A 506,467-nucleotide genomic window follows, 5' to 3' on the forward strand; every position below is an offset into this window, starting at 1 on the left:
AAATCATTCCAGGAATACATCGTCCTCTTGTTCCCCTATGCATTGTTGTTATTTCTGCTTTTAATTCCTTCTGAGGTTTTAACATGGAAGAAAGCAATCTTCCCAAATTAAATGCAACAGGAGGTAGTCTAATGAGGAAGTCAGGTGTCACCTAGTTCACATTGACCATCCTGGTGCCACCAAGGAGGCAGAGTGGTCTAGAGGGCAGCAGGCAGCAGATAGGAGAGATGAGTTTTGCTTCTCACCCTGCCACCAAGTAGGAAACTCACTTGAGCAAGACTTTGTGCCTCACTTTCCCTTTTCCTGGCCATGTCCTCCTTTTCCAGACTCTGAACGTCCACCAGGCAAATTGCTGCGTTTTTCTGGCAGTGCCGGATGTACCATTGACTGGCCATGGAAAGAGTGAGATCTCCTGCATCCCCATGCGCATGCATACCCCCCAAAATACATGGCCTGGCGACTGTATAATGTGCTCACGCTTTGTGTGCAAGTACCGTGGACCTTTGGAAAAAAAAGACCTGAAGAAAAACAAACAGCTCAATTCACTATTGTTACACCAGCTCAAATAAAAACTGCAGCGCAGAGGAGCCATGTTCACCTCTTCATTTCAAAAGCCAGAGCTCAGCTTCAAATCTCATCACTTACTTTCCCACATTTGCTACAGAAATTCATCTAACATGCTTCATACTATGAGTCTGTCCAAGCTTCATCCATAAACCGTCGTGCTGGACCACTTCATATTCACGCTACTTTGCTGGCCCACCTTCAGCAGATCTAATGCTCCGCAGAAATTTCCTCACTTGGGAACGTCTGATGCATCCTTTAAATTGTTTCTTTTTTTTTCTACATAACAAGGCTCTGTTACAGGCACACCAGCCACCTAATTATTAACCTTGACCTTGGGAAAAAAAGAAGCAGAGTGCATTTAATAACAACCCCAGTGAGCTGAGGCAGCTTTACAATTACATTGCATAATGTAGTCATGAGAAGAGGGTTACCAGGGAGATAATGGTAAACATCAGCCTTAATTCTGTCTGAAAAATAATTGGAATTATCTTCCTTTGTGGCTGGGGTAGAGGAGAAAATGGATGGGTAAATTTCCAGTTACCACAGATGTTAGTAAAACATGCTGCACGCCACCATGGACCAAATCATTATCTACCTCTAAATGCTCCGAGTATGAATTGTCTGGCTTCCTCTCCAAGCACACAAGTCTGCGGGTAAGCATCATTTAAATGAGAAAACATTGCTGGGTGCAGCACAACTGGTGTCTTTCCACACTGTTACTACATCTCTGGTTTACAGTGGCCCTATCAAACCCTTCTATTTGTTGAAGTATTCATCAATCCTGACACATTTTTAAAATAATATAGCCCTTACAGCCCCTGTGACCTTGTCCACAAGGGTTGAGATTATCCCAGTGCAATCCTTTTGCCTTCACTGGGTTGCAGCATGTGACCCATGGGGCAATCACTGCTGGCAGCTGCCCATTGTCCTGCCTCCTCGCTCTGAAGTGCCTGGCCTGTCTCTGGAGCATCTCCACAGCTATCAGCAGTGCCATCTCCTTGCTCTGGCAGGACGTGGCGAATTCAGGTGCATGCCAAAGGAGGAGAGCTGGGATGCTGAGAGGCTTGCTGGCACAGTATTTGCTACTTCCCCACCCCATCTGATCACCACCATCCGTCACTGACTTTTGCTACTCTGCTGTTACTGACAGAAGCTCTGTATGGATTTGGTGCCACTGGAAGCAAGGTCAGGGCCGCACACAGTTTGGAAATACACCCATTTTGCTCTGGAGCTCTCCTTTCTAGTTTCTTAGCCCCTTTTGGGACCTTTAGACTCTGATGTCACCTATCAAATTATCACCATGAAGCTGCAGCTTCTCTTCCCAGTCTGCAGGAACAATAGCAAAGCCTGAAGAAGCCTGGACATGCTTGACTGCATTTTCTGCTCCAGGCAGAGCCTCCACCTGAGGCTGGGTGCCTCTCTCATCCTGTCTGGGCTACAGCTACTCTCCAGATATTTTAGGCAGTGAGTTCTTCAGCCTTTATTTAAATTTAGAGCAGGCATTTAATTCCACAACCACAGGGCCTGAGCATTTTCAGATTAAACTGTAGTTTCAATTCCCCATTGACTTAGTTCTGGAGCTAACTAAGCACAGTGACACGTAGGTGCAGTAACTCGTGTCACATACATATCAGCTAGCCTTGACTGACTTGCTCACTCAGACGACTTCCATCAAGGTCTCATGGTGGAATTATTCAGCAACGCCTCTTAATATTTAAGTGAAGGTAGGATTAGAAAGTTGCCTGTGTTTTCCAGTGTGAAGTTTCTGTCAGCTCTGCTGCTGCTTTGTAATGTCTTTGGAGAAGCGGGGGCCAACACAGGAGGTCCTGGTGGATCCCAGCAGTGCAGCAGGTAGCACTGGGAGTACTGGTGGTTATGTGATGCAGAGCAAGAGAACTGGATGACCAGTGGACAAACCCGTGGTGGGCATACACTTTCCAGTGCTTGCAGCTCTTGCATCTCCCATCTTCTACGCAATTTGTGAGCTCGAGTCCCATTGCCAGGACACACAGAGACCACTTTTTGACAGAGCAGCCAGGCCATCTGCTTTCAACTGCTTCTGGTTCCAGTCAAACAACATCTTCTCTGCCATAGCTACCAGCTACAGTTAACCTTGGTATTATCAAGCTCTGCTGGCAGTGAAACCCAAGCTCTGCTACACTCGGACAGCATCCAGCACTGCAGTACCGCTGTACTCCCCCTCTCCATTCCTCAGCAGATCTCTCTTGATGTCAGGCCACACTTGTTGGCACAAACACATCCTTTAGAGCTGCTTTCTACTACCCAATTAGAAGGCTGTCAGCAGTAAGGCCATCACTCCTCCTGCAGCTTCTGACAAGCCTGGACACCGCTATACTGCTGCAGAAGATTAAAGGAGTCTTTCCTTTGTATTACCCAACGGCTGTGTGCTAGCCAGAAACTAATTCCCCGTCCCAATGAATGTGTATGTGGAACAACTAATAGGCTCTGTAAGCCTGTCTTCATTCCTTATTAAAAGGAACACACTCTCTAAAGAACAGAGCTGTCCAATACACATTTCTCCCCCATTTCCCCTTTCACTAAGCCTCAAGAGAGTTGCAGTTCCTGAGAATTAGAGACTTCAGGGGGTGGAGGTGCTTTCTAGTAGTTACGACAGGGCTGAGCATCAGGAATCCTGGATTTTTTTTTAATGATTCATTTAGAAGCAACGGTGATTACATTTGCTCTCCAGCGATTGCTTTCTGCACTGTACATCCTCTGAAATTGAGGAATGGATGGGTGTGCGATGCTTTTACCTCTAGATTGCTGGCTCAGATCTGCTCTAGGCTGGTAGCAACAGAACCTCATTGTGCTCTGAAGGCTTTTTGGCAGCCAGTGTGAAATGAATTGAATGACAATCCCGTACATTAACTTTACCACCAAGCATAAAGATTACTGGGTAGTACGAAAGAAATGTTGCTTTAATCTCCTGCGGCAGTAGAGAGGTGCTCGGATTTGTCAGGCCCTGGCAGAAGGAGTGATGGTCTGGGGGGGGACCAGATCTCAGCAGCATCCCAGGGTTCATCTGAGACTGCACTTGGCCCATTAACTTCCAAATTCTGGCTGCATCACACGGTAAACCTGACTGATGGAATATGTAGAGCTGAAACACAACTAAAATAATTGATTACCTATAAATTCCATCTAACTTCACAAGAAGTGGAACAAGCATGCACAGACTACTTAAAGCTTGTAAATTCATTTAGCATCAGATAAAGTGTACCTACTTCCACTGGTGTAAATCTGGAGTAATTCCACTGAAGTATAGGAAATGTAAGGTCACTGGAGTTGACTAGCATTAAGCTAGCATCGTTGAGAATAATTTTTTAGCTATAAAGAGTGAAAGATAAATGTCCTTTGAATTCTTGACCCCACTATGAAAATGAAATACAAGATGTGGAAACTCTTTGAAACTGATAGAAATGTCTCCGTCTTAGATCTCCCTCCGTTAATCAAAACAAGGCACTGTAATCAGCTCCGATTCTAGGTCTATCTGTAAGGAACAAAGTGAACTTAGAAAATTAAATCATTTAACACATTATTTCCTTCCTCATTTCAGCGCCGATTGAGCTCATTGCACAATTTCTCCCCCCCCCCCCCTGCCCTGCAGCTGGGTTATTCTGCAGCCTGCAAGGGCTGTGAGTGCTGCAGCAGGGCAGGAAGATCCCCAACGTTCCTGTTTACCGGAGGGATCGCTGCTTTGGGAGATTCCCCTTTAGACTCAGAGATTTCTTCACTGCCTTCCTGACGTCTGATTTCCTATTTCCTTTACTACCTGCTGAGTAGGAAACTTGGGACAGACGTAAATGGGGAATATTTGCCTATGCTGTTACACCATACCAGCAAAATACTGATTTTGTAGCCATAGCTTAAACCTTAAGCATATTCTGGAGGAGTTTGTAAATACATATTTTCTAAATATATATTTCTAAATATATATACAAAAGATATTTTGGTTATTTTGCATAATAGCAAATATAATAATTACATAGCCAGTGTCCTGGGCAGAGGAAAAATATTTCCAAGGCGGGATAACTCCCCTAATATTGCAACAATGGTTATGAACATTATGATAGTTTGCAATCTCAGCACCATTTTCTGTATTTTCTTCCCACCACCCTGTGGGTGTTGTAGAATTAATGGCCATTTCAGTCATTATTTAGCCATGGAAAAGAAGTAATTTTGATTTGGAAGGTGGGGTTGGCTTTGCTTTCTTAACAGAGTGTCCATTGAGATCCTACAGGTACATTCTGCACTCTTGCTTTTCTGTGACTCATTTAAAGTTTTTATCAGACTTTGTCCACTAACGGATCTTTTTTTCCTCTCTTCAGCCCTCTTTCTAATCTTTTTTTGTGATTTCAAGAATTCAGCAAAGCACTGAGCATGCATTTCTGGCCAGACAAAAATTACTCTTCTCAGGAAAAGTTGCGGACAGTTGGACTCAATGACATGAAAGGTCTTTTCCAACCTAAATGATTCTATGACTCTAAAAGTGCCCACTGTAATTTTATAATTACTTCTATTTCAAATAGATTTCCTGTTAACTATGCCTGCAGGAAATAAATGCAAATCTGCTATGCATCAGTTTCTTAACTAAAGTACTTTGCGTTCCATGGCTAATAATAAGTGATAATTTTCAATTGACAACTTACTTCCTCCCCGATGTTGTTTAGGGAAAGTGTCAAGTAGAAAACTGTCAGGGAGAGAAATAATAATAAAAAATGGCTGCTGGCCTGGCTGGGTTTCCTGCAAAGGCTGCCTTTGCACAGATGGCTTCCTGTGATAGCTCTTCCCGGGCACCACAGCTCGCTGGGTACCGGCTGACATACATCAGCAGTGAAGGTTTGATGGCCATAAAACATCTGCGGGTGAGGGCTTAGGCTGTGGTTGGGTCATTCAGGTTTCTTGGACCTATATCAGAAAATGGATGAAATATGTGCCCGTGTGTTTCTCTGATTTCTCGCAGCAAAGAAGGGTTAATGATTTAAACCTCACCGTTTTCTGTAGTTATGCAGAATGGATACAAATCTGTAAACTGAGGTACGGGGCAACTGAGTACTTTGTTCCAGGGGCCATATGAGCAGAGGTGGGCTATGAACTATGCAGCTTAATGTGATGGGGTAGCCAATAGCTTATATTTCTTATTTCCACTACCCTTTCCTGGCAAACCCCTGCCTCTTACCTTCACCATTTTAGGTGAAGGAAAGTAGGACATATCAGTGTTTTCACAAGTCTTTGTATCTTTACTCCTAGAGTTTCTTCCCTCCTGGTGTTCCTGTTGCTTTCCAAGACAAATGAAATGCAGCATGGGACTGCTTCTTGTTTGCTGCTGTAATGTAAGCACCAGGATTGGACGTAAGGCAATTCCCTTGTTTCTTTACAGTGAGAACCCTCTCTTTGTAAAACACGAGCCTTTCTACATATTCCTGGGACTGACTGGAAGTAGGGGAGATGTCTCTCTATCACCAAATATGAAGATGACTAAAATTGCAATGACGGCAAGTTTGGACCCCACAGCAACACAAAATGCAGCCAAGATTGTACAACCATCTTTCCATGCCACGCAGTCCATGCTGGGCTTCTCAGAAGATCTAGATATCTGGGTTTCCTTGTCAGTGCTTCTGCCATTTCTTTCACGTGCTCTTCCCAGGACTCCAGCTTCACCGGCTGCTCTCCAGCATGTGGAAATCAGGTTTCTAAATGCTGCAAGCAATACCTGGGCTTGATTTTCTGCAGATTCAGGGAAGGCACTCTCCCTGCTGGGGCCAAAGGAGGGTGAACAGGGGGAAACACATTGATAGGGTGGGAAAATTTGCTTAATATCTGACCGTAGATGTTTAGGGCTACAAGTCTTGTGCCCTCATTCCGTTTTTACATGATTAGTCTTCCCACAAAGATTTTATTTACTGAAATAAAATGTAAATGTAGAAGAGACAGTTCTGTCTCTGCTCTGGGTGAGAGTTTGAACATTTGTTTCCCAGCGTCAGTTACCTGACCAGGTTTAAGATTCCCAGGCTACTTCTCACCTCAGCTGTAGTGAAGTAGGAGAGATTGATTGTAGATGCCCCATCCCTGGAAACATTCAAGGTCAGGCTGGATGGGGCTCTGAGCAGCCTGATCTAGTTGAAGATGTCCCTGTTTGCTGCAGGGGGGGTGGACTAGATGAGCTTTAAAGGTCCCTTCCAACCCAAACCATTCTATGATTTTATGAATATACATCCCAGGAAAATGTGGCAGCACAGAAGGATGTAGAGGATTTAGCCCACAGTGCAAACCACAAAGAGGAATGATTTCAGCAGGGATGACCACCCCCAGATGAGAACAGAAATAGTTAAGAGCTGAAGGTAGAGATGCAGCTTGAGACCATCTACATTTACATGTGAGGCAAGACCAAGTCTACAGGTCCCTTCAATGGCTTTTAGCATAGAGGAACAAGATCCCCCCAACCAGCAAGTTAAAGCTGCTAACATGTCCTGTAATTGATGCCAAGTGGATGGGCTCAGTCACGAACAAAAATTCTGGATTCTTAGGTGGCTCAGAAGTAGGTCCACATCTTGCAAAACTTTCCCTTTTAAAGGATTCATTGGCTTATTTATTTACTGCAATATTGGAGAAAAAGGAGAGCATCTGACAATTTCCTGCCAAAATCAACAGCAGCTGTCAGTTTATCTTGAGGAGATTTTGCTAGTATACATGTCACAGAACCACTATCTACCAAGACTATTTTAGCTTTAATAAGCTTTAGGGGTTATCAAATTCCTTTCTAGGTCAGTGTGGGCAAAATTTACTGCATCTTCATGCAGTCCTAGCTTGTACTTATAAGCTTAGTAGTAGCTGCTGTCCTTTCTCTTGGGTAAGTAATAAAATCTCTTCATCCATGTACATACATTGTACATCCCCAGCCCTACTGGGGGATGTACAATGCTTCTGCTATGGCTTAGAGGGAAATCCTGGTTTAGAAAGACTTCCCAAACCATTCTGCCAGTGGTTCCCTGCTCAACAACTCTGCAGGACTCAATTTTTTTATGTGAAGTCTGATTTCACAGTTTCTGAATTTAAAATGAGTTTAATTGTGCTCTCAGTTACACCTTTGGTAACTCAAATATAGAATTTATCTTGATATTCCTTCTGCAAGTGCGTATGTTTCACTCATGTGGGGACAAGTGTGGTCTTGTGCAATGAAAATATTTTAAAGTTTGAAAATTAGTCTAAGACCATGAAATCAAGCTAGATTTTCATGGGGGAAAAGAGCCTCAGTCCCACTGGGTACAGCTTCAGCAAGGTACATTTCATTCTTTATGATTTTTCTTCCTTCTGAAGCTTTTATTTTGTTTGAGTTTGAATGATTGTATGATTGACAGATGGAGAGACAGACATGCAGCCAGAGGGGTGCTATTAGGGAAAAACTCTTCTGAGTTGCTTTGGCCAACATTTACCTGAAGCCTCTCACCTCTTGCCTGTACTGGCTCACATCTAACCCAGTTTACTTGGGGGAGCTTGAATTTCTGGCAGAAATCACTAAGCTTGTATGCACACATGTATAATAAATCTTAACACTCTCTTTTTCACCTCCTTTCTCTGAAATTTTCATTTTCTAATAAGCTGCCCATTTTCCTTTAATTATACAGCAAAACCTCAACCTTCAATATGTATGCTGGACTCTTTTATCACCACGATATTTATTGCTAACTGACCCATGGAACCTATTCAGCATATAACCCTTTTCTTTTTTTTCTCTTTGACCACAATCCATTTCCCCTGTGTGTACGTGTTTCTCTCGCTCCCTGTATCTCATCCCATCCCATTAGCTCTCTGTGCTGAATAGCCTGTTCCAGGACATCAAACTTTAATTTAAACAGAAGATGATCAATAAGCTTAGCAAATTGCCTATGGCAACATCAGCAGTTTGAATCAAAGGGTTTTATAGGTAATTTAAAGGGCATCCTCATTCACCCCCACAATGTGGTATATACCTATTGCTCGCTTTGCCAGTTACAGCTCAGTTGGCTGAACAAGAGGAATAAGAGCTTTTTCTCCACACACAAGCTGGGAAATGGCACACAGCATCTATTCTAGGTTGTTTTGATAGTGTGTTTTGAAACCACAAAAGGCAGGGCACCTCAGGGGGAAAAAAAATCTAACTCACAAGACTTGTTAAAAAAAAAAAACCACATCGGAGCTTAGAATCAATATCAGCACTAAAGAAACAGAAATGTAAAAGGAAAATACATGCACTCCTCAGTCCAACCCTCTTTTGCTGGTGCTGTGGCTTGGGACCACCATATTTTCATATAGGGGAGGAGAGACTATATGTTAATCTGTTTCTAGAATGTCACCATTTTGATTTTCAGACACCCTAGGTAAATCCACAATGTTTATGTCAGAGAGCTTACATAAGAAAAACTACATCTGTAACTACAGTTTTGAAGATGCTTGGTTTGTACAAAGCTCCATGTCCACTGACCTGGATGATGGTAATTTAAACTTGCAAATACATTTATATTGAACTTTCCTCAAGGACATGAAGAGTTGGTTTGAATACAATTGTGAAGAAAATGAACCAGTGAGTTGAACTGATGTCTAAATAAAGCCAACAGGTGCCCAACGCATGGGTGATGGCTCCCAGATTTCCTCCATCTTTTATATCCTGTACCAGAGCAGGTGAATATCAAACACCTACTGCATTGACTTGAGCTACCAGCTATCTGTGTTGGAAGAAGAAACCTGTTACTGTGTATGGGAGAGAGGAAAAGAAACACCATGAAACTGGGCATCAGACAGAGAGAGACGCAGGAGGTGGCTGCCAGCCAGCCTGTGGGAGAAAGCAAAAGCCTCTTGAGATGTTCTTCTGCAGGATTCATGAAATCCTGTGTTATGGAGGGGGGTTTTTTGGGCAGTGGGTAGCAGCGGCAAACATCTCTGGCCCATGTTTCAGACTTGTAAACATTGTGCCCTGTTATTTAGGAGCACAGGGGGATGATAAGGCCCTTGTAAGAGGGGATATATGGTTCTAAAAGGACTTAGTTCCTAGCTGGCTCTAGGTCGGAAATTACACAACGGATGTTGAAATGTTGGCTTGTTGAAAAGTTGTCATTCGAGTAATGGATGCTTTATTTCCTGTTTTTGCTGAAAACTAGAGCAAAACATCATTAGCAAGCGAGAAAGCAACCTTGGCAGACAAACAAAAAAAGCACATTTCGGGTGCCTGAGCCAATTAAAATTTTTTATGTAGCCCATGAAAAATATTTTTCTCCAAATCATTATAACGGCGAGAATTCATCATAAGACAGCAAGACTTGCTGCGCACAGACCTGATCCTGTGCCGTGCTGTCTGTTGTCAGCTCCCGAGGATGAACTGAGGACACTCTGTGATGTCCAAGATGCTTGTAGGGATGAAAGAGAAAAGGCTTGTGACTAGAAGGGGAGGGCTTGACTCCCATTTCTTTTGGTTCTGGGTTGATCCCGAGCATAACGGAACTTTAATTTGCCTTCACGATTGAAATGTATATTAATTTTAGATTACAAATCTCTTTTTTTCAGCCTGTCCTACATTGCAGAAGCTGAGATCCTCTCCTTTTTATTCTGTAAACTCATAGTTTAAGAAACCTGCACCGTTGAACCCATACCCTGTTTGATTCTCACGGGGATGCTCAGAGATAGAGTTTCTCGTAAGGTCTGGCTTCTTTTCTTGTTATATGAGAAAATAATCCTTTAGGAGAAACCAATAGGTGGACAAATATTACTGCTATCTAAGATGATGCTCATTTGCTCCTCTCATAACAAATTACTGTGCTTTCCATTTGTCTCTGAATTCTCAGCTTTCATTCCTGGATGTATAGTCATTTTATATGGAATATTTCAATGTATTTTTATGAATTGGCCTGTTTTAACATGTTGCTTGTTTCTGAAGCAAAGTTAAACCTGGTTGTGAAAATTATCACCACTCTTTGGTAAAAGTTATACATGTCCTTAAATAGACAAAAGTGAATGGATCAATACAGAGGAGAAACAATTTTTCTACCATGTAGCCCATTGCCAAGCAATAAACATCAAGTGCGTACACATGCAAAATGAATGCTGCCTGTGTCTAGACTTGCCCAAAGTTGTATTTTTCTGTAAACGTGTTTTGCTTGCTGCCTGTTTCTGGCCGTGTTCAGTGTGTGTGTGTGTGTGTTTGTGTTATCAAGCATAGCTTGTTTTGTTTCAAGACTTTCAGAAAGAAAAATGAATTGGGTGTGACTTACCCAGGGCATGTTCTCAAAACAAAACATTGGGTGGGTGTTCAGTCTGTTTTGACTTGCCCTTGAGACAGTCTAGAGCACAAATGGGGTGAGTGGACTTAGGGATCATAGCTGCTGGAAGCAGAAATCCTGGGCTCAGGCTCAAATCCCACTGAATGAAGTGCTAAAAAGGTGCCTTGTTAGTTATAGTGCCAGTGAAATAATGGGAGAAGCTTGTATACGAGCAGTTCTTGCATTTAAATACAGGTCTTGGCATTTACTGAGCATTAGCAGCTTATGTATTAGTACTGGAGCTGTGCTCAGCTGACAGAACTGGCACTGCATCTGGTACTGAGAAGCTGAAAGCACCGTTGTTGTATCTGCAAAGGTCTGTACCTGTTCTTGGGCAAGGGGAATTGTGTCTCTCCTCATCCAGATTTAGTTATAATCAAAAAGAGAGGAACAGAAATGCAGACAAGAAATCACTCTCTCCTTCATGTAGTAATTCTCAGGCTTCTTCCATTAATAATGAATATAAATATATAAATGCACAAACCTGGGTGAAGGGAGGAATTAACCATAATCTTCCAGGATGGGCCAGTGTGAGCACTGAACGACCAGAAACAATAAAGAAAAAGTCATCATGGTGGAAGTAACTGTAGAGGACAACAGGCACAAATGGAGCTGTGGTGGTACTTCTGCAGATACACCAGTGCAGGATGGAGAGGGTCAAATAGGCGTTGGTGGCAGTCATAGCGTGACAGAGATACTCACCAAAGGGTGTGATGTGTTGGGACAATCACCAAGAGGCTCTAGGAAAACATGGAGCTAATGTCACCATTATAACTAGCCTGTGGTTCATATGGTTGTTACGACCTTTGATGCTGGGTGAGGGTCTCAGCTCAGCCCATGCTGAGAACTCCTCTTCACACCTCAGTCAGCAACATGGGGACCAGTCGGCTCCTCTGGAATAACCAAACCTGAAGTGCTGGCTGACAAAAGCAGTGACATGGACTAAGCTTAACCTGGTGTGAATCTACCTCCCAAAGAAGAAGTCTCCTTGGCATGTTCTTCCAGTTCTCATACTTGACTCAGAACCATGTTCCTACGTCCTGAAAATAATATATTTTATTGCTGCTCTGCATAGGCAAAAAAAACAACATAAAATATTAACACTTTTCTTAGTCACCACAAAAAGGTTTTGATCCAGAAAATAAACAGTATTATTTAATAACAGAGTGGTGAGTATAGAATCAGTAATAAAACATGATGTGCATGTTCTTACCTGATCAGACAAGATACTTTTTTCTATTACATGTATTAGCCCCAAGTGGGTCTAGCAGTTTTCTTTGATAAATGTATCTCACTGAAATAGTCTATGATGTGGCAGAGAAAGGAGCAGCCTGGTAAGACCACGATAGCCTACAAACACTTTGAATGAAACAATTGCTTGTCTAAAAGCTAACGATTTGGTCAAATCATTGCTATTGTGAGGTTGTGGGTTTCGTATTACTGTCATTGTGGCATTAATACACTGAGAAATTCAGATAGTTTATCAGCATCCATTAAGGAATGGAAGGAAATTAGGACAAAAGCCTGTTGTTTATTCAAGGTTGTGTTTTATTTATCCTCTGGCTTTTAAAGGCTCTTATTTTATGTGCCTTCTGGGCACACAGACTTCAATTTAAAAACATCACCGCTAAAACAAACAACCGAACTGACAAAAGTAATCTCAGGGAGAGCAACTGAGATGTAAAAGCAACTCAGTACGCACAATACCACTTGAGGCAAAAGCCTTCTGCTGAGGTTTAAAGGACAATGACCCCTAGATCAGACCAAATGGGGGAACTGTGACTCCCTGGCAAAGAGAATGTTCTTACTTTGGCTCTTCAGACTTTATATCTGTGAACTCTTAGCAGTCTAGGCTCTTGAGATGGAGGTTAAGAGGCTGTGTGGGGGATGTGATCACAACCCTTTGCATATTGCCACCAAACCAGTAAGAAGGCTCAGTTAAGCAGTGAGCACTTCTATGTATAATAGATGGGAAAAAACCAGACAGGAAAAGTAGAGACAGAAGGACAAATATTTCTATTTCTGTGGACAGATGATAAGCATAAAATGTTGTGAGCTTTCTCCCTGGCACTATCTGATTTTCCAGCCTCTTCTCTGACAGCTCAAGGCTCATATATTTTCCTTTTTGTTACCCACAGTTAAACTCACCAAACAGCAAAATATTGGAACATTCCAAAATGGTCCATTGACAGAATTTTTTGTTTTCTGTTTCATTACTTCCTTTTCTGATCCATCAGAAGGTCTGTGCTGAGGATAGACTCAGTTGAGTAGAAACAGCTATTCAAATTCTCCTCCAGGAGACTCTCCTGAGTTTGTTTTCACAAATTTCATAGCTCCTCCTTCACCACCACCCCATGTCCCCACACCCACCCGACCAGGGCGGGACCTAGAGGTCCCCACCTGTGTTCCAGCAAGATGGGGAACATTTTCTGACCCTGTCCTATGCTGGCCATCTCTCTAGAACAGCTGGTGTCTGGGGACCAGCTTACCTGTGAGGGACAGCAGTAGAGTCCTGCGTGCAGTGCTGAGAATTTGGGGACTCCTGCGAGCAGCATTTTGCAGGCCTGAGAGGTTCAGGCAGTGTTTCAGTCCTGGGAAACAACTCTAGCAGGACAAGCAACAATTTGAAACTCACCCACTGATGCTAATCATGGTAGAGAAAAATTGTAAAAGCATCTAAGAATCTCTTTGGAAATCTCAAATGTCACTTTCAGCAGATGTTGAGGCCCTCAGTGAGTTTGAAATTGTTACCTGCTGTCTTCTTCTTTCAAATAGATACTTCTAGCAGGCTAGCATTGCGGGAGGTTCTCTTCATTGCTTTGTCTATTTCAGTTAAAATCCTGACAACGGGCCCTGAGGATTGACTGTTTTTTACCCTTCTGTAGAAGTTTATCTATTCCAGACAGTTGAGAGGTTGAGGCTTCAGTGCAGTGTTATAAAGACCTCCCTTTGTGACCAACCCCTGTGTCACTCTGAGATTGTAATGAGGATGAGCGACTGTCCCTTTTCAGCTGTGTCAGGATGGGAACACATCCTGCAACGGCCATCAAACCAATCTTCAGCAGATGCAGCAGTTTTCCTGGATTCCTGGTATCTCTGATTCTCACTGCTGGACTAGTGAAGACACAGTGAGGAATTTGGACAGATGAACAGCAGACCTCATCTCTGCACACCCCTACAAATCCCAAAACACACAGCTAGCAGAAGCGAAGCAAAACAGCACTTCAGTAGAATCTAGCTTGAAAGACCAGGTGAGTTTTCCAGTCAGATTCTGTATTATTAACCAAATAAGGCGTTTCTGTTTCCTTTTGCAGAACATGCTGAGAGCAGGCTGGTTCTTGCTACATAATCCAAGTGTAAGTACTCTGCACAGTTCTCGTAGTGTGTGCTTAGGGGTAGGTGGGTGTGTTTACCTATCCTGGTCAGTCTCACAGTCTAATGATATTGATGTACCTCATGATGGAGAGTAGATGAAATTAAGCTATCTTACCACTTGGACAGTGTTAAGAGTCCATTATGTCAACTAGTTTTATAAAAGAATCAACTTTACACTCACCATTGCTTCTGTGCCACATTCACACACGTTGGGGCATACCTATCTTTTAGAAAGAACTTCCAAGGGAGGTAACCTGAAAGGGAATAAAGCGTAGGAACTGCATCTCCCAAGGATCTTCATCATCTTGCTACGCTAGGGCAGTTCTTCCCCTTGATTACTGCTGCCCGATGAGGGCGGCTTTCCTAGGGCAAACTGGTGGAGAATTCAAGGACGGGATGGCACCAGTTCGCAAAATAACCCTTTGGGTGGAAGGGCCCTGCGCTGCATTCTTGCACACACCAAGGTTTTTTTATGTCCTGTTGAGAAAATACAGCAATGTTTGGAGAAGCCAAGCAGGGAGGCAAAGAGGAACCAGGGCTCTTTTAAAATACTTTGGCCACAAACAAAAGTCCTAAAATGTTTTTTTCTGTGCTCTGTCCCCTCAGCGCAGAGGGACCAGCAGCCAATTGTATTATAGCGCTTCTGATTACTTATGATTCCCTTCCTGTGAGGACAGGCTCTGATGTGTTGTTTTTTGATAACACTGGCTCCTTTAGAGCAATAATGCTGGTACAGTTTCCTGCCTAATCGGAGAGCAATTACTGTACCTTAAAAAGGAAAACATTTAGAAGAACCCAGTTTTAGCTCAGAAGTGATAACAGGAACATTTTCTTGCTAAGCTGTGGTTACACTTGAGCTCATTCAAGCATCTCCCATGGCAACATGTGACAAAAATCAAAGAGAGAGGAGAGGCTGAGGGTTGTTCTTATCTACCATGTTCCTATATGATCAGGATCCGCTCCTGCTTGCATGGTTTGGGAGCTGGGATTTCATTGGTGCCCATCAGTTGTAAGAGAACATGGAATCTTTTCCCTCTAGGTCCCTAATCTGAATATGCTCTAGTCTAGAAGTGAACAGCGTTTGCTATTACTGATTTCTGATCTGTATTAACTGAGCTAGTGGCCTTGGTCAGCTCTTCTCTGATGGCAGGTGACCATGTCCAGAAGCAGAAGGCTGTACATCAGTGGTTTGCAGAGGTGGTGTTGTCTTTGCTTAGGTGGTAAACCCATTGCTATTTTCAAATTAAGTCACCTCTATGGGAACAAAAATCAAAGATTAAAGGGTTGAAAGGTTATTCCAGCAGAGTGGTGTAGCCAAAGACAGTATTATCCTGTAGTTTTGAAAGGGAACTGGCAGAGTATTTATGGAAAAAAAAGTCTCTGCTTGTACTCCTGGCATATTTCTGGTGTTTCAGTGCTTTCTTTAGGACTCATGCACTCAGGCATTTCCACCTAAGGCTGAGGCGTGTGCTTTTGACCTCCTCGCTGGAGAAGTCTCTGGCTACAAAGGGTGTGTGTCTATGGTGAGAGAAGCGCTATCTCACTGAAGTCGAGCAGGGAAAGGAAATGACTCAATCATCAAAAGGCCCCCCTTCCTCAGGGAACTGTCCTTAATCAGTATTATCCCGTTACAATAATAGTATTTCAGAAGGACTGTGAACCAGAGCACTTGCGTAGCCATGTAAACTGCTTCCTGTATTTGCCAAACAAAACAGCATTCAGCAATTAATAGAATTTAGCTATTAGTCCTCCTATGATAAAACAACAACCATGGCTGTTCATCCTGCAATCCGTCTTGGTGCAATCCTTCTCCCAGGAAGAGTCCTTTTCTTTTGCATCTGCATTACCTGCTGCTCCAGGAAAGAATAAACAAGAATAAACAGGATAGCTTGCATTTTGCTTGGCTTAAAGTGTCATAGCTATGAAAATTGTCCTCATTACCCTTGCAAATGCTATTGCAAAGCTTCCTCCTGGGATACCCTGATTAGTCATTGCTTTAGTATTAAGCTGGGATACTTTGTGTTGCTTGCCAGGGATCCTGTACAATCTCTACCTTTTGGTGCTTGATAATAGGCAGCTCCAGAAGTTGGCAGTGGAAGCTGCAGAATAAAGTGGTGGGTCCTTCAGAGCTCGGGGACCAGGAGTATTACAGAGACTCAGCTTGCCATAATTAACTCTGATTAGACACAGCCACAGATGGGCAGCATCTCAGCAACAAATGGACCATTTGTTTTTCTTTGATTTGATAGGAGAGAAGCTCATAACGTGACAAGAAAATGCCACTTGTAACTTGCTCTCCCCTCACCATTGCCCTTTTAGCACCATCCATCAGTCGTCTCCGTGGCTGAGCATGGAAGGTTTGCAGGTTGATTTCTGTATGTGTCTGGCAGGGAAAGCATACCAGGGACAAACCAGAAATTTCTGTTGCTGTGATCAAGACTCGTGCTGCTGCATTTGTAATTGTAGTAGCAGCTCAGGTCTGATGCAGGAACCGAGACTCCAGGGTAGCCATAAGGTTTAACCACCCAGTGAGCAGACAGACTCTGATTTGGAAAGCTTTTATAGCAGCATCAGGAAGGATGCAACAGGTGAATACAGCAAACAAGGCTGGGTAAATGCTAAATAATAGTGGATAGCTAGATCAGAGTAACAAGCATATGAAACACATACCGGATGAAAACCATTCTTGCATAAGTTAATTTTGACATGGAAGTTTTCAAATATGCAAAGGAATCTCAAATGACATGTGAAAAACCTACCCAGGGAAACTTGAAAGCTTCTTCTTCTCTGCAGATGCCAAAAAAAATTTGAATATATGTCAAAAAACTTATTCAGGGTGCCCAGTTACCCAGGCTGACTTCACCAGTGTGGGTTTTACTCCTGAGAATAAATTAGCTGATAACCAAACAGACTTAGTATGGGCATTTCAATATGCTTTGTAAACATTTGCTTTGAAGCCTTTCTGTGCAGGCTGCATAGGCGTACAGAAGACTGACTGCCAGGACAGAGCTTTGGCTGGGAGCTTTCAGAACAAAAACAAAGAGTCGACCTTTGGGTTTGGGTTGGTTCTAGGGTTTTTTTTTTTGCCAGACATAAGAATTAGATGTTGCAAATGCACAAGGATTAGAATAGGAATAGAACAGAGGAAGAGAGCACAGGCCTTTGCTTTTCTTGGAAACAGGGACTACAAACTTCAACTTCTGCCTCAGCTGGTTTCTGGTTACTGCCTCGATAGGAATGATAAAAATGCAAAATCAGTACAGTGGATCTTCTCATCACAAGAGATTAAACTAATGGCCTAAATTTATGGCTGCTGTGATTTCACTGAATTTACACTACAGAGTCTAACCATATGTTTGGGCTTTTTTATACACGATAAAGTTGAATGATGTTGATGCTACTGTGACAGATGTGATGTCTCGTTTCAACTCCAAAATGCATCAAAACTTTCCACTGTGTAATAATCCAGAAGGGATAAGTGTGGTAATAGTGAAGTTGCATATTTGATGCTCAAGTCTGTATATTCGATTGGCAAGAATATCATAATGGAGTTTGTCAGAAAAAGACTTTCCTTTAAGTACTTTGTATACAAGATGTGAGCTGAGCAAAAATAACATGTCTGAGCTCAAACAGCAGAGTTCAAAAAGAGAGAATGATGGTACCAATGCAACGCATGTGAGACATGGCTAATAACAAGGAGTGACAAAAATAAGTCATTTTCTTAGTACACTGACTACTAGCAAGGGTGCAGAGCTCCTGCTGATCTACCACGCTTTAACTGAACTTCTAGGCATAACTTGACAATAGCAGAGGTTAAAATTCTTCTCTGTATTGGATAAGGTCTTATCTTTATGTTGCCTGGGAAAACAACAATGGATTTTGGGGGGCATTTGGGACTCTGTTCAAACACTACTGAAATCAAAGGGTTCTTTCCACTGGTTTTGGATTAGAAAATAAACTGATGGAGTGAGGAAGGATTGTCTCTGAAGGACTCAGGAGATGTTAATTCAGCTCTTGGCTGTGCCAGAGGTTCCCAGGGTGATCTTGGGAAGACTGCTTTGTCTGCCTCTGGAAGTTTTCCATTTGCGTAGTAAAACGATACTGCTTCTGTTCTACCACCTTTTGCCTGGCTTGTCCTTGGACACTATTTGTGTAGGATCCATCCCAGACTCATGTTCGTACAGCATCTATCACACTGGGATCCCAGCTGATGTAAAATTACAAAGAAGGACATTGGAATGAATGGAATAAGTGATTTGGTGGGAAGAACATTAATTATGAAATATTATTTTCAAGATTAGCACTTCAACTAGTGCACCAGTACTCTTCATTTTAAATCCCTGAGTCAGATCGGGGTCACTTTCTGTGCTGGAGTTAAAAAACAAGAGACATATTGACAAGAAAACATCTTTAATGAATTCTTTCTTAACGTTTCACCAAGTTAGAAATACTCACTTAGAGGATTAACAAATTTGAACTTCTGGTTTGATTGTGATCACAGAAATACTTTTTTATAATCCTTTATAAACTATTATCCATGTCTTATGTTACAATCTTGGAGGTGAAAAGGAAGGCTGGCATTTCATATTGTGGTGTGAACCTGAAACATGCAGCGCATCTTTCAGTTTCTGAAGACACAGGACTAGATTCTTCTCCTGAATCTGCCGCTATAAATATGAATGACACTTCTAAAACTAAAAAAAAGTTATGGCTGCAACTCAAAGAAAAAACAGGGTCAAGGTTTAGTCAGAGAAAATTCATTATATACCCAATAAAGCAACAAAGAAACAAGAGTATCAAGAATATCAGCAGGGCTTTCTAGAATTTATTTTCTTATTTATATAAAATTGTGCAAACAAAACACCACAGAACATCCTAGATATGTTGCATTCTTTGACTGTACTCCAATCATGTAGCTGAAAGCCATTCAAAAAAGTAGGTATATCTAAAATCACAAATCCATCAGCTATCCCACATCAGCTCTCCCTGGCCTGGATTGTAGTCAGCATCTTTTGGAACCAGCTCAGGCTTTTGGGAAGGTGAAAGGCAGGGACTGATTTTCAGCCTAACTAAACTCAGATATTCCATATACTGTCCCTGTCTCAAAACTGGCACAACCACGGTAAAGCTCCACTGAGCTACTTCATACCAGCACTGGAGTGTTGGTAAGCAGCAGAAGACCCCACCACAAAACAAGCCCTTCTGTTTTAGAATAAAAAGGCAGCAGTTTGTGACTTCTCCTTTCCACCAAGGTATCCCAAGGATGACTGTCTGGCACCTCCCTCCATCCTGTGCAGTTGATAGAAACAATCTCATTCTCCATCTTGTCAGTAGTATTATATTTGGCATCTCCAGGGCTTGATTCAATAGCAGGATCCAGAAAGGATTCACATTTGCAATTGCTGTCACATATTATCCAAAGAATCAAAATCATTAACCTCCTTCAAACAGCTTTCTGTGAGATGAGTCAGTAATTAACAATAGCAGTACCAGTGAGCCTGGGAGGTTGTTTCTAACAAGCAGGCACATTTTAAATGAACAGTGACATTTTTGGGGAGCTATTTGAAGAGATTCTCCTTCTTCATTAGAATATCAGAAATAACATTCTTCTTTCTGCATCTCTCACCATTCCCCTCTACTTAGTTTCAGCCTAATTGGGATAGAAGCTCTTTTTCCTCTCTAAATTTGCTAGCTATTCATCCCATAGATACACTGTTGTTCATAATAAATCATGAGCAATAGGGATCCAAATGTGCTTAATGTCTATAATCACCCAAGGCAGATTTGCAAATGAAACCTTTGTTTATTATGGCAACTGATCAGGAAAATCGTCTTTCAAGATAATAACATTAACTCAGAAAGAGTGGAGGCACAATAAATCAAAATCTTTGGCAATACAAAGGGAAAAAAAGTTAAGTTGGCATGTTTGGATAAAAGATACAAGCCCAGGTGGGTAACTATTGCACCTGACATGATACAAAGCCAGTCTTTCCTGGGAGTAAAATGATGTTTGGCAAGATAGCAACAGAGTAAAAAGCTAACATTTTTCTATCTTTAATAGCAAAGAATACAAAGGGTCAGATCTATCATGCCTTTGTTAAACCAAGTCCATAGAGACTTTTCTTGACACAACCAGATCTATCAAAAGAGGAAGAAAACACAGTTAGCAGCCAGTAGTAACAGATTCTTGTCAGGTTCCCCAAAATTACTTTGAAAATATCTTTTCTTCAATGCTAGACTTGTCCCTGGCTAACAAACATCTGCTCAATTGTAGAAATACTTGAAAGATTACTTGGTGATAAAACTCAGAATAAAATAAAAGGTTTTCTAGTGCAGACTGGTAATGTGTATACACATCTAGTAAAATAGATCCCCTTCTGATGGTCTTACAAGACAGCAGGAAAGAGACTCAGGTGAAAATTGTCTATGCTTAAGTTACGCAGCCAATGTTAATTTGGGAAAGCTCCTTTTGAGACTACAATAATGTCTGTTCTAAGCAAAAACAGGGGAGCTTTCTCTACCTGAGGAAACATTTACATCATCTGGACCATGTTTCAACTCCTCCCTTGTTCCCTGAGTTTCTTTATATATCATCCCAGCAGTCTACAGAGGCTTCAGCTGTCAGGTGTACGCCTATTATACCAGCCATGCCATAAAAAACAGTCGCTGGCCTGAAACATTTGCAGATGAAAGCCTAGTCCTACAAAGATTCTCATAACGTGCAAATATTTGGGCAGAACTCAATAGGGCTGCATAAAATCTCTTGGTTAATTATGTGCCTAAGTGGTTGCAGACCAGGAGCGTACGTGATATCAATACCAATAAGCAGAATATCAGTTCTCTCTAACCAAAACTGTTATTTAAAAGAGCTGTCAGGGTGGAATGTCTAAGAAAGGTAAAATATATACAATTGAAATAAAATCACCTACTCAACAGAAGTGCATTGACAACTACATGGAGTAAGAAATATTCAGAAAGAAGGGTTACAAACCTGTGACCCAGTCTGCTAGCGAGGAGAAAAAATGTTATGGTAAGAGAAAGGGCTTATGGTGACGTTCTGGATTAGCACAGAGGGACTAAAAGCCATGTCGCTGGGAATATGGGGTGGCCTGCCTGCCTTTCGGCCACCCAGAGTGGCTCCCCTTGAAGGCTGTGGGTACCTGGGAGGGCATGAGCTCCCAGAAGACAGTTGGTTGTTGTTCCCACCAGATGCCAACTGTGGGAAGCTGAGAAGAAACCAGCTCTATGTATGCTATTCCCTTGAGGTCTTTCCTTAGAGGGTAAAAGCTTTTGAAGAGAGATGGTGGGAGGATTAAAAGATATTTCTGGCACATCCCTGACTGATGAAGGAAACTGCTAGAAGGCAACCTGGTCTCCTGAAAATGTAGTGACAGCAATCACCAGAAATATGCAGTACTACGGGCCCAAACCTACCATCCCCACCTGAGGCCATCCTTTCCCAAAATTCTGCATGCACAAGGCTGTAGGTCTGAGCTTCCCAAATATTCTGCAGAATTGTCCCCTGAGTGGACACTCCGTGTGTCGCTGAAGAGCAGCTGAAGGAGCCGATAAAGTTACTTAACAACAGAACTGGAAACACAAGGTATAAACACAGCTAGTGAAGCTCAGGCACATGTTGTTGAGTGCTTTCTCTGCAGCGCAATGATAATGAGGAGACAGCTATCCCTCCTCCCATATGTCCTGGCATCTCAGAAAGAGCAAGCGAAGAAGGAGGAAAGGGAAAGGCTGTGTGGTCAGCGGGCGGGGTGAGACCACCACCTCTCACGCATCCTTATCGGCCTCCACAGAGACACAAACACTCTGTTCACAAGGGTGTGTAAAATAGTCTTCAAAGCGATAGCAACGGAACTAACTGAGAAATGGCCTGTAAAAAAGAATTAAAAACAAAAACTCGGGGGTTTTTTTCTGCTCTCTTTTTTCTCTAAACCTATCCCGAAGGCAGAATTGGCAGCCCATGGCCCTGCATAATGAAACATCCATGTTAAGGGGCTCTTTCTCCTATTTTTGGGAAAGGACACCCCTGTACACCCTTCCATCAAATGTCACAGTGTGTGTCACATACATATTTCACACTGACAGCGAAAAAGGGAAGTGTACAAAATGTACTAAGCTCTGAGAAACCCAAATACTTACTCTGCAAGTTGCTGACCACCTTCATCTCTGTTGCTGTGGGAGCTGCAGGGGCTCAGCAGCTTTGCTGAAGGCACACACAGAAATAATAAATTAGGGGTTCACAGGAGGGAAGGGGTTCTCAGAGCTCTGAAAGGGAAAATATTATGGGCAGGGGAAGAGAGGGAGAGAGAGGAAGGGGAAATAAAAATAAAAGGAGGTGAAATGAGCTAATAGAGAGAATAGAGAGAATAGTTAAGGAATGAGATGCTATATATGATTAAAGTCAAAAATGTAGCTGGAACACAATGAAAAGAAACCACGTGGTTTACTGTCACAGAAGTAATGGAGTGCATCTGTTTTTATAATCAACCATGTTTATAGGAACAATACACAGAAGGACTTTAAAACTCAAATCATAAATACTTAGTGCTGATTTTTTTTCCCAGAACAGAGATGTGAATAATAATGAACAGGAGAAGTCACAGTAAAGTCAAAGTCATGGTCCAGTCTGCCCTCTCCATAGTACAAAAGTAAGGAGACATTTCATGACATTGAAAGAAAATACTTTTTTTTAATGGCCATTTTTTACCTAATGAAGAGTTAATCTATGTAACGTTGCCATGGTATATACAAAGATTTCAGACTGGATCTGACAATACTTGTACAAATAATTAAAGCGTTCTCATACACACCAGGCAAAAAAAAAAAGTCCTGTTTTTTTTTAACTGACTACTAACGGGCAGACACTGAAAGGAAAGTGTCCTGGTGGTGGGTTTTTTCATTTCATAATTGCACCCTAAATTGTTAAGTACCCTTTCCACCCAGATTGTCATTATTCATGGACTTCAGGGAGCAGGGCCATGGGGATGAAATCTGAAAGGCTAGCATAGTTTGATTCTTCCACTTTAAAAAGAAGTGACTAATAGACATCACTTCGAGAATTAAGCCATACTTTCTTGCACAGTGGTCTCATTATATCTCACATTTAAAAGAAGATCAGTACTTGCTGGAGACTCCCAAGAAACACCTGTTAATGGCAATGACTTAATTACTGTGAGTTGGTAGAAATCAGTTGTATATCAAGCACGAAGGATCAAGCACAGCAGTGGCGTGGTGAACATCTTCGTATACGAATGACTGAATGACACTTTTCAAGAACAGACTTGCTAACTTGTGAGGCAGTGCTGAATCAGTATTTAACCAGGATAATAAGAACAACCAGAGCAGTTGTTCAGTTAAAAATGAGAAAGGTTGTGGAGCATGTACAAAAATACAAAGTTGTGGGAGTGAGAGAGACTACCAGGTGACTAGCTGAAGGCAATAGTTGTCCCAATCCTGGCAAAAGGAGATCCTGCTAATCAAAATAATTATAGAGGTGGAAGCTTACTGTCAGTACTGAGAAGAATTCTGATGAAACTAATATTCAACAGATCAAAGCTGGTTTTAGAGGGAGTAGTGAGAGAAAAACAGTGTGACTTCAGATCAGGATGAAGTTGCATTAATCAGATATGCAGAATTTTACAGTTGAAGGGAAAAAAAGGAAAAATGGAGTTTAAAAGTGCTCGTTATTTTCCTTGATGCTATGAAGGCATTTTCTCTGGAAGCAGCCATTATAGAACACAGCAAAAATGATACAATATTCAGATAAGCACATTGGTAGTACAAATGCTGGGAACTCCTGTGGTGCTGTAGGGACTGGCAGAAAATTAAACAACTGGTTCAAACCAAGTCTGGTATGAAACAAGGACTATGAATTCACCAACGCTTTCATCACCTACTTCAAATGGACATTAGGATAGTAAATGAGTTGAAGCATGTGACAATGGAAGATCTAAATTTCACATTATGCAAATGACATTGCATAATTGTCAGATAAATGAGCTAAAGTACTGAAAAAGGGCACTAACAGTCTATAGGCCAGAAGTGACTGCATTAAATAAGAGAGATCTGACCGCTGCTGATGCAGGAGTTCCTCCAAAAGCAGCAGGCATTACACAGTGTAAGAATGACACAGAAATTAGGAGCAGGCAAGGATGCCAAATCAAGGTTTGGGATCAGCTATGGTGGAAAAACATGATGATGAGGAGGCATCCTGGAGAAGAGACCCAGATGAGACGACGCCAAAGATATTTATGTACACACATGGCTAAGGGCTAAACTGATCGCCAGCCCCGTGGTGGGCCCTTTCTGACAGAAATGGGACTGAAATGGATTTGACAAAGGCATAAGCTCTCAAGAAGGGTGTTACACGGCTCCTGAATGAGTCAGGAAAGAAGACATATTAAAGTCTCTTCCTTGGCCAAATTCCAACTCAATTAATTACAATCTGCCTTTTAAAATTCCCCCTGAAGTTTCAGCTAGATAATATGTTCTTCCATGCATGTCCTGTGAGGCTGAGAAGTGTCGCAGCCCACCGCTGAGCTACCGTTTGCAGATAGCACGATTTCTGCATGCAATGCTTATGTTAGGTCAAGTTTGTGAAGGCCTTGGGACCCTTGAAAATGAGAAGTGCTTGGTAGAACGAAGATGATGAAACCATAGAAAAACAGCAGCAGTCACTTTGCTATAAATCTTCCTGATGTGCAATTTTTCGGTAAATGTGCTCATAAAACCTCACTTCTGCCTTCTAGTGGATAACAGATAGGAGAGCATTGCAACAGAAGAAGAAGAGAGCGCTACTGAAAGGAAAATTAGCTTTGGATTCCTCAACTTCTTTATCAACAAGCCCTGAAGATGAGACTCAAGCAAAAATCTTGTCATTTTTACTCATAACAATGACTGTTGCATTCACTTCTCACCCTGACTTCCACTGATTGTAACAGTACAAACACCAGTTCCTCTCTTTTAGTATGAACCCAACCCTACGTGGAAGGCCAAGGATATACCGAAGTGTTTAATACTGGGCTGATTTCAACTACAACAGGTTCTGCTGCATCCACTTCTGGTTATACTGCAAATAACTCTCCCACTAACACAAAGGACAGAAAAAATCCCTTACTTTCCTGCCAGAAGACCTTGTAAGAAGGTGGCTTTCAGATTAGCAGAAGCACCAGTGCATAGGAAGTGCAGATTCCCACACAATTTTTCTTTATATAAGCAATTGTTGCTCAGTTTGGTTTCCGAACAAGCTCGGTATCTACAACTGACACTGATATTCTAGAAATCTTAAAATTAGGCTAATAGCCTGAAAAGCAATGAGTGCAAATGGAAAGACTACTCTGAGCTTGATGAACGAGTCCCCAAATATATACATTTCTGTACACTATAAATTACAAATGAACCCAATGATTCCTGGATGAGTGGTGCAAGGGGAAAGCTAATTAAGACTTGCTGGAATTATTTTCAAACACAAGGCTTTCATTATTTTTTCTGATACACACACATTTTTTCATGTAGGAGAACAAAAAAGGCAATGGAACCACTTGTCCAATTAGATGCTGCTTCTGTTTGTGGGAAGGAAGAGCCCCTGGCAAGCACACAGGCTAGGACCGACTGGCTGGGGAGCAGCTCTGCTGAAAAGGACCCGAGTCACTTGGTGGACAGCGAACTGAGCATGGGCTTACAGTGTTCCTGGAAGCAAAGACCAACAACATCCTGGGGTCTATGAATAGCAGCACAGGTTGCCCAAGAGGTTATGCAGTGTCCAACCTTGGAGGTCTGGGAGCAGGACTGGAGACCTCCTGAGGTCCCTTCCAACCTGAACTGTTCTGTGACTCTCTGATTCTGTTTTCAGGTTTCTCTAAGCCCAAAAACCATTCGTAGTCACGGGGTTTTGAGATGTCCTGTTAGAACAAAGACATTTCTGATCCTTACCTATCAACTGCAAAGGCCTCAGGAGGAAACATCTCTTTTTTGCAGTCAGTGAAAGTTCTGACATTACTTTAAATGGTGCCAAAGTTTTGCCCTTCAGCTCAAATCCTCACTCTGCCGCTTTGGCTTGTCTTTTGAGGGCTGTGGTGGAACCCAGCCTTGTCTTGGTGTCAGGCATTGCAGGTCTGTTTCCAAGCCTCTCCTCTTATCACATCTTAAGTCCATTAAAACTGCAGCGTCAGGCAAAGGTTAACAATCTCCTGCCTTCATCCCCTCTGTGGTAAATCACTTACAAACCTTTCTAGTGGACTGTAAAAACTGAAAGAGTTCAAGTACATAACAAGCATTTGAAAAGGGCAAGACCTTAAAAAGAGAGTCTGCCGCAGTGGTTATGGAGCACAGATTTGATGTGAAATTGTGAAATCTCTGGGGGCATTAAGAAATGGGGCAGCAGAGCTGTTTTCCAAGTCAGTCTGCTTGTCCCACCCCCTTCCCTCTCTCCTTTCATAGACTTTCCCTTTTCTGCAAGGAGAACGCTTTCTCCAGAACTGGCTTATGCCACATCCCCATTTGTTCCCCCCACACACAAAGAGAAAGGCCAGGCTGAAAAACTTCTGCTGAACTCCAGCAATTACCTAGAAGTGAAGTGGGGAATGTGGGTCATTTCAAAGATGAGGTAAGTGGAATTTCATGGAGTTTGTTTATAGAAATTTGGCTTCTGACACTGACTTTTGCATGAAGAAAGCATGTTCAGGAGATCCCTATGTCTTCCCATGAGAGTTACACCCAGCCAGCGCAATGACCAATGCCAGGATGCTGGTCTTTAGCCCTGGTGCACCATTGCTGCAGAGCACGGTGTCAAGTGCTTGAGTCAAATTTCAAGTGAGCATCACTGAGGCCTCCTCCACCCCCTCCCACTTGCAAAGAAGAAAAAGTAAGGCCTCTGGCTGGCTCTCTGTAGAGGTTCCAGTAGAAATCTTCAGTCACTTTCAGCCAAACTCTAATAAGATGACAGATTTTACAAATTAATAGTAAATATGAATAATAAAATGGCATTGCTTACTCATCCTCGGAATATTCAATTCGTATCTTTTCTTAATAAAACTAAAACAAAAAATACGCATTTCAGGACAAACACTTCCAAGATTATTTTTTCCTAATGATCGTCTCTGATGTGCTGTTTGCCACTAGGGATGTGTACGCCCGATGGCAGTCACCTGCTGAGTGTAATTGTGAGAGAACGTCGAAAAGTCAAGGATTGCCTCCATTCCTTCATCATACTCTTCTTCACTGGCATGTGTAGGCCAGCAGAATTCAGAGCTGAGCCCAGCCCCTCTCTGAGACGTCTCCCTACTCCTCCTTCAAACCCCACTGACTCTCCCGTGCATCTCAGTGCATCCCTGCTTTGGAGTTCAAGGGATGAGTTAAAAATGGATTTTATAAAGCAGCTCTTGAACGCTCTCTAGTGGTTAAAATAGCAAATACTGTTAATGTCACTTCTCACCTTTTCAACCCAATTTTAATTAACAAATCACTCACAGTCACTCAGGTATTTCCGAGTTAAAAAGATTTTTAAATTACGGTTATAATTATTATATTTTGCTATAATTTGTTCTTAAGCACTAGAGTTTTTCACTATGCAAAGTACAAAGGGTGACTCTACTATCATTCCTGTGCATCAAGTAACATTTTTCCTTTTCTTTGGCCAACTAACAATTTTCATCCTTGACTGTGTTTTCAAAGGTCAGTGGTCACTGAGAATTCATGTTATCCACAAATATTAATTCATTCCTTCCTGCATATTTTCCCATGTATTTCAGGATTCCTTACTTTCTAGAGCAGCCATTCAAGATCCTCATAGAAGCCCTGAATGTGTGTCACAGAAAATGCTAATTTTTCATTTCACAGCAGAAAGCAAAGTTGAGAAAGAACTAGGTGACCCAGTTATGGAAATCTGGCAGCTCCAAGACCAAAGGACAGATTAAAGCAAAGAACATGCCACAGACAGTAATGACAAAACGCTTGTGCTGTTTTTGAATAATTAATAGATCACAAGTCTGTGTCCAAGGGAATATTTGCATGAAACATTATTTACATACTTTTTCAAATGTTAATTGCAACCTGTCTTGCACACTGGTTCACAGACACACATTATTTGAATGTTTTAATTTTTTTTTTGTCTACTCTCTGTTTAAAGACCAGTCTTCTTGTTTGCCTGCCTTTCTCGTCACAGGTACTACCTTAATCATCAGCATCAGTTTAAACATCAGACTGCTTTTCAAGTAGTCTGAAGCAACTCGGAAAGTTGGTCCAGTAACAATCCTACACAAAAATCCTGGGTCATATAAGGTCCTTAGTAAATATTGTATCCCCAATATTTATTCCAGATCACACATTTTTCAGATTTAGATTTTGATACAGTATTCCTTCATTGCAACCAATGCAACACATCTCCTATGGCATGAGCCAAAATAACACCAAATAATGGCACTTTTGCAAGTTCTTGAGTTCTGGACCAAACTAGCTCCTGCTACAGTACCAAGCACAGCCTTTACTGACTTCCTGGCAGCAATTTGTAGTCCCAAAATAACTGGAATTCAGCACTCCTCTTTCTCCAATCTCATCTTCCAGCTTCTTCCGGCTCGCTGTTGGACCAGGGCTTTCTCCCTTTCTAGCACTTGTCCTACTTACTGCTGTCAACCGCAGGTCTTGACTCTTGCCTTTAGCTCTTCAGGTCTAACAAGGCCTCCTGTCCCCAAATGGAGTCTGATACAGACGTGATGATGCGAAACGAAACTTGGTGGTTGGCCTGTGAGGAGTTGATGTAAGCCTGCTTCCACGTTTGCAAGGAAAACTTTCTGTTAACCAGCAAATTGCACTCCCTGATAATTTTTCATGACATTTTCCTGCCTTCATCCTGATGACAATTTCTTGGTTATTAAGTAATTAAAACATGATGTAATTAATTTTACTTTCTAATTAGATAATTGTTCTGTCATTGCAATTCTCAGAGTGTAACATGTTATTATTGCAGTATGTTCATGACTAATGTCAGTGAATCAAAATTACTTTTTTTGAAAACCTTAAATCTTGTGTTGGTACTCAGATAAACTAGATGTGCTACAGTTTCCTTACAGAAAGCTGTTCCCAAATTTCTTATTTCCTCTGCTGCAGTAGGGTCTTACCCTGTGTGTTTCTGGCTCGGATAGCTGCCTGGTGAATAGCTCTATTGCCCTTCAAACACGTTTATAACCCATTCATCACTGGGGTGCTGGGGAATAGAATTGTCCAGTGAACTTGAAGAGTTTGGACTTGTAGAGTCCTTGCACTTAATTTCATGACTGCAAAAGACATCGTGCCAAAAGTGACTGGCTATAGTCACGTAAAGGCTATCAGGGACCCCACTGACCATGTGGGGCCAGGTTGGTGACTGTGCTGACTTCCCTTGAGAAGCCATCAGATGAGGTGAGGGGACAGATCAGGGTCCAGCCAGGAGGTCCAGCTGTGATTAGCAGGGGACAGGGCTGAGCAGGAGCCTTCTACAACACATTTGAGGCTTAGTGGCTTGAAAAAAACCCCAAACCACTATCAAAGCCCAGGTAAAAATTAAGAATAAATCTGAATTTATGTAGATGATCTCTTTACCTGTTTTTACATTATTTTTATGGCTTGGGTTTTTTGTTTGTTTGTTTGTTTGGTGTTTTTTGGTTGTTTGGGGCTTTTTTGAGCAGAATCTTTTGCAATTCTTTAGTGTAAGAATTGTTCATCTTCCCTGGGATGTATATGGCTTTGAGGAACATTCTTACCTATGCCCCCAAGAGTGCTGAGAAGTCAGAAAGAAAAAAGGCTACAGTGCCAGTGGGCACTCCTAAAGACAGCATGCCTTTGGAAGGCAGCTGTAACACCATCATATTTGGAAATATTTGTTTAATGCAACCATTAATTTTTCTTCAGATAGACCTTTAGCATAAGGTCTGTGATTAGTCTTAGTCTTAGTCTTAGTCTTAGACCCATAGCCCAGATGAGCCTCAAATACTGACTGTAGCGTGCAAACTATCCTTGCTCTCCTCTGGACTGGAGATACTTTATACCTACATGGATAAAAGATTTCTGCATTCTTTTTGTGCAAGTGTTCATTGTGAAATGCAATTCTATTCACTGTGAGGGAACGTCATCTATATTATTACTTTAACTTCTGAACAGATAGATAAGTAAACACTACAACAGTAGATAGACACTTAGATAGACAGAAGGAAAGGATTTAGATATGGTCAACATATTGTGAACCTTAAAACTATAGTTCCTCGGAATCTTTGAAAGGTAGGACATTTGTGCTTACATATGATATAAAAAAACCCATAAAACATCCTGCAATTTTCTTTTCTTTTACTTCATGGTTACATCAATAGGATTTAAAGATTGTACAGTGGAATTGTTACGTACAACCTGTATCTGTCCTTAGTTAAGTGCAGAGGTTTCAAATGCTCTTGTTTACAGCAGCTTCCAGTTCTTCTAGTTGTGCTTACTAAGCACACTTTTATTTATCACATAAGAATATTTTGTGTAAGAGGTTTTAAGTATTTCCTGTTCCTTTCTGACTGTGCTCTACTGGAAAACAGACATTAGGTTAAGAAGTGTAAATGATATGATAAAGCCTGAGATAAGCAGGTCAGTATAAACAAGTACACAAGAGCCAGACGGCAAAGAGGCATCTTCTCATCTCAGTGCACAGCACTATTTTCTGTTTTCACGTTGGGAGAAGCTTTGCCATTTGGAAGCTCATAATAAGAGTTTTTCATCTGAAAAACAAAATTAAAGCAACAAATTGATCAAGCCACTTGCAAACTGAGCTGTATAGTAGGTCTTTTTAAATTAAGTTAGAGATGCTCTACCTTTATTCATGAAACATCCTAAGTGATTGGGAAATAAAGGAGATGAGTAACAGCCAACAGAAATTTGTCAAAACCAAACTGTGTCAAACTATTTAATTTCCTTCCACAAAGAATATCACACGGACAGAGGAGAAGCAGATGACCTCTGACTTTAATAAGGCTTCTAATACTTTCTCACACACTTCACAAGCAACCTAAGAAAACATGACCTAAATGAAACTACTGTAAAGTGGGTGTAAAGCTAGTCTACTTAAAGAATAATTGCCAGCGATTCCCTGTCAAAATGAAAGGAGGTATGAAGCAAGGTATCACTGGAATTTCTTCATGTGTCCATGCTAGTTAATATTTTCATTATGACCTAGATGGTAGAACAGAGGGTATGAAAGCTGTGAAAAAAAAGTCAAATACTTTGGAATCAAAATATGAAATGGTAAAAAAAAAGAGATGAAACTCAATGTGGACAAGTCAACTCAGGCAGCAATAGTGACATCACAAACTCATGCTGGGGGATAATGTGTTATCCAGTATTTCTGTGGAAAAAGATCTGGAGGTGATAAATAATTACAACCCGAACCCCTGTGTATCGTGGGATTTCATTACAGAAAAAGCAAACCACATCTAGGTCCATGTCTTCTGTGAAACACATTATGTAACTGCATCATGATATCATCGTTAATAAGGACTCAGCTGGAGTAATGTATTGTGTTTTAAGTGCTACATTTGAAGGTCCATACAGACCAATCGGAGATAGCACTGAGGAAAACATCAAGAATAGTCAGAGGTCTAATAAACTTCATCTATATGGAAAGGTTGAAAGAACTGGGGTTGCTTGACCTAGCAAAGAACACTGTGAAGAAATACAACTCTGTTACCATAATGTGTTAGAAAGACAGCTTGAAAGAGAAAGAGAAAAAACTAGTACTTCTGTCCAGGATATTTAGGATGAGAAGTAGCAGCATCAACACTAGAGTAACAGAGATTCACATTACACACAAAGACAATCTTCTATCAGTAAGAATCGTGAAGCATTAAAATAACCTGTCTGGGAGGCTGACGTTAGCAGGCCATCTTGCGACTAAACTGCATCCTGAGTCCAGCCTGTCCTATATCACCATTACGGATTCCTTAAAATAACCAGTCATCCTTCACCTTCAGGTTACTTTCAAATTTATTACTTCTTTACCTTTCTTATGTATGTGATATGCAGGAAGATTTTGATATGCCGGTTGGAGAGCATGATGTTTGATTAAAATCTTCCAGTTGACTTGGAAACTATGTGTCATGACCATGAATAAATTATTAATATCAGTAGAAAAAACATTGTTTTTCTGATGACTATGCATGACCAAACCAGCTGAAGAGGTGAAGAGCTTAGGAACAAATTTACTGGGGGCTAAGTGGCCAGGCAGTAGCTGGATCAGGCCTTTGATTGTGAAGAACTATTTGGACTCCTTCATTCATAGATTCATAACAATCAAGAGAAAAAGTTGGTATTGGACTCATCACAAGCCCCAAGTTACCCATTCCATCTAGAGTAAAATAATTTCTACTTGCTAAAACGTGAGGTCTTAAGCTGGAGACATCTAAAGATGGAGAAGATATCATTCCTCCTGATAGTTTGCTCCAGCTGTTGATCTTTCTCACTGTTAAAAATGTCTCTCTCCCTCAGTTGCAACCTGTGTAGCTGCCAGGGCCCCGACTGCATAAGAGTAATAACCCTTAACTGCCCTGAGCAGCCTCACCTAGGGTCTCTATCCACAGTCTCGACCCATGGGCCCATTTAAGTTCAGGCCTGGACCTAGACCTGTGTCTGGTCATGGACCCTGGCCATGAGGATCCTGATCTACAGTTGGGTGCCTTGGCTTAATCCTGGATCTACTTTCTTGCTAAGGGCTTCTCTAACAGCCTAGACTGGGTCTGCTCTGCTCCTGCCCTTGGCTACCGCAGGGCCAGGCTCTGGCTGGTGACACGCTGCCATGCTTGGCTGGGCCTCCCTCAGGGAGCAGCTGGCCCTTGTTGCTCCCTGACAGTATCTTTGGCCTCCAACTATTGATTTTTATAATACCTTTCAGGACTGTATTGAACACCCTTTCAGTAAGCGCCACTTTATCTCCACAGTTATAGGGAATAGCTTTTTGAAACAAAAAGGAATTATTTCTTTTAGGTGATTACAAGTTTTGGATGACAACCACTCTAGATGTTCTCCAGAAGTAGAGATCTAAGATACTTAAACTGTGATAAGCCTTGTGATACTCTCATTTAAATTGGTACAATACAGTGAAGTGGCTGACAGGTGCAAAAAAAACCCAAAAACTGAATAGAAAATTGCTGTTTAGGAAAACGTTTTGGTTGGAGCTGCAGCATTTGTCATAACACTACCAGTGTTTTCCTTAACAGTAAGGAAACAAATACAAAATTACTTGATACAATTTACAAATGCAAAAAGATGACTGAAAAATCAAATTAGAGGGAGGACAGGCATAGAACAGTCTGGATAGCATGGTAAACTGGGCCCATTCAAATTAGCTCATTCAGGCAAATAAAGCCCTAAGTGGTTTTGAGCTGCTTTTCAGTGTTGAAACTTCTCTGGTATGTATGATCAACCTACTCCCTTCCTATGTCGGGACTTTGTACATTAAAATGAAGGCTTGATCTACTCTGCATATAGTTTATGTAGCAAAGTAGTGTCCCAGCCTGGTTATTTGCTTCTGTAAGCTGAAGACTTTTGTAAACAATTGTTTCATACAAGGGCCAAAGCACTGTGTGACATCAGTAGAAACAAACACATTTTATAATGATTTCCCATCAATGGCTATATAGGGAAATCTATCATTTAGTGGCATTTAATCAATTTTTGCTGTATTGGATTGGAATTATGGTAGTTTTGACTAAACACGCCATTAGACATCATTTAATCTCCTTTGAACCCAAACACCTTTTGCATTTTTTATTGATCTTGCTGCTAACACATCAATGTTTAACATTTGTGATAAAAAACTTGTAAATTAATTTTACTCAGATAAAAAAATGTACAGAGCTTTTAATCCTTATGCAGAGAGGCTTATTTTGTCTGGGTTTCATTTTATTATTATGAAAGTTAGCCAGCTTGAGGGTTTAGATAGAATGGAAACTTGTCTCCTCTAAGCAAATTCCTTTGAGAAAAGGAAACCTAAATAAAAAACAAAGTGATAACTTTGTAAAACTGCCTGATAAGCAGGAGGAACCACAGCTTTTGAAATTTGCAGGGTGGGCCCCTCTTAAGACAGAAAAACTGAGTGAAAGTTCAGATTCTCCCAGGCTCCTGTTCCCAAACAGGACTCCTGCTCCGGGTTGGTATTGTCGTAGATACAGTTCTACTCTCCGAAGTTTATAACCTGGCAGGTAAAAGATATTGTTGTCTCCTCTTTATTACTCTAGTTTAAATGTTGCTGTTTTATAAGCTGAAGTATTTTCATTTGTTTCTTTTTCTAACCATAATCCTTGTATACTAAACCTGGGAACCTGTAGTAGAGGTTGGTACTTCTTATTTTCTGTGCACCACCAGTGGAATAGGATCTGCTTTTCAACTTAAACTGTGATTATCTCTATCCCTGTTTTTACTGTCATGTTCTCAGCGACTTTTGAAGTCTCCTAACATTCAGTGAGATCAGTCAGGGAACAGTGAGATGACTAGATCTGTGATAATGTGCAAGAAGGGAAATTTAATTTTAGTCTTATGGATTCTACTGAAAAAAACCCAACCAACCCAACACAGAATAAATAGAAGTTATTCATTATATTATTCAGAATAATTCTGAGTTTGAACAGGGAGCAGATGTGGCAGTTAAGGAGAAAACACTATGCACTGTGGGTCAGAGTTCCTGGGTTGGGGAAGCAGAGAACACAGCAACAGGGTGGGAAAGCTGGTGAGATGTAGGACCAGTTGCTGTTTTGAAAAAGTGGGCAACAAGAAGAAGGAAGGAAGAAGACAGATCTGGGGTACCAGGTTTGGGGAGACAGGAGCGAGTCTCCGTTTGTCTGCTTTGATTGCCTGCATAGGAATGGTCAGAACAAGGCAGAGCGGATGGGAGACACATCCTTGGAGCTCACAAGGAACTAACATGAACCCTCATGCTTGCTTGGAAGTAGCTCTTAGGACACTGGGGAAAAGCAATCTTTTTTCTTTCTTTTTTTTACCTGGACAAAGAACAATGGGGCAGGGGACTAGTAGTAATTCCTTGTAGGATTTTTGCCAGAGGGAGCAGCAAAGCTTGGCTTGGTCAAAACTCCCTGAGTAAGTGGGCAAAGGGAGGAAATCTGCAATGGGAAGGGCTGGGAATTGTGTGTCAAGGGTATCAAAAGTGATATAAAGGAGGATCACAAAAATCCTGCCTGAGACAGTACTTCAGTGAGGCTCTATGACCCCACAGAATATTTATACAACAGTTGAGCCCTGATTACACCAATAAGCTTAAGACTTTCTTCCCCTCAATCTTCTTTTTTTGTGTAACTGGCTGGTTGTGTACCTTTTAAATACATCTATCTCTGTCCTTCTGAGGGCTGGAAACTGAGAAACAGACACAAAAGGTGTATTCAGACTTTCCAATTACAGCTGATGTAAAATGATGACGAATGAAAACCCAGAGAAATTTAGCATGGGAGATGTGTCTCTGGAACATGAAGAGCAAAGCTGTGTCTCCTAAATCTGGGTCCCAACACTGCCTGCAGGGACGTGGAGGCCACCCTCATCTTGAGCAATTTTGTGGTCTAAAGGCTCATGTTTGCTGAAGTGCTACATATGCTGGGGGATGTTCTCTCCTTTCTTGCCTTTCTGTAGTGACTAAACAAATGTGACTCCAAAATCAGCAACTCCAGAACTGACCTTCATTTACATAGCTCACAAACATGAAATACAACGCCGGCTCCCTACAAATAAGATTTAATCTGCACCATAATTATGCTGAAGTGTGATTTCAACCAGCTAGCTAACATCAAAGAAGTCAAAGGCAAAGAGACCCAAATCCAGATTTACAGGGAGATCATACCACACATGGTAAGTAAGAGGGTATTTATCTCTAAGAAATGTAAAGGTTGAGACCCACATACTAATTACAAATCTGTCATGCTAGAAGTTGCCAGGATAAAGCTTACTCATGTATCAGAAGTGGTTCAACGCTTCCTTAAAGAAAAGAATCTCAACTCTTCCTTGACAGTGGGGAATTCTTATGTAGGGTTTTCTCTATCAGGCATTGATGATCAATATTGTTGACACAGCAGTATGACGAATTTGTGGTCACTGTTTTTTGAGGAATGGTACCAAAGAGGTAGATGAATATGTGACAGCATGACCTGCCTAAAATTACAAGCACGTTAAGTATTAAGAGATATTTTCAGAGTTGAGATCGACGATACAGTACAGTTCGTTTGTGTGAAAGTTATTTTCAAGTGAATTTTGGAAGTACAGAAGTTTTACTTGTAAAGATGCAGACTAGGGAACCACACGTACTTCAGCTGTTCCCAGGCTCCTCCAAGAGACCGCTAAAGGGTCTGGAGATCTGGTATGGAGCCTACACAGAGCGACTGCAGCATAGTACTGACAGTGAATTATGCTATAATACAACAGTGACAGATATTTTTGGTACAAAGCTGCTGTGTTATAGTGAGAATCTGTTAAATTAATTTAGTAAGGCTTATCCCATGCTAAATTAACAAGCCTTTTTTCTAAGTATAATATGAAAGTCCTCCTTTTGCAGTCCCTGTGTAAGGTAAGTGCTTAATGGTTTGCTTGTAGTTACTTATGCTTTAACATGTAAACTTAGCAGTAGTCTCAGTTCCATCTTTGGCTAACCAAAAAGACATCCAGTGTAATTATGAAGAGCTTTGATGTAGTAATTGTCATGTAATTATTGCTCATGTAATCTCATGTAATAACTGCTCTCAGAAGCAGTATTTTTAACTTTTTTTTTTTTTTGAGACCATGAACATTTGCTATTTTGTTACACTTTCCCATGAAGAATAAATATCTCCTGTTGGTGGACAAGATCAGGGCTTTATTCTGGTCCAACATGTATTCTTAATTTATTGTCATCAATTCTTCCACCAGCTCTGATTTTTCTGTTATTGCAGATATTTTTTAGCTCTTCAGCAAGACAGGTTTTGCGTACAAACTATATTCAGATCCTATGACTTGGGTGAAATACTTCCCTAAGCTGTTGAGTGCCCAGAGCTTACGCAGAACTGCAATGGCAACGCAAGAAAAAGGAGAAATGAATAGGAATAGATGAAACAATTCCATATTATTTTAAAGCGTTATATTTTGCGGTCAATAAGCCTCAATATGCTTCACATTTTCACAAAAAAACTGCATATGACTTGGGGGAAAAAGGTAATTTCAACCCCTGTGTAAGGGGCTTAGAGAAGTAAATGCATAAAAATTGAATCTTGTAAATGTAATGGTATTAAAATATTCTTGGTGAATAGTGAAAAACTTCAAATATTTTCAATATTTGAAGATACTTCTTTTATACTTCATTTATTCATTATTGAAATAATTGGGTTGGGTGATTTATTACATTTGTCTTATAACCTGTTATGCAAAAAGAAGTGATTTGGAAAGCAAATAATCTAATATAAAATTGACAAAGCATTGACCTGCTATAGAAAATGCAGGCATACACGAAAAGTAGAAGCATAAGAAGCAATATTTACTGATGGAATGAAGGAAAAAATCTGACCATTCAAAATTAACTGCTACAACATGAGTCAAAGAAAGAAGTTCCTTGCTGGATTATCAACTTGAGTTAACTCCTGGGAAGCAAGATTCAGAATGGAAACAAGGGCAAAGACTGTGTGCTTGTGTGAAGGGATTTTGTGAGGAAGAATAAGGAGACATCTCTCTTGTGGTGGTGAACCATCAGGTTGGCCCAATTGTTCAAGAAACAGCGCTCTTTCTTGTGTCGATGTAATGCATTGTGCGGATCCATGATTGAACAGATCAAACAAAAATTCAGCTTTAAAAAGCAGTGGTAAAAATATAACCTTAAACTGGTATTGCAACCAAAAATTCTATCTCAAATTGGCAATTACTGGGAATTAAATTTTCAGTCTTATATTCCCAAAATCTTCCATCTGTTATTGTTACCCCTTTAGCTCCTTCAGTCCTGCTGAAGGCAGTGACATTTCATTTTCAGGCTGTACCTAAGAAGGCATATATTCATTCAAAGATTTCCTTTACTTCACAGAAAACCTGATGCTATTTCAGTACAATGTCTTTGAATTAATACTGAAGTAATTATTTGTTGTCAGCATAGAAGTTCAGCAAGTGCTACCTAGACGCAGGGGACCTGTGGCTAAAAGAAATGTGTAAAACTAAGATCAAAATGTTATGTAGTGTTCAGGGATTGTATTTGGAGGGGTGCGGGTACCTCTATCAAAAATCCCAGTCCGAAAGACAAATGAAGCAACCGTTTCCAGTGACTGAAACGCAGCTATTAAGGCCCAATTACACCTGTGGCACGCCACCTCTCCGGAACCCTCCCACAGTTTTAGGGACATGCCTTAAAGGCACGAATAGGCAGAAAACATGTTTTGGAGTCCCGCTTATACCGGGAAGGGCCTCGCTGGCGGGAAGGCGGAAGCGGTGTGACGGGCTCCGCTCCGGGGAGACCCCCCGCCACCTCAGACCCACCGCCTCGGCTAGGCGAGGTCCGGCAGCGCCCCGCTCCTCAGGGGCAGCCACAACCAGCCGGTTGTTCTACGCGGGGGTGGTGAGGAGAGCCGAGCCGAGCCGAGCCGAGCCGGCCCCACCCTCCCCACGGCGGGTCGCGGCCCGGTGCGGGGCCGCGGCGGCGGGCGGGGGCTCGGGCCAGGCTGCCCCGCCTGCCTATTGTGTCTGGCGCTTAGGCGCCTACCGCGCGCCTGAAAGACCCTCCAGCACCGAGCCGCCAGACGGCGCCGCTGCTGGGAGGCGCCTCCTCCGCCTGGGCAGGGCCGAGGCCGCAGCGCGCTGGCGGGCGGGCTCAGGCGTTCTCCGCGGGCACTCTCAAGCAGCGAGGACCCCGCGCTGCTCGCTCCCGGGCCGCCTTGCCTTACGCGCTGGCGTGCGCGCCCCCGCTCTCTCCCTCAGTCGCGCGGTGCAGCGGTCGCAGGAGCAGCGCGGGCGGCGGGGCCGGAGTCGGCTGAGGCGGCCATTCCTAGAGCGAGAGCGCAGCGCACCGAGTTCCGCCGCCCCCTCCCTTCCCCCGGGCCACTCACGCACACGGTGAGGAGGGTGGCGAGGCCCCTCCGGACACCGGCGGGGCGGCGGGAAAGGGTGGAGCTCGGGGAATGACCGCTGGCTGGGGCGAGCACCGTTGGGCGGCGGGAGGCTGCCCCGCTCACGTGACCGCCCCGCGCGCGCGTGCCCCAGTCAATTCGCTGGAGGGGGGGGCGCGCGCGCGCGCGCCGGCAGGTGCGGCTTTTTGGCGCGCGCGCGCGCGCCCTGGGCGTGGGGAAGCGGCCGTGTGCGCGCCCGCCCTCCCGCGTGTCCCCTCCGGCGGCCCGTTCCCCCGTAACGCGCCCTCGCTCTCTCCGCGCTCTCTTTCTCTCTCTCTCGCTCACAGAGATGCCCTCGGCTACCAACAGCACTATGGCGAGCAGCAGCGGGAAAGCGGGCCCGGGCAGTGAGGCTGCCCCGGCGGCAGCGGCGGCCGCCCCGCAGGCATCGGGTGGCAGCATCACTTCGGTGCAAACCGAGGCCATGAAGCAGATCCTGGGAGTGATCGACAAAAAGCTGCGTAACCTGGAGAAGAAAAAGGTGCTCTCCTGTCCCCCCTCGGCCGGCGGCCGCGGGCTGACCGACACCCTACCCACCCCCCCCTCCCCGTCCCGAGGGTGGGCCCCGGGCCCCTCAGTCGCCCACCCTCCTCACCCCCTCCCCGGGACACCCCAGCTTTTTGGCGAGCCTTGTCCCCAGCGTCGGGCCGGCTCAAGGGACGTTGAACTGTCCCGTCCTGTTTTCCTTCCTCTTCCTTGTGTTGGCGAGACGGCGGCCGGTCCCCTCGGCCGTGCCCTCCTGCTCCTTGGGCGAGGGAGCCTGCGGCCTGCGCGGGTTGTTCCCGGCGTCGCCCCCAGGGGCCGCCCGCTGGAAGGTTCCAGAAGGGCGAGCGCCTCTTTCCTGGTCTTTCCCCTTCCCTTTTCGGGGGGTCCCCCGGTCCTTTCTGTCGGCCGCCCTATCCCGCGGCCCCAGGAGCCCGCCGGGCGCGTCACCCCACCCCCCACCCCCCCGCCGTGCGGTAGCGGCGGAGGGCAGAGCCCGGAGGGGTCGTGGCTGCCGTCCCCCTCCAGCCCCGCGGGCCGCAGCTCCCTCCTCGCTCCCGGCGAGACCCCTCGGCGGCGCGGCTCCCTTCCCCCTCCCTTCCGCCTTTTGTTTCCCTCGGCGGGGCCTTGCCCAGCCCCGCTCTCGCCTCACCGCAGGGAACGGCCGCCCCCCATTTCCCTGCTTTACCCCCTCCGCTCCCTTTCCCCTCCCCGCCGCCGTCGCTCTCCCCGGCCCGGGGCGGCGAGAGGCTGCGGCGCGCCGGGCTGCTCTCAGCCCGTGCACATGGAAGCGGGAACTAACATGGCGGCGGCGGAGGCAGCCTCAGCCTCTCCGACGGAACTGCATTGTGCGAGCAGCCTGCACAAAGCCGGGGGCCGCCGGCCACCCCACCCAGGGATTTTTTTTCCTCTCTCGTTTTTCATCGCCCTAAGCTCACCCCTTTGGGAGTCTTAGGTCAGCTGGAAGCGGCCTTTAAGGGGTTATTTTTAGAAAGAGCAGCTACTAAATCCGTGGTCCTTGGACGGTTCGAGTTGTGACAGAAGAGAAAAAGGGTGTCGTGGTTACTTACGGTTTATGTGGCACTCGCTCGGTGTTGCTGGATTAAATGAGCCTCGCAGGGCATTCCAACCTACAGAGCATGAAGTGTCCCTCAGAAAAAGGCTAACAGACATGTAGCCTAAAGTCTTGCATCGAAACACCATATTACTAAGCTAAAATTAGGGAATACTAAAAGATTATGTCTGTGTTGAAGCCCTAAATCTGTTTTTGCTCTTAGAACTAAATAGGCACAATTACTCTTGTATTAATTCTATTTTAACTAGCCCTTTAGATCGTAGTAGTCTAGACTAATATTCCTTATTCGTAGAAGAGGCATATATTAGCAGTAAATTAGTCTGTACAGGTGAGTTGCAAATGAAACAAGCTGTGCTTTACCTGTACATAGCGTGCAGTGTAGTTTCCCACTCAAAAAATAGGTGTTGGATTTTCCTGGTTTTTAAAAGTGAAAAGCAGCCTGCCAGGAGCTTTTAGATAAGTTTTAGAATCAGAGGATCTTTTCTTGATCCTTGTCCGAATACTGTTGTGTATGGGTAGGACAAGATGTCTGTCTTAAAGTTGTCATTAATACGTACGAATGTGTGGATATACAAGAACACTGGTCCTCAACTTGAGAAAGAATGCAGATCTTGCTGTACATCTCTAGTTTCAATAAAATGAAATGGTCTCAAATGATTGTTGTATCTAACATATATCCTCTAAAAATTTTTTTCTATGATGTTCAAAATGTGTATTTTCAAACCTAAAATTAGCAGATGAACATTCTGATCTATTCTGTATTTTGAAGTAATAAAGAGGATAAGCACGCTCTTATTGGTGTGCGGGTCAGCTTTCCTTTCTAGTAGTGTTTTTATTTACCTTTTAAAATAAATAATTTACACCTAATTTACACTTGGCTTAGCCATTCCATTCGATTTGAATGGACTTCTGGTCAACTTTCATAATATTTTAAGTTAGAAAGATGTGTCAGAGGCTATTATTCTCGCAGAAGAGAGTGAAAGTTGGTGATACTGGTCTCATGAAGGTGGTTTTTTGTGTATCTCTGGCTGCTGTTACTCATTATAACTGATGTCATAGCGAGTGAATAGAGGTGATGAGGTGCCTTTTTTTCTGGAAATGGCTTCTGTTGAAAGATGTTCTCTTAAAATTATTTAAAGCATCTCTTTTCGGGGCACTCTGCTAGGCAGTGTGGGCTTAAAAATGGCAAAGGCTAGGTCTTCAAAAAGAAAAGCTAGGTGTGATCTCACACTGATGAATTAAAGTTCAAAGATTTCTCTTAAGTCTTAACAGGCTGTAGAAGTTCTGAAACTTAATGAAGTAGGACTCATGTAAACACTATAGAAGTCATGAGATAAATTGTTCTCAGTGCATTAAAGCAGAATTATAATTAGCAGGCTTGAGCCTCTCCCTTGGTGGGGGAATCAACAGTACTTCAGTAAATCAACATTCTTTAATAAAAAGAGCACTGCGTGCTTAGGGTCCTGAAAACAAAGCCTATTGTACACATGAGTACTGGTATTTTTATTGTATTACTTGATAAGTTTACTTCATTACACAAATTCCTTCATTTTCCTTGATTTTTGAATCTTTTGATGAGAATTTTTTTAAACCATCCAAAAGGTAAAATAGTGTACTGGGTACTGCACAGGCAGGAGTGGGTGAAAAATCCAGTAAATATCACTGAAAACTTGTGCTTAGTTGAACATTTAATCCTTTTTGTCAGAAACTGATAATGAAGACCAATAGAGATGATTGAGAGCTTTGTATTTGAGAATGAATATAAAAATGTACTTGACTTAGACACATGCTTCGAAGTTACAAAAATAAGCTCTGTAAGAGGTACCATCTTAGATTTTAAATGGTGTGTGCAGCCTTTAGTTGGGGAGAAGTCACTCTTAATGAAGAAATTGGAAATTTTGAAGTAAATTGTTTAGTGTCATGTGTCCTCCTAAACTCAGAGGGTAAAATAATGTGACCATCTAAATACAGTACACAATTTCAAATCATAATTGTAACTTAGTTCTATAGTATTTTGAATGGGTTTGTATAAACTAGAAATACTAGATTATTAGTTACACTTTCATTTTCTCTTCCTAAGCCACCTCATTATTTGAAAGAACGAGTATTGCTTGTGTTAAAAGAGACTAGGGTAAACTGAATTGCTGTTCATAAATGTATGGGAAAACATGGCCTGAAAATGTCTTGTGTTCTCTTCATCTTTTTATATTTGGAAATAATAGGAATGCTATCCTGTTTTCTTTCTCTGTTTAGATGAGTAGATACTTGTGTGTGCACGGGAGGGGGTAATTGAAGAGGTATTTTTCTCTACAAGACCTTCAGACGTGCAACTTGAGTATATGTTGACAAGCTTAGTTAATTTAGAAGTTGCATGAACTCGTCTAGGTTTTTGTTAGGTGTCTGAAGTTAGAATCCTACTAGCTCTCCAGGTTCCCTAGGAGAAAATGCTTCAGTAAGATCTGCATTTTCTTCTCCCTGTCCCTTCTACTTTTTTAGAGGGAAAAGCCTTTCCAAATTAAGCCAGTTGAATGTAGATCAAACTCATGTCTTGATACAACGATGAATGAAAAAAACAAAGTTATTTTTGCTTTCAACTTGTGTAATACAGCATGAGCTATGTAATAACAGTTTTTAAAACCAAATGTTCTGTCAGAGGGACAAAATATCATTTGCTAACACATGATTTAAGGTATGGGCAGGTGATCACAAAGATTACTCTTGGGCAACTGTAAATATGAAGTAAGAATGTTACCTTCAACTACTTGGCAGGACTTGAGCTTGGGTATATGGTTTAAAAGATGGCACATTTTAGCTGTAGCTGGTAACTTAAGATGCTATCGCTTTATCAGCCTGTCTGAATTTCCAAATAAGTGTAATCCTGACTGGGTTGAAAAATGAATACTTAAAAAGTGCCCCTGTCATTATTACACAAGAATTTTCACTGGAACAGTAGATGGATATTTCAAGTTGATCTGACTTGGTTCAATAAAATGTTGGATTTCCCATAGGAAACAGTTATAAACCTGTAGTAAAAGCTGAGATCAGTATTCTATTGTTGTAGGTGCAGCTAATGATAGCAGGGAAGTACCATGCTTCAAGTTCCCTGTCAGTAGCAGCACTCTTAAGTGCTTCTGCACCATTATTTGGGCCACTTGGATGTTCAAGGCTTCTGAGTGTCTCCAGAAACTCTCCTTGTGAAGCTTGGTTTCAAATTTATCTTTGCAGATTGAATGTGATTTTGAAACCAAGAAACTGTAAAATTCATTTGAAACTGTATTGAAAGCCTGAATCTTTCTTTGGAACATCTCTTGATAGCAGTTTTGGATAACCAAGCTTTATCTTAAAAACCAGGCAAGTTTATGCTTTATTTTAAAAATCAAGCAGGTTTATCTGTGAAATTATGTGGTGTTTGGTACTTTATGGTTTCAGCTTGTTTTGTTTTATGTAGCATAGGGATTATTTCTTATAGCAAGTTCTGTTAACTAGATATATGATGAGTCCTACAAGCTGTGAAAGATCTTCTAGTTATTTTTTTCAGATGCTGCTTTGGTGTTTTGTTGATGCTTTTCCTTTTCTTCTAGGAAAAAAAAGATACAGAATGTATTGGGAGAGCCCAGTTTGTGTTCTAGAACCCCATTTGTGGTGGTTGTAGAATTCACTTGCTGTTCTAACTCCTTTTGATCATAGATGATGTGTAGAACAAAATCTAGGTCTCTTGCAGTGTAGTCAGCTTACCAGTAGATTCATAGTGTTTCTGTAGGAAATACTGCGTGGTGATTTGGGAAGAGAACATATATATAATCACCAAAACTTTTAGGACTTTGTCACCTGTGGCTTAACTTAGTTCTGGTCACTGAAGAAGCAATCTTTTTTTTCTCTGTAGTCAACTAATCAAGAGTTTGAAAGGTTCACGTTTTGAAGATTACACATACCCATCAGTTCTGCATTTCTTTGGGAAGGAATGGATCCTGCTCCTAGCTGTTCTTGCATCTTTCTCTCTACGTGTTTGGTTGGATCAGGCTGCTGACCCAGGTGTCAGTCTGGCCATGTCACTGCCCTTGTTGGCGTGTGGGAAGGGTCAAGGCCGTGTGGTTCTCGTAGGAGAACACCCCTTTTGTGATCAGTGTCCTCTGGGGTAAGCTGTGCAAGACTGCGGTCTCAGAATTGGTGTGTCTGTCACTCGCTTAAACTAATAAAGCGTGGAGATATTTTTTTCTAAACCGTCAAACTTACCAGACTTCGGGGAAAAAACATAAGAATATTTACAACTGTTATTTCAAAGATAAATTCAGTTTAAACAGAAGACCTGTAAGTGTTTTGTGTTCCAGAGTATTGATGTTAATGTTTCATTACATCTTCTTGGCTATAACTCAGGGCTGAAACAGCTTCTTGGGACTTGTTCGGTGTGTATATAATAGGAAGTGTACCCAGACAGCGAATGTGAGAGCTGTGGTGGTTTTTGAGAGGTTCTGAACTTCCATGTCTCATTAAATTGATACAGTTTAGATGTTTTACTGTTTTGATTGTTTTCTGAGGAAGTGGGAAGACTGATTTTTATTTTTTAATCATTTCCGGGCAGTCTTTGCTGAGAAGTTAAACTGATGAATGAGTGTGGAGATGATGGTGGAAGGGCAGATGAATTACAGTGTGCAAATGTAGAACAGGTCAATAAACTGTTTTGTAGCTTGGCTTTTCTTTTACTTCAGTGCAGAATTTATTAGGCAGATATTTTAAATTTTGGATTATCTTAATTGCTTGATGCTGTTAAAAAAAAAATACATGCAGTTTTTGATATATCTAAGAAAACAGACTTGCAGTAGTCCCCTCCATCTCTTCTTTGCTTGTAGTGAAGTGTGCCTTACAAAATGTTTACTTCAGCTTATTGAAGAGGTTACCTTCTCCCCTTTCACCTTGCAGCTTGTCATACACACTTGTGTGGCTGTAACTGGTATAAACCATGCCATTGAAATTATCTGGTTAAATATAGTGCCTCCCTCCTGCTCCTGGCCCCCTTTTTTAGGGGTTATTTTTAATCAGATCATTCCAGTGATCCAGTTTATAGCATAGCACTGTAAATGACTGTAACAGCACAGCTGAGTGGTCAGGCATTTTTAAAACCAGTATTGTTTTTGAAGCTAATGTCATATAACTGCATTTTTTTTTTTTCACTTTAGGGTGACATTTTGGAGGCAATTCAGAGGAGGTAATGAGAACTTGAGTGTGAGGGGAATTATCTGTTACCATAATAAAGTAATTCAAATTTGGATTCCTATTAAAATAAAATCTAGGGCATACTTAAGCAATGAACACCACCACCTCCCCCCTGCCTCCCCTCCCCGTAGCCTATAGGTAGTGCTTTTCTCCTAGGAACTCCAAAATACTTCAGGTCTTTCAGTGGAAAAGGAGCTGAAGCACGGTGGCTTGCTATCTGCAGAACTGGGCTCTGCTGACTCATGAGCTGTTTAATAGACAATTTATGTGCTCACTTTGCCACTTGATTTTTTTTTTTTTTTCCCCCCCCTGCTGCTTTAGCTTTTATGCTTCAAGATCTATGTCCATGATGAGTGAGGATGAAGTTGTGTAAGGCGGGGTAGAATTAAGAAAATCTTCTTGCAGACACTGCAGTAGGTTGCTAAGCAGGAATTTTACTGCAGTTATTTTACAGCACTAATGCTGCTCTTAGGTTGCTGTTAGTTGACAGTACAGATGAAAAAGAAAGCATTTTGCTTCCTTAATATTTTTGTGTAATGCAGCATTTGGATCTTACAGTGTCTTTGGGATGACAGAAAAATGCTTACTTAGCATTTTAAATCTTTGTGATAACATATAACTAAATATACATTTGCTTGTCCTCTGCATTGCAGCTGAAAGGACTTTCCTTCTTTTGCTTTTACCTTTTTGATACAAATGTTTTTAAGGAAGAAAAAGTGATTCTTCTATTCCTAATGGTTAGAAAGAGTACCCTTTGTTTTTTAGTTGATAAGCTGCTGAATACAAATGAACAAAGCATTTACATTAGATCTAAGAATATTTGACCATTTAAGAAAAACTTACGCAGTGTTTGAGTATGTTATGGCAATATGCTTAATCTGAAGGTACCAACCATGCTGAAGTAAGGCTGCATGGAAAAAGTATGCAGAAACAATTGTAGTTATTTAGGGTATTTTTGTGTCTTCCCTCCCTTATGCCCTTAGCCACCAAAATGGATTATGAATGTTTTGGAGTGTAATTTGGCAGTATATGTTTTCTGCAACAAAGTTGACCTAAGTAGTGTTCTAGAATTTGATGTTCTATCTGGCTTGCTTTACTGTTTTTGTTGTTTATGGGTTTGTGTTGGAAACTGGATCACAGAAATTATTGGGTTTTTTAATGCATTTTTGTAGACACTGTTTAAACTGGCTCATATTAGCAGTCTGTTTACGGTGCAGCCTCACAAACAATTGCATCAGTGTGATCAAGGGAATTGTAATCTGCAGCATGGGAGTAATTTGAGCAAATAGGAACTTTAAAAAATTTGTCTGCCGTGACAATTCTCTGTAGGATTTAAGCTACCTTAAGCAGTGGAGGCATCTGTTAACCTGGCTGGCTTTGAGCTCTTTACCCTCCCTTTTGACACTTCACAGCTCAGCTATGATCTCTTAAACCATTAAAACTACTTCTGTGATTGTCCAACCATGTCATCATCTGTTCTAAAATTAGTAGGTGGAAGAGTAAAATGACCTTATTTCCTGTTGTGGTAGATTTCCAATATGTCAAATGCTCTTCAGGGCTGTTTTTTTGATCTACCACGAACTGTGGCTGCTGCATTTGACAACTGTTACCCTGTTGGTGTCAGTCTCCAGCATGAAATGCTCAGTAAAATATTTTTGGGGCTCAGGAAGTTCTTCTTTGAATTTGCCTAGGCCATTACTGGCTCAGATATGCTGAAAGGTTGTGTTATATCTAACCTGTAGGATTTCCAAAGAAATAAACTGTTGGTGCCAGGTGACATCAAAAGACCAAGTCTCATAAGAGTGGTTATGTGTTTCAGTAAGTGATGCTGGGCATCAGATACTTTGTAAGAGGAACTTTCTTGTTAAACTGTTTCACAGACTTAGATCTTTCCAAAAGGTCTGAGATTGAGCATAGAAGTTGAACTAGCTAGAAAACTACCAGTAACATATTTTAACTGAAATGTCATGAAACAAAAATAGTAAAAAATCAAAGAGCAGCACCAACAAAAAAACCCTGTCAGTGGCAAATAAAAACTCTGAAACAATGGTTGCATCAGGGTTTTAAATCTCTTACATTCAAAATGAAGTGTTTTTATGTTGTTAGATTGGGAAGGTAATGGTTAAGGATTCATTTTAATAGCTTTCTTTTAATAAGATCATGGCAATTTTCATAAAAAATACTATCATGTGTGATAATACAGAAATGGTGAAAACTTAGAGCTTAGTAAAGGTATGTTATTCTTACAGACTTTGCTTCCTTTGTAAGAACCTTTCTACCTAGCCTGTAGAATCTTTTGTCACTTGGGCATGTATATGTTTTACCTGCTTTTGGCTAATGTCAGTGTTCTGTATGGTTTTGTATTTAAGCAGATTAGAGAACTGATCCTGCTGAAAATAAACTTAATGATTCCTTTTCCAGTTTCTCCTCATGGAAAAGAAATCTTAATGCCCTTGAACAAAAATATTTTAGAGCTATTAATATGAATTGTGTTGGTGGGCATTCTTGCACAAAGGATGAGAAACTGTTTTAAATTCTTTAAAACTATGTTAACTGATGCAACTACAAAGAATTAGTTCTGAATCTTAATAGCATTGACAGTGGTTTTTTGCAGTCAGATTTTTGGTATTGTGGTGATATGGTGGTAATAAGGTCTGACTCAGAACTGAGTTCAGTTCTGTTGTTTGGACTGAGGAAATGTGCATTGAGAGCGATTTCCCCACTAGGAGGAATGTGTATTTCCTCAGAAATTAAGGCTAGTCATGAAGATGTATTGTGATAGCCAAGGTTAAAGTATTTGTGTCTCGTGGAAGTATTTACATTTTTTTAATCCAGAAGACAATTTTTTCTCGGGTCCTATTTCTGTATGACAGTTGCATGCTTGTGTAATTTGTTACAGTCTGTGTTTACTGTAATATTACAGTACCTGATTTTGTTAGCATAAGTAGAAAAAGCAGTAACCTCATTTTGGCTCTTCATAATAGAATTTTTCTTTATTTTCAGAGCAAACTTGATGATTACCAGGAACGAATGAACAAGGGAGAACGTCTGAATCAAGATCAACTGGTAAAAAGAAAAAAAATTACTAACCAGTTCTGTGTTAAATTGTTTTGTGATCTTCATGGGGAAGGAAGGGATGAATTTCACTTCCCCCTTGTTAAACGTGAAGTGTTTCTGAGTTCTGACTTGGCCTCAGTTTTTATTGCCTAGAACATCTCAGTTTTTCTTTACTCAAAAACTGAAAGAATAGGTAGAGAACGTGTTGTAATACCTTATGCTTGTTGAGGTTAGGTTGTAAATAAGCTGTGGTAAAATTTGGCATATGTTACAACCTAGGACTGTTGAAAGAACTAATTGATACCTTTGAGGTTCTGTGGACATGATCCTTTTCTTCACAGAAAACGTGCCCAGGGAGAACTTAAGGAGCTTAGTCACTTGGTGGTAGCTCGTAAATATTGTGCAGTGTAGTTAGAGATGTAGCTTAGACCAAGGGCTCTTGAAAATAAGTTATGTTCATGTGTATATCACAGCTATCAGTGCAGCAGATGTGACGCTCTAGATAAGCTGGGCTTAGTGGATGTATGCTGCTTCTCTCCTTGTTGGGGCTGGTTCTTAAAGTAGGTTATTGTAGAGCTTGACTCAACAGCCGTTTTCCTCTTGTAGTAAATATAAAGCAAGTATGAAATTAAATTCAGTTGTATGATGCGAACATGTATATTGGTACTTAAAGAGATTACCAGATGCTCACTAATTAACAGTGTTTTGTTGATGATTTTTAACATTGGAAAAAGTGAAGGAAAAAAAATGTACCCTGCAACTCTTGCAGCTGTTCACAATTAAAAGAATTAGCTGCTTCTGTTGGTCCATGTGATCTTTTCATCTCTCTAGGCTTCACTTTGGTTCTTCTGTGCCAACTGAAAACTGAAATATCACTGATCTGTGTATTTTTATTTTTGATATTGTGAAAAAATATGAGAAGTTTTCTGTTTGATGAGCAGGGAAGATAACTGAAATTTCATATTGAGGAGGGAAGCTCATGATTGAGTTTTATAAAGACCGCAGCCTGACTACCACATTTCATAAAGAAAAAAATCTTTCTTGGTTGGAGAAATGCTGAAAGTATTTGTTATTTTCACTTATGACTTCTGCTTCTACAGATTGTCTAAGAATGATAAATTGTGTAAATCACCTAATGTATGTCTATTATGTAATATGTGTCTATGTGTAAGTTTCTTAGCTGTATTACAAATGGAAATACTTAAGAAAAAAAAGCAAGTATGGTTCATGTTCCTTGCTTTTCAAACAGATTGGCTCCATTGTTCTTACCAAGGACATATCCATTATTAATTTTGTCACAGCAGGAGTGTAAATGTCTCAGTCATTTTTATTTTTTTTTTCCCCCTGATTTGATTTTCTGTAATTTCTCAGTACTGCAAAGTGGGTTAAGGAGTTTGGATTGCTTTGGTGCAAATCAGAATATTAGATTCAAGAAGATAGCAAGTAATAAAAGATTTTTGGAGAAGGGAACATTATGCTCTGTATAGCACTTTGATTTTGGCTCTGACTCAAGATAACAATGCATTACTTCTCAAACCTTTATCTCTGGAGCAGTTTCGAGTTGCTAGATTACTCTTCACCCCCATTCCCCTGGTCTGCCAGTTAGTTTTTGACAGGAACTGGCTAAAGCCAAACATTAAACCAGTATGTCATGCTTGTGAACATATATATACATACGCTTTAGCATATTTATCTAAGAAACCAGAGGCCCTGAAGACATACACAAGTTTTTTCAGTATTTAGGCCAGTGAAAATCAAAATTTGGTTTAACATTGTTGCAGTCCCATACAGGGATGCTGTGTCTCACTTTGGAACTAAAAATGTGGGAATTTGTTGGAAGTATGTATTTTGTTCTATTTGTGATGATTTACTTCTGTGTTTCCTCCTTTTTTTTTTTCTTTTCAAGGATGCAGTGTCAAAATACCAGGAAGTGACAAATAATCTGGAATTTGCTAAAGAACTGCAGAGGAGCTTTATGGCTTTGAGCCAAGACGTAAGTAAAGAGTAAGCAGTGCAATGTGGGCTATCCAAACACTTGGGCTTTAAACTCTCTTTCACTGATACTAGATGCAGTAGTCGCCTCTGTTTACAGAGGTGAGGTGCTCATAATTTCTTATATGTTTGACTGTTTTCTTTTACTCTATTTTACTCTTTTACTAGTTTGTGTTAGGTTTGCTGAAGACTATTCCTGAAAGATTTTTTCTGATGGACTACATAAATGTATGGGAACAAAACCGATGTGGTAATTTTCTGACAAAACAAAACTGTTGAAAACAGTGTGATCACAAAACAGGCCTGTCATGCAACATTATAGACAGCCATTTATTGCCAGTAGTAACATTTTCTTAATAGAAATTGATTTCATAGGCCTGCTTCTCCCTTTGGCAAGTGTCTGAGGGTTTTCATTTCTTTATATTACCACAGGGTATGCAGTCTCAGCAACTGAAATCATTGCAGTTCCTTTATCAAGATTCTTGCAGTTTGTAATTGCAAATACAGTCTGAAACTACAGTATGAGACAAGATTAATACTATTATTGTAAAGGATATGTTAACTGAATACTAGTAAAACAGGTCATCTTTTGGGTTGATGTTTTATTAAGGACGTAAAATAAGTGTAATCAAGAATAAGTTCTAAAACTCGAGTAGACAATTCCAGTTGTATGAATGGCTTTGCTTTATTTTTTGTGCCAAGAACTGCAAACAAAGACACCCTTTAGACCTCTGCAGTATCATTGCGAGGAAGAACTAATTCTGGGGCAAGCTGAAAGTGTAAACCATCCTACAGGACTGGAAGATTCTAAATGCAGTAATACAGTTAATGAGTTAATGAGTTATGGAAACAGCAGCAACATTGGTAGAATTCATTGTGTAGTCGATGTTAGTGCAGCAGACTGGTCTAACGAGTGTATTTAGTTTGTGAACAGACTATGTGATAATTTGAAGGGCATCGGCATCCTCACATTATAAACTGCTTTCTACATTTGATGTGGCTGTAAATTTGTAGGCCTCTAAGCCAAGCTGTTTCTTTGCTTTTCTTGCATCAGGGTTCCATGTGTGTTCATGGAATGTTAGTAATGAAGAACTTTCTTCTTCAGACAAGTTTGTCCTGAAATATTTCCCTGGTCAGCTGACTGCTAAAAGAAGCAAGTGAATCCAGGGGTAATAAATTGCTGGACTGCTTTCAAACTTGGTTGCAGTTTTTCCTGATTGGAGTTAGTTCTTGTACAGCTGATCCTAAAATATGTCTTTGATTTTTTAAAAGTTCAGATGCTTCAGAGGGAGAAAGCTACTGTCACAAGTTACATTTTTTGAAAAAGAAGATTAAATTTTTGTATAAGTATAAAGTGAGCAAGCAGAATTTTGGATGCTAGATGCTTGGATTAAGAGTAAGAATGGAAGAAACATCCTGTAGGTTCAGACTGGTGATGCATTTAGACCAGTATTATGACAGCAGTTGTAGCAGGCGCTATGCAGAGTACAGGACTGATGATTATGTGTCATCCATTCCCTTCTAGCTCCATGATCCTCAAACTGAGAATGTTAGACAGTAGATGCATTCCTGTTCCCTTTAGTGTCTGTTTGTGAACCTCATGTCCAAGAATTTGTTTAAACCCTTTTTGAACTTGCTGATACTATCTCCACAGCCTTCCATGGCAAAACATTCCATGAGTTCCCTCCCATGGTGTGTAAGAAACAAGAGTACTTTTGTTTATCTGTTTTAAGCTGATCTCCTAGTAGTTTCGATGAATGCCTCCTACTGTTGTGGAATACAGTGAATAACTGCTCTGTTCGTGTTATCTGCTGGCCTTTGTGGCCTTTGTGAAAAATCTGGATCACTCTTACTCCTCCAAATTGAAGAACCCAGGGCTTGGGCTCTGCTCGTAAAGCAACTGCTCTGTTACCTTAATCAGTTGAGTTGCCCTTCTCTGTACCTTTTCTAATTGCTGTAAGTCCTTGAGTTATGGAGGCCAGAAGTTGTAAATAGCCACAATGTTTGTTTAAAAGTTACTTAATTTTGTACATTTTTGCCATTTTCATCTAGATCAAAATCACTTGGTGTTTAAAGAATAGTTCATAAAGGAAGCAGAGAACAGCAAGCTGGGCTTGTTTCAAATAACACATTGGTGTCTAAAGCTTTAGACATGGTAACTGCAGTTACTTCACTGAACTGCTTGTAAGTCACGCAGAGAAGCACAGGCTTCGAGTAAGAATAAGATCAAGATCCAGTTGATCCAAGGTTTGTGGCATTGATTTTGAAGTTACTTAAATTTCACGTTTTTCTGCTGTAACATTTGACTGATAAGTGGCAGTTCAACACCAACATCCACCTCTATCAATAAAAGACATTTCAAATCTGTTTTTTTCCCCTGAGTTTACTACAGAATCCAAGTTTCAGCAATTTAACATTTCTTTTAAACAGATCCAGAAAACAATAAAAAAGACAGCTCGCAGGGAGCAACTGATGCGAGAAGAAGCTGAGCAGAAGCGTTTAAAGACTGTACTAGAGCTCCAGTTTATTTTGGACAAGTTGGGTGATGATGAAGTGCGCAATGACTTGAAACAAGGATCAAATGGAGTACCTGTGCTGACAGAGGAGGAACTGACAATGCTGGATGAGTTCTACAAACTAGTTTACCCTGAACGAGACATGAGCATGAGGTAGGCTTACCGTAAAGTTCTTCTCTTTATAATTGTCAGTTAACGATGTGTTTGTACTGTTGTAATTTAAAGACTTGGTAAGAAATTAACTCCTATTAATTATTTTTTTTAAGGCTGAATGAGCAGTATGAGCAAGCATCTGTTCACCTGTGGGACTTACTGGAAGGGAAGGAAAAACCAGTTTGTGGAACAACCTGTAAGTATAGTCTTTGTATTAAGAGATAGCTCACTGAATTTGTGCTTGAACTAAAATAGTGACTGATATAAGAGGACTTTGGCAGTTTATTATCTTTGAGTTTTTAGAGTAACTGCCTTTTTTTTTTTTCCAGGCCTTAGCTGGACTGTAACAGAGTAACTTACTGAAGTATGAACTTACTGTGTAGTTAATTTATTTTTTTTTTTAATTAACTGATACAGCATTAATCAGTATTTAGGCTTAGTCTGTACCTGCTGTTTCAGCAGTATTCTGCTGTTGGTGCTTAGTAGCAATTTTTTGTTTTCTGGAAACAAGGAGCTTTGTCAATAATATGACCTAATACATAAACTGGCATGGCCTTAGTGTGATGTTCACTCCCCCTTGTCTCCTGCAAAAAGCATTCTGGTTTTGCTCTATTTTGATTGATTGACGCTGTAAATCAAGGTGTGGTCATGCAGATGACTGCTTTCTTGCAGAAATGTAAGATTTTCACAAATACATGGCTTCTAAAATGAGACCTTAAGAAAATGGCTCTGCTAGGCAGTTGTCTGTATCATGGGGAATTTTTGAAGTCCCTTAATTAGAAATCAATAGGAAAGTTTTAGGGAAGATAATCCTTTTTTGTATGCAAAATGGCTCACAACTTTCGCCATTTAAAAAAAAATCAATTATACTTATTATATTAGAGTAATATTGAACTGTTGAAAGTGGATTTTGTGTTCTATTCATAGAAGGTTAAATGATAGTATTGCAATTGTTATGTAATCTTCTTTATTGAGGAATGATACACAGGAGATTGTAAGGTACATTGTAATGGTAATAAGATTTTCCTTGTTTGTGGTAGAACTTCAAATTGCTTATATTGTTGAAATGAAATTTTGTGAGGAGGTACCAGGTTAGTATTTTTTTAAATTAATGTTTATTCTGCAAGAACTCAAGTCTGAAATGGTTGTGATGTTAGATTGTTGTGAGAGCCCAAAGATATGTACCACCTATTTTTTGAAGAGGTGGAGGAAGGAGAAGGGATGGGGATGGTTTTCAGGAGAGAGCTGATGTATGCTCCTTGGAGACCTAGTGGTTCTCTTCCTGGATGAAGTTGGGCTGCATATTGTGTCTGGATCTCAGGATGAGCTTTTAGTGATGTCATTGGAAGCCATTGCTGGTTTACTTTGTTTTATAATAGGAATGAAAGTTAATGTATTTCTGTGCTCTCCTCTGTGTAGGCATTAATTCATACAGCAATTATCACTTGCCAGATGTGTGCTGTGAATCTTCCATTTTGAGTCTATTTTGATTTTTGTTGGCCTAGACCATCAGTAATGTTGCCTTGCCAGGGTTGAGACGTCACAGCATTCATCTGAGACACTGAGTGCAAGCTTGTGCTTGTTTTTGCTTGCAAGGCTGTTCTGAGCCACTTTGCTTCAGGGGAAGAACTTGAAGGTGGTACCTGTGTAAATTTGTTTGTATTGACAGTTGTTTTGTAAGAAATGGACTTACGCTAAGATTTTTTTAATTAAGAAATTACAGATAAATCAATTACAGTTGAAACTTGAGTGAATTTCAAAAACTTTCCAAACTGAAAACTAAGCAGATAGTTTTGAAGTGGTGGGAATAAAAGTATAATTAAATTCATAAACTTTACCTCAACTTGAAGTGTTTCACAAATCCTCTGAAGAGTACTATGTACTCTTAAGATTCTCCTTATCCTTTAGATTTTTGTGAGTGGAAGTGGATTATTTATTGATTTATTTAATATGATGTAGTAAGGCAGAAGAAATTCTGTAACAGTAGTGTCCGTGGACTAGCTTGGGGCAGCAACATCTTTCCAGCGAAAGGGTAATAAAATTCATGTGGGATCCTTGGGAAGGAAGGAAACGATGATTAGGATTGAGTTACTGTTAATCTTTTAACTTCTTCATTTTCCTAGATAAAGCACTGAAGGAGGTTGTCGAACGTATTCTTCAAACTAGTTACTTTGACAGCACCCATAACCATCAGAACGGATTATGTGAGGAAGAAGAGGCAGCACCCGCACCTGCAGTAGAAGACACTGTAGCAGAAGCTGGTAAGAACATGAAGATGCCTTGTGACTAGCATATTTGTTTGTGTTGTTCTGTCTTGTCTGTTTGGATACACCGGAATGATTAAGTTGCAAATGCAGTTTTAAGTGTGAAAAACACCTATCTCTGAATTCTTTGGGTGTATTAGTGTTTTGAATAGAAAAGTCATTTCTTGATAATTAGGTATCCATCTGGCCAGGCAACATATATAGGAGCAGGACTGGATGAACGGCTGCCTGCCCTGAGCCATGAGGAAAGAAGAGCAGAGCTGTGTTCCAGAAGAGTTCCATAAGGCTGGCTCTTGCCAGCTACTTCTTTGGAGGGACTGTAATCCCTTCTAATGATCACATCATAAATATCTTCTGTCATGTGCAAGGAAAGGCTTACAGTTCTAACTGTGGAGCGTCAGCTGAATGAAGGAACAAAGTCACTTAATAGTACTTGGTTTTGAACACGTATTTCAGTGTTTATCTGTCCGGTATGTCAGTTGCTGAAATAAGAACCCAGGCTAACAATGAAATTACTTATAAGCAGGTTTATGCAAATGAAAATTATTGCCAACATCTTTTTCCTATTTTGTTTTCCTGTAGAACTACTCATGATCTATAAACAGAATTTTATTCATCTGTACTATTAAAACGATGAAAGTTTAAAGTTCTCGTTGCCTGAGGCTTTTTCATTTTTCAGTGTCCCACCAGTTTAATCCTTTGTTGGAAGGGAAGAGTGTTTGAAGCAAAGAGTATGCTTACATACTTAAACTCAAGAATATCATACCAAACTTTAAGAAAAAAATTAATGACCTTTTTTCCCTCTTGAATATGTTGTGGAGAAAATTGTAATTTAGGATAGCTGAACATAACTCTTCATAGCAAGAATATAATGTGATTTATTTTTTTAATTTAAAACTCTGACAATCTTTGTTAGTGTTAATTCTCTGTTAATGTCCTGACATTGTTGTTTTCTTCCTTCTGAGACCCAAGTTTCTTCTTTATCTACCATGTAACATTAGGTTTGTTTCTGAACCCAGCAGATACTTACCTGTAAAAATCAGCAATATTGAGGCTCTAATTTCAGATCTAATCAAAATCCCATCAGTTTGAAGATGTGTGACAAGGCAACTCCTTCCTTAATGTGTAGCAAGCTTCTAATACTAGGCATTAATGTCACTCAGGAGAAAATGTGTGTCTGTTCATTCTTCTACCTAGCTGTACTTCCTGTGTACTAATAAATAGTCCAGAACACTTATTTAAAGTAAATGTTTTTGATAAATGACTACTGCAAAAATGCGTAAGACGTCTTCAAAATTCCACTTTTATCGGGGGAGATTTTTTCATTTAACTCTATTTTCTAGGTCTGTAACATGGGGGGTTTTTCCACATAAATGGTATATTTGTCTTACAGAACCTGATCCAGCGGAAGAATTTACTGAACCAACTGAAGTTGAATCAACTGAGGTATTTCTCACTGGAAAGATTGTCATTTTGTATAGCTTTAATGCCACTTACTTTTACTTTCATACACTTTCTTATTTTTATTTTAGTATGTAAACAGACAATTCATGGCAGAGACTCAGTTCAGCAGTAGTGAGAAGGAACAGGTAGATGAGTGGACAGTTGAAACGGTTGAGGTAAGATCTTGTGTACTGCAGGTAAAATTGCAATCCCTGTTTCCGCTGACGCACAATTCATGATAGGTTTTAGTATTGCACCCCTTTTCCCCCAATATATATAAAAAATACATATATTTAACTAGGCTTGGACTCGCTACTCATTCTTCAATTACATATTTAGCTTAGGAATACCTAAAATAAAAACTACGCAGTCTGGCTAAGTTGCGGAGAACTTGCTTTTGTTCAGTAGTGGCTTGCTTGGGAAAATGGGACTTAAAAGTCTTAGGCTTAAAAAGACGTAAAAGCTTTTTCTGAGGACTTTTTTTTTAAGAGAACTTTGCTGCAAATGTAGAACTTAAGTTTATCTACACAGCTGCTGACAGCATGGCATAGTTGTGCATTTCATTGAGCAGTTCCATGGAGAGGGAGCTGAAAATTAGTATCTTAGCTAATATCTACTCCAGATTGCATATGCACATAATTTGATACTAAAGTATGCTTGTATGTACATCTCTGCTTTCAAGAACTATAGTTCTTCAAGTGTTTAACTTGTTACTACTTTGCAGTTGAGTGATTGTTCACTTGTGATGTTTGTGGTCCATTGCTATTGGGATCCATTCCCAGTTTAGTAATTTAGACTTCAGACTTAACTACATGTACAAGTCCATCATTTTATTATACTAGAATGTGTGTTCTTGAGGTACTGGAAAGGACCAGTCACATGGAGTCATTCAGATATTTGGTATGTTGGAACTTGGGTTGTACCCCACTGTTAGGAACAAATACAAGCAGCATCTTTCAGATGCTGGAGACTTATTAATTATTTATTCACTTTAGCCTTCTGCAGCAGGAAATTACAGATGGGCAGGTTTTTAGACTTTCTTCCTTGGTGTCTTCAGGCTCTTAAGTGTAGGAGTGGAGTAATTGTTCATCATCTCTTCAAATGGTGAAAAAGACAGAGCCATTTTGATCTGACTATCTAATCTGCCAGATTTTACATTCAGCCTGGCTGAGATTCATATCCTATGGTGTTGAAGACCACTAAGAGATTTAATAATACTTAGGATGAGTGTGAGGCTTCTAGAACTAACTAGACAACTTTGCCATGTATGTGAATGTTTTTGGTAGTATCTTGTCATAGTATTCCATTCCATTCCCTTGCTTAACACACCCTAAAATATCTCTGGTATTGAATGTAATTTAAGAAATCTCTTTAAAAAACAAAGAAACCCTTCAAAAACACACGTTAAAGTCATGCTTGATTGGGGTATTCTTACAAGACATAGTATTTTAAAGTTAACACTTAATTTGCTTCAATCTATCTTGAATTAGACCCAAGTAACATCTGTTTCTACCAAGCATCCAGAAGTAGCTCAGAGGTTCAGTTCTCTATAGTTCTTAATATACATAGTGTGGATGAGGACATGAGAGTATAGGAAATGTCCTTATGACCTAAGCTTGTGGTGCTTCCCTCTGCTCTTAAACTGTAAAGCTGTGTATTGCACATTTGAAATCTCAGACACTTCTTCATGGGAATAATAATAATGTGCAGTAACTGTTACCAGTATGTAAAAAAATTCAGGTTGTAGTTTTGTGTCAGACCTATTTCAGAAACTTCTAATTTTCCACACATCTTTACTAGTCAGCTAAATCTCGATTATATCAGCTTTGTTTTCAGAGAACAATACAATACAAAGAATATGTACTTCAGTTGTCCTTTCTGTCCCAATTTCTTGGACTATGTACAAATGAGCAATTTAGAAAAATTCAGAGTTGAAGACTGCTTCTTCATAACTAAGAACTTTATTTTCTCAGACTTAACACAAAAAGGGGAAGTTGAGAATAACTGTCTCTGAAACAACTCTTGCTGTTCTTACTGGCACCAAAATCCCATTTCTCTTGGGAACGCAACTGAATTGTCCTTAGGGAAGATGATGATAGACATTGTATAGAGCCTTTGTGCTCTTCAGCTCAAGGTAGTTGTGGCATTAGTGTAGTAAGAGCTGTGAATGATATCTGTTAGTTTTGGAAGCTGATAGTATTCTGAAAGAGACCATTTATGTTTACGAAGAGGACTCGTCTCTTTTTCAGTAACCCTCCAGTAGATGTGATACATTCAAGATTTATGTGCTATGGTATGTTTATAGTTTGAGAAGTGATGGTGTCTCACAGTGACATTTCTGTATGGGCCTTCCATAAATTTTGAACTGAGGAATTTGCCTGTGATTTTTCAAAGTGTATTTGCATTTGGATTATATGATGTTTTAATTTTGGTGAAGATGTCCTTTATTGGTAATAGTGGTGGTTTTGTTTGTGGAGTTTTTTTTATTGTTGTTTTGGGGTTTGTTTTTTTGTTGTTTGTTTGATTATATTTTTCTTTTAAATGCTTCCTTTGTTATAAGTATCTGAATCTGCTTGTATACAAAGTTCTCTGTGTCTTAGATTATGGAACTTTGGTTGGATGGATGTGTGTGTATTTTGTGTAGAATTGGAAACTGTTTTGTGACTGCCAGAATACAAGTTCATTCTGGTTGGTTTGTGGTCTCGTTAACCTTCTGGTTTTACCCTTCCTTCTCCCCTCCTCCTTTGCCCCCTGGCCTTCTCTACCCTGTCATTCTCCTCTGATTGTGTCTGGGCAGCTCTGCCTACTGGGAAGGTCGAGGGGCAGGGTGTCAGAATGTGAGTGTGCAATTTGATGAGTCAAATACTGTTCTGCAGAGGGAATTCTTTTCCCAAAAGGAAGGTTTCACCTTGCTGCTGGGCCCCCAAGGTGAATGGAGATGTATGGTAGGGTAGTAATTTGCTTTTTGAATAATGATCCTTTTATTTGAGTAGTCTCTGTACCTTTTTCATGCAGCAGATGGTTAGAAAACTGTAAAGTTTAGAACTACATCCTGTCCATTGTCAATTTAATATGCAAAACACAAATTTTTTTAATAGTTTCATCCTACTATGATTATAATAGGTCAGAGTACCAGGTGGTGATAATAAGACTAAAGGAATAGGCCCTTAACAGCTCCTTTTGACATTAAAAGGGCTTTGAAAAAGACACTGTAAAATACTAAGCACCATCTGAAGTTAGTACTGTATTATTTCTGAAAAAGGAAAACATTTGATAAAGTTTTGTCCCTGTTCTGTGTTCCTGATTATTCCATCAGCTTGTGTTTTCTTGAAGATAATGAATTACGAATGACTTGGACTTCATAAGTTGAGTGATAGTACTCAAATAACGGAGAACATTTTTGGTAATAATTATGTAGGAGATGAGTAGCTGCTGGTTTTACCTCTCAAGTTTCACCTAGTCAGCTGGCCTGCTTTTTTTTCTCTTTACTTCTGTTTTAAAACTCTGTAATGAGCAAGAGGTCTACATGTGTGCTCTAAACAACATTTTCAGAAAAAAAAATTTCTACTCACAGGGCTTAATTCTTAATTTGGAAACAGTCTATAATTTGAAGTTTGGGGACTGTGCAATAGAGCAGAGCAGTTGTGCTTGTTTTCCAGTGTGGACAGCTTTAGGGTATACTTCCATGGGAATTGTCAAATTGCTTCTCTTTGGGTGGCTAATAGTGGAGATTTGGATCTGAAGGAAATCTTGAAGAGTAATGTTGGTTGTGGTTGCTTTTTAATTTTGTTTAGAGATTTTTATTTTTTTTAAAATTTGCTATTATAGATGGCTAGGGATTTGATCAAGGAAAGAGTCATTTGAGTTTGTGAGGCAACTGCGTGTGCACAATGCCACATTCAAACAATGTTTGTGAATCTGAGCAAGGAGTAAGCATACTGGAAGATGCTGTAGGTTTCTTTGAGAAATTTAAAAAAAATTACAGGCTTTGAGGGTGGATAGCAGGAGTTTAGGTTTGAAGTTCAGACCTGTGATTATAAAACTGATCTAAAATAGGACTGTGATGTCACTTGTCATGACTGCTGTACAAAAATCTGTCCTCCACAGTTCTAACAAGAAACCAGATATTTTACATAAATATTTTGAGGTTTGAGTTGCATGTATGCTAATTTATATCGTGTGCAACTGTAAGTTTAAGGCTACCTGTTTATCTGGAAGATTATTAATAATTAAGAGCACATGGGAGTAGAGAGGCAATAGACAAGTTATTGACAAGGATCTTTTTAAAGGACAGTTGTTGACATGAATGCAAATTGAAAATGGCACTTCTGTATTACGGGAGTTGCCTGAAGAGCAAAACTGATTAGACACATGGAAGTGCTACTTCGTGCAGCTCAGCTGTCCTTGTAACTCTGTTTTCAAGCTGTTTGATGGGTGTTCTTAGATGCTCATGTTCAGCTTTCCTGGTTGCTTTGCTGTCTTTGATAAGGTGGTATTTGAAAGCATGTTGCTGTTTATGTGCACCGTATTGGAATACGTCTAGTAAATCTGAGCTTTCTTGCCCACTATGAGTTGTGCTTCTGCTTCTGGGCTTCTCGATGGTGCTGTCTTGCAATCTTTCTGTCACACAATGCTGCCTGCTGTTCTCTGAGATTGTCGGTCTGCTAGCTAGGATAACAGCTGTAAACTTGGGTCTAGACATGGCTATGAAAATTTAAAATTTTTGAAGTCTTAAGACCCAAAAATTCTGACTCTGCTTGGGTTTACCAAAAAGGTATGAGAAAATAATTGTTCTCCATCTGTGCGTATTTCTGAAACTTACTCTTTCCTGACTTTCTTTAAACTTCCAAATGTTGATAAAGTGCTGTCTCAAATCCTGCTCTAAGAAAATCCCCATAATTTAACGAATTTTTTGTTTGCACTGTTCTTAATGGGGAATAGAGTAGATGGAAAGAAAATAGAGCACAATCTGAACTTTCTAATCCTGCGAAGTGCTCAGGTCAGTAGCTGGCCACCAGTATTGGCATGACTGTAAGAGGATGTAGTATTTTTCTTCAAGAACACTATAGTAATTATGTCCATAATGAATTAGGCAATAGCCATACATTTCAAGAACTACTGAGTCACTTTTGTGCAGTGTTACCTTAAACTGAAATTTCAGTTGGTTGCTTGTTTCTTGTTAGGTTGTAAATTCGCTGCAGCAACAGACACAAGCTACATCTCCTCCCGTTCCTGAACCCCACACGCTCACTACTGTGGCTCAAGCAGATCCTCTTGTTAGAAGACAGCGAGTACAGGACCTTATGGCACAGATGCAGGGCCCATATAACTTCATGCAGGTATGATGAACCCACCCTATTGTGAAGTTAGAACCAAAGAAACAAAATAGCACTTTCTGGCTGTTAGTCACGATTGAAAGAGTCTGCTGTAATTTATTTCAAAACTGCAACGGTCTTTCAAACTGTATAGCGCTGCATGGCAAGATCTTATCCAAAGCCTGCAAGCCTGTATTGCTGTCAAAGTACACTTAGAAAGTTATTTAGCTTTTCAGTCCTTGTTTGTGTTAAATCTACAGAGAAGGCAGAAAGTTGTGCATCACTGGGTGCCATAGTCTATTCTGCTTAAGTGAGACCAGCTGTAAAATACCCCTTCCGTAAGCTAGTTCTAAATTTTGTGTTATGAAAAACTTCCACCACATGTGAAGGGAACACTTATTGGGTTGCTTTTGGAAGGCTCTCTTTTAACCTCTAAAGTTAGAACAACTAGAAAAGCATTGGGAGATAAGGGAATACATCAGAAAAAGCCTCTCCACCTCCTTTACAAAGAAAGAGTAGTCGCCTTGGTAACAAATGAGAGATCCACTTCTTACATTCCCTTTTTTGTTTCTTCCTACAAAGTGCTAATTTAGGATCAAGAATAAAGAATAGTTTTCTGCCTATTCTGTCTGGCTATTATAATCTCCCTCCAGTTATGTTCTTGTCAGATAACCTCAAATTTGTATACGTGGACTGAATTTTTATTGTGACAAATTTTGGCATTTTATTATCTTAACTGATTTGCTGGTTTTACCATACATTTTAATTGTGTTAACTATGGACTAAGCTTCCTTCATTGTGACCTGGTCATTTCTGTATTCTGAATCTTAATATTTAAAGAATACAGTTTTTTGTTTTTGTTTTTTTTTTTCCTCAGGACTCTATGCTGGAGTTTGAGAACCAAACACTTGATCCTGCCATTGTATCTGCACAGCCCATGAATCCAGCACAGAATTTGGACATGCCACAAATGGTTTGCCCTCCAGGTTTGTAATGGTAAATCCTAAATGTAAATATTGGTGGAGCCTGCCAGTCATCTACTAGAAATGCTTCAGTTACTGCTACGTAGTGAAAGGGTCATCACAAGTAATAATACAGCACAAATACAGTGTGTTTTTCTCAGAAATTGTATTTTTGAAGCATACTATTTGTAGACTTGCAATTGTCAATTGCTTCTGGGTTTTGCTTAGAAATGTGGAACATTTTTTAAACTTCTTTTAAATGGGCAAAACAGTTTTGTTTAGTCTTTTGGAAATTGGTGGATTATTTTGGATGACTGGAAAAAATGTACTTAGCATGGAAATGGTAATTGGTATTTTGAGTATAGCTTTGCCATGCTATACTCTAAATAATGTATACATGCCATCATAAAGATGATCATCCCTAAAATAACTGAATTAGATAAGATGGTAATGCTATTCTGTAAAAAGTTTGATTGTACTGTATAATAAGTGAAATTGTTTTACTTCAGTTCATGCTGAGTCAAGACTTGCCCAGCCTAGTCAAGTTCCTGTGCAACCAGAAGCTACACAGGTAAAATGTTTAGCAAATTGTGTTTTGGATTTTAAATTGATTTTAGGCTTGACTGATGTTATAATAGGATTTAATTCCTAACTGTATGAGAAACTCAAAGAAAAAGCTGAAGTTCCAATTTTGAGAAATTGGTTATCCCCATTATCTCTGTAGCGTAGTCACTTACGAGCATTACTATATACAGTTTGTATGCTCTGCAGACATTGCATATTTTCTGTAATTGGAGTCTTACCAGGCATTATTATCCTGTTTGGAAAACTGTCAGGTTTAGGGTTGAAGTACAAGTTTATTGAGAAAACGGCATTTCTAATTAGAGGCCCCTCAAACTGAAGGGCACAATCACAGAAGCAGTTGCAGTTTGCGTGGCTCCTTCTAATGGCCCAGGGTGGACTTCTCAGCAGTTCTTTCAATCTGTAGAGCTCACTTCAGTCTTCAGATTGGGCGTGTGGATGTGATTTGCATTTCACAAATTGACTTCCATATGCCTGTGTGTTAGGCTGCCATCACTTGAAATCTGCATTCCATGTGATGGTGAATTTTAAGTGGTTTTTTTCATGATTGAGAGGAAGGACTTTGTTTGGAATGCTGCTCAGTGTAGTCCTACTCTAATATAGCAGTTTAGCTTGAGGTTTCTCTGTGCATTCTGTTCAAGATGACAATCTTTGCCTAGAAGTGTTCTTCCATGTTAAGTTGTGTTTAGGAATATTTTTAATTTCAACAGAATCAAGTTGTCCTTTGTTTGCGTATTTGCAACAGAAATGCCAAAACCAAAGTAACTTGATTAAAGGGCAGTCTGTATCTGTTCAAGTGGGCATCAGACCACAGATAGATTTAATGGACTAACTATATAGTTTGTGTTGTGGTTTTTTTTTTTTACTTGTTAAGAACTAGTCCCAGTTACTTGCTTGGATAGTATTTTAATTTTGGGGTTGTAGAGCAGTCAGAGTGAGATTGAATGCTGTTTTCAGTTGAGATTTCCACAAATTCCTGTTTAAGTAGGATCTCCTAAACTTGCTTCTCCAATCATTGTTTATACATCATTCACCTTTTCATTAAGATGTGTCAGTTTCTTACTGAATAGTCTAGTGACTACTATGGTGTAGATGGGAACTGGCAGTGTTAGGTTAATGATTGGACTAGATGATCTTCAAGGTCCTTTCCAACCTAGTTGATTCTGTGATTCTGTGATTAAAGAACTTTCTGATACTGTATTAAACATGTGCGGCATCTGAGAGGACTCTCCTCATCTCAAGTAATGAATCTGATCCCTGTAGCTATTTGAAAACCAAAAGATAAATCTGGATAGATTGTGTATCTCAAGAGTAATGGTAGTATAAATCGCTTGCTTTATCTTGTCCAGATTAGATCTGCAAGTTTTAAATCACTTGTTTGTATAGAAACAAAAGTGTGGGGTAGTTTTTCTAGAGTTTCCTCTGTATGTACCTGCTGAAGTGCTAGTACTCTCAGCAGTTTTGTTGTTTTGTAGATGTAGAAAAAATTTTTAGCAGAGTTCTCACTGCACTGGCTTTTATTTTACTGTTAAATGATGTCTGCATACTCCAATGGATTTTTTTTTTCTTATTTTCATTACCTCAACCAGTGCCAGTGATTCTCTTGGGAGCCTTGCAAGCAGTAGCTAAACTTACCTCTTTTCTTTTGAATGTTCAGCAAGCTGATGTGAACACACCCGTCAGCTGTTATCAGTTTCCTCTTAAAGTCCCCAGTATCCTTAAGTGCAAAGTCCTCTGCTGGCTAGAGTTTTCACTGGACTCTGTGTAGGGGGAGCAGAGGGTGTAAAATGAGCAAATTGGTCCCATTGGAAACCAGCACTTCTCTATTTCTGTATGAGCTTGGAGTTCTGTCATTTAAACTTCTGTATATTTCTCTCTCTGTCCATCTTTTGTCACCTTTATTGTTATAGTAGTTGGGGTTGCATAAGACTATGACGAGAAAGGTGTTCTTCAGTAAAAGCAAATACATGTCCAGCTGATTGAGAAATATCAACAGAATACAATCTGGCAGGGAGTGGGTGGTGTGGCGTGTTAGAATGTATGTCAAGATGAGGTGGTTAAACCTCTACTTGTTAACAAGTACTTAATTTTTAATGATTGTACAGATTTGCTGGAATATACATACTTCTACTAGAGAGTACCATTCATTCCAGAGTTCTCTGATACTTTTTATAAAACTGTGTGTGAGCATTAGCTGACCTGGGGGCTTTGGGGTTTATTTTGTTAGGTTCCCTTGGTTTCTTCTACAAGCGAGGGATATACAGCCTCCCAACCGATGTATCAGCCTTCTCACACAACAGAGCAACGGCCACAGAAAGAATCGATTGACCAGATTCAGGCAAGTCAGAGTTCACAGGGGTGGGAAGGAGTCTGCTTGCAGCTGTGATCAAATGTTGGTCTGTATTTCTTTGTAAATTAAGTTTTGTGATTTTTCAGTTACTTATTGATAGGGCCACTTTGGTTCCATTTAATTTCAGAATTTTGAGCCTGTCTATGACCAGTTAAGTCCTTCATAGTAAGACTTTTAATTTACAAGATTGTGTAGTTAGAAGTAACATACCAATGTCAGTATACAAGCATAGGAAATGTGATTTTTTTTTTTTTAACATTGGCTAGCAGTTAGCCCAGAAACGTGTTCATTTCCCCATCTAGTTATTTCTAGTTGTGTTTCAAGTTAACAAGGGAGAAGACTGCTAGATTTTTCTTCTCCCATTGCTCGGTTCATTGAGGCTGTTCAGCTGAAGTAGAAAATACTCATTGTGGTGAACCTGAGGCATTGTCACTTTTAAGTGAAGTTTTTAAGTTAAATTTTTGTTATTATTGAAAAGTTGCTAAAATGTGGTTTAATTCTTAGGCTTCAATGTCACTGAATGCAGACCAGACCCCATCATCATCATCACTTCCCACTGCATCCCAGCCGCAGGTGTTCCAGGCTGGATCTAGCAAGCCTTTGCATAGCAGCGGAATCAATGTTAATGCAGCTCCATTCCAATCCATGCAAACAGTAAGTAGTAAATTCAGATTGAATCCCTTTATTTTGGTAGTCTTTCCTTTTGTTGTTACACAAACACTGGCATCAGTCCTGTAATTACATAAAATAGTCTTTGGCTGTTGACACTTGTTGACTTGCGTAGTTCTTTACATGATGCAGTGAATAATTGTAAAAAATGAATTGGACCAGAGTTATTTTTCTAACATTACAGGTATTCAACATGAATGCGCCTGTTCCTCCTGTTAATGAGCCAGAAACCCTTAAGCAGCAAAATCAGTACCAGGCCAGTTACAACCAGAGTTTCTCCAATCAGCCTCACCAAGTAGAACAATCAGATCTTCAGCAGGAACAACTCCAAACAGGTAAACTTAGTTTAGAAAAAACTAAAACTGCAAATAGCCTCTATAGAGCAGATGATCAGGCTGTGAAGTCCTAGGTGGTGTAGCAAAGCATGTCACATGTTCTCAGATGTTCCTCATCTTATGAGGCTTTCCCCTGAACAATACTGGGTTTTATTGTTCCATCACAGTTTGAATATCAAACAGCGTGAAATTCATTATATACCTCTCCAACCGTTAAAAGAATTTTGCCACTTGATGCAGTTTTATATGGGTTTAGGAATTATTCTAAAGATGAAAGCAGTATAGTGGAGTACTTGCTCTGCTGATGTTAAAGGTTGGATAATCCTTAAATTTGCTTTTAAAAAACAAAGGTTGTACTATTGGAGATGACATTTTAAAACAGAAATAGTAAGCTAGAATTGAGAACAAGTATTACACTGCTCACAGATCATGTAAGCTTCACAAAGGTCTAGAACCTTTTGCTAAAATCAGTTAGACATGGTTTGAATACCACAAGCAGAATGCTTTCCAAGTTAGCAACTTCAAAAAAACAAACAAACAGTAAAGTAGTCTGTGTATAAAGCTATTCGTCTCCAAGCACTCTCCTCACTTTCCACTGAGATAAAATTTGCAGATGCAGAGAGGGATTTTGAGTGAAGGACACGGGACAGATGACAAGGGTGAAGTGCTAACAACTACTGGAGGTGGAGTAAGGAAAAAGAGCCTGATCCTTTTTCTCTGTAACTGATGATGATCTTGAAATTTGTCTTCCTTCTTCGTGGGATACTGGGTCTTCCTCTTCTCATCCACCCACCCAAGTTTTCATTGTTTATGTTTTTTGAGCCATATGCAGCGCAAGGCAGAAAGACAGACTAGGGAGTGCTGGTGGGCCGTGCAGTGTTAAATGGTTAACTTACTGTAACAGTAAATGGAACTGTTGATGCCCAGAAAATGCAGTGGCCTTAGAACAGAACCTGCACACATTAAACATGCAAAAGGATGACCATGTGTTCCACCAGAACTGATGGGAAGCTGGGGAGAAGGGAGGATCTGTGCAAAAGTTCCATAGCACTCTGTGGCTGAGTGAAGTAGACAAAGTTGTGCTCCAGGCTGGGTGATTTCCTGCATATGAGAGGGAGTTACCACTTAGAAATTTTCTTTGAGTGGTATCACGCTAACTTCTACCGCTGTTTTGCTCTTACATACAGAATTCCATAGAATTACACTTACTGAGTCTGTAACCCTTGGATTGCTTTTGTAATCCACTTCATTCCTGACAATTCCTGTGAAGATGTTGTGACATACCTTACCTCAAAGACGTAGTCTTACTGCAAAGGTGCAGATAGTTTCAAGCTATCCATCTCACTCTTGCCTTCTGATTTATACGTCTTGTAGAAAGAATCCCCTGGCCTGTACCGTCAAAACATCAGCTCTGTTAAAATGCTCCTATCAATCTCAGCTTAGTCTGCACAGCTACACCTAACAGTTTGGTTGGTGAAGGCAGGTATTTCTTAGTGGCTCTCTGCCAGTTCAGAGGGGAGGAAGTTACAGAAGTGGGTTAACTAATTGATTTTTTTTTTTGCCTAGAGTATGTGTTGCTGATTTTTAAAGTGTTCGAAGTAGCACAGGAAGATTGTACCTGCATTAGGAATACTTGTTGCTGAGCTTATGCTAGAGACTTCTTGACACTGACTTAAATTAACTCTCTACCATTTCTGGGCTGTTTTAATATTGTTGGATATCTGGCTAGTAAACTTGGTACTTAATTCTGCAGATTATTTTTCTTTGAATGGGTGAGCATTTATTGATAGGTTCAGTGGTAGTTCAGAGCTCTGAATGTTGAGTTTGAAGATAGTATATGTGGGAACATAAATAAACACACACAGACTTTTATACTTCATTTTTTCCCCCCCCCCAATTCTAATACAGTGGTTGGTACTTACCATGGTTCCCCAGACCAGACTCATCAAGTGGCGGGTAACCACCAGCAACCTCCCCAACAGAATACTGGATTTCCACGTAACAGTCAGCCTTACTATAACAGTCGAGGAGTGTCTCGTGGTGGGTCACGTGGGGCCCGTGGCTTAATGAACGGTTACAGGGGACCGGCAAATGGATTTAGAGGTAAACAGATTTATTAAACTCTCTCATTTGACTTCTTTCTGGAAACACACTGTCAAGATACCAAGTGTTAAAACTGACCTACTGTAGTTTTTATACTGTAGTAGTATCTCTAAGATATTTAAACTTGTATTAAAAATTTTGTTTGCTTTAGCTAACTTAAGCAACTGAAATTTTAGCCATTTGTTTAGGCTTCCTACTAGGATGTAAACAGGCATTTTTTCTGTTCTGTGCTGAAGGCTTAGTGTTTGATTAGGCATCTACTGCAAGTATAAGCAAACCTGGTAATATCCAACCAAATTTCACAGCCATTGAGTGAGGAATTTAGATGCCAACTGATACTTCAAAAATGTTTTTTATTTCAGTTATGATAGAAGCAGTATTGTTTATAGTTCTGTGTTTCATGATATTGAGGATAGGCTGGATAATGTAGAAATACAAGAAGAAAAAAGTCCAAAAGTCATTACTCTGAGGGAATTAACAGGAGTGGAGGAATCATACTGTAGTTCTGGATAAATAAGAGAATTGTCATGATTCCTGGAGATAATTATATGTGGTTGTCAATGTTACAAAGATGTGTATGTTAGAATGGGAGAGACAGTTTTCTTGGCAGGTGTTCTGGGATTAGACTGAAGCACACAGTTCTGTCTGCTTTTGCCATGTTCTCTTCCTCGTGGGGTTGGAGAGTAAGAGGAGAAACCTGTATAATAAAACCACAACTGACTGTACTAGGGAATGCAGTGGGCACTGTCTGTCTGCTTAAAATTGATCTGGATTCCAAGAGTTTTAGAGCCATCCTTGGACATGGTTCCCAGCACTCAGAAGCGTCTTGGTTTAGGAGCAGCTTCTTGCTTGAGTTGGCCTTGCAGGTCACAGCTGTTACATTTAGATCCCAGTATTATGTTTAGCTCTGGATTCAATGTTATGTAAATCAAACCTCAGATTAGAGAAATGCATTGAATTGCCATCTCCCAGTTCTTACTAGGTCTTCATTCTTGTTTCTTGTAATAGTATTAGCACTGATGCTGCAAACATTTGCTTGACTTGCATGTAAACAGTACTTCCTAAAGGTTTTTTACCTCAGATTTAAGTAAAATGCTGTTAGTGCTTTTCTTTATATGGTAGCATAAAGTAATAGGTTATAATTTCCAAGTGAAAGTCTTGTGCCCTGTTCCTTAGGAGGATACGATGGCTACCGTCCTTCCTTTTCTAACACTCCAAACAGTGGTTACACGCAGCCCCAATTTAATGCTCCTCGGGATTATTCAAACTACCAGCGGGTAAGCTACCGTTACGTTGTGACAGTCTAGAAGTAGAAGAAAGTAGCTGTCAACAAAAGCACTTAAATCCATTAGTGAAAACTTTTCTGAGGACTGACTTTATTGCTAATGAAAACAAAAATTTTGGGTGCTAAACAGATAGATATTTAGAAAGAGCAGAATATCAAATGGCTGGTTATAATTGGGAATCGTGTTCTGTTTGGCTGACCTCTAAAGGAGTTAGCCTAGTAATTAGAGCAAAGTTGAGTGAGTTATAAAGAACTCAAATATAATTATTTTCACAGCTTTTCGTGAGAAAGAAACTTGAAAGATTTAAATTCTTTGAAATTAATTCTTCCAACTTGTTTGGGAATGCAAATCTTCTGCAATGCTGATCTGTTACTCTGAAATTTGTGTAGAATTTTGTTGTTCTGAATGAAGTGTGTCCAGTTTGCTCAAAGCTTACACTGACTGGAAAATGTCTAACTCTCTATGTCCCCAAACAAGTATTTACAAGCAAATGAGATGACAGATTTTGATCCTGCCATTAGAATGTTGCTTTATTTATTGACTGTGGTCCTTCAGCAAATTCATCTGTTCTGACTTCTGTGTAGTTTGAAAAACTTGAACAGTAAAGACATCTACTTATATTTCTTGTTTATATTGAACAACATATTCCGTAACTGGAGAGAGAATTTGTCTTTGTATGTTTTATTTTACCTGCTAGGTACTAGTAGGAGTAAGAATTTATTTTTTGAAGATGAATTTAAATGAATAAAATACTGTATGTTGAGGTCGGAGATGTTTTGTCAGTGCACATTGTTTTAAAAGCTCCTTATTTTACTGGCAATTAATAGCTTCCGGAGACATAACAGAATGCCCAGGTTTTATGTTGTAACTTTTTTCATTTCTTTGCTTCAGGATGGATATCAACAGAACTTCAAACGTGGCTCTGGACAAAGTGGACCTAGGGGAGCTCCTAGAGGTAATTCCTGGGTAGTGAATAATTGATCTGGACTGAATGGAAATTTTTGATCCAACTTCCGGAGTTCTGGATTTTAAAAGTGACCTCACTTCTTATTCAGCAGGTCGCAGTTGAAGAATAAGCTTACTTTCCTCTGACTTCGTAGTTGACCCTGCTTTTGAACGGGGGTTGGACTTGGAGGACCTCTTGAGGTCCCTTCTGACGTGAATTACACTGTGATCCCTTGAACTTGTGGTGGAAGTTTAGTTGGCCATTGAATGAGGAATTCTTTGAAAAGACGTTAAAACAACAATTGCTTTTGACACTTTAAATGTAGCAGCACTATTTAGTTGCCTTTTGTTAACGAAAGCCTTAGGAAAGTGATATTTTGTTTTTGGTGAGGTTTATCATGACTTGAGATCTGCTTACTAGGTGCATTAGTAGTTGGCAAGTAAGACTTGCTCATAAAGCAGACATAAGGCTTGAGCTGTCAGCCTTCAAAATTGTATGTTAACTGTTGCACTAAAAGATGTCCTGCTGCCTCTGTTGTGGAGGTCTCTTTTGATCTAAGGATACAGAACTTCCCTCCGTGCTCATCTGTTCCTTGATCCTATAGAATTGTTGCTTTTAGGTTATGGAGGTGTTTTGTCCTGTAGCTTCGTAAGAGTATTTGCCATGTGTTCATCTGAGAAAACAAAAAACCCTGCATACATGTTGAACTTGTAAATTTTATGTTCAACACAATTTCCACAGGTTTTTGGGGGGGTTTTTTTAGTAGATTTTTGGTGATGAGACTGTCTTCTGTCTCAATACAGACCTTTCCATGAGAATCTTGAGTTATCATGAGAGTGTCTTGTCCATGTGGACAGCTTGAGGCTGTCTGTGAAACCACAGTTCTGTGCGGTAGTTCAGTTTGGAAGAGTTCCGTCCTTGACTGTCTTGGTACTGAAAGCCCTATAGTGTGGAACTGTGGCCTGAAGTTCAACGTACTATTAGGTTGTGGTAAAGCTGGGAGCATATTTTAGGAAGCACAACTATAATGAAGAATTAAGTTTTGAAGTTCGTTGTCAGGGATGTGCAGGCAAATGTGAGGGGGATTCCCCAAGTGACCTACAATTATATACTGAGAGTGTGAGCTACAGGCAGTCGCTTTCTTAAGGAAGGAAGAAGATGGAAGTTAAAACATGATTAGTTAGCTCACAGTACTATTATTTAAAATACAGTAACCAATTATTGCCTCACATTACTGCAAAATGTTTTACTTGAACTGATTACAACTTTGTATTTGTGGGGAAAAAAGTATTGGGATAAAGCTGAAAACAGTAAAGACAGATTACATACTGTTTTGATTTGAAGGCGCTTTTAGAATTATAGATAGTCTAGATGCACACCTGGGAATTCTTACCCAGGTTAGACCAGAACTTTTAGGAGTTTTTTTAAATAACCTGACTTCATGCATAATTCAAGAACCTTTTTATATGTTTTCTAGGTCGTGGAGGGCCCCCAAGACCAAACAGAGGGATGCCTCAAATGAATGCTCAGCAAGTGAATTAAACAAATTCACAGGATTACGTTAAACGCCAAAAACACACTGGCCAGTGTACTATACATGTTACCAGAAGAGTTATTATCTATTTGTTCTCCCTTACAGGAAGTTTGTTGTAAAGGGACTATTTTCATTACCATAATGACAGGACTACAGTTGCCAGCTTTATATTACCTGGATATTGAAAGGAACGAAACAACGTTTACTCTGCATGTTCTGTCCTAAGCATCATCTTGAGCCTTGCACATGAGATTCAGACTCCTCACCCTTGCTAAGAGTAAAGCAAAAAAGGCAATTTCCAGGGTGATCCAATCTCCATGGTTAACTGAAGTGGCAGGAAAAAGCAAAGACTCACTTCTGACATTTAAAAGTGATGTAACAAATTTGGATAAAATCTGCAAATTCATAACGATTTACTGCGGTGGCAGTTGATAAAACTTAATGTTCCCATGAAAGGATGGAAAAGGTGAAGTGTGGCTTGGTAGCGCAACTGCATTTCAGCTTTTTCTTACTAAATTGAAGCACTGAACAGTTAAAGATGTTAGTGATGCAGATTTCCCTAAATAGACAAATAGGCTTACAGCCAGTTTTTGACAAAGAAGCAGCACCCTTAGCTGCAGCACTCCTCATCACCAGGGCCCCGTTTACTGTGGCTAAGGATTTAAGATCGCTTGCATAACTGCTAATGTAATTGTGTAATTTTTTTATTTTGAAGGAAAAAAAAAAAAGCTTTGATTTGGCACTTGAACAAAATTTTGCAACAAATGTGAGATATGATCTGGATGGCCACTGTATATTTGATGTGAAGTATTTAGATATCTATTTGAAACACTTTTAAGTTTCTTTGATAGCAATGACTTTTGTAAGGATTGGTATTCTCTATCATTCCTTATGACTTGCACATTGTCTGTCACTAATACTTGACCTTGCTGTATTATCACCTAAATAACTGATGCCGGTACTGATGGAAATATCTAATGGATAATCATAACACTTTTGGTCACATGTCCTTTTGTCTTTCCTGCAGCCTTGAAGGTTTTAAGAAATCTCAAATGCCCGCTGCTGCTGCCCTTTTAATTGCTATCTTTTGAAAAGCACCAGTATGTGTTTGAATTGATTTCCCCTTTTAAGGGAAATGACAGCCAGCAGTTACAGTTCTAATGGTATAAGCAAGACAAATAAAACATGTTTATAAAAATTGTATCCTGGAACACTGGTTTTCAACGACTGAAACAAATTTAATGTGATGGGGTGACATTTCATGAGGTTTTGGGGTTTTTTTCCCTGATAGATTCCCTTTTTCCTGAATTAGATGTAAACCCTTCTCCTGTTTTTTCTGATTTTATTCTGATAGCTGTGACTTCTGGGAAACTTTTCTTTTTATGGACTTACCTTTACATCAAGGCAGCGATGTATAAAAGAAATGGTATAAGACTAGGAGCTGGAAAATACCAAGTCTTACTCAAGTTTTACTGCGTACTTGTGGTATAATCTTTGGAAAATCACTTGTGCCTACCTTTTGCGCACATGCACTCTCTCTGCAGTGGGGAGAATATATTGATAGCTGCCTCCATAGAGGTGTTGGTAGTTCTGTTGCATTCTGTAGCACGTGCAAGAAGAAAAGTGCTATTTATGTTAAGTATTGCTTATCAAATAATTCCTACCTGTGGAAAGGTGAAATTAAGGAACAGCTACATGTTGTTTAACTGTTATATACAAAACTGAAGGTTGTTTTAACTCAGAGGGTCATTTCTACTTTGTATCAGAACTGAACTTTCAGAACTTACAGTCAGATATTTTGACTCTGTTGTGAAATAATCTGAAACTCCACAGAAATAGGTGGTAATATCACTTTTTCATGTTGTGTGTGAAGAGCACAAATGAAAAATGTTTTTACTGAGAAAAGTGATAAGCTTGTGAAGACAATATTACACACCAGACATCTTGAAACGATGCTGATGGCTAGAAGCAGCAGTTGTAGTCAAGGCCTAGAAACATTCCGTACCAGTATAACAATATAAACTGCAGTCCGGTGAGAAGTTGCTGTTCTGTTTGGGTTTTTTTTTTTTAGGAAGCTATTACTGAGATAATAGTCCCAACTGTTTTTTAACTGGAAAAAATAAAAAGACGAACCTTCTAATGTTGAACTGATGTAGGAAAACAGTGAATTCTTTTTAAAAAATATTTTATTTTTTGTGCATCGGCTTACTTTTTAAACGGTTGGTAGAACACAAGCTCTTCAGCTTTTTCCATTGCACACCAAATGCTTCTTAAATAGCTATTTGTAGTTTGACAGTAAACTTGCAGCATACTGAATTAAAGACTGCTGAATGGATCAGAACATTCCACTTAAGGTTTTGGTTTTATTTTCAACTTAAATTTATTAAAAACATTGGGTAGTTGAGAGGCCTCTTAATTGAGATACAACTTTGTGAGCCTTTTCATGTATGAAAATGGTCTTTAGAGTAGCTGCTCTGCTGTATGCTGATAGAGAGAGATGTGTTATGATAATATCAACCGTAAAACAAGTACATAAGATGTGTTTAGTCTGGGAATTTGCACTGACTCCTTTAATCTCAATACATGCGTCTAATAAACACTATACTGGAAAAATTGGCTTGAGTCACAGTATGGCACACAGATCCACTAATGGGTTTTCTGGCCTGTTCAGGGGAGCTGAAGTATCTTCACTCTTTAACTTAGCTCTAGATCTGAGTTACATCCGGATCACAAGCACTCCTAGACCCGTTTCTTTTGGAAAAGCTCATCTTTTGAACAAAGACCATTATACAAAGTGATCACATTGAGGCCAAATGGTGGCAGTTCAGGGCTGGTTCTGTTGCAGAGCCCTTCCTGGATGCTGGGGACGAGCTGTGTTTATTCTAGTTAGGTGCTGCTGTAGGATACCTCGGGCCTGATGCCTGTGGTTGGGAGGCGTGAGCGAGTAACAAAGTGCTACTTCTGAGCCTATATGTAGACACATCAGTTGCACTGTTTGGTGGTTTTACTTGATTCTTCTGTGAATCAGTCTTTGGGGAGCATAACAGCCTAGTTATGACTGCCTTCTTGCATATACAGCTACTATGAGGAGATAAGATTTTTATTTTGTCAGGGGCTTCATTATCTAATATTGCTAGGCTGTGATAACGTATAGTGGTATGTGTTTGAGAAAAAACTTTGGCTTCAGTGTCTTATTTCCTCTTGGGTGTAATACAAGGATTCTTGAGTAAATAATTTATAAATCACTAGCGTTTCTAGATATTTCTACCTAATGTTACTGTGTCTGGGAAACCTGGATCATTCCTAGACGTACTACAACTTAAATACTTAACTTGGAAATCATGAGCTATTTTCTCATACCAAAGGTCAATTTTGTTCTGCATTTTACTTTTGTGTTCTCCCTGTATATGGGCTGTCTTTTTAAGAACAGTTCACCAATACAACTTTCAGATTTTGCTGTGGAGGGAGTTCTAGACTTCACTTAACCCCTGTTTTCTTTCCAAGATACTGTCTCTTGTGTATGGCAATCTCTAAAGCATAACATCATTCAGAGTAGTAGTTGGAAAAGTAATGTTGACTTCTTGTTAATAGCCAGTTAACGTAGTCTGCTGGGACTTTATAACTCTCAGAGAACTTTGGGACCTTAAAAATGTGTCTTCTCAAAATGTCCTGCTGACTTTATTTGTTAGACAGGCAGATTCTTTGATTGGGTTACAGGTTGCCTTCATCTGTGTCTTTGGAGAATGGATCGAGCTTCCTTCTTTCCCCCAGATGGCATTTGAGTCACTACTTCGGAGAGAGAGAAGTTGCTGAAAAGGCTTTAACTCTAGACAAATACTGAGAAGATGATAAATGATACTGAAAAAGTGGTTAACCTTCATATGAGGCAAATAGGGCAAAACCTTTGTGGTCCAGCAGAGTAAGATTCAAAACCAATTGGTCAGAAAAGTCTTGATCTTCCTATTCTTTTTTTGATGTTCTGGCATTGTCTAAGCTGAGTAGATGACTTTTCTTACCCCTTTGCAAGAACATTATAAATGCACATCTGTGATAGAAGTGTTTGGGATGAGTAGACAAACTTGTGCTGTATTTTCTTCCATCCCAAGTCTTATGTGGATACAAAGGGACAAGAACACTGCTCATTAACCAGCCCCATTAATGAGGCTGCCAGTCACATCTTGAAAAATAAAGGTCATTCCTCTTGCTCATCAAAACTATTCTTGATTAACATGTACGCAAAGTATCCAGATAATTGATACAAATTTATAGCCAGAGCTGAGGTTTGCAACTGTATGAAGTAGACTCTATGCGCCTGTTTTTACAGAAAGGTTTTTAATTGCTTGAGCTGGCACCAGCAAAGTTCTACAAGTGGGATGGGTAGGTGTTCTTCAGCACTGATTGACCTAAAAATCAGTGCCTCATCTGAAGAGCGAGCAGGGAATAGTCCTGAACCATGAAACTTGCCTTTTGAACTTAGAAAGAAGATAATTTACTGATTTAAATCTGGGCTTAAATATAGTTCTGGTTATTGTCTGGAACTTTACTGGAAACTCAAATGCTGCAAAACCACATAGTTTCCTTCTAATTCTGGTTTTCTCTATGGCAAAATTTGTTAAAATTTCCTTGTTCTTGAGCGTTTGATTGGTCTCATTAGTAATTGTGGCTGTCTTATAGTCAGCAGCAGTACTTAGCAGAAAGAGCTTTAACATGAACTTTGGGAAAATTCCCTTAGTTAACACCAGGTTAGTGTACCTGATAGTCATGAAGGTAGCTAATTGCTTAAACTAGAATGTTTCTCTTTGGCCAACTCATTTTTCCAGAGGGAGAGAGATGGAGAAGGTCCTTCAGACTTCCCAGTTTGCAAATACTGCTTGTTTTTAAGTTCAAATGTTTTTCATCCCAGTCAGTAAATTTTCCAAGAGGAAAGGTTCCATGTTTTTGAGAACCACTGCACCTGGCTGCTTAGGGTTTGAGGTTGTATTCAAATCGCCTAACATCAAAGGGAAGGAAAATATCTACACTCTAGTAGATTGTTAGAGAAACTTAAATGTCTCTTCCCCATGTGGAAGCAAGCCCCCTGACCCTCATACATTTCTACAAAAACTTAGAAGCATCATCTTGGATTTCTGCTTCTCTTCCTACAGGGTTTCAGAAACTGGGCGTTGTTGAATTTTTGGTGTGGTATGGCAGAGTCCCTGATGAGAAACTAATTTTGTAAATGGTTTATCTAAGGGAAGAGGTGCTATTCTATTAACCCCTTTCTTAGTTTTTTTTTTTTAATGCAATTAAAATTATTTGTGGCTCTCTAGATCAAGCCTTGATGGAGGGAAAGAAATCTGTTTTCCAAAATCCCCATCCTAAAGCCAATTTGAGTGGTGCTTAAGAGAACTGTATTAGGAAAACTTCAGTTTAACTTGACGTTTTGTTCTGAATTAAATTTATCTGTTAGCTCTTGCTGCAATTATTAATCCATCAATTTAAAAAGCTACATTCTCATTCCCCCGCCCCACTTTTTAATGTTCATAAAATAATCGGGTGTAACTAGCTCAGTTCCAACTATGGTGGCCAATTTCTCCTTTCTATAAAATGTGCTCAAATACCCAGTAGTGGATCAAGAGTACACCTGAAATTTTGGTATCAAGACAAATTTTAGTAATTATCCATTAGACTTTTATTAAATGAAAATGTATTTCCTTTTTTGAAGCTATTCAATTTCAGAATAAATTTTAGTAATGCATCTAACGTATAAAATAAGTCTTGAGTTATGTTTTAGTTAATTGTCAGATTTAAATTTTCTGATGGCCTTAAACATACCTGTATATATGTCTTTGCAGTTCTTTAACTCAACGTTTAAAACAAGTTGGTCCATGGTTATGTAAACACTTGAAAAATAAATCTATTTAAATGTTTTATGTCCTTCCCTTTTAAGCAAATATTTCATACCTATACCTTGAGGAATTGTCTCACTACACTTCTGTTGCATTGGTGGTTTTGTCTCAGTAACTGGGTTTACCTGGGTTCACCTCCTCAAAAAAGACTGTTCTACAGCCTTTATGATTATTAATTCAATAGTTTTATCATATTTTTGCTATATTTTAAAACTTAAATATTTTATCCCAAAATACATCCAGTGGTATTAAGCACATTTTTCCTACGATGTTACCTGGTTTTAAATACTTCATTGTTCAAATGTTTAAATTCAAAACCTTTTTTTGGCAGTATTAAAAGCTAAGAATAAATATATCTATGCAAATAGCTTGGCTCAACTTTGGTATTGAAAGGTTAATGTTACAGATTCTAGGTTATTAGGAATAGTTTTGCTGTCAGTTTTAGAATTTAGTGAAAGTTTTAGTTGAAGTTTAGTGTTTCTGAAGACTTACCAGAATTTAAACCAAGACAGATTGACAGATTGTTTTCCTGTAGGAACTCCCCAGTTGTGCAACTTGGGATTTTGTATAGAAAACTTCAAAACAGCTGTGGTTTTATTAAACAGTGGAGCTTAAATGTTATAAACTACCTAGTTTTATTGAGAAAGCAAGGTTCCTAACATTTCTTGGGATTTTGTAATTTAGTACCAGATAATAATGTTTCCTAAAGATTTGTTATTTTTCTATGTGCTCTGCTTTCTGCAGTCTTGTTTCCATGGGAATACTGTGTATCCAAATCCCCTTTTCCTCCCCTCTCAACAGTACAGAAGGACACCGAGTGACAAGAGTGTATCACAGATGTAGAACTGCAGTACGTGGAAAGGGAATGTCTATAAAATCATTAAGAAGCACCGTGTTTACTCCAACAAGCAAGATTTACGTAGAACAAAGGCTTTTAAAAATTAAAATCAGTGTTGCCATTGCAATTGAAGTTTGGTTTACCCCCTTTTTACAGTCAGTTATACAAAAGTCACCAAACTAAACCAACATGCAATAGATGTGGAAAGTTCCTAGCCCCTCTTATTGGACTGGTTTGTATCTCTGGGCTTTTGAGAGCTGGCTGGTTACAGGAGTCTGGGTTATTTCCAGGTGCTAAATTGTTTTGGTGTATGTGATATGTAATTGAGGATCCAAAGGTAATTTAAAAAGTAGCTTCCACAACTGCTGTATGGTTCCTGGATGGAGAATCCATATTATTTAAGCAATTACTTTATGTTCATTTGTTCTCACTGTAATACATTCTAAGCTGAGTACTTGGTTCTAGCTCAGTTGGAGGTCAGTCAGAGCTACATATAATGTGGCTTCTCTCCCCCTTCTCACGCGGGGTGCAGGTACCTGCTACCTGATGCCTTCTGAGGCCGTGGGCAGTGCTGCCTGCCAGCTACAGCCGCCTTCTTTTTAAAAACGACTTTAACCAAGCTGCTCCCTAAGGTTCCTTCAGGAGCCCATTGCAGTGAGTAGCAACCAGGAGCAGTTTAACATAGCTAAAACTGTAAATTAATAAACGCACTGTCGAGGCTCTGAGCAATGTGTGTTTCCTCAACTCCACTGCGACTTTCCCACGTGGAAAATTATTCTGCTTTTTAAAAATACCTATCTATATCTATAGGCCATGCAGGCGAACGGCGGGGCAGCCTTGGGGTCCTACCGCGTGCGAGGCGCGCGCGCCCTGGGCCGCGCCGCTCCCACGTGGTGTCCCGCGAGCCGCCTGAGGGGGCGGCTCGCGCCAGGGCGGGCGGGGGGCTTCTGCCGCGGCGGGACTCGGGGCCAGAGCGGGAGGAAGGTCCGGGCGGCCGGTCCGGGCGGCCCGCAGCCATGCAGCGCCGGAAGGTGGACAACCGCATTCGCGTGCTGATCGAGAACGGGGTGGCGGAGCGGCAGCGGGCCCTCTTCGTGGTGGTCGGCGACCGCGGGAAGGACCAGGTAGCCCTCTCCCGGCGGGCGGGGGGACGGTGGTGGTGGTGATTTTGAACCCAGCCTTAGAAGAACGGTTGATCTGTAATCCCCTGGTACCGGCTTTTTTCTCTGTAAAGCAAGTGTTAAAAACCGCACAGAGTAAGGCAGAGCAATGGCGCGCCTCAGCGTGCGTGAGGTAACTCCCCGCGGTGCAGAAACGCCAAGGGTTGCTAGAAATGGTTTAGGAGACTTTGTCCTTAAACATCTCTTGTTTGAGAAGCTCCTGAACATTAAACATAAACGAGTACAGGCAAATGGGAATATATTGTTTAAACTGGGGAAAAGATATTTAATTTTTTGGCTAGCAGGAGCTTTTTTTCCTATTTCAGTTCTAAGATGTTACAGTTTTCCTCTCGAGCCGTGTTTTATATACTGAGTTATCTTGCAGATGTCACCACACCAGAACTTGGACTGGACCTGCTTGGTAGTGTTGTAGGGAAGAAATTAACAACTAAACTCTAGACTCATGGTTTTTGAATGAAAAGGGAAATAACAGCATGGCAAAACCATAAAGTTTTAGGATAAGTCAACTCAGCTCCAGTTCCTGAGGAAGTAAAATAAGCTAGTTATAAAAAACCTTGGAAAATAATGAGTCTATCAGGTGCTAGTACAAGAAAGTTGTCATTGATTCACTACTGAAGTGAATGGGTGAATTCTGATGGGGCATATTTTCACTGATGAGTTGGATTTCAAAGCAGCAACCGTGCTTACTGAACATGCGGCGAGCTGGGCTGCCGAATCCACTAGAGGATTAAAATACAAAATGAAATCTTGCTAAATTGTAGAAGTTGTCTGAAATACGTTCTGCGAAATGCAGTATAGAGACAAATACCAGGAACTGGTTTTAGCCTGGAATAATCGCCTTCTCTTTGTGCAGTTGTTAGCAGTTCTGCCAAAGAAGAGCGTAAAGGAAATGAAAGGTATAATTCAGTGTTTTCAGTGTCATGCAGCCCCGGAGAAGGCACAGATACACAGGTCTGTGTAAAAAGGAGTGTAACCTTCACAGCATGTCAAGGGATCCTTCTGTTTTGCAGAGAGTTGCTCGGTAGAAAACACAAAATCAAGTACAGAAAAATATTTTGCTCTTCAATGTTAACTTGTGAGTATAGTTGTTCATGAATGTTTCTGTGTTTTGGCAGGTGGTTATACTTCATCACATGTTGTCTAAAGCAACTGTGAAGGCCAGACCCTCTGTCCTATGGTGTTACAAAAAAGAGCTGGGATTTAGCAGGTAAAATACCTCTTGTGTCTTGTGTGAAGCAAAAGCTCCGTGACTGGTCTGCTGAGCACAGGTTGTGTGATTTGGTTGTAAGGAGAAACAAGATTTGTTCTTGGAGGAGCTATGGGAAGTTTGGTCTTCCAGAACTAAAATTTGGTATCTGTAATACAGTTGACACCAGCACTAGGCACTTCTGGTTTCTTTCTGTAGCTCTAATGCTAATTCTGCTGTCCTGGACCAATCTCTCTCTCACTTTCTTAACCTTAGAAGGCCACAACTTTAATTCCTCAGCTTTTTAGCCTCAGTAATATTTAGGACTGAATGCAGATTAAGCATTAGAATGCCTTCATTTTGAAAAAACGTTTAAAATTTTAATTCTTAGATTTGTGTGCATACTAACAGCCTGCACACAGTCAGGAAGGGAGCGTTACCTGAAACCATGATTCCAACCAAGCGGTTTCTTGCAAAAACAGCTGGTTCTGTGTGACATCCACCACTTGGGGCTGAAGGCATGTGGAAATATATCATGAAAGCAGCAAATGTGATACAAGATTTTTTCCTTTGAGGTTGCACTCTGACTTCCAATTAGACTTGAATGTAGGCCTGAATACACTTTTCTCAAACCTTCTTCCAAGAAAACTCCTGTATAATTTTGTTCTCTAGCCACCGGAAGAAGAGGATGAGACAACTACAGAAGAAGATTAAAAGTGGGACTTTAAACATAAAGGACGATGATCCTTTTGAGTTATTTATAGCAGCCACAAACATTCGCTACTGCTATTATAATGAAACTCATAAGATTCTTGGGAACACTTTTGGCATGTGTGTACTTCAGGTAAGGAGTTAAACTTTTGAGTTAAAAAGGACATTGCACTCGTATCAATTGCTTTCAGTCTATATGCTGCAGGAATAGTATTTGTTGGTTCTGTTATTTCAATTATGATGACATTATGTGTCTTTTACAAGTCTTGTGAAGATGAGATAACCTTGCTGGTAGAATTTTAATGTGATGTTGGTTAATGCAAATGTTAAGTGTGAATTAAGCTTTGAGAAATAATGTTTTTAGGCTTTCTGTACCTTTTAGTAGGTGCTAGTTGTACTGATGAACTCTAGGCAACTTTGAAATTTTATTTATTTCCTAGGATTTTGAAGCCTTGACTCCAAACCTGCTAGCTAGAACTGTTGAAACAGTAGAAGGTGGTGGAATTGTGGTGATTCTTCTGAGAACTATGAACTCACTGAAGCAGCTCTACACTATGACCATGGTATGTTCCACATAATATCTCTGTTTTATATAAGTAGGTACATAGTGGTGATGCTAAGTGGTTATTTTTCGCTTTTGTTATGGGCTATGATCTTCCTTTCATCATTTTTCCCCGTTCCTTCATTCATCTATGATTGCATGTCATACTCAGGCAGTTTTGCCAGACTCTGTGTCTTGAAATGCTGCTAGGTTACAAGGAAGAAACACCTGTTGTTCACAAACGTGACTCTGTTCTTTTGTTTCACAGTAGTTTTGGAAAGTATTTTTGCTATCTGCCCTGAAAAATAGGCCTTTTGAGTGTTTTGTGACCTGTTTCTATGTGAGATCAGCTTCACAACTAGTGTGTATTTTTAGATCGGAACTATTCATAGAATCATAGAATCCCAGGTTGGAAGGGACCTCAAGGATTGTCTGGTCCAACCTTTCTTGGCAAAAACACAGTCTAGACAAGATGGCCCAGCACCCTTTCCAGCTGAATCTTAAAAATATGCAGTGTTGGGGAATCCACCACTTCCCTGGGGAGATGATTCCAATGACTGATTGTTGTAATTGTAAAAAATTTTCCTCTTACATTCAAATTGACACTGAGTATACTTACACCTAGAGCAGGAACTGTTTCTATTAGTAATAATGCCAGTAGGTGAATTAAAATGATAGACTGTTTTTTCTTAGCATCCCTGAGGTGTTTGAAATGTTCTGTACCTGGCAGAATTGACCTTTAAGTCAGGCAAGAATAAGACCATTGTGACAACTATTGGTGGGAAAAGTACATTTTTAACAAATATTTGGAAAATGTGGATGTTTCACGACAAACAGAAAATGAGAATCCTGTCTGGGATGATGATGGAAAGGGAGACTGTAATCCACAAGAGTGGAAAAGAAGTTGGATCGTCCCATGAGTAACAATCTTGTAAATGTCACTCACTGCTATTTGTTCTCCAGACTGACTTTGTCTTTTTGTTTCAGGATGTACACTCTCGATACAGAACAGAGGCACACCAGGACGTGGTAGGACGGTTTAATGAGAGGTAAGTTATCAAGAGTGTAAAGGATCTGGACTTTATGCCCAAGAAAAGCATCTGGAGCAACGTCATATATTCATATTAGGAAAGTATCCTATAGGTTTGCATAGGAATGGGATTTCTTGGCTGCTTCAGTGAAGTTTTTGTGTGTTGTTCTGGAAACAAATACAGTTTCTTGTTGGAGGAATTGTATACTATATTTTGGCACATGTTACAAGGGATATATGCAGATAGGCCCAAATTTATAAACTGTTCTGAGTCCCTTTTGTGAAACGCTTTCTAGAAACATGTGCTCCAGATGCACTGAAGTTGAGATACTTATTGCACTACTGTAAAACATAAAACTGCTTAGTGGGGAGTATTCCTTGTGGTTGTAGAATTGTCTTGTAAAGGTGTTTTCTCTGCTTTTGTTGTATAGAATAAGCAGCTCTTAGTGAGTGAGTGAGCCCTTGCTCTAGCCATAGGAAAACTGCAGAAACCTTTAGCATGCAGGTGGTTATGTGATGTCAGAAATGAGAAGAATGAATAAGCCAGCACTGACCACGGCCTTTGGGGGTCAACACTTGTCACAATTGCTGTGGATTCACGTCTTACACTTTTATGCAGCTGCCTTCCACTTAAATGCTCTCTTGGTAGATCAATTTAGTTATCTTTCTTCTTTGGAGACATCCTGGTAAGTGGGTGCCTGTTTTGTGTGGATGATCCTGACTTTATGGTAAGAGGCATACTGCCAGTTGTGTGAACTTGCCGTAGCTCAGCTGTAAGCAGCTGTAGCTGTAAATACTGTGTCTGGCTTTAGAAAAGGGTTTAAATTAACTACCAAAATACAACTGTATTGCTAGTGTTTTTACTGAGTTGCCTTTCCTTGACTGCTCAGGTTCATTCTGTCTCTGGCCTCGTGCAAGAATTGCATTGTGATTGATGATCAGCTGAATATCTTGCCCATCTCCAGTCATGTTGCAAACATCACACCTGTTCCACCACAGTCGCAGGTCAGTAAGGAACGTCGGCCTTTTTCCTTGGGAGAAATTGGTCTGAGTTGACCATGGTGTGTTAAAGATTTAAAAAAGAGGAAGCTTTTCTTTCACCCTGATTTATATCAAATAATGGTCTTGCAGAGAGGAAGTAGAATGTTCTGCAAAAATTATACCTGGTATGGGTGAAGTATGGGAAGCCGTCTTTTCTTTCCTCCTTGTTTTTTTTCTGTCACAGCTTTTTTTTTTTGTGCTTGCCTGTACTTACTGATTTTGCTGTATTGCTGTTTAGCCTAGCGAGATGGAGCTTAATTGCTGTGGTTGCTGTTTCAGAAGTGCGTAGAGAGATTTCAAGCTGATGGACAGTTGGGATGAGACAAATAAAAAGACCTTTTGACAGTTGTAGGGTGGGAAAACACTTCAGAAATAAGTATATTACAAGCTCAGGAGACACCTGATACCGAGAAGCTGTGGTAGTTTCAGTTTCTGAGTCACACATGCCACATCATGGGAAACGTTTACTGAATATAAGCCAGACATATAGCTTGCACTGTTAGAAATGTATCCTTTTATCACTTTCAGTTGTAGACTAAAGTAAAATGGAACCAATTTTAAATAGAAATCTTTATGCTTTTGAACTGGTTTGTGTGGCCTAAGAAATACCAACATAGGTTCTGCCAGAGATGGTAAAAGCATTTTAACAGAGCACTGATTTTAAAAAACCAAAACAACTCCCCCTTAGCATTATAACAATATTGACAGCAGCGCAAATGCTTATCTGTTGGATGGATAGACTGATGCCTTTGGAATTCTAAGTGACAATAAGGAAAATCACAATTCATTCCCATTTAAAATTGATCTCTTTTGTGTCCAAGTTTATTGTTTGACTTTGAAAATCTTGATATTGGTTTGAAAACTGATCTGTTGCTGCTGCAGTATTTTTTCCCCCTGTATGGCAATATGTACAGCTCATATGACAGGTATAATAAAGATCATAAAGTTTTTGTACAGCCTGAAGTCTGAAAAATGAATTGAATTCTTCAGAAAATTTGTCCATGGTCTCTTCTTCCTAGCAATGGCATTCTCCAGTTACCACGTACTGAAAAACCCTTTCCTTTTTCTCTCCAAGCTTGAGGAAGCCAGGATACCCACCTCCTGTGTAACCATTCTCCTGACGATGTATTGAAATTGAAGTGTTAAATATATGTCTGTCCATTTAAATGTTTCTGTTTCTAGGGCGAATATTCCACTTTTGGTAACATATCTTTTATCAGGCAGGAAAAGGAAATCAGAAGACATCACAAAGGTGTAATTGAGCTGAAGTGTCCTTTACTAATCCTGTTCTGGTAAATCCTGTGCTTATAGGAAGATAGCCTCCGGCCACAGGACTTGGAGCTGAAAGAACTGAAGGAGAGCTTACAGGATACACAGCCTGTAGGAGTTTTGGTGGATGGCTGTAAAACCCTGGATCAGGTTGGTGTGGTGTTTAAATTTGAGATACTCTGTGCTTGACACGTTGCCTTAGGTACTGATGTTTGTGTCTCATCTTGCATGTAATCCAATCTGAGTGTGACCAGTGATGGGTGTGGCCTTAGAGAATTTCCTTGAAAAATTGATTGGATGTGGTAACTCAACAACAGTATCAGTGATTTTCTTCGTGAAGTTGAGGATAAGTGAAAGGACTAGAATGGAGACAGGAAGGTGGTCTGGAGAAGTCTGCATTTAAAAAGATTATGAGCTCTCAGGGTTTGAAATATGCAGGAAACTTAACCTGAAGTTTCTGTTCAGTTTAGTTCTGAATAGAAGTTGAAAATCCTCATCATGTTTTAATATGCCCCTATTCCTGCCTCCCTTACATTTTTTTTTTTTTTTTTTACTCCAATTTGAGAATCACTGACTAGTGCAAATGAAGGCCCTCTTGCAATTGTCTTTCCTGTTTTGGAGTATCTACTGAGAAGCTGCAGTTCAGCCAGGTGGCTCCCAGAGCTGTGCACTGCTTAAGTTCTTTTGTAGTAGATCTTCTCACTGCCCAGATACGTTCATTTTCCTCCTCTGAGAGCATTGTGCCTCTTTTTGTCTTACTGAATATACCCTGTGGTCAGTGACATGGAGGTAGTAATTGAGAATTGCTGTACTGATTGTTGATCTGTGAGAAGAACTCAGTGAGTCAGGATTACCACTTGCACATTATTTGTCCGGCTTTTAATGTTCAACTCTCCTATCTTGTCGTTCTCTTCTGCCTTCCTGTTCTAGGAAGGAAGACGTGCTAGTGGGAAGTGTAAGGAATGCTGAAAGTAATTTAAACACAGCTGATTTCTGTTTTCTATTTTTTTCTCATCATCAGGCAAAAGCAGTTCTAAAATTTATTGAAGCCATTTCTGAGAAGACTCTACGGAGTACTGTGGCATTAACAGCAGCCAGGGGACGTGGTAAATCTGCTGCTTTGGGACTGGCTATTGCTGGAGCAGTAGCTTTTGGGTGAGTGATCCCTCTGCAATCTCCCAGCCTTTATTTGCATCCATGAGTTTAAAAGAAAAAAAAAAGATGACAGGATCTGAATATATCTGTCATTTCCAGTCCTACATCTCTTGTTTTATTCTTCTTATATCTTTTGATTGCAGCATACACTGATATTCAAGTATTTCTATTTTATATTAATAAGAAAACCTCAGTCTTTAAAAATCAAAATAATCACAGATACATTGAGATAAGTGTCTAAAGGAATCTGCTGTGTTTTGGTTATTGGGTAGAATCAGCGCCTCATATAATGAAAACATTCTACTTAGTATGTATACGTACTTGTTAGAAAAAGAGTTAAACTTCTGTTTCATTTTTCTGTGCAGTTACTCCAATATCTTTGTCACATCTCCAAGCCCTGATAACCTTCACACTCTCTTTGAGTTCATATTTAAAGGCTTTGATGCATTGCAGTATCAGGTAAGGAGCGCAGACTACTTCACAATACTTTCACAGCGTATCTGTTAAGGAGGGGTTATGCATCTCATCTGTGATTTTTCTTTACATATATTAGCTACCAGCCTTTTTAGGAATGTTCTGCAAAAATGAATCATAGTACAGTTATGTTTCCTGCTCTATTTTTAAGTTGGGTAAATTGGGTTTTTGTGAAATAGTTTTTAACATAATAAATAATTTCTCAGTTCTCAGGCCTCTGAAGCTTTTGTTATAAGAGTTTTTAACTAGAATCTGAAATAACAATGTATTCTTAGCTTATTTGATGATAATGGTAAACTATATTTTCCTTAGATCTTGGCTTGTTCATACTGTTTAACAGTGCTTTCTTTCAGGAACATCTGGAATATGAGATTGTTCAGTCTTTAAATCCAGAGTTTAACAAGGCTGTTGTCAGAGTGAATGTGTTCAAGGAGCACAGACAGACCATTCAGGTAACTCGTCTCTTTTGCACTCTTGCCTTTCTACTTCGTGTTCCTAACTGTTGGCTTTACTGATGCTGTAGTTGTTCTGATTTTAAGCATGTTCATTTTATGTGATGTGTAACTGTCCTGATTGATTTTGCTTTAAGGCAGACCTTTTTTTCTGGTGAGTGATTTTCACAAAGTATCTTATTTCTTTCTGTGAATAACTCATAGATTGCAAAGCTCCCTTGGTAGTTGCTTGTGGGTCTCTTCTTGAAACAAAAGCAAAGGAAGGTGAAAGAAACAGTGAAGGAAGAGCATATGTTGCTAGTGATTATCTTTCCTTTATTTTCATGATCTTTGCAGATAAATTTGTGTGAAAATGTGCAAAACAAGATGTGTGACAGAGTCCTTGTTAGAGTAACACGAACCCTGTCCTGACTGTTTATATGCCTCAGTCTCTGGCTTGATGGTCATGGAGAATAGGGACGACAAACAGCTTTTCAGGGCTCCAGCTTTGCCAACTCTGACATTTCCCTAGTTCCCAGACAAGCTGTTGTTGACAGTGACAGTGTCCTCCTGTTCCTTGCAGTACATACACCCTGCTGATTCTGTGAAACTGGGTCAAGCTGAACTTGTTGTGATTGACGAAGCTGCCGCCATTCCTCTGCCCCTGGTGAAAAACCTCCTAGGCCCTTACCTTGTTTTCATGGCTTCTACGATCAACGGGTAAGGCTTGAGCAGCAACTGTCTACCTGGGAAGGCAGTTGTGCAAGTGCCAGTGGATTATTTCTTATCTACAGTACCTTTTTTATTACACACTATTACATCAGGGCATGCTAATTCTTGATTTGTCATGGAACTGCTCCTTAAAATAACCAAGAGTCAGTACTTGAACTCGCTGCTTTCCTTTGGTTTTGCTGCAGATTCATTTAAGTATTTGAGTTGCACCTCTTGTGTTCTGCTACAAGGAGCAAATACATAAAGAGAATTCTGCAGTCTGTTAGGAGAGAGGGAAGAATGACATCTTCCTTCCACTATGGTGAGACTAAGAAAGCAACAGGGCAGGCCACCCTGTCCCACATGCACAAGAACATGAAAAGGGAGCGGTTCTTGTGGATGGATGGGGCCCTCGTAGGCCTTGGAACGGCCTGTAGCTCTGGATGGCAGCCTGGCTCTGTGCTGGAGCTTCCCCATGCCTCAGGATTGCTCTTTGGTTATTTGCTTCAGACTTTTGTCTTCTGCTTTTCAGGTATGAGGGTACTGGTCGATCACTGTCTCTGAAGCTCATTCAGCAGCTCCGTCAACAGAGTGCCCAAACCCAAGTCACCATGACAGCAGAGAACAAATCTACAGCTACAGCTAAACTCTCCTCAGGTACTCCATCGTACGCGGGACTGCGGTGTGTGACCGTGATCCGGCATCCCTGCGGTATCCTGTGTGGCCATGTACCTTCCAGATTTTCAGATATAAATGCTTTTAAGCGATAAAAGCTATATGAGTAATGATTTTCTAATCTCCTGGGAGCCCTTCAGAGGACGCTGATCCTATTGGATTCTTTGCTAGCTGTAATTTCCAACACTAGATGTTCTCTGAAATCTGTTTGCAGCTCGTACACTGCATGAAGTCTCCCTCCATGAGTCGATCAGATACGCCCCTGGTGACCCAGTTGAGAAGTGGCTGAACGATCTGCTGTGTTTGGACTGTCTCAGCATCACCAGAATTATCTCCGGCTGCCCACTGCCTGAGACTTGTGACCTGTATCCTTACTCAGATGTTGTGCTCTGATCAAGATATATTGCTTTCAGGTGAAGGAGGCTTTTTCAAGCTGAGTAATAGGGGGTTCTCCAGCTAACATGGTAACCCTCAGCACATGATCTTTTGGCAAAAGTCTATCAAGACCAGACTTCTGGAGTTCAGCTTTTACCCCTGCCTTATAAGACCAGCGGTGTGTGTTACCAGGACATTACCAAACTCCAGTTTTACTGCAGAGACAATCCTAAGGAAGGGTTGAATGAAGGGAAGTCCTTGTTGGGAGTTATAGAAGGTTTGGCTTTACAGATGAAGGGTGTGAAAGCTATGAACACTGCCCAAAGTCATTCTTGTATATAGAGCTGTAGGGTCTAAGAGCACAAGCCAGCATGTAGCCCAAGGCTGTAAGGAAAATATTACTCCTAAACCAACAAGGAGCTTTTTCCTTGTTTCCAGGGAGGTTGTCTCCTTAACCCCTGTGTTTAGATACTACGTAAATAGAGACACACTTTTTTGTTACCACAGAGCATCAGAAGTTTTTCTGCAGAGACTGATGGCCCTTTATGTGGCTTCACACTACAAGGTAAGCTTGTGCTACTTCTATCAAAATTTCAGCCAGGAATTTTGTGGAGGGAGCAGTGCTTGTTATGAGTGTAATTGAAAAGGCCTAATTGAGGTTTCTGAACAGCTTCAGTCACTTCTTGTTGTATACAGATCCATATTCTTTCTCTGGTAAGGCCTCTGCCTTGGTCTTGGCTGAATACACTGGCTTTACAGTTATCTGGAACATTTTTGTCATGAGAAATTCTGGAGGCTGTATTCTAGATGAGCCTACAAGCTTGTCAGAAGAGTATCAGTGGTGAACTTCTTTTACAGTTCTCTTTACTGTATTCTAGTAGCCTCAAGTTAACCAAAAGGGTAGTACCATTTTACTACTGAAAAGAGTTATAATTGATCTCAAGGTTTCAAGACCATGAGTGACTAGTAGATATGAGTGGTGAAGTCTGTAAGTACTGAGTACTAAAAATCTGACACTTAAGGTTTGGTAGATTAAGAGATAAGTAGCTGTGTAAAAATGGAAAGTTCAGTTCTATACATATTAGAGCAAGAGGTTTCACTTGAGAAAAACAGATGCTGTCTGGTAGTTTAATATCCATGAACTGGCCTGTGAACTTCTTCACCAATATTGTACTAGTTCTAAGTTTCTTAATAGCCCTAAATTCAGAAAACGGAGGATTGTTTAGAAGTCAGCTGCTAACATTACACTGGACTTTGAAACTCTTCTCAGGGAATAATTCTTCAACTTCCTGCTATGTCTTTACCCTTCAGAACTCCCCCAATGACCTCCAGATGCTATCTGATGCACCTGCCCATCATCTTTTTTGCCTTTTGCCACCTGTTCCACCCACCCAGAATTCGTTACCGGAGGTACTTGCTGTTGTTCAGGTAAGAGAGCAGTGTGTATCGATGAGATGAACTGTCAGTAACAAAGCAGTGTGCTGCTGTGAGACTGGATACTATCAGTGTACTATGGGAGCAGTGTACTATCTAGGAATAGAGGGTAGCTTAGGGCTGTGCTTTTGTGTGTGTTGCAACAGTGTATTAAGGCCATTTTTTTACCGCCACTTTCTTTTGTAAACATGAATTGCTGTGTAAGTACACTGTGATGCTGATCCTTTCACATAGACCTCCTAGTCTCCACAAAGCATTTGTGCTGAGAAGCCTTCTGAGGAGCCGAACTACTGCTTCAGGAGATGACTTTGTCTTCCCCTTTCAACTTCCAGCAAGGAGAGTTGGTTCACTGGTTCACTGCTTATCCCCTGTTTCTACCATTCCTTTTATTTTCAGTAGAACTGCAAAAATACAAACTCCTCAGATATATGCGCTTAGAGGTGTAGAAATATTTCAGCCCTTGACTGCTAGGTATCTGAGTATATGCTTCCTTCCTTCTGTAAGAACACAGACAGTTTCTTAATTATCTGCATTTGATGCAGCTAGTTAAATCTGTTTCTTAAAAGAAAAAGCCCCATATATGACACCTAAAGAGAAATATTGGTGGGACAAGCTTTTATGTTTCCTGTTGATGGACTACAGAAAATGCGTAGAGCGTGTTCTGTGCTTTAATCTCTTCAGGCTTCTGTTGCACCACATTGTAACTCCTCCTGCATCAGAGGTACCTGGCTGGCACTGGTGTGCTTTTTGAGACAGGGCTTTTAGGGGCAGAGCCTGTTTGTTCACAGAATCATCTGGGTTGGAAAAGCCCTTGAAGATCATCCGGTCCAACCATGAACCTCACCCTGACTGTTCTCAACTCCACCAGATCCCTCAGCGCTGGGTCAACCCCACTCTTCAACCCCTCCAGGGATGGGGACTCCACCCCTGCCCTGGGCAGCCCATTCCAACGCCCAACAACCCCTTCTGCAAAGAAATACTTCCTAAGAGCCAGTCTGACCCTGCCCTGGCGCAGCTTGAGGCCATTCCCTCTTGTCCTGTCACTTGGCACATTGTTGGCCTGTTTGTTTGCTCGTCATGTTGCAGAGCAGGGATCATATGAAATGTCAATACTGTGTAATGGACTCATGAGTAGAGATTTTGATTCTGCTGTAGCGGAGTGACTGTAGGAGAAAACACTTTTTCTCCATTAATGGTCTTTTACCTTTTCTGGCAGGTGTGCATGGAGGGAGAGATCTCTCGCCAGTCTATCATGAACAGCCTTTCTAGGGGAAAGAAAGCTTCTGGTGATCTTATTCCCTGGACCGTTTCAGAGCAGGTGAATAATTTGGCTGTGTACTCACACCCAGGATATATTTCAGCTCTATTTCTTATTTCCAGAGTACCCATCCGTTTCTTTACGTTGACTTCTGTCTCTTACGCAGTTCCAAGATCCGGACTTCGGGGGCCTCTCTGGTGGGCGTGTTGTTCGTATTGCAGTTCATCCAGATTATCAGGGGGTAAAGTATTTTGGAATCCGGTTATTATGAATAGTCAGCAGTGGTACCATGAGCATGGCTGTACAGGCAGAATTCAAGAACAGGGCAAACGTTTCAGTTGCTCCAATTTTCAGTGTTTTAACCTTGGAGACTGAGCCAGTGGTAGTAACGGAATGAGGTCAGACACACAGAAACGGTGAGATGCCACAGCAGCGGGGGTGGCATTGCTTTCCTGTGTGCGGGTAGCAAACCAGCTCCTGTCATTACTAGTCAGCATTGGAGCATGCCAGCATCCCAAGCAGCAGTACACAATCAAGATCCAGCGATATTTATTGTGAGATTACCAAATGTTCATGCTGGTGTTTGGCATTTTCTGAGTGCCAGAGTTAAGCACTGAGAATTATTACACAGTCCTGAACTACCAGCTGGGCTCTCATTGTGATTGCAGACATCCAGGTTCTGTAGCGTCCTCCACGGAGCTGCTGTGTAGCAAAGAAAGTGCATTTTTGCTGTGATTGAGTGATCTCTGCACTGATGATTGTTAATGGGCTTGTAAGGGGAAAATGTTGTTGACCTGTCTTAAAAACTAGATACATCTTTTTGCTGATAGTGTATTGTTCCTACTTCACAGATGGGCTATGGCAGCAGAGCTCTGACTTTACTGCAGATGTACTATGAAGGCAAATTCCCATGTTTGGAAGAAGAAACAATTCAAAAGCCAAAAGAAATTGCAACTGTAAGCAGTGAGGTATGGAGCTCAGTACGTTTTTTGTGTTTTCTGTTGTGCTAAGCTGTTTGTTTTTCACTCTAAGTCTCTAATGATTCCTCTCTGTAAGGAGGAAATACTCTATTTTTTTACACAGAATAAGAGATTTAATTTGCAAATTTCTGTGAGGATTGCTACCAATGCATTTCCACTTTCTTTTTCAGACTGTTAGTTTATTAGAAGAGGTTGTGACACCTCGGAAAGACTTGCCTCCTTTACTTCTCAAACTGAGTGAGAGACAAGCTGAAAACCTCGACTACCTAGGCGTGTCTTATGGCCTAACACCACGATTACTCAAGTGAGACATTATTCTATTTGCTAGTTACATCCAGTGCAAAAATACAACTATATAAATTATATATATTATAATGATATCTATATAAAAATAATATAGTGTATAGATAAAGAGGCAGATATTTTAGCCCTTGGATATTCTCTTTATCTCTGCATTTTTCACTTGGTGTCTAAAACTGGGAGAGCTCCAAGCTCCCTTCTCCTGTAAGACCTTTTCTTGATGGACAGTAGGGCTGCTCCTAAGTGCATCCTTCAGGGTATTTTTTTCCTCAGACTCCTGAGGGCAAACCCATTCCCTACTTGGTTGTCTCTGTGACCCTTCTAAACAGTTAACTAATTGTAATTGCTCAGTTTTTCCAGGCTAGAGAAGTAAGAACAGTCTGTAATAAGTAGGGAGAAGTTGAATACTGCTTCCTGTGACCTGTAGAAGCTTGAGCTGCTGCTAACTTCAGAGCTAGTTGTTAGTTTCCTGACTAATGTAAATGTTTTTCACCAGCAACTGCAGCTGCTTCTTGCTTTTCTTACTATGGAGGAACTGAGGTACTGAAGCAGTAAATAATTTACTAATTTTTCTTAAGTTTTAGCTCTACCTTACAACATAGCTTTATATAAAAACATACCATTTTATAATAAATGCAAACTTTTTTAATATTAGCAAATTATAAAATATCTAGGTTTCTGAGACTCTCAGCCATAGAGTGGGAAGTTGTGAATCCCTAGTTTGCGAGACAGTTTCAAAATAATGCAGAATTCTTCCTGTTGCCTAAAAGCAAAGCAGTCATTTATCACCTAAAACCTTGGTTCCTTGCTGGCCTGCCCCCACTTAGAGAGGACCTAGAGGGCTGTACAAGGACATGAGATGAGACTGAGTTCAACGGAAGAAGTGGGAGCGGTGGAGGCCAATTTGTGACTGACCCAGTCAGGACAATGTGAGACAGCTATCTGTGTTTTGGCATTTCAGCTACAGAGACTGTAGCCTGTTTTGTTCCGTGGCAAGCATGCTGCAAAGTTCATGCCAAAATGCGATGGTCACTTGTTTAGCTGTGCAGGAGAACGTCAGAACTGAATGGTTATTGTGAAATAGTTTTAATCTTTGCAAATTATAAAGCAAATGCTTCAGATGTCTTTATTTGAATGATCCCTTTCAGGACAGAGGGGGAGAGTAAAGTGTTTCACTCCTTTTTTTAGTTATTTGACTGTTAGCTGTGGTGGGATAGATAAAAAAAGGATGAATAGTGGGATAGGGAGAGGCTGGGATACACATGTAGGGCTTCATGCTGAAATTCACAACATCCTGCGCAGCAGATGAGTGTTATCCCGTGGCCTGTGGATGTGGGTTGCCAGTGGCAGTTGCTCTGGGGGCTGGCTCCTTTCTTTTGTCTGGGATTGCCATATGTTTGGTCTCAGCAGGTCTTTTTATACTAGTCCTCCTTTTACTGGGCAAAATGAACTGTAGGATCAGTTCACAACTAAGATGCAAGAAGGAACAGGAGGGTGGAAAGAGATGTCAGCAGGGTTTTGCTGCTCAGCCCTGGATTCTGTTTGGCCTACAAGTGACTATTTGAAACCTGCAAGTTGCCAAGGGAAAATCATCATTCATTGAAGAACAGGGTCTGAAATAAACTGTAAATCCTCAGCCCAGGGTATTCCTTAGGAGTCTGTGATATTACTGGTCAGAACCTCTCTGCCTGTTTCTAAAGCAGGCCCTGGAAGCATGTCAAATACAATAACTCTTGTATCATGTCTGTCAGTCTTTGAAAGTTTGTTCGTTTTTTGATATCACGATCGTAATTTTTCACTTCTCTAAGTTAGAACCTCAGTCCGTTTGATTGCTGTTACTCCTTTCTGTCAGTGTTCATTTTCATTAGTTGGTGGGGTGTCTTACAGACTTCTGCTTACTTTTCAGCAGTTGTTCTTGTACAGTAGATAGGTTGCATTTAACTAGAAGTAGTATTGTCGAATCAACAGGTCTATAATTCTCAGTGCATTTTTCTCTTTTTCCCTTTCCCCAGGTTTTGGAAACGTGCTGGATTTGTGCCAGTTTATCTAAGGCAGACACCAGTAAGTAGCATACTGTTTCTGAATGAAATCCAGCCCTATTGAAATCACTGGGCATCTTTCCATTAGCTTCTGTGAGATGTGATTTGGGCAGGAAAGTTTTCTGAGGCTACATTTGGGGGTGGTTTTATGTTTGTTTTTGTTCTTTGGACCTCTAGTTAACTAAGGGAGTAAAGTTTTTGCACTTAAAAAATTAGAGCAAAGGTGCAGCTGTTGAGGGTTATTATTGTAGTTATTGCTAAAATATGCAAGTGGTTCTTGAACTGACTGCTTCTGTTTTTCTAGGTGTTTACAAAAAGTAGCACTAGCAGTTTAGAGTACTTTTGGAGAGAATAATTTGTCCCTTGTCACTCCACTTTTCTTTTGTTTTTCTGGCTCTTGAGCCGCACCTGGAATTTGCAGTACTGGTGACTACTGGTTACCTCAAGAAGCCAAAATCCCTTGGCACTGGGATTTACCAAATTCTAGAAGTTCATAGGTTTTACCTTAGGTAGTGGTGATCAGTAGCAGTTGATGCATGCATCGTTGTTGTTGATTTAGAAGACCTTTGCTGCCTTCAGTTGAGCATAGAGTGCAAAAGGTTCCTGAGGATGATGGGAAATATATCTTATTTGTTAGAATGACCTGACTGGTGAGCATTCCTGCATCATGCTGAAGATGCTGAATGAAGAGGACACTGAACAGGAGCCTTGGCTTACAGCCTTCTGGAAAGGTAACTTTGATTTTGCTAATGCTCAAAGAATCTTCTGCGATATTTGTGCTAGAGGTCCACAGGAGTTGTTTATCATATCATCTTGTCCTATAGATTTTAGGAGGCGGTTCCTTTCTCTGCTTTCCTACCAGTTCAGCACGTTCTCTCCCTCGTTGGCATTGAATATCCTACAGAACAAAAATATCAAACAGCAGCCACAGCCACGTGAGTACCCTGCCTCTCGGTGTTCAGTTAGATTACAGTTTAAAGTCTGAGTATACATTTATCAGAGTTCTCAAATACATGCTTTGTATGATATCTCTTGTGAAATGCCATGAATTGCTCATGGTCAGTTACTGTGTTTTGTCCTATCATCTAGAAAAATGCTTGCATTTCTAAGTAAAAGCTAAGAGGACATTTTCTGCTTACTCAAAACAGGGTGGTTTTTTGGTGTTGTTTTTTCTCCCCCTGCTTTTTTGATCAAAGATTTAAGTAACTCAAAATTAGAGGGCCCCTGACTGTAACAGCTAAATGCATGACAAAACATGGATGGATACTGACACCTGCCAAATCCAGTATGGAGTTAAAAGAGAAGCCTTGAGTAGCAAGGGTCAATAGGCAGAGCAGCTTGCTTAGGATCTCAGGAAGAACGTTGTCATCAGAAATCTGGAGGTTGGAGTGTGATGTCTTTCTAAGAGATAGGCTTCAACTGCATGTTATTGGGTTCAATCCAGCACTTGCTGGGGAAACACACAGGCAGTATAAAAACGGGGCCAGACAAGACTGTTCTAACAGTCACTTCTGGCTTAAAAGCAAATTGCTGTTTTCTCAATATGTCTAACAGAGGGGAGTCCTCCTGAGAGAACTTGGTAATCTGTGCCTTGTGGGTTTTTAGTATCTGTCTTGGTGAAAGAGTTTTAGTTGCTGGTATGAGGGAATAAAGCTCTTTAACAGCAAAACCAGTGTAAGGTAAGTTAAACTGGGCAAGCGGTGTTTCTCAACCCTCACTGTTTTCAGCCTCTCTGGCATCTTTAGGTTGATATGCTGGTCTGTTTTGACAGATGCAATGTTTTTCATATGGATGTATGTTTGTCTGAAAAGACTTTAAATAACCAAGCCAGCCTGAATAGCAGTGTTGTACCTAGTGTGTGGAATTTGTGTGCTGGAAAGTGAACCTGTGGGGTAGCAGTTACAGGCCCTTACTCACTGGTATGAAAAGGAACATGTTAAATACTGAGATCCTGGATAGCTGTGAAGAACAGTCTTGACATTATTGTCTTTTTATTGTACCGATCAGCCATCAGCCGTGCTGAATTAGAATCAGTTTTCATCCCATACGACCTGAAGAGATTAGAGATGTACTCTCGCAACATGGTGGATTATCATCTCATCATGGATATGGTACCTACCATTGCCAGGATGTTTTTTCTCAACCAGATGGGTGACATCTCTCTCTCTGCTGCACAGTCGGTGTGTATTGCTGTGAGAACAAGCCATGCTTCACCTCTCTTTGTATATATATATTTGGAATAATTTCCTCTTTTATGTCATCTTTAAAAAAAAAAACTTTACTTCAGTTAATTGCTGCTTTTGTAGCCCTTTTCATGATTTCTCCTGCTTGTAGTGTTCTTCCACCTTTAGCATTTGCTTTGAATAAAATTTGTAGGGATCGTAGTCTGTTGTGTGTTCAGTGAAGCACTCCATGCGTTTATAATACAGTGTGAACTGTGGCTTGAAAACCTCTCAAAATCGTCTGGCTCCTGAACTGTACTTGAGGAGAAAAGTATTATTGGTGCTAAGTATGGAATGGCACCTGCCAATTACGGAATAACGTGCATCTGAACAAAGCTTCAGCTCGTACCAGAGAAGTCTTGTATAGGTAGTGTAGAGGTATTATGTATTTGTATTTGCTCTAAAAGCCTCTATAACTGAAATACATGTCATTTCCTCAGGCCCTTTTTCTAGGGATTGGCCTACAGCATAAATCTCTGGACCAACTGGAAAAGGAGGTGGAACTGCCCAGCAGTCAGTTGATGGGCCTCTTCAACAGAATCATCCGCAAAGTAGTCCAGGTAAGAGCATGGTGACAATGCTAATTACTGTGTAATTCCAGTACTGAGCCTGGCACCAGTAGAAAGCTGAGTCAGAACTGTGTATCTTTACCATGTCGCCGATAATTGACTGTAAACTTCTTACAAAAGATGGGAAAATCCGGGTGGAAAAAGCAGGTATTTATGGCATTGATTTATATAGTGTTTTCCCAAATAATAGTGCTTGTGTTATGTTTTTAAGTGTTGAAATGTCCTGACCAAAATGCTGAGCCTGAGCGGCTTGTTTGTGATTGTTCACTGCACCGGTGGCATCTCAACTTTTCTTTAAATGACCTTGGAAAAGTTTTTTTTAAAGATAGATTTGAAGTCCAGTGAAATAATTGGACAGTTCTGGATCTGGTTTTCTTTCTCTCTTATGGCTGTGATAAAGTGAGTAACATGATGAGTTCTCAGATGGTGAGATGGACAGAATACTTGCCAACTGCTTGCAATTGCTTGCCGAGCCTGGGGCCTGTACTTCTCAAGGTTTGGGATACGGTAGCAGAACTTCTGCAGTGTGGCATAGGTTGTTCATTGGAGAGGTGATTTACTTACCTTGAAGAAAATAACATACAAAAAACCAAATATGCAGCTTTAAGCTGCAAATGTTAAATGATGCTGTATTAATAAAGTTTGTTGTAAACTACGAGCTCTCCACATTTATGCAAGTCGCATTGAGGGCTGACTGATTTTAGTTTTCTGCCTTTTATGAAAGCTGTATATAATTCTGCCTTCAGGAAGCAGCCTTGAGATTTTATTTCAGTATGATGGAATGCATCAGAAATAAACAACTGCCTGATAATATTTGCAAGGTTAGAGTAGTTTCATGGGAACAGACAGCATTTCTTATTTATTTTAAAGCAATAACCTTGAGGAAACATCAGCAAGTCTTGGCTTATGTGTTGGCTTACTTCATTTACAGTTGTTCAACACGGTCCAGGAAAAAGCTGTGGAGGAGCAGATGGTGGCAACAAAGGATATTGTAATGGAGCCAACACTGAAATCTTTAAATGATGATTTGGTAATTATGAACTTTCTTGATACATATGTATCCATTTCATAGAGCTCCCTTGAGTGTAAAAGCCTTGTAATCTGAATTTTCTTGGATGGAAAGAATTCCACATCACTTTATGGTAGTTAAAACCTGACAGCTTTGTGTTACATGCTTGAAGTCACGCTTCGTTAATCTGCAATACAGATTTTTTGCAGAACCTACTAAGATGTTACATATTACAAGTATGTGTATACAGATAACATAAAAATGCAATTATATAAAAGGAATAAGCTTTTCAGGATCATCTGGAATTTGTTTTAGGAGATGTACTTCTCTTTCAGTGGGAAAGGCGTTTTCCTTCCATTACATGGTCACTGTTGTACTTAGAACTTAACGCATCCATTGTGCTGTCCTGTTGTAGGAAGAAGCTGCAAAGGAATTCCAAGAAAAACACAAGCAAGAAGTGGGGAAGCTGAAGCAAATGGACCTTACACAGTAAGAATTTATCTGAAATCCAGTTTTCGCCTGAGACCTGTTTGAATGCTGGGTCACTAGCACATCTTGCTGAGACTTGTGCACAAGGCTGTAGTTGCAGTATCACAATCTCAAACCATCAATAAATGAGAAATAGCAGTGGGTATTGTCAGCAGTGGCCAGGTAAGATAAGCATATGCAGCTGCGCTAATGAAAACTTTGGGTGTTGTGTGCCTGACAGCCAATAACTTCGTCTTTTTGGCTCTGTTACCAGCTGCTTTGTCTCACACTCAGAAAGTTCTCTCCAGTATGAACTAAATTTGGTAACAACTTTTATTCAGGGCTGTTCACCTGTTTACCTCAGTACATTAATTCATTGTCATACTCCCAAGCGTGAACTTACTTCCCTTTTTCTGCTGGTATTTTGAACAAAAAGCAAAAGCTTGTGAGTGAGCAGATAGCAGCTGGTCAGCAGTGAGATCTGCCTGTGGAACTGTAGAACTGAATTGTTGGTAGAGTTGGGGCTGGCTCGTCGTTACGGTACTGCAGACAGAAGCTGTACTGCAAACAGGAATGCTGGATCAGCCCTCAGCTCTGTCCCAGTGGCTCTGGCATGAGCTTGAGCACATTCTTCCTTTACCTCTGTTCTCTTTTGTCACTTAAATGGTAAATTATTCATGGCAGTAGCTCTTAGTATGTATCTATATGTCAGTCTTGATCCTGGCTGTATAGAGTACATATATTATACATATGTAAGTTATATAGTTCTGTAATATGGAGTAATAAAGCAAGCTGCCTGGCTGTGGACTGTTTCTAATTTTACAGTTTTCCATGCTTCTAGAAATAGTCATTAGTTTCCTCAAACCAGGATACCCAGATCCTGTTGTCTGCTATTCAGCTTAGCTGTGTGTGCAACTCCAGTGAAAATAGTACCTGGCTAATTCAAATATTCTCTTCTTTAACAAAAAAAAAAGTCAAACCAATGGTAAAAAAACCAACCCACTGGAGCTTCTTGTTACTAACTACAGTGTGCACGGATGCCTTTTAACTGCTGCAGAGCTGGACAGTTTGTAGGATACTGAGTTGCTGAACCAGCAATTTACTTGAAGTGTCAGCAGATGTCTCTTTCTGGACCAACAGAGTTGTTACACATGCCACTGATTCTGTCCCTTCTCTCTCTCCTCCTCCCACTTTTTGTCTTATAAATCCTGTTTACTATACTGACATCCCAGAAAAGTTGTCTGGTTTGGCTTTAGATTAAATCTGAAAAAAGGGAATAAAAGCTTCTTTGAATCTTTGGTTGTCTTGTTTAAAGGAAGGACAAAAATGGATGTGATTTGAAGTGACTTGCAAGTCAGTCACATTAGGAAAACTATATAACCAGAATTTTAAAAAAGTTTTAATTCCATTTTTTTAGCGTTGATAGTGTTATATACCTGTTTGTCATTTTGGACCATGTTCCCTTTTTTTTTCACCAAAAAATAGATTTCTGTTCTCCTCAATGAGCAGAGAGAGACAAAAATCTATTTTGAACAACTTTTCAGTACAGGTTTTAGAAAACTAATAGAAGAGACTAAGCTGTTTGGTTTGAAAAGGCTTTGTCTGGTATTGTTCAGCCTTGTATGAACAAAGGCTAGTCTATTCTAAATCTCTAAGAACTTGAGATGGAGAGCAACCACTCCATTTTGCTACATGACTGCTTTGCCTAGTTAAACTCGTATGTAATTTCCAGGGTACTTGAACACCCAGACAAGGGGCAGAGAACATGAGCTTATTTGAATAGCAATTGTTGTCTTAATTTCTCTTTTCAAAAGAAAGCTGCAGGTCTTCAGTTTTTCCTGGACTGATGCAGAAAATCTACCATTCAAGCTCACTGCTGGTCTAAGAGCAGCTGCTAATTTAGCTAATTTTCCATTACGAGCCGTTGCTTTTTGCATCCTCTTCCTTTACCACCACAACCATCCTTCTCCAATATTTTTGGAGGGAGGAAAAAGGAAAAACACCCTCAAGCTTTTATAAAGAAATCTATATAGTGAATATAGATCTGATTGTGGTTGTCAGGCTTAAAGCTGTAGTGATTGAAGGTCTATCTTTTCAGAAATCTAGTGGGCAAAGTAGAAGCATAGCCCACTGCTATGGAAAGTATAACCTTTGTGGCCTTATTTTTTGCTTTCATAACAGATGTACTCTACTCAGCACTCTGCTTTTCTGATGAGAGGCTTTCATAGAACAGTTTTGTGATGTTTACAATAGGGGCTCCTGAGAACTTCATTTGCCACTGACCAGCTTTGGATGGGGACAGTTGTTGGTTGCTGTTGACCTAGTTGGGGCGAGTCTGCTGACAGAGTCGTGATGAGCTGTTGTAGCCCTTTGCCAGGCTAGTTTTGTATGTATTTCCAAATACTAATTTAGTTGGGTGCTGACACAGGGGCTTTGTTTGTAGAGTAGTGTGTGCCTGATGATATAATCACCTTATTTTTCTTACTTTGTGCTGGCAATTTTACTTGCGTTTTCCTTTACCTTTTTCACTTAGATATATTATCCGGGGTGATGACGAAGAATGGGATGAGGTGCTGAGCAAAGCGGGACAGAACGCTTCCGTCGTCAGTTTGAAAAGGTTAAGGAAGTTGAAATACTCCACAGAGGTGTCTCTGGTCCTTCCTGCTGGCTTTATTACAATGTTTTCAAAAGATTGAAGCTGAAGAGTTAAATGCAGATAAAATGAACTTAGTGTTCTTGATTCTGAGCTTTCCTGGAGAAATCCGGGTGTGAGCACCTGCGAGCTCTGCTGGGTACTCAGTAGTTCCTCTAATGGCAAGGCTGATGCTGTGAATTCTGTGTTGCTCTAGTGTTAGTTCTGACTTCATGTAACTTAGTTGCGCGTTGTAACTTGACGTGGCTAAGCCTTGATCGCGATTGTGCACGGAAGCTGGTGCTATATCTTCCTTGGGTCACTTTTAAAGAAAGAACTTGCTCCCCATAACTGTCCCATTTGCTTTGGGAGCTAACACTGGCTGGGAGCCTGTGATAGTCCCACTGGAGAAAATGCAAATTCAGGGAAGAAGAATTCTTTCAAATGTGAGCATAAGCCTGCAAAATATTGAGGCTGCATTTCTGCAGTTCCTTGCTTTTCATCCATCTTCTTTCTCCTACCTTGCTCAGCGTGGAGTCTTTCCTCATCTTTTCCTTGGGGATTTATAGTTGAGACTTGCCTGCTTGCTTATTTCCCCTTCCTGGGGTGCCTGACAGCTGAAGTAATTATGTGGCCTCTCTTCCACCCTTTGTATATTCATGGTTTTTTTCATGAATGCTAGAAGCTGTGAGTTTCCAGAAGCCTTACAGGAATGAGAGAGTCTTGTCAGTGCTTATAAAGATCGGACCTCTCTCATGTTTGCTCTAGTCAGAATCTAGTGCAGGAACAAAACTGCATATTTAAAACTGTCAGTTGTATTATTTTTTCTAGGTGCTCTAAATTCAAGATGTCCTATATGAATTGCCTTTAGGACACATAAAGTCTTGAAAAGTAATGACAAGAGCTAAAAATCACGATCTTATGGGATTCAAACTGAGTTAGAGAATCTGAAGACGCCAGAAAATCTAGGTCATGCTCATGCTTGTGCTTCCTCTAGCACCAGTTTAAATGACCCCAGAAATTGGAAGTATTTTCTCCCAACCACATTTCTATGTAGACTCTCACCCCCTTTTACAACAAAAATTTCCCAGCTGGATGGGAATCTAGTGTATTTTTAACAGATATTTTGTTCCTGTTTCCCAGTGAGAAGAGGAGAAAATTAGAAACAGCAAGAGGACCCAAGCAACTGAAGAAATTTAAGAAGACTAAAGATATAAAGCAGAAGTGGAAGAAATGACTTTAAAGCCAATCAGTGAACTTGAATTAACAAGTGACGGGTCTGTACTTAAGAAGTACTATTCTCCTTGAAATCAAAAGACTTTCTTTTGGGGGGTGAGAGCTGGAGGGAAGGAAAAGCCTTAGAGGCATTTTTAAAGTGTTTGTATTACGGGAAGTACAGTGACACTGCCAGGAGACAGCCTCTGAAGATTTTTTATGAAGTGTGACTGCAGAGCTTGAGCGAGGCACTGTGCAGCACACTGGGATATTATGAGGGTGCTTTAGCAGCTACAGAGTTTCCATTCAAAGGGGGCAGATCAATCTGCAAACTTGCCCGCATCAGAACGGTTGATGTCTATTAAAGAGCTTGGACAACAAAGGACAGAAATGTGTTAGGCTTTGCTATGTGACTCTACCTTTTAGCATTGCAGCCCATCTTGATGCATGCAGCTACTGGTTCAGTAGTACTGCCACTCCTTTGTGGCTGGAGGGAGTTTTCGGTGTGAACGACAACTGAAGTTTTTATTTGGGGCTGGCTATTCAGTGAGCGCTAACTGCGTTGTCAGCTCAGACTCATGATTTGGTCCTTGCTCACAGGAGTTCAGGGTGTACAATGAACACTTCTATTTTGGAAGGTAGCCTATAGTTCCTACTTACTGTGCTCCTCCAGCAGCTGCAATAAAGGCTGCTCTTTTGCATTCACACTTGCTTACGAGGTCTCAGCATTCCCACTGCTCAGTAATTTACATTTCCTAGTTCTCAGGCAGGGTGGCATGATTAACAAGCGCTGGGGAAGCTGCTTTGGCCACTCTGTCTCCCTGCTATCTGCTGACCTAGACCTGCTGCTTTCCTTTGGTGGAAAGTTTTGTGCTAAGGTGGCTGGGAAATCAGCACTATCGTACTGACACCTGCTCTTAGTGATCTTTTCGAGCCCCTGAACTCCCCAGCTCTGCTACTTGGTGGTCCTTGCTTGGTAATAAATATCTACCAGTCTGGAGCTGGGACTTTCTGGGACTGCAGTACTGTAGGTCTGGTGCCTGTCAGACTCCAGAGGCTTCCAAACCAGGGCAAACTGGCATAGATTGGCCCTGTCCCAAACCTGAGTGTCCTGGTGGGTTGTCTTGATGTTCCAGCTTCACACCCTAGAGGTCTGGAACAGACACACACGATACACAGCTGCGTTATATTTACTTGTGGATCTCGCAGCTCCTTTTTACAGCAAATCCTCGAAGAACCAGTTTCTTCCTAGATAAAGACAGTATTTCTTCTCCAGGAGGCTGTTTTATGAAGCACCTGTATTAAGTGTGAGCCTTGCACAGCCTGTGTGCATCTTTGGTCAGGAGGCCACTGTGTGAGTCAGTGGTGAGGGCACATCCCCCACGTGTGGGGGAACAGCTGAGCCCTGAGAAGGGAGACCTGCAGCTGCAGCTCTTAAAGGCCTGATGAGGGGCCTCATTACCACCCAGCTGTGTAGAGAGCAGCACTGGCAGCCTGCAGGGGTGAGGTGGTGGCTGCCTGCCCTGAACTAGCTCTAAAGAAGTTGTGAAAGGAGCAGACAAGGAAGGGGAGAAGCATGAGGCTCTTCACAGCTGCCCAGGAAATCATCAGAAGAAAAGGTGAGTGTGAATTCTCTCTGGTTTTGCTGTTATTGTTAAAAATAGGGTAAGTGGTGGCCCTGCTGGGAGAGGGGTGAAGAGCTACAACGCCTTGTGTTGGGGGACAGGGTCTGCGGGATGTGCTGCTGTCTGCTCCCTGTGCCTGACTCGGTGCTGAGGGACAAAGAGCCAAGCTGTACTGCTGGGATGTTCCAGGAGGCTGGGGCAGGAGGGGCTGTGGCTAGTGCTGGAGCCTTTTCAGTGGCCAGACTCTTCCAGCTCTGACAAACAGGAGGAGCATGGCTGGGCCGTTAACCTAGTCTCTTGACCCAAGGAACAAGTGACAGGACAAGAGGGAATGGCCTCAAGCTGCGCCAGGGCAGGGTCAGACTGGCTCTTAGGAAGTATTTCTTTGCAGAAGGGGTTGTTGGGCGTTGGAATGGGCTGCCCAGGGCAGGGGTGGAGTCCCCATCCCTGGAGGGGTTGAAGAGTGGGGTTGACCCAGCGCTGAGGGATCTGGTGGAGTTGAGAACGGTCAGGGTGAGGTTCATGGTTGGACCGGATGATCTTCAAGGGCTTTTCCAACCCAGATGATTCTGGGATTCTGTGGGACTGGAGGCTGTTCTCTAGCCCAAGGACTCTGTGGCATCAAACCCACATTTCCCAGGGGTACCTGTAGGACTGTGTTTCTCCAGCAGCTTGCTTAGCTCAGTGCAGAGATGTCTCGAGTTGGTCACATTTGGCTGAGGGATGGTTGTTGTAGTAAAAGGGTTGTTTTATGGATTATCCCAAGCTGGTCACATCCTTTAACCATTTGAAAAAGGGGCGAGAAAGCTGTGCTTGAAGTGGTGGTCAGGTAAGGAACTGGTATCAAATGGCTGCTGACTGAATATCATTGGCTTGCCCATTTCATATGCCCTGCTTGGCAAGATTCAGCTGTGGTTTAACAGGCTGCGAGTCAAAGCTTTAAACACTTTTTGAGTCCTTTTAAAGTGTGTTGAAACTCTGTGCTAATAAAGCAGCAGTAATTATTTTAGATTCTCTAACCTATGCAGATTGCTGGATTTGTTCACCCAGTTGGTAGCATTTTACTTGCCCTGGGTCTTAGGGTGTAATAGGTGACAGTATCAGAAGGCTTTTTTTATTGCATGTTACTTTTTGTGCTAAGAAAATGCTGATTGAACTTCCTTAAAATGTAAAAGTGGTGCAAATTACAATGCATGTCTCGGGAGGACTGTTAAACTCTAGTTCTACGAATAGGCTCAAAACTAAGGTTTAAGAGAAGTTTTATTATAGAACACCCATGTGCTGTTAGGGCTTAGAAATCGGTTTGTGATTTTTTTTAAGGGCTGAGCTGAGGATCAAATGGCCAAAGAGTTAAAAAAAATTCATATTTGTATGAAAAATATGTCAAAGTTTCTGTTTATTTCTAAGGCCATGCTAAATATCTGTGAAATGGTGTGTGAATTTGACTGTCCTCTGCTTCTGCTGTGCCAAAGCTGTGGCCTGCACGTGGCTGTGATGAAGCTGTTACTGTGTAGACCTTAAATCAGACCAAGTTTTCTGGTCATTTCAGGAAATACACTCTCATGCTAGTAGGCAGCAGTCATAAAAGCTTTGACGCCTGACTTCCTGGCACAGTTTTGGGGAAAGTACATCAGAAGCATTCACGATGACAGGCTAGGTAGGAGCTGGTCTATGCAAATAACTACAGTCCAGCAAGATTTCTTGTAAATTGTCTGTAAATCAAGGTGGAAGATAGTAGGCAAAATTAAACGGGATTCTTCAAGCAGATTAGAATTTTACTGTTTAGCTGAGATCTTCCTAGAGCTGCCTCTGCTGCTTTCTGTAGGCTGTAGTAATTCTTGCTTTGTTGTCTCTGAACTGGGTGTGCTGTAGTTATTGTAAAAGACTTGGAGGGTTTGAGCTATGTGTGTGCCCCCTGTTTCTGAGTGGGAGTTGTATTTAAGGAGAATTTTGCTGTTTCTACAGAAAACGTGTGTATTCGGTTGAAGCGTTCTTTTTCAGGTTTTCCGTGTACGTTTTATGATTCCTGGCAGCTTTTTGGATTCCTCTGCCTGTCTATTGCTCTTTGAACAGCAAAGTGGAAAAAAGCCCTCAGATACTAAAATAAGTGAGAGATGTGGATCTTTTTTTCTTTTTTTTCTAACAAGTCTAGTCAAACCACATTTTCCTCTGTCTGTGCTTTCCATCAGTCAAGCTGGGTTAAAATTCCAGCTAGAGTAAGGGCTAGCTGAATGCAATCCAACAACAGTTAGATTGCGTGTCTTTCTGTAGCCAGAAGTGCACTAAAATGCCACGTGACATTGGAGCCGAGAGCGAGTTCTGTATCTTTGAGTTTTAGGATTGGGTTGGTTTGGTTGGTTTTGAGCCCTTCCCTCTGACTAGAGCAGGTTTCTGGTTTTTCTAGACCTGGATCCCCTGCAGATGAGGCTGTGAATGCTTGAGGGAGCCTGGTGTCCTGCTAATTGCAGCACAGGCATTTAACTACAGGTAAAGCCAGTTCAGCTGTCCCTGCCTCCTCCTCTCCTGGTCAGGGGATGGGTCTTTGCATAACCCAGTACCCACATGCATTAGTGTCTTGGGCCCAGTTTTAAACCTGCGGGGTCAGTTTATGGCCTTTTTTCAGCGCTCCCTGAATCTGTCACATTGTTCACTCTCTCCTCCTCTCCTGTGCCCAAGTGAGCTCGTTTGCCTGCAGTGATGGACAACTGTGGCTAATTGGAGAGGAATGGGAAAGCCACCTCTAGCTGAGCTGCTCTCTGCAGGTGGTGGGTAGATGTGACCTAGTTGTCAGTGGAATCATCCAGCTTGCTTGGAGACCCGTGAGCTATTTTGACAGCTGGAGTGAGCTGACCTCTGCGAGGTATCTGGGAGGAAGTAAAACCAGTGAAGCTGAGGATTGTCCCTGCTGCTGTGAGCTGGCTGGGCTTGCAGGAGGGCTCTTGCCTCCCGCAGCTCTGTGAGGGAGAAGTGAGCTGGCTGGAAGGCGAAGCTTGGCGTACTGGATATGGGCAAGGAGAAGGGGCAGGAGGAAGTTATGTCTTTTCCATTTGGCCATTGTGATATTCCCTTGGGAGGTGTTTTTTTTTTTTTTTTTTGCTTCTACAGCTGAATTTTTGTTTGATGATGTCACTGCTTCTTCCCTATGTAGTCTCTGAATCATGAGCCTGTCTCAGTAAGGGCCCTAAGACTACTGCACCTCGTGGCGTGCGTTTGCTACTGACTGCTTTCTGTTAGCAGCCGTGGGAAGGCGAAGGGGCACAGGGAGCCTGCTCCTGCCGGAGCTGGACACGGGAACGGGAGTGCTGGCTGAAACCCTGCGCTTGGTGTAGGAAGCTGCTGGCCCTGTGTGAGCTTAGAGTGCCCCGTGCCTGAGGGCAGTGCCACGGCCGAGCCGTTGGGAACTGGCCTGCTCGTTTTTCTAGCTACAAACAGTAGAATGGGCAGCACTGAACTGACTCCAGCTCTGGGGCTGGGTGTTGCTGCTAGCGAGGCCTTTTCCCTTGCTGTGGTGTGATTTTTCATCATATGATGGAAACCTTTTTTCCTGCCCCTCTCTTACTTGGGCAAACAGCGTGAAGTGCAATATTCTATTTTCTTTGCTGTGGTTTAATGGATCCCTTGCGCTCAAAATGTGCCCTTTGGGGAGGCAAATCTAGCTTGTGAGTCCTCTTCTCTGCCACAGGCGGTGGCGACAGCAGCTTGCGGGCCCTGCTCTCAAGGGAGTCACCACTCTCCTCCTTTTTCCCTCCTGTGTCTCCTTGGCTGTCTCGGCTACGGCAGGTGCAGGAAGCCACGTCTGGTCGCTTGGGCAGCATTTGGTGAGGGCAAAGGGCCAGTTAGTAGTGAGCTACATTAGCCGGTGCTTGCCTGCTGTGCAAGGGCTTATTATAAAGCAAAAAGGTTTTATTTTAGTCATCGAGCCTGTTCAGGCAGATGTGTGAGCTCTATTTATTTCTTCTGCCCCCTGAAATGATACACAGCCAGCAAAGTTCTGTGCTTGCCCAAAGCTGGGCAAACTCTGCAACATTACTTTCTAGGAGGCCAAGGGCAGTGCTGTACAAAATAGAGGCAGTATGCAACTAGTTTCATAAGAAATTGCTATTTAATCTACTTTTTAGAGTAGAAGTGCTCCAAAGGGAATCTCGTGTGTTTGTATTCCGTGACTCTTGAGAACACGTTGGTGTTTGTATTGGTGGGTTTCCAGGAGTGCTGGTGGAATGGCACAACGCAAGAGAAAGCACCCCTCGTGCATCGCTCCCCGCAGACTTCTCTCAGATGATGTAAATCAAATGCTAAGAAATGCTTGTGACGGTAATTTATTATAGAACTGGATTTCAAGTCTTGCTACACCACAGAGATACTCTGCACTGTTCCCTTTGTTCAGATGTGTGGTGGGAAATTGAACAAAAGGAGCAATTATGAAGAGTCTCAGCAGCCCAGTGCAGGTTCTGGCTGTATTAATGGTTTCCTCTGAAATGTGCTTAGTGACCTAAGTATTTGAGTCCTGTAGAGGTAGCACCAAATTCAGAGTTACACCTCAGCCATTATCCCCAAATGTGGTAGAGGTCTGTAAGATTTATGAGGTAAACTTTGGGGAGGGGAAGGGAAGATATTTTTGGGTCAAATTCTTGCTCTGACAGCAGAATTAAACCTGCATACTTCTGGCCTCATAGATTAAAAAATGCCCTTGCTCCCTGTACAGCTGCAGGCCTGGCTTTGTGCGGCTGTTGGGGTGTTCTCAAACGCTCTTAGCTCTGACACGAACCCCGCTACTGCCACGGGGAGGCACCAGCCAGAGTGGCCTCTGGGGGTCTGAGGTGGCTCTGAAAGGGAGTGTTACCTGCTTTTTCACATTTTCTTTGTTAGATTTGGGAGTGAATCAGATGTTTAACTTCTGAGGACTGCTTGAATACCTCCAGTTAATAGTTGTTTTAACTCTCACTGTCTCTTCTGCGGCAGAGAAGGATCCTAGAATTAGGATTTTTCTTAGACACTACCATTCTGGCTGCTTTTCGATGGAAAGCAGGTAAACTTACTTCAGCTAGGGAAAATGCAAGTTAAACTTACTACTTAAAAAAAATGTTTGAGCGTAGGAAGGGGAAATTAATGCCTCTTTATCTCTTATCTTAAAGCGTAACCTTAGCTATATATACCAAAACAAATTTAAGATGCTAAAACTGCAACTGCCTTTTCCACAGAAGTGTCTTTAAATATGGTTTTTCTTGTTATTAGAAGAACAGAATAAACAACAGCAGCTGTGTATTTTAAAATTACGTTGTTAATAAAATCCTGGTACATTTACATAAATGACAACATTAATGTACAATTAACAAAGCATTGTAATATTACAGCAACAAAAGAGGACCTACATATTTGTACAGATAGCTGGAGCAGCTACTTGAAAATACTTTCCAAGATAAAGCCTTTTGTGGTATTTTTCAGGCAGACCAGTGATAATTTTGAAACATCTGTATGGCTTTCTGATAATAAATAGGGTTACTGAAGCTGGTGATCGTCAGAAGTGGGTGTGTACCTAAAGCACAAATTGGAGGGTGCCCTGACCAACTTGCCTGTCAGTACTGAGCCAAGACTGATCATTCTTGTCCTCGCATGCAGTCTGCCTCCGATGGAAATCCTTTAGGAAAGAGGTGATGTCAGACTTTGATGGAGTTGTTGGGAGATGCTGGAGTTTGTTCTCCTTCCCTTCACCTACCTCAACCATGTCTGTGTTGTGCTTTGGAGCTTGGGCCCAGCTGAGCCGCCTCCTTCCAGTGTGTTTAGTTACAATATTAATTGTTGCATTTCTAAGAAGCAGTAGTTCTCCACTGAAAACTTGGCTTCCTCGTCTCCTTCACCTACCTATAACGAACAAAAGTGTCTTAGCAAAGGCTTTTGGTGGGTGCTAACAAAGATCAGTGTGGGAACACCTGAAGGTCTTTCCTTAAAGATATTGGTAAGAGCAAGGTCTGTGTTTTTACACAACTAAGTGCTTTCCTAAGGTTGGGATTATTTAAAATCAAAACACACACATGAAAACATTGCTTCAGACTTAAAACTGTAGATTGAACTGTCTCCATTTCATTCTCCTAAGTCAGCCAGCTAGAAGGCAGCCTCAAATGAGTCCTTTTGGACCAGAAACAAGTCGGCTGTGAACAAAGGAAAAAATTGAATCTTGGCCATTTGAGTTGAGGCATCTTGTTCAAGTGCTGCTGCCTAAATGTTAGACTGCAGCCTACCTCTAGGAGCCTGTCAGGTGCATGCTGGGCCCAGTCCCCCCTGAGGTAGCGTAGCTGTGGAAACATCAATTCCATGGCTGAGGCTGTGGAGGTGGAGACTAGAGGTGAGAGCTTCTCACCCCAACTAGCTCCTGAGAGAGAACAAACCATCAAGCTGTATGTTCCTCAGGGTCTCAGGGAGACTTTTATTGCTATTTATGCTGCTGGACAGTTTTTCAGCACAGTGCTAGCTCCTACTACACCTGAGTCTGTTAGAAAGCATTTTTTATGGTGTCAGGTTTCACAGATAATGTTCAGAAACAGGTTTTTAAGGTGAAAGTGATAGATTTCACTATCAGGCCTTGATAGTGAAAGGGTAGACAGTCTTTCTTTCTTCTCTCCTCAAAACGGATTCAGATTAACAACTAGCACAGTGAAACCGTATTAAAAAAATACAAAAAACCAATACTCCCCTCCCTGCCCCAGCTCGGTTTTTCATATTAGGTTTAAAGAGTAATTTCAGAGTTAGTATTAGTTTCTACTCAGCTTTGAACATCTACAAAATATCTCTCTCTCAAGGTGCAAACAGTTTGGGGGAAAACTTATGTCAGAGTCTCTTGCCAGGTGTAGCCACTGGTGTTTATTACTATAGTGAAGTAGTTTGTGGACTCCAGCCTTTGTGTTCAGACAGGTGACTCGCTGAGCAGGCAGTGGTCCAGAGGGTTAGAAAACTCCTTCTGTGCAGCCTTTTTACAAGTAAAACATCTAATGCATATGAACTAGGTGGCCATTATGGGGTGTAGACAGACACTTAAGACTACATATTAGGTGTTGGGTTGCCTCACTTCTCTACAGCCCTGCGTTGTGCTTGTTTAAATGGCAGCGTTGATCTTCTCTTCGGTTCAGGCTCTTCACTTGCATCCTCAGTTCTTGTTTGCGCCGTGACAGTGTTTCTGTGACAGTAGTAGCACAGAGAAGCCAGCTTCCCCCCCGGCTGTGGACGAGGCCCAGCACCCTTGCCTGGGGGGCAGCTGTTGTGGGGGGCTTTCAGCAAGATCCTGAAGGCGACCAGGAAAGCCAGAGCTTTGCCTGACGCCGTGTCCCCGTGCCATTTGAACTGGGGCTCCTGCCACTGCCTCCCTCCTGCCTCACACCCTGGAGGTGACGTACACAGAGTGCAGGCGGCCGGCCAGGGCTGTCTGCAGGTCCCGCAGAGGGTCCAGGCCTTGCACTTTGCTGTTCCGGCTGTAGATCAGCTGTTTGAACGAGTCCTGTTCTAGGAGAGCGCTCATGTGCTTGAGGAAGAAGCCTTCACAAAACGAGGCTAGTTCAGGTGCGTTGTGAATCTGCAGAAAAGAGGAAGATCAGTTAGGCTTTTCTGTATGTCACAGACCTAAGGGCTTTTGCCAAGAAAGGCTGGACCAGACGATCCTTGAGGTCCCTTCCAACCTGGTCTTCTATGATTCGCCTGAGCTTCTCCTTTCTAATGCTTTTCCCTTTAATGTTTTCTAAGACAGAAAAAGGACAGTAATAACAGTGGAAGAGCACTGAAGGTAGGACCAGTGATGGCTGATGGTTTTCTTTTGGTGTGAGTTTTGGGCCCCTCACTCCAAAAAGGCCATTGAATGACTCGAGTGTGTCCAGAGAAGGGCAACGGAGCTGGTGCAGGGTCTGGAGCACAGGTCTGATGGGGAGCGGCTGAGGGAACTGGGGGGGTTTAGTCTGGAGAAGAGGAGGCTGAGGGGAGACCTCATGGCCCTCTACAGCTACCTGAAAGGAGGGTGCAGAGAGGGGGGATGAGTCTCTTGAACCAAGGAACAAGCGACAGGACAAGAGGGAATGGCCTCAAGCTGCGCCAGGGCAGGGTCAGACTGGCTCTTAGGAAGTATTTCTTTGCAGAAGGGGTTGTTGGGTGTTGGAATGGGCTGCCCAGGGCAGGGGTGGAGTCCCCATCCCTGGAGGGGTTGAAGAGTGGGGTTGACCCAGCGCTGAGGGATCTGGTGGAGTTGAGAACGGTCAGTGTGAGGTTCATGGTTGGACTGGATGATCTTCAAGGGCTTTTCCAACGGAGACGATTCTGTGAGCAGGGAGGCATTAAAGCTTTTTTTTTAATTCCTTCCCCTGCTGTCCTGCTGTTGGCAGCGCCACTGGCCTTCCGTCCACTGCTAGAGGAGCGGAGCAGCTGGCTGATGAGGGGGCCAGGGTACCTGTTCAGCTGTGCAGGCGGGGAGCTGGTGTGCCACAACATAAAACGCTGCACTGCCAGATGGTGTGCACAGCTCATGGCAAGAAGAGTACAGTTCACAGGATGTGAGCCTAACTCCTAGAAAAAGGAGCTGAACGTAGGAAAAGAGGGATGTTACGCTTCTAAAACAGGTTAGGTGGATTTCTGGGTGTGATCTGGGTCCCTTTTGCTTCAGAACCAGTGGGGGAAGCTCAGTAATAGAACAATGAAACTCAAGTTCAGTATTAAGAAGCAATGCGCACGCGCGCACACACACACACACACACACCCCCCCCCCGTTTCTGGGAACTTTGTGCAAATAGTAATTTAAGGAAAAGTACTAAAGGCCGTTAGGGAATGTTCCCTTCCCCCTCTCTATTGCTGCGTACTGTTAAATCTTAGGTCCCAGAAGAAACCAGCCTGAGTTCCATGGAAAAAAACAGCCCAGTGTGAGAGTCAGGAATGGCAAAGGATCAGTGTGACACCACACAAAGTAAAAGGGCTATCAGCCCTTTGTGGGGTCTGACCCTGGAGACTTTTAGGAATGGCAGAGTATTTCTCCATGGTTTAATTGACAGTGTGGATTATTTGCTATACAGGTGACTGTGTCACACAACAGAGTTTATCTGTGTCACAACAGAATTTAGGCTAGTTCTGAAGCTGTAAAGAACATCATCTGGGAGCAGGAGCACTAGGAAAGGGTTCATCTTAGCAGCTGTACTATGATCGATTGCCCCTGCTACTCTGAGGATTTGAATCTCTTCGGCTTTGCTGGATGATGTTGCTCCATCAGCCTGTTAAGACCCTTTCCCCTGCTCTGCAGGGATCTCACATCAATTCCAGACACGATTGCTTTGGACAAGAAAACACAGCGGGGCTATGCAGGACTTTGCAGGCTGGAACTAGAACACATCTCACTTGTAGTGGGGGTAGAGTTACCAGCAGAGCAGGTGCCCGCTCTGTGCCTGTTGTGTTTAGTTACCAGAACGTGACTGCAGAAAACACACGTCCTGGTTCATTGGGATTCTTAAAGAAGGTGGTTTGGCATATACCTTTGCGTATTTATAGATGTTAACAGAGTTCTCCATGCTGATGGTCTGGGCACAGAGGATTTCACAGTGTCTCTGGAGGCCGTCCAGTTGAAACAGGCTGGCAGCAGACAACAGCTATCAGGACAAGAGAGAAGCTATTTGAGATCATGAGCCTTGAAAGGCTTTTAGGGAAGAGAAATGGACAGAACTGGTGATTTCCTCTCTGAACAATTCCCAGCTCCCTGTTTTAATGGCCGAGTCCTCATGAAAGAGCAGAAAGGCCACTCCATGCCTAGCTGAAGTGACAGATTGCCCCTCTTAGCAAAGGCTTGCTGCTCCTGCAGGAAGTGCATTGGTGCTACCTTCTGTCACTGTGACATATGAGCTCTAGATTGCTCAAAACCCCCTTTCCTCTCTTAAAAAAAATAAAATAATTGTGTGTAGTCTTTAGCTGCAATCTTTAATTTCAGCAGACTACTGGTGACTGAGCAGCATCATTGTAAAAGGGCCTGTTTGTAACAGGGAAGTGCTCTTAGCCCAGTCTTTGAGCACCATCAGCTGCTCTGAAGAAGTTCAGCTTGAAATCGGTTGTTTCTCTACATTCCCATGGTGTTTGGCCTGCTGTGGGCACCCAGGCTGCTCCCTCAGCTGCACCTTTCCTGCTCCCTCCTCCCAGGACAGAGGGGACATGGTGCAAAGCAGCCTTCCACCCTGCTCAGGGTACCAAAACCACCATTGTGATTTCTCTCCCTGCTGATGCCCACCCCCACCACCTTACAGACATAATAAAACATAATTAGTAGTTCTTATTTCTAAGCAACTGCGTGTTTTGAAACGTTAAGCTCATTTCAAAGTGTTAAGTGTGCTCCTGGATTGGACGCTTGCTGTTAGCTCCTGGACTTTGCCTTTCAAGCTCCATTTATGCCCCAGTGCACTTGGCAAGACTTAGAAGAAAATGCTCTCACCTCTAAGATATCGGTGGTGGGAATTTCCATAGATTCTGTTCCTCCATAGTATAAATACTGCATCAGCATCTGAAATGGGAAGAAGGCCAGGCATGAAGCTGTGAGCCTTGCACTCACAGGAGGCTGCGAAGGGCTGCGCTCTCCTGAGCAGCCGGGAATCGCCTGGTGTGCTGGCTCTCGCCTCCGCTCTTGGCTTTTCTTTCTAGCATTGCAAATCTGTTGCTTTCTAATACTCTTTTCTTCCTCAGGCTCTGAAAAGGGCCCTGTTGAGGATTTTAGGCCGAGGGTGACAGCGTTTCTCTGAGCAACACGAATGTCCTTGTACAAGGGTTCCTTGGATCAGGTTTTGTAAAGCCACGCAGGCTGGTCTCGGGCAGAGCTGCCAGCGAGCTGGAGCACTGAACTGGCCACGCCATGAGCCACCAGCATCTGCGTCTCAGGGACCCCCCAGCCACTTGCCTGCCCCGCTGTGCGTCTAATCAGCTTCCAGCCCCCCATCTGGGCCAGAGGAAAAGGCCTAATTGTTTGCAGGGAGAGCAAGAGGCAGCTTCTGCTCTTTGATCTACATGTGCGCACCCCCAGCTAAACCAGCACTGTCTTATCTAGGGGGGGACTGGATCTGCTGGGGGAAAGGGAAGTTGTTCCAGTGTCCTGGGCACTGCATGAGCAGGTGTGGGCACTGCACGCTGTGCTTACCACATTTCTAACAGTAGTGATAACAAAACTAAGCTTCTACTTTTAAAATTGCCTTATTTGTATAACAGAATTACGGGGGAGCAAAGCTCCTTTCCAGCAGAGCCCTGAGCAGATCTCTGGTGGCTCAGCATTCTCCATGCACCAGGATTGCTGTAGAATGCCATCATCCCCTTAACTCATCTGATTTTATTTACCATCAAATTGTTTAATTCTGTGAAGTATTTCACTGGTTTAATTCTTTCTGATTTGTTGCTCTCTCCAGTGAAACAAAAGTTCAGCTTTAGAAACCTTTTGATGCAAAAATGTTGTTAAAGAGCTTGTTTCAATATACATTTTTTGTCATGGCCTGAGCTGCAAAATTTGGATGTCACCTATCCAACACAAAACTCATGTAGCCCCTTTCAGGTAGAACAAAGATGTTCTTAGGGTCAACTTCATTCTCTCTACGTGAGATGACAGTTTTGCTGACCAACAGCTTTCTGGTTTGTTTGCTTATAGAAAAAGGAAAACCTCAACCCTGTGGAGAAACAGTTATAGAACCTGTTCAGCACTTCAGCTTTCCCTGTTCTGTACCTTTCTTCCAAATTTGAAATGCAGATCTAGAAAGCTGGAATAACTGAACTATCACATTTCACTGACTTGTTTGTTTCCTTGGGTGCGTGTTAAGTAACCCACTTTCTCTCCATCATGACTGAACCTACTTTAGGTCTATTAAATATGGAAATGTCATAAAAGCAAAGTGCAGTTCTCACTTTGCTTTTCTTTGAAAGGGACACCGTTGATTTCTGATCATCTGATTTGAATCACTATGCAGCCTGGCAGTCCACCTGCTGTAAATAAGTTTACTTTTTGCTTAGCACAGTATGAAAGTGGTGTCTTAAAAAGTATGAAACTACTTTCAGCAGAAGATGAGATTCTCCTGCTTTGTGGAGTCATCATCTGCCTAGTAAGAAAATGAGAATATAGGCTGGAGGTTTCTGTTCTAAGGTTGGTCCTAGCTGAAAAGTTTTGAGAAAGATCTGAATACTACTGAAATACAGGTGTATTGAACTCCATTTCTACTTGTACATTACCTGTGATAGTAAGCCTTGGCTTAGTCTCAGCTTCCAAGTATGTGAGAAGATGAAAAGAATAAAGAAAAGGTAGAGTAAGTTACATACCTTAAAAATATTGTATTTCATATCGCCGATTTCAACAGTCTTGCTGCCATGGCTGTCGTGTTCTGTTTTATTGGTCATCAGTGTCTTAAACCTGAGAACAGTTTTAACAGATTTCTGTATTAGTGCTTCACATACTGACAAACAGCCTAAGCAAGGGGAGAATAAAGATCCTTCCTTGTTCCTGTTTGCAAGTTGCAAATGGAAACATTTCTTTCAATTTAACAAGAATTAGTTTAGAACTTCAGGGACAACTTAACCTGTAAATTAGTTGGGTCTGATCCAGTTCCACCCTGTAATAGTTGCAAAACACTGTTACTATGCCAGTAACAGAGAAAGAAACTACTAACTGCAAGTGTACCAGGTCAGGGGTGAGATTTCCAAGAAATCTGGAGCAAGTGTAGCTCCTCCAGCTAGCAAACTCTGAGAGGGGGAGTGGAAAGGCAGCGCAGGGCTGGGTATGTACCCTCCAACTGCTGCCCGGGTTTTTAGGGATAATTACTGGTTAGTTTATGTCGATAGAGCTCTGGGACTCCCTAACACATACTAGGAGTAGCTAGAAAAACTCATCTTTACTCTCCAACTATTCTTAAGAGTAGCAAAGATGATGTGGCTTGGTCCTGCAGACCTGAATTATGGGGTGTGGTCTGTATCCTTAGCAGCTGCCTTACTGCAATGAGGGAGTGAGAGCTGGTCAGACAAATGAAAGACTAAAGGGCCAAATCCTCCCCAAACACTCAGCTGGGGGAAGCAACTCACCTGTTAGATGCAGTAACCAGCAGGACTTTGTGTGCATAAAATAGCTTTCCTTCTACTAAGAAAGTTACATCAGACATTTCTTTATTGTTTAGGAAGTGAGGATCTGTTAAGGTAAGAAAAAAAAAAAAGAGGGTGAATATTTTTTTAAACTGGATGCTTTAAAAAAAAAAACAAAATCACAAGAACTTCACTCTTTGGGTGAGCATCTTACCTAGCCGAGCTGGCAGTGTCTTTCGGATTTCAGGAATGCTGGGTATCGGGCTGGTGCCGTAGCAGTGGGTGAAGATGGACGCAAGCTGCTGATTGATGGAATCATTCTGTGAGGAAGATGGAACAGGTATCACCCATTGATCAGCACTTTGTATTGACCAGGTTTCAAACACGCTGCAACAGCTCACTTGAGGCTTATAGCGACTGTGCCTGACAAAAATAACCCCCAGAGGGACAAGAGCACAATCTGAACACAATTCTCTCAGCAACAGTTTATGGGCCAAACTCTGTCAAAGGAAAAAGAGTCCAGCAGCAGCAGCTCATCCTTCCAGCTCTGTCAGAGGCAAACCTGCAGGCGTGTACTCAGCAGGGCTGGATTCATACTGGCTCATTGTCAGATGCCAAGTTCCAGCTCCCAGTTTGCAACTTTTAGTTCACCAGTTATATCTCTTGCTTTTAAGTTAAAGCACAGTTACAATGTATGTTGCAGTGACCAATTACGGAGGTCTCGAGAGCTGTATATGTGTGTATATATATATATACACACACACACACACACTCCCCAGTTTGTGCATTTCAAATGACTCCCATCTACAGTCAGAAGGCAGTGTCCCCCACCCAACATGAAGGGTGAGAAGAGAACAGGATAGGGACTGGGTGAACTTATCTGCAAAATGGGGCAGCTAAACCATATACCACAGATCAAATCTGTTCTGGACATGCCTTGAAAAGCAAGGAAAAACCAGACACAGGCAACCTTTAAATAAAAGAAAGAAGTAGAAGGAAAATGTCGCTGAATAAAAGCATTGTTCAGAAAACTCCAGAAGATATTGCTGAGAACCTGAACTGCCCAGTTCTGTATTGATAACTCTTCCTCTTACATTCCTGTGGTTTCAAAAGCCTGTTCCTGAACTGGACTTTAACAGAACAGCCTTCATTTCTACTGAAATTACTGTGAGAACTGCTTTTGTGGGCTGTATTATGAATTTAGATAAATGCTATCAGGGCCCTTTTCATACCATAACTCATTAGGGACTTGTAGGCATTCATGTGTTCTTGAGCACTACCTTGTACAGTAGCAAAAAACAAACACTTGATTTTGATATTGTTACAAAACTAATAATTACCTTGCTGGTTTTGAGGATATCAAACATGAGCTGCAACCCTTCGTTAACCAGTTCTTCGTTATAGTCCTCTTCTTTAATGGTGACAAATTCCCGCAGGAGGGTCTGTACGACTGAGTAACGGGACTGGTAGAAGGTTGTCCGCAGGGACTCAATCCACACATGGAGCTTCCATGGGACCCCTGCAACCACAGCACAAAGGACAGTGAAAGATGATGACATGCTGAAGTGCCTGTGAGTGGATTGTCCTGCTGCTATTACCAGCACTGCAGGAGATCTTTACATACATCCAAACAGCAGATACATTTTTGTCTTGGTATTAAAGATGACCCAATGGGGTCACTAAGTGACAACAGCAAAGGATTGGTACCAGGAGCACAAGTTGGAACTTTCTGCTGATGGTTCAGGACCAGAGGCTCCCTAATGTGTATTTAGCTTCATGATTAGTCAGAACTACAAAATAAATTAGACCTGATCTTGTAAGAATACCTAGCCCTACACAAACATGGCGTGAGGTCTTTTCTCCTGGTTACCTCTAACAGTTTAGACAGAGAAGCTTCAAAGCTTCTCTTTCCCACCTTCAGATCAAATCTGTTCTTTCATCTTAAACCATTTAATCTCTGGTGTTGTCTTTGTTTTTGAGACCAGCCTCTAAACACTGAATTTTAGGTGTCAGAGTATCTGACAAAGAGACACCCCTTGCTTTTGATACTTGGGAACAGAGGATCCAGCCAAAAGTGAGGGACATCCCAGATCAGTAGGAATTGAGAAAAACCTGTGAGGAATCTAAACCACTTTTTTATTTAAATTAGACAGCTGGTTCCCATAAACTTGGGATAGTTTTGCAGTTGGGGTTACAGGTTGTTCTCCAAGTGAAAGGGGCAGAGGAAAAAGCTTTTCACACCTTAAATGTGTACAGTGCTTAAAATAAACACCTTACCAAGCGCCCTGAGCTCCATGGTGATGTCTACGTAGCCGTGCTCAGCGCTGTAGTACATTGCCTCCTGCAGAGCCTTCATTCTCGTTTTACAGAGCCTGACTTGACCCTCGCTGGAGCTGCCCTGGCTGGAGGTGTCACTCTCTACCCCCTCTGCTAAAATCTCCTCCAGGGAGAGGACATCTCCCTTCAGTTGCTGGGGCTGGGTCAGGAGCTTGCGCAGAACATTCCTGAGGAAGAAGAGGAGATATCGCTTATGAATAAATGAAATATTGACAATTTGGACAGGACTGTGGTGATTTGGGTTTAGGGGTCTGGCTTAGTGAATAATGATTTCCTTCCCAAAACCAGATGGCTGGCAGATATGGGGCAGCATTTAAACCACTTGTCCTTCCTTGTCCCACATATGAGAAATTGATGCCCTGGTAGCAAGGGCAAAAGAATGGAACGTGCTCCTGTACCTTCGTGGCACCGGGTGTGTTTCAGAGTGTGAGGGCAAAGTGGTTTTGATTGCAGTCTATACTTCAGCATTCTGCTAGCCTTGAGTGCGGTAACATCTTAAGCTCTGCAGTAAGTTTTACCAGAGAGCCTGTTAGAACCCTGGATGTTTTCCCAAGCAACCACCTTTGAGCACTGTTAGGTTGTTTCAGTCAATCCCGTTTCCTGTATTGGTAAGTAGAAACCATAAAAAAAGATAGTTCTGCATCACTAAATCCAGGGAGAGGGTTTTTTTGGTTTGGAATTTCACACAGCAGTTGCAAGAAAGAGGCTTTCTTGTTTGTGTCCAGCCGCTGTAGAAAGCTTGCGTGGCTGGTGTCCCTGCAGACAGCTGGGGCCAGCTGCAGCAGACATTCCCCAGCCCAGCAAATCCCCCCAGCACTCAGCTGTGACGCTGAGTTGCCACTAGCTGGTGCTCTCTTTGCACCCACGCCGCTCAGTCGGACTACAACCAGTGAATTTTGTGCTTTTGGATCACCCTGCCCTGTCCGGTTGGAGAACAAGCCTTGAATTTCACAGTTTGCACAAGATTGTGGGAGGGGAACAGAATTGGGAACAGAACAGTGTTTGTGGAGTCTTACGCTGTAAATAACAGCATTAGGCCGTTCCAGCTTTGCAGAGTTTGGGCCTGGGATATTTTCCCTGCTGTATCCAGATGCACAACGTACCTGGAGGAGCAGTTTTGGCACCGCTGTAAGGCACAGCTGTGTTCAAGCAGGGCAGCTACTATTTAACATGCTACTTGCTGTAAGACCCTGCAGGTATCTCTCAGCCCATCTACATGGGCGGTTTCAGGGCTGTTTTAATTGGCTTGTTACGCTCACATTTTTTTCCGGGAACAGAAGGATTTCTGGATGAGTTTGTAAGTAACGTCTTATTTCTAAAGAAGCACCCTGAAAACAGGGTTGGAAAGCCCAGGCTGGCTTTTCAGCATTTTAATAACTTATCTCTTGGTCAGCCATCCAAAAACCAGAGATGCAGTCAACCAAATTCTGCCGCAGCTTATTTTTGCCACCTTAATATGACTAGATTCTGCCTCAGAACATGAACCACACTCTCATAACCTACCCACAGGGGGAACTTAGTCTGCTCATGTATGGCCTAGAACCAGCTCTTACTCCCTCTTAGTGCTGCAGAACTAGACCAGTGAGTGAGAGAATAAGAAAAAGCAAAGATCTTTCTGTTGTGTTTTGTGCTTTTGACTAAAATAGAATCCCTTTCTGTTATCAAAGTTATAGTTGCTGATTAATGAAAGTCTTGCATCATTTTTTCTCAGAGATGTAACAGAGAGCAACTACCAGTTTAAAGACTCTTTCTAATTCCCCAAAATGCTCAAAAGGCACTGCCTACATCCCACTCAGAATAGTCTGAGAAACTGTGAGGCACTAAAAAATGGTTGTTGCCAGGAGAGTCTTAAGGCCATCTTCTGAACTGCAGCCCCAGGGACGTGGGTCTAAGACATGTAATATAAAGAAAGCCACATGGGAATACCCACAGCAATAGCCTTGGGCAAAAAAACCCCTGTTCTGACCGTGAACGGAGCTTTACCTGTGCCCATGTGCAGCTGAGTGACTGAAGCAATTCATATCTTCATGCAGCGATGACGACATCCCGTTGACTTCCAGCATACTCAGGAGCGGGTCAGCGCCCCGACTTAGCAATAAGCTGACCAGCTCGTAGTTCCCTAGGAAAAAATTGACAGAAATATCATGAGGATTCCATGTCTGTTCCCTCTTTGAAAGCAGGTAACAGAGGACTGGAAACAGACACTGTACCAGCAGCTTCTATTGCTACCAGCGAAGGCTTTCAGAGCACCCTGCAAGCGTGCGTTAGGCTTGGGAACAGCTCCAGGAGAGAAACTGAGGCACAAAGCACTTAAATCACCTCATAACGCACAACTAGCTAGAGGCAGAATGAAGGGAGACAAACGGGCCTGGCGCTCTTCAGCACAGCAGCAGAGCTGCATGCAGCCAGCACAGCTGGGCTCTTCAACTGAGGGTGAGGTTAATGGGGGAGGCCAGGAGGGAGCCGCGCTGCGCTGCGCCTGCTGCTGCTGAAAACCACCCTGCAGACATGTGTATGGGTGCAGTCTGTGTCCAGCCAGGTCCCTCTCCACCATTTTCGTTAGCTGGAGTAGTGAGCAAGAGACCCAGCACAACAAGGAGCTGTCATTAGGAGGGGAGGAGGCCATTGTTTTAATCCCTTCACTACAGCCTGATACAGAGCAAGCCAGAGACTCGTCTTCATAAACGCACAAAAATGAAGCAGAAAGAAATTGAGGGAAAAAGAAGTTAAAACAGAGGTGAAAAGTGCTGAAAAACAACAGGTACGTTTAGGCTAGCACAGACTTGTTCACAGAATGCTAAACTCCTGACAGGTAGCAGAAATGCAGAGTTTTACTTGTATTTAATAAATGAATGAAACAAATTTCTTTATATAGCAGTTATTTTTCCCCGGGCTGAATTTAAACTTGTTAATTTTTGCATCTGGAAGTTATTTAGATCCAAGACATGCCTAGACTAGACAGTAGCTGGTTTATGTTTCTTGACGGTGCCCTGTGCAAAGTTGTTTCACTCAGCTTTACTACTGGCAGGAGGTGAGTGTTGGGACTAGTCGCAAAAGCAGACACTCATTTAGTGCCCATCAAGCTCTTGCCACATGCCAACAGCTGTTAGTCGCTGCCAACCCAAACGGGGTTCCTTACCAGTGTTTTAGAAATTTTAAAAATGTTGACTTCTTAGTAGCCAGCTCCCTGTGCTACCCATTTGCTCCCTGGCCTGTACCCACAGTACCTTAGATGGCAGCGCAAAGCGACTCCTCCCACATTTTACAGATGCCGGACCCACGTGTGAGTTGTTTGCGGTGGTTCTGTGGTAGCAAGAGACAGTGTGTCCAGGGCTGCCCCAAGCTTACCTGCTGCTGAAGCCAGCTGGAGAGGGGTCTCAGCGTAGTTGTCTTCTCCGCTGTTCACGGCAGAGCCCTCAACGTGGGCACCAGCATCCAAGAGCAGCTGCGACAGACACAGGAAAGGCAAGGAGTTGAGAAAAGAGCAGCTCAGAAAGAGCAAACAAGAGGCTCTGTGTTAGAAAGGAAAACCAGCACGCACACAGAGGGACCATCTCAAAGGCAAAAGCAAAATACCTATTACAAGGCAAATGTCTCTTGTTTCCTCGCTCAGCCTAGAACTAAGATCTTCCCATGAATGTCAATTTAGAGATTCATTTTCTTTTGCTTTACTGTGCTTTCAATATTGAGTTTATGCTGGAAAGGTGCTCAGCTGGCAGCTTGGAGAACATCAACTTTTTTTTTTTTTTTCAAATCTCCTTTATGAACATGGTTTTGCAATGGTAATTTCCTAACTCCAAAGAGCTCTGCAATCAGAGCTTCTCTTCGGCGCAGGAAGTCTCTCTTATTTAGTTTCACGCAGTGCGCAGGAAACGGGCACCTCCAGGGAATTAGCCCTGGGGGCCAAACATCCCTCTTAGGCTCTCGGGAGGAGCCCTGGCAGCGATGTGCCACCCACAGAACCTGCTTTCATTGAAGGCACGGAGCTGCTCGCAAGTGAAATTACCCCCCTCCCAGATGAAGCGGAGAAGGTTCCAAGATGAGGGGGACCTTTTATGACCAGGCGGGGGCGGCAGACAGCATCGGGGCACCCAGAGCTCCGCTGGCGGGTGCAGGGGGGGGTTGCTGCCCCTCTCCCCTGCCCAGCTCGGCTGCAGCCAGCAGCGGAGGTTCTCGCACTGGGCACAGGAGTCCCGCTGGCTGTATCCTGTAACAGCATCACAGTTTCAGCTATCCCCAATTAGTGATGACCTTGGCCTTGGCGCACACAGCACACACATTCACATTTTTACGATAAAACACTTTGCAGAGCACAACTGCAGGTTCATTTCTGTCTTGAGATTCCATGCAAGTATTGCACGGTAGACCTTAACTGGAAAGGTGATTTTATACACTGATTTCAGTAAATGCCGACATTACCCTTTTAATAATAGTTACCAAATAAAAAAAAAAAGTAATCTTTAGAAGTTTTAACCAAAATAAAAGAAACAAACACTGAGTAATGCAGTCCAAGAGGAGCTTTGATATACTTGGCTACATCTCCTGGGAGAATCACGCTCTTATCTTGCATGTAAATTAAGGCTGTCCAACCTCTGTAATACCAAAGGCTGCCCCGGCAATTTGCCAGGTGGGATCTAATCTTTGTAATTATTTACAAATGCACACAAACAAAAAATGAGTGTGTGCAGCCTCCATTTGCTTAAATCTTTTTTTTTCCCCCTTCCTTTGAGCAGAAGGTAAATTAAATTCACCAGCAATTGACTATCTGCTGTGATCAGTTTTGAATTCCTCTTGAAGTTGGGGTAGGATTTCCAGGACTCCACCCCATTCCACTGCCCCCAGGCCTTAGTTCCCCAGAAGAGGGAGTGGGGAGGATGCGAGAGGCTCAACTCCCCCGTCAGCTGAAGTCTTGTTCGTGCAATTCTCAAGGATTGTGAAGGAAGTTACAGATCATTTGCTGCCATTAGAGCAGAAATCAGCATACACTGAATTTCTGCACATGTAAATTTATAAAGCAATTAACATCTAATGTCAGAAAGCATCCTGATCAAGAGCTCTACCTGTAACCACTCCACATGAAGCACTAGTTTATCTAATAGCAAAGAAAGGATTGTGCAGCATTGTTCTGGAAGTGGTAAGCCATGGACCAATACTGAAACCAAAGAAAAATAAGGAAACAGACTGTGTTTTATCATCAAGGCCTTGCTAGGAATTGTCAATTCACAGTTTCACAAGAAAAGCATCGGTTGCATTCTCCTCATTTTCAAAAGGTGTAATTTTCCACTGGTTTTAAAAGGCTTCCACCAAACTGCACAGGGAGCCCGTGACGGAGCCATGCCCAGGAAGCCCAGCCGTAAGGGTGCTGCAGGTCAGGCCCTCCGTGTCTCTGGTAAAGATTCCAGACCGGGGGGTTCTCTCTGCTTACCTGAACGACAGAGATGTGCCCGTGTAACACAGCAAAGGTGAGAGCAGTCCAGTGCCGGCTGTCAGGGTGGACTGATGGGTATCGCGGAGAGGTACTGGGAACCTGGGGGAAGGAAACGGGTAGTCACTGGCCACTGCACTATCTGTCTGCCATAATCTTTAGACTTGCATGGAACTGGCTTTTCTCTTTGTCAGTGACAACCCCAGGGAATGGGAACTTACGCCATTTAGAGAACACTGCCAGCACGAGTCACTCTGTCCAGTCCCCTGGGCCTTTTTAATGGGCTTACTGGTTTCTCCTAGTGGCAGCTCCCTCAGGAGGGAGGCCCCTTTACCTCCCCCCCCCCGCCTATTAGACTTGCCAATGCCAATCATAATTGGAGCCACTGAGTGCTCCAAGAGGTTTTGAAGGTTTTCTTCCCCCCTCCCAAATCCCTGAAGCAATAATTTCTGAAAGAAGTGGCTTGCTCAGAAGCTTACAGAAATGAATCCTTCAGTTGCTAGGAGAGATTTCATAACCGCTCCTGTTAGTTTACAGATGAATAATTACGGGGAGAGGGTCCTCTATTACTTACTGGTATATCTAAATTCGCTCCAGCATCTATAAGCATTTGGACCATGGCTTCATCTCCAGCAGCACAAGCGTACATTAGTGGGGTCATACCCTTCAGGAAGATGGAAAAAAAAAGTTACCTTTCTACACCTACCAACAGCAAAACTGTCAGACACAGAGAGTTTGAATCTTAACATACAGAAGATAGCGTGTGCGGGCATGCATGTGTGTATGGACAGCATACATGTATGTTCAAAACATTTTGGTTTTGATGCAGAGTGGGCAAAACGCACTAGTGTTGGAAATTGATGTGGACAAAACATCAGGGGACAAGATTGCAAGAATACAAAAGGGATCACTGAAAATCCCAGTCGTGTATTGTCCACAGTTCTTGAGCTTTCTCAAGGCTGCCAAAAAAGAAATACCATTTCTTGGATCATTTGTAGCCAGATGAACCGAAAGCAGAAAACAACACAAAAATACACAAGATTAATTTATTTGGCAACTTATCCCCATTGCTAAAATCCTATTTGCCACAATATTTCAGCATTTCAATCACATAAATTTCTCTCTCTCTATTTAACCAGCAAACCATGACGGCTCAGAGATGAATTATGAGAGAAATGAGCCTTACTCATGGAGCTCATTCCAGAAGTAGCCAAGGACAGAAAGGAAATGGCCTAGTAAAATCCATTCCTGCTCACATCCTACAGCTTCTCCCCCCTCCTTAATTATTGTGAGCATTTGATTTTTTCACAGGCAGCATCTCTGCTGCTCATTGTGTAATAATACAGCTTCATCTTTAGAGACAGACGTGGATCGTATAATAGAATTACACCTCACACTGAGGAGTTCTGATCTTGTATCTGCAAAGGTGTCTTTTCAAAACAGCCACAATTCCAATCTTCCTGCATTTGAGGCAGTTACACACATTTGCAGAGATGTTTCAGGGTGGGGAGGGTGACTCTGTTTGGCTTTTGGGGGTCTTGGGAGGATCCACTCATTATGGACAAGTAAACTTAACCCAGAATTTAATACTCAGGTCTGCAGGCACAAGCCCATATTTATTGCCACAGTCAGGGTTCTAAAACTACCAGGTTTGTATAGACTTGTCTTCCTTTTTTTTTTTTTTTTAATTTGAAATATCAGTTTTGCATTCCCTGCTTGTTCCTAGTACGCAAAGGGAAGAAGAGATCATTTTCCTACACACCTCAAATCCTGTGAAACCAGAGTGCTGCTTGGTCCCCACTAAAAGTGAATACAGGGTCCTGCTCCAAACTCAAGTTTCTGCAGATATGTTCTGAATTCTCTCCTTCTCTCTAAAAATATCTCCATACACATACACAAAGTGTGTCTCAATACACATTCCTCAACATTGGACACAGTCATGTTCTAGGAGCAGTCAAAATCTGAACCTGGATCTAAGGCCTGTACGTTAAATAAGTCCAACAGTTCTGTCTACTGCAGGATTTGCAACAAAACTTTTGCTGTACTTGTCAGGTGAGAGGTGGTCGCACCTGTTTGCGATGCCTCAGAGCTGCCTGCCTACTGTGCAGTGTGCTAAGACAACACATCATAACCAAAAGAAATCAGGATATAGGAACTGAGCTTACCAGGTGCCAGTGTTAAACGTTCTTCACAGAATCCCAGAATCATCTGGGTTGGAAAAGCCCTTGAAGATCATCCAGTCCAACCATGAACCTCACCCTGACCGTTCTCAACTCCACCAGATCCCTCAGCGCTGGGTCAACCCCACTCTTCAACCCCTCCAGGGATGGGGACTCCACCCCTGCCCTGGGCAGCCCATTCCAACGCCCAACAACCCCTTCTGCAAAGAAATACTTCCTAAGAGCCAGTCTGACCCTGCCCTGGCGCAGCTTGAGGCCATTCCCTCTTGTCCTGTCACTTGTTCCTTGGTTCAAGAGACTCATCCCCCCTCTCTGCACCCTCCTTTCAGGGAGTTGTAGAGGGCCATGAGGTCTCCCCTCAGCCTCCTCTTCTCCAGACTAAACCCCCCCAGTTCCCTCAGCCGCTCCCCATCAGACCTGTGCTCCAGACCCTGCACCAACTCCGTTGCCCTTCTCTGGACACGCTCGAGTCATTCAATGGCCTTTTTGGAGCGAGGGGCCCAAAACTGAACCCAGTCATCGAGGGGCGGCCTCACCAGTGCCGAGTACAGGGGTGAGATCCCTTCCCTGTCCCTGCTGGCCACGCTGTTGCTGATACAAGCCAGGATGCCATTGGCCCTCTTGGCCACCTGGGCACACTGCTGGCTCATGTTCAGCCAGTTCTTGTCCTATGACAGGACAGAGACCTGCTTTCTGTTGCCATGCCTAAGTCAGTTTTCCCCAGTTTGGGCATCTGGCTTTGGCTCATTCCTTTACAGGAAGGGCAAAACAAGCTAGCTGCAAAGTTCAGAGGGGGTTTCACATTCCAGTGATGGCAGAGTTCACTGCTGGAGTTTGGATTTAACTCTGTCTGGGATTGGTAGTACAACAGAGGACACTTGTGTAGCTACAGAGATGAGTTGCTCCAGACTCACGGAAGTGGAGAATTTGAGAGCAACAACATGTCCAGAGGGAGCCTGTCTTGCCCTCCTTGGTCAGCGCCAAAACACTGCTTTGAGCTGTGGGAGCTGCGTTCTGCAGAGCCACCAGCTCGCTATGGTCCCCCTGTTCACCGTAGGACTGGCTAGAGGATGACATCAATAGGATGACAATAAATAATCTGCTTTGAGAGAACAAAAGGCCTCCGGGCTACATAATTAACTGCAAAAACTTATGAAAAAAAAAAACAGGAAGTAAGTGGCAGACCTTCATAATATAAATCTGCCACTTTTGTCACTTTAATAAAGTCAGTATCAAGGGCACCTATGATGTGATACCCCACACCTCTGCGACCACAAAGCTTCTTGTATTGGATATGTAAACAAGGCAACTACATACCTAGGTAAAAGCTTGTGCAGGAGTAGTTTTTGCTCGTATTTGTCTACACATTCACACTTCCTTTAAAACTGCAGGATGGTGGAAAGTACCATGAAGCTGTGCCAGTTTCAGAATTTGGTCTGAAATGCTACTGCAATAAAATGCTGTCTATGAGAAAGCCTCTACTTGAACATAAATCCTTCCCACGGCTAAATATCCTATTGTTTCTGAGACGTGACAGCTCATTCTCACTGCTGTGACAGCTACGAGTGTTTATGTGGGGGAGTTTGGTGTTTTGTTGTTTGGTTTTTTTTAAATCTAATTCCATGCGTTGAATGATGCTCCAGAGAACAGACTCTGCTGTTACTTGATGGGACTGACAGCACAAGCAGAAGCAGCTGAAGGCTCCCCAGACTCCCAAATCCCCATGGTTCAATGTAGCTGAGCACTGAGCAGGGCAAAATGAAAAACCAGACCCATCAGCATGACGGACTTTCACCAAAGCTAATACTGAGCGATACCCACGCTGCGGGGGTTCTTGGCACTGTTTCTATATGCCCGACTGTACTGAGAACACGTAACTTGCTGTGCGCCTGAAAGCCATCAGACAGTAACACCTTTTGGTCACTCATCACTGACCCAGACTGGATTTGGGCTGTTGAACCAGAAGAGAGTGTCAGTGGCAAAAAACACTTTGTCTTGACGTTGTCTTAGCATTAGGGCAACATCAGACTTTCCATTTTCAGCCAGCATATTAACCTGTCTTCCATCAGCATCTGAGAGAGGCCATCCAAAGAACAGACCTACATTCCAGCTGATAAAGAAACAATTCACTCCAGGCTTTGACTGGCTTTTTTAGGGGTTATTTTTTGGTTTTTAAGGGATACATTTTCAGGCTAAAACACAAGCTAGAATTAGAAAAGCCTTGCAGAGGCAACTATGATCTCATGTATTGATTTTCTGCATGGAAAGGAACACACAATTTGTTCATGCAAAGAATTTTTGTGTGTGTGGCTGTCTGGCATACCTGATCATCCATGGTGTTAACCCCATCAGGTCCCAGCGCATCAATTGCTTGGTTGATCAGATCTGTCCTCCCACAGTTTAGCATTCGGAAACCCAGATCCTGCTGGAATCTTTCAGTAGCAGCCTTAGCATCCAGTCTCCGGAAGGAACTAAAGCAGCATTCAGGTCTGTGAAAGGCAAAATGATTTCTGTATCTTTTTTTCCCCCTTTTTTTTAAGCCCCATCTCCTACAGAAATCAGGCTTATGAATTTTCATGGGCTTACCTATCATATTATTACCTTCACATTATACCTATCATATTATTGCTTTCATATTATACCTATAATTACCTTCTCCACTGCATAATCATTTCTGAAAAATCTGGCTAACATCACTCATACTGGAGATGGAAGTTTTAGTACTTGGAGAAATACAGTGAGTTTATGTAAAAACTGCAAAAAAAATAAAAAAGGTGTCCAAGTAGAGGAACCTCGTTAGTGCCCTCCTCTGAGGGAAAGTCAGGAAGAAGCTCTTGTTCCTTGGCAAGAGTGGTATTGTCCACCCAGCCCCTCACTACATGGGTGACTCTGGACCAGGCACCGCTTCTGGTACATCTTATCCAGCAAAACGGGAAGCGATGCTGGAATATTCCCACACCGTAACGGGGTTACTGCAGCACTGAGGTTATTCTGGTGGGACTGGTGTCACGGGCTGCAAACCTGCAGCAACCTGGTTTCCTTAGTTCTGCTTCTCACAAAAAAATCCCCACCAAAACCCAGCTGCTTTAAATAATTAGCTGTATATATTTTGGATATCATATCTGTATTTTCCTGCTTGTTACAGGATAGTCCATCAAACATATACAAAAACATATTGCAAGGAGGAGAAACAGGTGGAGAGAAAGTGTATCTAATAAAATACCAGTGTAGTTCTAGGATGGAACAATTATGCTGTCTGTCTACCAGACTAGTGATTATTTTGAAACAAGAGCCATTTCTGAAAGAAAATAATGATCCTTATTATTTTCTGGAAAAGAAAATCAAAATTAAAAAAAAAATATTAAATCAAAATTAAATTTAGGCAGTAGAACATTCTTTTTTCCAACACCTTGATAAAAGGAACTGTGTTAACAATTCTGTGAAGCTCTATTAAATCCTTATCCTTTAGATGACTATCAAATGACCTTTATCTCATTTGGAAGGAGCCCAGGGATTACTGTAAATCTTCTGGTTATCTGCTCAGAGACTTCTAAATTCCAAACCTGGAAGGGTATCTCCTTCACTGAAGAAACACTGCCAAATTGGAGGTGTTGCCTATCTCAGCTGGGCACTGATATGGCCAGCCCTTTGATGTTATTTCAGGGTGAATGCCTCCTCTACTAGTTGTCTGGTTTTCAACACAGGCTCTTGTGCAAACTCTCAGTGAGATATCAGCTTGCCAGGTTCCTTTGAAAAATGAGATTCTTTAAACAGGGCTAACCTCTTCAGGAAACTTTGTATGGCCTGCCAGATAAGTAAAACACTCATCACTTCATGTAAAAGATTCAAGATGAATCTTATTCACGTTTTAATTCAGCTGGTCATTTTCTAATGCTTCTGAACTTGCATTGATGGTGGATGACAAATGGTGAGCAGATGCTATGAACAATACGCTGAGTTAACAAAGATCCCTGCACAGCCTGGTGACCGGTCACATTGTACAGGGGAAACCAGCATCTCACCACAGCTGCTTTCAGAAAGGAACTGCACCAGGGTACAATTTGGGGAACAGTCAGCAGCAAAGCAAAGTGACAGTCGGTCTTTGGAGATACATCTGCAAATAAAACCTGTCTCCGAGGCAGCTGAGTACATGAGAAGACAAGATCTCTGCAGCACCCAGATAGATACTAGATTAGACACACAGTACAGAGCACAAGAGGACAGTAAGGTAAAAAAGGCTTAATGCTAGATATATACAAATCCTAGAGCTAGGCTAGCCAATTAATAATCTTGTTCTACTACGATAACTGGTACAGCATCTCGATGCTACAGTATTATGTAGGATAGGATGCAATGACTTTGTATAATAAGAAGGAGGAGGAGGAGAAGAATCCTATGCAAAAAAAGTGAAATAAAATTACATCACTTGAAATCCAGTGAGCCTCAGAAAACAAAAGGTTTTGAAGGGATGGTACCTGTCTTTGCACATTGTTTCTATTCTGCTAGCAGACATGGTTCCACCCAGTGCTATTTACGGGCACTGCTGGAGCAAGGGAGGGGGTGACAGAACAGGACACACTGACACATGCAATTCACTGACACACACAATGCACTGACAGCCCTGCAGAGCAAACAGCAAAACAAAACAGTTTCCCAGAGCTGTCAGAGACCCATTAGAAAGGTGGACTGGAGTTCTTGGTGTAGAGCTGCCAGGAGGGCCAGGTCAGGCACAAGAATTTGAAGTTACAATTTGTGAGCTTTACTGCTGGGGGACCTGCAGGCTCAGCCCACGCAGCAGTTACCGTACACTTGCTGTTCTGTAGCAGTGGCTCGCCAGCGTGCTCCAATAGATGCAAAGTCACTTTTTCTTTTAGAGTGTGATAAAAGTTAGAGCATCCTACAAGAGCTGGGGCGGGGAGAGCTCACATATGCACAACTGCTGTGCAGCAGCTGCAACCACAGCAGGTTTTCCATGTGCGAGTTGTTATCCTGTGGAGAAGAGGCAAACTTTTGCACGCTTCCTGGGGTAAAGCCTGTGCTCCTGCAGTTGCCCAGACAGGCAGCAGCTCCCATGTACACCCAGCTGTGCCCAGGGGATAAACTGAAGAACTGATGGGGGACCAAGAGACATCAGAGGGGCAGAGCTCAGGGAAAGGGGTAGGGCTGAGGTCCTAGTTTGGGAAGGGATAGCTTGAGGAGGGAGCACGAGCCTGGTGTGCTCTTTGGGTTTCATAAGCAGTAACTACTACTACAACTACTAGTAGTGAGTGACTTAAATTTGGCCTGCAATGTGGAAAAAATAATAACAATTAAAAAAGCAGTGTGTGATAATAATATTGAAATCCTAACATTTATATTTAAGTAGATGGAAAAGAAACACACTTCTTTGCAATCTAGCATTTCCCCATTTACATTATCATTTAACCAGTAACAGGTGAGTACTGAAGATGTTTATAAATTGTCTGGCAAACAAACTGAGAGCATCGTATTAGAAGGCTTCATCCACTAAGACACTAACAGTTGTGGAAGACTATACTGCCCAAACAGTCTGTGTCAGAGAATAGGTATTAGAGGTCTGAATTTCAGGTTATAGCAATTATACTTCGTTCTTCTGCACAACTTCTCTTTCAGGGATTTCAACATACCCTACCTGATGCATCACCACTGCAAGGAACTATCATTAAATGACTTTCAGCCTGTGCATCATGACGAAAAGGGAGTTGCAACTTGCCTATAGTCACACAGCAAGTCAGGGATAAATTTGGCTTCAGTTCCAAGATTTCTTTTTCCCCTAAATGTGCTGTAATGACCAGATACAAATGACTGCTTTAGAGCATCATATAACAGGCACTGGAAACGAGGCATTGCTCTCTCATGGGTTTTTTTCTTCTAGTTTAAATCTTTCATGCAGCAAAAAGACAATGCTCTTCCTCTCATACCACACATCGCAGAACATCATTAGACCTCTGAAAATAAAACTCATGCATGACAGTTCAGAACAAAGACCTGGTCAAGCTTAACTTTGATTTTTGTCCTCTATTACAAAGGTGATGCATGTTACTTTAAAAAGAGGTTGATTCACCTGCAGGGAATGCACACTGCATACATCCCTATGGAGGAACAGTTTGGTGAGGTAAAAGGTGTGAAAGGATCTTAGTTTTCTTACAGAATTGTCATTCTTTCTGTAATGACAACAAACTGGATAGAAACCTTTAACATACTCCTGTACTGCTAATCCTTAACAACCCAGCAATTGAATTATCTTATGCCTGAATATCCCACATACTGTGGCTGAGGCCCTTTATACCTGCTTCTCACTTATTTATTGCTTACATTATTTTGGTCCTCCTGGGTTTCTATTGAGACCTTCATTCCATAGCTGTATCATTATGGCTTCAGTTTGAAGTTACTGAGATGAACCCCATTTTCACAAAGGCTGTCTCTAAGTGTTTCCCTTTAGTTCATATCAGCAGGAAAATCAAACACCTAAATCCCTGCCCTCTTTTATTTACTTTTTTTTTTTTTAAGGTATAGGATCTATAAAGTAAGGGACTACCTGTGCTTTGTATATTAATGTGCACAAAAAAGCAGTGCAGAGAGAGAGGGGGATGCCTTTGAAGCGGAAGGTTTGGATTCAGTCTTGAAACCAAAAATCTTTCTAAAGGAGAGACTGAAAGAAAAACCATGAGACTGACTGAAGTACTTGTGATTAGTTTAGTCTTTTGTGGTACCATTCATTGAAGAATTTAAAAGGTTTTGGCAAGCATTAGGCACATATGTAAAATCAGTTTAGCCCATATTAAGTTGCCTACACTAACGCCTGCCATCCACACATAAGCCAGAGTAGCGTGTGCTTTGACACAGAGCACACGTACACTGGCAGAGAAAAGGGAGAAGAAAAGTGTTCCAGGACAACTCCAAGTCCAAGTTCAGCTGCTCCCTTTCAGTCTGAAGCCAAGGAGTTTAAATAACTGTTGAGGATCACCTGTTTATCTTAGTTTTCAAAAAGACTGGCAGCACTCTCAGTCAGGTACCATGTCTCAGGAGAAAGGCAGGACCTGAGAGCTGAGAATGTCTTGGAGTCAGCTGCAGCTGACGAAACATTCAGTCATCTAATTTCACCCACATACTCATCAACTAATTTAGCTTTGCATTAGGTTTTGTGGGTGGTAAGTGCTACCCTTCAATTCACAGATGGGGAGACAGAGATGTAGCAAAAAGCAAAAGCCTTTTTGGCTGCCAGAAGGAAAAAGTAAAAAGCAACAAAGACAGATCCAGGACTCCTGATTAAAAGCTTCTTGTTGCTTTTATTGTTCATGAAGAATAATTCGAAGAGTAAGGGCATATTTTTATCTTTTCAGGTGATCATTTCATCACTTAAGAGCATGATAGAAGTATTATTTATTGTTATTAACATGTCCCACCCACTCATTTAACCTGGAGGTATATGGGGTCAAAACTCACTCAAGAAACGACCTTGTAGTAAAGTTCAAGATGTAACCCCGATATCAAAACCAGTGCTAATGAGAGCAACTTAAAGGACTACACACCTGAATAAAATACCTATGATGTGCTAATGAATCAAGCTAATTATAAACCCCTGTTCAATATATGAGGGGAGGATTCTAAAAGGTACTGATACTTTTCATCAAGGTATCTCAAAAAACATAAGAATAATCTTGTAATTAAGGCTACAGCATAAAAACCAAATACCTAGCTGAACCAGGACATTGTGTTTCAATCCTTCTCTGTCTCAGTCTTCCTACATAACTTTTGACAAGACAAAATCTTTCTACCCCAGCTGCAGTGTTTGGCCAAAGTTTCTTTATCTTTTGGAATACTAAAATGTTAAACGTGTATCACCTGTCTAGCATTTTGAGATCTGGCTCCACTGAAATATAGTAAGAAGAATGCTGTAAGAAGTTACAATTACTTTAGCTGCTTATAAAGCTTATTCCACATACTTTAGCTGCCGGGGCTCGCAGTCCAGTCCAGGTAGGAGCAGTCTGGCTGTCTGCCTGATATCATCACTGTCCACAGTTAAACTGCGCCGGTGCTCAGCGTAGGTGATAGCCACTCTCATCCACTCCATCAGCGGTGGCAGAAGCATGAAGGGCCTGTGCGAACAAAGGGGAAAAAAAAAAAATTCCATCAGAGTTAACGTGGGTCTGCTATCTTGTGCTGCGATGCAAAAGCAACACTTAATCGCTTCCTGGGCATGCTTGTGGGAGGCTGGCACAGATAAAACCCACCCGCAGAGGCAGACTCTGTCCCTGTGCTCAGCAGGACTGGCAGGTCACAGCAGGTGGAAGAACTGGAACTGCTCGGCCTTGGCTATCTGAACCGCTTTTTACCCCAAGCGAGGTCATGCCAGGACATGCTGGTTTCCTGCAATACATTTCACCCTGTAGGACTGAACATAAGGGACCTACTTCTACTATTAGCTATAGGTCAGGCCGCCCCAGCTCAAGTGGCCAATGCTTTGTGTTTTGGATCAGAAGGGCTCTCAGATGTGCAGTTTATGTAATAATTCTGTCTGTCGTTCTAAATAATCCATATGTACAGGCTGCTCTACCGCTTAATTAACAAAGATTCTTGATTGTTTGAAACTTCAACTAAACCAGGCTAATTCAGTACTACCTCCACTGATCTTTAAGTTACATTATCACTACCTGACGGCTTTTCACATCCTACATTTCTTACGTGCCAAGCTCAGGCCTCCGCTCAGAAGAATCATTTTTGCACAACTGACCCTCTAGACCACAGCAGAACTGTTGCAGCTATGTTTTAATGGGAACTGCTTTGTGAGGGAAGAATGAGTAAATCAAAAAGAAAACAACTAATATGCAGACATCTCTATACAAGAATAAATTTACAACATTACTTACATTGTAAGCAATTTGTGGAAAAGCATTCTATCTGTTCCTAATTTGTACAGCATCCAACACAGGGAAGTTTTACCCAGTATGAAAGGTTGCAAGGCAGTAAAGGAATATAAATAAGGTAATAACAATAGCAACAACAGCCATTTTGGACTAGCTTATGAAGAGGCCCCCTCTCACTCCTGCTGCAAGAATGAGCACAGTACTGAAATTACACAGTAATATATAGGTACCATAATACTCTCATACACAACATATCTCATCCATCCATCCTCTCAGACTGATCTATTATTTGCTTATTTTTTCCCCAAGGATACCTGCCACCCTAGTGGAAGGCTCAGAAGTGTCAGCTGTAATTGAAAATTCCTTTTCCATTTCCAGTAACAAATTTATTAACTCTGAGAAAAGAGCCCTTTTGACTTAAGCATTCAAAAGAAAATAATTGAGGGGAGAAGGTACCAATTCCTTTATAAAGTTCAGAGAAAAAAAAGATACATACCAGAAAACAGAAAATGATTTTGGCATTAATGAAAGGAGCTGAACCCATGAAAGGCATTTTCAAAGCTGTGCATGTATATGTGTGTGCACATATGCGAGCACAGTAAGAGTAAGCAGCACCAATCCTGTTAGAAACCATTTATCAATAATGGGATTTACAAGCAGAACTCCCTTTGTGTGACTTTGAACATCCTTCAGGGTGAAATAGCTCCACTCGGTAAAATATGTGCCATCTGTTTCCATTTTGCAGTTGCAAGGTGCACTAAAATACTGTCATTACCTCTTTACAAATAAGTGCACTATTTTTTCCCTCTGCTTCTTCTCTTCTTCCAAGTAGTGAAACAGCATCTACAAAATCAGAGGTTCTTTAAGCATCTGATCAATCCTGGATTGCCAATGCAAGGGCGTTTTTAACAGGACAGCTACTTACTGCTTTTACCACTTCTATGTCAAACAATCAAAATATCAGGGCTGCTACGTTCATCACTTTCAAAATTACCCAGTAGCTCATCAGTTGAAAGTCTTTGTGGAAGTCCAGCGTGAATCCCCCAACCCATCCAGGCTTTCTGACTTGTCCCAGACAGTGGGATGGGATGACTCCCTCCAGCACAGCCGGTTCAGAGTTGACTCACTCCCCCAAGGGAAGAGCAGCAGTCTGCAACAGGCATTTGGGAGATGCCTTTCAGCACTTAGAACTTCAACCCTTATCCGGCCTACAACAGAGGCATTTACACCTTTTAAATTCGGGCACTTAAGGGAGGAGCCTAAATTAATTATCTAGACTTTCTAATTACTCAGCAGAGCCTCTAGTGTAGGATTCAAAGCTCCCGAGACCTGGTGAGGACAGAGAGGTAGGCTAGATAGGCTAAAAGCACCAGAATTTAATACTCAAAGGTAGATAAACACCTCAGGAGCAATAGAAAAACTCATCTTACAAGTGATTATATCTACCACCTTTTGTGGTAGATAAGCTATTTAGGCTACATCACAGCTTCCCTGACACTTTCATGGTGGGAACACTGCTGGACAGAGAACGATGTTGATCCAGCACAGTCCTGATCATCTCATTAAGTAACGAGCCAAACCTCGGTAACTATTACACACGGCACTCGGCGGCAAGAGACTGTGGTCAGCCAACAGAAAATACCATTGAGTCTGCACCAGAAATAACACCTATCATGAAGAAATTTCCATTCTGTAAAAAAATTCACATGTGCCAGGGTTATAAATGGCTTCCATGCACATGCAGACCTTGAATGTGGAAAACCTGGTTTAGGAGGAATGGAAGGAGAAAGATTTTTTTTGTTTGTTTATTTTTTAAATCTCAACAGATTTTTTCCAAAGGCTTTAAAACTCACAGCTCAACAGACTGCATAGTTACCCTGTGCCCAAAGGAGAGCAGACTTCGAATTGCAAAAAGAAACATCAGGTGGGATGTTTTCCTCGTACCGCTAGCCTAATTTGTCCCAACCCTACCACTCACATTGCTGTGCAAGGTGGGTAAATCATTATTCTATCAGGAGGGACTATAACGACTTCAATTTCTATTTTGCTGTAGCTTTGCTTCTCTTGAAAATTTCTAGCTTGAGGATGGGCTTTCTATTCTCCCTGACACACACACTCTCTTCTTTTATCCAACTATTTCCTTTCTTCACACTGTGCACATGGGCATGCTCGCGGGAACAGCTCTGTATTACTTTGTTCACTGACACTACATTAGATAAGCAGTATTATTACATGATCTGAGCAGAAAGAGAGAGATGCAGATCAACTGAAATGCCAACACTGGGTTGCACTGCACTAAAAATACATGCAATTCTTCTTTTTCTAGACAATAAATGCAATTATTACCCCTGTGGCCCTTAACCTGGGCATCTATCTGCCTCTAGGGAAACACTGATCATTTCACAGTCTGAAAAACACTGGAGTAGGGGAAGGGGAGAAACCTTCATGGAAAATTAACTGGGAAATGCTGCAAGCTAAAAAATTGATTTCCATCTATGCCATGTTCTGTACTGTGCATTTTCCTCTGGACTTTCTGACATTTAGAAGCATTTGGCAGCTCATTAAATTCTGCACATGAAGTGATCCAGCCCTGGGAATCTGTCACACTCGCAGCAGTAGTTCACTAGGGACACATACTCTGTTTTCTATGAAGAAGAATGCCACCATTGCTTTGTTCAGTTTTTTGCCATTAAGTTGTCTTCAAGTGTTGCCACATGTAAACTGGGGAAGTACACAGCAGTGGAAAGTAAAGTGGACACTGCTCATCTACCATACACCTTGTAAAGAATCGCAGTGATGTCCAATACAGTCATCTGCAGTCAATATTTTATCTATAGGTCTTTGAAATTTTCTCCCATTTACAATTGGCCAGCCGCTCCCTTCCCAAGGGGATCGGGTTGGAGCTGGGTGAGATGTGCTCTGAGAAAGAATGGACCCTATTGTGGGCTTTTTCCCCTCATATGAACCGAAACACGTTGTTTTATTTAGACATAACTGAGAAGGATAATGGCAGCAGCACTTGGCAGAGAATTTATAGCAAGTTGTAACTTTTTCCTGGAAAATGTACTATGCTCATTTGATTAGAATGGCCTAGGACATGACCGGCATGTGGAGATAATGTGCGGCAGTCCTTGAGGAGATGCTGTGGGATCACAGACTTTCAGTGTTAACTCATGCATCACAAAGAAACTAGTCTCCAAAGTGGGCTCTTCTGAGGATTTTTAACAGCCCTGGGGCCAAGACATTTTTGGCAGAGTGAAGTTAATTGTATGCAAAAGAAGAAAGACCTCCACAGGAGTTAGCAAATCATGTCATCCTTCCTCTGACTTGAATGCTAGGACAATGCATTTGGAGCTTGACTTTTAGAGGTGAGGAACACCTGCTCTCTCAGATGAAAACAGTAGGTCTTCCCAGAAAAAACAGCCATGCTACCAAATTCCTCCCTCCTGCCTCAGTCCCCAGGAGGGCCCAGGGACAAGACTGCTGAAGAAAGGAGGAGCAAGGGGAGGAGGAGACATTTTCTCTACAGCCACCTCTCTTCTCCTCCTGTGCTATTTTTTGTAGTCTCCTGTTTTGCTACAGCAAAACAAGGAGGGAGCCAACAGTGACAGCAACATCAGGAAAGAAAAACCTTGTTCTTCTAAACAAGAATTTCTTTCTTCTAAAGCAGGAAAGAAAATACTGTCCTAATGGAATCAGGTGAGAATGGCAAAATTTGTCTGCCTCTTGGCAGTCCGAGCTGGTCCTGAGACACACGTGCCCAGACAGTCTCCCATCCAGCCTGTCCCACAGTCTTCTAAATGGTTTGAACAGCTTTCTCTTCCCTTCATCTGTAACAACTGCTCTATAAGCCCCTGCTAACATTTTAAACACATGCAAACTTTAGCATGGCAAAGCACGTGTAAATATCAGAACACTTATGGTCAGAGTAGGGTAGGCCATGGTAACTCCCCCACATTTGATTTACTGAAACTATACAGACACTATGTGCAGAGAAGAATCCCAAATCTTTAGAGATCATTGTGGTTTTTTGCAAGGGACTGAAAAAAGAAGGGTGGCTTGCAGTACCGAGCAGTGAGCTAACGTTTGAATTTAATGCTGGAACCAAACTCTAGTCCCATTTTACCCTAAAATGATGGAGCTTAAAGTCATGAACACAGAGCAAGTTAAGAACAGCTATAAAAAGCTATAGCTCAGTCTCACCTGTTCTTTTTTTTTAAAAAAGGAATAAGCTTAAAAATCACATTGCACATGTGCAGAGAAGGGAGTAATGTGACTAGCAGAGATACTGGGAGTGATTGCCAGGTTGCCAAGTAAGCCAAGCAGGCTTTTTCATAGCTTTACAAGGCTCCTAGTTAGGGGTCCTGGGAGACCCCCATACAACGAGCAGAACTATGTAAGGGAAAACGAAACAGGAATAAAACTAATCTACAACAACATGGTGAATCATGTAGGAGGGTGGCTAGGACAAGATGTGTTGTTTGAACTTTACACCAAGATGGAAAAACCCCAAGGATGGCAGCAGAGTCAAAAAGAAAACAGAGTGAAGTCTCATTAATTGGAAAAGGGAAAAGACTCTGAGGCAAGACAGAGTATCCAAAACCTAAACCATGTCATGTTGATGTGGAAAACAGTGGCATATTTACAGTTTGGATTCTCAAACACTAAACCCCTCTTCAAGCTGCAGGAAAAAAAAAATATCTCTGAGTATGTAATTATATGTGAATAAAATATCAACAGAAATGATGACTTAGAAAAAACACAAAATCTTTGCTCCAAAACACAACCAGCTTAAGTCAGGAGCCATTCCTTTCAGATTCAAAACGCTTTACTGAATTTGAAAAAAACCTCCCACATTTACAGAGGAAAAGATAGGAATTACCATGCTGGATCTGATTCAAGGATCATCTCAACAAATGCCACGTCTTTACAAAGCAATCAGTCCCAGATCTTCACAGAGAAGGAAGAAGAAATTTAATCACAGCCAACTGGCCCAAAAAGAAAGTTTTCTTCTGAACTCCCTTGAAACAATGACTGGCTCACATCTTAGAAGATAAGAGTTCTCAAATTTAAGTGGATCATTATCAAGTTACTAAGGTCTTGGCTTGGATATGCCATGACACTAACTTCCAGTTTAGCAAATTATCCTTCAGTCAGACACTAATGGAATGAAAAACATCTGGATAATATTATATTTATTGGGATCCTTTCTCCACTGAATCTGCCTTCACAGTTTCCTCTGCTTATAGAATATAAAATGGTACAAGAATAGTTTAAATCTAGAACTGGCAGCTCTGATCTTTCTTAGCAATCCTAGTAACCACAGACAGAAATACCACCTTTTCCACCCCTGTCTGCAAACCGCACTTAGAAATAAGGTGCAGCATCAGACAGATTTCATGTCATGTTAACTGCAAATCAAAGTAAAAACTAAATGCAAGTTCACTAAAAAAAACCCATGAAGGAATCATTAGGAACTCACTATGCATCTTAAAAAGGACCCTCAAGTCTGTGGTTTATTTATTATAATCACATTTTACAAAAACTTTGTTTTAACAACAGGGAAAAGATTCCATAAAACAAGTACTTGTGCTGCTCTGGAATGTGCCATGTGTCTCATTAGAAAAACATATTTGTAACATCTGTATGCTGTGGCAGAAGGAACTCTTGGTTTCTAGACAGACAGAAAATAATTAAAACCAACTTAAATAGTATACAGTTGATGATAAGAGTCAGATAGATATACACGATAGTTTGAACTACAACAATATGGTCATAGTTATGTGGTCAAGGATGTGACTGACTTCCATCTGCCTCCCCCAGATGCACACAGAGCTGTTTGATCCCCGATGGGCACTGGGAGTATCCACCTCGACAGAGGAAACGCAGAGGAAGGGAAACCACTGATCATGCTCCTCTTGCTCCTCCCAACTCCTTGACATCCTAAAATTCTCCATAAGCCGAAAACTACTGCAACAATCCGGGAAATGAACTATTCTTGCATGACTCTGGACCTAACTGCAGTCTTGACCTCAATTAATACACAGCTGTATGTTTAAATCACTTACAAGATCAGATGCAACTACTGAGGACTGACTTGCTGTTACATCTGCTGAATTAGACACAGAATTGTCAGTGACCTATGCACATCAGCTGGTGCCACCAGACTTGCAGAGGTCAATTCTACAGATTTCTGAAGGACCCGGGTCTCAAATCCTGTCTCTGACCAGCCAAGAGCATCCTCGTAGCGACACTGAGACACAGGCTCTTCCCAGCACAGAAGAGTGGCTCTGGCCAGGTCATCTGCATCAGATCTGTTAAGCCTTTCCCAACTCTTATAAAAAGGTGACTACCCTGGTTTGCAAGCCTTCCATTTTGTAAGCACAAAATGCTTTTTAGACAAATTCTAACTGTGGCCCAGCCATTTCCCAGCAGTTGCTCTGAAGGAAGCTGTGCTTCCAGAGCTGGGCAGGTGGAGTGGGAATCAAAACCATAGAATCACAGGATGGTTTGGGTTGGAATGGACCTTAAAAATCATCTAGTTCCAATCCCCTGCCCAGGGCAGGGACACCTTCCACTAGCCCAGGTTGCCCAAAGCCCCGTCCAACCTGGCCTTGAACCCTTCCAGGGAGGGGGCAGCCACAGCTTCTCTGGGCAACCTGTGCCAGGGCCTCACCACCCTCACAGGGAAGAATTTCTTCCTTGTATCTAATCTAAATCTGCCCTCTTTCAGTTTAAAACCATTACCCTTTGTCCTACCCCTACACCCCTGATCAAGAGTCCCTCCCCCCTTTCCTGTAGCCCCTTTAAGTCCTGGGAGGCTGCTCTAAGGTCTCCCCGGAACCTTTTCTCCAGGCTGAACCCCTCCAACTCTCTCAGCCTGTCCTCACAGGGGAGGTGCTCCAGCCCCATGATCATCTTTGTGGCCTCCTCTGAACCCACTTGAGCAGGTTCGTGTCCTTCTGATGTTGGTGCCCCCAGAGCTGGACACAGCACTGCAGGTGGGGTCTCATGAGAGCAGAGCAGAGGGGGAGAATCCCCTCCCTCGACCTGCTGCCCACACTTCTCCTGATGCAGCCCAGGACATGGTTGGCTTCTGGGCTGCGAGCGATACATCTCGCTTGAGGAATACACCTCGCTGCTGCCCCTTAGGCCTGCCCAGACCTGCAGAAAGGATGTTACACATCTGCATGCTCCTCAGAATTTGCCATTTGTCATTTTTGCTTTTATGACTTAAATTTTTAAAAGCCCAAATGTAGTTGTGCTGAGTTACACAGCAGGTCACAAACTGCCTCAAACTTCAAAATCAACTCACATGGGAAAAACAAGGACATGAAGGGACTTTTTAAGATTTAATAGGATTTTTTTTTTTTTTAAATTAGCATCATTGGCTAACAGAAAATAAGAAAAGAGAAAGCCATTCTTGTGGATTTCCTGGGTTAGTCAGTGAAAAGGGCACAGGAGACTTTGCAGGAGGACCAGAAGCGGCTGGCACATCCTGTTCCCCCCTGAACCAGTCTGACATTTGGAGACCCAGTACCCATGACCCACCCCAAGGAGACCGACTGAAGAAACCTTGCCATGTGCAACAATTCCTCCTGCAAAGCAAAACACTGGTACATTTTGGAGCAGGACATGAATACAAACTACTTGCATTAAAGAAATGAGCCTGTAACAGCATGCTATGTGATAGGCAGAGATAAACACGGGCAGAAAGCCTGAATGGGTTGTCTGCTATTCTTGGATTAGCCTTGATCCTGTGGGCAGAAAAAAAACCAAGAGGTAACTCCTATGGGTTATTCCAGCAGCTACACTGGCAAACTAAAGACAACATTGCTATCTGCAAGCAGATTTACCTGGGGTCAGTGTGGTTCTTCACTATCCAGTGCTGAGACGACTCCTTCATAATTTTTTTGCCCATTATACTTAATTCCCAAAAGCATTAGTAGGATTGAGATAACAGGCCTCTTAGTTATGACTTCAATCTGATTTGCCAACATGCATATGTTAAAAACATATGCTGATTCTCAAGCCAAAACCAATCTGCCAGATTCAATCGTAGAACTAATTTTCAGGGCCCAGTTATAAAATCCTGAATGTAGAGCATTGCCACGCTTATGAAAATTGCCTGAAAAGCTCCCGAGTTATAACTGTGTGAACAAAGAGCCAGAAATAAAAATATTTTTGTGCAGTTCTGCAATGCTGAAAACTCTTTAATTAAAACTGCAAAAATTTGTTCAGCTAAACAAAGACAATCCTTGCCAAAGCAAAGGGTTTTCACACTAAACAGGGAAATGTTTCCCATTTACCTTACAGCACAAGCCAAAACCTAATTAATATTTCAAAAGAGAAATTGTCAAACACAAGATAGTGGTATCTAGAGGCTAAACATTTCAAGGTTAAAAGATAATTCTTTCATTTTCAGGACTAAGAAAAAGCTGATTGAACTTCTATTTTTGTAATTGCTTCACTGCTGTTCCACTTCTGTGCTGTGTTACGCTACTCTGAGCATGGTCTTCGTGTAACATCAGTCTCACCTGATGCTGATGTCAGTGCTTTCTCAATAAAAATCCAAGTAATCTTTTGGTTTTTCACATTCCTGGAATCTGAGAAGTTCCAGAAACTAATTTAGCATGAAGGCATGAGGAACACACTAATACATGTGGATGAAAAGAACTGATTTTGGAGCTCTCTCAGGTACAATAATGTAATGTGTGCACTAAAATCAGGTACCCACTCCACCCAATAGCATTATCATATAATCCACGTTCTGGCTGCTGTATTACAATCACAGAAGGTCTCACAAAACAGCCAAAATTTTCTTGAATAAAAGGCAATCAAGCCCAGAGTATAGCACTTGGGAATGAATAGGCAGTAGTCTTCTCTCTGAGCCAGTGCCAGGTAAGACATGCAAGATCTGTCATTAATGAAAGATCAGAATAGGAGTAACATCGCTGTTGGATGAAATAGATGCCAGTGTGGCATTTTTTTATTTATTATTTTGCAAGAGAACATTGCTTTGTCCTAATGGCAAGCTGCTCAATGAATATATTTCACCTCTATCTTCAAGGAGCTTCTGTTTTGTTCCTCAGTTCTTGTCTTAAAATATTGAAGAGTTGCTGTGCAGAAATGAAGAGAGAGTTCTGTGTTCCAAATATGTTTGGTACCAGTGCTGAATGAATGTGTTTCTGGCTTTTACTGGAAAGCATAATGAGTTGTATATTTGCATTTTAGCTTAGATAATTAATAGTGTCATGTAAGCATACAGATATGAGAAATACAAGCAACAGAAGTGTCCTGAATTTAAAGAAAACAACCATTGCGATGAAGTCAGTCCCTCTATGCCAGACTAAAAATCCCCCCACTCTTCCATTTTGTGTTTAATATTGTGAAATGTCCCAATTTCAAACTCTTTTATGCTTCTATCACCATGATTTTTATGGTCATATCAATGGATATCAATTAACTTAAGTAGCACTACAAATGGTAGACATAACTTGCTTAACTATAGGATTCTGAGAGCTAGACCTAACTGGTCAAGCTCAAATTCCTTCAGCTTCCAAATATCCTAAATTTAAAGTACACATGCATTAAATTTCAGCATTTGGAGCTGTAGTGCTTCTCAGCAGATGCTACAAATTCCAGCTATTAAGTCTGCTTTCAGCATGGTTACTTAGATCTGCTAGCACTGCTGCTCAACAGTCTCTTGCTTTGCCTGTTACAGTGTATGAGCTTTCAGTGAATTTCAAATAATAATGTTATGGTTCCATACCTCAATATATACCTGCAGGACATTTTTCAGCAGATAACAGTTTGGTCTAACCAAGAACAATGCAGACAGGACACATGGAAACTTAGGTAACAAGATTTTGCCACGTTGGGTATTAGTAACCTCCTGACATCTCTACTGAACTATAAAAAATGGTGTTGTTGCTCTTAGAAAAAGGTCTAGAGATCTAAGGCCAGAGCTGTAGAGTTCCTGTTATAATGAATTTATGTGCTGCAAACAATAGCCATAGCTGACACAATACCATGAATTTTGGCAAGTCTGGTCTCAAGTCTTTCAAACACTGTCAGGTCATAAAGCTAACTCACTTAACTGCTCTCCCAGTTTCTCCAGGACAATGTTACCCACATCTGCACTGCAGAATCTAGCAGGTAACTTCAACCATTCCTCAAAACCCAAGTATTTCTACACCAGAAGTAGGAGGAATCTTCACAAACAATAATCCTGCAAACAAGAGAGGTAATGGCATTTACCTTAAAATCTTGTCACCATCACACACGCAGTTGCCAAGACTACCAGCACAAATAGGCCAGCAGCATAAGCAATACTTTCCTACAAAGCAACTTGTCACACTACCGAAGTTTTAGATCTCATGTTCTCTGAACTACAGAGTTGCAGATTTTATGCTGAGTTTGCAAATGGCTAAAACACTAGCAATGTTTGTTTATACCCATGCCATCTGCAGGGCAGCCTAGGAGGTAGATTAAAAAACCCAACTGTCATACAGCTCTCCATATCAAGGTTATCTGTTACCCCATCTCTCTCTCTAAAAAGGCACAATGATATAGTCTGATATTAATAGATTAGATAGACGTTCTAATAGGGGGTAAGAGTTTTAAGAGTTTTCTTATCCGCAGCTAAAACCTGTTCCTGCAACAGGTCCAACCTGCTTCATTTTGACCATGGCAGAGGGTGCAGCGCTGTGGTTACCACAGGAACGTGGAAGAATTTCATGTTCCAGCTACTCACTCAGCTAATGATTAGCATGACAAAATGATAATTTTTGTTTCTAATATGAACGATATTTTTTCTTATCAGCCCTGTTAAAATTCTGCTGCCAGAAAGCAGATCTAAAACCACAGAAGCATCAATGAATATGTTAAAAATGACAACATTAAACATGCATCACTTGTAACACCAAGTTCAATGTGCATAATTTTTTTTTCAGCTTGTTGAGAAAAATATTATCACTCAAAATGTTCATTTGCTCTACCCTTCATTACCTGTTGCTTGAATAAACCTTTCTATCAACACCCAGTGCTCTGCATTCCAAACACAACGGAAGAGCAATCAGTAAAAATGTATATGAAACATGGGAAACGGATATATTTCTTCCCACTTTTTATCTCAAAGAAAACTGCAAACACAGACTTGAGAAATAAACTAGTTTTCTTTTGCCTTTCTTCACAGCAGGTACCTCTGAGCCCTAAGTATGTGAATAAAGCTGTTCATAGCCAAAAGTGTAACACATCACTACACTGGGGCAAATGCCCTTGCTACATGTACAGTCAGATCAGCTTAGTTTGGCTGCTTACCCTTAAACATATTGAGCGTCTCAACACAGAGAGTTGAGCAGACTAAAAGAGGTTCCAAAGTGAGTTAATTAAACTATTGTAACTCCTTGTATAAGGAAGAATGGGATGCCCAGATGGAAAGTCATTTAAGGAACATGTGTTTCTGTGATGTTCTAGTGCACCAACTCTTCAGAGAGATCCTTCCTGAAGAATTTGGCAGTCACAACAGGGAACGGAGCACTGACTACCTGGCACGGTGCAGTGCTGCACAGAGGTAACTCTTAATCACACAGTCTGGATGCTGGAAACCATATAATTACAACAAGATACATTCTGAGTGGGGTATATTAATCCTGTTATAATTTTATGTTAATGCGCTTACATTCCTCTCAACTAGGCTTAACTATCTTCTCCTAGTTCTGCATCACGGACAACTCATCCCTTCCACTGAAAAATCCTAGCACTTCTGAAGGTCCCAGAAGGACCCAATGTATCTCTGGAAGAATCTTTTGCATTTCTGAAGGAAGCCAAAGAGGTGAGGAGTGGCTAAGTGAATTCTTTACAGTTGCAGAGAGTTTTCCAGCAAGCCTAGCAATAAAAATTTACAGCTTCTGTCCCCCTCTATTCTGTAGCCATTATGATATACTTTCTAATCCATGGAAGAAAGAATTTCAGGTACAAACTCTTCAGTGGAACATGAGGTCTCAATAGTTTGACTCCAGACTGAAACTACCCCTTTCAGCAGCATCACTCCAGATCCGCACTGATAAGCACTAAGACCAAAACACAGCTTGGTGTCTTTCCTCTCTAAGCAAACACGTTAGACCAGCATGCATGGTATCAACACAAGGGTGTTCAGCCGCAGAAGAATCCACAAACCAGAGCTGAATCAGCTCATACATGTAACTCATTTGAATAGGATTTGTCTTGCAGAGCAGACACGCTTTTTAAAACAGTCAGTTCAGCATTTACTGTAAAAATGTGATGAAAACAGTACAGTTTAGCTTCCTAAGTGACCACCAGGTCATGGCAGTGCATGCACTCGTAGGTATAGGACAAGGAAGTGCAAACTGCCAGGGTCTCCTTTAAAAAGGAAACAAAGCAGAGACATACCAATCTAGGATTACCTCAGGGAAAGCTTAGTTTCTAATCTCCACAAGGTCAAAGAGAAAGAATGATTGTTGCTATTATCATAAATTATACCCAGAAACATTTACTCTTCAGAAGAGCTTAGCTCTTAGCTCTCTGTTACAAAGATGTCAGGAACAATAAGAGCAAAAACCCCAACAACCTGCCAGCCCTGGCTGCTGCACAGCAAAAGCTCAGAATTGTGTCTTTATTTAGTGTGGCCTTTGTTAAAGCACCAGCTAACTCCTTCCTCAGGAAACAGGCAAGTTCTGCAAGTGAAGGTCTGTAATTTAGTCCAATAGGAAATAATATTAACTTCAATTGAAAACAGCAATTACTAAAAAAGAAGAAACTTGGCTTGTTACCATCATCGTTCTTTGCAATATGCTCAGAACCTTTCATCCACAGAGTTACTGCTTTTTACTTACATAAGTTAGAAGAGCACTACATTGGTATCACGATACTGTCTTTAAGGATCTATGCCTAGAAAAAAAATGGAGATTCTAAGATGATATTGATGGTATTTATGCTGATAGTAAATTACAGCAAACCAGCAAGAATCAAGTAAAGAAATTCAGACTCTCAGTCACTCCTCTACTATTTCAATGGTCAGTCACTGTCTGAAAGGTGAAAAAAGAAGCCAGGAGACCTTGTCTTACTCATTTCTGTGTTTCTATAATGCTTTCTTAGTAACACATGCTGTAACAGTTTTGTTTTAATTTTCCTCGGATTAATTTTTTCTTAATTTTTGGTGCCAGCTTGCTGCTTAGTCTTCTCATCATGAAACAGCAAACAATAAACAATACACAACACAGGGTGCCTACAGGCACTGAAGATTTCTGTTTGTATCAGCCCTGAGAATCTAGGCAGTTAAGCTGCCAGGCTCTCATTTTCTTGCACCTTTTTTTTTATCTGAACAGATGGAAACTTAAGAGAAGCAGCCAAGAACTTAACATGGACATCTTTACAGTAATTACTGTAGCTGTACTTATAGTAATTGCAGAGTGGGAGCACACACACATGCACAATGGCTGTCATCTCTTCATTGCTAAACAACAGTCAAAGATCATCTATCTAGTTTTCAAATATTTTTACAAATAGGGGACATTCATCAGAAATGGCTTAGGTCAAAGTCTTTCCGGGGATTTCCAGCAAGCACTGAGGTCTACTGTAAAATGCCTATGAAAGCAGAAAATAGTGTTTTTCAAATGAATGTAACTGACAGGACAAAGACTGTTAAATGCCTTATTCTTTTTCTAGGTAGGTGGTAAGGATCAACTACTGTCTGCTGTCTACCTGACTAGCCAGTTCTAGGAAACAATGTATTGATACCTATGGATGACTGGGAAGTTACCAGGCTGACACATGTAAAACAACTTTTAGGTACAAATACTGTAATTAGAACCACAGAAGCACAGAACAGCTGAGGTTAAAAGGCACTCCTGGAGATCGGTTAGTCCAAACCCCCTTGCTCAAAACCAGGGTCAGCTAGAGCAGGTTGCCCAGGACCATGTGAAATTGGTAATTGTTAGGTGACCTAGCCCCCTGTATCTGTGACATCTGAGACTTCTCAGACCACCCTTAACTTCTGTCCATGGAAACCTGTGCATAAGCAGCAGCAAGGTTTCAAGACAGCCTAAGAGCCTGACTTTTTGGCACATGGTTTCGCATACAGCCATTAGCATCAAATTTTTGTTTCACTGTGTATGCTCTTTTTTACCTGTAATGCTTTCCCTGTGGGCCAAGGCTGGCATAGGAAGACAGTCTCTTTACTCTGCATGAAGTCTGCTCTGTGCTCTTCAATTTCGTATACAGTGAGCCTCTTCTCCTTGCAGTTTTGCAGAGAATTTAAATAATCTATGTTTGTACCACACCCCTGCTCCAATACAAAAGATCAGAAGATACAGGTTACTTTGGAAACACTCCAGTAACACTACAAATTGCTTACAGCCAGTAACACAGAAGAAAGGCTAGTCTGTCCCAGGTGTGAGAGATGGAGAGTTAAAAAAAAAAAACTGAGCAGTGTTTGTTTATACAAACAACATAAAAGACAGAGAGGGAAAAAAAAAATAAATCTAATTCAGACTAGATTGCATTGCCAGTTTCGGCAGTTACACTTGGGTGAATTCGATCCTCAGGGTTTGCAATTAATTCCCTTCACTACTGCCAAGGTCATCCCTCACATTCTAATTTTGCAATCTTTGAACTATAAAGAAATGAACAATTAAAAAAATTACAAGACTTAAAAATACCTCAATAGATGATGCCAGGCAAAGGCAGAAATATTACCAGGAACCCAAACATAACTACTGTCACCTATTGACTTTAACCTGACTTGTTTTTAATTCACATATCCAATGCTATGGTGCTCAAAGCATGCACAGACACACACACAGAACGTAATAAACAAACCTAAACATTTCATCCTGGATCTCTCTTCAGTCTTTCAGTCAGGTTATTAGCAGCACATATGCAGGAATCCCACTAGCACAGGCTCTGATTCTGTTAAAAGTCGGTGGTTTCTAAGTGTTTCTGGTTTTTTTCTGGCTAGATGTTACTGCTGCAATATGTGCTGAGATGTCATCATGAAGAGCAGGAAGGTGAAAGTTTGCTCACCACAAGTGTGATAAAGCTCCTGACTCCTCCTGTTAAATGATATATGTTCTCAATTCACAAAACTGTGGCAGATATTCAATATATTGCAACTATTTAGTATGGGCTCAACAAATACATAAGCCTGCCTAAGGTCAGGAACAGCACTGCCAAGGAACAGGTAATTTTAGTCAATAGATACACGTTGATTGTAGTTTATTGGCCTCTGAAATAGGGCCATTCACTCCATCTTCCTCCTGAATAAGTATCTCAAAATCACAATTAAGTCTGACATTAACTGGTTGAAGTCTGAAATGGGCAAAAAAACATAGCAACATCTTCTCTCCTTAGTGTTGGTGAAGGAAACTGATCTTATCTGTTTATGGCCTTCTTATTCTTCTAATAAATCTACCAAACTAATCTTTCATCAATAACAAATAGCTTTTTTTCTTTAAAACAAAGAGGGGCACATTTTTATGTTCACTCTGAACAAGCAATGCCATAATGGCACAGTTCAGTGTAAGGCTTCCTTCTGCTTCCCTATATTTAATAAGTATATTTATGTCAAAATAGCTCTGGGGAAAAAAAAAAATAAAAATCAATGGGGCTACTGGATGGGGGTGGGACTGGAGGAATATGCTCACTGTCATCTTTCTGTAACCACCCCGTTGACTTCAGGGGTACTCTGAGTGGATTGAAGTACTGTTAAACATGAATGTATCATTAGAGCATTATTCTCTCTCAAGGCAAATGAATCAGGGTCTACTTTTATTATTCTTATACACCTAATTCTTGACTGGTGAGGCAGCTGTAGACAGAATAGAAAGATACTAAGATCTCTCAGACAAGAGATCCCAGAACTTATTTTATTGCAGACCTTTTCAAAGACACAGCTCATTGAACTAAGTGTATCAAGTTCTGTTCCTGATGGGGCATGGTAACAATGGGATATGACTGTAAAATAAAAGAATTCAGACATAAATATATTAAATTTGAATTAGGAAAGGCTAGGCCACAGATAAATCTAAAAGACAGACAATGATGTAGCTATTGCACTTCATAAAATTCCATAAACCTGCAGTTAAAAAGAGTAGAGGGGAAAAAAGCCTCATGACAGATCAGTGAGAGTCTGGAAACATCCATCTGGAGAAAAGATTTGTCCTGAAAAACCTTAACCAGCTCTGAAAGTAGTGATACTTCTCAGTGATGTTGAGGATGCAGCTCAAGCAAACACAGGTCTCAGCAGCAGGCTCTGCAGGTTATTCCTGATTTTCCTTCCTTTTCTGCCAGTTGAATGCCCATGCAACACAAAGCAATACTTTCTGGAGACAATTCATATTAATAACTTGGAATGTTAGTATTCTCTTTAATATGCATTGATACCATTGTTTAAATTTGATCCATGTGACCAAATCATTGCTGTCTCAAGCAATTTCAGAATAAACATTTAGTTGTGCCAGGCATTTTCTGAACACAGGGGAAGAAAGCAGCTAACCGTGAGGGAAATAGCTGAAGGCTCTAATTATTTCTAATGATGCACCTAGAGATCAAGTAAAAAGGTACTAAGTAAGATCAAAGTAATGCTTTTTCAAAACACGAAATTTAGAAAATGGGATAAGGAGGCCGTCTTCATCAGATGGTCACTGAGGGTTTAGAAATAGCCATAGCACTGGGGCTCTTTATTTGCATCAACCACTGCAAGACTCTTTATAGGGAAACTGCACCAGAAGGCTCTTGAAAGCAGCACTGTAGGAAAGGAGATGCACAAACTACTTGGAGATTATTTTTCTCTCAGTAGAAATCAGTGGCATGCCTCCGAAGTATCTGAGGACAGACTGAATTTTGCCAAGTATGAAAGATAAAATAAGGTCCTAAGGCCACTGCTCTAATCAGTCTGGTCTGAGCATAAGTATTTGAATCTAACAGCACAATAGGCCAAGATGCAAACTTGATCACCATTGAATCAAGGGATACTTGGACAGGATTTTGACACTGTATCAGGAACTATTAATTTAGACCCATCTCTGGTTTCCATGCTAGCCAGAATAAATTTGGATTATACACCACAAGACAAAAAATATCCAGTGTTCTAGCCAATGATGATTTAAATCAATAGCTCAAATATTGGAAGAATATAGCATTTGAGCAAATAATACTCAACAATAGCATGAAAAGGCTACAACCTTTTCTTCTGCCAGCATCAGATGCATTTTTCATCCTTTCCCAGTAAATAAAGTTTCAGAGCAGGCATTGCTGGAAATACTCCACAAAGAGAAAACCCAAGCAGACAGCTCAGCATCTCCCTCCTCCTGCCCAGCTAACATGGCACAGGAGAGTAGGCACTAGTCCATTTCTCCTGCTTGACCCTATTGAAAAATATGGTTTGCATGCTTATCCATTGGCCCTGGATCACACGAGGTAACAGATGTAACAGGAGGACTCCTGTTGGAAGCAGAAAAAATTTATCACTTTTGAACTTCGTAGATAAAAGCAGCCACCCAGCTGAATGCCGAATGAGCAGCAGCCTTTCTGGAGGATTTCATGTGACAAGGGAGAAACTGAGGGAGCCCAGGTTTGTTTGCAATCACATCGCAAAGCAGACTCCTCTAGAGAAGCAGCACATCTGAAGCAAGCCTTCTAGTGCCTGCACATGGAAAACAGAATGAAGCTTTCTCTTTCCTTATGAGGTGGCCCCCTGTGTGATTGTAGTTGGCTTCTTGCAGTGTCCACAGCTTTTCCAGCTGAAGAGCTGTGAATTTCCATCAAATTGGCAAGCCCCAAATTTTACTGTTGGCAGCTGACAAATCCTACATCAGCTCTGGAATTGCACTAGTGTTTTACTGGGTTTTCACTGACTGTGTCAGATGGGTACAGTCTATGTGCTTCTGCTGATGTAAATTGTTTCATACTCGCTGAGTTTTGGAGTAAAATAATGCACTAGCAAACTCAGACAACATGTAAAACTTGGCACGTCTGGAACATGGACAGCTCAAAGGTCTACATGGCTGGATCCACCACGGGTACTGAAGGACAAGCCCAGAATTACTTTTAGAATGTTCTACAGACCATCAGTATCAACAACAGGCAAACACAATTTATAGCTTTTTTAATAGGGTAGCTGGAAGAGACCCTACCAAAGACATGCAGATAATCAGCTATACAAGGAAGCAGGATCCGACTTTTTTGCCTATTCTTAGGCATTAGATCATGCTAACTTTCCTACAATAAATTCTGTATGCACATGATAACCAAAAAGAGATAGGATAAGGGCAGTCAGTGGTGTCTATTCCTAGCTTTAAGGCTGGACCACTATCCTGGTCAAGTCAATTAAGCCAGGGTAGACTAGTTCACCCAAGCTGTAAAATGAGACTATAATATTGACCTCGATTTGTGCTCTATGAGGAGCAGACAAACACTCCCTAAGATAAGTATCACTGAGAGAGCATTCTTGCCTTGACACATGATTAAAAATAAGACAAAAGCTTTATTTTCCACTTGGGAAAAAGTGAAGAAGGGGAAAAGAAACTTTCTTTACCTTTGGATGGCCCTTCTCAAGTCATAGTATCTCAACCAATCCCAGCAAACATGCTCTGCTGCTCTGGGACATGATCTCACACGGCAGAGTGCACCCAAGCTCAGCCAGCCTGACATAAGCAATGGGAAAAAACCCAGAGCAGAAACAGAGCAGAGAGGGAGCACCACGCATCTGCTCACTCTTCATGGTCCAAACCCACACTGTCTGACCTCTGACACAATACAGACTATGATCTCTGAGAAACTCAGAAAATCTTATTGCCCAGCAGAGACGCACTTTTGCAGCAACAAAGGCAGATGTGCTCTCTGATGACAACAAAAAGCTCTTAGCCTTCAGGCAGTCAGGTGTATCCTTATGGAGTAAAGCAGCTTGTTCTCACCTCGGGGTCTAATTTGCTTGCCAAAGTATTGCACAAGTGGCACTCTGTATTTGCAAAACACTTCCTCAGGTGGCCTATTTGACACCAAATAGCAGATGGTTTACTGTCCGTGAAGCAAATAAGGTCATTTTGGGGTTCCAAGTGGGTCATGGCTTGGTCATACAGCAAGCAGCTGCATTCATTGTGGAGATGTTTCAAATGTTTTGCTTAAGATACCGGAGTCCTTTCTCTCTAATTCTGCCTCATCTCGTCCTCCTGCTTCAATGCCTTCACCTGGAGGTAAGTATCAGAACCAGATATAACCAACCCACAGACTTCCCAGAGTTTCAGTCTATTGGTACCCCAAATCATTCACATGCTGGAGGCCAAACCAGAAAGCTCCTCTATCTGCCAAGCTCTAGAGACGACTACATCCACCCCATTCCCCCAGGACTCTACCGTTTACCCACCTCAGTTCTTTAGTCGCCAAGGTGTTTAGCATGGATAAGGCACGTAGCTTATATGAGTTTAAACTGGTCCTCTTTGGGGTGCCTTGCATACCCACCTGCAAGTGTGTATGTTTTCATACCTTGTACAGTTTGCTGCAGGATATGTTCAGAAGCTCTCTTAGTTTTTTAAGAGCCCTTTATGACACATGACACCCGCCATTAGGCATGGTTTCAGAACTTGAATTCTATGCTTGCCTTCATGTGTAAAGACCTTCCAGACCCTACAGTGTTATGATTTTCATAGCACTTTGCATTGCAGTGTGACACTCAGAAAGGTCACAGACAACAGAAGGCCAAGCAAGACGGAGAGTACGCTATCAGGTCTCTAGTATATTGAACAACTGCAGTTCCTTCCACTGAATCAACATAGCTCACAGATCTTCCCAAGATCAGGATTTTCCAAGCCTGCAGCTTCTAACAGCCATCCCTCTGCTAAATTTCAGATTGGTGTTCAATACCAACAGATTTATACATGATCCCAGAAACTGAAGCACAAGCAAACACAGAATAGGTCAGCATTATTGTCCTTGTTTGCAACTGAGATTTTTTTCAGTAGAAAACAAACTGGGATTGCACCGCACATAACAAGTATATTCCAGAGAGAGAGCATAAATGCACAAAAGAGCAATGCAGAGTTCGCAGCTGATTTAGCACAGCTCAGGAAAGAATAAAAGAACTGGGCTGCACAGCTTTGCCAAGTCACATTAGGTCAATCAGTGCCCTCATCTATCATGCCACGAGTCTGGCATCTCACATACAGCCTCAACCATCTCTCCTCTTAAGCTAGGAAAGAGTAAATTATCTCCTGTATAAAGTGCTGCTGGCAATATTTATCCCACTGGCTATGCTAAACAATACACACAGAGATCAATACAGTAAGACACATACAAATACATTTTGGAACAAACAAAAGGTACAGTTGGATGCTCATTTCTGGTATACCAGACAGTATTAATTTCGTTTCATAAACTTTTTTAAACCAATTGGTTAAGCTGATAGTCCTCAGGTTCTGCTCCCCCCCTCCCCCCAATCACTTTTTTGCTCCATTTTAACATACCCTTTTTAATTTCCTTTACAGCTAAGTCCTGGTCAGAAAAAAATGGCAGAAATTTCCCTTACACCAGCTGTTATAGGATCTAGTGAGGATTTTAAAACAGAATAGAGTTGCAGCCTGCATTCCAAAAAAACTCCAGCGAACCATGTGAAGACCATTGTTTGGGAGCAATTGGAGAGATAACTGCACTCCTGATTTAACAAATTTATTATCTTCAGTGTACAAAACAAGTAGCTGCAGTAACATCATTACAGTGAGAACACAACACAAAATAGAAAGCTTAATCTACATTTCTGATCCAAGCTGTTTAGCAGCTTCAGCTGTACAACTGTGGGAACTAGTGGTACAACTTTACAGAACCCGGCCCCATGAAAACTTATTTTTTGCACAGTGTGCAAATGTGAAATGCAAAATAAACCATCTTGCACTAGGTAACTGATTAAGATTAGCGAGCCCAAAAAAACAGGACTCTGAGATGTGCAGCCATGCCTCTTCCTATTTTACTCAACTTCACTTAATTCCTCTTGGTTCTTCACACGTGTACATCAGTTCCCTGTCTCTGATGCTACAGTTCTGCTCACAGATTGTTCTTTTTGAAAGGATTTAGGGGGAGGATCAGACAAATAGAAAGACAATCTTGTTTTACTTTGTAAAATAGTTGAGCTCCCACGAGACTGAGACCTGAAAAGAGGTTGGTGCAGTACAAACTACAATAAAGTACAGAAAGATGGTTCAGCAACCAAGAAAATGAAAACAAGTGACCAGCGGAGGTACCTACACAGACCAGCCACATGTAAAATATTATGGCAGAACAGGCAGCTTAAGAGTGACCACTTTATATTTTTCTCCTTATTTTGAAGTTCTCCCTAACCTAAAGTAACTTACCAAGACTGAAATTATAGAGGCTGCCTTTTGTCCAGTATGTTTTTCTGTACCCTGGCCTGAAAATTCAGAGCCTTAAAAGGAGACAGTTCAATCTACTATTATTCTCAAGAGGTCTTCTCACTCGTGACTAGCCAGGCTCTGGCCACGAAGCCATCAACCACAGCTCCAGCGGCGGTGAACGCAGCTATGAGAAGCCTTTAGGGCTGCTGAAATCAGCCATCAGGCTTGGAGCAGGCCAGCATACGCCTGCATGAGACAGGGTTGACTTGCAGCATCAGAAATGCATGACTGAAGACAGTGGAGTCTGAGAGCAAATAGGAAGTGTCTCAATAAAAAAACCCACAACTCAAGCTATCCAGCATGGAGCAGAGGGAAAAGCACCATAATCTCCACACGTGCAGAACAAGATAGGAAGAAAAGAGAGGGTGCTACCTAAATTTAAAGAATTAATTATTTGTATGTTACCATGATTTCATACCAACTTTGGAAGCTGGAGTTAAGTACAGTAAAGCCCAGGATGGGAAGAAGAAACCACGTTATTTACAAAGCTGCAGAGATGTCCTCCTTTCCCTGCTCACCTGTCCAACAAGCACCTTGTTTTTTTGTTTTGTGAATGTGGCCTCCCCCCAGGCTTCAACACCTCACTACACTACGAAACTTCCCAATCACAGGCTGCTTTTGGGAAGGGCCAGGATAGAACCCTTGGCCTGATGTCCAGCAGGCTAAAAGACATCCAGAGAGTAAGCTAGCATAAATACTGGATAGAATTAATCAGAAATCAGAATTTCCCATTCAGATAAGATTTCTGAAATAAATACAAAATTGGATATGCATTTCAAACTGGGGAAACCAGGATAAAACTGCAAGGCAGCCAGCTATCAGTCTGCCTTTGAGATGAGGAGCTGGAGAGCAGGAGCTGACTGACCTGTCAAGGAACTCAACTTGTGGCCAGGACTCTGAGGGCTCCTCAGCTCTCCGCTGCCACCAGCCTGTCAGGCAGACTGCCAAGGAGCTGCGCAGGAAGGAAACCAGGGAGGTTTCTAACAGAAAAAAACATCCCGCTGGAAAATTTCTGACCACTCTAATAATGGGCCTTCTTTCAGAGTCAGTTATGGTACTGGCAGAAGGTAGGGAGACCCACTGAATTTTCTGTTTAGTTACTGGCTTCCTACATAAATTTCTTTCTATACCAGACACACAGCATCAACTGAAGTAATCCTTAAAAAGGATGTGCATAAATCCCTTCAAACCTCTCCACAGCAAATGACATTGCTTTTCCTGAGAATGATGACAATTGTTAATTGGCGCTATTCAGAAGGTAACATTTTCTTTGGTAAGGTCTTTACTGCTTTAGGCAACCACATGTACTTTTGGCAGTGTCTCTAGACAAGCCTTGTTGGCAGCATACAGTATATGCCTCGCTCGGAAAGATTGCATGAAAAAACAGCTCACTTTCCAGTTCCAATTCCAAGGCTTCATGAACTTGGCAAGGCTGACAACATAATCTGGCCTGACTGCAGGAATAACTGATGCTTGATAGGTAGCATCCCACAAAGCTGCCTGAGCTGCCCATGGACACGCAGTTACTCTACAAAAGGAGCCCTTCCTAGTCTAACTCCCTCGCTACTAACAGTTGACCAACCTACCGTTCATTGTTCAGGGTCATTCTTGGAGGGTCAAGGTTGGGGTTCTCCATGGACTCCATTTGAGGACAGCGTAGGAAGTAGTAGAGGGTATGGAGAGCATCAGGGGACCAGGAGATGGGTTGCTGCTGCCGGGTTTGCCTGATGGGGCTCATGCCTGGGCGGATGGTGTTCAAGCACTGCATGTGGTGCATTGCTCGGGATACCAAATCACCTGCACAAAGAGAAAGAATGCAAAAGGATCGCTTTACTATTCAGCCGCAGTCCTCTTAAGTACACTTTTGGAACTAAATAAAATCTCTCACAGCTAAGAGAAATGTCTTTTGTGTGCACATATTTCCTCCACAAAGGCATGAGCTGTCCTCAAGCTGCTACTCTTCAGGTTGTTGTATGAGAAATTTCACCATCTTTCAAATGACAAGTTATTAGTTAGAAAACAGAGGATGAAACTTCTCTGTCACCATACATTGAGAACAACTTTACAATGATTTTTCTATCCGCTTTTATTGCTGTTTTTCTCCTCTTTCCAACAACATATACCAGTTTCTTGCCTGCCTGAAAAAGCCCTGCTGGTATCTTTGTAAAATGTCCATTGCCCAGCCTGGGAGCATAGCGCTCTCAAGGCAAAGCCAGTAACACCAACACAAATACTTTACTCTCATCGCCAGCACCACCATCTTATGTTATGAGATTGTTCCCGTATCTTTCAACTGGGTTATGATGTTCTACACTCCCACCCAGGCACCTGTGACAAATTAATGATTTATGTTCAATATAGAAATCCCTTCTTTTAGGGGTCTGCTTCTCATTCTCACTCTAGCTGCAGGTTTCTCCAGAATAACAAGACCTGACTCTCTTATTAAAAAGCCAATATTTATCATGCTGACTGTCACAAGCTGTGCCAGAAATTTGCCCCTGAGCCTTGTTAGAAGCTCAATCCAGGAGCTTTCTGGGCTGCTGAGTCCTCTTGGTCTTTGAACTCGAGCCAGCCTGACTATGTCAGAGTACTGGTGGACTCGAGGAGGTCTGGAAGAAGGCAACCTGTATTACACACTTTCTCCTCAGAAAGGATTTTAAGACTGCAGATTTTTTTAAAAGTTCACAGAGCGATGACCCCCAGACAGTGGCTATGCAGTCACATAAAGCTGGTCTTTGTGTAATAAGCTTGCTTTGGGCACACCCTATTTACTCTCCTTTTATTGTGGTGCATCACAGACTCTCAAGAGCTTTGCAATAAAGGCTTCAGACACTACATCTTTGAGTAGTATGACTACCATACCAGTGAGCTGAACGATTACTATAGATTACTATACATAGCTAGGATCTATTTTTTCCTTGGGAGAATCCTCTGTTGCTTTATGTTTTACAGTCCCTAAAACTCTCACAGGAAATGTTACTCTATTGTGTCCTACAGTTACAATACTGGGAAAGGATGGAACTGAAATAGTCGCCCCATCGCAAAGCTGGTTCCTGAGAAAGTGCCCTGAACTTAGCCATGCCACACATGAATTAGTCACGCCTCCCTCTGAAATTCTTAGGAAGTTCTTATTTGTTCATTTATATTTAACAGCAATACACAATTTGCCAAACAACCTCCGGCTGAACCCATGGGGTTCTAACGTTACACAGTTAGGGAGAAACCCCCACAAAGCTACTGTATGTCTAAACATGACAGTGTTATTAGTGGTGCAGATCAATGGAGTATTAAAAACCTCAGTTTGCAATGTAAAGCTGGGCCACTCGTTTGTTGCACGGTACATTCAGTTTAAGGATCCACTTCAGAATAGAAAAACCTTCTAACATCTCTGCCTTTCCACTTCAGTCGCTCCTGACTCTCCAGGATCTAAACATTTTATGAGAATATCATGAATCCTCTAGCGTTGGTACTAACACAGAAGTCTGCACAGTTATAGCAGAAATGCATCTGGAATTCAAATTTTCAGCTCAGAATAACGTTCCTTCTCCTTTGCACACTCACGCTCTTTATTTTTCTGGCAATGTGCAGCAACATTTTTAAAAAAAAAAAAAAAAAAAGTAGGCAACTCTATCAGGAGATCTATTCACTAGATGTAATGACCAAGTTGGCCAAAGCAGGGACGGAGGAAGAGAGAGAGGAAGCTGTATTCAATCTTCAGCCCATGCTACAAACGTTCTCTTGTGTTCCAGGATAAATAGAGGTGTGTTAAAGGAATTTGAAAACCTCAAATTAAGGCAGGTTGCAAAATAAATGGTGAAACCCACAAACTCCTTGCTGGCCCTGATGTTCATTAGCATTCAGATGGTGGAGACTAAGAAAGTGATGCCAGCAGAAACGTTGCAAGGGAAAAGTAGACCAGGAAAACACAAATCATTTTTGTTTACTTTAAAGGGGCTTTGTGAGTAGTCTAGGAATGGAACATTTCATTTGGTTAGCATTAAAAAAGAAGGTTTTGAACAAGTTTTTGTTACCAAAGTGCTCTCAGATTTTTTTCCTCCACTTTTTGTTTTTTAAGTAATCAAAAAGCTTTTCCTTGAATATCCTGCACCCTTGACATTTCCACTGCACAAACACTAACAAAGAGAAGCCTCTTTGCCATCTGAGGGAGGTGTTACTGCTGTGTTCCACAAATGTACAAGAAAACCTCCAGAGGCATCTAGGCAAAAGCATCCATCTTCTGTTGGCACTAACACCACTAACTACCAAAAGGCTAGAGAAAAGCCACATCTTATACATCTCCAAGGTGAATTAAATATAGTCTAATGAAACAACCTGATTTTCATAAACAGCACCACGAGACAATTAAATCTTACACAACGTTGGCCAAATACTGCTCACACTGTCAACACGGCAACACTCCCACTGACCTCAATAGCGGAGGAACTGGGTCTTCAGCTTCACTTAAAACAAACCCATGTTCGATTACATCCAAAACTTACTCAGTTCAGAGATGCTTCCAACGCAAGTTGCCAACAGAGACTGCTCTAAAGTTCGGAGTTCCAGCTGGGCGTAAGCATCGGCCCGTCCATCGCTGCACACAGAGCCATCGTTGTATGGGCTGAAGTAGGCAGGCAGAGACAGCACACCTGGGGAGAGAGCAAGAGTCCTGTTACAAGTGAAGTTACAGGAGCGGAAAAGCAAGTCTTGCTACCGACAGGAGTGATAGGGAACTTGAACACGTTTGCCCCTTTCTTGGGGGACTTGAGGTCTTTTGAACAGTTCAAATGAAAAATCAAACAGTGCTGTAAATACCATTGGAACGGCTGAAACAGTGAAACTAGGCTCTAGGGAGTAAGGCTGGATGTGTCTACAGCCTTTAAAAACTAGAAACAAATTGCAGTTGAGATAAAACTACATGAAAAGCTTTAGAGAAGTCTCTACTATTGTTTATACAACAACTCAGCTATGCACTCACAGCTTGCTTTCGAACAGCTGTATGCAGATTGCTAGATATAAGGACCTGATTTTTAGAGGTGTGGAAGACAACCTCAAGTCCATCTAAGGTAAATGGTAGCTGCAACAATCTTTGCAACTCTGAAAACAAAACCATGGGCTATGCCAGTTCTTTGAACCTGCATGCAGTTTCAAATGTGCAGACTGTGGTTTCTACATGTGCAAACCTTTGGATATGCCAAACGACGCCCACGTGTTTTGAGGTTGACTATATTTTCATCTCTATAAATGACCCTTCTATGAGAGAGAGAGATTAGAAAGATAATTACATTGCACACACGCGTTTACCACACACACACTCCTTCCATTTTATCTTCCTGCACACATGAGAATTAATGCCGTAACTGAACAGAACGACACATTTGCAAGCACTTTTGTGTAGTTGTTATTGGGACCCCATCCCACTTTGTGCATATCCCTACAACTCATTTGCATTGTTGGCAAATTAGAGACCGTTTGGGTGAATTGACTGGGAATGGTAGCGAAGACTGAGGATGCTACAAAAAACCTGATATACAGTTTCGCATTAAGACGCAGGTGGTCTCTAAAGGGGGCAGTCATCCACCTCCCCCCAGTCATCTTTTTCACCCATTATCTTTGGTCAAGCATGGCAGATCTGCAGCCACAATGCAAGTCAGTGCAGCAGAGATAAAAAAAATTGCCACCCCTGCTTTCCTCCCCAAAATTCATTAGTTTCTCTTCAATTTAGTGAGCTGAATTTTCTGGCCCCCTGGCCAGATTGCTCTGTGTGGCACAGAGGGAAGGGTGAGAATGGGATCCCTAGAGCTGCTGTGAGGTGGGGACTGTGGGTATGTGACTGAGGCTGGGGTGGGAGAGTGGACCTGCCTCCTTTGGTGGCACCCTGGGGTGGATCTGATGAAACACTGTACCCACAGTGCGGGTGGACTCTGAAAAACCTTCTGCAGTCCACTCGGCCAGTGTTCTTGTACCCTTGTTGCTATCATATTTTCAGTTGTGTTCAGTTGCTACCATATTTTTAATTATGGCTCTATCCCGCAATTCCAGTAGCATGCCCTGGCCCAAATTTTCTGTGATTTCAGACACTTACAGCCACAACTGCCTGTGCTCTTAGTCTGCCGCATCCTGTACTTTTGATTTTTCAACTTTGATCCATCCACATTCATATCGATACATTTCAGCTGAGACCCACATTTCCTTCCCACCCTCACCTTCTGACCCTCGTTCAGTCTTAGATGTGGAGATACTTTACTCCTATTGCAGTGACCTCCTGTCACATAGGTGCTGTGTATTCTTGTCAAACAAAACCCTGCCAGCTGAATGGCAGTGCATTGTGCAAGACCTTTGTTTCTTTGTCTTGATGTTTTCTTTTGAAATTTTATGCTGAATTGATCTCTCCTACCCTTTTCACATCCTCTTTGCATCCTGCTTGGTGGTAAAGCCAAGGGCTGCATCAAAAACTTCCTGGACATTTTGAGGATAAGGGAATGATTTATCCTGTTGTGCTTCTTCACTGTACATCACTGTTAGTTAATGCAGAAAACTCTGCCAATGCCCTCTGTAACCTGAATAATTAGGAAGTCGAGGCTTTAAGAGCTAACAGAAGTGATGCATGCAAACTAGAAGAGCTTGCTTTAAATACACTGTAGCCTCCTATACAGAGCCTGAGCCGCTTCCTTTTCCATGTTAAAGCTATGAAAGGATGTTTTAGAGACATATGGATTGAATTTATGGCAGAGGGAGAATGAAAATAGACTGATTTGTCAAAAGTTTCAAATAGAGGCATATAATTCTACAGAGGCGAAAACAGAAACTGGCAGTTACATTACTAAGCCAGGCAGAAGAAAAAAAAAGTGCACATTTTCTCTGCCAGGCAGTTTTGGTTGGTTCTGTTTTCTAACAAGAAATTAAAAATAAAGATTTGTAGAATGATTTAAGTTGGCTCACAAATGAAACAACGTTTTCTCAGTTTTTCAGTTAACAGTTTGCCAGGTGCTGTGGGTAAGAGGAAACAGGGATGATTTATTTACTTTTGGAAAAATTACTCATACAAGATACTTGCAGACAAGATTTATGTTCTCATCTGCCTTGGTACAGCTGAGGAATATCCTCTATGTACAAGAGAGAAATAAGGAAGTTACCGAGACTCTGGCCACGTGCCAAAGCCTGATGATGCCACTGGGGATTTTCCCTGGGATCGCAGTGGGGTATGAATCAGGCCCTCATTACATAAGATTTCACAAAGGCTCCCCACGTCAGGCAGGTCTGGGAATGAGAAACACACCTCTTGACAGTGCTTCCAAGACAGACGGAGAGCAGTCACTGAATGGGCAGCAAAGTAGAAACGTACCCCACAGTTCTTGCAGCACACCAATCAAGATTTCCTCTCCAGTAAGCTTCCAGTAACTATGCAGAGTTGGAAAAGCATCATCTTTGCTCTTCAGATCAGAAATTTAGGCACAAGGTCATCTGCAGTCAAGCTTTGCCCACTGGTAGTATAATTAGGAACAAGACTTAATCTTTAATACAAATTTAAAAAAACCACTGTTTGATAACAGAGACAACTGCATTGTGATGACTACTTGTACCCCAAATGGTGGTACCTGCTCTCCTCCCACCCAAAACAAGAAATTCGCAGTCAAAATGCGTTATAATGGTATAAACCGAAGGGGCAATTTCTGTTTCTATCTGGCATTCATATTTCTGTATTTTTCTAATTGTGGCAACACTGGCTTTAATCATGGCTAGCTAAATAAGCAAAACTGTAATTGAAGTAAATCAATTCATGTCAAAACATTCTCTGTTTGAAATCACATTAAAACTGCCCATTTATTTCCTGATGTTCAAGAGTGCATTTTCGCCACAAAACAACAATGTGAAACAGCACATAATTACTGTGCAGGAATAAACCATTCAGGCATGCACACCACTGTTCCTACAATATTTTCTCTAATGTGGGCTATGCTGTGTTTCCTACACATCCCTGGCTGTATCCTGGCATTCTGGTCACAATTTTTTTTTTTAATTAACCAAGATTTTAAGTATGGGATCCAAGCCCAGGTGAAGTTAGTGAGAGTCTATTAATTTGAGCGTGGCTTAGATCAAACCTCAAGAGCACAAGGAGCTAAGAAGTCACCTCTCTAGAATAGTATGAGGCAACACCCTGTAGCAGCCCAATCGAAAGCATGTTTGTAGCACTGTGATTAAGGCACGGCTGGCTAACAATTTGTTTCTGATATTTCCACAGCCTTTGAAATAGCAGCTAGAACTAAAGGCATATTTATTCTACCTCTGTTAAATACAAAACCTGTTCATGGGCATTTGCTGCCAACAATCTTAAAAGGCAGTCATGACTGGTGAAATCCCAGTTAAGCAGTTCCTTAAACTCAAATTATTCTACTTGCCTAAAGATTTTGAAGTTGTTGTCTGTAATTGGATGCCTTTTAATAGCAACTGAAAATGCTTCCACGGTCTGAGCTAGGTCCAGGGAAAAGTCTGTTCACACTCTTGGACATCTTTTTGCTATAAGAGGTGCAGCAGTTCTGCCGAGAGCTTTGGCTATAATGCGATTGCTCCTATGAGCAGGGCTGTCCAAAACTCTTGTGTGGTTTCCCTGAGCTGGGCAATCAGTCCAGCCTCAAGCAAGGCAGCTTCTGTAAGGAACCCTGGGCCCATCTCTGAATGTCCTGTGATAATTCAGAGGCTAGCATCAAGTTCTGCTCTTTTGGTATCAAGATAGAAGCAAATGCAGACTTTAACCTGAATTTTATTTTAAGATTTGAATGTCTAAAAAACCTTATTTCAAATAATTTTTAAAGTACCCATGTTATCTTCACACTTCATGCTGTTTGGATGTTACATTAATGAAAAAGGACTAGCCATAATTTGTACCTTGCTGTAATGAATTTCTCTGCGCTTTCCTTACTTTGATCTAAACCCTTTATGTTGGGAGACAACTTCCTAGTGATTAACTCATCGCCCATTTGATGACTTTGAAACACTTACATGATGTCTGGAGGTTAAGATGGGACCACTCACAAATGGCAAAGGGCCTAGGAGACTGGTCTGGAAAGGACTTGAATTCTGCAGTCTGGGATTCCTCACAGAAATTGCCCAGGGTACTAACTCCTGTATTTCAGAAATGCACTGCCTGCATTCATGACAGGTTAGGCAAAGAATCAGCAATATAATTAGGACAGGGGTATAGACTGTAAACTACTCACACAGAAGAAGTGCTTTTTCTTGGATAAACCTAGTAAAGTCTGTGAGACGCTACAATGTATATTGATTTCTCCCTTTGGCCAGAATAAAAACAGGTTCTCTGGGAAAAGATTCTCTCTGTGTAATGTGTTTGCATTGCACCTAGAACAGTGGCGATCGTTACTGATCACTACCATAATACAAATTAGCACAACAGGAAACAAGTATCTGTGTGGCAAAATCAAGCAGAAACGAAAGCCCTCAGAAAATTCAGGGTTGTCTTCATATGTTATAAATTGTTTCTAAAAGCCCCTAATACAGCAAAAAGTCACATATGTGAAATCAGAACTGCTGTGAATACGCTAGAAAAATGTATTAGGAAACCAAGTGAGAAAAAATGGTCTTGGTCTTGGTCTCCAGCATCAGTGTTCTGCAATGTTTGGCTTGTGATAAATTCCATAAGAAACATTCTGCGAAGCAAGAATGATAGCTGATCCCAGTGAAACGAGCTGTAATTTGGAAGGCCAAAATTTTGAAGGCAGATGGTGATGACCAGACTACACTGAAGTGAACAGCCAAATCCCTCTGACTTCAGTGGACCCAGTAAAAACCTCATCCAATTGCAACTGCAGTTTCCACATTGGAATTTGGCCATGACATCAGGATGGCTGTCACCTTGCACAAAGTCCTGTAATCCTTCATGGCAAGGAGCATTCAAGGCTCTCCTTGTTTTTTGTTTCCCATTTTACCACGCAACACAATGCCATGCAGTTCCCTCTTGCCAATCAATTCAGAGTACAGAGCACCACCTAGAATTCATGCCAATTGCTGGAGCTCTGTTTTCTTCATGCTGACCCACCACTGCTAGGAAAGCTCAACCCTCATTTATTTTATGAAATGAGACAGGATCATTCTGACAGAATACAACCAAATGCTCCCCACCTCTCTGAAAAACAGGCAACCAAAGTGTTCCTGATAGAACTCACTCAAATCTAAACGCATCAGGCTCTATAATTAACTACAGTCATGCTATAGATTGTGAGAAAGACTTGTGATCAGGAAACAATGCATATAATTGCTAACATACAGGAAAATAATGTGGCTTCTGCTATAAAGCAGGCAGGCATCCCTTTCAGTTTGTCTCTGTCAGCAGTAAGAAAAACCAAACACAGTTGCTTGTATCTGCATCCACATTAAACAGCAATTCTGTAATTGAAAACAGGAGGAAAAGCAGAAGAGGGAGCAGCTTCAAGCAGAGAGAGAAGATCTTGAAGTCTTCTGCAAGTGCTCAACTGAATATCTCCACTGAAGAGCTGCTGTCCTAATCGGACACTTCTGGACAGGTCTGCCTTATTCACGGAGCCCTTACATGGGCTCCCCAGTCTTGGTCTAACTGCTCATTGAGACAATGTCCCCTTCAAATTAACAAAATGCACTTTGCTTGGACTTCAGGAATATTATCAGAGATGCATTGTCTTAAAGCATGCAGTCTGGTCCTCCATGTAGCTCAATGTCAAGAGGCATTGCTTGACTGGAAGTATCAAAATACCCCAAAACAGAGTTTTAAAGCACTCTCAAAACCCAGTTCCCCTTTTCTGGGGTCCAGGTCACTGCAGCACCTTGTGTTCCAAAAGCAGGTGAAAGCAGCAGAGCCCACAGCTTCTGCAGTGGGATGTGAGCTGCAGCACTACCCTGCTGCATGTGCTGCCACAGAAAGAGCAGCAGCCTACTGACAGTCCCTACAAATACTTAAATGCTTCCTTACTCCTAGGTAACTAACTGTGCCCTGTCTTCTTGCCATGCTTGGAAACGTTTGACATACTTTGCCTCACTTTTTCTATGAAAATGGTGGAATTGTGCTGGAACTTGGAGGGTAGAAGATAGGAAGTATCTATAAGAACATATAAGAATATCTGAATCCAGCTGTGATATATAGGATTGCAAATGACTATAAATGTAGGAGAAAGGCCTTGGTTTTGTACCGAGTCAGTATTTACTGAGTCATTAATCCCACTTTCATATCCCTGTGGTCTTCTGGACTACCACTAATCTGTCTTGGCCCCAAGTACTTAATTGAACATAAACTCAAGGGAACATATCCTTGGCTTATATTTCAATAACTGCCAAAAAACACAGCAAATTTTATCTTTAGCAGCAGCAGCATACTTTGCAAGATAAAAGGTATCAGTGCTTTTATGAGATGGTGATTGTCCTTATTTCCATTTCCTAGATAGAGAAACAGAGACAAAAGAAAAGCAACTACCACGCTCCTGCATCAGAATCAGCTCTTTGCAAAGTCCAAATCTCCCAGTTCAGAATCCCTGTGCCATTCGACCTTGCCTGTCTGAAACTGGCCAACACAGAGCCATTGCTCTCACAACCTGGACCCAGAGATTTGAAATAAATGGCATGACTGAAAGGCTTTGGTCTGTAGAACTGTGCTACCTATTTTATACGTCATAACAAAAGACCTTTGAGAATATGATCTGTAAACATAAATTCCAAATGCTTCCTAGTACTGTGATTACACCGACTTTTGAAGGGCAGCGTGTATGCCAGCATGTCAACAAGTACATCCCTAAAACTAGGCTGATCCACCACAATTTTTCCAGGCATTGGATCTTCTACACAGGGTCCGAAAACAGGCGAAGACCCACACTAGACTAATGTTAGGTTGAGAGACAAATCCACCTATGTTTCTAGGACACTCTCATTTTCAGGATCCAGTCAGGCACATTAAAGAGAAAAGCCCATATTGGGCTATAAATATCAGCAAAAAACCAGAAAGTTTTATAAGGCATGGTATAAATAGATTATGGATGCTGTGAAAGAAATACAAAACCAGAATCCTGTGCCAGAAAAAGTTACTGTGATCCAACATGCAGAAGACAACATTAACTAGTTGTGTAAACCCTGACAAGTTTACTCAATCTCAGTGTCCCAGTTCACTTATCTGGAAAATGGGGATATTGCTTCACTCCTGTTAAGGGTGGTGTGACAGAAGCAGTGTTCTTGCTTCATTTCTCATTCTCATCTTAATCCTTCATGCTACTCAACATTTCAGCAGTGTCCCAATTTCCTGTGTGTATCAATAGTAAATTTTTTTGTCCCTAGGCAACAGTCCATCTTTCATTTACAGACCTTTTTACCTTCAACAATCCCAAAGCTCTCTGAGACACAGCTACTTTCTGAGATGAAAGGACACAATATTGTGACAATGTATAACTCTACCTCAGTGGAGCTTATGATGCAAGAAGAGAAGCTTTACTCAACTGAGACAGTTAAGAAAGGCAAAATGGATTTTAGCCTAATAGAGATTCTGATGTGGATACAGTGTTGGGACGGTTATTCTGACAAACATAGCAAAAATTATAAAGAAGAAACAATATATATGCACATACGTGAGAAACAATATATGAAAGATAAAAAAAACCCAAACCTTATTTTTTTAAAAGAGAGAGAAAGAGAGATACGACAAGTAAACAATGGCAACTCCAGAAACATTGAGTCCTTTAGTAGCATTACTGTGGGGATTAGAAAGCTTAGGGAGAAGAGGTTTATGTCACTGTCTCCATTCCCTTGGAATTCTTTAGAAGTTTCAAATTTAGGTGCTTTTACAGTAAAAACAGCTTCATCTGGAGTAACCAGTGGGACTGCAGCAACTGCAGGCACCAGCTAGAGCCCTCATACCCTCTACAATACCCTCTTCTAATCCATTCCTTATTGTTCACTGTCCTTCCTGAAATATGGTCTTTGAATCCTGCCCAGTTCTCCAGATGTGGTCTGACTAAGCTCTTTGTACATGCCATAATGACCTCTCTTTACTTGTGTTCAATTCTTCTATTTATACATCCCATGATCTGTATGCTTGCCAAACACAAAAAAAGGGTAGTAAATTTATATCCTCTGTCACTCCCAGTTCCTTTTCTTAGGGAACATCTAGATGGAGAATCTGACCAGGACAGTGCTCCAGAATAATCCCATGCAAGCCCTTCTCAGCTATTCCAGAGGAATCTTTGGAAAGAGTTTACTCTACATGACCCTTACCCATCAACTTCTTTATACAGGTGAGCCCTTGGGCTGATAAAATCTATTCTGGTTAGACTCGCCTGGCTGTTGAAGACATGCCATTAAAATGAAATTTTAGAAACTGTGGTCACTTAATAATAAACATCAAGACTGCAATTACATCAGTTAATGACTTAAAATATCTGAGTATCATTAGAGCTATTTATTCTACATTTCTTTTTAAAAAGCCATGAGGAAATAGGAACTCAACGGTAACCAAACTACTGCTCTTAAAGGACTGGTCTGGTTTAGATGACTCAAGGATTGTCTCCATTAGCTGTTAGCAACACCAGCCCTCTGATACAGAGCTGCGCAGTTTTGATTTTGTTAGGGTGAAATATGCATCTGTCACTCAATACAAGATTGAAATTTTATCTAAGTGAAACACAGCAGAGTCCTGAGACCATGAAGTCTGACCTCAAGAGGGCAAGGTTTGGAGTCTCGCTAGGATGATCACATGCATACCACACCTGCAGACAAAAATGATTCAGGTTTTGAGTCACCAGCCAGACAACACAAAACTTCAGGTGGGTGTATCCTGGGTAGTTCACAAAAAAAGGACAGTATTATTGTAGATTTGATACCTAGAGTTTAATCTCCAATATTGTTGTCAGGGTAACTGCAGTAAATTGCTCACACCAGCATTTACGTGCATGAGTAGTTCATGAATCACAAGTTTTGTCATTTTTACCCCAAAACTGCATAGAGCCCAATATTAGCTTTGGTGAGCACAGGTTTTTGGGACAAGTATAAACACAAACCTTCACCATACAGATAACAACATTTGTATTTGACACATACCATTAGATAAGTTTTACTGTCTAGGAGTATTTTGATAGCACCAAAGACCAGCAACAATTTTATCTCAGAACAGAAGCAATTCCTCTTCTAATTGTTATTTCCTCAAACAAACGCTTGGAAGCATTTGGCAGTTTTTCCCTCACAATACAGCGAATCAGTCTCTTACTAATGGTAGTATTTTGCAACTTTCTGCTTCCTCACATCAAAGCATCCTGGAGATCTTGTCAACAATGACCAATTGTTTAGAGACTCAGAAGTGGAGTTGAGGAATTCCACTTATTCACCAGCTGCTGAATTTTGCCCTCAATCTTTACACCACCTTTGCCTGTTTCTCACACCATGTGTGGTACTAAAGTACCATCTCATACCATCTACATTCATGCTTGGCTTCCTTCCATGACATATGCCACTCGCTCTGGCTTCTAGCACCTATTTTACTCTCTACTTCTGCATCTGCATTCTTCTTTCTTGTCCTCCCCTCACCTACTCACCATCATGCTTGTACTTTTTCCAGGATTCAGCCTTTCAAGCTCAACGCCAGTTACAAACAAGAGTAGATACAATATCTATTTTTGAATGTAGCCTTTGGGGGTAGCAAGGCTACAAGAATTTGGCAATATTTGTAAAGCTAGCAGAAAAAAAACCCCAACAACTCCACTACAAGGCTCTGGCCTGTCTCTCACATTGCATAAGTGCCAAACGCATTTCAAAGTCTAAGTCTCTTGGTTGTGGCCATTTATAAAAAGCATAACTTGTACACTTCCATTAAAGCCCTAAATATAACTGCCCTAAGCAAGTATTCACTTTTCAAACAGTACCTCTTTGAATTTTGTTTTCAAAAGAATGCTGTTACCACTATATTATTTATAGACATTTACGTTAAGATCTAAATACTTGGTCAGGAAACCACTCAGATTAATGGATCCCCATCATTGTTTTATAACTCTAAATAGCTCAGAAGAAAAACAGGTTGCCTATATTTTTATTCTAGAACAGCATCTTTTTTGCATAAGCATAAAAAGCAGCAACATTTACAGTGCTCAGGCTGGATGGGCATGGCTCTTTGAAGAATCTGGAAACACTACCACATGTTTCAGTTTTTTAACATAGCATCTGTGTAGAGGATGAAAATTAAAACCTCAATCTTGTATTTTTTCTTTTAAACAGGGAAAATACATTTTTATTACACCCATGCACCATATCTGTAATGGATTCAACCATTCAACCCAATTGATTTTGCCAGTGTGCTATCTTCTTAAAGCTCTCTTGCACGTGAGCTTCCAGTTACACCAGTTCTTAGCAGGCAATTATTTTCTTGGCACTTGGAACATAATTATTTGTAGACGTCACCTCCCTCAGGTGAGGTGGTGAAAAAAAAGGAAAAATTGCCTTATGGCAGAAATAAAAAGGGAAGTATTTTTAGAGCAAGACAGGTTCTTGTTGCTTCACAATACCGTGCACACACAGGGATGCTGACAGCGTCCCCAGGAGGAACATTAGTGTGTTGCTCGGACAGGGAGTTCACGCATGCCAGAACAGCCTTGGCAAGAGCACAGCCAGTGCTCCAAACACAGAAGTGGACGTTCACACAGAGAATAAGCAAAAATAATATCATGATTTTGTGCCCACAATTTCTACCAGAGAGAGAACCAAAATAATTTTAAGTGTTATGGAACCCTTGTTGCTAACTGCAAAATAAAGTGGCATTTCTTGCACTTTTGCAGAAGAGCCGGTCAGCCCCATCCCCGTCAGTGCTGGCCAATTCTGCAGAACCTGAGGTGCAGGAAACAAACTCTAGAGTGCCTACCGCTTATTTGCGACTGTGCGGCCTGTTCTTCTAAATACCTCTCAAAATCAGGAAGTCAGTTATCTTTCAAGTAACCTGGAATTATACAGTGCTAAAATAACTTGCCTACAGTCATAGTCAGGGGCTATTGAAACAGCAGGACCATGGCAACGTACTTACTAAAAAAGATGACCTGAGGAAGGACACAAGCTGACTGCAAACAAAAAAAGCAGGCAGGTATTATCATTTTGCATTCCTCTCCACCTTTTCAGTCAGCACCCATTTCCAACAAAGAACAAGCCTGCTTCTGAACGTAAAGATGTTCCTATGGCAGAATCTCACACACTGGTGGTGAAGATTAAGATTACAGGGAACCTTCCTCCAATTGTTAGGAAAATAATGGAAAACTGTCTCTCAGAGGAAAATCCTTTCATCGACAAAAATAACACAGCTAGAAAAACTTTTTTTAAAAATAAGTTATCATAGCATTACCTCTGTCTATAAACCTTCTGTAGTCGTTAGGCTATAAGATAAAATTAATATTTTTTATTTTGTTGGCTCCCTGCTAAACTCAGACTGTGTTGCTCTATGTTGCGATTTTCTCTCTGAAGGCAACGTGCAGCATCTCTACTGCTGTGTAGCAGAGATGCACAGCATGGAAGTACTTGAAAAGCAAAGGTCCATACCACATAAATAATCCCATACCACATAAGTAATCACTTTTTGGATCCAGCTGTTTGTATGCAACCACTATATCCTAGTAACATTAATAGCTTTGACTATTGCCAAGAAAAAATGTCTTGGAAGGCTTTTTAAATTTGTCATGGAGGAAAGCAAAAGCTAGAACCACGGCAGATGCAGATTTGGGGAGGCTCAACTATCTAAGAATACTTTTTTCCTCAAATGGCACTCCATTCTTTCACCAAATTACTGAAGCAACAGTTCGAATAAGAGACTGTTCTGTTAGAACAAGACATGCTGGTAAAGGCTAAAACTAGAGTGCACTGCAGCTCCATTTAGGGTATTTCAAAATGCAGGTAGGAATAAAGATTGGAATAGGAGCTAGGAAGCATTGCTTGGATCTGAAACAGATGCTCCACAACGTAGACTTACCTGGAGTTGAAATTTTACTTCAAACCCGTCTTTTTCTCAAAAAGAAATACAATGAACAGGGAAGGGAAAGGAGCACACAGGAGACTCAGAGACTCTGGAAATAGATACATAGAAGAAGGATGGTAGGAAAGGAACCAGAAAAAAAACCCCAAACATCCCCTGATGAAGGAATTAGTGAAAGAATGGGAAAGTGCTGGAAAACAGTCCAGTAACAGCCACTTTCTTATCTTGGAAATATTTTATTTTTCCTAATTTTTTCAGGGTCTTGAAGAATTCATACCACTCTATATCCTTTAACCCCTGGTATCATTTATGTCCCTTCCCCTCACCTCATTCCCTAAAGAGTGGCACAATAAACAAAGGGTGATCCAGCAGAGCTGGACATGCCTCTTCATACCAATGGAACCTGATATCCATTGTAGCTATCTGGGCAAAGTCATTCAGTTTCCACATGTACCTTCACGGGCTAATTTCAAAATCATCATAATAAGATACAAAGATAAAGGAATCAAATTTTTAATACTGTGCTTTAAAACCTCAAGATACTTGATTTTGTTTCGGTTTTGCTGTTTTACGGTTCTTCAGGGCAGAATAATCAGACAAACACGAACATAAAAACGCTCCAGTCTCCTAACTACCTATTTTCTTCGAGATCCTCTTCACCTTCCTGCCCTATTCTTACTAATAAATCACTGATTTACTGTTACAGCCCTGCAGGCCCAACCACTGCTTCTTCATCTCAGTAGGAGCCAAATGATGATTGAGATGCCAATATATTAGGCTGGCCTGATTCAAAGAAGGATAAGGAACAAAGCATTTGTGCAGAGCAAAGATAAATGAATATAAATCAAGTTCTGAGCTATTTTCTGTGATGGATTAGCACCTTTCTTTGACCTAATAATGCCAAGGGGTCTCCATGCTGACAGCAACTAATGTGGAAATCTCTGCTGTGTAAAGCCAGTAGGAATCCTGATCTCCAGCTGCACTATTACTCTATTTCTATTTTGCTGGGTGTCTCTCTCACGTGTAAGCAATCCTCTCCTTCATCTCACCCTGAGAAATGTCACTACAGTGTCCATCAAACTATCTCTAGAGTATAGGAGAGAGATTTCTCCCATTCTAAGTTTCTCCCTGTAATCCCATTTTTACCAGTAAACCAGCAGGTCATAGATAGTACTTACCTAGTGAAAGACTGGATGGAAGAGCTTTCTACCTGGCAGTGTTAAGAGTATAAAAATATACAAAGCCAGCAGCAAAAAGCAGATTTTTGGATCAAATCTGTCAACCGCAGTTTTACCAAAAACAGAAGACAGCAAAAAAATTGGTACGCGCAGAGAAAACTTTAGTGGGAGTCAAGCCCAAACCTCTCAGTTTTGGCCATATGCAGTAGCTAGAGCTGTATCATATAGTGTTTAAAAACCCATCATGTTGCTGACAGGTGGAAAAAGCTGCAGCTTTTGAGAGCAGGAAATACCTCAAAGACCTGCAGCAATTCTAGCCTCTACTATTTTCATTTCCCACATGCAAGAGAGTTGTCTATTGTCCAAAATGTTTCCCCTGTGTTTGTGTTTGCAACATGAGCCCCTGTGTTATGTCTTAGATGAGGTGCCTGGACACTCGAGTCAGTAAAAACAAGTGTTTTATCCCTTGGCTGTTCGCACAGCTAGCTCTGGACCTGCAGTGCAAACAGCATGGGATACTCCAATCACAGCCCTCACATCAACCTACCCCACCTGTGACTGGCACTTGTCTAACCTGTTATCTTTGTCTGGAGACTGAATCACCTCTTGCCCTCTCTGAAGAGCTGACCTGATGAAAGATCATCGTTATAACGTGCTTCAGGCCAGATTGCACCCATATGTCTCCACATTACCCTTTCCATGCAGACTGACACAGATAAGAAGTAGTATCTCAGAGACCCAGGGCATTAAAAATGAGCTGAAGGCTTGGTACTCTCACTACCACCTACATTGTTTTGAACTTCCATCAAATTACCTCTAGTATTAGAGAAGCTGTGCTCCTGCCCCTCTACTTTGATTCCAAGCTTTGTGTTCCTGGTCTCTGCTTCCGTCAGAATTGGAATTTGTGCAGTTGTATCATAAGATGCTTCAGGAAACAGAGGGATGTCTCTCTGTTTTGTTATCCCCTCTCTCTCAGTAGGCTTAGCTTTGGTCACATCAATTCCTTGCCTCAACATAAGCACTGTGTAAACACATAAATGCAAGTGCAGGCATAAAAGGGGTGGTGGGAACATGTTTGGGGGCAAAAGGGGATGGGTGAAACTGTGGCAACACCAATTTAGTTTGGCCTAAGCTGCCACAAAATCATACCCTTACATTGCCACTACATCTTGTAGAAATAATAGAAACTGCTGAAATACTGAAAATCATAAATTAAGTAGGATCCCTTAAATTTATCTCTTCTACTTTTAGAGAAAATAGTAAAAGACTTACTTTTAGAAATTAGTAGAAAAGTTATCCATAGTTTTGGCATTCTGATACAAATTGAATTTGCCAAGTGCAAGAAGTTGTTTATAAGAAGAGAAACAGAGAACTGGAAATGGTTCCAGAAAATTTATTATGATCCACCTGATTGCAGCCAAAATATTACATCAGCCTAGATAGCCTGAGAACTGGAACAATATTACTCTCAAATTAGTGAGTTGCTTGGTACAACAGGCAGGGAGAAATGGTTTTGCAGGAGGTCTGGGTTCTCTCCCTAGCTCTGCTACAGACCATGGGCAAGTCCACTTCTCTGCCTCTAAACTTATTCCCTGTAACCAGAAATAAAAACATTTCTTCTCTTTACTCCTCAGATTGGTTGGGGGAGGGGGGGGGGGGGGGGGGAAGGAGGGCAGGGAAGTGGAGAACAGTAAGCAGCTCTTACTAACACTTCCAGAATTTGCTGTTCTCAAACATGAGCTTTCTTGGTTCATGCTTAAAGACAGATGAATGCAAGGTAGCTCCAATCCAACAGCCATAGAGCCACCTGTGCTGATGACAAGTTAGACTTAACTACAGTGCCAGCGTGCCAAGAAATTCTGTGTGGTGCTGTGTTTAAAAAAGGAAAACAACACATGCAGAAAGGTCAGTTGATGCTGAAGTATTTTAAAGACCATAATTAGAGAACAGTTTTTCAATATTTAGACAATTTCTCTCCAAAATGCAGCACTGATCTAGTTACAATATGACAGCTCATCTAATAATCTTCTCTTCCTCTACCAATGCAACGAAAGCATGCATGTTCCCGGCTTCAGCTGGAGGGTGATTTCTCTCATTTAGCACAACTGATAAATTACCTATTTTATGAGAGTCTAAGAAGCCAAGACTCATAAACTCTCTGATGGTGCTGGCATGACATCATTAATTCTGAAGCAGTGTTATGGATGCCTTTTATCTTGAAGTATCTAAAAGAACTTCCTTATACATTAAACAAGGTAGTTCACAGGCAGTGCTTCCTGGAAAAAGGAAATACAGCCACCGCTGGGGTGAAAGGAACACAAAAACCAGTAGCTGCCCACACACAGCAATGCTGTCCCACCAGTTAAGAAAAGAAAACTACTATCCTGCAGACATACAAAATGTTTGGCTGTTCTTATGAACTGATCTGGGAAATGCTGAGAAGTCAGGGCTGGACATTTGGCAAGTCCAAAGCTCCTCCCAGTGCCACAGCTCATTAAAGCCCTGACCCACTCCAGATTCTTCCTCTCTCCTCCCTAACAAATATGGTCACAGAGAGGTGGGAAGCATGGAAGAGTCTATGCTCATTGCCACAGTACTTGTGCTGGGCCAGCCAGCACATCTACTGACAAGCCAGGAGGCTCGGCTGCCACATGTAGTCCACCACCACCACCAAATTGTGGTGACGATGCTCTGAGGGTCTTAGCGTTGGCCTAAAAAGCTTAGGAGAGAACAATCATTTCAGACTCTCTTCAGCTAGGCAGATGTTCCTATAGGGTTTCAGTCCCCAAGGACACAATTTGAAGCTTATTCTTGTACCATCATTTTCAAATGGAAGTCAAAACTTTCATGTAATTGTGCACACGCAGGATTCACAAGTGAGCTTTCACGCTTGTGACTCAGTCTGGCTATGCCTGCTGAGGAGACAAATGCTACAGAATTGGACATAACCCACAGGCTGCTTTTTCCCAACTTTGAACGATTAATTTATTTACTAACGTGGTGACTTTGCATACCACGTTCTCAGAGGTACAACTGTTCAAGCTCACATCACTTGTTTTCTGAAAGCTGAAATTTTAATGAAACATCCCGATACAGTTTAACATGAACAATACCTCTCCAACTGCTTTAACTTTCTTGTGACATGTGTAGTTTAAAATTTCCTTCATTTCCTGGCCTAACCTGTTGTGTAAAGTTGCTGCTGTGCATTTTCACAGCTGCCATATTCAGCCCTGAAGGCTGCTGTTACGGGGCAGTTAGGGACAACGTGATCTCTGAGTATCCTTGACATTACTCACACAGATGCGTTGACTAACTGGCCATCTTAAAATGTGTTGCAATTCTGGTAAATGATGCGGAGTACAAACATTACTGTTACCTTACAGAAAAAGAAAAAAACTTCTGCAATTGAGGAAAAGAAGGTAGGAAATTCTCTGTTCACACACATGCAGCTTTTGTTCCCTAGTATAGTGCAAACGTCAGGACAGGGCGACACAGGTTTCCATGCAACTTGACAACCTCTGTGTAAGATATTTTAATTTAAGATTTCTTTTTGTCTATACATAAATTCTATTTGGTAATATGTTACATCTTTATAAAGGAGACCTTCAGGCAAATGTAAAAGAAATTTTTTTTTGGAAGACTTTTTCTACCTTCACCATCTCTTCCCACCCCATACACACTGGAGCGTTCTGATGAAAGAAGACCTGAAATGAGGTTCAGCTTCTGAATATTCAGTTCTTACAATGCTGAATCCTCTTAAACAGCTCCAGTAATCTCCCATTAATCTCCCACCAGAGCTAACATTCTAGGAAAAAAAATATAATCAACGCTTAATCCTTTTGTGCTGGGGGAAGTTCCAGGATACAACACTGAATCAAAAGCATTCAGTATCCGAGCTAAAGTTTTCATTAAATCATCGAATATCTGCCCAGGATGAAGAGGCTCCCTCCAAGTTATCAGTTTCTTCCCTGTCAGACACTTCCATGAATACTAAGGGCATCCCTAGGTGAAAAAATACAACTCCTAAGTATGCGTGACAGAGCATTGCAGCCATAATTACGGAAGCTGTTGTGCCTTCACTGATTTCAGTTAAGTGATTTCATGCATTGACTTGAGTAAGAACTGTGCTGCATTAAACCACAAAGAGTCCAGCTCTTATAGGCTTGATCACATCATCCCTAAGGTCTGTGTTAGGTCTAAATTGTACCATAGTTAGGTTTTTTTTTTTAATCTATACAGTGTATAAATCTCATAAGCAAATAGCTAATGAAAAGCAGAACGCAGGAAATTTTACAGGGCAAACAGAGGTCATCTGTTTCAAAGAGGCTATGTTGTCTTTTTGATTTCTGATGCCAAATGTCTTCACAAATAAAAGTTAAGTGCATTTGTAAAGTTGGGAATAAAGCCTGATGCAACTTTTTGTATTTTACAATGAAAGGAAGAGCATGTTAGATATATCACCATTTTTCTTCACCTCACCAAGCACTGAAAAGGAAAATGTGGGGTTTTTTCCTGCACCTGCACACTGCCTGAAACCTGAGGACTGGATTTCAAAGTATCGTGAAAAGGTATGACAGAGCATGTGGGCCCACTATACAGACAGAGTATATTTGTCAAAATTTGGTTCAGATTTAGGCTTCACTGAAGACATCATCATCGCTCCTTTTTCAAACATGGTTAAAGTTCTGAGGTTCAGGTCTAACTGAGACCTTCAGAAACTCCTTCCAACTCAGCATTTCTTAGTAGGAAGGAAGAGGTCTCTCTGAATCTCTTCTCATCTAACAGACTGAAAAAACAAACCAAGAATTCCTCCTACCTTTTCTTCTGGGATGTAATGAATAGACCTAAACCACTCTTTGCAGGAACACTGCTTTATGGATTTGAATCAACTTAGCCCTTCCTCCTTTTAAAACAGTTTTAAACAATACCTATATAACCCCTTTCTTCAGCTACCCCAGCTCTCTTACAGCAGAAAGATCGTTATCACTGTCTTTGTTTTTCAGCAGGAGAAATGGAGGCATGGGCATCAAAGCCCTTGCCCAGCATCGTTCCCCAAGACTGTGGTGGATCAGGAAACCCAGAGCTCTGGAAGTCAGACATATTCCAGGGAAAAGCAGGGGAGAACAGAGGTTGTCAATAATGCTTTTCCCATTTGCACAGTTACTGGTGAACACGGGGCACCTGGTGCAGTCTCCAGGTGAAACACATCTCCGCTGAGCAGTTTTATGCAACACACTACACGGTACCTGGTTGACAGCCTTAAAACCTCAAGGCCTTTCCACAGGTATATAGTTTATTCAGTGTCTTCAGCTGGGAGGTACAACAAAACAATAAATCATTTCAATGCTAGAGTCTGCTTCAGTATTGTTTTGGTTAGCCTCTGGCTTACTTTATGTTCACTTTCTCCTAAGGGATAGTGCCATCAAGACCTGTACCACTACAAAAAAAAAAAAAAAAAAAATTAAGAGTCTAGAAGGAACAGACACATTAAGTCTGCCACCTCTCACATTCTCTCCCTTCATTAAACAAGCATCACTGTTTTGCTTCATTGCTTCTGTGCACCAGACTAACGACTTCCAAGATTTTTCCACAACAATATCCAAACCTCTGTTCCAGCACAGTATTCTGGATGATTTTTCCAGTGCACACATATTCCCCCAGCTGACTTCTTTCATTTCCAAGTTATTGTACCATTAGAATGACAACATCAGATTTATGACATTGTAGACGTATCTTAAATAACCCAGAGAGGCGCTGACATTCCCTGCTCTGGATGGGGCCTAGGCAAACCCCTCTCCTGCTGGAAGGACAAGCTGAGATAAGATTGATGTGGAGCTTTTCAGCAGGGGACGATTAAAAATAAAAATCTGGGGGAGAGTACATATTTTGAAGAAAAACTTCTCTATTCTCAGAAGAAAAGGAAAACTATTTTGAGGCAGCATTACCATAAGTCCGTGCTGAAACAGAGGTTATAGAGGGAAAAGACTTGGTAGGTTGTAAAGGCAGCAGTAAGTTTAGTACATAGCTCATGGGACCCAGCAGCAGAAATATTTAATTTATTCCAGTCTGTCACTAAATCACATGACTAAGGCATTTCCCTCAGTTTTCTCATCTGTTAAACAGTTAACAGTACTGTTTCCAACTGATGATGCCTCAGAGATGCTTGGAAAATGCTCTGAGATGCAGAGGAAGGAAACAGTATGGCAGACAAAAGCTCTCAGTCTTCACAGGGAAAAGATCCTATCCTTGTGAACACTAAATTCATGATCCACTGAGATGAAAGGCCAAGCGTTAGTTTGCTGCTTTATATAAAACATAATGCTATATAAAAAACCTAATACTATATATCAGCCTCAAAGCAAGGTTACTTCATAATTCTGTTTTTCCTCCAAAGTACTCGGGGGGTGGGGGGGGGAACCCCAAACAGGAAGACAACCCTCAGCAAACATGCATTCATGACAAAGCAGCTTTTTCAATACAAGTATTAAATTGAAAAACAAACAGTTAATATTGTCTATGGCAAGGTAAGTGTTGCTGCAAATACAGATTTCTGGTATTCACAATTAAAACCCTAATTCTCAACCCATGCAGACCACAGGGCAGAGTAAGGGAACAGCCCAGAAGTGTCCTGTCCAGATCCACCATGAAAGTACATGGGCCGAGCGTTGTCCCTGTAGAATTTGTGGCAGCGTTTGTGCCCTGATGAAAATGCAATCTTTTTATAGTGATAGAAAACATTTCAAAAACCAATTACTCAGCAAAGAAGCTGTTTTACAACAAGTTATGAGATAAGGCTAAAATCTATCTGTGCTTTCCTGGGCCTTTAAAAGACTGAGCGGAGATGAAAGGCAAGCCTGGGCATGCCAGTGGGAGCAGGCAAATGACTTAAGATCACCAGTTACACACATAGGAAATTCTCTTTATTGCCAGTGTCTGACTAGAGAGGAAAAAATAAAAAAATAAATCAATCTGTTGTGGTCAGACTAAAAGACACACAGCTTCACCAGCCATCTTTGCTCTGTGCTTTATACAAAGCTTCACTTTGTTTGAAACTTTGAGGCTTGCAGCAAGAGAGGAAGGCAAGGCTTGGTCTGTCACAAGGTAGACTATAGAAAGATGTTGTTAGAGACACAGAAACAGGGCATTACACTTCTTGGATTGTATCCCCCAGTTGAGTCTTCTGTTCAGGGTCTTTGGGACATTTTACTCCATGCCTCCTTTTCCACACCTAGAAACTGGGGAATAATACGGGCATTTTTATTACATATTTGCATTTTCAATATGGGACAATATATTCTTAACGTGTAAGGCTCATTTCTGCAGTACAGCTTCTCTCTGACAGAAGACTTTTTCTGTTTCAGATTTATACTGCTTTCAAAGACCAGATGAGCCAGCCAAAAGAGGGAGAGGAAAATGAGTACCCTAGAAGAAGGGCCACAGGTGGATGAAGTCGGAGTGTGTCTCACAGGAAAGCAGGTTCGTGCACGTGCTTGGAGAGCTGAGGCTCCAGAGAAGACAGTTTACCATAATTCTGCAATGAGTAATGAATCCGCATGGCTTCCAGCCGGAGCATGTGATCCATTTAACTTCTAAGTGGAGGAAAAGGCCTTTCCCCACTGCCATCTGACTGGACTGTATCACCAGCTATTCAGACAACCGAGCTACGCTCACGTGCGCCACAGTCACTTCTTGCATGGAACCAATCCATATTGAAATTGCACTTATTCGCCATATTACTTTGTTCGTGACTTAAGTTGTCATCTTTATTTCTTTTCTTGTTGCTTTCCACGTTCCCTGCCTGGTTCTGAGCAACTTCAACTTCATCCAACGTCAATGACATCACCCCTGTTGGGACCTGCCGCTCCATCCCCTTGGGGGGCTCTGGCACAGTCAGCCTGAATTGCATCCAAGTTTGTGACAGGCAGAGCCGTCCTTTCACAAATAATAGCCAAAGAAAAATGGCTTATTTCGTCATGTAAAAGAGACTGATTTTTATTTTAATTTCAAACCAATTCCTTCCAAAAATAAAAGGCAAGTAAATGGTCAGTTCAGCTTCTCTGCTCCCTTTCACAAGGCCATGACTAAGGGTTGGCAGGCTCACAGCCAGACTGTGAAATGGATGAATTTCCCCTCCCCGCTCTTTTAAAAAGCGTAACATCTTGGCTCACCCTAATGCCTCTTTAATCTCTTCTCAACATTCATACATTCTCCCAACCGACTAGAATGCAATTGCTGCCGCATAGTAGTGGGTTGTTTTTTTTTTTAAATAAACATTCCTCGTTCATTTTATTATTTGACATCATCTGTCTGATCCTGCACTATGGAAACAGAGTGATTTTGGAACACCCATAAATCACACCACATAAACTAGCCTGAAATAACTTTTTTTATTATTATTAATTTATTTTACAGCCTATCATTGCTACCAGCTTCTCCTGCCATGTATAAAGTCTGGACAGCTATCTGTTTAAAAAACCCAGAATAACAGAAGATGCAAGGCACTAGCTGTAGCTCATACCACAGGAAGCAAGGGCTGAGAGAGTGGCAAGGAGGCAGCCCTTGCTGTCATTTCTACATTGACAGTGCTCCAAAGTAATAGTAATATTTTAAAGATCATTTGCAATATTATAGCAGAAAGAGATCAATTCTGTGTGAAATTGTGAAAAATCAGAGCTATTTACAAAACTGTAATTGACTTCTTGCAGCTTCACACAATTACTGGTTTCTCCATCATAGCAAACATTTAGGAGAAGAGGTGTCAAACTTGCTCTGTCTGGCACAGGGAATGTCAGTCTCTCTTTCCTGAGGCTTTACTTTTAACCTGTCACTTTCCCAAGATGTTAGACACAAGCAGCGCAAGTGTCACAGCACTATATTCCACCTGATACCACTCTCAACTCAAAGCAATTTTACATCAGCTTCACTGGACTATCTGCTTCATACTGGCCAAGGAAATCCAAATCATGTTCTCATACAGTCTCTAACCAACTAAACCATACAGGGTTGCACAGTTCAGAATGATTAAGGCAGAAACTAGAAGTGAAACAGTTTCTTGGTGATCTCTCTACGTCTTCTGAAAAATGAATCCCAGGGTGACAGTTGTTCCCTTCAAGTTTCTTAAGGCAACAAAAGCCTACCTGGGAGTCTGCTTGGTAATATCACATTAGATGGCTAAAATAAAGTATTATGGCTACCAAAGAATTAGGGAAATAACCCTCCTACCAAAAAAGCGCTTGCTGTATTTTGCTTGGTAGATTGCATCAAACCAAAGCCTCATAGAAAGGGGAGGGAGAGGGTTGTTCACACTCTAAATTCTTTTCCCGTTTTTGTGGTTTACCAGTCACATTTTTCTGCCTAACAATTAGTTTCTCTGCTCTTCTGCTTAGGGACAGAGCCTTGCAAACAATAAAATGGTTTAAATGATTACACAGAGTTTCATTTGAAATACTAAAACTGTCGAATTTCAGCGGGAATTCCCATCGGGCCACCAGTCTATCTGCTCTTGAGCCCAACCCTTAAGTCTAACACCAGATGTCTAAATCTGGATCTCCTTAGGGGTGCCAGCTCTCTAGTTGACGAGGCAGATTCTAGCCCATGCTGGGCACGCTGCTCCCTACTGCTGTTCACCAAGGGGTTGGGTTGGTTTCTTTACGTTTGACACTCAGCTGAAAACCAGCAATCAGACAGGGAGGTTAGTCTCCCTGTGGACCTTCGACAAGTGACATTGGCTGTATCCAGAACACCTCCAGTAACAACCTCGGAGTCCCTGGTCAGGTGATTTGCACCAATACCATCCCCAGGGCTACAGCTTCAGTTCAAAGTTGCTCTAAATGACTGCCAGGTGGCCCATTGAAGATAAGAACCAGGATCCTATTCAACAGGCAGGCAACAGGCACAAGCTCAAGCCTCAAGATAAGAGGCTGTAGCAGACAACCTTGATGTTTCATTTCTGTGAGACACTACCCTTCCCTGCTGCACTGGAATGACTGAGGATAAAACCGTTAAGCTTGGCTGTGAGAGTATCATGGGCTGTTTAAATGAACAGTCAAAGTCACCAACACAACATCAGCCTGCTGAGCACGGTAGCACCAGCGTGGTTGCTTTTGAAACGCTGGCAGAAGAGACGGCATCTTTTGCCTAAGTTTTGTAGAAGAGACTGCAGGAAGGTACAGAACACGCACGAGGCTTGTATTAATTACTATGTTTGTGTTAGTAGTTGAGGAAGAGAGGGAACAGAGCAGGGATATAGTGTAATCGGATCCTAGCTTAGCAAGGAAAGACAAGGCTGGGCTCTGTATGCATACACACATGGAGGAAGAGAGGAAGGAAAGCCAGAAAACCTTGTCATAGTTGACCGCACTTGCTTTCCACAACTGAGGTTTCCAGCCATCCTTTTTACTACAAAAGAAACAAAATAAACATAAACAAAGTAGAGGATTTATGTGAGCTCTGTGGGCGTGGGAGCAGGACACACATGACATAAGCTGGTATCACAGCAGGACTGTGAATCATATGGTAATCAAATGAGAAGTTCCTGCCCAAACAATACACACAGTGTTGGACTACAGGTCTTGTAGGCAACAGCGCTGAGCTCACAGATGGAGAGCTACAAAAAGCCCACGGTACTGACAAAATGGAAGTCCCCAACAGACACATTGAACAGCAAAAAAAAGAAAGACATCCTGGGCTCTGTAACAGTCACATTTTCTCTATCTCTGAGAACAGAACCACCTCAAATCTACAAAGAAGAGTTTGGCTTTTACTTCACTCCACAGTCTCTCTGCTGAAAACTTGCCCCAGAACTTGTACATAATGAATTAAATAAAAAAGATTTAAAGATCTTCTCAGATGCCTTTGAACGCCACCAAGCTGTTATTAACTACGTTAAGTAAACCCCCAAACGCCCTAACTAAAATTACCGTTTTCCAGCTACTTTTCACTAAACAAAGTCCCTGAAGAAGACAGGACTGAGGTTTTGCTTGATATTTTAGGTCGAAACATCACCTTCAGAGTACAACTTCCATCTCCCTAGAAGAGCAGCATTTTTTGTCAGTACAACTGACTCAGCCCTCTGCTCTAACTTGGAAGCTCAAGCTGTTTCCAACCCTGCTCAATGCAGGTCGTCCTTTCAGCCAAATCGTGTAAAAGCCACACTCCTGCATGCAACCTGCAGAGCTTACAGATTCCACTGTAGTCATTCAGATATAGCACAGGTATGTGGGAACGAAGACAGATACATCACTTGTGCCATTTGGCATTTTTGGGGCAGCTTTAGCCCAAAGTATTTGTTGTTTTCAGCCTTTACCCTGGTTCATCTTTTCAACAGCCTCAAAAGGCATTCTCTCTCCCAATTTCTCTTTAGCTTTCAATCATTAAATGCCAAAATCAGTGTGTGATCAGTATATGAAACATTGTTCAAAGCCAGAAGACCCTTCTTTCTTTTAGAAGATTAAAATCCAATTTTAGTACTTTCTCAGGTTCAGAAAAGCAACAGTAACAGAAAAAGGCAGCAGAGTCAAGCAGCAGATGCCGAGCCGACCTAGAATCCAGCCTTGACCAAGACCTGGACAACCAGTGCTATGCACCCAGGAGAAAGACAAAGGCCTGGATGTCACCTAAAAAATAACCCCACAACTCAGAGAACAGAAAAGAAGTAACACTCAAAATCCAAGGAATATGCAAGCTTAAACAGTAAATGCCAGAGCAGAAGATTAAAATAAATCACAGCTGAAGCAAATCTAGTGAAAACCACAAGCATAATAAAAAACAGACAGAAAAACACAACATAGCTGGGTCACTAGCTATGAGTTTTCTCTGATAATGTTTCCAGTAAGTCCCAAAAAATAAATCTCATTGTGGAACCTATAAGAACAGCCCTTCTGAGTTACAAGAGTGTATATATGCACAGATGCAGGAGACGGAGAAGTGGCTTTTAGGAAACAGCATAGTCTGTTCCACAAACCAGTGTAGTTGCACAGTTTTCTCTGAAATAATGTCTCTATGCGCTGAGGGGAGGCAAAAAGGAAATATGCTCCTTAAAAACATGCTCCACTTCATTTTACAAGCAAAACCACATACACACTCTACCACTGTTAGCCCCTACTATAAGGCTAGTGTGATCAGCAGCCCCCTGGGGCCTCAGGCTCTCTTATTTGAACATTCAAAAGTCATGGGAGACCTACAGGAAAGGCCATGTCCAGAAGCTACAAAAGCAAACAAATCCCAAGTTGTTATGCTCTTTACAGCAGTCCTACCTTTCCCTATGAGAGGTTGTGGCACAAGCTGGAGTTGAATTCGTGGTACTGACCACACTTTGTCAGTTCAAGTACTGGCAAGTTCAGGGATATACACCTGCCAGGGGTACCGTCAGCAAAAAGGCAGGACCAATTTCTACTGACAACAGCTAGCTGAGTTGTCCTGCCAAACTGAGCAGCTGTAATTCCACTTCTTTGTACATGCAGCCCCTCTTCTCCTCTCCTTAGGCCATCTCCACCCGCCTTTTTTATTTATTTTTTCTTCTGTGGTTGTCACACCTGCTTGTCAGAGCTCATCTCAGACTGAAAGCTCTTTTGGACAGAAAATGCAGTGCCTTGCTCTGTGGGTCTTGATATATAAAAACAGTGCCCAGAGGTGAGCTCTGGATTTGGTGGAAAGCTGGGCTGGTTCTGCTTACAGTGCATAACTACTCATCTTTTAAACAGTTGCTGCCATAAGTGCAGGTTTTGACTGGGATAGAGTTAATTTTTCCCATAGTAACTAGTATGGGGCTGTGTTTTGGATTTGTGCTGAAAACAGCATTGATAATACAGAGATGTTTTCATTACTGCTGAGCAGGGCTTACACAGACCCAAGGCCTTTTCTGCCTCTCACCCCACCACACCAGCAAGGAGGCTGGGGGTGCACAAGAAGCTGGGAGGGGACACAGCCAGAACCGCTGACCCCAAGTGACCCAAGGGATATCCCAGCCAATATGGCGCCATGCTCAGCATATACAGCTGGGGGAAGAAGAAGGAGGCGGGGAGACATTTGACTTCCCAAGTCACCATTATGCGTGATGGAGCCCTGCTTTCCTGGAGATGGCTGAGCACCTGCCTGCCGATGGGAAGTGGTGGATGAATTCCTTGTTTTGCTTTGCTTGCATGCACAGCTTTTGCTTTACCTATTAAACTGTCTTTACCTCAACTCACGAGTTTTCTCACTTTTATGCTTCCGATTCTCTTCCCCATCCCACCAGGGGGGAGTGAATGAGCAGCTGTGTGGGGCTGAGCTGCCAGGCTAGGGTTAAACCATGACAGTAGCTCAACTACCGATGGTCCCTTCTCCGCTGTAACAACAGAGCACACTAGGCTATTAAACATCCTGCCTAAACTATCCCAAATGGAACCATGGATATATTTAAGTAGCCTATTAATTGCACTGAATAGCCACACTGAAGACAGCCCACTGTGACAACAGGACTATCCAGGTGGCACTGCTCAGAAGAGAAGACTCTTGTATGTAACAAAGGAATAAAGGACCTGTTTCTCCTCTTGCATACACCAGGATGCTGCGACACCACTGACTTATGCAACTTATGTATCAACATCAGTATGAACAAAAAGAAACTAAGACTCAGACACTATTCTAGCAGATGAAAGGCTTTGCAAAAAAGCACAGGCAATATTTGAGCTATGCATACACGCCATTATCTGCAGACATGCTTATTAAAGCTTCAGCAGCCTCCAGATCTCTTACCTTAAAGAACCACCAGCAATAATGTGTGATGCGGTTTGGAATTGTCACTAGGCAGACAAAATAAGGATAAGTTAAGCATCCACTTTTCTTTCTTCTCAAAACTGGCAGAATCCCTCTACCTTACTGTTAAACAGGCAAACAAAAGCATACACACACCCACCTTCCATGCATTGGGTATTCAGCCAGTGCTACACTCCTAGGCCAGCTACCCTCAGGTTAATACATAAGACTTGCTTTTGAGGGCCTATATCCATTTGTGCCTGTCTTACACATCACAACTCAGGAAAACCTTGGTGAAACCAAGTGAATTTCCCTGTAAACCATTTGCTCATCTTGAAGAGACCGAGAGTCTGGGTTGTATTCATAGGAGGAAATGGTGAGAGGCTTGCAAAGCCAGCCTTGCATAACCTCACTGACATCAAAGGCTTGCCAGGGTTTTAAATCAGATCAAAATTTGACTATGCAGCATTTGCACTAGAAACAATCAAAACTCAAATATCCTTAGAAGTAATTTTTGATTCATGCTCAAATTTTAACCAAGCACTTTTCTTTACAATTACTGTGCCTTTATTTTTGATAAAGCAGAACAGTTTAAGATAAGATTATTCGTATTTAGTAAATCAATTTATAGGTCTTCTAAAGCAACTGCTTAAAATGCCTGAGCCCATGCAGAGAACACCAGAATACTAAACATCTGACATGTTCAGTGAAGCATTCCTATAGACAATTAAGAATAGATAAGAAGGGTATGAGGAAAGAGGATAAAATGTAATCAGCAGAGGGGGGGAAAAACCCAACCTATTACTTGCTAGGTTTTTTGAGAGGCAAATAACTGACCTGAATGAAAACACAAATACCTGCATACTGCATTACATTTTGCATCATGAATAATACACACACCTCCCCTCTGTATTGAAAATAAAACTCACTTGAGCTTTCGTGGTTACTGTGCAGCTGGAGAGTCTCAAGATTAAATGACATCCTTAGGTTACAACTGGAAAACACATAGTTTTGTAGCTTGTAAGAGAAACAGTTCTGTATTTTTAGCCATTGTCCCAATTCATGAAAAGCATGGAGTGCATCTAGACGATGTTCACTGTCCACAGAGGGAGAGGTCTTGGCAAAGAGAGGCCACGTTCTCGACAGACAGCCAACCTAATCCAAACCTCAGATAGCTCCCAACCTCCAAATTCATAGGCCCACAGCTCAGGGACAAAGCTCCATGTACAAGGTATGTCACCTGCTGCTCACATGCAAGAATCGCACCATATCAGCAGATCGCATCTCACCAGCAACCACACGCATGGGAATCTGGCACAAGCTCCTAACTGAGAAGAACATCCAGTACCAGCAGGAGTGGGAGCTTTGCTCCCCGTTTTTTTACAGAGTCTGTACTGCAGATGAACCTGCGGGAGGAACCTCAACCTCCCCGCTGTCACTCCAGCCACAGGGCATGACACATCCACAGTGCCCACTTCTCACTGGCACTACAAACACCCCACAGCCAGGCTGTGTAGGGCATGCACTGAAAAGAAATTCACAGCGTGTGTGTAAAGGTAAAGACATATTATCACAAAACAGAGGTTTATATACTTCAGAGTAGCAGAAGCGACCGATAGCCACAGAATTAAAAGTATAGTTTAGTTGGGGTGACTCTTTGCACAGACAGGAGTTCATAAAGGCCTTTGCTCTTAGTCACCTAGGTAAGACAAATTTACTCAGATGGAACACATATGAACAGCAATAAGGTTTAAGTACCACATAATTAATTAATGGAAAAAAGTCTGGATGAAATGATAAACCAGTGGAAAGATTAAAAAAAAAAAAGATTGAACTGTGACATAGATCCTTAGTAAACAGATCCATTTATTACCATTAACACACACAGACAGCATTACTCTGTTTCTCTCTCTGCCATATAAAGTTATAATTAATTATGCAGTACAGCCGTTGACATCTGAGATGGATTCACTATCAGCTATTCTCTTACAAGACCAGACTCTGCGAGAGGAGAAAACTTTGTAGGTACCTGATACTGTCTCAGCATCTGTTACCTCGGCATAGTATCTGCTTAACACAGCAACCACCTCACGTGGCACGTTACGGATCCAGAAGAAAAAAAAAAGGGGGGGGAGTGTATTTATTGTATTTATTTTCAAAATATGCACTTCTTAGTTTATCACATCCATTTTATGGATAAATACAGTGAGGCACAAGGAGCTCACTGACTTATGGTAAACTGTTTGACCATGTCCTACCTTTAGCATAAACTTCCTTTTTGGACTGCAAAGTCCTGGAGTTTGTCAGATAAACATGAGTAGGCTACGCTGCACTTCACTTTCTCTCTACAGTGGAAGATACAACAACTTTCACCTCAGAAAGTCCCAGAAAGGAATAATAAAAGGACCATGAGATTAAATCAGCCCAAATTGATAATGAACTCCAGGTTTGTTTTGAACTGAGCTCACTCTTAAATCAAGTCCCTTCAACTGAGTGACTCAGGGGATTGGTTTGGAATCAGGAATGTTTTGAATTGCTATGTTCTGGATTTCATTATTCCCCTCCAGGCAAGTGGATGCATTTGAGAGCCTGAAACTTCATTTGTAGAAATCCTGCTATAGCTGGAAAAGCAGGAATCAAACTAACCAGGACAGAATATGTGCTGATGCCTCTGAGTCAGCATTCAAATTCCTGTTCCACTTCAGCATTTAGAAAGTCTGGAAGGGTCGGGGTGGGGGGGGGGGGGGGGAGAAGAGGCTTTCCTTATAGTACTAGCAGCACGCAACTACACGTGTGGGGAAACAGTCTTAGTCTCTCCTTTTCAGAAACTTTTTTTTACATGAAAAACTTGCATAACATAAAACACTTGCAATTCTATTCCTGCTCCTGGTTTACTCTCTCACCTTCCTACCAGCTGGTGGCTGTAACTGCTGATATCGCATCTGTTAGGGAGAGGTTGGTATTCTTCCTTTTGACAGGAGACTTGTTGCTGCAAGTCTGATATATTTAACATTCTTTCTACCTGGTTCATTTACTAACGCACAACAATTAGCTTCCAGAAACAATTGGTGTAGCTCAAAGGACTTGTTCACTGAAATTTGTAACCAAAGTTTTTAGTCTGAGCAAACATAAAGAAAAAAAAAAAAAGAAAAAAGACAGAGTACGTGTTCAAGATGAGACTTGAACCAAAGCCTCAGCCCAGTACAGCTCCTGCACAGTTCTAAAATCCAGGTGACAACAATGAAGGAATGCACAGAAGTAGAAAGCTAAAATCCGCCGTACAAGTGGACCTCAAACGTGATTGCAATTATGTGGAAGATGTGCTTCTACTCCTTATAGCCATTGTTTCTCTTGGCTCACTCCCAGCAATAGTCATAGAGTTTTTATGGGCAACTCAAATATAAGATGAGACCAAACATTAATGGAGATACTGACCACACTCATACCATACATTGAAGTAATTTGATTTAAAAGACAACTATTAGTGCTTTCTTTCTACAGCTACCTGCCTTCCCAAGAAATACTCAGGAGACAGCAATTAAATCACAACTTCATGGTCCTTAAAGACTTAAATAGACATACGTCTGTCATTTAAAACAGGGAAAAAAGAGACAGAAAGAATATTCTCAAGTGTTCAAAGGCAGACGTAGGAAAATGAGGTGGTGAGATGGCCCCCAGGTCGTGGTTTGTACAGTAAAAGGCCAAAGCACTAAAGCAAAAACTCTGATAAGCTGACTGGGATCACCATTAGGGCAGGTTCCATGGGGAGATTTCAGAAAGTTCAAGTGAGAACAGCCCCTGCCCAGTTAGAGCAGGCAAGCACTACTGGTGGATAGAGGGAAGGTTTGACTTTGAAGACAAAAGTTAAGATGATACTGGGGTTCAAAGAACAAATTAAGAAGCAAGAGATCTTGGTCTTCACCACCTCAGACACAGTTTCATCTCCCACTCAGTCACTACTTGCTGAATTTTCAAAAGTCCTTCTGTACAGCATCTCACACTGAAAATAGTAAATGGCTGTTGTGAATCAAGAAATTCAAGGTCTAGCTTTATCTGACTCTTCGTGTTTTCGTTTGTAAAGTAGAGGCAATAAACATCTCGCTACTTCAAAGCACTGAAGTGCTTTGAGATCCTCATAATGAAAATACTAGGTAAACTACAGTTACGATCTGCTATGTGATCACTATACAAACAGTGCAAGCTTGCTCTGTCAGATTTACAGCTCCTTTACAGATCATTCATTTTATTTTTTGTGTTACAACTGAAGGAGCTGATGACTAACTTACTGAATGCAGAAATGCTACTGTACTCCTTGGAGTATTCCTTCTTGCGTCTCCCCACCCCCAGACATATGTTAGTAGTTAGAAGCAGCTTGCTGAAGCTCAAAGTTTGACAGAGGAGGGGAAAAAAGAAGGGAGAGAAAAAAAATATTCACGTTCAGAATACAACACAATACCTAAAAAACCCACCCTTATCTCTCTACCTACATACACACACACACACACTTGTTGCCTCTATATACAGTTTTTAATTAAGGCCAAGGAACATCTAACCAAGCAAAGCAGTAAAAAATTAAAGTGTCCTCTATTATATATACCTGTCCTGAATGAAAATAATGGTTAAATAATGAAAGAACTCAGATTTTGGTAACATACACTGTACATTAGCACGGATCAGAAAGAGTTATCCCTTAGCTTTAATGATGACAATACCAGACAGTAACTATATTGTAGTTTATCCTGCCTTTACTGGTGCAGTGGGAGTCTCACAGGAAGGCTGAGCCCTGTATCCAAAGTGGTGCAGTACTCCCCAACAGCAGTTCAGAGGAGGAACAGGGAACTACACGTAGGACTAGTAAATGGAAAAGGAAGAATGGCAAACCTGCTGCTAGGAATCCCTGAAAGGCAACAAAAAAAGTTTTCCTGCCGTCTGATTTCTTTTATGCCAGAGACCTGAACAGGGCAGAAGGTAAAGAGCCGCTGACCTCTCTGGGCCAAGGCCAGGAACGTACAGCGATCAGGAGCCATATGAGAAGAAAGAGTGTGGTTGGTGGTGAACATGCCACCAGGGCAGGGAATACCATCTGCGAAGTGCTAATTCCAATCGTCATCCCTGGGACAGAAAAAAAAAAAAAAAAAAAACCCAACAGTGCTTGTGAGCAAACTACAGCCAGACATACACTTTTATACATATCACTTCAGAGCTGTAAGATGATGGGAATCGCAGGAGCAAACACCAAACCAGTGCCTACTGTAAGACAGATTCATATCTCATTCACTTCCTCAGAAGCACGTCTGTAACACAAACTCCCAGAAACACTGGCATTCTGCCCAAAGAGCACTTATTCAGCCAATTCAATTAATGTTATCATTAAGTCACAATATATCTAATGAATGGGACAGCCAAGTTACTACTTATTATCACAGCATTTCTCTTTGGAACAGTGTTAGTGACGGGATGCAAAGAGCAGATTCTGGTGTACAGACAGCAGGGAGCGGATAAGGAAAGCTAAAACAGCTTGGGCAAATCAGCTACTCTGCTCTAACTCCCAGAATTAGTCCTGGGAATAGAATTGTCACCTCGACTTTAACTTGCATAGGGTCTACACCAGACTTTCTCCTGGTAAGCAGCAAGTTTGAAGTGAAGAGTTCAATAAAACTAAAAATATTAGAGCTTTTCAAAGTATTAATCAGTTAATCAACCAGATATTGACAACAGTATTCTGGAAGCTTTTATACAGCATGCATTTTTTTATGTTTATTTTGAAAGAGTAGAGCAAATGCACTCAACTCTAGATCACATCTTTTTTTCACATTTAGTTAATTGCTTGGCAGAACACATCCTGATAGAAACGCTGCCTGTATGTGTTCGTGTGTTGGAGTTACCTAGCATGGGAACAGCAGGGGATTCTCAGAGTTTCAGCAACACTAACAGTGTCACTGTTTTCATTCCACTGGGATTGCTTTCTAAAAACCTAGTTATCTCAAAGTTAATACCCCAAAACAGAAACATCCTAAAAAAAGATGACATGAAAAGGTTGTAATTCCACACCCACATCTCTCTGGAGTTTTGCTCCCTTTGTAGACTCTCCACCTTAGATGCCCTAAAGCTTCACGCACTGTTGTAAATACAGCGCACTGCTGAACAGAAATCATGGACCAAGGTGTTAAGAGTTGTTCTGCTAGGGCTGAAGCTTGATATGGCAGAAAGCTGTAGAATAGCAACGAAATGCTGACAGGGGAAGGGAATGGAACTGGACTTCCATTCCTGGACTACTGCTCTATTGCAGGTTGGGAATAAAATCCTGCGGTGTTCATCAGCATAGTTAATGAAGCTTGGCAGAAGCATTAGTTGTAAGATCTCATGAATGCTTATAATCACAGATGTAAAAAGAATACAGGATTTTGCGTTCAAGTAGTAGCTTCAGACTTCTTTTCAGACATTTAAATGCTCCTAGCTAAATGAATAACTTAGGTACTTCCCATGCAGTATGATTAAGGCTTCATAGCTATAATTTCTCACATGTGGTTTCCAATGTTCTCTTTTGTTGACAACGGACACTTGATCCAGTTATCTGATCAAACCCAATGCCTGGCAAGTTAAAAGCCATGATGAAGGTTGACTTCTTCCTTAACTTTACAGACCAGAGCTCAGGATTCGCCTGATCTAAATAAGCAACACAATCAGAGCGGTTTGATTTTAGGTCTCTGTCTTATTTAACTGGCAGAAATACTGATTTTTGCTGATGCTGTTTTCTAGGAAAAATGCTTAGCTGACTGCTGAGCATTGCAGAGATGCTTGTGATAAGTCTAAACAAGTTAGCCTAATCACTGGCTGCACAGTAATTGCAACAGCACAGCACTAAATTTCCAATAAAAAAATTGCAATAGCACTGTTAATACACCCAGCTAGGACTACCAGGATAAATTTGCTTTCAAGGAACTCCAGGGCACCACAGCTATCCTTCCTCAAATATGCAGGTCAACTCTGATGTATGCTGCAGCACAGACACACTTAGAATCTAAGAAACAAAAATATTTAAGGCGAAAGATATTCATAACTAACTGGGAAGTTAAAATAATTTTCCTTGAGTTTTTCTACTTAAGTTTTCTCTGCAGTTTCTGTACCTCCCAATAGTTGTTCTTACAATTACAGATCAGGAGGACCTTGGAAGCCTGGGACAGTATTTCTGGGTTTGTGAACTGAAAAGGTGTGTGCTTGGAGGATGCATCAGTAGGAGCCGTTTGCCACTGCCCTCTCGGGCTGTGCTAGACACGCTGGTCTTGCCAGCAGGCTGCCCTTGTGCCTCTACTGGGATAGAAACAGAAAAGGGCAGAATATCCATATCAGGGTTGGCTATGACCCTTCAATACGAACTTCTGAGTCAGTCTAGATCCAGATTGCTCTAAGGATTTTTATAACAGATAAGGAAAGTTTGTTTGTGTGTTTCTACAGCATACATCTCTGATTTGAGCTCCTGGGCATTACTGCTATATCAATAATGGTATCTGAGTCTCTCAAATTACAGTGATTGAGACAGATAAGACTCACTGGGTTTCACCTTTATCACAGTTCAGGAGTTTTTCCTCATCTAGGAAACTTTAGTGTTTCAAACAGTGGGGCTTTCAGCACTTCCCTGCGAGTCTGCTTGACAGAGCAACAGATCCACTGTCAGGAAATTCTTCTCCCTTGGTATTCAACTTGAAGTTCCTTTTTGCTTCCTCTTTTCTCTGCCAATTACCTCTCTGGAGCACACTAAGCAAATCCTTCAACATTTACATCTTTAAAATAATATGGCATAATTAACTCCAGGGGAACAGCTTTCGCCAAACTACATATATTTATCTCTTTTAATCTTGTGTTATTAATTTAACCCCTCCAGCCAGTCCCTGAGTTGTTTGGGTTGCTCTCCTCTGAGCTCATGCCAATTTGTTAGCTTTTTTCTGGTGACTCAAATGAATAAAGCTGAGAGCAATGTGGTAGGTGTGGTCTCTTCTGAGCCACAGAGGAAAATCACTATGGTTAAAGTCCATTCTGAACCATAAGTATTTTAATGTGCTGTAGTTCTTTCATAAATGGAAACTAATTCTCACACCATCTCTCTGAGGAGGGGAAGCAAGCATCTCACCTGTTTTACAGATTGGAAACAAAACATTTTACCTGTGGCCACAAGGGGAGAGTCAGTGTGAGAACAATGTCTGAAATTCAGCATTTTCCCCTTAGTCTTGAGTTTAGACTGTTTCCGTTGCTCTATAAAACAAACCCAAGGAGCTTCAGAGAGAAAATTTTCAGAAAGAAGTGACTTAGTCCCAATTGTCCTGTAATTCTGCTTCTAGTACTCTGCTCTTACATTATTGTGTTGGCTCTGCTACCAAGTACCATTTTGTTTCCCAGGGTTCAGTCACTGTTATGATACTTGACTTCCCTCCCTCATTCTCATCCATCTGAAATTGTAGTCTGAGTCTACAACCCTCTGGAGCCCAATCCACTTAAGCTTCGAATCAACTGTCAAAATATAGTACATCAAAGCATAAGACCAAGAACGTGCAACATCTCTGAAAAGCCACAGCATGAGAGAAATATGTTTCTCAAAAACTAGAAGTCAGAGGTGTAGATTTGTAAAAAGAACTGAACATAAAGCAGTTCAGTGCAGGTTCCTTCTATTTGGGTGAAAGCTCTGTAACATTATAAAGTGTTGGCACCATTCAGCTCATGCTTCATATGTTTCAGCAGCACTGTGTTGTTGTTGGTCTTGACAGTCTAAGCAATGCCAAGTCCTTAGGGAGCGCTGCAATGAAACTGTTGCATGCCTGGCTGGAGAAGGAGCAGCTGTAGAGTGAGACCATATACTAAAGAGAACATGTTTCAGCTTGATTTTTTTTTTTTAAAGCCATTTCTACACCTTCCTTTGCACTCTCACACTCTGAAAACAGCTTTTTTGTGCCTGTTTCTCGCATGACTACTTCTGTAATCTGTCTTATTCCAAAAAGTTCAACAGAACTTTCTAAAAACAATAAAAGTATCACAGTCCTCCTGTATCACCACATTAGTGACAATTGCAGATTATTCTGGTTTAATACCTTTGATCTACTACGTGGACGACCATATCTACATACTTGATAACTAAATAGGACTTGAATAACCTGAAGCAGTCAGTCAGGGATGAGTGCACTTCGTCTAGCACTTGCATGAGTTTCCAAAGAGCTATGACAGTGTAAACACCAATGATGAACTAAACACAGTTAAAATCAGTGCCTGATGCACCATGCTCAGGCTAACATATATTCCTTTACTGAAAATATCGGTCACACTCAGGAGCTGAAAAACAATGAGGAAAAAAAAATTGAAAAAAACAATCCTGAGATATTATTCTAAGATTCAGGAACTCTCAGGTTTCTGCATTTTTAGACTACACTCCATGGTTTTTAAAACTTTCTATCACAGCAGCTAAAACCAACTTATTTTGTAGTGAACACTGAAGTTGTCCTGTAACTTTCTAATTACAGCAGCAATCACTTAAACAAAAAAAACCCCACACCCCCACAAACACAACTGTCAAAGAAACGGAGCTTACCACTCCATCACAGGAATGACATCACGACATCATACTGCTTTCTGGCCTTAGAGCAGGTTGCAAGAGGCATCCCATCTGTTTCCTCCCTCCTCAGTCCCATGTACTCTTCATGACAGACATCTTCAGCATTTGTATCTCTGTACTAATTTGTGAGCTCACACAAGACAATCCTTAGGCTCCCAAAGCCAGCACTTCTCCATTCACACCCCCTTTCCACAACAGCTTTTTCTTTCCACAATGCTGTCGCCCAATGGCTTCAGCACCTCCCATGAGCCGACCTACCACCCAGCCTTGCAGAGCAGGCACCCTTCAGTCTCTCTACCTGGAGGAGTCCCCACTCCTAATCTTTCTGACACTTACAACAAGGGACACAAGAAAAAAAAAAAAAAGTGGCAGAGCTTTCAAACTTTGGTTGTTATCTGGCATTGCCAAAACATGGAGAGACACAGAGCTATGGAGACTTACAGCGATTGACTCTGTTCTCTAGATAGTTTTGCAGTGACTGCAGAAAAAGCCTATATATCTTCCACCAACACTAAGTATAAAGAGACAGAAGAAAAAAAATTAAAATTGGAGGAGTTGCTTGAGAGATCCCAGGAGAAAATATCTTCCAGAATCTCCTGATGACACAGCCCTTCCAATCAAGACAAAATAAGACACTTGTAGAACCGTGTAAATTAGAACAGAAGCAATACCCTCAGTTCTGTTTCTTAATAGGTAATCGTCGTGCCTGTATCTGGACAGAGAAGAACGCCATTTGAAGGGAGATTTCATTTATCCTGGAACCTAACCTTTCCCTGGGGATCTCCTTCACAAAGTTGAATACAATACCTCTATTCATTGACCACTTTTTCCATTAGTTGCTTTGCTTTAGGGGGTCCATTCCCTGCTCAGCCCTTTCCTCTGATTCCCCCCCCTCTTCCCTGTACTATCACACGGTCACTTTGTGAGCCACGTTACTTTCTTCCATTCTGTTATCCTTGCAATATATATTTGATGTGCTTGGCGTACAGAACTGATGTCTGTTTAGATTAAAACCGTGTTGTAATTTGGAGGAAAAACATACAAAGCCACGGCTGAGCATGACAGAAGAAAGCTATCCCCAGTTCTGGAAGCTGCAGTATGTCCCTACTGGGAATAGCCTAGTACCATGTTTATTACGTTAACCAGAAACAGGGGAAATGGCTGAGGTTTTGCTGGTCTTTCTGCTCCGTACTGCAGAGAGGCCAGCGCTCATTCCCCCCAGCTATGTAGGGTGAACATTTTACACATACTCTCATTTCTACTTAATGGTTCTTCCATCCTTTCAAATAACTCTCTCCACTCTGGCAAGCATGTGATTTATGGAACCACAGCAGAAACGAATGGATTACACAGCTAATGAATGAATCAAACCCAAGAGGCTAGATCATATGATCAGCTGAATGGGATGGAGTTTTTTAAATGGCACTTCTACTACTAGGTCTTTCTGCTTGGTTATACTAAGGTTTCAAAGAGACAGAATCCAGACAGATACTGCATTGTTTAAAAAAACATGCCATTTTTCATTGCGGATCTGCCTTCACTGACATCTTTCAGGAGCGTTGTCTCCATCTGAATTAGTTGCGATCAATGCAAAAACTTCTCCGTGACAGCATATACAAAGCCTTGGACAGAACAGGTTAGGGAGCATTCTCTCTCTTAAATAGAGCTATGGTACCTTGCATTTCTAACAGGATACTCTCTTGGAAAATATACAGGGCTATGAAATTTTATCTGCACTAATTTTGCCCTTTTAGTAGTAACATCAGCCTGAACTTCTAAGCTGGCTGCACACAAAATGCACCCTAAGCATGTCCTGGAAAGGGTGGGATACCTGGAGACTCCAGCAGAAACTGCAGACTTTACCCCAAACTTGCACTCCAACAACTATCTGTGATAAAAGCTTTGCCTTTACATCTGCCTGAAGAAGCACTTTCAACATCATAAGACTATTAGACTTGCAAACATAAAAAAAATAAAGTAAAAAAATGTCCCTTTCAGACATAAGAAGTCGTCATAGCCTTGTATTACAGATACAGAGTAAGAGATAAGTCTGTGCTAAAACAATGCAGAAACTCACTGAAAAACCAAGTAACTTTGCTAAGGTCTGCTGTGTCCCAGTCTCTTAATTAATGCCCTAACTTCACACGACTCAGTTTACAAAATAGAAGGCTCCAATGTGAGCAATTAAGTTTATCAATTTGCTGATATTAGGGGATGCATTCCCTAGCTGTTCTAATTTAGTGTCTTAGGAGTAAGAAAAATTCGACACATGCATATTCTCATATTACTTTTTTCCAGTAAACCTTTGAGGGTTTTTTGTACAGCTTTTGACAAGCAAATCATTTACAGACATGCAAAGCCAGTGGTTGGGTTGGATTTGACAAAATCTTATCGTATATGTTTTGATTTTGTGTAATCAAAACCACAAGTGGTCTCAACTGAGGTCTAACTATTCAAATATGAAAGGTGGATTTTTTGAGAGCAGACTTGAGAGTGGTGGTTTAAATAATCTAATTTCTAAGCTATTTCTGGACACCTAATTCACATGGTGGAGAATGGAAATAAGTCTAAGAACAGTCCAACTTTATTTTATCATACCACAACAATAAAGTACAGACAAATCAAGTTAGTGTTCTCAACACCAGCATTTACTTATTGGGTTATGCATACCATTTTGGGCTTACTATCAAATTATTTTAAAAATGTGAAAAATTGTTTTGTTTTGATTGAAAGTTTCTTCTGCTTTTACATTAAACACAGGCAAATTTAAAATGACAATTCATATTGACATTAAAATCTTTGCCTTTTAAGTACAAAATGGAAACGTTTTAAACTTTTCAAATTTTAATCCTACTTATTAGGTCTATGCTCTGAATATGATGAATACCCATTTTTAGCTAAAATTAAATTGCACTTTTGGGGAATGAACTATTTGATAAATACTGCCTAGCATTACTCAGTATTTCTTCCCTTCTGCCAAAGAAAGGTCACCAGAGGGATTGAAGAGATTTAAATGAAAATTAGTTTAAGGTAATTATTATGCATCTTTCAGGCTCTTCCTACATGCAGGAAACAAATATTGCAGAAACAGAAGTTGGTTTATGCACATAATTTGAGAATATATTTTGTAGAACAAGTGAAATTCCCAAATAGGATGTTGTAGCTCACGTATTCAGCACACGCGCAGCAACAACTTACAAGCTTTCTTCCCCCACTCTTTTGGAGTTCTTTGACTTATTCCAACTGGTTAACTCCTACAGACCTAAAATCCTTAAATTGGTGACTTTTTTGTTACTACTACTGAGAGAGGGAAATGTTATCAATTTGAGTGGGGCCTTCTATTGAGGGGAAGAGAGAGGTAATCAAACAATTTCATATATGATACTACAGGATTTGTTTAATTAGACTTTACCATTCTGAGCTAAAGATCATCTCACAGCAACTTAGCCGTAAATACACACCAACACTGGCCTTTTCACTGCCCAAACACTAAATTGTTTTTTTTCTTAACAAGTCTTGTGAGATTCAGCATTTTGCTATCAATCATATTTACTATTAGCTACCAGCACTGAAATGACAAAAACTACTTCTATTCTTGGAGACTAATATAATTGATTGAACCCCACTTGGCACTTTATGCCATGTGGAAAAATAAGTGGCAAATAGTATTTCTCCCTTTTTCTCCCCACAAAGCCTGACATTTCATTTCATCTGAGCGTTTTATTGGTTCTCACATCTGGATTATATAAATTTAAAGCACAGCTTTCAATATCTGTATTGCTTAAGATTAAAGTATTTGACAAATCCTATTCGCCAGGCTGTCAAATTAAATTAACATGGGCAATGGAGGGGGAACAAAAGAATGAAGAGGCTAAATTTTATTCCCTTGTGTTCAGAAAGTGAGACAAAATTAACCCCTCTGAAAGGGAAGCACCAGCCCCGACAGACAAGCCTGCTAGAGTGGTAACAGGCAAGATGACATAAATCCAGAAATTATGTTGACTGGCATCCCAGAGATTAACTGGCCTTTACCAGACCATCAGGTTCCTATAAACAGAAGCCACACTCCAACTACTGAGACCTTCCTGTCTGAAGCAGCAATACTCTTTGTTGTATCATCAACTACAGTTTTAACCACAAATCAACAGCAAATACACTAGGTAGGACACATCTAATGCTTCTTTCAAAGATTCTCACTTGCATTCAGTCAGAAACTTCTGAAAGACACTCTGAACTCACCAGTAGGCCAGAGAGATTAACTGCTCCCATGTTTGTTTAGATGATCAGGAGAGTTAAGTCTCGAGGGATGCTCTTCATATCACTCCTTTGAAGATTCCTCCTATGTAGTTGCCTACACAGAATCTTTTTTATCTTATCCTCCAGGGTGGCTTTTGTGTGGACACCATGCTTCAGCAGCCATATGCCATGGAGGGCACTTACCATCAACAAACAGAAACACACACAAAGCCCAGAAAAATAGTAACAATAGGAGTAAAAGTCAGGCGGCTGGTCTGCGTGAGCCAGCTTAATTCATAACAGATGCTTAAATAGTGCTGATTAGACTTACAGGTGAGACACTCGTAATAGCAAACCTGCATGTGACCAGCACTTACTTTTATCTGTTAGGAAAAAATCTTGGATCATAGTCTGCATCAAGATGGCATTTGAAGGTCTCTGCAACGGCCAAGAGGGAGAATTCTTTCCTCAGAATTATATGGAGGCTCCGCAATCACTACTGTGTTTCTGAGATGAACTTGGGAAATTCATGCAAATTCAAAATCTTTACCAGTGAGGTAGCCTGATCCCAGAGGCGAGACCACCTGGTCTCACCTTCACTCCACTCTTTCCACAATCACATTTTTGCCCCACTGGCTTCCTGCATCCCTCTCAGGTATGGATGGGTGGGCTCCATACATCCTTTCTTCCCGGGTGAAACTCTGCAATTCTTGTTCTAAACAGACTCCAACTCATGTACGCTCCATAACACCCACCTGAACAGAACAAAATGGGCTCAGCACCTGAGTCCACAACTGTCAGTGAAGAAAGCGGCAGGACAGCTCTCTAACATTACACCTTAGCAGTAAGGCATTTTGACAAAAGGAATGAAAATACACATCAAGATAGTTTCAATTTCTTCTGCTAGTTCAGTGTAACAAGGCTGTCAGCCCAGCTGAGCTTCGATGACTCTCTCATCATGAGATAGAGACAGCTTTTAACTATTTACACTGTATTTGACTGTCTGGCTCCCACTATTAACTTCCACATACCTACTTAGAGGACTTCAGAGAGAGCATGTTCAGAGCTATTATGGCATTTCTTCCTACTATCTGCAAGTAATTTTGGGGGAAGCAACCGTTTCACTACTACTTCTTAAGCTCTATGCAAATAGGTATTAAACTTGAGTAACATCTTTGTATCTTAATCATCTTCATGTTCACTGTATATATGTTAAATAGACCCCCCTACTGAATAGCTTCAGAAATTGGGGACTTACATTTTAGGAAATTAAGAAAACCACACTGCTTGGTTATCAGGATTTGTTGTTGTTGTTATTAAAGTACGTATATGTACAGACTGAACCTTCTCGTAACTTCATACAAAGAGTTAAAGGAAGTCACTTCATATGGTATTGTCATTGTCAATTTGATTGAAGAAAAATAACCCCAAACTGCATAATAGGCTGCTGTCATGATTCATACTGCCACTGCAATGATGAAGGGCAATGATGATTGCTCCTTCCAGCTTACAATTTGGAACATGCTTTTGCTTATTTCAACTATCTGCCAACAGGAAACATGCATAAATGTGATCATCTAAACATAGACATTGATAGATTTATTTTTTTGAAAAAACCACGACTTTATGGCAAAACTAATGGACTGATAGGCAGGAAAAAGCAGAGAAAACATGCCAGCAGTGACGCTGTTCTCCTGAGACACAGTAAAGCAAGATATATCCGTCGTGAGATAAAGGATCGCAAGAAAAGTTTTAAATCTTTTTTGTACGTATACATATATGTACACATATATTTGACACCGTACTGACAGTGTTGTTAAGCATTCTTATATACAGTCATCATCATGTCAAAATGGTACCAAGGCTCTCTAGAAGCCCTGAGAAGAAATGGCATGTCTCCCAGGGATCAAAACCAACTCTCAGCTGAGATCAGTTAAAGCTACAGCCACTCCTTGGGTATTTTTCTAGGTTTATAATAGTGACATGAACTGAGAGATTAATCATGCTTTTTGTCCTCTCAACTCATCAAGTTTCTGCTTTTCCAAATAATATATCACACTCTTACTCATCCCCAGACCTGTATATTGCACCAAGTCATCTGAAACCTCCAACAAACCAATACCCATTAATAGATACCTGTTGTCTCAATAAAAAGACAGCAAGATTCAGATAGCACGCTGTTGGGCGTACAGTTCAAAACGGAGCAGTGCCAGCTATGGCTGAAATCACAGAAGCACATCATCACTGTCCACATATGCCTACAGGGACACGACAGTTACCAGAAGTTGTTTTATAACAGGCATGTTTCACATAAACATTCACTAAGGGCTTTTTACTGGCAAAAGGCCATAGTCAGGAAGAGACAAAGAACAGAATAAAGCAGCAATAATCCAATACGCTAGTATTTGCAAGTATGTGGAAAGGAGCTATGAAAATATAGAAGAGATGTCAGTGAAGAAAGGGAGCCTAGGAGGAGGGAGAAGAGCATCTGCGCAAGTCTTAAGAATGGAAAGAGGATTTCAGGGAGGTCACTGAGGTTGGTTCAGATGAAGGGCACTAAGTTTGCACAAATGCAATGGGTTTGGAACTGTGCTGAGAGGGAAGCCACTGAAGCCTCCTAACTACAGAAAAGCAAGATTGAAAATGGAGGGGGAGGATGGGAGAAGTACAGCTATGTCTGGAGGAGGGGAACCTCAGAAACACAACAGGCATGATGTGAAGGGTTAGTGGCTAGCTTCTATGTCAAGGAGAGCCTTCTGGACAGTGTTCAGTATCATCTGTGCGTCCTTAGACTCCAAACTAGAATTAGCGTAGGCAACATTTTGAGACCAACATACCAGATTAGATTTTTCTTTCCCAAAGGGAATATAAAGTTTAGAACTGACTTCAGAAAGAGGCAAGATCCTACTTATTTCCTTATCAGTAATCTCTTATCTTTGCAAGAGGGAGTGGCTCTCCACCAGTGCATTGCAAACTCAGCAGCTGGAAGCCCCTGCCTCTCACAGATACTGCACTTCAGATGTTACAGCTTAAGTTCCTGGCTGTCAAGTTTTGCTTTATGCATAGATGACCTGCCTAAGCACTCTCTTTTGCATCTCTTCTAATCACTGCAAACCTTTTGTGTCAAGAAGTATTACTCTAAATCTTACAGAGCCCGAGAGACCTAGTTGACACAAATAAGGATACAATAAAGCAATGGGTAAGTTGTTCAGCACTTCTCTAAAGGATTGCTTCTGTCCAAGAATCTGAGCCAAGAACAGAAACACTTCAGTTAGGAGTAAAACAAAGACTGTCAAGCACCCACAGAAAAACAGCTGATCGACTGGTATCTGAAATCACCAAGGATGTAAAACTTCACAGTGAATGAGGCAGATCACTCAAGCCAGATACAATCAGAAGTTACTCCTACACTCTGGCATGATGGATAATGTTACAAAAGGGTTCTTAGGAACATTAATAAAGCTCAACACAACCATTATTTATCTGTCCAGATCAGCAATTCTTTGGGGGCATTACATTTGCTTGGCAAAAGAGAATCTCCATCTCCATTAGATCTAGAGGAATATAAAATAAGAAAAACAACACATGGCAACACTCATACTTGTTTAGAAGGAAAGATTTAAAAATTAGATCACTTAATGGACTATTTATTCTAGGGCAATTTATTTTTTCCATTAAAATCAGTTTTATCACAGATCACTCAGAGAGGAAATCAGCCTTTCCTAAAGCAACTGGAAAGAGCAGAAGCATAGAAAGTATTATGATTATTCAACAAGGGATAAACAACACAACAATTATAAGTTTTGGAGCTTTGGAATTACAACAGCCTCAACCACTGGTCCTGAAATCTATTAAATCTAAATTTGGAAAATGAAGGAAGGAAAAAAAACCCACAACAACCAAAACCAAGAACAACCTGCACTCCTACACCTGAACAGTGATACAAAGCAAGGCCACGTCATAGCAGCTGCTCCTCCCGCATGTTCTCTTCCACACTGTTATGGGTCCTACTGTCATAGGATCACCAAAGGGAGAAGGCAAGATTTGTTCTTATGTGGCTACCAATACCAAATGCTGCACATATGGCAAAGTACAGTAAATAAAAACCTGATCCCATCACCCTCACTTTGGAATCAAAGTTTTTTTCCAAATCTGCTTTTTGTGGTTTGCTCCAGTCCTAAGGGAAAACCAGGAAAACGCACATCCTGCAGAAAAAAAGAATTAAACTGCTTTTGAGAGGGATTGAGCCAGGAGAAGAAGGAAGGTCAAAAATGCATAGAAACAATAGAAAATATTCCTGGTTTTGAAATGATCCATATACCAGCTTTTTATACTACAATGCACAGATGTCATGAAAGCTAAGTGCAACACCGTTAGGCATTTCACATTTCTCCTTGACATTTATTATTTAGACATCATTTCTCTTTTATGGCTTCCCTGGAAGGTCAAGACAAATTTTCTCCCATCACCTTCAAGGCCCAGGTTGGTAATGAAACACCTACCCAACAAAATAATTGCAGCATTATATGCTGTAATGCTCCATTTGAAAAGGGGAACATGAAATAGCTCTATCCTTCAGGGAGCAGGGCTTCCACTTAGAACACCAATAGCTTTCACATTTCTCTCATTCTTTCCTTCCTGTTTTGCAATATTGTGTATTTCTGGCTAGAGGTTATACTGAAAGAAATCAAAACAACTTTTACACTTTCCATCCTTTTCATTGATCAGACCTGAAAACTGAAAATTAAGAAATCTAGTAATTGTAAGGAAAAAGGCTTATGGAACAGACATGCTAGGGAAAACTAGAGTTTCATACAATAATGAATAAGATTTTCTGAATGCTACAGTAAAATCCAGTACTGGTAAGCAATACTCCCAATCTTCTGGTGTGTGCAAAGGACCAAAAAGAATTATCCATCTGAATTTCCTATTCTATTTCAAGAGTCAAAGCACAGACTCTGCTCTAGCTTACACTGTTGTGATGCTGATTTCTCTCCATTTACAATTCTAATTAAAAAGCTTGGAGTTTGGCCTTCATATTTGTATTTGCTCCTTGTGTATTAATAATGAACCATACTAACATTAAAATGGAGCTTCAGAAAAATGCAGTTGTGCACATTAATGAAGCCATGAGAGGCAGTTTGTTACCCCCTGATTCCGTAACTGAACAAAAGCAAGCAGGTAAGCACACGGATTTTTACCATGGCTGTAAAATATTTTTGCAAAGACATGCTTTATACACCAAGCTATTGTATAGTCTGATTTCCAGCGGACAGCCAGCTCATATTTGATAGCATGATTTTGACATTTTTTAAACAGTTTTTAGCACGATGTATGTGCTCCAGCCACTTAAAACAGGCGCTCTGGCACAGGAAATTTGCAGTCTCATTTCAATAGATGGGAGGGGAGAATTTACTGGTGAGCTCTCACTAGATTGTTCAATGCAACCTCCTGTTTGTGCGATACCTCTACGCTTGTGTTGCTGCACAGCTGCCCTCACAGCCGTGGGACTTGCTTGCCCTTGCAGTCAACAGGGAAACGCTTAATAGACAGATGTAAGAACCAGCCACAAAGCAAGGTAACCTGATAAAGCTCTTTTTATTAGCTACTGTAATAAAGAACATTGATCTGTAGAGCTCTGGCTCTTGAGTGCACAAAGCAGAATGAATTTCTATAACAGTCCCCCTAAAAACTTACAAAGGTCAGCTTTACTCCTTCAAGTGATGAGAACTTCTCTGGAGAGCTGCTCTGCTCACAGGTCCGTGATAGACTGAGTAGGGCTACTGCTCTCCTGAATACGCAAAATTAATTTCTTTATTCTACTTTCCGCTGCCAAGGGGCAGGAGAACGATGCAGAGAAAATTGGGGACTGTCATAAATACGAAGTGCCATGTTTGTTACTACATACTATTTTTGCAGTACCTGTTCCCACCATAAATACGACTTGGTCCAACAAACCATAACTTCCACTGACTTAAGGTTTGATTCTGCAGTGCATATCCCACCAGGTTACATGTTTGGACTGCTTCCATGAATAAAGCTAATATCATGCTCTATAAATAGCTTGACTTCAAACAGAGTTACTCCTGATCTATATCAAAGTGAATGGAAACTAAGTGGATCAGAATGAGATGAGATCTTGCATAAAGCTTCTAGCCAAAAAAAAAAAAATGTCTGTCCATCCACTACTTCATGTATTAGGAATTGAATCAAAAAGATTAGATTAGTCCACAGGAATTGAGAGGATAAAGCATTCCTTTTCACCCTGGAAACTGTAGTTTCCTGGTGGTTAAGTCAGTCACCAACTTGGAGAGGAGCATTCACCGAGAAACTAACCTGTGCTGCAGCAGGCTTCTTCCTGCTTGTCTGAGTCAAATAAAGGTGTTTAAAGACTTGTCCCACACCCTCTGATAAGAGGTTCCACTGCAGGAAGTTCCATGTTTATCTCTCTCCTTTTTCCCTAGGAAATACCCATGATGTAACACACGCTCAGCACTGCAGGTAACGCGTTGGCGATGAGTGAATCAGTGATACCAAGGATGTTGTACTTGCCTATTCAAATTCCACCCATTTCAGTGTTTCGACATGCAGTGCTATAACCATAAAGGGTACTTCACATCCGATAACACAGAACCAGGATCTCACCCTGTACGTGCCAACCGAGGTTTTGAAAAGATCTTAAGTATTCTGTTGTACACTTAAACTAGATAGAATCAGAGTCTATAACCTAAGGTCAGAGTTTGACATTATGGTAGCTGCTATTGAAAGGTGAAGTCCTATTTTCTTTTTCCCTAAAATACATATTCTCACCCTCAATCTTGCACAGGATTGTGCCATTTTCTGTCTCAGGTCAGCAAACCAATCCAGTGGAAAACTTGCTTTTAGTTTTGAAAGCAAGTTTTCCATTAAGTCAGCAAACTGATCCAACTTGCCCACAGTCAGAATTTTGCCAGAGCAAACACAAACACTGGAAGCACATGGCTGGCCCAGGGAAAACAGGATCTCATTTCACTGGCAGCCTAAACTTAGACTGAACTCAGTGTAACATAAAACTGCACCCTGAATTTTCTACAACACTGTTTCCTAGCTGTGCTCTGTGACTCACAGGATACTGAATGGTACCTCTGGACAACTATGAAGAAATAACTGTTCATATGTGGCTGATTCCTCTTCCTCCCATTTGAGAAAACTAAACATATGTTAAGTATTTTGCTAGAACAGTTTTCATATGTAAGTGGTTACAGAGGTTGGCACAAAGCTCACCGTAGAGAAAGAGAGGAACAAACTATCCAGGGAGTGATCACGAGACAGTCTTAATGAAACCTGGTCCATACACTCTAAAAATAGTGTCTTACCTTTTATAAGCTAAAACTCAGTACAAACAAGATTTACCCAAATTATTAATTATTAGAGCTACAAGAGCTCTTAACAGCCTTCATTGTGAAGTCAAGACTCCAGTACAGTGGTTTTGTCAATGCCTGCCACTCTATTGCAACTCAGGGAGATTTGTGATTCTCAAGCACATCTCCCAGAGTTTTAATACTAAATGAGCAGAAGAATGTTCCTTAAAACACAAAGAGGCAAACAAAACATCCATCCTTCCATTCTTTATAGATGAGAAGAATAACTTAAACACTACAGACTAAAAATACCAGAAAACAAACCTAACCAAAACTGGGTTGTTTTGTTCTGTTCTGTTTTAAAAAACAGGCTCTTAACTTTGAATAGCCAAGTTAGGATTTTGGAAGATTAAACGTGCTAGAAGAGACAAGTCCTTGCTCCTGCAAATTAGAAATCTTTAGTATTCCAGGAGTACCTTCAATAGCTAAACAATATATAATGTGTTTTCTGCTAGAAGGTCCCTTCTAAGCTAGTTGGATTTGAAAGGCTTCAGTTATTAAATTCCTTATACTAGTGCTACTTTCTTCTGTGGTTAATAACTCGGATACTAGGAGGATCCCAATTATAAGCATTAAAACTATTTTACACTACCATCTATTAATTTCTTATTTTTATTTTGGTATCTGCATCTTATGCCAGTTTTGTGGAGAAAATTTGGCATTTAAGAATTCACTTTGTAGTTATCTTATTTCTGCCAGGCAGTTCTTCACATTTTCCAGGAAACTAGGCTGGCTTCTGGTCGGCAAAACCTGTTTAGCTTCAGTTAAGTGGTACTTCAAGCTCAGGCTGGCCTCTTCAAAACTGAGCAAAAGATAAATTGGTAAAGATGGTAATTTTGGGCAGTTTTTGAAAGCTGGGCTAGAAGTTTGGTAGGGATGCTGCAGCAAGTGTTACAAGTCACTAACTGTTAGTCCTGATGGCTACAGTCTGAACCACATTTTGTCAGGCACACCAACTTCAGCACACCCTGAACTGCAGCACTCTTACAAGTGACGAGGGAATCTCAAACAGTAGCAGATGCTCATTGTTCAGTTGTATAATTCTGCTGCAGAATATTAAAGTTTAAAAAAAACCCCCAGTTTCTAAAGTTGAAAGGAACTCTTAAGATTAGAAACAAACCAGTCAGTCTGACAAGAAAGTCTGATTTGGGGTCTAATTCTAAAGCATAACATTCTTTAGCACACGTGCAAGTTTTAAACAAGCTTTTTAAATGGCTTTCACCTTTATTTTTCCTCTATATCACTAACAAAACAATACAAAACCATCTGAATTTAAAACAAGCATTTATTTTCCACTACAATGGATTTATCTTTCTAGCAGATGTTGTTTGGAATATCTAGTGACTGTAAAATATCTTGATCTAAAGTGAAGCCTAAACGTGTACCGATAAACTCCCCCCCCCCGCCTTCTCCAGCAAGATTGGTTTTTTGCAAATCTAGTTCCATCATTGTGCACATCAAATGCGTGAAGCCATTTGTGGGACAGCCTTAAGCTCAAACACCAGGCACCAAGAGGAAGTGTCAACATCACTGTGTATTCTAAAGCAATACTGATTAGTGACCGGTGTTTCTGATCTCTAGGCCAAGATTTCTCAGCATATCAGGTTTCCTTATTTGGAGGAATGGCTTATTTAGAAAACTGTAGCAATATTCCTCCTGGAAAACAATGAAGGCAGTTGTTTGAAAAGCAGAAGCTGACCTGGATTATCTAAGCGTCAGGGCAAGAACTACAGCTGCTTGATGTAATTTTTAGTAAGCAGTCCAGGAAAAATGCAGAGCATTTACAACAATAACTGCATAAACACTCTACTAAGTTGTTGTCTGCTTGGCCTCCGGAAACCTCTACTTCAAAACTGGAATGTTTTGAAGGCTAACGTAGGTATTAGTGTCGTATATCCCATATTAATATCATGTCTTATTTGCACTGACTATTGTAACAGTTTTTGACAATCCTGTGTTCACTGTAGTGACAGAAAATCTGGAGACCGAATACTGTACTATCAAGCTTTCAAAGATTTCACCTGTGAGCAGCTGCCTGCATACCAAATGCAGGTCCTGGTCACAGACTGACTTCATTTTTGTTATTTCACTCTCAATGTTTTTTCTTCCAAACCCTCCCATCCATTTTCTTAAACAAATAATGGTTATTTGACTTCACATGCACATACCTGTAACTCTCATACTGGTCTCTACCGTTACATACTGTTCAGAAAACATAGTATCTGTTCTTCATACAAATATCTAGAAATTAAAAACACCTTAAAGATTTAAGAAAAGCGGTTTGCCTTTTCTTGATCATTTTGAGTTTTTCCTGATGGGTTTTAATTGCTTTTGCTAGTAGCTATTTGATGCTTCTATGATAATTTATCTTTGTTCAATATTAGTTTAGCAAGTCCTCTTCAACAGACTGCAAATGCGAAAAAAAAATTGTGAAACAAGTCACACTCTTGTTTTGCAAGTTCAAAGCTACTTTAAAAAAAAAAAATCAGACTGAAATCAGCTATGGCCATGATCAGAATTAAATTAACTTCCATCAAGAATTTAACATCTGGATTTCAATTAAGCTTAGAGTTAATTGTTAACTGTCTTAACTCATAACCCATCATGGAGTTAAAAAAAGAAAGAAAGAAAAAAGGGAGAGATCAGCCTTTGATGCCAGTTTGAAAGTTGCTGAGCTATTAATCAGTAGTTATCAGTTTGCCTTAGATGACTAAAACTCATTAATATAAACAAGAAGCCTAAAAGGACCACATTAGTGTGCTATCAGTTTCATAATTTACAAGACCGAAATAGATAAAATAGTTAACTATCACACACTGCATAGAAGGATAACTTGGCATCATTAATTTTATTCTGCCATTTGCCAAACATAATTGGGAATGATAGGGGCTTGTAAATCTGAGTTCCAGTAGCTTTCGCCCACATCTCCTTTTATTTTTTCCCCAGAGTCCTGGCACTTAATGAATGAAACAGCACCAAAAGCATCCAAATGTTTTAATAACTTGGATTTTGGCTATCCACCAGTGCCACCCATCTCTGTTCCCCTTCTGCTCATCTCCAGAGGCCACATTATTCTGTGTTTAAGTCTCTCATCCACTGAACCAAACCTGCTTTTCACTAAGGCAATGAGAAGATAAGGGCGCTCTGGAGTTGTCAGCAAAGATGCAGAGGCTCTCAGCAGAGACAACAGAACCTGTTTAGCCTTAGGAAAGTTTTACATTCCTTTTGATTTCAGTGGATATACACTTCATAAAAGCATAGCGCTGTGGCAATTATTTCCAAAGCTTGTATTTTTGTTTCTACTGCCTTTCTATGAGCAGGATAAAATTTTTCTTCTCATCATCTTCATTATGTACAATATGCTGGTTGTCAGATAAAAAGCTATTTACTGCTGGCTGGTTACTAACCGGCACACATCTTAGCCATTCGGCAGATCTATTTAATACTGCTCACAGGCCAAATTGTTCATTCTTAAAAGGACTTTCACTCTTTTGGCACACAAGGAATGTTATGAAATGGAAACAGTTTCTCCCTTGCTAGTTAAAAATAAATAAAAAGCCAAACAACAAAACTACTCTTTCATTTTCAATTTCTCAATTCAAAAAGTAATACCCCAGAGTTTATCCTAGAAAAAAAGAGAAAACAACATATGCATCTAGTTATCAAGTGGTTAATGCACTAGATCTTGAAAGCAGTAAAATAGTTTCTCATTTCTGGTTAGGTATGTGCTCAGTTTGTATATATAGCCAATAGTGAGCAAAACAGCACACTCTCCTCAGCCTCACTACCACTGGAACTTTGCCTTTGAGCAAGAGCTTAGTATTTAGCTAGGTCATGAATGAAAAAGTAATTAAAAGTAATCCATAAACATTAAATACAACTATGACCAATTTAAATGTTCAGATCCAACCTACCTCTCATTTCAGGCTTAAAACATTTAGTTAGTTGAGGGAGAGCAATTCTTAAGTAAATTCATGTGTGGATATGCCTATTCTAGTTAATCTTTCTTCCTGGCCACTTCAATTCACCTAAAAGTATAAGCAAAGCCAATAAAAAAAGAAGGTGTTCCAATTCCAGAGGTAGATAACCATACACTGGATCAGGATTACAATTACTAATTTACACCTGAGATATACATTCAACCTAAAATTGAGTTAGTCTTCAACTGTAGATAGATTCCTTGAATCTGAAAGGCTCCACTAATTTCAAGGAATCATTCCCGATTTGAACCACTGCTGGGGAAGAACAATTTATACCTGTGCTTTCTAAAGAGATGTCATTCACTACATAGAAGGAAAGCATTCTTCTTTCACATTTTGATACTTCACAGATAATCCCTTTAGCCTTTGGGCTGACATACTTTATAGAAATTCAAAATAACCATCCAGTAGACTTATTTCATAGTGCAGTCTTTTATGAAGCTCTTCAAAGAGCATTCTTATTCCAAAGAGATAAGGGAGTTCTTTTGTCACATTGACATATAGAGTTTATTATCCTTTGATGGAAACTTCATCATCTGTGGCAGTTTTGAACCTAAGGAGGTTGTGCTATGAGACACAACAGACATGCTACTTTTAACTGTAAAAAGTTACAATTCAAACAGTTGTTTCCACTGTTCTTGATATATTGCGATGTTATATAAGACATTTGCTCTTTTCCTGCATGCAACTTTCATCACAAGAACAACTACATTAGTCCTCATTCAAAAAACTTTAGTGAAAAAAAAAAAAAACCCCAACAAAACAAAAAACAAAACCCACCAACCCAATTTTTAAAGACAAAGGAAAAATAAGGGCTTTTCAGCTACAGGTCCTGAAACTTAGTATCATTAGCTCCACTTCACACTCTGAGAAATAATGATCTGCAAGACAATAACGAACTAAGTCTAAAATGGAAGCTACTCTAGGGGATGGTTCAAAGCATGGAGTTGACGGAAAAATACCTCTCCAAGTTAAAATTAACCTCTGTGAATATTACTTTTAAGCTCCAGGTCAATGTTGTCTATCCATTAGGAAATGCTGCCTAATAAAAAAAAAAAAATTAATTTTCACTTTGAATCAGCTTCTGAAATGTGCCTTTCTTCCTACCCCGCCGTGATTAACTAGGGGAGCCTCGCTGCATTCACGTGCTTGGGAGCCTTTGGAAAGGGGACACTAGTTTGTCCACAGAAACAACAGGATCTTGAGCAGCTACTGATATAAAACAGCTTAGACAGGGATTCTTCTCTGTGTGTGTGTGTGTGTGCATTCAAAGCTTTTAAGGGATGGTACATTTTCACAGAATCATTCAGGTTGGAAAAGACCCTTGGGATCATCGAGTCCAACACTCAGCCCTACCCTACAAAGTTCTCCCCTACACCATATCCCCCAACATCTCATCCAAACGACCCTTAAACACATCCAGGGATGGTGACTCCACCACCTCCCTGGGCAGCCTATTCCACTGTCTGACCACTGTCTTTCCTTTCTTTAAAAAAAATATATACTCAACAGCAATATAAATTTTACTCCAATTTCTTTTCAGTCCACCAGGTTACAACTCTATCCTTCAACAGGAGGGATTAAACATTAAATCTCTCCTTGTGACATGAGGAGTCGGACTGTCCAGTGAAATCTCTGCAGGCAGCTGCGGCCAGCCTCCGAGACACGAAGGAACTGCTTTTCAAGCCAACATTTCCACACTGCCTAGGGCCTGTTAGCCTACGGGTTAAAGTGGCTCTGCCACTGTAAGGTTTCGGTCCTCAGAACAGTACTTCTACAGCTGTAAAGCTCAGTGCTTAGGAGACCCCAACAGACACACCTTAATGACAGCAAAAGGTGCTCAAATGAAGCTTCTAACTCAGGTTTTGATCATCTGTGATCACTAAAGATGAGCAGCATTACTGCAAGGTGACATTTTGTGCTGGCCTCTTTATGGTACAGGCTGCGTAGTTAAAATTTGCACGTTCAGTTGAAGACTGCAAAGCCATTTACAAGGACGGATTCATTAATATTCTCAACACATTTACACTGTAGACCACCATCCTGGAAATGAAGAAGTATTTATGAAACTCATGTCACCATGTACAGTGATAGATTGGCTGGACTATTTATGATTCCTTTTACACTGGTGTGGATTATGCATCAGGTGAAAAAAAGTTATCATTTGCTCAGTATTTATACAATCCATTCACAGATTACATTAAAATGTAAAATGTTAAGGAGGAACAAATTCTTTCCCAGGAATTCATCAACACTGAAGCTTTGTTAGCCCCAAATCCTTGGATTTACATAATCCCAGAGTTTGAAAAATGTGAAAAAGTATACAGTACCAGGGTGATATTCGTGAAAGTATCTCCAAGGAATAATTCTGTGACCTGCTGACACTGTGTAAACACACCAGTCTTAGGGGACTTTTTCAGAAACTTTTGGTGCACTTTCACTCTGGCCAAGTAATATAGCATACACCAAAACATTCTGGGGGGTTAACAAAAACACCCCTTATTGTTCTATTTTATATAAAAACATGTGCAGTTAATAGTAGGAATAGAATGTTCCTTCTAGCAATCGGAACTACACTAGTAGGAAAAGAATAAAACTAATAATACTGGCACAGTAGTAACAACCTAGCTTTGCTTGTTGCTTTACGAAGCAAGGATCAATCTGACAAATTTAATGTAATGAGATTCTGGAAGACCCACAAAGTATTTTATTGTCATTAATATCATTGGCTGAAGGAAGACAGCGTGAGGAGGATTGTTCTGAGCCCTTTAGAGTGCTTGCTGTACAACCAAGGAAGAATCCATCTTCATCTCCCATCGATACACCGGAGTTCCCGTGATGCTTCTACCCAAAGCCTGTGTCTCTGCATGCAGCAGATATTAGGGCTGAACTTCCAAGGATAAGATAAAACAAACCTCACCAAACCTGCTTGCAATCGGATCATGCTTTACAACCACACGTGCACTTGAAGCCACAGTGCTACCCTGATAAAGGGTTGGTAGTAGGACTGTCAGGACTTAATGAAGAGGCTGAGAGATAAGTGCTAATTAGCATGGTCAGAATGGCATCCACACCCATTATTATTTTATATAGCATTGGCAAGTCCTTATTACTATCACTTGTAACACTGGATATTAACTAGTTTCTTCAAGAAAAATCAAGCTTTTTGATGCTTATTTAAAAATCACCTTTTCTTCCTGCACTTGCACAGGAGGTTAAATGGAATTTAGACTCCTTGGCCCATGCAGTTACATTTCCTACCCCTTAAGAGGATCCAAGTCCTGCAGAAATGGAATTAAGCCCTGGCCATGCCATATAAGCAAGCAGGTTGCACATACAGGGGGCAACTAGGGAGCCATGTAAATAGAAAAATAAAAAAAAATGGAAGTCTGGAAAGCAAGAGCTTCCAGAAGCAGCAGCCCCAGCTCCCAACACAGCCAAGCAAGCAAGCAGGGTCAATACACAGAGCGTAGTAGTTTAGTACAGGCATAGCCATTTAGGTTTGGGATAAAACTCAAATTAGATCCAGAGGTAAGCTTTCTACTTGGACATACAATTAAAATCTTTGTTTAAGAAATAAAGTTTGGGATGTGTGACATACTGGAGTAAGGATTACAAAAGACAAAAGTGATATGTACTTTCTTGCAGAGGGAAAAAAATAAAGATACAGAGAAAGATATTCCAAATATCAGTCATTAGAAGCGGCCCATTTTTAAACAGTGAAAGATTCACAACCAAATTTTCACTACTGTGTTCCCCTGTGGTGTCAGAGAATGCAATGCCTCCCCGCAGCTACAACAGGTCTGCCAAATACATCAACTCAGCATGCATTCAAGTCAATAGATGGCATTTAGAAATCGCTCACACGATATGCCTCAAATTCTTCTACTCTGGTACTGTCAATATAAGCCTGTTTGGAGTACAAATCCATTTCGGAAACACACCTGATGATAAAAGATGACAGCATCTATTTTAAATGCAATTATTATTTGAAAGGTGCTCATTAATGCTAAATGATTCCTCTTTGATAGAACTAGTACCTGCACCATACACTGGTATTCAACGCTTCCAGTAGTGAACCATTCTCTAAACTGCTAATTAGTGTGATAACACAACTGCTCTGCACAGATACACTGTAATTAAATTTAGGATCTATAAAGAATAAGCTCTTCCATCTGTATCTGCAGAGACGAAAAGTGCTTTATTTGGACAGTGATAGGGATTTTTTTTCTCTTTAGTGAAACCCTCTAACAGGGGATTGCTCTCTGAGAACTTGAACCCAGTGTGTTTATGCTGATGGTGTGTTATTATTCCCTGTCATACTTAATGGAAAGTCTGTCAAGCTTTGTTTGCAATAGCTTGTTTGCAAATTTTCTATTTTTTTTTAAAGCATTTGTGTGACTGTTTTTCCCCCCCAGCAGTTCTGAATAATTGATGCATTTTTACAAATTTTGTAATTAAAAGACCTACTGAAGTTACTATAGTAACAGGGGCCTTTAGAAATCAATTTAATAAAACAAAAAATGGGGTTGATTGGTTGGCTTTGATCTTTTCTCTTTGTTCAGTGGTATTAAGACTATTCTGAAAGATAATCTTTTTTTTCTCAACTGCAGAGTTCAGTCATATTTCAGGGCTTACACTGTGTAAGCATTAGTATTCACCAGCAAGCCATGGCATAGACAACTTTCTGAATGCTATTTTCTTTCTGGGGACGACCCTAACAAACACAGAGCAGCTCCACTTACACAGTTTTAAGATAGCCTTACCGAATTTTTACCGCTGCTTCCTCAGCACTGAAATCCTCACATGGAAAAACTCTCAACAACAATGCACATTTTAGAAAATATTCCTCAAAACATAAAACCCAATTCAAGTTACAAGAACAAACCCCAGTGCTCATTAATTTCAAAGCAAGCTTCAACTGGATGGTGCAGTTAACTTGTTTTATTGCAAATGTTCTATTTGGTTTTGGTTCCACCAGCACCTGACTCTTCAAGTTTCAGTTTCAGGAATGTTTCCACTTTGAAAAATTACTGCGAAGCAATGATAAGCTCTTACTCAACAGCTCTGTTCCTTCTCATGCTGTGTACAGCACCAGATCATCAGTTCTTAGGGTACACAGATCAAGCCTTTCTTGCTTTTCTGTTCTGTTAGCAGTTCAAGAATCAATGCAAAGGAGAATGCATTAATGCTAATCATTATATTTTAACTATGCTGACAGACAATATAAGCCCCTGTATATTAACATCACACTATGTTACCTTAGAATAACTCCTCCAACACAGAAAAGGGATGGTAGTATCTGTCACTTTGTCTCATTACTTCGACTTGACTGGATTTAAGTCACTCTACCTGGGGGGGGGGGGGGGGGGGGGGGGAGGAAATCACACCTGAAATTTTCACTAGGAAGAATAATCCACCAGATATAGACTACAAGCCACAAAGAAAACCACACCAGTCTGGATCATAGGCGCATGAGAAGGCTGAGATTGCATTTCCCAAGTTCTGTCCTATTGCACCTAAACACAGGTGTTGCTCGCTTTGGGACACCAACCCACCACCAACAGCATAAACACAACCCGATGCAGTCGCCGCCCATGATGAAAGGGCATAATTTGCACTCCAGAACCTTTCCTGGGAAAGGATGAACCCAGCTCAGTTCTCAGAGCCAATATACAGAGCCAAGCTTGGACTCTGTTGCAAGCAGCCACCTACAACATGGTTTCAATTTGCAGTGATGAAAATGAAACTTTTTTCCCATAAGAGACAATTACCTTTCATTAAGCTCTTCATATTATTTATTGGCATCTGCTTGAAAAATACCTCTTTTATGAACAATTCTCTTATTTCCTTGCAGAAGTAACATGAAACTATGAATCTGAATGTCAAAATACTGTGCCTATCCAAAGATATGGAAAGTTTTGCACATCCCTGGTGTAACCACTACCCTATTGTGGCATGGCCCTGTTTGGTCCTCACCATCAATCATGCCTAGCCTACAAAACAGGACCATTCCACGGATTCCCTGCAGTCTTATTTCCCCAACTATGCATCCATAGGTCTACTGGAAACTCCTGTTTTGCTTAGAAGAAAACTTAGGTGCCCCAGCAACCAGGCAGACTGGGGAGGAGGTGGAGAGATGCACACTCAAGTCCTGTCCTGCCCTGTGGTAGGAGCATCAGGAAGGTGTTAGACCAGATCTGCAAGGCACACCGGAGAGTAAATCCATCCCACAGCTTACACGTAACCAGCAAGACCAACAATTTAAAATGATACAGAATCATTTTTCTCCAGGGGAAGAGAAATCTTAGAACAAATTTAGCAACAAGGAAATTCAGCCACTTGTAAATCAATAACGTTTCCAGAGGTTTAGTACAACTTATGTAAAATGTGTTCTTTAAAATGTCTAATTTAAGACTGTTGTAACAAGTTTACTAAACCAGGTAAATTTATGGTCACACACATTTACAGAATGAGCTTAAATTTCCATTAAGAACTTGATTTTTACCTTAAATAACCAAGTGAGTAACTGATTTTTATTGGTCTGAAGGGCTATTGCTTAAAACAGGTTTCTTTGTAGATGAGATATGAGTCCAGATGCTCATTTCAGATACACTGCTGTAACTGACATGAACATCAGATCCATTTTATGAAGTCAGAGCCTGATTTGAAAGTAGTAAATAGCAACTTTTTGGTTTATATTTGTTATGCCAGTGAACTTCCTCAGGCCTTTGGATTTTTATATCTGTAATTCAGAAAAGAAATATGATTCATAACTGATTAATGACAGAACCTGTTTTTACCTAAGCTAAAATGGTTCTTAATGTAACAGTAAATTGGGTTCCAGTCCTAAAGGGAGCCATAAACACAAAAAAGGATCAGTTTCATACGTGAATTTTTTTTTTTGTAAAGTTTTTAAAAAATAGACAGTAATGAGTTCTTTATGCAACCCCACACGTGGTAGGCATAAAAAGAAAAACGCAGGAGCAGATGCATCCCTGTTCATCTTCTTCATCTACCACAGGGCAGTAAAAAAATGAAAACTCTCTTCTTCTGGGCAGAACCAAATGGAAACAGACTGAGATTTCACTTTCACTGGAAGGGAGTTTTGCAGCCAATTCATGGGTGATACACTGAGATTTTGCTCAATCTGAGAAGGCAGCCCTGATTCCCGACTTACTCAGCTGCAGAAGCATGTCTCTCCAGCAACATTCACTGCAAGACCTCTAATCATAATAATTTATTAAAACAAACAGTTAACACTATGGCCTAAGCATAGCACAACCTTTCGTCCCTAAGTCTCAAGTAGACCACTAATAACTACTCAATATCAGAAAGAATTTCAGGAAGACAGCATCTCACTTCTTGTTTGGGGATACGCTGAAATGCTGAAGATGCTTTGCTGTGTCATGTCCCCCCTCCACTGTTTGTGGGCTGTAAATTCATGCAGTCCTGGGGTTGCTCTAAACACTTCTCCATTTTGCTACAATCTCACAGCGGCTGCTGCGGCGGCCAGTGAGCACAGAGCACAGCACACTCAGGACACATCTATCCCAACTCTAGATGGGCATCGGGTAGCACCACAATATCGACTGAGACACATTTGAGGATTTTCCTTCCCGTTTTGCCACTTCAGTTTTCGCGCGACTTTAAACAAATCACTTCTCCTGCATACGTTTCAAATTTCCCTTCTTTTTTACTTTAAATTTGCAATATTTTTCTGCCTTAATAAGGTGCTGTGAGGCTTATTTAGTATTTGTAAAACTAACAAAAGGTACTTTATAAAAATCGCAAGTTATTTATTATAATAACAATAAGCTTTATAGCTCCTGGCTTGAGTCCTTGCAATATTTTGTAAGTAGGGTGTGAAGTAGAAGCAGCATACCAAAACTCTTGTGTGTCATCTTCTTCACAAGAGCTTCTCCACCTCTTATTACACTGCCTACAATGCTTCATGATCTGTACAAACACATAGTGAGTGAACTAATACAGCTTTTCAGTGTAGCTGAAAGGGAAAAGAGAGAGGGTTTCCTCATGTGTATGGTATGCCCTAATTCTACTCAGCTGTATAATATTTAAAAAAAGAACGATGACAAGCTTTCTGACGTACCCAGCAAGAGTCATCATGAATGTGATACAAACCAAATCCAAAAATAGATGACTGCGTGCTTCAGAAAGAGAAAGAGACCTTCCCATAATTTGCAATAAGGAAACCACCTTAGCTTATCATAAAGCAGAAGTCAGATCGCTGCTGGGCTGAGCAATCATTTGTCACCAGACGGGTACGTGTAGGTTGTTGCTGGATGTGATCTACGGTGAGCTGCACAAACATGTTTCTGTAATAAGTATGCACAGTGGTTTGCTTTTCTACAACGTGGAAATGTTACCCAAATGTGGGTGACTGCACAGCAAGAAGTATTCCTTAAAATATTTCATCACAATACACTAAATTTATTTGTCAGAATGCCACAGCTGAGCAGAATGTAAATCCTTTGAGTTAACTGGCTACTTATATTTTCACTGCTCTCCTTCATGACTGTCCCAGCCTACAAGGCTAAATTAGACAAGCAACTTGTGGAAAGTATTCCAAACACCAGTGATTTCGACTGCAGTAAGGTCTTGCAGTTTTTATTATTTTCACTGAAGGCTTGATGCTCACAGTGTAAAATCACTGTTAAAGAATCTCATCATCGATTGGTGCTGTGCTAAGTGCAACTCACCCTCCATAATCACAAGCTCTAAAATTACAGCTGGACCATGGAGGACGCAAGGGGAGCACAAAAGCTCAAAACTTAAACCAGCCAGACCACCTAGAATTCAATCCCAACTCTAACACTGACTTGAAAGGTGGCCTTGGACAGTTCAACTGAATTTTCTGTGCCACATATCCTACAAGGGGTATGGTGCTGTGCTATTAGCAGCAATATTCAAATTAAACAAAATCAAGCCTCACTAGAAAAAAAAAAAAAAATGGTGACTCCAATACAAGCAGAGCTATCCCATAACATGTTATTTTCATAATGGAATCTGTTTTCCTTTTCCTTTTTCCAGCAGAACAGCCCCAGCAGTGAATGCAGGTCCCACGTTTTCAAGCCTTGGCTTGTCACATTTATTCACCCACAACCTTCCACATACTGTTATGTTCACACAAGAACAGTGTGGCCAAACCCGGAGAGATTTGCAAACATTTTGACTGCATCCAATAATTATTACCAACTGGCCATTCAGACAACATAAAAGCAGGAATAATATCTGATCCTTCATTTGGAAAGCAGGAGACACCCCTAGTCCGCCTCTCTCAGTTCTGTGCTTTTCATGGGATGCTACTACAGAACTCACTACAGTGAGCACAGTATACTACTGGTATAGTGCTACACTGGAACAGTAAATCCTTTTGGTGCTGGCTTCCCTACTGCTTGCTCATAATTCTCATTTTCAGTCATTCTTCCTTCTTTCTGGGTGAGGAATATGAAGGACAGGAAGAATTTTGAGCAATTTTTTTTGCAATCTCTATCTCATTACGGGTTTCCAAACTGCAGTCTGTACTCACACACCAGCTCTTCCACAACAGGTAAGAGCAAACATTATTTTTAATATGTATCCATATTTTATTCACCAAAGAAAGTTACATTCGTTATAAGTATATGAGTTTTTTGCATTTAGTAAGCATAGGTTTAAAGTTAAGCTGCTGTTAGTAGACTTTTACTGGTACCAGTTAAACAGGTTTCTCACAATGCATTGTAACACACTTTTCTATTGAAACTGTTTAAAGCACATTTTATTACCAATTTCTTAATTTTGTTATTTATGATAAAACTGTAAAGATGAAACCCCTCATTTTCAAAGTCAGAGCTAAAGTATGTACCCAAATTCATAAGCTGTTATGATTAAGAACAGCTGAGCTGCAAAGAAAAAAAATTACAACAGAATGAAAAAGTGCCAAGTTAGATCAAAGAAGCGAGCGAACAAGCCTGGAAAGACCTATTTAGCTAGGAATCTAAACAGCTTCTCAGAGAAATAATAAGAGATCCCACTGCAATCAGAATGCAACATACCTTCATCCTAACACTGTATTTCTACTATGAGGGCATTTTCACAATTACCATATTCCTGAAGAAGGTGGGGGAGGGCAGGGCGGGATATTCTAGACACAGTCATGGTCTTTGAGACCTTTTAAACTAGTTGGGTGTATTTAAGCAATGCTCCTATGACAGTTGTCCAGGCCAGCCACCTCCTGACCTGATCCCAAATCACTCCAGCTACTGGCTTCTATTTGCAACCAAAATGTTTTATTCTCCCAGATTAATTTATTCCCAGATGTGCATGGTGCACAATAAAAGAGAACTTTTTTCCCTTCGCAATCCAAAACTCAAGCCCCACGGTCTCAGCTTCATCACTTCGAATGGTCACGTTTTGGGGAAGGCTTTTTGATTTTTCTGCTCGTAGAAAACGAGCACCAGATACCCCCAGTGAGACATGTTTCTGATCCTACAGTAGTTGTCAATACACAGCGTGCTAGATAAAACCTGACAAGTTCCCTCTTAATCTTAATGCTCAGGAAGGGCAAAGAATTACCAGCAAGATTCAGTTCTGCAATGAGAAAGGTTTAATTAATAGGTTTCAGCATAACACAAAGATGGTTTCTCTGTAATCCCTTTGCTAAAGGCTGGGACCAGGAGAAACTCACTCCTTCTGTCTGGCTTTACAAGCAGTATACCTGTACAAACCAGCAACTGAGACTCACATCCCAAACACGCCACTATCTAAATCCCAGGACACAGATGACTAGTCACACAGGGAGTTTGCATGAGGTTGCATTGCTTTATAAAAACGTTTTACTAGCACACATTACGGATGACTTGAAAACTCAGTAGTGGCTTCCTGAATAATGTGGCTGGCCCAAACTCATACCAATAAAACTTATATTGGACCAAACTGCCACCTAGTATTTTAACATCACATATTATGCAGGGAAGCTGGTTTAGAGAGCTTTATATGCTATATATTTGTTTTACTTCCTCATGTCTCCAGTGATTCCCTAACAACCAGGAGCAAATGGCACCCAGCTGTATAGCTAGAGACACAAATATGAACATTTCTCAGGTCACTTTTAGGGAGTCAGCTATTAAGCATAAAGTCAAGAAGCCTGCTGTAACCTCCTGCCCACTGATGTCCTGTCTAGCCAGAGAAAGCAACAGCCCATTTCTTGACCTATATTGCACATAGGGCTTCTCTGAGGCAAATTTGCAGCCTGAACCTGATTTCAGGTATGTACTTTTAAATCAGCAGCGGCACATCGGAGAACAGGCAATCCTGGCTCTCAGCCCTCTTCAGCTTCTGAATCCTTGTGTGCAAGAAATGAAAGAGCAGGTCACATCCGCAGAGTGGAATGAATTAGTTGCTCACAAAGGATAACATTTTACTCAAGAACACAGTTCACTGAATAAGAAAGTGCTGAAAACATCTGCATCTCTGTAACGTGAGTGTGTGTTTAAAAGTCCCCTCTGGATAATCTGCATGTAAATGAGGCAACATTAGTTGCAAGTATCTCTGGAAACTTAAACTGGCTACACATTCTGAAAGTTAAGTAAAAACAGGAACATGGGAGAGAACCCCTAATTACCACATAGCGAGGGTACTGATTAAAACCATCAGGGCAGGGATCCTGTGTTTCATTAAATAAATACACCAAGTTCAGCTTTATTGTTATTTTAGCTGATGAAGGAAAAATAAAGTCTACCTCCGCATGCATGAAATTACCTAAATTCAAAGACTCACTGGCAACAGACTTCGAATAGTGCAGGATTTTTTTTCCTAATGTTTGTATTTAAGTAGCTCACTACAGTTACTTCGGTTAGTACAAAATACTGAAGCACAGTTAACCTCTGGCATTTTAGCATTCTGTATAGAACCAGTGCTTTGGATTTCACATGGCAAGGTGTAACTAATAAATGCAACCTTAGGATACTATTTTAACTATTTTTTTGAACTAAAAGCAGAGAAGAACTAGATAGCATTTTGGTAGAATGGACAACACCACCTCATTTATTCTCTAGCTTATAGGGGGGTTTGCTGCTTTCTGGCTACTGCATTGAGTATTCAAAACTGATTGCCAAGAGCTTGAGCAAACAACCTTAGTGAGGTCATTTCTGGGTAGCAATTTCACAGAGGGTTTACTTCAATTAGAGTAAGACAGACATGAATTTGTATGTAGGGAGCAAGTTTCCTCTTGCTACTAGCAAACTCTATTTAGCTACACTACTCAAGCCAGGAGAACACCATTTTCTGGGGTATACCAATATTTGCAGTCTATATCTCATTGATAAATAAAATGTATTAGTCAGGATTATCTCTGCTGACATTTCCAGAGTTTGTAAGTATGTCAAAAAGATGTCTCTATTCTCTTTTTCCATCAGTACTGCCAGCCTCAGAGGGGACCCCGCATCCAGAAGTGATACTGCTGGCTAATGGGATCCAGCCTCTCTGAGGAACATTTCAGCACAATCTCTACATTTTCACGGAAGAGAAAGCGAAAAGTCTGATATTCTCATACACTGCAATAACACTGACACCACAGCTCTGACTTAGTTGAGAGCTAAAGGAGTTTGCAAGAAGCACACAGCAATATTCCACTGCTACACAGAAGACTTTAGAGATCTTTTTGTTGGTTTTTGTTTGGGTGGTTTTATTTGGTTTTATTTTTAATTTTAAAACATCAGAAATAGTTTTGACTGTACAAATGGCTACAAGGTAACTCAAGAATCACTGCTTATAGTAGCAAGAAACTCACTCTAGTGATGAGTCTCTTTAGAAACTCGCTAGAGCAACTGAGGTCTTAGTTTCATGCTCTGACAGAAAGAAAATTCTGCATTTGAAACCTCTCTTTTCCCACACTTGCTCACTGCATGCAAAGCCACAGTCTTGCTCCCTACAGTCTGTCAAGCCTAGGACTTCAGCAACACCAGGACACCTCCCTCTCCAGCAGAGAGGGCAACCAACAGTGGTTGCAAGCAGTAAGCCAGGACCAAATCAGTCTGGGCTCATTCTTGCTTTTGCCACAGGGTTCTCATATGACACTTCATCCTCCCACGCTTCTTTCTGTCCGACCACACTGCAAGTTCTCTGGCCCAAAGATGATGCCCAAGAAAGTGCTGGCATCCAAGTCAGGGCAAGCATGCTCTGAAGACAGCATTTCCAGGTGCTTCTCCAGTACAAACAACAGATCAAAGATGAGGTGACACTAACATACAATGTGAGGCATTCTGTAAGTGACAGGGGACATGACAGCCACTGACAGCTAAGTATGAATGCGTGGTCACAAGGCAATGTAACGTTTGTGAAGTTTTTTTGTTCACTGAACTTTAGATACTCTACAAAAGGTTAGAGGCATCATTAGCTTCATTTAATACACAGATTAGAGACACAGAGGGAGAGAAAAATCACATGGCCAAAAAGTTATACAACAGCTCAGTATCACAGAGAAGCCAAGTCTTCAGAAACCAGACAGGAGTCAGAAGACCTGGGATTGCCATCGGCTTTGGAGAGAGCCTCCTGATTGCTGCCTCTTCGTCTCTGGAGCTCTGCTGCTGCTTCCCCGCACTCTGCCTGGGAATTCAACAGCAGTTTCTAACCAGACAGGTCGTTCCGCACTCAAGGTGAGGTGAAGGTGATAGCAGACCACATAATATACAGTGCTGTGTTATGTATACAGTATTATTTGGCAGAAAGATAACGAGCAGAGAATGCAGGAGCTGATACTGGGGTCCATATTGTTTAATATCTTCGTAAACAGCCTCAGCAAGTTTGTGGGTAACACTGTTTTAGGCTCCCCACTTCAAGAGGAATGCGGATAAACTGCAGAGAGACCAGCAGAGGGTCTCTGTCCGAAAATGGTCAGGGACCTACAGAACGCAGCCTTCAGGAGAGGGTGGGGGACCTGGGCTTGTATCGGCCAGCTATGAGGATGTTAAAGGCTAATTTGAAAGAAGCCTACAACTATTTGAAGGGTAACTACAAAAATTACAAGTTAAATTCTTCTCAGGAGCGCCACATGATGAACCAAGGGCGCTGGCCACAAACTGTGGCTTGGGAGGCTCAGGCTGGACATTAGGAGAAACTTCTTCACTATAAAGTGAGCAGGATGCTCAGAGAAGCTGTGAGATCTACCACACGGACATTTTCAAGATTCAGAGAGGCAAAGCCATGGCTTACCTTATCTAGTTCTGGCAGGAGTACAACTACGGGTGGGAGATTGGACTAGATGACCTCTATGAGCTCCTCCCAAACAGCGTTTCAGTGATTCTAATATGACCAAGCAGCTCTGCAGTGCAGTCAAGATTTCCAGCTTCCAAAGTATCTGTTTATACTCCTCCTCCCACCCTTTCTTGGGTCTAATTCATAAGCTCACAGGATTTTCACAATGAATGAAGCAGAAACTCAAAAAACCCCCAAAAGACATTAAGTGGTGAACTGCTAGCCCATGCAACTTCCCTGATGTCAGTGGGGATGCTGAATGTAACAGAGCACATATCCATGACATTAATAAAAAAAGCCTACAAGAGATATCTATATGAAACACTTCATTTCTTTCTTAAGTGCTGCTTTTGTCTTAAGCTGAGGAAAAGATAAGGGCAAAGGGAGGGAAGAAGCACATAATTCACCGTTCATAAAAATAAACCTAATACTCATTAAAGGCCTGAACATTTTGAGCAGAAGCAAATGCTTAATGCCTTCAACACCACTGCCTGCTCTGTCTGAATGTTGTTATCAAAGAGTGGCTGATTACTTGTGTTAGGAAGTTGAGGCCAAAGAATAATGCCTCCCAAAGCAGCCAACTGGAAAAAAATATCTGAACAGCTGTGCGATTGCTGCACAACAGTTATGGGAAAGCAGTGCAATAAGGTCAGATGCTGATCCATTACATCACTGCATATTGAAACAAGCGCTACTGCAGACAGAGCCATTATAGATGTAAAATAAGCTCAGAGTACAGTCCACAATCTGTAGGATAAACAGCAGAATACATCTTATTAGTGTAGCTACATGAATGCCATTATTCAAACAAAATTATTACTATGTTGCTCTTGACCTCAGCTCCTCACTGCGCCAAGCCATGCGTATTTTAAGAGAAGACGCAATTCAGACCCCAAGAGATCTCATTCTGGTTCACCTCATACGCTTCCACTAACTGTTACATCCAATTAAGGCTGCCAGTTTTACGAACTACTATATATTAAAGAACACCACAAACCTGACTGTACCCTCCCAATAAAATGAAAATGTTGGTTGAGTACCGTCCTTAAAAGCTGAACGAAAGCTTGATCCTGTGGTTATGATTACATTTTGGGTTGTAGGAATAGACAATTGTATTATGCTCCTATGCAAACACAGAGCAGGTTTCTGACCAAATTATTCAATCTTTTTGAAAAGTCACATACTGACTCCTTCCTCCATCTCAAAACTAATCTAGGTGTTAACGGTTGATCCATTTACTCACAGTACTTACAAAAACCTCTGCAACAAGTTAACATGATTATAGCGTAGAAAGCTCTTCTGATACCATTATGACTACACAGGGGATATATAAGAAAGACACTTCACCAAGGAACGTAAGAGTCTAAATACAAAATAAGTTGTCTTGTAAAGTGAGCATTGGGATTTTTAAGGGGAGATGGAGAAGTTGGTTTAGTTCTCTTTTTTCCCCCTCCTGAAAGACTTGCAGGAAAGTGAGGGGGTTTTTGTTGGCAAGGATTGAACTAAGAAAAGCAGCCACTATCCCAGAACAAATTTACACATGGCAACTATGGAACAAGATGAGAGTTCACAGCAGTGTTTTATTTGTGCTGGTATTTATACGGCTGCCTTCTACTCCTAAAAATGAGTAAAAGAGAGTAAAAGGAGAGCCAATACTTCAACAGGAATCCATTTTGCTTTTCCTCCCTATTATAACTTAATTTGATGCCCTTAACCTGTAGGTCTGACATATTCTTAGCATCCTGGCATTCCTAAATGAACAATAGATGCATAAAGGTTTTTTTAAATAATAAATTAAGGTCAAGTTAAGTGATTAATGGGTTCTTTAATGTGTTATGCTGATTTTGTTCCAAAATAAGCAACTGCTTTATATGAACTGCTTAATTTCTCTACAACAGCAAATAACAAAAAGTAGAAATCACTCCCACACCAGTCTTTTAAAGCTCATGCTGTTCATCACATAACAAGCACACGAAGTAACCTGTTGTCCCTGAACAGAAAACTGTCCTCAGATGAACCAGTCCTATACACGAATACTATACATTTTCACAGATATTCACTGAGCAAGCTCCTCAGTAATAGTTAAGAAAATAGCAAAGTTAAGAAAGCAATTGATTTTTAATTCATATCCATATTCAGACCCAACAGTCAAATTAGAATTTGTGTATCTATCCCTAAGACAAATCAAATACGACTTCTCTGTCATCTTCTAGAAATCACCATGGATAACAAAGCTAGCCCATGCAAACTTCATGAATATTGTTAAGCAAGAAATATTGTAACTCCCCCCACAACTGGTTCAAGGGACTTGACAACAAAAGATCTCGTACCTCTAAGCAAAACCCAGATTGAAAATACAAGTGACAGTAGCTTCTCACAATTGTGGAATATCAGAAGGAGCTATAACCCACAACAGATTGTTCAAATCAGCCTCACTCAATCACTCGAGCACTTCTTTGTTATGTAGTCTCATCAGAGAAATACTTGGCAGCGTTCACATGTAAATCAGCAGCAGCTTTTTGGATCACCTCTTAATGTAGAATCAGCTCAAACTTTTCAGAATTATGATGTTTCCCTAGAACGCTTTTCAGAAATACAATGCACTGCTGAAGACTCAGGCAGATGGCTTGGCTGAGTCAGTTCATGATTTGAAAATTGTCTCCAGTCAGATTTAAAATAAAAAATAAAAATCAGCAAGTCTTTTCAAGATTGTATTACACATAAAAAAGCAGCAGTTACTGGAAGATACAGGGTCATGAAACAGACTGCCTCATTCACTGATCCCAGCCCCAGGGTTAAATGCTACCTAAATTATTTGATTTCTAAAGGAATTAATTGGTAGCTTCGGTCTCATTCTTGGCAGATAGATCACCACTGCACCTAGCAATACCTGGCACTGTAATGTGTAGACCTCACCTTACTCCTGTTCACAGTTCCATTCTTTCATGCAGCTGAAACGGAACTACCTACACAACTAAGGCAAGCAGGAAGCAGTTCTTATGGCCAAATAAAAGCCACAGTTGGAAAATGCCCAGAGAACAAACCACCCTCTTGCATGGTTCCCTTCAGTGAGAATTAAAAGCCACAGACGAGCCTGTGAGAAAAAGTCTTAGTTCAGGTTTTTGCCATAAGAAGTCTGCTGAGCTCTTATTGTTATTTTTTAGTTAAGGAACATCTTTTATACACAAATTAAATTAGAAACTGATGGAGAAATTATTCTCTCCCATCATCTGTCAAGGGAGCATAGATTGACCAGCTGCACACTACTCTCTAGACACACTGGAAGCTTTGCAAACACTGCAGTTCATTACCTGTAGATTATTATGCTTGCTCTCTCATTGATAGATAAGGAAACTGTTTGCCCTCCAAAGCAAGTCACCCCTGCATTCCCTGTTTCAACTTACAGCTCAAAAAAAAAAAAAAAAAAAAAAAATATACACTGATAACTCTGACCCTATGATCTACCCAGCACTAGAAAGAGATCCAGCTCCACTGACCAGACACCTTCTGCGTCCCCGTCTCTTGATGGACGGAGCCTCCTATGGCTGAACTCTGTAAGTTTGACTAGTACACAGAACCCAGGTCTTATTCCCTGAAAACAAAACCAGGTCCCAAAGCAGTGGTGAGTCCAGGGGAAGAAGTGAAGGCAGGGGGCTGCTCTTTTGTTTGACATGCCGAGACAAAACTTTGTGTGGTTATTTCATGTGTGTCAGGGGCCCGATACTCCACTGATTTATTCTTCTTTCAGACCAGAATGGCCAATTAAGTGAGGGTTGAATCAGGCCCCTCGTATATAAACGGATCATTTGAAGTTATACACGTTACTTTACATGGAAAAAATTCAAGCTTTTAAAATATGAGCATATAAAATATAAAAAGACATTTAAAGTGCGCGCGCGCACACACACAAGCCAGTTTTAGTTTGCACTGCCTGTTCAGTAGAACAGATAGCCTGTTCTCTGACTCTCTTTTAACTGCAAACCTTATACTAGCTGTGTATATTTTGGACCCTTTCCCATCCTACCATGATTTCCTGTCTGAGTCTGCAGCCCATGGCAACAGCAGAAAATTGGAGTGCAGGCTTTGCAGATGGTGGTAGGCCAAATGCCCTGTGCCAGTTTAGTATCTTCTTCCATAACATATGCATTATCTAAGTCTTGGCTACATGGCAAGAGTTACCTTCATGCTAATAAATTTTATTTATTTTAATTTATAAATTGTGCTTGCCTTAGGGAAGCTCTGGCCTTCTGCAGTGAACATTAGAAACCACAATTGTACAGCCTTACATATACATCATTATACTATAAAGGGAAAATGATATTCTGAACTGCTGTCAAGGTAGAAGAAAATTAACACAGTTTTATCACTCAGTTCCAGCAGGTCACAGGTCACTGTGACCATTTAAAAACAAAGCAAAACAGTCCCCTTCCCAAATCTATTGATATGCAGCACATACATCATCCCACAAAATAAGCTATGATGAAGGCTGCATTTCCACATGTCTGCAACAAAAATACGAGACCCAAGATTATATACACAGGGAAAAGGTGCCAGAAACAGTTCCAGGGTTGCTTTCCACTGGGAAATGTAGTGTTAAACATGAATCTTCCTTGAGTGGCTTTAATAAGAGACTCTGCATCTGGCATTGCGCTGAGAGAATGGGGCCAGTGGGAGTGATGGGGGGAAGGACACACTTTTTTGAAGAAACAATATTAACAAGAACATACCAGTCACCCACATCACACTCACTGGCACAGCTACAAAACTACCTCAGTGTAGAGATGCTTTAAATCCCCCCTGCCCCCAGCACACACAACAGGACATCCAGAGTTTCCATGGAATGAATAGTCTCCATCAAAGCTTCTCCCACCTCGAGGTGTAAAGCCCTTAAGTTTATTACAAAGTACTAAAACAAAACTACCTCAGACAAACACGTGGCCTCAGTCCAAGTGATTTCAGTGGAAGAGCCCAAGCAACTGCTTCAGAAAGAATCCAGTCTTTTCTGATAAGAAAAATCATTCCTTCTGCTATTTTAACAAATCACAGACTAAAATCCATGAACAACTGCTTTATTCCATAATGAGACTCTCTGGTCTCTCAGCACTAGTAAATAAACACACTGTATCTTTTCCCTCAAGCCTAGTTCACAACTCTGAACTGTTTTCTTGACTTTTTGCCTTTCTCTTCTTCTACCTACATCACACCAGGTAGAAGCATTATTCAGACTTAAGAGATTCACACACCTATTCTGGATACCAATCAAAACCCCATTAAAACTAATGGAAATTATTCCTTTGGCTTCAGCAAGATTAAATTTTACGGTAAATGGCACTTTTTGCATGGATTTCAACCTTGCTTTCTGTAGCAGTTCATTGACAATGATTCTGACAAATTTCCTACTTGATGATCTTGCTGACATCACCCTCAAATATCTTATAAATGCAAACAAAACTGATACTCACTCAAGTCAAAATTTCCACGTAATACTGCCAAAGCATAAGAGAACTTTTCCTAACACTTCCTGGAAAAAAGAAAACAAACAACAACAAAACAACAATACAAAAGACCAAACCATGAGCCCACAGACAAGCTTTTAGAAGTTTTTATATATTGACAATAGAATGAAATGGTTTATTAAACACAACCAATAAAGATGTCTCTTGGTTGCCTACTATTATAGCTTTCCACCTTCTTCCTCCTACTCTAAGTTAAACTATCACTTCAGAGAAAATATTCAGACACCTTATAAATTTGATATAATAACTTAAAAGTACCAGAAACCATACTAAGACCATAATAAAACTGTATCTGTTCAACTCTTGAGCGATTTTTATGATCGCTAGACTAAACAAAACTGCCAGTGCAAGTTGAGCGCAAAACAGGGTGGGGGGTGGAGGGAAGATAACATTCAAATGAAAGAGCAGAAATTCAGTGTGCAATTAACCAGAAATTATATCCACCTCCAGAGGTAATATATTTCATTATATTTTATCTTTTATATTATTACAACCTACATCCATCCCTAACATTTTGGTTAAACCTGTGGTATTATCTCAGGAAATTGCACAAGAACTGAAAAAGCAATAAAAAGGAAACCTCTCAACCATTTGTGAGGCAGAAACAGATGAGCACTTCTGAGGACAAGTTCACAGTGTGCACCAGGCCGTTAACATTTCTCATGACGTGTGTTACCAGTTCTTCCCAAATTCACCACACAGTAGAACACTCCAAAAAGACACCTCTGAAGTCAACGCTCCAGCGTTAACGGTAGAGAGGGGGGGGCTCTGTGCCTCCATGTGTGCATACTCACCGCAGAAACACCACACCAGCTCGTGCCCCTGTTCCTCTCAAGCCATACCAGCACCTGACACCGCTTCCTCACCCATCAGGGAACGCTGAGACACACACAATTTCAGATTAAAAGAGGCTGCAGGATCATCAGCAGATCATTCAAGTAGAATCAAAGTTAAAGATAAGTGAACTGTCTAAAAGCAACTAGAAAACCAGGTTTTTGCTTTCATCTACTAGTTTTGACAAGTGTCTGTGCTGCATGGAGTATTGGGCAGTCATTTGAATAAAACAAGTAAACACAAAATTGACTTCTATGAAATTCTATTAAAACATCAAAAATCCAAAACAGTTCGAAGAAAAAAAATGAGGCGAAACTGGCCTAATTCCCTACTTAAACTGTTTGCCAAAATCCAACTCTTGCCCTTCAGCTAAAGTAGTAGTGTGCTTTACTCACGAGCAATAAAACATATTAGAAGAAAATCTATTCACTGTCATCTTGGAATTAATCAGGAAAAAAAAAAAAACAGAGCTATATAGGATCAAGAAAATAATATGTCTCTGCATGTTTATCTTTTTAATGTGTAAGTCCCAGCGTAAACACGTAGTCATACTTTATTCTCCAGTCCCAGGCAACACACTGCAGATTGGGCTAGAAATGAAAGCAACACAAGTATCCAATATGGACTGCAATGTTATAAACACCAAAGAATGGGACAAGCCAATCATGTCTTCTGTAGTGTTCCTTTCCTCTCATCCCTGAAATATCATAAACAACATTTACTTTGATCTTGCATAGGCCCATAGCAAATTTATCAGTTGTTATAAATCTACACGCATGAACTGTAAAGCTGGTCTGAAATGTTTATTTGGCTTCAGTTCTTAGTCTCTATCCCATGATTATACCACAAATACCCTTCAACATCTCAAGCATTTTGGTGTCATTACACAAAAACTACAGCAATTATTTAAGCAGATTTTCCACTGTTTTTCTCCTTTTTGCTTATGTCAAGACTTTGTCATTTTTCGGACAGGGAGAGCCAAATGCAGTCTCCTGATAGATTTCTGTGGCACTGGAACACTACAACAAAGCATCACAGGTCACTGGTTAGCTTTCTTCTAAGAACTTTCTAAAAATAAAATAATAAAAAAAATAATCAGGGCTTAGACTTCACTTTCAACTTGCTACTTACGCATCACCATTTGTTCGCGTATCTTACGCACATTCTCAGTGTAAGACAGCATAGTTAGTGTAGAGAGAAAGCCTCACACAAAATATAGGAACGATGTACGCTGACCCAAGATGATTAAAAAGATGCTTTGCCTTCTACTGTCCCTATCACCGGACAGCCTGAAAGCACTTTACACAGACGACTGAATGAAACCTTGCAGCATCCTCCAGAAGCCGGTATTTTACTCAGTTTAGACGTGAAGCAGGTTAAATTGCCTGGTGAACATCAAACAAGTTTTAAGAAAGAAATTGTCCAGGTGTAATAATTAAACAACCAGAACAAGACGGACAAGTGCTCAGGCTTACAACTAATCTATGAGTTGTCTGGGTCAAACCCATATGAAGAACACCAGACAGTTTTTGCTTGGTTGACAGGAAGAAGGTTAAGTATGTTCACACCAACCCCTGTGACCTGATTTAACGATTCACACAAGTTACAGTCCACAACCTCGGCTATGTTGGATGTCTATTCCAAAGAAATGTTTCACGTTAAGATCATAGTAAAGACCAATCCAAAGAACTGCCTCCTAGAGGACCACCACAAAAAACATCAGCCAGACTATAGCTAATGAAATCACATTATTAAATAACAGGTTTTGAGCAGATGAGGAGGAAGTTTACAATTCTAAGGGACTTTCATCTGCAAGTAACACATAAGCAAGTAGGTTTTAATAAACAAGGATTTTATAGCTCAGAATGCCACTTAACTCGAATTGAAAGGACTGATCCTTTCCAAAGCAGCAGTTACAGCATACCCTTTCCTCAGAAGTTACTGTCATGTTATTAATTCTATCCCACATATTCCAAGCTCACAGAAGCTGCAACCGCCACCCAGCATGCTGCAGGCAGACACTTTAATTACAGGTTGACAAACAACCCTCAGCCGTGCCCTGCCCATAGCTGGCCTGTCCCAGCGCTGGTCTCTCCTTGCTCCACTTGCCAAACATACCAAGTCACACCCGCTGTAGCCAAACGTTTCCTAAGGACCAGAATGAGCTCACAGTTCCAGCCTAGTTTGTGACCTAAGTCAGAAAGCAAGTCTGGATGCGTTTGGGTGAAAGGAACAAACCTTTTGGCATTTGTGCATCCCTTCCTCTTTCAATTATTGCTTTCTTATGATAAGGCCTGCACTGCCAACAAGGATACTCCATTTAAAAGGCTTTCCTCACTCAGAAATGCACAATGTGGAATCCTTAAATTGACTTAGATGCTCTCAACAAAGTCCAGCAGTTGTTGGGGTTTTTTGTTTGTTTTGGGTTTTGTTTGTTTGGTTTTGGTTTGGTTTTTTTTTTTTTAATGTAGCTCTTGTTCTATAGGGGAAGGAATCAGAGTTCTGTTGAAATATTTTTATCCCAATTTTTAAATTAAGAAAGCATGAAGCCACCATTGTACTGGTTTTACCATTGCCTCAGGATTGCTTACATTTAACCAAATGTCATGTTAGGCACTTATTTTCAAACTAACATGTAAATTAATCCTATTAAAACAAGAGCAGCACCAGAAATTGTTCATTTTATTCTTTCGTTCATCAGCCTGAACTCTCATAGTTCAATGTGAGCAAATGGACATTTTCTTCTGTTGACTACAGGTGGAGTAGAACTTAGTCAACAAGAGGTTTTTCTTAATGTCCAGAGTGCAAGACTGCAAAGTCCTGAGCCTGTAACAGTGTGAAAATGTTTATAAATAAGGACCACATATATTGACTCGAAAAGCTTAGCATTGACTAAATGCAAAATGAGAGCTAAAATGTAAATGAAGAATTATTTTGATCTTTTTTCCAAACATTCAGAAGAATAAAGATTGCTAAAGGATTTCCTGGGCACTGCTGAGTACCTAGTGGTTTTACTGTGTTTAGAAACCTCTGTTTCTCTTCTTGGAATCCTGCTAGCACAATGGACAAATTGCTCACGATAAACACCTGTTCATTTTACATTTTACTTTAAGAAAGGACAACATAGCAATTTAGCGAAGATCATAGGATTAATATTACCTTTGGTCTTATTTTCCCATTTTCTTGCATTGCTGTAAGATGAGTTCTTTTTAAAAGTGAACTTCCTTCTAGTTCAACATTCAGATCTTGGGTTTAAGCTCCCAAGCGCAAACAGGCACTTTTGAACTTCAGTTCTTTCTGAACTTATTTAAGTGCTTGAGTCCTAAACCTATGCCCCTCTGCAACTTGGGAATTCTGTAATAAGTGAATTTTATACAGTCTATTGTAAATAAACATTTCCAGTACTCTACTTACATGTCATACAACAGAGGGCTTTATAAGCTTAAACATTTCCCTCGTAGCATTGCATACCCACGCATTACAACACTAAGCCAGGGAAAGGGAGAAAAAAAATGAACAGATAAGGAAGCTCTAAATGCACCATTAACTAGACTAATTGAATCATACCAGGTATATCAGCAGAAATAAATTATTACAACACGAAAACATTACAATAACATTAATACCCAAACAAGATTTTTCAGTGTAAAAAGATCTTTCATCTCAACCCCATTATCAAAACACAATTTATTCAAAATTCACTGCCACCCTATGTTACTACCGCATTTAGTTTTGGAACTGCCTCACATTAGGTAGGATTAAGATTTCAGAACAGCTAGAATATACACAATATCCACACACTGGGCGAGTGCTGCTCTCGGGAAATAGAAGGCAGTTTGTAGTGCTGGAGATCAGCTAGGGAAGTCTATTGACAACCATCAATTCTGACGGTAACAATGAGTGTAGGTTTCAAATCACATGAGAAATTAGACGGGGTACATAAAAAAAACAATCCAGTGGCTCAGTTCAGAGAGACTAGCTGACCGTATGCAAGGCCTTCGAACCGGAAATGAGACAGTTTAATTTCAATTATTCCAATATCAGAAGACATGTACATCAACCATACCGTATTTTGTTATTAAGAATATGAATACTCAAAGCCCATTCCTCATTTTCTGCAGACACAAAAAAATGCAAGAACACCCCAAATATCCAAATATTGAAGAGGTGTTCACTACTAATCTTTCAGCTAAAGCAGCTTGGTTTTTCACCTGAAAAAATGAAAAAAAAAACCCACACAAACGATACACACAAAAACCCCTGTTATAACTTAGGGTTTTACATACTAAGGATAAAATTCTGTCCTGGCCTCAACAGTATTTGCTCAGTTCAAAGCCCTGGCTTTAGCAGTACAATAGACTTCAGCTTTGACACAACAGGTCACAGACTTTTCTCTCCAAGAGGTTCCTTCTTCACAGGCCTAGCTCCTCAGTTTCCCAGGGTTAAACTGTCACTGACACCGATCCCACTTGAAATCCAAATATCAGTATTTGCTGCTGGTAGTTATACACTGAGGGAGTTTCAGCACTTGCTCTTTAACCAACTAAATTGAAAGGACACAGATTTTATTGCCATGGTGTAATAGCAGCAATTCAGAGGATTAAGAGCATTATTACTTCATTAATTATTCTTCATTAATTATTACTATCATTAAATAAAATATAGACAGACATAAAGCCCACTATAAGGGAAAAAAAATTAGGCATTTTAGCTTTACTTGATCTACCCTTCAACGTAAGCAAGATGCAGATCTGCAGATGTTGGGGGTTTTTTTAATTGTGCATCTAGTGGTTTGTGTTTGTAGGAGAGGGGAGCATGTATATACAAGCACTAACATTTAGGCTTAAAGAATTTGTCCCTGTGGGTTTGTGGATATAAATCCAAGCTCTTGAATGTGTAGGAGTAGAAGCACACAAGCTATGCTGGGGGTACATTGGTACAGAGGTGAACGAAGCCATAGTTCAAATAGGATCAGAGTTACAACCAGCTTATCTAACGTGGAAACGGGCATGTAGGTCTATCATATCCCTGCCCAGGAATCCCCAGTAAGCAACGCTGCTTCAAACTACTGCTTCAGATATGACACAGAAGACAGAGGGGTGTGTTTGATTTTTTTTTAAATTATTTGCAAACCACCTGTAGTACCGCTGTACTAACCTTGTATTCCTACTCAGCTTAGTTTATTGATTGCATTTGCAGCTTTCTTCCCCAAAACACACCCCTTCCAACATGCAGTTTTTTTCCTGAATAGTTGTGAAGCTGATAGCTTATTAAAATTGATGAGGCTCTTTATGACCATACATTTGTTCAGTTCAGATAACAAAAAGCCATTCTGTTTATTGAAATGTTGTAAATTTTTTTTTTTTCATGCTGGATTTCAGTACAGTACCATGACTACACTGAAATAAAAAAGTTATTTCAAATAATTTTGATAACTATAAAAAGAATTTTTATAATGGCATAGCTGTAAAAATCCCCAATGTTAAAATCAGCTATAATTTTTAACTTATATTAGTGTAAGAAGAAATAGAAAAGAAAATGGGGTTAGGTAGTGATACTAAATGCAAAGTCCATGCTTGATGCTTAGTAGGGTGTGCTGCAGCGTTTAGTATCAGAAGAAAATTCATCCCTGGTCTAATTTTATTGAGTTCAACTCATTCCCTCCCACGATGAGGAAAGGTTACACATTCCCCCTTCAACCCCTTTGTAAGAAAAAGGTCTCAAGACACAAGTAGAACTTATTTCAGACTCTGTTTCTGCTCATCCGCTGAGCAAACCAACAGGCTACTTTGTGGATTAGTTCATCCACAGAGTACTTGAAGTGTTTTGGCTAAGAAGTATGTGAAGAAACAGTGTTACCAAGCTAAATTCCACCCCCACCTCCCTTTTTTTTCCCCCCCAGAAACAGCTGTCAACACTTATATCTACAGAACACCAGGATGTGCTGATGCATTAAATAGCACAGCAGGTGTATTGGCTGTCACAGGAGTGTTCGGCAATAACCAGATAGTTAAGTACAATGTAAACGCTGTAGTTAATAGGGCAATAATATCAAAATGTATTTGCAGTGCTGACAGTTCAGATTCTAATGAACACACCAAACACAGGAACATCAAGAATCACATTTCCAAGGTGAAGTCATATCTCTCCTCATCTTCCAACAAATATTTTAAATTAATGGACTCCAATATTCCGAATTAGCACATCTCAAAATTCCCGTGAAACTACCAGATGCATTCTCTACTTCAGCTCTATCAAACCAATGCATACCATATATCTCCATGTAATTAAAACAAAATACATATTCTAATTTACATGACTTTTTTTTTAACCTTCCTGTAGCTATGTTGTTGCATAGCTGCTTATCATTTTTTGCTGCTTTTGTTTCATTTTCTTTCCAGCTTGTGCTGCATTATTTTTGCAACACCTCACCTAGACTCTGTCTAAAAATGCCTCCAAGGGCAAAGTCTTACCACACCTAGAGAGCTTTACAGAGCTCCTTATGGCCATAAGTTCAGATGACATTCCTCCTTCCAAGGCAGAGACACTGAGTCCCAAGCATGAAGTCAGAACTGACACTGACAGCAGAAAACGTCTCATAGAAGCAGCAAATAGCTGATTAAAGAACAGCTTAACAGAAAGGGTGAATAAATAAGCAAGCCACAGATTATTATTTATTTAAAAATATTAGAATTCCTCTTAAGCATTTACAGAGTTTTAAACTTTACCCTTCACTCACCACGTGTTGATTAAAACACATCTGTTACAATACAGAATATTAAGCTTTCAGCCTCCAAAGCCTTAAGAACAGTGACTGGATTACAGTCTTTGATGGGAGATTAGTTACTGAAGAAATACAGGTCTAAACCTCAGTCTCTTGAGAATTTACAAAGATTTATGTATTTACTTACTGTTTCTTGGAGTCCGAAGCAGCATGCTATCCTGATCTAATAATGAAAATGGTATTCAATAGATCATAATGCCAGAAAGGTCCATTATGATAATCCAGTGCAATCTTCTGCATAGTACGCTGCCACGGATTTCTTCCAGAGATTGCAATGCTTGACTGGAGTTAGAACTTAACCTCTAAGTGCTTTTTATCTCTAACATCAAACTCAGTGCTATAAAACAAAACCCAACAAACATACGCCAAGCTCACAATTTACAAGTAGCCCATTAAAATGCTCTTACTATAAAAGAAACAAAAATGAGAGTAAACCAAGTTTTCCTGTTCCATGTACTGGAATAAAACCAGTTATTTTACCGCTACATCTACCTCAGATTTAAATTAATGGAAAAGACAAGATCATTTGAAAGCACTGTGGAGAATGATGTGAATACTGCTAATTTACAATTCCTACAGGGAGAAGAATAAAGAAGTTATTTCAAGCTTTTCTGCATCCATATAAAATCGTTTGTGGTCTTACAACTCCAAGAAAAGCCATTTAGAAGATTCACTGACTTGTGTCAGGAAAAATACTAGTGACAGACTGTCACAGGAAATTGCAGGATACCTTCGTGTGTGGTTTTATTCAATTTTCAGACTTAAAAAATGCATTCAATTATTGACAGAATTGATCTGAAACGAACAACAAAAGAGGCAACAGAAGCCAATCCTTCTGTGGCCAGCGACTGCTTGGTATTACACTACACAAGCGTTATCGTAACTGACCATTTGGTGGTTTGAATATTTATAAGCATTTCCCTGCACAGTCACTCATGTTTCCATTGAACACTAGCTTCCATTCATTCATGGCAATTTTTCCAAGAAGGAGGTTTCTCTTAAGAAAAAAAGAAAAAAAAAAGCTCTGCGAGGGCCTGACTCTTCCTGTCCATTTTACACAGAGAACCTGTGTGGCAGAAACACTGCGCAGAGAACAGCTGAAGTGCATGTTTTACTTCACAGAACCACAGTATTTTACTCCAGCTTCTCTAAATAAGGAAGAGAGGGAACAGAGTCCTCTTTTTGGACCTGGTGACAAATACTCCCATGGTACACAAAGAATTATGACAAGTGTTTTAGCAGAGGACAAGACATCCTCATACCTTTATACTCTTCCATCTAACAGCTTGTAGTTAAAAAAGTAATGTCTATGTTTGACTTTTAAAGTTAGTTATGTCTTCTACCAGTGCCAAGAACACATCCCAAAGGGCTCTTCACATTTATTTCACATACATTTAGTAACACTATCAGTGGACAGAGGGCAGATAGAGTACACAGGAGAGGTTTTGTGAGCACCGTAATAGCAGCCACCCTCTTAAGTTGTAATTTGAACCAGGCTGACCCAATGGGGACAGCCGCTGCACCTACCCACTAGTGATCTGAAATCGCGACATTCCTGCTTTGGCATAAGGTAACTGCAGGAAATCAACGCACCCAAGGAGCAGAAGTTGAGTCAGCCCTTCTCTGACAAAGTATTTCATTACTAACTTTCACCCAAGGTATATTTTTTCCTCAAAGAAATTCCGCTCCTTTACTTGTCTCTCGTTATGAGAGTATCTTTTGAAGAGGACCAAGCCACTTGGTTTTATAAAGAGTTAAATCTGAAAGATATTATGCATGGAATATCTGACCATAACAATGAGGCCAGCAAAAGTAACGAAACTGTGTGTGGTACACAGAACAGTTTTCCAAACTGAATGTTTCTCTACATTTCCCATGGAAAAATATGGTACTCCTCAGTGTGACAATGCAAAATAAACAGTGCAGCCTCTTAACAGAACTGTCATGACTTAAGCCTTTCAAATCACTCCTCAGTCTCATCAAAAGACGCCAACATTCCTCCATCTGCTTATTTGCTTAACTGTTCAAAAAGTCTGCTTTTCTAAGCAAATTAGAGGTAAGTACCTTAATGTTATGTTATTCTCATTATTGAGGCACCCTCCTACATACTCACTTGAGCAAGCCACGCACAAGCTCTTGTTTACTGCATGAGTTTAACTACAACACAGGTTTCTGCTAAACTAGAAGGAAGTCCAAGTAACACGTAGTTATACACTCTTGCTCAGAAAACGAATTTTACTACTGCAAAGAAAAAAATTAATGTTGTTTTCCCTCTCCAGGCTGTATGTGGGAATAGCACCTTTAAGAGGAAACTGCAAGATACTCACTATAATGTAAGTTTTGTTTAAAAACAATAGTGGTATTTTCTGAAGAGCTGCTTGTAAAGCACATTTCATCTTAAGGTTAGAGAGAAGCACATTGATATGCCAGTTATAGTAAAAATGCTCAAAACAGCAGCTGGTAGAAAGTCAGGAGACATTTGTTAGGACAACAGGGCTTGGTTTCCCACAGCCTCTGCACCTTTTATAAACTGATACATCTTAAGAATAAAGCAGGATCATTCTTGCCTGGTAAAACCGTCGTGTCTGCTTTACGCACACAGAAACCACAAGCAAGATGCAATTCAGATTAAAAGAAAAACCAAAAAAACCCAAAGTCCATAGAAATCAATGATTTTACTGTAAAGCTTGCTGGTACAGAGATTAGAAATTGTAAAAGCTAGATCTTACCATTAGCATTTTTCCCACAGATGAGATGCTCATAAGGTTGCAACACTCCCCAAAGTTCAGCATCGTTGTTGATAACCATCTCCAGGATTTCAGCCGAGATCTCCCCTCCTCCACCATCCGGGCTCTGACTTGCTAAAACCCTAGCCTTAATCTCTTCTACAAGGTTTTCCATGCAAGCGGTTAAAGAGATGGCTGCATACTCATGGATCCTAACTGAGATCCTAGTGTCCACCATCCACCTGAAAAACCTCCCCACGGAAAAGGTAAGGCCACATCTGGCTGATTTACCTTTCCTCAGTCCATCTCCAGCACTCATGCTGTACAGAGAGAGCGCCTTGACAGTCGCCAGGACACAGCTTTCCGACAACGACCAGCTCTGGATGAGCTTGATAGCGCTCTGCACCTCAAACCTGGTGCACTTGGAGTGCATCACGCTGAGCCGCTGAGCTTCCCTGGAGAGCCTGATCAAGGCGCGCCTCAGTAACTGCGAGAGCCGCCTGACAGCTTCCTGTGAAAAGGTTCTGGTATTGCCATCTCCCTTCCCTTTTCTGAGTATTTTTCCAATGTCTTCTTCAGTCCAAGGGTATTCCTCTAGATCCGGCAGTTTAGGACACTTGGAAAAGATATCTGCAACCTCGGGGTCTTCCGGCAGGACAGTGTTCACGGTATCCCAGCTGTTATTCCTACTGTTCATGGAGCCCGAGTAGTACCACCAGTTGCCTCTGTGCTGAGAAGAGGTGAAAGCCTGGGAATTGGACTTGGAAGAAGAGAGACTAAGGGACCTGCAGGAATCCCCTGCCCCATAACCAGAGTCCAAAGTTAAATCCTCCAGGGTCTTCAGAGTAGAGCTGTATATCCCAGCCATAGGAAAGACGGGTTAAACCAACCGCAAAGAGCACGAAAGGTGAGGCTGGGACAGATCCCTCGTGCGCCTACCGAGCCGGAGCTGCCCGCCCCACCAGCGGCGCGGGAGGATTCGCAGCACAGCGGGCAGGAGCCCTCCCCGCACGCCGGCTCCACCGAGGGCCGGCTACCTCCATCCCGCAGGGAGGCTGCTCTCAGCCATCTTCTGCCTCGGGGGAGGGCCGGTTGGCGGCAGCCGGCGGTGGCGAGCCCCGGCGCGCCGGGCCGCCTCCTGCCCGAGCAGGGCGCGGGGCCGACGGAGGGCGCGGGGCGGCGGCGGGGCGGGGCGCGCTCCGCGGGACACTTGGCGGCGGCTCCGACTCAACTTCGCCGCGGGTCTGCCGGGCGGCCCGCACCGCCGCGTGCAAATGACCTGCGGGGAGAAGCACCAATCAGCGATGCCGACGGAGGCCGCGTCCGCCAGTGAAATCCGAGATGGGCGGTCCGTATGCAAATAGCGCCGGGAGAGGCGGGGCCGATGGCGGAGGAGGCGGGGCCAGCCGCGGCGCTCCGGCGGACTGCGGGACCGGGCGACCCCGCGCGCCCCGCCGCCACCGGCCACGCTCGCCCGCCCTGCCCAGCTCCGGGCAACGGCGCAGCGACCGGGCCAGGCGCCGTGGTGGCTCCCCGGGGCGAGGGTCACGCACGCCCGGCCCCGCGGGAGTCACCGACTGAATGGAGGATTGTGCGGGCGGGCGCGGGGCCGGTGCGCCGGCTGGTGAAAGGAGCCTTTGTGTGGCGGTTTACACAGCCCTGACCTTGAACCCTGAGCTGGCTACGGAACGGAGGTGCCTGGTTTGTCTCTCTCCTCCCTCCGCCCATGCGATGCTCCTGCCCGGGCCGAGGGTGCCCTCCCTCGGCTGCACCGCGCAGGCCGGAGAAACCTCACTCCCCGCATCAGGTCCTCAGGTTGTGTCATTAAACTTTTAAACGCATTTTTCACATCTTTCTACAAGAAGTAACCCCCACAGAGATCACAAGGCCGCTACTGTTTACGGCCACCCGACCACCACAGCGTCCAGTGACCTTTCACAGGCTGTGGAACCCCAAATGACATTAGCAGTGGGCGACAAGGATCGGCCACCGAGAGCGAAGGTGGCCAAGAGTCCCTCCTCCGTACAGACAACGGCAGTGACTGCAAATACGGGTGTTTGGCACATTTCAAGCACTGATTTTTCAACAGCTTTCTTATTTACAGACGCGGCATTTTACTTCTGCTCTATAAGATACACAGAAGCTCTGTGCTCGTTTTCGCTCTACAGTGGCGTTCGATATTTAAAACCCGTGGAAGAAAACTTCAGTCAGGAATTTCAGCACTCATTATTAACCTTAAACCGCTACTGTGGTGACTCGCAGGAAGCAAGTCTCTCCTCCTTACAAAGATGGCATCCTTCTCTTAGAGCAGCCTGGTTGGTATTGCTTGTGCTTTTGCAGAGTATATATATTTTTCTTCATTATTCAACTAAATAGATACCAATCAAAAATTTCAAGTGTCATGTCCTGTTGTCTTTTAGTTGTATGAGGGCAAAAGGTTTTGCTTGAAGTTGTCTAAATTTGTAACAGTAGACTGACCACGATGACGCCCACTTCATAAGGCAACAAGGAACATGACAAATGCTTTGACTTTTTTTTTTTGGTTAAAAAAAGTGCCGAGACAGGTGCATTTAAAAACTCTACAGGTAAATGGAGCAGCAATCTATTCTCAGTGTCCAATACTTTCCTGTAATGACTCCTTACAACAGAAGAAGCAAAAGGGTTGTATTTGCAGACAACCTGACCAAGTGTGCAGTGCTTTCACACGAAGGCTGGAGCTAACGGACCCTTGGAGCAGCTGTTGCACCGGCCACCTATTTGCATGGCTGGCAACTCACTGCTCCACAGATTTTTCTCTTATCTGGGATACAAGAGATTTCCTACTTCAAAGGCATAATGCCTTACGGGATCTCATTTTGTATTTTTGTACTGTGGTATACACGTTGCTTAGTGTCAGTGAAAAATATATCAGAACAACTATTAAATATGAATGAAATACTAGAAAAATCAGATCTTTTACTTCTGCACTTCTGCTCACAGGATCAAGCAGCTTCTGATTATACTAAAAGACAAAGTACTTAACAGGGCATACTGACTTCCCACTAGCTGACCCTCAAAACTGCTTTAACATTACATCTTCTTTCATCTTTCTTAGATCTAAGCCCAACTACAATTAATCTCTTTGCGTTTTCATAGCTTCTCCCCATGAAAGCACAAACATGAAGCATAAGTTGGCTAATAAAACCAGACATAATTCTCCCAAAGTCATCCCAGTTTATTTGAAAATCATAACACCTCAGCACTTTGTGCTCCACTGTCAGTTCAGAAATAGGTATTTTTACTACACAATTCTAATACCTCCCTCGGTTATCTTACAGATCAAAGCTAGCTCTGCTATTTTGTCACATTTTTCAGGTGCGGTCACTACTTTTAAGTATTTCAAGCCCAGCAAAGACAACACAGCTGACAGTACACATGGTAAATAGGTGCCTGAAGGTAAGACAAGGCATTACTGATCCAAAGGACAGAGTTTTAAGTCTCACGCATTCAGTACATTCAATCAACATACTTTTAAAAATATTATCTTCCGACTCTTACATCTGTATTTAATCCTATATACTAGGTACCATGGAGTACAGCAGACTTCTTAACTGTGACTTTTGGTAGATTACCATGTGGTGTCCATCCCTCACGTCCCTACATCTCTCCACTGCCTCCTCAAGGGTACAAGGGTACGATGTGTTGGTTCCTTGTCTGCATCTCTAAGGTCATACACAGAAGACCCATGTCTTCACACTGAACTCTATACAATGGGAAGCAGGCATAAACCCAACCTCTATCACCTCTTTCTCACTAAAACGCCTTTGTGCTTTGTTTTGCGACACCTTTTTGCAAAAGCTTTCTCTAAAATTCATCCTCTTCTGTCTACATCTTAGGATTCATTTCAATCACAAAAGCAAGCATAAATTGCCACTGAGAATCGCTACATAGCTGGCCAACAGGAACTTGACATTATTTGGGAAAAATGCAGCTGTGCAAGTATTTGACACATTTCTACAAATCATTTCTATTCTTTCCCTTTATCACACTTCTCCAATACTCCCACACAGTTTGTTATTCCTACCATTCCAAGTAATTTAACAACACAAAAATCATCCAGCTTAACAAGCGGCGTCTGCTTTCTTCCCTCATGCAGTGTTTTCTCAGTTAGGAGTTACACCACTTTCCATTTTTAGAATTTCCCATGTAGTAAGTATTTCCTTACACAATACACTTTGCCTGATAAATCCTTCTCTCCCTCGGCTGAAAAGCTATCACCAGCATTTTCCAAAGGCAGACAAACTGGGGGACAGAAGCCCCCAAGCATGGAAAGGATATTCCTTACTGAATATTTAAACCCCAAGCTCCAAGATACCCAACACAACAAAACCAAAACTGGGGTGGGAGGAAGAGGACCAGACAGATAAGGGCTCTCTAGTAGCACTTCTCAATTTCATGTGCACTATTTCTCTGTGACAAAACAAGTTCATCACATGAGCTGTGCTCTTCAGTGTTAATCCACTATCTGTATCAGACAACTAGAAATAGCCAAATTTGTAACAGATTCTCAAGAACAGCTAAAAGAAACATGAAGAGTGGAAGGAAATAATTGAATTATTTTCTTTCTTTGAAAAAGAAGAAAATAGTTCACTTCCAGACCAGGCACATTACAGTTTTGTTACAAATATGACTAGGTTGTGAAAACTAAGGTATATTTCCAGAAAGCAATTACTATACTGGCCTAACACAAAATTGCCAACCCAAACAATCAAGATTACAAGTCATTTATCAAAATGCCAATAAGAACAACTTAACATTCCTTCATTTATAAGGCATGATAAGTATTGGGCACTTTTTGCATATGTTTCAACTGGAGCCATTAGGCATGGTGAATTATTTTCATACAATAAAAGTCAACTTTCTACAGACAGATTTTCTTATAGTCATTTCTCTCTAAAATTCGAGTGTTAAGGAAGCAGAAGGTATCAAAAGACTTTCAGGAACAGGCAAAACAGATAAAGGAAGTCCCATAATAAACAAAAATGTGGCACACTAGAAGCCTCATTTTCCTTCATGCAAAGAGTTCAGATATAAGTGGTATTCTGATAAAACTCTGTCGAAGTCTGTAGTCTAAAACTCTACTTTTAAAGTACATCAGAATTAATTAGAATTAAAAAGCACCAGCATTCTTTGTTACACAAATAGCAACTAGGATCAAACCCTTTCCAAAATAATCACTTTATCTCTTTTTAAGGAAACATAACAGTGAAAGCAAATGTAAAGCCCCCATAAACTTGATCTGTACCAAAGCCTCCAAATCAATACTTTTTAAAGCAACCAACAGCTAGACTAATCTGTTCCTTGTTCAAACCACAAAGTTCAGTGTATTCCTAGAAAATGGCATTCATATACACGCTATTGAGCGGTATAAACATCCCTTACCACTAGGTCCCACATGAGATTATTTTACTCACTTGAAGTAAAGAAGACTCAAGCTTTTCCACCAGGTAAAAGGAAAAAAAAAAAAAAGAATCAAAACACAACTATCCTCAGCAGAGTACTCAAAAAAACTGTTTAAACGGTGCAACCAAAACCTTGAAGTAGTACCTACAGAGCACCTGGCAGAGGAGCCCTTTGCAAGCCTTATTACCTGCAGCTGGGGGGAGTGTTAATGAGCCCAAAGGCTCAGCAGCTGGCCAGGCTTCTCCGCGGGCCCTGAACTGCTTCCATGGTTATTGCTAGAAATTTCCTTCTCAAGCTGCTGTCTCTATTTTGAGCAAGTGCTAATTCTGTTTGCCCACTATGAAAAGATATTTTCCTTATATAGCTACTTAATTTAACTCCATTTTATCTGCAACATTCAGAACTATCTTTTCTAAATAAACTGTAGCTTTGTTAACAGGTGCTGCCCAATACCTGAAAATCAGTCTGAGCCCACACACCAGAAGATGTGGGGGAAAAGTAGAGGTGAAGCATGACTAGAGCAGGGGAATCACATACCAGGTCTAAATCAAATGAAAAAAAAAAAAAAAAAATGTTTACTGCAGTTAAGAGAATACATTTTGCATATTTTCAAAGCCACACTGATGGAGAGATAATGTACATGTGTGTGTTTTCTACAGCAAAATCCCTATCCAGCAAAACCCCTCAATTTACTGTCTGACTGGAGTTGAGGGTCCAGTTCAGCAAGTTACCAAATACCTGCTGCTGACCTCCCCAGCTGCCAAGTAATTAATCGAGGTACCAGCTGGATCTTCCCAGCTGAAGAGAGACTTTTCCAATATCTACTAAGTCAGCTTCTTCCCCCCTTCATTTTGTGCAGAATGGACTTTTAAAAGGTTACATTTTGGAATGTGTTAACTGGTATTTCATAAGTAAATTTACTTGATAGCACTAATTAAAATTTAAAAAGATAAGATAGAATCTCATGAATGAAGAATTTCAGGCCAAGCCTTTGTTCTTCAAAATCCTCAGAAATAATACTATCCCTTGTGTAAACTTCTCAGGTAGTTAGAACTCACTGAAATCTTCTACAGACAGGATACTGAAGAAATCAGGCTTGTTGGTAATAAATGGTGATCTCGCGTTCTCCCTGCCTCGGTTTTATCTGTGATTTAGTATAGACTAAAACTATGTTTTGCTATTCACAGTTCCACAGAAATGCTCTTACCTAACAAATCCTGCCTACTTTTTTCTACTCTAGTATTTAGTCTAATAAAAGATATTACCTATCACATAAATTGCCTCGCTGATATCCTTAGACTGTCAATTAAAACAGAATTTCTATTCAAAAAAGATCATTTCTTTTCAGTAAGGTAAATTTGCTTAGCATAGGAAATCAGTACAGATTAGCTTTACTTTGTTTGTAATGACAGATAAGGTACTACTTCTCAAAATTATTACTAACTGTCAAGAAATAAGGGGTCATGTCTATCATGACAAATAGTGACTGTTAAGCAAGACCGTTTAAAAAACTTTAATTGCTGAAGACTTTATACAACAGCCTGCTTCTGACACACATTTTCAGATATGAAAAGCCTAAGAAACACTGAGAATCCATTAAGGAAATATCCTTTTTACTTTCAAAAGCTGCCTTTTGTAGAAGATATAATTAGAGAGATAAGGAGTGAAGTCTCTGTGCACATCAAATTCCCAGGATGAACAAAAAAGTGGTTTGCTGCTGCTGTACAGACAGCTTAACTGGCCAGCTTTGGCTGTACTGTGCTCCTCCAGAAGTCATTCAAAGCAATTAGCTACAAACTGGTCAACTTCACTTTTATCCTTGGGAAGGGGATGGAATAAAGAATCCTGGAAGCCATTTGCAAACATATTAGGGACCAAAAAAGTGATTAGAGTAGTCAGCATTGATTTATGAAAGGGAAATGATGCCTGACTAACCTGACAGCCTTCTATGATGAAATCACTAGCATGATGGATGAGGGAAGAGCAGCTGATATTGTTTATCTTCACTTCAGCAAGGCTTTTGACACTCACTCCCGTAACATCCTCATTGGCAAATTGATGAATTATGGCCTAGATAAGTGGCCAGCGAGGTAGACTTGAAGCTGCCTGAGCTGCTGGGCTTAAAGGGTTGTGATCAGCATCACAAAGGTGAGCTGCAGGCCAGTTGGCAAGTTTGCAGGTCACAAAAAAATGGGAGGAGTGATTGATATAGCTGCTGCTACCATTCAGAGGGTCCTCCATGGGCTGAAGAAGTGGTCAAACAGGAATCTCATGAAGTTCAACAAAGGTAAGTTCCAAGTCCTGCATCTAGGGGGGAATAACCCCGTGCATCACTACATGCTGGGGGCTGACCCGCTGGAAAACAACTGTGCATAAAAAGACCTGTGGGTGCTGGTGTACGAGTTGAACATGAGCTAGCAGTACATCCTGGTGGCAAGGAAGGCCAACAGCATCCTGGACCGCATCAGGCAGAGCTCTGCCAGCAGGTGGAGGGAGGGGATCCTTCCCTCTGCTCAGCGCTGATGAGGCACATCTGGAGTGCTGAGTCCAGTTCTGGGCTCTCCAGTACAAGAGAGACATGGACATACTGGAGCTAATCCAGCAAAGGGACATGAAGATAGTTAATGGACTGGAGTTTCTGTCATTTAATGAGAGGCTGAGAGACATGGGACTGTTCAGCCTGGAGCTGAGAGAGGATCTTTTTGTAAAAATACCTGATGGGAGCAGAGTAAAGAGGACAGCTAGGCTCTTCTCAGTGGTTTTCAGTGAAAGAACAAGAAGCAATAGACCCAAACTGAAATACAAAAAATTCCATTTAGACATTAAAAAAACCCCAAACCTTTTTACTGTGAGGGTGGTAAAACACTGGCACAGGTTGCCCAGGGAGGTTGTGGAATCTCCATCCTTGGAGATATTCAAAACTCAACTGGACATAGTCCTGGACAACCTGCTTTAGCTGATCCTGCTTTGAGGGTTGGACTAGATGATCTCCAGAGGTGCCTTCCAACCTCAGCAATTCAGTGATTCTATGAATCCTGTTCTTCACACTGTGAAGGACACTTAGATGAATCCTTTTCAGCACAACTTTCCCTTTTCTAAGTCAGATCCTCTGCCTATATGTTGAATCCCTCTCCTCACTTGCATTTCTATGGCTGCTGCTGAACCCTTTTAAACATTTCCAGTTAATTTAGTTTTCAATCGCTCTTAATTCAGCACACATTTTACAGATGAAGACATCTTTAAATCAAACACTTTCTAAGAATGAAAATAGTATTGAAGATGCTTCCTACACTTGTTAATGTAGGAAATAGCCTCCTCCCTCAGTAGCTGTTTCACCTATAATGCATTTATTCCATGTTTGTTTTGAAAACATTTTGAAGTAGGAAAAGCAAGCTAATCTTGCAAATAACCAATGAGATTTCACCTAGTTTAAAATGTAATCCTCAACAAACATTGAAAATCTCTGTCCAGAAATTTGGAGTGTATGAAGACAAGAGGTGATATAAAAATACTTTTTAGTTTTAAATGCATCAGACAACTGAACAAGTGTTGTAGTAGGCCTTATTGGGAAGATTATGGAACTGCAAAAATTATGGATCTATGTTTGATCCTTTTGTCCTATGAATAACACAATAAAATTATTGTGATGACAAAGTGTGAGGGACGTGACACAAAGGGTGGAGAAAACTGTCAGAATAAGAAAGATGAGCACCTGAAAAATGCATTAAATTTCTGGATGCTAACTTGTTACAATATCAGACTTTCTCAGTCACTAGCATGAGGGTTGGGGGGGAAATCATATTATACCATCTGGAATCAGATCAAATGAAGGGGATAGAGTATTTGCTTCATCACATGACATTATTCAAGGCAAGTGGTGTACTGAAAGTTACTGAGGCCTATTTTTCCATCACTTCTCTCTTCAGCTCTTACTGTTAATTAAAATTTTATAGTGCCTGCATTTTCTTTCTTAGGCAGGGATGAAACAACTAGAACGTTCCTAGACTCATTAGGCATTACCGAAACACCTGCAAATAATGATGTTGTTCTTCAGCATTTAACAGCTACTAATTTATAACATCCAGCTATAAAGTTACAGCAGGATAAACTTCTCTAGTCACCTAGATATCTAGCTAGATATACTAATGTGTATATCTAGTAGATAGACAACACCAGGTCTGACAAGTCTATCCATGATTAGCTACCAGTGTAAAATAATTCTTTGGAGGCACTTGCAATAATCTCAGTTTTCTGGTCATGGGGTCACACCTCATGTTTCCACTACTATATCATATATGTGTGGAAACCTGCTGCAGTCCCATGTGCCAGAATACTCACATATTTGGATGAATTTTCTGTCAAAACCGCACTTACTACTATAGCCATTCACTGGCTGTAATATTAACCTGTTTCATGAGGCACTTGATAGAGCAAATTACATGTACAGATTACAATGGGTGGGTGTCATGCTTCCTGGAACGTGTGTACTGAAATAATGTTCATGTCCTCAACTCTCTCTTCTTAGCCAGTAATACTGTATTGACAGTAACATTATCAAGAGTCAACCACTACGATCACAGAGTCAATGGAAAGAATAGCCAACCAGCCAGCCATTTATAGTTAAATATTGTGTCTTTCATAATACTTAACAGTCAGGAAACTGTCAGGAAACCAAATAAAGTATTATCCTCTAACACTGCTATAAAGTAGATGCCCCAGAGCATACCAGTCTGTGCTGAGAATAGTGGTTACATACAAAGGCAAACAATGCTGAAAAGAATTGACAAATGATAGGGGAAATGCAAGGGCAAAACTCAAGTCTTAAAATGTCTTCTACCTTGTCTGGAATCTTTCAGAACCTTAGGACAAGAGCTGCAGTATTTATTATGGTACTGACATACACCAGTCTAGCAACAGCTTCCTAGCTGATGCAGGATCTCGTTCCACAAGGTTCTTACCAGCCCTCACAAGGGCTACTACTCCATCACGGTCTGTACAGGCTTCCCCCTGGTTGTGCTTAGTCAGTTTTATTTTCCCAAGGAACACCAAACTCTGTAGGATTAGGCAGCTTCTCTGTGTCACAGTAACCCGCTGCCGCCCTCTCGAGGCTGGCTGGCTGGGAATACCACAGCAGCACTGTACCTAAACTGCTCCAGAATGTCTATCAAATGTGCAATAATTCAATTCTCTGCAGAATGAAAAATGCTCACGGGAAAGATGAATACCAGCTTTCCCACTGCTGTGTAAACAACTGCTGCTTGACACACCTCACGGAAGGGGGGTGTATGTGAACGTGGAGGTGCTGCCTATGTGGCACAGTTTCAAACAGATGCTGTCGGACGATATGGCACTATCGCTACGAGTTGTCTTGTCTCTCAGAGGGATCAAGTGCGCAACGCCTTGCATACATAACTGCTTAGAATAGCTGCAGGACTGCCCATAACGTCTGAACTGCACCATACTGAAGCCACTGACTTTCTATTTATAGAACTAGAGATATGCTTTCTTTCCTTATCCCTACCATAAACCCTCTGGAAGAGGGACCACTCCTTTCTCTTCACAATATGTTGGCAAGACAGACACAGCATAGTGCACTGTTGCAGACACCTGCTTCCCAAAGACAAAACAATTTTGCATGAGGAGGAGGAGGAGGTTTCGACTTACCCATTTGCAGATCATGTTACCACCGTGGCACCTGACAAGGTGGCCCGTCGTGACAAGGTGTCACACCTACTGACCTAGGCATCTCTCCGTGCAGTAATGTGTTCCTGAACAAGAAAAAGGAAGGAAAAAGCAAATGAGACAGGGACAGGAAAACAGAGTGAGGATGAGAATCAAGCTGACACATATTATGAGAAGCACAATGTGGTAGTGGAACTTTGCTGCTTTATTTTTCTAACCTGCCCTCAGTAAGGAGTAAATTAAAAACTTTGTGATGCTTCAGGTGCCTCACTTTGAATTGGAATATGCCTCTGAGGTGAGTAGCAGTGCCCACTCCTGTCTGCTGTGGAGCTGGTACCCACTACACCATCCACTCTCAATGAAACGTTCCTACCCCAGGGTCCCACCAGGCCTCCTGTGCTCACTGTTGGCTGACCCTTGGGTGTGCAGCTACCTTGGATGCCTACTGTAAAGGGATTAAACCAGTAACCCTTGTGCTGTGTGAGCACATCTGTCACCATGCACACAGTATTCCAGCCAGAAACAGAAATCCTAGGCTGAAGGTTAAGGAGAGAAGGCACGCTTGTGGTAAGTTGTCCTGTTTCTGTCCATGTTTTGAGACTGCACTACACCAAAAGGTCAGGAGTGGCTATCCTGTCTTACACTCTGCACTCTGTAACGCCTGGAGTATTGTCCCTCCCATCCTTGCCAGGGTGTCACGTGTGGCCTAGGGTGACAGGCCCATGGGAAGATGTCTTCTGCAATTAGAAACCTCAGAAAGGAGTTGGATAGGAAATGCATATGAAAGCATCAATAGGAGAAGACAGGACGTGTGATGACTATCCCTTCACTGAGATGATGTCACATAATTTATATAAACTGCATTCCAGCATGTTGTTGATGTTATTTCCATAGGACATCTGGGTGGAATGAGGTTTGTACCCAGGGAGCACTTCTGATCTGTGCAGAAAAGGTTCCAAGGAGCCATATACAGGCATGGGAATGTATGGATGTTTGCCAGAGCCATCTCTTGCCAGGAGACGCATGCAACCCCCTGTGTTTAATGCAGTCACATGCTCTCCTTCACACATATTCTGCTTTCATCTTCTGAAATTTAAAATGTCCCTGCTCACCACTATTGACAGAATTCTGGAGTGTGAGGGCAGGAGTGCCCTGAGACCTGTGTGTTAGGCTGGAAGTGAAACCTCCAGTCTAGGCCATCTCCAGGTATAACAGAGGTATGCCCAAGTCTTCTCATGAACCCAAGCCAAAATGCTATATACCCTCGATGGTTTTGTGTTCAGACTTACTGGCTTGTTTTTCAGGTTATCCTGAGTAGTGACAAGGTTGCGAGGCAACCCTCCAAAAGCCACACTGCTTAGGCTAGGTGTGGTATGCTCCAGCATGGAATAAGGCAGGGTATGAAGCCTACGAGAGTATGATGCCTTCAGGGATGGCACTGGGGGACAGTCAGGCAGAGGTAGCCAGTCTTTATGCAGTGCCCTCCATGCTGTCTTTACGATTGTCTTTTAACTATTCTTTCAAACACACCAGGGCTTCATCAGCAATGGACCTAGTACCTTCAATCCATAGAGACCCCAGGAGTGAACGAAGTATACAACTTAGACTGTGGAGGCCCAGGCCAAGGAGTGAGAGAGCTATGCAAAGGGACAGTGCAGATGTACCCAGGGAATCCTCAGCACCATGAAGGAGCTAGCAGCTAGGGCAGTCATCTGGCACACATGGCTCATTTTAAGTCTTGCCTTAACCTAGCATTTGAACTTAATTCTTCCTATATTCCATTAAGGTCTTTTAGCCACCATTTGCTGCTCTGGTTTGGTAGTGAATCAGTAATAACAGACAAAGCCAGCAGAGCTGCAAAGGGCAAGCGAGAGAGACAGACAGACTGCTGCAGTACTATCACCATCATCTGGAAGGTAGGAGAGAAACGTTCAAACACGCTTGTGGGAAAAACTGCAATGAATCTGTACTTCTGACAACAAAATAATGACTAAAAGAATGCCAAACATATTAGAGTAAGGAGAAAAAAGCCACAACAAAACAATGTCTTCACTTGCAGAATTCTCTCTTCACTAAGAACTTTGTATCTTTTCACTTTGTGACCCCTAATTTTCTTTTCTCTGATTTCTCTGATAAACTCAAGAGATTTTAGCCATTTCCAGTATACACCAGAAAACCTTGCCTACCTGCACATAAACCTACAATAGAATCTTATAAATTTTTCAGTTTGAGGTATACTTCATATTGTTTAAATACCTGAGAGTCAATATCATACAATGCTAATTTAGTAAATAAATGAATGCCCAAAGTTAGGCAGATATTTTAATAAAATTATATCTAAAATATATAAAGCATATGTGAAAAGTGCTATATAACTCACCTAGCATGAGCATTAATATTGGCATTTTTATGAAAAAAAGGAAAACAAAGCTTTGTAACACTAGTAGGCTGCTGAAACATGAAAGTTTGAGGTAGAGGCAAAACCTTTGTTAAAGGTTCTGTAATACAATTTCAAAGAAATCTTTTTACTCTACACAACATCATAACAGCACAGTAACTACTATTCTAGTATTCAGCACCAAATTATACTGCCTGTATTAAAAATTTTAAGAAACCTTCTTCAACAAGATTTAATTTCAGTATGTTGGAGCAGGAATTTGTAGTTTGACACTTATTGCCCAAGTGAGTGTACTAAATGAAAACTCTCTGAGTTTATATGACAAAGTACCTTACATAATGCACTGTTCATACTTTTTCAGTACGTTTGTTCCTAGTTTTTGTGTGAACGAACAATATTTTACCATCTCACTACTCTTGTGATGCTGAATGTGTATACCACCATTTTGTGCTACAGCAGAAGAGCATGCATACTTCCAACCCAAAAAGTAAAAACATGTGAAAAACAGCAGGGAAACAACCACATAAGGTTCCAAAACCCATTGTCAGTTCATGCAGTTCATGTCAGTTCATGTCAATTAATTAGCACTCAAGAACCACCTAGTCAATGCAGTCTTAATAAACATAACACTGCCCACCTTCTTATATATCTAATTCCATTTATGACACAGTTGCTTGTTATCATATAACCCAGCAATATCTTTCCAACAAGGAGACTGCTGACTCAGACCAATTTGTTATTGCCATTCAGGATGAAACATATGCTGTAAGCAATGGGTAGGTAATTACCAACTCCCTTTTTTTCCACCTACGTCATTGGGAAGGCATACCTGTGACACATCATCTGTAATGAAAGTGTCACAGTGCTATATAATGTTCTATGCATAGCACATCTCAGTAACTGGTCCTGAAAAAAATATAAGAATAGTCTGTATGATTGAGTAAAAAGAGGGGCTGGTGCCAGGATTAAGTAGTATGGGATCCATCAGAGCTCAATAAAATGATGAATCAGAGCTTGACAAAAGAATTAAATGACGAATAGTGGGTGGATGTCATAGAGTAAGTCTTTAGAACTGGATCACAACAGAAACCTCCTTGTTCAAATGCATTAAAATACAGGGGGTTAGACCAAGGTCTATATCCAAACCATAGGAAAACACATGGCAGTTAACTTTCAAGTACAATGGAGCCTTTTGTGAGTAAGATCTATTGGTTACAATCCCTGTGACTGGTAAGCAGGAAAAGGAGCAAAAACATCAATATGGAAGAAGATGGTGAAAAGCCTCTGTAATCTGTCATGCAGGCAGAAAATTAAGATATCTCAACCTTCTGTATCTTGAAACCTATTTTCAGATTTCAGGAAAATGTATAAATAGCAATACCAAACAGAAGAGATATTAGCACACTGTAAAAACAAATAAAAAACCACTTTACCATACTAACAACAAAAGAAAAGAAAAAAAATGTTAACCTCCTCAAGTCAAATAACCACAGGACTATTGAAAAATAGCTGTTTTCATGTTGGTGAATTGAAAGTAGTTGGTGGTCAAAACTTGGCCTAATTTACATGGTACTCTTTCTTGTAGCTGTAAAAATTTATCAAACATTTTTAGACTAGAAGTATTGAAAAAAACAAAGGCAGCATATCCAGTGAAAAATGTGTATTCCTCTTAAAATTGTTTAGATGTCCACGTTATGGATCAAGACCCAACTGTGCTGTTCAAACATAGAACAAACACTGCTCTTAACCCAACAAAAATAGGAAATGCACATAAACAAAGCTGGATAGGAATGCTGATACATCACTGTAGATCTGTTTAGAAGGTTTTAGTGTATTTATAAGTTTGATGGTTTGTAAGTCATGATCTGTATTTCATTTTTATCCCTACATCATAAGCTTCGTGGCAATGTAAATGGCTGATAAACCTATTGTAAATATCTTGTAAATGGCCAGGAAAAAAGGGTGCACAAAAAAGGGTGCAGGGCACAACTAATAGCTAGAAACACATCAATATAATTTGTTACAGTTTCCAGATAAGTTTCACCACTTCTTGGCTGTCATGAAACAGCCAAGTTCTGTGCTGATATATCAAAATAACTATTATCTCTTCTAGCAGCTTTTATAAAGCAGGCGCACATTTCAAAAACATAGCTCTTCATACACATAAAAACCAGAGATCTTTTAGGATGTCTAAAATTGATCTCAATGTCTAACTAAATGTTGTAAAGACTACTGTAGTTATGGAATTATTTTGCTTTTTTTTTTTTTTTTAGGTGCTTCCATAATTTCAATTTATCTATTTGAGGCAATGAATTTTCTATGAACAGAAAACCTTAGAAAAATGAGGCCAAATTTACAGAAGAGAACTTTGGCTGTAAGAATAGCCATACCTAGACACACAGAAAACATTCTGCTCTGTTTATTTTCCACACATCTACCTGTGGTCAAAACAGTCACGGGCTTACCCAGGCCTCGTTCTAGTTCAGCAGAAATCATAAGTAGCACATGGCAATTGAGTAAGTCTTAAACAAAATAATGGCCATCTTCGCAACCTATAATGATATATAACTAGTCAGTGTGAAAAACTGCTTTTATCAGGATGACTGGAGCAGCTACTCAAATGCTGCCATTGCACAGGACAGCTGGGGCAAAGGGCATCGGCCAGCTGCTGGCCATATGGCAGGCACGGTGGTGAACCAATTATGCCAGACTAAAAGAGCTATTTTATATTTATATTTATCTAATATACTACTAACAGTATTTCACTCTGAGTGTGTCCCTTGCTTCTTTGACTCTCATAACACCCCAGAATTTTCTGTAGTCTTTCTTATTGTCAAAATTAAGATATGTAAGCAGATGGCATACAGACTTTTTGCCAGTATTCCATCCTTAGATGCCTCCTATTGTCATGTAAATATACTGAGAATGACAGCTACTTAAAGTCAAAAAAAAAGGCTAAAATATTCACACCAAAATAAAAACAGATTTTCAAAGGTACTGAGAACCTACAACTCCTATCAATTCAAACAATACTAATTAGTGTGCTAGTACCCTAGGATTAATTACTCCCTTGGTTCCATTTGCGTTCGTCTCAAGGGACAAACCTCAAGTCTTATGTCTATTGCTGTTATCCCTCTTAAACAGAGCAACTAAAGAGACAGCCACATTTTTTCTTCTATAATAAACCAGATTTTTAAAACTGAATTTATTTCACAATTCACTGAAATTATCTTTAAAAATCTGAGTTATGTTCAGCATCTGTTAATCAGCTAGTTTAAAGACAATGAAAATCTATCAGTGACAAGCTAGCTTCCATTAAATATGTTAAAGTGTTTTTGCATTTTCAGGACAAAAAAAAAGTGAAAGAAAAAACATATTAAACTACATGTGGTTTGTAAACATGTTAAACTTGAAAATATTACTATCTTAATGGAATCCTGGCAGGCACTGCACAGGGAATTTGCAACAATCACCTCCCGGTGATTCCATGGGAACTGACCCATCAAGTCAGCACAGCAGATTATTATGTATGTAAAACGCTCCCTGATACTCCAGCACCCCAGTATCACGTGTACCTACTACAGTTGTCACATGCATTGTAATAGTCTTTGATGTACCTCTGCTTGCAGAGCGTCACATCTTTCACAACTTGCTTAAATAGAAAAAGATCGATCCAGCCTTTTTTTTTTTTAGATACTAAACATTACTTAGATGCCTAACTTGAATCTCTCAGGTTTTACAGTTTCAGTTTAGTGACTAGATAATGTATGGAGAATTTCTAGCTACTCGCCTACTGTTTCAAAGATAGTGACATTTTCTCTTCTTGTATCTTACAAATGCAACATACCTTCTTCTTTGTTTTTCCTTATTTCCCAAGGTCCACATTTGCCATGGTTACAGCAAATCCATCTCATTTATTGCCATTTCACTAGCTGGTTTGTTTGGTTTTTTCCTCCATAAGCTTCCTATGATCACGTTGTCTCTTCCAGTCATAACTGTGATATTGTATTCATAGGAAAATTTAGAAATCACTGCTGTAGAGAATAATATGTGATCAGATCATTGTTTAGTACCAAAACTAACTGGAAGTTGAGATATGATCCATGCCTAAATTCACCATTACTGGTGTTATTCACCTCACAACCTAAATGTCAGGCATACATGCAATCTCTTTTGTTCACATTCTGTAGACCTCTAACCAAGCATATAGTACACCTTCCCACTTGCAGCATGAAATTCTACATTTTAATCTGAAATATTACGCTGGTATTTTTCAGCAGAGCATCAAACTATTCTTTCTCCTGCTTATGGATCATAGAATACATATAATGGGCAAACAAATTCTGTTCATACATCCAAGTAGCAGCTTCAGGTTAGTTCATTTTATTGCCATACTAAAAAATTGTATGAATAATCTCTGTATATTAGTCTAGAGCCATATTGATGCATTTAGCTACAGACATTTTCAAAAGCATGTATGTAATTTTTACTGGCAATGAAATAACAGCCTGATTTTCCAGTCCTGCTTGGCAGTCAACATTTTTAATTGCCTTTAAGTTTCTGAAAATTCAATTGGTTTGAAAAACCAGTTCATTTGGGATTCTCTTCTTTCTACAGAATTAGAACATATAAAATGATGTCTATTGTATCAAGGTATCTCTTGGATCAAGCATCTATATTTATACATGCAAACATCCAGCAAGCCAATTAAGCACTTGACTAATTTAAAGCACATGTGACTAAGTCATACTGGATGGCTGACCCATTTAAAAGCTTAAGAGCTGCTGATTCTAACAAGAGAAAAAATATTGCTGTGTCTAGCTTTATGTCTTTTCTTATGCAGAATGAAGCATTAATGGGCAAAACCATGTTTCAAAATAGAGGCTTTATTAACTGCTATCAGGTAAATGCTTCAGACAATGCTGCTAATAACACAAAGAACAAATATAGAAAAACATTCATAAGCTTACTTATCAGTGCTCTTAAGTTGAAAGAAAATCAAATAAAAGCAAATGCATTAACAAAAGAAAATTGTATTTATATGATGTGAAATAATTTTAATAATGTAGTATCTAGGGATAAAATGCAAAACTGAGATATCCAGAAAGCTAAATACATGTTTGAATACCTTAGCATCTGAAAAGTGCTGCATTTCTTATTCTATTATTGTTCTTCTCTCAGTCATTTCAAGAAGTATACTGCAGCTGTCTTTCCAGCACTAAACTTGAAACACAACTTCTTGATGATGATGATCAGGAATACTGTTTATGAAAATTAATAAATTATTGCAAAACATTAATATAGATGAATTAATTTCTCTTTTTGGTAAAAATACTGAAAAATTTATTTTACTCTAGGACTGGTGTATCCATTGACATTTACTAACCACATACACTATTAAAGTCTGAAGACATGTCTGCTCCAGGACCACTGAAGTCTTTATTGACTATATAGAATGGAATAAGCAGTGGAAAAGAAAAGCGTGTTGTTTGAAACATATAAACTATTATTATTCTAACACACTTTTCTACTGCTGAGGTTAGTCTTTTTCTTTAGTGGTTTAAATTAAGACCTTGCCTTAATAACTACAGCAGAGCTTGGTGGAAAATTTCAAACACAAAAAAGAGGTTTCCTATCTGTCTTCTCCTGATTTTCTTCTACACGTGTTTTCTCAAAGTCCACATTTTCCCTCTGCTATGCTTCTCAGTATCTCACTCCATCAACTGACAGCCCAGTGTGCTGTTTCCCATAAAAGTCAGTTTTTACTTCCTGCCTGCTTACCTTTTCCACTAGTATCTTTCTCTCAATCATCCCTTAAAGTCCACCTCTGAAGATGTTATATTTCACTGTCTTCAGCGTTTTCTATTAGATCTGATGACCGACAATACAAAATTAAACAGACTACATGTAATGCTAGTTACTGAATGATAAACTTAATTAGTAAAATTTTTCAGACATAGCTTACAGAGCATATACAGAGATCCCCAGTTTATTATTACCCATCTTATATTTCATTTCTTCTTCTCACCATATACTGTGTCTAACAGCACCTGTCACCCAGGTGTTGACTGACCTTTAATAGCATGGACTTCATGGATCTCTAATTGCAAGTTTGGCATATAAGATCATTTTGGGTGTGTATTGCCAGTTTGGAATCAAGACAGACAATATGTTCCATCTACTGCATTACAGTGGACAATAATCTGACATTTCTATTAATATTTCTCTGCTTTTCTAAAATATCAACCTTTTTCTTCTGGCTGCACTTGCCATACCTACCCCTCAATCCTGACATGTAAGTGAACAGTTAAATAGTAGTATATGTTCCTCTTTCAGTGCTTTTTCTGTGCCCTGATGCTTACATCAGACGTGACAGCAAAAGGATCAGTGGAAAAGTCATTTGTAGAGGTTCCCGAGGTACTGTAAATATCCCAAGGTTGGATATTTATAACAAGGCCAATTATTATTTCACGTCTCGAGAATAGTTTCATTATATCACTTCATAGTTGGAATACATGCAGCAGATGAATTTGTTTCATGACTGAAAATATATTCAGTAATATCACTTACATTTTTATTATGTGAGCCTAAAACAGAGTCTTTATTTTTTTCTTTTGGACCTTATTCCTTGCAGTACAGGTAGAAAATGTATCCAAGCCTCATCTCTAGATATGTAATTCGGATACTCTGGAAGATATAAATTGAACATCCTTATTAGAAGGGAAAAAAATTAAGTTTCCCAATCCTGTGATAAGTGTTCTCACCAATAACCAGTTTAATTAAAAATGAGCACTCTCTGCCTTGTGTTTCTCATTTCTGATCTTTTAGAATAAACGTCCTTGTGGCCAATGTGCTCTGTGCTGAAGTTAAGCGCTTTGGCTATGTAGTAGAGGTACTCTGAGTGTACCTACTCAACAGAGGTTGCAGAGAACATGGGAACATTTATGAACCCGGTTTCATCATAAGCAGGAGGTAGGTACCAAGTCAGCCAGCCAAGATGGCTGATACATGTAGCATGAAAGCTTTAGGTGCCTGTGTAACTTAATTAGTAAAGCAACAGGCACTATTAACCTTCTACTCGATCATTCCCTTAGGTGTAACTGACTGAACTACACATAAACTTTATATACAGCATTAGTGTGTGTGTGTGTGTGTGTGCGCGTGTGCGTGTGAGTGAAACCGACCTTGTAGTTTGTGTTTAAACTCACTTTAAATACAGAAAACAAAATACAAATGCTAAGTATTATGACTTTTAATCTCTCAAAATCTTAATTAAGGGTGAAGTGTGGTTTGGATTATGCCTCAGAAAGACAGGCAGCAACATAGAACCAGTCTCCCTAGGTAAATAAAGATGATTAATTTGGAATTGTTTGAAGTTTGTTTACTTAATGCATATATAACAGGAGGCTTACGCAGGCAAATAAGATGCCGCAGGAATCAAATATCACAATAGAAGGGGGGAAAAAAGGAAATAAATAAAGATACCCACAGCAAGGTATCTGTGGAATTTAAACCAGTATTCCTGCTTTCTTCAGTGAAAAGATAGAAGGCTAAGGTGAGATGAGAGAAAATATATTTGTTTCACACTTCACTTAGCTTTGTATATGACCTTATCAAATGCAGTTACTAAAATGCAAGCAGTAAAGCTAAAGCACAAACATTTTTGAAAAATACATGTCATTGGTATTGCCACCTGTTCTCTTTTGAAATTTTTTTTGCATATTTTCTTAGCCAATATTTAACCTCCTCTTGTTTTTTCAGGCACACATACACATGTGTATACACACATATATCTTTTCCTCTAGCACTGCAGTTATAATAAGAGGGGTTTATGTGAAATGAATGAGAAGCAGTTTTTGCAAGTTACTGCTATTTTGAAACAGACTTGTGACAAGCATGTTTATCTACACACGTTTGTTGACAGAAGATGTTAAACTTTAAAGGAAAAGCAAACAACTCTTCATGAAAATGGCCATGTTGCCCTCATTTTTCTGGTTAAGCAAACTGAAATACCAATTACTTGATTTTTAAAAAAGTGTGTATGCACTTCTAATGTTAAGTCTATAGGACTTAGACAATCAGTCTTTTCTTATGAAAAGACCATTTTTTAATAAAAGTCATCTTAAAAAATAAAAGCTGCGTGGAAGAACACCATGTAAGCCTGAATGAGTGCCTGAAAAGATCATTAATGTTCTCAGAAATGGCTGATGGTGGGGCCTACAAATAGTTTGCAGAATGGGAGCTAGCATCTTGAAAACTAAGTTTTCTGTGGGTTAAGACCTTGTTGTGAAGCTTGGATACCTTTTTCTTTGGCTGATATTATAGAGGGTTTCTTGCTCTGCAGACTTTATGTATTTACTCCTGTTTAGCTTTACCAAGGATCTTCTGAGTGCAGCAGAAGTCTGGTACATGGACGTGATCTGTGGTTGCACAGAAGATGCAGTAGCAGGTGTAGTCTGATGATGTATATTTAGTACAAAAATATTAGAAACATAGGTGATTGATCTTTCTTGCTTTTCTTTATGATGTAGGTTATCATGTTGAGAAAGAAAAGATTATGAGACCTGGAGACATGAAAGAAATGTCCAAAATAAGGCTGAAGCAGAAAAAGGGGAGTTTGCTGTTCCTACCACTGGGGAAAAGGAGTACCGTTAGTGATATTCCCTGGGTAGTACAGACCTGAATTTGGGAGCCTTAGCCCTCTACTACATAATCACGCATACTAGATAAAGCTATCATCTGATTGAAATAATGAGAAAGACTATTCTTTGTATCTGTTAAGAGAAAAAATGTAGCCATAATCTTGCAGATAAGCATTTTCCCGGTTTCATTTCTTTTTGACAGGCTGTGGGTAAACAGAGCTGCTCAGCTTCGTTGTTGTAATGTGTATTCTGTGAAGAACCACACTGGGATTCTTATCAAGAATGATGGGGGGGAAAACCAAACCACCGCACACACAAAACTTGCTGACTCAGTTGCTTTTATAAACCAGTATTCTCCTGCAACCACATTTGGGTAATTTCTGTTTGTTTAGACAGGTCACTTATCTGCTATGATTACCCCCAGTCATTGCCATTAGGAAAGAGCTAATAAGGGGCAAGGTACATATATTTTAGTTTTCTAATCTATATTTTAGTTTTCTAGTGTGCATAGGTAGTCTTATCCATCTGTCTGGGTCCAGAACCCCATACAGAAGTACGAGCTATGAAGTACAAGTCCACAGAATAACTGGCCATATAGATCTTCATCTATCTTTCAAGTACCCAATGTCACATAACCTAATAGTTTAAGATACCTTATTCCTGTGGCTGAAAGGTTTTGGCTCAAATTAGGAAAAATAACTCCCTGTTAACCACTTTTATCCCATGTAGCAGCACATCCTTGAGGCACAAAGCCAGGGGACCTCCCCAGTGTTATGAATGTTACAGTACAAGGGACGGACCTGTGGACTGTAGTGCAGAAAACTCAGCAAAGACGGTGCTTTAATAACTGCAGTCGCCTAACAAGAGAACTGTATTTACCTCATTATTTATAAGTATAATCCAGGGAGATTTCTTATTAATTCAGAAGTGTGCTTTTTTAAGGTTACAAATTCAGGCCTCCAAGAAATACTGTTTACAATTGGGCGCATATGAATTATGACCAATATTAAAATCACCTGTGCCTCATTTGAGGTACAGATATAAGAACGAACATTTAACTATACACTTGGTCACTTGGATTTTGCAATTTAAAACATTTTTTCCCACTGAAACAAACGCTGCCTCCGAAACTCCTGAAGCAATTGCAGTTTCCACAGTGCCCTCATCCTGTAATTTCCTACGCCACTGAATAACTTAAATTAGCAGCTTTAGAAAGTGCCGACATCTCAAAACTGGAAACACACACCAAAAATTAAGTTACTTACGCAGCTAACTAACCCCGCCCAAGCTGGAGTAACAAGGGAAGCGGCTCTCTGCAGCCCCGCGCTTGCCTATCGCCATCCCCACAGGCTGAGGCAGCGGGCTGCCGTCGGCGCCCCCTCATAGCGTCTGATTGACGCTCCCCTCACCCATTCACAGCTCGCGCTGCCCGCTGGGCGCGCCGCTATTGGCTGAGGAGGTAGCGGGGGGTGGGCGCAGCGCAGGGGTAGGAGCCGTGGGTGCGGTAGCTCCCGCTACCTCCTGCTGCTGCGGGGCGTGGCGGTTCCTCGCGGGGTCCCCTCTCTGGCGCTGCCTCCTCGCTGGTGACCGGCACAGTCCCGCCGGGTCGCTCCGCGCTCGCTTCTCTCCGTATCGCCCTTCCTGCCTTTGGGGGGGGGGTCGCCTGAGCTTGCAAAATGGCTGACGGTCGGGACGACGCCTCGGACCAGCTGAAGCAGTGGCGGAGCCAGCGGGGCTCGCAGGTACCCGCCAGGGCTCCGTGGGGCGGCCTGAGGGGCCTCGGCACCGCCTTCCTCGTCCGGCCCGGCTCGGCTCGCTGGGCGGTAACGGTCCGGCCCGCTGCGAGGGAGACGGCGGAGGGACGGTGGCCTCGCGGGCGGGGTTGCCCCCATTGCGGAGGGGAGCGGGTGCGCCCCGGTGCCGGAGGGCGCAGGGCCCGGGGCTGCTCCGGACGGAGGGGAGGCAGCTGGGACGGAGCAGGGCCCGCGGGGCCGTGCCCGGGAGAACCTGGGCACGAAGCGGCTGGTGGCTGCCAGCTGGCCGGTAGGGACAAGGGCGGTCAGCGCTGCTGGCACGGCGGCTCTGCCTTCTCCACACCCCCTCCTTCTTGGCAGGAATGGGGCTCCTCTGCGCCCGAGCAGGCAGGTCCTTGGGCAGAGATATTACCTTTTGTTTTTCGGTCTCATATATTCGTACTTTCAATTCTGCTGTCACATGGGTAGAACCCAGTAAAAATGGAACTAAGGAATAATATAAAAGATAAAGTACATTCAGCAATATGCAGAGACTTGTTTACCAGGTTGAAGTGGGTTGGGGCAAGTAGTTGACTGAAATCCTTAGAATGTGGAATCAACAGCACAGCGCTCCATCTTCAGAAGATGTAGAATATACCCCAAATATTTGGGTAAATGTATAAATCCTGCAAGAGTTGATCTCCCTCCTTCTTCATCAGATCAGTGTGACAGTTTCTACTATGTATTTTCTGACAGAAGTGTGTATTTGGCATTAAATACTTTTTCTGCTGGTTATGCTTAGCAGCAGTCTCACAAGACGAGTGGATGCCTTGCTTCCCCCTGCTTGTAGATGTTATGTCATCTTGATTTTATTTTTTCCCCTTGGTTCTAAAAGGTACTGTATGAAAGCTACCTTCTAGTAACGAATTGTGACTTCTAACATATTCTAGCATGCTTCATAATATTTTATTTTTGTAATGTGAGTAATACTTTTCATATGGATGTTGTTTTCTTCTGTAACAAAGCAGTATTTGAATACAGGCCAAGGTTAATTTGAAGATTGGGAGGCAACCCAAAGTCTGTGTTGCATAAGGAGTCATGAGACCTTAAGATAGAAAGGGGGTGGACTTATTAGAATTTTAAAGTGACTTGTATAAGGTGCAAAGTATCAGTAATGCCTGGAAGTATGTACTTTGATGTATGGTGTTTACAACAGCTGTGACTAAAATTCTCCTGTCTTTGTTTCCCTTCTTTCTGTCATGGGGGGTTAGTGCTGTAATGAAATACACATGCAGATTCGAAAGTTCTTATCTTGTAAGGTTTTGACTGTATGCAGCTCCCAACCATATGAAAATAATGGCATCAAACTCAAGCCCAAAAGTAATATGACAATTCTTCTTAAAACTACTGTTCTCTTTCTCTCCCTTCACACTGACAGAACTTGTTTTGTGTGTCCCACATAACATGATCCTGAAGCTAAAGTGAATATATCCTACCATTTTAAAAAAAAAAAAAGTTTGTACTTCTAATGTGAACACCAGAAAGAACCTTTCAGATAGTCTGCCTACACAAAATAGACTGTACAGCCAGCCACAAAGCTGTTAAATTTTTTGATAGGTTTAGTGGTTTAGGGACTACTTCTAGTAGTCTTCGATGTTAGCATTACAGCAGTGGTTTTTAGACCACAGTATAGCCGGTTGGTTTGAGAAGGGCTGTATTACCTCTACAAACCTTTATTCTTTGTTGCATGCATAGTTTGCAAATAATATGCAAGGGTTTTTTCTACCCTTGAGGTAATCAAACAGAAGGTGTTAAAAAGGCATAGGTGAATCAAAAGGACTCAAAAAGTCTCCTTAAGACTAAGAATACATTTGTTATATTTTTCCTTGTCTTTTACCAAACTCTTGCAAGGGCTTTGTAGAGGAGAAGGTCATAGGTGTTGATATATGCATTATAGTCCTGCTACTGCATGGTTAAGCCTACTGGGCTGCTTAGAATTTATGGAGAACTCCAGGATAAACAGGGCTCTAATTCAACATAATTTTTGCATTTCTTAATGGGCTGAGTGAAACTGGATTGCTGCTTCAAGATGTCATAAGTATTAGTGACTTTAAAAAGTCACTGTATGGCCTGGAGGGGTCTCGAGCTATGTGTCATGTTAAAAAAGTTACCAGAATGCAGTCCCCAAGTTTGCTTTTCTTTGAATTATGGTAGTTGGAATTCATAAATGGTGCTGAAGCTGTCCACAGGGTTTTTGAGTGACAGACTGCCTTCGAGTGAGGAGGAAGTGGAAGTCTCTATGTAAACGCAGAACACGTGGGAAGGATGGAAATGTCTAATGAATGATAACACAAGGAGGTTGGAGAGGAAAAGGCAGAAGCTTAGGATGCTGTTGGTAGGACCTGTTCTGTTTCTTCATATTACAGCGAGCTTGCCTGTCTTAAATGAGTATGGCAGAGTCATCAATATGAAAGAAATCAATTTATGGTTAGGAAAACTAATACATTGGGTTTTATCTATGAGAAACTTGAAGCTTTTAATCAGCAAAACTACTGAAAATAAAAGAAAAATATTGGTAATGCTGGAAACTGGATGTTTTTTAAAAAATGTGGTTCTTCCTAAGCAAACTCTGCCAAAAATTTTTGACCAAAAAGTAAAATCAAAAATGTAATGATATGTGAGCATTTTACAGTCTCCTCATCTGCAGACTGTACCCTGTTCTAAGAAAGGGCTCGTCAAAGTAGAGGCTTGAATGGGTGTCAAGATGGGTTGTTTGTAGTTTTCATACCTCAGTACAGAAAATACGTCAGCATAATGAGCTGATGATATAATTACATTAATTTGTGTTTGGTGAATATCTTGGAGTACAATATTTTACGTTTACTAGACTGAATAAAATGGATGAATGAGCTTTTTCCTAAAGTTCTTTGAATATGGTAGTGTCATTCTAGTTGCTTTAATATATGAAATTAAGATCTAATTCAAAACATTCATTTGTAATGGCAATTTAAGTAATTTCTAGTTTAAGATGATAGCTAAAACATACCTATTTATGGGTGCCAAATTATATGGGCCCTGTATGTTAGGATAGCATTTTAAGAAGTTGAACCCTTGGAACTTCCCGTGCAGTCTGACTAGGTGATTTCTCAGTGGGTGGTGAAATTCTTTTCTTTGGCTCATTTAAAACTGAGCAAAACATACATGTGATATATAAGCAGCAGAAAGAATACTGGGAACAGTTTCTACTCTTGCATATTTCCCTTGACAAACTATAAATAATGTTTTGATTGAAGCAGATATTCCTTTGACTTAAGAATGCTTTAAATAAAGCTAAAGTGGTAACTTTCCTGTAAGTTCCTGAACGTCAATTTCCTGTTTGTAACCAGATATAAATTGTCTTTTTTTACATGTTTGTACGAATTTCAGTGTAGGTTAGGATGTCAAGCATACTTTAGGAACTTATGCTTATAGCTTTGTGCTAATGAAGTAGTGAATGAAGAATAAAGAACTTTTATTAGGTATTTTGGGAATTCAAGCCAGCTAGAGTAGTGTGTTGCATATTAGTAAGAAAATTGGGAATGCAGTTATCCTGTCCAATGTCTTTCATGTGGTTATTTGTGTCCCTGAGTTAACAAAGGTGTATCTAACTCTCCGTGTATACTCTGCCTCGTCCAGAATAGATGTGTAGATGTGAATAATTGTTGCCTTTGTGGGTTGCGTCCTGGGGAAAAAAACAACATGGAGGCTGGTCCAGTTCAGTAACTTCCATGAGGTACGGATGGGAATTTTGTCTGTTTACAGTAATTAAAAAAACTTAAAGCAGTACTTAGATTGTCAGTATAAAAATTGGAACACCGTAAAGTTGCTGATATAATAGTGAAGGCCTTCTTAACAGGAGTTACTTTTTCCTTCTCTTCACCATCTCTTTTCACTTATAGAACTTTAAAAGAAGGAGAAGTAGTCAGGAGAGGATGAAGTGAGTTTGTTCTGGCGCATTTCCCATGGGTCAGGTGCCTGGATGCTGCTGGCAGAAGAGGGTAGGAGGTACAGGTCGAGAGCCCTTGTGGATGTATGTCAGTTTAGAGCAACATGTAACCATGGATTTAGTGTTAACTGGTCATAATCTGTGACCTGGATATTTGAGCTCACCCTATTGCAAACTTTTTTCTGTTGTTTGTTTGGGTTTTTTTCCGTTTGTACTAACTTCTGTTCTGTTCTATGTCCTTTACAAGCATTGCCCTGGCTCCTGACATTTAATGTACTCCAGAAAAAACTGACACCTGCAACCATCAGGTCTCTGGAGCTGATGTACCTTCCTTGCTGTGTTTTCTACGGTACCCAGTAAAATAGGACTGTTGCCTTAGAGGAGCGTTATGACCCTATATGTGATGCAGATAAAGTCTTTTGTACTGGGATTTTTATTTTTTTTTTTTAAGAAAGTGGGAGTCACTCAACTATAGTACTACAGACTTCCAACAGATGTTTCTTGGAGTGGCTGTTTTTTCGGGTACAGGGTCACTCCTACTGTACAAGATACTGCAGCTCTAAGTAGCCTATGAGAATGGTTAACTTCAACTTGGTATGGAAGGGAAGGGAAAAGATTGAGTATGGGCTCTCTTGGGCAGTTTCTTTAAAGACAATAGTGATGTTAGTAAAAATAACTGAAAATGTTGTGGTTTGCTGTCCTGTTGGCAGTAGGGCTTCTCAGAGCTTTTGTTAGTCATAGTCCTTCTATGGTTCAGGAGTCTAGAATGATGATTCCTCAGGTGCTCTTGCTTATGTTATTTTCCATACTCTTCTAGACCAACAGTAGTCATGAGTACCCCTTTTTAGTCTTTATGCTGTGTGACTGTAGTTCTTTCCTTATGCTTCCATCCCTTTACTGACATTACCATCTTCCTCTCCTTTCTCCCTTATTACTTCCCAGCAGCTACTCCTTTCCTAGCGTGCTCTCCCCATCCTCTCCTGTTGAGGTGGGGGCAAACTGGACCCTAATGCATGTTTTAAGGTTGACACTTCATATTTTTTGTGAAGCAAGATAGATAATCTTAACAAGTAATACTTCTGAACCATGGAAAACATTCTTGGATTATACATGATATGAACTCCCCTTCTTATATAGTCCCAGACTTAGATGTCTAACTACATCATCACCATACTATATTTTTTGTAACTGGTTCCAGAATCGTATGTCATTTTGCTATATACTCGTGTGACATGTAATGGTTGAACAGGCATGCACATTGTGTGACTTAAATATAGAGGGTTTTTAATTTCTGGTGGTGTGATATTGACTGTCTCTCGCTTTCAGAAACCAGATGTCTTGACCACCGGTGCTGGGAACCCCATAGGAGATAAGCTCAATATTCTGACAGTAGGGCCACGTGGACCACTTCTTGTGCAAGATGTTGTTTTCACTGATGAGATGGCTCATTTTGACAGAGAGAGGATTCCTGAAAGAGTTGTGCATGCAAAAGGAGCAGGTATGTTTAAAAACACATACTTTTTCTCTGTATAGAATTAGACTTTTAAAAGCTTTTGAGTTAACACATAGATTGTGACAGATAAATTGAATTATATTAGCTATAATTTAGTATTAAAGAATATAATAATTCTATATCAACAACAGTGGTAAGGCCTCATATAAAAGAATTTAGTGTCAAAACTTGAAGCACTGAAAAACCGTTTAGAAAAAAAAAAAGAGCAAAAATGTAGTTACAGCCCTTAGATTTTTACTGTATTTGCTGTAATCTCTGCTTTGTCTGTCTGTTCTTCCATAGTACCCCATTTTTCTGGAAGGAAAGACTTGCCCATCTCTATTTTAATGGCTGTTTGCATGTTAGAGATTCTTGTCTTTGTCATCTGATGTATCTGTCTGCCAAAGCAAGATGATGATCTAATATTTAAATTTAAAAAAACTAAACCAACTGGTTTTCGTTATTGATCTTAGTAGGGTAAAACTGGCACCTCCGATTTCTGTTCCGTGTTGCTCTAGAAGAAGAAAATATGGGAGAATTTATAATGTGAATGTACATGGGAAAAATTCTTCTGTGGGGGTGGGAAGAATTTTGTTGCTTCATCCAGTTTACAGGTGGACCAAAAATTCTGCAACATGTATCAGGATTAAAGAAATACTTATCTTGCTCTGAGGTAATATGCAAATCTTGACAGAAGAGCATCCAAAAAGCTACTGTTTGTTATTTTACCCAGTAGAAGTGAGGTCTGTGTTGCTGCTGGGAACTGTTAACAATTGGTTAAGGAGGGGAGAGTGAGCACATATGCAGTATGCAAATAGTAGTTTGTGTTAAGTATATTTCATTTTGTGAAAATAGAGTGTTTTAGTGCATAGATATGAACTGTGCTTAAACTATGTGTATTTCCATGTTTCCTTTTGGCTTAAAGTTGTGTGTTGGACCACAGTAAAACAACAAATACGCTGTTATTGTATCTAGATCTGATATTTTGAAATTGCTTTTCTTCAGGAGCCTTTGGCTATTTTGAAGTCACTCATGATATTACCCAGTATTGCAAGGCAAAAGTGTTTGAACACATTGGAAAGAGAACTCCGATTGCTATACGATTCTCCACTGTTGGTAAGGCTCTGAAGTTACTGTGTATTTTCTTACATGTGTGCCATAGTTACACTGATAGCAGTGTTTGCATTGTGGAGCATTTAATGTACTTAAGGTAGTTTGAAATGCTTTCTGCCAACCAATTCCTCTTCTGTGAATTTCATTTAAATTGTAAGACCTTAAGCAGCTTCCGCATCTTTCTGCCAGAGCTCTCTGTAGACACTTTTCCATCTGGAATGTGAGAGAAAGGATAGCCTGAGCTATTTTTTTTCCTGGCAGAAAGCTTGCTTTGTTTCTGAATGGATCGTAATCAACGCTTGCAATGCTGCAGTTTAACACTTGGAAGTTAAATACCTGTAATCTCTTATGCTGTAGGAATGTTTTGGGGATGAATGCTGTAAAGTAAGTACTAGACAAAGAAAAATAAACAATCTTCCATAAATAAACTCTTGCTTCTTAGAGCTGAATGCATAAACTAGTAAAATCTTAAATTATATTAGATAAAACATGCATTATGATCAATATCTTGTCTGATAGAAAAATGATCTTTCAAAATGTATGTGTTACTACTTTATCTGTTTAAAAAGAAAATAAATTCTCATGAGGATTCGGTTCTGGTAGTAGTATTGGAGAGAAAACAGTAGTCCAGCAAGGCTCAAGGAGCTGCCGGTTTTGGCCTACTGGCTTTTCCCTGTGTCACCAAAACTTAAGGGGTCATGGAACGTTATATGGGGGAAAGCTGAGTTTGATCTGCGGACTGTGTGCTGAAGAAGGTTGTTGCATTGTTACCTTTCCTTTCCCTGCTCTGTTTGAACACGTTTCTTCCTAGCTGTTCTGTAGTACACAATTATTTTTTTTAATGAGAGAATGAGTGTCCTTGTTATTTCATCATGTTGTTTAGCATTAGCTGTTCCTGAATACTTCTGGAATGCTTTTGCTCTAGTGTAGTTACCTACTGAAAGGACTGGTTTTGGTTAAAGCAGGAGGGGAACTAAAAGGGTTACAACTCTTCTATAATAACTCTTCTTTTTTATTAAGCACACTATTTAGATTGCTGCCTTCCAAATGAGAGCTTTCACAGTGGGATCTGATGCACAGAAACTAATGTGGTTTTAGCTGATTCAGCCTCATCATCTGATGTTTTTGTTAGTGATAATGCAAATTTCACTCTTAATTGGTTCAAGTGGATATACTTTTTTCTTCCTTTTAACTGTGGCCCAAATGCTTGGGTGGGTGTCTGTTCACACTTTGGAAACTTCCAGTGCCTGAAATATTGTTGAAAATATGCCAAAATATGCCTTGGTGTAGAAAATACTTTAATAAACCCCACCCTTTTAGGATTTATGGCATATTCTGATGTTCCATATTTTTATGCTTACATTTTGTCTGCATTTCCTATCATAACACTTCTGTATGTTCATGTGTTTCTTCAAGCTGGAGAATCTGGGTCAGCTGATACAGTTCGTGACCCTCGAGGCTTTGCAATGAAATTCTATACAGAAGAGGGTAATTGGGATCTTGTGGGAAATAATACCCCTATCTTCTTTATTCGGGATGCATTGTTGGTGAGTAAGCACAAAAGATGAGGGTGCTTTGGGAAAGAGTCCAAAAGTTCATTCCCATCTTGTTCTTGCTTTGCTGAGAAGCAAACAGCGTTGTTTTGACATACTCAGACTTTGTGTTTGTTAGGTGGTCTGAACATTTTTTTGCTTGAAAAGGTATTAATTAAAAAAAAAAAATTAAGAACTAATGCTTGATAACTTATGTGGTTTCATAGCACAAATGGCACAGACATTTAGTTGTGTTTGCAAGTGCGTATGCCACAGCAGAATAGCCAGCAAGTAAGTACATTACCAATTTTTTAACTTAAGATCTGATCAGTTTTGTCTTTTAGTATAAGTTTAACAGCATTTTGTAAGTAGAGGGGCTTTCCTTGAGTGGATGAGCTCTGCACAGATATTTTATAGTATCTCTGTATTCAGTTAGGAGTCAGATATTCAGTAAAGTTCAGATACACATATTTGAAAAGATTTTCCTTGCACTTTATCAGTCAAATGAAAGCATTCTTTAGCTTTGAAGAGCCTGTTTGTCCTAATTGCAAATGTTTCACTTTCACAGACCAGTAAAATTAGGATAATGAATTTGGTTGTAGGAGGTCTATGACAATAGAAGATTAGGTCTTTTTTGCAGTGATCTTACAGCTTTGTCTCATCTTTGTATGCTGTTCCTTTCATAGTTAAGTGTATTGAAAAAATTGTTTGTCTTGTTTTGTACCAGGAGTTGCTTAGTATACCCTGTAACATTTTTTCAGAGATGTTGCAGAACTTGGAAATGTTACAGAACTTTTTTTTTTTCTCTCCCTCCTCCATTTACGGACGAATTAGTTTCCGTCCTTCATCCACAGCCAAAAGAGGAACCCTCAGACTCATTTGAAGGATCCAGACATGATGTGGGACTTCTGGAGTCTTCGCCCTGAGTCTTTGCATCAAGTAAGGTTCCCCTTTGACTTCATTTTATATGATTAAGAAAATGCTGTTATAACATGATATATTTTAAAATATCTCTTTTCCATGCTTTATCTAGAAGTCTACATAATCTTTTGGGAGAAGTAAAGGTGAAAGGCCTACAATAACTTTTAAGGCTATTAGTATGTGTATCTAGCCTTTTTTCTTTTAAAGACTCTATGAAATGCGTGGGATTCTTCTGTTTTCATAGTCATATCTTACATAGGGATGAAGGGGTAGTTGCCAAGTTTTCTGATACTAAAGCAGTGGAGATACTGGTGAACAGCAAACTGTTAATGTTGGAGAGCAGTAAAATATTAGGAAGGTAATGCTATCACATACAAGTTTATTTAAAGCTGTATGTTGTGTAGCATGTTAGATCAATTCCAGAAATGACTAGAATTTGCAGTGCATTCTAATTATTCTGAAATGTATCTAAGAAGGTTACACCAAAAAGCTAATAGGAAATTAAAAATGCAGTTGTAATTTTTTTAAAAGAAAATGGATTCATAGAGAAGCCTTCCTTTCTAACTAGAAGAAGTACCACAAGCATTGTTTGTGATCATAAACCTAAAGAAAAGCAGCATTTTGAATATGTTTGCATGGTGGGATGTTTACTGCTCGAAGGCTTTGAAGAACTACTTGTTAAGGTCTTCAGTTTTCAAATTTTGTCTTTTAACCTGGAAAAAGTTCTTATTTATATTTGTAATTTAAATTATCCATGCTTAACTGCTTTGTACTTATAGGGGAAATCATAACATTAACCTAGTGATAATGTCTTGTACTTCACATAGGCATGTGGGTATAAAACTTCACATAGGTTTAAATCACAGTTGTTCTTCGTGCAAAGCCAAAACACTCTTCTTTCATTAACAATCTTAAAACTTAAACTAGAAATTCCTCAAGGATTACGTAACATTAAGATAGTTTCTGGTGACGCAGATTAATGCAGTAAACAAACTTTGTCTCAAATAGTCACTTTATCCTTGAACTGGTGAGTCCATTAATACTATTTGTTCCTTCTCTTTAGGTGTCTTTCTTGTTCAGTGATCGTGGTATTCCTGATGGCTATCGCCATATGAATGGATATGGATCACATACTTTTAAACTGGTTAATGCTAGTGGAAGAGCAGTTTATTGCAAATTCCATGTGAAGGTACTGATTTTTTTTCCAGTTATCTATTGGAAATATTTGTCATAGTGGATAAAAAACAGTTTAAATAGAGTGTCTAAAAATGTTCAGTGACTTTGCAAGTTTAATTGAGAAAAGACTTGTTAGTGCATAGACTCAATCAAAAAGCTGTGTGGGGTTTTTATCTGTTCCATGCCTTTAACAAATATGATGAACATCGCTGTTCCTGCTATGACACAGTAAGTATTTACTAGACTATGAAAAACTCTTCTTTGGGGAGCTGTCTCTTGTTATTGGAGAACTCGGTCTACTTGTATAGTGAGCTCTGAGCACCTAGCTCAGCTTACTGCTTTTCAGCCTCGCACCAGTAGGTGTTTTGGGTGTGAAGGTGTACCAGAACTTCCTATGGGAATCCATTGCTGTCATTCCGAGCAGATGCAAGAATCCTCCAGCGCTTTGGAAATGTGTTTTATTCAGTGTCTGATATGTTCCCGTTTCATGTTTGTGGCTACACAGTAGTTTGGATTCAACAGGTGCTTCTTCAGATAAAAGTTCTCTCAGTCTGGATCTGGTTTTTGTTCCCATTTATATTCTGGATATGAGCTGCATTGATCTAGTATTTTTAAGATGGCATCAACTGTATACCAGAATAGAAGAACTCTGTTTCCAAGAGCTCTGCAGCTAAAGCTCACAGAACCTCACAACTTCCACACTTTTCTGAGAAAGCAGTCTCTAGCATATCTTGCTTGAAAACAACTTCCCTTTGAAATTTTAAAGGCAATACAGCTTCTTGCCTCATTAGACTTCAGTGGAGGCTGGACACCTACCTTTGAAGCAAGACTTTGGAAACCATTATGCTAAACTAAGAGGCATTGTGTAGCAGCTTTTAGCCTTCAAGTTGTCAAAACCTTATTAAAGTGAGATTTTTACTTAGTGCTAAAGATGTCACAGAAATAGGGGTGGGAGTTCGGAAATTGAAATTCATGTAGAATCCAGAACTTTCAGCCCTGAGGGCTGCAACTGTTTTACCCCTTTATGCTGGCATGTGATCTGTAGGAAAAGGTGGGATGATGGGACAGTAAAGGAGCACTTGTCCTGTAAGGGAAGAGGGAAAAATCTCTTTACTTGGTGTGCTGCAGGGATCATACCTTCAAGTTTGATGTCTTGCATTCTGCAGGATAGCATTAAATATTTGTTTCACTTCTATTGGAAAACTAATTTTTATCTGGAAGGCAGCTGTTGAATGTATTATTATTCTGAACTTAAATTACTTGAGATTGGAACATGGAAAATTGCATTTTTGGATTATAAATCTTGTTAAAGTACATTCTTATTAATGACTTTTGTAATATTTTCTGCATGTTGTAACTGGTGTTACTGCTTTTACTGCTTCTAGACTGACCAGGGCATCAAAAATCTTTCTGTTGAAGAAGCAGGAAGATTGGCTTCTACTGATCCTGATTATGGAATACGTGATCTTTACAATGCCATTGCCAAGGGGGACTATCCATCATGGTCCTTCTACATTCAAGTTATGACATTTGAAGAAGCAGAGAAGTTTCCATTTAATCCTTTTGATTTAACTAAGGTATCTCTGATAGTGTTGTTAATACTCAATTTCAGCTAGTTTGAGAGGTCATGAGATCATACTGTAGCAAATGCCAGAACTGAGTTTATATCTGTAAGTGTAACAGTTTCCATAGAGTAGCACTGTTTTCTTACTAGTCTCTATCAATGAAGTTAGTCTGTCCTTTTTATTCTTCCCTTCTTTTTTTATAGTGTACTCTTTATTATATGGTCACGACAAGTCAGAAATTCTGGAGATGAAATTATATTGATATATCTGATGTTACTCTTCCTCAGTGGAATATGGATAGGGCTTGATTTCAGGCCTGTAGATTACAGCTGCACCGCATTTCCAAAGCGTGATCTCAGATCGTACAGTCTCACCCTGAACTCTCTAGTTCTAAGTATTTTTGTTAATGTAACTCTGGTTGTTGGTCTGATTTCATCAGACTTCCAATTGCTGTTGAAGGAATGGCCTGTTGAAAGATACTAACGTAAATTTGTATTGCTTTTTTTTTCCTCTAATATTGCTCTCCTAAAATGGCTAAAGACTTTTGAACTTGAAAGCATAGGCTAAGATGACAAAGAAAAGGCTAGTTGAGCTGGTTAAATTTTGAAGTAGCTGAAAACAATCATTCTACCAGTTCCACCTACGATATTACATTCCTGGGCAGTTTTTCAAGCGCCTGTGGGTATTTCACTTAAGAATTCAAGTTCTGAGATTATGCTGGGATGATGAAATAAGTTGCATTAATACTCTGTATTAATTGCAAAAGTCGTCTTAAAATAAGACATTTCTCTAAAAGTTTGTTAGCAAAAAATAAATTTCTTCAGTAATTATTTTCTCAGTCAAGACTTAAATCAGGCCAATGCTGCCTAGTAATTACTTAAGCTGCATAATACTAGAATAATGTTGATTTTAATGTATGTGTGTTATGTTTTCCAGATTTGGCCACATGGTGACTACCCTCTCATACCTGTGGGAAAGCTTGTCTTGAACAGGAATCCTGTGAATTACTTCGTAGAGGTAGAACAGATGGCATATGATCCTAGCAACATGCCACCTGGTATTGAACCTAGCCCTGATAAAATGCTGCAGGTAAACTAAAATGCACATAAGATTTTTACCCGAAGAGCATTACGTTTGCTTTGCTGTTTGTGAAAGCATTCCTATCCCTGTTTGGGTAGCAGCCGTAAACCTGACAGATAGAAAGCAACTGATTTTCTTTTTTTAGTTTATTTTTTGGTGATTGTTTTTAATGATCGTCATTTGATGTGCTCATCCAAAATTTAAATGTAAAGAGAACAGGAAAGAACTAAAGGAATAGAAAATCTAGAACTAGGAGGGCTTCTGCAAAAATTATCAAAGTTGATGGGGAAATCTGTCAGTCTGGCAAGAAGTATGGGATCAAACCATAGCTGCAATGCATATTTATTCATGTTTTTACAGTATATCTTAGAATTATAAACTCTTATGAGTGTGAGAGGTGGACTTCAAATGATATGAAATATGGATGTAACTAATCCCTGATACAAACCATGAGACTATTATTTAGAAGTAGTATCAGATTTCTTACAGGTCAAAATATCTGATAAGACTGGCTGCAGTAGACTATACTGTCTGCAGTGTCATGGATGTTTGCCTGTTAATGCTTTTTAGGATTAAAACCAGATTGTTTCAAGTGATATTCATGGAAAAACGTATTTTGACAGTTTTAACTGGATAAACTCTTGAACCATCATGCAGTTCTTTTGTTTTACTTCTCTTTGCTCCCACAAACTTCATGGTCAGAATCTGTTGTCCTGGCATCCAGATGTCACTGGAACTGCTTCCGATTCAGTTCAGTAAATAAGGGACTAACATATTTCAGATGTAACCAATTTTTAAATCTAAGGTTGAAAATAAGTAGAAAAATATTATATTATTCCTTAGTAACACTTTAGCACTGTTATAGTCAACTTTCATCTCTACACGTGTAACCATTTTCCTGTTTCAGAATAGGTTTAGCATGCCAAAATTGGTAGGAAATACCCAAGCTGCATAAATGCAACTCAACCTGCCATTCTTCGCTAGTATTCCAGCAAAGTTAGATTGTGGCTGAGTGTCATTTTGGACATAATTTGAAGTATGTCAGGAAACAGTCTTCTCCCTTTTACTATTTAATGTATCGTGCTTTGAATTAGCATATACCACTTAAGTGATCTCATTCATCAAGTAGTAGTTAATGTTTGTGATAAATGTTTTAGGGTCGTCTTTTTTCGTATCCTGACACTCATAGACACCGTCTAGGACCTAACTATCTACAAATTCCTGTGAACTGCCCCTTCAGAGCTCGTGTGGCCAATTACCAGAGGGATGGACCAATGTGTGTTTCTGACAACCAAGGTAATAATGAAGTATCATTATGTTTAAAGATATTTTATGCATATACCGCAGAATTCTTTTCACAGGGGATTTAAGATACTTGCTAAACAGATGGGTTTTTTGGATATTACTAACTTCTTATACTGTAAGAAATGCTGCTTTTTCTCCTTAACTATTCAGTGGCTCTTGCGACTTTTTTTCCCCCCACTCAAACATCACTTTTTAACTTCCTGAGCTTCAGACTTCCCGGCCTATCTGTTTTTTTCTTTTTTGTGAAAACTATTCCTTACCGCTCAATCTTTGTCAACCTTTTGGTACCTTTCCTTATATTACTGGGTCCTTTTTGAGATCAGTCGGCCTCGCATGCAGTTGTTATGAATCCGCCATATGCTTTTTTTCTGTAGAGTGCCCTAGATTAGTCCATGTGCCATTCCTAATATTCTCTAACTCGGCTCTCACCAGCAATCAAAGTAATTTACTTCAAACTGTCCAAATGAATTCAAGATCTATTTTGTGTTAGGTAATGACCTATCTTAAAACCCATGATTGTGCATGTATAGTTACATACATTTCTGTTCCCTGTGTGAATTACATGGCAAATAAAATTGTTTTCAGAAAAGCAGTTTTGATACATTCTTTTGGTATCATGAGATTACGTGTCCGTATAAATAGCTAGCTTTGATTTTGATTAGGTTAAACTTTACAGAGGCTAAGCTGTCAATTTATTATTTGCTCCCTTTTCAGGTAACTATGAGTGTGCTGAATAGTACTAGTCCTCACACAGATCCTTGAGGAGGGTCTACCTGATTAATTCTTACTGCAAGAAGTGACCTTTTATTTCTTTTTCCTGTGTTCTTGACATGATGCTAATCGATAAGATACTGACTTTTATCCTGTTATCTCCTGTTTGAGGGAGCTTGTTGAACGCATTCTTATCATCGCAGTTTTTTGTGTGTCCTCTGTATGTCTCTTGTCACTCTTGTACAAGTATTGAGAATCAAAACTTAGCTGTAAAACATAAGCATGCTTGTGTAGGTTAGAGTGCACTTTCCTACATCCTTTAAGACTTTAAAAGAAGCACATGGATATTCCTTACACAATTTCAGCCTTGTGTGAAGTAGTTGATAGTCTCTTAACTATTAGTGTTTTTCTGTTTGATGAATGTAACTTCTACTTCCTACAAGTAGACTCATTTTTAAATTTTTAAACCATGGGGGCAAAAAAGGGGCTTTTCTTGGGGTTTTTTTTACATTTTTACACACTTGTTTAGAATGTGTATATATCTCTTTTATTAATCCAGGAAAGGCGACTTTGGGTGTTTGGACAGGGGGTGGGGAGTTTAAAAGTATGAAAACCAAGTGAAGCTTAAGATGTGTTTAAAAACTTACAAATAGGCCTTTAAGAGAAAGGGGGTTTGCAGAACGCCCTCAGTCAAATGAATTCAGTAAAGTCCCTAGTTTATGTACCTTTCAAGACTTGTAGAAACATGCTTGTTAAAGGGGACTTAATTGAAAAAGGTCTAAAATATTAATTTAAAATGGGGTTTTTGGGGGGTGTGTTGTTTATCTTCAGGTGGTGCCCCAAACTATTATCCAAATAGTTTCAGTGGTCCAGAAGATCAGCCCATGGTAAAGGAGAGCCGCATGGCTGTTTCAGGAGATGTGCAGCGCTTCAATAGTGCCAATGAAGATAATGTGACTCAGGTATGATGTACAAAAAGGGTTTGTATTGCTTATTACATAAGATGATTTTGTAGGGTGAGTCTAGAGAATATTAATAAGAATCATTCACATATGGCTCCTCTCTGAAGCATCTGGCTAACCTGAAGTTCAGCTCTCGTGAGACCTTGGAAGATCCTCATACAGCTTGATTTCATGAATAACTGAATTTTTGCTGACAGGATGGTTTGTGAATTCTCACAGCCCTTTGCCATCCATATTCTGAGCACAGATATCTAGAGGTTGTGACTTTGTCTTCTTGTGATTAGTATCTGCAGATACGCAAACTAGAGTATGCATGCAGTGTCATGATCATCAATTCCTGCATTGGACCTCAACAGCAATATTTGTTTTCAGTAATTCAATAAACAACAGTTAATTCAAGCTAGAAATGGAAGGAATTGTTAGCAGGTTTGCAAAAAAAAAAAAAAAACAACAAACCAAACAACACCTAAACCACAAATTGGTTGCCTTTTGAATGTGTGTTGAGTATTTTAAGTGTTGCCTGGCTAGTAAGTGAAAGCTATTCTTCAGTAATAATGAATTCTAAAAGTCTAGTAAGTATTATCAGCTGCTACAGATAGAATGACTTGCTTTTGGGAATTTCAAAATAAAACTTTGTTTCCAATCATAAGGTGCGAGAATTCTATACCAAAGTGCTGAAGGAGGATGAACGCCAAAGGTTGTGTAAAAACATTGCTGATCATCTTAAAGATGCACAACTCTTCATTCAGAAGAGAGCAGTAAGTGGCCTATATGGTTTTTAGCCTTTGCTCTTTATTCCAGGTTTTCTTGCAGTCTAGTACCTTGGTCAAAATGGCAGTAAGCTTATGGAAAGGAAGATCAGGAATTCTTCTCTAAGAAGGCAACTTCTGGATTTTTCTGATGCAGGAATTATCAATACGGAACACTTAAGTGTGTGCCTATTTAGATAATATAACATAAATAACATATAACATGTTAAAGTAACTTTTTCCTGATGGGAAGAATGGGCTTGATGTTGAACATCAAGGATGTCATTATGTGTTTAGCTTGGTGTTTCAAAAATCAGGTGACTGCCAGTGTAATGTTCTACTCTCAACAAGAAGGCAGTGAGGGCCAGGGAGGGATTCAAACTTTATCCTTCCCAATGGAGCTTTGTTTAAATCAGGGAAGAGCCCTGTATGAGAGAACAGAAATAGTGCTTGAAGATGTTTGTAGCTTGTTTCTGGCCATTCACATTTAGACTTCTGGGAAAAAGTTTTTCATCTTCTTCCTTACGATACGTGCTGCTTGTAGGCCACAGGGCAGAAAATGTGTTAAAGAATACATTTGAAACAGAGGAAAAAATTCTGTTTGCCTTTTCTGTTCTGTCTTCCTGTTTAGGTGAAAAACTTTACTGATGTTCATCCTGACTATGGTGCCCGTATTCAGGCTTTGCTGGACAAATACAATGCTGAAGGTGGGAAAAAGGTATGTTAATGATTTCTGTAGTTGAAATTTGACTGACTGAATTATCTTAGCTTCTTTTGCAAATCCAACGAAGTGAGAAATTGGTCTTGTTTCCCATTTGGTTTAAATGGGAGAAGTCAGTGCATGCAGAATTACAAGATGAGGAAACATCACTCTAATTACCTTTAATTGCATGTTGATTAACCAGTGATGTACAATTACTGTGTTTCAGTTGGGTTTCTGTCAGGCTTCTGGAAGATAACTCTATGTGATATGCAATGTGTTCAGGTTGATTCTTCAGACCAAGTGATTACCCACTCTTTGTAATGGCAATGAAACATTTCCACAAACCTCTCCTGGGCTCAGGGCTTGCTACGTAGAGTAACAACATGGTTGCTTCAAGTACTCATTTTTTTCTGGAATTCTCCTATTTCTAATGGAACTTTCTCTGAATATTTCTTTGTATTATTTTTAGGATGTAATTAGGACATATACACAGTCCACATCTCGTGTGTCTGCCAAAGAAAGATCCAACCTGTAAAGCGTGCTGCAGAGATTTACTCTATGAATTTTGCGTCCTTACAACTGCAGGACAACCTGCTGAACATGTTAATGAATGTAGCAGACTTCCGCACAAATACAGAAGTGTTTTACAGGCTTGATTTATTAAGCTCTCAAGTGCCTGTATCTGTATTGGAAACTAGGTAACCCAAGCTAACAATCCTAGTGCCTTTCAACACTAGTGCTTTACTGCTTGTTAACAACACATGGTGTTTTTAAGGAAATTCATGACTAAAAATTGTTTCTAGAAGCAAACATAAGTTTAATCAAAATAATGCTTCATTTTTTTTATTGTAAAACTTTCCTGGCTAAGTCACACAATAGAACTTCTGTAATGATACTGTGATTATCCTTATGGATAAACTTTTTCACGTTAAAAAGCTGATGTTGTTCAATATTTCTAATAAAATAGTTATCTGTATGTATTTGTAGATACTTCCTTTGAATTTCGTTTTTGGCCTTCCAGAAGTAAAATGATATGCAGTAGTTCTAGTAAGATGTTGGTTATGTCTCATTCCTTATCATCAGAATGAAGCTAAGTAGAAAGTTTAATCTGAATATATGTAAATTTTATTCTCAATATATATTTTAAGATAATCTTTGCTTACTAATGCTAGGTTGGGATATAACTGTCCTAAAGATATTTTCTTATTACATACACTTCACAACTAAATTGATTACATCTACATTTTGGGGAGGGGGGGGGTGGAATTGTTCTTTCTAACATCTAAGAATGGAAACAGAAAAAATAGAAAAATAATAATTTTCCAAGTGTCTTGAGAAATTAACTTCCAAATGCATGAATATTTTTATCTTGGCCCAAATCAAGCTCAAGCAGTTTCAAAACTATTCCTAATGGTTCCTGACATTCTGTTATTTTACTGCCATAACATGATATTGCTGTCTAATGATCAAGCCAGGGCTAGACTTTAATTGAAGTGGCATGTTTGTGTGAATATGGGTATCTATAGCTAGATATATGTATAAAGCCTGATTTTAGGCATGTTGTGATGTTGCCTAGTATTTGCAATTTAGTTAATCAGTGCAAATGATTTTGGAACCGTTTGGATTGAAAGGTCTTCCCTATTATCCCTTAGATACAAAGGAGTTTCTTTAGCTTAGTAATACTGTTTTTGTCTTCTATCTTGGAGTATAATCTTTAATCAGGTTTTACTAATAGGCACAAAATGGAAGTGTTTGAGAAATGAGAGCAATGTTTAAATGATAACTATGGAATTTCTGGACACTACCTTGGTTGAATCTGAGTAGTGGTCACCTAAGAAAGCATGTTGTCACCATCTGAGTGTTTTACTATACAAGCATACAACAAAGCCAAGGCTTAAACTACTGTTTTATAAGGGCAAAAATCCCAGCTAGTATTTTTTTTAGATAATTATTTGGAAAGTGTTACCCAATTATGGGGTAATTAGTGTCCAAGCTGACTGTTGAAGTTTTGAAGAAAAAAAAAAATACAATCTGTCATACCTGTTGCACATTGAAGTTAGTCCTAACAGACCAAAAGAGTTTCAGAAGTGTGCTCAGCAGGATCAGGCAATTCACTGCATCTAAAGTCTGGCAAGTTTTAATAACTCCTCTGTTACTTCTTGTGTGATTAGCATTACTCCTCATTTGAAATATTTGCTTTCCTTGTTTGTCTGCTGATACTGCCTCGTTAGCATTTGGGTTGGAAAAAGCATGAATGCTGATACAAAGGATTTCAGAGCCCAGCTACTAGCTTTTAACTCAAGCAAATGTTATACAGATTTCAAATCACAGCAGGTTTTTTTCAATATTCAGTGCATTTCTGGATGTGTCTTGAGTTGTGTTTTGAGTAGGAGTACTTCCTGATTTGACATGTAAGTGTGAATTGGCATTCTAAGAAGTCATGGCAGATAAAGAAGGGTAGATATTGAGTGCTGTTCCATTAAATTGTAGAAAGCTACTTCTCCAACTTGTTTATCTGTAACTTACTGTGAAAAATTAGCTGTGATATAGATGCAGTAAAATAATATGAACTGATGGCCTACTCTATTCTGGGATTCAACTGGATTTTTAATTGATCAGCAGGTGGGAGCTAAAAGAGCTACATAAATGGGTGGAAATATTTCTTGCTCCTAATGAGCTTTGGAAAAGAATAAGCAAGGCTTAATCTTTAATTTTGATTGTGTCTACTGAATGAATTATGTTGTCTTCCTCTTTTTTTCTGAAATAAAATCAAATTTTAAAATCTCTTGGCAACATGTTGTCTGTTTCCTGTGTGAATGTTTATAGTTTATTTTGATCTAGGAAGTTCATCTGTTTTTTGAAGATTGTGTAGAAGCTGTTGAAGTTCTGGGTAATTTGTTTCTATTGCAGAACTTAACTCTTGAATCTAGATTAAGAGCTAAAGACCTTCATAATCTGTGCTGTACCATCATCTCACAAATAGTTAAGGTACCTGCAAAGCATTTGTCACATTCCCTTTCTCTTCTGTCCTATTAAGAAAGTATCAATGTACTTTTCCTGTGAAAACTTTTTCCATGTGAGGAATTCTGAGGTCCTCTTCTACTTCAGGATGATTTCAGCTGTGGAGATGGATCATTTAGACAGTAGAAGATTCCTGAAAAAGCTTATGTTTGCAAAAGTTGTAAAGGGTTGCATAGTCTGAGAAAGCTAATCAAGGCTAAGCAAAGAGGCAGTGTTGTAAAAATAATAAGTGAAGTAGCTGGATACTCAGTGAACTGGTAATGACAATGCTTTACAGCTTGGATTGCTGTGTAGCACCTGTATGATTTAGTTGTGTGATAAAAGCTTGAACTTTGTCATGGTGGAGTTCCACCCAGTCAGACTTCAACCCCAGTGCAGCTGGAAATCTCACTGCATTGCAGCCTGAGAGTAAACAGGCCCTCAGGAGCTGTGCTGAAATTTATTTTCAGATCACACACTAAAGCTCAGAAAGCTGATAGCCGTATTTTTAAAATTAAAAATACTTTTACAAACTTCTTACAATAGCAAAATAGGAAAGGAGGTCTAGTACTTTTATATGATTAATGGTGACATTTTTCAGCTTAGAAGCTGTAGCCTGACCTGTTTCATTAAATGATGATACATGGCTCTTGACCTTGGAAGAAAACAGTAGATGCTGATTACTTTGCATTTTTTTTCAGAAGAACTTGCAGGCAGTGTTTTTATAATTTCTTGAAAACCTCAGGAAATGTTCACCTTGATCTTAATCCATCTCATTCAAATCATTACAAGATTATAAAAGGTGTTTTGATTGCTGGAATCAAAGTTGGATCCAATGAACTGATTAAAATACTGTAAAGCTATAATGGAACACGTCAGAAGAAAATTTCATTTCCTGTTTCATAGCATGTGATAAATCACAGAAATCGTTTATATTTGCTGTGTCTGTTAACTTCAATGTTTATTCTTTGCTCATTCCTCTCAGATTTCACCATTTTAAAACTTTGACCAGTATTGGGAACTTTGTTGGGGTTTTATTGATTTTTTTTTTTTTTTTTTTTTTTTTTTTTTCCCTGTCAGTGCACTAAATCCTTGCCTCACAGTGATTGTTGATTCAGGATTGACAGCAACAGCATTGACACAAATGGATACACTCTCCTACAAACAAATAGCTGGGGAAGAATAATTTCTTTCCTATTTTCTACACTTAAGTCTCAGGAATCTATCTTTGACCTTCTGCATGTAAGAATTATTGAGGAATAAGGATGATGGGAGATACTGTTTACAGGCTAAATTGAAGTTGCAACACTCCTCAAACAGAATGAAAATACAAAATGCCTTCAGGCAGCCTTCCCTGGGGCGGAAGCTGGGTGAGGTTTCAGCTTTACGCCTGGCTTTCACTCACAGACACTGCAGGGATTGCCACTGGAAAGGGGTGAAGAAGCGGGTAACTGAGTTCTTGTGGAAGTTAGCATCTCTCTATACTTGGGCCGCGATGGTCTGTAAGGCTGTGAAAGGGTGAGGGGGTCTAGGGGATAGAGACTGCTGGGAGACCAGAACTCAAACACCCATCTCTCACTTCCCCTTCAGTTTGCTTTATTCAGTCCACTGCAGTTACTTCATCCTCGTTGATCATGTCCAGCCTTCTTTTTGATTCCTCTTCACTTTTGGAAAACAACTCAATTAAACATGTTGTTCTTTCGCATTAGCATTGTCTTGCTATAACAGATCAAAGGAAAATACGGGGAGTGAATTGCCTGTTGGATCAAACATCATCTTTTGTTGACTGCTTAGCGGCTGTCTGCCCAAAAGGCACTCGGCTGACCCCCTGCCAGAGCAGAGGGCTGCACGACCTGTTCCCAACCAGCTCTGCTCAAGTAGTAGGTGCCTAGACCCTGGCAAGCAAGCTGGCCAAACCAGTGCTGCTTTCAGTTACACAATACTTTCTCCCGTCTAAAGGTGTAATCTTTAACAGAAGTCTAACTTATTTTACCTCGCTTGCGTTCTTTCCTCTAATCTTTCTGTTAAACCCAGTAAAATAAGGAATAAGTCTGATGTTACTTTTTGTGTAGCTTGAGATGAGGGGGAAAATCAAAATTAGCGCATATGAAGGAGATGACAGCACGTAGCTCTGCCTAATCGTAGCTCTTGTATTGTCTACAGGGTTTTGACATTGCTCTAGTCTTTGTGGAGGGAAGTTGGAAAAGCAAGAATGAAGAAATCTCTGCTCATTTTCCCTGCTTTACTTATTGCATATGTGCAGAGTCCAAGGTGCTTTTGACATTCATTACTTTTCCTCAATGCTGTTCTTTCTTTAGATTTTAAACAAATAAGTTGCAACCATTTTTTAGTGAAGTTATGCATCTGGTAAGTGTATATATACAAGTTCATGAAGACTGCAGGATGAGGAGTAGTTTCAACACCTCCATGAAATAAAGTGTGATTATACTATAAAAAGTTTGGCTAAGATCTGTCAACATTTTAATAGGTACAGCTTTTTGTTTAAAGATTAAGATTTTTTTTTATTATTTACTGTTCAGCTTTATAACACAGAAGACAAAGTATTTATTTCATTTACTTAATATCTAGCTGTTAATATGAGGTGCCATATATAAAATGAAATTTGTCATGCACACTGATATTTCTTAAAACATACCCTTTTCCAGAGAGAATTTATTGAAAAAAATATTTCATTTTAAATTTAAACTTTCACTATTATCTCCAGTGAAGACACTCTGTCCTGGACCTCCGATTTCAAGATATGACCATTGGAAAAGGATAGAATTTGCATTTCAGAGTTGCAGGAATAAAGGATGTATTTTAGAATGTCAGTTAATATTTGGTATTATTTACATCATTCTTCACATTTAGAGAAGATACTCTAGTGGTGATGCTAATTTTAATTCCACTCTGTTTTCACATGCCATAACTTTACATAAGAGGGGGGTTTTTTAATGCTTTTCTGTTGGGTTGTGTAACTAATTTGTATATGTTTCTTTTTTTGGCCCTCTCAGTGTTATCTCCTTTGTAAAATCTCACCAAGCTATTAAATATTTTCCTGAGATAATACAGGCAGCCTTTCATCTAAACCTATACTACCTACCATACTGATAAGATTGGTCAAAGATACATGAGGAAAATTTGACAACTCCTGTTTGCTCTGGCCTTGATCCATACTGCTTAGGCTTTATTCTGCATTTACCCACAACCCTTCATGTCAATCTTGCTCAACCTTCTCGCACATCTCTCTTCATTTGCACACTGCTGGGTCCTCAACTAATGAAAACATTTGCAGCTTTTTTTTTTTTAAATTGCATTTCGACTTACAGGGGTCCTGACTGCAAATTGCACCAGAAGCCCAGTAATGTCCAAGGTTGAAAAATCAAATGCTGGTCTTCAAAATTGGGCCTTATCTACCCGAGGAAATTATTTTCCAAGACTACTTAAGGTAATTTTAAAAGGCTTTTTAAAATAGTGGAAATGTGTTTGTGAATGACTGATAGCATTCTGAGTCCTGTTTCACTCCTTACTTCTCTCACAAAATTTTTGGGAATTGCTTTTTTACTCCCATGGTTCAGGCATCGTACTTTGTGCTGTTAACCTCCAAACATAATTGCACATTTTCCAAGACAGCAAAGGGTTTAATAACAAATCTTTCACATGTTCTGGCTGACTGTACCAGGTTAAAGGTTTTTAAGTAAAAGCCAGTGCTGAGCATGGCATGTATAATCATTGCACAAACAATACAAAGTCCATTCATTATCTAATCAGAGGCTTTCTTATATTTCTCTCTCTACCAGGTGAGATCTCTGTTTATTAACCTCATCACTTTCATTGTTGTAAGAAAGTGGTCTTAACTGCTGATACTCAAATGAATTTTTTTGTCCTGAAAGTCCCCTTTCCAAAATTTAGTCTTTTTATTTCAGGGTCTGAGTATGTATTTGTGATAGTACTCACTTCAGACAAAGAACACAGTCTTAACTAATTAATGGAAAGATACTGCCTCTTCTCAAGAGTGTTTCAAAGTACCTAGATTAGCCTCTTTCTCTGACTCACCTTCTGCCTGGCAGAGCCAAAATCTGAGTCTACTCAGGTAATTCAGTTTACTCTTGAACTCTCAAAACTGCCTTAATAAGCTTGAGCTTAATAAGCCTTGCCTTAGTAAGATGTGACACACAAAAGTCTGTGTCTTACTTAAAGCCTTGATCCTGTACTCTTGTTTCCTTATAGTGTGTAAGACTGGCACTCAGCCTTGTGTGATGCCCATTTAAAAAAGTATCCAGCATGTAGTCTGGAGCAAGAGCAGCTTTGCATCACGATGAGTTCATGATGCTGTTGTTCCTGCAAGCCAGACTTGCATAAGCAACTATCCAACTCTACCCTTTTCCCTGCTTTCTTGTCCCACCTTCTTTACCTGATTTTATTTGTAATCCCAACTCTCGGGTTCATTTCCAGAGCTGTAAACCTCACTGGGAAGCAAGGAAGCTTGCTGCCCCCCAAAACTTCCTAGGATGCTTAGAAACGTGATGTGACTTTCTGTAACTAAGCATGGATGAGCTCCAAAAATGTAATGTAACACCCCCACTATGTATCAAGGCGTAGGAAGTAAAAAATACATCTTAATTTAGTAAAAAATCCTCCTGTCTAGTTGTTTGAATGGACTAGGGTTAGACTTAGTGTTAGAGCTGTTAGGGTTAAGGTTGGGGTTAGCTTTAAGTTTAGGGCCTGTTAGGCTAGGGTTGGTGTTAAGGTTATGGTCATTAGTGTTACAGCCTAGGCACAACTAGAAGACCTCAATTGTGAAGCTCTATATTTTGTTTTCCTTGTAAGACCTTCAACATATCATTAGCAGAAATTCAACCATACAGCCTGAACCTGTGCCCTACCCCACCTTTCCCTGGAGACCCGAAGAGCTGGTAGTAGGGAGGAGCATCCTCCATTCCCGTACGGCTCTGCCCAGGGGAGAAGCTCTTCTGGCCCTGCCTAACCAGCACTGGCAGACCCAGAGCTCTCAGTGCAGTTTCCAGTTTACCACAAACCTATTTTTCCCTTTGGTGTCTATTTTAGAGTCCTCTGTGTGCTGCCAAAGGACAGGGTAGATTGCAAAATCTTTCTCCCCCGATAGGTCATTTCCTTGCCCTACTGGCCAAGGGTCGGAGAAGGAAAAAAGACAAAAGTAGGCTCATTTACAGATTTCTCAAACCACAGCCCTTTTTATGACTTACAGTGCATGTTTCCAATGCTTAGCCACCGCAAGACTCTCAATTGGCTTTTCAGATGCATAACTGAAGATGGTATTCATCTAGAGGCATACATGTGAATACATACGCCCTTCCCACACACTAGGATAAGCAACTTGAAATGCATACAAATTTCTTTTGTAAAGGGTAAAATATATACCAGAAATGTAGGCACCCTTAGTCCTAGTAATCACAGCTTCTCTAGCAAGAGGGAAATATGGTATTGGCTGTGTGCTAGATACCGTGTCTGTTCTGGTGCTGCCTCTTTATTAAAGAGAAGGGAATACAAGCACTCTTTTTTTTCTCCCAGCACAAATAAAGAAGCCAGGATTATTTCTTAATAGAAAATTAAAAGCAACAATCCATATTTGATTGAGAGAGCTCAGTTCCAGGATCTCAGTTGTGTTACTTCTAGGTTTATTACTCATGTATACGAGTGGATAATAATATTATTATTTTTAGCTTTATGGCTAATAGCTATCAATATAACTATGGGCTAGAGAAAACTAATCTGAATGTTTTCTACTAATAACAGCAGCAGACTTTCACTGTTCCTACTACTTACTAATGCACCCTTCCCTAGATTTCCTCAAAAAAATCCTTCCAAGAGAAAATTTGCTATTTTGCTTATTAATGAGCTCGGATCAGATTTGTGAAATGTGACAGATCAAACAAACACCTACACAGACAAGGGATGCTCTGAAGAGCAGCTAGACAGAGACTACGTGCCACGGAGGCTCTGGGGAGAGTGGTGGAGTGATTTACCACCCAAGCAGATGCCTGTGTCTTGGACAAATGCCTATATGAGTTAAGCATAACAACCACTTGTGTAACTCTGTCCCCGACAAAGAACTGCAGACTTACAACAGGACAAAACTAGTTTAGGGGTACACTTATTCTTACAGTAACACAGCTTGTGTATGTATTAGATCTGCTTTTATACTATGAACCTGACACTAATCAATATTTTTTATTCGTGGAACTATATTAGGCATTAACTTACTGTTCTATACTTTTTGGTAGAGCCCTGTCATTCTGTATCTAAGCAAGTGACCTTGCCTGCTGTGACTTCACCTACAACTAGCATCTGGTCAAGGTGCGATGTAAACGCCACAGGCTCCGAGGCAAGCCCGAGGAGCTGAGAAACACACCCTGCCAGAAAAGTCTTGCTCAGCAGTGCCTGCAAACCCCAAGCTCCAGGTGAGTAAAGCTCACTCACAGACTCAGAGAGCGATGAAGAAATAAAACTGTTCCCCATCATGAAGTTGATTGAACATTCTTCAACTGCAGAAATGGTGAACTTTTGTCTGCCGCTTATAAGTGCAATTTAGTGATGATAACAGGTTTATGATCTGTATGAATTATGTGGAGCCAAATAATGGCTCAACTTTGTACTGAGTTTGCAAGGCCTCAGAAGTGAGGCTTGTCAGACTTGCTCAGTCTGATCTTTTACTGGCCTGTCTGACACTTTGTATTGTTTGTTTTAGCTGCAACAGCAACTTTTCTATTTGACTGAATGTCTGTGGTTAATTTTATCTTTCTATAGTATGATCATAGTCTTACATAAATAGCAGAACTCTATGTAGAATGGGGTATAGCTGTCTGTTAACATAATGAAGTACAGACCTGGTATAATAGTAGGAGCTTTGAGGAGTGAAGACAAAGGATGAGGCATGAAGGAGCACAGGCATGAAGCGTTTAAGAGCACTTTGGGGCACAGACCTGACAGTGGAGACCTCATGGTTATAAACAACTCAGCCAGACCAGCACAGGGAGCGTACACATGGCTCAGCCCCACTCAGAGTACAAAAACCAAACAATGAATAAAGAAACTTTCAAGAGAGCAGTGGGCTTGAGCTGGTTTCAACCCATGTAGTTCTTCCTGACAACTGGGGCTGCCTGGCATTGTGATGATGAGGATGCTCTAGAGAACAGTAACGGGAAACACATTTATGTTGTTATTCAACTGCACATTGCAATTGCTGTACTCTAAGTGTGATATGTAGTTTATTATAATTTATTATGACTTCAGTGCAGTGCTGGAACACCATGGTAATTCAGAATCCTGTACAATTTCAGATGACTTCAAATAAGTAAACACTGCATTAAGCATGAAATGCTCCACAGGAGGAGTACCTAAAAAAACCCAACTGGTCAGAGGACTCTGACATGAAGTTAAGTGTGTGCAGCTGCGCCAGTCCGTAATCTGACCTGAACACATACTCAGGCTCAGAAATGCTCTTCGCCATATTTATTCAGAGACAGTTAGCAAAGAGTTTCTCCCTGTTCTAACCATCCATCTCCTTCTCACCCTATCCACTCTTAACATATCTGAACCAAAAACACCAGGAAAGACCAGAAGTAAAATTCAGGTAACTTCATATCTATTGAAATCATATCCATCTGTACTTATCCATTTTCTTCGGTCATAGAAGTGGTCCCTGCTCCTCAGCTTGCTGGGAATGCAAAGTTGTGGCAGGCTGTGAATGGTACCATCAAGGCTTGTCTTTATTTGTGTAGGTAGGCATCAAGCCAGAGTTCTCCTGAATTCTTCAGAGAGCTGAGAGAGAAAGGAAGAGCACAAGAGGCCACTTTATGCAGGGTTGGTTAGGGGAGTGTCGGTGGGGACAAGGGAAATGAGGATTTCTGTGTGTTGATTTGTAGGAGAGGAACAAGCCAACTCTCATTCTTAGGATTCCAGTCTCTCCTACATCCCTCTGCAATTTTTTTGCCAATGTGTTGTTACTTACTGCACAATGTCTGCAAAAGCCGTGAGCAACGGCTTGCACTGGTACTCAATGCCATGTTTGGCACACAAGGACTTCACCAGAGGAGCCACCTTCCAGTAGTTGTGTCTTGGCATTGTGGGGAATAGGCTGTCAACAGGAGACAGACAAAGTCTCTTCACTGCTCCATAAGAAATATTACCTTTCACATGTTCACATGCATTATTACTTCCCAGGAATCACCCAGCTCACACTGAGTAGGGTCTTTAGTTGCTCCTGGCTCTTCTTTCCCCTTGGTGTGTTTCTAGCACAAGTCCTAAGACTTTCCTGCTTCCCCCCTCTGTTATTTTCCACAGTTGTCTCTACCATCTCTGAAGCAACATTTCTCCAAATTAAGTGATGTCATAAACTGGAAGAAACTACTTCCCCCCTCCACCCCTTCCTCCAGAAGTAACCATCTCCATAGCAGAGAAAAGGAGATGACCCCGTATTTCAGTTGCATATCTCAGTCTCTAGACTAATAGTGTAAATAGTCAGTATAGGCAGGCTTAAAATACTGTGTCAGACTATAAACAGGGTGGCTTAGCATGTACATTTTCACTAATGCTTATGAGCCACTACTTTGGATAGACGCTGTTGCTGTCTGTATGATTTCATAGATCCTGCCCACGTTGAGTTTAAGCTAGTCATTCTCACCTTCCTGCGGGTCCAGTGAAGGTTTTGAATAACATTATGATTCTCTTTAGGATTTTCAGTCTTTTTAAGACTTTTTAATTATTTGTAGAATTCAGAGCAAAGAGGAATACGGAAAAGAAGAAAGAATGAAAAAAAAAAAAATTTTTTTAAAAAAGAAGAAAATTCTCTCTCAGAGTGCATACTCACTGATGTTCAATCTGGAAGTTCAGATGCCCAGTAAACCAGTCATTGAACAGAGACTGCTCAACATTGCATGTTGCCTGGAGCTAGAGGAGGGGAAAGAAAGCAAAGTCAATACAGATCAGTGATTGCAGCCTTTCTCATTTGTCTAAAGAGCACAGTATGCTGTGCTGCTTGGTCTATTGTCTTCTTTTAGGCTAAGCTGAGCTACCTCAAGCCAGGGATCATAATCCTCCTTCAGCTTTGTGGACCAGCAGAGCTATGTGGTCTGACTATCATAGCTCATGATAAAACTGGGACTTGGCTCTGTGCTCCTGTGAATGCATGTGAACAGACAGTCAAAAGTTCCTCCTGGGTCTTCTCAAACCTATGTCTGCAGAAAAAACAGAGATGGCAGGGTACTTCTGTGGTGGTCAGACTTTACTGCTGGACTCCACTAAGTCTCTCTGCAAAGAGGGGACACCAAACTTTTATTCTGCTAGTGTGAAATTGCTCAGCAAGAGCAGAACACAAACCTCCATCTCCGCATAAGCAGAAAAGGTTCAAGACAGAAAGATGCAGTAAGTGGAGAGGTGGGTATGTTTAGGAAATAGAGCTGGGACCTAGCTTTGATTTTAGATTGACTGTGAACTTGTCATTGCTGTCTTCCTTTACTGTTACCATAACTGAATCCTGTTATCCTATTAACCTTCACTTCCCAGTTCCCAACAGGTTTTCACCCTTAATGCAATAGAGGACTTGCTAGTCTTATAGTTTGAATTTGTACTTTTATGGCCACAATTCTTAAGAACGGAAAATATTTTACCTGAGTAGACACCCAGTCCAAATTTTTGTCATAGTAGATATCCATAGGGATGTGGTTCATCTGTGAAACCCAGACAAACCAGCTGCTCTCCAGCATCCTGTGCAATCAGACAAGAGGCCAGAATTCAGTAACAGGCAAGCAAGTCAGTGATGAGCCATCGAAATAACAGCATAGCCAGACTTACAAACACACGGCTGAACACCGGCCTTGCTAATCCAGCACCCGGAAGAACTTCCAAAACCTGGAATTTTCATACTTCCTTATGAAACTCATGATTATTTAATATATTTTGTTATAAAACTGACATAGCCTGGTGCTCATCTTGTTTTATCTGTAGCCAAGGACCAAACTGATTAGAATCAGTAAAATGATCCAAGTGGAGAACATATTGTTCATTCAAGCCAATGCTGCTGTAATGCCTGGGCATTTGCAAGCCCAGGCTAAGCTGTTCCTGTTAAATGTTCTCTTTCTCTAACCAGACCCACACCCAAAGCACTGAATGTTATGTAGGGGAAGTACTTCTCAATTTGGTCAGCACTCAGTGAAGTCTCTTTGCTGTCAGAGCCAATGAGGTGACACAAAACTTGAGCAGAAGACTCTTAGTTTAACTTTACAGAATTAAAAAACTAAGCAAAAAATGAGATGGCAAATGAGAACATGGAAAAATAAGCAAAGGCAGAGAAAGGTAGGCAGGCACAGATGGAAAGAATATGTAGAGGAAGGCTGAAGAACCTTCTAAACAGATATCACCTGAATATAAAATAATATGCGAGGAGACTCTTTATTTCTAATAATGATCCATAAGTAAAAAAGAATCTGATATAGAAGGTCAGCATCCAGGCCAAATCCTACCAAAACCAGAGACAACAAGAAAAGAAAATAATTATAAATTACATTCACTGAAATATTTTTCTAAGCTTCATGTTATATGTACAAGAAAACAATCTACATCCAGCTTCTGTAACTTTTTGCTAAATTGAATCACCCGGAGCAATCCAAGTTAACATAAGCTAATAACACTTTTTTTCATGGCTTGCTGTAACAGAGATGAATCTGAGCATTCACACCCAGTAAGTAGATTAATATATTAGCAAATTACTAGGCACTCAGAAATATGAGTTGAAGACTTGTATCAAATTATTGCCCAGGACTCCACAGTGAACCAACTGCTAGACCAGTGATCTCATTTTAGCTGGAAGTTGCTCCGTCCTCCTGTATGCATAACACATGCAAGAGGAGGAAGAATGAAGCATTAATTCTGGCTGCCTGGCATAGGAAGTAATGCCAAGTATATGCATACTGCTAACAAATCAACAACAGTTCCCATAAATTCACATCCTTCCCTTCCTGACCACTATGGACCTTGCAATTTGCTTCCCAAACCATAGGAGACAGTACACTCCACAGTTCTGCAAATGAAGCAAAGCAGTACAAACCCAACAGCCTCTTGCTTGTTTTCAGCCCTTTATCATCGATCTGGGGAACATAATGGGTTTAGCAGAAAGTGTGCAGAGCCACTGAAAATACTGCACCAAACTGACCGTCATATTAGACCAAACTGAATGGCATAGCGCATCACACAGCAGGGACTGAGCTCTGGACAGAAGCTGGCTCCATGTGCAGAGGAAAGGTTGAAGGCCCACAACTGACCCCTTCTTGGTTGCACAAGTAGCAATACTTACCACCCAATACCGTTTTGTGTATGCAATATAAAATGTGTGGTAGTGGAAGTAGGTGGGAAACAGGAGCGGAGGAAGAGCTGTAAGGAAGAATTCATTATCACTGGTAATGTCATGGACTGGATGACAGATAATCAAACTGGAAGCAAAGGATCCCTAAACAGCTACTCAATATGGAGAATATTCTGAGAAGTTTTAGAGCTGTAGAATTGTCTGGATGCTAGCTGTACGCATCAATGCAGGCAAATGGTAAGCAACCCAGGAGCCTGCTGACCTCCAGAGGTGAAACAAAGGTAAGACAAGAAGCTCTCTGAAGCTTGACTGGGGACAGTTCCTGCTCTTCAGCATGACAGTCTGCTACTGCTCATGTCACCTGTCAACACAGGTAGCATTGCCTTCCGTTTCCTCATGGAGAGCTGTGACCACAGCTTCTTTTAGAAAAGAGTGAAAACAAAAAGGGGTGTGGAGAATCCTGAAAAATAAGGAGAACAAGACCCCAGAAACTTAATAATCCCTTTGAGTACCACAGTAACCACAAGAAAGCAACTGACTGGTAGATACTGGTTAGGATGCTATATGGGGTTCTGAGCAACCTGATCGAGTTGAAGATGTCCCTGCTCGTTGCAGGATGGTTGGACTAGATGAGCTTTAAAGGTCCCTTCCAACCCAAACCATTCTATGATTCTGTGCTTAGTGCTTCTAAACATTTCTAGGTCTGGCCATTAATCCAACAGTACTTACAAACCTGAGATTTCATTTCAGGCTTTTAACTGAGGAACAGCCATAGAGGAGTATTTTGAGAAGTACCTTCCACAGCCCCAAAGCTTATCTGGCTCCCCCTTCAGTTGTTCAAAGCAGGGGAACAACAAGGATACATGTGAAATCCCTCAACTACCAGGGATTTTGGGCTAACAACTCAAACTCAACCTTCCAAATGGACATCTCACTTGTACTTAAACAAAACAAACCAACAAAAAAACACAGACTATTCTTTAAATTTGAGTATTAGTGAAAGATGTGGTATGACACAGTAACATGAGATCACCTTCCTTAACTAGGCATTTCCAAGTTGCATATCTGAGATAAGCATATCTGAACTAACCCTGCTAGTTCCGTCTAGCCACGCGAGAGAAGAGCCATTGCTGGAGGGCAGCTCCTGGCATCCTGAGAGCTCAAGGGAGAAAACAGGTCAAATGAATCACACCTTGAAACTGCCCATTTTTTTAGGTTTAAGTTTTAGGGTTCAAATTCATATTGTTCTCTTTTCAGGCAAGCAGACCCAATTATTCTGGAGAGATGCAAGAGGTGATATCTCCTTGTTCTGCGTTGAAGTTGTGCTGCTTTGCAAAAGCAATAAAGCTTCACTAAGATGGGGAGAAGGGGCAGGATTGTCAACCTAGAGATAAGAGCACCAACAGTGGAGAAATTGTGAATTTTTCCTCTGCTCTGCTTACGCACTTTATTAGCCATAGATTGTACAGCTCACAAACAGTGCCTGGAGCCCTCATCACACTCTCACAGGTAACCTCCTTAATTATTAAGTTAAGAGTCTTTCTCCTCTGTCCAAATAGATGTAGATTTATTTTTGCAAAGCAGTACAGTTTCAAGATGACCTGGGTACCCTACACTTTTTCTACCCTGGAACAAACTTAAGCCATTTCGTTAGAAATTCTCAAGCCAAATGAATGTGTTTCAAGTCAAGAAGGGCACAGAAACCTGATCTCACATAGGATCATATGATAATTCAGGCTGGAAGGGACCTCAGGATCTCAGAGCAGTGTCAGCTATAAGGTCAGAACAGGTTACTCAGGTGTTTATCTAGTCAGGTCTTCAACTCCTCTAAAAATTAGATGCAAACTGATTATTACGCTCTTTGATGCAGGCACCTTAGTTCTGCTCAAGTCCTACAGGTCAAAAGTAAGACCTATAAGCCCCATTAGTACCCCTCATGGTATTGCAGGAGAATGGAGATACTCACTGATGAAGAAGTATTTGTGTTGGTGATTGTATGGCATGTATTTTTTCTTTTTGATCCCAAGCTGTGAGAAGAAACAGAAAAAAAACCCCTGAGGTGAAACTAAGCAATCTGCACAGGTAAGTTGCTGTTTTCCATTCATTCTGCCCCAGAGACACTCTTCTTGCACACTTCCCACAACCCTCATTCCTACTGTCTCCCTCTTGTGTAGCTGTCCTATTAGTTTACATACATCATACACCTTTTCTATAAACCCATTAACGTAAGGCTTTAATGCCTTACAGCTTTGTAAAGTCCTCAGAGATAAACTGTTAAGCAAGCATGAGATTTTTCTCCAGTAGGGGAAAATAAATAAGTGGTTGCTGAAAAGTAGTTCTAGATATGACAAGCCAAAACAGAGGTAACAGCCCATAAGAAAACCCTACATTGGTATATGGTAGGAAGGAAACCGCGGTCACAGATACCACCACTGTCTGGGTTGGAACGGAATGATGTGGTAAAAACTATAGCAGAACATTTCATCCATTAAAAGGTGGAGTGATCTGTAAGTTTTGATAAAAATAATTTTGAGGGTGGATAGAGGTGAATTTTAACTGGTGAATTCCCTTGGGTTTGTGTTCTTACCACATTCATAATTCATTTTGTGAAATATTAGATACTTCAAGGCTAAGTTATATTATCAGTCAAAAATAGTCATATGTATTTTCTCTCTTCCCCCCCCCCCCCCCCCCCCCCCCCACTTTCTTCTCTGATTCTGTACACTTAAATGACAGTTTCATGAGGGAAAAGATCTTCTGAGGAGAAAAATATTTCACTGCTGTAGCTACTCTGGCAGGGTCTCAGTGAAGCTGTACAGCAAAAGGGGTTCAGTGTTGTCTCAGGTTGTTGGTCCTGAAAGTGGCCAAGCAGCACCAGTTGAGAACATCCCAGGTGGTCAAATGGCTTATGCCCACTAGAGGGACCTGCCACCAACTGACAGAGCTACAGGAACAGCCTTGGCTACTCAGTCCTGCTGCCTTCCACAGCAGGGCTCTGCCTTTGCCTAGAAGGCATAAACATGCCAAAGCTACCTGCATCTCTGAGCCTCAGACATTAGTATTAAAATAATCCCAGGCCAACTGCAGACATGCTTTATATTAATGTTTACAAATTATCTAGTAATCACTAATTACCGAGTTGTTCTACTAGGTCATTAAGCTGCTATAACCATTAATAGTCTTTTTGCTGATGGATTTTCCATCCTATATATGATGCATATACATCATGTCTAATTTATTTACAACTACTTGTCAGCTGTTCAAGATTTTTTTAAAGGAACTTAATGTGAGCTATGACCTGCTTACAAAGGCTGAAGAAAGTAGACACAGATGAAAACAATTTTTTTCCAGAAACTGTCATCACATCGTAGTTTTAGATCTTTATGGTAGAGCGTGCTTTTTGTTGACTAAGGTGTTCTTCCCAGTTCCTGGTACATGAGTGTGCACACAGACACTGACCTCCACAGATAATTTCTTCCCCAAAGTAAACAAGAAAGGGTGCATATCAATATCAGGATCTTTCTCGAAGCAATTTGGTTTGGCATGGTGCTGGGAGTGCAGAAGAGTCCACCATTTGGCCGACGCTCCCTGTTTTAGTGAAGAACAAAGTATGGGAAGTACAATGCTTTCAGAGCCAGATTCTCTCCGATTCCCTCCTGCGCCCACTGCTGAACCCATTGTCTTCCACAGAGTCTTCAGAACACACACTTTTACAGGAAAGTCATCAAATCTAAGAAGTTTTCCACGGACAATTACTTACAATCAAATGGCACATCACAAACTTATGCAGCAAGTGGTTCCACTTGGTCTTCCTGAATACTGAAAGATGTCCTAAATCATGTTGTAACCATGAAGCTTGGACCTGGAAGAGGAAAAATAAAACATTGGGAGCGGGCAAAAAGAGGAATCGGGACCAGCACAGTGCCACACCCATCCCTTGCTTTGAAATATCAAGATTTATTTCTTAGACACTGCTCCGAAGTCACAATCAGATGAAAATGAAATCCTGACTCTTCTAAGGCTTTCCCCAGAATCTACCTTGCTGAAAGAATCCCAGACTAGGTTTAGTGGGAGCTCCCCATATGCAGAGTTTCTTCTTTACATCTTCTGTAAATACATGCCATATAGTGATTGTCTTCTTATGACAAAGGAGGACTATCCCAAGTAAGGAAACGTAGGGCTACAAAACTACAATAATATTATGTGTATGTAAGTTGATGCAAGGCCATGTGTACATGCTGTGGACTTAGTTGCTTACCTGGGAAATGGTCAGCACCACCAGAGAGATGATAAAGGGCATTAAGGATGTCCCAAAGTAGAGGAGGATGAGCCAAGCAGCAGTATCCAACAGGAGGATGTGAGCGAGGTGCAGGAAGAAGAAGAGTTGATTTGGGTCCAGAAGTCCCATTTTCTCAACAGTAGCACGCAATTCACGGAAGTCTTTCACCAGCATTTTCTGTGGAAAGCACCAGTATTATATGTTCCATGTTTATAGTGTGGCACTGCAGCCTCAAAAGCCCAGGACCACTTTAATGGAGTAAAGAATCACAGAATCCCAGAATCATCTGGGTTGGAAAAGCCCTTGAAGATCATCCAGTCCAACCATGAACCTCACCCTGACTGTTCTCAACTCCACCAGATCCCTCAGCGCTGGGTCAACCCCACTCTTCAACCCCTCCAGGGATGGGGACTCCCCCCCTGCCCTGGGCAGCCCATTCCAACGCCCAACAACCCCTTCTGGAAAGAAATACTTCCCAATAGCCAGTCTAAACCTTCCCTGGTTTAGAAACAGCAAAGGATCCAGCCGAATGGGTAAGAGCTGGGCTTGCACACTAGTAGACACTACAGCTTCTCTGTGTCTTTGCCTGATAAGGTACCCAGAGCAGAGGAGCAAGCAGCAGCCATCACAGAGCACATTGTCTGTACCTCCAGCTCCTGAGACTGGTTGCTTCTTGATCATCTTCTTGGCAGATAGCCTAGGGCTCAGATGGAAGTTGTGTCTAGTGAAAGGAGTACTGTAAGTGCATGAACATAGCATGCCACCTTGTGGTAGGCCTTTGGGATGAAATTACTCCTCTTCTGCCACCAGTTCCAATAGATGAATATATGTTTTCACTTTACTCTTCCCAAGATTAACAGGGGAGGGTTAAATGCCTGTATGAAAATGGCACGTACAGCCCAGCTGGCCTCAGGCTGGTGGGCACTGAGGAAGGAGGATGGAAGGAGAAATGAGCACAGTCCAGGTGCTAGACCAACACCTTTGGCTTTGCGAGCTCTGCAGGTGCCTTCCAAACCTGATTCCTGTCTTTGTGCAACCCAACCCACAAAGGAGCTTGCCAGCCTACTTTCCCAATCATTTGGGGGAAATGGAGTTTGCATGGAGCAAGGCGCGTGTAGGCTCTGGTGCAGGCCAGCTATGGGATTGAGAAATAGGCAAGGCATGGCCACAGAGGGGTGGGAGGGTTCACGAGGGTCCCACCTACATAGGAAGTGTGGCCATGCCGTTCTGGGACAGCCAGACTGCTCTGAAATGTGTTTCTGATGCCTGAGTTACATGGGGCCATGTATCATGTTTCCCCTCTTCACCATGCAGTGTGGGACTATGCAAAGGAAAACTCAGGGCAGGCTCGGAGGAATGGAAAAAACAGATGGTCTTGGCTAGAGGGAAGCAATGAGGACCATACAGCCCAGGGAATATTTGTACTCCAAGATTATTCCTGTTCTGTTGCCTGTGCCTCTTTCATGACGTTTTCTTTGACACACCAGATTGGTTACTCTCACAGTGCCATCAACAGCGCTCCTGTGAATGATCATTCTGTGAATGACCTTGACACTGCTACAGGAAGGCTGACCAAAAGGGCAATGCCAATACAGCCTGTGAAACTTAGTTCAAGGCTAAAAACACTCTACCTGCAGTCTCTCCCTACAGATGCCTACAACAGAAGGGAGTACAGTCTGAAAATTACTATCAACTGGAAAGAATGACTGAATTTTTGGTTATCTTTTTCTCAAAGCAAGGGAAGGAAGAAATGGTGATAGCTGTGATATTCATGAGAGCAAAACAGGCTCTGCTATTTATGTAGAGTTGCTGTGATAAGAAAAATTCATCTTCAGTAATCTTATTCTCAACCACATAATGTGGACTTAGACTAATATTCATGTATTGTTTATAAGTAGTAGCACAAAAAACTTGTGGAGAACCTGGATCCCATTGTTCCAGGAGCTATGTTGATACAGAATAACAAAGTCTAATCTCAGAATATTTTCCTTTAATCTACCTTTGATCCAATTTACAAGGATAGACTTACATTTTTAGTGGGCTCAATACTGGGTTGATCTGGTGCTAGCTCCCCAATCTCCAGTGACTTCAAGTACTTGCTCACCAGCACCTTGTCAACGTGGAATGCTACAAAGGCATCCTGCAAATGCACAAAAGTAAGAAGAGGTAAGAAAAACAAATTCTATGTTACTAACCTCAATCTGCTGTGCACAGCAAGACATTCACTGTGGAGGAACCACAGTAGCAAGGATGGCTGGTTTCACTTTCTATTCCCTCAAGTTTTGTTGACCTTTTTCTTCTTGTGTTTGTCATATGCTCTTACATGAGATCTTATTTCAGCTGGCAAATGGAAGAGGTCTGACTTCCACTACTGTGATTACTAGAGGTATGCAAGCTCCATAATGCAAAATTGAATGAATCTCCATCATACGCCTAAAGCAGAGTCTAGCTCCCTTGCCTTTCTTCTTCCCCCTCTTCTCAACCCCAATATTAGTGACATTTCCATCTTCCTGGACATCCAGGTGCCAAAAAGACCTTTGTTATCAGCAGACCAGAATCTTCTTTGTTGTGCAATTTGTCAAAAGAGAAAATTTCCCTTTAAATCTGATCACTTAAAAGAAAAATGTGGTTCCTGTTATTCACTGGGTAGAGAACTGCACTCCCAAATTAACTAAAACAGGAAGCATTTCATCAAGTGACACCAGAGAACTTTCTATTTTTCTCCTTAGTACTTGGAAGTATGAATGCAAGGATACAATTCATAAGCACAGGCCTGGTGTTACTGATCTCTCTTAAAGATAGGAGTATGAAAAAGCAGTGGTGTGGCAGCCCGTAGGCAGGGCTGGGGACAGAAAGGACAGGATGCAGAAAAGCAGAAGAGCATGAAGGGGGCAGCTGGAGCCCTGAAGCACAGCTGAGGCTGAGCCGAGCTGTGAATTCAGTCTGTAGGACAGGAACTTCCCCTGAAGATTCTCCAACCACAGAAAATTGCTTTTGTGCATTGGTACCTTCAACTTACATGCCTGCTTTTGTGCCATCTTTCATCCAATTTCATTTAGTCATCCTAAACAGACCAGAATCAGTGCTTTGCTGCATTCCAGCCCCAGGGTTACTCTGGGCAAATGTTTATTAAAAATGGTTGTGTGACAAAATGAAGTTGCTTAGCTAATCTGTTTGAGCAAACTGCTACAGAATTGCTGTCCTCTACTCCAGAATGTCACAGGTTTCGGCAACTGCATGACTAACACTGAGGCATATATGTAACATACGGTGGGTTTAACTTCCATGCACATGATTGCCATCGCTGATGAATCCAAAAATCAGCAAGCAGTTTCTCTGCAAAATAATCTACTGAAAGTACCTGGTTATTTCATGGTATTGCAACACCAGCTGTTTTTACAGTCTCCAAAATTCAACCAAATTTTGCCAAATTCAGCCAAAAATTCCAGTCTTAAGATTGTTGCTCCTGTTTTTTAAGTCACCTCATTCCCTAATTCTGCTCTTTTATCCTTTGAGAAACACCACAACAAAAAGCAGCAATAAAAGGACTCCACGGTTTTGTGCTGTGTCACCCTTACCAGTGTTGTGGCATTAATCATACTCATTTTTCCATTTCTCTGGTTTCTTTTCTTACTGGTAAAATCTTCCAGTCAAACCAAGATAATTTCTTAATTTTTCATAATACACATCCAAAAGATTAAGCAGTTGACCTATTCCAAGATGCACAGACCTCACTAAAGTCTTATGGATTTTCTTCATAAATCCTTCTTTCACTTCTTTTTGTCTCTGCCTCCCAGACTAACTAAAGAGCCCACTGAATTCACAGTGTCTCATGAAACTGCTTTTAGTAACAAAGAGGAGTTTCTTACTTCACCCACAATGTCCTGGATACATTCCCACTGCAACTCAGCGTGGATATAACCAAGTTTGCTCTAAACCAGATAGTTCACACATAATCAGGCTATACAAGAGAGCGCAGAAGTCCATTTACCCTGCTTCTCTTAGAGGCTGACTAGTGCCAGCATGGCTTTCTCTGTACTGGATTACACAAACCTGCACTATAGCAAATATTCCACCTTTGAACAGTTTTTGCTGAGGCCAAGATGCACAGCTTGTAAGTGTGCAGAGTTCAAGCAGGGCAAGATACTCCACTCTCACATGTATCAATTTGCCTTGGCATAAATATCAATTCTGAATATTGTGCCTTGTCAGAAGCAAGGATGCTGTTGTTACCCAAAAGCGCCAAGTTGATGAAGATCTATGTGTTCTTCAGCATCTCTGCAGCAAAATAATACCCCTTCCTATTAATTTCACTTACAGCCCTTGAGCTGGAGTTTTATCATATATGCTTAAAAAGAGAGAAGGGAAATAACCAGACCTTTTTCCATTATGGTGCACAGCCTATTTAATGTGCTTCACACTTGAGTGTGAAGACAGTTTTGCTGGTGTAACATAAAACTGGCTGAAGTCTTGCAGGGCTTAATGATTTGGACATGGAACCAAGCTATAAGAACCCGCTCAAATCCCAGAAATCTGTGTTTTCCAAGTTCATGCCTTGTCTGGGGTATTCCAGCATGCTAGAATGAAAGAAATCTGACAGTACTAGATAGAGGAAATGAATGATGGAAAATACAGAACACAAAGTGTAGCTAAAACAAAATTTGAAATTTAAACTTAGTGGACTGAAAATTATTTTTATTTCCATGAGCCTCAAATATCCCTTACATATGGAAGATCAGGGAACTATTTGTCTTGGGTTGTTTTTTTTTTTCAAAGCAGGGAAGCAATCACATTTCTCACATTTTTGTAGAGATGTTAATTTGCCACTATTTTCTACCCTTCCTGCATATACCAGAAGGCAAGAACTCCAGGAAATTTGCTGAGCGTTTTGGTGTGTGTTTACAAGTTTCCATGGCACTAAAATAGCAGTTAGACAAGGAAACATGAGGAGCAGGCATCTTTTTGCCCACACACCAACCCGCCAACAGCTGGACACTTGTTAACTGGCCGATTCTTTCAATTTTGTTCATCTCAAAGGTCAGAAGGACCATGTGCAATAACTACAGAAACTTTTCTGGAAGACTGCGTGGGAAAGCGTGCTGTCTTTGCTCTCCCTCTGACCTGTGCCGGGCGGTATTTAGGAGGGATACCTTTCCTAAAGGTTTGTTTCTGGAAGCAAATGCTGTTGCCACGGGGCTGATGCACCGCTTGTGGCACCTTCCCCTGGCTGTAAGCAATCACTGCAGGGCACAGTAGCTGCAAAAGCAAGATCAGGAGATAAAAGGAATCCTAAAGATTTCAGCTGGATAAACAGTTACAGCCTGCTCGCCCCACGGGCTAAGCCTCCGCATTTGCCCGTTTCCACCGCATGGAGCTGGAAAGCTTCCAGGGAGCTGCAATACCCCGACCCTGCTCCGTACCCTTGAGCCCTACCAATTCCCCCCCCGCCCAGAAATCATCTCCCAAGCTCTCACTGCACGATCTTTGCCGGGCACCGGCCTCCCCACTCCGCACCCCAAAAACCAGCCGGTAGCAAGGGCCCCCCCACCCCAGCCCCGCCGCTCACCGTGGCGTCCTGCCCGGCGTGGCTGCCGAGGAGCCGGGCCCCCCCCGGGTGCCTGTGGCAGAAGTGGCTGATGTCGTACACCTTCCTCTCGATCACCAGCCACCGCTCCTGCGGCCGCGGCCCCCGCCCGCTGCGCTCCCCGATCTCCTCCCAGGTGAAGCGCCGAAGCGCCGGCCCCGCCGCGGGGTCCCCATCGCGCTCTTCACGCACCTCCCCGGCCCCTCGCAGCGGTGCCATCCTCATCACCCTGCCCCTTCCCTCCCTCCCTCCCGCTTGGCAGCCCCAGCATCCCGCTCTCGCCAGGACATATTAAGGGCGGGACGCGTCCCAGCCCAGCCCCCGCCCTCCTCCTTGTCCCCGTCCCCAGCCCCGGGAGGTCGGCACAGAGGTTTTGGGGGGAAGGAGAGAGGTGCTGGACTGCAGGCAGAGCTCCTGCACAAGCTCCAGCTGCTCTGGGTCCCCCCCCCCCAGTGTCTCCTTCCCGGCTCCGGCAGCCCCCCTGCAATCCGAGTGCGCAAAGCACAGCAGGAACTACAGGGAAGGACTATCCGACCGCTCAGGTTTTTTCTCGGCTAGCTCGTTCTGTGCCCAAGACAGGCTTACTGAGCTCTGACAGGGAAAACTTCACTTAAAACACACCTCTGATTAACCCGCTGTTAACCAGAAAAAAATAACATCACTGCGGCTTACTTTAGATGTTACAGTCCATGAACCCCTTTGGCAGAAGCAAGTGGCATGCACGTTCTTATACTCTTTTTTTTTTCCTCCAAAAAAGCCCATTCTAATCTCTTAAGAACTCAGAACCACAGAATCATCAAGGTTGGAAAAGCCCTTGAAGATCATCCAGTCCAACCATGAACCTCACCCTGACCATTCTCAACTCCACCAGATCCCTCAGCGCTGGGTCAACCCCACTCTTCAACCCCTCCAGGGATGGGGACTCCACCCCTGCCCTGGGCAGCCCATTCCAACGCCCAACAACCCCTTCTGCAAAGAAATACTTCCTAAGAGCCAGTCTGACCCTGCCCTGGCGCAGCTTCTAAAATTCTTAAGTAAACTATTGACTTGGGGACTCCAGGAAATTAGTATTAATTGCAAAACATTTGGTTCAGATTTTCCTATCTTTCTAAACAATCACAGTGTTCACATAATTTTCTCCTTTCAAAACAAACCACAAAGTCTTAAATATTATTATAAAATCACAACTGAGTCAATCATTTCTTTATTCCATAGAAAAACACATGTTAAAGCCCCCATCATCATCATCCCAGATGGAGGAGCACACAATTAGGATAGAGTTTGCAAAGCATGTGATCAAAGCTGAAATTAATTTGTCTGAGTTACTATCTTTTGATGGTTTGCAGTATTTCATTTGAATTAATTCCTATACATTGGTAACACTTCTCACACATCTACTTGCATTTTTTCTTCCTCAGTGCTCATTTGCTTTTGAGTCTGTTTGGGCTAGTAAAGTCCTCACTTGATAATAATTCTGCAGTCTGTATTTCAAGTTAGAAATGCTGATCCAAAGAACCAGGAGAAATCTCATATTGTTTTCATTGTTAAGTTGTTTAAATAGTGTTTATGGCTCTTCCCCTTTATAAGAAGGTGTGAAAAGACTGAAGCTGATTTCTCAGCCCAGCTCCCAATGACAGCCAATGCAATAAGGTGCCTTAAAAAGTTTAATTGTCATTATCATCCATCTGTTTCTTTGCTTCTCCCCTGTCACAGTAGGCAGGCAGAACACATCTTTTCCTCCTCATTCCTGGGCTTTGCCATCCCTTAGGCTCATATCTGGTACTTTTTACAGAATACATTTTTATAACATTTGAGATAAGCCTTCTCCAGTGCACCAGTACACACCTTCAGGAGTACAGCAGAACTTGTTCCTTTTAGCTTCCCTCTTACACTGAATACTCAACATTATTCAGCAGAAAAGGAGGAAGAATTCAGCCCCCCTTGTCCTATGTTCATACCTCCTTATCTTTGACCCTAAAATCCTGCATAAAGTTAAATAGCTTCAGCAACATCACTAAGAGATTTTCTATTTCATCTTTTTCTCCACCTTTCTGAGGATCTCAGATGGCCAGGGCAATCTGGCAATATGCAAGAGAAGTAAGTTCAAACCCCCTTGGTATTTTACCTTTCCAGTGAATCACAGGTTGTTGAATAAAATATAAAATTACCTTATTTTCCCGTCAACTTTGATGTAAAGCTGCAGCTACTGCTGGATCAATAAGACAGGCAGGGAAAAGCTTTTTCCCCCAAGGTTTTTAGTACACTAAGCACCCAGCCACTCAGCTGTCCCTAATGAGCTTCTTGACTGGGTGAAAGATGTGTGTGCCCTTACACTGCCACAGGTGAGGTTAAAAAAACCCCAAACAACCAAAACCAACCTCTGTGCATGATTCAGAAACTGGTGTTTGGGAACTTTAGTGAGAGGTATTATGAAACACTGAGAACTGGTGATTTCAGGAGATAGGCCACAGCTTGGCTGGAGCTTTAGATTTTAAGAACTGCCCTCAAGCACCTAAAATGGTAGCCAGGCTATTAAGTCCTTTCTTGGATGTATGTCAAACCCTTGGACAACTGAAGCTTTAATTACTCAAAAATGAGCCACATAACCCGCTCAGAGAAGGAACTGTTACATGATGATTCTGTGATTCTCTTACATGGGTTGTATGGCACTCATGATATTACTACTGTATCAGCCTGTAGACATTACTCGGATAGAAATGCTGATAATAGCAAAAATCGTTACTGTATCAGCCAGTGTTTACAATGGAACAATGCATTTAGTAACAAACACTTCATTAATCTGACCCACAGCTATTACATCAAGTTGACAGCTACTCATTTTTTTTATTGAAACCTCCCATTAAGCTAAACTTAGGCATTTCCAGTATTGCAGCTCTCTGATGTTTTGCAATCTGCTTTTTCACAATAAAAGATCTCAGCTGCTAAAAAGATAAACATCAAATTATGACTTGATATCTACCTGATATCCACTTGTTTCTCACATATCCCACATTTTTATCCTCTGTAATCCATTCTTCCTTTCCTTGCATTAGGATGAAGAGGACCAAACGCGCATTATGGTCCTTTCTGGAACTCTTGTGTTAGTACGTACATCATCAAATCTAACAGGAAAAATATATATATATATATAAATAAAATGAGGTGGGGCTAAAAGGATCTTGTGTGCACTTTAAAATCTGAACATTGATTTTTCTAAACTGAGCTGTTGCACCTCATAAGTGGTATTTGCTGACTCTCAAAGGAACTCTGTTAGTTCTCTTTCTGCATGCCATGGTCATGGCAGATTCTTGAGCAGCGGAGAAACATTATCTACATGAATGGCACCAAAGACATGGGGAGGTCAAAGCACCTTCATATTTGTATGAGCAGGAACATTCTCTCCCCTGGTGACAACATAGGATAGGATAGGACAGGACAGGGTAGAGTCGAAGAGTTGAGTTGGAAGGGACCTACAACTATCATCTAGTCCAACTGCCTGACCACTTCGGGGCTGACCAAAAGTTAAAGTATGTTGTTAAGGGCATTGTCCAAATGCCTCTTAAACACTGACAGGCTTGGGGCATCGACCACCTCTCTAGGAAGCCTGTTTCAGTGTTTGACACCCCTCTCCGTAAAGAAATGCTTCCTAATGCCCAGTCTGAACCTCCCCTGATGCAGCTTTGAGCCATTCCCGTGCGTCCTGTCACTGGATCCCAGGGAGAAGAGCTCAGCACTTCCCTCCCCACTTCCCCTCCTCAGGAAGCTGTAGAGAACGATGAGGTTGTCCCTCAGCCTCCTTTTCTCCAAACTAGCCACTCCTTGTTGGACATTCCTTCCACCCCTGTCACCAGCTTTGTTGCCGTCCTCTGGAGGCATTCAAGTTAAATTTCATGTCATTGATGACTGTGCAATGCTCTAATCTATCTAAATGCCTCTGCACAGCCTCTTGTCCCTTGAGAGAGTCTACAGCAGCTCCCAGTTTGGTATCATCAGCAAACTTGCTAATGGTGCATCCAGATCATTCATAAAGATATTGAACAGAACCGGCCCTAGAATTGAGCCCTGAGGAACACCGCTGCTGACAGGTCGCCAGCCAATTATAGCCCCAGTCGATGGGCCCTATTGATGTAGGATCACCAGCCAATTGTAGGAGCCTATTTGTGTTTTAAGGATCACTCCCCATCCCCTTCTTCCATGATTTAAGAAACTTGACAGGATAGGGCTACATACAATTTTGGGTGCCATGTGCATCTGGAAAACAGAATGCAAGATCATATTTGTTTCAGAAAATCTTAGGTGTGTCAGTGTATGAGGTAGTCTCACTGTAGCCTCCCTTAGCCTGCACAAATGCTGAAAAGTCAGAGTAACATTTTGACATGGAGTACAACCTGAAAACCGATGGACTTCATGACCAGTTCCCACATTTGGAAAATGTCCTAGTAGCTAATCCAAGATAAGGGCTGTGTAGTACTTGCATTCCTGCCACACTCAGTGTGTCCCTATCTGCTAATACATTTTTATCCTGGCAGAAGAAGCCACTGCCAATATATTTGAAACAATTTGCCTCTGAAAAATGCTTTGAATTGTAGTGAATAGCAAGAAAGAAGACAGGGTATTGATTTGCTTGGTAAGCAGCATATCAAATTCAATGTCTTCCTCTGTTAGCTATTTTAGACTGGTAGAAAATCAATTCAGTGGATTGTGTAGGCTGTTTCCTTCATTACTATAACTCAGTAAAATCTTTTTAATGGGTTCCTCTTTCATTACAGTTGTGTGGGCAACAACAACAATTTCAGTAATAGATGATGCTGTGAATTTCTACAACACAAGTGACTGAAGGATATAATCAGAGCAGCCAGCCACAAAACATACCCCAAAAACTCCATAAACAGGGGTCTCTGAAAACAGCACACACACAAGAAAAAAAAAAATATTAATCTGAGTAAGCCAGAACAAAATACAAGTAAACAAAATAAAGCATGATCTATAAAAATGTAACGTATAGGAGGAGAATGCAAGTTTTATCTGTAGGTAACTATTTGCGACCCATAACTCCTGTTCCTTCTTTTTCTTTTCTGATTCTTCTTGCCCATGTGGTGCAACATGTTAGAGGAATGAGAAGTAGAATCGGTGCCACTTCTTGAAGTTCACAGCAACAAGCAGGAAAGATTGCCATGGTGGGGACTTGAAATCAGGTCATAATGTTTTACTGAGCACTTCTGATGTGAGACTGTTCAGCCAAACCAGTGCTATGGATAAGACGCTGTACTTCACATGGGTCTGGAAGAATTTTGGATCTCCTGGTGCCCATTCCTGTAAAGCTAGACTCGTTACCTATGCCTAATTTATGCTTTTCTGCTCCTCTGCTGACTTCATTTCACAGTGTTATGAACCCAGGGTTGACATCTGTCAACAAATATACCAGAATGTTGTCCACGGCCTTTCAATATGTAACCAGTGCTTATAAGACAGATGTAGAGAGACATTTTACCAAGGCCTGTAGTGACAGGACAAGGAGCAACAGTTTTAACCTGAGAGAGGGTAGATTCAGATTGAACATAAGGAATAAATTTTTATGATAAGGGTGGTGAGACACTGGAACAGGTTGCCCAGAGAAATTGTGGATGCTCCATCATTTTCATTGGTCATTAATCAAGTTGACAAATGTAAGTAGCAATGGGCTTGTGTAAAAGTATAACAGCACATCTCTTAAACTCTTTATAGCTCTCATAAAAGTTGATTACAAGAGGTAGCACACCATATGCATAAAAAAGAAGTCCTAAGCATGCTGATCCATATTCCCCTCCAGTTCAAAACATTGCAACTGTTGTTGCTTCCTGGGCCTACCTGATGATCATGAACTCTCCCTTTTCTGCTATGAACTGAAGATCATGCTTTAGGGAAGAGGTCACCAGTGTCATGTAGCTTCATCCAAACTCTTCCTCTAGAGCCACGCAGCAGAGTCACATTGTTGGAGTAATAAAAATGCTGGCAAGGACCTTTAGTAAATCTTTAGAAATTCTTCATTGCACTTTGTTCATGGTCCTGGACACTGGTCTAGAAAAGACTCAGGTAAGGCTCTCATAAATGGTACTTTAGCAGAGCAGCTGATGTGGCACAGAACTGACACTAACCTTATTCTTTCCAGATGTTCCCCATTATTGGGGTGTGCCCCACTAGTTAACTAGCACTGTGTTGAGAGCTTCTCTTAATAATGACACAGCAAAGATGTTTTCTGTTTGTGCTACTTTGCAGAAATTTCTGAAAGATTAAGTAATGTAAGCTAGTGGAGGTCAGTAAAGAGACAAAGACTGTGCGAAAAAAATGAAAGTTCAGAGGAAAAACTCCACTGTATTCTGACTGAAATATTTCTTATGGTCATGCCCAGTAACGTCCTGCTGCACACCACTCAAGATGGTCACATAAAGAGTTGTGCTGTGACTGCATGTTTGCATGAGATATCTATGTTGAAACACAGATATAAGGTTTTATGGTATGAACAGAAGGGTTGCATTGACAGAATTGTATCCTTGCATCTTCATATGATGTAACGTGTTCTTTCATAATAGCAGATCTTATCTACTGCCCCCAAAAAAGCATCAGTGTATGACTTAAGATTTGCAGCACAGGCTTGCTGAATAGAAAGAGTGATATAATCTCTTTTCTGTCATATCATGTTACACCCTTTTGGCTAGATTATGCCCTGTTGTGGTGGTAACTGCACGCACAGTCATGGAGTGGATGCCTTAACCCCTTGAAGGAATTATGGAAATATATGGAAGCATTCTCCCACCATCTTTTCCTCACTTTTAACAACTTAAACTCTTAAGAAAACCTTGCATTATTCCCATTTACTTCATTCCAACTTGCTTTTCGAAGTACCAGATTTAAAACAGACCAGAAATTCCCTGTCACAAATTCAGTGCTGAAGAGGCACTAAATATTTGGCTCTGCATGTCTGAACAAGGCAGGTAGGAATATCAAGATGAAGGAGAAGCTTCCCAGAGCCATGGCAACTCAAAACCTATTTAAAAGTCATTTGAGCCAAGCTATGAATACTGCGTCACAAGAATAGGGAAGAGCTTGAACAAAATATACAAAGAATGTATATTCTTTGTGGCATGGTGGTTCGTGGGAACTATTACTACATGTTGTAAGTGGGGAAGGATAGCTCACTCAGTACCCAAATAGTCTGACTTAATTTTTCAAATTTCTCTTCAACTCGGGCAACACAGCAAAGAAACCAGGCATTCACCTAACGCTCTGCCTCCTGGGGTATGTTAACAGGGAATAACTTCTAGTACTGTTAACAGGATAAAGGGAGGACAAGCTGAGAAAGGTGCAGGGTGCAAAAGTTACAGACACGTCTGTATTCACATGTGTAAAGTGGCTGTATAATAGAGGAGATTTTGTAACATTAATGGGGAAGTGCTTTCTCTCATCATCTTTGTTTCTCACACCTCACACTTTACTACAATGCATGACAGCAATTACCTTGCTACTACAACAGAGGACAGAAAGGGAAGACATAAAACAGAATCACATACCACCTCTATATAAAACCTACACATAAAATTAAGTGCATGATCACATACTCCCACAGGAAGCATTACTCTCTTATTAGAACAAGAAGTAGGAAATTCAGCAACTGAAAGCTTTATCAGTCTACATAACTTTTCCTTGTGTTATCCTGTTCCATTGAGAGAGTAGCTGTTCTACAAATTCAAACACCTGAAAATCAGGAAATAGTTAAAGTATTTCAAACTTGGTCATGTCAAGAATTGAAAATAGAGTTAAGATTATGCCCAGATCTTTACATTATTTGAATGATGTCCTAATCTACCAGTCCCTCTCTTGCTCCCTTTCCCCCTGCATACAGAGACACTCTTACTTTATTTCAGAATTGCAATGAACAGAATTTTTCTACATTTTCTCTACAAGGCCAAATATTTAGGTCTAGACTCATCATACCTAACTCTAAGTGTCTAACTTCAGTTAACTGCCTACAGTAAGAGGCCACTTAGACTCTCCCTGGCCAGTGCAATGAGTGAGTGGATGATTATGGTTGGACTAGGTGATCTTCAAGGTCTTTTCCAACCTAGATGATTCTGTGATTCAATTTTATGTGGCCATAGCTTATCCCATACAGATTATGCACTGTCTCAAAATTTGAATCCTTTCAGTCTCTTGTCTGGGATCCTGGCACTGCACTTCCACCTCCCTACCATCAAACACACAGATCAAACAACAGCTTATTTACTCCTGGTAATGTCCACAGCAAGAGAATCCTTATTTCCTGCTACTTGATATAATCTATGCAAACCAGCAGAGATATGAGTTATGGCTGAGTATTTAAAAGGATACATGTAACACTGTCCTCTGTACACGAAAGTGTCAGAGAGAGGCTGAAATCCCATAGAAAGTGTTGGCTCTCCCAGATGATCCTGTACCACAGCATTGCTAAACTGACCTTTCACCATCCAGTTCATTAACTGCTTACATGTTAGGTGTGCCTGGAATATTCTCAGCTGACTTCCACTTCACACTGTCAGTCCGTGAGGAGAGAGGGATCAATATTGCATACTGCTTAATTTCTTAGTCTTTGGTTTTCAGAAATAACCATAACTACTTCCTTTCCTAATCTCCAGAGAGTGATATTCTGATGAAGACAGTATTTGGAAAAGGCCAAAGAAACAGCCTAGCAACTCTAAAGATGTTTTAGCAAAAGCAACAAAAGACTTTGGAATTATGAAAGGAAAGGAACAAAACCAATCTCAAGTGATATGGAATAGAAAGTGAAACATGGTTCTCACTGGTGATGGCAAGTCAGCAGAGAGACCCATCACACCAGTGGCAACGTTGGAGAAGAGCAGAAAAACCTGGAATCACTCATGTCTTTAAAGCAATTTTTGAGACAAACCTGTGACAGTGTCCACAGTAACAGCACCTATTATCCTGGAAAGGAAAGCAGAGAGGGACATTCTTTACGTATATGACACTGCACCCTCTCTTTTTCCTATACAGGTTAGGAACCATGAACTACAAGAGATGAAACAGCCAGTAATGATTTCCTGTACAGATTATAGACTGTGTCCACACTCTGTGTAGGCTCACAGATGTAATTTGTAGAAAGCTTTGTCTATGCTCCTATTTGGAGAAAGCTGGTTATTACAACTTGCCTCATAAGATAAAGGTACACCCCAGCCTTCCCATCTGAGGTATGTTAACAGGTACAGACAAGTTACATCGAACAGTAGGTGAAAACACATTGCACAACACCAGAAATTATCTTCCTGAGAAGCTGCTTCTATAGCAATACGGGCATAACATGCTTCTTTCATTAGATCTTACAAAAAGTATTTCCTCTCCTTAAGCACTATCTCAGTGAGAGCAGACATATTTCTTCGCACCTACTAGGCTCCTATAAAGAACAGCCAAAAATAATATTGTTCTACAAAACTTAAATTCATATATATATATATAAATTACAGTTGTACTGGTTCTTTTTATTTGGAGAAAAATACTGGAAACATCACCTGAAAGTTTGCTATGTTCTTTTAGCTTTCGATCATATGATCAATGCAGTATTTCTCTGATCTACCAAGTAGATCTCCCTCTTTAGCTTTGAATTAATCTTTCTGTGGAATGGGCAACCAACAGTTTGCACAGTCATCTAGGAGATTTTTTTCTTTCACTACTGATAATTATTTGACTGGTATAATTTTGGTTTTTTTTCTTTTTCAGAGATGCACCACAGCATTGGCTTGTAGACATCATTGCTCTCCCATGGCTTTTCAGTGCCTTGCTTCTTGCAGATGGTTATCAGACAGCAGCACTGTCCATCTCAACATAACATTAATGATATATTTTATTCCAGAATTTGGAAATTTATTGTAGTCTTTCTCAGCCTTTGAATTCCCATGTGATCTCAGCCAGATTATGTTGACAGAAAAAAACATCAGTGCCCATGTATACATACTCTAGACACTCTAAATGAGCAAGAACAAGTTATCTTGAGAGAGTCTGAGCTCATACGGCTCCAAACTTAACTCTTCCAGGTAATTCAGGCATTGGAAACAGTATAGCCACATGACATTTTCCTGGGCTAACATATCCAACATGGCAGCACTGCAAATATATATTTTTTTTTTTAAAAGGTATTTTAATATTTACTTACACTGAAGGGTGCTCAGGCAATATATACAGGATACTGGATGTGCAGACTGTATAAAAGAGTCCTTTTAATATGAGCAGCTTCCTTTGCTCTGTTTGTGACCAATACAGACGCAGAATGACCTGAAAATGAAAGATGGAAAAATGTGTCTAAAACATCATAACAAAAAAAGGAAGACTTAAACACAGTAGTAGGTAGACATAAGTATTTTTAACTCATCTTTATTTCACTATATTGCAAGTAGATTATTTCCTTTAACAAACTAACCTCTTATTTTCATCTACAAATTTAAGCATTATGCTTTCAGATGTGTGACTGTGTTTACACTGTCTTTTCACACCAGTATTCTTGCATCTAGTTCAACAATTTGTGATTGAGGCAGAATACATCTTTTAGCCTTGATTTAAAGATTTATCTAATGGCAAAGTGAGCACATTTCATGATAAAGTTGGTGTTACAGACTGTTACTTTCAGTTTTAATTTTTAGGGAATTTGACACTATTATCCAGTGACCAGATCTGGGTTTTTGGTTCATATAGTGAATAAAGCTCTCCAGTATCAAGAAGGCTTCTCTGTATGGTGGTACAGATATAGCAAGTGCTCCATGGCATCCCTCTGTCTCAAAAAAAGGATGATGTGAGCATCAGAATGGTTCAGATGCAACGAATCTGTGATTCTGTGAATGAATTCATCCAGTTAACTTTAGCTGTCTAAAAATGCATAATCTAAATTATTTATTTTTTCTCTATAATCATTTGAGAAAAGGGACAGCACAAATTACATCTAGAGATGGTTATCTTGCTTCATTGACAAGATAACCTAGGCACTAGCTTAGACTAGGTGCTTAACTTCATGAAGTTAGGCAAGATGGATCCTATTTAATGAGTCCTTCAATGTTAGGGTTGATAATGTTCTTTTTCTAAACAGTCATTGCTGGAGGCAGCACAAGTTTAAGATTTAAATAAAACTGAAGCACTTGAGATCTACTCAGATGTTCTTTGTATTTCTTCCATTTGTTATGGACAGTGACCATCTTACCTCTCCATCTTCTCTTTCATAAGTGAAATAACAGAATTCTTTAACGAATTGTACTTTCAACTCTTATCACCACCTTTTTTTTTTTGAATGATTGAAACAAATTTCAGAAAAAGTCTGAAGAAGTAATTGAAATAGAAAATTTTTTAAAAAATCAAACAATTAAAACAACCTCTTGCAGAATTTCTCTCTTACAATTACCAATGTGCATTCACCATCCCTCACCTTTAAGAGAGAGTCTACGCGATTCCTCTTTATTCTCCCCAAGGGAGACAGAATATTAAAATCACAGTCAAGTTATTCAACCAATCTCAACAGAGAATTGGTGTGTTGCACGCTTAGAATTGTCTTACAAAATCCTAGACGCCCACTCACTTTGTGAGAACAGTTTAGTCACTTTTATTTGAGGGAAATGAGGGGGAGCAAAACAAGGCCATATAATTAATTCTGTCAGTTAGGAACCATTATCAAGATTAAGAAGGAGGATTTATATTTTGTCGCTGGACTGGTTCCTTACACAACCTGTGCCTAGCACCTACGGGTTTACGTAATTGCCTTGTTTCACTTGAAGTGGCTGGATCCACATTTCATCACAACTATCGACTGCAAAGTTACTTACTTCCTAAGGTGATAACAATGTGTAACTCAGAAGTAATTTTTAAAAGTCTGTATCCTGGTGTGGTTTTTACTTTTGGTTGTGCATGGTTTTGTTTATTGTTGAAAGGCTATCAAAGATCAGGGGTACCTGGCAAGCCAGCTGACAAAGCTGACAAAGCATGTTGTTCCTGTCCTCCCTGGGCATAAGGTTTTTCATAAAACTGCCAGAGGATGAGGCTACCTTTCATCCATTGGAGGGGACTGCTTAAGGAGAAAAGCCCTTAACCATTTCCTGAGCCTTTACCTGCAATTCCTTATATTTCCCTGCAAGTCCTTATATTTCAGCTATATTTTTAATGCTCGCTGGCTTCCTGGTCTCTCTCAAACAGTACCAGACTCTCCAGCTGAAGGTAATTTGGGTTCTTTTTCCCACAGAACAGTGCTTTGACTGAGTACCTCCAGCTGCATAACTGTGTACTATAAATTAATTGCTACAATGGCACCACCATTTCATTTTCAAATACACCTAATACAAGTGATACTAGTAGTTATCCAGGAGAAAGATATTAATTTTTTTTTTTTTTTTACATTGTCATTACACTTCTTTTGATAAGATTTCTGTGTTACATACACAGAACTTCAAAGCAGGAACACTGCATTGTATTATTGGATATTATCACTCAAAACTGCATTCTGTCTTTGTCCTACCTGAGCGATGCTGGCTAGCATTAAGAGTCTCCAAAATCACAGCTGAAGTCCTGAAAGGCCAGGGATACTCTAAACAATATTTTATGAACACAGCTGTTCCAGTCTCAGCAGCAAACAGGGAGGAATTAATACAAAGAAAAGGAAATGCGGTCCATTTCTAGGCATAACAGCAGGACAGTACCACAAGGAGGCAAACTTGGATTATTTTTCCTAATCCTTTCCTATTTTTCTCCTTGAGAGAGCCTATACCTCTAAACTATCTGAATTGAAAATAAATTTCTTCCTGTGGAAATCATACCAGGATCTTCCACCTCTTCTAGCGCTTCAACGAGTAAAGAGGTCACGGCACCAATCCTGTCAGAGTCTAAGGAGCATCTGGATGATACTCTTAGTCATGTGGTTTAGTTTCAGGTAGTCCTTCAAGGAGCAGGGAGTTGGACTCGATGATCCTTATGGGTCCCTTCCAACTCGAGATATTCTGTGATGCTAGGCGAAATGAGCAGGATACAAGTCAGTTCAGAAGCCTGCAAATGCTCTGGGAAGCTTCTTTGGCTAGTCGCAGAAAGACCTAGATGGTACTCAAGGTGCAAGCTATAGCTGCAGACCAAGACTAGTCTGTCAGGATGCAGGTCCCCACAAGATGGAGAGCAGGAGGGCCACAGGGAGCAGGGCCATGTCAGCCAGGGGCTGTCTCACAGTACCCAAGAGGTGAGCAGAGCAAGCCTGGGATGGCAGCCAGGCCCAACCAAGTCCCAAAAGCCAGGAAAAAGCTTGTGGTGCTGAGGCAGGTCTATGTGTCAGGGTCAATGGAGTCCATGGCCAGGTCCAGCAGAGCTCAGGGAGGGTCTGAACACCCAGAGCTGAGCTTACATGGGACCCCGGTCAGGGTGTGGGTCCCAGGTGAGGCTGGTCAGGACCATTACTGTGTACTCAAGGCCCTGACATAGTCCACCTTTTCTTAGGAAAAGAATAGAGAAAAAATGCTATTTATGATTATGAGGTTGTATATGCCCTATCTCTGGAAACATTCAAGGTCACGCTGGATGAGGCTCTGAGCAACCTGATCTAGTTGAAGATGTCCCTGTTTGTTGCAGGGCGTTTGGACTAGATGACTTTTAAAGGTCCCTTCCAACCCAAACCCTTCTATGATTCTGTGATGGATAGCTAAACAACTCACTCAGAGCTGTGTCTTCCCACTTTTCAACCCATCTCTTCCATGTTGAAAGACAGACGTACTTTAAACTCTACTCGCAAGATTGTCATTGTGCAGCAAAAGGTGCAAGATGTATTAAGCCAGAGAAAAACCAAACAGATAGAGAATACTGTAAGCCACCAATTAAAGATTTGATCCAATGACCAAGATTTGATCTGATACAAAGACCATAATCTGTCCTGACAAGTGTATCAGTATATACTCTACCACTCAGGAGGCAACGACGCTTCAGAGCGCCAAAGTGCATCCCTCTTCATATGTTATTTGTGGCAAGTCAACTACAATATATTCAAGCTAAATGATGTGCATACTACTCTGACTTTTTCAACCCCTCCAAGCTTTCTGATCAAATTCTTGAGGATCTCTAGCCTTTCTCTCATTAGCTGTCCCAATATCAATCAATTATAAATTCAGATGTTTCTCCCTAGTGAAGACATAGTAAGTTTCTCCAGATCTGGATCTAGTCAAACACTCATTTGAAAGCACTTTGTAAATAAAAAAAGCTTTGATTTGGCTTCAAGTCATAAGGGGAACTGCTTGACTCCTGAACTGAGGTAAAATGCACCCAGTAGTTGAGATTGCACTCCAAAATAAGGTAATTTCACACTGAAAACTATGTCTACATATTGTCTAGAAACAGTGTCCTCAAAGAAGGGCTTGAGAATTTGCACCTGAAAATCTAAGAGAGGAGTAATCTTTCTCTCAGGCACGCATTAAATGTTTATCTCTACAAAGAAAATGAGATCACATAGACAAATATGTTGAAATTACTAAGCACCCTGACCTCTTTTTTATATAACTAAGGATTGCATTTCTCGTTTTAGAAAACATAGAATCCTGGCATGTATTTCATCTTCATTTTAATGCATTTGCCACTGTGGGTAGCAGATGACCACAGCTGCTATTTGGCTTTAGTAAGTACATGAGCTAAACAGCAACTGAAGGAGGCAGATTTTGCTCCCAGTTCTGGGTGGGGATGACGTTAAAAGTATTAAGCAGTGACCCAAAGGACAAGTTCAGCATGAAGATGTGTATTAAATTTTAAGAAGTTGTATTAAATTTTATTATGTTGTAATCAGTTGTAGTGGCCAAAATAATTCACACATCACAGTGTTCTTTCTTTCTGCAGGGCAGGGGCTGCTTATTTTCTTTAAATACTTTTTTTCTTCTTACATTAATGCATACTCATACAATAATACATACTTATACTCTCATTCAAGCTCTTACTTTATAATAAGCAAATCAGCAACTAGACAGTCATCAGCCCTCTCTCCCACAAACAGTTCCATCCACCTTAGCACAACCTGGCAGTTTCTTACCTCTCTTCCAAGGCCTGTTTCTCTTCAAAACATTTCTCCTTCTCCGGGCCTACACAGAGCTGACTTATCTTTCGTCCAAGGCCTGTTTCTCCTCAAAGCTTTGCTGCTTCTCCAGGCCTGTACAGAGCAGAGCTGGCGCTCTTCCAAGCTAGCACAGGACTGACCAGCACTTCTCCGAGCCTGCACAAAACAGCTCCTGATCAGAGCTGACCAGCTGATGCCAATTTGGCTCTTAATTATTGAATCTCCCACAGCTGCACAGAGCTGACACTCCCACATCTCCCCCTTCTTTGTACTACAACTGCACCTGCAAAGGCTTTATCAATTAAGGTTCAGACAAACAAATTTCAGAAGACCCAATATACATAGAATAAATACAAAATAAGGAAGATAACTCCCTGAGGGGCTCATCACTCCAGTGACACAAGCAGTCTCTCGCACCATCATCACTGTCAGCACCACTTTTAGTGGATACATTCACCTGAGCTGCATTACACCTCCAACACACTGACCACTAATACACACAGCACACATCTCCACCACACAGACAGTGCCTCATTGGGCGCCGCCACTTTGTTCACCACACAGGCAGTGCCTCATTGAGCCCCGCCATTTTCTTCCACCACAAAGGCAGTCCCTCACTGGGAGATGCCATTTTGTTCACCACACAGGCGGTCCCTCATTGGGCGCCGCCATTTTCTTCCACCACACACGCAGTGCCTCATCAGGCACTGCCATTTTGTTGACCACACAGGCAGTGCCTCATTGGGCGCCGCCATTTTGTTCACCACACAGGCAGTCCCTCATTGGATGCCGCCATTTTGTTCACCACACAGGCCGTGCCTCTTTGGGCGCCGCCATTTTGTTCACCACACAGGCAGTGCCTCTTTGGGTGCCACCATTTTGTTCACCACACAGGCAGTGCCTCTTTGGGCGCCGCCATTTTGTTCACCACACAGGCCGTGCCTCATTGGGCGCCGCCATTTTGTTCACCACACAGGCAGTCCCTCATTGAGCGCCACCATTTTGTTCACCACACAGGCCGTGCCTCTTTGGGCGCCGCCATTTTGTTCACCACACAGGCAGTGCCTCTTTGGGTGCCACCATTTTGTTCACCACACAGGCAGTGCCTCTTTGGGCGCCGCCATTTTCTTCACCACACAGGCAGTGCCTCATTGAGCGCTGCCATTTTGTTCACCACACAGGCAGTGCCTATTTGGGCGCCGCCATTTGCTTCACCACACAGGCAGTGCCTCATCGAGCGCCGCCATTTTCTTCACCACACAGGCAGTGCCTCATCGAGCGCCGCCATTTTGTTCACCACACAGGCAGTGCCTCATTGGGCGCCGCCATTTTGTTCACCACACAGGCAGTGCCTCATTGGGCGCCGCCATTTTGTTCACCACACAGGCGGTGCCTCATCGAGCACTGCCATTTTCTTCACCACACAGGCAGTGCCTCATTGGGCGCCGCCATTTTGTTCACCACACAGGCAGTGCCTCATTGAGCGCCACCATTTTGTTCACCACACAGGCAGAGCCTCTTTGGGCGCCACCATTTTGTTCACCACACAGGCAGTGCCTCATTGGGCGCCGCCATTTTGTTCACCACACAGGCAGTGCCTCATTGGGCGCCGCCATTTTGTTCACCACACAGGCAGAGCCTCTTTGGGCGCCGCCATTTTGTTTACCACACAGGCAGTGCCTCATTGAGCGCCGCCATTTTCTTCACCACACAGGCAGTCCCTCATTGAGCGCCGCCATTTTCTTCACCACACAGGCAGTCCCTCATTGAGCGCCGCCATTTTCTTCACCACACAGGCAGTGACTCTTTGGGTGCCGCCATTTTGTTCACCACACAGGCAGTCCCTCATTGAGCGCCGCCATTTTGTTCACCACACAGGCAGTGCCTCATTGAGCGCCGCCATTTTGTTCACCACACAGGCAGTGCTTCTTTGGGCGCCGCCATTTTGTTCACCACACAGGCAGTGCTTCTTTGGGCGCCGCCATTTTGTTCACCACACAGGCAGTCCCTCATTGAGCGCCGCCATTTTGTTCACCACACAGGCAGTGCCTCATTGAGCGCCGCCATTTTGTTCACCACACAGGCAGTGCTTCTTTGGGCGCCGCCATTTTGTTCACCACACAGGCAGTGCCTCATTGAGCACCGCCATTTTGTTCACCACACAGGCAGTGCCTCTTTGGGCGCCGCCATTTTGTTCACCACACAGGCAGTGCCTCATTGAGCGCCGCCATTTCTTCACCACACAGGCAGAGCCTCTTTGGGCGCCGCCATTTTGTTCACCACACAGGCAGTGCCTCATTGAGCGCCACCATTTTCTTCACCACACAGGCAGTCCCTCATTGAGCGCCGCCATTTTCTTCACCACACAGGCAGTGCCTCTTTGGGCGCCGCCATTTTCTTCACCACACAGGCAGTGCCTCATTGAGCGCCACCATTTTGTTCACCACACAGGCAGTGCCTCATTGAGCGCCACCATTTTGTTCACCACACAGGCAGTGCCTCATTGAGCGCCACCATTTTGTTCACCACACAGGCAGTGCCTCATTGAGCGCCACCATTTTGTTCACCACACAGGCAGTGCCTCTTTGGGCGCCGCCATTTTCTTCACCACACAGGCAGAGCCTCTTTGGGCGCCGCCATTTTGTTCACCACACAGGCAGTGCCTCATTGAGCGCCACCATTTTGTTCACCACACAGGCAGTGCCTCATTGAGCGCCACCATTTTGTTCACCACACAGGCAGTGCCTCTTTGGGCGCCGCCATTTTGTTCACCACACAGGCAGAGCCTCTTTGGGCGCCGCCATTTTGTTCACCACACAGGCAGAGCCTCTTTGGGCGCCGCCATTTTGTTCACCACACAGGCAGTCCCTCATTGAGCGCCGCCATTTTCTTCACCACACAGGCAGTGCCTCTTTGGGCGCCGCCATTTTCTTCACCACACAGGCAGTGCCTCTTTGGGCGCCGCCATTTTCTTCACCACACAGGCAGTGCCTCTTTGGGCGCCGCCATTTTCTTCACCACACAGGCAGTGCCTCTTTGGGCGCCGCCATTTTCTTCACCACACAGGCAGTGCCTCTTTGGGCGCCGCCATTTTCTTCACCACACAGGCAGTGCCTCTTTGGGCGCCGCCATTTTCTTCACCACACAGGCAGTGCCTCTTTGGGCGCCGCCATTTTCTTCACCACACAGGCAGTGCCTCATTGAGCACCGCCATTTCTTCACCACACAGGCAGTGCCTCTTTGGGCGCCGCCATTTTGTTCACCACACAGGCAGTGCTTCTTTGGGCGCCGCCATTTTGTTCACCACACAGGCAGTGCCTCTTTGGGCGCCGCCATTTTGTTCACCACACAGGCAGTGCCTCTTTGGGCGCCGCCATTTTGTTCACCACACAGGCAGTGCCTCATTTACCACAGATCCATAACTCCAGACTCCACAGCTAGGCTGAGTCTCGCACACGCAAAACAATCGCACAACCACGCAAAGAGACCCCCTACACTTATTAGCCACACAACATAAAGTGACAAATACTATAATCTGCATTATAGACAAACTTCCTTAAGCTTCAAGACTTTTAAACCTCAAAACACCATTAAGAATATATAAAGCCATTCTTGTTGATTATGTGGTGTATCCAGAAAATTCCCCCTTCTTTGTTTTTTAATCAAGACCTTTAGTATACAAGTTAGTCCTTTTAGAATAGACAAGGGACGCCGCATCACAGCGTCAGCACCTTCTGTAAGAACTGTCGCTTTTGGTGTTCAGGGGAAGCCGGACGGATGAGCAGGTGTCTCAGCCACAGGCAGTCACTCAGCGGCAGGCAGGGGTTTGGGGAGGCCTGGGGCCGCTGCCACCGCCTCTGCGCTTGCAGGTAGTGGGGAATGAATCCCCAAGTCCATCCTCATCAATGATCCTCTGTAGTTCTTCTTTAACAGAAAAATAAAGTCCTTCCCAATGTGGCTGACGTCCTAGTTCATACATTACAGCAGCAACTTCCGGGGGTGTCTCAACCACAACTATAGGATCCGTCCAAGACTCGGATCCACTAGGTGACCTGGCCTCGGCTGCAGCTGCCGCAGCAGTCCAATCACTTTTTAACTTTTTCATGGAATCATTTACCAGTTCTCATGTAGTTAAAGATAATGCAGCAGGGACCCCATTCCTTTTGCACCAAATAAGCAAAGTACATATCACCTTTTCCTCATATTTGATTCCCATCTTCTCCAGAGTTCTTATCAAAATATATAAGATAGACTTTTTCTCTGCAGAAACTTTCGCCCCCATCTTTAGTCCCCAGCTGCTCACCTTCTATCCAGGTGCCTTCAGTTACTCGTCCAGACTAGTCAGCTCACCTCCACCGATCGTAAATTTCAGCTGTCCTCCGCTACCACCGCTCAGCTTCCATGGTCCTCGCTCTGTCCCAAATCGAGTTGAGATTCGCATGTTGGGGTCACCAGTTATAAGTTGTAAGTTGTAATAAGTTGCACTAAGTTGTAGTGGCCAAAATAATTCACACATCACAGTGTTCTTTCTTTCTGCAGGGCAGGGGCTGCTTATTTTCTTTAAATTCTTTTTTTCTTCTTACATTAATGCATACTCATACAATAATACATACTTATACTCTCATTCAAGCTCTTACTTTATAATAAGCAAATCAGCAACTAGACAGTCATCAGCCCTCTCTCCCACAAACAGTTCCATCCACCTTAGCACAACCTGGCAGTTTCTTACCTCTCTTCCAAGGCCTGTTTCTCTTCAAAACATTTCTCCTTCTCCGGGCCTACACAGAGCTGACTTATCTTTCGTCCAAGGCCTGTTTCTCCTCAAAGCTTTGCTGCTTCTCCAGGCCTGTACAGAGCAGAGCTGGCGCTCTTCCAAGCTAGCACAGGACTGACCAGCACTTCTCCGAGCCTGCACAAAACAGCTCCTGATCAGAGCTGACCAGCTGATGCCAATTTGGCTCTTAATTATTGAATCTCCCACAGCTGCACAGAGCTGACACTCCCACAAAGATGAGTTCAGTAAGAGTGAGTCCAAGCTGTAGGGCAATGTAAATGGGAAGATCCAGTTGCCAGTAAATAGAAGGATGTCTTGCCATCTCCTCCCGGCTGTGCCACCATGCAAGCACTCATTAAGACAAAGGTAGAATTTATTTGGGCTCAGCGCTGGGCTTATCAGGTGTTAGCTCCCCAGTTGGCACCAAGTTCATGTACTTTTTCATCAACATTAATATTACAATGACACGTTGTGAAAGGATGCTGGAATGCGTACAAAGTAGATGATAGAAGTACCATGTGGTAGGCTGAGACACAAGACAAAGATAAAGCCAGACAAGAAGAGGTTGAGTCCACTTCTCTTATTAGTGCAAACATTCATCTTCAAAGGTCTCCAACCTGTTTCTAATTTGCGTTTTTGCACTTCTTTCTCATCTTTTTTACATCTGAATCTCTCCCCTTCATATTAACAGACACATTTATATGGCCATTTGCTTTCACAAAGGGTCCAGTGATGCAAGAAATTTGGACTTAGTTACCTTCTCTGCCACAGCCTTCTTATAAATATAGATGACTCATTGCACACTCAAACCATTTAGGGGCAGATGTCGAGACTTCTCTCCCTATAATGAATATAGCATTCTCCCAGCTCCCAAAATGATTATGAAGATCGGTGTGTGAAAAAGACATGTGGGATAATCAGATACTGTTGTTGCTGTTGTGGAGTTACAGAAGCTTCTAGTCACTGCTTAATTTTTCTCTTTGTCTGTAGGAGGTCTTACCTTACAAACCCTCATTAACAAACCAAAGTCTGTAGTCTGGGCACAAAAATGAGTCTTCTTGATGCCCCACCACTGGAAGTATTCAAGGTCAGGTTGGATGGGGCTTTGAGGAAATTAATCTAGTGAAAAATTTCCCTACCCATGGCAGGGAGGTTGTACTAGATCATCTTTAAGATCCCAAACCATTCCGTGATTAGAGATAACCCCTGATTGCCTTGCCATAGATTTTATCTAAAATCCATGCAACCTTGCCCTGTCCCCAGGGTAGCTCTACCAGTGGGAAACATCTTAAGAGGCTTTTTTGTAGAGACAAGAGGAATTATATTGCTGTCAGAAGATTCAGACTGAAGAAAAACACAAGACACACCCTGGTTCATGCAACTAAACAGTGGTAACACACTCATGGAAGACAGTAAGATAGCCTGTATAAACAAGGCAGCAATGTCTCAATCTTGCTTTTAATATCTGAGGTCATATTTAAAAATATGCTTGCTTATCAAGAGAATATTCCTTCCCCAGAAATATTCTGTGCCACAAGAATTGCAGTTCTGAAGAAGAAGCAGCAAAGGAAATTATATTCCGCAGATTTTTCCAAAGTCACACTTTCATTAAGAAAAAAATGGAAAGCAAGATTTTATTCCCATGACCCAGACACAGCCACACTGACGCTGGGCAATCACTCCATGCCAGGGTAAAGGGCACTCCAGTCTGTGCTTGGCATGTCCTATTTAGCAGAGCTAGAAGGAGGACTGGAGCTGGAGGGAATCAGATCAGAATGGTGTTGGGGAGGCCCAGAGAGAAAAGGAGGTAACAGGATCCCCGAGATGGACACAGAAAGGTTATGACAATACAGATTTAGGGAGCATGACCAAGGGAATCAATCACTCAAGGAGACGCTGGTGAGAAAGGAGAAGCCAGCCTGGCATGTAGAACCAAACCTAGGTTCTCTCTCCTGCTGCGACAAGCAGGTGAGTGGAGAAGAGCCACTGGAGTTGAATGAAGAGGGCAACATAAAAGGACCGCAGTCAATGCTGATCAAGGCCTGAAAGACATTATAATACAAGGACAGTGAACAGGGGTCTTGTACAGCTCCCTGGAAGAGACAACTACTCAGATTTAGTGCCATTATCTCTGTTACTCTTGGCATACTTTCAATAAATTTGCAAGAAATTAGCTGGGATCTCTTCTCCTCTGCTGCACACAAGATACTGGATGTACTTGTGGTAAGAATTAACAATAGACTTTCATAGAGAAGGGCAGCTCACATGGAAACAGTCCAACTGCCTAAATACAGGCATTACACTTGATATCCCACCAGGATTTATATCAAATCAACTTACAGTGGGAAGGAAGACTGGCAAAATACCATGAGTAACAAAACTGGAGATAGTAGCCCAGAGGTAAATCTCTTCAGAAGTTGTTATTAGCAAGAGATGAAGGTGGCAAGATTACTTACACAGATAGTATTTACAACTACAATAAAACTATCTAGGGATATTCAGATTTTCAACTGATAAGAGTAGTAGCAGGGGTGCAAATTAACAGTTCATAGAGGAAAAAAGGGGATTTTAGTTAAAAGTAAAACAGTGCCTTTAGTCACCAAATATTTTTAAATATAAGTCATTAAAATGAGGAACTCTTGCCCATGACACAGAATTAAAAGGATTAAAGGAACAAAAAGGAGCTGAGATTTTTCATGAAACACAGGACCCTTGGTTCATCGGAGAGGACACATGTTAGAGGGGTGGTTGAACTGTAAATCACAGTCCCAAAAACATATTATTTGAGTCAGGGAAATATTTCCTCAGTACTTTTTCTATTATGTTATTACGGACTGCTAAATTTCATCTCATGCCAGAGGCCACAGAAGTTTGGATGTGCTACCAGCCTGTTGCCTTAATGTCTTCTGGATAAAAAGCACATACTGCTTCTAATTAGAAGTGGCCTACCTACCTTCAAACTCCAACCGCTCCTTTTCACCTGTTCACAAAATCTGTCCAAAACAGAAAACAGCACTTGGAGCTTGCTCTCAACGTGAGTAGTTTGTGAGTAGTTTGTTGCAGAAGCAATCTAGCAAAGAAAGAGAACTTGGACAGAAAATACTGCAGAGTTTTAGCTACAACCAGGGAGAGGCAATGGAAGATCCCTGTTCCAACACCATGCTGATCCTAGTCATTATGTGCATTAGGCAGTAAATAATTGCTATGGACTACTAACTTGCATACAACGCAGCTTACAAGTCTTCCTGCACAGTAAATAAAATTCACATACATGGCTTAGGTTTATAATCTATACATATTGCTATAAAATACAAACTTCGTGCAGCACCTGTGAGGCTCAACACTGGACTTGCACGCTTTCAGGCCACATGCCCATCACTCCTCTTTCATCCTTCATGCAAAATACGTTAGAGACCATGAAATGAAAGTGGAGGCTTTCCATGTACCTCAAAGGTTTAAAAAGCAGGGGCATAAATCCAATTTCAGTTAGAAGCTTTTATATTTAATTTTGTTTTATAAATCTAAAATAAATGTGGGACACAATTAGTTCATCAGAATGAGCATGAATTCTGCAAGCTCAAACCTGCCAGCAGGCCAATAGTGGGGACAAGCATGCTGTTGCAAAACCACCAAAGCAACCTTGTGTCAAGAAAGCTGTAAAAGAAGCTACAAATACGATTTTTTTTTCTCACTATAATGCAGGCTGCCATTTTGAAGTTTTTTGTCTTGCTTGTGTAGCTTTTTACCATAAGTAGTAAACAAAAAATATGAAATCATTTGTAATGTATAAGGCTGGCAAGTGAGGAATGAATAAATCATGATGGAGTGACTACATCAGGGACAAGGGAAGTGCTACGGATGTCATCTGTCTGGACTTCTGTGAAGCCTTTGACATGGACCCCCCAACATCCTTCTCTCTAAATTGGAGAGATATGGATTTGATGGATGGACTATTCGGTGGATAAGGAATTGGCTGGATGGTTGCATGGTGATTGAAGACTGAGTTTTATCTTACTGGCTGTCAGCCTGTTACAGCTTCTTACTGAAGGTATTTTTTTTTTTATTTAAAAGTTGGTAAGGGCAGTGAAAAGAAGTGAGTTCATAAAAAAAGGATTAAAAAGTACCCTGATAGCCTCTCTCATTTCACACACCCACAGCTTGCAACTTTGTTCATAGAGTTAAGAAGCTTACATCATCACCCCATACCTTGAGCTACTTCTGTATGCTGCAATAAAACTTTTAGCTCATGTCCCACAGCTGACACTTCAAGCTGTTATAATGAGTATTTTCATGGGTAGTACACGCCTGCTTTGCTTTGCTCATTGGTGTGCATGGCTGACGAATAAAAGTGTTTCTGATTCAGCAAATTGGAGCTTCATAATGGTGTGTTGAAACTGCATCAGAAATCCCAGCAGGCCCTGATAGAAAGCAAGATACAACATTCCAAAATTGGTTGACTCCACTCATTCTGACATAACAGGAATAATACAGGAAATCTTAGTTTGAAAACACTTTTTTTTAATGGCATAGCTCTTTAAGTAAGCTCCTACTGTGCTGTTATAGCGAAGAGTGTGAATTCTCTGAATGTGCAGGAAGAAAAAAATCACACAGAAACAAAGCAATGATGATTTTTTTCTTATCTGTTATTACTGTAGGTTTTTTCCTCATGGTGTGTGTACCTCTAGTGCCCACTTCAACAAATGTTAAAAAATGAAGACAAATGCTTTTTCAGCTTCATGAGGAGCCGCAGTCTGGTTAATCCACTTCTATTGCAACAGGCCAAAGTGTCTTAGGCTATTTCATAATTCAAGAAGAAAAGAGGAAGGTTAGACTAATACTTGGGACACCAAGCATGAGGTGTGATTTCAAAGGTCCTAGCAGTGGGAGTGGAATGAATAATTCCTGAGAAGAGCTGCCCTCTAAATCACTGCCAGCAACAGTGTCAGTGGCCAGAGCTGCTATTATTTTCATTCCCACATTGGATAAGTCACTGCGTATTCAGCCCATAATAAAATAGACATTGTAATTAATCCCTATTGAATCTGGTTTTATATCCTCCTTCAGGCTTCCACTTTTTAGACACTGGGCTGACTGGAATATTATTCTGATTTAACACGGCCTCTCTTATGCCACCTCATGCCTATTTGTTGTTCTAGGCAGCCCCACAGACACAGGTAATTGAAGCTTTAACCAGTCTGTGTGTCAGTGATATAAGAGGTTGTAAATGGGTAGAAATGTCCATGTAAGCAAGCACCAGTTACATACCAAATGGTATGTAACTGCCATGCGCAGTGCTGTTCACAAAAATGGAATTATGAGTCAGAATGAAGATTAAGGTCATGTAGATTTCTGTATGCAGCAATTTTTGCAGAGTATATAGGCTTTATTTGCATAATTAGCTTGCTCTTACTCAATGTTCTCCATACTGTGCTGGTATAAAACTGTGTATATCAGCACACCAATCTTTTTGCACAAGAATTGTGCAGTGATAAATAGGTAATTCTAAAATATGTAAAATACATACATGATAAAATACATAAAATATATATTTTATATATATATAAAAATACACAAAATACATAAATTCTTTTACAGAGTGAAGCTGCTGTCACACATGGTCACTTAGGGAATCAAACTGAGCAACCCTCTGATATCACATGACATAAGAAACAAGTTCCTGTTGCCACTTTTTCTTACACAAGAGTTTACATGTCTCTTTTGTGCTCAGCTGACACGTCCACACATTTTTAAGACAGCAATTGTTGATGCTGCTATTCTCCCGTCAAGTCTGATACAGACCATCAAACACGAACCTATATGTGAGAGAACCCGACAATCAGCAGTCACTGTACAGGGATGGCTTCTGTAGGAAACTAGGCTCATAAAACAAATCTAAAATTAATTCACATTGAAGTCTGATGCTGGAGATTCTATATGTTCATGTTAGATTTCTTGGGCATTATATTCAATTAAAAAAAAACACAAAGAAATGAATAGTGCTTTAAAAATTGCCCTTATTTTTATTTTGCTAATACATGTAGATTGAATCTCTTTAACCCATCCTAGATCAGAGTAACAGCTCTAGCGGACACCCTTGTGTCAACACCCTTGAATCAATAAACTTGATTAATTGGTACAAAAAGATAATATGGATCGCTGTACATTCTTCCACTAGAATGTTTCCAACATTCTAATTTTTCAACATAAAATTTTTCAACACAAAACCAAAACCTCAAATATAAGCATATTTGCTTATGCTAAGCATAACCACTCTGCTGATAAAATATACAGATAGTGAAAGTATTACTTGAATGGTAAATATATTTAAGGATAGGGCAGTCTATAGGGAAAGATCTAAACCATGCCCAGAAGGTGTATTTTCATATATATGTATATGTGTTTTCAAATGTTTATTGTTACTTCCAAGAAGGAATGTAGGTCCTTTGGGGAGAATGATTTTTTCCAGAGCATATGTTACTAGATCCAGTTTAGTGGCCAGCCAAACTTTGCAAGAGCTGAACAAATTAATTTACTTTTTGTTGCTATTTAGATAACTTTCTAAGTTGACATTAAAATGTTGAGGAAATAAAAGCTACCTGCACTTAGAGATCTTAAAGAGAGCATATCTGACTTTATCTTTAGTTCTTATTGTAGTCACATACATTAAGCACAGAGATTACTCTATTCTCATGGAAGTGCATTTGGCAACACCCCTATACACACTGTCAATACAATAGCACTGCCATCCCTAAAAGAATGCCTACATTGTGTCATGTTAACGTAGACTCACCACACTGGCCTCTTCCCCACCTTATCCCCTGTGTCCAGGTGACCACTTGAACTCAGCAGTTCATTAAAGAGCCCATTACTGGCTCTTGAAGATGCTGCAAGGCAAAGTTGGCATGTTCAGCACCAAACACAATGTTGAGAAGCAGGGAATTAGCACGCTAGCTTCATTCAGACTCTAACTTGTATATGCAGAGCCTAACTTGTAGCTGACTACCAACACTGTGTAACAGAGGACACCATACACCATAACAGATGTTTCCAGCTGGCTCTTACAACAGCATTATAAAAGTTACCACTTCATACTGCACAAGCTTCTGTAGGCTCGCCAGATATCTGTCTGGTTGTCACTCCGAATTTGTCCTGGACTTCTGCACACAACTATTTATCCTCTAGTATTCAAAGCACATTGTTTTATTCCAGGTGGCAGTAAGGAGTGCAGAAGCAGGGACAGAAGAGGCATGATCCTGATTTCAAATTGTTTCTTCCTGGTACCAGAGTCCCATCACGGTGCTTCTGACTGCAGTGTGTGCACAGGGCATGTCCCTTGGTAGCAATTTCCTCAAAAAGGATACCGAAGAACAACATTTGAACAATTGACTCGGTCCTATCACAACATTTTCCATTCCTTTGTGGAGTTTGAGCAAGGACAGGCTTGGAAGTATGACTTAAGGGCCCAGACTGCCTGAGATAACAGCACAGACACTGTATCACTCTTATGAATGCAATTAAAAGGATGGAAACTGCTCTTGCAGTTATCAGTAACCATTGAATCTAAAGTGTAGAAAGCAGATAAAATGGGAATTGAATTCCTGCCCAAGAAGTATTCTGAGAACCAGACAAGAAATGCCATAAATGAGAGGCCAGTTCTGCCAGTCTTGAATTCTTTGTTGCACTGTGGTACAGCTTCCAAGGAGAGGGGAACATGTCACCATTCAGTCCATACATGGGTCAGAGGTGGGCATTATGGCTTTGAATCACTTCTGCTAGGGAGAGACTTGAACCTCGGCAATTATACTGACATAACAACTGTATAATCACCGCATTGTGAAAAAGTGGAGGATCACCTCTTCCAGCTCCATTTTAGAAAGAAAATAAACATAAACCTTCTCTGAAAAACACAGTCCTGCCAGTATGTCAAGCGTGTTCTGAGCATGCCTATGGGATCGGGCCCCTCAGGGGATATGGCAGACAGGAGAACTGAATATGCCCAACCCTTAGGCGGGTGATAAGATGAAAATTGTTCAGACTGAGGCAGTTCTGTACATGCACAGGAGCACAGCTCAGCATTTAAAGAGCTTTAGAGTAATAACAGAACACATCTACAGAGCCAGCTGTAGGCAACACCTGAATAAAAGGCATTTTAGGGGGTAAGCTGGAATATAGTCACCTGTATCATCAGACTTCACTGTAGATATTGTCTCTATTTCTGGTTCACTGTGTCTTAATGCATTTACATTATATATATACACATTGTAATTTCCTTCATGTCAAGAGACAAGTTGGCTACCAATCAATTATTTAAAAATTTATGCAATAACAGTGAAGAACTCTAGCAATTTTTTGCAGGGGTGGGTGGTAAGAGGAATCAGTGAACAAGTCTTTTATTTATCATTATTATTTTACCCTTTGGCGGGAGGAGAGAGGGCAGGCGCTAAGAGCCACACAGAGCAAAACAGCAGTAGAAAAGGGTGGTGTTCTTTCCATTTCTAAATTTTTCAGTCAGATTCCACTAGAACCATCTTATCCAATTGCCTCCCTAAATCTAGAGCCTGAGTGAAGAACAAAAACAAAGATACAAGTTCAGGAGAGGGAATGTAACCTTATATGCCTCCCTTCATCATGAAATAAGCTTTGTTCAGCCAAGCTTATCCATAACCCCAAAGCTTCAGAATCCTTTTTGGTCTGTGTAAGTATATTTGCTGCAGCTTCACTGTCATTACTTATCCATACAAACAGCCACCAAGTCAACATCCTCTTTCAGAGAACCTACAATGTAGAAAGCCTGGAGTCTGTCTAATCACGAGGAGACAGGAAATATTCATCAGTCTACATCTGAAAGTTGATCAGACAGCACAGTTATCACTCAATTAAAATACATACATGCATGTATGCATATAAATAATATATGCTATACAGACTCTTTGGACTGTATTCACACCATATATTACAGGTGTAAAATTTATCATCTAGTTATCTGCCTCCCTATGCAATCCATGAACAGCACTAGTTATAACACCTAAGTAGGTAGAGCAAGTAGTGTACATATGATCAGTAGCGATGGGGACATACCCCAGGCCATCTTGTTCTTTGCGTACTTATTTTATCTATTCTAGAATACCCCTTAAAGATCCCCCCTGTCCTAACGTGTCCTGACTTCCTGCAGTTTGCTTTGTCCTATCCCATTTTCACCAATCCACAGAAACAAAAACACTAAGAAGGAGACCTTATGGTGGCCTTTCAGTACTGAAAGAGGGCTTATAAGAAAGATAGAGAGAGACTTTTTACCAGGGCTTGTAGTGAAAGGACAAGGGGCAACGGTTTTAAACTGAAAGAGGGTAGATTTAGATTAGATATGAGGAAAAAATTCTTTACTGTAGGGTGGTGAGACACTGAAACAGATTGTGCAGAGAAGTCCTGGATGCCTCATCCCGCAAAGTGTTCAAGGTCAGGTTGGATGGGGCTTTAAGCAAACTGAACTAGTGAAAGATGTCCCTGCCCACAGCAGGCGTTTGGATGAGGTGATCTTTAAAGGTCTCTTCCAACCCAAACCATTCTATGATTCTATGACTCTATGAAGAATTTCCTTTCAAAATTTCTCCATAAGCAATGAGCTGGCACCTCAATGAAGTAAACTGACCAAGCTGATTCAAGAGTTACTGCTCCCTAATCTAGAGGCCCAGTTCTCAATGGCTCTGAATTCAGAGATTGAGAGCAGGAAAAATAGAGGTTTATGGTTAGGAACAAGAAAAAATGTATCTTTAAGCCACTTTCCCACCCATTCTTACTGAAATTATCTTTGCCCAGCTCCCGAGTTTTTATGCCAGAAGGCACACGCACACTGTTGGTCTGTGCTGACTTCTTGCAGCAATTGTCTGGTGAAGAGGTTCCCTTTGAGAGTTGCCAGTTTCTATCCGTGCAGATACGCTTCAAGCCAGTGCTCCCCAGAATCCTTCAGTGAACTGCAAGAACAGAAAGTAAAAAAATCACTTACGGGGAGACAATATTCAATTTCATGGGAAGCAAACTGTAGTTTAGATGTAAAAAGAAGTAAATTGAAAAACTGGATTAAAAACTGCATGGACACCTCATAGTAAAGCCTGACTACAGGGAATGAACTGAAAGGGTTTAAGGAAGAGAAAATAATCTTTGAAACTTTGAAAATTTTTGAAATTTAAAAGTGCTTTTAGAAAAACCTAAATAAACTCTAGGTTTGATCTCTCCATGGATATTGATTTGAAATGGTTGTCTATGTCCCCCACTTGCGTGCTATTACAGTGCAAAACTATCTTCTTAATTGATACTTACTGCAAAATATCTACAAAGGCTGTTAGTAAAGTCTTGCTTTTATACTGAACGCCATGCTTATCACAAAGGGCTTTCACCAGAGGAGCTGCTTTCCAGTAGTTGTGTCGAGGCATTGTAGGGAAAAGGCTGCAGAATTGAATGAGAAAATAGCTATGGTAAGAATTTTCTTGCATCACCCTCTGTTCCTTCTGTTCAAAATATTTCCCTGCCCTCCTCCAGAAGGAGAGCAAAGGGTCTCCTGAGATGGTTTCATGTGAGACTACATAGCCTTTGTCACTTTAAGTGACCTATATTATTCCCACTCTTCTTCCCATAATCATACTCACTGGTGCTCAATTTGGAAGTTCAGGTGCCCAGTGAACCAGTCATTGAACAAAGATTGTTTCACGTTGCATGTTGCATGGAGCTGGGAGGAAAAAAAAAGACCAAAGAAATAGATGATTTAGCTTTTATTTTTCTGCAAGTCTGGTAATTGAATCCCAGCAACCATTACCCACTTTCATCTAGCATAAAAGGCAAGTTAGAGTCAGGGATTATAGCCATCATTGCCCTGAAGAATTAAACAGTCTAGATTGAAATGGGTTGTTGGGATACAGGTTAATTTAGCTAGTTCTTCACTCAGAAAGAAGAGCTTCTTCGCTGGCATGCCCACAATCCCAGCTGTGACTTTTTTTTAAAGAGTTTCTCCTCACATCTTTCATTTGGATGGAAAGAAAAGATGCGCAATAAAGAAACAAACAAAAAAAATTATTATGGCCTCCTCAAACTAGTACAAGTGGAGTTAGATGAAGAGAAACATTTGTCTACATGGGCTTTACCTCACCTAATTTAGACACCTTTAGTTTGAAATCTGCATCTGAGCTCATCACTTCAAAATCAATGGAGAAAACCAGAAATTTTTATGGTGCCATTTATCAGACCTGATTTAGATGTCTATTTGAGAGTAAGATGAATCATGCTCTAGAAATTACTCTTTCTCTCCAGTGAATATAGCAGGTGTTCAGATGTAGACATCCAGATTTGGTCAGTTGAATACCAGGCTGGGTCTTTTTCCCTTAGTGTAAGGAAAAATCCTGAGAACCCACTATGTGGGATTATCCTGCTGGAGGCAGTATAGATGTGAGTACAGTTGCATTTACACATTCATTTTTATCAGACCTAAATTTTGTCAGATTTATCTGCAGTAAACCTGTAACCTGTAGGGTAAAAAATAAGGGTGTCTAGTCCCACTTCATTTCTCTTTATTTGGCCTAAAAAGGAGATTGACTGTTATACCATCAGTATTTTTTCATAATAAGAAGGGAAAAGTGTTGTGAAAAATATGTCAAAACCTTTCGGTGAAGAACAGGATTTGTTTTTTTAATCTAGATGTCCTGATTTCCACCTAAAGTTTTAAATGTTTTGACTACTACAGAAATGCATTTCTGTTTAACGAATGGCAAGGACAAACCTCATTAACACAGCATTAAAGCTAAGAGAATAACAACGTTGTCTTTGTCCTATAATTTAGAACTGCAGACCCATTCTTCCAGAGGAAAGGAGATTCTCACCTGAGTAGATACCCAGTCTTTGTTCTTATCATAATCAATGTCCATTGGAATGTGATTCATCTGTGACACCCAAACAAACCAGGTACTCTCTACATACCTGGGCAGATAAACACAGAAACACTTATCATATCTCTAATCCCATCCAAATTTACCAGTAAAACACTTCTCTGAGTCTCATGTTAAGTAAAAGAGCACTTTTACATAATTCAGGATTTTCTATTCCACCCCTTTGCCTCCTAACTTCTAGAGTTTCTTTTGAGAACCACTCAATTTGTAGTCGCAGAGGTCCCTGAGCAGCCACCACCACCACCCTAAAGTTATACTGCTTCTTCTTGGCTATTTCTGAGAAAATTGTAGTAAGTATGACTAGTTTTAATTTATTTCCATTTAAGCTCAATACTGTTTACAAATACTAGTCATGGGGACTCTGGGTATGCTGTGTGTTACCTGGACAGCCAGTAGTACACCATGAAGTTGTTAAATCCCATTAAAGGAATATACATCAGACAGACTCGGATGTTGAAAGACACAACCAATAACAGGTCCTATAAAAAAACAAACCAAAACAAAACAACAATAACAATTTAAAATAAGCCTTTGTTGATGAACTCCCTCAACTCCCTCCACTACTTCCTCTCCTCTTTAACTGCAGCATTTAAAATGTTCTTATTTATTGATTTCTTATTTATGAAGAGTAAGCTCCACACCATCATTCTGCCTCAAGTTGAGTGTATCCCTGAAATATTCCACTAGCACTCCCTTTATCATCAGTAACTAAAGACAAGTTTAGGTCTGATAGTTTTCTGTTAACTTTTATTCAGCTGCTAAGAGGCTAAAAAACCTCTCCTAGAAAAAATTCTCCCTGGACCCATTGACTGCATTCCTGCTGCAGCAAGCCTGGAGTCAGCCCTTTCCATCTTAAGCCCCACAATCACCTGAGGTGAAGGTTAATACAGCCACAGAGTGGTGAAATTTTTTGAAAGCCTTCTGGACAATGCAAGTAGTGCTTACCAACCACTTTTTCCTCTTGATTGCAAAGTACAATGTAGAAAGCTGGAAGAAGGGTATAAGTGCAAGTGGGGCCAATACTGAAGGGAAGAAGAGAGAGACGTTTATAACTTCACTGCATCACAAATCTTACAGAATATCAGGGCGGGGGGAACAGTTCCCCCTAAAGATTCTTCTTTCCAGTAGAAGAAAAATTGCTGCTTTCCATTTACACTAACTTTCATGTGTCCACATAATCTGCGCCTCTTTTCATCTTAGCACCCTTCACTTCTTCATTTCTTTCCCATCCCTTTCTTCCTCACACTCGATTCACCCCATCTAGTACCTGACAGAGACATAAGGACCAATTCCTCCCCACATGAATCTTCTTTAACATGAAGGAAACTTCCTGAAGCTGTGACTTCCATGAGAGTATCTTTGAAATCTTTATTCTGGGGAGGAGATGCAGTCACAATTTTTAGGTGCAGTTACTACAGCACTGCAAGGAAGTGGGGATACTCACAGATGAAATACTTATGCTGATAATTGTAAGGCATGAACTTCTTCTTCTTTTTTCCAAGCTGAAAAATGAAAACACATTGTAGTGGGCCAGCTGGAGACCTGAGATCCCTCATAAGGTATTTCTTATTCCTGACTAATGAACACAACAAGAACTACCTCTTAAACTCTCTAATTCAACCCCCGCTTCTTGAAAAGCAAGTACTGAAGTTCCAAAGCGATGGGAAGAAGCAGATTTCAACTGAGCCTCTGTATCCAGACATCAACGTTATGCTTATGTCAGAACAGAGCCATTTGTTAGGAGAGTTCCAAAATTCATGGCAGGATACAAAAATGCTCAAAACTTGCAAAAATGCTCACATATCACTTGAATTTTATAGGGGAAGTTTCCAGGGATGGTAATGAAAGTCCAATCTAACCAATTCCACATATTCACCATAGAGTACTGGGAATATCAGTGCTCAGGGAGGAACAGGTTATTAACACGAAAACTAAGACAGGAAACAATGGGGTACAAATGCAGGATGTGTTTGCTGCAAAAGCTACATCTGAATTTCTGTATCAGATGAGGTAGGATGCAGATATTCCAAATTTTTGAATAATAGAGGAGATAGTGGTCAGAAATTACATGACTGTAAAATAATTTCTTCAAGATCAAAGTAGTAAACACTCTATAAAGACATCTGCCTTTTTGTTTTGGTGAATACTTTGCCTTCAAGTACATGAAACAGCAAAGAAATTAAATATTTACAAAAAGCACAAATAAGATAATTTCTTCACGGTGTATTTTTTCACTATTTGCACAAAAGGATTCTTAACATCATCTGCAAATTTTGTGCTTATGATTCTTCAAAGGACAAAATAATAAGGACATAAAGCAAGCTATTTCCAGAGCTCCCCTATTACTGAGAAAAAAAAACTTGAACACCTCAAAGATGTTTTCACTGGATCAAACCTGAAACAAAACAAATTAACTGGACTAAATGAAACACTGAAATCCATTTTGCCCATCCACAGTATGCCTGACTCTTTCCTGTTGAAAAACAGGAAGACCTGAGAACTTTCACTTCCATCAAACCCAGTGTAGGACAGCCAGCACACTCTAGAAGCTCATGAGAGCTCTTTCAGAAGATCACTGACAAAATCCTTCCCAGTTGCAGCTAACAGTTTCTACTAATAAGTATTTTGAATAAACTGTCTTTACAGGAGTAAAGACAGCTTCTGAGACAGCAGAACTGGAATACTTCACATGCCTTGGAAAGCTGTAATTGCTTATTACCAGCTAAAGAAGAGTGAGACATTATTTTAAGAGGCTGGTTGTCTAGCAGAAGCCATTTCATCACCCCATGAGTAAAGAGAATTGCCTGGGAAAGAAAAGGGACCTTGCCTATCCTGATGATATCAAAAATCATAAGGGTGCAGGGAGGGTCTGTTCATGGGTTTTATTTTTATGAAAGCCATAAAATTTGTGATTAAGAAATAATTTACTACGCTTGTGTTTTGTGCATAGCAATTATACTGGTCCTGAAGGATTTAGGTGTCAAACAGCTCCTACAGCCAAAAGAACCCAGAGGGAACATCTGACTCACTATCTACAAGATCACTAAGAATATCTAACACTAATGTAAGTGGACTGACTCATTCTTTGGACCGCCTTCAAGGTGCTGACCCGGCCCTTCTAGCAACACAGAGAACTTAAGCACTGATTTTAAGACCTTGCTTCTCAGAAGCTGGTGCCTAAGCATCATAATAACCAGTCAGTACATGAGACTCTCAAACCTTGGAACACTGTGGAAATTACCATGAGTTTATGCAGAAAGGCACAATCTGGGTTATGATTATACCTCACTCTATAGCTTTCTGTCTTTAAAATCTTTTATCCCAATGTCTCTTTGCTTCTCCAGACATCCCCATGCTCACCTCTACGGAGAGTGTCTTTCCCAAGCTGAACAGGAGAGGGTGCATGTTGAGGTCAGGGTCTTTGCGGAAGCAGTTGGGTTTGGCATGGTGCTGGTTGTGCAGGTGATTCCACCAGCTGGCTGGTAAACCCTGCAGGAAAAGTTGAAGACCGGGGATACAAGCTAGAACAATATCAATGATTACATCACTGTTTAACCACCTACTATTGATGGCTGCACTATGCTTCCTTCACAGGCAATATTGCCTGAAAGTAGGGACACTCCCATTTGTTGCTTAGTCCAGATGAGCCCCAGAGAATATTCCCACCATAGGGCAATTACCTTCAGAACACTTATCACAACAATCTGCAGAAGTCGATTCCATTTAGGCTTCCTGAAGACAGAGCAGTGCCCCAGATCGTGTTGGAACCAGCCCATCTGGATCTGGAAGACAAAGGGATCACTGAGGGAAAGAATCATAGTGGCATTGCATTATTTTGCCTCAGGAGTCTCTGAAGCTTCATAGTGTGAGTGCATCTTCCTTTTGGATTGGGCAAGAAACACTACCTGCTGTTCTACGTGCGCAATGCTGAGAACTTCCTTTCAGGCTACTGTTCACTAAAGCTGCTCAGTGCCAGCTACTGATTTGATTGCAGCAGCTAAAGGGAAAGCAGCAAATCATCATTACAATTAATTTGACTGTTACAGCATGCAAGTCTTTTGCTCCCATTGTAACCAGCTAGAAAGTGTAAGAATTTCCAAATCCATAGCTTCATTGCATTTCATATTCCCATGGAAATACAGGAATGCTCTTTGAGGAAGATCTGTCTTAGCAGATATTAGGCAAATAGAACAGATTATTTTAAAAAAATTAGTTACTTTGCACTTGTTCCATGGATGTCTGAGCAAACCTAAGGTTTCAGCACTACAAAGAAAATCTTGTTTTCTTCCTCCCCTCACCCTCCAATTTCTCCCATCTAAGGGTCACAAACTCCTATTCCCTCCTTCCCTACACCGACCCTGACGTGTATCATGCCCCTCTATGATCCAGTTTACTAATCCAGCAGAAAACTATTCAGGGCTAGTGAGTGTAACTGGCTAATAAAGGACTCAACAAACACCAGCACCATCAGACAGCAAACAGAAGGAACATGGAGCCAAAAGCGGAGTTGAGAGGGAAATATTCCCTCTTTTGCTGGGGTAAGTGATTAGATCAGCTCATCCCGTCTTGTGAAGCTGTCAGCTCCACAACACCCCACTGACGCTAGTGAGCAGCTTGTCAGCAAAACAAGATTTGATGGAGGCAACAAAAATTGTGACGTAGAACGTGCTTAGTGTCTTCAGCCAGATAACAAGATCTAAGAAGAATCAGTAAAGCAATGACTGGGATATTAACATTCCATTAGTCCTCTCCATCTGGAAAAACCAAACATGTCTGCAGTGTTGAACAGCTGCCAGCAGTTTACCTGAGCAACGATGAAGAATGCCATGCCAACCATGAATGGCAGTAAGGATATCCCAAAGTACCAGACCACGAGCCACGATGCAGCATCCAGTACCATGATGTGAAGGAAAATCAGGAAGAAAAAGGTGTAATTTGGTCTCAGAAGTCCCATCTTCTCAACAGTGCAGCGCAGCTCACGAAAATCCTCTAAAAGTGATTTCTGTGGGTAAAGTGAGTGTTAATGCACTGTCTACTTTGAAAATATAACATAGCAGACCCAGGAATCCCAAAAGTAGCCATGGGAGTCAGAGGAGATATTCTGTCAGATGGGTCTCTGCAAAAATGTGTACAAGATCAACAGATCTTGGTTTTGCTTTGAAAAATAAGTTTCTGACAGGGTCTGTTACTGACACATGGCAGTGGGGAGAATTGAGGAGAATTTGGGGCCCTGGGACTCATTCCTCACACCCAGGTGTGGATTTAGCGATTCTGGGACAGTGCATGTTTCCATGCGTGACTACTGCCAGCTGCCTCCCCACCACCCAGCCTATGGCACAGGGTCAGGCATGTTGCTTCAGAAATTATTTCTGCTGGTGCTCTATTTCCCTTCTCCTCCCATACTGAACACCAAGCCATTCCCACAGATGGATTCTAGGACACTCACTTTTTTATTAGACTCAAAGCTGGGTTGATCTGGTGCCAACTCCCCAATCAGCAGAGATTTCAAGTATTTTTTCACCAGAGACTTATCATTGTGAAATGCTACAAAGGCATCCTGAGAAACACACAAAGAAGAAGGCAAGAAAGGGTATGTGACTAAACACCAGATGCTGAGCCTCTCCTTTTCCCAGGTCTTTGACATAATACATAATCCAGTTTCCTTTGTCCATTTTTGTCCCTTTGGTTGCCATCAACTGGATCTTGGCCCAAGGAAGCTGGAGAAGTTTCAAGAAACTAATTTCATAAAAGTACCTGGGCGAGGCTGGTATAATAAACATGAAAGCGTTTGATGAAAAACTCTTTGCAGGGGGTAACATGCCCTTTCATCTGCTTATTTCAGCACAGTCCTTCTCTAGAAGGCTCCAGCCAGCAGCCCTGCCCTGTGGATGGGACCCAGGAGCAGGAAAACACGTCAGTGAATGAGGTGTGTCTTTGCCATGCTTAGGATGACTTTTTTAAAAACCTGTCTTTATTACACTAGGGCCATAGGAAATATATGCTGAAGCTCCATACACAGCGGGACTAACTGGGTATCTCTTACAGTTCCCTGTTAAGTTTTCAGACTGATTGATGTTTTGGGGAACTGGGTAACATTAGTGACATGAATGGGTCTGTCCAAGAACCATCTGAAATACCAGTTTCAATATCTAATATAAACTACGGAATAAAGGATGAACTCCAGATAAACCAAACTCCTCTTTAGCTTATGTTCTCAGTGAATTTTCCAGAAGAAAGGTAAAGAGGCTGACCATACTCTTTTGTCTTCCAGAAAGAGTAGATATAACAAAATCCTCAGTCTGAGCAGCCAGGTACTTGCTGATTTTGGCTCTGAAAAATCAATGTGAGTGATCATGACACAAAAAAATTCTGCACACATCTGGTCAGAATTAAGTCCCTGGAAGAGGACAGAGGACTTCCCTTGTGCAGCCTGACATTCCTCTGGAGTCTCTTGTTTAGAGACAGTCTATCTCTGAGTACGTTAGTCTAGAAGTCAGAGCAAGGTGACTTTTTGGACAGATGAGCTTTCTACAGATATCTAGTGGTCCTTTGTCACAGTGACAAATGAGTAACCCTGTCCAGACCCACAGGACTCGGGAAATCTTTCCATTATGATTCTATGCCCCTCATCCTACAGTTTTTTATACATTTTTATGTAGCTCCCTCTTGCCAGGAATTCTAAAACTGAGTCAAGCTGTAAGGATCTATACTGCAGCTTGGAAACAGGAGCCAGAATCCTTTTAAGAAGAATTTCCTATCCACAATATCAGTATCACAGATTCTTATCACAGAAATGCAAGCCTTTCAGTCCTGTAACGTGGCTTTTCTCCTCCCTGCTCTTAAGTGCTGATTATCATCTTTTGAGAGATTAGCGTTAGGGACTATCATCTACAACACACCTAACTGCCAACATATGGCATCAACGTAATGTTCTGCAATGCGTATTGTCTATATTTACAAAGTAATCTGCACAGAGGAATAAAATTCTCATAATACATATATGTAATTACAAGCTCTAGAGGAAGATAATTCTCACCATATATATACAATTATGAGTTCTAGAGTAGCCAAGAGTACTTGGAAAAAAATCCTGGATCCTGGCTTCAGGCAAAGTCATGCACCAGATGATCTTTTGAGACACCTTCCAGTCCTGCTTTTCTGTAAAAGTGTGTATTTCTCAGAATATATGAACACAGCAGCATTTTAAATGCAAAAAGAATGATAAAGGTTAGCAGAATAAAAATTGAGAGCAAGACAGAAGAATGTTGTTATGATGCAACATAAATCCACAGTGTACCCACGATCTTGACTACTGCATGTAGTTCTGGTCCTTCTGTCTTCAAAGGGATATAGTACAACTATACGTAGCAAAAAAAATATCAGTAGAGTTCTGGAACAACTTTCATACTAGAAGACTGCTTTGGAAAATAGGTAACAAGTTAAAGAGTTTTAAAAACCCGTAAGTAGCATTGAGAAAATGATGGAAAATTTATTCACTGTTTTCATAACACAATAATGAAATTATCGGGCAGTAGGTTTAAAATGTACAAAAGTAATAATGAGGAAAACCAGATTGTAGTATTATTGTGATAACAAATATAAGTAAGATCAAAGGTCATTCTTTAAACCCATTCATACCAGACAAATTCACTGCAGTTAAAAACCCTGGGTGTCTATAAATGATAATCTAAAGGCAAATCCTTACACTGGTGGCTGCAGAAGCTGGGAGGACATATAGCTTGGGGACAAATCGTTCCATGCACTCTGTATTCCTTGACTCCTTTTGTAAAAGCCCAATAATAGGAACTTGAGGAGATGCACAGGGCTGTAGGAACTCTGGGCTGGCTTGGTCTGGCAGGCAGGATTAGTCTCCCTTCTTGGATTAGCCCTTGGTGCAGCACGGTTTGCAATCTCGCATCATGTTACGCAGGTGCTGCATAATGGGCACAGAACCCCCTCTTTAAATCAGGGCTGTAAATGTCAGTCAGTGAGCTAGAGAAGAAAAACAACGATTCTCAGAAACCTTCTTTTTCTTCATTTAAGAACACTAGGTATTTTTCTGCCTCAGTTTCAAGTAGGGTGAAAGGAATGAAATGTAAAAAATAACTGATCTGATCCATTTTGGGCCATGAGTTAAGAAATGCTATCTCATTTTACAAGCCAAAACCTGAAGAATTAGGCTGAGCAGCTTCCCTGAAGCCAAAAACTCTTGTTGTGACAAGAATTAAATCTGGGTCTGCCACATCATAAGTTTATGCCCTAATCCTGGTCATGTTTCTAATGTGCTTATTTCTGACTATTCAGAAATTCAGTATCTGCTTTCAGCAAATAGTCTCTGAGATCTGCTTAGAATTTATTATTTCTGTCAACAAGCAACAAATTATTTTAGAGAAATCCTCTAAATCAAAGAATTTTGCAGGAATTTCTGGAAAATCTATTTTCAGGTAGTGATTATTTGTAGAATTTTTCCTCATCTTCTGCAGACAACGTCATTCTGGTGCTCTCAGTCATTTTTTCTGTATTTTATTTCTTTTTCCCCCTCCTTTGAAATAGCTTTTTTGCTCAACTCTCTTCTCCTCCACTTGCCTGCATAAAATAGTGTCACTTCTTTGAGCACCCCCTTCTCTTGTTTCACTGTCCCCAAAATTACTTTATGTTTGGATATCACCTCCTCCTTATCTATCTTATCTATCTATCTACCCATGCTCTACCTTTGATTATCACTGGTCACATCCATGTGACACTGAAAGAGCAGCCTTTAAAGTAAAAATGCACACTGAGGATGCTGCTTCCTACCCTCTTCCCTTTCTCACTGCTACAACAGAGACACTTTTCAAGCATCTGGAAGGCAGCTTGTCGGACCCTGCCTGGATATTCCTTTGGTTACAACAGGGTGTAGTGAACCTAAAGAGAGCTTTACAATTTGCATAGCAGGTAGCTGACCTTGAAGGTATCCAGAAGGGCATTTTTACAGATGGCACAGACATGTCCACTACATGATCTGACCAAGCACAGTGCCAACCACCACAAGCACTCTCCACTGGAGTCCCACCACGTCATCCTGCTCTGACAATGGAACCACCTTCCTCCACTGTCCTCCTAGAGCTTACCGTAGCATCTTGCCCAGCATAGTGGCTAATAACTCTGCTGCCTCCAGGGTGTTGTCTGGAAAACTTGCTGACATCATAAACCTTCCTGTCAATCACCAGCCACTGCTTCTGACCTTGACCATGGCCATTGTGGATTTTGATCTCTTCCCAAGTGAAAAGCTGTAGAAAGGCTGAAACAGGTTGTGTCTCCTTTTCAGCGGAGCCAGTCTGTGGAGGCATCTGTAATGGGAGATGCTCAGTCAGCGCTGAGATTCATTAGTCTAAGCTTTGCAGCACTGCGTCCAAGCAGAGGGTGAACCATCTCAGCCTGCCTTATACAGTCACACTCCAAGCCACTCCCTGTGCTTGTAGGGCTGGTTGGCTCCCCTTGCCCAAACACACCCTTCCATACCTCCCTCCTTTTCCACTTTCACACCAGACGTGTTGACACACCCTTGAATAAAAGCCCTGTTCCTTCTTGTCCTTTTTGAATTGCCTTTGGAGGGTCTGATTAATCCTGAGAGCTGTAGACTACTTTACTGAATACAAACATGCATAAATAGAAAACCTTAGGAAGCTTATCTGTTATTCAGTTAAATGAGATGGCAAAATGACAGAAAGGACTATTAAGTGAGCACCCTCATAGAGCATTAGGAATTGGATAAGGTAAGCTGTTAACTTGCTTCCATCCTGCTGAGTCAACATGGGGATTAGGAGGAAGAGAAATCTGAGGAAGGCTGCGGGCAGCTCTTCTGCGGCAAATATTCTGTGACCTTCTTAGAAAACTGAAGCAATTTTAGCATCCTGTAATCCTTTAATCAGTCATTAATATCAGGAAATCCTGCATTTACCATACAGTGGGGCTTCATAATGTCATACAGTGACAAAATGTAAAGCTATAAAAGAGCCTGTCTGGAGAGCCAAAAGCTGCTATTAAACATGTTTGCTAACATCTCTCATTCAGCTGTAATTCCTGCCTTCAAGGCATGGAGCCAGCTTGTACGCTAGCACAGTGAAACCAGCAGAACGCTCCGAGGTCTGCAATCTCTCCACAAGGTATCTCTTAACGGTCTCATCACTACCCAAAAACTTCAGGTTGTCCTTGGTCTTTGAAATTTTCCATGTTGACCCTGGCACGTTAAATTCATGTGTCTTTCTTAACTAAAAGCATTTTTGATCAAAATACCACCAGATGAGAGTAAAGAAAGAACACATTACGAAAACATTATTTATCTCCAGTTAATTTAGCTTGCACATTAACAATACTTTGTATACAGTTGTTTTCAGAGTTTTCGGTTATACTCCAGTCATCCAGTCATCTCATTGTTCAAGTAAAATTCATTCATAAATCAACAACAGACATTAAAAGATTTTGGGGTTAATAATAATAATAATAACAACAACTGTTAACACCAGATTTGGCTGTAGATTAGGAGTTTCTAAAACTATGTTTAACAGCACTGTTTACATAATTAACCTTACTTAAATATTAGTCTTGTAGAGCCAAAGTCTAAGTATCTCTGATGTTCAGAGAGGATCTGCTGCGTAGTAAAAAGATAGTTCTCAGCTATAAAAAATAGCAAAGAGAAGGCAATGCTGTGTTTCCTATGAAGTCACATCAATTTTGCAGGCAACCCAGAGAAAACTAAGCCCACATATATGAAATATTGCCCCACTTGAGATTTAGGATTCTCTTAATCTTGTTTGGGTTTTTTAATCCAAAATTCCTAGCCTTGTATGGCATAGTCTGTTCTTATTAGGCTCCCATCCTACCCCTTTATAATGCAATACTGAGTTAAATCCTGAATCATGAGTTTTCCACCTTACCCAAACATTTTATTTATGTTTATAAATTTGTTAGGTTTATAACTACAAATATTGTCTACAGTGATGTCCAGTCCTTGCCTGAAACCTAACAAGTTCTAGGTCTCAATTATCTCTTGTGAGTTTCACAGACAATTCACATATTGTGATTTAAAGAAAAGTGATTGTTTGTGATGAGCTCCCAATTCTGAGATGGACTGAAAAAAAGTGGAAGACTCCAGGAAGGATAATAAAGCCAAACTATATTCTTGATCAAGGTACCTCAGCAAGGTGGGGTGAAATTATGTCTGCGTTCCGTCTCCCAAGCAGCTGGCATGCAGGAAGCCGAGGCAAGAGCTGATCAAAGCAGAGATGATCTGATAGGCCTCTGCATCAGGAGAAAGGCACCATTTAAATTACATAGAATAACTTTATTTTGAAGAGTTTGTCCTTCAGGGACTCTGGAATAGAGTATTTGTGATATAAGTGGCCATGAAGCTTCTCAGATTACAATTATCCTTCTTAGCAAACTCTGTTCAAGTCTCAGAACAAATGGCAAATGTGAAGCCTTGGATTTTGTCTTCCTTATGTTTACCAGTGAATTAACAGCAGCCCAAAAACAGTTGCATAGAGGCAGCTGAAATCTCACATAGCAGACACACCTGCCTTACCCTCAGCCCTGCATGGAGTGGGCAGCCTTCCTGGCTGACACAGAACTGTAAATTATGCAATTCTAATTCTTTAAACCATGAGCATCTTGCAAATTAATCAGTCAAGCCCAAAACAACTGTTTAGAAGTTCCTGACATGTGGCAATGGTTGAACCACCCTAGGTGAAAGAGAAATGTGACTACTGGTATTCATTAGAAGGCAGTGATAAAAGAATGGGAGGAATAATTTCTACTGTGCTGTCACATCGTATTTTGTAACCTTTTATCTTGCTCTAAATAAAAGTTAAGATTGTCCATGCTAATGATGTGTTCATGTTCTAGCATGAAATATGTGTAGAGTCTCACATAAATCATGTTCAGTCTTGAGGTGGTGGTAATAAAATATACAGTAGCTGTTGCATATGTCTGCATATGTGGGGTTTTTTATATACATGCATAAAATTTCAAGTTACTCCATAGCTGGCTGAAAGTACAAAAAACCTTCCCATCGCCTTATATTCAGACTTGTAAATGTAGCAGCTACCTGAAAAGGAGTAGATAAAAATGTGGGTTTAGATTCTGGTCTACAAGGAGGTGGAGAATATAAAGCTGGAATATATTGGAGTGAAAAAATATGGGATGCCTCTGCCTGTACACACACAGTAATCATGACTTTCACTGTCAATATGCACTGTGGGGGCCAGTATCCACCAAAACACTGTTGTTATTTAGACAAATAAAATTTGGGAATTCTAAGATAATTGTCCTCCATATTAACAGTGTGCACAGTGTTTCATGTCTGACTTTATTCAGCATCAGATCCCACCCAGAGTGTCCTGTAATGCCCATCGATATTACATTACATTAAAAAGCCTCAAACAAGTCCTTTTGCAAGTTGAAAGCAGAAGCTGTCTCTGTCTCTATTATCCAGGTCACCAAACACATTTCAAAGTTGCATGGAACAGCCCAGACAGATAGTGAAAGCCACAGTCATGCTCACCCAGAGAAACTATTGAGAAATCCGTTAAAGCGAGTGTACACCGTACTCAGTGTTCTGCAACAACTACCCACACACCTGCCAAAACCCCGTCATACGTGTCCGGGAGCTCTTACACCTGCACAGAGCTATTCTACATCACTGCTTTTGTGACTAAGAGTCTCCTTGCATAGGCACTTGACATAGTTTTCCAGATTTCCAGAAAGCCAGTACGTGACTGCTGAACTGGCAGTTATTGCATCAACATTTTTATCCTGTATCACGTAAATGTTTGCAGTTTACGCTTAATCCATTGCACATAAACTGGCACAGCACAGAGTAGTCCAGAAAAAAATCTAGTACCAAGACACACTGAAGCATCTCGCTTCTAAGAAAATCTCTTTTTCCAGAGATATCCTCTAAGTTCTGAGTAATTTTGTCATACAGGATGCCATCTATGCTTCTTTCAACCAGCTTTTCTATGGAAACTAAGTTTTTCATGGAGCCTGTCACACGTACTGTGAGAACACCTACCGAGTGATGCTCCTGGGCAAGACTGGATGAAGAATATCTACTTTATGAGCTGTACAGTCTGTTAAAAAGCCCCTCTCTCAAGCACATGGGTAGCATTATATATTGTTACACAGAAGAAATAATACACAGCATGATTTAAGCTAGGATTGATAAATGCCTGTAACAAACCCATTTTGTTTTCCCACTGTCATATATTTGGGGCTTTTTTTTTTCAGACTAGTCAGCATTTTTGTAGCATTTTCTGTGTTCAGTGTGGAGCACCCACTGATCACCGACACACTTCTGAATGCTTTGTCTATCTGAAATTGTGCATTCACAAAAGAAAAACTGCAAAAGGTGACCATGCTTGAAAGTTTTTTTAATAAATGACTTGTGCAACACCAATTAGGAACAACGTGACATAAACAAGGAATAAAACACCCATGGTTGTTCCACAGACCACACACAGAGCACCTTCCTCCTTCTGCCCTTCCTGTGGGTCTTGGGCCACCTTCTAAGTCCTGCAACAACTTGCCTCCTGCACTACTTGACCATAATTCAATTCTCTGGCCTTCACCATCTGCCTCCAACACCGTCCTTCCTCAGACACATACTGCAATGTATATTCTTAGCAGGACAACATATACATTTTGACTCAGAGATGTGCATCAACCTTAAACTTCTATATCCTACCCTCTCCACAAGGTCAGTCATATTTTTCATTTATATGAAGAAGCTTTAGCTACTCGCTTTAATTTCTTTTGCAAATTTTAATATTTTTTAGCAATTCCTACCTGCCCTTCCATGACATTTTCCCTATTCTTTGCATTCCCAATCTACCTCACAGGTAGTTCCTTAACAATCCAAAATGCTCTCCTGAGTTTGTTTCTCCCCCCCTTGCTAGGGACATAAGTCCCTAAGTTTTTATACTTTAAGACTTCTCCATACTCATGTCAGAGCTCCTTACTCTAGCTGACTGTAACGATTAGTTTCTTTCATTTTTCAAACTTTGCTCTTAAATAAAAGCAGTCAAGGCTCAAGTCCAGTGTAGCTAAACTGGGGCACGTAGCTCTGATGTGGGTGCACATGTACTCCTACCTGCCAGTTCTTTTATCTCTGGTGACAGATCATAACTTTTAGCCACAAGCTACTCTACCACTTCAGACAAAAATGGAATGAGTTCTAGATCCATTTCTAGACATTCCATGGTACATGACAAATGTGCAAGGACAGAGGTCTAGCATATTCAGGACCCAGGGACCCTGGATTGCAGCAACACGTTACTGCTTGGTATTTTTCTGTTGCATTTGTTTTGCTTTTAATCTTTTTTTTGTAAGAACTATCATCATCTAATGAGGAGAATCAGCTGCACCTCTCTGAAAACAAGCAAAGCATGTAGAATTGCTTTCAGGTGCAGGTGAGCAGTGTATTTATATGTCTAAGAGGGCCGACATATAGCTCAGCACAGGTCAAGAGTTGCCTGCAAGAAGACTCCAGCTGGAGTTTGGTTCCAAGAACAAGAACACAGGCCCTTCTTTGTTAAAAATACAAGAATACTTAAGAGAAGGAATTGCCAATGTAGAGTGCTTTCATCTGATCCTTGCATGGCCTCACAGGTCTCCAGCATCAAGCTAGTCTTGATAGTGGCTCATTTCAAGGGACCGAGGATACTCCAGATCTGTACATGAACATCTGGTTGATAAAGGAAAATGGTCAAGCAGCAGAAAAATGTTCAACCATCGGGCAAACCCTTGTAAGTAATCTCGTAACTCTCCAGTTTGGAGTTAATACATTGAAGTTGCATGCCATTCCTGTCCTATTTCTAGAGTTCCTTGTGTTTGTTCCCGAGTTCTTGTTGACTATAGATCTTTGTTGAGACAGTTTTTAGGCAATGTCAAATTGATTATAGTTCTGGACATGTCCCCAAAAACTATGGTGAAATTCTCTTTAAATTTTGGTATGCCATATGGCATCCTACCTCTGTGTGACGCTTCCTCCTAGAATGAGTGTCAGGAGCTTTCATATCTGGGCAATCAAATGTGTTATTGGATGGGCACTCTCTATGCAATCTAGTGACCATACTTCAGACCATCAGCTGCTCCCTTTTGCAGGAGCAGGGTCTGTCCAGTGTCAACCTATTTCCACTTTCTCCATCCAGGCTTCCCATAAGGTATGTAGTCTCCTGGGGTAGCATGCCACATTCAGTAAACATAACTGTGCAGATCTCTTCATCCCTGGAGAAACTAAGGCTTCATCGCTACCCTAAAATTTGAAGCAGCATGGAGTAGGTGTATGGCTTTTTAGATTCATATATAGGACATGTAGGTCTGTCTTATGACAAGGAGTTCAGCTGCTATCCATTTTAATCAAGAAGGCATCATGCTAGATCCCATTTTAACTCTGAGATTAGAATGTCCATCTGTCAGGTAGTCAGCCTCCCAAATTTGGTTAATTCTATAGCAAATGGTCTGAACCAGCATGAGTCTTATTCATGCTTCAAAAGCACAAGTAAGAATTTTACCCCCCCCCCAAGATAGCCTTTGAAGACCGATGCACTGCCAAGGCAATCCTTTCCTCCCATATTACAGGGAGCCCCAACTCCTGCTCCTAGGCCAGACATCACCCTGGTTCTCTCTGACAAGTTCTTCATTGAGAGGTACAACAGGCTGGAGTACACCATGGCTTCAGTTCCTTCCATACAAAAATCTTGAACAAACTGAGACAGAAGAGAAACCTGATGAGTCCTGTTGCTCTGATATGACTTCAGTAATTTTGCAAATTCTCTATTTTATTCTCTGAAAAAAAAATCCACATGTTCTGCCTCTAGTCTTGCATCTGATGACACAACTTTCAGGAATCTAGCATAGTCTATCCCTGCCTTGACATGTTCTGCCTTGCAGCAATTACGGGTGGTGGCTATCTTTGTTAAAGTGATGTTGTTCTCTCAGAAGAAAAGTTTTCTTCAAGAATTAGAAGTTTTCTACAAGACACAGACCATAACATGAACCAGCTACTCAGAATGTATGTTCTGGAATCTGAATTAGACTCCAGCAGGCCTTTTCCCCTTATTTATTCCTGTTTCAGTAACTTTGGAATATTTGCCCAAGACAGAAATATTTGTAACTTTCTAGTTTCAAATGAAGTCACATGTTTCTGACCTTCCTCTTGGATGAGGGGAGAAGAGGGAATAAAATAAAGAGAACCTCAGAATGACCAAGACAATGACCAGACAAACCCGAGCTCATTGGCAGCATCTTAATTTCCCTTTTCTTTTACCAGGGCAACATCCAGCATTTATTACTTCATGTTGTTCCTTTTTCACAACTGATTGTGAGATGAACCTGGAAAGGAATTCAAACTCCCTTTTTAGGACATCTGCAGGTTTTCTTGCTGGAAGAAGTTACCATTCTATCTGGCTATGTATCTAAATGATTGTTTTAGAAGCACTCATGATCATCCCAAAAGGTCTATTATGCAGGAGGTGAACCAATTATGATAATATTGCCCACAGGACTGCCATGATCTCCTGAGTCAAAGCAAACAACAGCTACTGTTTACAAGGAACCATCTGCTAGAAAATTAAGTTATTATTGAATTTTCATATTTCCCTTAGTGGACAATCTATCACTGCTCCTGCTATATTGAACATTGGGCTAATTAAGCTTGATACTAAGAATTTGCACGTTCTGTATAGCTTGAACTGGGTTAATTCATATTTCAGCTACTGAGTATTTCTTTATCACTAACAGATTGAAGTACTCTCTGCTATAAAACTTCTCATTTTATTTCTCATCTGATCCTCTAACTCTACAAAACTGCTACTTCTCACAGAAGCAAACTATTTTGCCTAAAGGACACCATCATAATCAGCCTTTCATATAAGCACTCATCAGTGCGTTAGCTTTATTGATGTTTCAAAACTTTGTAGAAATTCCTCATCGCTTTCTGAACACTTAATATTAGTCTATGTAGCAGATGTAAATCACACAGAAACCACACTCATGCCAATGAACTCTCTTCCAGTGTAACGTAATCCTCTTTCTTTCCCCACCCATAAGTAGTGTTGCATTAATACATTAGTCTTCTACACCTGACCTGTTAAGAAATCTTTTTATATTCCTTCTAAAAGAAATCTTGGGAAGCAATAAATCCTGTTTCTGAGTGGCTCAGCTGCATCCATTATTTATCCTATATGGACCTACAACCATCTTCATTTCTCCTTCCTTTCCAAAGATGGAGATCAGGAATTCAGAATAATGGAAGCAAGCAGATGCATGGGTTGGGCAAGGATTGCAAATCCAGATCATTTGTAACATTAACAAGTCAAAACGAGTGGGTGTTGGGAAGGGGAAAACTACAGCATTTTCCTCTTCCAGTTGCCCCATCACCCTTAACCATTTTAACATCACACTAACATTTTTGTAATTCCAGCTACTCCATTGCTGAAAATGTTCCTCCCTGATTTGAAAAAAGTAATTTATTCTGGGCTGAATTCACCTCTTCATCCAATGATACACCACTTAACTGGATAATCTTCAAAGCCTTATGAACCTCAGACTGCAGTTTTTAAGACCCCATGCAAGTGCCTGATGAATTTGTTCTCCTTTGAATGTCTTTGGGGACTATATCCTCTCCCAACATCCAAATCCCATGGAGAAGCTGAAGACTAACAGGCTTCACCTTGGGTGTAAATGCTTTGTCTTCATCCCTAAATAAGCTTTGCTACAGTGCCAGGGTTTTTTAACAATTATCCTATTCATTAAATCTCTCCTTACACCATGTAATTCAAATACTTAATTGCCTAACCTGCCACAACTGTGGCAGAAAAAGAGCATGTAAGTACAGGATGTGTGAATGCCACACACAAAACTTCACCTTAGTGGCCGCTTGGCTTTGAACAATTACAGACAGAAGATGATTAATGGGTCTCCACTACCTCATGATCTCATCGACTAGAAAGATCTTCAGAGAGAATGAATTTTTCTCTTTATTACATCTGTACTAGATATTTAGCATACCTTTCATTTCCTAGTGCTTAGGCTGAACTAAAATAAGGACCCAAAAGCAAAAGGCCCCACAAGCTACTCCTGCTTACAGGCAAAGGTTATTTTAATGCAGTCTTACCTATTACAGAGGGTGAGATGGGGATATAACACTTTGGTTAGTGAGTTCTAGGCGTTCCATTCTCACATCAGCCAAAAGTTGCCTTCAGCTGCGCACTAATTTCATCTTTACTTCCTTTAAGTGAAAAGTAGGATAACAGTAAGACCAGAGCCTTCAAACACTCGTGCTTCAGTTCCCAGTGAGATTGGATGTCCTCCTTCCCTTCTAATGCCTAACTGCCATCATGTGGCTATTTCACAATGTTCAGGTTCCATGTGCTAAGGCTGAACTGTGAAGCCAGAGGACTTCCACTAAATGGCAAATTTGGGGCTGGTGGTGTTGGTCCAAAAAGGTATATCCCAATGCATGTTCAGAGGACCTGAAAGGGGTTTTGGACTTGCATTTGAATATTGTTGTAAAATGAGAAGTCTCAGAGTAATCTGCCACTGTGGACTCTTAAACAGCCCAGAGTAATCGCAGAAGCTGAAGAAGTCATCATACAGCTTATTTCTCCTCCTGAGCTATTGTACACCTGGAGAACTTCTAGCAAATGCAACAAAACCAGATCTGCTTATGTTGATTCAGGTCCCCTTTTGGTCTTACCCTTTAGGACTGTGATTCAGTTCATCACGTTATTTTTCCTTGTTAGTCAGGCAATTGGTTTATTGTACTGTGGATGTTTCCTCTTTACTGTGGCAGAGAAAACACAACAAAAGTCTCCAGAGTCTCAGGCAATAAGGTGGAACTTAGATACACTATTCTCTTCAAAACTGTTAATTCCTAGATCATCCTAGCCCTGGGCGGTAACTTAAATTTATTTGAATTTTCAAAGTTAAACATCCAGATAATTAATTTTCTGACTCTGGGCATTCAAAAAAAAAAGGCACTTGCTGGGAAACACCAAGCACTTCAACACTGCTGAACATTTATGGCCCACTTGACCTATAAGCAGCATTTCTTCTACTTACCTCACTTGTCACAATCCATCTGGTAAGTACTTTCAAAGCTTCACGAACTGAGCTGAAGTCTAGCTGTCTTCAAAACGTGTTGGAAGTACCTGCACTTTTATAAAGGATCTCTGGCTAGAGCACCAGCATCCAGCAACCAGTGAAGCTTAGGCTCAGTTCCCTCTTTTGTCAGAGATGATTGAAAACTTGTCCTGACAAAAGAGGAAGAGTACCTTCCTTGTCTGTTGAACCTATTCTAGTTGCATGTCTAAATTAAAGGTTCACTGGGCCACAGAAAGAGGGCAGGAGTGAACTTTATTCTCAAACCTGGCAATTATGGTCAAAACATGAGATGGAAGCATTCTTGCTACCAGAAGACTCTGTGTGGTTTCACCTGATGGACATAATTCAGAGTTGTGAAGCTCAAGTTAGGGAGATGGAATGCCTCTAGAGGATTTTTGAAGACTTCCTTGTCTTCAGTCTTTTATCTTGTCTAGCTTAGGCAGCTCCCCACTTGTCCAGCTTTCTTTGTACGCATGAAGAGCCTAGCCTGGGGGATTCCATTACGGAGCTGAGATGTTAAACTGCTCTCCTGACTAGCACAACAAGTCTTCTGTCCCTTTGTGGCTTAGGGTCAACACTCCAAGGTCAGAGGGAACTTTTGGCAATGCCACTGAAGTTTCATCTGAGAGCTGATAGCCTGATGAATGTAAGCCCGTACAGAACAGCTCCTGATTCCATAAAATGTGTAATGCAACTTCCAGAAGTCAGGGGGAGTTCATTTTTTCCTTTTCTCCTCATTCTGGATGAAGAACTGCTGTATGGTTTTGTTTTGGTAGGCTTCAATTTGGTGTATGGTTTTGTTTTGGTGGGATTCATTTTGGTTTAATTGCTTATACTGCATACTTCACACAAGTGAAAAAAAGGACAGAGCTGATTCCCTTCTTCCAAAATACAAATGCTGAGGTTTATGACAGTTCTCTCTCCGCAGCTGTGGAAAGGCATTTGTTCCACATTTTAGAGAGTGTAGACTCTTGTGCAGACATATTTTACGCTGATGACAGCAATGATTGTAAGATAAGGAATTTTATTACTAGACTTTCCTCCACCAACAGTTCTAATAATAACAGGGAAAGAAAAGGAGCAGGAAAAACCAAGGTAAAAGAGTAACTAAGGCCCATTTCCTTTATGGTCTTTATCAACAGGTATCAATGATTATTATTTTCATTACAATTTTATTCTGTGCTCAACAACACTCTTGGCCCGGGAAGATGCTTTTCTTCCATTCCCTCACAAGCCATCCTCCTTTTAGAAGTTAATCAGAAAAAGCACCATATCTTCCTCAAAATCAGCCATCCCTCTGGAAACTAAGCCACCCATCCCTGAGGTAACAGGGTGATGGAGCCATCTTCATTAGTGATATGCCAGGTGCTATATCCTCGTTTGGCATCTGTAACATTGGTGTGGCAAAGGAAAGGACACCAGGAAATGCAGTAAGGCTAATTAACTTTCCAATAAATCACAGAGTACATGCTCTCTTGGGGTTCTTTTGAAGGCACATCATCCAAGACAGACAAGCAATGTACTGGCTGATGTGTGCCTATGGGTGTGCAGCCTGCTGACTTCTGCTGATTGAGAAGCTCAGTGCATTTAAACAGCACCCCAACCCCTAACATTCTTACACCTTCATTAAACTTGTCTGCAGCTCAGACAGGAACACCTCCTGCTCCATGGGCCAGAAGTCAGGAGTTCTCTCCATTTAACAAATCACTCATCATTCAGAGGTTCAAAAAAGAGTAAAGCTTCAGGTGACCACAGACTAATTACCTTTTTGCTTCCTCCGTCACCCTTGTAAGGATCCTGACTATGGGCGTGCCATATTTCTGTCTCTTCTGCCTTTCAGTAGCAGGTTTGGTAGCACTCAGAAGCATGGCACTGTGGAAACCACTCACGGAGACTCCATGGGAGGTCACCAATGGGCAACTAACCCAGAGGCTTTCACCCCTGGAGAGATGTGGAGGGCAGCATTCCCACAGAATACGGCATGTCAAGCTCTCACATCTACAAGCCTGTGGAATAACCTCCGCTTTCCTGTTTCTCTACCTCAATTAGGGCTCTAATTAGATCTTTTTCCTCGTACTTACTCCTACAGAACTGCTGCCTGCACCTTCTCCGCCTCACCCATATACGTACAAATTGGTTTGGGCTCTTGCGTGCTCCCCACTGCCCCTTGGTTGGGGCACTTCTATTGCCATTGTTAATCACCTATAGGTATTTGAAAATACTGTACCTACACAACTCCTTATTGCTTCCACATTTCACTCACTCCCGTGTTCTTTAATTTCATACTGTCTCAATTTCTTACTGCATTCATAACGAGAGTCACCTCACAAAAGCTTATGTTAGATAAGAGACTTCCCTCCTATATACTCAGCAAATGAAGTATCACCAGACAGAAAGGAATCTGTTCCCAGTTCCAAAGCTGCCTCCAGCTTGCTGGAACATAACCTCTTCCATTCAACTTTTCCCCATAACTCAGCACCAGAGAAGAGGAATGAAAGAAGCACAAGAATAATTAAGAACACATCTTTTAAAAAAATCATATTAATCACATTCATCAATGGAATAAAGCGGCACCACCTCCCCACCTCTGGCTTAGCCAGCTTTCTCTCCTCTGTGCAGTATCTTCATGGTGACCACCACAGGAGGCAACGAGGGTGGGGAATTCCTCTGCAAGCATCCACAGCTTCTTATTTATGTAGGTAGGCATCAAGCCAGAGCTCCCCTGAATCTTTCAAAGAGCTGCCAAGAGAGAACCACATTTCCTTAGAAACGAGGTAATGAAATACGGCATCCAGGGAACAGAGCCTTGGGGGAAGAATTTCCATCTACAGATTAAGCAAAGGAGATCATAGAGTCATAGAATGGTTTGGGTTGGAAGGGACCTTTAAAGGTCACCTAGTCCAACCTTCCTGCGATGAGCAGGGACATCTTCAACTAGATCAGGTTGCTCAGAGATCTTCAGAGGCAAGGCAATGTAGACTACAGCTCCTTGGAAAGATGAAGAAAAACCAAACCACTGGGGCTACATCAGACAAAGACTGGAAGGCTAAAACAAACACCTTAGAATGAAAACAAAAGAAGCAAGCATGGCAGAAGAGAGCCACATGACTTTTCAATGGAGTAAGAAATATCTGGGGAGGGAAAGAAAGAAAAAAGAAAGAATGAATGACAGTTCAAACTCATCTTTATGAAAACACCTCTTTCTCTGGAGCATACTTGGAGACAGAGGTGCCAGACATGGCATCCTACCAACCTCTGACTCTTCAGAGCTGAAGAAAAGGAGCTCTCCATTAGGTCATTCCTACTGACACCTCTCTGCTGCTACTGAAAGCAGTGCCAATCCCTTTCACAGTCATCTCTACTATCTACAGCTCTTCACAGAACTTCTGTGATCCAAGCTGGCTGCACCTCCCCTTCCCATGTCCCTTGCTTGTTCATTCTGTAATATTGGAAAACCCTTTACTTAGGGAACGCAGCGGGTCGATACATACTGCACTATGTCCGCAAAGGCGGTCAGCAGTGGCTTGCACTGGTACTCAATACCATGTTTGGCACACAGGGACTTCACCAAAGGAGCCACCTTCCAGTAGTTGTGTCGAGGCATCGTAGGAAAAAGGCTGTGGGAAAAGAACATGGTGATTCACTGGTGTCCATCATCACCCCACAGAATCCCTGCCCCTCTTCTGTGCCTAAGCCTGGGAGTGCCTCGACCTCCCCTTGTGCCCACAGCCATTACTGCTCTGTAGTGGTCCCTCTTGTGTCACCTCAGGCAGTGTCTGTACTAACCAGTGTCACCCCTGTGCCATGCTACTCATACCTGAAGCAGTGTTGGTTCTCACCAGTGCTCCAAAAATTTTCTGACCCATCACTTGGAGTTCCCATTCCATCCCCATACAAAGAGCACAAAATTGACCCACACTATATTTTGTTCTTGTATTAGCTGATCGAGAGACTGGGACCTTTGTAGGCTCTTCAGAGCCAGTGTAACTAGCACTCCTTGAAATTCAACCGCATCCCCAACCCATGCTTCAACTCACTGGTGCTCGATTTGGAAGTTCAGGTGCCCACTAAACCAGTCATTGAATAAGGACTGATGAACATTACAGGTTGCCTGGAGCTGAGAGAAAAAAACAGTAACATTTAAGTGTTGTTTTAGGAATGTCCCTTCTCTTATATGTGCCAAACGCAACAGTAAGCAGGTACAAGTTCCTTATCAAGTGCTGCCTGGCTGAATACAGCAACTCCAAGAGCTATCTCCAGTCAACACGAGATGGTCATGCTGATATACGATTGTTAGGGACATAATTTAGGAGAACAGACTTGACTTGAGATAAGCAAAACAACCACAACTTTCACCTCTCTCACTTAAAAAAAACCTGTGTAATGGCTTCAGATCTAAAATAAAACAGACTACACAAGAGAGACCTGCATCCTTCATGCATGGAAAGCTCTCTATCTGAAGAGCATTGTAGCATCTCTAATTATTTTCCTTGAGGCGTCCATGCTCAGCATTTGAAGCCTCCATCCCACTTCTGCACCTTCTTTCTTTGCACTAATCACTCACTTCACACAGTGAGGACAAGCTGCTTATGTTTTCCTCTCTCAGTTCCCATCACTTCTGTGATCAGCTCTCTTGAGCATTACATACCCAGAACTGTAACTTCTCACCCTCAAAGTCACAGGTCTCAGGAAAGAGCTTACCTGGGTAGAGAACCAGTCCACATTCTTATCATAATCGATGTGCATTGGGATGTGATTCATTTGTGTAATCCAGACAAACCAGTTACTCTCTATAAACCTGTGCATGCAAACACACGCAAAAACATTACTGACTCACATCTATGCCATAACAAGGCAGTACAAAACACTTGTACACATACAAGCTGGTCACTGCTTGATAAAATGAACATGAGGAACCCCAAAGATCTGGTCAGCAGATCAGACCTACACACACCTTCGACCTTCTACGCAGACACTTTCTACTTTCTGAAGACACATACCCGACAGACAACAACCTCTGTCTTGCTGAAAGGCATAAGGAGACAGAGAGAATAGGGAGCAATGAGAAGGATAACCAAGGGGCTGAAGAAAAGCTGATATGAAGGATTGATAGGAACTGGGTAAAGAAAATGGAGGAATTGTACGTTGAATGATACCTGACTAACAGATGAAGCCCCAGGATACCCTTCACCCCCAGTAAGGGCAAGTAGGTGAGAAAGAATCGGATATAGAAACTCATCATCCAGGCCAGGTCCTGTCGTAAAGGGAACAGATAAAACTTCATTAAGTGGGGGAATTACTGGCTTCAAAATTTACCATCCACTCTATGTGGCACTCCTTTTAAAGCCTCCTATAATATCTTCTACTAGTAGATTTTTCCTCCCCAGCCCCATCACAAAGCAGTCTGACACACAGCCACTCCCCAGCCATTCCTGTGCTTGGGAATTATTCTGGTTTTATGAGCCCAGCACAGGGCAGACACTAGAGAGGACATGCTCTAAAGTATCACATTTTCCTCTGGATCTAAAGAGAAAGAAAGCAGTGAGAAAACTAAAAGCCTAGACAATTAAAAGAATAAAAAGTTCTGGTTTACCTCCATCTCATCCTTTTTTGCTCATTTTCTCCTGACTGTCCCATCTCCCAGGCAAGAATAAACTAGCCAGGATGCCTTGTCTCTAACCCTGTATCTCTGTAATCTCAGAGAAGAGCCATCTTTTTTCTGCACTTTTTCTAAAGTCTCTAAAAGCCATTATATTTCTCAAGATCCTAGATTTTCCCCTAATAAAATACCTTCCTAACAACTCTGAAATGTGTGAAAACACATCCCCTATTCCACTTCACACTGAACTGTGACGATTCAGTTTTAGGCTACCTGAAAGCTACTTGATTTTTAATATATAATTTTACAAAATGGAGGCACACTGAATCCTCCTCCAACACCCCCCGATTTCTGCTACTTCTCCACTTTTTCTGTGCCCTTAAGTTTTTATTGTACTGGTTTGAGAAAACAAAAAAGAGTGATCAGAATGATCACTTCTCCCTTAAACTAGACTCTTCTGCTACCTGAAAGACAAGTTCTGTATGAACATCAACTCTGCAGAAGGAATGCTTCTCACTCACACAGCCTGGACTAAGGCAGAACAGCAGAGATATTATTTCCCAGATCATATACCCACACCCCTTGCCACAGAGATGCAGAGCTCAGTAATTTCTTGCACTGAAATATATCCGTAAAAGAAGAAGTCACCACTGACAACATGGAGCTGACTTACCACCCACTGCTTCCGCTGTACCACAAAGTAGAATATGTACCACTGGAAGTAAAGAGGCACCAGAGCTGGAGGACCAACTAGAGTGGAGAAATAGATTGCAGAGACATTAACTGTGTCCTTTTATCCCAGTGAGACGGACTGGAAAAGGAAAGGGTTGAGTGAAGGCTGTCCATAGAACTGCAAAAGGGTAGGGTTACTCACTGATGAAGAAGTACTTGTGCTGGTGGTTATAAGGCATGAATTTCTTCTTTTGTACACCAAGCTGTTAAAATAAGCAAATTACTCAGGTTGTGAAGATAGCTAAGGACATCTGTGCATACACTCCTACCTATGCTTTCGAAGAAATGCACAGATACCTCCTAACCTTTGAAAGAGATGTCCTATCAAACCACGCCAGCACCCACCATGCCATTGGCTTCACTATCCCCTGGGACTTCCGTCTTTGCTATGATAAGATTTCACCCCTGCCTTGGATGCACAAGAGGCTGGGTGACAAACGGCATGCACTGGAAGCTCTTTCCCTACAGAGGGCACAGTTGCCTCACAACAGTTAAATCAAAAACTACACGAGGCACTGAGAAGAGTTTGCTGTCAATATAGAGCTTCAGAAAAAAAGAAAAACCTGTGATACTATTAATAAAGATGACAGTGTGCAGAACTCCCACCTACTTGCAATTAATCTCCAAAGCACAGAAATGAGCATCTAGACATTAAACTGTGTCCACAGGAACAGGAGTGAATAGATTATCCTCCCTCTGAGACTGATAATTTTTCAGTGTTAACTGTATAAACATAACAAATCATGTCACTGACTTCCTTGAGGAACTCCATTATACCCCTGTACATGTCCAAACCAACTCCAAACAGCAGCCCTCCCTTAATGTCAATGCAAATCAGACCATTTAAGCCAGGTGATACTATGAATTTATGCAACTGTTTTTTTAAAGGACCAGAAAATGCTAAAGCCATTCAATTAACTTCAGAGTTCAGAAACAGAGTCAGACTACAGATGGGACCCAGTCTGACACCTACTGTCAATAATTGTAAATGTTCCAGATAGTCCTTGCTTGTCATCCACTGCTTCATTTCCCAAAACACTACAATTAGTCAAAGCTGGTCTTGTTAAAGAGAACAACTTCCAAACTTACCTTCATTCAACTGCAAGTCTCTCATCAGAGAAATATGAACTTGTAATTGCGACAAACGTTTCATTCTTATTTAAAAACATACCAAAAGTAACTTCTATCAAAATTTTAAGAATATAAAAGCCTCAGAAGCATTGAAGTATTACTAAGGAATATTAGGGACTAGCTAAAGGCAATGTAGCACTATATAAAACAGCAGGTCAGCCTAAACCATTTTCTGGATGTACTTCTCATTTTACAGAAGCAGTTTTGGTGGTTTTGTTTTAAATCTTCAGAATAAATTTGGAAAATTTCAACCCATAGCAAGACTGCATTAGGGCAAAAACCATAAAAAATGGTTGCAGTATTAAGTATATGGAAGTTAGTATGCATCAGGATCTTTTTTATTCTTGTTTTTCAAAGGCCATTAATGACAAACTGCGCCTTCTCCAAATTCCTGAAATACTGAGACAGCTCGTTGACCAAACCAACTACTCACTAGTCTCCAAGCTCTCTACAACTTTCCAAATTTGAATCCTAATGCTGTAATCTCCCAGCCTTCACCAGGTCTCACCTCTACAGAGAGTGTCTTTCCCAAAGCAAAAAATAAGGGGTGCATGTTAACGTCAGGGTCCTTTCGGAAGCAGTTGGGTTTAGCATGGTGTTGGAAGTGGAGGTGATTCCACCAGCTGGCTGGTGCTCCCTGCAGGAAGGGATGAGAAGAGAGTGTCGTAAAGAAGTTGTATCTTCTGCCCTTAGTCCTCCCTCCCCAGTAGTTCCTTGCATTCACTTTCTTCTTATACTGAGATTGGTTTTGACTGCAGAGCAACCCGGACAAGGCGCTCGCAGTCCCTCTCAGCACTCAATGCCCACCTTCAGGTGACCGATCACGAACTTGTGCACCCAGTGGTTCCATTTGGACTTGCTAAAGACTGAAAGGTGTCCAAAATCATGCTGGAGCCAGCCAGCCTGGGCCTGGAATTAAAAAAAACAGTGCTTCTAGGGAAAAAAGAAGAGTCAGGAGTCTCTGCATCAGAAAAGGGCTTTCTCTTCTCCCACTCCCACACTCCTCATAACATACCCCTGGATAGTGAGAACATTTCCACTGCTAAGTCCCAGTCCAAACACTTCTCTTTTACTATATACCACAGCAGTCCAGACTTCATCTAATGACTTTTAGACCCAGATAGTGGTTTTCACACAGAAGGAAAAAAATCATTAAAAAAAAAAAAGTAATGGAGCTCAGAAACAGCATTTATTCTCTTACAAAACTGCACTGAAATCAGCAACAAAGTCTCCTTTAAGGAGCAGCCTGCTGCTGCGTCCTCTGAGAACTCTAATTCCAAGGGGATCAGCTGGCCACAGGAGAAATAGCTGGGGCTTTGAGAGCTGCTCTGCCCTCTCCTCTAACTCACTGCAAGTTCCCATGGGAACACAGTGGCTTGGAGTTTTGGCACACGGAACCTCAGAAGTGCAGCGTGGCTTTCACTGTATGCAGAAGGCTGGGAATAAGGAGGGCTTTGACAGACTACGGGAAGTAAAAAGCAGGGTAAAGCCTGCTCTACCAAAGCAGCATGTCGTGGCACTGTAATTTTGCCCCCTTGGTGGAACCCAGGGCGAAGCAGGATTTTGGGAAGTCCACAAAGATAAGACTTCTCCTGTGCTTATGGCAATGAGCACCTAAGTCTCAAGGGGTTGGCTTCTGGTAATTTCTGGGGCTTCTTTTTGCCTAGCTGCTTACCTGGACAATGCCTAGAAGCACTGCAGAGCAGAGGAAAGGCACTGTGGATGCTCCAAAATACCAGATGGTGAGCCAAGCTGCAACATCCAACACCAAGATGTGAAAGAGACACAGGATGAAGAAGGTGCGGTTGGGGTTGAGAAGGCCCATCTTCTCGACGGTTGCACGGAGTTCACGGAAATCTTCTACCAGCTTTTTCTGTGGGGAGACCCAAGAGTATCTGCTGGTCTGAAAATGCCTCAGGAACCCAAAGAGGAGCTCAGTTTCCCCTCTCAATCCCCTATGGCAATGGGGAAAAGCTGAGGGTCACCTGGAGACAAATCTTCACTAAGGCTGCTAACGATGACGTGAAGAGAAGGGGAAGCTTCAGACCAACACAGTGATTCCAGAAGATACTATCATTTTATGTACAGGAAATTCTGGCTGCCAGTAAGAGAAGTCGAATAACACAATTTCACCCCAAATACCAAGTTTTTAAGATACTTACATTCTTGCTGGGCTCAAAGCTGGGTTGATCTGGTGCCAGTTCCCCAATTAAGAGTGGGCTCATGTACTTTCTTACTAGTGCCTTGTCAAGATGAAATGCTATGAAAGGATCCTGAAATACAGATATAGGAACAGGATGAGAAAAACCACCATTCAGGTGGCAGCAAAAGAAATATATTTCATGATATCCTGGACTCAGCAGAAAGCAACCCAACTAACGGAGCTGGCTGAACCAGATTTTACTGCCACAAATCCTACTGCTTTCTACAGACCATAAATGATCATTCAAAGCTGAAATCTCTGAATCATTTTCTATCTGGATGCTGTAAAGTACAGGTCACCAAGAAATATGGGCTCACTCCCCTCTTACTTCTGAATCTGAAAATTTCATATCTGTCGAACCTCAAGATATATCACCTCAACAACTCTGTCTCTATTTTGTCTTTAGCTTCCACCTTATTTTTCTTCAGGCCCCATATCGTGAAATGAAAGTCTAACTGGGGAGGAGGGCAAGATGTTAGCACAAAAACTGAATCCACTATCTGAACTGGGAAAAATAATGGGACAAGCAGGACACAAACAGGTGGTGGCTGCTCCTGGTGACCCACACCAGTCTCTCAAAAGCCCCATGTTGTTCCAGACATGCTCCCTTGGCAATCCCCAATGACCACCCTGTCACATCTTCCTAGAATAGTTTTGGTTTTTTGCTACCTGTCTCCTGTTCTTCATCTGGTTCCCCCCCCATGTTTCTGAACAATCCCACGAAAAGCCTTTTTATTTTCCTCCTCACCATTCGAAAGATCCCTGTTAGGGAAATCAGTTACTTTTATCATTTAAATGTAATGTCGATCTCCATGGCAACCAGGCAGCCAGGTGAAAAAATCACTAGTGATTATTATCACTATAGATTCTATCACTATATTTAGATTACAAATCCCCTGAGCACACGTCAGTTTGACACCTACTTCCTACTGAAGATCTCCCATTTACCTCCTTTTGCATATTTCTCTCCCGGTGTCCAAACTAGCATATATTTTACAATCTCTCTCAGCCCAAGGATGCTTTTTCTTTCCTGAGACAGTATCTGCCCACTGCGCACCAGCCGGTAAGCTTCCGGCACCATGCACTGTTCAGTACTAGCTCATCATTGTGTGGTTTTAAAAAATAAATTTAAATAAATAACTTTTAAATAAATTGTCCTTTTAAAATATCTCTAGTCAAGAAAGGGGTTAAAAAACCAGCTGATGTTGCCAGCTCTGGGTCAGCCTTGTACTTCAGATGTAGCATCCTCTCTGCCCAGGCTTATGTGACTAGAGGAGGGAAAGAGAAGAGGAGAATGTACATTTGCATTTTTTCATTGGAAGAGGAAAAAAAAGTGGGGAGGAGTATGTGGTCAGATCAGAGGAGGATGGTACCACACTTTTAGACCAATCCCTTCTATGGAGGCTGTAAAACCTGGCAGTGCAATCCTAATAGGAGCTGAAGGGACTGCTGATTATACCTCCTAAAATCAGAACACTCTAGTGGCATTCAGCAAACTAAACGTGATCTTACTTTCCTTTCCAGCTTTTCTGTTTTCGAGGAGCCTGATTCTTCACACTTCCAGGACAAAACGATTAGAAAAATTGGAATTTATTTGGCTCAGGTTCCTGAGCAGTCAGCAGTTCAATTGCACCCAGCAGTGACACAGATGATAACGCCTAAAGAATGCAGTTGGCTGCAATCTGACCATCTAACTGTGTTCAGCCCTACATGCTGTGACCGACCCGTTTCTGATCGCACAGTGGCAACAGGGCTTCAAAAGTGCTTATGCACATCCTGGCCTCATGAAGTATTGTGCAAATTCACATATTATCTTCGGCTTTGAATTACATGCGCGTGATGAAGGGAAGGGAAAGCACTAGATCTTGTTTCATCCTTTTTGCTCAGGGACAGAACTGAACTGAAACATAGTCCATCAAAACCACTCTTGAGGTAGCTTCAACATCCTATACCCGCCCTTGGGTCTAAATACTTACCTTTGGAGAAATGCATTTTCTTTCATGAAAGACATAAGCAGATGAAGGAAGGAAATACACTGACAACATCACCCCACACCCTGCTGCCAAATCAAACGCTTACCCCGCTTTGCAATAGTCACTGGCATTCAGACATGGATGATTTTTTTAAAAAAAAAAAAACCTGAAATACGACTTTCAGTAATACTTTGCACTAGTGCCACCTCTTGGAAACATCGTGCTGGGTTTTTAAAGTTGGAGGAGGCTGAATGCATTGAAATACTTGCAAAAAAATAAGTCTTTCTGTGCACACCAGTGTCACTAGGAATACCTTCGGGTGCTTCTGTTCAGATCTGATCTGTGGCTAGACATGTATAAAAGAGAATTCTTATTTACTGTATGTGTGCAAAAATTAATGTTTCCTTCCCCTCATTTACAGCAGCTTGCGGACACCCTATTTGCGCCCATTTTTGTTATTCCTTCAAAAACTGTTCCCTTGTAAAATTCAGTCTGCTTCTTTGCACAGAGGAGCTAACACGGGGCGCGCGTGTAACACAGCCCAGCATCTGCCTCTTCATCAATCAGCCCCGCGCCCGGCTCCGCTGCCGCTCGCCCGGGCTCCCCGCCGCGTTCCTGTCCCGGGTGACCCGCCTCGGACACCCCTGCCCCCGGCACCCCTCGTCCCACCCCTCGCCGGGATGCCCGGCAAGACCCGGGCAGGGCCCCCCCGCCGCTCACCGTGGCGTCCTGCCCGGCGTAGTGGCTGATGACCCGGGAGCCCCCCGGGTGCCTGCGGCAGAAGTGGCTGATGTCGTACACCTTCCTCTCGATCACCAGCCACCGCTCCTGCGGCCGCGGCCCCCGCCCGCTGTGCTCCCCGATCTCCTCCCAGGTGAAGCGCCGAAGCGCCGGGCCGGCCTCGGAGTCCGCCATGGTTGGGCTCGGCTCGGCTCGGCTGGGCTCGGCTCGGCTGAACTCGGCCCCCCACCCCGCGCTCCTTCCCGCCCTCCCCTTGACAACCGGCCCGCTGTCCCGCCCTCCCATTGGCTCCCCAAGCGCCCAAGCCCCGCCTCCCCTCCATTCCCCCACGCCCATTGGGCCCCGCTCGCCGTGCGCCCGCCCCCTAGCGGGGACGCGCGATGTCCGGGCGGGCGGCGTTGGCTGAGGGCAGAGAGCGGGGCCCGGGCAGGCCCCGGCGGGCCGGGGATACCGAGAGCGGGGCGGCAGGCGGGGGGTGTGGTGGTGGAAATCACGGGAGAGGAGGAAACTTCGGGCCCCCGCACCAGGCAATTTGCCCCTTCCCTAGAACGGTTCAAGGCCAGGTTGGATGGGGCTTTGGGCAACCTGGGCTAGTGGAAGGTGTCCCTGCCCATGGCAGGGGGTTGGAACTAGATGATCTTTAAGGTCCCTTCCAACCCAAACCTTTCTATGAGCTTCGGCTGTCCAGACTGTAATTAATTATGGGCTGTAATATACTGTTGGTGCAGCAGTAGGCACAGGACGAAATTATTCTGAACTCATTTGAGGGCACCCTATAGACCTCACCATCTTGGTTTGCTCAAAAAGTAGCCAGTTACAAAATGCATTCCTACAAGTGTCGATGCTGGGGCTATTTAGATTCACTTCAACCAGGGAAATGGGATAAATGCACCTTCGTGTAGATTTTCTGATTGTATCAAACTGGGGGGGACAGTTGATACGCAAGGAAGATGAGCAGGCTGACGAGAACGTCAAGTAGCTCAACATGAGCAAATTCCAAGTTTACTTACCGAGGAGGTAAGAAACATGAAAAAGGGATCAAAATATCAAGTGGCTGGTCCTAGATGACTTGCTAGTTGGGCAGGACAGAGTGGTCATTGGTGGTCAATGTTACATGGCAGGTGAAGACGCAGCCTAAAAAATTATATCCTGAACCAGACACAGGATTTGGAGAAAGTAGAAAAGCCAAGGACCCGAGACATCAACAGCGCAACGAGGTGTAGGCTCGGCAGTACAATTCACACCCAAGTTGCTGCTTTTTAGACCACTTTTGCAACCTGTTTCTCCTCACTTCTGGGCTGAGGATGTCTCATCTTCCCTGCTCTTGGTTTTCTTTCCCCTTTCCAGCAAATCTCTCCTGCTCTTCCATCTGTCCTGCCTCCCCTTTTCAGCTGCCACAACCTCTTCTGCTCCTTTGGCTGCATTTGGCTGCTGCTGCCTGGATATGCAGCCAGAGGGAGGAAAGGTGTCGCTGCGGGTGTATCACATAATACGCCTGCTTGATGGGGGTCTGCAGATGATTCTTCAGACAATAGACTACTGAATAATGCTAAAAGACTGAACGATGCTAAAATAGATAGATCCATCTGTGTGGGACTTCAGACGTGTACATTACAAATGTACATTAAAATGCCCGGTTCCACATTCAGCTCCCTTCTTGCTTTCCCTAGTAGCAAGAGTCTTCTCTCTGAACTCTCATTACCGATTCCGAATTTCTTTGTTTTCATTCACACCTTCCAATCTGACCTAGTTACAGCAATTCCAGTTGAATGTAACCATAGAAACAAAGGCCCACCAGACTGCATCCCTTCTTGTTCTTAACATCACCTGATTGCTACATCACGTCTTTCTAGCTCGGAATTCTATGCCTGCAAAACACCTTTTATTTCCCTCCCTTTCACAATGCCACAGCTAAAGCATCGCATAAGGCATCCCTGCTTCTACACATTTGCACTGTCACCCATGAAAGAAAAGGTTGTCTCCCAATCTCAGCAAAAATTGCTTTGTATGTTGACTGCTGACCATCTCACAAACATAACCATAAAAGACGTTAATAAATGTTAGCATCTTTTAAAATTTAACCATTATATTCAGAACAGTGCACTAATTATTTCAATTTCAGTTTTTTCTGATTATCTATAGCACAAAAGAATAATTGTCCTAAATTTAGTTGATATTTTCAGTTTGACTGTTCATCATGAATACAGGGGGGACAATGGTCAGTCTTCTTTTTCCTATACACCACATTTAAAAAAAAAAGTCTATCTTCCTACACAAGTTATACCTCTGGAAACTTGTTTTAAGGGATCCTGACAATCGTCAAAAAGCATCACTGAGCCTGATGAACTGCAGCCTTGTGCCCCTCATATGCCTCCTCTGATTTCAGCAGGACCAGAAGATATAAGGGGTGTTCAGACCTTACTAATGGATTTTCCCAGACAAATTAATGCAACAGTCCTTGGAATTACCTTCAAAGTTTCTTCTGACATAAAATCTGTGGTTCTGTTTCTTTTCCCATCAGTAGATGATTCAGCCCAGGATAAGACATCATGGAGGCTACTTGAATCATCCAACTCTGAGCAGTGGAGGTTTTCAGGTCCTGCCACAAGCTGTCAACAGTGGTTGGTTCTCCTGTACTTGCCATACTCAGGATCTCAGTGGGTGTCACCGAGACAAGAACTAGATCTTTGTAATAAAGACTGCAAAGGAAAACCAGCTGCCATTATACACTCACTGGCATCCTGCACCCAGCTGTGACTGTTGGCATTAACAGACAGTCGGTCTTTGCTGGAAGACAATTAATAAGGTAAAACCAGACCTGGCCACTCTGCTCTTCCAACGGCATTTCTTCTTTTCAGTGTTCTGACTCCTTGTTTTACCTCCACTACTCCCTTCTCCAGTTCTCCTTACTGTCATGATCTAGCTGTCACCCAGCTTCCTAGGCTATCAAGGACCACCGAAAATCCAAGGGGAGGTAAGAGATGCTCTTTGATTCAGTCTTCTGATCCTGCTGCAATTCACTCGTAGCATCCTAGATGACTGGGGATCACCAAAATTCAAAAGAAAATACGTTAAAACTCCTTATCACTACCATGATTTGGCTATAACATACTTTCAAACACCTGGGTGATGAGGGATAACTAAGTACCCAGGCATCTGGTGACCAAACCAGTAATGTAGGGAAGTAGAGGAGATGGACTGACAGGATGGCAGCCTTTATTTTGCCATCTTGAAGCAGGGGAAAATGAGTTAGAACAACGGATGGTGAGGTCTGAACCCATAGAAGATAGGAGATTTTAAAGGAAAAGTAACAAATGCTGAAAAACAGTTTAAAATGTCAAAGTCTAAAAGAAGAACTGGTTCTTGGCTTTTGTTCAGCCTAAGAAAAGCTTAAGATGCAGGGTTCATGGGAATTGTGGCGTAAAGATTTACAAGATGCAGGCTGTCACCAGTGCAATTAAAACAGCTATGCTGATGAAGCAAATGCAGGAGGAAACCACCCATTTTAGCATGATAGTTCTCACAGCGAAGAGCTTGAAACTTGACAGCTCACTGTAATGCCACTCCCACACCAGGCTTAAGATCCACAGGTGCATCAGAAGGATTAGCATAACACCAGAAAAAGGGGTAGATACTAGAAATATTTCCTTTATTCTTGTCAACTGTTGCATTATTGGGAATGAGCTGTAGTAGCTGAATAATTTAGACTAAATGAGTTAGTATTGTACCTGGATCTATTTGTTTGGATTGCTAATGCTTTATACTGACAATAAATTCTTAGTTTTGCATATAAACAGTGTTTCTTCAGCCCGTATTAACTGTGTGGAGTATTTGCTCTGGTACTCCGCCCTAACAACTGACTGTTAAAATTTAGATGCAAAAATTATACATGACAGAGGGAAAGAATGAATATATTATAGTGCAGACTACCACAGGAAGATTGTGATTTGGGAGGAGTTTACATCTTGCCAGAAAAAGCAACTGGGAAACACTATACATAAGGGATGGGGTTGCAGAGATAAAAATAAGCTTATTTTGTGTCCTGCAGAAGATGTAAATTAGGATTAGTAACTGAGGGAGTAAGGCAGGAATTGTTCAGAGTTTTTCACATTTGAAAGCAAAATCTGAGTAAAGAGAAAAGGGAAGAATCTGATTATAACAGGACAAGATCAGTAGGATGGACTTTTCATTACAAATTATTACAAACGAGATTATAGTGACAAGGCAGCGTTAAGAACAGGGCATTTCTCTCCTTATTCTTGTCCCGACGGGTACTTGCAATATCTGCTGCTTTCTCTACTAAACAAGGGTGATTATGTACTCTGCTTCCTTGGCATCCAGACCAGTTTGTGCCCTGACCCTGATAATCCCACATGGCCAACCCAAGCTCCACTGCAGAATGTGAAATTCATGCCAGCGATGGCAGTACAATGGGAATTTCTGTTTGGTTGTTGGTTACTTGCCTTGTAAAGTCAGCTCTCAGCCACCATCCCATGACTAGAAAAAGCGTCGCCAACTCAAGATGCTAGAACACGTCAGAGTAAAAAAAAAATCAAACACATCTTTGATAGCGTCTCCTCTTCGTTTTAAATATATCAACTTAATTATCCAACTCTAGTAGCACATCCACCAGCTATGTGACGGAGCACCTGAAAAAAATTATATCGAACCTATGTTTTTCAACAGACATTTTTCTGATTAAAGTTTCACTCAAATACAATGGAAATATAAAGAAGATTTAACAGTGACTCTAAGACATTCACGTTTCTTCCTTTTCACAGATTTTTAAAGGTCAGAGGGCTTCTAATGGTCTAATGTTCTATATGATAAGGAACAGAATTTATTTAGCATGATTAAAACATGTGCTTCAGAAAAGCATGTAGCCTTGACTTGAAGGTAATACATTAATATTCTTAGCATATATTCTGCTTAACTGCTAAAACTTTGAGCCTTAAAAATTTAATTTGTCTGGTTTTGACTTAGAAAATATTTATTGGTTTTTGTTTTACAAGTCTCTCCTAGACTGAAAATCAATTGGTTCTGGTATTTCCTCTCTACAGGGGTACTTCCACTCCATAAGCAAGTAATTCCCTGATGTAAGTTTTTTCATTTTGTATCCTAAAAAATTGCAGATAGACTCAGAACATGTTAATCAACAGTGGAAATCTTTCTGGGCGGTTCCTTGCACTTTAACGTTGCATATTCTATACCCATGTTTCATCCTCAAACTCCCACATCCCAGTCTTCATGCAACTGTAGCTGCCGCGATTGAGAGACAAACATCCAAGTTAACAAATACATTTACACAAACAACATTTTTCCCAGCAGGGAATCTCAAGGACCTGGATGGCATTAAAATAGTTCTACCAGGACTGATGTCTGCAGGACTCCAAAGATGGTAAGAGACTGTTAACTCTGGTAGGAAATTATCACTCTGTTTTCTAATTATTATTTATTCGTTTCCTATTTTAATACGTAAAAGCCTTGGTCACAGCCCTGTTTTACAAAGTGCTGTATAAATATCTGCTCTTAAAAAACTTTTCTGGTGGCTGGCAGATGAACAAAAGGCAATGAGGAGACAATAGGAGTCAGATATATTAGCAAGGGACATTTAAACTGTGAACTGGGAGCACTATCACTCAGAAACGGTATTATTAACAAGCAGACCTTCTTGAGGGCTTCATAATGACCTAAGAACAACGTAGTTTAAGATGCCTAAATCATTTTGAAAATGAAAGCACTATTCCCACGCTACTTTCCAGATAGAAATGAGGTTGAGAGATTTTATTGTAGCCTGGATCATATTTTTAAATATTAATGAGAGGAAAAAGGTCTTACCCTTCTCTTGAAAAGTGCAAATGGAGTTTTCCTTGTGGGTAGACATAAGTTTCAAGATGCTCAAAGAAGTTGCAGTTTCTTCTTTTGAAGATCCATGATATCCTCAAGGAACCAAATACTGTTTTTTCTTTCATCAGGAGGGGAATACTCCATCCTGAAAGCTCAAGCCAAGGATCCAGTCTTCATCCAGTGAAATACATAGTAGTTACTGCTTAACTTTGGATAAATTACTGCTCATTATTTCAGCATCTTGGGTGTTTTTCTGCTTGAATCACCTTCCTTTGGTGCAGAATCAGATATCTGGATGCTATGCAGAACCACATCATCCTTCATGCACCCGTCTGTTCTATACGGTGATGGACAAGGCTGTTTCCTCCTCAGAGCCATTAGCTGATTGCTTCTCAATTTGTTTCAGGGCAGAGACAGAAAGAAGGAAGAGTTTGTGTCTGCCCTTAAGGAGCAGAAGTTTGAGAACTTTGAGGAGAAGGTTGCTTTTGTTATTAAAGTGATGCTGCAATGGCATCCCTGCCTAACCGTTGGGTTCCCTCACTTCAGGCTCCACGCTCCAGCACCCTTTCCCCAGCCCAGGCAGGATGTCCTTTAGCTGTTCCCCACTGTGTTTTAATGTATCAAACCAAGTTATTATCACCCGTCTCAACCCAAGTTCAGAGCTCCTCAGCCTTTCCTTCTTGTCAAAGGGAGGGAAAGCCTGGGGTCCTTTCTCTCCTTACATGTATTTTTCCTTCGCAGAGTAACTAAAGGTAGCTAAAAGTCTAAAGGTGTGGCTAAATCTGATCTTCACTCTATTTTTTTCCCCAATATCCTCAGTTCACACTTTCTGCCCTAGCCCATTCCTTTTTCCCCTTCAAATCCCTGCTCCGTGTCCCCCCCGTGCACCCCTTGCTCACTGCTCTCCCCTGCTGCCTCCTTTTCCCACCATGTGCCACAGAGCCATCCGGCCTTACCAAGTGGCCAGTGATGGATCTCGTGCTATTTAAAATGGGGAAAAAGGAGGATTTTCCCTGCAGCCATGAGGGCTACTGTGCAGCTGTGGTGCATTTCCACATGCTGGTGCCAGGCTGGGTGCTGCTATCAAAATCATCCTCCAGCTACTAATGAAGACTCTAATCCTTTCTAAAAGGCAGATTGAAAGAATCTTATCTGATCTTACCAACTTCTACATAAAACTCGATAAATGGATGAGATGACAAACACAAAAATTGTGATTTCCACTACATTTTAAAACAATTCCCTCAAGGTCTTTGTTCCCTTAACAAATTAATGCATGACACAGTGTAAAGATACTTGAACTACCAATTTGCCCTGATTTGTCCCCATTCCAGACTAACCCAGCAAGATGTCCTTCACTTACTCATTAGCCTACATATTTCGATATTACCCTGAAGGGCAGACATACCCCTTCTACATGTGCTCCCTCAAAAACTCCTCCATTTTGCACTTCTCTATATCCCCTTTTCCATGTTTTCTCTCCTGTCATGTTTCTCACCTTTTTTTTCTCCACATCTCATGACTACATGATTAAACTCAGGGCTTTTATGTCCCTTACACAAGCTCTTTGTGCTGTTAAAGCTACACCACGCAACAAATGCAGCCTTTCACCTACTTGGCCACAGAAGAGACTCTGTTCTCCTCTCATTTATGGTTTGCACCCCAGGAGCCAAACAAACCTAGAACAAGTGCTACATAAAGCCTTGACAGCGTTATGGGCTGTGCTGCAAGAGGATGATAGCACTGGGGGTTTTTTCATAGGCACCTTTCCATGACTTGTCAGGAAGTTATTACACAAGTATCTATGTGAAATATCTAGGTGAGGAGTTCTGTGTGCAGATTTTATGTCTATGTCCAACAGGTACAAGAGCCGATTCCAAAATGTACCCACCTCCTTACCAGTTCATTTCTCAGGAGGGAGAACTTGCCCAGGCAAATATACCATCCAAGCCCAGCGATTGCATATGTAGCCAGCCATGCTTAGATCATCCACTGCTTAAAGTCATCAGCTCTGAGTATCAACTTCCATGGGTTGACTGCTAAAGCTTGTTTTATACAAAATAACCACTGATTTCGATAACACTAATACATTCCTTTTGTGGAGCAGTCACCTGATGGACTACAACCATCAGATAATACTGTGACTTACCAATAATGCGTATCTTTATCTCTACAAGTCAAAAGAAGCCATCCATGGCTTTGGATCTAGTTGTGGACATAGAGGACACAACCTTCAATTAGGACACTGAACAGTTCAGGTAAAAATATTTCATGAATTTGCAAATTAATTTCCTTTCAAAAAATCTGGCTTTGCAGTGGATTCCCTCTACTTTCTAACAGTAAAATATCACTAGAGAAGCTTGAAGAAATGCATCCTAAAACAAGCTGTTGTAGTATGTTTTCTTATTCCTTCCTGTGTGTTGTCCAGTGGCCCTCTCCATCTTGTAAGACATCTCCATGTTCTTCAGCTTTGCAATTCTCTTCTATATGGAATTAAAAAGTTCTATAATTTGCAAAGGACCTCTGGAGGGCTACAGTACAACCTCCTGGCTCAAAGCAGAGCTACTGTCCCTCCCAGCACAGTCACAGAAACTAGAGAACCAGAGCTTCAGCTGCTATTAACAGGAAAATCACTGGGATTCACCAATTTACAGTTGTACAGGATTTTACTCTGTAGAAGCAACAGAGCAAGAGTTGTTGCTGGGGCTTTGTTCTGAACTGCTACCAGAAGTGGAAATGTTAAAGTAATTCACATAATCCAATAGATATGCTATAAATTACAGCTGAAAAGCAATAATAGATCTTAATACGCAATGATTATCAAACTGAGGTCTGCAGACTCCTTGGAATCCATGAACAACTGCATAGGGGTTCCACAAAGATGACTGGGAAAAATATCTATAGCACCAAAGTTTAAATTCACTGGGATAACAAATCAAAGCAGCAATTTATCACCATGAAGAGCTAGACAATATAGATTTGACAGCTAAGCTTGATTTCCCTTGGGATTTTCTTCTACGCATGGAATCCCAGAGTTTGAAGCAGCTCTCTCCTCTTTCTCCTCCACCAGACCAGCACAATGACTGATGCGAGCCAAGGTCTGGTGTGAGGACAGTACTACAGTATTTCTTAACAAATAAAGCTTAGAAGAGCCTGACTTTTGTAGTTAGAGCCCTTGCTTCAGAGCTGTAGCCTGCAAATTCAAATAATGTGCTGCAAAATGACACCACACTTACAAGCAGAAAGGCGGAGTATCAATAGATACATCATGCAACAGGATCAAAGAAAATAAGTTGAAGGCGTCTCAGAATTGCACCTAAATTAAACATATTCCACCATGTTATCTACCCTACCGCCTTCTGTTCACCTTCCTTGATCGTGCTTTCTTGCAAAAAGATTTACAGAATGCAAAAGGTGGAGAAGTGATGATTTGAAAAAAAAAAAAGCAGGGACGTATGTTCATGACAACGGTCCATGACTTTCACTGCTGCTAAGAGTTTATGTTTCTTTAGATAGAATTTCTCACTTCACTGCATTTGGAGTTCTTTAAGTACAACTTTAACACTGAATTCCTGGATACTCTTCCTACCAGGTGGTCTTACACACGCTTGCCTTTCAGGATGCAGTAGTTGGTACAGAAGTCGTTACTGCACCGCTCAGGCAATGAGGCTGCTCAACACTTCACATTACCAAGCCCCAAACCCTGCAGACTCAACAGATAAATGATTTGTTGGCAAGGTTTCTTCCAATAAACCAGCATGGATTCATTTTGCTTATAGGATGATTTTGCAAAGGGTGGTGCACAATGGAAGTCGAGACAGGCTTACATGCACAAATTTATGATGTTTTTTAGCTGAATCCACAATTTATGGCATACATGGATCTCAAAGCTATTTTAGGGGGGAAGAAAACAACCAAAAAACCCAACCCAATGCAAAAAACCCGAACAAATAAAACCAAACCAAATCAAAAAACCCACAACCTAAACAAGGAGAGAAAGAGAGAGGAAAAAAGGGAGAAGGAAAACCATCTTCCTGTTAGCAAGCGAGGAACAGAAGCAATGGGATCTTCCTGACAACTCTCCTCATCTGGACATCCTCTCCGGTGAGCAGGGAGTCCACAGACCAGTTTTCCAACAGTAACAACACAGTTTTCATCAAAATGCACTTAAACTCATTACTGGTTGCTCCTGCCTGCGATGATGTTAGCACTGACCAGAGCACACTGGGTGAGGTGTAGGAATTGCATGTTCCATGCACATGTAATGTACAAGTAATATTTATTGGATATGTAAATTATTGATCTACTGTATTATCCAGTAGGCTCTAACATTCTAAACTAAAAGCTACAAGGCAAAGGGTAAGAAAGTAGGGTAAGAAAGGATGATTCACTTACACAAGGCAATTAATTTTTAGGAGAAACCAGACATAACAGACAGAAAAACACATCAGAATGCAACTGTGCAAGGCCCTGAGGATAAAGGCACTTGGCTACCACAGTGAAAGCACCAGGACAGCAGCCTCCAGGTGTGTGGTTGCAAGGGAAAGGCAGGCTATAGTGGGAACACTCAGCATTACAAAGGTTAAAGCATCCAAGGTGCTATACAGACATGTCTACAGGATTAAAATCCTGAAATTCAAAGAGGTCAGCACAGAAAGTGTCATGGTAAACTTCTCATTACAAGCAATGAGCTTCAGGTCCACCTTAATGTAGCGTCTTGCTGACATTTATTATTATCCTTGTCAGAGGTCTATTTTGAACCAAACTAAATAAAACCAGCAAGTCTTAGGAAAACATTCCTTTCATTTCTGACTTTCGTCAACCCACGCCACAGGAAAAGACTGTTTAATAGGCTGAAGTCCTTGTGCAGGAATAAGACTAGGCAGAAGCAGAGGAAACCGATAGCATGCCTTGGCACAGAGGCAGCACAGAGTGATTCTCACTGCTATAGAAGTGGTGTAGGATCTTCCACTTTGATCTGTGTTCCTGTTGCCTGCGTAGGGAGCATGGGTGGAGAAAAGGAGAGGAGCAAGAAATTTTTAGGTATTCACTGTTGTCAGCTCCTTCAGGCTAATGGCAGCAGGCAAAAACAGAGCACCCTTGTCTGTGCCTGCTCTAAACTATGGCTGGGGCTGGACAGAAGCACAACTGCACCAGGACTGGAGGCATTTCTCGCTTTCACTGAAAAAGGTGGTCTCTCATCCCACGCATAAGCTCCCTCCTTCAACAAGAAGATACAAGAGTTGGTTAGAGAGCAAATAAGCATCGTGAATTAAAACATCTGCTGGTTAATCACAGGGGTTGCTTCCCCTGCTTTTCCAGACCAGGTCAGAACACAGTGCTAATGAAAGTCGAGACAAATAAAGGGCTGAGCTACTGGAAGCCAGTGTTGCTCCAATCCTAAAATCTGATCATGCAACAGGATGCTGTAACTTAGAGGGTGCTGCCTGTACCCTAAAACATTTGTATATGAAATTTGCCTAGAATCAGTCAGTGCCTCTACAGAAAGGATTAATAAGCCTTCCACTTATTAATGCAAGAAAAGGTATCTATCACCAGGAAAGCTGTGGGTCACAACCACCTTGCCCTGGAGAGTGGCCAGACACCTTCAGACATGGAAAGACAGCAGTGAAAATGCTGTTCCATTGTTTTTGCCCTTGCACTGCAACACCTTGCATAACCTAATGACAGGGATTATTTTAACATAAAATGCCCCACAGCAAAGAAAAGATGGAACTGTCCCACCTGTTTCATAAAAGCATTGCCCTAAGCAAGAGATCTCTAGCTGAGCTTGCTGTCAAACAGCTCTCCCTGTGCCAAAAGACAACTGTTAGGTCTGACAGCCACTGAGTCAGTAACTCAGTAAAACAATGCTAATTTCAGACAGAACACCAAAATCCTCTTTCTAAGCCCAACACTAAGAAGTAAGGTGAGAATTCTGGAGGAAAAAAAAAAGGGGGGGGGGGGGGGGGGGGAGGAGGAAAAAGGGGAAAAGAGAAGGGGGGAAAAGAGAAGGGGGGAAAAGAGAAGGGGGGAAAAGAGAAGGGGGGAAAAGAGAAGGGGGGAAAAGAGAAGGGGGGAAAAGAGAAGGGGGGAAAAGAGAAGGGGGGAAAAGAGAAGGGGGGAAAAGAGAAGGGGGGAAAAGAGAAGGGGGGAAAAGAGAAGGGGGGAAAAGAGAAGGGGGGAAAAGAGAAGGGGGGAAAAGAGAAGGGGGGAAAAGAGAAGGGGGGAAAAGAGAAGGGGGGAAAAGAGAAGGGGGGAAAAGAGAAGGGGGGAAAAGAGAAGGGGGGAAAAGAGAAGGGGGGAAAAGAGAAGGGGGGAAAAGAGAAGGGGGGAAAAGAGAAGGGGGGAAAAGAGAAGGGGGGAAAAGAGAAGGGGGGAAAAGAGAAGGGGGGAAAAGAGAAGGGGGGAAAAGAGAAGGGGGGAAAAGAGAAGGGGGGAAAAGAGAAGGGGGGAAAAGAGAAGGGGGGAAAAGAGAAGGGGGGAAAAGAGAAGGGGGGAAAAGAGAAGGGGGGAAAAGAGAAGGGGGGAAAAGAGAAGGGGGGAAAAGAGAAGGGGGGAAAAGAGAAGGGGGGAAAAGAGAAGGGGGGAAAAGAGAAGGGGGGAAAAGAGAAGGGGGGAAAAGAGAAGGGGGGAAAAGAGAAGGGGGGAAAAGAGAAGGGGGGAAAAGAGAAGGGGGGAAAAGAGAAGGGGGGAAAAGAGAAGGGGGGAAAAGAGAAGGGGGGAAAAGAGAAGGGGGGAAAAGAGAAGGGGGGAAAAGAGAAGGGGGGAAAAGAGAAGGGGGGAAAAGAGAAGGGGGGAAAAGAGAAGGGGGGAAAAGAGAAGGGGGGAAAAGAGAAGGGGGGAAAAGAGAAGGGGGGAAAAGAGAAGGGGGGAAAAGAGAAGGGGGGGAAAAGAGAAGGGGGGGAAAGAGAAGGGGGGGAAAGAGAAGGGGGGGAAAGAGAAGGGGGGGAAAGAGAAGGGGGGAAAAGAGAAGGGGGGAAAAGAGAAGGGGGGAAAAGAGAAGGGGGGGAAAAGAGAAGGGGGGGAAAGAGAAGGGGGGGAAAGAGAAGGGGGGGAAAGAGAAGGGGGGGAAAGAGAAGGGGGGGAAAGAGAAGGGGGGGAAAGAGAAGGGGGGGAAAGAGAAGGGGGGGAAAGAGAAGGGGGGGAAAGAGAAGGGGCAAGGAAAAAAGGAAAAAGGGAAATAAGGGGGGGAAGGGGAAGGAAAAGGGGGGGAAGGAAAAGGGGGGGGAAGGAAAAGGGGGGGGAAGGAAAAGGGGGGGGAAGGAAAAGGGGGGGGAAGGAAAAGGGGGGGGAAGGAAAAGGGGGGGGAAGGAAAAGGGGGGGGAAGGAAAAGGGGGGGAAGGAAAAGGGGGGGGAAGGAAAAAGAGGAAAAAGGGGGAAAAGAGGGAAAAGGGGGAAGTGGAAAAAGAGGAAAAAAGGGGAAAAGAGGGGAAAGTAAGGGGGGGAATAAAAAGAAGGGGGAAAAAGGGGGGGAGGGGGAAGGGAAAAGGGGGGAAACTTTATAAAGCAGGAGCCAAAATCCTGAAGCGAAGAAGCTGGGAGAGAGGAGGCGCGACAGGGGTGCCCGCAGGTCCCGTCCCACGGCCCGGCCTGGCCGGCTGCCGGCTCCCGGCTTCGAAAGATCGCGCCGGGCCAATGGCAGAGCCCGGCCGGGCGGCGGCAGCGCCGGGATTGGTGCCGGGGCTCTGCTGATCCCGGTGGAAACCTCGCCGGTACTGAATGGAGGAGGATGCTGGCGGGGGGAGGATGCTGGGGGGGGTGAAAGGGGCCGAGCTTCCCACAAAACAGGGCTGTGTGCGAGGAGAAAGTGGCTCAGTGCGGGGAAAACCAGCCTAGGGGGCACTTCCGAGCAAGCGGGGAGAGCGCAAGGGCCGGGCAGCGAAAGACAAAGAGAAGGGAGGACATGAGCGAAGGCAGAGGGAGAGAACAGGGGATCAGCTGAGTTAAATCACGCAAGAAAAAGCTCTTTCCCCCGCCGGCTCAGCCCTAAGAAGCGCAGGGAGAGATTCACACATACACCCCCCCCCCGCCTCTTTGGGCAAGAAGACAAAGAAGCGGCCCCATGGGGAAAGGGGGTGAGAAAGGAGGGGAGTCGGGGGAGCCGGAGGCGCAGATCCGCTTCTACACCTGGGAGGAGATCCAGAAGCACAACCTGAGGACCGACAAGTGGCTGGTGATAGAGCGAAAGGTTTATAATGTCACCAAGTGGGCAAACAGACACCCGGGGGGTCACCGAGTGATCAGCCACTGCGCCGGCGAAGATGCCACGGTAAGGACCCACGCCCAGACACACGCGGCTGCCCCCCGGCTCTCGCCAGCAACCCCTGCCAGGTCCTTCCCGGTGGTTACTGAGAAGTGAGCCAGGTTTTGTGCAGCCAAGCTGTCTGCCTCTCTTCCCCCATCTCTCTAACACCTGCTGAGCACCCAGCTCAGCTCTATCGCTGTTTTGTGGGAGCGAAAAGGTTGGTCCCAATCGATGCATCTCCTTGGCGATCAACTCCGTTGAGCCATGGCAATTCGCAGCCTCTGGAAGATTGGTCGGTAGAGATTGCTCGGCTCTGCTTAAGTCCTACTGTCTTGTCTTTGTGTCTTGTTTGTATTGTGCCTGGAGCTCTGAATTCATGAGCAAAGAGTCCCAAGTCTTCCCCTCTTCAGTGTGTAGCTTATGACATGCAGAGTCACAGCAGCCAAGCACAAGAAAGGGTTAATGAGAGGCCAGTCTGTGTTTCAAAGTTGCTTCTGTGAGGAGGGTGAGCTTGAGGCTTTAAAACAAGGAGCTTTTTAGCGTTTTTCAGGAGAGAATTCTCTAGAGAATTTAGTTACAGGTTTCCACAGAAAAGGAAAAAAAAAAATAGAAAACCATTTGCTGCTGCTACAGCTGCTCCTTCACTTCATAGCTGGATTCAGCTACCTCTCATGTTTCAGCAACATTAAAAAAACCAACCCAAAACAAACAAACAAAAACCCTTGAAAAATGAACAAATTGCCTCAGAAACAGCTGTCTGCAGTTTCCCTCAAAGCCACCTTCTTCAGAAGTGCATCCAGAGAGCATGTTCTCTCCCCAGGGCATTAGCCCATAGTTCATAAAATTTAAACTGCCTCAGAGCTTTCCCGAATATGTGCATGGTGTGCATGGTAAGCGGCAGGAGAGACCAAGCTGTAATATTAACTGTTCATCTCCCACGGCTCTTAACACCTTAGCAAGGAGGAGGCTCTGTGTGTGACAGAATTAATTGGCAAGAATTTCTGACCTTTCCGTCAGTCTCCATTTGCCTGTTGTCCGTGGTTATCTTCCATTCTTTTCCTTGAAGCACTGAGATGTGCTTTGGTGTTCCTGTCCCCTTCCAATAAATCCTCTGAATGAATAGCTTTCTCCCGCAAAAAGATGGACCAGGTTTTACTTTCAGCTGCTTAAAGCAGGCCTGCTGAAACCTGAGGAGTTTGACTCCTATTCCCAAGAATTTAACTCCAATATCTCCACTAGAAACCAAAAAGCATCTGCTATTGTGTTTGTCTCAGTCCTTACAAGGGAGACTGAAGCACAGGTTTGTGATTTTACTACTGCTGGTCCTCCTCCCACCTCCCCAGGGTACATTGCATCCCACTATACTCAGAGCACGCTCCATGAAGGCATGGTCTTAAGAATGCTCTGAAATTGTTCATCACTGCTCTGAGCACTAAACCAGAATTGGCATCTGGTTTCCAGCTTCCCTGTGGTGAATAACAGTTTACTGCTAAAAAAACCTCTCTCTCATTCAGCCTGAGAAAGCCTTGGCCTTGGCCCTGTCAAGGCTTAACTAACAGGTTTCATTCTGTGTTGCAAGATACCACAACTGGAAGACTTTAGAAGGAGGAAAAGGCAATGATAAAAATTCAGTTTAACGTGTTTACATTCCTAGTTCATACATGGTTTCCATCTTTCTCAGATTCTCCTTAGCACCACATGTAGTTAGGACCTCCAGCCCAGCAAACATGCCCCAAAGGAACCTCAGCATCTTGTCCATTTACCTTGGACCAATCCTTGAGAGGGTCATGTGTATCCAGCTACCACAAGCTGCCCGCTGACGCACTCACTGAACTCCACATCTGTGCCAGGCTGCTCTAAAGTTACCCTGCTTGGGGATGTGTGAGCTAATTCCTCTCAGGATGCTCACACGACAGCTAACTGAGAAGCTTCCACGGGAGCTGTTATGTTCAGCGTGCTAATGCCAGTCAGGTTAGGAGAGCCCAGGCTAGCTTAGGCACAAATTTCCCCTACAGGTAGTAACAACACTGAGTGTTTCATTTATTTTAGGCCATACTTTCACATGCTGAGACAGCATACTAGTCTGGGACAGCCTGTTCTGGTACCATCACATCAAGCACAGTTGTCTTCAGAAAATGAAAGCAAGAGTATAGGAAGGCACCTTACGGTCTCTGTTTCAGAGATGTTCAAGGATGTGAAAAAACATCCTTGTCCTGACTGCACTGAGCACTTCAAATGCTCAAGTACAGTTCATACCTCAATAATACGAAGATTTTTTTCAGCAAAAGCATCTGGAATCATTCCCACTTGCCCACTTCCCATAAGACACTTCAGCTTATTTAGCCAGTAGACCGCAAAGTTGGGAGGTCAGGTGTAAATACCACATGGCACTTCCCTGAGACTACCTTTTGCCTTTTGCTTTTTATCTCTAGTACAGAACTGAGGACAATTCCAAAATTCAGGTAGTATCTTACATTCAGGACCTATTAGTAAAGGAGATGCATGAGATATAGCTAATAAAAAAGCACTCCTTCCACCACTGTAGCTTTCTGTCTGATGATGGTAAGAGTAATCAGGAGATTATGTTCTCCCTCCTGCTTGGAGGTTACACTGAAAAACCCATTCTCTACACCTGCCAATGACATATATATGTTTTACTTCACAGTGAAGGTAAAACTTTCCTGCTGCCAGAACTTCCTTCATGGCATAGGCTTGCAATAGCAGTGAAGTGGAAGCTAGGTCGTGTAGTTTTGCGTAACAACTGTACTTTGACGTGCATGATTGCATTTCTGACCAGTTCCAACCTTTACTTTTCACCCCATCCAGACAGAAGTGAGGCTATTAAGTTCAGAGGCAGAGGAGAACTCTCCCTGGAAAAGTCATCACAGAGCATTTATAAGCATGTTAAGACGACAGCCAGGCTACGGCCAGGGAAGCCCCAGGTAGACAAAAATACCTTCTAGGTGGTCAGCCAGAAGCTGCTGTTCTGAGTCACCCCCCAACTAATACAACACAAATCAGCGAGCTCTCCAGCACGGTGATCAGGTGGTACCCGGTCAGACCCCCAAAGACTTTTTTATCCCCATTAGTCTAAATAATATTGAGTCAACATTCCTTAATGCTTCTTATGTGTTTACCCTCTCCCTCTTTCCCCTTCTTCCCCTTTTTTCACCCCAAAATTGCAAAACCTTGCAGCAGGTACAGTCAGCTATTCACTTCCCCACTCATTCTGCTCTTCCCTCCTCTTCCACATCATCTGCAAATTGTACCAGGGAAGGAAACTGCAACCAGACAGTGACACATTAATGGGTCCAAGAGCAGCAAAACCTACAGTAACTGAATCACCGGTAAAAAAGGCTCAAGGCTGGTCTGCCACCAGTTGTAACCTTGGGCAAGTCAGTCCTCTAGTGTATCATCCCCTCTGTAGAAGGGAGAGGACAGTATTTCTTAACCTCGGGCTGTGGGGATAACACCAGCAAGGGTGAAGTATCCAGAAATTATGGCAAAGTGAATCAGATTCCTCAAAGTAGAGAAGAAAGCTGATGATTCAAGACAACTATTTCTTTGCATGGGAAACTCCAAACTGTCTGCAGCACAGGGCTGTAGAAACAGCTTTGCTGGCCGTAGAGTTCTACCTTCATTTTGGCACCAATAAAATAACACCAGTGGCTAACCCAGTGCAGTCAAAAAGCCCTGGTCTTAGTCCTCCTGAACCTGACAGATTGATCCAAACTTCCCCCTGTGGTAACAGGGATCACTTTGTCCCTGACATTGGTTACAAAAGGGGATAGTCTGGGTTCTAGCATGAGAGCTGAGCTGAGAGTAACAATGGAATTCTGGTGCTTTACAGCAAAAGTGCACCTCAGTTTCATTCCTGGCATTTCGGTTTGCCTCCCCCATTGAAATGACTTTTTTTTTCCCCCTCTCCTTACTTCTTCTTCCATAGACTCTGGCATTTTATGGCTTTTATAATCTTTAAATCATTCCACAGAGTTTTCTCTCTCTCCTGCGCACCTGTATCTAGCCCTTCTCTCCCCCCAGCCCCCTACCAGTGCTGCATCTCTAACTTCTCATATATCATGTCTTTAACTTCCAAGTTAAATGGCTCTGATCAGCTTTCACTCTCCCTCCTTATATACCTCCCACAGCAAAACTTCTGTAGTCAGGAGTATACTTCTATAGCCTCAGGAGTATATGCGATAGGATTTTTTTCACAAGTTTCATCAACATTGAGTTTCATCCCTCAATTAGATTCTGTTGCTGAAACTTAACAAGCTATTTATGTCTATTGTCACATGTTGGAGAGACTTCAGTAAAATGTACCCAACATTCAAGGCAGATACTGAGTAGAAAATATACAAGCAGTTTTGCAAAATATTAATGGGCCTCTTATAGGGACAAGCAGGCGTGTACCACAGCACAGTAGAAATGACAGGTCTTATCACATGTATTGATAACTATAATCTCTTCAAGACGTTGCTTTTTGGTGTAGATCCCTTTTTGAACGGGGTCCTAGCCACTGCAAAGCTTGACAGCAAGCACTTGACAGCAGTTGCTTAAGGTTCTGGTATACAACCAAGTTTTTGGTTTGGTTCCTTTCTAAGACATTTTACTTGGACTTGCATGGAGATGGAATTGCCTATATGTATAGAATATGGTTCTAGAATACAGAAGAGTTAAGGCAGCATTCAGTTAGTCATCTTACAGAACAAAAAGAGAAAGACAGTCTCCAATGCCTGACTCAATGAAGAGTCACCACGTTTTCCTCAGCTGTGTTAGTGCTGAGATCTACAGGTCTGGCCAAAACATCCAGTAATATTTTCTGTATCTGCAGTCATGTCCTGGTTCAGTCACCACAGTCACCTCCCCTCTTGAATTGCCTCCAAGCAGCAGACTTTCAAAGGGTATTTATATCCTAGTGGGGATTTGCACAAATTCCTCTCTGCCTACCTTCTAAGGGAATTAACAGGATTTAGGTATTTAGTTGCTTAGAAAAAATTTCTTGAGGTGCCTTTCACCATATGTCTAAACAGCAGCCCAGATCTCACCATGCGCTTCTTACTAAATAAGCAAACTCATCAGCCTCTAGTACTGCACTGAACAACCATCACAGAGGTGGAAGTCAGTCTGGCACCCCTCTTTCACAGTAACGTGGGGGGGCACTGCATAGGAGGACAGTGCTGGAGGGGGATGGAAATGACACAATGAGTAGGAAGCAACAGCTTACTCCTGAGTCTCACACAATTACTCGTATGTCTACTCCAGGATGCATTCCAGGCCTTCCACATCAATCCCACCTTGGTGCAAAAGTTTCTCAAGCCGTTACTTATTGGAGAGCTTGCTCCAGGGGAACCTAGTCAGGACCGAGATAAAAACGTGAGTATTTGTTTCCGAGCTGGACTTTATGATGGGTGTGTTCTATCATTTCTTTCCTCTCGGGGTGTCCTCCAGGTCAGATTATAAAGGTCTCTTCACTACAGGGGGAGAAAAGTGCTCAGTGGCTGAACATCTCCGTGGAGCAATGTGCGCATCCCAGTATAGATTAAAACGTGTGAGAGGGAGACGACACATTCAGACGGGCAGTACAAGCCTTTCCTTTCCCTCAGAGCCACCAACAGCTCTGTCTGTGGTAATCATGTCCCGTTTCTAGCAACACATTCCAGGTGCCCAGGCTGGACTGATCCCACACGGGAGGGAAATGTGAACTGGAAAATGTGCACCAGCTCTTGTGACTGGTGTCCCTTCTGCTATTCCTTTTCTGGTGACCAAGCCCTAAAACACATGTCATCACTGGCCTGTTATGGGGGAAGTGGGGAAAAGAAGTCTGAAGAGACTTCTTTGAAGAAGTCTCAAAAGACTTCCAAACAAGTTGCTCACCACCTCAACAAGACTTCACTCCCTTTCACTGTTTGTTCTGCCACTCCCTTTGACAGATTACTCCCAGGGAAGTATCTCTTTGAGACTCAAACTGGCTTATCCCACTGAGCCCAGTACCAGCAAAGCTCTGGAGAGCAGCTGCATTTGTGCCACGCATGGCACGAGCAGTAGGCACTGATGGGTGAGGTGAATAAGATGTCTCATTTTGGTGGCTGTTCTTAAGCAGCAGCAACCCAGCAAGTACCTTTTCCACCCACCCTGCATCCTCAGGGCAGCTCTATCCCTCCCAGACAGTTCATTCATTATTCAGGCGCAGTGCATGGCATGACTAGCTCTTGCCACGAAACTCAATCCTGTCCCGTTGTTTGTGACAGGCCATGATTATGATACATCTGTATCACCCACAATAGAAGAGACAATGCAAACCTGCATTAGCTCAGGAATGCTCTTCATGAGTGATTGCACAGTAGCTGACCCACATATTAAATAGATGACAGGAACTCTGATATTGGGTGCTCCTCATCAGAGCTCTGGAATTATGCATAAGTAATAGGACTGAAATATCTCCTCCTCCAGCTGCCTCTTTAATACTTGTAAAGCTCATTCAGACGAGAGTCATCAGCTGATGTAACTCTCAACAGAGCCAGGTAGTGCTGCTGATTCACAGCAGCAGGCTTGAATTACTCTCCTAGCTCAAGGTGCAAAAGGTCAGGACATGGGCTCAGACCAGCCAGGATGTTTATTCATAGGAAACTGTGATGAAAAGCCAGAAAACAGGGTGAATATGGAGGCAGGTCCTTCCTCACTTCTGGAGTAGCCAACCAGTGCAAGAAACAGCCAGGGTCCTTAGGATGGAACTTGGCCTTCCTTCCCCAGACACATTCAGACTTAGTTATAAGCTGCATACTGTGCCTTACATGTCTATTTTGCAGTCCCAGCTGGTGGAGGATTTCCGGACCCTGAGGAAGACAGCAGAGGACATGAACTTGTTCAGAGCAAATCCTTTGTTCTTCTCTCTTTACTTGGGCCATATTATTGCAATGGAAGTTTTGGCTTGGTTAATGGTTTCATACTTCGGTACTGGCTGGATCACAACTCTCATCCTTGCCTGCGTCCTTACAACTTCCCAGGTGAGAAGCAGTAGGCATAGCATCCTGGCTACACAAATCACTCAGGAGAAGGCCAGTGTGCACTGAACTTTTCATATTAGATAAATTAACAGTGCAAAATATTCACACCAGTGAAAAATATTCACAACACACCTAAGACTGTGGTGCCTTCTGGCCACCCCTACTTGCTGCTGATTGTGGCTCACACATTTTTCTCGTCTCTTTGGCCTTTCTTTCCAAATGTTGGTGGACTTGGTAGTGTTAGGTTTACGGTTGGACTTGATGATCATAAGGGTCTTTTCCAACGTAAATGATTCTATGATTCTATGTTCCCCTCCAGAATGAAACCAGAGATGTTCACCTTCTCACTTCAATTAATCCCCTCTCTTCCTCACACTCACAACTTGCCTTCTATGTCCATTTCCTTTTGTGCTTAACTCTGACTTCAAACAGCTTCCTAACTATTTGATTTCCCTTCACCTCAGGCCCAGGCAGGGTGGCTGCAACATGATTTTGGACACCTCTCTGTCTTTAAGAAGTCTTCCTGGAACCACATTGTCCACAAGTTTATCATTGGACACCTGAAGGTAAAGGACATTACGGACCCGGGGTACTGTGGAAACAACTGCAGCCACTTTGACTACGTTAAAGCAGGGAACTGCAGCTCTAAGCCTTTCCACAGTGAGCAGATGCACAGAGAAGTTATTGACCATTGCACAGAAGAGATAAGAGACTGTATCATAGCTGATACAGACCACAGTAGTTCCACAAGCCTCAGTGGAACCACACCAAGTTATAGCGGCTGAGGACAAAGCTTATTAAATTGCATAAAACCCTATTTTAACATCCTGTCATATTTTAAGCATGCACTCCACTAAGGCATAATAGTTTTCAAATGTCCCATCCTCCTACATCCCATCCATTCAAGATGCCTTCAGAACTTCTATCCTGGGCAGTCCAGGAATTTCAGCACCCACCTGCAGTAGGAACTTATAGAGGGTGGGACATAGCTTTGCCCATTCTCACAAACTCACCTTGTCTTGCCTGGTTCCTCACAGGCAGTATAAGTGGTGGACTTGGTAGTGTTAGGTTAATGGTTGGACTTGATGATCTTAAAGGTCTTTTCCAACCTAAGTGATTCTATGATTCCATGATTCAGCTTCACACGTGGGAAGCCATGGTGACACACGACTCAGAGTATATTTATTCCCTGTTCTTTCAATGTGGATGATCCTTAGCGAGGGCAAAGCAGCCCTCTGAAACCAGCAGTCTCACAGCAGCTGACAGCTGAGCCACTTCCTGCTTATTGCTATTTCAAAAGTTTGGCCATAATCTGAGTTGTACTATGTTGGTTTATATAAATGAATGGGTAATCCTACCATTAGAGGAACTGTAGTTTCCCACAGATGAACTCCTCGTTCTTGTATCTGCCCAGGGTGCCTCTGCAAACTGGTGGAACCATCGTCACTTCCAACACCATGCCAAGCCCAACATATTCAAGAAGGACCCAGACGTGAACATGCTGCATATTTTTGTCCTCGGAGATACGCAGCCTGTTGAGGTAAGGCAAAGTGGGTAAAACGTGGAAAACCATTATCCTAAAGGGCTTCAGAGAATGCTTGTGCAAAACCAGTAGTTGGCCAGTATTGGTAGACATGACTTACACAGTCAAGACTTCCAGGAATGCTAAAAAAGGGAAATGTTTCATCCAGGGATTTAATCTGACTGTGTTGTCTGACAGGAGTTTGGCCATCACATCCTCCCTAACCTTGGACTGAAGAGCGACACTGACTATATAATTCACTATCCATTTCCCATACTGTCCACAGGAGAAAGTGTTTTGGGGTAGCTTGGGAAAAGCAATGAAGGTGGGATGGGAAATTAAGTAGAAAGCCATTAAAGACAACTTCATCCTGTTGGCTTGAAATATCAACATGAGGGGAAAATATGGTGTTCCTCAGTACTTCATCAAGAACATTTAAAAAATGATCTTCCATTTCCACAGAAAATATCTTCCCGTATTAGTCAGCGCAGCTGTGCACCAGACAATCTGTACAAGGTCCTCTCCACTGAAGCCTTTGCCATGCAGTTGAAGGGATACTGCTTGCATAAGCAATACTTCCTTACTTTCTTACATTAACTACATGCTGCACATAAAATAACAGGCTACGTTAAGGGATTTTAATTCAATCCATCCTTCTAGAGCCAAAATATTTACTGTCTACTGTATAGAAACCTACACAGAGAACTTAAACCATGTACCATTCTTGGTCATTTTTACAATGGAACAAGGATTTCTAGTTTTAAAAACAAAAAACAAACCAAAGAAAACAAACGTCTGCAGCAAGTACAACACAGGGGAACACATTCTTAAAAAGTTCATGGTTTCTCAGCCAGCTTTTATACTATTGAGAAAGTAACTCCAGGCACATGTAGGGGACATACATACTGGTATATGGACATGTATAGAGAATGTCTTGCACACAGAATTTTCAAGAGGCAGAAGGGCTCTTATATGTGACTAAAATGAAAGCCTTCTCCTGGGGTATAAAAAAGCCATTATCTAGAAGATGTAAATCAGTATCATGCTCTTAAATGTGTAGGTACAACCCACTGGAAAATCTTGTGCCTGATAAATGGGTTTAAAAGCAGACCATGGTTCTACCCCATAAAGGAAAAACTAAGAATGTAAACATTTATGTCAACAAGGAAAACTGGATCTCCCTCCTACAAAGTATCTGAAATATTAGGGCAGCATCAGTCTATCCCAATACTCTTTCACACTTGCATATAATGCTTTTCCAGATGATGCTAAGCACGCATCCTTTCAGAGCTCAGACCAGAGCAAATGATGTGCCTGATTTATTGGTGCTGCAAGACTTACCTTCACTGGGAAACTGCTATGCTGGAAGCAAAAATGCAAGTTCACAGGCATCCATATTCTCCCCGCGTTAGCTCCTTGTATGAACACTCCTGAAGATCAAAAAAGCCCCCTCTGTATAGCTCTGGATATTTCACTATGGAGATGAGGTTAGGAGACCGGGTGCTCTTGGCTCCCTCTTTTCACTGAAAATGGGCACCTGCAAATACACAACCACCCAAGGTCTGAACCTGTCTTTGGAGAAACTTCTCTGCATCGGCTCTCTGTAGGTGGGCTGTAGTAATGCAGAAATCAGTGCAGAATAGCTCTCAGTGACAGCACTCTATTTCCTATCACTTACATATCAGACTCATGACACATTATAGATTTATGGAATCATGCAAATGACCATTGTCTTGCACTGGCATCCCATGTAGTGACTTGCCAAAGATCAGATTTTATGCCTATCACATCTGTATTGGTAATGACGGAGATGATAGCAGCTCTTAGCACAGCCACAGGCATGGCAAAAGGTGGAGAAATGCATAAAAATGCCATCAGGCTCTCAAGTAAATAGAAATTATCTGCATATCAAGCCAGAAGAGTTTAAATACTAGTTTACACCTAGCACAATTACAAAGTCAAGATATTTAACCATACCAAACCACTTTTTATCTAGTGGTAGGAATTTAGTCAAAACTCTCCAGTCAATAAATTTGCGGAGAATCTTCTCTCACACGTGAGTGTCATAATCCAAACCTGAGCTTTCTCCTCTGTGTCCTGCAGTACGGCAAGAAGAAGCTGAAGTACCTGCCTTACAATCACCAACACGAGTACTTCTTTCTCAGTGAGTATCTGCCCTGCACTCTTCCTTTTTCCCCGAACGTTAGCTGACCTTTCCAGCCTCTACTGTGTAGCAGAGCAACTCCTTATGTCCCTACTCATCCTGCCCTTCCTCAGGACCACCAGCCCCTGTGCAGGTCCCCAAAGCAGTTCAGTATATTCCTCAGTGATATCCAAGCATCTTGAATGTTGCCAGCATGGTCATGTAAAGCAAGGTAAGCAACTGAGACTGGAAAAAAATAACCTCTGTGTTAAAGGCTCCATGGCAAAAATGCATGTTGCCAGTCAGTGCTCTTTGGTAAGTCGAGATGAGTGGGTCTGCAGCAGAGCCTCCTTTCTTCACCCCCCATCACCAGCCCTCACCTCTCTCACCAGTGCTAGGCAGACCTTCCCTAGAACCAGTCCTAAATCACTGGCTCACTCATGTCACATGCCTTTCCACCCCTCTGATGGCCAAAACGTTTCCCTTTGCTTTGCAGTCTTCCCGCCTCTGCTCATCCCTGTGTATTTCCAAATCCAAATCATCTCGACCATGATCAGGCGCAGGTTCTGGGCGGTGAGTGAAATGTTCCCTCGAACTTTATCAGGTCCGGCTGGCTCATAAGAAATCACACTTGGGTAGGGAGGGAGGCCAGTGGGCAGGGATCACCCTTTGCTGTATTAATTACCCAGCGTCCCTACCATCACCAGCAAGGACACATTATATAAGACAGGCAAAGCAATGCCTAATGTCTTCTCTCTTTCCTAGGACCTAGCCTGGGCCATCAGCTACTACCTGCGCTACTTCATCACATACACCCCATTCTACGGCGTTCTGGGATCCCTGTCTCTCCTCACTTTTGTCAGGTAGGAGATAAAGGGCATCCCCACTGCTCTCCCCTCCCTCCAGTGCCAGATGAACCAAGCCTCAGCTCTGCTGCGCCCCACCAGCCTTTCTTATTTAGATTATCTGCAGTCATTGACCTCACTGTGTGTTATCCTGGCTGTTCCCACTGCTTCACTTTCCACTCACCATCTCCCAATTCTACCTCCCCGCAGCAGAGCTGGTTCTGGTGCTCAGCATCTTCCCCTGCCCCTGTGATGTTCCAGCCAGGATTCTCCTTTCTTTCCTTGTTCCCCGGTCTCACACGCTGCCTGCTCCCAACACATCTATGCACTTTTTCCACTTTAGTCAAGTGTCACTGGCTAGTACCAAAGGATGGCATTTGGTCCCACAGGAAGAGTTAATTTTAGGAAAACATTTCATCACAGTGAAAAACATTTTATAAAAAAAAAATTTTTGAGTAAAAAGAAATGGCAACAGATGTACAAAAACCTTCACAATATTAGAAATTTTACCTCCACAAAATTTAATGTCACTGTTCATGACTTCAGTTTTCATAGTTTCAAAACACTTTGGACCTAAGGAAAAGAGGAGATTCACAAAACATGCATTTGTGTAAGTGCCTAGCCAAGCTAAAAAATATCAAGCTGAAAAATGTAGGACAACCGACCCATTATTTCCAAAACTTCTGTATTTTGATTAAGCTAAAAGTGCAAGAAGAAAGGCAAAATTACAAATTCAGATCACCTGCTCTTTCAGAAAACAAGCCTAAAGACTAGAACAAGGACACTTCTGGACAACTACCTTGTCAACATACATCTAAGTCTCAGCATAGAGAAACTACTTCGGGTAAAGAGAAGAAAGTGCATTTCTGTAGACTACTGTACAGGTGCTAAAAATGCAGTTATATACCATAAGCAGTAATCAAGGCACTCTAATGCGATCCCCAGCCCAGGGCAGAGCTGAGACATGGCAAAGGTACTGAGAGAGCAAAGGGAAGCTGGGAGCTCCAGTGTGCTGAGCTTGACACCCAGAAAGCTAAAACCAACGGGAGGTGGACTTTGAAATTAACGTATATCCTTCAAGCAAGGGGAAAGATGAAAGCAGTTCTGAGAATTTTTAAATCGAAGCTTTTTTTTTTTCAGGAAGTTAGATCATCTTTATTTATCGAAAGGCAAAAGTAGTATGAGAGATCAATCCACTTCTGAGGAAGAGGGAGAGGAATAGCCCAGTAGAATGTCCTGCTTGTTTTAATCATAATTGCGTTAGTCCCAGAGGTATAAAGAGGGGAAGGAAAATTCATCACAGAAGTGATTCTCTCTGGTTTCCATAGAAAGAAGAGGTATTTAGTTCAATACCTCAGAGAAATACTTTCCTCCCAGGTTGTGTCTCCTGCCGCTCTCTGTAAACCCCACTCTATTTCCCTCATATCCCGATCTGCTATATAAATTGTCATGCTTTTTGCCTGTTTGGTTTTGAAGGTTTCTGGAGAGTCACTGGTTTGTGTGGGTCACCCAGATGAATCACATTCCAATGGAAATTGATTGTGAGAAGCACAGAGACTGGCTTAGCTCTCAGGTAACTGGGAGGGGAAAGAATACCCCTGACTCACCCCAAAATGAATTTATTCAAAGAGCAGATGGGTCACCACTATCCCCAGGTACTAGTATATGGTCTCTGCCCATGACCCCTCCCATAAAAATGTTCTCCCCAGAGCCAGCAGTGCTGAGTCAAGCCATGGAAGTCCAATCTTCTGTAATTAATTTGACAATCAAAAGCTTCCTTCAGATTTGAGGCAGTATCAGGTTCAAGAAGAATGATTTGGCTTTCCTGGGCTGTGTATTTGGCATATGCCTATGAGCAAATAGAAAAGCCCTGATGAAAATCAAAGCTGAAGAGAGCTCAATATGTTTCTAAAGTTTATATTTCAGCAATAAGGACTGAAATGAAAATCAGCTGCTTTCTACATCTTTTTAACTCCTGGTCAGACAAATCCACCCTGCTGAAAGGATACCTCTTACTTACAGTGGTCCAAGCCCTATTCAGACCTAGAGGATAATAAGAGCAACTTTGACACTGGCTGTATGAATCTGGTATGACTTACCCGAGAGAAGAAAGCATCTCATGTGTTAATTACTATCTGTAGTTGTTAATGGGGCCTTGAAGGTGAGATGTCAATGTCTGACAGCCAATTTCTCTCTCTCATGCTAAAAACACTAAAAAAAAAAAAAGTGCCAAAAGTACTGTTCAGGAAAGCACCTAAGCATTTGTTTTAAATTAAACATGTGAATAGATTAACTGAAATCATGGGAGTGTTCAGATGTTCACCTTAAGCTTTTGCTTAAGCATTTTATGCAACTGGAATTTGTAGCCAGAGAGAGATTGTGGGAGTGAGACATTTGGGGAGGGGGATAATAAGAGAGATGGGATGGAGAGAGAAAATGTATATAGGATAGAGGGAGATAAGTCTCCTTGACACTGATGTGGTTTTATAATGCATTCTGGGGAGGTGAGGACAGTATATCTCCTATGGTCACTATGTAGAAATCACAGCTTAGCCAGTTCAGAGTGTAAAAGGATTTTGAGAAAGACTACCTAATTCTACAGTCATTACTAGCAAGAGTAGCTAAGAAATATTTCCAGAATATTCACACCTTGCACTTAAGGCAAACTGGGCAATAACTAGACAGGATGGGGAAAACAGGCTGTCTGTGTCCGTGCATTTTTCCTCCCCTGCTTTCCACCTTGGTACTGTTGTTAACCATCCCATCTTCAACGGGAGAAGCAGAGATTTAGGAGTCTATACTCAGACTGATACGTGACTTGGCACGTATGTCCACAAACTGCCTCCTTATATTGTCCCTTTTACCACCGGTCAAACCTGTGGAGACACAGGCAGCACAACAGCTGACAGTAAAGCCCTGAAGGAGGATTAAAGCCCCCCTTGCTGCAACCAGCCACCTCAGCACAGCCATCTCTGCACGCTGACCGCTCAGCAGTGCCATAAGACACGTATCAGCCCTGCAAGAGGAGCTTCCTTCTGATGTTTGGTGAGACTTCACTGATCTTCACAGCTGCTTTCTTGCCTTCACAGGTAGCAGCTACCTGCAATATTGAGCAGTCCTTTTTCAATGACTGGTTCACCGGGCACCTGAATTTTCAAATCGAGCACCAGTGAGTATGGACCCAGAATTGTTTGGCCATTACCAGGTTGTCACAACACGGGACTTAAGAAGAGGGAAAGTCTGCTAAAGACACATGTGGGGGATGGGGTAGGATTTTTGGAGCGCTACCATATGCCAAGGAAAGAGTCCCAGGATACTGGGAGTCATAGTCTGCTTCTACTACAGGCATGGCATCTTTCTCTCTTGCTACTAAATACTTCAGCTTTCACTCTCACAATTTTAATTTGGGGTTTAATTAGGAGTCAGCAGTATGTATCTACCAGTTAAAATGGCTATGGACTCAAATCCTAAGCTAGCTACTTGAACTTGAGTATCCATTTCAGAAATTTCCTCTCCCCTAAAGCATTTCAGCATTTTATGGCATGACAGCTGTGTGGGACTGTGTACGCTGCTGGGTACCAGGTTCCAGGAAAGATATTAAAACCAGGGCCATATGGAAAGTCTGTTGTCAGTGACAACAGAAAACTTAAAAGAGACAGCTTTTAGGGTAAAGCTGACTGCTTTGGAAGTCAGCTGAGGAAATCTCCATTGAACAGCACAGGGCGAGGTGATCCCAAATTCTTCTTTACCTACTTCAGTGTTCCATGAGCTTTCAGAGGTGGGAAAGGGCATCACTGGGAATTCAATTCAGAGAGAAACAATTGGTATTACCCAAAGGAAATGGGCAGCCATCTCAGCAGCTGAGGCTGTTTGTTTCCTCACTCCTGCTTCCCTCACATCGCACTTGTCAATTCCTGCAAGAGAGGACACTACTTTCATTGTCTTTCTTGAACACAGCTTTGTTTTAAGGCATGGCAGGAGAATCAAAGCATTCAGTTTTCACAAGGCTCCTTGAAACAGAGGACTGAAGTATGGATATCTCTCTGTGCCTCTCTTTCTTTTGTCTGCTTGTATAGCTTGAGGAGAAGGCATTAATAATTAGCCCCTATGAGGAGGCAGAGAGAGATGCCCATCCCTTGGGGTTAGCCTCTAGAGTTTTCTCAGGTTTGTTTTCTCTTTCTCTGTTCAAGCCTGTTTCCAACAATGCCACGGCACAATTTCTGGAAGGTGAAACCTTTGGTGAAGTCATTATGTGCCAAGTATGGAGTCCAATACGAAGAGAAGCCTCTTGGAAAAGCATTTGTAGACATCATTGGGTAAGGTCCTTCTAGTATCATCTGCAGCTTGCAATCTGCTGTTACACAAACATCCTTTCTTTTCTAGTACAGACAATTAAGGACAGCATAGACCCTTCAGAAATACCATGTCAATATGTTGTAATCTGGTGTCACTACATTAATAATCTTCCTATCGCAGTCCAAGGAGCACCTGCAGCAGTGTTGACCTACAGCAGAGATGACACAGCTTCATTGATTTAGTGGACTAATGCCAGGTGACAACAGATGGGAAGCTGCTTCACTGCATCATGGGGGAAGAAACAACTGTCCCCCAGATAAGCTTCTGCAACCAGAGCACTGCTAGCAGAGCATCGAATACTTAGCATTTAGATGGGTACTAACCTGATCTAATAGGGACCTTTTTTATAATGCCCCTTTTAAATGCTATTCTGACAGCTGATGATTCTTGCGTTCGGGAGCTGGCAGCACATCTTCAGGCTGCAAAGTGAGATGAATCAAAGGGGAATGAATCAGGTTACAGCTCGTGCTGTTTCCCATTTGAGCCCTGCCAGCAGCAAAGGGCTATTCCCTATAGGCATAGTTGAAGCCTACTCTAATAGTCCTTGTCAGGCAGGCTCTGGGTTAACGTTTCTGTCTCAGTTACTCCAAGGGCAATAATTCATGACAGGGAACATGAGAAAGTATTCTGGAGGCCGGGGATCTCCACTCTCAAACCATTCGAAGCAAATGCAAATTAAAGCAGATTGGCCCCAACATGCAGAAGAGCTGAAAACTGTTTCAAAGCCTCCTTTGATCCTCTTACCCAATTAGCACAGGAAAATGCATGCACCACTGAGACCCAGGGGTGGTGATGCCCAGCATCCCACCACACAGAGCGCACCTCCCTACACAGGCTATCAGAAACCATCTCAGCAATTACCTGCCCTCCTGATAGAAGGATCATCTCCAGTAAACCATATAAAGCTACATTTCCAGCCTCCAGACTGCATTCTGTTTGTCAGAGGACTTTTGGGCCCAAACCAGCTCAGATCTGTCACGTAATATTTGCGGAGCTGATGCAGATAAGAAATTTCGCATGAGAATTCCTAGGGGGAAGTAGGGAAACACCTTCCAGGTGCAACATGGTGAGCCCAAGCAGTTCTGCTCTGCTGTTTATTGAGGGCCAGAGGGACTACAAACAACACAGTGGGCTCAGGTGAAGTTCTTGCTCATCTGAGCTCTTCTTGCTATATCTGCTATACTGGGGAAAGACATTCAGGGTCCTAAGGATTCATATTCTAATTCAGTAACATGATTCTTTGTAGGAAAAAAAATGACAGAGGGGAGAGTCACATGCCAAACAAACTTCCTCTTCATTTTCTTTCCACAGGTCCCTAAAGAAATCTGGAGCTCTATGGCTGGATGCTTACCTCCATAAGTGAACATGAATCTTAATGGGGAGGTGTGAGTGACCGGGAGGGATGGGGGGGTGTGCGGGGGGGAAATCACACACGTGTCTTTTACTCTCAGATTTCAGTCTATGTCTACATGCACAGTTGGAAGGGAGTTTCCTGTCTTGTCAACTGCTACTGGTACGGGCTCAGACAACCTGTTTAATCCAGACAAATTTAAAATGTGCTTCAGAGGATGAAAAGCGATGCCAGTATTGCACAAAATGGAAGGTCAGGAGAGGATGGAGAGAAGGAGTGTTTAAAAAAAGGGCATTAATATCCAACCTTGACCTTTTCTTCACAAGATTCTAATTCTACCTAAACCACACAATCCCCTGATTCACAGACACATAAAAGTTGTTAGGCTTCAGTGACTATTTGCAATCCAAGGACACCCCAGTCAGTTTATGCCTCTTTCTTCTTTCCCATGTTTGTGTTAAAGAGCTCAGCACAGAGTTTAATTTTGTTATCAATGAAAAAATAACACGGTCCATGATGCCCATGACAACAGTGAGCTCAGGTGGGCAGTGATGCCCACAGGGACCGGCAGCTGCTGTACAGAGATGGGGCTTTCAGCCCTGCCCAGAGCCTCCTTTCTCTCCCTCCTTTCTTTAATCATAGCATCACTTCAGTAAAAGCTGTGATACTGATCCTGCACAACTAACGTCTAACCACCTGTCAGCAGGGTTAATATAGCTGTATTTTTATGACCAGCCCCTCTTTCCAGGGGTCTGCGGAAGATCTTTGGGCTTAAACAGCAATACGTCTCCTTTAGGAGAGGGCCTGTTTTCTCTTTAATGAGCAACAGGTCTGGCACAGCATTATGGTTGTCAGTAACTTACACAAAAGACCAAAATAAGTCACATAAGCAAAATGCACTAACTGCTCCCAAGTACTCCAGTGTAACCACAAATGGACTTTTCACCAGAGCAGTTAGGCTGTGTGCTGCAGAAACGCATGGTTCTGCCCGTCTGCACATGCCTGGCAGAAACCAAGCTGGTTTCTGCTTGTCAGAGGCCAGGAGCCACGGTGCTATTTACCCTTCTCTTGGGAACAATCAGTGAAGAAAATGAGTTCTCCCTGCAAAAGCAGGAGCTGCCCAACCATTCGACCTGGCCCCCCAGTCCTTCAGGGAGGCAGCTGAAAACACCTGCCTGTGCTGGAGATATGAAACCTTCTGGAGAACCCTCTTACAAGTTGTCTAAAACTCTATATTCTGCCCAACACCTAATTACCAAAATCCATTAATGGCTTATCAGGAGATATGGTTGAACAGCTTCCAGTTGCTTCTCTAACAGGCAACCTGATCCCAAATAAATCAAGGGCTTTAGATTCAGTTGTAATACAACAGAAGAGACGTACCCTTGAGTTTATGATAAAGGACCATGGTTTCAAAAGCAGTCTCCAGTTCCAACAGCTGTCTCGTTGCTCACTCAAAACACACAATAGGGATACTCTCGTTATTAGGCAATGATTTTGCATGCCTCATTACTTTGCTCAGCTCTGAAACTGGATCTTCTCTATCAAATCCCTGAATGATAACAAAAGTCCCACAAACTCAGCAAGGCGCTTCCTGAACAAAGACAACTCCAAGACTGGCCAGCCACTTCAACAAATAAATTTATTCCCCCACCCCGCCCTCTTCAGTGAATAAAACAAGATTATATCCTTGCTTACAGATGAGAAATTCATAGGCAGGACTGCAACTTAAACTAGGTAATAATACTTAAGGTTTGCAAACGGCTTATTCTGGTGTTCTTATTCTGGCTTATTCTGGCAATACCTGAGTATCACTAGGAATGGTTAGTATGAAAACCTACTGTCTCCAGGGTGTCTGAAGCTCAAACTGACTTTGAGCAAGTTTTCTAATTGATTTCTAATAGCACAAACAATAAAGTCCTTCTGGATGCTGTAATTTCCCAGACAGGTAGTAACGAGCTAGCCTAGAATTGTGGCTAACATTGTTAAGACTGTCTTAGTATGTGCATCTCTTTCTGACTCCTTGAATGTATCTCACTGTCTCTGCTCCAGCAAGGATGACCACAAGCACACAGTAGCATCAGCAGTGCAATCTTTTAAATATTCAGCTTATTTTTCTGACAGTTCATATTTTTTCAACCCCCTCCCAGTTCTTATTTCCAGAGCAAATATCTTCTCAATACAGATGCCTCTTCCTCCTTAACGCTGTCCCCTCTTCCCTCTCTTATCTTTCTTCTTTGGCAACTGCTTTTTAACACCTAGAGAAACTGCAGAAAACTGGTAGCTCAGCCTAGGTAAACAGTCCTGCTTTAGCAGCTTGGCTTCCTCTTTGCCACTGACCAGTCTACTGGAAGGACTGTTTTTCTGCTAAAAATCCAAAGTACTGCCAACACAACCACCTAACAGTGCCCAGGAGACAGCATCTACTACTGATGATGGCTGAAAAGAACTTGAAACATTCAAGGAGAACAACTATGCTGCAAGATTCTGCAGAAAAGGCCTGCTTTTAGTCAAATGGGCATTTTTTTTCCCAAGACCTTAGCACAAGATACCCAAGGGAAGAAAGGGGGAACAGGAGAGATCTTAACTCTTCCCCAGCTACCTGCTTCTTTCAGACTCTCGAAAAATTCCCTTTTCATGAAAAATGTTCAGTTGCTCCAATCTAGAAATAAAAACTGTGCAATGTTATAGTCAGAACTGATTTCCAAGCATCACGCATTGTCCTTGCTATTGCAAGAGAAAAAGGTCTGTTCTGCAAAGAGCAGGACACCAACCCTTTGTAACTAGCCATGCATTTCTCTTATTCATTGAACTTAAGTGTGCAAAAAGTTTGTCTGGTGAAACTGTAAGATGCTGGTTACTTTTCCAGGCAAAGCCTCTCTGGCTCATATAGTTTCTTCCCCTCTCTCCAAAAAATCCCAGCCCTCTATCTTGAAATTCAAGCTGTTTCATATGTGCCTTTAAGTTCTCCATCCTTTAACTGGAGCAGGTCAAATATTTCCCTGACAAAGAGCCCTGGAAGTCTGGAGTCTTGTTATAATTTTAAGTAGCACCAAAGTGTAATCAGGTTTACAGGAGATGTTCCAGAAGTTTCAGTAAAACTGCAGACTTAGGTGGATATGAAGTTCGCATGACCCTGCTTGGCTTTGTCTCTAACCTGCAGCAATCGCTCACAGATGAGCGTCCCTTTGCAGGTTACAATTAGCCATCAAAATGGTTCAAACACATAAATTTAAGCAGTTTTTCCCAGTTTTCTGAGGACTGTAACTAAGTATTTTCTCAGAAAATAATGAGGTGAAGTCTTTTACACTTTCTCTCTTGATAAAGGTCATTCATTTGCACTGTAATGAGACACAAACACACACACCAAAAAATCTGTAAAACATGCTGGGAGGCTGCCAGGGTTTATTTAACCAGCTAAACCACATCATTGGCTACACGAGCACTTGGCAACGGAGAGAGGCCACGAGTTGGAAACACAGAGTTCGCTTCAGGGCAGATAATAGAACGGTATGCAGGAAAGGACTGGCTTTGCTTCTCTTCAATCACTTGTTAGCAGGGACTGAAGTAGAAGCTGGAGGACCAGGATGGTCAAAGACAGTTGGCAGAGTAAGGCATTAAATGAAGCAAGTGCAGCGAAGGCAAGAGAAGCTTCTGGGCAGGAGAGAGATGGGCATCTGTTTTGGGAGAAGTAGAGATGGGAGAAATGTGGGAAGGGAACCGGCTGGGGAGGATGCATGACAGAGTGGGAGGAAAAATACCAAGGGGGTGGTGAGAGGAAAAAAAAAGGCAACTTGAAATCAGGTGTCCCATATTCTTCCATTCATCGCTAGTATCTGCCTGGACAAGAGTTTATGCTAGAGACACGAGGCTATGAAGGGCAGAGCACAGGCTCAAAGGAGCCGGCAGAGGCTGGCAACATCCCTGGACATCTCGTGGTGAGCTGGATCTTGCACTGAGCTCACCCTCCCCCAGCTCTGAGAGCAGGGAACAGACAGGGGTAAGGACACAGCGCCCTTCGATAGAGCATTTGAGTCCCCCACAGAGCACGTACTTCTGCACACTGGCTAGATTTTCTATTTATTATTTACTGTGAGGGTGGTGAGACACTGCTATAGGTTGCCTAGAGAAGTGTTCTGAAGTAGGTTAACGCTGTAGCCTGCACCTTCAGCAACAAAAATTAACTCCACTGAAGGCCATGGGTCTGTGCCAGCTTTGTGAACTAACATGAAATCTAGCCCCATGTTTCCAGGCAGAGGCACAGGGGGAATTGGGGGACGTAAACACTCAGTTTTCCTTTAAGCATGGATTTGAGGAGTCTAAGATCCGAACTGCTTACTGAAGTAGCACTTGGGAGGCTCAGAGCACCAGCAGAGAGCCTCACCAGGATGTATCTCCAGGCACCATCACTCCTTGCTACAGGGGCTGATCATACTGGCTGGATTTTAGGTCTTCATTAGGGCAAAAACATCTTTTTCTTTCTGTAACAAGTTACTGTGTCCTAGGCACGGCCTCTTCTAGTAGATGCTTTCCTAAGAAAGCCTTCCTAACAGAGCCCTAACATTTCAAATGTTTTCTAAGAGTTGTTAAAACATCAAAACCACATTCCTTATAGGACAGCTCCTGATTATTCTTTAAAGAAGCATTTCAATAACTCAAAAAGAACATTTTTTTTTCTTGTGTATTCTACTGCTCAATAAAATCATAACTATTTGTGGACCATAAAAATGTTTTATGTGTCTTTTCCAGTCACATCTAGAGTCACTGCAGTGCTCAAAGAATCTGTTCCCTCTCAGAACACCTTCTGCAATAGAAACCCATTAAGAGGTAGCATGGAGAAGCCAACTAAGCTACTGAAGACATTTCTAGGGCATAAATGTCACCATCCAGGTCTGGCTCTGAGATCAAGAACTTATGTTTAAAGTCAGAATTCTTAGAGGGTCAGGGTAGGATTAGGTATAAAGGGTGATTCAAGTCTGAATTTCAGCTTTAAATTGCTGTTCTTATTATTTCACAATCAGATTCCAGACCAAGAACTATAAGAACACTGTGGAACCAAACTCTAGAAAAGGATTTGGGATCAGACTTGATGATTATGGCTTCCCTTGTTTTGCCTATGTTTTTTTTTTTTTTATAGAGGAGCTGTTAGCTAGTGATTGTGGAAAGTCATTTTTCCACTTCACAGGGTAAAATTAGTGAAATTACTTTTATAGCATTGACTTTTATAGCATAGATAGATTTCTTTGTCAGCCTTCACACAGCCCAGGAACAATGGCGCTGCTTACCCTCATCTTGGGAACAAGCACCAAAGAAAAGAAAATCTTCCTGTAAAAAGATCTGCTCGGCCATTTAAATTCAGTCTCCAGGCCATTCGGGGAGGCAGCTGAGAGCCAAACTGATGTGAAAACTTTCATAGAAGCTTCTTCTAATTTGTCTAAAACTCAATTTTCTGCCCATTCGTGGTTCATCCAGAGGTATGGTAAGCAGCTTGCAGCAGCTCTTCTAACCAACAACTTGACCAACGCTTCAGTGGGCTTTTAAGTCAGCACCATCAACGAGCTTTAAGTTAGGCCAGAGGCTTTAACAGAACTGTGAAACTGTTAGTTATTGAAAATAAACCCATTTGAACCATATCAGCAGATAGAGAAGCACACAACAACGGAGAGAGGCTGCGAGTAGGAAGCGCATAGGCTGTCCTAGGTCAGGCGACAAAACGATAGTTGGGGAAGGCCAGTCTATGGTTATCTGTTACCTTAAATCAATACTACAGTTTTCCAGAGTACACATCAATTGCCTCATAGGTAAACTCATTCTGCACAGAAAGCACTCTATGAGAAGTCATAGAACTCAAAACAGAAAATGACGCTACCTTGCCCCACTATTAGGACTTTTATTTGATCCTAGAATAAACACATTCCCCTAATACAAACACAGAGAGCTCTTACACAAAAATAAACTGTTACAAGCTGATATATCAACTGGCTTTCTTCCCTGGGAGTACAATCTCTTCCCAGAACCTCTGAGCATCCAAACGCAACATAGCTTGAACGTCTGAGCATCCCAACGCAACGTGGCCTGAAGGGGACTAAGGACCCGATAGTTCTGAGTTCACATTCTGGCTTAAGATGCCAACACTCCAGCCACATCTCACAGCCATGCTAAAACCCTCTCTGCTTTTACACAGGGCTTGGACCTCTGCTGGGAACCCATGGGCATTACTTGAAATGCATCAAGGTGGACAGTTTTCCAAGTTTTTGTTCCATGAGCTTAGGCTCTGCTTATCCAAAGTTCAGCTCATTCCTCAGCTGGGAACTTGGGAAACATACTGCTGCTGTGAACCCAGTAGCACAAGTGGTTGGGGTGTCTTTTTTTTTTATTTTATCTGACTTTAAGTGTCAGTAAGTTGTAACTAAACTTTCCAGGGGGTAGCTGAAATTAAGCCTGAATTTCAATTCCCTCACTCCCTTGAAATTAGCATAAGGCATGAAATCAACATAAAATGCACCTCATACTCTTTTGTTAAATACTCATATGCCAGGCATTGAGACCATTGGTTCCAACTCTATTTTAAGCTACATAAGAGCCCAAAAAAATAGAGATATTTATGGTTGGCAAGGTCTATAAAGAAGCCTTCATCCATGAGCAATATTGCTTAAAAAAAAAAAAAATACCTGTTTTACTCTGCAATGGGCCAATTCCAGATGTCTCAGGAAACTGTATGTTTCACAACATACCTAGTAGGCAGCATCAGCATGATAAGAAATGCGTCTGTGGTGCTCACACGTACAGTTTTTACCCAGGTAGTGCAAGAAGGTCCATTGTCACATAGCTCCCTCCTTGCAACAGGTTTTATAAATCCTCTTCAGGAAAGTCAATGACAAGTTCAGACTCTGAAAAAGTGAAATTTTCAGTTCAGCATTTGTGTTGGGGTTATATCATGTTATCATATTGGTAGCTTGAAAAATCTGAATTCCTGAAATATAATATAGAAACATTTCCATACTGTATCCTACTTGTACTGTCCCTCTCTAACTGCTTTGCAGTTTCTACAGAATAGGATTGAGGTGAAGTTGCCAGCCTCTTGTAAGGCAAGTATTTCATTCACATTTCCAGACAGAGAATCATCATTTGTTTGAAAACCATGTTATAAATGGTATTAAGGGAATAATACAAAATTCCAGAATTCAAAAGCAAGCTGGGAGGTGAATCATTCCCCCTTGGCAACCCTAGCACTGCCCTGGGACAGATCTATTTAACACAGCATGATTTTCCTTTGCATAGCATGGTGCACACCACTTCCAGCATCCCAGAAATTTCACCATTCAAGCACACCACAGTCTGAATCAAGACGTCATTCCTCTTCTTCAGGAAGACGTTAAGACCCTCCATGACCCCCAGACACATCAGTTGTTTAACAATCTGAAATCACTTTCTACTGAGTGGTTTTTTTAGAAGCACCACAATCCCCAGCCACCACAGGAATCCAGTGATTCAGCTGGAGGGAGTCACAATCAAGCCAGGAGCTTAACCAGGAAGGGCAAGACACACAAGAACGTTTTGCAGAATTCTGACTTAACAGGCAAGCAGAAGGCAAGGAGCAGGCAAGACATTACAGAGTCCTTTCAGAAAGGTGGTAAGAAGCCTTTCAAAGAGCATGAAATTTATGACATGGCTCAGCCTTTTGCTGATGAATGAGACAGGAAGGAGGAAATAATTATGAAAAGGTCTCATTTGTATACAGAAGTTATTATTATCACATTTCGCTCGCTGACAGAATAGGTCTGGACTTTGTTTCCTAAACACTGACCAGAAACAACAGGAAACCAGTTATTCCAATAAGAGCTACGGGATACAATTCAGAGTGAGAAATCTGCTGAGTCTGAACATAAATACGTGACTGAGGTTGTGGTGTAGGTGATTTATCTTTTCTACAAAGGAATCTTTTCTACATGGACTATGGACTGGTCCATGAATTGTCTAAATTCACCTTATTGCTCTGAGCAACAGCAGTGTACTCAAGCTGAGAACCTGAGTCATATAAAAGGTTTAACTTAAAAACAGTCTTCTGTAATCCTGAATAAAGATATGTAGCAGACATCCACTTCTATGTGGGTTTATAGGAAAATACAGTGATAGTAGCCCAAAAGTTCACAGATCCAGAACAGCTTCAATATATTTACCATATACTTCACTTTCTCCTATAAAATGTAAAAGGACCAAAGTTTCAGTCCAATTATTACTATAGCATATCAGTTATGTTAACAAACACATAAATAGGTTTATGAGCAGTGCATTATCAATTTTTTTGAAATTAAGTTTTTTCATAAAGTCACTCCACCTCCTTAAAAAACATTCAGCCCTGTGCTAAGAACCAATGTTAGAAATATCAGTAAAATTAACTACTGGAAATGGGAAGAGAGACGGAAATCCTGTTGGCAAGCATAACTCAAAGGAAACAACTACTAAAACGCATTCCAGCAAAAACCAACCATAAACACCCAACTCATCATGTATATGGAAAGTTAAGGTTGTCTCCTGAAATATGGTGCAAGTTTGATGATTATGGATCTGATAAATTGACTTTCATGGTAACAAGTGCTGTGTGCAGACAGCTACATAAAATTGAACCATAAAACTATTATGTTCCAACTTTTTACCTCCAGTCAATGTCTTTTCCAGACTCAGTGAAAGAATGGACTCCCTGTCAATCAAGCATTAGATTCAAAGCCTCCTCTAGTCACTGAACCAAGTCCTGGATTACAGCTTTGCTCTAAATCAAGATGCCTTTCCTAGCACCCCAGGGAGACAAACTGTCCATCAGTCTGCTGCAGAATTAGATAGCATATGTATCCAGGGGAGAAGCAGAAATCCCAAGAGAAAAAAAAAAAAAAACACAACACAACAGAGCCCGAATTAATTTCTGTTACATTTCTTGATCATAATTAGCCAGTCAGCTTCGAGGAAAGTGTTGGGGTTTTTTTTTTTTTTGCCTGCACTTAATTGTGATCAACCAAAAAGTAAGGGTATCCAGTACTCAAGATGCTAACACGAATGACAATACCCTGCTATAACTACACATAGTGCTGATCGAGACAGACTTTATTCTTAGGCTGTACCTATATTGGGGACTCCACCCAAGTCGGCAAGCCCCGTGATAAATAAAGGTGTTATCTAACTCCCTTTGTTAGGGGAGGTTGCTTGGTTGCAAATATGAGCTCCAACGGTGCAAATGATGACTGTTTTCTTAAATACACCAGGTTTTTGTAACAGAGCTCTTCCAACCACTGCTAACAACTGATGCTTGAATGTCAAGGGTCAAGCCAAAGAAGCCAAGGGAGGCTCAGCAGAAATTCAAAACTCTCAGGAAAGGAGTGGAGAAAGAGGTCAATAAGAAGGATCCTCATGTAGAAGGACCACCCTTGCCTGAAGCATCATTCTTAGCAAATTAGATAACTATGCAACTTACCGGCCAGGTGCTGAATTTGTATATGACAATGAGAAGATTAATCACAGTAATTGCTTGTGATTGCACACATCCTAGTTGAAATGGGTGTGGCTGGTCTACTTGTCTGATTCATTTAATTCAGTTATCTTGCGCTCAGATCCACACTCCTCTGTTGCATTAAGCAGTGACCTGTTTGATATAAAACATAGGAACTCTACTGCACTTTCTCTTCTGTGATTTTTCTCTTATTTTCATAATGACCGGCACAAAGCCAGAGCCCGTGTGCATGGGTCTAATTACACAGAAGGCCTGACAGTCTTTGGGTCCAGCCCAAATCAACCCACTTCACTGGGAGTCCTCATTGGTTTCACGTCAGCCTTTCCTGTGCCATTTCACTGCCCTTCTACCAGAACTCTATATAGCAGCTTCTGAAATTGTTTCAGGTTCCTTCTGTGCCAACCAACATCCTGGACCAGGAAAGCACCTGTGAAGAGATCTGCGAGTGATTTGGGGAGTCACTGCTTATGGAGATGTAAAAGTGTCTGCTGAGACCAGAAGAACATGCTTAGCGGAGCAATTAAACTAATATTACCATTAGAATTAGTCCAGAGAAACTATATTTAAAAAATAAAACCAAAACAAACTTTGCTTACAGATGTCTGATAAAACCCGAAAAGTTGGTTTCTGAATCTCCAGAAGAGGGTGTTGGTTTCTCAGCTGGAGCCAGTTCCTCCTTCTGCCTGGTCCTAAAAATCACTCTGAGTTGAAATTATCACCGTCTGCAAGTCAACACACCTTTAGGCCAGGCTCATGACCCCAAATGGACTTAAGCAGCGAAGCCTGTTCTTCACCATCACCCGGCGGGGGTGGAAATAAAGTGTGAACATAAATGAAAGTGCTGCTGCCAATACCAATTCCAATCCCTTGCTCATTCTTGTCTCCTGATCATGCTGAAGCTCACAAAATGCTAAACATCCGATTTGATAAAGGTATGTAACTGAAATGCAATCCAACATCACTAGAGGGCAAGGCATCATCAGGATGACTTTAAAACTGCCGTGTTCGTCGCAGCATTCCAGCATCATGACTCCTTTCACATCCCTGCAAAAAATCAACAATTTGCCTGGTAACAGAATGCCTGGGCTTGAACGTTGCCACACAAGACTCTGTCTCTCACCTTGGGCAAATCAGGAACTAGATGATCTCTAAAGGTCCCTTCCAACCCAAACCATTCTATAATTGTATGACCATTTCTGCCTGCATAACTGAAAATCCATAAATAAAAAGCAAAGAGATGTTGCATCAGTCTGCTCGGTGATGTGCAAATGAATCACATACAAAACAGGGGATAGAGATTAAGCAGCAATTTCCTTTCCGCAATGTCTCTGTAACCACCTCTAAACAGAAAGGGACAATTTTCAAGGTCTCTATTGAAATATGTTGTCAATGTACCTAAATTTCAGAAAGGCTCTCGCAGATGTGTTGTTGTAAGACAGTGACAAGACGCAGTGTGGGAGCACACATGCTGCAGTAGGAGGGTTTACGATATTTATGCATTTTGAATGTGGAAAGACAGGCTTTTAAAATCAGCACAATGAAGAGAGGCTAGGGACACTACTGCTGTCAACAGCAAAATTACTTCTGGGTTTTCCAAACTGAGTCAGATACGGCATTGACTGGCCTGATCTAACTCAAATGTAACCCAGCTACAAGGAGGAAGGACTAAATTACCTCGAGTTTTCTTCCCTCTGTGCAAATATCCTGTGATATTTGCATTGCATGTGAAATGAAAGAACCATCCGCTGCAAAGGAGGTAAATTTTATCCCATCACTCAGTCACAGACCCAGTAACCCCAGCCCAAGCCAAAACATTTGGAGGGCTGTGAGCCACAGGGAAACACCCAAGTCTTCAGAGAGTCACTGAGGATTTTAAAGAGCTTGTGGTAGTGTCTGATGTGTCTAAATTAATTTAGGACACCAGCAGTCCCTTTGCAAACCAGGAGTGAATTTTCACTAAACCCATGGCCATGCAGTGGTCTGGTCAGAAGAATTGGGGGCTGGAAAGACAACCTAAACAGGGGGTTAAACATGAGGTCTTTTTCCCGACACATACATATTATTTCAGTGCTAGATGAACAAGATTTGGTCCTCATGTCCCCTCTGCTAGTGTTCCTAGCATAGAACAAGAGTCTTTAGGCTTCATGCAAGTCAGAGCTGTCAGGCTTTTTTTGGGGGTCCCAACACGTCACCTGTCCAAAAGGACTCGTCATCCGCTCACGCAACATTAGACACTGCTGCAATTCCCACTGGAACATTATTTGTCAAGCCCACTTGCTTCATTCCTTCAAGTTTTTGCCAGCTGGCATTCAGCAGGTGGCCTGACAAAGGGGAAGGACATCAAAGGCAATGGACAAGTCACCTCTTCCAATCCCAGCTGCAATTCTGATGCAGAAAGAGCAAAGGTGTCTTTCAGTTGTGACTGACATATGTGTCCATTGGCATGAGGCATCTTAAATTGGCTCTAAGGTGATTAAAAGAGCAGAATTAGCACAATGAACCAGGGGAATTAAGGGCAAAGAGCTGTACTTGAGCCAATACCATGTCTACGTCTGCCAGAGGAAAACCTGCAGTCCAGAACTCAAGTGGAGGCATAAATAGGAAACATTAACGAAGTCTCTGGTATCATACATTGAATTAAAAAGCTCACAAGGTTCTGTGTGCTTACACGAGTATCACTGAAAGCTCTCTAAGTAGCACATGAACAACTGTTAAGAGTTTTCACTGCAAAGCTTTCCAGGGACCACCTCCAAATCCTTTCAGCTTCCTTTTCACAGCTGCCCTCTCTGAGACCGTCCCATGGCGAGCTGTTTTGGGGCTTACTACTCCTCCTGCACAAAATGCTGTGAACCACTTTTCCACCACTGCAGTTACTTGCAAGTAACCAGACATGTACCAATGACCCAACTTTTCCTGTTCAGCTAACCCAGTCTGAGATCTTCTCCTACAAGAGCAACCATTTCAAGTTCAACCTGGCCAAAAGAAAGCTAAAAATTACCTTTTCCTTCCCAAACTTTCCCTGCTCTCTGTTCCATCATAGCAGCTAGTGCTATCACATCTCCTGAGTCAAGGCATCACTGTCCGCTCAGATTTGCCCTCACCCCTCACATCCAGCCCACAACTTAACCTAGTCTCGTTTTCACGTCATTCTCTTTCCCTTCTAATCCACCACCAAACAAGCTCTTTCGCTTACCTCTTCCTTCAGGCTGTGCACTGCATCCCTGCCACCTCACCAGTGAGATCCTATCAAGTTATGAATTCTCCCACCACCTCCCATCACACCAGAGATCCAGGGCATACACCACTCAGTCTTGCTTCATTGCTCCCATTTCATCTCCTTTCACGTTCCCCCTCTTGCCTCCTGACACTGCCCACTGAACACCCTACTCAAAGCTTTCCCTGTTCTTCACCTCAGCGCCTTCTGCCACACCATGTGCCCAGATCCCAGCCGACAGAAGGACCCACAGAATACACTATTACTTGATAAGCAGGGAAGGGTTGGTCTCTTTGGACACCTGCTGTCAAGAGGATGCTGAAGATGCTTTCCACACACCAGCCCTTCTAGAAGGGACCTCACTGCCCACTGAGCCCTGTCCTCTTGACCTCAACAACAAGGAGATAATGCACACTTTAGCCTTCTGCTTGATCTGGCCCCCAGCAACAGGCACATAACTATAGCATTTCAGTGGCCACCAAAATTTTTACAGTTATCATTACAGCCACAGAATAAGCAGGGTTAGAAGGCATCTTGCTATCTATCCAACTCAGCTCTTGTGAATGGGAATTACCCCACTGGGGGCTTGTTCTGGCTTCTGACAATCCTGCGAATGTTATGTAAAGCTGCACAAAGTCCATCCGCCTTAACAGGCTGGCTGAAGCCAACCTTTCAGCTGCTTTCAGCTCAGCCCAATAATCCTTGCACAAACATGGAAATATTGACATGATAAATAGCAAAACTGACCTCTTGGCTTCCAGCACCAGTGGCACCACAGGGACTGCTCCTATAAGGAACGTGTTGCCTTGGCAGAGCTGACCAGCCCCAGCCCTCAGTGCCACGTGCACATTTAGAGTTGTGCCAGGACACCGACTTCTTCCTGGCAGGGCCATGCTCCCCAAATTTCTGAAATGACTGGAATATCCCCACGGCTGACACAGTGCTGCCTATTCCACGGTAATCCTCACTGGTTTGGTACATTTATCAAAAAAGGAAGGTTACTAGTCATCACGAAAGCTTTGAAATAGCTTTTTTGAGGCCATCTGCTTACCTTCTCCCTTCTTCTTGTCTGCACCTGAAACAAACAAAAAAACCCAACTCTTTGATTTGCTGGTTCCTGGAAACATACATCTGTCTGGACATGTGGAGTCAGCCTGACCGACTGTGCAAAGACAGCCTGATTTACAGCCCCGTGCAAACCCTGAGTAACCTTGAAGGCAGAGTAAAGGACAGGACCAGCAGACCCAGGGAATTGCCATGAGCAATCAAATCTCAAACCTTATCCTGGTTTCTCTCCTCTTACCATTCCAAGTCTCCTAGATTCTGCACTTAAACATGTATTAACATCTAAGTACCTAAAAGCACCTCACTGTGCACAATACTAACCTCCACCAGAGAGAGAAAATCCCTTTTCCCTTCCAAACCCAAGCACCTGTGCAGTCCAGGTTGAATACCTCATTCTGGACCTGCAGACCCTTATCCCTCCCAGCCATGAACACATGCACAAATGATCAGAGCCCCACATACAGGTACAACAAATGTATCGGGCATATGCACACACCTTATCGCTCCTACTAGAGCTATAGATAGAAGCGGTACTAAATGGTGGGGCCCAAATATCCGCCTCATGGCAGAAACTAATCATCTCCCAGTTTGGTAGATGGGGAAAGTGGAGCTCCAACACAGGTGGCTGAACTGACACCACCCAGAATAATCTACACTGGAACTGGTGCAGGAAAAAAAAAAAAAAAAACACACACACAGGAAGATCTCTGGTCCTTTTTGCTATAACTGCCAGACTGTCTGTGTTTTAGTACCACACCAAAATGCCTCACATCCTGCAAGTTTGCTTATTGACCATACTAACAAACATCAGAGGCTGCTGCTGAAGATGCTGGTGGCACAACAGACATAGCAAAACATTCCGTGTCTCACCTGGCCATGCTCATTGCTTTGCAATGTTCCTCAGGCTTAACCAAAGATCCCTGAAAGAAATCCAAATGCTTCATTTCGTTTCCACATCACAGACTTACTCTCCAGTTACCAAAGGAGAACAGCACCCACCTAACACCAATCCTCACTGCCAGCAGTGAAGGAAGGCTGCAGAGATACACCTGCCCAAGAGGCTGCAGAAGACAGGTCAGCAGGTGTGGTGCCTTCACAGAAGCAGGAGCAGAAAGAGGTAGGACCCTGGAGATGCTCCATTCTCGCAGGGAGGGAGGACAGTCCCTGCCTGGTCTGCCTGTGCCCTCTTGTGGCTGCCTGACCATGCTGCACAGGGTGGGACCAAACCTCCGGAGAAGAAGTTACTCTCCCTTGCAAAGAACAAAGATTCTTGTATTACTTTTTAATACGGACTCTAGAGGATCCTAAAATAAATAAATAAATAAAGGAAATTGATATCCCTTTCTGGAGACAGGTCTCAATTCAAAACGTAGCTGCTTAACACAGGACAGCTCAGGAGCCAAAAAGCACAGAGCAACTTTACAGTCATCTGAGCACAAACAGTCCATTCTGGACCCATCAGGGAAGGGATGTGCAGACAGAGCTTTGAGTCTGGCAGGAAGGGGACAGCCCTTCTAATTACTCCATCGTCTCTGCTGTTGGCCCTGGCAGCTGCCTGCCAGCTCTTCCTTGAAGCCCCCATGAATCCAGGAGAATGTGTTGTGTCTCTGCTGGCAGCTCCCTGCTGCTTTACTCCAGCACTGGCAGTGAGGGCACGAGCAGGACGGGCAGACACTGTCAGCTCTGTTCCTGCTTTGTGATCACCAGTTGGTTTCCTTCTCTTGTCTTATGGGGAGCAGCTGAGGGAACTGGGGGGGTTTAGTCTGGAGAAGAGGAGGCTGAGGGGAGACCTCATCGCCCTCTACAACTCCCTGAAAGGAGGGTGCAGAGAGGGGGGATGAGTCTCTTGAACCAAGGAACAAGCGACAGGACAAGAGGGAATGGCCTCAAGCTGCGCCAGGGCAGGGTCAGACTGGCTCTTAGGAAGTATTTCTTTGCAGAAGGGGTTGTTGGGCGTTGGAATGGGCTGCCCAGGGCAGGGGTGGAGTCCCCATCCCTGGAGGGGTTGAAGAGTGGGGTTGACCCAGCGCTGAGGGATCTGGTGGAGTTGAGAACGGTCAGGGTGAGGTTCATGGTTGGACTGGATGATCTTCAAGGGCTTTTCCAACCCAGATGATTCTGTGATTCTCCATGCCCAGATGGCTTGTCCTACAAAATAGTAACACCACTTGAAAAACGGTAACATCATTTCAGAAGGCGGCACAGGACCATTCGGTAAGCGTTGCTGCTAGCTGTTGGGGTTCTCCACATCCCAGAGGTGCAGTTCCTTCCTCTGGGCACTTGTTGAAACTGAGATGCCTCCAGCACCCTTCTCCTCTCCCTGCCATGATGTCAAATGCCAATGAGTGCGAATCCAGACAGGGAAAATCTTCTGCACCCTCACCCACCTGAACAGGGTAGAGAAATCGGAGAGCAGCAGTGGGGGCCACTCATTCCATCAGAGGAAGGTGATAATGCTCACATTTACACAGGAATGGAAAGGGGAAAGGATGAAAAGGGGATCTGGGGGCCTGGCTAAGAGTGTCTCAGGGTACTCTGAGTAGGGAAGACCCAGGACCTCAGTTCCTGGCTTTACACACAGTGTGGAGAAGGTCATGGTGACGCTTGTCACACTGTCACAGCAAGCATCAGTGCCTGGGTCTCAGGATTGCACACAAACAGGAAAAACAGTGAAGGCCTGACCACTCTTGCATCAAGCACGAATCCAGAGGAAGCCCATGAGGGTTCAGAGTTTCTTTGTCCCATGCTGGGGAGAACTTCAGCACTGCGCACTCACCCAGAGAACACAAGGTTCCCTGGGCCCAGCCTTTCTACTACTCATCCTCATGCAAGTTTACCTTTACTGAATTAGACGCCCCAGGTCCCAGAACCACTATTGCCATGAGGTCTAATCCTGTGTTCTGCTCTGGCTGTACCTCTGTTTCACTTCCCAAAGGCATCTGATGTTTTGCTTTTTCCCTCCACTGCCATCCCCAAGAGATCATGGCAAGAGATCTTCCATGTTAATGTCCATAGCTAAAAGCAGGAGGAGAGAAAAATTATTTTAGTGAAGCCAGAATGACGCAACTTCCCAACCTGAAGAGTCTGGGAGCTGCTGAAGGGCAGGCACACACTGTGCCCAAAACTAGCTGGTATCTCTCACTTGTGTTTGCCTCTGCTGTGACATGGAGCTGCATGTGGGCTAGGGCCAAGGGAACCCAGCCACAGGCTCCCTTCTCCTTCTACAAAGGACAAGAAAAGGGCCTGCAGGAGCTGGATCTACCTGTTGATAAGAAAAGGCAGCCTTTTCCAAACCAAATCGCAGCTAAAAGCAGGGGGGAATTACCTGAACGGCAGCAGCAAGTTCAGTCCCCAGTGCTACCACAACTCATGCTTGCCAGCTCCTGCCTTTGCATCCAAAGCCCCAGGCCCTGGTGCAGCCAAGACCTGCCCCAGAGATCCAAAAGCCTCCAGAGAAGAGAAACATTCACTCCACACCACTTAAGGGCTCACTGGTAATGGCAGCTTCTGAAAGGCTCCCACCATAGTTCTGTCTCCACCTGCTGATAGGAAAAGCAAGAGACTGCTCAGCCCTGCAAGGAAAAAGGAAGATAATCCTTGAATTAACCAGCCTTTGGGACTGCCAGCATATCCTATGCAATGCTTCAAACCAGTAAACTGAACTAGACCACAACTGAGCAGGGAGAAACCTCAGTCTCCCTCAGCAAGAGCCACACAAGCCTGCCTTATCGCAACAAATAACTGTGATAAAACTGTTTGCTACCAGAACACCGTCACTTAGTTCCCTGGTGAAGTCAGGGAGCAGCCAGCTACAGGAGGGGCAAGCTGATGAAGAAAAAGAATTAAAACCCCAGTTCCTCAGGGCACACAGTGGTAAGAGAAGCACAGAGCACAGTGCCAGCCAAACTTGATTTTTCTCTTGGCTACTGAGCACACACACCTCAATCACCCCAACCCTAGAACTGCAATCAGACCTTTGAAGAGGTTAATAGCAAATGTTTATTTTCCTTTATTAAAGAGCAGGGTGCAACCATCCCGCTGTTAATGGAGTGACTTCATATTCATTTACAAATTGTTCTCTCTGCTTTGTTTTAAATGTAAGACAACCTTATACAATGCATTTCTCTAATTCATCTCAAAGTGCTTTACAAAGTGACACTGGGGGAAAAAAAACATCCCACAAACCAAAGTATCTCCTACATAGAGAGATCATCTCATTCCCAGTGCTGCGATGCAGCCACGTCTGTTGTGCAACGTAGCAGCTAATGGCACACGATGACATGTAGAGATCAAAAGGTCAGGCGGAACAGATACAAGGAGAAATTGTCAGGGATAGAATTTACCTGAGCTGAAATCTGCAGCTGGGGAAATACATTTCTATTTTCTCCTCTGGAAAAGTTGATGTCAAATTGCCACAAGTCTGCAGACACCAAAGAGATGCAGGTTGATCACTAGCTCAAGACCCAGCCAGACTCTTACCCAAAGATTTTCCAGGCTTTTACTCCACATTTGAAACATATTCCTTTGGTGCAGAGTAGCAGAGGCACACACTCATCTCGCTAGGGTGAGCAGCATGAGTTGGGGCACTCAGCTGTGGGAAGCAAAAGCAGAACTGGGGTGTTAACAGCTCAGACTTGCAGGTCAGCCCTTTCCGAGCTGAAAGAGGTGGATTCAAGGCTGGTATGTATTGTCAGGAACATGTTCTCCCAGCTCTGGGGATGACAAGTCATGCTTCACATAGCTACTAACCCTTAGCAAACAATACTATATGCCACTATAGCTATAAGGAAAGGAGTCCCCCGAGGAGCAGCTCAGCAGTGTACTCTAAGTGTGCTCAGTGATGGGAAAGCTCATGGGGGTCTTCCACAGAAGGTTCTCGGATTTGCTGTGAAGCTGTCCTTGTATTATGTTCTAAATCAAAAACTTCTGTCTTCCCCATCTATTCGTCCCTCCCCTGGACAAAAATCCAGCAGCTCAGTTAATTTTCCTTCACTGAAGAGAGAGTTGCTACTGTAGCCTCTCCCAGGAGAGGGTGAAACTTAATGGAGCTGAGGATGGTGATTTGGTTCTGGGCACCAACTTGCTAAGATGGGAGTTATGATCATGGGAGACACACGTCAAGAGTGAAGAAATGCCACATGAGATGAAGCCTCCAGGGCGGGTGGTAGCCAAGCTCATTCCACAGTCACTGAAAAAAAAGGCTAAATCGGCTACAAAACACTGTCATGGCTTTAACACAGTTGTACAGACAAGCCTGGGCCCAAGTTCAAGCTACAGCAGACCTCTGCTTTCCAACAGCTTCAGGGACATCCTTCCCAGCACATCTTGAGGTATACGGGAACCTCAGCCACATCCCTCTCATGTCTCAAATTTCCTCACTGGGGATGGCAGCCCAGAAGAAGCTGGGCTTCCCAGCAGAGGCGCATCTCCAGGTCGAACGTAAGACTGTGGAGGAAATCTTGGGGCCTCAAGACACTGCCCAGCCTGGGCATGCTCCTTCTGGAGACAAAGAACCCAGCCTGGGACCGTGGTTTCTATCGAAAGAGTGGGAACAGTACTGCCCAAAGCTCCCTCAGAGCAAGAGCAGCTCAAAGGCATGTTTGTGGGTGAGGTTTGTATCTAAGAGCACCATGGGGGGCTTCTGCACTGAGGACTGTCACAGGGCACCACCCATCAAGGTCTGCATCTGCCTGTGACAACTGCAGCAGATTCTCCAGACCAGGAGAAAACATCCTGCACCGACAGCAGCCAAGCTGTAGCCAGCTGTGAGTTACGCAGCTTTCCTGATCGCTTTCTTCTACTGAAGGCCCCAGGTGCAGAGCTCCGGCCTCTGCTCTGGCTGTTCCCCCAGCCTGGATTACCCAGTGCCAAACTGCAAGCTAAAAACAGAAACAAATCCCTCTTTGTGACTCAAGTTGGCAGAAAGCTTCTCTTGCAGGCTCCTTTAAAAGGAGCAAGGAAGTACTTGGAAACAGGCTATTCATGGCTCTCCAGAAGATTATTTGTGTGCTGCTGGCATTTACAGGGCTGTTAGGGGAGTAAGTGGTCAGCAGGACCTATGTGTACAGCTGGGCACAGCACCCTCCACCCCAAAGAATGAGGGGAACAGATGGACAGACAGCCAGCATCTGTCCTGAAGGACTTGCTTACAGAGAGAAGGTCCAGGACTCCTGCCTTGCACAGGGCCAGCCTCAGACTACGCCAAAGCAGACTGCATATAAAAACAAAAGTTTAAAAAACAAAAAATGGATATACACTGCATATAGGAGACTCCGCAGAGGACAGTCTGTAGATGGCCACCCCAAAGCAGCCAGGGCCAGCCCAGCTCTGGGGGGGGTAGCTTGGCAGCTGCATTCCAGTCACAGTTGGAGAAATAGGACAGCTGAAGGTGGAACTTGTGCTTCTTGCTCCTTGATCAGCTTCAGGCAGAGGGAGGGTGGGGAGGGAGTAAGGCCCACTGCAGGAGAGGCACTGCCTTTATCTGTTTGGCAGACTACGTTTGACAAGCGGTTCATTCAGGAGCAGTTTCCTTCCATGCTCAGGCCTCTGCTTACATCTCACTGGGATAAAACCCAAGTTTGGCCAGAGACATCTCCCTCCGGAGCCGCATGACCTCCCAGTACATCAGCTCCACTGCAAAGCAAAATGGGTGTGGGGGAGAGAAGGAAAAAAAACACCAAAAATCAGTAAGCAAGGCACAGCTGGACACCACCTCATGTTATGCTGTGCTCTCAGTGCAGCCCAGCCAGGCTCAGCCCCAAAGAGATGGGAGCAAACATGCTGGAGGCTCCAGCAAGACAGGCCCATCAGGTCATCCCTTACCAGCTCCACCCCAGGGCAAAGCTCCCAACGAGTGATGAGCAACAAATAGGTGCATCTATTCCTCCCAGCTCATGCCTTTTTGTCATTTAAGAGTTTCTCAAAGACACAGGGAGTTCAGGGTCCCCCAAGCTGGCCCCATTACTCTCACGCTGAGTAGGATCTCTTAATTCCTCCCAGTGGCCCCCAGAAGGCATCCCCACCATCCCCTCTTACCATCCTGCCTCACCAAGCCCTGCTGGATATAGCGAATGTATGTGAAAAAGTTGCACACCGCTGTGATCTGAAGGAGAGAGAAGAAAAAAAAAAAAGTCAGCTACAGAACTGCTTTGCCTGTCACAACATCAAGAGGTTGGCACAGCACCCAGCAGGAGAGCTCTTGGTGTTCAGCACCTGAGAAATAGTACCGTACACTACCAGATGGCAAGAGATAGGAAGAAAGCTGGTTTAAAAAATAAATAAATAACCAAAATTCTGGGTGTCTGCAATCCTGTCCCAAGATATTATGCGATCCATGAGACATACTATGGAAGAAATCCAAACTACTGCAGATTTCAGACATAAGTAAACACTACTTAATGTGGCAGCAAAGTCCATGACCCTCCTTCAAAGAGCACTGTTCTCCACCTGAAGGAAAATCTTTGGAGTTAAAGGTCTGTGCAGAAAGCATGTGTGCAGGGAGGTAAGGGTGTTCATGACACATTATGTGCAAGTGGCAAAAATTAGTCAACTTAAATCCATGCACAAAACCAACTTTTTGTCTCAGAAATAGTCCCATGTTACAGGATCAGCTCTTCTGACATGCAACTCGGGAAAGAATAAACTTCTACAATTGAATCGGAGCCCTAACAGCAACATTAACAAATCATTCACCTTCTCCCTTCCCTCCAAAGAAAGGACAGCTTGTTCTCACAACCATTTGAGTCACTGATCTGTACTAGAACAGTAACAGGAGCCAGCATTTAAAGAGCAGAAAATTACTGTGTTTTACAAAGGAGAATTAAAAAATAATAATAAAGCAAAACAATCAAAGCCTTGTACTGAATCAAACCGTGGAAAGCAAACACACTGAGGACAGGTTACCTGAAGGAACATAAGGCAGAGCACCAGAGTATGAGGCAGGGCTGGAGACCTGCACCGTAGAGCCAAGACCAAGAGCCACCTCGACTTCAGGAACAAACTCAAGCCCCACAGGTCTCTGTGACTGGGCTGAGCCAAGAGCTCCTCCATCTCAGGGCTTGGAACAATTTTGGAGGGTCACAGCACCCTGGGAAGGTGGATGACTCACCCTGGCCCTGCAGGATGGTGAAATGTAGTAGTAATTCCCAGAATCCCCCAGCATGATGCGGTGCTTGCAGGTCCTGGGGAGGCCACTCAGAGCACATTTCCTGCAGGCAAAGAAAAAACACTTCAGCCTTCAACAATCTAGTGGCTCGGCAGAGCACAGCAATTCAACAACCTTCAGACTATCCCCAAGAGATGGAAGTGGGAGTTTAGAAGCCAGACCTGTGTCAGTCAGCATGAAGAAGAAAAAAAAAAACATGGCTGTAAGAGCCTTTTGCTTCTAGAAAGATTCCATAAATGGCAAGTTTAGTAGACCTTAGGCTAAATATCAGGAACCATGAATTATTCCACGCCCAAGCAAACCAAGGCTGTAGCCTTTTCCCTGGCAGACAGCCCAAGACAAAACCACAGAAAATATTAAAGAGGTGAGGCTGGAGTAGAGTATAACCAATGCGCAGAGACCAGATGACATCTCCCCCATGTTCCAGGCAAGGCTTTTGCTGAAGGAGTTCTGCTCAGGTGTATCACCCTTCCTGATGGGATGCAAATATACATGCTGGCTGGGGACCAAACCTGGTCTCAAAACAGGTAAATCCAGCAGTTGAGCAGAACTTGCTCATGCTGAGAACTCAGAACAAGTCACACTGCATCCTTTATACTAAGCTCCTATTAATTAATTTGGGCCTGATTTGAAGCTACTCTAGTTGAAGCCACAGGCAGTGACTTTGTACTGACTTCAGGGGGCTTTGGATGAGGCCTGAAGTTCCTAAGAACAAGCCAATCCCTTCTTGGGCAGGCAGGGAAGAAGCTTGGCTTCAAACTGTAAGGAGATTTCAGATCGAGTGAAGAAAATAGTCTTTTCAAGACAGCCTAGCTCCCAGGGAGACTACCAAAAGACAATCAGCAAGGGTGCAGCATGCCTTTATTATTTTCTTGCCATTTCCTTCTGTTATTTGCAAGACTAATGGTTCCCAGGACCAGCCAGTTGCCCTTCCTTCATCACCACTTAAAGCAGCAAAGCAGAGTTTTCTGCTGCATAGAATCACCACATTCCCCAGAGACTTTGTGCCTGCATGGTGGGAAAAGGGACATCATTTCCCAGCTGCCAAAATTTGCTCTGTGGGCTGTGGAAGATGACAGCATACAGGAGTAGATGTTTCGGAGAGCCTCTGAGCACGTCTCTGTGCTTGCTCTCCACTGCTATCAAGACAAGTATTAGCTAAGAGGGGAAGCATGGGCTGTAAGTTCAGATACAATGAGAAGTAATCACTGACCAAATATTAACACAACTCAAGGAGATTAAATCCTCAGAAGGCTCAGAATGACCAATACCTTTGTAAACAAGATATCTTTAAGAGGTCCCAAAATTTGAGCATTGCAGTGTACTGGAAAATAGAGAATCCTACTAGTCGCTCTTGCTTTGGGTGGTACCACATGGTGTAACTTCAGCTATCACAACCGTAGCTAGAAGTAACCTAAACCATAGCATTTGGATCCCAGTTTTCTTCTTTCTGGTCCACAGCACGTCCAAAGTTGCCATAAAAATCAGTGTTTTGCATCCGGGGAACAAACCCCTTTTGGGTTCTTTGTTGCCAATAGCAAGATCCCTTACCATCCTGTCTGTATGGAAACTGAACAGGGTTAAAAAGTTAGCTTAGTTCAGCTCTAGCCTCAAAGCTGCTAAATTGCACTAAGTTAGTAACTTGTTAATGGATTAGAGATCTTTGATCACTGACTAAACAATAAATACTTCACTTACGTTACAATTTGTGACCGGAACCCACTGTAAAGACACAAAAAAAAAAAAAATCAAAAGGAAACTGAAAAGGATAAACACAGGATGGGTTGTTCTTGGAACAGGTCTGATACATACTCACGCAACAATTTGCCTAGAGATGACAGAAAACACAGAAGAGAGTGGTAGGAAATCTGCATGAGCATTTACTGTTACAGGAACACCTTTGCTAGAAGGTGCTCTGCTTGAAGCCAAGAGAGGGAAGAACAAAGAGAGCGAGCCCTGACTGAACTTAAATTCAACAGCTGAATAAATATTCCAGACGGAGATAGGGGATTTATGTCACTCCTGCTAGTGCTCCTCTTCAAGGCAATCTCCAGTTGTCTGTCACATCAGATACAGTCACACAAGCTCTGGCGCAGTCACAGCCCCAATTCTGTTGGCAAGGTGACAGCATCAGGTGGGGCAGATGATATGCAGCAAGAGGATATCTCTTCTGACCTAGGCTCAAACCCACGTGGTGCACCAGCAAGGTCAGGAGGGTAAGGCGAAATCAAACCTCACAAGATGCAAGAACACAAGATATGCAGCTCTGACTTAATCCTTTCACCCCAGGTTATGCACAAACACACCTTCAGAGAACATAAAACAAGTTGCTACCTTAAAGGAAAAAAAACCACAAACTTCTCCCAAGCCAAGAGCACTAACACATCACTAGGTTATCCCCCAAAACAGTCAACTACAGTACATCAGCTGAGCTGAGCTAATTCCTCTTCTCACGTAAAGAGTTGAGTTGAACTACCACTGGCCATGGGCTCAGAGAACACTCAGCTGAGCCCTATGAGCTGTTCAACTCAACTGACTGAGCAAGGCCTGGCCAAATTCCACTAGATGGTACAAGAAGACCGGTAGCAAGGAGAGGACAGGAGAAGATAAGAATGGCTCCTTACTTTGGCCCACCACACTCTTCTGCTGACACCTTCACCACAGGCAGTGTCTGGGAAGCAACCGGCTCAATGGTGAGTGTATTCTCCTCCACAGCCACTCGCACCAGCTCCGACAGCTGCAGCAAAGAGGAACGAGCACAGATCTGAATGTGCAAAGGTCACCTCCACAAAGGTGCAATTCTGGTGCTCCCAGATTGGAGAGTTTTTGTCCTCCTTTTCCAGCACTCACCTCCTGCTTAGTGAAGTCCAGACAAGGTCCTACATCTTCTCGATAAATTCTGTCCAGGAAGGAGCAGGATTTATCTAAAGTTGGAGATTCCTTCCAGGCCTGGAACTCAGCAAATAAAATGGAGTCGACCTGCAGCAAGTGTCCAAGAGAAACAGGTAGAGGGAGAGCGGGTGGAGAGAGAGATACGGTATCGGAAGATATCTGTTACTACACAGGTAACCTGACTACAAAACATCTGCTTTGGCATCTAGAAAGGCTCAGACATCACAGAAGTGTCTGAGAGAAGCCAGCTTGCTCCAAGGATCTTTCATCTCCCACCCATCAGCAGAGTGACACAGCCATACTGGGCTTATTCTGACAGAAACCTGCAGGCACGTCTCTACCCCACCTTCCTCCAGGCCAGGGCAGTACCTCTGCTTGCAGGAAAACCACCATACAACCACCAAACAGACCAAGTGCCCACTCAGAGCCCATGGCAGGAATGACGAGAGCAGCTGAATGGCAAAGCACAGGGGCAATGGCACCCAGGACACAGAGCCCTTCTGTAAGGAAAGGATTGCTACGAAAAAGGATGAATTGGAAAGAGTGGTCACACTGGCACAGGCTGCCCAGAGAAGCTGTGGTTGCCCCCTCCCTGGAAGCATTCAAGGCCAGGTTGGACGGGGCTTTGGGCAACCTGGGCTAGTGGAAGGTGTCCCTGCCTGTGGCTGGGGAGTTGGAACTCAATGATCTTTAAGGTCCCTTCCAACTCAAACCATTCTATAATCTGTGATTAATAAACAGCCATCAGCAGGACTACATTCAGAGAGTAGTATGAGCTCACAGGGTATGCCACCCTTTAAAAACCACTCCAAGCCCAGAACTCTGGTGTTTGGGGAGTCGCAGCAGCAATGGGAACACTGGGCAGCCACACAGGCTTGCAGAGGCAAGCTGAGCGTAGGAAAGGAGGTCCCTCAAAGAGTCGGAAGAGCCTTCTCCATTTTAATGTCTGCTCATTGTCTTTTACAGGTGGGCCCACAAGCATTGTCACTGCTCAGCAGGAAGGGACCCAGGATGGAGCTTGCTCCCACCCCCTGAGCCAGCAGGAAGGTTGCTCCCTCCATCCCTGTTTGGCTGAAAATACTTCAGTCCTGAAGACTCGCTGCGACCTGACATTTAAAACCCAGATGGATCACTAGTGGAACCACCAACCTGACTGACAGGACATCTCCTGAAAAGGTCAGCAAATCCCGTTAAAGCTGCCAAAAGGAAAAACAAAACTAAAGAAACCCTGCTGAGCAACACAAAGAACACAGGTGAACAAAGCTGAAAAAGGCGTGGGTTCTAGCACACTCGCTCTACGCTACGGAGACTGCTCACCTGGTACCAGGAGACAGCTTCAGAGCCACAAGATGGAAAAACAAATTGAGAAAAACACAAAAACAAAACAAAAAAAAGGAGGTTAGCATAAAAGGAAGCTAGAACTGAAAGGCTAAAGTGTGAGAGGCAGATGGGTCCCACCCCTCCCCAACACTGTCCAGAAAGGTTACCTGCCGCGGGGATGAGGAAGCATCTGCCCCCAAGGCCTGCCAGCCTGGTTCATAGGTGATGTGGATAGCCTTCCCGGGGATGAGACAAAGGAGCAGGGAGAGGAGAGCGGGTAACCCAGACTTTGAGGGCAGAGGAAGAGACAGACAATGAAGGAAAAGGTTTAGAGAGACAAGCAAGAAACGGAGGTAAAAACACATGAGACAAAACAGAAGATCCAAAGAAAGGCTCAAGTCCTCCCCTCCAGGGAACTAAGCATGCTGCTCAAGACATCACAGGGCCACAAGCCACACTTTTTGACTTCAGCTTGAAGTGCAAAAAGGGAACAGGAATTCTGTCATTTTTAGGCTCAGTTTAAGATGGGGCACATTTTTTCCACAGAGCACCAAGCACCATCTCTCTGAACGCCAGGTTCCTTTTTATCACCTCTCACATAGGCCACTAAGGAATTTGAGAGACAGAAATGAACAAGTTAACAAAAAACCACCCCACCCTCGATATATAAAATTATTAAGCCAACCTAGGAAGCTGCAGCCCTGGGATTTTAAGCCCCAGGATATTTGCACCATGTGGAAGTTACCTACACAAAGAAATGACAGGTCCCGATCTTTAACAAGCAAGTCACAAGAGCTAGCATTTCTCTAAAGATTGTCAAAACGAGATTCACTGAGATTGATGAACTACCCAGTAGGCAAAATTTATCTCTGCTTACTGTAAGAAGGTAAGTCAGTGGTTCACCAAACTGGGCTCTCAGTTTGGAGCTCCTCTGTTCTGACTGGAGGAATGGTTAGCCTTGGGAGAGGTCACAGGACCTTAGAAAGATTAAAACCTTCTCTCTTAAAACCTTCCTGGCCCTCAAAGTAGCTTCTAGCTGGCTGCATTTGACTCCAGCTTCCAGCATATCTGGACTGTTCCCTGCTTGACCAAGAGAAACCAGTGCATGAGGCCTTCACCTACTAAACTGATTTTTTCCCCTGGCTTTCTTTGTCATAGCCTTTGTTTCCCTCTGCCTGTGAACTGAGTTAAAGATCTTCATCTCTTGTTGCTATTGCTGTCTCGGGACAATGGCTATAGCCAATGTTGCCTGAAGCATTTCACCCAAACCTCTAGCAACAAGAGCACCGTACAGAAGCTGACAAGGCACATTCATTGAATCCGCTGCCAAAAGCGGACATTACCAGTGCTGCCAGCACAGTCCTGCTTGGTGAGAGTATTAATTTCACAAGCCGTCCTTCTACGTATGTTCTCACACAAGCCAAGTGACCAGGTGCCTCAGTCCTCCCTCAACAATTCTTCACGACTGAGGCCAAAGCTCCCAAAAAAAATCACTAGGGAGACATATTCCCCCACCATATTCTCACTCATTTTCATTCTTCCTGACCAAGTGCCATAAGCTGCCTCCTTTCTGCTCCCCAGGACAGCTGTGCAAACATCTGGCTAGTGGAAAGTTCCCAGACTGAAAGATCCTGCTAGCAGGAAGAAGCGTTACACCCATGGTCACAGCAGGTAGGGGACTTATCAAAGGATCACAGAAGCAAATTAAACAGGGTTTGAAAGATATTCACAAATACCTTGTAAGCTTCTCTACTCAGTTCCTTCTAGTGAGGAAGGAATTAAGTATAATTAATTAAATATATGCTCTGCAAAGAAGAGGAAGAACAGTGCCAAGTGACAGAGTCTACAAGCTGATGGAGGTGTCCTGGTGTCCAAGCTAAACTAGGTAGAGAGAAGAAACAACCACAAATCACACCAGAGCAGGCAGTGGACTCAACTGCCATGATGCAGCAGAACAACTGGTTTCTGCTCAGCAACTCCTGACATACCCGCTCTCAGCACTGGTAACTCCTGGATCCATCCACACCCTCCAGGGATCCCTCAGCTGCTTCCTCTAGCAGTTGTCCTGACACAGCCTTGAACACACTTCCCAAAGAGGATATCTCCACAAACGGAAACCCTCCAGAGCTTGCCTCAGCACAAATTTAGGGAACAAGCTGCTTTACTGCACAAACAGCTTCTCCCAACACTGAAACCACAGAGCTCTCCAGGAAGCCCCAGTCTGAAGCCGCACAGCTCCCCGCGCATGGCAACGGCTCCAAGGCCGATGCAGTGAACAGCCCTCACTCACCTCCTTGCACTCATGACTGACTGGTTCTGGAGTCACATTCTGGTTGGCAGCTGAGACCATTGCACTGCTGGTGCTCTTGTTTCGCCCATGGCCCTTCCTGAAGCCAGCTTTAGAAGGGCTCTGGAGCTGAGGGTGCAGCTCCCGGTTTGGAGAGGAAGGTGTGGATGTGATCACCAGCGTCTTCAGAGCTGTTACCTCTGCCTGCAGCATGTCAATCTGAGGAGACAAGGCAAGAATCAACAGCACCTTCAGCACCTGCTCAGCTTGAGCTTGCTGCACCCCACCAAACACTAGTCACAGGAAACCAGCCTCAAGCCCAGTCACGAAGCCTCCTCCCCATTCTCCCAGATGTCCACCATCACCCAGAATTTTAAACAGGAGTAAACAGCAGCTATTCGGGAACCCAACCCTCTGCTCCTCAGTCTGAGCACATTTTGCTCCAGGCTCTTTTTAGACCAAATAACCCAGAAGAAATTTCTCTCTCCTCAGGAAGGAACCAGTTGAGCAGCCCTGTGATGCAGCCTTGTCAGGAAATTCCAACTCCCCAGCTCCCTGCTCTAACCATCCCCACAGCCGTGGCAATTAAACAGCGTATCGCTTCATGGCTGTTCCCCTGGCATCCATTTCTCAAAGGGCAGCTGGATCAGCAGCAGACTGCAAGGATGCCTCTTCCCCCTCACTCAGGAGAGGGAACAGAGCAAATGCAGCATCTCGGAGAGACCAAGCTGCAGGCACTGTACTCTCCTTCAGCCAACAAACAGCACCACGGCCAGGCCGGGCAGAGATGGCACCGGCCTAGCACAGAGATCAAGTCACAGAGTTGCAGTTCTCACCTTCCCCCGTGCCTCCTGCAGCTGCTTCTCTGACGCCGCCTGTTTAGTGTTTGCTTCTCTCACCATCTTGTGTGCTTCCTGGACCAGAGAAAATTTTAGTCTGCCTCTTGCAGCCCCAACTCAAAGCCACCAGGGCAGGCCAAAGCTCTGCCATATCACATGCCCTGGGCAAGCAAGCAGGGGACAGACACCACTGCCACGTCCAAGGGTTTTACTGTCAGCTGTGAAGAGCCTTCCCCCAGAATTTCCCAGAGAAGGCTCTCAGTGCCAGGGCCTGAAGTCCATCCCCCTTCCAGGAGTGTAGTTGGCTAAATTAAAAGGTTTAGCTGGCTGAGTCCAAGGTCATCTCTTCCACTGATACGGGCTGCTGTGAAGAAAGCTAGAAGCAAGGGCCTGCCCCTCCTTGTCCTTGGGAATTGCTTTAAAGCTGAGGCTTTAATATTAGCACCCACTTGTGCTACATCACAGCTGTGTCCACATCCAGACCAATATCCCTGTGACTCTGACCTTGACTCAGACCCACTGGCTTGGCTTCTTGGCTTGACCCCAGGCCTGCATTGTCACTGCAGACTTTCTGACTGATCACTGGACTGTTTTGTGATCCGTCTGTGGCACAGATCCCGATCCAGACTGCTGCTCCACGTCTTGGCTCCTCACTGATGAGGTCACTGCTCTTGCCTGACTTGTTACTGCACTTTGCTCCCAGTTCCCTCGCAGAGCAGCCAACCCTCACTGCTCTGGGCACGGCTGCAGCACAGCAGGAGCTGCAGCTCAGGTGGGGGCCAAACGGTAGAAGTCAGCTTAAAAGCATCTCCCGCAGGAAGACGGGAGCAGCGCAAGCCTCCCCGCAGCGCTGTCTGGAAGCAGTCTGTCCAGGGCCACCAAAGGAAGGGGCAGCCCTCAGCTACAGTATCTCCAAGTTCACCCTGAGCCCAGGCAGCCAAATCTCCAGGAGGGGGATGCTCTCTTGACCCTCACACTCAGCACCAGCCTGTGTTTCAAAGGTACAGATGAGCTCTGGCTTTCCTCACTGCCCAGTCAGATCCAGACATTAGATCTGCCAGTAAATGGGATTTTGACAGGATAGGGCTTGGCAAGAATCACGTTACCAAAAAAAAAAAAAAAAACCACAAACAACCAACAGGCCTTCTGAGCACTCACTGGAGCAAGTATAAGGACATCCAGCTTGTTCCCACCCCAAGCAACGGCTGACACGAGCCAGGGAATCATCTCTATTACACAGCAGCTACTGTCCAGACTACAGAGGGCACGGGAGAGGGACAGGGAGCTAAGCTTAACCCAAGCTACAGGCGTCCCCACACCTGTTTTTTCCTACCAGATGTACAGATCATAACTACTGTGCTCCTTATGCCACCCTGCAGCTGCTAGAAGGAGAAAGAAACACAAGCAAGTGCTCCCCAGGAGCAGGTACAAGCCCCTGCTCCGAGGCTCTGCTTGCAGCACTGCCCAGCTCTGCTTCTGCAAGGGAGAAAGAACAACAGAGGAAAAGAGGAAACTGTGGGAGGAGAGGGCTGGAAGTTCAGGGAAAGCCTGTCTTAATGGAGTTGGATGTAAGCTTAGCTTAAGAAATGATGGGAAAAGGAAGAGGGTGTTACCTCAAATAGGCTAGCTGTTAACTCCTCTAGTTCCTGCTCCAGTTGTTCTCTGACTTTTGACAATCTCTCACATTCTTTGTCCTTCAGCTTCAGCTCCTGTTGAGGAAATGGAGAGGGACGCGTGAGCTCACAGCAGGCCCCAGTAGCGCTGATGTCAACCACAACCTTTCCTCCCCACCACAGCACGGATCCCCGGCCCAAAACTCCTGTCACTAAACTCTGCACCACGTTGCGTGCCACCAAAGGCATCCTTCCACAAGTTGTAGCAGGCTTTTCCAGATGGAATTGCTCATTTGCCATTAGCAAGGAGACTCCATAGTAAGCACTGCCTGTCTCAAGCTGCTTTCTGCAGCAGGTTCCCGAGACTAATTTGGATGTTGGCACAGAGGCTTTGGGTCAACCCAGCAACTGATGTCCTGCTGCAAAGCATTTTATGGCTACTGTCCTGGTTTAACCAGGATAGGGTTAAGTTTCCCCAGCAGTGGGGGGGGGGCTCTAGCCGGGTTATTCAGATACCATGCAGAAGTCACATCCTGGCAGGTCACATTTTCCTGGCGCGGAGCATGGTGCACTCGTGGTTTTGTACATCGTGCTTCAAACTGCTGTTTTTGGTAGCTATTTTGCTCTTTTCATTGCTATCACTATTACTGTTATTGTTGTTGTTTGTTGTGTTGCTATTGCACTGTTGTATTAAACCTTTCCTTATTTCAGTCTTGGGGCTTTGTATTTCACTCCCTTTGTGGGGGAGGGGTAGCGGCCGCGTGGTCTCAGACCCCGGCAGGGGCTAAACCACCACAGCCACCTAAGCTCAAGTTCTCTCCCCTTCTGCCTGCTCCAGACTGTGGCACAGCCACCTTCAGATCTTGCTCCCCTCAGCACCACCTCCAGGAAAACCCCCACTGCTCAAATCTGTGCCGCCATCCTCAGGTAATCTCAGAAACTCAGGCCTGCCTTACCTTTTGTGCTTTGTGCAGCTCTTCCTTCAGGAATTCAGACCCCTTCTCACGGATCTCCACTGAAGAGCTGCGTAGACGTGACACATTGAGCTGCTCGGTGGACTGGGTCTCATCCACACCTCCAGCATCTTGGCATCCAGTCTCTGGCTCCTCCTTGCTGCCTTTGGATGGCATCAGTGGCTTCCAGTGTCCCACAGCTGGTTGCTTCTGGCTGTCTTCCTCAAAACTGGCCTGGCTGTGGGGTACCAGCACAGTGCAACTTTATATGGGGGCAATTCACAGCCTTCCTCTAACACCCACAATGTGTCCACCTCCAGCCTCTCCCGGGCACTGAGGTGAGGCAGAGAGGGTGGTGGTGTATGAAAAGGGCAGGACTGGCTTAGAGGACCTGCTTCGTGCCCAGCAGCAGCAGCAGATCCTTTACCCTGCATGCAGGCCCTGTCTCCCTACTTAAGTGTTTCACCCTTTTGGCACAGATTGCTTCCAGACCAGCAACAGAAAAGATGGTCTAAAATAAAGACTTCAGGGAAAATCTCCACTCCTATCCTGGGATCTTTAAGAATCACACCAAGTCTAGTTTGAGATGCCCAGACTGCCCTCCTTTTAAGAAGGGCTGGTTTCTCAACAGCAAGTACTCCCTCACAGATAATCCTACATTGACAAAACTTAGTAGGCAAAGCAATGCTGTTAGTAAATCCTGATTTTATCCTTCTCAACCAGCATGTCTCAAATACTATTAGTTCAGGATAAAGCAGGAAAACTACAGACAGCTGCTCCAGGAATCCCATTCTCACCTGCTTTCAGAGAGAAATAGACTGCAGCTGGCTTGTTTAGGCCTCCAGTATACACCCAGTAGACCTAAGTTCAGAGACACAACTTCCCCAACTGAAGGAGAGCAGCAAGAAAAAGCGAGTACAGCTCTCCCATTCCCTAGCCCCTAATGCCCTCCACTGCAAACCCAGCCTTCCTCGACCCCTCAGCCCCTGGTTCAGAGGGGAAGGATCTCTTTTTAACCTACTAGTTTCCAACCAAAGTCCTCCACAGAGCTAAGACAGTGTATTTCCATTAGGCTGAGAGAAGGCCCTATTTTTCAGTTTCAGTGGCTGGCAAGTAGAGATGTACTAGAAAGAGGAAACCAGAAGAGTCACCCAGGACACCATTCCCCAATGCTCAGTAGGACTCTCTCAGACTAACACAGACCCTGGAAGAGGCTGATGAATTTAGCAGGCTTTGCAGCTGCTGGGGTCTTACGAGAGGAAAATGCAGGCTTGAGTGCCTGCATGACAGAGCACTGCAATCAGTGTTGCCTAGAGCACGTGCATCACCCCTTCTTCCTGCCCTGAACCATCCTCACATCGTCCCCTGCCATTTGAAGTCAGTGGGAGCACGATCAAGCCATGCACACATGGAGCTTTCTATCGCATCCAGCCACTCAGCAGGACACACATGCTGCACTACAGATTAACCTGATGCCAGTTATCTCTGAGTGACAAGCCTCAGCCGAGCCGTGGTGCTGTCCTCTTCCATGCACAGCACCCATCCCTCCTCCCAGACACTCCTTCTGGCTACTGCTTCTTGCCCACTAACTTCTCCTGCAGAGAAGCTACCACCTTCTTTCGGTTAGGTTCACTTTCTCTTCTTCTCTCTTCCCAATCTCTGTATTTCCCTCTCCCGAATTTGCCCTTTCTCCTGTATTCCAGCCAGGCCACACTCTTCCCCCTCGCTCTGACTCCAGCCCCACACTGCACGACAGAGCAACAGACTGGGCTTATCTCCTCAGCCACGTGCAGCTCAAAAGAGCCTTGTTCTGCCTCAGCTCACCCATCACAAAAGGCAGTCAAACCATGAGGCCCAGCTACAGACAGCCCTTTTTCTCCTAGGCTATGCCACCTGGAAACAGCATGGTAATACCACCTTTTTACTCAGATTGTTCCCTTTCTGCCTCCCCCCGCCCCTCACCAAGCTGTCCATAAGCAACAGTTGCCCACAGTCATCTCTCAAAGAGGAAGAGAAGCAGCAGCTACCAGCTAATCCAGCTCAGGCAGCACAGAAAAGCATGTGGAAAAGCACATGTGGAAAACTCTCTGAAAACCTGGAAGATGAAGGGCACAAGATCATCCCTGATGCCATGCCATGCCAACTGGATAGCATTTTGACTACAGAACTGGGTATGCGAGACATGCAGTCGGTATCACAGACTTTGCTGGCCTCTCTGTTGAGCGAGTGAAAGCACCAGAAGGATGGTCACACAGCAGTGCTAAGGAGGTAGGAAAGGACAGGAACGAACTGGCATGCTGTTGACCTCACCTGGTTTTACTGAACATTCACTGGGAAGATCTAGAAGGGGAGGCTTATCCTGGTGATACTACTTAATTTGGAAGTGTGGAAAACAACATGAAAAGGTGTGTTGGCAAAAGGGCAAGAAAATAAAATTAGTTTTGGCCTGAGGAAAAAAGGACAGACAGTGCCTCCAAGCAAAGATAATTCATCTTGAGCTACTCGGCATGCTGGGACTGCTTGATAAAAAGCAATATGCACAAACACGGAGGGATACGCCTGGCTGAGCGAGCCATGACCAACTGGAACTCCTGGACTGGGCAGGCATCTACAGTTTGAGGTGCGAGAGAGCACACAAGTGTGAACTACATAGCGTTCAGAGTGCCTGCTCCATCCAGTTAGGCTGTTCTATTGGCATGTTCGGTTAATCAGAGGAAAGGCAGAACCGCACAGGAAAAATAAAATGGTTGAGAAAGGTCAAGATCAGCCAACACTGATCACTTACCTAAACAGTGACATCGCTAACAGGGTGAGGAGGTCTCCAAAGGCTCCAAACACTAAGGAAGGGGAGGGAGTAAGCAAGAGAATGACCCAAAGGAAGGAATAAAACCCATTACAGGAAGTTGGGGACTTAACAAGACCAATTCATCCCATGGATCAGGGGAGGTTCTCTGCAATTGATTTGCCATGTGATGCATGCCAAACAGAGAGGGCTATTTAACAGTTAAACCATTTCTCAAGTGGCAGTGGAAAACCTCTCTGCTCTGGACTTTGGAGACTAGACAGGGTAAGCTGCAGAGAACACATCTCTCCAGGTACTCCTGCATTAGAGAGAAAACACACCAGAAGCAACCCAGCCAATCCGAGCACCTCCAGCTTTTGTGATCCGAAGGAAACAAAAATCAGAGCATAGAGGAAAAGCCAGATTCAAAACCAAGCAGCTAGTAAAAAAAATAAAGAAACAGCAAGGAAATGGGACATTTCAACAGCCCACAAAACTACTAAGACAGCTGATCTAACCCATACATAACAGGAAGAAAAAAAGCCAATGTTGTTTCTTTAAGACTCTCAAGCCCTCAGATGAAAGTTGTTTGTCTTGGGAGACAGGTATTCCAGTGTATTTCCACACGCTATGGAAGAAAACTGTTGGACACAGAGGAACGAAACAGTCCCACCCACACTCTGTAATGCCAAGGGACCTAAAAACCCATCCTGAAAATATCACCCCATTTTCTATGACAGAATAGCACACCCTCCACGCCGTGCAAACAGAATCCTCATGAAAGCCCCGGTGATGCTGGCTTCTGCCCAACCAAGCCCCAGTCTCCAGTGTCCAGCTGGGGCTTTAAAATACCCCCCCCAAAAGACCAAAGGACCACCACGTACGCTTGCACTCTCCTGCTGTCCCTGCTCTGACTGGTGCCTATCTTCCTCAGAAAAATGTCATAACCTAAAGGTCCCACACTGACACAAGAAATGCAAACTTACACAAAAAAAAAAAACAAAGAAACAAACAACGCAACACCCCACCACCTTCTAAAGCTGGTTTCTGTAGAAAAAGCAAAAAAATGTGCAGGATCCGCACTTTTTCCAGCGGGCCCCACAAGTTTCCTGCAGTGCTGATCTGACAGGGTTATTTCCCGTCCGAACAGCCGCGTTGGTCTCTCCAGGTTAAGCTCTTGCCCTCAGCCTTGCGCAGGGGACCTGCCTTTGCCATCCTGATCAGGACAGGAGCCTGACCGCGTTTTACATTTCTTATATTTACCTCAGCAGACAGCAACCACCCACCGCGTCCTTCTGCCTGAGGGCTGCTGGCAGCCGCAGTATCACCTTATTCCGTCTCCTTACCTGACTTCCACACACCCGCACGCACAAACCCCCGCCTGCAGAGCCTCGAGACCAGCTGAGCCGCGAGGTTTTCGGCTGCGAGGTCTCAAGGTGTTAACAACAAAACGACCAAACCCCACGGAAGCCCAAGGGCAGACTCAGCTCGAAGAGACCCCCCCCCGCCCCGCCACGGCGGGGCCAACCCGGCCCAGCCCAGGGGGTGGGATAGGGGGGTTGATGCAGACGCCAGACGCCTCAGGCCCGCAGAGCCCGGCCGCCTCCCCCCGCCACCGGCCGGGGCCCCGCCGCCCTCAGCCTCCCCAGCCCGCGGGGCCGCGCTCCCGGACCTACCCCCGCCTCATGCTGGGGCCCGCCGGCGCCGCCACCGCTGCTGCTGCTCAAGGCGGAGGCGCTGCCGCCGCCCCCATGCCCGGAGCCGGTCCCGGTGCCGGAGCCGGTCCCGGCGCTGCGGCACCGCCTGAAGGACGCGCTCCCGCCGCCCGCGGGGGGGGAAACGGCGGGGGCATCACGTGATCCCGGCGCGCCTGCGCACTGCGGCCCCGCCACGCGCGTCGCGGCCCGGCCCGGCCCGGCCTAGCCAAGCCAAGCCCAGCCAAACCCGGCCAAGTCCGGCCCAGCCCCGTCGCGGCCAGTGCGGGTGGTGCCGCGCAGGGACCGAGGTCCCGAAAAACCGTTTTTCTCCGCCTCACGGTCCGTCGTGTTTTCCTTAGAGCCCGAGGTGGGAACCGCACCCGCCTGCCCTCCTAACAGCATTAAAAACATTTCAAAGTGATTTACCCAGCATAGAATCATGGAATCGTTTAGGTTGGAAAAGACCTTTAAGATCATTGAGTCCAACTATTAACCTAACACTGCCAAGTCCACCACTAAACCATGTCCCTAAGTGCCATCTTAGTGTGTACTCTGAATAGCCAAATGGGGTAAGAACAAAATAGTCTCAAAAAAATCTGTGTATTAGAACCTTCTGAGTAAAAAGTTACATTTTGACCGAAGAGAACAAAAAGCATTCACGGAAATATCTTCCTCCAGTTCCTGAACTACTTTTTAAACAAGCTTCTATGGCCACAAAGTTTTTGCTTTTTATTAATTTTTTTCCCATGCTTGCATTTCTAATTGAGATGGAAAATGATACACATCATCTGAAAACGTACGTCTGTCACAAAGCCAGCACCCCTCCCTGTGAGAGGAGGATTCTTCGCTTACCGTGTGCTGCCCCACATCATGGCATTGCAAATGTGCCATTAGCAGCTGACAAGAAGATTATTCTTTCTCTTCAATCCAAATACATGAGAGAAAAGGATGAATTACAGATTTGCAGGATGTTTACCACATTACAGTAGGTTACGTGTTTGGCTCCAGCTGGGAAAAAAACCCATGTAAGGGTCAATGATGGATTGCATTCGATTTAATTTTCAGAGCCCAGCTCTAATCACACACAGATGTAAATTTTTCACCACTCCATGACCAAGACTCACACCGATTCTCCTGATACATCTGATAACACCACAAAGTTCGCTGAATGACTGAGAAAAGTAAAGCTGGATTTATGTCACCAACATATATAACCTGTCCTCCAAAGTCATTCCTGAAGATTATGAAGACCTCTGGAACAAACCGGGGGACGTTTCCAGAGCTGTGAGGCCATGGGAGAGTTTGCACAGCTCGCGAAAGGCCTAGGGGATAAACGTTAGAAACACAAACCAGAGAGTTGCTATCGGTGTCCCAAGTCAGGGCTCCTGCCTCGTGATGGCTGAGGTGTGCACTGCTAAGGCGAGTGAAAAGCCTTCCTGCAAAGCTGATGTTGTGGAGAGACAACCCTGCCGCGACGCTGGTGCAGGGGAAGCAGTTGTATGCGAGTGGACGTCACTCCGATTTGCAGCCTGCGCAGCTGGAGGGGCCCTGGGAGACGGTGTGTGCTTAGCTGGGGATTCAAACTGGTACCCAGAGCTGGTAACACCCTTACCTCCCCAAAAACGCATCATCCCTCCCCGGCACGGAGCATGGCCTCAGACTCCTGCTGAAACAGCTCTGTGGGCTCAGCAGGGAAGGCTGGGATGTAAAGAAGTGATAATATACAGGAAGGCGAAAGGATGGGGGAAACCTGGCCAGGGGAAGAAAGGCCTGTGCTTGTTAGTGGTGGGTAACAATGGGACTGGAAGAGGATTTTTAAACTCAGGGTTCAGGGAAAGCACTGGGCTTTCTATATCCTTACATGAAGGAGAGAAGTCAGTCTCATCACTGAGCTTTGAATTTTGGATGCTGTGGCTCCCAATTTTTAGCTAGCTCATCCTTCCACTCACAGTCTCCAGGAGGCTGAGGGAGCAGGGCAGCTCTCCCAGTAGATGAGAGCAGGCGTGGATTGACCTCCCCTCTGCAAAGCAGCAGGAACACACCCTTCTCTGCCCACCCATTCTCCTCTCCCCTGCATCACCACCTGTGCGTGGAGGAGCCCCTTTGCCCAGGGCAAAGTCATCTGGAAAGTTTTTTCCTTGCTTGCTCTACTCTGTTAGCACAGAGGGGCAGAAAGGGTCAGCTCCGGGTGATTCCTGGGGTGTTTGGAAATGACCGATCCACTCCACAGCCTGCCACTGAAATCATGAGGAGCTACAGTTCTAGAGTTCACCCTCTCACTGGGGCATTAGCTACAGGCAGAGAGACAACTGCCACTCACAGCACTGCTCCAGGGAGTGCACAGCATATTGTCCCTGTCCCTGGGGGCATGTCTGCCTGCTGGGAAGAAAACGGGCAAAAGACTTCTGCAGTCACCCCAGTCCCACAGCAGATCCCACAGCCACCCCTGGGTTGACAGCACTGCAATTTTGGCGACGGTGCCTCTGTTAGACCCAAAACCACCCCTGCCCTCACAAGCCACCCTCAGAGTGTGTTTTCCAGATCCGTCCTTCCCGCAGGTTTCCCATTGCTTCCTACCTTGCCATGGCCCTGGGCTTTCCTCCAGGCAGCCGTATCCCCTCCAAGCCTTTGCACGAAAGGGCAGCTCGCCCCCTGGGCTCAGCTGCCCCATCCTCTGCCTCGCCGGCAGACACAGAGCCAAAGGCAAGTGAGTCAGACATGGTGATCCCTGGATCCAGTGCAGAGTGCCACTGCAGATACTACACGGGGAGCAATTCCCTGTCCCAGCTTCTCCTGGGTGTCCATGTCACCTCCAGCGCTGCCCTGCCTCATGGCCAGCATCCACGGTGACAGCAGAGGCCAACCCCATGCTCTGAAGTCTCGGAACAAAGTGTCTGAGAGGTTTGCGTCGGTGGCTGTAACCTTTGTTATCTTCAGGGAACTTTTGGGAGGAGGGGAAAGATCTCCAGCTTTGCAAGGCAGCACCAGAAGTAATTAGTCTTTGTAATTATTAACTCCCAAGGCCTGGCTAGCAGGGATGGGGGGGTCCTCAGGTTAGAAAGGTAGAACTTCCAGGATCCAACAAAGGCAGGAAGAAACAGAACTGATAATACAGACAGGAAGCATTAAGAGAGGATGTGTTGGGGATGCTGAATCCCAGCCACTTGCAAAAATAACTGGTCGCAAGGTGAGAGTGGCATGTGCTCCCCCTCACTCCCAGCCCCAAAGGACAGGCAGAGCTATTGAGAAAGCCTGGACAGACCCTGAGATTTCTCCATAACCAGATAAATGGGCTGGCCCAGCGGAGCAAAACTCAGCACGTATCACTCCTAAACTGAGGGTTATCGTGCAAGCTTTGAGGCAGGAAGAGCTGCTGCCTTCTCCATGCCCTTCGCACAAGGCTAGCTGTCCTCCAGGCCGCATTGTGAAGTGTCCCAAAGTGACCAACGCAACACCTGGTGAGACACAGACCCATCTCCTACCTCTGGTCTAAAGAGCCAACAAACCACCAGACAAGTGCAGCTGGGAGCTCTAACCCGGCACTGCCATCTCACACCATGGAAGTACCTTGCTCTCTTCCACATTATTTCCCATTTACATTTCATGGAAGCTGAAAAAATCACTGACCTCTGAGTAATGAAGTGTCATAAAATCCACTTTGCCTCCTGCAAGTCTCCCAGCATGGCACATACCTGATGTGAAGGCCCTGACATGGTACCTCCCCCAGGGCCATAGGCATTTTTAGTCACCCTTTTCCCCCCCTTTCTTCCCCACTTCCACTGCCTCTGCTCCCTCACTCGTACCCACTCACCCCCACTCCTCTCACACCCCTCCTGCAGATCCACCTTGCCAAGCTGATGACCTCCCTGGACTCTTCACCTTTTGTCTCTCATCGTCCCACCTCCTCCAGGCAAAGCAGCATCTTGCTAATGCTTTCTGTGTCTTCTTGAGAGTCAGGTCCAGTCAGGTCCCTTGCTCCCTACAGCTCTTTCCCAAAGGAAAGGACCCCCCCAATCCTTCCTCTGGGTTTCTCAGACACAGGGGTACACTTGTGGCACCCCATTGGGTCCTCTGTCCCAGCTCTGCATCTCCGGCCTGAACAGCTCCTCCAGCACCCCAAGCAGAGCCCTGTCACTTCAGGAGCCCCTCCACACCATTCCTCAGTGATCTCTCAGCCCAGGCTATGCAGCTATCTTCATATTCCCTGCCAGAGTGCCCACATCTTCCGCTGAATGGGTCATAAATGAAGAGCAGGACTCAAAATTCAAAGTTTGGTTCAAACAAGGTCAAGACCACCCTGCAAAGCAAAAGCAGCTCTCAGCTAGGACACCCTGCCCAGTACAGATGCCTCCTAGTCATGGGAGAGGGCTCAAGCCTCCTCTGGGCTGCCTTGTCTGCTCATAGATCCAGATCCTACTACAATAAAAAAAAAGGGGGGGGGGAAATAAAAAGAAAAACCATACCCAGGCTGGAAAGGGAAGGAGGAACAGGGATTATCTCAGAGTTTGGAAAGCAGGACTACACCCCTGACCCAGCAAACCCAGACCGGATGTTATTGCTGTGAAAATGAGAATGAAAACAAATGGCCTAAACCTCCAGGCTTCATCCACCCCCTCGCTCTCCTCCCTCTCGCCTGTCTCAGCCAGCTGTGCAGCATGTTTGCTCAACTGGCTGGAAGGGCTTTAGCAAGGGTCCTCTGGGATCTCTGGGTCTAAGATCTCTGATTTCATGGAGAGGATCTGCCTTGATCACCCAACAAAGCGCAGCCCCTGTTCCAGGGCAACAGGGTGAATAGAAAAGACTGAAAAAGCATAATGCTCATTTCCTGACCCAGAGCCAGAGAGCTGGGGGGGTGGCTGGCCTGGGGCAGCAGTGCTGGATTGCTCAGATGGGTGCTGCTAAGAGCAGTCCCAGTGCGGCACTGAGCAGAGACCCAGCAGAGACACTGCTGTTCCTGCCAGCTCTCAGCTGCAGACGGCTGGCAGAGAGCAACCTCACACTCAGCAGCATCCTTTGAAGGAAGGGTTCAGCCTGAACCCGGGGGAAGAGACACCAGATGGAAAAGGAAGAAGAGAAGCTGGGAAACCCAGAGAGAAAGGGGGACTGTCCCTCAGCTTTTTAGGAAGGTCTTCCTTTCCTCTGGCTGATTTGGTCACTGTTTTTCCATCCAGAAACTTCTCAGTCCTGCATCCTCCCCACAACGTCTCCAAGGAGGTAGCAGGCAGTCCCTCGAAGTGACATCCAGGATCAACACATTTGGTCCTCTCTTTGGAAACTAATCCCCACCGTGGTGGCTAAGGCAAAAAAAGGGGGACTTCGCTAAGGACATATTTCATGTCTATACAAGCAGAACTATGCAACATCAGAAGAAGAGGGAGAGATTTGTCACCTTCCAGCCCCCTGAAAAATAAAATGCAGAGGGTCAGACAGAGATCGGCACTCAGATTTGCAGGGAGATAGAGAGCTTGGCACTGAAACCTCAAAGCAAGAGAGTGGTGCTCATATACTGCTGATCTCTCCTGGGCAAAGACATATCTAGATTTGTCAGGGAGCGATGGCAAAAAAAAAGAAGGCTATGAGGTACAGTGAGTCTGTCTGTGTACTGAGCTGTTTGTCCAGGATTCCCAGGGATCCTGCAGCTTGGGCTGTGCCATCCCAAATGGCTGCTTATACACACACATGCCAACTCCCCCTCACAGGAATAGGGAGCCTAGTGCTACCAGATGGCTCTTGATTTGCCACAGAGCTGGGAAAAAATACAAAGACGCTTGTAAAAAGCAGTAGAGTTGGCAGGGACATGACTTCTTCCACTAGAGCAGCAACTCACCCCCTCCATGTCAGAACAGCATGTAGTCCTTGAAGAAAGAAATTACCACACTGAACTCGAGTGCTACACAGAGGACAGGCAGCACCTTTAGTGTGTCCCCAGCTCTCAGGGACCCCCAGGATTGTGCAGAATTAGTGATAAATCCTACAACATAAGGGGAAGCAATCTGGGGGTCCTCACGAAGGCACTGAGGATCACTGCATCATCTTCAAACATTCAGCACCAGCTCAAACCTCAGAGTGAATCCTGTCTGTGCAAAACAGCACCTCCTCAGATACTTTCCACGTTTTTTTTTTTTTTTACATCAGATTCCAGGGAAGAATGTCAGTTTGAGACACCCCTGATGCCAGCTGCCTCTGTGTCTGTCTCAGCACTGAAACTGGAGAAGGGAGAGGGATTTCACCACGCTTGGGGACACATGGCGTCCTTCTGAGAAATGCACTTGTTATTCTCTGGCAGACAGTACGGATGGCACCGTGCCTTTCCCAGACAGCTGCAGCTAACTCAGGACAGAGAGTGGCCCTTTGAGGTTCCCAAAGCGGGGTTCACTTCCCATCACAGTAACTCAATCTCCGCATCTGTAAAATGGAGAAAATGAGAATGTTTCCAGGGCTGTGAGACTGAGGATGGATGTCAGCACCTCCTTGCTTCCTCCTCTGCTTCTGTGCAAGGCAGGCTTTCAGACCAGCATCTTCTTCAAGGCCTGCAAGGACTGAGGCCACAGGGGATGGGAAAAAAGATCCAAACAGTGCTGCCACGCTGGTAGCCCCTCAGCTATTTCCTTCTATATTAAATTCCACGAATATTTCATGCTGTGCTAACAGCAGCGCTGAACCACACGAGCTGCCAGTTGAGCTACTCTCAGAGGAGGGCAGCAGAGTCCCCCAGATGCCAACACATCCCTCTACAAAGAGGTTTTGCTTTTTTTGTGTTAGTCCCCAGAGGTGGCACCTGAACAGCTCCAGCAAATATCTCACCGGAACCATTTTTGTCCCCCCACCATGTGCAGGGATGAGGGCTCAGGCACTGAGACGCTCAAGATCTGTCTCAGCCTGCCTGTCCACTAATTCCTTCTCTCTGGATACCTCCTAAAAGGCCAAAATCGTGGAGCAGCACCCTTGCATGGACTACCTTGCCTTGAGAGCAGGTCCACCCCTGTGCTCTCCCAGCTCGTATCCCCATTCACAGAGCTCTTTGGTGTTCCAAGACATTATCATGATCCTGAATCACTTAGGGACCCTCTCCCAACCCTGTGATCTGGCCATAAAAGGGCCTTTTGGGAGCAGCTGCAACCTAGGAGCAAAGTTTCGGGGACCTCATACCCCATAACAGCAGATAACACAGCAAATACACCTCTGAGGGACAAGGCTGTCCCGGAGCCTCAGCAAAGCCGGAGCACACTACCTCCTGTCCCAGATGCCACTCACGCAGGGGCAGCCACAGCAGGGTCTGAAACAACACCCTGCCTCGGTGCTCATCCAGGACAAGCCTGCAGAAAGGGAGGACAGGTGGGGTGTTTCGGTCCTGGTGAATGCTTCTAGGATGCCTAGAGAAGACTCCAGGGAGACCTTAGAGCGGCCTCCCAGGACTTAAAGGGGCTACAGGAAAGGTGGGAGGGACTCTTGATCAGGGCGGTAGGGATAGGAGGGGCAACACTTTTAAACTGAAAGAGGGGAGATTTAGATGAGATCTAAGGAAGAAATTCTTCCCTGTGAGGGTGGTGAGGCCCTGGTACAGGCTGCCCAGAGAAGCTGTGGCTGCCCCCTCCCTGGAAGGGTTCAAGGCCAGGTTGGACGGGGCTATGGGCAACCTGGGCTAGTGGAAGGTGTCCCTGCCCTGGGCAGGGGGTTGGAACTAGATGATCTTTAAGGTCCCTTCCAGCCCAAACTGTTCTATGATTCTATGATTCTCTTTCCCCCTGAGCTGGCAGGTGCTGCTCACAACAGTAGGCGCAAAGCTACGTGCTCCCTCAGTCAGTATGATGAGTTTGCTGTGGTTGGGCCAGTGAGGCAACCCTGTACTCACTAGCCTCTGGCTGCTGATAAAAGCCCTTATCTAGTTCCACACCTGGAATGTGACGCTGTCCCAGTGGCCCTCCATGTGCTTGCAGTTCTCCTGCAAGGTCTCTATCTCATGCTGCAGAAGCATCGTGCTGCTTTTTTTTCTTTTGCGTTGCCCTCCCACCTACCCCAAGCAAATCATCCCTGGCAGGGGGGCTCCAGGGTCAGGGAGCTGCAGCACACCCAGGGATGCAGAGTGTTCATGCAGGAAGGACTCTGGCAAGGCCAAGTGCTCCAGGTCCACCCCTTCCCCCTGCAATTATACCCGTTCTCCTGACACATAGTGTGGCAGCCTCCCAGCTGCATGGCCAGATGTGGTAACTTACTCCTACCAGATGTGTGCCCATGTCCTTCTGCATATCATGCGATCCAATACAGAGAATCTTCCACCCTGAGACTAGTAGAAGCCAGGAGATCTCCATGGTTTTGGTGCCAGGTAGAAGAAGCAAGGATTGTTCCCTCCATTTTTGTCAAAAAGGAATCAGGACCAGAGGTAATCCAACATACTACAGCCCACACCAGAACTAAAACCTCAAACACTGGCACTGAGTCCAGCATCGACAGCAGTTCCCAGGACTGCACCAGAAACCCCACAGTAGACAGATGCCAGGCAGCACCTGCTTCAGAGAACAATACCCTCCCCTGGTCTAGGCTCAGCCACACAGAAAGAAAAAACCTACAGTTTGGACAAACTGATCCCCACTGCTGATGCTGAACAAGTGTCAAAGACACAGACACATAGACCAGCACAAGAGGAAGTTGGTTATTACAAGAACTAGCTCTTCATTTAATTTCACTGGAGACTGCTGCCTGCTTGCTGGAAAGAGCTGTGAAAAAAATACATGTGGCAACCCCACAGAGCCTCACCGAGGAGCCTGGGTCTTCAGCTGCTCCTACCTGCAGGGATCAGACCAACGCTCCCTCTCCACAGCGTCTCACGGCTGGTTAAATGATGGTCAGGGGGGTCAGAGCACACTTACAAAGTTGGGCCCAGGTGGTGAGACAGGGCCATGGCTTGGCTTAAGGCTCAGAGCAGTTCCTTGTCTCCAGGACACTGAATGTTGTAGCAGCTCAGCAAGAGGTGTTTAGAGGGCAGATGTTATTTCCATAGGCAAAGAGACAACTTCCCAAAGGAGTAAGCAGAAAGGAGATGGAACAACGCGGAGGTCCTCCTGAAGAGCTGTGGGCTCCGAAGTCCTGTGCCTGTGGGCACAGGGTTGCTGCCCAGGAGCCTGCTGACAGTGAGAGCTGCATGCCACAGCAAGACTAACTTGATAAGAAAGGATCTTGATTCAAAGCCTCATGGAAGGGGAATGTCTTAAAGACTTGACAGGAGAGATTGCAGGTGATGGTCAAGAGAAGGATGGTCACAATTTTGAGGGACAGCTTGGGAGCTGAAAGGGACTGAGGACTCTGGAGAGACAGAGGCAAGGAGTCCTCTGGCTTGGTGGAGGCTTGAGGACAAAGGCAAGGACCAGTGTTTCCCAGGGTGGCATGCAAAAAAGAGTAGTGACAGCCCCCAAGTGCTACTGGAGAAGCAACTGGAAAAGAAAGTGAACACATGGAAAGTGTCTCGAGGAGCCAGTGGTAGTGTCGAAGTCCCCAGCATCCAAACCACAGCTGGAACTGATGGCAAACGCATCCAGGGACAGCAGAGACAGTAGAGAGAAACATCTGCTGAGAGCCAGGCAGAGCATTGCCAGGTCCTTCACTGACCTAAGGAACTAGGAGTTTCCCCAGGGAAGAGAGGGTGACACATTTTACAGCCTTTGTGGAAAATTCCAGCCCTACTTAATCTCCTGAGGCTCCTGTAAGATTGTGACACAGGGAAAGGGACCAAACAGGAAAGAATTAAGAGGAAAAATGCCTCTCTTCTGGCAGCCACCATGGCTGTGCCAGGAGTTAGCAGCGGCAGCTGCGGAGCAGCCAGCCCTGCCTCCCCCTCCTCCGGCCGCCTCTATAAACACGCAGGGCTTACTCAGATTAGAAGGGAACAGGGCAAAAGACAACAGAGTCTCTTTTGTAATGAGGAAGGATTATGGCATCAAGTGACCGGCTGCAGCTCCCAAGTGGGTTTCAGGCTCCTTAGCACACCGTGTCTGTCAGGTTCAATCCCCCCATGAGCCAAGGAGGCGGGCCGTGGTGTGGGCCACAAAGGACCCAGCGAGGACACGTGCGGGACCAAACCTCCCCAGCCTCCAGCGCAGCTCAGGAGCCCATGACTGTAAGTATCTAGTCCTCCCAAGAGCAGATAGATTCCTTCCAAGGTCCATCTTCCTGCCTATCCGTGACCTCCTCTCACTCCATCTGTCCGCTCTACCTGCTTGCTCTCCATCCTTGCGATAGCTGCTCGTGTCCGTTTGCTGTCGCACGCGGTGGGTTACGCACCTGAGGCAGGCGTGCTGTTGCGGGCTCTTGGTTGTTGTGGATTCCCACGGTGTGATTAGTGTCAGTCAACCTCCGGGTGCAATGGTTAGTCCAGATGGATCGGGCAGGAGGATGCAGGCAGCGGCAGGCAGCAGCTCTCTGGGGTGTGGGGTCTGCGGGTGCTGCACAGGGGATGGCTCTTCCTCCCCATACCGACTCCAGTGTGCCAGTGCTGTGGTGAGTCACTTCCCACCACCTACCTCAACCCCAAATGGTCCCTTGAGTGTGTCAGCTGCTGAGTGACATCCCGGGACAGTCCTGCAGGCGGGCAGGGAAGTGCCTTCACCATTCAGGGCTGGAGGAAAAAGCACTGGGAAAAGCCCCATATCCTGTGCCCGAGCAGAACTGCATAGAGGTGCGTGACATCCATTATTTACATGGACAAGAGCTGAAGTTTTCCATGTTTGGTAAAAAGTGACTCTCTATTTGAATTACGCAATAAAGAGTCTCCCTGAGCGCTTTCAAGACCCAAAGCATAGAGAAAACAGCCAACTTTCTGTAAAATTTATGGGTGTTTGCATACATTTCTCATCCGTATAGCCCATGTGTGTGCAGTCTCTAGGGCAGTTAAAAACCACTCTTTCAAGTCCTGTGCACTGGCCAGAAATACATATGGAAACGGCATGAATGTACACGAGGCAGCTGGGGAGCCTTGGGCAGGGCAGGTCCTCCCATATAACCTGTGAGAGGGGACTTGCAAAGAGTTATGACAGGGAAACCCAAAGGAGGAGCAGCATGGAAAAGCCAAAGCCAGGACAAAGATGCCATTTGGTTGAAGTAGCCAACAAACCAGAGTTTGCTGGTTTTCTTCACAGCACCAGCAGACTGGGACCTGAGTTGTCCCCACCTGACTGTAGGTCTTTCACTGAGATGCTTAAATGAAGAGCATGGACACTAATTTACCTGCCTCCAGCTGCTGCTACAGAGCAGTAAGGTCTGAATTGTCCCTTAAAGTGCTTCTTTGTCTCCATCACTCAGGAAAGAGCCCAAGGCCCCGTAACTATGAGCATTATTGCCTCTGTTAAATAGCAATGTCTAATATTCTGGTAACATGTTAAGATTTAGAAATGCCAATAGTTTCACACTGGATAATTATTTATAAACCAAGGGATCACTCACCTATCTGCCTGGCATGGATTACATGAAATGAATCAGCAACCTAAGGATTTTTGGTCTGGTTTTTGGTCTGGTTTTTTGTTGGTTTTTTTTTTTACAAATTCAGGTTTATACGAATGTAAATTGGATTATTAATTGATGATAAAGAATTATTTATCTAGGGTTAGACTAGAAGTGCAATGGGGATGCTGCATGATTGGGAAGCATTTCATGAGCCTGAATGCCTTTTTTCATTCAGCGTGATTTATTGTGCAACGTATGGTTGAAGGAGAGGGGAGGTGGAGTTACTGGAATTTGTGCTCTGTGAGCCTGGCCAAACTCCATCCCTCAGTTCTCTAACAGGGAGGGCTGTTCTGCCTGCAGGACTAGGACCAGCACAGTCCAGATATGGCCCTCAGCCCAAATTTAGACAGCTACACTTGTTGGGCAAGTGCTACCAAAACTGTCAAATCTCCAGGGGTACCTTCATCTGGATCAGTACCAAGAAATCTCTCCTTTCCGGGGTTATTCTTTCCTTTGTTTGTTTGGGGTTTTTTTTGCCAGCAGTATTCCGGGAAGACACTTCCTAACAAGTAGATTTACAGAAACAACATATTTGAAGGAAATACTATAAAGAAAAAAAAAAGGGGTAGGCAACTTTGGAGTTTGTGACCCTGAGAATTAACCTTAAACAACTGTTTTCTGGAAGGGAGTGGCACGTGGGCTCTGTCCTCTCCAACCAGCCAGCCCTGCTTGAATGCTGACAATCAAACACTAGAAACCAAGGGCTCCACCAGAAAGTATCTATCGTTGTAACGAGCTCCCATGCAGCTCAAAGACAGGAAAAAGCAGGCAAGCTCATCAAATTAATTGCCTACCATCAATTTCCTACTGGTTCTCTATGTCACTGACTTTATTTTACCTGTCTTTTGATCTCAACTCATTGTTTCTTTCTCTCTTTCTCTCATCCTTCCTTCCATCTTGCTTGCTTGCTGGGACACTTGCGGTGTCCCTGTCACCTCCCTCTGTGCGACCTTGCTGGCAGCTTCAACATCTGCTCATTTTGTGTCTCCACGAGGACCTGTAATGACAGTGACATACACCAACCGTGTGGCTGACGCCCGCCTAGGCACCTTCTCACAGCTCCTGCTCCAATGGAAAGGAAGTATCTACAAACTTCTCTACTCTGAGTTCCTGATTTTCATCTCTCTCTACTTCACCATCAGTCTTGTCTACAGGTAAGCACCCTTACACAGCCCCTCACTCTCAGCCTGTCCTGAGCGGGACAACTGAGCAAGGAAGTATTGGGACAGTGGTCGTGGTGAAGAGGAGCTGGCCAGCACTCACCAGCCACAGGAGGAAAGGAAAGGTCCTTCCTCGCTGCTCCAGTATGGCTCAGCAGCTGACAAATCTCCTTTTTTCTGTCCTGGGAAGGAACACAGTTTCTCCTCCCTGGGATGAAGAGTTGTATTTGATGACGACCTACAGAAGAATAGGGTATAGATCAGTGAAGAGCAAGGATGAACCAGTATTGGAGATGTCTCACAGTGGGGAGCTTTAGGAGAGAGTTTCCCTCGTTACATAACAAGCAATATACATTTTTGAGAGCAGACATCAGCTCTGGGACCACAGATCCACGATGAGGCAACTATACCCTTGGCTGGTCTGGTTTTGGTGGGGAAAGACAGGGAGCTGCCCTAGCTGGTTCAGTCACGGAGGCAGGGAAGCAGCTCTAAGAACGAGACAGGAACTCACAGAAGAGCTTGGACTGATGTTTTGCAGGATATTAAGTGAACTGTGGTGCACATCCAAGCTCTCTGGCAAACCCTTGATAGCACACAGCACTCTCCTGAGTGAGAAAAGTAGGGGTGGTCCCTGACACAAGGCTGCACCACTTAGCATACGCTCTGCCAGTGCCCACCTCTAGCTCCTCTGGCCTGGGCAGGAGGGTGTTTGGGGGAGGTGGGCTGATGTCCCAGGCTCGCCTGGGCTGCTCACATCGTCCCCACGGCGTGGCAGTGCTGTGACTAACCATCCTGTGACTACCCTTCCCTTGCCAGACTCCTACCCCAGCAGGCCGAACAAGGCACAGACTCTTCTTTGAGGCCGATGCTTCTGTTTCTCCCTTTTAGGCTGATCCTGAGCGAGAGCCAAAGGCTGATGTTTGAGAAGCTGGCGCTCTACTGCAACAGCTATGCTGAGCTAATCCCCGTGTCCTTTGTGCTGGGTAAGGAGCTCTGTCTGGCAACACACAGGGAGGGGAAAGGGACAGAATTTCTTCTCCCTGGGTTGGTATAGTTCTGCAGGCAGGCAAGATTCGCTGAGCAGATCCCTCCCTCTGCCTTTGTAAAACTCCTCAAGCAGAATACATCGTTCTGTGTTGCAGCTCAGGTATTGCCCCCAGCACACCGCCAGCACTGTCCAGATGTACTGTGGGTTCTGCCAGGAGTGCAGGCACCAAGTAGCACTAAATAAACCGTGAAACCCAGACTCTTAACTTTAGAATAGAGATCTGAATTGCCCTCCAGGTACGCCTGTGCCCACGAGCAGTACCAGACTTCCTACACATGAGCATTTACATCTCCCACTCCTTTAGGACGGCTAATTTGCTCAGCTCACTCCTAGGTTTCTACGTGGCTCTGGTGGTGTCTCGCTGGTGGGCTCAGTACGAGAGCATCCCGTGGCCTGACCGGATCATGAACTTGGTCTCCTGCAATGTGGATGGGGAGGACGAGTATGGGCGGCTCCTGCGTCGCACCCTCATGCGCTACAGCAACCTGTGCAGCGTGCTGATCCTGCGCTCGGTCAGCACTGCTGTCTACAAGCGCTTCCCCAGCATGGAGCACGTCGTGAGGGCAGGTCAGTACTGCTACTGCCTTCTGGCACCGAGAAGACAGCAGAACCGTGCTGCTGTTTTGGGGAAAAAGAGCCTTGGAAAGAGCCACACGACCTCCAGACTGGAGACAGGCTAGTGCTGCAGTGTGCTCAGCTGATGTCTGCAGCAGGTGCTAAGCACCTGCTCATGCCCTAGCTCTGCTCTTCTGAAAAAAAATCAACCGTTTGTGCTTCCCCATTGCACGGTATGCTCATTCCTAATAGTGGCTGGAAGGCTTGTTTGAAAGATGAAGGGTCTCTGCCCAAATTTTTTACATAAGGAGAGTGTCGAGATCAGGTTTGTGAATGCAGATATGCTGCAGGGCCCAGGGCAGCCCTGGCTGATCAGATTAGGGTGACTCTGGTGCAGCGACTTCACTTGGGAGCTGCTCGTCCTGCACTGAAAGCATGTGTGGGCAAAGAGTTCTCTGTAGTAAATGACCCTGGGCACAGATCTATGGCAGAGCACAAGCAGCCCCCTGCCAAGTGGTATGTTTGTCCTCCCTCAGGGCAACAGTTTTCCACTGGGCAGGTGGGAATTGGAGCCTCAGACCTCTGACCTTAACTGCTAGGCTCCCTGAATCCTCTCTGAAGATGTTCCTCAAGTACAACATGTCCCAGTCTGCCTAAAGGGAGATGTCGCACCTGCCCTAGTCAGCTGGGTTCCCTTTGCAATCCAGAGAGAAAAACAGGACACAAGTTATCCCATTCTCAACAAATATCTATGTACACCAGGCAACTGCACCCTCAGCAGTACTTTATCTCCCTGCTGACTGTGATCTGGTCGGATATGCTGCAGACATCCAAAGTGAAATGAGATAAAACCTGCCTCTCACACTTCTATAACTCAATGTTTTAACAAGTAGGCTTGTCCTCCTCCTATGTGTCTCCCGAAGGCTGACTGTGTCTTTGATGTGATTTTTAAGGAGAGCTAAGGTGACCACCTGAGATTTAGATGTTTTCATTTCAGAAGAGATCAATTCCTTTCTGCCCTCTATAGCCATCCCTCTCTCATCTGCTCTTTTCCACCCAGGCCTCATGACACCAGAAGAGCACAAGAAGTTTGAGAGCTTGAATTCCCCCCACAACAAGTTTTGGATCCCATGTGTGTGGTTCTCCAATCTGGCTGTGAAGGCAAGGAACGAGGGGAGGATCCGGGACAGCGTGCTGCTCCAAGGCATCCTGAATGTGAGTGGCAAAGGCAATAGGCAACTGTTTGAGATTCTCATCCAGCCCTCCGGGTGGAAATACAGGGATTTCCAGAGTCAGGCAAGGAATAGGAATGGTGAGGTAGGACAATGAGCCTAGTCCCTGGGGATATTACTAAAACTTTGATGGGAAATTCCCCCACTGCCACTCTCCAGCCGGTGACAGAACAGAGAGTTTTCACAGCCTGCTGACATGGTAGCAATGTCACATATATCAGAGGTGAGGGGAACGTGACATCTTTTTCAGGTGTGGGACTGGGAGGAAACATGGGTCTCACATCTAGGTGTGGTAATGGGAGACACCCACATGGCAGGTCCTTGATCAGCCTCCCTCCAGCCTTCACACGCTGCAGAGCCACCAACGACAGTGGCCAGTGGAGGTCTCTAGGACACAGATGAAAAGCTGCAAGGAAGCACGTTATCTGGAAGGGACCAGGAGAGGTCAAAAGCATCCCCAACAACCAAGGTCCCCATAGAAAATTTCACTATTGAAGACTCTTAGATAGTCCTGGGAAGCAGGTCATGCTCCATAGGCAAGACCTGGCAACAATCACAGAATCACAGCATCATCTAGGTTGGAAAAGACCTTGAAGATCACCTAGTCCAACCCTTAACTTAACATTGACAGTTCTCAACTACACTATATCCCTAAGTGCTGTGTCAACCCCAAAATCCCTGTCCAGCTGCCGAGAAAAAAGGTCCAGAGCAGCTCACCCTTCCTGGTATTCACATGCAGGGAAAGTCACACTGTTTCTGTTGCCTGGAGTGAGATTCATCTGCCCAGAGAAAGATCTCCCTCTGGGCTATTTATCTAGACTCACTATATAGTCAGGAGAGAGAAATGGATGCTCCTGAGACATTCTTTGCCTAACCTGTTGGCTGCTCATTTTGTGAGGAGATAAACTCTGCCTATGAAGTGAGCTCAGAAGGGATCTTGGGCTCAGACAGAGACCCCAGGGAGCAAGGAGTTCCTCCAGGGCAAGCGTGAGACCCTGCTGGTGGTCTGCTGGGTGACACTTGGCACCAAGGGAGCAGGAATCCTGGCTGAGCCCCCCCAATTCCAGAGGAGGTTTGAGCAGGAGGGAACAGGCTGGAGCAACAAAGGGCAAGGAGATGCAAAGTTATGCTGACAAGCCATTCCTCTTCCCCACTGCAGGAGCTCAACACCTTGCGCAGCCAGTGCGGGCGACTCTACGGGTATGACTGGATCAGCATCCCCCTGGTCTACACTCAGGTGAGAAGGGATCCCCCACAACTATTGCTCTGCTGCCTGCCTGTGCACACATTTACACCCGTACCTGACCCACACACCAGCCACCGGGACCCCTCATCCCCACCGACACACGTCGGCTCTCACATACGTAGCTCAGCAGCACACACCCAGCCCGGCCTGATTTCCCTAACTCCGACACAGCCACCGCTACAGCAACACCCACTGTCCAAGGGTAACTAACCACCACCTGTGCCACACAGGTACACGGAAAATACACACAGACCTACTCCCTGCCACCGCCTTGCAGGGAGCACGTCCCTGAAGCAGTTTCTTCCTACTCAGCAGAGCTGAGATCCGCCCTCAGCTCTGATGGAGTTGTGCCACGTGTGCACGTGTGCTCAGCTGTTTAATAGCCCTCTCGACACAAACGCAGATGCTTCGGCACCAATTTGCTCCTTTGTCTCCTACAATCCAGCTGCTCAGGTAACACTAACGCACTCTACCATGAAACCAGAACTGCTTCTGCTCATGCAGTGCTGAAGGTTAATGGGGAACACTTTGGGAAACTATATTCCTCCACAGACCAGTGTCCTGCGTACAAGGAGCAAAAGCAATATCATAGCGTGTCTTTGCTCTCTCTGCAGTACACAACCCTTTTTTCTTTTTTTTTTTTCCTCAGAAGTGCCCATCCACAGTGCAAAGTCTATCTTTCCAGGCACTCTCCACCCTGCCCATCATGAAACAGCTTTGTGCTGTTCACTGCAAGGAACTGCAGGGCTAACTCGAGAGTCTTGTGATGCCGGGTGTTTGTTTTGAACCCCCTTGCTTGTTGCGTCAAGAGACCACGCGGAAGCCTCAGCTGCTTTTAATTTGGAAAGGGGAAGTTTCCAGTCCCGTGATTACAGAGAAAAGCGCAAAGCTCATTGTAGCCTGAAATCTGGGCAAACAAGCAGGGAAATATAAAAGAGGCCCAGTGTGAGGACCAGGAAGGAAGGAGCTAGTTCAGAGCTGGCAGCACTGCCAGGGTTCCCATCCCTGACTTGGAAGCAGCCTGCCAGCATGGACTGAGCCACGAGGGGCTCAAGACAGCTTTTAGTAGAGGCAAAGACAAGAATGAAAAGAGCTCACAGCATCCCTTACTTCAGAAACAGAACAACCACGCAGCCATGTGTCAGTTATTTAAGCTCTTTCCATCCAGGATGTCACAAGCATTCTTCTGCCACTGTCTTTCTGTGATGCCTACACAGATGTCATTCCAGGGACAGCATGGAATGAAACAGAGTGTATGGAACAGCTAAAGGGAAAAGGGCATATTTAAAGCTTTCTGCAGTGAAAAATGCATCTTCCTGCAAAAAGCAGAGGAAAAGCCTGTCCTAACTGAATCCAAGGCTTTCAAAAGGCTACAGAGCCAGCAGCTCACTGCTGTTCAGAGATGTGTGGGGTGAAACTGAAGAGATGCTGGGAACTCAAGCTCCTCTGGTGTGTCCCCTGGCATCTTTCCTAGGTGGTGACCGTGGCTGTTTACAGCTTCTTCCTGGCCTGTCTGATCGGGCGGCAGTTCCTGGATCCAGAAAAAGCATATCCTGGCCATGAGCTAGATCTCTTCGTGCCTGTCTTTACATTTTTACAGTTCTTCTTCTACGCTGGCTGGTTAAAGGTAAGTCCAAGAAAATACGTCTGGAGCTGGAATCTGACCCAGCCAAGAGTTTTTCCTAGTGTGTGCCCACCAGGGACCCAGCTGTGTTCTTTGGCCTGTGAGCAACATGCCAGGTGCTGGCAGACAAAAGGGGAGTCAACAGGGGCTGAGGGTTTGCCAAGACCTTCTCAATTTCCAAGTGTCTCTCTCTGGAGATCAGCTCCCCATTTCCTAAGCTTTGGTCCTGACTAGTTTGGGGAAAGAGAGAGGCAGTGGGCTATACTTGACCTGTAGTGGTGGTCCACAGTTGCAGGAAGGCTATGAGAGCAAGTGGCAGTTATCTGTGTGTATCAATGAAGGGTCTGGAGCACATGTCTTATGAGGAGCAGCTGAGGGAACTGGGGGGGTTTAGAGACCTCATCGCCCTCTACAACTCCCTGAAAGGAGGGTGCAGAGAGCGGGGATGAGTCTCTTGACCCAAGGAACAAGCGACAGGACAAGAGGGAATGGCCTCAAGCTGCGCCAGGGCAGGGTCAGACTGGCTCTTAGGAAGTATTTCTTTGCAGAAGGGGTTGTTGGGCGTTGGAATGGGCTGCCCAGGGCAGGGGTGGAGTCCCCATCCCTGGAGGGGTTGAAGAGTGGGGTTGACCCAGCGCTGAGGGATCTGGTGGAGTTGAGAACGGTCAGGGTGAGGTTCATGGTTGGACTGGATGATCTTCAAGGTCTTTTCCAACCCAGATGATTCTGTGAATGTCTCCCAGCCACTGGCAAGTCTCCATTTTTAACCCACCACTTTTTGGGAGGAACAGCATTTCTCGGAATTCAAGGGACATCACACTTGACTCTGCCCCACCAGCCCTCTCCCTGCAAGGAAAGGGGCAGGTATGACTGTGATGACCTGTGCTATGCACTCTCCACATGCAGGTGGCCGAGCAACTCATCAACCCTTTTGGGGAGGACGATGACGACTTTGAAACCAACTGGCTCATCGACAGGAACCTGCAGGTAAAGTGAAGGCAGGATCCTCCAGATGAGCGCGACCTGCAGAGGAACAGAGGCAGGACTGCACCTGAGGGTTTAACAAGCCCCATCAGTGCAGTCACCAAGTTCTCCTGCGACACCTCTGCCGCCCACCTCCCATGCCTGCAGCGGAGTGGAGAGTCCCTGTTATCCTTATGCTTTCCTGAGGTGTTGGTGGCTGCATGTTTAGGAGGCCTGAATCTCCAGGGGGAGATGGCTGGGAGAGCAAGAGGAGAGCATAAGGCTTCCCAACAATTACAAGGGTGAAGGGGGCCAGCTCAGTGTTCCCCCACAGCAGCCAAGGAGACATCCCAGGCTCCTGGAAGGAGACGGGGCAAGACCTGTGCCAGAAAGACACACACACACACACACCAGGGAAGACAGGGCTTTTGGCTTATCTTTGTACACAGAGACCAACTGCAGCTTTAGTCCGTGCTCTGGCACACAGGACAGATCCAGACTGCTTGTTTCACACCCTCGCTAACTTTGAACAACACATCATTCCTGCCTCTCCCCAGCTTTTCCACCCTGTGTCTTTATCTAAAACTGCCGCCTCTGCTTTCTTCCATGCAATAACTCTCCACCTTCAGCCCTTCTGTCCTCGTAAGCATATTGTTTTCCAGTCTCCTTCAGCATCATTTTCCTTCTAATTAATCAAATCTTTTCATGTGAAAAACAACCCAGGTGACAGGAAACCACATAGCAAACTTGCCTCGCTTCCATGCTACACTGCTTCCTCCTGCCCCACATTCCTTTGTCCACTGAAAACAGGCCCACGTGACGCTGCTCACCCCGTGTGACATTCCTGCTGTCCCCCGCAGGTCTCTCTTATGGCAGTAGATGAGATGCATCAGGATTTACCCATTCTGGAGAAGGACCTTTACTGGAACGAGCCTGACCCCCAGCCGCCCTACACTGCAGCCACCGCCGAGTACAAGCGCCCATCATTCCTTGGCTCGACTTTTGATATCAGGTGAGTGCAGCCACAGGGGGTCAGAACAGAACTTACACCTTGGATCAGGTCTTGTGTGGGATAGACTTGAGGAGTGAGAGTGAGCAGTAATACCTTTCTCCATAATCTGTGAAATCTTGCTCTAAGATGCTTTTAGGCCCATCCAAAGACAATCAATAGTCAACATCCTCCACAGAAAAAGATGCCTCTGATCTCTGACTCCCTTCCCCTCTACTACAAGCAGCCCTGTTGTGGGGTGCCTAACACACCTCTAATGGCAATATAGGAAGAGAGAGGCTTGCCCCTGGCAGCAGCATTCCCTGTGCTGCCAGCCTCTCCACCAGAAACCACCTTTTTGCTCAGAGCCCCTTTTGCCTTTCCTCAGCATGCAGAAAGAAGAGATGGAGTTCCAGCCCCTGGAGCAAATTAAAGAGAACGAGGAGGCCAACCACTCCACACCGTTACTGGGTCACCTAGGCCGCCTCCTCGGCGTCCAGTCACCAAACTTTTCCAGGTCCTCTTCCCGGATGAACCTGCTGCGCAGGCGAGGAGATCCCACATCCCCCTTCTCCCATTACACGTACCAAGACATGGGCAAGTCTGGAAGCCCTTGCAGCATCAACCAGCCAAGGGGAGACTCCAGCTCACAGGAGCAGTGGGACAATGAAGATGGAAAACTAAGGGAGTTTGATGCCTTCATGTCAACCCCATTTTACGAGAGACCTGGTTTCTACAGTGCTCCACAGACACCCATCAGCTCTATCCCCATGATTTTCCCTTCCAGACGCCAAGGCCGCAAGAAGCCTCCTGCGCTCTCCAGCATTGCCGCATGCTCCACTTCTCTTCGGGATGTCATTGTCAACTCCTCACCTTCCAAAGTCAGCGATACATATAAGAGCCAGAGTTCCCTTGGCTCAGGTGCAAAGGAAACATTTATTTGGCCAACAGATCGGGGCAAAGGTCCTGACGCACTCGTAACTGTAGAAGAAAAGAGCAACTCTAATGGTAAAAGCAGAGAAGCTGTCACCACAGGAAGTCCGGGAACTCAGTCAGCAGCATCAGACAGCCCTAAATTCCCCTTCTTAGCAGAATACCCAGACCACGAGATACAGGGTAGCTTCAAGAGTCTGAAGAGCTTCAAAGCTTCCCACCCACCCTGGCTAACCCTGGAGAACACGGCATCAGCCACTCCCAATTCCGAGCATTCAAGTGCCTTTCACACCCCCAGTAACAAAACCCCTGGAGGTAGTGCCTCCCTCTGCTTCTCCTTCACTCCTGTAACATCTCCAGTGCTGGAGAGATCCCACCCGGGGAACGTTGGCCTGGACACTCACAGCCTAAGTTTAGAAGATGCAGCCAGCGCTCCAGACCAGCACCCAGCAGAGGTTTCCAGGAACACAAGAGATAATGGAAACGGAAGCACTGCTACTCCCCCTACGAAAGAGCCAAGAAGAGCAGAGAGTCCATCCCCCAATGACTCCGGCATCTCTCTAGCTGAAGGTGACTACGTGGGGCTGATGGAGGTGATCACGGAGAGCAGCGAAAGCACGTGTGAAGAGCAGATAGATCAGTACAGCTAGAGACCGAGGGGCACATGCAGTTCTGTGGAGGTACCTGCTGTATTAGTGATATCGCAGTATCTTTACACCTGGCCACACCGGCACTCGCCCAGAGACAGGCAGGGCAGCCAAACCACCTACTGCTGGAACACGCAGCTAGAGCCCAGCCTAGGCTAAAGCTAGCACTAAGGACACACTGCTACTGGCCTCAGGTACAGCACCAGGCACAACTTCAGTGTTACAATAACAAAATAAACCAACCCCCTCTCCATTTCTAGCAAAAGAACAAGTATGGCTTTGAGTGTTAAGCAGTAGCTCAGCAGGCGCCAGCCTGGAGCGCAGTTGCAGCCCAAACCCAAAGAGAACTACAGTTAATAAAAGGATTCCTGCCCCCTCCTCATCACAGCAAGAAACAGAACTTGAGCTTTATGTTAACATTTGTCACAAGACCCATGACAAGTCTCAGGCAGGACTTGGCACTACTGACAAGGTACTCCAGGGAAACTAAGGGACAGAAGCAAGTCTCATTGTTTGTAATGCAGACCCACGGTGCTTCTCAAAGTCACGTCCAGCTCGTGTTTTCCAGCACTGGAAAAGCAACGGGGTAAGGCAGGGCAGGTCCCTACCAGTACAGGTGGCTGCACCCAGTGGTATTTGCCCAACACATTGCTTCCTTGTGAAGTTCCACAGCACACCTGCCACTGGTTTGACAGCACTCAGAGAAGTCATCTGGATGGTAGCAGACACCACATAGCTCTGAGTTTTTACTGTCTTCCCTAAGAAAATAAAAGCAAGGCTGAAGGCCAGGACCATCTGTTTCATTTCCTCATTTCAGTTTCCATGCAACAGGAATTTAGAGAAACCACAGAAGTTTTCCTACTTCTGCCTTCAAAAACAGCTGCAAATCTCTCATCTGACAGGGGGCACATGACAAATTTACCTCCCACACCCCTTCTGATGCCTTCACAACAGCTGCCTCCCCTCTCCGCCTTCCCAGTACCGCTCCTAGACTTGGGCAGAAGTCACCCTCACCTGCTACAACTCCCAGTCCCAGTCCTTGAGGCAGTTCCTGCAGCACTGCCGTTTCAGTCCAGCCTGATTTCTCTCCATGCACAACTGTAGTGCTATTTGGTAGACAAGGATGATGTTTAGCAAGGCATTAACCCCTCTACTTCAGGAGCCTCATCTAAATTCACAGGGACCACTTCAGGAAGCCCAGACACTCAAGCCTTCCTTTCCTTACACGTTCCTGACAGCAACACCTTCAGTGTCAAAGGCATTTAAAACAACTTCAGTCACCAAGCAATTTTGCAGCAGATCCCACTTCACTGGAAAAAAAAAGTAATTTGTAAAAACACCAAGTAGAACCTGATCCCTCTAGTATATTCCTTCATCCAACTTAAGATGACTGTCACAACAGAGACTACGGAGCACAATCCTGCAAGCACAGGCCTCTTGCTCCTGAGAAAAACAATAAAAAGCCAACTTGAACTAAGTCACTTTATTGGATGGAGGGCAATACACAAAACACAAGAGAAAAGAAGGGTGATATTTGGTACAGAGTATGAGAACTGTTTATCTAGATAGCTGAAGATGCATGCATGGCTGGACAGTAAAATAGAAGTCCCACTGAAACCCCCAGGGTGGCTCTCGGCAAGACTTCAGCTCTCATTGTCACTGTCCCCTAGGGTGTGCTTGTCAAAGAGGTACTCTGCCATGCCATATTTTGGTGCCCCCATCTTCCGCAGGTTGGTCACATGGTCACCCAGCTCTTTGATGGACTTCACCTGTTCATCCAGGTAGTGAGTCTCAATGAAGTCACACAACTGAAAGGGAGACAAAAGAGTTTAAATTTAGGCCTGGACACAGCTTATCCTGCTGAAGCAGCACCTGAAATCCTACCAATCCTCTCTAGGGAAAGGAAAAGGTACAGAGTGACAATTCTAAAGCTGCAGAAGATACCCGAGAGGAAGAAGCCTTTAGTTTTGCTTCAGCAATGCCAGAACAAGAGCCAAGTGTGGCAGGCTTATCTAGGCACACTCGCTCCAGAACCCCACAGTATGCTGTCAGCTCAGAGTCCCCTCTCTTCCTCACTGCAAGAAGCAACAGACAAGTTTCTGAACATATTGAGAAGCCCCCACTGCACAGGACTTGAATTCTGACAGTGAGGATTTCCACCTCTAGAACAGTCAAACTATGTTCTCTCTGAGAAAGCCCCTCTAATTTACACAAGACACTTCCCAGTCTACTGAGATTCAGACACATGCTAATCTCTTCCAGATACTAAGAAGCTTCAATCCAGCCTTGCCAATAACTTCCATCTGTCAAGAAACCTGTATTTTCACTGTATTCTGAAGTGTCAGGGCTTTTAATATTCAGAAGTGACTCCAAAAATCTTATGACAAAGGCCTTGCAGGCATCCACTGGTTTAAAGTCAGAACTCATCCCTCACAGAAACAAGCCTTCTCCGTAGAGCTCAGTACTTTCCTTCTCCCCAAAATGCCATTCACAGGAGTGCTCTCTGTTCACAAGAGCAACAGAAGGGTTTGAACAAAACAATGCACCCACTGTTCTGGCCTCAGCCACCCCAGCACTCTGCCACTGGTCCAGGAAAAAGATGGCAATAACCCTACCAAAGGGCTAAGGTACAGGCTGACACCCAGGCCCTTCCCTCTGGAAAACCTGCACCACTAGTTCACACCCTTTTTTCACCTTGAGGAACAGCAGGGACACACAACTCGCCCCCAAACGCACACAATTAGACACACACAAGCACCCTCATTGCAGAGCAACATTCTCAGCTTCAGCGTCCACTTACGTGTGGGTCATTCTTCTCAGTTGCCAATTTGTGCAGTTCTAACAGTGACTGGTTCACATTCTTCTCCAGGTGGAGGGCACACTCCATTGCAGTCAGGCCATTCTCCCAGTCATCACGGTCTGGCTTCTAGAAGGGGAAAGCACACGATTGTGTTTTCTCTAAGTACCCGCAGACCATTAGGGAGCAAAGTCTTTAAGATCAGTCTCAAAGCCTGTTTAGACCAAGTTCAGGCATTTCGGTATCTTCAAAAGCTTGGCACATGCAGAGCACACTCTGAACAGAACTGAGCGCATGCTTCAAGTCCCAGACCTGCCCCTATTCCCCAGGTTCTCCTCATGTTATGTTCTCTGAGCTCTTGTAGGCAAGACAGCTACTAGAGCTACTTTCTTCCCCCTCCTGATATAACCTACGGCTCAAACATCTGCCTATAAGCAGGCAATGAGCATCATCTCAGAAATGAAGCAGTTATGACACCAGTCCAGGCAAGTCCAGTCTTCAGCTCCAACTGCCTAGTCTAGAGCCTGGTGTTTACAAGTACTCAGACTTTCTAGTAAGCCAGGGAATTCTTCTCAAGTGCCCATCACTTCCATTGGTTGCTGTTTTCCCCATGAAGAGGCGTCTTGCATTAAACTGGCCCTACGACATTGCTTACTTTCTGCTGTTCCAGATAATGTTAATTTAACTGATTTCAAGAAAACAATGCTATGAAGTCTTGCAGTGAGCCATAACAAGCAATTGGGAACTTGAGACTTCATGTTCCCATGGCAAGCAAGTTCTCTACAAAACAGTGTAGAGAACACCCTTGCCATTAAATTTAAGGTAGATGAATCAGTTGTGTTCTAGTTACCACAGCAAACCACCTAGGGCTAGGCATCTTCTTACACAGGAAGCACTTTTTATTAGTCAAATTACTACACATCTCTAGATTTTTGGGCTGAGTGCCACGCACAGATCACAGCCATGCGGTATATGCTTATGTAATGTCAGCTGCTGCTCCTTCCAGGAGAGGACCCAGAGGAAAATTCATCCCCCTCCAGTCTGGAGAGAGACCCCAAGTCTAGTGCTGCATGAGACTAGGGCAACCCATAGCTCCCCTCCTCACCTTGATGTCCTGCAAGAAGATGCGTCCACCTCTCTGATTCTGTAGTTTCATCAGTTTCTCAGCATGCTCACGTTCCTCATGGGACTGATGCAGGAAATACTTGGCAAAGTTTTTCAGAGCCACGTCATCCCGGTCAAAATAGTAGGACTGAAAAATAAGAATTCATATGTTCAAAACCCCAAGCCTCTCACTCCAGCCACCGCACAAAGCCAAGTCCATACTGTGACTTCAGATGTGTCTCTGATCACACCTACTTCAAGATGGCTGGAGTCCAAGATAAGGCAACAGCAAGGCAATGTGGCAAAATTCTTCCCTTAGTCAGATTTTCCTAACTAGGATTAAATTTTAACCTATATCCCTACCATGAACACCAGGGACACAAATAAATGGTATTTGTGGTTCAGTTCTGAAGATACAAAACAAACCCCACAAAATTACCCGTTTTCGAGAAGGAGAAACCTTCCCTGCTCCCTTTGTTTGCTCGAGTTGTTTACAATGATCTCAAGTCAAGGTTCTGACTTGCAACACCACTTAAGGATGGCCAAGAACTCTAAGGCACTTCTGCAATAAAGCTAACTTGCTTCCCCAGGCTTATCAGGGATTAGATTAAGTAGTACACTTTCTACTTTTGGGGAAAAAAGTTAGTATCACATTAAAAAGACAAAAGCTTAAATGAACTAAAATATATATTCAACAGCAAACACAAGATCATCTTTCTTGAAAGCTGAAAAAACTGTAACAGCAGTTAGAAGCCACCACACAGCTTGTTTGTTCTTTGGTCAGAGCCATTAGGCAGGATTCAAAGGAAATCTTTGTATCCACTGTCAGTTATTTACCAGAAAAACTACTACAGAATTCTCTGCTCTTAAACCAGTGGCTTGGAGGTTCAAGGCAAGACACTGGTGCTTGTGTGCCACTATCATCCACCAACATAATTACATTCAGCTCGTAGCTGAGGTTCAGACCGTCACAGTAATGCAGAAGCAAGCTGTAAAGTTCCACACCTACATGCCACAACATACTACAGTGTCACTAGAAAGTCTCAGGTTACCTGCACGTCTAAAGGACCACGACTGCTGCACAAAGGTCAGAGCTGCTGTTTGGACCAAAGTTATTCATCTCAGCTATAGCTAAAAAGGGAGTCTCATGCTAAGGGAGACACGCAAGCACAGTGCCAAGGAAACCACAGATTCCTACCAATTCACTTCAAAAACTATGAACGAAAAACCTTGCCTCATAGTCAAAAACGCCTGTGGGAAAGGTGCCAATCGCTTCGTTAGCCAACTCCTGCTATCCAGCCCAGCCCCAAGGGCAGAGCCGCTTGGAAGCTGCTGAGCTGTGCTGATAACAAGTCCGCCAAGGGCAACGGACAAAGAGCGGTAACTGAAGTTCGCCACCGAGATAAAGGCCTCACCTACAGAAAACAAGCGGCCGCCCCACCCCCTGGGGAAGGCCGAGAACGCCTCAAAAGCGGGGGGGGGGGGGGGGGGGGGGGGGGGGGGGGCGGCGGAGGAGGAAGAGGAGAAGGGGCGCGGCTGCGCCCGCAGGCACCGCCCGGCACTCGGGAACCCCCCGCAAGCCGGTCAGGTAGTTTGGGCAGCGTGCGCGGAAAGCCCAGACTGGTCCATTGTGCAGAGCCCGGGCAGCGCCGGCACACTCCCCACTCGGTGGGGAGCACCCGGGACAAGCAGCCCCGTCTACGCATTTAGTCCTTGCAAGATCCTTGCTCATACCGCTACCCCACCCCCTCCTCAAGCCCCCATACCTTCCCTTCCCCTTCCTCCGGAAGGCCTCACACAGAAGGTGGGACGCTTCTTCCCCCTCCCCGGCAGGGCCCAAACCCCTCTCAGGGGAAAAGCCTCAGCGGGTGGGCCCGCCTCCTCCCCTAAGGTGGCCTAACCCCCCTGCCCCTACCTGAACACAAGCGTTCCCGTGTAGGCCCGAAGCGCGCCCTCCCGCCTTTATCCCCACACACAGGCCTCACACCGCACAAGCCCAAGAGCAGGCCCCCCCCCACCCCGTTTTATCCCCACAACAAGCCTCACACTGGACAAACCCAACAGCAGCCCCCACCCCGCTGGCGCTTTATCCCCACACACAGGCCTCACGCCGGGCAAGCCCACCCCCCTCCCTCGCTTTATCCCCACACACAGCCCTCACGCCGGGACAAATCGAGGAGCAGACCCCATCCCCCGCCGAGGTGCTCACCATGCTGAGGTACACGTAGGAGGCGTAGAGCTCCAGGTTGATCTGGCGGTTGATGGCGGCTTCGCAGTCCTGGTGGTAGTTCTGGCGCACCTGGGAAGGGGGCGCTGCCATGGCGCTGCCTTAAGAGATGAGTCGGTAGGTACGAAAGGTTTGTGGTAGCGGTGGGGGCGGCGGGCCCGAGCGCGGCCGGTTCCGTCCAAGCACTGTTGACGCAGGAACCCGCTCCGCTCCGCCTCGCCGATGCGCTCTGACCGGCGGCTGCCCCGCGCCGCCCCTTTTATAGTGCCGCAGCGCCAAACGCGCGCCGCCCCGCCCCCTGACGCGCGAGCGCCGAAGGGGCGGAGCTTCCGCGCGCTTACTGCAAACCCAGCGTGACTCAGCACCTCCCCCGGCGGCGCGCGCCGCGCCCCGCCCACCCCCTTCCCACAGCGCCGGGCTGGCGGCGGCCTCCACCGCGGCCGCCGGTCAAGGCTGCCTGAGGGGCCCTGTAACCCCCCGCCTCCCACCCCAAAACTGACAAAACTCCCCCGCCCAGGCTTAGCCGACCCCAGTCCCAGCCTAAACGTGGAGGTCAGGGGCGTCTCTCTGCCATTGCGGGGGGCTCCCGACCCCACAGAGAGGGAGCAGGCCTGGGGCGGAGGCGCAGAGACCAAAGCACTGTGGGCACCAAGATGTGTTTGTTCAACGAAAAACAGCGTAGAGCTTTAAAACCTGAAACATTCGAGCTTAATTAAGCCAGGGTTAGGAAGGAAGGAATTCATGCTGTGGTGGATGGGGTTTTTTCCCCTTTCCCTTACTCTGAAAGTGGGAATGGGGACTGGAAACCAGTATAAAAGCTCAGCTGCGTGTCAGTGACAGCTGCCGGCTCTGATTTGCCAGAGTCTCTCTCAGCGCTGAGGCCTGGTGAGTTTTCAGACTTCAGTGACCTGCCCCTCCTTTGGATACTGCCTCAAAAACGCTCCTCAGAAACAATTAAATAAAGGTGAAAATCCTTGGTTACCCTCATGAGCCAACCAGAAGCGGACAAACAGCTGAACAGTACCATCACTCAGCAAAGTTGCTCCCAGTTATCAACAGGCACCTGCAGCAATGGCTCTTGGTTTGCCAAGGACCTGGGGAAGGAAACACACTGGATGTTAGCACCAGTCACAACTAAAGGCACCTACACAAGAAAACTGGTGAGAAACTAACATTTCTTGCCCTCAGATATTCAATTTGCTTGATGGTGAGATTTAGGATAGGAGCCTATAGTCAGTTCAAACATAATGCCAAATAATAAAGAACTAATTGAGAAATCAAAGGTCAAATAGGAAAAAACAAGCCTTCTGATAATGAGATGATGATTTCAGCCGCTTTTAGTACTACCATACTCATTCAGTTTGTGTCGTCATTTATTTTCAGTAAACACTGGATTTGTTTACTTTCTGGTTTCTGAAATTTTAATCAGATGATAAATGCAACCTTGAGGGCTGAAAACATCCTACTTAAACTGAGATCATCCTGTAACACCGGGCTCCCAAAAACTTGGCTTTTACTAAGCCAATGTTAATGTTGAAATTCATCAGAAATATTACAAGTTACTGAGCCTGTAAACTCAGATTAAATCAATTTTCCTCTAACCAGTTCTTTCTACAGAATTTTATTTGGTCTTTGAACTTTCCCGGTAAGGTGTGATTTCCCACGCATGACCACACAGCTCTTTCTGTGCATAAAGGGCAGCGCAAGGCTTATGTCAGCACAATGGCACTTTCTGAGGTGCCCTGAATGCCTGAAGGAAACAGGCAGTCTACAGCTTCCTTTGTTTTACTGTTTTCTGTTGCTTCTGTCGGTTAACTATCAGAAGTAATTAAGATCCATAAGTTAACGTGGGTCATACCTATCGCTTCAGCAGGCTGCCAGGTACATTTGAAATCTCACGTTCTCCTCCCACACAAATGCTTATGTAAAAAAAAAAAAAAAGTTGTACCTGCTGGGCAGACTTGCATTAATGTTTTATACTGTAGGATTTTCACCAGCTTGCAGGTACCTCAAACAAACGTGGCTGAAGAGGCTTACCAAAAGTTAGGAGTTGTCTTCCTGAAGCACAGACTCATGTATAACTTGACAGTCTATATTGGCAGTTCATCGCAGAGTATGTTTCAGTATTCCAAAAGAGTAACCTTGAACCTACAAAACACTAAACCATTTATGTTTGCTGTTTGTGTTCTCTTTTCACCTAATCTTTTTGCCTCTGACTGAGAAAGGCACACTTGGAACTATGTGAAGAAAGTTGTTGCTGTTTATTTTTTCCAATCCTCATGACATTGTTCCATGAAAAGGCTGTGCAACCGCACAGTCTGCAAGCAACTGAGCACAACGTCCATTAATAACAGCAATATTTCCTCTATAGTTTGAACAGTCTGTGCCACTCATGATTAAATGTCAGTAAGATTAGGAAAGTCCTATTATTCTGCTTTCTAGATCAAGTGCAAGTTGCACAATACACTTTGATGACAGCAGAGTTACGTGGCCAGTATAGGACACACTGGATCATGCAGCCATGGGCCATGATATCCTGGTGACCAACATGAAGAGTGTCCCCCACTCTGGTCTTCCAAGAATTTAGGTTCAGCTACACCCAGGCCTTTTCTGTTGATTGTGAACTGGCTCTCTCAAACTACTGTCACATCGTGTTTTAATTTCGACTTTATTTCATACTATTTTCCTATGGCTTGGGTTAAGCCTTCTTTTATCTTGTGCCTTTCTTCCTGAAGAATGCATTTACAAGCATTCTTGGGAAGAAGCCTGCTAAAAGCATTACCATACTCAGGCCAGACTTCCCATCAAATGACATTCACATTCAGTAATTGCAAGCTCATTTTTTTACATCTGACAATGCTTCAGACACTTCTTTCTATCATATTATTTTCAGCAGTTATTAGTTAATTGCACACCTGACAATTATTCATGAAACTATTGGAATTAGAGGGGGGATCCTCACCTTTCTCATTCAAATCCAAGAGATTAAAGATGTTGGTGTATGCAGGAAAAAGAGCCTGGTAATGCAAATTACTTTTTTTCAGTACACTCTTACACACCAGCACCACAGCTACCCAGGGACTGATCCACCCTCTCAGCAGAGCGCATGTGCAGCATTACTTTGAATTTCTGTCAGCTCTCAGCTGCTTCGTTGGCCTGAAGAAGAGGCATGCTTCATGCTGCCCACAGGCAAAAGTCAATGTATTGTCTGCCTACACAAGCTTCAAATTGTTGAAGACAATCTCTGTTTTCCCTTGGACAAGATCCCATCAGAAACAATGGAGCAAGCTCTCTTGTTTACAGCTTAGATATTATACACAGAGCACAGACCCGAATATCAGCCAATTCAGGGACAGTAGTGCTTAGTTTGCTCATATGACAGCTGGAGAGGACAATTTAAGTGTGAAAAAATAATCAGAGCTTCTTCGGTGAAGGTTTCCAGATATATACAGAAGATGATTAAGTCAGAGAACTGGTGGACAGTGGTCAAGATATACCTAGGTGCAGAAAAATCCACCTCAGAGTATCGGCAGAGTGGCACACGTCGTGTGCGTGTGCACACGCGCGTGCGTCTCTCTCTCTGTCTGGGCCAAGGGTAAATAGCTGCTAGTTTTGGAGCCCGGAGAAGGGTTTTAAGAGGGCAAGACACATGGTTACAGCAAATTTGCGCAGACAGGGCCGTGCATGGCACCATGCGGCAAGAGCATTTGATGTTGGCAACAACTTTGCATAAAGGCCTAGGGCAGTGGCTCTCAACCCTGGGGGGCCATGATGTAGTCACAGGGGGTCTGCAAAGGCTTAAAGCAGGGATGGGGAACGTCCAGCCTGGAAACAGTTGGTCTGGCCCACAGCAAGCACTGTGCCTCCTTTTCCCACAGCCCCCTCCCCTCAATGCTCCTCTCATAATGAAGCCCTTCCCCATGCCTGCTCTAGTATATTCAGTGCTAGTATGGTTGGTGGGACCCACTTTAACTAGGCAGTTTTTCTCTTAAAGACATTTTCTTAACCCAACGGCCCTTATTAGGGCCACAATGGGGCTGAAGTCTGTTCCTCCAAGTGGTGGCCCTGGACCCATAAACAAAAATACATGGTGACTGAATACAGACAAACAAGGGGGGAGGTAACAAGAATTGTAAAAAGTTTTCATCAAATCTTAATGTAAAAATTGGCATCAAATTTGGAATTAGCGTGTTAAAATACCATAAAATGGGCCATCTGAGCAAGAGTGTTGATGCTGTTATTTTAAATTCATATGGAATCATTGCAATAAAGATATTATAATAGGAGTGTGTGCATTAACAGATTAACTTCCCTTCTCTCCAAATTTGAAGACCCTTCATGAGAAAATTGAAATACATATTTGATGCAGTCTACTGCTTTAAATCTTGAATTAAGTCTTGGTGGTCCACAGCCACAAAAGGTATTTAAAGGGGGTCTGTGGTGGAGGAAACCGGTTGAGAACCCCTGGCCTAGGGTATGGTATTAAAAAAAGGGAAAGTTTCCATGACTCTTAGACCCGTTTTAATATCATTCATACTTCCCCTGTGCCCTTCTTGTGCATGATCATTCCAAATGATGGGAGTGATCTTAGTGCAGATTGAAAACATGACTTTTAGACAGATACTGGACAATATTTGCATCAAGTAAATTCTGAGCTTGTAAAAACAGAAGCCAGATTTTTGCTGATACAGTTCCTGAACACAAACTTAGCATGTGATTTAGGCATCCAGCTAGACCTTCAACGAGAGGGCTTCACTGGTGCGAGCAGAGAGCTCACTGTAGTTGGACAAGCCAGAATGTTCAGGAATGCACAAAGTTTCATTTATCATCTGCAGAAATGGTTCCCCTCTAGCTTTAAAATGCTTGCTTTTTGCCATGCTAGTTTAACGGCTAGAATAATAACAGATCTGAGTTAAAAAGCAACAACTGTTCCAAATCCAGTGAACAAGACAGAGCTGAATATGCCTCGAATATGTCATCAACAAAAATACAGTAACCTTTTTTCAAAGCTCAAAGTCCTGTAAATAAGATAAACTGTGCATCCAGTCAAATATTTGTTATGGAGCACTTCCATTCCGCCCACAAACTTCAGTGTATATTCAGCTCACAGACTTTATGTAAACACAAAAGCAACCCTAAACTTGGCTCCAAGGTTGATCACATGTCTGGAAATTTGACACTAATCTCAACTGTAAGTTTGGAAAGCCGTTTACTAAAAACATCTGGGATCCACTTGTTCTGTAAGATATCCTAAAAATGGCATCGCCAGTAACTGCAAACTTCTCCTCTAGTTCCTCGGGCAAAACACTGTGCACATTTTTCAGTCATTTCTTTTAGGAGCCCAAATTTCTACATGTGGAAAACTCAGGTTTTAGGCAACAGGTTTTCACTGAGTACTTACGACACAGAATACAAATAACTGGGTTACGCAGAACTGCTAGTTCCTGGAAACACAGTCCTAAACCAGAAAGACAAAGGATATTTGAAGTTATTCTGGGAAATTCACTTAGGAGATGATTGAACACAAAGCTGTTCTGCTATAGGAAAGAAATCCCAAAGACAAAATAATCTGTAACAGTCTGTACTACAGGATTTTGTAGACAAGTAATGTAAGACCCATTTTAGACAGATAAAGATTTTCTAAGTTGTGTTACAGTTTTTTTCTCTCTTGGAACATTTTTGCACAGTCAGTCTAAGCGAAATGCTGCAGATCATAATTCTCGAATTTGTTCAGAATACCCTTTTAATTTATTTTTCCTTATTTGACATGCCTCTAAAAATGTGCTCAGAGGCAAGTGAGGCAGAACAATGTTAATTATACAGTAATTCTGACTGCCTGGCAGGGCCAGAAGCAGAATTTGGTGAATTTACTAGCTTTACACCTAATTTCAAGACCGACTCCACTATCTGTGCCTGAAAAGCTGTAGCTCTGATCTCAGTGACAGTCTGTGCACTAAGTGGACATACTGTAGCTTTCACAAGACAGATTTGCCAAGTTGCAAAAGCCACAATTAGTTTAATGTTGACATTCCACCACAGGCCACAATCCACAGCATTTGCTATTCTGTCATCATCCTCTTGTAGTGTGATTTACCTTTTTACCCTCTCAGATTTACAAAGTCTTAAAAACAAGGAGGTGGGAGGGTAGTTATCATTACCATTCCCTGTTTTTGTTGAACTTTTTTCCTCAAATACTGAAAAGCTGGGGAGAAAAAGTGCTTGCAAACAGAACCACCCAGCTAAAGTCAACAACCATAGGGAAATTTCTCAATACACCAGAAATCACCTCCTTCTTATCGTGAATTCCCCTGCAAAACACTGGTAAGCATTCAAGCCTTCATGAATGATCAGGCAGCTTTCACTGTGAGCAGGATACACAGGTGAAATGTCATTTTTTAAAGATAAGGTTTCATTTAGGAATCTATCAAAGCGACAAACTTTAAACAGACCTCTATTGCCTCTATCCCTCAGGCTGCCAGCGGAGGCCATCAGTTAACTTTGTGAGGATGCACAAGAGCGTGTTTTGGACACACACGCTGGAGCTGGCACGCTCACAGCACTACACCCGGCCCCATGGGCAACACAGGGAGCCCACACGCTCCCAGCACGGTGCCGTAGCACAGTAGGGTTATCAAGCCGCGATTAGTGGTGGCATTGCAGCGGGTCAGCGAGAGACAGAGGCTGGTGGGGGAAGCAAGGCAGCAGTACAGATCTGAAGTGGAGCCCTGAAGCTCTTTCAGAGCTTCCCTATCCCATGACTGTGCCCATAAACCAGGCTATCCATCTGCCAATGCATACTCATATTTCTAATTATTGCTCAACCCCCAGATGCCATTTTGACAGTTTGTGTAGCATCAAGTTTGAACAGACATTATACAGCATTAAGCCTTCCAGAGTAGGTGGTGTTTGCTTTTATATTTAGCCACCCAAAAAGGTGCAGGCGGACAAATGCTGTCAAGCATGATGAGAAGAAACAAGCTTTTACAGGGAACTGGCAGTTAAACACCAGCTTAAAGAACATGCACCAGCCCGATAAACCACCAGCTCCACCACAAAAACAAGCGACAGCCCATGTCACGATCTCTCTGAGGCAGGACACACTGATGGCGGGGGTGGCACCTCCAAACTGCTGCTGTTGAGCAGGTCTCTCCAGGAGCTCATTTATTTCATGGTTTCTTTAGAGGAAGTGAAGAGATTAGATCATTTTAGTGGCTTAGAAGAACTGGAGGGATTTTCTCTGTAGAGGTGAGGCCATAGGTTGGTGAGGGCAAGTAGAAAGCAGAGAGAGTTTTCTGAGAGTCTGTGGGAAAAGCTGGTTCCTGCTATGCTGTAAAGGGACATGAAAACACCCATGTGGTTTATGCAGCTGTGATGCAGGCACAACTCCGTGGGCTCCGCACATGCACACCCACTTGCACACCTCTTCTGCTGGGTGCAATTTCCTCCTAAGCCACGTCCAGCCCCTCGCCAGCAGCATAAAAATATTTAAAAGCAGTTCAAGGGGCTCAAGTTGGATCCGCTGCTACGTGTGCCCCCTGCAAAGCAGCCAGTGTTAAAGTGCAGAGTATTTGCTCCTGCAAAGTGATCTCTGGATGAGCTGGACACAGTTCCTTCCACAAGCCGTCAGTGGCTGGTGGGGAAGTGATCCACTGCTGCTTTCCCTGTGCCGTAACGCTTCTGCCCCACATACTGAACAAACTGGGAGAGCCAAGACCTTAGAACCTGGTTTTCCCTTTCCAAATTTCTTCTATCACAGCATTTGTGGGGGAAAGAAAAAAAAAAAAAGCTGTGAAACTGGACAGAGAGAAATAAGGGCAAGACCCGACCTTGATACTAATACATAGGATCAGATATGAGGACCGTGTGTAAGTCGTTGTCTTCAACTCAGCAGATGTTGGACCATGCCCACAGATAGCAACATTTCAGCAACCACTAAAACAGTTACAGAACAGGCCACCTGCTTCATGCAGTCAGCTAGATAACACGGAAGGGCAGCTACAGTACGACGCACTGCTACAGAAAGGAGTATACAAACTCCTCAGCAATCACCCCTGCCTATTTCAGACTGTAGCAGATGCTCTGCTGAACAGACTAAGGAGAATCATTAAACCCAGGCAGACCACTAGCCTCTTAAACCTTGGCCATCAGCTGATGTTGCCCTGTGGTTTGGGTCAGCATGCTGGAAAGATACTCCCACTAAAAGGTGTCATTATCAGTCTCATCCACGAGGCTCTCACACTTTTCTAGGATAGCAGCCAGCTTCATTTCAGGTTTAAGACAACCAGAAGAATGCTCTGCCTGGCCTAAGGAATCAGTCCCTCCCCTCAGTTGCTCTACGTTATGAGTAGACTTGCTCAGTCATGCATGGCCACGCTGCCCAAAACCTGTCTAAATAGGCAGTGATGACCAAGACTGAAACCAGTTAAATCAGGAACCTTCTAGTCAGACAAGAAAAAAAAAAAAAAAGATTTCCGCTCCAGACTTATTTAGCACAGCCTGGACTCCTTGCCTTTTGTTTGATGCTCTTGGTTGCTTCTGAAAGCCACCGTGAAGGGACACAACCCACAGGACAGCAGCAGGCTGGGAGTAAAGCTACACCATGCATCTGGAACATTCACACAACTTGAGGCTGTCAAAAAGGGGAGACTGCATTCCTTACACACACACACAAACATACACACACCTTAGCTGCCTCTTTTCCCTGTCTTCAGCCACCCTGTCTACCCCCATACTAGCTTCAGTGTTCATCAGGGTCTCTACAGGCCAGTTCAGCTCATGAATAGCCAAAAACTGAAGAAGAAAAATCAACCATTTTTGGCCAGTTTCTAGGGTTGGCTTGGCCAATGGAGGGATCTAACAAGCTCCAGAGTCAGGTGCAGGGTGGGAGGGCAGCAGGTTGCTCGATCAGCTCAAGCATTCAGGTTATGCCTTCATGCTGAGATGGACGAGGAGTGCTGGCCAAGCTCCACAGCAATGAGAAGCAGAAGTTGGGGGGGAGACAGAAATTAATTGCTTCATATGCCACAGTCAGATCCCTGAGAGCTAGTATACACCCCTTCTGAAAGCGGAGGGCGCTTCCTCACACCTGCTGTGGCCAAGACACTTGTTCCCAAAACTGCATGGGCTAAAAATCCTGTCCCTAATTTGGTCTATGTAGCTTCCTGTTTAGACAAGCCCTCTGAATTTCTGCTGCCTGTCGTGATCCCACCAGAACACCTCCGCAAAAGAAACTAAAGTTTCCAGTGTGTGTGTGCAAGCCAAGAGAGAAAAAAAAGCAACAACAAAACGGGAGGCAACCACAGCCTTGCTCACAGGGATCAGTCGGTGCAGGTCTGCGATACACTCCGATGGCAGCGGAGCACAGCACGCACTGTGGTACCCAGGTTAGAACCTTCAGTGTTGCAGGGGACATGGAGATGAGACACACCGAGGAGACAGCTCACAGAGAGCCGTTCCTCAAGTGGGGACTCATGCTGAAACTGCAAAGACTGAACACCTAGAATCTGGCCAAGATGCCAGGACACTAAGAAGCAGTGAAGATGTTTAATCAGGCCCAAAAGGGAAGCGGCTGTAGTGGGTTCTCTTACAAAGCCCTTCTCCAGTCAGGAGGTGCAGATTGAGCAACAGGCTGACATCAGCCAAAATAACAGGATGGTGAAGGGAGTGGCTCAGATGCTAAACCATGCGGATGGTACTTAGGTCACCATGTAAAACATAATTTCTGATTGGGAAGAAAAATAAGCCAGAATTGCAGCATTGTTACTTAATCCGGGAAACTTTGTCAGTAAAGTTCAGCTGTATGAACTGGCTCAGCATGACCACGCAAAAAAGCTACCAGCCTTTTACTGGAATTCATAAGCGACTGCATCCCTGGCCACAGCAAGGCTTAACTAGCAGTGGAGGCTGCCTCATATAGGCAATTCGGATTTCTTTCCCTGCCCTTACAGCCTCAGAGCTGCCCTGGAGAAGATGCTGTGTCAAGTCCAGGTTCTCACCCAGCGAGGAGTATGCACCCCAGGCCTGGCTCACTCATTATCCTGAGCGCCTCACTTGCAGAAGCAAGGGGCGAACAGATTTGCTATCAAACCTCGTGATTATTTAACCCCCACCCTTATCACACACCTCTCTGATCAGTCAGTTCAGATCCGCAGACAAGGAAAAGGCTGCCTCACTGCCCTGTTAAAAAAAAATTTCGGATTTAAGATACCCCATGAGCCAGAATATACTTTGCCAGCAGTTATGACTGGTCTAAACAGTAGACAAGTGGTATTTGCTGATCCTGCTGTTGAGCCATAGAGTAGCATTAGGGCAGCACACGAGTCCCTACAAAACATCTCCACCATTACTCTAGCTTCTTTATTTGCCTAGAAGCTCACTTGTTAAGAAAAGCCTGTGTTTACTCTCTGCATTCTTCATCTTTTCATATACTTTGGAATCACTAGGGTCTACCTCCTTCCTTATAAATGTGAACATTTCAAGTTGAACAGGGTGGACCACGTTTTTCAGCCTAGTGAAGGAAAGAACATCCACTTCCAGTGTTTTCTACTGAAAACCCTTCTCCTTTGCATCGTCAGCTTAGACCTGCTTGGAAGGCCCTGTGTCATCACAAACCTCCTCAGGTGGGAAGCGTTCAACACCTCCTTGCTCTACTCCAGAGGCCAGAAAAGCAGCTCGCTCCAGAAGTGGCTCAGTACAGGAGTACTTCCTGAACTACTTCAACCTAATCTGGCCCACAGTCACATCACAGTAACACAACCACACAGAGGCCTACGATAACAAAGTGGAAAAGCTAGGAACATGGCTGGAAATTGAAGAGACTGGAAAGGAGGAGGGAAAGGGACTGAGAATCTGCCTGTTTCTACAGCCACATCCAGCATAAGAAACACCAGTGCATGGAGAGACTGAGAAATGGGAAGAGAAAGTGACACCGTCATTACATTAGATCAACTGGAAACTTTCTCTTCTTGTACTACACCCTCCAGAAGTCCCTTCTTCCAGAAACAATTGGTAGGAGACAGTTCTATTCCTTTCCCCATATCACCCCCAACCATAATCTGACAGACCTCTTTTTGTTTCAGTTTCTGCTTTCCTCTTAGATGGGAGTATCAGGATTGAGCAACAGCACCTACAAAAGCAACCAAACCCTAAGGGCTAGGAGTCAGACAGAATCTCTTCTTGACCAGCACATGGCCTTTATTCATTTTCCTTCTTGAGAACGAGATAGGATTTCATTTTCAGGCACCGTGTTTTGTCTGATGTCTGCAGCAACCCAACTAAGAAAGGCACTATTCATTGTCCAGGAGAAAATTTTATTTTCACCTTCAAAAACTAGTGGATTGTCCTTGTGTTATACCACAAGTCAGAGGATGTGCGAAAGGTTACAGCACTTAGCTTTAATTTCAGAGTTCAGTTGTCCTGCGAAGAATGCTGCCCTTCACAACACTTTCTAGGAAGATTGCAGAAACTTTGTAAACACTCCTGTCTTACAGCACCAGGATAACAGTCAAAAACTAACACACTAATAAGTTGGTCACAACTCCCAACACGCCGCCTACTCCCATTTCAACTCCTTCCCCCCAGAACACAGAGGTTGAATAAAATTTGAGGAAGTACAACAGAAAGCTGCCCTCTGCCAGTGGTGCCTTCCAGTATCATTACCATTTGCATAGCTAACACACCTGCCTAATCCTGTCATTGTAAAGCAAGAAAGCTCATTTTCCTATAAGTACTTTCCACTCTGTTGGTCTTCATATACATTAGCTCTGCTTCCTCAAGCTGTACAACTGTGTCATAACTCATCTGAGTCTTCTTTCCCTTAGCAGAACCAATCTGAGTGACACTTCCACCTCATCTGTCTGCCTAAGGTTGCCTGTAATATCCGTGCATCTCTCTGCTCTCAGACATCCGCCAGCCTGTGACCCAGAGCTCCTCCAGCTCACCATGACCTCAGCTTGCCATTCCAGCAAGCAAGTCACCGAGCAAACACTCAGCTGTTAGGACCAGGTGGCCACATCAGTAGTCATACGAGCTTCAGGCCTCTGGTGTCTGTGTCTGTGCAGCTCCGGGGAGGAAGGAAACAACGGTAAACAAGAGTGGCAGGCACTGGACTGCCCTTCCCCTCCTGCCAGCCCTGCTGCTCACCCACTCACCCCCGTGAGCAGCAGAGACGTGTGAATCAGAAGCCAGCACTCACCCCACAGGCACCCCCCACCCAACAGGGCCGGGGGTGAGAGGGGCCAGGCCGGCCATTCGAGGCAAGGGAACCACCACGGCATCTGGCCCCGTCACCAGCCCAGCCACCAGGTCCGGCACGGCACGGCATGGCCTCCCTCCAGGACACAGCAGGGTAGCTCGGACCAGGCCTGGATCCCGGGACGGAGCTTCATCGCCGTGGAGGCGGGGGCCGCGGTGAGACCTGGCCGGGCCGGTGAAGGCGGTGAGGGGCCTGCGCCCAACCACCCCGCAAGGGGGCGCTGCCGGCGGAGGAGCACCCAACTGAGCCAATCAGGGGGCCAGGCGGGGGCGCATGCTCCTCTGTCCCGGAGCATGCTGGGAGATGTAGTCTCGTTAACGGGGCCGAGAGGGCCCTCTGCAGGGCAGCCCGCGTATAATTCTCTCCTTAGGGACACTTGGAGACCTGCGGGTATTTTCCGGCATCCGCCAGTATTGCCGCAGGCTGGGCGGGGGTGCCGAGCTGCCCTCGGATCTCGGCGGGAGGCCCGGGCACCGCAGGGCCTGCCCGCTGTTGCCGTGGAGATCAGGCCGTAGTGTCGCATTGTGGTGACGTCACCACAGCGACGCCCACCACGGCATGTTGGGAAATGTAGGCCGTAGCGGCGGCGGCTGTGGCAGGGGGGAGCCCCTCCGAGGGGAATGAGGTTTGCGGCTGTGCTGGTGTCCGACAAACCTCTGCCTGAGGGGAGGAAAGAGAGGCCGGGAGGACCCCAGGCAGCCGCCAGCTGTGCTGGTGGTGTTGGTCCTTTTGACTGTGTGAGCTACTAACAACTCCAACTCAACAGTCTAGTTCTGCCTCTAATTGTACTCCGGCTTCCTACAGACCATCTTGCAGCTCTGCCCACAGCTTTGTTTTCTCAGCGGCCTGAGCCACGGTTACACAGTTGAACCATCTTAGATATGGACCTTGGACTCTTGACATGGAGCTGAAAGCTGGACAAAAGATGAAAGGAGGAGGGTTACAGAGAGACATTTACAATCTATAGGAGGAAGGTAAAGAGGAGCACACTTGGCCTATCTTCTTAATGGAAACTGCACCAAAAAAAGTATGTTGCAACTTAACAGAAGTTGTTAAATTGCATCTTCAGTTTTAGAAGTAAACAGCTGTTGCTGACATTTGTACCTAACAAGCACACAGACATAATTTTCTTCCTCTAGTTCACTAACCTGAGAAATTACCATTTTCACTGTTTACAAAAGAAAGGGAGGAGCAACTGACATCATCTACCTGGACTTGTGCAAAACAGTTGACAATGTCCTGTGTGACATCCTTGTCTCTAAATTGGAGAGACATGGATTTGATGGATGGACCACTCGGTGGATAAGGAGGACACGGACCTGCTCAAGTGGGTCCAGAGGGGGCCACAAAGATGATCATGGGGCTGGAGCAGCTCCCCTGTGAGGACAGGCTGAGAGGGTTGGGGGGGTTCAGCTGGAGAAGAGAAGGCTCTGGGGAGACCTTAGAGCGGCCTCCCAGGACTTAAAGGGGCTACAGGAAAGGGGGGAGGGACTCTTGATCAGGGGTGTAGGGGTAGGACAAGGGGTAATGGTTTTAAACTGAAAGAGGGCAGATTTGGATTAGATGTAAGGAAGAAATTGTTCCCTGTGAGGGTGGCGAGGCCCTGGCACAGGTTGCCCAGAGAAGCTGTGGCTGCCCCCTCCCTGGAAGGGTTCAAGGCCAGGTTGGACGGGGCTATGGGCACCCTGGGCTAGTGGAAGGTGTCCCTGCCCAGGGCAGGGGGTTGGAACTAGGTGATCTTTAAGGTCCCTTCCAACCCAAACCATTCTGTGATTCTATGATATGCTTAGGCTGGAAACCCATAAACGAGCAAAAAAGTGCTGAAATGAGAATGGACACTTTGGCAAAATAGAGTCCCAACCTGTGATCTGGAGTAATGGATACAAGGACACTGTGACCTTGAAGCAATCGCTTTTTGAAAAAACATCAAATGCACCTTGAAGTAATTGCGATAATTTAGAAAATGGAATTCTGGCAGTCATTAGAACTTTTGGTAACAAGATTATATCAAATTAAAAGGTGCTGGTTCTCATTAGCTAAAGTCCCTATATCATACAGAAATAATACACCCAGATGAAGATTTAGAGCAGTTTAACTTGTTACTTTACTACTTATATTAAGAAGTAGTTATTTTCTCTTTCATGGAGAGTTGTGATATTGACCATGAATAAAATAAGAATATCAAGCAACTATCTAGGTGGACAGATACAATAAAAAAATCTTTCAATTCAACTGCTCTTCACTAGCAGATATTTGACTTGTTTGACAAATGTGCAGCTGATGCATTTTTCTGTGGGGAAACTTGTGTAACTTTCAACATTTTCTTCTCCAACTAAAAAGCTTTATTTGCATTGCTTGTCTTTTCCTTCCTTATATCTAGTTCATGTGTGCAATGGAGGGCATATATATGTTCATAGGCTTAAGGTCTTAGTTTCATTTAATCTGAACCTGAGACATTCCTCTCAGTAGTGTCCAATAACATCTAAATGGGATGAAGACAACTTTATATGGCATGCAATTTGTGTTGGTCACACCACCAGACCTCAGAGGCTCCAGAGGTCAGAAGAACCCTAAAACCACATGAAAATTCATCTTAACTAGTGTTAGGCATCTGAAAGTTATTAATATAAGTTAGTTGGGTTCTTTTAGCTATCATTGGCAAGGAATAGACACTTCCAAAGGACAACTCATCTCATTGTAAAATAAGTTTCTAAGGAAAATGGCGTGTATTGCTTTCTGCAGGTCTCTCTCCCCCTTCCTACACTGACTATAAAATAAGCCCAGACAGCTAGGTTAGGCTTGCATAGCTCAATTTTATGCCTCTGAAATGATACAAAATGGATCCTACCCTTCCTATCCCCATACCCTGTCCCCCTGCACTTAGGCAGAACACAGCTTGAAGCTCTGGGGTATGAGTTCACAGATGACGCCCCTGAGGCAAGACCCTAGATATTGACCAAAATAGTCACAGCGGAGGGAAGCAGAACACCACGGCAGAACTGATTTTTATTTCTCCCATTTCAACAAAATGTCTGTGAAGAGATGGGAAAGCTCCACAGAGGTTTCCAGTAGCCAGTGATGGATGTATTTGGACCTTCTGAAATGCTGGGCAAGGGCTAAACCGTGACACGTGGCAGGGATGCAATGGATGTTCTGGTCTGGGGGGGAATGATGTGGGTGGGAAAGCCCCTCCAGAGGAATATGGGAAAATTAGCACGTTCGGATTGTTACTCATCTCTGCTATTTCCTTTGATATTCGTACTATGGGGTTCATCACTCAACTTAATTAAAAGTTACTTGACTAAGCCTAACTTCTAGACTACTCCTGTGTAGAGAAATAATCACTCAAATCCTAAAGTATCCAGAGCTCAAACATCTCTATATAGGCTGAATTCAGGAGAGGACTGTGTATCTCTCTTCTGATCCAATCGTGCTTTCAGAGACCAGTCATGTGTCTAGTATTAATCAACTATCTCAGATGATTACAGACTGTAAATCAGAAAAAATAAGTCTTAATGGTCCAATAAGGAAGGCTGACAGTGATGTAAACTATCTTTAGATTGAATAAGGAGAATGTGGACTGGAATTCATCTTGCACATGTTGGTATTGTTTCATGAGGGCCAGCAAAAACTTGAAATAATGATTACCCTCCCTTCAAGTCAGGTCCCTCTAGTTCTCATATAAAGGCTGATCATTGCATGAGACCAACAATCTTCCGCTGCCTGTTGCTCCATATGACCCCATGACTTAGAGGATCTGTGGCCAGAGAGAAAAATGTTGTCTATGTAAAAAGAACACAAAAAGAAAGCTCCAGCTTCTTGTCAAAATAAGCATTAACATTACCTACAGAAGAATATGAATCCTCTGCTTATGTTCTGGAGGTTTTTTTCCACTGTTGTTTTTTTTTTTCCTAATGAGGTCTGTATTCATAAATCGAAGACCTCAGCAGACTGCAATCATTGCATCACTCAGTGGGATCCCTCCGGGACACTTACAGCACTTAAGGGAAGTTGATTGTGAAAATTGCTTGTGAAGACCTCACCATTCCCCTGCTGACTGTGTGTTCCACCTCATCTGCAGCCGATGCCAGACAGAGGGGCAGAATGTGCCAACAGCTTGATCTGTAGTCAGAGCTTCTCTAAATGCCATTGTGTCCAGCTTTCTAGTAACATTTGCTCCTGAAGAAAAGAAAGCAACCTTTTTAACGTTAGTTTCCAAGGTAGGAAAAAAATCCATAGCCTGAAATATTATAAAATATGAGTTATTTGTGTCACTGTTTTATTCTCTATCCTTACTCTGTACTTTAAATTTTGCACACAGAATGCACATAATTGCAGTCTATGCTCATATACACAACAGAAAAATATTAATGAATTTTGATATAAGGAATGCTAAAAGCAATGTCTAAAAAAAAATGTGGTCATAGAGAGGAAAATTGTTTTGACCTGATCTGGATTCTTTTTCTTATTTTGGAAAATAGGAGAACAATGTGAATGTCCATGTGGCTTCTTTTCCTAACATGTGGAGTCTTTTGGACTCTTGCTCCTGGAAGTTTGTACTTGGAGTGAAAAATGACATTCAGGTCAGTACTTCACAAGAGAGATCTCTGCCCTCAGCTGGGGCAGATCTGTGATAGCTGCAATTCAGCCATTCTCTGTGGTTACAGCAGATGCAGGGCTGGTTTAAGACTTAAACATGTCTAAGTCTTAATCTCAAACCACCAAAATCCTCAGAACTTCTAATATTGGCTTAATGAGTGGTGAAACGTGGGGTTACAGCAAAAGAAGAATCATTTAACATTAAGCATCAACTTGTAATACAGACTGTAGTGTTGGTCACTACAAATAGCATAGCTGGCTTGTCTAGAATTTCCTACAGCACAGAGAATGATTAGCAATCAAGCTGTTGGGCTCTGCAAGTTGCTGCTAATCAGTTGAACTACTGTAACTGTCTGAAAGTGTACTCTTAACTACTCTCAATACAATGCAAATAGCAGCAGCTTAAAAGGTATTTCAGTCATTCAGTTGTTTCAGTAAGAAGCTCCACCTTGCAAGATCAGACGTTCATTTAATGCACTTGCAATTAACAGCTCATTTTCTACAGAACTCTAAAGAGAAACGTCAAAACAGGACCCCGGTCTGAAAACAAGAGAGGCAGTTTCTTGAAGTCGACGTTTTAAGAGAAGTGAAAAGGTAATTATGAGGTTACAGTGTTCTTTCCTTTGTTTCACCCACAGACATGCTGTTAAATAACATGCCTATGAAGTATGATGCTCTGATTTGTCTGACTACATATTATCCCCTACAGAGATAGGCTTCTACAGCTTATCTAATCACTGTGTGCTCTTTATAAGCAGTGATGAGGAACCAGTACCTCTAAGAGGCAATTCATTTCACCCCAAAGTAAGTAAAAATTTTAAATAGCTTACATGAATTTTGCCTTAAAGTGCCTACTTCTTTTCTGTGATAGTAAGTGAAGCCTCAAATGGCTACCTCAGATGTAGTTATCCACCTAAGCAGTAGATAAAGTTGGGCGAGATGGATTCTGTCTTCAGTGTCAGCTCCTATGTTTCCTTCAATTTATATGCAACTCCTTTCTTAACCTTGGACAAAACAAGTGTGATTTTGTCAGGACACACAGACTTTCCTCCTGCCATTAGCACAAACAGATTCAGGGACGCAGGGCAGGGCCCATGACTACACTGCCCCTGTCTTCTCCTTTGATTGGTTATGTTTGGAATTAGCAAATAAACTTTAACAAAATAATCATCTGCTTCTTAACGAGCTGCTTTTCTACATGGATGATTTTAATTTTTTTTTTTTTTTTTAATTTGGGGGTATCTTCCTGTGAGGACTTCTCCTCAGAACTGCACTGGCCAACTTAAATGTTATCCTTAGAAGCTGAGAGCAATTTATTACTCCACCATTTAAGAACAACAGAGCAGATAACCAGAATCGTCCTGTTGTTCCTCCACCATAGACACTGATAAGCATTTGAGAAAATTTAACAATAGAACTAAGCCAGAAATATGAAAAAAGATCAGAATGAATAACAAGTTTCTCCTCTTTCCTGGAACAATCTCAGTAATGGAACAAAAGTAATCCTTCTTTGAGACTGTCATTACAGAAGTGTTAAATGGATAACAGCAAGCTTCTCAAGAGAACTGAGTTAAGCATCCAGTTCTTGCATACTAACAGACAACTAGGTTTCCATTAAAATAAAGCAGCATCCAATTTTCTTCTATTACATGCCTGCCTGACATTCACAATGTCATTATGACTTATTCTTCTAACCAGAGTTGTAACTTACTTATGTTCTTTGATTTCTCTCCTTCTTAAAGATTCAGGTTCATTAAGGGAATGTTCAGAAGAAACAAGACAACTGTTGATGAGTTCATTCTCTTGGGAATCACAGACATTTGGGAGCTGCAGGTCATTCTCTTTGTGCTGTTCCTTCTGATCTGCATCACCTCGTTGGTGGGGAATCTTGGCATGATTGCATTAATCAGGCTTGACTCCCGACTCCACACCCCCATGTACTTCTTCCTGTGCCACCTCTCTCTGGTAGACCTAGGTAATTCCTCAGCAGTTGCTCCCAAAATGCTAGTGAGCTTCTTTGAAGAAAGGAAAGCCATCTCTCTGCCAGGGTGTGCAGCCCAGATGTACTTTTGTGGAGTCTGCATAATCACTGAGTGTTACCTGCTGGCTGCAATGGCCTACGACCGGTACGTGGCCATCTGTAACCCTCTGTTCTACATGGCCACCATGTCTCAAAAGTTTTGCGTCCAACTGGCCGTGGCATCCTACGTAGTAGCTACTGTGAATGAAACAGTGCTTGTCAGCTCCGTGTTCAGTTTACACTTCTGTGGCCCTAATGTCATCAATCACTTCTTCTGTGACATTCCTCCACTCCTGAAACTTTCCTGCTCCAGTACTACTGTCAATGAACATGTGCTTTTTACCATTGCTACTTTTATTACACTCAGCACTTTAGTATTCATTGTTGTCTCTTATGGTTATATCCTTACCACTGTCCTGAGGATCTGCTCCTCAGAAGGCAGGCACAAAGCTTTCTCCACCTGTGCTTCACATTTGACATCAGTATCAGTTTTTTATGGGACTATGATCTTCACATATCTCCGCCCCAGTTCTAGCTACACCCTGGACCAGGACAAAGTGGTGTCTGTTGTCTACACCCTGCTGATCCCCATGCTGAACCCCCTGATCTACAGCCTGAGGAACACAGAGGTGAAGGATAGTCTCAAGAGACTCCTAGAAAAAGTACTTGTTTCCTTTAGAAATCAAACGGGTAAAGAGGTGTCATAAACTAAGCAAAATAAACTTGGACATTCTTGAATTTCAGTCTCCATTTGGCTGCTGACCATTTAAACTGAAAGCAAAAAGAAGATAATAATCATGAGGACCCAAGTGCTTGTGCATGTCATTGCTACAAGATACAGTGAGCCACTGCCTTCTTTCTCCTCTGTCAGGGTGTAGCTATACTGTCTGATTTTACCCTTAAACCCACCAATTATACTCAAAGCTTCACGTGCACTCCTTTCCCACATGCCACACCCTACTTTGAAGACTTGCTGTTCTTTGTGTCACTCCATAAGGAGCTGTGTTTTCCCTCACATTATTTAGTTCTTCTGGCAGATCTTCAAGAGGGAGTGATGGGGCAAAGAGGAGATCCAGGTCCTTATGGATGTTTGCTAAAAATAAATCTGGGCTAACGTGTTTGAAACCAGGAGCATTTCCAATTGGCAGTATGGTCTGGGTTTGCAGAAGCCAGGTTTAACATTACTAATGAGCAGTGCTGTTTTAAGATCAAATAAATGAATGCTACATATGTGCATTCCTCAGCAGACACAGCTCGATGCAATCAATTCTATGTGACATCTTTATAGGACCCTTTGCTGATACAGCAAACCCATCTATTTTAAAAAGACAAACAAGAAAAAGTCCCAGCTGGGGATTTAAATAGAAAATGTCATCTAAGATGATGGATCACCAGTCACAAACACTTATTCATTAGCAGAACCAGTGCTAGACCACACCACATCAACTGAACCCCTTATAAGGATCAGAGAAAAGGAGAGCTTTTGCCTCAGGAAGAGCTTCCCCACAAGTATTTTATGTGCCACACTTAGGAAAAATTACTTTGGGAGATACAAATTTCACCCCTTTGATAGTGAAGTGCTCAGAGCCAAGTAAATATGAATTGCTGTTAGATACACAAAATCAGGGACATGATTCTTAGCCATGCAGAAACAGAGTGGTTCAGACACACCTGTGACACAGCATTCATCACAGGAAAGATATTTTGGAGGATGACTAGTTCCTAGCTTGACATCAAATTCACTGAATGGACCATGAAAAACTACTGGATATGACATGAGAAACCACTGGACATAACAAATAACAGTGAGGAAGTGTCAAATTAACAGCACCGTGACAGATAGACAGATTTCACCAATGGTCAGGAGGGCACCAGAGGTGCTAGAGGTGGACAAACCTCAGAGATGGTTGAAGGGCAAGCATTGGGCACCCTTTGGGCAGCCAACCCTCACAAGGCCAGCAGTACCTAGGAACCATACCAGAAACACCACGGGTCTAGTTTACCTGGGTATCAGGAATAGCAAAATCAGGTGTGAATGTAGCAAAACCGGAAGGAACGTGGGGAAGTGATCAGGGTGGGTCTTTTATCTGGGAGGAGACATTGGTGGAGAAACTGAGGTATCATGGCTGGTAAGGGAAGAGCAAGAGGGGGACAATGAGAGAAGGGAGGTGTTAAAAGGAGCTGGTGGTCTCTAAGCAGGCTGCTGGTCAGTTTGGCTTGACCACTGCAGCTGGTCCCATCCTCTTATTAAATTGTATTCACAATGATGAACTATGTATTTATGACTAATTCTGCCAACAACTGGGTTTTAAAGCTTAGAAATTCTTTTGGGGAAGAGATGCAGCTACATGCCAGGTATAAGCAATGCAATTATTTCACCATAGTCAGCTGGGACATCAAACATAATAAAAGTCTATCCATGTGGCCACACAGACAGCAGGAAATACACACACCTAGTAGAATGAGAGCTCCTGGTCACTGCCACTGTGTGTGGTAGGTTGGGAACAGAAAGGAAACAGCTTTAAGAAGAGATGGAACAGAACATCAGAGCGTAGCCCTAAAAACAAGAAGTTTTGTGAATAGAAAGGAAAGGGATTTAATATTGAAGATAATCAGGGATATTTCATACCTGGGTTAGACAGACTGAGCCGTGTTTTATTTCAGAGCCCAAGGAAGTTTAGAAGCAGAGGCATGTTCCTGTAACACATCCACGTGGCTACTGTCAGGGAACTGCAAGAGCCAGCTGGTCCCCAAGGGATGGGGGGGTGCAAGGAGCCAAGGGGGACGCTGGCGCAGGCAGTGCCTCGCTCCTGGGGCATAGACCTGCAGGGGCTGAACACAGTGGGCAGAGCCAAGGGCTGGCAACGGGCTTCATTAACAGCCCCAGCAAGCAGTGAGTTAGATACAGGGTCTACCCACAGCATACCATCAGGATTGATGGGAGATAGGCCAGGAACAGGGTTGGAGACAAAGCTTCACTCTTGATCCAGCATCCATCCATGAGGCAGAGACACAGCACAGTCAAGGAAGGGCTGATAGCCCTAGACTGAGCTTAAAATGGGGCTCCTGGGTCATGGGCAGGGAGGGGCATGTGTGTGGAGTGGTCCAGATGAGACTCGTCAGGGCCATTAAGTCCTATTAGTGCCCTCAAGGCCCTAGCAGCTTCTAAAGTGGAGTCAGGAAGTAGTAGCAAGAAGGTTCAGTTTTGGTCATGAATTAGCAGAATAATACCAGTGAGAGGGTGAATCTCTGTAAGAGGAGTGATTCTTTAAGAGAAGTTGAGGAACTCATTAAGACCCCACTGATAAGGGCTGTCCTATGCCATTTAACCCCTCCCTTTGCTGTCCAAATTGAAAGAACTAAACATAAACCTCATGTTCTGAATCAGCAGAAATACCTGCTTTACATGATAGTAAGTTTTCAAGGAATCACACCTTCCCAGGTAGAGGAAATATAGTTTCTAATATATGAAAATACAAAGTGCTTAAAGGGTGGCTACAAAGAGGACAGAGGCCATATGGAGAAGACAGGGGGCAACAAGTTGCACTGGGAGAGATTTCATCTTGACATAAGAAAGAAACGTTTACAGAAGAACAATCATTCACTGGAACAACCTCACCAGGGATGTGGTAGAGTCCCCGTCACTGGAGGATTTCAAGGTGCAACTGGACAGGGTGCTAGATAATCTCATCTAGGTTCCCTTTCCCACAAAATGTTGGACCAGATGATCTTTCAAGGTCCCTTCCAACCTGGGCTGTTCTATGATGATTCTATGAATTGCCACCAAAGTAATAAACACTATTCCACGTGTGTGTGCATATGTATGTGCGTGCAGTCCAAGGTGAATGATAGTTCTGTGTTAGTCTTTAATCTTCTTGTTCTCAGTGTTTATGTTGGCTCTGTCGATTGCACTGTGTCTAAACAGCTCATCTCACATATTGTGTGTGCATAAGTATTTAAGAGAGTAAAAAAGACTTTCAGTGGAAATCAGCCCATTTAGAGGAAACATGAAGCAAACCTAGTAACTGAGTCCAGATTTTTGCAGTTCAGATGGCTGAAGTTAAAAAAACCAACTATCTGCTGAATCCTGTGCAGTTCCCTCAGAATGTCTTCTGAATTCTTGAGCTATCTGTCCTGGGTCCAGGCAGACGGGAAAGAGACGGCTACCTGGTGCTTGGGGAAGCTATCTAGACTGTCCATTCCACCAGTGCCTTCCCACCCCACTGGCTCTTGGCAAGTCATTTGACCCAATATAGGTATTTATCCTCCTCTTCCCAAACGGATATCAGTCACTCTCTAGAAATTCTGATTCCTCTGAGCTGAATGTGGAGGAAGCGTTGTTTCCCTTGTGCTCTGAAAACAGCTATTTTCCCTGTTAACTATACAGAAAGTCAGTAGCTTAGACCTAGACAACTAACTTTTGGACATCTGAGGAGGATTTCACCTTATGAGATGTATCAGATTCTGCATCTCCTGATGTCTTCAGAATGAAATTGGAGTATTGATGTGTTTCACCCTCACAGAAGTAATTTGACTCAAAATAGGAACAACTGGATAAAATTCCATGTATAAACAATCCTTTAAAAACTCCACAGATCTATTAAAATATTTTGTCTCTTAAGATTTGAAGTGTAACGTACAGTTCAACAAGACTTGAACAGAGAACAGGCAATTTTAACAACTTTTACAACTACAATTGTTTATGATTAAATACTTAAAAGTATACTTGGGCTTGTGCTTACAAGAAGTAATTGCAATGTTACCTCTGGGACCACTTCCCTTTGGCATTTAAAATTAGTTACGGTGTCTCAAAAGTGAAATTTTAAAATGTGATTTCAATTCTTCCACTACTTTGCTATCACTTTGAATGAGTTAAATCTTTGTGAAGGACCAAGCCACTCCACATTTATTTCTTACCTACAAATATCTAACATTTCTTGAGACTGGGGAGGGTGTCTGCAATTTTCTTTTGTGTATTCTGCTATCAGTATTCCTGTTATTGGATGAGTTTCAACCTTCTTGCAGATTCAACATTTTCAGGTACAGAAAGAACATTCTTTAATTTTACAAATCTTGAACAGAGATGTGTCAGGATTATTTCAAGGTATTTTGGTCTATATGAGAATGTCCAAGGTATGTTTGTCCCTGCTGATAGATATGCCATGATAAGATAATGGTTTCTCTAAGAAACCTCTTTCAACCTTGAGCAAAGTACTTATCTTATTTTTGTCTACTTTTTTCTCACCTATAAAACCTAAATGACTCTCATCCTTCAAATTGCTTTGAAATTAGAAGATGTAAAGTTCAGAGCTTGTGCTATCTACTAACGTCAATAATATGAGGAGAGGATTTTCAGAAGTATGTAAGTGATCTAGAAGCACAGCTCTCAAGTCCATGGAATTTCTCATGAGCCACTTGGTCTCAGATACTCCAAAGTATTTAGAAAACTAAATCCTATAGAAATTCCCCCTCTAGTTATTTATGCTATTGCTGAATTTCCCTTCTCGCTCCCAGAGGCTTACAGTTTTCAGATCCTGAAGAATGTTTTTTAATGTGGTATGATACTCATCAAAAACATTGCCACAACTGGTTTATTGAAGGCAAAATTTAATTGATCTTTGCCTACGCAGTGTAGTTATGTAAATTATAAATGCCTGAACAGAATCAGAAGTTGAATGTAGCTGTTCATGTTGGCACAGGCTTTAAAACGGTTGTGCATATATGTGCTTAATGAGAGAAAGATGTCTTTCAAGTTCTGCATCCATCTTAAGAAAGATGCTGAATTTCATGTTATTCAGGTTCTTATAGTTGACATCATAACGGATAGAGTCCACTTAGTCCAGAGAATTCATGTCTTGAATAACAATTGGATTAATCTCATTAAACATCAGGGATCAAACCCATCTCACTGAAATTTAGGTGTTTAGATATGAGCCAACTGCCACATTTGCACAGGTGCCACTGAAAAGCTACTTGATACAGTTCACACCAATCCTCTGCAGCTCTTTTATCACATGTGCTTGTCCCATACAGATGTCTTGGATACTGTAGTGTACGGTAAGAAACACCGATGCTTCGACACCTTAATCCTTCCTTTCAAGTCAGGAGGGATGCACCTGCCTTGGCTGACTAGAAGGTAGGTGCTGAGCAGGCTGGGCTCCCTGGGCTGCAGTGCTGTTGTACAGACTGCTGTGGTAGCTCTGCCATCTCACCTACCTGAGACAGCAATCTTGGGCTGAGGCAAACCGCCTCCTTGAATTGAGCTTTTTAAGATTGTTTCTCAACCTCCCTTCCAGAACAGTTTCTGTTTTGGAAAGGTGCTTCATTTTGCAATGCTCTCCCTTGACAACATAATTACTAATTCAGGCTGTGAGAGTCTGCTTGGTCTTAAAAACACAGGATAGGATTCAGTTTCAGGTTAAGGCATCAGATTTAGGCACCTACATATAAACATTTATATGTAAGTTATACATCTAAATTTCTGTCATGAGTAAGGAATAAATCAGATGTCAATGTTAAGTCCAGAAGTCTACTCAGGTTCTCAGAAACAGCTGAGAAGTTGAGATAGATAAAGTTATCACCTACTAGCTGGTCATCTGAATTGCCCTTTAGAGTTCATTGACTGTATCAACTAGGCATCCAAATAATTTCTTCAGCCACAGCAGTCTGGTACCACTTGAGACATCCTGGTGTGACCTGTCATTTGTCCAATTTTCATTCCAGAGGAGCACAACCCCTCCAACATCCCTGCATCAAATGTGACAGCTGCCTTCAGAAGTCTCAGATACCCTACAGCATATCAAGTGACATTTATTAGTGTCTTTGCACAGCGTTATTAATGTAGGCATTCTGCTACTCTCTTTTTACTGCATGAAGACTCAGGATCCAGCAACTGTCACCATATACTACCTGCAAACTTTCTTGTCATGGTAAAGCCTTAAAACATCTTCGACAATACTGCGTAAAGACAGAACATGAAGAGTAGGAGCTATAGTGATGAAAATGCCACAAGGTCCTAGATATACACTAAGGTGGTTGGACATATTTAATTTGTTAGATGTGATCTGTGTGCTGAATTTTGCTTTATTGCAGGAAAAGGATAGAGGCCTATGAATATTTGTCCAAAAGGGTAGATCTGTGTCATAATGAGAGTGTCTGAAGGACTCCAGACATATATTTCATGTTTCTTCCTATGTTAAGAAAGGATATCGATAACTGGGATTTTAATACATAATCTTTGGATCTAACAGTGAATTTTGATTTTCTAAAGAGAATAGTAACTCTGTTGGGCATTAAAATATGTATAAATTAGGCATTCTTCTGTTAAATCTGTGTGATTAGCCTGCAACCAACATGAACAGGGGTTCAGCTAAATGTACCATGAGAAAACTTTCTCAACATTTTCTCATTTCTCTGGTCACCGTAATAGATAATATAAAATGGATGGTATGTTGTGTCTGGTACATTATTTTCCACAGCAGATTCTCTCCCCTTCAGAGAGAAATATAAGCTCTTGTTACACTTATTTTGCAACAGGTTTGAGTTGACTTTGTTACTGTTTCATATCTTGACAGTTAAACCACTGGAATAATAATGGCCAAGGAAAACCAAAGTGTAGTGACAGAGTTCATCTTTCAAGGCCTTTCCTCCCAGCCAAGGACACAGACTGTTCTTATCATAGTGTTCCTGGTTTTTTATCTGTTCACAATTGTTGGGAACATAATGATCATTACAGTGATCAGAGCTGATAGCCAGTTGCAGTCACCCATGTACTTTTTCCTTGCCAACCTGTCCTTCTTAGACATCTGCTACATCTCCAGCAACATTTCCCAGATGCTGGTGAACCTCTTGACCAAGAAGAGGACCATCTCCTTCTCTGGATGTGCTGCTCAGATGTATTTCTCTCTGGCTTTTGGCATGACAGAGTGTGTCCTGCTTGGGGTCATGGCCTATGATCGATACATGGCAATATGTCACCCCTTGCGCTACACCGCTGTCATGAACAGGAAGGTTTGCATTCACATGGTCGTGGCTTCCTGGACCAGCAGCCTGCTGCTCTCCATGGTCATCAACAGCCTCACCTTATGGCTGCCCTTCTGCGGGCCTGACATCTTGAACCATTACTTCTGCGAAGTACTAGCAGTGCTGGCCTTGGCCTGCGCTGACACTGCTCTTGTGGTGTTGGTCATCTTCATCTTCAGCATTCTCATAGTCTTCATCCCCTTTCTTCTGATCGTCACCTCCTACATCCACATCCTTTCTGCCATCTTGAAGATTCAATCTGCACATGTGCAATCCAAGGCCTTCTCCACCTGTGGATCTCACTTGATGGTGGTAACCATATTCTACGGGACAGCTCTCTGCATATACATGAATCCTAAGTCAACGCCTCCACAGGACAGGGACAAAGTGGTTGCAGTGTTTTACACCATCGTAGTCCCAATGCTGAACCCCCTCATCTACAGCCTCAGGAACAAGGACATGAAGTGTGCCCTTAGAAGGGCAATGAATAGACCCAAATCCCTGTTTATTTAAAGGCTGTATTCAAAGGTGCTATTGCATTTAGTTCTGTGAGTTGAAACAATACTCAAACGTGATTATCTCTCCACCTGCAATTGTCCTAGACCTATTTTTACAAAGACTGAGATGAAATCATAGATGTGCTAAATTCAACAGCACCTAAACAAAAAGACCTTGCATACAAATAACTTTCTAAATAAAGTTTGGGATTTGGCCTAAAACCCAGAGGCTAATTAAAGACATTGTGACTTCAGCCTGCCTCACTCTGGCAATTCATTTAAAATAGAAGTGGACAAACTCCTTGCTTGGGTTTTTGGGCAGATTGCTGTCCCCTGGGGGAAGGTCACATGCCAGATGTCTACCCCTACTGCTATATGCCACCTTTGAGGGTGGCCAGAGGGAAGGTTTGGGTCTGACAGCTAGCCCAGGTCCTTGCTGGAGTAGGATGTGTTGCCACTTTGCTGAACAACCCATTTTTCACAGCCCAGCAGAGACTGACAGATATGAAGACAGATATTCCTGCTGCTCAGCACCATCCCAGAGGAAGACCCTCCAGGAGCATTAGTTAGCCTTGAATTATGTCAGCTGAGCAATCCCAGAATTGAGTTTGGACCTGGTGGGCTATGTATTGGAGAAGTCTGCGCCTTCTGCAGTCTCCTGGGACAGTGTAAGTGAGCCCTTGGATAGATGAAGCCTTTAGCGGGTAAATACAAAGATAAATGCAAAGATATTCAGTGCAGAGTAAGCCAGAAAAGGGGTAGTGTAGCCAGAACCAGACACCAGCCTTTTCCTAGACCAGCCCAGGCTCCCACCACACCTAAAGGACTCCTTAGCTTTTTTTTAAATATTCTTCCCATGAGTGAAAGATAGGGAAGATAAGGCAAAGATAAAGTACCTGATTAGTGAAGGCAAACAAACGCATATGAACTGTACATGTAGGGAGAACAGGAGATTTCTTAACCCTTAACAAGGCTAAATAAGAGGCCTTGTCTAGCAGTAGATGGAGGCAATAGTCATAGCGTGACCCACTGGAAGCCTCTCAGCAGGCCTGAACTCCAACATCAGCTAAGTCATTAAATCTATTTCCATCACAAATTACACTTCTCCCCTTCCCAAAACAAGGAACTCCCCTGGGTGGCAGCCACCCAAGAGTCATCAGTTTAACAAGCCTTTCTGGGCATCTTGAAGAAGCCTCTAATGATCTTGAAACCTTCTTAGAAAGCTCATAGTAAACTTACCTCATTCTTCCTAACAAGTCCCCGGGGACAACTTCACAGACACTAAGGAGAAGAAAACTTTTCTCTTTATTAAAGGCAGTGAGCACTTCTAAAACCATTTAGTTTGTCACAACTATTCCACACCCTGGAGTTGGTGGTTGTTGAGTTTATGGGTTGGCATTCAATTTTCCAGTCCTCCACTCAGTTGGTCCAGAAGTTACTGGTGGAGTTTGAAGGACAACAGCTCTGTGCATCACACCACCAGAGCCAGGAGAGCAGCTGCCCCTGGCCAACAACTTCTGGTTGGCAGAAGTCACTCAACACCTTGCAAAAAGTGCCTGGGACATCACAAGGGGTTCATCAACAGCCACAGCCATGGCAGATGATGAACCAGATTCAGGGTTCATCCAGGGGGTCCAGTCAGAAGCAAAAGGTAATGTGGCTGGAGACAAAATACAGTGTACATACATTTGATCATCCAGGATTAAAACTATCTACAGCACAGGTCCAAGGTCTGTCCAGGAGCCAGATGTAGGCAGGCACACCCACAATGAGGTGTAGGGAAGGCCTGAAGGGCCCCTAAAGTGGGTGGTCCTAGTCCATAGGAGGGGGTGAGCGTGGATGTGGCAGGGGGGCAGAAAACACCAGGCAAGGCTGATCAGTACCACTATGACCTACAGCTGCCGTCAGGGTCCTGACCCACATGAACCACCCCAGTTCATGAATGCCAACTGTGCTGATGGTTCTCAGTTGCTTTCTGCTGCTCGAGGGGCTGCAGGCTGTGAGGCGGTCTGCTCTGTCACCAGCTCTGTCAGTAAAAGCATGACTTGACCTGCAGCTATCCACAGCTCATCCCGACACTTACCCTCCATCTCCCTCCCTTGCACGTGTCAAAACATAGCCCTGTCCCCTACTGTGTCGCAGCCTTGCATCTCTGACACATGCTGCTGCTTAAAAACAGTTCACTTTGACAGGGTATTGAATAGCATTAATGTGTTAAAAATGCTGAATGTTGTGAAAAACACTATCAGTCCTAGTGAATTCACTCTTCACACAAGCCAACATCTTGTCAGGCTTAGGGGAGTTCATAACCTCTCACTTCAGGCTGGGGAAGGGGACATTAACACCTTATTTCTCCTTGAGAACCTCTTGGCATGGAGCACCTGCCTGAATCATCAGAGAAGTGGTGCATGGCGTGAGCTCCTTGATGCAACCTGGAGCCAGCCCGTGTGAGCACGGGGAGAATCAAGAAACGCCCAGCACAGGGCAGGGGTCTGCACCCTGAGGTGCTCTCGGGGGAGTCATGCATGAGGAGAGGCTGAGCAATGGGATGGCTAATGAAATTCAGTGTATCTATATATAAATCAATGCACAGGGGGAAATAAAAAGCATTAACTTCAGCTCTGAGTCCCAGATTTTGTAGTTGATCACCGTTTCATATTCTGCACTAAACTAAGTAAATGGGAAAAGTTCCTCTGGTTCTTAATATAAACTAGAGAAGAAAACTTACTGTAAGGAAAGACTCAGAAAACAAATTTGAATAAGTCATTTAATGTGTTCTTCATGTATATACAGAAAACTGTATTCAGTTCAAGGATATGAAGTTGCACATTTACCGTCCTGGAGGCTAGTGGTGGCCAACAAATAAGGTAGTGCAACATTTTGATACAGCCTAAAAATATTGAGATATACAACATAAGTTTGTTCAGAATTAATAAAACTTTATATTTTATCATGACTTTTAAAATATTCTTCATTTAGTACTGCACATTAAAACTCATGCTCACTCAGCAGATGCATTAATCATTCTGAAAATATGGTTTGTAGTCAGCCTGCTTAACAAAAATGGAAAATAGAAACAAATAGTTCTGGTTAACCAAAGAAGAGTGATAGAGGTTCTAAGTAGCTGCAAATATTTTGATGGAATTCCAACAACCGCATCCTGGTTGTGCTGTCATTCAGAGACCTGGAAAGGCTGGAGAAATGGGTCAAGAGGGACCTCATGGAGTTCAGCAAAGTCCAGCACCTGGGGAGGAATAACCCCAGGCACCAGTAAAGGCTGGAGGCTGACCAGGTGGAAAGCAGGTTGGCAGAGAAGGACCTGGGTGTCTGGTGGGACACCAGGATGACCATGAGCCAGCCCTTGTGGCAAAGAAGGTTAAAGGCCTCCTGGACTGTTAGGAAAAGCATTAGACACAGGTCAAGTCCGTGAGACCACACCTGGGGTGCTGTGTCCAGGTCTCAACTTCTCAGCACAAGAGAGACAAGGACACACTGAAACAGGATCAGTGAGGGGGATTAAGGGACTAGAACATCTCATACCAGGAGCAAGCTCAGGCAGTTCAGCCTGGAGAAGAGAAGGCTCAGGGGGGGATCTCATCAGTGTAAAATACCTGTTGGGAGCAGAATAAAGAGAACAAAACTGAACTCTTCTCAGTGGTGCCCAGTGAGAAGACAAATTGAAATACAGGGAACTCCATTTAAACAACAATTTAAACAAAAAGCTTTATTCTTCTAAAGGTGATCAAGCACTGAAAACCCAGAAAGGTTGTGAGGTCTCCATCCCTAAAGATATTCAGAGGGGACACGTGGTTGACCTGGCTTTGAGCAGGTGGTTGGACGAGATCACCTCCAGAGGTCCTGTCAAACTTCCGTAAGTACTACTTTGTAAGTAGCTCCTTACAAATAGCTGTAGAGATTTTCTTTTATCATCCAAGTGGGAAGACTTTAGGTGACCCCACAACCAGTGACATCAAAGAGCAGTGAAAATGGCTACTGCTTTTTATCCAAATACTTGAAGGAAAAAGAACACCCTCTAAGTTATATCGATTCCCAAGTAATTCAGCTGTTAAGCTCACCTATATCAGTTGCTATTTCACTTTGTTGAATGATGGCCACAGTGTTCAGGAGAATAGTAATGGATTAAAGACACAGATGACAAAATAACAATGCGTTTGGAGGCTAAATGACCTAGCAGGTTACAGCTTTCAGGAGGTACTTAAACTAAGCCTGAAAATGGACTTAAACATTTTCAGATGATGTATACAAATGGCATTACTGAACAAGAGATGTGAACTGGTGTTTCCTTGTCTTCTTGGCACTGGCAATGCCTCCCCTGAAGTGTGGTGTCTCGCACTGCGCACAATGCTTCCAAAAAGATGAGCACCATAGAGAGCAACAGCAACGATCAAAGTCTAGAAAATCTCACTGACAGGCAAAGGAATAAAGACTTGAGGCTGCAAACTTCTGTGGAAGAGAAGTTGAAGGGGGAAATACATAACAGTACTCAAGTACATAAAGGGATGTGAAGAGAAGGAATAAATAAGTCTTTGCTGTTTGTGAAGAGTAGAAATAACTACTAAATTACCCAAAAAGAATTCTATTTGATAGAAATGACTATTTTTTAGGATAGTATGATCTCTCGGGTAGATTGCAGGAAAGGCTGACAGCGCCCATCACTGTTAGACATGCTCCTGCAGAGGATTGGAGGGACAGGCTGAGTGACCTCTTGCCCATCCATTCTGATTTCACAGAATCATAAAATCATAGAATATCTCAAATTGGAATGGACCCATGAGGATCATTGAGTCGAACTCCCTGCTCCTCACAGGACTATCGAAAACTAAACCATATGACTAAAAGCATCATCCAGACCCTTCTTGAACTCTGACGGGCTTGGTGCCGTGACCACTTCTGTGGGAAGCCCATTCCAGTGACTGACCACCCTCTCAGTGAAGAATCTTTTCCTAATGTCCAGTCTGAACTTTCCCTGATGCAGCTTCATACCGTTTCCTCATGTCCTATCACTGGCCACCAGAAGAGATCAGCACCTTCTCCAGCACCTGCCTCGAGGAAGCTGTGATGAGGTCACCCCTCAGCCTACTCTCCTCCAAGCTAAACAAACCAAGTATCCTCAGCCTCTCCTCATAAGTCTTGCCTTCAGAACTTTTCACCATCATGCTCACCCTCCTCTGGACACACTAATAGTTTGGTGTCCTTATATCAAGGCATCCAAAACTGCTCACAGTGCTCGAGGTGCAGCGTGGGACAATCATGCCACTTGACGGCCTCACTATGCCACACTTGATGCACCCCAGGACACTGTTGGCCCTTTTGGATGCCAGGGCACACTGTTGACTCATATTCAACTTGCCATCAGCCCAAACCCCCAAATCTCTTTCCATGAGGCTGCTCTCCAGCCTCTCATCACCCAATTTGTATGTATAACCAGGATTACCCCACCCCAGGTGCAGAATCTGGCACTTGGTTTTGTTGAAATTCATACAGTTGGTTCTTCTAGCTTGTGCTCTTCCTTGTTTGGCTGCCCTTATGTGCAGCCTCCATCCAAGCCTGCAAAGGTTGATTACCCTCTTCCAGTGTGCTCTCAGTCCCTGCTGGTACATTCAATTAAGCTGTCAAGAGAAATAAGTATTGGAAATGGGCCCAAGTTGCAATGATTCAAATTATGGTGTAAAAGGTGGGTTGGGAGGTTGGTACAAACCTGTTGTGGAGAAGGTGTGCAGAAGCCACACTATGCTGGGTGTACAGATGGGAATGTTGGGTAAAATCAGACGTTGGAAATTCAGTTCACAGTTTATATTAGTTTGAGGTGTTATTCCAACACAAGAGCCATCCTGCAGGCGTAAGAGAGCAATTGGATTTATTCAGATCCTATGATAACAAGGCACACTCCAGTTTGTTCAGCTTTTGTCATCTTGAAGATCTATAATGGACAATTTTTGCCTTTGAAATCTGTCCCTGGTGTTCCATGAGTCTCCAGAGATGTCTCATGCCCAGAAGAAGCAATTACCAACTACCCTGCTGTTTTGTTTTGCTTCCTTTTTTTCTTTCTTTTTCTCCAGAGAAAAGTTAATTACACCCCAGTGAACTGTCATATAAAATTACCCAAATTAAGTGCAACAACTACTGGGAAAAAAATAATCCAACCATAATGTAAATGTAGGAAACTCTGCTCTTAATCAAAACAAGAGGGATTTGTCTCCCCTACATGTTGATGGCTGAAGTGTCCCCAGAAGCCACCTCATCCTAAAGGAGAGAGTACTAGCTAAGAAGTGGACATATGAACTTGAGAGAGATGATCTCCACCTGGGGTATCAAAACCAGAGTAATTTCTGATGTTTTCTGGCTGCATTCTCCGGGGTTGAAGCACTCTTGGACAATCAAGAGGAAGAGTTATGCATGAGCCCTCCAAGAAGCCATGTTCCTGGGAGACCTTATCCTTCACCAAGCCAGACTGAAATAGGCTTCTAGGTTTTACTGTTAAGAGAACACAAAAATACATGCACATGTGTGCGTGTACAGCATGATGCACAGAATTATGTCCCAAAGAGGCCAAGCTAATAATTATTGCATCATAGAGTAAAGGAATTTGAAGTGCCACTGCTGTTTGGCCATAAAGTTAGAGGGATTATTTCACCTGAAGTATGAATTCATAATTCTAAAGAAAAGAGTCGCATAAAGTTTGTATCTCCTCTATGAAATGCCATAGAAATAGCAGCTTCATCCTGGTGTAGCAGAGTGAGCACCTTTCTACAAAACAAGCAAGCTCAATGAGGTCACAAAATAAGTCCTATTGGGGATCTCGGTCAGTGCTGATTTTTTATTTTTTTTTTCATTTAAGGGTCTCAATTGCAAGTGAAGAACAACCAGTAAAGCAAGCAGTTTTGGAAACATATGTGGGTTTTCATATAGGGCACCATGGACCTGCTATGAGGTAAGGACCGCTCCCATGGAACATGATGGAGATGGTCAGGAAGAACATGTGCAACCAAAGCTGTCCAGGGCGCTGCCCAGGAACGACTCAGGGCTCTGAAGGTTGAAAAGACTTGGCTGCAAGTGGTTTGTCTCTGCAGAAGAAAGTGCTTTACCCAAGTACTTCCAGCTACCTTGGGAGAAGCTGTGGGAGAAGCTGTGTAGTGGGCAATGTGGGGTTGCTGCCATCACTACATGCAGGTAATGGAGGCCTTCAAAGTACAAATGAGACACATTCAAGGCTGTTTCTGTAATTTGCACTATACTCACCACAGTGCTTCACTTGTGCATCTCTGCTCCTTGTCCTTCTGCCCTGATGGATTTGAT

General features: G+C 42.5%; 13 protein-coding genes and 2 long non-coding RNA genes across 51 annotated transcripts; 8 read left to right on the forward strand and 7 right to left on the reverse strand.

The window, feature by feature from the left end:
* The first annotated feature begins 13,870 nt into the window (after positions 1-13,870).
* Positions 13,871-28,326, forward strand: LOC141950337 (uncharacterized). 2 transcript variants are annotated; one of them, XR_012630998.1, is made up of 3 exons: positions 13,871-14,233; positions 26,706-26,871; positions 27,387-28,326. It is a non-coding gene; the product is annotated as an uncharacterized LOC141950337 (long non-coding RNA). The 2 variants fall into 2 exon arrangements; XR_012630997.1 differs by having other exon boundaries at positions 13,871-14,128.
* A 10,707-nt stretch (positions 28,327-39,033) lies between these two features.
* Positions 39,034-74,856, forward strand: CAPRIN1 (cell cycle associated protein 1). 4 transcript variants are annotated; one of them, XM_074885041.1, is made up of 19 exons: positions 39,034-39,326; positions 39,667-39,860; positions 49,152-49,214; positions 51,112-51,198; positions 53,628-53,866; positions 53,980-54,062; positions 55,990-56,127; positions 57,524-57,576; positions 57,663-57,749; positions 62,757-62,912; positions 63,766-63,874; positions 64,360-64,421; positions 66,660-66,770; positions 67,287-67,436; positions 67,636-67,786; positions 69,695-69,889; positions 71,066-71,166; positions 72,067-72,130; positions 72,231-73,579. In XM_074885041.1, the coding sequence occupies exons 2-19, from the start codon at positions 39,669-39,671 to the stop codon at positions 72,242-72,244; spliced, it is 2,055 nt and encodes a 684-aa protein (XP_074741142.1). In that variant the 5' UTR covers positions 39,034-39,326; positions 39,667-39,668; the 3' UTR covers positions 72,245-73,579. The 4 variants fall into 4 exon arrangements, with proteins under 4 accessions (XP_074741142.1, XP_074741143.1, XP_074741141.1 ...); XM_074885040.1 differs by lacking the exon at positions 72,231-73,579 and adding an exon at positions 73,599-74,856 and having other exon boundaries at positions 39,038-39,326; XM_074885042.1 differs by lacking the exons at positions 57,663-57,749; positions 72,231-73,579 and adding an exon at positions 73,599-74,856 and having other exon boundaries at positions 39,035-39,326.
* A 6,435-nt stretch (positions 74,857-81,291) lies between these two features.
* NAT10 (N-acetyltransferase 10) lies at positions 81,292-105,678 on the forward strand. The gene is made up of 28 exons (XM_074884335.1): positions 81,292-81,505; positions 82,678-82,769; positions 83,421-83,592; positions 83,900-84,022; positions 84,988-85,049; positions 85,921-86,035; positions 87,383-87,490; positions 88,362-88,495; positions 88,861-88,954; positions 89,323-89,421; positions 89,984-90,120; positions 90,644-90,768; positions 91,001-91,151; positions 91,630-91,726; positions 92,473-92,589; positions 93,812-93,913; positions 94,020-94,094; positions 94,705-94,821; positions 95,004-95,137; positions 97,146-97,194; positions 97,810-97,903; positions 97,997-98,107; positions 99,180-99,352; positions 99,835-99,954; positions 100,895-100,993; positions 101,388-101,461; positions 103,974-104,057; positions 105,216-105,678. The coding sequence occupies exons 1-28, from the start codon at positions 81,398-81,400 to the stop codon at positions 105,307-105,309; spliced, it is 3,060 nt and encodes a 1,019-aa protein (XP_074740436.1). The 5' UTR covers positions 81,292-81,397; the 3' UTR covers positions 105,310-105,678.
* Positions 105,679-112,170: 6,492 nt separating this feature from the next.
* On the reverse strand, positions 112,171-270,951 carry ABTB2 (ankyrin repeat and BTB domain containing 2). 5 transcript variants are annotated; one of them, XM_074884339.1, is made up of 21 exons: positions 269,231-269,487; positions 267,500-267,616; positions 266,058-266,190; positions 264,777-264,924; positions 258,514-258,617; positions 164,705-164,851; positions 161,792-162,002; positions 137,863-138,015; positions 132,222-132,387; positions 128,293-128,382; positions 127,719-127,820; positions 125,642-125,738; positions 124,277-124,412; positions 122,234-122,460; positions 121,297-121,475; positions 120,171-120,276; positions 119,960-120,062; positions 119,204-119,294; positions 117,348-117,416; positions 116,404-116,517; positions 112,171-114,473 (listed from the first exon to the last, which is right to left on the reverse strand). In XM_074884339.1, exons 5-21 carry the CDS (start codon positions 258,515-258,517, stop codon positions 114,276-114,278), a joined length of 2,193 nt encoding a protein of 730 aa, XP_074740440.1. In that variant the 5' UTR covers positions 258,518-258,617; positions 264,777-264,924; positions 266,058-266,190; positions 267,500-267,616; positions 269,231-269,487; the 3' UTR covers positions 112,171-114,275. The 5 variants fall into 5 exon arrangements, with proteins under 5 accessions (XP_074740440.1, XP_074740438.1, XP_074740439.1 ...); XM_074884337.1 differs by having other exon boundaries at positions 264,777-264,963; XM_074884338.1 differs by lacking the exons at positions 267,500-267,616; positions 269,231-269,487 and adding an exon at positions 266,711-266,959 and having other exon boundaries at positions 264,777-264,963.
* Positions 270,952-271,092: 141 nt separating this feature from the next.
* CAT (catalase) lies at positions 271,093-291,391 on the forward strand. Its single transcript, XM_074884344.1, has 13 exons — positions 271,093-271,313; positions 276,616-276,787; positions 277,787-277,897; positions 279,311-279,441; positions 280,261-280,365; positions 281,411-281,536; positions 282,909-283,100; positions 284,025-284,177; positions 285,326-285,464; positions 287,016-287,146; positions 287,797-287,904; positions 288,527-288,613; positions 289,068-291,391. Exons 1-13 carry the CDS (start codon positions 271,248-271,250, stop codon positions 289,131-289,133), a joined length of 1,587 nt encoding a protein of 528 aa, XP_074740445.1. The 5' UTR covers positions 271,093-271,247; the 3' UTR covers positions 289,134-291,391.
* A 7,809-nt stretch (positions 291,392-299,200) lies between these two features.
* On the reverse strand, positions 299,201-313,018 carry LOC141950034 (acyl-CoA (8-3)-desaturase-like). The gene is made up of 12 exons (XM_074884379.1): positions 312,782-313,018; positions 309,245-309,355; positions 307,195-307,392; positions 306,697-306,798; positions 306,396-306,524; positions 304,903-304,963; positions 302,928-303,004; positions 301,996-302,093; positions 301,246-301,342; positions 300,447-300,526; positions 299,589-299,714; positions 299,201-299,398 (listed from the first exon to the last, which is right to left on the reverse strand). Exons 1-12 carry the CDS (start codon positions 313,016-313,018, stop codon positions 299,347-299,349), a joined length of 1,368 nt encoding a protein of 455 aa, XP_074740480.1. The 3' UTR covers positions 299,201-299,346.
* Positions 313,019-334,081: 21,063 nt separating this feature from the next.
* Positions 334,082-366,391, reverse strand: LOC141950028 (acyl-CoA (8-3)-desaturase-like). 8 transcript variants are annotated; one of them, XM_074884346.1, is made up of 15 exons: positions 363,310-363,390; positions 362,728-362,841; positions 353,684-353,902; positions 350,020-350,130; positions 349,378-349,575; positions 348,254-348,355; positions 347,934-348,062; positions 346,018-346,075; positions 345,519-345,595; positions 344,955-345,052; positions 344,508-344,604; positions 343,284-343,363; positions 342,958-343,083; positions 338,341-342,611; positions 334,082-337,061 (listed from the first exon to the last, which is right to left on the reverse strand). In XM_074884346.1, exons 3-14 carry the CDS (start codon positions 353,900-353,902, stop codon positions 342,560-342,562), a joined length of 1,347 nt encoding a protein of 448 aa, XP_074740447.1. In that variant the 5' UTR covers positions 362,728-362,841; positions 363,310-363,390; the 3' UTR covers positions 334,082-337,061; positions 338,341-342,559. The 8 variants fall into 8 exon arrangements, with proteins under 8 accessions (XP_074740447.1, XP_074740449.1, XP_074740448.1 ...); XM_074884348.1 differs by lacking the exons at positions 362,728-362,841; positions 363,310-363,390 and adding exons at positions 351,610-351,731; positions 352,279-352,565 and having other exon boundaries at positions 353,684-353,824; XM_074884347.1 differs by lacking the exons at positions 362,728-362,841; positions 363,310-363,390 and adding an exon at positions 366,302-366,391.
* LOC141950030 (acyl-CoA (8-3)-desaturase-like) lies at positions 364,721-376,269 on the reverse strand. The gene is made up of 12 exons (XM_074884355.1): positions 376,075-376,269; positions 373,341-373,451; positions 372,854-373,051; positions 371,986-372,087; positions 371,687-371,815; positions 370,190-370,250; positions 369,989-370,065; positions 368,873-368,970; positions 368,418-368,514; positions 367,754-367,833; positions 367,208-367,333; positions 364,721-366,455 (listed from the first exon to the last, which is right to left on the reverse strand). The coding sequence occupies exons 1-12, from the start codon at positions 376,267-376,269 to the stop codon at positions 366,404-366,406; spliced, it is 1,326 nt and encodes a 441-aa protein (XP_074740456.1). The 3' UTR covers positions 364,721-366,403.
* On the reverse strand, positions 373,341-447,477 carry RAB3IL1 (RAB3A interacting protein like 1). Of its 18 annotated transcripts, none has more exons than XM_074884369.1 (26): positions 446,320-447,476; positions 439,267-439,501; positions 438,311-438,406; positions 436,695-436,772; positions 435,862-436,077; positions 432,210-432,338; positions 431,984-432,096; positions 431,058-431,081; positions 429,303-429,402; positions 428,231-428,297; positions 425,539-427,828; positions 424,521-424,737; positions 424,033-424,210; positions 422,195-422,445; positions 422,066-422,115; positions 421,182-421,205; positions 417,513-417,960; positions 416,881-417,048; positions 414,086-414,304; positions 403,807-403,918; positions 402,218-402,280; positions 400,061-400,256; positions 398,556-398,729; positions 381,934-382,330; positions 380,559-380,620; positions 373,341-373,451 (listed from the first exon to the last, which is right to left on the reverse strand). In XM_074884369.1, exons 1-11 carry the CDS (start codon positions 446,460-446,462, stop codon positions 427,746-427,748), a joined length of 1,284 nt encoding a protein of 427 aa, XP_074740470.1. In that variant the 5' UTR covers positions 446,463-447,476; the 3' UTR covers positions 373,341-373,451; positions 380,559-380,620; positions 381,934-382,330; positions 398,556-398,729; positions 400,061-400,256; positions 402,218-402,280; positions 403,807-403,918; positions 414,086-414,304; positions 416,881-417,048; positions 417,513-417,960; positions 421,182-421,205; positions 422,066-422,115; positions 422,195-422,445; positions 424,033-424,210; positions 424,521-424,737; positions 425,539-427,745. The 18 variants fall into 18 exon arrangements, with proteins under 18 accessions (XP_074740470.1, XP_074740467.1, XP_074740463.1 ...); XM_074884366.1 differs by having other exon boundaries at positions 380,559-380,744; XM_074884362.1 differs by lacking the exons at positions 373,341-373,451; positions 380,559-380,620; positions 381,934-382,330; ... (7 more) ...; positions 421,182-421,205; positions 422,066-422,115 and having other exon boundaries at positions 422,389-422,445; positions 424,521-424,734; positions 425,539-425,615; positions 427,451-427,828.
* LOC141950029 (acyl-CoA 6-desaturase-like) lies at positions 389,373-412,142 on the forward strand. The gene is made up of 12 exons (XM_074884354.1): positions 389,373-390,214; positions 395,456-395,566; positions 397,000-397,197; positions 397,662-397,763; positions 398,612-398,737; positions 400,823-400,883; positions 401,359-401,435; positions 401,628-401,725; positions 403,184-403,280; positions 404,797-404,876; positions 405,898-406,023; positions 407,375-412,142. The coding sequence occupies exons 1-12, from the start codon at positions 390,008-390,010 to the stop codon at positions 407,424-407,426; spliced, it is 1,335 nt and encodes a 444-aa protein (XP_074740455.1). The 5' UTR covers positions 389,373-390,007; the 3' UTR covers positions 407,427-412,142.
* A 4,299-nt stretch (positions 447,478-451,776) lies between the features above and the next one.
* On the forward strand, positions 451,777-466,427 carry BEST1 (bestrophin 1). Of its 2 annotated transcripts, XM_074884342.1 has the most exons (10): positions 451,777-453,853; positions 456,230-456,389; positions 457,284-457,378; positions 457,777-458,010; positions 459,059-459,213; positions 460,390-460,467; positions 461,951-462,103; positions 463,007-463,087; positions 463,924-464,075; positions 464,440-466,427. In XM_074884342.1, exons 2-10 carry the CDS (start codon positions 456,238-456,240, stop codon positions 465,632-465,634), a joined length of 2,295 nt encoding a protein of 764 aa, XP_074740443.1. In that variant the 5' UTR covers positions 451,777-453,853; positions 456,230-456,237; the 3' UTR covers positions 465,635-466,427. The 2 variants fall into 2 exon arrangements, with proteins under 2 accessions (XP_074740443.1, XP_074740442.1); XM_074884341.1 differs by lacking the exon at positions 451,777-453,853 and having other exon boundaries at positions 456,075-456,389.
* A 672-nt stretch (positions 466,428-467,099) lies between these two features.
* FTH1 (ferritin heavy chain 1) lies at positions 467,100-472,001 on the reverse strand. The gene is made up of 4 exons (XM_074884378.1): positions 471,742-472,001; positions 469,534-469,680; positions 468,432-468,557; positions 467,100-467,439 (listed from the first exon to the last, which is right to left on the reverse strand). Exons 1-4 carry the CDS (start codon positions 471,850-471,852, stop codon positions 467,275-467,277), a joined length of 549 nt encoding a protein of 182 aa, XP_074740479.1. The 5' UTR covers positions 471,853-472,001; the 3' UTR covers positions 467,100-467,274.
* A 412-nt stretch (positions 472,002-472,413) lies between these two features.
* LOC141950035 (uncharacterized) lies at positions 472,414-484,214 on the reverse strand. Of its 4 annotated transcripts, XR_012630909.1 has the most exons (5): positions 483,953-484,214; positions 481,882-481,935; positions 473,797-477,217; positions 472,933-473,678; positions 472,414-472,853 (listed from the first exon to the last, which is right to left on the reverse strand). It is a non-coding gene; the product is annotated as an uncharacterized LOC141950035 (long non-coding RNA). The 4 variants fall into 4 exon arrangements; XR_012630911.1 differs by lacking the exon at positions 481,882-481,935 and having other exon boundaries at positions 473,618-473,678; XR_012630908.1 differs by lacking the exon at positions 481,882-481,935.
* Positions 484,215-490,372: 6,158 nt separating this feature from the next.
* On the forward strand, positions 490,373-497,790 carry LOC141950390 (olfactory receptor 5AR1-like). The gene is made up of 4 exons (XM_074885136.1): positions 490,373-491,321; positions 496,665-496,767; positions 497,508-497,612; positions 497,724-497,790. Exons 1-4 carry the CDS (start codon positions 490,373-490,375, stop codon positions 497,788-497,790), a joined length of 1,224 nt encoding a protein of 407 aa, XP_074741237.1.
* A 434-nt stretch (positions 497,791-498,224) lies between these two features.
* LOC141950391 (olfactory receptor 2D2-like) lies at positions 498,225-499,166 on the forward strand. The gene has a single exon (XM_074885137.1). The coding sequence runs from the start codon at positions 498,225-498,227 to the stop codon at positions 499,164-499,166; it is 942 nt and encodes a 313-aa protein (XP_074741238.1).
* The last annotated feature ends 7,301 nt before the right edge of the window (positions 499,167-506,467 follow it).

The sequence above is a fragment of the Strix uralensis genome, chromosome 15 (assembly GCF_047716275.1).
Source record: "Strix uralensis isolate ZFMK-TIS-50842 chromosome 15, bStrUra1, whole genome shotgun sequence".
Taxonomy (NCBI): domain Eukaryota; kingdom Metazoa; phylum Chordata; class Aves; order Strigiformes; family Strigidae; genus Strix; species Strix uralensis.

What these genes read in the sequence shown, in the direction of transcription:
- CAT (XM_074884344.1), top strand. Translation starts at nt 271,248, where the DNA reads ATGGCTGACGGTCGGGACGACGCCTCGGACCAGCTGAAGCAGTGGCGG. An exon ending in ATCCTTTTGATTTAACTAAG is followed by an intron (nt 283,101 to 284,024) that starts GTATCTCTGATA and finishes TATGTTTTCCAG; the next exon opens with ATTTGGCCACATGGTGACTA. An exon ending in ATGAAGATAATGTGACTCAG is followed by an intron (nt 287,147 to 287,796) that starts GTATGATGTACA and finishes TCCAATCATAAG; the next exon opens with GTGCGAGAATTCTATACCAA.
- FTH1 (XM_074884378.1), bottom strand. Translation starts at nt 471,852, where the DNA reads ATGGCAGCGCCCCCTTCCCAGGTGCGCCAGAACTACCACCAGGACTGC. An exon ending in CCTACGTGTACCTCAGCATG is followed by an intron (nt 469,681 to 471,741) that starts GTGAGCACCTCG and finishes CTTATTTTTCAG; the next exon opens with TCCTACTATTTTGACCGGGA. An exon ending in CTGAGAAGAATGACCCACAC is followed by an intron (nt 467,440 to 468,431) that starts GTAAGTGGACGC and finishes TCTCCCTTTCAG; the next exon opens with TTGTGTGACTTCATTGAGAC.
- CAPRIN1 (XM_074885040.1), top strand. Translation starts at nt 39,669, where the DNA reads ATGCCCTCGGCTACCAACAGCACTATGGCGAGCAGCAGCGGGAAAGCG. An exon ending in TTATGGCTTTGAGCCAAGAC is followed by an intron (nt 51,199 to 53,627) that starts GTAAGTAAAGAG and finishes TCTTTTAAACAG; the next exon opens with ATCCAGAAAACAATAAAAAA. An exon ending in ACCAGTTTGTGGAACAACCT is followed by an intron (nt 54,063 to 55,989) that starts GTAAGTATAGTC and finishes TCATTTTCCTAG; the next exon opens with ATAAAGCACTGAAGGAGGTT.
- LOC141950391 (XM_074885137.1), top strand. Translation starts at nt 498,225, where the DNA reads ATGGCCAAGGAAAACCAAAGTGTAGTGACAGAGTTCATCTTTCAAGGC.
- LOC141950029 (XM_074884354.1), top strand. Translation starts at nt 390,008, where the DNA reads ATGGGGAAAGGGGGTGAGAAAGGAGGGGAGTCGGGGGAGCCGGAGGCG. An exon ending in TTATCATTGGACACCTGAAG is followed by an intron (nt 397,764 to 398,611) that starts GTAAAGGACATT and finishes GTATCTGCCCAG; the next exon opens with GGTGCCTCTGCAAACTGGTG. An exon ending in GAGACTGGCTTAGCTCTCAG is followed by an intron (nt 403,281 to 404,796) that starts GTAACTGGGAGG and finishes TTGCCTTCACAG; the next exon opens with GTAGCAGCTACCTGCAATAT.
- BEST1 (XM_074884342.1), top strand. Translation starts at nt 456,238, where the DNA reads ATGACAGTGACATACACCAACCGTGTGGCTGACGCCCGCCTAGGCACC. An exon ending in TGCTCCAAGGCATCCTGAAT is followed by an intron (nt 459,214 to 460,389) that starts GTGAGTGGCAAA and finishes TCCCCACTGCAG; the next exon opens with GAGCTCAACACCTTGCGCAG. An exon ending in TCTACGCTGGCTGGTTAAAG is followed by an intron (nt 462,104 to 463,006) that starts GTAAGTCCAAGA and finishes CTCCACATGCAG; the next exon opens with GTGGCCGAGCAACTCATCAA.
- NAT10 (XM_074884335.1), top strand. Translation starts at nt 81,398, where the DNA reads ATGCAGCGCCGGAAGGTGGACAACCGCATTCGCGTGCTGATCGAGAAC. An exon ending in AAAGAGCTGGGATTTAGCAG is followed by an intron (nt 82,770 to 83,420) that starts GTAAAATACCTC and finishes TTTGTTCTCTAG; the next exon opens with CCACCGGAAGAAGAGGATGA. An exon ending in ATGTGGCTTCACACTACAAG is followed by an intron (nt 91,727 to 92,472) that starts GTAAGCTTGTGC and finishes TTTACCCTTCAG; the next exon opens with AACTCCCCCAATGACCTCCA.
- LOC141950028 (XM_074884347.1), bottom strand. Translation starts at nt 353,902, where the DNA reads ATGCCTCCACAGACTGGCTCCGCTGAAAAGGAGACACAACCTGTTTCA. An exon ending in TCAGCATAAGTATTTCATCT is followed by an intron (nt 345,596 to 346,017) that starts GTGAGTATCCCC and finishes TCTTCCCTTCAG; the next exon opens with TATTGGCCCCACTTGCACTT. An exon ending in AACTTCCAAATTGAGCACCA is followed by an intron (nt 343,084 to 343,283) that starts GTGAGTATGATT and finishes TCAATTCTGCAG; the next exon opens with CCTTTTCCCTACAATGCCTC.
- RAB3IL1 (XM_074884369.1), bottom strand. Translation starts at nt 446,462, where the DNA reads ATGTCTGACTCACTTGCCTTTGGCTCTGTGTCTGCCGGCGAGGCAGAG. An exon ending in AAGCCCAGGGCCATGGCAAG is followed by an intron (nt 439,502 to 446,319) that starts GTAGGAAGCAAT and finishes GGTACCCCACAG; the next exon opens with CCAGGCCAGTTTTGAGGAAG. An exon ending in TGGACTTCACTAAGCAGGAG is followed by an intron (nt 432,097 to 432,209) that starts GTGAGTGCTGGA and finishes TCTTTGCTGCAG; the next exon opens with CTGTCGGAGCTGGTGCGAGT.
- ABTB2 (XM_074884336.1), bottom strand. Translation starts at nt 248,275, where the DNA reads ATGGCTGGGATATACAGCTCTACTCTGAAGACCCTGGAGGATTTAACT. An exon ending in TGGAAGCATCTCTGAACTGA is followed by an intron (nt 162,003 to 164,704) that starts GTAAGTTTTGGA and finishes CTCTTTGTGCAG; the next exon opens with GTGATTTGGTATCCCGAGCA. An exon ending in ATATCCTCAAAACCAGCAAG is followed by an intron (nt 120,277 to 121,296) that starts GTAATTATTAGT and finishes TCTTCCTCACAG; the next exon opens with AATGATTCCATCAATCAGCA.
- LOC141950034 (XM_074884379.1), bottom strand. Translation starts at nt 313,018, where the DNA reads ATGGCACCGCTGCGAGGGGCCGGGGAGGTGCGTGAAGAGCGCGATGGG. An exon ending in ACACAAAACGGTATTGGGTG is followed by an intron (nt 302,094 to 302,927) that starts GTAAGTATTGCT and finishes TGGTTTTGGTAG; the next exon opens with GATTTGGCCTGGATGCTGAC. An exon ending in GCTTTTGCAGACATTGTGCA is followed by an intron (nt 299,399 to 299,588) that starts GTAAGTAACAAC and finishes TTTCTCTCTCAG; the next exon opens with CTCTCTGAAGAATTCAGGAG.
- LOC141950390 (XM_074885136.1), top strand. Translation starts at nt 490,373, where the DNA reads ATGTTCAGAAGAAACAAGACAACTGTTGATGAGTTCATTCTCTTGGGA. An exon ending in TTCCTTTAGAAATCAAACGG is followed by an intron (nt 491,322 to 496,664) that starts GTAAAGAGGTGT and finishes TGTCCCATACAG; the next exon opens with ATGTCTTGGATACTGTAGTG. An exon ending in GTAAAGACAGAACATGAAGA is followed by an intron (nt 497,613 to 497,723) that starts GTAGGAGCTATA and finishes GCTTTATTGCAG; the next exon opens with GAAAAGGATAGAGGCCTATG.
- LOC141950030 (XM_074884355.1), bottom strand. Translation starts at nt 376,269, where the DNA reads ATGGCGGACTCCGAGGCCGGCCCGGCGCTTCGGCGCTTCACCTGGGAG. An exon ending in TACAGCGGAAGCAGTGGGTG is followed by an intron (nt 368,971 to 369,988) that starts GTAAGTCAGCTC and finishes CCTTTACGACAG; the next exon opens with GACCTGGCCTGGATGATGAG. An exon ending in AACTTCCAAATCGAGCACCA is followed by an intron (nt 367,334 to 367,753) that starts GTGAGTTGAAGC and finishes CTTTTCCCACAG; the next exon opens with CCTTTTTCCTACGATGCCTC.